Source organism: Tursiops truncatus, chromosome 6 (genome assembly GCF_011762595.2).
Source record: "Tursiops truncatus isolate mTurTru1 chromosome 6, mTurTru1.mat.Y, whole genome shotgun sequence".
NCBI classification, from domain to species: Eukaryota; Metazoa; Chordata; class Mammalia; order Artiodactyla; family Delphinidae; genus Tursiops; species Tursiops truncatus.
In genome coordinates, this window is record NC_047039.1 from 102581345 (window position 1) to 103103608 (window position 522264).

Consider the following 522264-nt stretch of genomic DNA (forward strand, 5'->3'; position numbering starts at 1 on the left):
ACTCTGATTCATTTCTGTGTCTCCAGCGTTTGGCAGAGTCTCTGGCTGAAGTTTGCTGAATTGCATGACTACCATCACGCTGTGTTGGTAAAACACTTCCAGGCTTTTTGGGTTTTTTCCTGACTCACCACGAAACCTGAAAACTAGCCAGGAAGCATGAGGAGGGGTGCAGATCAGGTGTAGTGCAGAGGGCTGAGCTCATGTGAGGGGTTCTGATGGTCCCAGGGGCTTCCCCCAAGGCAGAGTCACTCTCTGGCCACAGAGAAAAGAGCCAGGAGCAGCACAGGAAGACACAGCATGCCTCCATTGAGGAAGGACCTTACTTGGAATCAGAGGCAACTGACTTCCTGGGAAGGAGGGAGTTCCCCGTTCTGAGAGGTAAGCAAGCGGAGTTTGGAGCAAGGATGTCATGGAGAAGATTCCTGCCCTGTTTGGGGCGGGCGGGGGGCGATGAGCTGGATGAGCCTCCAACCTGGGGCTCTGGGAAGCCTGGGATTCTCTTGGGGCGATGACCAGGCACTTGGGCACCACCAAGGCCAAGGCCAAGTTCTGGGGGCTAGGGGAGGAGGCAGATGGAGAGCATTATCCCTGCCAGCTGCTGAAGAGCCCCCTCACATCATGCCAGCCTGCCTCATCCCTGCTGCCGGAAGGCAGGGCGTGCCCGTGTCTCCAGGGTCTCCCAGAACCCAAGGCAGGGCCCTGGGACCCAGCAGCCAGGATGTCCCACGTGGAGCCCCATAGCTCATCACAAAATCGATGATGTCAGGAACTTTGAGGACCCCGGGCCACCATCCCTGCCATCCCCTTGGCCCTGGAAATGCCCTAACTGCCGGCATTTATTTAGAGCTTGCTTCCCTTCCTGGAAAGGCCTGAGGTTCTTTAATGATGATTTGGCTTCACATTTGCAGGATGAGAAGCCTACAGCGCATTGTGGTTGAGAGTCCGGGCCTTGGAATCCACTGTGTGACCACTGGGGGCAAGTGACTTAACCTTCCCAGCAGCGCCACGAAGGACTCAAATTTCGAATCCGGCCCAGCAGCGCGGTGCCAGGGCCACACAGTCTAGGCCTTGCTCCTGCCGCTTCCTGGCTGGGAGGTTATGAGCGTTTGCTTTCTCTGAGTCCTGCTTTCCCCAGGACGATGCAGTTAGGATCCCCTGGGAGGTAGGGCACGGGAACGCACGTGGAGGTGGGGCGTGGGGAGGGGGCTGCTGTCATCAGAAGGAGACCCTCCTTCCCCCGTGGAGCCAGTGACAGCGCCGGCCTGTAATGTGCCCTTGGCCCCTGCCGGCTAGCTCAGAACTTATTGAAAGGTATCAGCCCTCAGTTTCGCGGCCTTTGAGCCAAAAAAGCCAAGCGACCCTCACCTTAAACATAGGAGATGGTGAAGGACAGATGCTTGGAAGGGCCCAGGATGTAAGGTGGGACCACCGGGGAGCAGACCCAAAGCTGGTCTGTCAGTTCTCTCCCGCCTCCGAGCCTCCCTGTCACCTCTACCCAGCCATGCTCCTTTCCTCTTCGGCTGGGAGGCCCTGCTGGGTGCTACGGTGGCACCAGTAGGGCCTTCCCATCAGGCAGACAAGGTCTCAAACCCCAGCTCTGCCGCTTCTCACGGACTCAGTGTAGCCTCTCAGTTTTCCCATCTGTGAAATGGACTCAGAAAACTTCTGGGGAAAGTTGGTGCGAGAAGCAGACAGGGTACCAGGCTCACAGTACAGCCCAAGCCCACTCCCAAGTTGAAGACCCTCTGGTTTCCCTCCTGCCAGCTGGCCCTGGGGGTCCAGCCCTTAATGAGAAAGGAGAACCCAGTCCAAGCAGGTAAGCATGAAGACGCAGGACTGTCTGGACGTGAGAGGCCCTGGAACTCAGTGAGAGCTCCTGGGTGCTGTGCCAACGTATCAAGGCAGAGGCAGTAGGGGAAATAACAGCTACGGCTAACACTCCTTCCACAGGTATTTCATTCCACATGCGTTTATTGGGGGTTTCATTCCACATGCGTTTATTGGGGGTCCGCTTCAGTTGGACCAGTTGGGGACCGTTCTGACGAGTGCTGGGGGTACAGCACTGAGCTTGCATGAAAGCAGGGGCTGGCAGATAACAGGCAAATAAATATATAATATCATGTCAGGTGATAGCTGTCCAAAGGGCCGGGAAGAAAACTAAAGCCAGGGGTGGGGTGAGGGGAGCAGCAGGGGGCATGATATCTCAGAGAGGTGGTCGGAGACCTGAACACAGAAGTGGCTGAAGATCTGGGGGACTCTCACTCCAAGCAGAGGAAATGGCCAGGCCCTGGGGTAAGAGTCTGAGAGGCAGTTCAAAGAAAAGGCCAATAGGTCTGGGGCGCGGGGGGGGGGGGGGGGGGGGGGGGGAGGGAGATGAGATGAGGGGGCCCAGACCACGCAGGAGGGCCTGGAAGGCTGTGCTGAGGGCTGAGGGCTCTCGATTTTAGCTTTACGGAGCGCTTCCTCTGGCCCTGTTCTAAGCTCTACCCATATTAGCTCACTAATTCTCCCAGCAGCCCTCCAGGGACTCTCCTTCTGATTACAGATGAGGAAACTGGGGCACTGAGAAGTAAAGTCACTTGCCAAGGGTCACCCAACTGGTAAATGGGGAGCTGGGATTTGGACCCAGGCAGGCTTGTCTGTCCTCACCTGAGAAAGCAGCCAGGATGCTCCAAAGTGGACGCAAGCCCACGTTGGTCTGTGTTCTGGAGAGGAGCCCCATCACACTATAACTAGAAAAGGACCACAGTGCCTGTGTGCACATGGGCCCCCATAGCTCCTGGAATCCTGGAACTCCCAGAGCCCCTGGGGTCCCAGAGAGCTGGGGAAGTGGTGGTGGTGTAACTGGACCTGAACTCACCTGTTGACTGGTGGTCCAGGGGCCCGATCCACCACTCCCAGATGCCCCCCGCCCCGCTGCAGCCTGCCCTCCACACCCACTGAATCAGAGATCCAGGGAGCCTCGTGCCTGCAGCTGCCTGGGTAGGGCCTGACCTCCCTGTAATTAAGGCAGCGGGAGGCTGGGAGCTGGGATCTGTCATCCAAGGACGGGTGGTGAAGGGTGACAGAGGAGGGCCCACTCTGTCAGGCTGGGCCAACCACGTCAGCAGCCACTGGCTGCTCTGGGAGCAGCTGGGCAGCAGTGGGTCGCTGGGAAGGGGGCCAGGTGGGTATTTCCCTCCCTGCCACCCCTGGCCTGGGCCCTCCTGCCAGCCTCCTGGCTTATCTGTCTGTCTCCCATCTCCCTCCTCATTTTTTGTTTTTAAATTTATTTTTGGCCGTGTTGGGTCTTCGTTGCTGTGCACAGCCTTTCTCTAGTTGCGGCGAGCGGGGGCTACTCTTTCGTTGCGGTGCGCGGGCTTCTCACTGCGGTGGCTTTTCTTTGTTGCGGTGCATGGGCTCTAGGCGTGCGGGCTTCGGTAGTTGTGGCACATGTGCTCAGTAGTTGTGGCTTGCGGGCTCTAGAACGCAGGCTTAGTAGTTGTGGTGCACGGGCTTAGTTGCTCCGCAGCATGTGGGATCTTCCCGGACCAGGGCTCGAACCTGTGTCCCCTGCATTGGCAGGCGGATTCTTAACCACTGTGCCACCAGGGAAGTCCCCTCCTCATTTTTAAAAAATTTTTTTATCGAGAGATACTCGATTTTTTTTTTTGGGCTGCACCCCAAGGTATGCAGCATCTTAGTTTCCCCAACTGGTTATCGAACCTGTGCCCCTTACAGTGGAACCGCGTAATCCTAACCACTGGACCACCAGGGAATTCCCCCATCTCTGTCCTCTTGATGTCCCCTCTGCCTCAGCTGCAGATCCATGTCTTCAGAAATCTGGTCACGGAGGCTCAGCTTCTAATGTTCCAGTGATTTTGTGGGGAGCAGAAAGTTTTCTCCTGCTGTAAGTGCAGAGAGCTAAGGAGCATCCTGGGAAGGGGCCTTTGCAGGGATACCCAGGCATCCATTGGAATGCAGCCCATTCTCTGGAGTAGAGGGCTTCTGAGGCTGCCCGGAGCTCCCTGCACCAAAGCCGCACTCCCAGGCCTTTACTCCAGGTGCTGTTGCCCCAGCCCCATCGGCTCATCTGCCCTGACCTCCTCCCAGCCGTCTGTCGTTCCCATTGCATGCTGTCTTCCTGCCTCCGTGCCTTTACCTGTGCCATTCCCTCTGCCTGGGATGCCTGCACCTACCCCTGCTCATCCATCCAGATCCTGCTCTTCTCTCTTTGTCCAGTTCAGTTGCCTCCTCACCCAGGCAGCCTCCCCTGATTGGGCCCAAAAGATACACTCCCTCTCCTGCAAGCCCGGGGGCCCTGTTCTGTATTCTGGGTCTGATGTGCATTGAATTACTGCATCTTTGTCTTCCCCCAGCACTGCCCACCCCCCCATCCCCAGCACCAAGGGTGTGACCTCTCTGGGGTCCAAGCCTGGTCTGGAGGCCACTCACAAGCCTGGAACAAGCCACTTCCCCTCTCTAAGCAGTCTTGCCCTCATCTGCAAAACAGGACAGGCAGGGTTTCTGCCAGAGGGGTCACTGAGGAGTGACTGAGACCATGTGGGAAATGCTCGGAATGGTGCCCGGCTCTGGTGGCCACTTAGTGAGTGGTACCCAGCGTTATCCTAGCTGTTCCTGCAGAGGCCACGTGTCCCTCTCCCCTGGGGACTTGACAGCCTCCCCAGTCCAGTCCTGCCCGAGCGTCCGCCCTCTTACACAGTAGCCAGAGAGGCCTTTCTAAAGAACAGCCGGGAATGTGTCACTCCCGTGGGTCAGCCCCTGGGTCAAACCTGAGAACCGTACCCCCATGAGACCCTGCCTGACCTGCCACTGCTTCTCCCCACGGTTCTGTCTCTCTGCCCCACCTGTGCCGTGACCGCAGCTCCAACCAGCCGGAACTTATTTGGGGGTCACTGAACACCCCAAGTACCCTCTCAATTCGAAGCTTCTGCGCAGGCCACTCCCTCCACCTGGCACACTCCCTCCTTTGTCACCTGGCTAGCTCCTACTCATCCATAAGGCCCCAGCTTAGGGGCCCATTCCTCCAGGAAGCCTTCCCTGACCACCTCCCCCATCCAGGTGAGCCAGCCCTTCTTTATGCTCCCACAGCACCTACCACACACACTGCGCTGCACTCACCTGTTTACCTGTGAGCTCCAAGAGACCAGACACCGCCACTCGCTCCCCACTGCAAACCCAGCACCTGGCACGGTGTCTGGCGCCGAGTAGATGTTCCAGAAAAATTTTTAGTGTCTGACTGAATGGATGGATGAGTCAATTTCTGCATCCCCCACACCGCAGGAAATGTCTGTAGAACAGATTTGAGTGGGAGGTTCCAGCAAAGCCTGGGAGAAGCCCCTGGGGTTTGGGCGCTGGGCAGTGAACAGAGCGGACCCCGCATGCCCTCCCACGGGTGGGTCAGTCTCCCCACTTCCCGCAGACGCCTGGGCCCCAGAGCCAGCTTCCAGATGCTCAGCCCAGGCTCAGCCTTACCTCTTAGCTTTTCCATCTGCACAGCGGGGCCAGATCCCCACAGCCAGCGTCGCAGGCAGCGAGGCCAATCGTCCCGGCGTCTTCCTATTTTAGACATCTCGCTGCCTCGGTCCCTTCTAATGTTTCCAGCCAGGCTGCGGGGGGAGGAAAAAGAGGTTACTGCTACTTTAAATGTACTGTATGAAGGCGAGGGCTGGAAAGGGGCCTGCTTGCAGGAATACCCAGTCATCTAGTTGGAAAAGCCGCCAGATGGAATACAAAAGGAGAAACCCAGACGCTCATGGAGACAGCCTCGGTTCATAAATCAGGCGGGGCCAGGGGCTGGGGGCGCACACGCCATGGAGCCCGACTCCCTCCTGGACCAAGACGACTCCTTCGGTAAGACAAGCGCCGGCAAAGTGGCAGAGTTGGGGATTCAGCCGCTGCTCAGGCAGACTTTTCTCCGTTGGCTGCCGGAATCCGAGTTAAAGCGGGGAGGAAGATGGGCACTGCCTGGTCTTGGGACCTGGGGGTCATGGGTGCCGGGAATTATGGCACAGAGTTGAAGGGCTCCAGGAGCGGGGCCTGGGGCAGCCCCTTGGACCGGGCACTGGCAGGGTCGGGGGAGGGAGAGCGAGTTTCGGCGGCTTCTGTTTTGCTCCCGGACGAGAAGGAAAGGAAGTTTGCAGCCCCCCTGCCTGTCTGCCTCACTCGCTGTCCCCAGGCCTGCCGGGTGCCGTGGGGAGTTTGATTAGTTAGATCCTGCAGATAAATATAGATGGACCAGGCAACAGGAGCGCAGTCTGTAATTAAAGCCCAGCTGTAAGCACTCCCCGCTTTGCAGGGCCCCAGGGGCTGCCACCAGGGAGCTGCGCCTGACGCAGTCTCCCTGCGAAGACCGGGCGGATTGTTAGGGAAAGTTGCTTGGGACAGAGCAACTTGTCTGGAGCCCACGGCAGGGACGTGTAAGGCTCGGAATGGCTCGGCCGGGGCAGTTTCTGCAGGCTTGGGGCTCCAGGGGTGCAGGGAACTAAGACCCCATTGCTCAGCCCAGCCAGGCTGTGCACCTTTGGCTAGGACACCTGGGGCGCTCTGGCCATCTCTGTGTTGTGCAAAGGAGAGAGGCAGGAGGGCAGGAGGGACTGGGGGGGGGGGCCCTGGGGGGCCAGCAGGTTTTAGGGCTCAGTAGGGAGAGGGCCCTTTTGGCCTCAGAGAGGAGGGCTAGTCAAGGGAGGCCTCACCCCAGCTTGGATCCGCCTTTTGGGGGCCCAGACCCTCCTGGGACCATGACCCCTGCTAAGAAAACTGTTTCCTTCTCCCTCTGGACCCCCAAGCCCCACCGCAGCCAGGCCTGGCCGCTGGGCACAGATTCAAGGCCAAATTACCTCCCTCCTGCCAGCTTCAGCTCTTTCCAGGGAGAGGGGCCCTTTGCCACGTTTGGAGCTGCACCCCTCGGGGGAGCTTGGCAGCCTGCTGGCCGGGCGTCTTTGGACGGTCGGGTGGCCAGTGGACGCACGCCGAGTGACCCCCACGTGCCAGGCTCTGTGTCAGGGTCAGGGATGCTGGAATAAAGAACTCAAGCCTAAGAAACAGTTTGTGTTTAGTGAATGTTGGGAGGAAAGAGAGAGAGGGAGGGGAGAAAAGGGAGACGGAGGCCCTGGCCCTGGAAGAGCTCCCAGCCTCCAATAGGAGACAGACAAATGATACTGGGTTCAGAGTGATGAGTTCCTGGCGGGGGGAGATGGGGGCAGACAGTCTGGGGTGTGCGACAGGCCTGCTGGTCTCCAGAGATGTTTACCTGAAGCTTGGCACGGGGACGCTACCCCACGGAGGGCACAGACCCTTGTCTGGGGGACCAACCCAGAGCCAAGCAAGGCTCCAGATCCCCCGGGGCTCCATCTCCCCACCTGGCACCCAGTGGTCTCTCGGGAACCCACAGTCCCAACCTGCTGTCCCCTGGGTTTGCTAGTGGCAGGCTTGGGGCAGGGTAAGCCCAGGGGCCCCGGAAACAGAGGCTGCTTGCCCCCTAACTGAAGGGCCCATGCACCATCAGATCCTTGTCTTGCCCTGTGGCTGGCCTTCTGGAAGCTGGTCAGGCAGTGAGGAGCCTGGAAACTGAGAGGAAGAGGACACGGGACAGGAGAGCGTTCCTTAGGAAAGGGGCAGGCAGGAATGGAGGAGAGCCCAGGAAGTCCTTGGGAATGTCCCCACGCTGAAGGGGCCATCCTGGAAAAGGGACAACTGTGGCCTCAGAGTCACTTCCTCTCTAAGCCCGGGTCCTGCATTTGTTCATCTAACAAATACTACTTTCACGTCCTGGACTAAATTTTGTGGTTGGAGAGGTAAATCAAACCTTGTCTCTGCCTTTCTGACACTCCCAGGCTAGTCTGGGAGAGAGAGGTAAGTTCTTTCTGATGCGGAAGGCCAGGGCCCCGTGGAACCCCTAACCCCACATGTGGAGTCCAGGAAGGCTTCCCGGAGGAGGTGACTCCTCCACCGAAGAAGAGGATGACTCTCTCTTTTCTGAAACAATTTCTTCAGCTGGCTTCTGGGCTATAGGCCACTATCCTGATTTTCTCCCATCTATTCTCAGTCTCTTTTTCTGTTTCCTTCTCTTGGACCCCTCCCGCTACCTGTTAGTCACACGGTCCTATCACCAAGGTCAGCATCTTCTGCCTCCCTCCATGATCTTCTGTCTTCACCCCCTCACTCTATAGGCTCCAGCCACAGTGATCTGACCTTCCTCACACTCAGCAAGCTAGTTATCAGCCCAGGGCCTTCACACATGGGGTTTCCTTGCCTCTTCCTCTCAGTCTCCACGGAGCTAATTCCACCTCCTCCCAGTCTCCACTGAAAGTCACTCGCTCAGAGAAGCTTTCCCTAGATCATGTTCCCCCAATGCATCAAATTAGATCCCACTCTTCTACTCTCTCTTCTCCTTTATAGGACCTGTTCCTAGTTGCACTACACATTATGGTATGTGTATGTGTTTAACCTCTGTGTCCCCCACTAATCTCTAAGCTCCCTGACAGCCGTTATCCCCAGAGCATAGCCCTCTGCCTGGCCTGTAGTAAGCGTCCAACAAATACTTGAGAATGAGTGAGTGGACGATTCGGTTGGCCTAGCCAAGGAGGTGAGGAAAGGCATTCCAGGCAGAGAGAACAGCAGGTGCAAAGGCACGGAGGCTGGAGAAACTTCCATTGAGGGTGAAGCTTCTGGTCAGGTGTTGGCAAGCTGAGCTCCTTAGGGGGCCCAGGGTTGGGAGAAGCACAGCTGGGGTTGGGGCTCTGGGCCCCCCGTCCCTGCTTCAAGCAGGGCAAGACTCCCTTCCGTCGGGTGGATATCCTGAGCTCTAATTCCATTCATCAGGTGTTCAGGGGATGAAAGGAGTTTGGCTACGTCCCCAGCCACTGACACTGATGTTCTGGAGGCCTCCAGCACATTCAGGGCATCTTAGCAGACAGGGCTGAGTGGAGCCCCATAGGGGGTCCTGAGATGAGGGACCCTTAGAGCAAGGCCAGCGAGGGCTCAGACCACAGCTGGGGGGAGTGGCAAACACAGGAGCAGGGCTTTCTTTTACACAACGTTCACAGGCAGGAAGGCAAGGAGGAGGGAGCTTGGAGACTGTGCACTAACCCAGCAGAGCCCTTCGTGGAGGGGCTTCAGTTTCCCCACGTGTAAGTAAATTGGGGCGAGGGCCAGACAAGATCTGACTGACCCCCTCTGGCATGGGCTCTTCAGAGCCGCACGGAAAGGCCAGCCCAGAGAATCACTTCCTTCCTGTGTGCCTGTGATTGCGAGGGAGGGGACAAGATGATCAACGGCTCGCTGACCTGACTCCCACTCGAGATCCTGAGATCCTTGCGAGTAGGGGCTGTGTCTTGTTTGCTGCTGTATCTCTAGGGTCCTGCACGGTGCCTGGCCCTGAGGAGATGCTCGATACACACTCATTGGATGAATGAATGAATGAGTGAATGGTGAGCGGCACCAGCTGGATCCCGCCCTTAACTTACTCGTGCCCTCAGGCATCCCCCTCCTCCCTGGACTTCTGTTTCCTGAGCTGTCCGATGAGGGTACTGCACTCCACACCCCTGAATGCTCCAGCTCTGACCATCTAAGATTCTAAATCCGACTCAGCACTTGGCACCGTCTTCCCTCCCTGTGGCCTGAGCCTCAGCCCGGCTCCCTCAGCCATCAGGTGGCCTGGACCAAGTCCCTGCTCCTTGTTCAGACTCAGCTTCTTTGTCTGACAAATGGGCAGCCTCAGTCCTGCCTGCCTGCTTGCCGGGTTGGCTGGGGTCTCCAGAGGAGTGATGAGATACAACTATGGGAGGCTGGACACCTGTTGGGGGGAGTTCATGATTCTTGGGTGAGGGAGCTGGGCTCAGACAGACGACCAGGATAAAAGCTCCGGAAGGGGCTGGTTGCTTTGGAAACCCTGGGGGCAGAACCAGCAGCTCAGAGCCTTCAGTTTCTTCCCATGATACCGGCACAGGACATGAGCTCCAGCTGGGGGCCCTATAGGGAGGCAGATGAGGTGATTTTGTAAACTTCCAGGTGCTGCATGTAAAAGAACCAGTACTATTTACTGAGCACCTACTCCAGGCCAGGCCCCACACTCTGCCTACTTGAATCCTCAACAAACTTGCTAGGCTGCTGTTATAGCTCCATTTTCCAGATGAGGAAACTGAGGCTCAGGGAAAGTAAGTGACACCAAGACCTTACAGAGAGGTCAGTGATTTAACCCAGGTTGCGACAGAGCCCGGGGGCTTCATTTTGCTGCACTTTCCGAGAGCTGTCCCTGCACCAAAGCTGCCGCCTGAGATCCTGTCTTGCTAGGAGTGTCTGTTGGAGCAGTTCAGGAGACAAGCACGACAGGGCAGGAGCCACGACTGACAGTGACATCATGTCAGCTGGGGACAGTGAGTGCAGAAGCCGCTGTAACGGGAGAGGGTCAGTCTAAAGAAAGGGCTATTTTGGGCTGGAAGCTGTCAGGGGGCCTGATGTCACCACTCCCTGGCCCTTCCCCCGTGAGAGGGGGAAGCTGAAGATGTCATAAGCGGCTTGCCTCAGCTGGTAACAAATAGAAAATAACCGTAGAAAAAATAACAAATAGAAAAAAACAGCAACTATTTGGCCGGCCACGTGCCTCACATTCATCATCTCGCTTCCCCTTTCCCCCACCCTGTAAGGCTGGCGTTGTCATTCTCATGTTCAAGATGAGGAAACAAGTTCAGAGAGGCTGGGTGACTCACCCAAAGTCACACAGGGAGCGAATGGCAGAGCTGAGGGTTATGTCGGTTTGTCCCATCTGGAGCCCAAGCTCTGAACCAGTGCCCACTAGGCCCTTCTCTGAGGCTGTGCTGTGTGGATGGATCAGGCCTCCGCTGCCTCCTCAGGGCCAAGAGCCTGGGGCCTCCTCTTCTCTCTGCTGCTGAGCTAACTCAACAGCAAATCTCAGTTTCCCCATCTGTGAAATGGAGGTAATCGTGGACGCCCGGCCTACCTGGGGTGGGGAAGGGATGCCAATTCCAGATTCCTTCCATCTTACTCTAGGACTTTGCTGTGGACCAGCTGGCTGGGCCTCTGGGGACGGAAGGAACAGGAAAGGCCACAGCCCCACTTTAGGTCAGTTCACAGGTGAAGGAATCAGGCCAGAGAGGCAGAGCAGGGACCCCACTTACTGAGCTCTTACTACGTGCCCAGCTGTGTGCTAAGTGTTCCGCATGGAGTTGTGGGCTCTTCACAGAGGAAGGAATGGCCCCATTGCTCAGCTGAGACAGTTGAGGCTTAGAAGGGCCCAAGACCACAGCTAGTGGGGCCACCCATGATTCAAACCCAGGACTCTCAGACGCCTGCGCTTCTGCCCACCCTGGGCTGCCCCTTGCGTATCCTGACCCCCAGCCTTTCCCTGTGCCCAGGAGAGCCTCAGTCCTGCTGGCTGGCCTTGCCTGGGCCTCTGAACTTCCTCAGCTGGGCAGGTGGATGAGGGGTGGAGCCCCCAATTCTTGCCCCACGGGACTCTGGGATGAGGTGAAATCAGGGAGAAGAGTCAATAAAGAACAATGAGGCCGGACGGGGAGGGGCTTAAATCATGGATGTTCCCAAGCCAGAGCAGCTGGCTGCACAAGAAGGCCGGGGAGTGAGGCCTGGGGAAGATGGGAGGGTGGCCCCTGTGCTTGCAGTGCCCCCAGCACAGCAGGAGGAAGCTCAAGGAGAGGTGCTCCTGGTGGGAGGAGGAGGGAGCAGCGAACTCAGGAAGAAAAGGCATTTCACCCTTGTCCTCCTGCACGGGCCTGGGCTTCCATCCTGCTGCATCTCCCCGGGGTCTGGGCCACATGTCTCTCTGCGCCTCTCATTGGAGGACTGGGGACAGCAGTAGCCACCTCCCAGATCATTTCTTCTTATATTGTCCTGGACGGTGGCTGCCTGGAGCCAGCCCCTCCCTCGAGGTTACCTTGTGGTACCTAGTTGCCGATCTTTGTTGAATCACTCAGCAGCAGGGCCCGGTTCCCCTAAGCTTTCCTACCACCTGATGTATTTCCTGGCATGTTTAATCCCCATTTTATAGATGAAGAAACTGAGGCACAAGGAGGTGAGGTCACTAACCCAAATCTCAGTCCTGTGAGTGATGGGGCCTAACTCACACCCAGGCTCCTGGACCACTGCTCTGGTCCCCCTTATGCCAAGAAGGCTGGTGGGCCTTTTCCATGAGGCCCAGTGGGTCTCAGCACCTTCTCACTGGCTGGCCTCCCTGGGCCAACCACTGGGCACTCCGAGTCCAGCCCTTTGTTCCCGCTGCCCAGCTCGTTCCTTCTACTGGGTGGATGTGCCCTGGGCTGCTGACTACACCCCAGGCCTTTGGAAGCTAGAGCTATGCCCCTCCCAGAGGGGGTTCCTCCCAAGAGGTCACCTCAGAAGCCTGGGGAGACTGGAGCAAACAGAAAATGGCCCCAAGTGTGAGGAGATCCAAGGGAGAGGGTCTTTGGGGGTCCTCCTGCCCATCCCCCATTACACGATGAGAAGATGGGGACCTGAGAGAGGAGGAACCAGAACCACTCAAGGGCCATTCTAGTTCCTAACTGGTCCTGAGCTGTGCCCTGACTCTCCATCTCCCAGCCCCCACCTCAGGCCACGCCCCACCTTGGACCGCTAGACAGCTACCTTGCGCCCTCTTGGGGATCCCTGTCTTCGCCCATCCCCCAAACTCATCCTCTGTGTGCAGCTAAAGGGGCCACTCTCAGGCATCTTAAAGTCCCACAGGGCACCCCAATGCAGCAGGATAGAGTCTAAACTTGTTACCACGGTGTCAAGGCAGTCCACCATCTGACTCCTGGATGACACCTCTGCGCTTATCTCCAGCACACCCCTTCTTTCTCTCTATCCCAGCACGACCAATTAATCTCTGTCTTGAATGTGCCATCCTCAACTTTGCACTTGGTAATCCCCCCTGCCTGGAATACTCTCCCATCTCAGCTCTCCCCACTACTCCTCCCCCACCCTGGCCACTCCTGCTCAGCCTGCAGTCTCAGCTTGGGTGTCACCTCCTCCAGGAAGCCTTCCCTGACTACCTTTTTTGAGCTCCCAGACACCCTGGGTTTCCAGCTAGCCTGCCACACGCCAATGAGTACAGTGCATTTGCTTCCCTCCTGTCTTCACCTCTGGACTGTGAGCTGCTCCATGTGCCAGATTGAAAAGTTGGAGGCTGAGCGGGTAGGCTGAGGAAGAAGTCAGTGTGACCTGGTCTCTGGCCTGTGTGGCAGGACTGTTGGTGTCCACACTGAGAGGGGGACATGGGTGGAAGAGCATATTCTGGGTGGGAGGGGAGTGATGTGCTGGGCTTGCTGTGTCTGAAGGGCCTGCAGGGCCATCGCGTGGTTTTCTGTAGAAGAGTCAGTGATGGTCATTCCAGATGTGACCTCCAGAGAGGCTCCAATTCCAGGGTGGAGGATGGAAGCATCTTAGACCTTCCCAGCTGCATCAGTACCATTCCCTTTCCTAGACTTTTTGAAACCTTTACTCACCTCCCCAGCCAAGGTCCTGCCACCTCCCCTAGGAAGCCAGCCCTGACCACTGGCTGAGGCTGCTCTATTCTCTCCTTGACTGTGCCCTCCTGGTCATCACCACCTCTAGTCCTAGGCTGTCTCACGGGCTATGCCTGGGAAGCCTTCGAGTTGGGGCCACACCCCTGTGTCTTCTGTAGACCCCACGAAGCCCCGCGCAAGGATCCACACGCTGAGAAGATGCCCCTCCCCTGGATGGAGTCAGGTCCCGCAGTCTCAGCCAGGGGATTCTGGGAAAACCAAGCAGAAGCCTAGAGAGGCTTCGGGTCAGATTGACACAGGCGAGCAGGGCGGGACGCAGACGCAGGGAGGGGTGCGTTTCTGTCCAATCTGGAAGTGTCCGCCCGGATGGCTCGGTCCTCACAACCCCAGGCCTGAGGCACTCCAGCCGGTGACCTACATCGCAGCGCGCCTCTGTGCATGGGCATGTGTGTGTACGTGACACGAACTCGTGCTGAGGGCACGAGCGCCTCGCCAGTGGGATGGAGCGCCAGCAGGTGGGTCTCCATCTCGTCTGTGAGCGAGCTCGTGAGGGTGAGGGGTACCACAGACTCGGCACCAGAATGAGGGAGGCTGTGCTCCGGAAGAGCCAGCTCAGGGGAACACAGGTCCTGAAATGGCTGGGGTGCCTGTCCCCTAGCCGCCAACCCACCTCTGCCCAGGACTCTCTCTCCCTTGACCCAAATTTCAGATAAATGGCCTCCCCCGCCTTTACTAATGGTGGAATGTTCGGCATGGAGAACGAGGGCAGCGGAGGGAGGGGACCTGGAACACAGTGTGAGGTTGAACCAGGAGGTGGCCAGACAAGTCTGGAGGGAGGGTGGGCTCTGGCCTCCCAAAGCCCAGGCTGCCAAGTTCAGGGTCTGACTCGGGAGCCTCCTGGGGCTGTCCCAGGTCTGTCCCTGGTTTCCCTCCTTGTACCTGGTCTCCACACCCCTCCCCCACCGGCCTGCGAGGGACAGTAGAGACCCTTCTCTCCTGGTGAGACTGTCCTTGACCAAGCGTCTGTGCCAACTTCATGGCCTGGAAGCCAGGCGCCTAGGAGGGTTCCGGCTCTGAGACCCTTCAGTCTTTCCTTTGGCCAGCTCTGTGGTGGGCCCAGTCGGGGTGTCTGTGCCCACCTTCTGGGACTCCTCTCCCAGACTGGGCCTCCGACAGCTTGGGGGAATGGACGGTGCCCGCTGCTAGAGTATTGCTGAATCTCTGTCTCTCTCTGCCTCCCTCCCGCTGGGCCTGCCTGCTCCAGCCCTGCCCCCTCCCCTCCCGCAGAGCTCCCCCACACCCCATTCAGCTGCACAGACTTGGGGGCAGCGAGGAGTGAGGCTCCAGCTCCCGAAGGCTCTCCAGGCCCCTCCAGGTCCACTGGTGTTGGGGCTTCAGCTCTGCCTCCTTCCCTCAGCTCCCCGCTGAGGCCAGGTGGCTCTGGGGTCTGCATTCCCCGCCCTCCACCTGCCTGGGGACCCCGCCCCGCCCCGCCCCGCCCCGCCCCGCTCAGCCCCTCCACCGGCCGCTTCTCCTCCTTCAACGAGCCTGCCATTCCATCTCTTCCACATCTCACCCCCTCAGCGCACCCAGCCTCCCTGCTCTTTCACAGCCAAGCTCCCTCAGGGCAGCCCGGGTCCCTCACCGCCCACGTGCTCCTTGGCACCACCCCCTGCCCCAGACTGCTCTGGCCAAGGCCACCAGAGGAGCCCTGACTGCTGAATGAGGGATGTCAGGCGCAGGCTCCCTGCTCTTCCAGGCTGAGAGGCCCTGGTGGGGTGGGCTGGGAGTGGGTGGCTCAGACCAGGGTCCCTGGACTGGCAGCCCACCTACATCAGATCCCCACCACTTACCAGGGAGTATGTGGCTCTGGGAAAATTATGTAACTTCCCCCAGCCTCAGTTTTCCCGTCTGTGAGATGGGATGATTACGCTAGCCCTTGTCTCACAAGTTACTAGGAGGAGTAAACAGTTAATGCTTAAAAAACAGTCCTGAGACCCTTTCAGGCAGAGTTAACCCTCAGTTGACGTTGGTGGTTATTACTGTGATGATTATTATTGCATTTGTCATCGTTGGAATCTCTCACTACCGGCAAGCATGGGACCCCCACGCCCCTCCCCCCCATCCTCGTCCCTTCTCACTCTTCCGGGCAGGCTGCTCTTCCTCCTCCTCTAGCCAAGCCACCCAGATGCCCAAGCACAACTCCCTCTCCTTCCACATCCCCCGCCCCTTCCTCACATCTGCGGTCTCCATCTCACCCCTGCCCACACGCGGCCTACTTCACACCCCACACCCCGGCCCGGCTGCCAGCCCCACCCTGGGCCTCCTGCCTCACCCTCTGCCTCCAGTCCCCACCCCAGACCAGGGGACTCTCTAACAAGTGCTCCCAGCACCCTCATCCTCCTGTGCTCCCCGTCACACCCGGGTGTCCTCCTGTCTTCGTGCCTCAGCACTTCTTGCTGATGCTTGTTGAATGGATGACCTGATGTGAGCAGTAAAGAGCTTCTCTGATCAGTGCAACACACAGTGGGGATCAAAGAGCATTGGAAGCCTCCCCCAAGAGTCAGCTCCCTTGCCGGCGGGGGAGGGGACATGGTGTGATCTCAGTCATCCAGAGTTCTAACCCTCACCCCAGCCTCAGCCCTAGAGATTTGAATTCAGTTAGTCTAGAGGGGGACTGGGCATTGGAATATTAAATTCCTCCCCTCCCTTCCCCCCACCCCACCCCCACCAGGTGATTCTAAGGGACAGCCACTGGAATTGGGGGAGGAGGGTACTGGCGGGGGTGGGGGGCCGGGGTGTCTTTTTTCCCTGCCTACGTTCACTTCTTTTAATTCATGTTGAGCACTTCCTCCAGGCTAGCTGTCTGCCAGGCACTGGAGGCCCAGGGAAGGACAAGGCTGGGTGTCTGTCCTCAGGGAAAAGCTCAGGACAGGGGCCCAAAGCTACAATGACAGCCCAGGGCAGGGAGGCCTGGGGGGTGGTGTGCAGGGAATGTGCTGAGCTTAAAGGTAACCAGGGCTTGGCCTGCAGAAGGAGGTAGTTAGCAGGCTAGGGATGGGTCTACTGGAAACTTGGAGTGATTCAGTGAGGCTGGACCCCAAAATCCAGATGGGAGGAGGTAGGGGAGGAGCCTGGAGAGCTTAGGGGTTCCAGGCTCAGGGGCTTGGTTTCCATCCTGCATCCAGGGAGCCATGAATAGGTCCAAGCAGGGGAGGGATGCAGTTGTGCTGTCTCCCCTGAATTCCTAAGACCCCAAACCACACCTCTACTCAACACAGTGCCCCTCGCCTGAGCCAGCTCAGCTAAGTCTGGGTGGCTGTCTACCTGGGGAGGTCACAGCCCCAGTAGGGGAAGCCTACAGGAGGGGGCTGGGGGCTGGGAAGCTGGAAAGAGCGCATAGAGGGAGAGATGCCAAGAAGGCCGGAAGCCAAGAGGGCAGCAGCATTCCTGCGCCACTGCTCACCTGGGCCCGCCCAGCCTCTGGGTTTTTTGTTTGTTTGTTTGTTTGTTTTGCGGTACGAGGGCCTCTCACTGTTGTGGCCTCTCCCGTTGCGGAGCACAGGCTCCGGACGCGCAGGCTCAGCGGCCATGGCTCACGGGCCCAGCCGCTCCGCGGCATGTGGGATCTTCCCAGACCGGGGCACGAACCCGTGTCCCCTGCATCGGCAGGCGGACTCTCAACCACTGCGCCACCAGGGAAGCCCGCCTCTGGATTTTTGAACCTCCGGTTTCAGAGGTCTCCCTTCCCCAAGGTCCTCAGCAGCCCGAGCAGTGCAAGCTGAGCTTCTAGGGAGAAGTATGAGGGACACTCTGATCCTCTTCCTCTCGGCCCCAATAGTAGATGGTTCTGAATCTGAGACTGGCCAGAGATGGGGGGCACCTTAATGAGGTAAACCAGCCAGACAGGGAACAAGGGGAGGGAAGGGAAAGCGCACAGCTCATAGAGCTTTCACTCATCTTACAGAGGGGGAAACTGAGGCAGAGCGACGTTTGGCAATTGGCCCCTGGTCACACTGCAAGGAAATGGTAGAGCAGGATTTGAACCCTGGTCTTGCTGGCTCCAAAGCCAGCGTGCATCCCACTCTGGGCCACTGTCAGTCTGCACTGAGCGTCCCAGGTTGCCTAGTCCTGCGCCAGGAAGAGGCGGGAAGGGCCTGGGTTCTCTGTTCACCTGGCCAGTTCATTGCATAGATGTGCGAACTGAGGGCCCAAGCTGGCAGTGGCTGAGCAGGGAAGGGAGGAATTGGTATCAGGGAGTCAGAGATGGCTTCTGGGAGGGGGCAGCGGGGGCGGGTGCAGGCAGCAGGGGAGGGTCCCAACAGGTAGGAGGGGGTGGAGAGAAATGAGATTTAGATAAGTGGAGGGCAGCAGGGAGGGCGCCCCAGCAAGGGAAACAGCCTGAGCAAGGGTGCAGAGGTGGGAATGCGTGTCCCAAGTCTCCCAGCCTGAAACTTGGGGGTGACCGGCCTGAAGGAAGGCTGAGTCACGGCTGAGGACACAGAGTGAGGGGGCTGTTCCCTCAGGCGGGGTTTCTCAACCTTGGCACTACTGACGCGTGGGGTGGATAACTCTGTCGTGGGGACCGACCGACCTGTGCGTCAGAGGGTGTTTAGCGGTATCCCTGCCTCTACCCACCAGATACCAGTACCATATCCGCCCCCCACCCCCAGCCCAAGTCGTGACAACCAAAAACGTCTCCAGACATTGCAAAATGTTCCCTGCGGGATAAATTGCCCCCGATTAAGAACGACTGTCCCAGAGTAGGCAGGAGCCGAGAAACGGGAGGGACGGGGCCCAAAGCTGCAGTCAGCACTCGCCTGTCCTCCAGCCCCGGTTCCCAGCCTCTCACCGTCCGCGCCAAGCCTCATCCTTCAGCTGACCTGGGGCTCCCTGAGTGCCAGGAAAACCTCCGCCAACGCGCTGCAGGGCTGAGAGCCGAGCGGGGTGGCGGAACAAAAGGGCTTGTGTTTCGGGATGAAACCTCCCCCTGCCCGCCCCGGTGTGGAGGAGGGGCCGTGATCCGGGCCAAGTGGGGCTGCTCTGCGGGGCAGGGGCTTGTCAGAGCCAGGATCTGGAGAGAAGGTGCTGGGAGGGGAGGGGGTGGGGAAGCTACCCCACTTTAGCTCGGATTCACAAACAGGCCCTTTTCAGAGCCCCGCCCCCAAATCAAAGCCTCCCAGCTGCTGGGGATGGAGATCTGAACTCATCCTGACCCTTGGTCCTGGGGGTGAAGGGGTCAAGGGCTGCCCTCCTGGCTGGGGCCCAGGCCAGGGTCGGGACAGGCCAATGCCTCTCTTCCCTGCTGTCCACAGGCTGTGTCTCCGGTGGGGAGCCCGGCTGCGTGTTGAGGGAGGACAGGGGTGGGGAGGTGACAAGGGAAAGGAAAGGAAGCCCCATTTCACCGTCTCCTTACCCCCAGCTGTGTGTGCAGCCAGAGGAGCTTCTAAAATGCATGTCCAGCCTCCCCATCTGGCCTGCTTAAACCTGCCACTGACTCCCCGTGACCCTCAGGATCAAGTCCACAGCCCTTGGACAGCGCTTCAAGGATACTATCTCATCCCACCTGCCACGGCTCCCAACTCCACCTCTCTTCTGAGCCTGGAATGTCCGTCTCCTCCCCATCGGCAATGGCCCCCAAACTGGGCTATGTCCTATTCATGCATTAGTGCCCCTTTGGTCACCACTGCCTCCAGGAAGCCTTCCCAGCTCCAGTGAGTGAGTGAGTGCCTGGGGCACTGGTGGCACCAATCCCTCCAGGATGCAGCTGTCTCTCTGTGTGTGAAGTCGGCCCATTCCCCCTGAAGCATCAGGCCTAGAACAGAAAACTGGTGACTAGTGAGCATTTGTTGAAAGAAGGAGGGAGTGGGGGAGGGATTAAAAAAAAAAACAAAAAAAACTATGTTTTTAGAAAAGGGAGAGGATGAGAGAGAAAACAAATGGGCAGAGCCTGGGTGAGAGGAGTAGCCTGTCCTCTGGCCGATGTACCAGGACAGACTGACTCCACAGGCCTGTGGGGAGAAGCAGGCAACATTTCTCTGCATTGAGACTCCTGGAAAACTTCCCCCAGGGCCAGGGGCTTGGGCACAGCCTGGCCTTGCTGACAGGCCCCTTTCAGATTTGTCCCCTGATGCCACCAACAAGGCAGGACAGGTGTTCAGGGGGTGGGGGGGCTGTCAGGAGGGCATTTTGCTGCCCACCCAGCATTTTGGGTATCACCCGCCATCAGGGGATCCCAGATTCCTTGGTTCTAAGAACCTCAAGAACCAAGACACTCCGTCCAGGCCAGTGGTTTTCCAGTTGGGTCAGAGGAGATGCCCAGAGGTTGACATATAGGAGAGACCCCCACCTCCCCTAACACAGCTCTGCTTTCACTTGATGTAAACTCTGGGTTTGCCTGAACTTTTTCATTTGAAATGACGGCTCTGTGTCTCAATCAGTTTACAAAGAACACTCCTCCTTCTTGAACGGATAAGAAGAGCAGGGCTTAGAGAGGAATGGGGTGGCAGAGCCATGTCAACCTCCTGGCCCTTCGCGCTGAACCGCAGGGCCCTCTCCTGAAAGCATAAACGTATGAATGAATGAGTAGGAATCTGGAAGTAGGCTTTGGTAACATGGGGTGACAGCAAAGGACACTTGATTTCTGGGGCGAGGAACTGCCCCAAAGTGGGAAGGAAAGAGCAGAGCTGGGTGGCTGGTCACTGTGCACTTACTGTAATTACATTATACCCAACCTGCTTTTGGAGCTGTTCAAAGACACTGTGACGTCCTGACTTTAGCCAGAGTAGCACCAGGTATAGAATCAGAATCTCAGGTTCAAGCCCCAGCTCTTGCCCTTCCTGTGTTGACCTTGGCCAAATCAACCCCCTCTTGAGACTCAGTTTCTTCCTCAACAAAATGGGACTCACAACACCCCCGTGCCAGAGTTGTTGTGAGGGGTAAAAAGGAGAGCACAGAGCAGGGGTTGAACAATTCCTGGTGGGCTCAGATTCTTCCTTGTACGTGAACGTGAGGAAGTTCACAGTCTAAGGTTCAAATCCCAGTTACGTCCCTTACTAGCGGGGTGACTTGAGGCAAGTTTCGTAACCTCTCTGCCTCAGCTTTCCCATCCATAGAATGGGAATAATAGTAGCACCCATCTGCCTCACGGGACGTAATGAGTTACTACGTGTAAAGCACCTAGAACAGGGCTGCCTAAGGGTTTGTTATCGATATTTGTACTCAAATAACAGCATAGGTCTTGCAGAGAGGTCCCAGAAATGGGATAAAAGAGCGAATGAGATAATGAATGCAAGGAAAATTCGGGTTCTCCCAGGGAATGCCTTGTGGTCCTAATTCAGACCTGTCCTCATCCATAAGTGATGTCTTCCAGTGGTTCCTCTTGGCTGGGAGCCACCCTCTCTCCCCGGCTCCCTATCTCTGGACCTCTCCCCGCATTTTTCTGCAAGCACGCAGAGGCAGGATTCCATTTCACCCCTAGATGACTTTGGGTGATAAAGAAGTAACTTCAGCCTCCTTGAATTGAGTCTTCTCTCCAGAACGTAACAAACCTGGAAATTGGAATTGCCGTGGAGCGGATTATTCTGGGAGGGTACCTCCTGGCATTAAAATGAAATTAGATCAAGGGACCTCTGTTATTAGCAAAATAATTCCCTGCGATTACAGAATGCAGCCATGAATCCTGATGGCAGATGAACTTCAGGTGACTCACTTGAGACAAATAACTGCAAAAATCACAGGCTCATCTAATCGCATCTCTGTAGCGTCACAGTCAGCTAATTATGCTAATGGCTATAGGAAATCACCTATTGTGGTCTGGGATTGGGAGGGCTTGAGACAGAAACATGTGTGGCGAATATTACCCGCTGTGAGCTGGAGAGGCTGGGCGCCATGCTTGGTTCCAAAACGGGTCCTTTCTTGGGGAGCTGGTTTGGTTCCTTGTCGACTGGGAGGGAAACCCATTATACAATCAGAATTGCAGTGGCTTCATTATTTATCTCTTTTCAGATCATCTTCATATAAGAAATTGACTTTGTCTAAGTTCCACTGGTGGGCATGATAATTCCAAGTTAAACAATGAAAGCTCAGGACCTTTGTGTCAATTCAATTCAGCAAATGTGCCTCTGTGCCCACTGGGTGCCTGGCACTGATCTAGACATGGGCAACATTCAAGAGTGTGTCTGGTGTCTTCTGAACATGGTCTCTTGTCCCGTCAGACACCTAAGAAAGGCAGTATTGTCCTCATTTTAGAGACAAGGAAACGGAAGCTCAGAGATGAGCAATGACTCACCCAAGGTGCTACTGCTACTGATCAAAGGAGACGACCACTTCCATTCACCCATAGGGATCTGGGGGGCTTCCTGGTAGCATGGACATGGGGGAGGGAATTGTAGACAGAGGAAACAGCTGAGCAAAAATCCCAGAGGTGGGAGATTAAAGGGCTGGGGGTGTTCAAGGATGGGAGATGAGGTTGGGAGAGTGGCTGAAGATCAGACAATAGAGAGCTTCAAATGACCAGTTGAGGGTTTGGACAATGGGGAGCCACTGCAGGTGTTTGAGCAAGGGAGGGATAAGATGGAATCTGAGCAGTGCCTGGGCCACAGTATGGGGGACCCCTTAGTAGGCTGCTGGCAGGGAGGGGGCCAGAAGGGGATGAGGTAAATAACGTACAATTTTTTAGTATAAGTATGTCCCCAATATAGCATAGGACACAGACTAAAAAATTATTCATTGTTTATTTGAAAGTTACATTTAATTGGCTATCTTGTATTTCATCTGGCAATCCTACCCCAGCCTCCCATAGCATCCCCAGCTGGGTTCTGGGCACCAGCTGTTTCCTCTTCCTGGTATGACTTTCCCCACTGGGCACGCAGCCTGGCGAACTCCTATCCACCCTTTGAGGCCCTGCACTCCTGACTACTGCTGTGGCAACATTTATCTCACACTACCGTTGTTACTTTCTTAGGTAATTGTTCTACTACGTAGCTTTCCTCTCAGCAGCGAACCTTACTTCTGGCTGCATAAGTTAAGGCCAGGACTCTCTCTAGATCCTGACGCCCTCCCCACCCCAAATTGCCTCCAATTTCTGCTTCCGTCTCAGGAGGGGCCGGCCTCTCCGCTGCTCCTAAGACCTTGCCTGCTCCCTAGAGAGTGGCTTACCTCTCTCATTGACCGCTTCAAGGTCACACTCTCTTCTGGGTCATTCCCACCAGGCACACCCAGCAAGTTCTCCCAGGCACAGGGTGGGTTCTCCAGACTAGGCAGGAGGGAAGGACACCCAGGAAGGTGGTGTCACCTCCAGTATGGTGGCTTACTTCCGCAGAGGACACCCCCAAAGAGGGCTGAGAGCTGGGGGCCATCTTGCAGCAGCCTTCCCACATCTGGGGAGTGAGTCCTCTATTCTGGAAGCGGGGATGTGGGCTGCAAATCACAGCGTCCAACCCCACCCCAACCCAAAGCATTCCCCTCAGGCGACCACCCAATCTCTCGTCTTCCTTCCAGCCAAGTCCCTCCGAAGAGCTGTCTGTCCCCCTTCCTCACTCCCAGTCATCCCCCTCCTCTGACTGTGCGCTTCGTAGCCTCCAGTCTGTGCCCTTTAAACCCACCTTCAAGGAAAAAGAAAAAAAGGCATTTCCCCGGCGGTCCAGTGGTTAAGACTCCAAGCTTCCAACGTAGAGGGCGCGGGTTCGATCCCTGGTCGGGGAACTAAGATCCCACAAGCCACATGGTGTGGCAAAAAGAAAAACAAACAAACGAGCCCATCTTCTTCTTCCAGATAAAGGGATTTTTGTAAAACTCAAGCTTTGGCTGTCCCTCCCTCACTTAAGATCTCCCAGGAGCTTGCCGGAAGTCCCCGCTCCTGGGCATGGCATTCGGGGCTCCTCCTGGCCCAGCTCCCTTTTCCTCCTGCCCCCTGTCTCCCAGCTGCTTGATCGGAATCCCCGAGCACGCTGGGCTGGGCTGTTTCACGCTGTCATGCTTTGGAAGGGGCTGTTTCCTCTCCGCCTGGCTAACTTCTCTCTGCCCCTTCGAGACACACTCAGAAATCATCTCCTCGGATGACTTTCCTGGAGGTGCCCCTCTGGCCCACAAGGCTGGCATCAGGGACCCCAAAGCCACCCAGCAGCCTCCGCCAGGAGCGCACGGGGTTGGCGCCCAGGGGTGCTCCACGGGCCCCGGGCAGTGTCGTTCCTCATGTCTCCCACACGTGAGCGGCCCACTGTTCTGTTTATCTGTGCCCCTAGCACCAAGTCCAGAGCCTGGCACAGAGGGAGTCCCAGGGACATGGACTCTGGCACTCAGGGAAGCCGAGGGCACCTGGCGGGGGGTAGGGGTGGTGGTAGTGTGAGAGAAGCTATAAAGGCAGCATCGAAGCATCGGGGACTGATTAAAGTCAGGCTGGGCTGTGGCTCCTCAGAGAGGCCTGTCCTGGGAACCGGAGCATCGTCCTGCCCAGTGTAACTCACAGTGTCTGAGCGCAGCTGCATTCTCTCTGCGTAATTGATTCTCAGCCACCTCTGAGCTGGAAGTGAGGTTTACACGTTTTACTGTTTATCCTCCGTGACCCTCAGGGTCCTGCACACACTGGATCGGAGATTCACTCTGCTCCCTTCTCTCCCCCTCCTCTCATGTCACCCCTGCCCGGGGGTGCCTGTGGGCCTGGGTGTTCGTTCTATGATACCTCAGTCGCTGTGGTTTTGAATCTCACTTCCATCATCGGGTGAGGGCCCACCGCCCGAAGAAGCGATTAAGTCATTGATTAGTTTGTACGACTATAAAACGGTGGTGTGGCCTTATAGGCTATAGAGCCCAGGATTTGCAGCCAAACAGACGCGGGTTTGAGGACAGGCTCTGTATTTGCGTGCCATGTGATGTTCCGCCAGTTGCTTGAACTCTCTGAGCATGCGCAGACGTGGCTGTGAGCATTAAGCGAGAGAACACGCGGAGCACCTGGCAAAGCACCCCGCACTTGTGTACGTATCAATGTGCAGAGATGTAGAAACTTCTGGCAACGGACAGTGTCCAACAATGATGAACAGAGCCCAGCACTGGAGGTGTGCGAGCAGACTCGGATTCGCTCATTCAATCGACAAACATCCATGGAGCACCTGCTATGGGCTGAGGCCTTTGCTGGGGGTGGGGACAGATACAACAATGGATGAAACCGGGCGTGATCCCTGTGCTCAGGGACGTCCAGACCTGGGAGCGCAACACGCTCATCTGGTGGTCACACAGTAAAGGTACAGTCGCCAACTTCAATAAACACCCTGGATGTGTAGCGTGCAAAACCCGAAAAGGCTTCCCTAAGGACGTGGCATTGAAGCTGCCAGGGGAAGAAGTAACTGAGGCAAGGATGGGAGGGGACAGAGGAAAGTGGTCCAGAGAGGGGAGTCTCGTGTGGAAAGGCTGTGTAATGGGAAGGAGCGTTGCATATTTGGGGACCTGGAAGCTGGCTGGGGGGCTGAAGGCAGAGAGGGGAGAGGGGAGATGGCAAGGAAGGAGGCTGGAGGGGTGGGCAGGGGTCAGACCACCCAGGGTCTGGTAGGCCACATGAAGGTAACAAGAAACCACTGAAAGCTTTCCAGTAGGGGTAGAGGGAATAGGATTGGATCTGAGCTTTGAAAACCTCACAAGGAGGACCCGTAGACAGGGGGCAACGGGGAGAGGGCCAGGTGGATGCAGAGAGCCAGCTCAGTTCTTTATTGAAGTTCAGGCAAAAGATGACAGCCAGTGTCTGGACCAGCCTGGAAATAACCATTGGGGAATCACCAGCACAAGGACAGCAGTTGAAGCCATGGGTCTGGATGCAGTTGAAGTTGCCCACAGAGAGAGTCTGGAAGGATAAAAGGGATGCAGACAATCTCAAACTCCAGCTTTTGTAGCCCGATAGAGTAAAATGAGGTAGCCAAGGAGAGGGCAACGTGCCCAAAGAACTAGGAGAAAAACTGGGAGAGGATGGTGAGATAGAAGGCACCAGAGATTTTCCAGGGGTGAAGTATGGCCAAGAAGCCAGGTGACATCAAGGTGCACGGGTGTCCTTTGGTGTTACCACCAAGGAGGTCATCAGTGACCTTCCTGAGAAGCACTGAGATGGCCGACCTTAAGCTGGATGGGATTCCTGCCTTGCATGCCCGTTTTCATGGGACAAAGCGCCAACAGTGGCTAACGTCCATGTCACCAGGATAACATTACATTGTCCAGTGCGATTTGGATCAAAGAGGATTGGCTCATTAGTTCAGAAAATCTCATCCGAACCCATGAAGCGCCCAGTATTGTTCTTTTCCGGTGACCACATAGCCCTGTCGACTTCATATATGTTTGCTTGTACAACGTGTGACACCGGCCAACTCATCTTGCAGAGTCTGGACTATAAGCAATTTGCCAGCCTGTACTTTGCCTTGGTGGAAGCTCCCGACAGTGGACATATGTGGGTTTTGCATACAGAGCGCAGACGCATTTGGTAAATCACCTCGGACGCGTCCCTGGGGATGGTGCCACAGGGTCTGTCGCCCCTACAGATGGAAGTTGGCAAGGAAAAGACGGGTCCAGATTGGGATCCCTGGGCTACGTGTGAAAACAGATTGGAGGGGGCCAGAGTGAATGTGGGGGGACAGGGAGGAGGGTCTGTGGCCCTGAAGTGCTGTGCAGCCCCATACCCAGAGGTAGGACAAAGGACAGGAGGAAGGACCACGAGAAGCACCGACCCGGAGCACATTTCTGACTGTTCCAGAAGAGTCTGGGCCAGCCTCCAGGTGCATGCTTTTGTTCAGAACTGGACAACACCCCACCCTGGCATTTCTTTCACCAGCCGCACAACTTTCATAGTAACCCACTTGGGTTCCTTCCGCCCTCCCCTGAAATCATCTTCCTCTTGGTCAATATTCACATAATTGCTACCTGTTCCAAGAATGGGGCCATGCATTTTGCCTCTGTTATCTCACTGAATCCTTGCAAGACCCCCTGGCAATCAGCCCTGGTCACGTCCTGGTTGTGCAGACACAGAAACTGAGCTCAGAGGGATGTGACAGCACGCCCTAGGTCACACAGCTGGCCAGTGGCTCAGCCCAGATGTGAACCCAGGTCTCTCTGACCCAAAGGTCACATTACCTTGCAAGAACACTCCATGAAGACCAAGCAGCCTATCCATATAGCAGGATTGCTTTCCTTTTGAGAGTCTGACGTGACCTCTTTTGTTTCTGAGTATCTGGATCCAGTTACCCGCTTTATTCATTCACCAAACCTTCCTGAGGCTGGGTGGTGGGGCTGCAGGGGTAGCTCAGACAAGGTTAGTGACCTGGAGGAGTTCGCAGGCAGCTCAAAGGAGGAGACGGATCGTACCCAGGTGCAACAATCCGCAATGTGATAAACAAGGATAGTGCGGTGGGCGGGTGCCGTGGGAACCCACTGCCCGGGAGAGTTGATGAAGACCTCACAGGGCCAGAGCTGGACCGTAATAGGAGAAACAGGTCTTGGTCCAGCAGAGCGGGTGAGGACTGGGCATTCCAGGAAGAGTGAACTGTTTATGAAGGCATGTCAGAGGTTGGGGGTTTGGGAGACCTGGTTGCATGACGGTGCTCTGGTGGGGGACTCTCACCTGGCTGGGACTAGGGTATGAAGGGCCCCAGTGGAGACTGGGGAGCAGGCTACTCGTGTTCTTAAGGTTTACTGAGAACCTCACCATGAGTCAGGCTTTGTGCTGAGCACTTCACAGATACGATGACTGCATCGTTCAAATAAGGACATTGACGTTCAGAGCAGGAGTGGATTTTATGGGACTTTATATTTTATACCATCATGCTTGCTCTGTACCCTTAAAAATGTTCTGAAAAGTCAAACACTTACGTACTTCCCACTCAGGTCAAGAAATAAAACCTTAGCAATCTAAGGGAAACCCTTTCCCATCATCCTTCACATCTCCCTCTCCCCCCAGAAGTAAACAATTCCTGAATGGTGTATTTCTTTATCATTCCTCTAAGTTTCCTTACACTTTTACCACATATGTGCATTCCTAGCAATATAGGGTATCATTTTGTTTTGCATGTTTTAGAAATCTACATGAATGATATCATACCATTTGATCTTCTGCGACTTACTCCCCATCCCCCCACTAATGATTCATAAGGAATCTCTAGTCATTTTCACTGCAGTATAGATTTTCACTGCCCTATCCACAATTTGTTTATGCATTTCATCCGCTGACAAACATTGAGGCTGTTTTAGATTCTTTACTAGGATAACGAGGTTGCAATGAGCAAGAAGTTCTCTAGACTTATCCCAGAAGCCAAGTCTCTGGGTCACTGGCGTGTGTGCGTCCTTTCTAGATGCTGTCAAATTGTCCTCCAGAGTGGCGGTACCATTTCTCCTCCACCAGCAGCGTATGAGAGTTCTCTGTGCCCTACACCTTCATCAGCACTTTCTGCCGTCCTCCCCTTTGCTTTCTGCCAATCTCACAGGTGTGAAATGCACTCCCCTCTGGCTTTATTTTGCATTTCCCTGACTAAGAGTGAGGCTGAATCTCTTTTGATATGTTTATTGGACATTCATGTTTCCCCTTCTTGGAATTGACTTCATATTTTTTATTTCTTTTTTAAATTTTTTTTGCGGTACGCGGGCCTCTCACTGTCGTGGCCTCTCCCGTTGCAGAGCACAGGCTCCTGACGCGCAGGCTCAGCGGCCATGGCTCACGGGCCCAGGCGCTCCACGGCACATGGGATCTTCCCGGACCGGGGCACGAACCTATGTCCCCTGCATCGGCAGGCGGACTCTCAACCACTGCGCCACCAGGGAAGCCCCCCTGTTCATATTTTTGATCCAGTTTTCTTTTGAAAATTGATTTGTAGATCTTTGTATGTTTGGGATATCATGTTCCAAATGTCTTCTTTTGATAAACAGGAGTTATGTTCTTTAATGAAATGTATCAGTCTTTTTCTTGATAGTTTGAGTCTTTAAGCTCAAAAGCCTTTTGTGTCTTTAAGAAACCTTTCCCTATTAAAAAGTTTTTGCATTCAAGTTTCTTGAATCCACCTGGAATTGATTTTGTTTTATGCACGGTGTGAGGTAGAGATTCCATCTCATTTTTTTTCAACATGGACATCCAATTGCTCCATAAAAGAACATTTATAGAAAAGTCCACCCTTTCCCCAGTGGCCTGCAGCACCACCTCTGCCGCGTATGAAGTTTCCATATATGTGTGGGTCTATTTTTGCAGCCTCTGTTCTAGCCCATTGGCCTATTTATCTATCCTTGGGCTAATATACGGTCAAGTTGTACCTATTTAGGCTCTTAGCACCTCCTTGAATTAGAAGAGCTAGTGGCTTCCTGAGAGCATATCCGTGTCTTATTCATCCTTGTGTCCCTCTCATCACTCATTACATGAACATCCATGTCATGCTTTTGTTTGCAAAGACTTTCTCACACTCAGTCTCTTGGGCTCCTGAGACTCCCTTATGCAGAAGAGGAAACTGAGGCACAGAGGTGAGGTGATTTGCCAAGGTCACACAGACAGAAGGTGTTCTTGTAGCATTTCGAAGCCACCTTTCCGTCCATCCCATTTTGCCTAGGCTCTGAAGACCTCTACCTGATCCTCCAGCTTTTCTGGTGCAGAATTTTCACTTTTCCTTCCTTCTTTCAGCAAGTAGATCCTGAGTGAAGTGTGTGTGCCACATCCCACTTCTGGGGAGCTCTTTCCAGTACTGGAGACCAGTAGGGAGAGTGGGACCTCGGGTGGACATTTTGTGGGAAGTCTGAGGCCTGGGGTCAGGAGGAGGAAAACCCGCGGGTTTCAGAGTCCATCTAGAGAGCCCTGTCCTGGGCGTGCCCTTGGAACCCAGGAGCTGCCTTGAGAGGATGCCGGCTTCCCTCAGGAATTAGAGGCTTCCTCCCGCCCTCCCGCCTCCCGAGGCAGGAATGCGAAGGATCAGCTTTCAGCAGCGCTGCGGCTGCCGTTCCGGGGAGCTCCCAGTGCAGGCCTTTCATGAACTGTCGAATTAACTGGTTCTGTCCGTCCAACTGGGAGAGCAGCTCTTGCTAAAAATAGCGTCCTGCCCAGCACGACCTACGCTCGCCAGGAGCCGGCCGCGACAGTCCCACCCCACCGGGAGTCCCCACCCCGGGCCTGGCCCACGTCCCACCCCCGAAACCGAGACCGAGGCCGCGGGCACAGCGTGGTCCCCACAAGTGCCGCGGAGGGTGGAAGGCCCGCGGGCCGAGGAGCGGCCGAGGCCGTCCGGCATGGGAGCCCGCGGCGCGGCCTCCCGCGCGCTCGCTTGGGCCTCCCTGCCGCTGCTGGGGCTTCCCGCCGGCGCGCTCTGCAAGGACACGCTTTACTGCCGAGGTAAGGCCGGGCCGCAGCCGGCGCGCCTCTCGCTTTTCCCAGGCACTTGCTGGCGCCTCTTTCTCCTTCCCCACCCTGGGTCCGTGGCGGGGGGGCGGGGCCGAAGGAAGGTGAACGCCGGCGTCGGAACCCAAGCAGGGCTTGGGGAGAAGAGTCAGGCGCTCTCTGCAAGCTCATCTTTGGTTCGCAAAAAGTCGCAGTCTCGCCACCTCTTTTGAGAAGCCTTTGCCTCCCCTTGGCCTCAGTCTTCCTATCTGGATTATGGGACAGTAAAATCGTCCAGCTTTAATTTTGACTGTGACCCCAAGAGAAGTAGGGGAACCTGCTGAAACGGATCGCAAGCATTCTGGAGATGTTTGCCCGAACCCAGATGGGGTGGAGAATTTGTTGATGGAAGGGCTGGAGGTGCCCTCCCTGTGACGCCCCCCAGACTCCCCCCCCGCCACCGCCGTCCTCTCCCGGCGCTCTGGACCTAGCATCAGCCCACGGCCCCCGCGGGTGGAGATCAAGGGGAGACGCACAGCAAAGTTTAAGAGGTCACCGGACGCGCGAAGATCCTTGCGGGAGAGGAGAGTGTGGAGTGGAAGAGGGGTGAGTTGCAGCCCACTCCTCAGTCTGGTATCTGCATAGTCCCTGGGCTAAAGCTGGGATTTTACCTTTGAAATCCCGGGAAAAGAGCGCAGTCCGGCCACACAGAGGGGCTCAGCAAGCTAGCTGAGCCGGGGAAGGGGAGTGGGCGTGTGGACCGGCCCAGATCCGGGGCAAAAGAGGGGACCAGGAGCCTGTGCCGCGAACCGAGGGGATCTGCGCTGCCCAGTCCAGCCGGCGCGGGGAGTAGTGGGGTCGACTGGCCAAACAGGTGCGCTCCCTCCCCTCCCCTCCCCGCCTCCTCTCTGTCCGGGCCCAGCGGGCGGAGCTGCGGGTGCCGGGGCCTGCGATTGGCGGGGCTGGGCTGGCAGAGTGGCCGGGGGAGCCCGGGAGCCCAAGCACCGCGGCGCAGGCGGAGGCGCGGAGCCGGCCAGAGCGCGCTACTGCGGGGTCCGCCGCCTGCCTGGCGGGGTCCAGCGCCTGCCTGGCCGGCTCCGCTCCGCTGCGCCTGGCTGGCGCTACTGAAACTTTCGTGCGCCCCGCGACCTCGCCGCCTCGTGACTCTGGCCCTGTGCTGCTCGGGCTCCGGTGCCTTTGGGATGGCAGAGCCCAGCGGCCAGGCTGGCGAGTAAAGGTAAGAGCTAGGCCCCCGCGAGTCCGTATGAGGGGGCCTCGGGGTCTTGCGGGGGTCCTAGAGGGATCCGGGGTTCGAGGGGACCTGGGGACCCTGATGGGTGGTATAGTGGTGCCTGACTGAGGAGTGGGCTGCGACTTTGCTTTACCCACCCCTCTTCTACCCTGCAGCCCCCTATGCTGCGAGGATCTTTGCGTGGTGCGTTGACCCTTTAAACTTTCCTGGGCGCCTCTCTAGACAGCTGGGTCCTTGGGAGAGAACCGCGCGGTGTTACAAGGAAGGCAGCCCCAGCTGGGGCTCGCAGCCGGTGGGGGTTGGCTGGGGGCTTTCTGCAGCCTCCCAACCCTAACAATTCCAAGTTGTCTCCCCAAACCTCGGACCTTCCTCATCTACTCCTGGGGGTTGATGTTTGGGCAGCCACTCCTCTGTGGCCAGAGCCAGGCACCCCGGGGCACCCAAGTTTTGGGTGTTGTTTTGTTCGACCAGTAGCCACTCCTCAATTTTCAGGGGGGCGGGGTTATTGAAGTGAGATCTCTCTTCTGTTTCCTGGGCTGCCTGGAACCCTACCCTCCAGAAAACATCTTGAGCAAGCAGAGTGGGAACAGGGACCAAAGCCATCTAGGTGCCAGTCCCCAGCCTCGTAGGAACACCGTGGGCTTTTCTTGTTTCTGAACGGTCTATTCTTTTGAGCTGTCTGGCTTGAGTCATATGGAAACTGCGCCTCTCCTCTCCTGCCCTCTTTTGCTACTTAGGGGGGTAATTAATTTTGATTGAGGGTGGATAGGCAGGTAGCTTGTCACAGGTTTGTGGTATGAGGATCATCCTTTTTAATGATCATCTTTATTTCCCCTCAATGTCAAAGCCAAATGCCTTTCTGTTTTCTTGACCTAAGACGGTACACCTGAGAGTTAAAAGCATACTAAACACAGGCTTTGGAGCCCAGAAAAACCCAGCCCTGCTGTTCATTAGCTGTGTGTCCTTGGACAGGTTTCCTAACCTCTCTGAGCTCAAAGTTCCCACCCCAGGGGGATGTGGTGAGGCTTTTGTGAGGTTAGGCATGGAAAGCATCTGGCTCATAGGACAACAGCCTTGGGCTGCCCGTCTGCATCCTGGAGCTTGGGCCTTCTTGCTGCCTGAGGGACCCAGGCCCTTTGTGACTCAGTTTCCTCTCCTCTCAAAAGTTGGTGTGGACCAGCCCCTCTTAACCAGCCTTTCTGAGAAAAGTAGGCAGATGCACATACTCTCCAAGGCATGTGATTTCACTGGGTTTGTAAGCCTCCGATTTAAGACAGCCCCATCCATCCCCCTCCTTGTCATGAATTATTCGGAAGATATAAGGCCTTCTGTCTACCACTGATCTCTTCCCATCCCATTTGGATGCCTGGTGGTTATGGTTGCAAATATCAGGGAAGTGCAAGTGCACTAATTAACCAGCACGATAGGGAGAGGGGCTGACCTGTAGAACCTGGCCAAAGTCACCTTCAAGATCATCTAGCTACCCCATCCCTATTCTTCCTTCCCCGAAGCTGCATCTCCACCTGGAGAGCATCTAATCTTTTTTGCTGGGATCCTTGAGTGGCAGCCCACTAGGCAGCTGGTTTCATGATTGGGCAACTCCAGTCTGTTAAAAAATTCTTCCTGTTTGGAGTAGAAATCTGTGTCCCTGTTACTTCTACCCACTGGTTCTAGTACAACCCTTCAGGCATCTCTTATTGGCTCAATTATTCACTGTGGTCCCCTGATGCCTGGCATTCTGTTCCTTCCCTGAGGCGTTCAACACACTGAACTGAGCCTGGCAATGATCACAGCACCATTTATTGAGTGTTTATTATATGCCAGGTCCTGTACTGAGAGCTTGTACAGATACTATTTCTGTGCAGCCTTAAGGCAGCCCCATGAGGTGGAATCTTTTCTTATCCTCATTTTACATATGAAGAAACAGGTTTAGAGAGGTTAAGAGACGTACCCAAGGTCATACAACACATAAGGAGCTAGGCTGCGTCCCAAAGCTAGCATCTGCCTTTATCGTTACTTCTGTCCTGTGCTGGCATGCGTGTCCACTGTGCCCACACACTGTGTGTGTGTGTGTGTGTGTGTGTGTGTGTGTGTGTCTCAGTCTGTGGTGTTTGCTGGCAGTGCTTTTCTCACAATTACCTGGCGCCCCTATTAAAATGCAGATCTTTCGCCTCTACTCCAGACCTAGGAATCTGCACTTTTTAAAACTCCCCAGACCATTCTCACGCACAGCACAGTCTGAGAACCACAGCCCCAAGGTATGCTTAGGGAAAGAATGTGGCATGTGGGTTCCAGGAGATCTGAATTCAAGTCTTGTTTATTTATTGGCTGCTCTGGGTCTTTGTTGCTGCGCACAGACTTTCTCTAGTTGCGGTGAGCGGGAGCTACACTTCGTTGTGGTGCGTGGGCTTCTCATTGCGGTGGCTTCTCTTGTTGCAGAGCGTGGGCCCTAGAGCGCGTGGGCTTCAGTAGTTGTAGTACACTGGCTCAGTAGCTGTGGCTCGCGGACTCTAGAACACAGGCTCAGTAGTTGTGGCACATGGGCTTAGTTGCTCGCGGCATGTGGGATCTTCCCGGCAGGGCTCGAACCCGTGTCCCTTGAATTAGCAGGCGGATTCCCAACCACTGCGCCACCAGGGAAGCCCTTGGCTTCACTCTTTTGAGCTGGTTACTTTCCCTTCCTGGGACAAGATGTTATACCCCCAGTATACGGGGTGACTGCTGTCTGTGATGGGCTGTGGAAGGCTCCTGGGTGGATGTCACGCATTATGGGGCAGGCCCTAGGAAGACAGAGTGCCCTGGTGAGGCCTCTCCTGCCACAGTGGATGTGCATGGCCCTACTCGTCACCCCTCCCCCCACCCCCATCTCCCCAGACATCTGGCCTCTGCTTTCTAGAAGCACTGGTGCACCTTGGATGAAGCCTTGGTGCTGAGATTTCTCAGCACAGGTGATGGGGAACCCGGACAGGTGGGCAGGACTCCCCTCCACACACACCCCTTCCTCCTCCACGGCCCCATGATGGCCTCTGATCTCCCAGACAGGAAGTGCTGTGCTCCAGCTTCTTGGGGAGGGGAGTGGGGTAGGTCTGCCGTGTGTGCATTGGTGTTTTGTTTTTTTTTAAATATATTTATTTATTTATTTTTTAGTTGCGTTGGGTTTTCGTTGCTGTGCACGGCCTTTCTCTAGTTGTTGTGAGCAGGGGCTACTCTTCGTTGCGGTGCATGGGCTTCTCTTGCTGTGGAGCACGGGCTCTAGGCATGCGGGCTTCACTAGTTGTGGCTCGTGGGCTCAGTAGTTGTGGCTCGCGGGCTCTAGATCACAGGCTCAGTAGTTGTGGCGCACGGGCTTGGTTGCTCCGCGGCATGTGGGATCTTCCTAAACCAGACCTCGAACCCGTGTCCCCTGCATTGACAGGGGATTCTTAACCACTGTGCCACCAGGGAAGCCCTGCATTGGTGTTTTAAATCCAGTGGAAATGCATCCTTTCCCTGGAGGGCTGCTCTGCTGGTCCGTGGGCAGCTCTAGAGAAACAGCTGAGCTGCGGCTGGCTGGGTAGGGCTGGTGCCAGGAGGGGTGTGGGGTACGGGGATCGCCTGCACCGGCCTCGGCTGGGTCCCAGTCCCAACCTCCTAGCCCTGCTGTACACAGAGCACTTGTTTCACCTTTATCCTGTTTGATCTCCTGAAAGCACCGAATTAGTAAACATCCATTCTACGGAAGAGGTCATTGGAGTCCAGGAAGCTACAGTGACACGTCCAAAGCTCTACCATCTGGGTGCATGGGGGAGATGGTAAAGTCAGAACTTGAACCCAGGCCCCTTGACAATAAGCACAGGTCTTTTTCGCGCTGCCTCCCACACCTCATTGTTTTCTGCCCCACCTGGTCGTGGCTTTGGTGCCAGAGTCCTCGCCCGGATGCTGGAAGACCTGGGTTCTGACTGGGCCACCACTGGGCTGTGTGATCCTGGGCAGGGCTGGTCATCCCTTAAAACTTTAGTTTCCTTGTCTAGAAAGGGTGGGGGGTGTTTGGTTAGATCTCTGAGATTCCTTCCAACCTTGACATACACAGGTTACCTTTTTTGTTTTTTTGCATTTCCGGGGGCAGGGCGTGGGGTTCCATGATGGGCTCGGGGCATGGGTGAGTTGTGGGTGGGGTTGGAGAGCAGAGTGCTGCCCTGGGGCTGGTTATGAAACCAGTTGGAAGGGCGTTTGTGGGCTCAGTGTCCGGGGCCCTTGGGGAGCTGGGGTGCAGTGGGGGGGCAGCAGGAGGGTGCCCGGGGCAGAGTGAGGTGGATTACTCTGAACACTGCAGGAGGGTGATGGTGGGAATGACTGGGAGTGTGGATGGGAGCTGAGGGGGAGCTGGGGCCCCAGTAGAGCCCCTCTCTCAGCCCAGGACAACCCTGGCCGAGAGCCCAAGAGAATGTCATAGTCTCTCATCTCCCTCCTGAGCCACTGCATGTCTCTCCATGGGGCGTCCCCAGCCTTCCTTGAATCCACCCCCTCCCAACTGGAGTCTGTGTCAGGACTGGGGGCTTCCAGTGGCCTGTTCTCCATGCCCAGGGCGGGCTCCCAGCAGCCTGGCTTCGTAAAGCAGGCCCTTGTCAACCGCGGCCTCTGCCAGCCACCTGCCCTCAGCTCCCCGTCCATCATGCCTCCTTTCCCCTCCCTGGGGGTGGGGCTCCCTGTCACCCTCCCACGGGATCAAACCCATGCTCTCTGTCCTGGCCATCAGGGCCCCAGGCCTCCTCCCACTTCCCTGCCTGCCTCTTCTCTCTCTGTTCTTCAAGCTCCAACTGTGACTCCTGTATGTTCTCTCTCAACCACTGCTTCATTGCCCAATTCTAACTGCCCCTCTGGGACTGGCACAAATGTCACTTCTGCTAGTCTCATCGCTAAGGGGGAGACATCCCCCTGTGCGGTTCTGGTTTGTAGCTCTTACCAACTCCCTTGCTTCACACTTTGTCATCAGCTTGTCCATCTCCAGAGATGGATTCTGAACTTCTTGAGGGCAAGGCCTGGCTTTATCTCTCATCTCGGTGCCCACGGAGTGGGTGGGGCCTGGCGAGGGCCTTCCTTGGTCTAGTAAACGCTCGTAAAGCCTTGTAGAGTTGGACTGGCTTGCAATCGGGCTTGGTTTTTATGCTCCTGGCTCAGAGCTTTTTGCCTGCACCCCGCTTCCCCACGCAAACAGGTGGGGGTCCTGTCTGTCTGGGCTCTGGGTTAAGCTAGCTCCAGCCAAGGGATGCACGGAGGGATGGCTTTGGTTTTTGGAAAGACTTTCTGCCTCCTTTGGCTCATTCTTGCTATGTGAGAAAGTCTGTTCTGGCTTTGTGGCATCAAAGACAGAGAGGCCTGGAACCAGGTCTGAAAAGGGTACCTTGTCAGCTCCCCTGCCTGCAGGCTGTACTTCAGGTCTCAAAGCAGCAGAGCCAAGATTCATCTGATTCTCTAGAATTCAGAAGAGAGTTTGTAAAGTATTTACAAAGGGTCTGCAAGGTCATGTGGATTGTGTTGGGGGCCCAGAGACATGGCGCCAGAGGCACCCAGGGATTCCCTTGACTTTTCTAGGGATGCGCAGTTCTTTGCAGTCAGAATCTCCAGGGAAACTGTCTGTCCCTGCGTTCAGCGAGGGCTTTTGAACCAGGAAGAGGCTCTCCATCGTGACGGCTCCCCATTCAGAATGAGGCTCTTGTGTTGGGGTCATTTTCCCCGCTAGTATCATTTGCTGAGAGTGAACTCAGGCAGTAGCAGGTGGGCGAGGAGGGACCAAGGAGAACAGGCTTTAGTCAACACCCACACAGCTGGGCCAGGTGACCGGGGAGGAGCTCTCTATCCCCAAGGAGGGAGCTCCCATCTCCTTGTAGGTCACGGTGGCTGTTGAAGACCCATCTTGGAGTAAGGTTCAAGGAATGCTGGAGGCAGAGAAGTGAGATCGATGATAGTCTGGGTTTAGGTTCAGATGCTGCCCAAGTCCCTTGCCCGATTAGAGGCTGGCAGGGGCCCTTGAAGTCCTGTCACCTCCCGTGCTGCCCTTGTTACTGAATGTCCTGCTCGCTTTTGTTTTCTCAGTTTACCTGTCTCCACCCCTGCCTCTGCCCCTGGACCGAGCATCTTAGCACAGGTGCCTCAGGGTTGACTCCTCTGGGCCACCGTAGGTCGCACCTCCTCAGAGGGGGAGGGGAGGGAGCATGGAGGTAAATGAATAAGTAAATGAGTGATGGTCCTTCTCAGCATCTTTGGTGACCCTGTCTGACTGTCACTGGCTGGAGAATATGTGACAGCTGAGTCCACCAGGAAATGGCTGTCTGACGGGAGCAGTGAGGACCCAGCCAGACATAATGGAAGCTGGCTCTGGATGGAGCCGCGATCTCGGAGCCTTTCCCATCCATCAAAGCTGGCGCTGCTTCCGCGAGGAGAGAATTCCCAAAAGGCTCCGCTGGCCCCCTGATAGGGATCTGCAGGGTGTGTGAGGGATTTGCTTTTCAGCCAGGATGTGGGGAGTTAAAAATAGGCATCCTAATCCCTCGGGTCTGTGTCAGACTTGAGGCTGCTCAGGGCCCTTCGGCTCCATTATCTCACTCGAGTGGCTTGAGCCGCTGACGTGGGTGGAGGTCGGGCTGCCCATTTTATGAAGGAGCATGTGGCGGCATGCGCACAGTTTCTGCTTGAGGCTGTGCTCTGTATTTGGTGGCAGAACCTAGGTCTGTTCCCTGGGCCCCTGCGAGGAGCCCAGTTAAAGTCTAAAGTCCACAGGCTACAGGAGGGAAGGGGGTTGATTGAAACAATAGCGGTAGATTACTAAGCGAAGCAGCAGCAAGGAAGACGCAGGCTGGATCAAGGCCCCAGGGCTTGGGGGGCAGTGGGAGGCTGTACGTGCTGGAGCGGGAGTGTGTGGGGAGGTGGGGGTGGTGATGAGAGTGAAGCACAGAAGTACCATCGAGACCCCAAGTCGGACCCCTTGAATGTCATAATAAGGCGCGTGAACATGATACTGTAGGCAACGAACGGGGAGCCATTGAGGATTCCAGAGCGCAGCAGTTAATGCTTTATCAAAAGTGCCGTGTGATGGCGTGCTCCCCCGGCTTTGCTATGGGTGTCTTGTTATGGTGTTTGGTAGAGCAGATTTTTTTTGCCGGGGCGGGGAGGGGGCGGGGATTTTTTTTTTTTTTGGCTGTGCCACGCGGCATCTGGGATCTTAGTTCCCCAGACCGGGGATGGAATCCGTACCCCCTGCAATGGAAGCGTGGAGTCTTAACCACTGGACCACCAAGGAAGTCCCGGTAGAACAGATTTTTATTTAAATCTTCAGAAGACACCCTGTCCCTCCCCACATCTCCTTCTGGAACCTGTACTGTAGAGGAGGGAGACTCATTTTCTGCTGCCTCTGGGTTCTGGAGCAAAGTCTATATCTGGGTTTCTCTGCTTCTTCCTGTTTCCAATCTAGGTTCTCCTGGTTGTCCGTCTATCTGTCCTTGCCGTGGTTGGAGGAATTAAAGGAGAGGGAGGAGGCGGTGGCTGAAGTTGAGGGAAGGCTCTTCTCTCCTGGCCTGATTCATTGAAACTTTTACAGGCTGCGCTAGTGCCTCCTTGCCCCTGGCAAGCTCCCAGACCACCAGGCTCTCCTTCCACACATTTTAGTGCCCTTTGTCCTCTAAACCATACCTTTATTAGCTCTTTGCTCTTTCCCCAGATAGGGGGAGACCCTGGTGGGCAGGATGGGAGATAAACCAGATCTCTCAGACCGTTGAAAATCTGTCGTCCGCCCATTTTAGAGTTGGGCAGACAGAGGCCTGGGTTTGCTGGCACTCACACCCGATCTCCAGCCCTGTCTTGGGCTTTGGCTGCAACACTGTTGTGCTTTTCAGAGCCACTCTGCTTCTGAGCTCCAAGCGCAGGGATTCCCAGCTCTGTGTGAATCCTGGTTCTGCAGCCTTGGCCCCTCCTGGGGCTGGGAGCCAGCAGCGCCAAGCCTGCGGGTTCCCGGCGAGGGCTCTTGGCGTTGTCTTAGTCACAGGGATGAGATCACTACTCACCTCGGGATGGGGGAGGATGCCAAGGTTTGGGAACTTTCACTCTGAGCCACTTGTCGATTGTGTGTGTGTGTGTGTGTGTGTGTGTGTGTCTGTATAAGAAAAACAAACCTGTGGGTTGGGACTTTGTACTTGGCCTGTGAACTGTGGACCTGGAAGCTGCTGGGCCATGACAAGCTCCTGGACTCTGCCGTCTCACAGATTCCAGGAGAGTGGCTCTGTGTCGAGACAGCTTGAACCTGGTTTTAGCGTTTGTTCTGTCTCATCCTGGCTCTGTGCAAGAGGCAGGACCTCCCTGGGCTGTAAAAATCATTCCTGGCAGCTCACACTTTCTGAGTACTTCCCATGAGCCAGGATCTGGGCTCAAGACTTTCCCAGGATCAGCCCCTTTGATTCTCACAACAGACCTGCGAGGTCCTGTTATCATCTCCATTTTGCAGATGAGGAAGCTGAGGCCCAGAGAGGAGGTCACCCAGCTTGGACAGGGCAGAGGTAGAGTTTGAATGAAAATCTTCCCCACTCCACAGCTGGAGGTGTCAGTCACTGTGCTTCTCTGCCCTCCAGCTGCTGGGCTAATTCCTGTGGGATTGTGGAAGCATAAATACCAAGAAATTAGGTGTGATTAAGCAAGTAAGGAGCAGGAAAGGGGTGAATGAGGAATCCTAGATTGCCATCATCCCCCACATTCCCCGTCCAGCACTGGCCACGAGCAGTCAGAGATGGGGAACAGAGGAGAGCAGGTACGGCTGTATCCAAGCTCCAGGAGGAAAGGGCACATTAAGCCATTCCTGGCCTGTCTCTTTCCAACCCCTGTAACTGTTGGCTTTTTTGATGTTAATTCCTTTCCTATCCTCCCCTGCCCCCCCCTCCCCTCCCGGAAGGTGCCTTTAAGGCAGGATGGTTGCTGGGGTCGTTTCCCTTTGAGTGGAGTGACCAATACTGTGTTGATTCAGATTTGGAACAGGGGTCTGTTGTTGGCTGCTGAATCCTGGGCTTGGGGTGGGAGGTGGGGAAAGAGGCAAGCAGCTTGTTCCCACCCCAGAGGGGCCTGGTATTTTGGAGAGGCTAAGGGTAGGGGCTAGTCTGGGGTCCATTAAACAGACCTGGATTGGAGTCCTAGCTGCTCCACCTACCAGCTCTGTGGCCTTGGACAAAGGTACCTCACTTCTCTGATCCTCAGTGTTCTCATCTGTCAATTTGGAATAATAATAATCCTTACCTGCTAGGGTTGTTGTTAGGCTAAAACTAGACATGGAGCCAGGGAACACAGTACAATGTCTGTGCCTTGTAAACATGTAACAAATGCTAGTGGTTTTGTTCTTACTTATCACTATTTGCATTATTGTTACTGAGGACCTTCTCAGTCAGCTTTACATTGGTCTTGGGATACTCTGGCCAATGCCCTTTCCAAACTTACTGCCTCTGGGAAGGCAGTTTTGGGTATGGAAAAGTCTGATATAAAGAGACTATATGAATCACTTATTTATTTTTTCTTGTAAAGATACAGGGTGACTCAAATCCACCAAACAAAAAGGTTTTTGAATGTGGGTTTTTCAGTGAGCTACAGGGATGAATAGAGAAAAGGTATGATAGAGGAAGAGATTTCTTTAAGATGCTGGAAATGCACAGCATTCACATTACACTAGAGCTTGTTTTTGCTGGTTAAGTTGCTGAGGTGAGTGTATGCTGAAGCAGCCCTGCTGGGTGAAGGGGGTGGGTGGAGAGATTCAAACCAATGTGAGGTTCGGCTCCCCCCTCCCTCCTGTGAACCTCCGGGGTCCACTCCTAGGGAGAAAGCATGCCCAGTCTTGGAGAGGCCACAGGTTGGTGTGGGGAGGGTGACATATCAGGGGGGCTTCCTGGAGGAAGTGGTGCTGGAGGCGGCTGCCCTGGTTTCTGCAGACAGGATTGCAAAATCACTTCTCCCAAGCTTGCCTGGGTCTCTGTGGCAGCCCTGCAGCCCCGTCAGCTGGGAGGCCCCAAGCCTGGCAGTCAGGACACTTGGGGAGGAGCGGGGGGTGATGTCCAATCCTAGCTCAGTTTCCCCCTTTAGACCTGTACATCCCTAGAGCCCCTTTATCTTGGGCACGCCATTAAAAAGGCAGAGGAAGGGTATGGATGAAGATTTGGGTTTGAAATCAGAGCTCAGTTTGTCACTTCCATCGTGTGCCCTCAGGCAAGTCATTTCACTGCCTGTGCCTCAGTTTTCCCATGTGTCATACGAGCATAATAGTGACCACGTCACCGAGTTGTTTTGAGGCGTCGGTGAGGTAATGCAGGTAAAGTGCTTATCACAGAGCTGGCTCCGGGTAAGTGCCTGTCATTAAAAACTGCTGCCTGCCTGCTGTTGTTTTTAGCTTGGGACACACCTCTTTGCCCTCGCCTCCCCTCCGCCAGAGATCCTGTTGTTGACATCCTCCTCACTAACTAGTGCAGGGATTTTAAGTATTTATATCCTTGCTGGAATTTCTCTTTGCATTGTCTAGTTAATTACCTAATTGAATGGAGGCAAACAATTTCACTTCCTTTCCTTTGCAAGGGCAGGAAATGGCCGGTGCCTTCTTTTCTGTGATTGAGATGATTATTGAAATATCTGATGATGAAGATGACAACGCCTTCCCGCCTTCAGAGGTCTGCTCCCTCTTAGACTAGCTTAATGGGCCCCATAAATCAAGCTGCAGCCACGTGCTCGGGAAACATACATCTTGTTGAGGATGTTGATGGTTTGGCCGCTGTTTCTTTGGGTGCCAGCATGCTGTTTGGGTACCTTCTTGCCCGTTCCCGGAAGGATGGTTGATAAGACTTCTTTTTAAGTATTCAGAACTAACGACCTGTGTACATACTTGGGGAGGACTGGCCGATGGAGTATAAATCAAAACCAAGGCGTAGGGAGAAGGTGTCACATGGCAAGGAATCCCTGACTCTAAACACGTTGCTGGTGTTGGTGGCGTTGGGTTCTGCCCTGCCCCTCGTGGCTCTGGGGCGGAGAAGTGCTGTGGTTAAGGGCATGGGTTCTGTTTCTTCTTTTGGCCGCACCTCGTGGCTTGCAGCATCTTAGTTCCCTCACCAGGGATTGAACCTGGGCCCCAGCAGGGAAAGCGCCGAGTCTTAACCACTGGACCGCCAGGGAATTCCCAAGGGCATGGGTTCTGAACTTGATGTCCTGGGGGCTTCCAGTCCTTGCCCTGCCACTCAGTAGCTGCATAAATTGGCATAGTCATTTAACTTGTCCTTGGCTCTGAAGTGAGGGGGGTATAATAGATCCTGCTTCATAGGAATTGTAAGAATTGTTCTACACGTATGCCAGCACACGGTAAGTACTCAGACAAGTAAGCCATTGTTTTTATTTAAGGATCTTAAAAAATCCCTTACTGTGTTCTTTACCCCAAGACCCTCCCCATTTGTTTTACCTCATTCTGTCCAGATAACAACCAGAACCAGCATGCCCAGGCTTCTCCCACCTCTGGGCTCCTGCTGGCCAGTCCCCTCTATTTGGAATGTCCCTGCCTTTGCCCTTCCTTGTTCTTCAGAACGTATCTCAAGCACTGTGCCCTCCGTGAAATGTTCCTAGAGCTCCCACCCCACCAGCCAGTCCCCCTTAAATGCCTTACTATATCCTTGTTAGGCCTTTTGTCTGCAACTATTGTTGGCCCAGGTATGTCCCATGGAATGGCAGTCTGGAGGATACTTTGTAAAAAAGGAGTTTTGGGAAAGGCTGCATACTTGATGCCCATTTGTACAGTACCAACCCACAGTGGCAATTTTAAAGGCTCTGAGAAGTTCTGCAATTCAGAAATCTGTCGAACTTTGTTTGCCCCAGAACTCTTCAAACCTCTGACCTTAGGACACTTTCTTCCTGGAATAACTATTGACAAAGCTTTGTGACCTTCTTGGAGGATGTAGTGTTGTAGACATCTATATAGTAGTTTGATGGTATCTCCCCATTTGACAGTCAAGGAAACCAAGTAACTGGCCCCAGGTAAACCTGTGTGTGTTTCCATCAACTCCTGGATCAAGTGGCAGGTCCTTTATGTGGGTGTTCAGGGCCAGGTGGCAAGGAAGGGCTGGCTGTGACCTGCTCTCAAAGAGCATTTGGCCTTGTTGAGGGAATGAGATGGACACATGAAACAGAGGTTAACTGCCAAATCCTGCATCCCTGAGCCTGTGTGTAACAGGAGCCCTGGCGCAGTCCGCATCCCTGCCCAAGGAAGGACACGAGAGTCAAATGTCCTCTGTGAACCCAGCACTGTCCCCAGCGCCTGGGACCCCGGAACTCGGCCCCACCTGCCTCCCCCAGCGATCCCCATGGGTTCCATGACCCCACAGTGCTCTGGTCCCGCGGGGGCACAGCTGAGGGAGGGGAGAAGAGGCAGCAGAGAAGAGAAGAGCCTTCTGTTTATCGATGCACAGTCTCCCCTTCCTTTCTGGGGAAAAAAATGCTCTCTTTCTGATTCCTCTTTTATTATGGGAAATTCTCAGGGGAGCCGTTACCTGACAGTGGGAATTATCTACTGTCTTTATTCTAGTGCCTGTCTGCCTAAATTCCTTCTTGGAGTAATTGCTTTTGGTGATTCAGAGCTGCTGAATATTGTTTTAGGAGAGGGTGCCGGTGCAGAGGCAGGGGGATGCCCACGAATGTGTTTTCAAGGGTGTTGTGGGCGGCCAGCGGCGCTGCTGGTGGTGGTGAGGGTGGTGTGGTAGATGATACAGTTATTGCCTTTGAATTGGTCCCCTCTCATACTGACAGTGCACGGGTGGCACGGGAGCTCACTTGACTGTGGAACTGGGGCAGGTTTACTGTAGGAAAAAGAAGAGCTGAAAGGCAAGTGTCAGATCTGATGGGTTTGGTCAGCCCTCACCTTGGGCGTTTAGTCCTGGCCATTGGCCCCAGCCTGACCCTGACCCTGGCTGTTGTCATGTGGCCTCCCGGAGGGCCAGGGAGAAAGTGGCGACTCCTAGGAGAGCCTTGAAGGAGAGCAGCTGCTGTGAATCGGCCTGCCCGTCCCTCTGGGCAGCCTGAAGTGCTGGCCCTGGACCCTGCTGCCTGGGGCACTGCTGTCCCCTGGGAGGGGAGGGCAGGTCAGGGTGCCTGCTTAGTGGGATGCTGGGAAGGGCATGAAGGGAGGATCTCAGCGCGGGACTGGGAGGTTTACCTGCTCAGTGGATAAAAAGGCAAGTGTGGGCATTTCCTCCCAGGAACGGCCCCCAGCAAATGCCCAGAAAAGGCCCGATTTCAAATGAGTGAGTGTTCTAGACGCGGAAGGGAAAGCCTGGGTTACAAGTTTCCTCAGGTTTCTCACCTGGAGCTTATATGGGCGGGGGCCGGGGGCAGCATGGTACAGGGGCTTCAGTGGAATCTCTCCACCCCCCCACCCCTCCCTCACCCAGGGAGAAGGAGGGTCCAGCCCCAGAGGTGGCCTGTCCTTTGTCTTAACCACTGCCCTCCCCCGCTCCCTCCGTGAGACCTGGACACTGCAACTCCCTGCCTGGGGGTCACATGGCATTTTCCTCCCCATTTTACAGATGAGGAAGTCGAGGCCCAGGGTGACCTGTCCAAGCTCCCACCGGACTCCCAGTCTCCTGACTCCAGGTCCAGGACCCCTGGGGGCTGTAGTGGGGGGGTTGGGAGGCTTAGCATCAGCCCATCGGAGGAGGGGATGAGCCCTTTGAGGGGAGAGTGGTTTCTCTTGTTCCATCACCATCTTAGTTGGAGTTGGTTCTATGACTGGTTCCTTGAGTCTGTGTAACCATCTGTTAGACTGGGAAACTCCTGAAGGACAGGGACCCTTTGTCACCCTGGAATCACCCCTCAGTGCCCAGCTTGGTGTGTGTGTGTGTGTGTGGTCAGCTAGGGGTCTTTCAGGCATAAGAGGCAAAGATCCCATCAAACTGGCCAAATTTAGAGGGGTGTTATGGGCTCACATATCCACAGAACCCAAGGAAGTGCAATACCGTAACTGAATGAGTTAGGCCGTGATATCTGTTTCTCTCCTCTCACTCCACCCAGTTCTAAGCTGTTTCTCCACTGCAGTGGGAGTGGAGGAAGTGGGTCCCCAGGGAAGATTGGGGCACTGGCCTCAGAAGAAGAGGGAGCAAACACAGGCAAAAACAACAGAAAGCCCAGAGACACGATGCACATGTCATGAATGGCTGGTAAATTCAATGGATTTTTGTAGACACTTTTTTTTTTTCCTCCAAAGAAGGAATTTACATTGGAGGCACATCATATCCTAGAACAAAACCAAGCAGACCCTGGGCCCTGAGAAGGGTCCGAAGCCACAGCTTGGCTCAGCAGGAAAGAGCGGCATAATTGATTAGGGAAAGGGGTCTGCGCCTCGCTGGGAGAGGCAGGGTCTGCATGTGCTCTGAGGGCCCGGGTGCCATCCCTTGTTGGGTCTGGGTTTTGGTGTTATAGGTGCTTTTTTGTTTGTTTTTTTTTTTGGCGGTACGCGGGCCCCTCACTGTTGTGGCCTCTCCCATTGCGGAGCACAGGCTCCGGACGCGCAGGCTCAGCGGCCATGGCTCACGGGCCCAGCCGCTCCGCAGCATGTGGGATCTTCCTGGACTGGGGCACGAACCTGCGTCCCCTGCATCGGCAGGCGGACTCTCAACCACTGCGCCACCAGGGAAGCCCTATAGGGGCTTTTAAGGTTTGAAAACACCTGGGTTGAAACTAAATAATGTCGAAAGACTCCTCCAAACTTCAAAAGACCTAATACGTGTGCTTGGAAGCCCTTTCTGGCCATACATAATACTGTCCTACGGAACCGACAGGTAAATTGTAATGAGATAGGACATGATGAGGGGTGATGGTTGGAGGCTGTGGTTCCTGGCACTCTGAGGCTCCAGGGAGGCCTTCTTGTCCTCTGACTGTGGCATCAGTGAGCTGCACGGCTCCTGCCTGCAGGGGCACATACTTATTGAGCGCCTACCATCTGCCAGGCACTGTTTTAGTTTGAGTGCTTAGTGTTTATCACTGTTTACCGGGTTGAGAACTGGTATGATTTTAGGAGCTCCTGTAAACCGCCTCTGGTGCCTGAAATTCCACCATTAGTGGTTGATTTCTTTGGGTTAAACATTGCCCTTACTAGCTTAGGTGCTAGGTACTAATGGGATACTGAATGTGTGTCTCATTGATCTCTAAGCCCTATTTGGGTTGCAAGTTATTATTTGAAAGTGTGGAGACAGAGGAGTTAAACAGGGGACCCGGATAGGACATCGGGCTGGTGGTGGAAGTCAAGATTTGCACGTTGTACGTCACTGTGCCTACCCCACCCTGGGTGCTAAACTTAGCAACCGTCAAAGATTTTAGTCATCAAATCGTTTTTAGCGGTCATTGTTTTCCAAGTTTGGATCCTAGAGAACAAGAACTAAAGGTCCTTCCCGCCTCTGGCCCCCCGCTGCAGCCTTCCAGGTCCTTCCGCTCAGATGGGCGGCTCCTACTGTGGCCGCCGCGGCCAGCTGCTAGAGGAAGTTGCCGGAGCCGCCCTCCCACTCTTCCCAGCTGGAAGAACAGTTGTCTGCCCCTACCTGGTCACCTTCTGGCCCCTAGGAACCCCTTCCCCAATGACAATAGCCGCCACTGACCAGTCAGCAAACGCTGACCCTCCCCCCGACCCCGTACAGTGGTTAAAAGTATGTGTGAGATCTAGAGTCCGATTGGGTTCAAGACCAGCTGGGTGACTATACCACTCTTTGCTGACTTTCCCATCTGTAAAATGGGATAACAGTACCATCCCCCAAAGGATTTATGCAGGTGTCATTGAGATAGATGATCACATCCCTAGTTCAAGACCTGGCACATGAAGGAAACTCTACATGGGATCTTTTTTTTTTTTTTTCTCTTTGCCACGCCATATGGCATGTGGGGTCTTAGTTCCCCGACCAGGGATCGAACCCGTCTTAACCACTGGACTGCCAGGGAAGTCCTGATACATGGGATCTTTGATGATTATAATATCATTACTGTTCGGGGCCTCAGCCAGCCTTCCCACGGTGGGTACCAGCCTCCAGCTGCCCGACTCTTGCCTTCCCAGACACTGCACCTCCTGGCCCTTTGCATGTAGATGCCTTCTGACCCTCGGAGGGTCCTACCCTGGCTACCCTCCTCTGACCTGGGAACCCCATTCACGCTCAGGGTGTCAGCTACCCCCGAACCTGGACTACTTCCAATCCCGACGGTAAGTCTCTCGCTCTAATCCTCCCTCCAGAGTTCCAGATGGAGAAGTGATTTTTACCAGATGTTCTGAAGGCACATCAACTGGTCTAACATGGAAATCCTGTTCCTTCCACTAAAACCACTTCCTCCCACCCCTAACCACCCCTCCCCCAGCCCCGACTTCCTGCTTTCAGGTGAAGGCTGCGCTGGCCAGGCCACCCGGGCTGGGGAAGCCCTGCCTGGTGCCTCCCCTCCTTTCCCTCCTTCCTCCTTCGTGAAAGACCAGTAGTTCCCTTGGCCACTGGTTCCTACCTCCATCCCTGCCCCCACTGTCCACTAGGCGATGCCCCAGCCACTGCCTCCTGCTTCCCCCTGCACCCCACCTCCAGGGGACCTTTCTAAACCCAGGTCTGATGGAGTCACTCCCTCCCCAGAGTGCGAGGGGCCTCTGCTTGCCCATCTCTCTGTTGGGAGGTAATATTTCCACTTCTCAGAGCCGAGGATGCCGGTGGATTGAGCAGTGGTGTGAGTGAAAGCAAAACAGAGGTGGACGAACTAATAATTAACAGATGTCAATTGTTAATAGCTTCAAAGTACCACCAGGGCCCCAGCCCCACCCCCAGGCGGGAGGAAAGCTCACAGTCACTTGACCCCGTGGACGAGATTGATTCCCAGCCAGCTCGGGACAGGGTTGACTGAGAAAGTGACAGGTACCGTGGGGTGTGTGTGGGGAGGGGGGGCGGGGTAAGTCCCATTGCCAAGGCCCCTGGGCTTTGACTGACCGATTCCCAGGGGTCTTCTTGGGACGAAGACAGTGGCTGCTGAACTGAAGAGGAAGATCAGATGGGTAATGGGGAAGAACCATGATCCGTCCGTAGTCCCGGTTCCCCAGTTTGATCCAGACCCAGGCTGCCGTCCTCTCTTCTGGGTGATTGCAGGATGCTTCTAACCGGACTCACGCCTTTGTTTGCTCTCCTACAGTCTGTTCTTTACTTAGTCACTAGAGTGCGTGTGGTTTTTTTAAATTTAAGGTAGATTGGTTCAAGTTGCTCTCACTTCCCACCGCTCTGGGAGCCACGTGTAACCTGCCCTTGGCCCTGACGTCTGGCTGGCCTGTCCCGGCTCACCTCCCCTTCCCCGTTCTCACCACTCTTCAACCTCGCTGGTCTTTCCTTTGGTTTTGTCCACCTCTGGTCCCCTCTCCTCCTTGGAATGTCCCACTTCAGCTCTCACCTGAAATGACCTTCCTCCGGGACCACGTGTCTCATCGAGGGTGACCTTTCCCGCGATCTGTTAGTCTCTGCCTCAATACTTGTTTTTTCCTCTCTAGCGTGCATTACAGTCTTAACTTCCATGTGTGTATACGTGTGCGTGCGTGCGTGTGTGTGTATTGATAGTTTTTTGAATGCTTGTTTTCGTTTGTTTCACAGGACAGAAAGCCCAGGAGGACAGGCTCTCTGTCTGGCTTTTTGCCATTAGCATTTGGCTGTTTCTGGTACATAGTAGGTCCTCAGTAAATATTTGTCAGATGAACGCATGGATGGGTAAATGGAGGCCTCAAGAGAGGCAGACCCTTGGCTAGGGTGACCAGCCGTCTCGATATGCCCAGGACTGGCGGCGGGGGGAGGGATTTCCCAGGACATGGGACTTTCAGTTTTAAAACCACTATAGTTGCAGGGAGACCAGGATGAACTGACACCCTGCCCCTGCCCAAGTGTCCATTCCTGGAGGACTGTGATTTTCGAGGTCCAGATGCTTTTTAATGTTCACAGTCTTTAGAAGGAGTCCAGGCAGGTGCATTCCTAAGGACAGTGTGTGGGGGAGGGCACAGGGGCTGCCGGGCAGGTGGGCTGCCACTCCCCACCTGGCTGCTCTCGGCCTCACCTGAGCTTCATGCTGTCCCTGTTAAGCTTGTGACCACAGCTCCTCTCGCCCCGTCTTTGCAGAGGAGATTGACTTGACACGCCTGAGGTCAGCTCCAGATGGCCAGGCCAGGGGCCTTGTTCCAACAGCATGGCTGGACCCCACTAGGGCTGCCATAAAAAATACCACAGGTGGGGCTTCCCTGGTGGTGCAGTGGTTGAGAGTCTGCCTGCCGATGCAGGGGACACGGGTTCGTGCCCCGGTCCGGGAGGATCCCACATACTGCGGAGTGGCTGGGCCCGTGAGCCATGGCCGCTGAGCCTGTGCGTCCGGAGCCTGTGCTCCGCAACGGGAGAGGCCACAACAGTGAGAGGCCCGCGTATCGCAAAAAACAAAACACAGACAGGGTGGCTTAAACAATAGAAATTTATTTTCTCATTGTCTGGAAGCTAGAAGTCCAGGATCAAGGTGTCGGCAGGGATAGTTTCCTTTGAGGCCTGTTCTCCTTGGCTTGCAGGTCGCTACCCTCTTCCTGCCTGTTCACCTGGTTGTCCTCTGTACACGTGGGCCCCTGGAGTCCTTTTGTGTATCCAGTTTCTTCTTGTAAGGACACCAGTCAGATTGGACTATAGGCCCCACCTCGATGGCCTCGTTTTAGCTTAATCACCTCTTTAAAGACTTTATTTCCAAACAGTTACATTCTGAGGTACTGGGGGTCGGGGCTTCAACGTGTGAATTTTAGGGGAACACATGTTGGCCCATAAGTCACCCTAGGCCTGAGTGACCACCTCCAAATATGACCTCGAGGGTGGTGGTGTCAGGCCAGTGGAGCTTCACCCAGGGCAAGAGGCCTCCTCTTCTTGGGGGCTGGAGGACCCCAAGGGTAGGTTGTCAGCCTAAAGGCTTGGAGTTTTTTTCACCTCCACACTGTTCAGCTTTTTCTATTCCTTCCACATTTGCAAATTCTCTCAAGAGAGAAACTGTTGGCGGTTCTCTCCCCTGCCTGGGGCCAAGCCAGGTTGGCTGGTTTTGTCTGGACCGTAGTCCCAGCCTCCAGCCTCAAAGCTTGGGGGTTCCCTCCTGGTGCAGCCAGCCCCCTGCTTACCTCAGAGCCCCATCCTCCCTGAAGCAGCTCTTCCAAGCCGAGTCCGTGGCTCCCTGCCTCTGTGCCCCAGCCCTAGCCAGCCTGCCTGGAGCTGGAGTCCTGTTCCTGGCGGCCCCAGGACTCGGTCAGCACCTGGCACACTGGAGGAATCACAGGGTTTGAGGAAAAGAGAAGGAAGGCACCTTAGGAGCGGTCTGGGGTGGCCGCTGAGAGCGCTGGAATAGACTGTCTACAGCCAAGTCCAGGCTGTACCGCTCACTAGGTGACCTTGGACAAGTCAGGTCACTTGTCTGAGCCCCGGTTTACTCCTCTGTAAAATGGGGAAGTGGTAATAACTACCTGCCGGGATTGCTGAGAAAGTGAAATGATAGGAACTCATTTGGAGGATTTCACATGGTGCCAGCCATGTAGTAAGCGCCCCACGAATGTTAATTTCTGTCATTTGGGGACCTAGTGGGTTTGGAGAAGAGTGTGCCTCTGTGACAGGCCTTCCTGGGCGGCCCCGAGGCTTATCATTTCCTGCCCCACCAAGGGCATGGGTGGGGGCCGAGGGAGAGGGGGCCCCGGCTTTGCCACCCAGCCCCTCTGTGATGTGGCTGTGTCCCTCACCTCCTCTAGGCTTAACTGTCCCTGCTGGTCACGATACGGATGAACCCTTACAGGCTATGGCCCTTTCCCAGGTCCCTGGACAGCTCAGTAGCCATACAACACCCTGGGAGACAGGTACTGTTATATTTTCCCCCCTATTTTGCAGAGGAGGAAGCAGACGCTCAGAGAGGTGCAGTCATTTGCTCTGGGTCACACAGCGGGTGGCTACAGAGGCAACTGGGCTGCCTCCAGGGTGGCTGGTCCCTGAGCCCCCTCGGTGCTGAGGCGTGGGTGTGGGCTCTGGGGCTGTTTGGGCTGACAGGATGGCAGGATCAAGGAGGGTTGGTTGTTTGGTTTTTTTGCCTTTTTTTCTTCTTTTTTCGTTGTGGCTGCTCTGAATTCTGTGCTGTTGCTCCCCGAGGCTACTGGAGACAGGCGGACTGGCCCGAATCCGGCATATGCAGCCCTATTCGATATGACCTGTATGGTGTTTGTTTTAAAATGTGCACGAGTTGCTTACGTATAATAGTCAGGAGGTTTTCAAAAATTAAAATCTGGTAGCTACTCTTGAATCAGATCATCCGGCCATTGTAGACGTGCTTTCCAGTAGCCTCGCTGTGGGCTGGGGCGTGAGTACTCCTTTTTAAAAATTAATTAATTAATTAATTAACTAATTAATTTTTGGCTGCATTGGGTCTTTGTTGCTGCGTGCAGGCTTTCTCCAGTTGTGGCGATCGGGGGCTACTCATTGCTATGCGCGGGCTTCTCATTGTGGTGGCTTCTCTTGTTGTGGAGCATGGGCTCTAGGCACGCGGGCTCAGTAGTTACAGCACATGGGCTCAGTAGCTGTGGCTCGCGGGCTCTAGAGCGCAGGCTCAGTTTAGTTGCTCCATGGCATGTGGGATCTTTGCGGACCAGGGCTCGACCCCGTGTCCCCTGCACTGGCAGGCGGATTCTTAACCACTGTGCCACCGGGGAAGTCCCGTGAGTACTTCTCTGAGTCTGGCTGGCCTGCTTCCCTCCTTCTCTTCCCTTCCTGGCTCCCACTGGCATTAGCCCTTGAGATGCCTGAGCTGGATGAGCTATAGGGCTGGGCAGGTATCGCGAGTGTGGCCCTGGGAGCCCCTCTGGGGAGCTCCCTGCTGCTAAGGGAAGGCAGAGTCATAATTCAAGGCAAAATGAGTGGCCCCGGAGAGATGTCCAGACAGTGGTTGGGGCTTTTGAGCTCCGTGCCAGGCACTGGCCAGCCCTGGAGGCTGCAAGGAGATATTGGGGACACAGACTGTCCTCAGAAAGTCTGCATCTCAGGGGGTGAAGGTGCCTGGAATGGGCTTTCAAGCAGGATGTTATTTGAACCTGCACAGTGAAAGCACAGAGGCGTTCTAGGCAGAGGGAGTAGTGTGAGCCGAAGTTCAGAGGTGGGACCTCAATAGGCCTCCCCAGTTTGAGCTTTAATTGGGCGGGTCCACCTTCCGGCCCCTCCCCACGTGGGAGCCAGGCTGGAGCTTAGGACTTGCTGGAGAGTGAGGAAGGTACAGGGAGATACAACTTGGAGCAGCCGTGACTTGGGAGGACAAAGTTCTGTGTGTTTTCAAATGTCTAAAGGCTTTTAATCTCTAATTCTCCTTTTAAAATTGACTTTATTTTTTAGAGCAGTTTGAGGTTCACAGCAAAATTGAGCGGGAAGTAGAGAGAGTCCCGTATTCTCTGCTCCCACACACACGACCTCCTCCGCTATCAACATCTCACACCAGGATCTGTTTTCTAATACATAAGAACAGCCTATTCCATGATTTAAAATAAAATCATTCCAGAAGGGGATAAAGTGTGAAAACTAAATCTCTCCCCTTGCTTGCCCCCCACTCAACACACACACACACACACACACACACACACGCACGCTCCCCAGAGTAACCACTGTTTATTTTTGGAAGAGTACACAGGAACCTGCTTCCGTGCCTCCATGGATGTGTACATCCAGGGGGTTGTCCCATGTATCCTGCACCTTCACCCTGCAGCACCCCATGTCTGCACATGCATCTCTGCTTCCCGCTGCAAGAGAGCGGCACAGAATTCCATCTTCCGGAGGGGACCGTAATTGATTCCGCCAGGCCCCCCACGATGGACATGGATGTGGTTTTCAGGAGTTTTTCTTCCTGCTGCAAACAGGGGTACGGAAACATCCTTGTACATCTGTTCTTGTGAGAGTTTATCTGGGGAATAGGATGGAGAAAGATTACATGAATTTAAAATGAATATTTTATGGATTTTAATTTTTGATACACTTTGCCAAGGCGCCCTCCGCAAAGGTTGGGGTCATTTATACTCCTGCCCATCATGGGTGAGAAGTGATGTGGTCACGAGCTTCTCCTGCATGAGCCGTGGGGCTGGGCTAGGGCTTCGGTAGAGTTTGGGTGGGCTTTATGGGGCGGGACCCAGCTGGAAGTGGGGGCCTTTGGAGTGCGTTTTTCTCAGTGCTCTTTTGAGCTCTCATTTATACATATGTATTCATGGAAGAAATCTATGATTCTGTTCAACAATTAAAAAAAAATCATCTATCATTCTGCAAATTGCTTTTTTCACTAAGATATTTTGGAGAGGTTTTCCTAGTTAGGACATGGACCTCTACCTCACTGTTTCTATGTGCTGCATAGAACATTCTTCAGTCTAGGGTGAGACGGTTGATTTAGGCCCCCTCTGCAGGTGTCTGAGGACCCCTGGGGTGTTTCAGGGAGCATCCTTTGTGGACCGCATCAGGCTCAGGTGCCAGTGTCGCTTCTGTCTAGAGAAAGTGGTTGTTGCTGGGAATGGCACAGATGTTTTTCCCTCTGTGAGCTCAGAGCAGAAGTCATGGTTCTTCCTTGGCCTTGAACTTGGGTCTGGCCCTTCTCTAGGTTCTTCTTGAGCAATGTGCGGGTCCAGGGCATCTGCTGACTTTGTTCCTTTGGCCCAGGGCTCCCCTCTGCTCAGGGAGTTGCTGCGATGCCAATTCCTACTCCCCTTAGCCATACTGGTTGACTGGTCAGGTGGGCCCCCATTCCAGTGATCCTGGGGCAGCCACCCCTGTCTGCGGATGAACAGACCTGCCTCTGGTGGGAGGTTGGCAGGAGCATCGAGCCAGGAGCTCACTCATTCATCTACCAGCATGACTTTCCTCATCTTTCCTCTTGGAAGAGCCCCTGTGGTGTGTCTGGGTCTGGCTGAGAGTATGGTGGTGCAAGTGATGAGGGAAAAGACTCATTTCGCCCCTACCCACAGGTGATACTAGTGGTCAATTCTGGTGGCTTCTGCTAAGGGCTGGGAGGACTGGAAGGCTTCTGGCTCTGCAATCAGGGGAGGCTTCCTGGAGGAGGTGGTATGGGGCCAGCAGGGCAGGGAGACAAGTGTCTGGTCTCTGAGGGAGCCCCTGGGCAGAGGCAGGAAAGGGAGGGAAGGGTGTGTGGAGGGCCCTGGCAAACCTCCTTAAGAGAGACTCTTTAGAGAGAATGGGGGGACCACTCAGAGGCTGGAGAGCTGATAAAGGGGTATTTGGAGCCAGACAGACTAGAGCTCAAACTCTGGCTCTGTCAGTTTCCAGTTGTGACTCCTTGTACCATCACTTAACCTCTCTGAGCCTTAGTTACCTTGCCTGTAAAATGGGATAATAATAGTGCCTCACTCACAGGGCTGGCAGTAGGATCGTCTGAGCTCTTGCCTGGACAGTGGTTGGCACAGAGCTGCACAGGATAACTGGTATGGGGTAGCATGCAGGTGAATCAATCACCTGGGCGTGGGATGATGACTAGAGCTGGCAGCGAGGTCTGGGTGAGGCCAGAGACTTCCCGAGTGGAGTCCCTAGGAATCGGTGATGGGCTCGTGCTGGTGAAGGCGACAGAGGTGACAGAGTTGACCCCCTTGCCTTCTCGGGTCCCACACCACCTTGGGGAGCACTGTTTGGGGGCCCTGTCTGCAAAAAGCAATCCATTCATGAGTCTTTGGTGGGTAGGTCAGGAGTCTTTGAGGGCAGGACCCAGGCTGAAAGATGGCCCTGGGAGATCCCAGGAGGAGAGGAGGTGACAGAGGGAGGGGAGGATTGACAGCAGCCCCCAGGCTTGGCGCTGCACTCGGAAAATGTGGCCAGAGATGATCTCCGAGCAGCCATTGGGCGCGTTGTCATGGCGCCCTTTCTTCCCGGGTAATTAATGGTGCTTTCATCCCTACGGAGGTTGGTGGTGGGTACAGCAGTGTGGCTGGGCGGGCGCCAGGCAGATAGTCTGAGCCCACTCCAGCCTTCCTTGGCGATTTATCGCCTGTCAGCCCTGCTCTTTGGGGACATAAAACAAGTTCCCTGGGAGGCGGCCAGGGGCCCTGAGGCCCTGGGCTAGGCTGTCTGGGGCACAGCGGCTCCAAGAGGTCATTCTCCAGGAGCTCTGCCAAGCCTACCCCACTGAGGGGCTTCAGGATAAGCCAGAACAAGCAGACAGTGAGCACAGGGCTTGGTTCCTCCATGGTGATCTGACCACGCAGGTGGGTGGAGACGGAGCTCTGAAAACGTCAGGGACTCTCAGGACAGTGCACAGCCAGAATCGGGGCTCCAGGACGAACCTTGCTCTTTCCCCTTCAGCCCTTGCCTCTAAGCCATGGGTTCTTTTCTAACCAGGGACCCCAGGAGTCTCTGGGTGGAATCTGGAGTGTCCATGAACTTGGACAGGAAAAATAAAATCCCACCTTTTTTGCTAACCTCTAATTACAATTCCAAATTGTAATTCTTTCATTACAAATGTAGGTGGTGAACCACAGTGGCATTAGCTGTTCTGTGATTTTGTAGAAATCATAGAAACACAGGAGCTACCACGTCATAGTATAGTTTTGTGGGTATCTTGAATAATGCTTTTTTTCCTCCTACTTCAAAATTATAGTAGCTCTTAGAAGGGTACCTTGTTATTTAAGGCATTAATAAAGAAGCAAACATACTGCTAATAATTTTTAATAATATTTTGATAATCATATTTCCATGTAATTGGTTTCCTTTGTAATCCTTGATATTTTATTTTATGCATTTAAAAACATTTTTCTGAGAAGGGGGTCTTAGGCTTTGCCAGAGGCCATAGGAGTCCACGGCACTGGAAAAGGTGAAGGGCTCACAGGCTTGGGTACCCAGGCTGCTCTGGCCTCCCCCCAACTCACTGGTCAAGGTGTCCTGTTGCCAAGGGGACTCGTCTGCACTGAACCAGCCTGCAACGTGTACCCAGCTGTGTGCTGGGCCTTGCATGGGGGTGGGGTGGGGAAAGAGCCCCTGGTGAGGGAAGACCTTGCCCTCCAGGAGCTCCTGGGCTCCTTGGGGGTAGGGGGCGGGGAGCAAGACCTGCACCTAAACTGGCTGTACCAGGGGCCCAGGAGACCCCGTGCTGTCGGGGTTCAGAGGAGGGAGAAGTCACTTCTGCTGTGGGGCCTGATCCCAGGGTGGCTATGTGGAGAAGGTGGTATTGGACTTGAGCCTTGAGAATTTTGAAGTAAGAGACATGGGGAAAAGCCAGCAGGAGCCCAGGCATGGAGACCGCAAGCCTGGGTACACGTGAGCGTGGAGGAGGGAGATGGTGGGACAGAGAGCAGAGGGATGGTTTGGGGGCCCTGAGTGCAAGGCAAGGAAGCTCGTGCCCATGCTGTCGGCCCAGGGAGCCTCGGTGAAGTTTTCAGTGGAGAGACGTGGTCAGGTGTGCAGTCCAGGACAGTCCCTTTGGCTGCTGGTGGAGGGACGATGGGAGGGGATGGGGATGGGGGCCCATCTGTCAGTTTGGGGGCTGCGTGGCCAGTGAGGCGACTGGGCGGTCCTCTGATGGGGGATGTGGAGACCTGAACAGAGCCCAAACTGAGGGTCCTCATGGGGACAGAGCAGGGAGTCGTCCCCGCTGTGGGATGAGGGGAGTGGAAGGTCCCTGAGACCTCAGGCGCTAGAGTCTGAAGTCTAGAATCCTGGTTCTGTCGGTTATTAGCTGCGTGGCCTCGGCCACGTCGATTACACCCTCTAAGGTTCATTTCCTCATCTGAGACTTGCGGTGATAATCCCACCGGCCTGGCAGGGTTGTTCTGACCGTGAAATGTGTTTAAAACTCAGCACAGTGCCAGGCACAGAGGGAGTGGTGGGCGTGCCGTCGCTGTGACTTTTTATCATCCTCTTGGGGACCCGCTGGATGGGAGGGGCTGCAGGGAGAAGAGAGGCGAAGTCTGAGGTTTCAGATCCTCACGGAGGCCGGGCCGGTGTGGCGGCATCTGAGAGACCAGGTCCATCCCCCAGCCTGGGCCTGGTGCCACCTTCCCTGTTGTTCCAAAGAGCTGGGGCAGCTGCCCCTTCTCCTGTCTTCACCTCCTCTGTCCAGCTGTCCCTCAGCAAGGCCTGCGCTGGCGCCTCAGGTGTAGTCTTTCAGGAAGGATCAAGCACAAATTGCGTTTACTTCTGACACCTCTGGTGGCATCTGACCAGAGTTCCTTCCGTCTGGGAGGTCCCAGTGTCGGGAAGATGTGGCAAAAGAGAGGGGTGCTCAGGGAGTGACATTAGGAGCCCCTCTTTGTTTCCAAGTCCCAGAGCAGAAGTCTCTAGACCAGCATTCAGCTGGGAGCCCAGGGCCCCAGCCCTCCCACCCCCCACCCCAAGCAGGGATGCCCTGGGTAAAGCTGGCGAGGGAGGAAGACGGGGTCTTGGAACACGGACCCTGCTCGCTCGGCGGCTGAGCCTTGGGGTCCTGGCATTCCATTCGCACCTTCCCATGCTCACCCTGGACCCTCATGGTGTCTCCCACTGCCCACATGGCTTCCCTCCCTCCCGGGCCGAGGGGGCCTAGCTTTCACCCCTCTGAGTGATCGCGCTGCTCCGGGCAGTGGGAGCCTGCTGATGCCGGAGAATAAGTTTGCCCCGTTTTGTAGAGCACGCGGAAGCATATTTGGGGGGAGGGGTTAATCTTCTTAATGAATCGTTCTCAGATTGTACGCTGTTAAAGCCCCAGAAAATTCATGAGCACGCTGGGAACAGAGACTTCATTGGGAAGGTTTGACATGAGCAACACAATAAACGCGGCTTCTAAATTGGGTCAGGGAAGCTTCCGAGGCCCAGGGAGAGGACGTTCCCACTCGCTTGGCCCTCCTCAGGCCTGTAGATTAATTATGCACACAAACGGGGCCCTGTCCTCTCTTGTCAGAGCTGTGCCCACTGACCCACCCCCGCTCCCACCTTGGCCGCAGACGGAGTGGCTGGTGAGGCATTTCAGCCTCTGTGCTTTGTGAATCCTGTGTCTCCCCAGCAAGGTGGGTGTACATTTCAGCAAGAGAGATGTAGGTTAGATAGGGGAAGAACTTCCTGGCTGACCGCGGGGCGGTGTGAAATCCCGGAATGGGCTGCTCAGGGAACTCGAGGAGACTCTTTTCTTTAGGGCTTTTAAGACCCGGCAGGTTCTACGTCCCCGCCCCATTCTGCACTCTTGGGCCATTGCCCCATGACACCAGTGACCAGAACAGACATTGCTCTAGGCTCTGGTCTGAGGAACCAGCCTGGAAAGTGCCTCTTTCTGGGCCATCATGGGGGACTTACCGCCTGCCTGGCCTAAGAGGCCCAGTTAATTCCACACAGGGCCAGCATCCTCTTAGCCCTCGCCATGGTCAAACCACGTGGCATTTGGAAAAGGGAAGCCAAGTTAAGTCTCTCTGTGGTTCCCAGGCTGCCGCTAAACCTCAGTGGGTTCCCTCCCTTCCCCAACACCATCTACCTGTTGGAATCCTTCTCAAAGGCCTGGCCCAGATGCTACCTCCTCCGTGAAGCCTTCCTTGATTTCTCCCTGCCCTGTCAGTCAGAATTAGTACTCCCTTCCTCATGCTTCCTCTGCCTTGGTTCCTTGTCGGTGGGTCCCTGTGGGAGGTCACGTGTCCCACCAGACTGTCGGCTCCCTGAGGACAGGGACTGTGTCGGAGCCCCCTTGGGCCCACACAGTGTCCCTCCCAGGACCGTGCCAGTACTTGCATGGGTTTTCGAATGCCAGCTCCTGGGATGTGTCCCCCATGCACCCCAGTGTGGGAGCTGAATGACCTGGTTTCCCAATGTCAGTTGTGGGAATCTGGACTCTTGAACTGGGAGCAGATCGGAGACAGAAGGGGAAGCAGAAGAGAGTCCCTGGCTGGCCACAGCTGGGCCTGTCTTTACCCACTTGGGTCTGACATTTCACGCTCTTTATTCCTTTTCCTCTGAGCCTGCTCAAATCCCTCTGATTCTGCAGGTCTTTGGAGGGAGGAGAAATGGCCCTCAAGTGTACACATGAACCCCTCCCAGAGCCACCGTGGCCCCAGGCGTCCCCTTGCGCATGGAAACCAGCCCCATCCTAGCACAAGCCTGGGCAGGCGCAGCCTCTGTGAGCAGCTTGTAAGGGGTGACGTGTAGGTCTGAGGCTGGGCGGGCAGTGGGGGTGAAGTGCTCTGTCAGCACCAGAGAAAGGAGGGGGGCCCCGGGGGAAGGGGAGGAGGGGACCTTTCTCTGGGGAGAGCGCTTCTGGCGGGTACTATGGGGGGGGGGAGCCTCCCAGCCCATGAGGGAAGGGTCCTGGTGGTCCAGCCTCAGGGGCGGGCGTGGAAAGGAAGCAGGTAGTGGAACAGGGGAAGGCGGTGGACAGCCTGCTCGGCTGGGGAGCCCCTTCGGGTGTTGCCTCCTGCCCCAGCCCTGCCCCCAGCACGTGGGCTCCCTGCTGACTGGGGCCTCAGAGGCCCCCTCAGCCAACCTGCCGCTGCTGCTCTGTGTGTGTGTGTGTGTGTGTGTGTGTGTGTGTGTGTGTGTGTCAGGGAAGCTGCTGGCCGTTGACCGTAGTGCGTACGCAGTACCTGCCTCAGGAGGTGGGCAGGTGAAGAGGGAGAGCCGCGAGAGCCGCGGGGTCAAGGAGGCCTCTGGGCTATTCATTGGACGGCACTAATTCAGTGTCTAAAAATAATCCTGGACTTGGTGCAACTCTTCAGAATTTTCCAAGCTCTTTCAGACCCACAAAACTCATTTCAGCCTCCAGCGGCCTGGGAGGAAGTGAATTCCATCCATGTTTGACCACAGGGAACATCAAGTTCTGGAGCAAACTTGTGAAGGGCCCGTAGCTAGCTGGGGGTGGACCCCAGCCTGAAGCCCCGGTCTCTCTGGCCGTAGGTTCAGCGCGGCCTCCTGTGGACCTGCTTGGAGATGGAGCCAGGGGGACATTGGCTTTGCTGTCCAGGTGCCCTGCCTTGCAGGGCAGAAGGCTGCCTGGGAGAAGGGTTAGGATGGACACAGCGGAGGAGAGAAGCTCTGACTGATGGGCTGGGGGTGCTGGGAGGGCGGGGCCTTACTGGGGTGGGGGGTACTTTGGAGCCGGGCCCCGAGAAGGGAAGGGCGCGCCGAAGCACCGTGGGGCCTGGGTGTGGAGGCCGTCCAAATGCGGGGCATCTGTGAGTGAAGACAAGACAGTGGGAAGCAGATTGAGGCCCAGCCACCTTGAAAAGCCTCGACTGTGCGCCCTCAGCCTCCCCTGCAGAGCCAGGCTCGCCCTCCGAGCAGGAGAGCCACCTTTAAGGAAGCCCCCCGTGGAGGACCCTGTGGGCAGTCTCAGACCCCGAGGTCACGCGAGGGCAAACCGTGGCTGCACCAGCGCCCTGGCTGCACCCCAGGGGTCACCTCTCCCTTCCCAGCCCCGTCCCTCTCTGCTCTCTTTCTCCTGGCCAGACCTCCTGCCCCAACCCACTGTGATCCTCCCTTTAGCGGAAAGAAGAGAGGAACTTGCTTGTTAAGAGGGTGAAGTGACTGAGGAGATGAAAACAATCAAAGGAAGAGAGGTGGTTGCCACGGAAACTCTCAAGTGGAAGCAGAAACTTCCAGGAGCAAGAGGGAGGAGGAAAGCAGACCTAGTAGCTGAGGGCTGGGGAAGGGGATGGCGGGGGCAGGCCTGGCCCGGGCTAGCCTGGAGCGCCCCCCTGCCCAACACACCCCAGCCAGCCGGGCAGTGCCGCCCAGTTTCTCCCAAGTCTGGGTGGGAGGTGCCTGGTACCAGAGTGACGTAAGCATCTTGTGGCCTGAGAAGGAGCCTGTGTTGTGTGGCCACATCCCTGCATGGTTCAGAGCTGCCGGTTACACTTTGCCTAGAGGAGCCCAAGGGTTTTCTGCAGGTCTTTGCATGATGTCTCATGCCACTGTCCTAACATGCAAATGTGACGCGGCCCAGGACCGGACAGTTTACAAGGCACCTTCCCACGTGTTGCCTCATGCAAGTCCCGTGACAGTCCTGGGAGGACGGTATTCATATCCTACAGATGGGGGAGATGAGGCCCAGAGAGGTTAAGGGATTTTGCCCCAGTCACACAGCTGAGGACGCCCAGGGGTAGAATCACACCCCCTGAGCTGTTGGACCTTGTGGCCCTGAGCTCTCCCTGCCTCTCTGCCGCTTTGTGTTTTTGGTGGGTAGCTCTGGCTGGAGCTGTGTGCTCCCTGGAGCCTCTAGACCCTTCTCATCCCTCACTCCAGGAGCAATTCCTCCGGGGCACTGCCATTTTCTTCCCGAATAACCCCAGGGAAGTTGCTTCTTTCTGAGGCTTGATTTCCCCATCCATAAGATAGGCATAATACTACCTTCTGCTTCTAAAGTTTGTTGTGGGTGAGACAGTTCAAGTCAAGCCCTGGGTACAGCGCCAGCACAGAGGCTACCCTCAGAAATCTCCGCTGGCCGCGTCTGAACCTGGCAAGCACCCAGTGGGGTAGGCAAGGCTGGGCTGCAGTCTCCCTGTATTTCAGAGAAGTTTCCTCATGTGTGAAGCGGGTCTGATGGGTTCCTGTCTTGCCTGGGGAGTCGGAGAGGGAGATTAAGATCATGGCTGTGGAGCTTCTGGAAACCACTGAGGCTGGTTGGGGGAAGCACCAGTCTCCTACTTAGCCCTAAAACTGGCCACTAGGGTCCCAGTGGGCCCCGGACATCTGAGCCTTCATTCTCGCTGCCAAGCTTCCCTGCCACAGGGGAGGAGGGAGGGGGGAGGAGTTGGGCCCCTGCCCAGTTAGCCCTGAGTGTGAGGCTCAGACCTGCTCAAGGTTTGGGTCTGAAAAGGAGCCCCCGGAATCCCTGGCGGCCTTGTGGGCCTGCTCCCGCATCGGAGCCAAGCCTTCGATTTCTCCGGGGAGAGGCCTGGCGAGCCAACTGCATTATTAAATGGCAGAAAGGCAGCATGCTGCACGTGAAAGATAATGGGGGAAATTTATTGAATGGGCTATAAATCACAGAATGAAAACGCAAAACCTACTGGGGAGGAGAATTAAGTCCTGAGCTGTGACTTGTTTGGGGCGGGGCCGGAGGCCATTGTCCCCATTTTGCTGTGAGCCCTGGAGCGTCATGGTATACTGAGGCCCAGAGGTCTGGGGGCTCCAACGCCGATGACGCCCTCCCCCTCCCCTTGATTGACAATGACCATGTGTCAGAGCCGGCCGGGGCACTGGGGTCATGACGGTGAGCCAGGCAGACGGGACCTGACCCTCGGGGGAGCAATGTGCCAGGAGAGACAGATGTGAGATGACTCATCAAAAAATAGATGTCATGGCACGATGCAATGGGCTCCCTGGAGGAAAGGTGCAGGGGCCCGGAGAAAATGACTCAGGAAGCAGGGAGTTTGGAGAGGGAAGAGGGATGCGTTCTCTGGAAGGGAAGAGTGAGTCCCGACTCTGAGTAGACCAGGTGGCTCAGGACAGCCAGGATGGGGGCAGGGGGGAAGGGGGAGCCATGGGAGGGGTGAATGAGCCAGACAGAGTGTCCAAAGGCCAGGAAGGCCAAGGTGGCTGGGAGAGAGGGCAGCTTTGAAAATGCTCACTCGGGCTGCTTTGTGGAAAATAGACTCAGGAGGGCCAGAGAGGATCTGGGGGGACCAGTTAGGGGCTGTGGGAGTCCCCAAAGCTAGAGGTGGCAGTGACCTGGATGCAGGTAGTGACGGTGAAGAGGAGAGAGGTGGACAGACTCAAGCTAGAATTTGGAGCTAGCAATAACCCACTTCACAGTGGGGCTGGGAGCCGGGGAAGCCTGCCCCCTGTCCTGTGTCCTGGGAGTGGGAACGGTAGGAGCAAAGCCACGAAGGAGAGAAGTGGTGGGAGGCCGGGACCCGTGCGGCTGAGGAGGGGTAGGTGTAGGGAGTGCTGAGAGGTGAGGTCGGGGAGAGTGGGAGCACCCACTGACCATGCTGCCCCCCCACCCCCCACCCGCTGGGACTGGAAGCCAAGGCCCTGGCCTTACTGCTACAGTCACCTTTTTTTACAAATGGCTCTGTCTTCTTGGTGTCTGAAAAGGGGCTAGCAGGTGAATTACCTGAGGACAGGTAAGGGGAGACCATTTGTGGCAGCACAGGGTCATCATCAAGGGCCAAGCTGCATGAGATCGAGTCCTGGCAGTTTTCTATGCCTGTAAAATGGGAGAGTAACAATGTCCACCTCTTAGGATTGGGATAAAGACTTGCTGAATTAATATGGCCCGGCAGAGAGTAAGTGACTATAATGGGGTTAATAACTGTGTCCTGTGTGACCTTAGGCAAGGCTCTCCCCTCTCTGGGCCTCGGTTTCTCCAGGCCGGTCTTTGCAGACACTTTGCGCGAAGGCTCTCTGATCTCATTATGCCGGCAGTATCCAGCTCCTGAGGACGGCCAAGCTGGCAGTGATGCCTCCGATGGGACTGCGTCCCTTCCAGCCTGTAAGAAGACACCAGGCCTATCGGGGCTGTAAGGGGATATTTTAATCAGCCCAGGACCCGGCAAGGTCAGAGGGCACAGAGACCAGGACAAAGGGGGCCAGTCAGGGCTGCTGCCTGGCCTGAACTGACCTTCTGGGCCCCAGAATCTAGACCGCGTTTGGGGGGCCCAGAGAGGGAGGTGGAAGCGGGGAGTTTCATCATGGGACGGGGCCAAACTAGCCTCTTTTCTGAACCTCAGTTTGCCCATCTGTACTGTGAGACTGGGAACCCCTGCCTGCTTGCCACACACAGGTGCTGAGAAAGGCAAGAGGCTGCAGTTGTAAAAGGCTGGTAACCCTGTCAGGGGCTAGACTCCTGGAAGCCTCCATGTAGAGCTGGGGGCCCCGAGAGAGAGCAGTATGTAGGCCAGTGTGGGCCCAACCACTGCTGGTTAAAATGCAGATTCCTGGGTTCTTCCCAGGCCAGCTAAACCAGACTCTCCCTGGTGGGCCTGGGCATCTGCATTTTAACATGCTCCTCAGGGGACTGAAGTGGCTTGAAGTCTGAGAACTGAGGTTCTGCTCCACCCGCTTTGCACCGCTGGGAACAGGGCAGAGAGGGGGTGGGCAAGACTTGTCTAAGTCACTCAGCAGACTGGGACCCTGTGCCAGGCCACTCTGGGGTCCTCGGGGGGGCGCATCCCCAGAGCCTTGGGAGTCCTAGGCTGGGCCTCCTCATGGTCGGTCCTGCCAGGGCCAAGAAGGCTTTTTCCCAGAGCTCTGCAGACCGGCAGGGGGCAGCACCGGCCAGCATCTCCCGAGGGCTCCAGGCTGCTCTGTGGGCCTGGCCCGGTAGGGCGTGGAAGGAGCCCACCAAAGGGCTTGAGTGGGAAGGCAGGTCTGTACATGCACAGGAGGCCGTGTAAGGGGGTGGGTACGAGAGACGGGGCGCCAGGAGGACACAAGAAACATGAAGTCAGAGAGAGCAGGCCCAGAAAATTCTGAAGCTGCCTTGCAGTTTCCTGGGGCAGGGGCTACAGGGCAAGAGAAGGCCGAGGTGTCAGAGGGGCTGTGTTAAGGACTCTGTAACCCAGGCTGCTTCCCTAGGGCCCTCAGTGGGACTGGGATCAACGCAGGGCCCCTTCCCATGTCCTCTGGGCTTTCTAATAAAGGCTAGCCAGAGGTCACCGCCCCCCCCAAGCCCTGGCATTTTAGCCAGCAGGGATGTGGGGTGGGGCTGAAGCCCAGACTCTGGCGCCAGCTCTCCTGCTGGCTCCTCCTTACTTGTCCCTGTAACAGCTTCATTTGCTGCTGGAAACTGAGGGAGTAGCTGGGGGTGTCTGGGTTACCCTGGGCAAGTCATAAGCCCTCTGAGCCATGAGTAGACAGTAGGATGACCACTAGATTCCTAAAGGTCTCCTGCAAGTCCTAGTTGTGGGAAGGCATCTTCACTTTCAGACTTTCTGAGGACAGGGGGCCAGTTCAGTAGTGAGCTCCCTGTCACCCAGGGTATGCCAGATGAGGCTGGATGAATTTCGCCTTCTCTTAGGCCTTTGCCTGTGGTCCTGGACCATCCCCGCTCCACACTTTGCTAATCATTAATTACCAGGAGAGCCCCACCTGGGGAAAGGGGCAAGTCCCTAACCATAGGGGGAACAGGGGCTGATTTCCAGGATGACCTTGAACTTGTTTTCCTTGGCCCCAAACTTTCAGCTACTTCCTGTTTGAGCAGGCACAAAAATTCTAGGGCCCCAGCCCTTCCTCCTCCCCCGTGGTGGAATTTCCAGACAAAATGGTGTTCCTACGGTGGGGGCAGGGCTGGCATTGTTCTCACTCTCAAGGGGAGTTGAGGGGTGACAGGTTGCAGAAGCTACATTTAATTCTCACCTACAAGCCTCAGGATGCCAGCTATGGGCTGGGTGGGATCTCCAGGAAAAGCCAGTAAGTGCGAGAACCATGGCACTGGCATAGCCTGCCCCTCCTCTAACACCTGCTGTGGCTCCCATGTGTGTTCCAGACTGGGCATAGAAGCTCTGAGTGTCAGTGCCCAGGGGTCCTGAAAGACCACCCAGGCAACTCCATTTTCTAGGAGGGGAAGCTGGGCCTATGAACAGGAGGGGACTTGCTCAAAGGCACACAGCAAAGCAAAGGCATTTATTCATCCATTCATTTCTTCTGCGCCAGCTCTTGCATAGAGTCAGGACTTACATCCTGACCTCCCGACCAGCCCCAGGCTGCTGCTTGAAAGTAAACTGTAGCTCGTTGTCCACATGTCACATGGAGGAAACCCAGGCCCAGAGAGGTGAAGTCCCTTGCCCCTGGTTCCCTTCTTTAAAAAAGAAGGGGGGGGGCTTCCCTGGTGGCGCAGTGGTTGAGAGTCCGCCTACCGATGCAGGGTACATGGGTTCGTGCCCTGGTCCGGGAAGATCCCACATGCCACGGAGCGGCTGGGCCCGTGAGCCATGGCCGCTGAGCCTGCGCGTCCAGAGCCTGTGCTCCGCAACGGGAGGGGCCACAACAGTGAGAGGCCCGCGTACCGCAAAAAAAAAAAAAAAAAAAGAAGGGGGGCTTTGAGCCCAGCTCCCTTCATTCACCTCATTCATCAAATGTTTATTGAGTGCTGCTGTGCACACTAGGGACATGCCTGGGACAGGACTAACAAGGCCCCTGCCCTCATTAAAGTTTGGGGGAAGACAATTAGTGAACAGCAGAATGCACAGATAAGGTAGTTTCAGGAAGCTATAAGTAGAAGAAAATAAAACAGGGCAGTGGGATAGGGTGTGGGGATTGGGGCAGAGGTACGTGAGATAAGGTGGCCAGGGAGGCCTCAGAGGATGTGATATTTGAGCTGAGGCCTGAATGGAAGGTAGGAGCTGACATCTGAAGGTCTGGGGTAAGTGTGTGAGGTAGAAGAACAGAATATGCAAAGGCCCTGAGGTGGGGCCATGTGTGTCACCTTCAAGGATTAGAAGGGTATCCAGTCTCATCTATAACCATCTTAGCCAGTGGTTCCTCAAGAAACCTGCGAGGAAACTCTGAATGCTCTCACTGTAGTTCATGGGCATCTAGCCTAGCCCCACCCCTGCAGGCCTGCCTCATGGAGCCAGCCTCTCCTTTCAGTTGCAGAGTGAGGATCAGAGAGGGCTGTGACTTATTCAAAGTCACGCAGCCACACAGCAGCAGAGCTAGGCCTGGAGCCCTGATCCTCTGCCTCCTTGGCCAGGGTTCCCTCATTACCACTTTACTTCTCCCCTTTGGAGGGGCTGTCTGGGCCTCACCCCTACTTGGATCTATCTCCCCATCTCTTCTCCCTGATCTCACCCTTACATACCCCATATAGCCTGCTCCCCAGTCCCTCTCCTCATCCTCTGTTCCAGCCTCACAGTTTTATATGCTGCCCCCAGTATATGCCTTGCTGGTTTCCATCTTTGGGTCTTTGCTCATGCTGCCTGTTCCTCCTCTGCTCTCTACTCAGTCAACTCCTACTTAGCCTTCTAGCTCAGTACCAATGACTCTTCCTCCAGGCAGTCTTCCAGGATTTCTCCCTCCTCCAAATTCCCTCAGTGCTGACTCCAGATCAGATGGACTCAGCCACTTTTCCCAAACACTGCCACTATCTCTCCCAGTCAGTCTTACTGAGAGCCTGCTCTGGGCCAGTAACTGTGCTGACCAGCTCTGGCTGTTCTGCTCTCAAGGAGCCCACAGATTCGTGAGGAAATAAATAGGCTGGAGGGGGCAGATGTGAGCCAGTTTGTCCACAAGGCTTTGACTCACTATGCTATCTGACCTTCCACAACCTTACAAAGTGTAAGTATCATCATGCCCACTCCATAGTTGAGGAAACAAGAGGCACAGAGAGGTAAAGGTAGTAAGCTGAGGTCACGCAGCCAAGAAGTGCTGATTCCTCATTCCAAATCCCATACTCTTTCAGCTCCCTGCCAAGATGGAAGCTTCCTAGGAGCTGGCTACTGGGCTGGTTCATCTGTCCTCTTCAGTGGAATCTGTAGGGGTGGAGCGAGACCCCTCCCCCCAGAACCCAGGCCAGTGCCAACCACGAAGTGGTTCACAGATGACCAGGAAGGTCTGCCTGGGAAGGGAGGGGGCTCTCTGACCTCACCCTGGGACCATATGCCACCCCCTCCTGTCGCCCAGTGGGTGTGGAGCTGTCTGGCCCCATCAGCTGGAAGGGGAGGAAGGAGGCTGGAGACCTGGAGCCTCGGCCCCAGGCTGGGCTGGGAGAAAGAGGAGCTGTGGGCCCACCTGGAGCTTGGCAGTGTTTCTGGGTCAGGGCAGGAGAGGAAGTACGCAGAGAGAGTCGCTCCAGGCCAGGCCATCTGGGCTGAAATGCCGGCTGCTAGGGTGGGGGTAAGAAGGGGGGTCTGGGGCTCAGCCTGGAGAGTGGATCCCTGCCTCTCCCAGCCACAGGATTGGAGCCCTGAGCTTTGGGGCAGTGGGAGTGGAAGGCAGGGCACCTGTGGCCAGAACGCATCAGGCATCTGGGAGGGGTGGTCCAGGTAACTGAGAGGGAAAGGGGGTCTTGGCATCTCTTTCAGTCCCGAGGTGGACTGACCCCCAACTCTCATGTGTGACCTCGGGGGAGTCCCTCCCTCCCGTGGCCTCACTGCCCCATCTGCGGGGAGTGTTGTTGCTCCACCCTGACTGCTGGGGTGGGAGGGGCAATCAGACCCCCCATGTTTGGAGAATTGATGCCAGACCCCGGCTTGCGATGAATTAGGCGGGCTCCTCTGGCCAAGTGGCTGTCCTATAGGGCCCCAGCTTCCATCACCTGCTCTGAAGTTTCCTTCTAAACCTGACCTTCCAGGATTTTAATGACGGGCTGTTGTCATGTATGAGGGAGATATATCCTCTTCTCTGGGCTTCTGGAGGGCAGGAGGTGGTGGTTTGGGACTGGAGGAAGTTTCTAGATCCTGATGGGATCCATGGAGGTGAGTTGGGCAGAGATAACTCGTCTTTATTTAACATGTGAAACCTCAGGCCCAGAGACGGCAAGGGCTTTCTTTGAGTTACGCAGTGCCCAAAGAAACAATGACCCCACCCACTGGCCTTCCACCCTATTAGAGCCCTGCCTCTCCGGAGGGTTCACCCTTAGCCCAGTTTCGGGTGACTTGATTTCAAAAAAACACTCGCATTCCCCGAGGCTCTGTCTGTGTGTGTTCCAATGTCCACGCCTGATTGCTTCGCTAGTTCTGCCTGTGTTAAGAGGGGCAGGGCCCGCTAAGCCCGGGATCATCGCCGCCCTGAGTGGGCCATTTTCTGTGAAGGATGTCATTAAATTTGTTGATGGCTTTAGGAAGTCCAGGGGCTGGTGGGGGTGGTGGACACCTAGTTGGGCCTCGAGCACTCGAGCTTGACCTCTCGGGCTTGTCTCCACCTTCCGCCATGTCGGAGATCCCCCGCTCCAGCCCGCCCCATCTGAATGAAGGTCCTATACGTGGTCCAACCTCATTCCCGGACGAACAGTGGACACAGGAAGCCGTCATTGCCTGCCAGACAGGCCACCTCCCATGGCAGAGGCCCATGACCTTAACCGTGAATGTCCCGCAGCACTCCCACCCACACCCTGCCCAGGGCTCCAGCGACTCAAAGCTTGAGACCAGCCTGGGAGGCGGATGTGTGCAGGACTGCCTAGCTGGGGACTTCCCCTGGTCGCCACTGCCCAGCCTCGTCCCGACAGGAAACCTGACAGGTCTGAGCCCTCCAGACACCCATTGTGTGGAGCCTGGTGGGCTCCGGTGTTTCCCCTGTCAGGACTCCTTCCCTTCTCGCCTCCTCCTGTTCCTTGTCAAAGCTGGCTTTTAAGGGAAGTTCCAGGCTGTTGCCCCTCCTCCATCTCTGCATTAAGTCCTGCTCAGTCTTAAGACCTTTGCTCTTTCCAGCCTGCCTGAGTTCAAATCCTGACTCCTAGTGCAAGCAGTGTGACCTTAGGGAAATTACTTACCCTCTCTGTGCCCCCAATATTTTCTGTAAAATGAAGGTGGTGACCATCTGCCTCATACGTTAAATGAGATAATGTGCATAGATAATGCAGACAGTAAATCCTGAACACAGTTTATTGCTATTAAATCCAAACTTCACCCTCTGACAGCCTTTTCGAGGCCAAACTTATAACCTTCCTATGTTAGAGGTCTTGGACTCTGTGGTCCCCTCCAGGCGTGAGCATCTCTCCTCCCTGAGTGGAGTCATGTGTTAGATAATGTTCATTATTGCTGTTGTTTTCCTCCTGCACAACAATGGCCCTTCTGGAAAGGTCAGGCCCTTCTGCTTCGCGCGAAGCTGAAGAAATGGGTGATCTGACTTTACACTGGAGGAAACACTGTCCTGGATGGGCAATTTACGGCTTTTCAAGGGTAATTCTGACTATATGCTTTTTTTGCTCCTTCCTCACTGACTGTAAACCTAACAGATGTGAGACTGCACCGGGCTGGTCCCCTCCCTGCATCTGACCCCTCCTGACCCAGCCCTGGCCTGGCCTCCGGTTTACCTGGACTTCCAGCCCAACAGGGTGTAATTCTCCTCCAGACCTCGAAGCCAATGGTCCTCTGCCTGCAGGGAAATTCTTTGGGTCCATCCCTCTCTGGTCTTCTCCTGTGTCCTCATCGTTCAAATCTAACTGGTCGTGTGTGGCAGGGATGGGGGGTGGCTCTGTTGGGGGCTAAGGCTTCTTTAAAGAGGTGATGTTTGAGCTGGGTCCTGAGGGGTAAGGGATTCACCAGGTGGGTGCAGAGGAAAAGCGTCACGGCAGCCATCTGGCCATCAGGGCAGAGGCTGGAGGCTTAGGGGGCTGAGAGCAGATAGATCAGGGTGCATGGAGTGGGCTGGCTGCTTTGTGACAGAGTTTGGTCCTTTTCGGTATTCTGGGAGTTCACCTTTGGGGGCTTTTGAGGGACACTGAAGGTGGTGGTGGGGTCGGGTGGGATCTGATTTAGCTAGTCCCCAGCCCCCGGCCTGGTAGTTGCTAAACAGGCATATTTCCAGGCCCCATCCAGACCCACCGAATCAAGAGTCTTGGAGGAACCCCAGAAATACGCACGTTTAATGAGCTGGGGCCATTTGGAGGCTGAGGGGCATGGAGGTAGGGGAGGTGGGAGCTGGGCCTATTCAGGAGACCCTCTGGAGGCAAAACTGAGGTGGGAGAACAAGACCACTGATGGGACTACCCTCCCTGCAGGGCCCGGGGTTCACAGGTCAGCAGGGCCTGGCCCTTGAAGGGGTCTGTTGCAGGAAGTGGTCGGGGTGGGGTGGGGGACATTTTCAGGTGCCCCTCCTCCAGCCTAGGCAGTCTCCAGAAGGGGGGCTGCTTCTGTTTGAAGGGAGGAGGCCACAGGGGCAGCGGGAGGAGGTGGGTGGCTTGCTCCACAGCGGGATTGATTCCAGATGCTCTGCTGGGTGTGCAGGGAGCAGCCTTTGTCTGCCTGCCCATCCCAGGGGTCCTGGACCTCCTCTCCTACCTCCCACCCTGTCCCTTTCCTACTCAGTCCTCCAGCTGGTACAGTGGAGATGTTCAGCTTGGGTGATTGGCAATGCCCACACCATCTGAAGGCCAGGAATGCAAAAGCTTCTTCCTCTTCATTAGCTGACCCTCCCTCCACAAGGCAGATAGGTTAGGGAGTCTGTAACTTCTTGTAGGCGGGGAAACTGAGGCACAGAGAACGACTTGAGAATCCCAAGCATAAGCAGAGTCTATGCCAGACCTCTGGAACCCAACTGTGTTTACAAGTGAGATGCTGAGGTCCTGGCTGCTTTCCCTTCCCTCTACACACACTCACCTAAATCTGCTAGTTGGGGGCCTCAGGCTAAGACCACTTGTCCCAGCCTTAATCAGCTCGATCACTTGATCAGTGTCTCGTCTCCTTCATGGAAGGCTAGGACCTGGCCAATCAGGGAGTTCCTGCTTTGGGGAGGAAACTGGGCCACGTGAAGTCCAGGCCCTGGGAACAGGATTCGTGTCCCCACCCTGAGCTGGACTTCCTGGGAGTCCTCCTCCCCCCAAAACTGGTGGGCCTGGCTTCGGAGGTTATTCTTTCTGGAAGGGCCAAGGTGTGGGTAGGTGGCTGCGGGAGCCCCAGCTGAACGGGGAGGCTCTGAACTGGGTTCCTGTGTTCTGGAGGAGGCTCGCCAAGAGGGCCCACAGGTTGCCTCTGGATGGAGGAATTGGGTACTACTTTTCCCAGGGGCCTCTGCACTTGTAAAAGGGCCTCCTGGTGATGTCTGCTACTGAAAATGAGCTAGAGCAATGCTTAACCCGAAGGAGGCTAATGGGGTCCTTGCAGGCCCTGTGGTTTTTCATCTTCCCCAGGGATTGGTCAGAGCTCTGGGGAGAGGGGCCAGGGGAGTTGATAGCTTCTGACAACCCAGACTGGGTTTGGAGGAGCAATACCCCTCCTGCCCCTCCCCCCTAGTCCTGGGAAGGCGCCTGGCTTCCAGCTGTGATCCAGGCTTCTGACCTGGGGGCCCTCCCCTCTGGCTGAGGGAGCAAGGGAGGGGGTCCCCTTTGTGAGGTGCAAAACCTGGTCTGGATTCTTGCCGACTGCCCCGCCCCCTCCAGGGCCGCACCTTTTCAGCTGTGCTGGAGGAGGACATCCAGACTCCCTCAGGACCCACACGTGACTCTCCCACCAACACATCCCTAAGACTACTTGTCAGAGCCCTGGCTAAGACCCTTTGCCTCTGCCGCTGAGGCAAGTCAGACCTCCTGTCAGGGCCTCAGTTTCCCCTTCTGTACTTGAAGGGATGGAACTGAGGCAGGTGGTTGTCAGAATAATTTAAAAAATAAATGCCGCTGCAGAGGCTGGCGGGTAGAGAGAGATACCGCAGCCAATGGCCAGGGTGGTCAGGGAAGGCTGGAGGAGGTGGGCTCTAGAGCAATAGACTTTGGCGAGGCAGAGAAAAGTCAGTAGGAGGCCAGTCCCTGCTGGGAGTAGAGAAAAGAGGAGTGAGAAGTAGGGGGGCGGGGGAGTGGAGGTGAGGCTGGGAGGTAGTTTGATTGAGGATACATCGCTGGAGTCTCAAATACCAGAGAAGTTTCTCTGGACTTGGGGCTTTTGGACTCTGGGAGCCACGGATGGTTCTTGAGCTGGGGAGGGGAGGGTGCATGACTCGGAGAAAGCTTTCAGCAGGATGCAATAGAGGGAGCTGGCACCCTCCCTTCTCTAGCCTCGGTTTCCTCTCCCTACAGTGGGGAGAGTACTGCCCTGCCCGCAGCCCTGCTAGAACTGCTGTAAATGCCCAGCGGGAGGGAGACCTCACAGCATCTGAGGTGTTTCATTTGGAGGAGGGTTTAGATCAAAAGGGCAGAAAGTTCTGATTTGGCGAAGACCTGAGGAATACATAGGTGTTCACTATGTTCTCTCTACTTTTTCTGGGCTTGAAATATACACCCTAATTGTAAATATATAAAAGTAACATGCGTATCAAACGGGACGATTTTTAAAGCACAGGCGAGTATCCTGCGTGAAAGAGAAGTCTTTCTACCTGCCGGGGCGGGGGGCGTGCTGGACGGTGTGTTTGCGGATCCACACGCAGCCCAGTGAGCTTGGGGCGGAAACCGGCCTCATTCGGACCCTAATCGAGGGTTCCCGGTTCGGAAGCACGGTGCCCTCCTGGTCGCCTTGCCTGCGCCCTGCCCAGTGCCAGGGAGCGCCCACACGCGGGTGTGCACTGTCTATACCCGCCGGCGGGGTGGGGCGCCGCGTGCGCCCGGAGCGCGGGCTCTCAGGCGCGGGGCGGAGGGCGGTGGCCGTCCTGGGGACCTGCCTGGGGTCCCGGGCACTCCGGCCCGCCTGGCCTGGCCGACTCCAGGCCGGGATTTCTCCCGCACTGACTTTCCGGGCCCGTGCCAGTCCGGCCTCCCGGTCCCCGGCCCCCGCGGCGGGGCCGGCTGCTCCGGGGAGGGCGGGAGGAGGAGGAGGAGTTTGCGCGACTTTGTGGGGCAGCCTCGGCCTCGGCGGCGGCCGCAGCGGCACGCGGGAGAACGCGAGGACGCCCGCCGGGCCGGCCGGAGCGGGCGATGGGGCCCGTGTGAGCGCGCCCAGGCCCGGCCCGGTGCCCGGCGGGCGGCAGCATGTCCGCGGGCGGCGCCAGGAAGAGCACCGGGAGGCCCTCCTACTACTACCGGCTGCTGAGGCGGCCCCGGCTGCAGCGACAGAGGAGCCGCTCCCGCAGCCGGACCCGGCCCGCCAGGGGTAGGCGCCACCCCGACCCCTGACCCCTGACCCCAGGCGCTCCCTAGCGCCGGATCACCGCCTGATGCCCCGGGATGCCCGCGACCCTGGGTCCTCCTGCTGTCTATTTACCCCGGACCCTCTCAGCCGCCCCTTCTGGTTGCCCGGAACTGTGTCTGCTTGTTGTTTCCCACTCCCCCAGCTTCTCCTCAGCCTCCACCCTGGTGGGGAAACTGAGGCTCCGGTGTCTCCTCTTGCCAAGGGCAGGCAAAGGGGAGATCGCAGTTCAGCTTCTTTCTTCCCCCTCTCACTTTTGACCACCGTGCCTCAGTTTACTCAGCAGCGGGGGCATCATCACCCTGAGCGACCTGGCTTTCCTCCCCTTGCCTGCACTGCCCTGGCCTCTCAGCTTACCTCCCCCCAACTCCCTCTTCGCTCCTCTGGGACTTAAGTGGACTCCCCCGCCTCTTGGGTGGAGGGGCACGTGGGTGGACCTCAGGGGGTCCTATCCCGGGGTCCTTGGCTCCACCGGAGTGGTGGCGGGTAACATCTGTCCAGGACGTCTCTGAGTGGGTGGGCGCCACCTCCTTTGAAATGAGTTTCTCTCTTTTCAAGGCCAGGAGGCAGGACCCGGAGGGGGAGGTGCGAGCAGCATTTTCTTTTTCCAGTAACAGGATCCACAGCTGGAAAGGCGTGTGATCCAGGGGGCTGGGTGGGGGCCAGGACTTCCTTCCATGGCTGGGTAGGAGGTGGGGGGAGGCCCCCTGGAAGGAGGAGGGCTTCGAAGGGGCCCTGGGGAGGCTGGAGTCCCTGGCAAAGGCTCAGGCCCACTGACGCGCCCGTGGGTGGGAGGGAGGAGGGGGCTTGGGAGTACCTAGTGGGCACCTGGGCTGAGTTTACACCATCAGGTTATCTTTGGAATCTGGAAGGCTGGCCCGGTGCCCAGCCTGACCCAGAGGGGTTTGAGCAAATCTGTGCTTGGAATCTGGTCAAATACCCCTCCGGGCACTGGTTGTGTGGCCTGGGGCCTGTAGTTGCCCCTGAACCTCAGTTTTCTCGTCAGTATGGGGATAAGTGAGGCAGGCAGGCAGTATACGTTCATTTGCTTCTCCCAGAATGGGGAAGACTTTTCCCACAGTCAGGGCTGAACAACAATGTACAGGGCTTCCTCAGGAAGTGGTGAGTTCCTGGAGTAGTGAGTTCCCTGTTCGTGGGAGGGTTCAAGCTGAGGTTGGGAATGCACACATGTGTGTGCTGGGAGTTCAGTCTTTAAGGGTCTCCCAAGGCCTATGATCTCCTCCCCCTTGCCTTCCTTGAAAAGGCCTCTGGCTACTGCCTCCCTCCAGGCTTGGCCTGGGCGATCAGAGATCTGGGCTCAAGCACTGTGACTTTGGGCAAGTCTTTTCCCTTTTCTGAGTCTCAGTTTCTTGAGCTGTAAAAGGGGGCTAGTAGTATTGATACATGGAAGATTCCGTGAGGAAATGGGTTCAGGCTGTGAGAAATGGGAGCTGTACAGATGGCCAGTTAAGCTCAGGTCACCGTGAGTCCTCCGGTACTCACCCCACCCCTGCTCGATGCCCTGTGTGACCTTCCCTTCGCTCTTCACCTCAGCCCAGCTCCATCCCTGCGGGCACAGAGAGGACCCGAAGTCCCCCTCCTGCTCAGCTCACTGGGCCAGAGACAATCAATACACGTCTGGCCATCGCCTGAGCCCCAGCTCCCAGGCTCGCCTGTGCAGGAGTCACTGCTTTGTGTCCCAGCCTCAAAGGAGCACCCAGCCTGCAGGGAGGGGGGAGGAGACTGTCCCTGAACAGAAGTTACATCTGGGGAAATCAGGGAGAGCTTCACAGAGTAGGTGACATTTGGACTGGGCTCACCAGATGGGTAGAGTTTCCTTTGGCAGAGGGAGTGGTTGAATCAGATCTGAGTTCAAGCCCCCGCTCTGCACAAAGGCACCCTTTGGCCAGTTACCTCTCCAAGCCTCAGTGGCCTTGTCCGGTAAATGGGGGTGGTGATGGCAGGGTTGTTTAAAGACTGAGAGCAAAGGCATGGAAAGGTGCAAGCCCGCGCTGCCTGGGACTTGGGCCACAGTTGGGTGTGAGCTATGGATGTCCTTACTCTGGACAGAGCAGCAGCTGTGCAAAGACAGGGAGTTGGAAAACCTCTTGGGTGTGTGGGCAGAGTTCATCCCGGGGTGGCAGAGGGCCTGGGTTGGTGGAAGGGAATAGCGGGGAGCAGTAGTTTGGGCCTGATAAAGGCCCTTGAGTGATGGGGAGTCATGGGTGGGGGCTGGGAGCTGCCTGGCAGGGTGAGAGGTGGAGGTACCCGGGTTGGGGGCAGCTAGAGCATCACTGACCTTCCTCCACTAAACTCCCAGATCCCTGACTCTGCCTCCGGGGCTGCCCCTCCTCCTGAGGGCAGCACACCCCCGCCCCCCAGGTGGTAACTCATGCTGGGGGAGCCTTCTGACCTCACGCCTCAGTCTCCCCATCTGCAGTGGGGCTTGGTCCCATGAGGGTGACATCATCAGATCCCCAAGGAGGTGGTGGTACCCAGCATCCCAGCCCTGATTGGGCCCTTGCTCCACACCCATTCTGGCCTCTGCCACAAGCAGGGAAGGACAATGACCGAGAACGCAGGCGTGTGTTTGTTCAGAAACAGGAAAGCGCAGGGAAGAATTGGCTGGTGGTGGGGACGCGCAGCTGGCCCAGCCAGGGAGAGGGTTGTGACCAGACTGCCACCTCTCTGAGGAAGCTCCCTGCCCACCGCCCCTACTGTCCCTCTGGAGTGGTGGGAGGGGGCTCGCTGCAGACTCGAGACTAAGCCTGTCCCTGGTGGGGCCGCCAGTGAGGGACAGTGTCTGCAGTCCCCCAGGTGTGACCAAAGCAGGGCAGTAAGCAAGCCTCTTCCCTTCTCTGCGCCCTGAGTTCTCCATCTGAAGAACGGGCAGAGCGAATCTGTTGTTGGTAGAGGGGGGCACGAAGTTTGACGATGGCCAGAGGCAGGGTGGGAACAGTGACGTTTGCATGGCAAGCATCATCTGGACATTTTGGGTCGCGCCTTGTGCCCCTGGGTCCGCTTGAAGGCTGGGCGTGGCCCATGAATTCGATGGGGTCCTCACCAGCCAGGGTACCTCCCCACCTGCCCCCACCAAGGTCAAGAAAAGCTTTGTCTGTCTGTCTGACCTACCTGTACCCCCAGGGCTGCTGGGGAAATACAAGTTTTCTTCTTGCCCTGGATGAAGTCAACCCATTCATTCAACTAGCAAACACGTCTTGAGCACCTACTACGTGCTGGGCATAGGGGCACATGGGGATGAATTGCATAGGCTCCCAGCTCTTGACAAGCCCCCAGTTGGTTGGGGAGGCTGGCTTGCTGAGCTGCCCTGGGGCACAGAGCCCTTTTGGGGGTACCGGGCAGTGGTTAGTGGGAAACGGACTCTAGTCCCAGCTCGATCATGAGCTGGTTATGCGATTCTGGCACATCCCAGGGCCTCAGTTTCCCCATCTGTCAATTGGGGCTAATCCTGTCCTGCTGCCTCCCATGTTGGGAGACCTCTTGGAATGCCCATCCCTGTACTCAGGGGAGGTTTTGATTCTTTTCTTCGTGTTTTCATCTGAGTTTTTCCTGGGGTCCAGGCACATGCCAGGCCCTGCCTGGGCGCTGCAGACTTGGCCTGTGTTTTCTCCTTAGATGGTCAGTTCCTTCTCCACGCCCACACATACCCCATTGCGTGGCCCTGTGTCGTGGCTGCTGTGTGGTCCCACTCCCCTCCACCTGGGTGTCTTTCCTTCCGAGGTATGCTGGAGTCTGTGAGGGGCCTCAGGAGGGGGCTCCCAGGAGCGTTCCAGCATCCCTTGAGGAATGTCCTGGGCAGGAGGTGCCCAGGAGGACTAGGGCTGACCTCCTGAGGTGGGGGTCACCTCCCAGGACTTCGAAGTTGGCAACTGAGTGATCTAACCCCTGACGTCCAGCAGTGGGGGGGGGCACTGAGGCACAGAGGGGCCACCTTCACAGAGCGGGGTATGGAACCCAGGGCTTCTGGCCCCCAGGAAGAGAGCAGCATGGTTGGGGAGGGCGCTGATTTGCCATGGCTGCTTCCTGACTGGGAGCGATGGCTAGGGAGGGGCCTGGGTGCCACCATAGGGAAGGGCGGGCGCTGGGACCTCTCCATGGGGACCCTGGCTTCAGGGAGACCCACTGAGAGGCCCCTGGGCAGCATCTTGGGGCCCCAGGGGCTGGACAAGCCTGAGAACGGCCCTGAGGGTGGGGGCTGGTCGTACCTTGTGGTCCCCCCAGTCTTTAAATGTCCTTCCAAGAGCCCAAGGCTGAGACCTCTGAAATTGTACATATACTTTTTTCTGCCTTGTTTCCTCCTCTGTTCCTGCTGAGACACCATCTCTCCTTTGGGCCTTTACATAACTTTACATAACTCAGGTAGTGGACCTTCACTCCTTCCCACGACGTGTAATAAAGTTCAAATGACTTCTGTTTGCCGAATGCCTGCTCAGTGTTGGCAGTGAGCTTAACTCTGTATTTGCCTGATTTAATGCTCACAACAATGCTGGAGATGGATACTGGCATAATTCTCATTTTAGAGGTGAGGAAACTGTGTCCCAGAGAGTGGGAGCCTTGTCCAACGTCACGCAGCTAAGGAACGGTGGAGCCCAGCTCCGCCCTACTCCACATCCTGGGCTTGCGAACGCACCACCTCGCTATCCCGTGGGCAGGCGGGTCCTTCTGAGGTTAGGCCTTGCCTTTGATAAGGCCACCTCCTCCTTCTATCTGATTTGCACAGTCAGCAGCTCTATGAGCGTTCACAGCCATCCGCTTCCACAATCCTGACCGTAATTCAGGAGGGAGGCAGGGGAATGACCCCACTGGCATCTGACGTGGGGAGGGTCCATCCTGCTCCTTGAGCCCTCTGTCTGCCTGGGATGACTCAGACCATCCCTCAGGCCCGGGCTCTCCCCCGGCCCCTACCCTTGTATCCTGCTCCCATTCATGCCTACCAGCCATGTCCTCCTTTCCCTGGGCAGGTCACAGGTCTTACAGACTCAGCCCTGTTTTTCCACCAAGTTCCTTTGTGCTGAGGGTTCAGCATCCCGTGTTGTGAGGTCCCTGGAGACCAGCAGACAGCTTGAGGCCCACTTCCCAGAGCTGTGTAGGTCCTTGAGGGAGGCCGGAGGCCCAAGTTCATCTGCTGAAATGTCAGCTTCTTGGTCTTTGTGTTTCTGGCGCATCCTCGTCACATTTAATAACAAGGAAGCTAACCGCTTCCTTTTACCCAGCTGACTGTGTGCCAGGCCCTGTGTCAAGAGCTTCACCTGACTATCTCATATCTCCTTTCACCTTTCCAACCCTCCTAGGAGGTAGGGGTCATTACCCTCACTTCCCTTTGCCAGGTGAGGAAACTGAGCTCAGGGTGTGGAGGAAGAGGCAAGGTTCAACCCGAGGCCACCGTACTCGCAAGCTCACGCTTAGAAGCGCGCTCCCAAGGGTCAGGTCTGGAGCTCTGATTCCTGGGCGCTCTTTCTCTGCCCCGTTGCATTCTGTACTTCCTGAAACCTGGTGGCACAGGGACAGGCCCGGAGCCTGCTTTGCTCAGCTGCTGATGGGGGGAGGTTGGAGGGATTGACCTGTGTGGCCCTGGGAGCTAACTGTTCCCCTTGACAATTGGAGAAACTGAAGCCCAGAGAACCAAGGCCACTTTCCCGAGGTATCCCCGAGGTAAGGAGAGATCCAGGTCTGGAATCCACAGCCCTTTGCATCCTATTTTGGTGTTGATTTTGTTTGTTGCTTTTCCTAATGTTAGCCCAGATCGGGACACTGAGGCAGCTGGGCTCCTTGCTGGGTCTTCTTGGCGGGAGGGAATAGGGGTTGAATTCCTGTGTAACTTGATACAAATGTGCTCACATCCCCGACCGCTTACGTGTTTTGCTTCGAAATGACACGCAGCCTCTTGACTATTTTTAAAAGAAAAGCAATGGCTGTGATATTTCCCCTGCACCTTCCTCTCGAGGCCACTTGGTTAAATGTCAGGAAAGGGAGAGTATTTCCTGGTCAGGAACGTTAGGAGCTTGCTGGGAGCTGAAGTTTTGTTTTCTGTTAAGTAGGTGTTTGGGGAATCGGTTCCCAGCCCTCCTCCGCCCCCCACCCGCCGTTCCCAGGGAAGGTTGTGTTTGACAGTTGCTGGGAGGAGGGATTTGAGAGGGAACAGCCGAGATGCCCGCGCGCGTGGAGTGGCAGGGTAGTTATTTTTAGCCATCCCGATCCTGTAGAGACATTTCAGCATTTGTTCAATATTTAATTATCCATCTGAAATTGGCCCATGTGGCCTTGAGTTTGGAAGTGGCTGTCTGTGCTGTGATTTCCTCTGATTGCATAAATAAGGAAGGGAGGGGAAACGCAATAGCCCTCCAAATAATACTAATAAAAAAATAAAAAGAGTAGACTCAGTACTCAGAAAAGACAGGCTTGGTTTCACAGTCTAGACAGACCACCTGTACGTTAGTAGGAAAGATGAGCCCGTGAGGGTGCCTAGCACGCCCTTGGAAATGCAGCCCTGCTTGGTCTGTGACTCTCAGACTCCACAGCTGCCTGGGTTTTATCGGGGATGGGTTTCCCCCCCTCCACCAGGTTCCTGTGTTGACCTTGACAGCTGCCAGGTACCCGAGAGGAGGTTTGGGGATTTTGCTTTTGGAAGTCTTGTTAGCTTTTATTTCCCTCCTCTCTTCTCCCCGACAGACAGGATAGCACTGTCGGCATCTGGGCTGTGTTACTTCTTTTTTCTTGGCCCTTAGGGGTGATGTGTTGACACGGCTGTGAAATGGAAAAGGCAGAGCACAGGGAGGACAATAGGTGGATGAGGGAGCAGAGGGGAGGGGAAGAGAGTGGGGCTAGAGGGAGCCAGGCAGCCAGGGATGGGGCTCCTTTTGGTGTCCTGCTTGGCTTGGGGACTGTAGAACTTGGGTTTAAAGGTTGGAAACCAATAAATTGGCAATCTGGGATAGTCTTCTGGAAAAGCGGTTTTCTATCCATTTATCCCTCTATCCTGGGGACTGAGTTTGGGTCAGGTGTGTGGCCAGGGCGGGAGTCCTTCTGACTGCACCATAAATGCTGGTGACCTCAGGCAAGTCACTAAACATCTCTGGGCTCAGAAGCACTTTGAACAAGTAGATGTGAAACAACATAGGGTATCATTATAGGCGGGGTGATTGTCATTATCTGTTCATCCAAAGCCTGAGGGGTTAATTGCAGCTCTATTAGGGCTGATCTAGAAATAAAATGTGATGCTTGTGGGGATCGGAGCCATCCAGATGGCTCCTTGGCATTCCCGTCCCCCAGAGGCTGCTACAAGTGTCACTTGTACTTGTTCAGAGCAGCAGAGCTTTAGTGAGCCACCTACTGTTTGCAAGCCCTGTGCCAGGGGCTGCCGTGGAGGATACAGTCAGCCCCCACCCCCAGGGAGCCGGGCTTATGGGGAAGGTAGTCCCGTAAGCGGGTTGGCAGATGGTGTGACTGGAAGGGTAAGCAGGGCCTTGGATGGCGAGCCACGAGGTTGGAACTCCCCCTGGCAGGCCACACGGAACCAAAGGGAGAATTTTGAAAATAGCAGTCATTATAATAGCACCGACTTCCATTTTCTGAGCACTTAACACAGTGTAGGCGCCTTTCTAAGTCCTTTGCGTGCATCATTTCATTAAGTCCTCATTCTCACAGATAATTGTATCAGCTCCATTTTGCAGATGAGAAAACTGAGGCTCAGACTGGTTAATTGACCTCCTCAACGTCACCCAGCTACTGAGTGGCAGAGTTCAGGATGTTTCATTCTCACTGTACTTACCAGAACTGCAATTTAGGAAAATGATTTTAAGCAACCAGAAAGCTAGACTGATGTGGTCCGGGGAGCAGAGAGAGTGGGTATCAGTGATCACAGGTGACTATGTTGGCCATCCTGTTGCAAGAGGCAGTGGGTTTGAGCAGGGAGAGAGAGAGGTCAGGGGTCGTCCTCACAGCGAGAGGGGTGGGAGCTGGTGATGGGATAGGCCCAGGCAAGTGGGGAGGGTTTGGGGTGAGGGGGCAGCAGAGCTGTGGGCATGGCTGATAGGCCTGCTCTGACTCTTGATGCTGCAGGGGCGGGAGGGGGGCACCAGACTGGGCAGGGGGTGCCTTTGGGGAGTAGCTTCAGGAAAAGTGGTGGAAAGGTACTAGAGGCTGCAGGAGGTCAAATGGTTGGGGGGTGAGGGTGGCGGGCAGAACTGGACATTGCTGGAGAAGCTGGGTGGCTATGGAGGTCTGAGGGAAGCCTGGGTTTCCCATTAACTGTCTGTGTGGTCACTGTTCCCCCTGGTGTCTAGGGAGCTGTTCAGAGCTACATGTTAGCAGCAAGCAGGTTGGGGCCCTGAGGGCCCTTCCACGGCATCAGCGGCAGCCTCTGAGCCCTCCTGGGACAGGACCTTGGGCTTCAGAAAACCAGGGGTGCAGCCCTCCGGTCCCACCCGCAGAGGGAGAGCCATCTGCAGAGGGAGGGGCCAGTTTAAGGAGTGGGGAGCAGGGGTGCTGGGCGCTGGGGCAGCCCTTCATGGGGATGTTATGGAAGAGGCTCCTGGGTCACTGGTGGTCCCCAGGGGAGACCACCTGCTATGGGCCAAATCACTCCATCTCCTCTTTTTTTTAAAGAATATAACGTTTATGTTAGTGTTTTTCCCCTTCTCCCCCAACCCCTAGGATTACAAAAGTAATAAAGTAATAAATATTCATTATGCAAGAGAAGAAAATAAAAAATAACCTTTAATTCTAGCCCCCAGTGATAAGCTCTGGGAGCATCTGGAAGGTGATTTCCAGGCTTCTTCCCTTCTTGAAGATTTTGAAAATTCTAAAATATTTGAAAGTATAAAAAGTGTAGAAAATAACATTACAGACACCCAGGTACTCACCTCTCAGATTTAGCAAACGTTAACATTGCCATGACTGCTTCTCTTTTCTTCATTTTTTCTTTTTCTTTTTCTTAGAAATAAAATGATTCAGGTACAGCAGGGGGTCGGCAAAGTACAGCTCACAGGCCAAATCCCACCTGTTTTCATATAGCCCACCGCCTGTTTTTGTATGACCTGCGAGCTAAGAATAGCATTTACATTTTTCAAGGGTTGAAACAAAATCAAAAGAGGAATAATGTTTTATAACGTGAAAATGACGGGAAATTCAAATTTTCCGTGTCTATAAGTAAAGTTTTTGGAACACAGCCCCACTTATTCGTATTGTCTGTGGCTGTTTACATGTTACCTTGACAGGGTTCAGTAGTTGAGACAAACCTAGAATATTTGCTCTCTGGCCCTTTATGAAAAAAATGTGCTGACCCCTGAGATACAGCTAAAGCCTCCTACGCTGTCCCGGGGATAACCAGCCTCCTGAAGGCGGGGCATGTCCTGCCCACGTGTACTTTTACTACATTTGCAAATGCTTCAAAATGTGTAGTGGTGCATTGTGGGTTTCAAAAGTGGGTACAGGGAAATGGCACACGGTGGAGAAGAGCAAACGCATGTCTCCACGCTAGGACCTCCTTATATCCCGAATTCCAGCAGCACAGATAAATGGCAGCTCTCTGCCGGGCCTGGAATAGGCCCCGGGGCTACAGAGTCACAGGAGAAAACTCAGGAGGAAAAATGGAGAAGGTCACACTTCAGGCTAAATTTCCTAGAAATCCTCAGAAAGCAAAGGAGCAAAAAGGGACTCAGGGACTAGAGAACCCTTCAGGCCAGGTAATTAATCCTTGGAGTGACCGGGAAACCCAGACTTTTGGGAAGGCTGGGGATTCTTTGAAAGTGAGGTATATGTCAGGATGAGGAATAGGAAGTATGGATGGTCAAAGGCAATTGTTTGTTTTTTAAAGATTTAACAAAATTTTTGGCTGCGTTGGGTCTTCGTTGCTGCGCATGGGCTTTCTCTAGTTGCGGCGAGCGGGGGCTGCTTGTTGTTGCGGTGCGTGGGCTTCTCATTGCGGTGGCTTCTCTTTGCTGCGGAGCATGGGCTCTAGGCGTGCGGGCTCAGTAGTTGTGGCTCGCGGGGTCTAGAGCGCAGGCTCAGTAGCTGTGGCGCACGGGCTTAGTTGCTCCGCGGCATGTGGGATCTTCCCGGACCAGGGCTCGAACCCGTGTCCCCTGCATCGGCAGGCGGATTCTTAACCACTGCGCCACCAGGAAAGTCCCAAAGGCAATTGTTAAGGGACTCAAGTAGAGGGGCTTAGAGAAGAGCTGGTGACAGTGTCTATAGATGCTGAAAGTTTGCAACGCTTACACTGGACTGTTATTCATGAGGCCAACCAGGGACTAAGGGGTGAACACTAGTGCTGTCCTTTTGGGAGGCCCTACCCAGAATCCTGAGACATAGCTGGGAGGCACGTCTTCTCAGCGCTTCCCTCCCACCTTCTGAGAACCAGGAGCCTGACCCCTCCACGTCCCCTCTGAGGCGTTCTTGTGCCCCCACCAAATGCTCTATGTTGAGGATTCCCAGGGCGGGGAGGTGCCCTGGACTGCAGCCCTCCACAGTCATTTCCATGCCTCTCTCCCAGCAGACCCCACCCCCGAAACAGTGGGCAACCTCCACTGACTCTGAACCGTGTCCTGAACTTAAAGACAACTTGATTCCTTTTGAGAGATAGCAGGTTATCGCAGTTCCATAGGTTCCAAACTTCTCCCTTCCCCACACCCAACATCAGGGGACCAAAATATGCAGTCGAATGAGCCATCCCTTATCCCTTTCTGCCATGTAGCGGGGCTGGGATGGCACCTGGAGATGTAGAGAGAGGCCAAGGGCAGGGAGGACACTCAGCCTTCCGGGGGACTTGGGACCTGTTGTCCTCTCACTTATCTCTCCATGGAGGCGCTTCCCATCCTGGGGCAGCCCTTCGATTCAGAGCTCGCCAGGCTCGAATCCTGCCTTCTGCGTTGCTTAGCCGAGTGGTTGTGGTCCTTTCAGTTGATGTTTCTGAACTTCAGTTTCTTCCTGTTAAAGTTGGAGCTGATGTTTCCTACTTTAGGAGTCAGCGTGAAGATAAATATACACATACCGTGCAGTCCCCGTCTCTCTTAGATCTGTTTCTCCGCATTTCCTGGTGGTCCATTTTATTACATACAAATATCCAGTTGTTCTGCTGCTAAATTTGTTGAAAAAACGATCTTTTCCACCACCAATTTATCTTTGTACTTTTTTCGAAAAATCGATCGACCACATATATGTGGGACTATTTCTGGACTCTTTATTCTGTTCCATTGATCTATATGTCTATCCTTTTGCTAATATCACGCTATCTTGATGACTTTAGTTACATTTCAAGACTATAAAGTATGTCTTGAAACCAAGTAATATAAATCCCCCAACCTGTTTCTGCTTTCTCCAGATTGGTTGGCTCTTTTAGATCCTTTGCTTTGCCATCTAAATGTAAAATTGAGCCTGCCAGTGTCTTTCAAACGCCTGTAGGATTTTGACTAGAATTGCATTGAATCTATAGATCAGTTTGGGGAGAGATGCCATCTTTACAAGACAGTCTTCCCAGTCCTTCAAAGCGGTGTATCTTTCTGTTTATTTAGATTTTCTTTAATGTCTCTCAGCAATATTTTTAAAGTTATTAGCCTTGTACTTGTTTTGTTAAATTTATTCCTAAGTATTTTTGATACTCTTTGTTAATAACTATGAAGGGTGGAGAGCTTACCCTACTTGCTGACTAGCAACCTAGCCTGGGAGAGTTTCCCGGGTGCCGGCAGAAGACACGAGACTCGTGGGTCAGAGACAAAGGACACTATGACTCATGGCCGGTAGCATGAACTTCATGTTTGCATCAATTTTCTTTCCCTCCAAGTTCCTAGGGCAGTCACAGGTGTTTTTGTAGAACGTAAAACAATCTGCTCTTTTGTTTTGTCAAATTATAGCTTCATGTTCCTTATAGGACCTAATGTACAATCTATGCGTCAACTGTTCCTCAAGCTAAAAAATTACACAAAGAGCTGAAATTCAGTTTGCTTTAGTATTAAATCATTAAATTAGAAACTTGGAGATTATTTATTTATTTATTGAAGTATAGTTGATTTACAATGTTCTGTTAGTTTCTGCTGTACAGCAAAGTGATTCAGTTATACATATATATTTATTCTTTTTCATATTCTTTTCCATTATGGTTTATTGCAGGATATTGAACTTAGTTCCCTGTGCTATACAGTAGGACCTTGTTATTTAGAGATAATTTAAAATTTGAATTCCAAGCTGTCAAATACAGAAAGGTAAAGAGGGTTTTAAAGTTATATATAAAAAATCAGTATGTACACACTTAAAACTTTATGCCTATTTTAAGTTGTTGGAAAACTATAAGACTGTTGTATAGCCACGTTGTTCTAATTGAATAGTATCCTTGTTTCTGAGGAAAACAGAGCAACTTCTACACAGTCTATTATGCTTTTATAAACTGTTTAAAGGTACTTTTCTATTGTCATTTTAAAAAATAAAGCGCTAATTCCAGCTCTCACACCAAAAAAAAAAAAAATAATATACTTTTTGAACAAACACTAAGTCCTGAGGTGGAATTTTGGGGTAAAAAGAAATCATTTATATTTTCTGAATGAAATGAAAAATAGAGTGAATTTAGTTCTATACCTGAATATTTAGGGTTTGATAATCATGATTCTCTCTGGAGTGCTGTTGTTGGAGCTTATATACCCTAAAGAAGTTTTAATAATGTATTTAGTATCTGTGCTGAGGATAAACGCACAGCGTGTGGAGTGACCATCCAAAGAGAAATATTCTCTACGTACAGATGTGAAAACATCTGTAAACTACATTATAAAATAACCAAGAAAGGTACCATATACTTTCGTGGTTTTCAAACCCTTTTACATATGTTGATTGATAACAAGTGCATTGTAGAGAAAGAAAGAAGTTTACATTAGGTAGGGTCATGAATATTATGTTTCCAAAAGGAAGCTTTTCTCCTTTTAAGGCAGCCATCGATTTGGAAAAGGGACCTTGAGAGTCCACAGTCCTGGGTCAGCCAATGGTGTGATGTCACTACCCCTCCATTTTTACTAGAATAAGTTGAACCTTGATCAGTGGGTGTATTGGCTTCCTATTGCTACTGGAACAAACTACTGCAAATTTCGTGTCTTAGAACACAGAGACTTATCTTACAGTTCTCAGGGTCAGAAGTCTGAAATCAGTTTCTCTGGGTTACAGCCAAGGTGTCGGCAGGACTGCATTCTCCCTGGGGGCTCTAGGGGAGAATCAGTTTCCTTGCCTCTTGCAGCTTCTAGAAGCTGCCTTGACCCATGGCCCCACCTCACTCCCACCTCTGCTTCCATCACCACATCGCCTTCCCTGTCTTCTCTGATGCTCCTGTCTCTCTCTTATAAGGACTCTTGTGATTACATTGGACCCTCCCAGGTAATCTAAAATAATCTCCCCATCTCGAGATCATTAATCACGTCTTTGAAGTCCCTTTTGACATTGAAGTTAACATATTCATGGGTTCTAGGATCAGGATGGGCTCTTTGGGGGCCATTATTCTGCCTACCACAGGCAGGTAAGGTTTAATAACCTCTAAGAACCATGTCTCCTCCTTCTTCCAAAGATGGATGGGGGACTTCCCTGGTGGCGCAGTGGTAAAGAATCTGCCTGCCGACGCAGGGGACACGGGTTCGAGCCCTGGTCCGAGAAGATCCCACATGCCGTGGAGCAAATAAGTGCGTGCTCCACAACTACTGAGCCTGCACGCCACAACTACTGAGCCCACGTGCCACAACTACTGAAGCCCGCCCGACTAGAGCCTGTGCTCTGCAACAAGAGAAGCCACGGCAATGAGAAGTCCGTGCACCACAACGAAGAGTAGCCCCCGCCCGCCGCAACTGGAGAAAGCCCACGCGCAGCACCAAAGACCCAATGCAGCCAAAAATAAATAAATAAAATAAAAAACAAAGATGGATGGCCAAAGTCTGAACTGGAAAAAGTGTGTGTAGGAGACCTACCAACATATCGGTGCACTGTTTTGGCAAACTCACTCTTCATTTGGCTAACTGTTAAGAGCAGATAAGAACAGTACAGATGTGCTTCACACACACACACACACGCACACAGATACACAGTGGCATCAGCTGGACGGCCCTGTCTGAAAAGTTCTAACACTCTGAAGGTTCCTTGACCTGCTGCCATGGTGATCTTACCTTTGGCTTTTCCTGCAGTTCATCCGGCCACTCCTGCAGTAGCGGGGGAGGGGAAGTTGGGACATCAGTTCATTGGCAGCTTTACGCTTGGGGAATTTCGTTCCCTCACCCACGAGTTTGTTTCTAAATCTAATTTTTGGACTTTCCTGATCCACTTTCTCTAACTGGTCATTTGGGCTGCTGTTGATTTCAATATCATTTGTTTTGTTTTCTGATTTTGTTTTTTCTCTTGCTTCTTTTCCTTTTTCCTATTCAGATGTATTCAGAGGGTACAATTTGGCACTGAATCATCATACCACCTATTTCTATTTTACTATTAGTTTTGGGAAGGCTGAATTATTCTTCATTCAGCAAGTGGTACGGGTCCCACCCGTAGCCCATCCTATTCTCCAAAGAGTATCTCTGATACCAAGTTTTTGAGTACTGTTCATGATATTTTTCTATGTAAGTGCACACACTTACAAACAGAAAGTAAAACATCATATTAGTTTAATCATGTCGACAGCAAATGTATTTCATTCTGAAGAGCCCATGGCAAGCCTTTGCAGGGGTGTTTCTATTTCTGTGCCTCTTGCCTCTAGATTGCTGGCCATTCTCTCTACTCAGGGAACCCTGGATATGAATACATTTCTGCAGTTAGTTTCTCGGGATGGAAAATCTCAATTGTTTACACACAGATATGATTCCATGTATTTCAAATAGGCTATTTATTAACTTTTCATTCTGAAATTTTTACAGATATGTAGGCAGTTGCAAAACCAGTACAGAGAGGCTTCCGTGCATCCTTCACCCAGTTTCCCCTGATAGTTACATCTCATGTAACCAGTACAGTGCCCTCCAGCCAAAGACCCACCAGGAACACACCTCCAGCTGAACAAGTTGGGTTTATTACTTATGGCAGTGATGGAGAACACACACTGTGGGGAGCCACGGGACATCTCAGAGTGTGGTAGAGAGAACCTACTCTAGGATTTGGGCTTTGGTTGGGTGATTTGGGGGACGTCTAAGGAAGTGGGGTTCACTCTTGATTGGCTGCTCTCAGAAAGCAGGGGCAATTCTGTGATGGGGTGTCTCAAATCTTATCTCCAGGGAGAAGAGGCAGCACAAGGATAAAGCTGTCTTCGGTAAAGAAGCAGCAGACACTCATTTTCGCCAAGGTGGGGAGATTTTTGGTATTTTGTGGGTGGCGCAGTGACCTGGCTTTTGTCAGTGGTTTAGACAAAATGATAAAGTGGACTTGTTTTGCCTCATTTTATCATGGTAGCCTTGTCTGAGGTTGGTATCCTGTGAGGTTGTTTATGTCCAAAAGGAGAATAACATGGCAGAGCTGTGAATGCCAGGTCAGCTTCTGGATGTCAGTGTCTGCTTTCCTCCTTCCTCTCTCATCTTTTGTGCACATCGGTCCGATGCGTGTGTATGACTCTGTGCCATTTCAGCACATGTGTAAATTCGTGTAACCACCACTGCAATCAAGACACAAGACTATTCTGTCACCATAAAGATCTCCCTCTTGTGCTGCCCTTTTATGGTTACACCCACCTACCTGCCCCCCCACCATCCCTAACTCCTGGCAACCACCAATTGGTTTTGCATCTCTATGACTTTACCGCTTTGAGATGGGATCATGCACCATGTGACCTTGTGACATTGGCTTTTTGCACCAAGCACGTTGCCCTGGAGATCATCCAAGTTGTTGTGTATTTCAATAGTGCATTCCTTTTTCTTTGCAGAGTAGTATTCCATGGCATGTGTATTAGTTTCCTATTGCTGCCATAGCAAGTTAAAACTTAGCAGCTTTGGACTTCCCTGGTGGCACAGCGGTTAAAAATCCGCCTGTCAATGCAGGGGACATAGGTTCTATCCCTGGACCGGGAAGGTCCCACACGCCACGGAGCAACTAAGCCCGTGCACCACAACTACTGAGCCTGCATGTCACAGTTACTGAAGCCTGTGTGCCTAGAGCCCATGCTCTGCAACAAGAGAAGCCACCGCAGTGAGAAGCCAGTGCAGCACAACAAAGAGTAGACCCTGCTCGCCGCAACTAGAGAAAGCCTGCGCGCAGCAACAAAGACTCAATGCAGCCAAAAATAAATTAAAACGAAAACAAAACAAAAAAAACTTAGCTTTAACAACACAGATTTGTCATCTTACAGTTCTGTAGGTCAGAAGTCTGGTGTGGGTCTTGAGGGACTAAGATCAAAGTATTAGTAGGCTGCATTGCTTTCTGAAGGCTCTCGGGAAAACTCCATTTCATTGCCCATTCCTTGTTGGCAGAATTCAGTTCCCTGTGGTTGTAGGACTGAGGTTCCTATCTTCTTGCTGGCTGTCAGCTGAGGGATGTTCCCAGTTTCTAAATAGAGGTCACCCACGTTTCTTGGCTCGTGACCCCATTCTTCCATCATTCCTCTCATGCTTAGAATCTCTCTTGTCTCTTCTTGCATCATTGAATCCCTCAGAGCCATCCTTTTGATTTCCTCTTGCACATTTAAGATTATCCCCACCTGGAAATCCAGGATACACTTGCATCTCAAAGTCCTTAACCTTAATCCATTTGCAGAGTTTTTTTTACCATATAAAATATCTTCACAGGTTCTGGGAATTAGGGTAGACTTCTCTGGAGGGAACATTATTCTGCCTCACACACTGTGGATGTACCACAGTTTAACCATTCACCTACTGAAGGACGTTTTGGTTTTTTCCAGTTTTTGGCTATTACAAATAAAGCTGTTGTGAACACTCTTGTTAAAAAAAAAAAGTATAAGTGGATTGCACTCTGTTTCCTTTTGCAATGTACTTTTTTCACTCAACCTCTTATTTCTGAGTTTGATTCATGCTGATCTTATAGAACTGGGTCCTTTGTAGGGGTCCGTGGACATTGCCCCCTGGAGTCCTACCCTATTCCACCGAATGACTGCCCCAAGGAGTCATCCACTGGGGCATCCATTCCCCTGTTGGTGGACATTTAGGTTGCTTCCCACATTCTGCTACTACAAACAGTGCTGCAGTTGACGTCTCTGTGCAGATCTCCATGTGCAAGTCTGAAGCATTTTTCTAGACTGGACATGTAGGAGGGGAATTTCCTGTCTTAGAGTATATGTGTGTGTGTGTGTGTGTGTGTCAGTTTCAACTAGCTCTTTTCTAATTGTTCTCAAATTCTTTTCTTTCCACCAGCAGTGAAGAAAGACTTTCCCACATCCCTGTCAACATTTGGGGTCATTGTTCTTTTTCATTTTTGCCTCCCTGAAAGGTGTGAAATGACATCTGGTAGTCTTAATTTGCATCTTCCTGATCACTGTTGAGGTCCTGCACACACATCCACCCCTGCCTTGCACCTCCTCTTTCTATAGAACTGACTTCTTTTCTCCTGCTGCCAGTATCAGAGGTTGCCGCCTCGACCTGTTTTTAAGCAGTAAGATCTGGGCGGTGCAACCCGACAACTGAAATTTGGTGTCTTGTCTGAAATTACAGGATGTTCCTCAGGCCTCCGTGTTTCCATGGGAACAAGTAACAGTCATCCTTCATGATTAGGAGGCATCCATGGCAACCAAGCCAGCAGCATTTGAATGAAACCAATTTTATTTATTTTTTTGCAAACACATGAAGGTTAAAATGCGTTTCTCCGACTATGGCTTCCAAGAATAGGAAGGCAGCCTGGTCTGCCTGGTGAAACAGAGACTCTTGACCTCCTGCTGGAAAGGGGATGCAGGATCAGCTGGTCCTATGACCTAATTTTGTAGACTGGAAGCCCGAGAGGTCATGTGGAGGTCACACAGTGAGTCTGAGCCGAGGGAAGACGCCTGAACCAGTGCTCCGAGGTCTGGGGGAGACTCGGAGGTCGGCCGGTTCGCCCTTCCTGGGGTCTGTCCCTGGGGATGCCACCTTCATCCTGCAAGATGTTAGCAAACTCACTCAACTTCTCTGGGGTCCTGCTAGTACCGGTTCTGTTGCTTAGAGCTCGGTGCGGGGCATGAGCCCAAGCATCCCAGTGTCTGCTTCCTCAAATTAGAAAAGACTTGCTACTAAGTCAAAGGCCAAAGGCAGCTGTGTTTTTAGAGGCAGAGATAGAACTCAGGGGGTCAGCTTTCCGTCTTCTTTGCCTTTGTAAAATAAAGAGCGGTTTTCTTTTTCCATTTCCTTTTTTTTAGGTGGTGGGGAATAGAGACAGTCACTGCTCTTACTTCCTGACTCACTGGATTGATGATAAGTCATGAGCCCGGGGATGGAAAGGGGCTGGCCTGGAGTCACACAGCAGAGTCAAGGTTAAGTCGAGTCTCCTGGTCCCAGCCTGGTGTTGCGCCCCCTACCCCATGCTCCAGGCATCCTCTGCCTTCTCTGAGCCCCTCTAAGTGTGGGTTTGGGGGGAACAGTTTCAGCATATACTCTTGCTTCTTACCTGGGGGAACTTTAGAGGAAGTCACTTTTCCCTCTTAGAACCTCAATTTACTCATCTGGAAAATGGAGCTCCCCATAGCTGTCTAAGTTGTGAGGTGGGGATGATATTTGAAGTGTGTCAATGCGGCCAATATTGCCCCTAAGTGGACAAAAAAAATTGATTCTAGGAAGGGGAGGTGAAAAAGTCTCACTCTTTTTCTGTGTAAAGCCTGATATACATCTAGGACAAAAAGATACTTACTGTATATCTATGGTTTTAGAATTTTGTTGAGGGGAAACTAGGAAATGAAAAAGACTCCTTAGGGGGAATGAATAAAAGGTAGAGAAACACTGGTCCGTACCCCGGGGAACCCTGTGGTTATTATTACTAACTTTGTGTTTGGAGCTTGTGTTGGCTGCTGGCTTCTAGGGGGAGCTGTTTGGCATGTAGGCTCAGAAGGGAGCCTGACCGAGCCCAGACTCTGCCCCTGTGGTTCAGTGTGATCCCCAGGCATGTCACAGCTTCCCATCCATATGTAAACGGGGTCCCGCCAGCTCCGTGAGTGGGGCCTGGTTCTCAGGCAGCCAAGATCCCGCCTGGTGGATCCGTGGGGGTCCAGCAGGAAGCAGTTGGCACTTACACGAGGATGATTTGAGGTGTGGGCGGGTGTGGGGAGCCATGAAGAGGAGTGCAGGACCCCAGAGCTACTGGCAGCTGGGGCTGGTCCACCGAGGCTGGTAGGAGGGGAGGGGAGCGTGGCTGCTGGGAGGCGAGAGCGCAGGGGACCTGATGGCAGTCCGTGGTAGTCGGGAGCTTTGGTGGAGAGAGGCAGCTGACCCAGGCGACTCTCCTCCCTCCCCTGATCTCCTGCCAAGGCTCCCCACTGGCCAAACCCCATGGAAGCCGGAGGAGAAGGATGGAGAATGGAACTGGGGCTAAGCGGAAGCTGTCCGGAAAGGTGCCTAGATTCCTCTTCCTCTGGTGTGCAGGAGGAAGAGTGGACTCCTACCCCAGCCATCCTGCCCTGCAGCCCCCCTGCTGGGTTTCTGCCTTCTGATGCAGATAGGGTGTAGCCTGGGCTTTTTTTTTTTTTTTTTAATCTTGAGTTTATTTGAGCAAAAATCAATTTGAATTGTGCAGTGCCAAACTGGAAGTGGTTAGAGACGCTCCCCAGGGTGTCTGAATTGAAGTTTACGGCTGCTTTGGGAGCACCCACGAGGGTCTTTGCTATTTATCTACTGGGTTAGGAGCTAGTGGATAAGTTCCTTTCCTCTAGTCTCAGCTTCCTCATCTATAAAATGGTGGTTGGACCACACAGCCTCTGAGCGCCTCTTGCTCAGACCCAGCAGGCAATGGCCGTGATCTGTACAGGCTGAGGGAACATCAGTCTTTTTTATTTTTTAAAAATTATTTATTTATTATTTTTGGCTGTGTTGGGTCTTCGTTTCTGTGCGAGGGCCTTCTCTAGTTGCGCGAGCGGGGGCCTCTCACTGTCGCGGCCTCTCTTGTTGCAGAGCACAGGCTCCAGATGCGCAGGCTCAGTAGTTGTGGTGCAAGGGCTTAGTTGCTCCGCGGCATGTGGGATCTTCCCAGACCAGGGCTCGAACCCATGTCCGCTGCACTGGCAGGCGGATTCTCAACCACTGCGCCACCAGGGAAGCCCTGGAACATCAGTCTTTTTTTTTTTTTTTTGGTGGTACGCGGGCCTCTCACTGTTGTGGCCTTTCCCGTTGCGGAGCACAGGCTCCGGACGCGTAGGCTCTGGACGCGCAGGCTCAGCCGCCCTGGCTCACGGGCCCAGCCGCTCCGCGGCATGTGGGATCTTCCCGGACCGGGGCACGAACCCGTGTCCCTGCATTGGCAGGCGGACTCTCAACCACTGCACCACCAGGGAAGCCCGGAACATCAGTCTTGATCTTAGAGAAGAAGCAGCCTCGCTGGGCTCCTTGTGTCCTGCCAGGTGCCTCTGTGTGTCTCTTGCCTAGAGGTGTGAGGGCACACCTGCCCAGGAAGGGGCAGTGAAGCTGTGGCCAGGTGTGTGTGTGTGTCAGGGAGACGGGGTAGTTCCTGAGAGGCTTCTGGAGGCTGAGGGCAGTGTCGCACACATGGGTGGGACACAGTGGTTAGTTATGGAGGACCCCCAGGTGGAGGTGACGGGGGATACTGGGGGTGGGGGCGAGATGAAGGCAGACTGGGGGGTGCAGGAAGAGATTTCCTGGGGAAATCTCCAAAAAGAGTGGGTCTTCCCTATTGTGTGACTAGCAGACACCGTAGAGGGGGAGCGGAGTGAGGAAGGTTCTAAGTAGGAAGCGCCACGAGGGAAGCAGAGAGGCGCTAAGACAGGGCAGTCACTGGGCTGAAGAGGAAGCTTTTCTGGAAGGGGTGGCCCCAGGGCTGCCTGGTAGGCCTGAACCCATCCCCTCCGGTGGCCCACTTCCTCCAGTCCCAAAGTGGCTTTGCCTGCTTGCCCACCGGCCAGGGCTCGGCACTGGCCTGCCCTAGTGGGATGAGGGGCTCAGCTCTGTCCGTCCACACTTATGAGGACCCCTGTGCAAGCCGGCTGCACGGAGAGAATGGACCGGAAAGTGTAGCGCGGCCCCCCAGTAGCCCGATCTGCCTTCTGGGAAAACCTGCTCCTCGTCTGTCCTGTGTGTGTGCACGTGTCCACACATCCACTCGTGCACGTGTATCTGGGGATGGATCCGAGTGGGTGCGCATTCGAGTGTCTACATGGAGGCAAGCGTATGTGTGTGTTCTGGGTGTGCGCCTCTGACTCTGCACCCTAGTGTGTTCGCAGGTACCAGGGAAATCTCCACCCCGTCCTTTTTCCCGTCCTTTTTCTTCTTCTGAGTCAACAGGTCTTTCCCAAGCACCCGACACACAGCAGCCTCCGTGCAGGGCGCTGGGGGTGTGGAGATGCAGCCGGCTTAGGCGTGGGCATTAGGAGTTCCACCGTCAAGCAGAGGACACACACACACACACACACAGACACACACACACACACACACACACACACACACACACACACACACACTGTGCAAAGTGAGAGCGTAGATAGGCTACTCCACCGTCAAGCAGAGGACACCCGCGCGCGCGCGCACACACTGTGCAGAATGAGAGCGTAGCTAGGCTACCTTGGCCTGGCCTTTGCTACAGGAGCCCTGAGGGGCTGAGAGCTGGGGGCGGAGGAGGTAACCAAGGGTTTCCTCCAGGGCGTGCTGGATGGGTCAGGCTGGGACCAGCAGGAAGGGGGGCCTCTGTGGGAGCCACAGCCCAAGCACTAGAAAAGAGGCAGCCAGTGCCGAGCCCGGCGTCAGGGAGCCGGGGGAAAGCGGCCAGCGGACTGACCTGGCTGTTTAAGTGGGCGTGCTCAGGCCGGGGCTAAGAGTTTAGAATGAGCGGTCGCCATTTAAAAATCAGAATATTTCATATTAAACGCCCCCCCACCCCAGATTTCCAGGTCCTCCTGAACCGCGGGAAGCTTTGGCTGCACTGAGCCCCCCGTTGCTATGCTGAAATAATCGGCTGGAGCCGAGCAGCTGGCCGCTGCTCCCCTTTCCTCCATTACCTGCCTGGCCCTTGCACTGTTCTCAAGTTTAAAGCCTCAGGGAGAGACAGTTCCAACTGGAAGCTAGAAATCATAGAGTCTCGTGTTTGAAGGGACTGCTTGTATACCTACAGTAACGGGGAGCTCATTGTCACACATCACAAGATGTGCGCCTTGAAGTGCAGGTTTTAGGAGACCTTTTTTTAAAAAAAAGTTGTAAATATATACGAAATATATACATGAAATTTACCATTTTAATCATTTTTAAGTGTACAACTCAGTGGTATTATGTACATTTACAAAGTTGTGCGACTATCACCGCTGTCCATTTCTAAATCTTTCCCATCACTCCAAATAGAAACCCTGTACAATCAAGCAGTAACTCCCCAAGCTCCCCTGTCCCCAGCCCCGGTAACCTTTCTGTCTCTATGAATTTGCCTGTTCTGGGTATTTCGTACAAGTGGAATTATACAATATTCGTCCTTTTGTGTCTGGCTTTTGTCACTCAGCATGTTTTCAAGGTTCATCCAGATTGCAGCATGTATCAGAACTTTCATTCTTTTAATGATGGAATTACCTTCCATTGTATGCGGCTACCACACTGTGTTTATCCATTCATCTTGTTGATGGGCACTTGGGTTGCTTCTACCTTTTCGGCTATTTTGAATAATGTTGCCATGGGCATTTGCATACAAGTATTTCTCTGTGTCCCTGTTTTCAGTTCTTTGGGGTATAGGAGTGGAATTGCTGCGTCATGTGGCCACTCTGTCTTTAACTTTTTGGGGAACCGCTATCTGTTTTCCACAATGGTTGGACCATTTTATGGGGACCAGTTGTGTGTCGTCCTGGCCTGGACGGGAATGACAGGAGGGCCTGACTGGGTGGCTTAGATTGTCCACGCTCACCCTCTCTCTCCCTCTGTTGACAGAGTCGCCCCAAGAAAGGCCGGGCTCCCGGCGCAGCCTGCCGGGCAGCCTCTCAGAGAAGAGCCCCAGCATGGAGGCTTCAGCTGCTACGCCGTTCCGGGTCACGGTAACTATCTCTGCGTCACCATCGCCACCTGGCCTGGGGTGCTGCTCTGCGACCCCGCGGCCCCCATTCCTGGAGCCTCACGGACCGGGAGAGCATCCAGCCTCCCTTGTTCTAGGTATCCGATCGCTCAGCTGCTCCCCTCTCTGTGGCTCAGCCCCATCCCAGGGGGCCACGTGGGGGCCCCTTCTTGCGAGGGAGGGGCCAGACAGAGGACAGACAGCTCTGCAGGCCATGGGGCCCAGAGCTGAGCTGGCCTGGGAAGAAAGAGGCTAGTGTTAGGTCGGATAAACGCACCCTCACGTGTGCGCACACATGCCACGCTTCCTTGGAATGCACCCTTTTTGTTTCCACATTTTAATGTCTCTCATATTACAGCCCGTGGTGTGTCATAATTTAATTGCTGTGTCTTCTTTCTTGGTGGCACATAAAATAATGCTGTATCTTACAACTGATGATGTCTTAGAATCAGCAAAGGACAGTATATATATCTTAGCTACTGATTATTAGTAGTCCCACCAGCACACATTCTTTTATTTCAAACCTAAATGACTTAATGGAAACAGAATCCAGTGAGCCTTAATATCTGACTCTCTGTGTCCCCCTGTGTCCCCACCATCCTTCCACGCACCTGCAGTTCTACGTCCCTTTACTGCCCCCATGTGCATGTTACCATGTGCCCCTCTGTCCATGCTCTGCCAGCTGCTGGAGAAGTGGACATGTTCCCTTCCCCTGGGAGCTCACAGTCTGTAGGGGAGGGGGCTATTTGATCATTCGTTCATCCATTCATTCATTCAACCATTTTTTATGGCGTGCCTGCTGTGTGCCAGGTACCTTTCTTTGCACTGGGTCTAAGTGGGAGGAGCTGGCCAAGAGAGTACCAGGTGGATGAAGCCCTTGACCTTATGGGCTGACGTTCTTGTGTTGGAGTTATGTGCCGTGAAGGAGAAAAGTAGACTGATAGGGAAAACCAGGAGAGCTTCCTTGCGGTGGTGTGGTTGAGAAGTGATAGTTGAGCTGGAGTCCAAGGGATAAAGAGCTAGCCCTCTGGGGCTCCGGGGAAAGACGGGTTTTTCTGGTTTTTTTTTTTTTTTTGTGGTATTTAGGCCTCTCACTGCTGTGGCCTCTCCCACTGCGGAGCACAGGCTCCGGACGCGCAGGCTCAGCGGCCATGGCTCACGGGCCCAGCCGCTCCGCGGCATGTGGGATCTTCCCGGACCGGGGCACGAACCCGTGTCCCCTGCATCGGCAGGCGGACTCCCAACCACTGCGCCACCTGGGAAGCCCGGAAAGAAGGTTTTGATGGAGGGAATAGAGGGGGCACAGGCTTGGCTGTTGCCATACAGTGTGATATGGGGGTTCCAGGTGAGGTGAGAGTGGGCTGGGAAAGGTGCTCCCTGGGAACACCTTTGAGCTGGGTCTTGAAGGGTCCCTTAGGAATTGGGCAGGCAGCGACGGAGAGGGAGTTCCAGGTAAGGGGAACAGCAGTTGCAAAAACATGGAGGCTGGCATGGAAGCACACTAGAAATTGATGTGTGTGGAATGGCGACAAGCTTGGTGGGACTGGACATGAGGGGTCTGGAGGTCGGGGTAGGAGGTGAGGCTGGGAAGATGGGCCAGGTCCGGGTCAGGTGGCGCCTCAAGTCCTCAGCTAAGGGGACGGGGCTTTCCCCAGGGCCACTGATTCTCCTGCTTTTTGTGTGTCATAAAAATGCTCTCAAAATAAGAACCTTGGGTCCCCTCAAGATTTCAGTGCAGTGGGCCAGGGGCAGAGCCTGGGTATCTGCATTTTTAACAAGCTCATGAAAGAGGTAGTCCTGAGCCCTAGGCTCTGGGTCAGGTCAGCCTCCAGGCAGTGAGAAGGAGAAGGACACCTGTGCTGAGGAAGGATTCCTGATCACCTCCCTGGGTGAGACCAAGGCCCTTGGGAGATGGTCTCCAGCTGTGGGGAGGATCAGGAGGCTGGCACCTGAGACACCCTGATCGAATCAGCTGGCGCAGAGGCCAAGTCCTGCCCTTCCTGGACCCCCAGGGCCACAGGCACCAGGGCTGAGCCTTCAGGATGCCTTAGGGAACGATGACTAATCATAGTGTAGCCCCCTGTACTATGTTCACGGTCTTGCCTATTCGATCTCTTTTAAACCTTGAGACAACCCTGAAACTGATACTTTTATCACCCCATTTTACAGATGAGAAAACTGAGGCCCAGGGAGGTGACGTCCCTCACCCGAGCTCCAAGTGCTCATAATGGTGGAGCCAAGATTTGGACTCAGGTCTCCCTGACCTGAGCGTGTTGCACCCCCAGCGCAGGAGCATGCTGCACCCCTCTGGCTGGACTGGAACCAGAGGAGGGGGACCCTTCCCCCACACCCTCCCAGAACCCCCTCAGCATCACTTTTTACCCGCTTCCCTTTCTTTTGCTGCTCTAATAGGTGTACCATCACACCTCGAGGTTGCTATAATTTGCAGTTCTTTAATTGCCAGCTAGGCTTGGCTTTTTTTCTGTAGTGTCGTCTTCACTATGTTTCCTGGTATGGAAACCACCTGTGGCTCAGAGCCAGAGCCAGAGCCAGCCTTCTGAGCCACCAGGCCCCCGACTCACAGTCCCGTGAGATTAGGGTCTGCAGGATGGAAAGTGTGTTCAGCCGTCATTTTACCCACTTCTCACAGCAACCCTGAGGGAGGTACCATTAGTGTCTACCAGTCACAGATGAGGGAACTGAGGCTCAGAGAGATGAAGTTATTTGCCTGGTGTCACACAGCTCTTGAGTGACAGAGCCTGGCATGGACACTAGGATGGCCGGACATTTATTTTTTGTGTCCTTTTGCTCAACACCTTGTCCTTTTCTGTGTGTGGCAGTTAAGGAAAGGGGCGTGAGTCGAATTTCTATCCTGGGCCGGTGCTCAGAGCTGGGGGGGGACTAGGGAGCTCAGAGGTGGGGATCTGGGTTCAAATCCCGGCTCTTGCATGACCTGTGTGACCTCATTAGTCACTCAACCTGTCTGAGCCATGTGTGCTCACCAGTAAAGGGCAGGGAATGACTGCCCTTCCTTGAAGGACTTGGTGGACCTTTGTGTGTACACACCAGCCCAGGTCTGACCCATGGTAGATGCTTACCCCATGAAATCCACCATTATCATCTGAATTGCATTTCCTCTTTTGGCTCCAGGACAGTAAAGATCTGGGGAGGGTCGGGGTGGAGGGCGAGGACCGGGTGCTTGGGGGAAGGTCAGATGTGCGCCTGACCTGTGCCTTAGGGACAGGCTTGACACGGACCCTGTGCAGGACCAGGAGCACACCCTCTCCCCTGCAGCCTGAACTTGCACTTGCCCCCGTGTGCTCCTACGAGCCAGATCCTCACGCGCTCGCTGACTGCTGCTCTGTGTACCCCCTGAAGGAACGCAGGGAACATGGTTTTGCCTGGAGGAGGCAGGGGAGATGTCACAGGATGTACTTGAATAACTGTCGTCTTCGCCTCCATTTCAAACCAGGGTGATGAGATGTCACCACCTCTTACAGCGGTGCCCCTTGGCAGTGATGTAGTTTAATGGAGAATCCCCGTCGGGGTCTGTAGGACTCACTCTATCCACCTCCTTCATGCAGACTGAGGCCCAGGAGGGGCCAGACTTGACCAGGTCGCCACTCAGCTGGGAGGGCTTCTGAGTCTGGGCTGTTTGCACCCTCACATGCGGCCTTTACCCCTTTTGTGAGTCAGCCTGGGACCGCAGTCACCCCACAGGGCATCGGGCTCAGTGCTGCTCCCACCTCTGCCTCTTGGAGACCATGGGACCCTGGGAGAGCCTCAGTTTACCCTTCTGTAAAAGGGGGGCAGTGACTTCGAGTTTTGAGCATACAGTAGGCGCTTAAACACTTTGATGCGGTTTAAGGGAATGAGCCATAAAGTCCACAGACCTGGGGCTGAGCCTCATGCCAGCTTTGTGACCTGGACAAGATATGGAAACTTTTGCCTACCTGGCACAACTTCCTTCTACCTACAGGTGGAGTTGGGGGTGGGGGAGTGGTTCCTCGGGGCCACTGGGTGCTAGCAGGCCTAGTGGGTGCACCCTGAAAGCTGTGGGGGGCCCTGGATGAGGGCAGGATGGGGAAGGAGCTGAGAGCAGGCGACCAAGGGGACCTTCCGCCCATCTCCGGCCTTCAGCTCTTGGGCTCCAAAGAGATGGCGAGGCTGAGATTCGAACCCATGTCTGTCTTCTCTGCAGCCAGCAGGGAATCCTGGAAGCGAGAGAGGGTCAGAGGTAGGGGAGGCAGGCAGGCAGTGAGCTGGGGGCCTGGATCTGCACAAACTGTCAGGCTGGGTCCAGGGGCTCTGCATGGACCCATCCCTCTTCTTGAAGCCCAGGAACCCTTAGCAGCAGCAGGCTGCCCCCTCTCACCTGCCACCCGTGTTCGAGGAATTCACAGTCTGATTTGGGAGTTGAGGAGATGGTGACTGTTACCGGTACCCTCAGCCCGCCGCCCTCCCCAGACCCAACCTCCCCTGGTGTGGGCTTCCTCCCTCCTTCCTCTGCTCCTGGCCCCTCCCATCGACCTTGAGGAGAGCTGTCAGGGTCTGGGTGTGGGAGGTGGCAGAGGCTCTGGGAAACTTGACAGCCAATTGATTCTTCCTCAGGAAGTTGAAAGTGAAGAGTTGTGTTTGAAGGTTTAGCTGAAATTAGGTCTCAGGGCTATTTTTTGCGAGTTGGAGAAGGAGAAGTGTCAGGGAGGGGAAGGCCCAGGGGGCTGGTGGATGCTGCAGATAAACTCAGTACCAGTTGATTGCAGATGCTTCTAGAAGCGGGTCTCAGTTCCTTTCAACCACCCACTTTTACTGGATGCTCAATTGTGTGCACCCTAGGTGGTCCTGAAGCTGTGACGGAGGTGTGCCTGGGGTGCTGTGAGAACCCAGAACAAGGGACAGTTACCTCTCACTGGTGAGGGTAGGGAAAAATTCCTAGAGGAAGATCTTTGGGGCTGGGCTTTGAGGGATGTGTAGGAGTTTGTCAGGAACAAAGGGAGAAGAGTATTCCAGTTAGAGTGGGATCTAACAAAATAGGAACAAGCCAATGGCCCTGTGTGATTAGATATGATGTTGAATGAGTTGAAGACATGATGGAGAGGAGGCTAGACAGAAAAGTGAGTGGGTGAGGCCTTTGGGCTTTCCGCTACAGGACATAGGAGTCAGAGGGGATGATGAGTGAGAGTGGAGTGGGCAGGAGATCTCTGGGATGTGGACCATAGGTTTCCCCAGCTGCTCACCCCTCTTCCTGCTCCTGTGGCTTCCCCAAACCCTCCCCACATTTCAGCTGTCTTTCTTTCTCTCTCACATACACAGAAACAGGTACATGACCACAACAATGCAGGACTGTGGGTGACCGCCTCAACACCACTGTGGAAAGGCTGTTGGAAATTAACTGGTCTAAACCTTCCTTCTCCAGAGGAGGGACTGAGGCTCAGAGAGGGCAGGGTCCTTTCCCAAGGTCACACAGCATGTCCGGAGCAGGGCCTGGAATTGAGCCCAGGTCTCTCCATTGCTGTCCTGTGCTCCTTATGCCTTGCTCCCTCCTGCCCTCATTTCCCTGCAGCTGAGTCCTTCTCCCCACCCCCATCATGCTTCCTGGGAGGAGGGGACTGAAGGGAATGGACATGTGTGGGTCCAACTACCCACAGAGGCCCCTGATATCTCATCAGCACACTGCCACCTCCTGGTCTGCCTCTCTGCCCCCATTAGTAGCCCTTGTCGGCTAAGGGGACTCCTGTTGGGCATGGGGATGGTGGACAGAAAAGCTGGTCAGACTTCCAGATCACATGAGCCTGCTCTGTCACTGCACAGATGGGGAAACTGAGGCCCAGAGAAGGTAGGTTTGCCTGGAATACCTGCTGGGCCTCCCTCTACCACTCCAGGCTTCTACTGCCCATCCCAAATGCACATTTACATGGGACACATCTATGTCTGTGGCCCACAGACTGGTGGAGAGATGTCAGTCGTGCAGTGTGGCAGACTGGCAGGCAGGAGTGCTGGACCTCAGATTGGGTGCCCTGCTGGACCCAAGATTGGATGCCCCAGTTTCCTCCTCGTAGTACCAGGAATTTGCCTGTGAGGCCGATGTCCCTTGCTCTGTTGAGTCTCCTGAGCCGGAGTCTCCTGGCCCAGTGTCTGGCCATTTTTCTGCAGATGAGAGGGCTGGTGGGGAGAGCTTGCCCCGGACCCTCAGCCCTCCTCCTCCCCTGCCTTTCGTGGAGCCTAATTGTTATTAAACTGTTTAAACCCAAAAGGCAAATTACTATCATTTTGGTCTGTGTCCATTTGGTCTGTGTCTGCCTTCTGTGGGGAGAGGCCCCCTTTCCTGCAGCAGGAAAGTAGGAGATGGGAACATGGTCGCAGACAACCCAGGGTGGTCAGGGCTGGCCAGAACGGTCTGCAGGGCGGGAGCATGGGGCCAGGGGCTATTTGGCGCCTCCTGAGTTGAGGCCAGGCCAGCATCTGAGGCCTGGGACTGAGGGCAGGCTGTGGTATTTGGTAGGGTTGGGAGGCTGCCTGCCCCATTAATAAACATGAAGGTGGTTTCATCAGCTTAGTTTTACAGATTAGGAAAGCAAGACTCAGGGAGAAGGAACTGGCCCAGGGTCCCCCAGCCGGTGAGCGGCAGAGGTGGAAGTCAAGCTCTGGTCTACGAGTCCTATTGTGGGTGTGAACTAACTTACTTTCCTCCCTCGCTTCTCTGCCTGCCTTTTTTCTTTCTTTTAGTACATTTTTAATCAGCACCAACTATGTTTCGGGGCCTGTGTGGGACACTGACACAAATAGCATTAAAACGTAGGTTCTACCTGCAAAAATACGGCGGGTTTAGCTGGGCCTTGACAAAGTCATTTCCAGGCAGGTAAGGGGAAAGCACAGGCAGCCAGGACAGCCCCTGTGAAGGCCAGGAGATGGGAAACGGCATGAGTGACAGGAGACCCATGGCAGCATGTAGAGCCAACGGGATCGGAGCCTGAATTAGCAGGGGTATGGAGTCCCCAGAGAGGGAGCTGAGGGTGGGCCAGAGCTGGCCGGAGCAGAACTGGAGTGCAGTGTGTCCTTCAGAGCAGCATACCTGACCCGGCTGGGAGAGTCTGGAGCTCCTTAAGTGGGCAGAGACCAGGACCAGGGTGGGGGATGAGGGATGGAGAGCAAGCGAACTGCTTTTCTCAAGCAGGTTGTCGGGACCCCGTCCCCGCCCTCAACGTCTGAGCTTAGAATGTCTTTGTAGGTGTCCGTGAGGGCGGTGGTGGAGGGAGGAACCAATTCAAGGAGACCTGGAATCTCCTGCCTCGTTTCGGGAGATGCCAGCTTGGCTCGAGCAGCTTGGGTGGGAGGATGGAGGGGGGAGCAAGGACAGCCTCTGCACCCTCAACCACCCGTCTCTGCCCCCCGTGTCCTGCAGAGGTACCTCTAGGACACCCCTATAAGGCCCTGCACTCAAGCCTGTTGGGCGGCAAGGAGTTGGATAAACTAGTCCCCACTAAGGTGTCAGTGGCTGACTCCCTGATCCCTGTGTCATAGGTTCCTTGCACGAAAGGAACCTTATCCGTTGGAAGTTGGAGTCACGGTGGAATGTCAGGCTCTGTGACTGGCAGGTGGGATACTGTTTGGGGGTCTTTCTTCCTCTTTTCACACCTCCCTGGGTCCTGGGGATACAGTACTGGCTCTTCTCATAGGTCTACCTGGGATGGGGCAGGATTTGAATCTTAGCCCCATGGCTCCCCTCTGTGGGATCCCTCAGGCAAGGTCCTCAACTCTGAGCCTCTCTTTTTCCCATCTGTAAATGGGCACAGGAGTCCCTCGCTCACAGGGCGGCTGTGAGGGCTCAGTGCCTGGCATTCAGCCAGTGTTCACGCCCTGCCCCTCTTTCTGGTGGACAGGGCTCACCCTACCCCACCCTTTCCCCAGAGCCTCGGGTCCTCCCTACCGCACCCCTCCTCCTGCTGCCCCAAATGACATTGCCCCTGACAGAGCTTCTAGGGCTTGGCTCTGATACCAGAAGGCCTAGAGGGGGTGAAGGGATCCCTAAGAGACCAGAGACCAAGTTCCCAGGTGGTGAGTACAGATGGAGGTTGGAGGTGTCCGTGCAGGGTGGTTTCTGCCCAGGTGGGGGCAGCAGAGGGCAGCAAGTGACTGCCTGGGCGGCAGCTCCCAGAGGAGAGTGGAGATCCCAGGGGTTTGTGTGCCCCCCACCCCGACCTTGGGGCCATGGGGGTCCAGCTACACAGGCTGCAGAGCCCACTGCCGGGTAGAGGGAACAGCTCACATCAGGAGCGCCTGTAGGCCGCTGGGCCTGGCACTGTTGGCTGAGCTGACTGGGACGGGTTGACCAGGGAGCTGGGGGACCTCTGAAAGGGGACCCTCATCAGGGACATGGAGGGGGGCAAGATCTGGAGCCGAGGCAGCCTTCCAGCAGGAGGAAGGGGGTTGAGGGGCCCAGTGTGTAGGCTGGCACTGTCTCTGCACCGCGGTCGCCAGGCTGGACCAATAGACCCTCCATCACGGTTGTCCTCTGACGAAGTCTGGCTGACCTGGGTTCGAATCCAGGCTCTGCCAGCTCCTTGCTGTCTGCATGAGGGCACAAGGAGGCAGGGGTGGGGCAGTCATAAAACCTGTTTTACACAGTCCGCTGGGTCAGGCCCTCTCCTGAGCCCTCACTGGGTAGCATCTCATGATACCATGAGGCAGATAACACAAATCCCACTTTGTTAAAAGTGAAAAAACCAAGGCAGACGGAGAGTGAAGAACTTGCTGAAGCTCACTCAGCTCGAGAGCCTAGATAGTGAAGGTCTCACAGAGCCTGGCCCACAACACGCAGCTCAGTCTCTGCCGGCCAGTGTTGTTATTCTTTCCATTTTATAGATGAGAACACTGAGGCCCTGAGAGGGGAGGTTGTTCCAGGCCACACAGCCAATCGGGGACAGAGCTGGCACTCCGCCTCATCTTGTTCTGCCCCTGCCTTCAGCTGGCCTGGCCCTCACAGGTCAGAAGCTGCCTGTGCAGGGCAGACACCCTGCGTGGGAGGGACCTGCTTCCCTCTTCCCACCCCACCCTGTGTGGCCCCTGTAGGCCTTCCCCTCTCCTAGGGGACCCAGGAAACTGGGTGTGAGGGGCAGGGCTCAGAGGCCTTTGTTCCCACCCCACCCCCATATGAAAATGCAGTGATAGCCTCTATCACATCCAGTGGCATTTGGGTTGGGTCGCGGACATAATTACATCCGAATCGTCGGGTGGGAATTGTTTCCAAAGCCAGGAGGCCCTCTTTGGAGGCGGCAGCAATGGCATCTGTTTCCGACACAAGGCCCTGCGTGGGGATGAGTAACTTTTCTCATGGAATTGCTTAAAGACCATCTAAAATGAGCCATGATTGTTACTGCCCCGCTCCGGTGCCTTCGATGGCTGCCAGGGAGTGGAATCCAGCTCCCCTGCTGGCATCGAGGCCCCCAGGCCTGTCCCGGCATCCGTATAGGCTGGTCCTTCTGCCCACACTTCCTCCCCATTTCCGTTCCTCGAGAGCTCCTTCCCTCCCCTGTGCTCCGCCACAGACGCCTGCAGACTTCCCCTCCCCACAGGCTCCAGAACTTAGACGCTGTGACTTAACCAGACGTGGTGACTTTCTCAAGGTGACTGTTTCTGATTTCTCTGAGCCCCAGGCACTGGGGCAGGGCCTCACCTGTCGCAGGCACCCGAGGGGTTTGTGGGGTGAAGGTATGTGAGAGACGCAGGGAGTGAATACATCCAGTGAGTGAGGGCGGGGTGAGGAGAGGCGGTGTGTTTCCACCTCCTTCCTCTTGAGAGCCCACTGCATCTCTGAGGCGGAGTGGGCACCCCCGTGGGAGGAGGTCAGCACAAGTCACCCAGACCACCGCTGTCTTGCCTTGAAATTGACCTTGCCTCCACCCCATGATCCCTCAGGGGCAGGACGCCCAGGTGAGCCTGGCTTGCAGACGGTAAATCAACCCAGGAGGAGAAATAGCCTATAAAATCCTCTCCCCAAACGGTGCGTTTTGTATCCTGCAGTGAAAAGGGCTTTTAAGAGCACTGCTCACTCAGGTGGATTTATGGAGCTGCCGCCCACCTCTCCCCTCTCCCTGCCGCTAGCGTTCACTGGTCTCTGGGGCTGGAGCACCCTGGGGTCCTGGTGTTCCCTGGTGGCTCCTGGTCCAGGGAGAGATGGGATAGCTCCTCTTCCCCGCCTTGATGCTCTGGGGCTATCCCCGCCCAGCTAAGTGCCTGGGAGGGCAGGGTGGCGCAGTCTGACCCAGCAGAAGCTCCCTGTGGCCCAGCACAGGGCCTGAAGTCCCACCGTTAGCACCCTTCCTTCAGGCAAGCTTTTGTCTCCAGAAGGTCCCCTTGTTGTCACCGGCAAATGGGTCACCAAGGAGGGGAAGGATGGCATGCCCAAGCTGGAAAGGGAGTTAGAGATCATCTAGACCAATCCTCTCATTGTACGGATGGGGAAACTGAGTCACAGAGAGGCTAAGGTGCTTGCTCACAGCCTCATAGTGCAGTAGTGGAATTATGGAAGGTCTTGGGCTCTGGTGCAGACCACCTGGGTTGAACCCAGCTCTGCCACTTCCTGGCTGTGTGGCCTTGTGCAAGTAGCTTAATGTCTCTGAACCTCCATTTTCTCCTCTGCACATTGGGTTCTGAGAATTTAACAAGGTTAAGTCATGTAAAGCTCTAATCCAGTGCCTGAAGCTTAGACAGAGCTTAATAAATACATCTGGCTTGCTCTTATTAACGCGTTGGAATAGTTCTCATTATTATTAATAGCAGAGCTAGGTTTTGAACCCAGATTTCTTGAGTCTATGCATGGTTTTCTTGCCACTCCTGCCAGGCAGCCTCTGGTGAGAGTGTTCGTTCACGCAGAGTGCACAGAGCATAGGACAGGGTTGTTCTGATGGGGGATAAGCAGTGAGTCACCCTGGGAAGACTGGCCTGGTGCCGGGGCCTCAGTGACAGGGCCTGGAGGGAGGCAGAAGGAGACAGTAAGAGCCTGCTGCAGGGGTGTGGCTCCCTGATGGAGTTGGTTTTCCCCCAGCCATGTGGCCCTCATGCTGGACTCCCTGCCCCGAGGTCAGGACTGGCTGAGGGCTTAAAGAGCTGATGAAGTGTGTGTGCCCATCCTAACCTCTGGGGTGGGCTTCCGAGGTAAGGCAAGCATTGGCCAGCCAGAGGATTGTTGGGAGTGAGTCACTCCCTGGCTGCTCTGGGTTATCACATCCCTGCTCGAGACCTTAGGAATGAGTGTCTGATTTCTGTTAACTGATGCCACTCAGTCCTGGGCACTGGCAGGTACCAGGAGGGTCTCTCTGTTGTCCTCATTTCCCCCTCCCACCTTCACGCCCCCACCTGCTTCCCAACTGCGTGACCCCTCCTCCCTCCTCTAGACTCTCAGGGTTACTAATGGGCCCCCTTGACCTGCGTGTCCTCTGCTTTGGGGAGGGGGTTGTATGTCCCGTGTCATGAGCCTGGGCTCGGGTGTGTAACTTGGAGCTCGGTGGGACCTGTGATCACTCCGGGGCCCTCCAGGTCAGCCAGACCCGCTGCTGTCCTACCTCTTCAATCTTTGCCTGTGCTGTGATTCTGCCTGGAATATCCCTGTACGGCTGCCCTGCCCCACATGATCTCAGCAAGCCCACCTGCTGCCTCACCTTCAGTGTTTCTATTATGCCTTCAAAAGCTGCCTCCTCCAGCAAGTCCACCCAGATTGACCCCAAGTGGAATCCCTTAAAAGGCCTCCCAGAGCACATTCTCTGCCTTTCTCCTTTTTCTTTTTTCTTTGTTTATTCATTTAGGAAGTATTTACGGAATGCCTGCCAGGTGTCCAGCACTGGAGACCCAGGCCGCAATGGCCCCCACAGTCCTGTGGGGGAGGAAGGCATGAAACAAATGCATGTACAACTACAACTGTGATCGGTCTGCAGGGAGATATGGCCCAATCCGAGGGCATCTGGGAGGCCCCTGAGGAGAAGACTGAAGAGAGACTAAAGGGTGTGCAGGGCCCGCCGGGCAAAGGGGGACTCTGTTCTAGGCAGCGGCAGTAGCCTGGGCCAAGGCCCTGTGGCAGGAGGAGCTGGCAGTTCCAAAGTGCCGCTGAAGCCACTGGGGCTGGAGCCCAGGAGGGAGATCATGAGGGGCCTTAGGCCTCGCCAAGGAGCTAGGCCTTCATCCCAGGAGCCCAGGGGTGGAGCTGGTCCACGGCAGGGTCTCGTCTGGTTTTCCAAGTGTCCCTCTGGATGCTCTCGGAGAACGAACAGGGAAGGGTGACAGGGTTGGGGACAGCCAAAGCAGCGAGGCGGCTCCCACAGGTGCCTCGGAACGGCCTGGGCCGCCTCTCCAGCTGGACCACGGGACCCCTGAAGGCAGAGAGCTAGCGCTTCTTGGGGCTCAGCACATGGCGAGGCTCAGGAAACACGCCCTGCGTGAGCCACTGACCAGCCCCCTTCTCCATCACAGGAGCTTTGGGTCCTAGAAGTTGCTTCTGTAAGCTGCTGCCTTCTGTTTCCTCCTGGCTAATGGCTGGGCCGTCCCCTGGTGACCGAGCAAAGTCTGAGCGATAAAAACAATGACGATGACGGTGATGATGACAGTAGCTAATATTTTTACTGTGTGCCGGGAAATAGGCTAGGTTCTTTCCATGCATGATCTCACTGACTCGTTACTACAGTCTGTGAGGTAGCTACTGTAGTCCCCGTTCTATAGAAGAGGAAACAGGCTCGGACAGTTAGGGCACTGGCCTAAGGCCCACAGTCATTAAGTGGTGGAACCCTCTACTACCATGCCTCTTGGGGGAGGGGGAGGAAAGGTATTTGCATCTTACCCAGGGATTCCTAGACGTCAAGGTAATCCTAGGACCTAAAGAGGTGTGTCAAATGGTGGTGTTTCAGGTGCGGTGATGGGCAGAAGGAGAGATGTTCGGGGCAGGGGTCTCCAGTTCTGGGTAGGGGTGAGGCCCTGCAGAGCAACCTGCCAGGCCTCAAGGCACCCAGAAACCACACATTTAGGGAGCTGTGAAGACAGTTTTCAGGGTGTGAGAGAAGCAAGTGTGTCGTCCTCAGAGACTGGCACAAAGTGAGGCCCTGCGTGCGGAGCAGGTGTGGCGGCAGCAACATGGAGCCGTTTTCTCCCCCGCGGCCCAAGATGTGGGCTTGTGGGTCTTTGAGCTTACCCGGCCACTCTCCCTTCCTGCCGTGGCTGCGAACGTGAGCGCGTGTGGGCCGGTGTGTCTGGCCTGGGTGTCAGCGTAACTCTGTGGGTACCTGATGACCGTTGAATATATGTGTAAATCTGTGAGCCTGTCTCAGTCTATTTGTATGTTTATCTGTGGGTTTCATGGTTGTGTATGTGTGTATTTGTGTGTGCGCTGGTCAGTGTGCACCTGTGTGTTTAGGTGTGTGTATCTGGTGGTGCTAGGGAGACCTGTTATGTTTATACACGCATTTCTTTGTGGCCATGTCCCTCCCCCACATGTGCCCCATCCATGTCCTTGAACCTGGGTGTGTTTCTCTCCCTGGGTACTTCTCCATGTGAATATGTGTGGGTGTAGCTATCCGGGCAATATTTTAATGCAAGAGTGATCCTTGAGTGTCAGGCTTCAGCCCCCTCCCTCACGGCCAGTGAGTTGGTTCTCTTTGTGTGATCTGAGGAGTCCGGCTACCTTCTCCGGGTAAGGTGGAGTGTGGAGGTCTTATGTTCAAAGGAGCGCCGTCATGGGCTTAGTGAGGGTTCTGTGCACTTAGGGTGGCCTGTGAGTAGGTGGCCACTGGGAAGGCACCAACTTGATCCTGGCTTAAAATTCCTCCCACCTTTCACCTGTCACAGTGTCTGACATTCCACCGTTACTGAGTTATTTCCCAACTGGGACCCGCTTTGGTGGTGTGTAGCTCCCAGGGGAGGAGGCCAGGGAGGCCTGGCAGCTTGCTGAGGGTAGAGCCCCAGGATAGGGGAAGAGGGCAGGAGGAGTTGTGCATCTGAAGGACTCGAGCAAAGCCCCAGAAATTGCTGGTACTGTTAGTGCCATGCGTGGGAGAGCCCAGCTGTGAAAGGCAGCTGCTCTAGCTTTAGAGAATCATCAAATACCAGCACTGGAAAGGAGCTTGGTGATCACCCAACCCAGGCCCTCAGAGTACAGATGGGAAGACTGAGGCCTGGAAAGAGGAAACATGGGGAGCCTGGGAGGTTCTGGAAGCATTCTGGCATTGCAAAGAGCACCGGGCAAGGAGAAAGGGGACCTAGGATCTGCCATGGGTCTGCCGCTGCCCTGCTCAGTGACTCTGGGGAAGTCCCCCTGCCCTCTGGGCCTCGGGTGCCTTATCTGTATCATGCGGGCATTGGCCTGGCTGCCGGCTCTGGGCACTCCCAGCTCTCACGCTGCTATCTTAGAATAACATAGGACTCCTCACCATCTCCAGCCCCTTCCTGGAGCCTCTGCCAGGGTGGAGTGAGGTGTCCCTACCAGCCTGCCAAGGTGTCAGGTCTTCCCGCCAGCCTCTGAGCCCGGCAGCTCTCCTCTCCTGGGGCTGAGAGAGGCGGTGATATCTGGAGGGGATCTTCCCCCCCCTTTCCTGTTTATTTAGGTGTGCTTTTGGCATTTGCACAGAGCCTCAGAAAGAAATTGAGAGACACGCCTGTTAAAAGAGCCTCCTTCTTGGAAGGGTATCTGTTTGGGTGCAGGCCTTAGAAACGGCCGCCAAGGAGAAGCTGGTCCGGGGCCGAGGGAGGGCCACGGGGTTCTACCTTCACCCTGAGCACTGTCGCAGGTCAGGCCCACCCACCCGTCTGCAGTGACCCAGAGTTGGTTTGTTAAAAGGGAGAAGGTGATGAAAGCAGAATCGAGGGTGCAGAACCAAACAGATGATGGGGTCGGGGCTGGTAGAGCACCTACTATGTGCCTTGCTTGGTGCCGAGTGCTTTACACTCAGGTGAGAAGGTGGTCTCACTCAGGTGAGACCAGTGGTGACACGTGACTCCCAGGTGCCCAAGTGGTGTTGCTGGAATACAGGCCCATGGCCCCCCAAATGCTGCCTCCTGGATGGGGAGTGATGCATACGTGAGGATGGGACTGGGCAAGTCTCCCCTCCCTGAGCCGCCAGGTCCTCACCTGTGAGCCCCAGGTGACAGCCCTGCACTCAGGGAGAAGCCCACCTTCCCTTCTTTCTTCTCTCCCCCAGGCCCAGCATGGTACCTGGGGCATGGGGAGGAGGGGCTGAACAGTCACTTCCGTTCTGGCCTTTGACACGTGTGTGTGTGTGTGTGTGTGTGTGTAGCGTGTGTGCATGTGTAAGAGGATCCCTGCCCTGCCTGCTCAGGGGCTAGAACTCTCCTGGTTACAGTCCCAGCTCTACCACAGTCCCAGCTTACATTCTCTGAGCCTCTGTCTCCCCACTTGAAAACCACAAACATCTTTCTGAAGCACATGTCCTCACGAGGATTCCTGATAAGAGGCATCGGGTCCTCCTAGGCAACCCCTCTGCTCGGGCTCCGGATGTGTTCCGTGAGTGCCCCGGGCAGAGCGACCTGGCAGAGCAGGAGCCTGGAAATTGGTAATTTATCAGCATCGTCATCACATGGAATGGATTGAAATGGTGAATGGAGAAATCACGAGTCTGGAATTCTGAAAGGCCTTTGAGAAAGCTTCCCAGCACTTCCTGGAGACCGGGGTCAGCGTGGGGGCAGAGAATAGGGATGGGGGAGCAGCCGACAACTCGGGTCCTGCAAGCCAGAGACCCCATGGGCCTCTGTCCTCCGCTCGGGACTTTTCTTGCACTTTGGTCATTGACATGGATGGAAGCCCAAGGGGCTTGGACCATTGACATGGATTAGCTGGGAGGGAGGACATCTGCACGGGCAGTGAGCTGTCACGGACGTGGGCAGAGGCTACAAGGGCTGTCCACACCCTGTCACCAAAGGGCTGGGGGTGGTGACACCAGGCAGCAGCCTCGTGCAAAAGTCCCTGGGGCCTTAGTTGACCTAAGCACAGTGGCACAGCTGCCTGAGAAGCGCAGGGGAATGGGGCTGTGTTAGCAGAGACACAGCGCGCCATCTGGGGAGGGGGCAGGCTTGTTCCCCGCGGACTGTGCAGGCGCCTTGCTGAGCTTTAGCCATCAGACCCGGCGCCAGTGAATGAAGGCGGAGGCCTCCACCTGTGCGGCTCCACCCGCCCGAGCACTTTGAACCTCCGGAGTCTCTGGGAGGTTGCTTTAGAAGAGAAGTGCTTGTTTAAAAGAGTTCAAAACTACCAAACCGAGTGATATTCTGTGGCTCCAGGATAATTTTTGCAAGCACATTCATTCATTCACTAGGCATGACACCAGCCCTGTCCCCACCGCCACTTTGCTTTCAAGCTCCTCCGAGAGCCCAGACAGACTCCCACCTGTGGTGGTCACATACCTCCTTGGGGCAAAAATTGGTGGCTATATCGGAGCCAACCTCGGTAATAATAATAATAAAGCTGGCAACTACTGTGTTTAGTTGCTTAGTATTTACCGTTTTACTGGGGATAGCCTACCTCATTTAATCCTTCCCACAACCCTATAGAGAAGGTATCATCCTTAACCCATTTTACAGATAGGGACACTGAGGCTCAGAGAGGTCCAGTAATTTTCCCACAGTTTATCTGAACTAAGATTTGAACACAAGCAGTGTGAGAGGACTTCAGCTGGCCTGAGGAGTGTGATCAGCTGGGCTGGAGTATGTAGTCAGGGCCTCCTGGAGAAGGTGGATAAAGTCAGGCCCTGGGGGTGTGGAAGGGGAGGGGATCCAGGGCTTTGTCTGTCCTACTTAATCCTCACTGCAGCCCCCACCCAGTTCACAGAGAGGTGAGGGACCTTGCCTACCGTCTCACCGCCAGGGGTCTATGGAGCTGGATTTGAGCCCCATTTGTTTGCCTCTGGCTCCCAGCTCTCAGCCACTGGGCTGTCAGTGGGGTCCACGGCAGTGAGCCTCGAGAGCCCTGTTTTACTGAAAGAAGGGACGTCATTTGCCCACTGCCCCTCACTAAAGGTCGACTTGGGTCTAGAACAAGATTTTCTGACTTGAAGGCCAGTCATTCCCTCTTCCTGAGTTCAGGGCTGCAGCTGCCTCCAGAAATCATGTCCTGGGACCTGCCTGTGAAGGGACAGGAGAAAAGGCTCGTCTCCCTTCATCCAGGGCTGGGCGAGGAGCCACCCTTGTCCCTTTACCCCAAGAAGGAGGTCAGTAAGCAAGCTGTGAGGCTAAGCAGGGCAGGGAACTGGAGTCTGGGGTCTTTGATTAACCTTGCCGTGTGACCTTGGGAAAGACCTTCCCCTGTCTGGGCATTATTCACCCTTGTAATACAGTCTTTTGGATCTGAGTCCCCTTCCAGCTGTGGCTTTCTGGAATAATGAGCGTTTGTTAAGCCTGCCATATATAGAGCCCTGAGCTGGGTCCTCTGGGGGACATAAGGTCCTCCATGGTGGATATGTGTGGTGAGGTGGGGGACAGGTGAGCTCCCTGTCCTTTTGTTATTCTGTACACTGCTCACTTCATAGTGTTCATGTCAGTCTTGGTCACTATGCCTAGCACATGGTAGGCTCTTGACAAACGGTGAATGAATGATATTATAGAGAGTCTGAGTCCCCAAGGTCATGGTCAGTTTGGGGAGGTACATTCAGAGTAGGCTTCAAGGATGCTTACAGGTAATGCTTATCAGAGGAGCATTAAGTGTAGCCTTGATGGTGGGAGTGGGGAAGACGAAGGGATACTGTCCCACTCAACCTCTTAGAAGGAAGAAAACTTTTTTTTTAAACTCAGGATTAGGATAAAGCTGTCCATATTGCTACATAATGAGCTCCGTAAATTGTGAAACCTGCTTTGTGGTTCTTTGTACCACAAGAGTGTAAAAAATTGTGAAATTTTAATCAGTGTAGAAAATAAAAACCAATAAAAAGTACAAGCCCATTGGGGGAACTTGCTTGACAACCACACCTGCGAGAGAAGAACCCATCCAAGTTAGCCAGGCGCATCCCTCCTCCCCCAACAGCTGCCAAGAGGCCAAGGTTGGGAGAGCCCAGAGCTTATTCAAGGGTGCAGGTCCCTGCCTTCATGCTGTGTCTCCCAGAGAGCCTGCTGTCCCCCTGGCCCACCACCATTTGTGGTCCCTCTGCATTAGGCCTCGTCCTGTCTGTGGGTCACCACTCTGGAAGAGGGTCCCTCCTGTAGTCCCTAACCCCTAAGAGATAATTGTTAAACTGCAACTGATTAGAGTAACACCAAGCTGTAGAGGTGAGAGGCATTTGGATTCCACTGCCTGGGAAGGCCTGAAGAAGGGCCTTGAAGGATGTGCAGAATTCTGACAGGTGGCCACAGGGATAAGCCTTCTATGGATGGGCGAGATTGAGGGGGAGGAAAAAGTAGGGGCAGAAAGATGGGAAAAGGGAAAGCTTGAAGAGGGTGGGCAGAAGAGGGGGGTCCTATGGGAAAAGCTCTGACATTAGGCAGGTCTGAGAGCTGTGTGTCCTTGCAAGGTTTCTTCATTTGCAGAAAGGGATGTTTTTCTGTCATTTCTGTTTGTGTGGGTGACATGAGATGATGGGTACAACCAACATTTGCTCTCATCAGTCTTGGGTGCCAGGGCCATAGAGATGGACAGATCCAGTAAGGGCGTAGACTAGAGCAAATGTCCAACTCTCCCCCCAGAGCAGAGAGGGCCACCAAGCCTACCCTTTATTGTGTGACGGATGAAATATGGTGTTCAGATTGTGAACGACATTAACTCTAAAATGAGTTAATATCTCATTCCCTTCTATCCTTATATCACCTGGAATTGAGGCTGGGGTGGGTGAGTCCCCAGAATCCCTCTCCGACAACTCTACCCACAGGGAATCACTCTTCCTGCAGTTTTCCTCTCCCTCCAACTGCCTGAGGGTACCAAGTCCAGAACACCCCAGGCTGTGGCCCCTTGAGCCCCCAAATCTACCCCAGGGTAGACTGGTTCAACCTGCTGTACTGAACGCTGTCTCCTCCCTGTCTCTTCCATTAGACCTGGAGCTCTGGGGGCTGGACTCAGCTTAGGTTCCGGTCTCAGAGTCCAGCGCAGTCTGATAGATGCATGAATGGCCTAATGGGGAGGCCCCGCTGAGGTCTGTCATACTCCTCCCGGGAATGGACCCCTACCCGCCATGGGTCATGAATGGGCCAGCAGGCAGCAGTCTCTCTAGGGAAGATCCAGCCTTCCCTCAGACCTGGCTCCAAATCTTGAAGCACGCAGTGGGGGTACTCGGCAAACCCTTCAGCCCCTCGGCCTCTCCTTGAGCTAGATACTAGGTCACCCTGCCCCCAAGGTGGTTGCCCCTGCTGGGGTACAACGGTTCCAGGCAAAGGGCTCCACCCCGAGGGCCTGTGACAGTCACCTGCGAAAGGAAAGACGCACAAGTTAGGGGTCCAGGGTACTACCAGGAGCTGCGCTAGCCGGTCATTCCCCAGAGGACCGGACGCCTGCTCGCAGAGCCTTAGTTTCCCCCATCTGTACTACCCGGGCTGAGAACATCGACCTCGCGGGTGGAGGAAGGCGCTTTGGCAATCCAGGACCGGGAGGGGGGCGTGGACTCCTCCAGGTGGGTGGCGGTGTGTGACCTTGTTACTGTAAGAGTTGAGGAGGCTGCTGCCGCGGTGGCCCCCCGAGGGTCCCCGCCCCTCTGCAGCCCCGCCCCCTCAGCCCCCGGGGGCTTCCCCGCCCCCGCGCCCGGGGGGGCTCGGGCGTCCTCGGTAGCGGCCGGCGCGGCTCGGCTCGGCGTCGCCATGGCAACAGCGGCTTACGGGGCGGGGGCGACGTGGCTGGCTGGCTGGCTGGCTGGCGGCGCGGGGTGGGCTGGGCCGCGCTGCGCGGGCCGGGCCGTCGGCGCTCGGTCGGCGGGCGGGCGGCGCGGGCCGCGAGGTGCAGGGGCCAGCCCGAGCCCGCGCCCGCCCTCGGCCGCACGGCCGCCCGAGCCAGGGCGCGGGTTCCGCGCGGGTCCCGGGCCCGCCGCCGCCGCGCTAACCCCGCCTCCCTTCCCCCCTCTTGTCGCCCCGCGCGCAGGGCTTCCTCAGCCGCCGCCTCAAGGGCTCCATCAAGCGCACCAAGAGCCAGCCCAAGCTGGACCGCAACCACAGCTTCCGCCACATCCTGCCGGGGTTCCGGAGCGCCGCCGCCGCCGCCGCCGCCGCCTCCGCCTCCGCCGCGGACAATGAGAGGTGAGCCCGCCGTCGCCGCCGGCCCGGCCTCCGCGCGCCGCCGCCCCGGGATGCGCCCCGGAGGGCGCGGGGACAAAGCGAGAGCCGGGCTGGGGCGCGCCGAAAGCGCGAGGGCACCCCACGCCGCCCTCCGGCAACTTGTGGGGCCATCTCGGACGGGGGCGGGGCGCGACGGGAGGACCCTTCTCACTCCCCCAGGGGTGAGGACCGGGCGCCCGAGCCTCGGGGCGAGGCCGGGAGGGAAGTGCCCTCGCCGAGAAGTCCTGCCTCGCCTCGCCGAGGTGGGCATTGTTTCCCGGGCGGTACAGTGCCCGGAGCTGGGGACAGAAGTGGCGCCTCCACCCCAGGATCCATCCCCTGCCTCTGGAGCCCTTGAGTGTCCGATACAAAAGGCATTTCGGCTGGGTTTTGCGGAAACCCAGCGGTGACGAAAAGGGTGAACATCTGGAGGGGAGGAACAGGGGGCTGGGCCGCTTAGGGGGCACATCTGCTGTAAGTAGGGCGCGTGCTCCGCTGGGGGCTGGGGTGAGCAGAGCGGGCAGTGCCTGAGGCCAAGGAATAAGGGCCTCATCCTTTCCAGCCCTGGGCAGCTGCTTCCCTCCCTCACCTCTCCACTCCCAGGGGTGTCTCCTATTCCCTGTTTCCTTTTCCTGGGCAAGCCAGGAGCAGGTGTGGAAATTCCAAGGGGAGGTGGCTTGTGGGGCAGAGGAGGAGAGAGAGGAGGTGGCTCAGCCCGCCAGGAGTCACTGGCAAGGAGCCGGCTTCACCTCGCAAGGGCAAGCCCTCCTGTCCGCTTGCGGGGACACCCGGCAGACACAGCCTCTTGGGGCCCAGGTCCCCCCCTCCTTGAGCCGTGCCAGCCCCAGCACCTTTCTGCTTGGGCACAGCATGGTGGTGGATTCTGGTGCCAGTTAGAACGTGTTCCTGCTCAGCTAAGTGGGGGTGAAAGAAAGAACGGGCAGGCAGCAAGGAACCTTTTCGGCATTCAGCCCCAGCATCTCAGGCCCCTGGCATCTGCCTTCCTTCATAGGGCTGTGCCCCTGTGTATGATTGGTGAGTTGGCACTCCCTGTGAGGGAGGCACAGGTAGAATGAAAATCTCTCTCCCCTCCCCCTTGGTTCCAGCAGGCAGAGGAGTACAAGTTATAGCCCAACTCCTGCCCAAGGTTGAGTGACTGTTTAACTGACCCCTAGCATCTTCCCGAAGAGTACTCTTTCCACTCTCCAGGAGAATTACTAGACCTTTAATTTTCATCAGCCCGGAGCTGCTCTCTCTAATGCATCCTCCCCGCTGCCTGCAGCTGGTTTGCTGCCCCAGCTGCCAAGCCCAGCCCGAGGCAGGACCCTCAGCCTTTTTCTGATGGCCGTGGTGCCCCAGGGGACCAGGCGTGCCCTGGCAGGAAGATTTAGCCAGGCCAGAGCTCAGCGCTGGGTGCAGCCACTGCGTCTTTGAAAATCTCGGTTCCCATCTTTGTTATTGTCTGGGCGGCAGGCCACCCGGTTTGCTGCCTTCCTCCCTCCGCCCGGCCCCTTCCTCTGGCTTTCTTCCCCAGGAACATGCCCTTCTCTGCGCTTTCCTTGGTGGGGGTCAGGACCCTCTGCACCCGCATTCAGGGCCTCGTGTACGTACCCAGTTTTGTGTGCATGTGTGGGTGTCTGGGGAACAGGAGAGACGGCAGGCGGTCCGGCCTCTGAGTGTGCCTGCCCTCCTGGGGGCAGACAGCATGCATGCCATGTTTACCTCCCTCCAGCCGGAAGCCTGCACGGAGATGCCGGCGAGCGCTCGGCTGGCAGCCCTGGCCGGAGGTCAGGGCCCGGCTGAGATGACCTGGAGCAGGTCCTGCCCAGCTTGGCCTCGGGTCAGCTTTGCCACATGCCGGAGGGGCACGGATGGGGTTGGGTAGGGAGTAAGACTACAAGTCTGTTTCTAGAAGCGGTGGTAAATGGTAGCGGTTGGAGCAGAACGTCACTGACAGTGGTGTGGAATTGTCTTATTAATTTTCGATAAACAAAATCTGGCTTGGTGGCTTCTCTGGCCCAGGAAGGGAGCCCAGACTTCCCACGGACAGGCAGAGAGACTGAGTTTGAAGCCCTCCTGTCCAGCCTTGGAGCGGCAGCGGGCTTTACTCGGACTGGGGTCTCCTGGTGTGCTGCTTCGCCGACAAGTAGATTTAGCGGCTGCTGGTGGGATGGCTGGGCAGGTGTTTCCCTGGGGCAGTCCCTGGATTCGCCCTGTTTGGAGCTGAGTGAGTCAAGCCAACTCTGGCGACCCCCACCCCCACCCCCAAGCTCACGGTCAACGCTGGGTGAGTGGAGAGGCGCCTCCCCCCGCTCTGCCGTGGGGTGGTGGTGCTGCTGAAGGCTGGGAAGACAGAACGGCGGCCTTTGGCTTGGCTCATGGGACCCCGCTGGGCTGCCGTGCCTCTCCCTGGGAAGGGGGCAAGTGCAGAGACAGCGGCCTCACTGAGGAGATGGGCACGGGAAGGGGGCTGGGGGCCTCTAGGGTGGCAGATGTGAGCCCCCGTGGCCGCCTCATGGGGAGAAGGAGCACAGGGAACTCGGGGGCGGCCACTTGGGTTCTGACTCTGGATGAATCTGTCTGCTTTATGGCTGCTGAAGCGGCTTTGTTGCATGCTCTCTGTGCTGGGGACGTTATTTTCTTTTTGCGCTGGGATTCTCTCATCTGGGAGCTTTTTTTTTTGTGTGTGCCGGGATTCTCTCCTCTGGATTCTCTCATCCAGTTAGCTCCGTTCTGGGATCTTTCAGCTCCTTGGGAAAGGAGTCTGCCCCAGGTGTGGAGACGCTGAAGTTGGCTGATGCGGGGAGAGGGCTGATGCCTGGTTGTGAGGCTGGGGTCAAGCCAGCCAGGGCTTGGTGGGCACAACTGGGCTCTGGGGTCCCCGAGGGCCACAGGACAGGTTGAGCCTTTGTACTTACTTCTCTGAAAACAGCCTGGGGGAGGTTCCCAGTCGGTCTCCAAGATCACTGGACCCCTCAACGCTCATTTCTCCTTTGGAGGTTTTGGAAATAAGCACCAAGGACAGGTAATCATTTCCCGTGGATGACAGAAATGAATGCCGCTCGGAGGCTTTCCAGGTGAAAGGTGTGCTGGCAAAAGCACTTTTGTTTTGCAGGCTGGAAATGTTCCTGCTTCATTTACAAGACGGTATTAATGTTGGTAAAAGCGATCTCGGATGTGGTGCTTCTGCCTTCCCAGAAGATAATTTCCAAGTCACTCATTTATTTATTAATGTTGCTGAGTACCTAGGAGGGTCAGCTGGCAATACTGTGCTTTCCTCATTTTTTTTTCTCGCTGATACTGTATCTGGGTGACTCTGGCCCTCCACACAGGCGGGCAACCCAGGTGCAGTTACCCAAGGCTGATATGTGTGGAGTGAGAGATTGATTTCCCTTACAGGGAGTATGTGTGTTGCCTGGAGTTCCCACACCTGAAAGTTACTAATGGTAGGATTCCAGGCAGTGTAAGACTAGGGAGGGAGATAATTTGGAAGTGGAGGGAGGGGGCTTTCACCGGGGGCTCACCTGGCCCTGAGTAGGCAGGAATCAATTCTCCCCCTTTGGGTGAGGCATTCCTTGGTGGGAGGAGAGGAAGCTTGATGAGGAACAGGAAAAAATGGAAGACAGAATCTGTTTTCTGTTGACAGTAGGTGCAGGAAGGGCTGGGCACCCAGGCCTGGGTTTTCTCCGCTCTCTCCCTCCCCTGCTGTAGACAGGGAGAGCCTGGTCCTTCTCTGCCTTCCCTTGGGTGATGTTGAGATGATTGGGCATCTTAGTCTCTGCGAATAATGGGAAGTATGTGATCTTTGGATTTGAAGCCAGGCATTCCTGGGGCAAGTCACTTAACCTTTCTGAGCCTCAGTTTGCACATTGGCAAAATGGGTCTGATGATAATAGTGTCGTTGGAAATGATATTAATATATTCAGCATGTGTTTAATAGAAAATGTCTGTCCTGTTCAGTACTGTTTCCTTAGCAACTCACACTGGGTCTTACACGTTTCTTAAATGTTTCTAAAATTTTATTAAATAAGTTATAACACGCGAGAGCGGTTAGACAGGTGTGTTTTAGGTTTTCAGTAAGTGGTAGTTAATATTGGTGGCGAACAGGCCCCTCATCTTGGTAAGCCCCAGTTTTCTCATCTGCAGTGTGGGAATAATAACACGCAATCATGCAGTGTTATTCTGAGTTCGAGAAATAATACTCGATGTTGCTGTCCCTCGTAAGGTGAAAGGGGCTGCACAGAGGATCATTACTACTTTGAATGCAAGAAATAGCCAAGTGGAATGACCCTGGTTCTTGTCTACACCTGGGAAAGCAAACCTCTACTATATGTGTTTTAAAAATTGACTTGTAAAGTTTACTGTTCCATCTGATGTTCAGGCCTTACTTGTTTTTAGTAATTTAGGCATTTAGGTTATGTCTATTTTTTCTTTATTAAAAATGGTGCTGGTATTTAATCCTTGAGTATGCATCATTTATCTACATCTGTGATTGATCTCATGAGGTAAAGTCTTAGAATTACTAGGTCGAAGAATATGAAGAGTTTCAGGTTTTTGATAAAAATGCCTCCCATGGAGAGCCTGTAGTAAGTTACACCCCCCCAGTGATTTTTGAGGGTGCTCACCTGTTTCCTTAGACCTTTAACAACATTGGGTGTCGTCATTAACACAGTCTTCGTCATTTGTATAGGCAGAAAAATGGCATTGCTTTGTTGTTTGCATTTCTTGCTTGTTAGTGATTGAACGCTGTTTTCCTGAGTTTAAGGGCCAGTAGTGCTGCTGCTTTTGAGTCTTGTCTGTTCGTGTCCTTTGCCTTCTGAACGTTCTGGCAAGTCCCTTGCAGGAGTCTTAGTTGCCCTGTTTGGCCTTCCTCAGCTCTGAGAGGCCTCACGTAGGTGGATCTTTGTTAAATGGGTCTCTGTCTTCCAAGCGGTATGGCCGGGAATTCATTAATTACCTGCAAGGAATGCTTCCCAACTCCCCCCTCCCCTGCTCTCCTCGCCATAAGGGAATCAGATTTAATTCTTAATCCGATAATTATCATAAGGAGGCCTGGCGTTTACACAGCACCTTGAAAGGTCTTTCACCATGCAGAATAGGTAGGTGGTGAAGGGACTGTTAGACTCAGGGAAACTGAGGCACATGGTGAAAGGCGTGGTGGTGGGACCCTTACAGAAGCCAGGCCTCATGACCACGTCCCGACCCAGCTGCAGCATTGTACTTGGATCCCCATGGGCACCTTTGGGGCAGGGCTGACTGGAGCCCCACTAACGAGCACATGATTCTGAGCCTCATCTCCAGAGGGAGGGGAAAGCCACAGAACATGACCCAGACTTGGAGAAGAACCAATTTATTTTTGCTTTCTCATTTTTATCGCCCTCCTTTTAGATCTGCAGCTCCCTCGTGTATCTTCCAGAGATCTGAGCTGGGCAATATTTTTAGGAACGGTGGAAATTAGCTAGTGAGAATGTGATCAGCCCCAGCCTGGGGTTTTAAAAGCTAGAGAAGCCTTTTTTTGTACAAGTGTCTGTAGGCATGTGTACCTCCACGAGTGCGTGGTTTTGTATGTCTTACAGGTACGCACCTGCCCTCGTGAAGGTGTGTGCGCGTCGTATATTAAGTGTCCTTGTGCATCTGAGGTGAATAATCGCATGTAAAGCGTTTGGAACAGGGCCTGGCGCTTCATGTAGGGCTGGACCACATGAAGTGGCTGTATTTGTAGGTCGAATATGGACATACGGTTCATTCTAAGCGCTCAATGAGTGCTGGCTACCGTTCTTACTGTGTCTGTTTTCTTATGTGTACGTGTCTACCGGCATGTGCGTGTGTGTTTACATACATCCTGTTTCGCCGTGTGCGTGGCATGTTCTGTGTGTGCGCTCTCACATGTGCGCATCTGTGTGCGTGTGTGCAATTGCTGTCTGGGCGTGTGGCCACTGAGCTGGCCAGTTCTGTGAACAGACCGCCTGCCTTCTTGGGAAGAGCCTCCCAGGGCTCAGCATATCCCCGGGCCATCAGCACAGCCACCCTCTGAATGCCCTCGTGCCTGTAGGTGCCTGCAGAGTGCAGGCCTGGGTGCCAGGCCTGAGGGGTGCTGTGGGTGAGGCCTTGCACATTCTCCCAGAGTAACCCTGCTTATTTCCAGGTCCCATGTCTGAGGATATGCAAATTGACTCTTTAATGGAATTCCTTTGCAAAATATTACTTGAACCAGAAAGTTAATTACCAGGCTCTAATTAATGGCTATTTGAGAGGGCCACAGAAGCGAGCTGGAGATCATAGGGAGACCGAAAAGGCAGGAAGGAAAACACCCAGCTCCCACGGCTGGCGTGTGACTCCTTCGCAGGTGTCAGGGCCCACTTAGCTCCTCCCCCACCCACCCTCCTGTGTGCCTTGGTGCCGGTGAGTGGAAAAGCGCCCCTTGCTAATGCTGGGTCTCCTGGCCGACAGTCCATCTGCCTGCGCCTGCCTGCAAGGGGTGGCTTGGGCCGCATTCCCAGCCTGGGTGGGGTATGCAAGTGGCCGCGCGGAGAGCAAGCCCGGATTGGCGTGAGGCTGTACCACTCCTACCCCACCCTCTGACGCCCCAGAGCAGCCGGGCAACATGCCTGAGGCCTGGGCTATGGACAGGACAGTCACCAGCCACTCTACAGTGAAACTAACCCCTTTGCTTCCCCTCTAGCGGCCCTCGGGCTGCTGCCTATGGGACCCCTCCTCCCAATTCCAGAGTTTGAGGCAGCTTCTCAGAGGACCAGCTCTCCACCAGGGGCGTGCTCTCCCTCATGATCACGGTGCTCAGTGTAGAGTCGCCTGTGATCCTGCCCACCCCCCTCAGAGGACAGGCTGAAAGCCCAGAGGAGATGACTGTGATGGGAATGATGCGGAAGTTGCCCCTCCCAGCTGGGGGCACCAGGAAGGGTGGCCTGTGTTACTGAGGGAATCTCCGTGCTCTGTGGGTGGGCACACGGCATCTCACACATCCTGGGGGGCACAGCCTGGGCGGCCCCCCAGGTCCTGCCTACAGGCCACAGCACAGGCCCCAGCGCGTGCACATGTAAGAACTTTCCTTGGCAACTGGAAGCCAGGTCCCTGTGGAAGCCACCAGTTGTGCACCAGAGGTCCCCTCTGAGCCAGGCGGGTGGTGCGGTGAGGACCCAGGGGAAGGAGAGGGAGACGGGATCCCGCCTGCAGGGTCCCTGGCAGCCTATCTGGGAATACTTTGTGCATTCCTGGGGAAGGTAAGAGGTCACCCCAAGGTTGGAGGTCAAGCCTGATCCTGGGGGTGTGCCAAGAATAGGGTGTTCCCCAGATACCCCCACTCGCATCCGCTCAGGAAGCCTGCGTGCACCTGACCCCTGGGGTTGTCCCCTTGAAGGCCGCGGCTGATGGCGGCCTGGGGCGGGCTGCTGGGAGGCCCGAACACAGCACTTTGTGCTTTGGGGAGGCACTGGGGGTCTGCCTGGTGATTAACTGCCAGGAGGGGAGGGGCCCGAGGGCAGCCTCCAGGACGTCTTTGCATTCTCCCAAAGGCGCCTGAGCAGGGCTTTGTCGCCCCACCTCCTGCCGCTCCTCCTGCTGCCACTTGTACCTGGACTGCCACAGGCCAGGCTGGAGCGCAGGAACCTGCCTCCTGGGCCTGCTGCACTGCTAACTCGGAAGAGCCACAAGTCTGTCTCCCCGTCTCTCCGGGGGGGGTTGGCGGGCCAGGAATTGGCCCAGATAGAAGGTTGGGTTTGCACTTTTCCCCACAGCAGGTGCTCTGAGGGGTGAGTTACTGCTTGTCACGGTGATCTGCTGCCTCCCTTTTCTGGTGGGCAGCCCCCATAGGGGAGCTGAGGGGTCCCGGCTGGCTCTGGCCAGGGCCCAGTTAACCCCGGGACGGTCGCCTGCCTCGGCTAGCCCTGACCTTTCTTTCTCCCAGCCCTTGTTTGCAGGACCTGGTTGTAAAAGAGCACTTCGGGTAGAAATACAGATGCCGCCGTGGTAGCACAGGCTCTAATTTGATGCGACATTGTCCTGGGGAGTTTTCATACTGAGGGCAGTGAGTTAGTGCAGCATCTCCCTGTGCCCACTGACTAAGGGGAAGTTAATTTCATGCTGTCTTGTTGACATTCGCAGTGGAAGCTTCCTGTTGCAGCTGCAGACTGTTAGCATGTGAAGGATGTGTGCGCCCAGCAATTACTGTTTCCTGGCTGGGGAGGAAATTGATTAATAGGTTGTTCACAGCCCCACCCCTCTACTCCTACTACCCTTCTTTCCCCCTTTCCATCTTCCCCAGATTTCATCAGGAAACTCAGTCCCAGAATTGGCTCTGATAAAACCCCACTCTTGTCTTGGATGCTGAAGGCCTGGCCCCTGAGCAGGACTGACCAGCCCACCCCAGGCAGGACCCCTGATAAAATGTAGATTCTTGGGCCCCACCCTAGACCTTCAGAATTAGACTCTGGTGGAGTAATCATGTTTCCCCAAAGTGTGAGAACCACTGCCCAAAGTCTGTTCCTTTTGCAGAGGGCAGGACCGTGTCCCAGATGTATGCCCGCAGCTTGCCTAGGCACTGCTATGTTCTTATTGATTCCTCATAGTAAGAGGGTTTTTTGTTTCTCATTTCACAGATGTAGAAACTGAAACTCCAAGAGGGGAACATGACTGGCCCAAAGTCACACTCGGGGGAACCCCATGCCTAGGCGATCCATTCCCTGGTTGAGACCTAGAATCTTCCCATTAGCATGCCGTGCCCTTTCTTATTAAGGTTGTGATGTCTTTTGAACTAACCTTCCCCCTCCTACAGGAGTGCCAGGAGCACCCCCCGCCTGTGCTTGCCCAGGGCTCCCCGCTGTTAAAAGCACTTTCACACTGGTGCTCTAGATCTCCTAAGGGCGCCTGGAGCAATTAGGGCATTTATGACTATGGTCTGTGTTCTCCAGGCAAGATGGGGGAGGCTCAGAGAGGTGAAGGGGCAGAGTTGGAGTTGGGACTTGTCTCCTAGCTCCAGGTCCAGTGCTTGGCCCACCTGAGCCACTGAGGCCCGTTCCTCTTGCCGACTTCCCAGTTACAGGTGGTTCAGAGAGGTGTAGTCACTCCTCTCTGGGGTCACCAGTATCAAGTGAGTGGCAGTAATGTGATTCAAGCCCAGGTCCACTGAGTCAAAGCCCATAGGACAGGACTAGCCAATGTTTCAGGCCTGGACCAGGTGCGCTTGGCCCCCACCTGGGAGTGGAGCTCTTTAAGCACAGCCTGGAGAGTCTCGGCTCAGGGATGAGAGTGGCTGGCTGTGCAGAGGCCCCTGGGAGAGGCCAGGTGGCCTAGGCTGTATCCCCAACGGAGGAGGCCAGATGCCCGCTGAGATTGGGAGAGAAAGATGGGGGAGGGTGGGGCAGGGGAAATCTGGGCCTGTGGGCCATGGAGCTGGAATTTGAACCCATGACTGCCTTCCAGCCCCATCCCCTGCTCTGCCAGCTGCCGGGAGGTCAGCAGGTGTGCTGGAGTCAGCCACCCGGAGCTCGACTGACTGCTTCTCTTTGAGCCTCAGTTTCTCCATCTCAACAAAGCAAAACAAAGACTAATATCTCAGTGCCCAGAACTCTGGGATTCCTGGAGGGGAGGTACCTAGCACAGGGTAGCGTCCTGTCTTTCCCGGCCTTTGCTGCACCGCCTTCAGGTCGTGAAGTCCCTGGAGGTGACGTGGGCTGGAGCCATGGTAGCAGGTGGGACAGGATGCCTTTCGTCTCTGCACTCTTCATGGCGAGCTTCTCTGAGTGCTGCGATATCACCACCACCCACCAGCCCCTACCCTGCATGGCCACCTTTGATGGGCCGGGCTCCTTTCCTGCATTTTCTCACGTCATCCTTACACCAGCGCTCTGAACGATATTACTCTCCTCACTTTTACAGAGAGGAAAATTGAGGCCCACAGAGACTGAGCCACTTGCCCAAGTCACACGGCTCGTAGGTAGGATCCAAACCCAGGTGGACTGGCTCTATTATCTAAGGCCCTGCCATCAACCCCTATTCTCGTGGTCTCTGTTCCAGATGACCTGCTCAGTCAGTAGTATCATCACTAACTGCCTGCCGTTTACGGAGCATCTGCTGTGTGCCAGGCACTGTGCACCGTCTGTACGTCATCGCTAATCCTCTTGACTGCCCTTGTTTTATCCTCCCTCCATTTTACAGGTGCTGAAACTGGCCTCAGGGGTAAAATCACTTATCGGGGATTACCCTTGTGATGGATTGAGAATCTAGGTCTCTTTGGACTCAAAGCCAAGGCCCTCTCCAGTATGATAGTTAACATGATGGACAGATCCTGTGGGCCAGGCCTGCTCTCAGCCCTTCACAGAGAGGAGCTCACTCCATCCTCACAACAGCCCGCGTGCTGCATTCTGTTGTTATCCCTGGTTTTCAACCAGGAAACATGAATTGCACAGCTGGAATGGCAGAGGTGGGATTCGAGCTCAAGGAGCCTGGCTCCCAAGTCTGTGCTGTTAACTACTGCTCAGTGCTGCCCTCTCCCTGTTTTACAGATGAGAAACGGAGGCTCCGACAGGTAAAAGCCACTTGTCCCTATCCGACAGTAGGTGGGTGGCATAGATGGGGTTTGCACCTAGATGTTTCCAGAGTGTTTTACTGTCTCCCACATGAAAGAACATGACAGCCACCAGAGGGGGCTGGGGGAGCGTCCTGGGGCCACCCCGAGCTCTGAAGGAGGCTACTATGGGTGCCGAAGTCCTGAGGGGGTGTGGGGGTGTGTGGCAGTGGAGGCGGGCCTATCCTCCTGGTCTCAGTGGCTGGGGTCCCCAGGCTGTGAGGGTAGGGCCGGCTCGGGGCCTGCCCCCGCATTGGCAGTTACTCAGTGATTACAAGTGTCCTCCTCCTTGGGCCCCTACCTCTCTTGTCCTCCTGGCAGAGCTAATGAGCCGTGGCTGCATTTGGATCTGTTGACTTACGATCTTGGGTGAGGTGGGGTCGGTGGCAGAGGTCACGGGTGGGCTCACCAGCCTTCCTCCCCAGGTCAGCACGTCGAGGTCACTCGCATCACTGCCCAGGTGGATGAAGGGAAAGCAGTGATGCTGGCGGGCAGGGCCTCCCAGCCCAGCCTTTGCTCCGCACGTGTGGGTAGACAGGTGAGTCTGGCGCCGAGACCTCCGGCTAGACTGGCTGAGGGGGTTGCCGATCGTGCAGCCAGGCTCCCAGCCGACCCAGCCCTCTGTGGACCTGAGATGGTGCTGGGCACCTGCACAATTGCCAGGCCTCGGGGAGGGGGTGGCGGCAGGGCCACGGGCGGGCCTTCTGACCGCCCTGCCAGCCTGCCCGAGGTGGTCGTGTCTAGCTGCCCTGCGCGCGTGAAGTTCACATTTTTGATGATGGCTGTTTATGAGAGTAGTGAAAACCTACACCGCGGGATTTCAGAGTCAAGGGATGATGGACCTGGCAGGGGATTTTGTGAGCAATCTGTCCAGAGTTTATCAAACTCGGTTCCTGGTTCCTGGAGGTGAGACTAGATGTTCTCCTCTGCAGGTGGCATGGGCATCCTCACTCTAGGCCCTGAGAGGTCCTGCAGTAAAGAAACCAGTTTCACCTTGTTTAATCCAGGGTTTCCTGTCCCCCACCCCGAGAGCAGTAGTATTCCGCAGAGCATTCTTGGGTAAACGCTAATCTGAGTTGTTACCTCTCCTTAGAAGCGTACTTTTAAAGACGGAACTTTGGAAGTATTCCATGCCTTTAGGGCCTACAGGAGCAAGCCTTGAATGATGGCATTGCTGGCCTAGCAGTAGCTTTGGGGGTATTTTCTTTTTTTGGAAAAGGCATCCTCAGGTTTTCAGAATCTTTCCTCAAAGCAGCTCCTAGCTCTTCTGTGTGTGGGATGGGGCCTGGCTCTCTGGTCAGAGCCCTCTGTGGGCCCAGAACGTGGGGGGTTTCTTCCGCCTTTCACGGGCTGGGTGGCTCCCTTCTTGTACTCGGCCGCTTGGGCTCTGGGCACCCCCTCCCCCCAGACTCCTGCAGAAGACAGCAGTTGGGCAGAGGCTGCCCACTGATTTGCATAATTGCACTGTTCCCTGAATAATTAATAAAGCTCTGTCCTTGCTGGGAGCAAAGTCTGCACCATTATGGATGGGTTTGCCGGAGCTCTTCCAGGGAGCCCGTGGTTCCGGGATTCGTCGGCCTTGCCTGGCGTGGAGCCCCCCAGAGAGAGGACGGGCACTGGGGTGGAGGGGGTGTGTCCATGCAGCGCCACAGCAGCACTGTGGGCGGGGCCGGGCGTGCCTGCCGCCTTCTTCCAGGATCCACAGATGGGGTCTGGACACACAGGGGATCTGGGATTCTGCAGGCTCCCGCTTCCTGTGGCCCCGCAAACTCTTCCACTCTGAAATATGGTCAACGATTGTGGAGTCTTAGCCCGCTTTCAGGTAGCCTGGACGAGGCCCTGCTGACCCAGAGGGTAAGGGCAGTCATGGTGAATTTTCAGGCAAGAGCAGGGAAGGGGGAGGCATTTATGCTTGAGGCCTTTCTTCTTCTTCAATTCCTCCAAGTTTCTTGGCTTGTTAAGGTCAGGGATAGCCTGAGAGTGACTCCCGTTTGAGGTTTCTAAGTCCCTTTTTACGTTGTTTCGTTGAAGTGAATTTTCTCTCTGGGCAAATGGATTTGTCTCCCTGTCATGCTAGAAAGGGAGGTTGAGGACTGGGTCTGCTCCTGACTTCTACTTGACATTGGGAAAGGTCCTATAGTCTTTCCAATGAGGGTTGTACTCGAAAGGCCTTGCTTTCTTCCCTATGTCCCCTGGTCATTGTCCAAAGCGCCCGTAGGAGAATTTCTCAGGCCCGGTTCCATGGAACACCACATCCTTGCAGATGTTAACGGGCATTTGTGATGAGGGGATTCCATAGTCCAACAAACAGGTCAGGGAAGCAAAGCAAGTAAATTTCTTCAGTGCTTGACTCCTGGGAGCCTTTGCTATGCTAATGTGCATCTGGGTATACAGGAGGTATATAGGATGCTCTGCTTCCCATAACCATGGACAATCCAGGGTCTGCTTGCACATTGCCAGTAATGGGGAGATGCCATCCCATTGCTGGGCAGTGCCAGCTCTTAGAAACCTTCCCTTTTGTTGAGCTTCGCTAGCCAACATTTATGTAGCGCTTTATTTATTTATTTTTTAATAAATCTGTTTATTTATTTTGGCTGCGTTGGGTCTTCGTTGCTGCGAGCGGGGGCTACTCTTCATTGCAGTGCGCGGGCTTCCCACTGTGGTGGCCTCTCTTGTTGCGGAGCACGGGCTCTAGGCGCGCGGGCTTCAGTAGTTGCAGCACGTGGGCTCAGTAGTTGTGGCTCACGGGCTCTGGAGCACAGGCTCAGTAGTTGTGGTGCACAGGCTTAGTTGCTCTGTGGCATGTGGGATCTTCCCGGACCAGGGATTCAACCTGTTTCCCCTGCATTGGCGGGCGGATTCTTAACCGCTGTGCCACCAGGTAAGTCCCTATGTAGCACTTTATCATTTACTGCTTGGCCCTCGTAACAGCTAAGGAGGTGTCAGAGCAGCCGTTATTCCTTTTACAGATAAGGCAACTGAGGCTCAGAGAAGGTCATTATTCCACCCAAAGCCACATAGATGGTGGCAGAGCTGGTATTTAAACCCATGTCTGATAGCTGGACCTTCAGCTCTTTCCCTTGGCCATCAAGAAGCTGGTTTGCTCCCTGGGTTAGGCTAGCGTTGGTCCCTAGGAACTTGGGCACCTGTTGCCCCTACAGCCCCCATCCCAGCTTGCCTCGAGTGAGTTTCTGGGAGCGGGAGGTAGGAGGAAAGCTAAGCTCTTGTTTGATAGGATCCTCTCAGCAGTGGGGCCTGGTTTGGGAGCCATTCGCAGATATCATAGATGCTCCACTCATCAAACCATTCCTGACTCTCTTTTCTTCTGCCCTCTCTTTTTACAGGCAGGGGATGTTTGAAGTGCCCCACCAGCTGGGCAGGCACTTGCCTGGGCTGGTGGTGGTGGCCAGGGGGTGGAGGAGGAGGAGGGCAGGGGGTCCTGCCATTATGTCTTTCTCCGGGCCTTTTCAAGAGCCGATGGCCAGGGGCAGCCTGGGGTGGACCTGTTTACAGCGGGCAGGCTTGGAGGCTGCGCTGAGGCTGAGGTGTGCAACCTCAAGACCTAGGCCAACTGTTTCATGTCTCAGGAGTCTCCTTGGGTCACACTATGGCAAGGACTGCGTTGCCCCCAATGTCACATCCCCCATGTCCCATGGAGAGCAAGCCACACAAGGGCGCCCTGATGAACAGAGTTGTGCCCTGCCGACACACAGACCTAGGTCTGGATCCGGCTCCCTAACTTCCTCTGTGATCTAGGACAAGTCACCTAATCTCTGAACCTCTGTTTCGTCATCTTTAAAATGGGTGTGATAATGGTGCCTGCCTCCTAGGGTTCTGAGGTCTCCATGGGGTCATGTATGTCACATGATAATTTCATCGTGTCATCTCATGTACACACACTCTCACACACATGCGCACACCATGCTTTTGAGCTTCTGTTGGGGACCCCAGAATCCTGCCAGCAGATTCGGCTCAGCCCCCCTCAGGTTTACCCCATCAGGTAGCGGGAGACAGCCTGAGACAGGCATAGGGAGACATTTGTGCGGACACTTCTCCCACTTAGAAAATCAATATTCTGTGGTCTGCCTAATTGCTCTGTTGCTGCTAAATGAGTCATTATGGAGGGAAAATAGCAAATGCATTGTGAAATTAATGGGAGAAAATAGTTGGCAAATGACTTGGTTTGCTTTTGAAACTCCAAGAGGGCGTTACTACGAGAAATCTGAGAGCCACGTAGGGCCCAGTCCCAGGAAGCAGCTGGTGGTGGTGTGAGGCTCCAGAGGTGCCGGATGGTGTGAGAGGGCCCGTCCAGGGCAGGGCGCTGACGGGAGTATCGGAGGGGCTGGAAGTGGGCGTTTCTGAGTGGTCAAGGCTGGAGCCAGGGACGAGACAGGGAGCTCTGATGGCCTGGTGCTGGGGAGAGTGGATACCGTTCAGTTAGGGCCCGCTGTGTGCCAGGCTCGGGGGAGCAGGCAAAACCAGCCCCGGCCCCTCCTGCCGTGAAACTGCCCCACAGGTCAGTGTGTGATTGCAGTGGAAGCGTGTGTCCTGAAGGCACCGAGAGCCCGGAACTGGAGGGTTTGATCCGTCAGGGTGGTGGGGATGGCATCCCCGAGGAGGAGAGGGGTGGGCTGAGCTCGCAGGGAAGAGCCTTCTGGGCAGACGGAAGAGCTTGTGCAGATCCAGTGGGTCTGGGAGCGAGGGGGCTAAAAGAGGGCCTCCCAGCAGTCCTAGGAAACAGACATTTTCTCATTTGCAAGTGAGGAATCTGAAGCTGAAGATGGTTAAGAGACCAACACAAGGTCATAGAGCTGTTAAATGGCTGAGTCTGGACTTAGACCTGGGCCTCTGTAACTCCCCAGGGTTTTAGGAAGTGGCAGCAGCAGATAGGGAGAGACCACACATGCCTTGTGGGCTCTGGGAAGGGGGCTTTGGGAGGCATCAGCGGCCACCTTACCTTCTCTTGGCTCCTGGATACCGCTGAGCATCATGGTGCCAGGCAGAAAGATTCCAGAGCCCCACCTAGGAGAGTCCGAGTCACAGACCTAGGACTGGCCCCAGAATCTGTAGTCATGGTGGTGTTTCAGGGTCACCGTGGCAGCTCTGACCCTGGGTACCGAGGAGCCTTGACCTGGCTCCACCTGCTTCACGTCTGCCTGGGCCCAGGTTGGCGTGAGTCTGCCACCGTGGAGGGACACGGTGATTCTGAGACCCACTCAAGTATTGAGACGTCCAGCTAGCAGCTCTGGATTCTTCCCTCTCTGGAAGGGTCCCATGCCTCTGGGGGACGTTGGTGGCGAGGGTGCTGGGTTGTCACGCTGTAGGATAACCTTGGGGCTGGATGTACCACTGCCTGTTCCAGCTTGGGGAGCCGGTGGGCGGGAGACTCAGACGAAGCTCAGTCTGGGGTGCGTGCCTACTGCTGTTGGCTGAGAGCCAGTTCAGCCCAAACTCAGCTCGGATTGGCTCTTCCCTGCCCTCTCCAAATTTAAACTGCAGCCCCCCTGGCGAGAGGCTGAGTGTTTATTTGGTCTGGTTGAAGAGCCCCAGCCAGGGCTCTCTGTCCTGCTCAGATCCCACTTCCAAAAGAAGTCTGCTGAGTTCTTCAGCTAAACAGCAGGGCATCTACTGCGGGGTTCCGGCTAGGCCCGGGGCTGGCCCTGAAGGTATGGAGGGGATCCAGCAGCCCAGTGTGCTGCCAGGGGGAGACACCAGTGGCTTCCTGGGGTCGGTGCCTCGAGATCTCCTTTCTGATATTGCTCCTGCTTCTCAGGGAGCCAGTCCCTCCCGCAGAGAGAAAGCCAGGCAGACCAGACCCACTCCTGGTGGTGTTTCGGGGTCACCGTGATGGCCCTGACCCTGGGTACCAAATCTTGGATCTCCTTGTAGGCAGTCCCTGTCCCTCCACGGTGGCAGACTCAGGCCAACCCAGGCCCAGGCCGCTGTGAAGCAGAAGGAGCCAGGTCAAAGCTTGTCCCATCCTTTTCTCCTGCCTGGGCCATGGATGGATTCCAGACCTTAGCTCCCTCGACTTCTGCCCCACCTTGGGCACCATGGGCGCCTGTTTGTTTTCACGGTGCTCTGTTATTTGCAGGGAGCCAGCGGGCTGACCTCTGAGCTTGCTTCCGTGGCTCCCACCGTGGTCTTTGGCCCATGTGGGGAACCCAGGGGATCAACAGCCAGCCTGGTGTTTCATCAAGCACACATTTCCGATTGGCCATCCCTGCTGTCTCTCTCTCCTAAGTCCAGGTGGCCGCTTAGCCAGCGGGTTCCGTGGGTAAATCTCTGTAGCCTTTAATGGTTGGCAGTGGGTGGGACTCTGTCTCTTTTGCCCCCAGCGACTACCAGGAAGAGAGTTTCAGTGAAGGTGAGTCGCATACTGTGCCCCGCCCTAAGCACACACATCTCAGCCGGCTCTCATCTCAGGACAGCCCCGTGGCCTCTCGTGAGCCCCCCGCTTTGTCCTTCTGCCCTGGAGAAGCACCTTGCACCTGAGTTTCACTCCCCAGTGATGCCAGTGTTCCCGTGGCAGGAACTGCCAACTTTCTCATTGGCCTGGGGGCCAGGGTCTTCCACTGAGTGGTGGGACTCGGGGGCAAACAGGGTTCTGGACCGCAAGAGGCTGCCTGTGAAGGGCTGGTTTGCTGAGCTTGCCTGTATCTCAGAGCAGGTACAGACAGCATGGCCATGCCCTGTGGGCTTCTTAGCAGTGGTCACATTTGAAGCCACTCATCACACTAGGGGAAAAACACTTCTAAATGAGAGGAACACTGCATCCATCTGGTGCAGTTGTACAGAAAACCATTTAATGGGCTTGTTGTAGCTCCCCCTGGCACGTCGGAGTCCTGATTAGGGGCCCTGCGAGTCTGCCCTGGGGTAGATTCACTGAAGTTTCACTCGTGTGTTTGTCACACATCAGTCATCCCCCTGAATGTGCTCTAGCATGGCCGATATCCTGCTTCGCAGCACGCTGGGCGCGCAGAACTGACCGGCACATTGCCTCTCCAGCGCGGTCCTCCTCCCCATGCAGAGTTATTCTGATCCCGCCGGTGGCAGCCATGCTAAATGCTGCGAGGAGGCCTGGTGAGCAGCCGGGCAGGGTGCCGCCTTCCCCGTACTGCTCCCGCTCAGCTCCACCCCCGCCATCACCTTCCTTCTCTACCCTTCCCCTCCAGGCCCGTGGGTCACCTGCTGCTGCAGGGTCCTCAGTGGAGGGGCAGGGACCACTTAGTGGTGAGCGTCCTACAAGATGGCCCCGGGTTGTTGAAACTCCTGGCCCAGAAGCCTCAAGCCCCCAGCCCTGGTCCTGTTTAGGACTGTTGTGACAAAGGGCTTGTCTCCATCATGTGAGGGCGTGCCCACGCCTTCTGTCTTGACGGCTTTCCATGCCGGTGGCCCTCCCTCCGGGGCCCCTGACATTTTGTGCTGAGGCTTTGGAAGGGCCAGGCACTGGATGGGGAGCCCCTGGCTGGCCGAGCTGGTGGCCCAGGAGAGAGCAGCTGGTTCTCAATCACTCTGCCTGTGAAGGCAGACTCTCCGGGCTGCCCTGGCAACAGCTCGGAGCCAGCCTGTCGGGGTGGCCGCTGACAGGCGCGGCTTCTGACTGGCTGCAGCTCCCAGCTCCTCCCCCGCTCCGCAGCTCGCTCACTCATTAGCAGCAGCTCCCTGCATCCTTGAGGCCGATGGTGCAAAGGAAGTGCATGGCTGGGGTCCTCGGACTCTGTGTGGCTCGCGCGCCTCCACGTGTGGGTGGGTCACCCTCAAGGGGCTTCACCAACAACCCTGGCCTGGGTTGGGTGCCATTCAGGAGCAGGCTGCAAGGAAGACAGAGCCCGACTTTGAGGTCTTAACAAGCCTTTCGGGAGTCCCCAGACCCTCATCCTCCCTGCATCCCCACTGGTCACCCCTGTTGACTCAGACGTGGCGGGCGGATGCCTGGGTTCGCATCCCAGCTCCACCACTCCACAGTACTGTGACTTTGGGGAACTTGCTTAACTCTGTGAAACAGAGATATTAGCAATTCCTATCTCGAAGGTGGTTGAGAGGAATAAATGAGACTTGTAGCTAAATGCTGAGCCAAGCGCCTTGAGACATGCGGAGTAGCAGTGAGATACATTCGCCATCACTGTGTCATGGTTTCCGTCTCATGTTCCCTTGGTCTGGAATCCTCCTCTACCCCCTGCTCTTTCTTACTTTGGTCCTGTCTTTCAAGCCTTAGCTGCTTCTGCCTGAAGCCTGCCCTGATCCCCTTCCCCCAGTCCCAGGTGGACCTCCCTTTGCTCCGCGTCCTCTGTGCTTCGTTATTGGGTCTGCTCCCCCCAGTTGCAAGCGAGGCCTCTTGAGGACGCTGCCTGGGGTCTCTTGAACTGTACTTGTCCTGTCCTCCCGCGGAGAACAAGGCTGAGTCTAGCTCCTTCCCAGCCTTCCACAACCTTGGGGTGAACCTGGAGATGCTCTCCCCACCCCCAGATAGAGCCTGTGAGCGAGCTCATTCTGGGGGCTTAGAATGAGACGTCTCAGAGATCCCTTCACAGGCAGGGAAGCTGACGCCAGGAGTGAGGAAGGAGTGCACCCAGGGGCAAGCACGGAGTTGGAGGCTTTGCTCCCTTCTCTCTGCACTTCTCCGCCAGGGGCTGGACAGGAGTTGGGTCTGTTCTCAAGGAATCAGGGAGGGCTTCATTGAAGTGGCAGGAGCTGAGGCTTGAAAGAGGACGCGTTCATCAGATGTCAAAGAGGGGAGAAGGGCAGTTAGGCAGCCCCTTGAGTGAGCCCAGTGCTCAAGGCCTAGAACCTTCGTGTCCTCTTGGGACCTGGGGCTGCCCTGGGAGGTGAAAGGGCTTGGAGCATTAGGGGAGTGGGAAGCAGTTCAGAGGAGCAGAAGCAGCAGGGAAGGAGCGGAGGAGACAGAGAGGTGAGCTGGGCGCGAGCTGGGTCCTGGCCGTGCGCGCGCGTGTGTGCGTGCGTGTGTGTGTTGGGGGGTGTGGATTAGGCGGAGGATGGGCGTGAGGATGAGCATTCCGTCTGCACCAGGTGCTTTGTCTCGTAATGCTCACAGGGACCTGAGAGATGGGGAGACTGTGTGCTGAGAGGTTTGGTGAACTTGACCCAGGTTTCACGGGCTGGTAAGGGGCACAGCCATAATGGGGACCTCAGGCGCTGCGACTCTCCAGGCTCTGATGAGCGCTGCCTTTTGGGGATGGGGCGGCATCACCTCTCTGGGGGTGGGGTCCATGAGTCTGTATTATTTTAACCACTCCCCTAGCAGGTGTTGGGGGCCACTAAGAGAGTGTACGTAAAAGGCATGGCACGGGGTCTGGCCCACGTAGGTACTGTGTCACCGTTAGTTCCCTGGCACACGTGTCCGGGTGTGCACGGCACTGATGTGTGCATGCACACGGGAGAATTGGGTTGCTCACCACACCTGGCAGCTCTGTTTAAGCTAGGCTGTTGGGAAGTGGGTAGAGTGCCAGGCAGCCTAGAGCTGGGCCGCCCTCAACTTTGGCCTCTGCGGCCTGGCAGCCACGAGGTGGCGCTCTTGTAAGACCTGGGTCTCTCACCCCACCTCAAGGAGACCGGGACCCCGCCCCCGTGGGTCTCACGGCATCCCGATCCTTATTTCCTGGCAGTTTTCATGGCATGACAGTTGTCTGCGGGCCCCATTGAAGGGTAGCCCTCCCATGCACAGGCAGGCCTTCGTCCTGGGCCCAGGTACCTTGCATGCATCCTGGAGCGGTGCAGGGGCCCAATAAACGTCTGCACCACGAACGATGCCTTGAGCACCGACTTCGTGCTGGGTGCTGTGCCGGGCGCTGGGGTAATGAACTTCGGCATGGCACCTTGTGATTCATAAGCTCCTCTGGGTCCCACTAGGAGGGCAGTTGTTCGGGATCAGGTATTTATTTCCCCGTTTTCCAAATGAGGAAACCAGAGCTCAGAGAGAGGAAGCAGGTAGCCTGAGGTCACAGCATCAGCCAGCGAGGGGCAGAGCTCGGACGAGCCCATTCTCCTGGTGGGTGCCCGCTCCCCAGGCTGGGAGCACACTCTGGGGGCCGTCAGCTGTTCCTCTCCCATCAGCCTCTATCGAGCATGGCACTGTGGATCAGAGAGGGTGCTCCCAAGCTGGCAGGGAAGCCAGGCCCACAGAGATGCCGTTTCCCGGGAAGCAGGGCCCCAGTGGACACGGCCAGTGCCTGGCTGGCTCTCACTGCTCCCCCCCCCGCCGCCCCCAGCAGGAGCAAGACCGTCCTTTGCCACTGCTGAGGACCTGGTTGTTGGGGACAGTGACTGTGTTTGGGGTAAGTCAGAGGCAGGAGAACAAAGAGAGCACTTGCTGCCAATGTGACTCTGACCTTGAAAACCCAGAAAAAGGGAAGAGCTGGCTACCTGCTTCAAAGGGGGGCAGGCCTCCTGCAGGCGGGCATCGAGGACGCCTGGCTTTGTTAGTTCCTGCTGCCGAATTTCTCCTTTTCAGTTTAATAAAAGTCCTGGGGATCAGTGTCTGTGGGCCAGCTTGGAATCCTGCCACTTTGATTGAAGGCGGGGAGATGCTAGGAGCTCTACTCTTCCTTTGGCTGGGTTCTAGAAGACACGGCTTCTGAAGCAAAGATCAGATATTGATATGAGGATCTTGTTGCAGCCCCAGTGTCCCACTGCAGGTGTGCCCAGCTGTGGGAGGGGGACCCAGGACCGAGGAGCACCGTTCTGTCCTAGCTTGGGTCCCGCAGGGAGGCCGACAGCAGTCAGGGGGTCCGGGCAGGGTGAGGCCGAGGCAGTGCCTCTCTGTTCATGATTCCACGCACAGTAAGCAAGCCCCTACTGTGTGCCTCCAGGTGCTGGGCACGTCCCTGGGAGATGTGTGGTGGGCCCTGCCCCTGTCCTGCAGGCTGCCGCGCGGGAACCCCCGGCTGAAGCTGGTGCAGATGTGGTGGATGCCAGCAGTCTGGAGCGGGTGTGTCCTGCTGAGGAGGCAGCAGCCCCTGCGCCATGGCACTGGGCCTTTGGACTTATAAGAAAAGCCAGAAGTCTAGAGGGTTTTGGGTAACATTTTGAAATTTCACATCTTTAAATGTTGGCAGTTGATTCAAAACTTAAAAATGTCAAACACTGTGTGGGCTAAACAAAACATGAGTGTCGACCAAGTATTCTTTAGTTAGAAATCTTTATCCTAAAGGTTGGATAAAATCCAGATGGGCAGTGGGGAGTAGGCATGGCCTCCTGGGGGGAAGCCACCTGGGCAGAGGTGTGGCTGCAGGAATCTGCAGGACCATTTTTTAGGACCGTTGGGACTGGAGCAGAGGGGACTGGAGCGGCAGGACGGATGGGGCCACGCGCGGTGGTGGAAGCCCGGCATGCCTGGCTGAGGGCTGCCCTGGACGAGCAGATACGTGGCGGGCCTGACCCGGGCTACCGTGAGCCTGCTCAGCTGTGTCGCCTGCCTCTGGCCCGGTGCTTCTGCCCGGCACTGTCACAGCGAATGAGAGGCTTTGGTCAGGGAAGAAAGGTCATAAGTATTTTAGAGAAAGCCCTGGGACACAGGGTATCCTGACCTTTAGCAAAGGTGTAACTACACAGCTTTTGGGGGGCTGCCCATCTGCCTGTGTGTCCGTGAGGCTGTGACCTCCCCCAGTCCTTTGCATTTGTTCTCCTGCTGGCTCTGCAGCTCCTTCGGGCACAGGAAGGTCTACAGGAAGGTCTAAACGTCCCGAAGGGGGCTCACCCCCCCCCGCCCCCCTGCAGGGGTCCTGCATTCTTCTGAGAGTTTGAACTGCTCTGGCCAAAGCCTCTCTGGGTGTCTTCCTGTTCAAGCGTAACTTTTCTGCTTCTCCCCCCTGTCGGCCACTCCCCCCATATCCATTTTTGAGTTTCTTTCCAACTGCTCACCAGCGATTCGTCCAGCAAGCTCTCATCGAGCACCTGCTGTGTGCAGGGCCAGAGACACACGCATGATGGAAGCCCAGCGTGGCCGGGGGCTGAGGGAGTAGCCGGACATGGACAGTGGCAGGGTCCACCCCCGGGGCCTGTGCTGAGGCGAGCAAGGCAGCAGAGGGGGTGGGGCGGTCAGGGATGAGGGGCGGTGACCCTGCGATCCCCACACGTGTGTGTCTGAAGCGGGGGGGTTGGTGGCCAGTGTCCAGCCCTCCCACCTCCCAGCCTGGCTGTGTCCCCTCTGGGCATGCAGGGCGGCTGGCGGCAGCTGGCTTGGGCGAGGCCCGCGAGGAAGGAAAGAGGTGTGAGGCAGGCACGTGCCTTCCAGAGGAACAGGTGCCAGCGCGTGCCAGGTTCCTCGCCAAATGCCTTCTCGTCCACTTCACTTTACTTTAAAGTCTTCTTTTTAAGGTAAAGGTGGTTAAAAACACAGGCGCAGAGTACCAAATTCCAGCCATCATGGAGGAGTGTGAAGCAAAAGTGCCCTCTCTCCTTCCACACCACTGCCACCCCAGACCCCTCTCCCAAACCACTGCTGACCGTGGCTCGCGGGGCTTTTTCTGTGGCTTATAAAACCTTATCGATGTCTCTGTGCTTGAGAGCGTGCTGTAGAGCTTATCAGTCTTACCGCCTTGGCCAGTAGAGAGGGGAGCGGAGGAAGGCTGGCTGCTCCCCAGGTTCCGCAGACCCCCTCCCTCCCAGCTCACTCCCTTCGTCCCATCCCTGTCCCCACAGCTCTGGGGGCAGCGTGGCTCTCCTGGTGGCTCCACGGTGGGGAGGGGAGAGGGATGGTCGTTTCCTAGCAGCTTCGCCCAAACTCAGAGGTGGTGGGTGAGAGAGGGAAGGAGGCCTGCTGGCTGGCTGACTCCAGGCTTCTCTTGCAGACAGGACTCCCCAGGGGACCTCTGGGATTGAGTTTTCTGTTTTTGCTCACCTGTGCCCGGCCCTGGGGACAGGGACAGGAGTCAGCTGTGGTAACAGCCTGGGGTGGAGAGGTGCGTGCATGTCTCTTCCTGGGGCTCTCTTGGGCTGGGCAGGCCGCCGTGCAGAGGCCCTGGAACCCGGCCCTCAGGGAGTGTTTGCCTGGGCTCAGAAAGCTAAGATTCCAGGGTGCTTTCTCAGCCCTAGAACCTCACGTGGAGGGGCCTGAAGTACCTCCCTCTCAGCAAGTGAGAACGTAGACAGGAAAGAACTCGGAAACCTGTGACATGCAAACGTGGGCGCTGTTGTTGTGCGGAGTCTAGTGTTTTCCCCAGGGGAGGCCTGTGTGGATTGGGACGCAGCCTGTGAGGACGGGCCCTGGGTGGGGCGGGGGAGGGCAAGAGAGCTGGCCCCGCCTGTCATTGCTCTGGAGACCTCAAGCAAGGAGCTTGGTCACCCGTAAAACGGGGTGAGGAGCCCTGCCCGCCCCACAGGGCTCTGCTGGGGTCTGCCTGACAGCCCCTCAGCTTTGGGACCAGCGGAACCCTGGCCAGTGTGAGGGGTGACGAGGGTGTTGATGGTGACGAGGCCAGGGACAAGAGGAACGAACACTGAGGATTCACTTTGTGACAGGCACGTGCCGAGCGCCTCACATACCGCCACCAAGTCCAGGCCTCTGTCACCTCCCACCTGGACCTGAGGCCGACCCCTAGGCTGGTCTCCACCTCTGACCTCGCTCCCCTTCAGTCTGCTGTCCGCCAGCGCAGTCTTTAAACAGTACACCCCGCGGGCGCCTCGCCCTTCCCCTGGCCCCGCATGGGCAGCTCCTGCCTGCCTTGCTGATCTTACCTCCTGCCTCGTCCCCGCCCTGCACCCCTGCAGGCCCCCAGCCCTGGATCTTTGCTGTTGTTCCCTCTCCCTGGGTCACTCTTTGCCCAGATGTCTGTGGCCTGCCCCCACTTCATCCAGCCACACTGTCAAACCCAGCCGCCTCCTCCCCTCTAGCCTGGACCCTCCCCTCCTGTGAGTTCCCTCTTAGTACTTGAGTTCCCCTGATACGATCGTACACATTTGTGTGATTCTCCCACGCTAGGCTGTAGGCCCCAGGGGAGCAGGGCATTGCCGTTCTGTTCCCCAGTGTGTCTCCAGCCCTTAGAACAGGGCCTGACACAAGGTTGGTGAATGAACAAATCAACACGTTTCATTTAATCTTACTCCGTGACCTAGGTGCTTTGCTATTTGCCTTTTATAGATGAGGAAGATAAGCTCAGAGAGGTGGACTGACTAGTTCACGGTCACACAGCTGCAGCAAGAGACTTGGGCTTGTTGAAACTCCTGGCCCGGAAGCCTCAAGCCCCCAGCCCTGGCTCCTGTTTGGGACTGTTGCCCAGTGTCTGTAGCCCAGAGCCCTGTCTTAGCCAGTAGGAGCTCCCACCTCCTCAGAATCTAGTCAGGCGTGCCCGCAGGAGAGGACAGAGTTGTGAGGGGCCAAAAAGGGGGCGTATGGGAAGACCCCAGGAAGAGATGAGGGGTGGAGCCGAGGAGGGAGTGAGAAAAGGAACTGGAGGGTCTGAGAGGGCCCGGGGGCAGGTCGGGGACTTCAGTGCAGGTCAGGACAGGGCGCCCCAGCCAGGGAGTCCCTGAGGAGAGTGCCGTGGGGCACCACAGCTCCCAGGACCAGTGTGTGGCCCAAGTCCAGGCTCCCTGCGCTGGCTCTGGTTCCTGGCATGATCTCTGCTTCCAAGAGGAGCTCAGGCCTGGCCCGGCTTCCCAGGGTGGAGAAACACACGGTGAGACAGAGACAGAGAGACAGAGAGAGAGAGAGAGAGAGAGAGAGAGAGAGAGAGAGAGAGAGAGAGAGTGTGTGTGTCTGTGTGTGTGTGTGTCTGTGTGTGTGTGTGTCCAGCCTTGCTGTTTGCGTTGTCGTCATGTCTTCTTAATCAGCCTGTTTCTGGGAGCAATGACTTCATCTCCTGTGATTCTCAACACAGCCATCGTGCAGCGTCCGTGGAAAGATTGGGCCTGGCACCGTCCATATTCCCCTAATGAATGGGGTTGGGAGAGCCGGCTGGTGGGCCCTGGCCTGACCTGATCGGGGGGCTTGTGGTCAGGTCTGCCTCCAAGAGACTCCCCTTTCAGTGGTCACCCTTAGATCTGGGCTCACGGACCCTGGCCCACCCAGTGCAGCAAATTCTAGGAGCCTGGGCACACACTGCGCTGCGGGCAGGGCGGTCACACCCAGTCTCTGCCCTCAGGGACGCCTGCTGGAGGAGGAGGTGAACAGACCCTACTGCAGAGGGGCTGTGGGTGGACAGGGAAGGGAGTGAGAGCCCCCCTGGGGCTCAGGGACGCTCCTCAGAGCTGGTGGTTGGGCCACAGGGCGGAAGTGAAGGCTGGTGGCGGGCTTCCTTGGGGAGAGGAGGGAAGGGCTTGCTGGTGGGCCTGGCGGCATGTGTTGCTGGCCACGTGGGATGTGCGTCGGCCTGGGGGGTGGCAGGGGATAGAGTGGAAGATGGCGGGAAGGCAGGACTCAATCCTGGAGGTGCCTGGGAGCAGGAAGGATTTGAAGAGGAGCCGGGGCCTGATTTCGAGGCAGCTCCCTGCCTGTGGGAGGGGGCCTGGAAGGAGGAGGAACAAGCTGGCGGTTGAGGGCCTGGCCCCCTTTTGCCTTTCTCTTCAAGGGGGAGGGGCTCCTTGCCCCCTCCCCCATACTGCCAGGAGCCCCAGCCCCTACCCCGCCAGGAGGCAGTGAGGGCGGGGCCTTAGGGGGGTCTCTGAAGAACGTTGTCTGGGCTTGGGCAGCTGAACCTCAGTCCCCGAAGCCCATCCCCACTGCAGGCTCATTTACAAGCTTGTCTGGAGGCAGGGCGAGGGGTTGAATGACCTCTGGCAGGATGTAGTGCTGTGAGTGGGAATACACTGTGTCACACTCCCAGCCAGGACATGGAGGTGGGGGGACCCCCGCCAGCTCCCCATCTGGGGGTTCCCCGGGCCCCACCATATGGAACAGGCCCCTGAGTGAGACTGCCTGCCTGAATCCAGCTCCAGAGCCTTGAGCACGTTGCTTAACTTGTCCGAACTTCACTCTCCATCTCTGTTAATGGGACACTCGTTGTACCTGCTTCCCAGGGTATGTGTGAGGGTTATTGGTTTTTAAGGGGAAGGGCTTAGCAGAGTGTCCACACGTAGGAGGTGCCCAGTCTGCTTAGCTGTGGCAGAGGTGGCCGTGGGGTAGGGGCCGGGGGAGGGTGATTATGTTCACCGTCATTATCAAGGCTCCCTTAGGTTCCTAAGAGCCACAGGTGGGGAGTTGGGAGGGGTGATGGGAGAGCCAGCAGGTGGAGGTGGGGAGAGCCTGGTTGAAGGAGCAGAGAAGTGTGGGTCCTAGTCTTCACTGCTCCCAGACCTCAGGCAAGTCACTCATCTCTCCCAGCCTCAATTCCAGGGGCCAAGGAAAGAAGGAATGAGAAAAGGCATTATGGTGGCCTGAGCCGGCAGGGGCATGTGAGGGGCTAACACATCTGTTAAGACTTATATTTTCATTTCTTTCAATATTGAGGGTCAAGTAACTGCCTGCCTCTTGAGCAGACATCCAGCAGGGAAATGCTTTGAAAGGGGCCCTTCCCAAGCTGAGGATGGTCCGCTCTCTCCCTTGCCCTAAGCACCACCCATCTTCCGTCATACGCCTTCACTGTCCCAGCTGTTCGGCATTGTCTTTTGTGGTAAGAAAACAGTTCAGCTTAGCAAACATTTCCTGAGCGTCTTTTGTCTTCTTGGGTCTGTGTTGGACCCAGGGGATACAGGCATGGTTAGATACTGACGCGCAACTATTAAGAGGGAGGACGATTGTTGAATTGTCTTGTGTGTAAAGATCTCAATGTAAAAGCAGCCTCCCTGGGGCCGGAGGCTCTGGGTTCTAGGCTCTTCTCCTTTCTGCCTGTGGGACTGTGGGCAAATGACAGTAAGTTCCCTACATACGAAAGAGTGCCGTTCCGAGAGCGTGTTCGCAAGTCCAGTTTGTTCGTAAGTCCAACAGAGTTAGCCTAGGTACTCAACTAACACAATCGGCTATATAGTACTGTACTGTAATAGGTTTATAATACTTTTCACACAAATAATACATAAAAAACACAAAAAATTAAAACATATTTAGTCTTAACAGTACAGTAGCTTGAGAAGTACAGTAGTACCAGCTACCTCACTGCTGCTTTTACACTTGCTTCCGGACATCCTGGGCTTGAAATAAAGATACTGTAGTACTATACGCTATACAGTACTGTACACAAAAGCACAACCACTTGCAGAGGATGCACGCACGTGACAGTGTACGCCAGGCACATGCACTAACTTATGTGATTGGACGTGCAAATGCCACATGCAAATGCACGTTCAAATCTTGGAAAGTTTGCACCTCGAAGGTTCGTATGTAGGGGACATACAGGACCTCTGAGCCTCCGGTTTTTCAATTCAGAACCTGGGTCAGTCTCTGATGGTCCCTCTCAGTAAGAAGGCTCTGCAATCACTTTTGGATTATTAACTTACTGTGTCCTCTCCAGGGAGATTCGAAGTACAGTTTCAAGGCAGAGCCAGAAGAACAGACTCCAGAGGTGGTAGACTGGCCTGACCCAAGTTTGAATCCAGCTCTGCAACTTAATATTTATGTAACATTGGGCAAATTACACCGTAAATCTCTTTGGGACTGGGTTTTCTCAGATGTAAAATGGGTATGATGATATGCCTGCTATGCTATGTCCCGGCTCTTAGGGAACTCAGTAGTCATATTAAAGCTGCTATGAATCTCTTCTCCCCCAATACAGTGCCTGCTCCATGCCAAACACACCCCCAAGCCCCCTCTCCCCAGCTCCGCATATCGGAGGGGAGCCAGTTAGTGGAGGTCTTCAGCTGACCGAGGAGCCTGAGGATGGGCCCCCAGAAACAATTCCAGGTGGGGCGCGGGCCTCCACAGAGAGCCCCCCCACCCCCCCACAGTGGGCAGCAGGGGTCAAATGGTTTTAAACCTCCTTGATTTGTATATATACTAGTTTGGCATTCTGTCTTGCTTTATTAAAAAGATGTTTGCTAATGAAATTAATAGTGTAAACAAGATTTGGGGAGGGCAGGCGGCCAGGGGAGGGGATTATTCAGCACACTTCAAAGGACACCCAGCTCCAGCATCTCAGCCACGCCATTTGCATATGTAATGATCGTGCTAATTAGAGGTGGCCTCATCTGTTAACAACAAGTTTGCCAAGCTGTGCTACATTATTGTAATCACCCAGTCAGAATTCTCTGGCATGCTTTTCACTAAAGATAACAAGAACGATGATAATAATAATGCCTATCATTTTTTGCCCCCTTGCTACGTGCGGGGCATCCTACCAGGCACTTGACAGTCATCATCTCATTTAATCTTCACCACAGCTCTGTGTCCCAGAGATTCTTATCTCCTGTGTATAGAGGATGAAACTGAGGTACAGAGAGGTTAGGTAACTTCCCTGGGCGCACACAGCCACGAGCTGGCAGTGGGGGAAGAGACCCGAGGTCTCGCTAACTCTCGCGCTGCTTCCACCCCGCGGCACTCCTTCTCTGGGGAGACTTGACACACAGGCTCACTCTATCTTTCTCGTTTGGTCCTCTCAGAAACGCCCCCGTTTCTGCTGAAGAGGAAGCTGAGACCCTAACAGGTTATTGAGGGCTGTTCAGGAGGCGAACCCAGGATCTCTAACTTCTGGGGTAAAGCCAGCCCCGCGTCCCCACCTACCTGCCCACAGTGTGTGTGGGGGGGGGGCGGGGGGCGCGGGGAAGCGGCCCCTCAGCCTCCCCTGAGGTCTTGAGAGGATGGTGTCCCTCGCCTCTCCCACTCAAGCAGGGCTGGGCTTGGCCTCACTGCCAAAGAAAATTATGAGACAGTAAACAGATGGGAGGACACCAGCATGTCCTAACTGGCTTTACACGTGTTGTCACTAAGTCAGAGGTTGCACATGGGTGGCTCGTGGCCATGTGTAGCCCACAGGCAGGTTTCATTTGGTCTGGGAGGGTGAAAGGTGTTTTTTGGTGCTTTTAAAAAAAAATCAGTGCCCCATATTTAAGCACTCCCAAAACATTCACCTTCAACATTCACCAGAAAATTCTGGATTTCTGGCTTTTCTTGAACAAACAGATGTGGCAGCGTTGTGACTGTATTCCTGCAGGGCAGAGAACCAGCCTCTGCAGTTCATCTCAGACTCCTTTTACTCCCCAGAAGGCCTTCGAGTTTGCTTAGCCTGCACTAGCTCTTCCCAGTGATCCTGGGAGGGGTGTGTGGGGGGATAGGGTTCGCATTCTAGAGATGACGAGCCTGGGATCCGAGTGGGCCACTCCACAAGGCTGTTGTCAGCTAGGCCTTAAACCTCCATCCTCACCGTCCACCTTGTGTGGTTTTCACTCTACCTCGCTGCCTCCCAGCCATGTCCAACTCCACTGTCTGCCAAGGCAAGAAGGAAACCTTTCACAGGCCTAATGACTCAAAAATAACTAACCGTGAACCCAGGGAAGTGTTCCTGTCTCCCCCTCTCCTTTTCTACCCTCCCCGAGACCAGAGGGGACATGGGAAGCCTATTCATTTAAACTCAATTATTTTCTGGAAGACAGAATGGAACTGAATTGGGTCAGCGGCTATATTTGCTGTGCTCAGCTCTTTCCCCTGCGACAGCAGCACCCACTGGCTGTGTTGCTGGGCTCCGTGCCACCAGGCTCACCAGTTAGAACTCCGTTATTGGTGGCTGTTCCTTGGAAAACTTGACTCTGAAGGAGGGGAGCCCCCTCTGCTCGTTCACCCAACAGGCTGCAGGAGAGGGGTCTAGAATCACATGGCTACCACCTTCCAAACCTAGGCTGCCCAGCTGCAGTCTGCAGTGGAGGCGATTCTGACAGTGGAGTGCCTTACAGATGAGCAAACAGACACCCAGAGAAATGAAGTGCTTGCTGGAAAGGCAGGCCTTGAGCCAGACACGACAGGGACCTTACTAGCCGACAGGGACCTTACTAGTCGTGTTACTGGGAGCAGAGTACTTGACTGCTCTGCACTTCTGTCTCCCTGTCTTGTAAATGAGGCAAAGAACTTGACACACCTCCTGGGGCCAGGCAGTCACGATGTAAACGTGACACAGTGTGCCAGGGTCCTGCCCCCAGTTAACCCGTCTGTCCACACTCCTTCCCTTGCACGGTGTGCCAGGGACAGAGCTTGGTGGGGGTCCCAGATCTCAGGAGGAGGCTCTACTGGGATGCCCTCCTCTCCGTGAAGCCTTTCCCAATTCCTTACCCCCAAACCGGAACTGTTCCTGCCGTCATTTTAGGTCCTCTGTTGGGCCAGGCCCTGCTCTGGATACTTGCGCAGCTTCCTCGGGGCCCACGGCCTGGTAAGTGTGTTTTTGTTTGGCGCTAATGGCTGTACGCACCCCTCCCCCACCGGGCTGCCAACTTCTTGAGGGCAGAGACCACGTGTCTTGTTGACCTGCCTGTGTCCTGGTGTCACTCCCTGTCTAGATGTGTGGCCTTGGACTGGATGTTTAACCTTGGTGGCCTGTTTTCCCATCTGTAAAATGGGAATAGTGATGCCTCCCCCCGACGCACATCACGGAGCGGAGGCCAGTAGTGTCAGACACGGCAGTGCTGCAACAGATTCTCAGAAAACGTGGAGAAAATCAAATCAGACGCTTGCGCTCCACTCCCTAGAAGCAGGGAACCTCTAAGAGCGGGGCTCTGGGGGATCATGGGAAGGGTCGTAAGCGCCGTCTTGTTGCAGAATTGCTGTCTGCTTACATGGAGAAGTGCAGACAGGGCGGTGGCCTGTGGGCCTCGCCTCACTTCCTCCATCTTCTCTGCTGCTCCGGCCTCATGGTTATTCCAGTTCCCAGTGGTGGAGCTGGGATGAGTTAGGAACCCAAGGTCCCAGTGCCTGGCGTTGTACCTCCCCTTTTGGCAGCGTTAGAGCCTGGAGGTGGGGCAGGGCCTCCCCCCTGCATCCCCATCGCCAGTTCCAGGGGTTGGGGCAGGGTTAAGGGGATGGTTCAGGGAGGTTTGTATTCCCTGACCTTTCAGAGTTGTGACTTCAGGGGTCGCGTGTGACCTTGGCCTGGTGTAAACCTGGTGGGGTAGTGGCTGTGGCGACAGGGCTTGGGGCCTGGGCAGTAGGTGGCCCAGCCAGAGACACAGAAGCCGGGCTCTGGTGGGAGCTCAGGGAGTAGCCCTGGAGTCTCTGGGGAGGGGCTTAGGGATGAGGGAGTCTTGATCACAAACTGACCCAGCGTCCTGTGCAGCCAGGGCAGCAGTCACAGGCTCGAGAACCGGAACCGTCCCCTCCCCTCGCCCCTTGATAGCGCTCAGGTCCTGGAACACCACGCGGGTTGTTGCCCAGGACTTGGCACCGTGACAACCAAGAAAGAGAAGTGCTGACCGTGTCTCATTGCCTGTTGAGTAAATTTACTCTGTGTTTTTCCCAGGAGGCGTCACATGGGTAGGAATTTACTCCCCCTAAATGCTTTGATGGAAACATTACGGTTTTTGAGTGAACGTGTGTCAACGTCGCCGTGGGGGGGAAAGCTTCTAGGATTCTCTGCCAGCTGAAGTCATTACCACAAGACAGTGGTTGGGGGCCTGGCAGATGGGGTAGATGCAGCCAGGCTGGTGTGGGGAGGCAGCCAGAGGGCCGGAGCCCAGCCGGCCTATGGGGGGGCGGGGCTCTGAGCAGGTGGAGAGGGGGAGGGAGTTGGGAGGCTGCAGGCTGACAATGTACATTAACACCCTCCCAACCCGCCCCCCACCCATGGCACAAAACAAAGGGAGTGGGGAACTTGAGGGGTGGGGAGGGAGAACAGAGGCTCTGGAATGGTGAGTGCTGGCAGCTCAGGCCAGTAAGTCAGGCTGCGGCCAGATTCCTGAGGGGCCTGGAATTGCAGCTCCTACCAGAAACTAGCTGTGTGACCTCGAGCAACTTTTCCAACCTCTCTGTGCTTCAGCTTCATTTTAGTAAAATATGCCTGTAGATACCCACAGCTTGTGGCTCTTTGGAAGATTAAGAAGGTAATATATGTAAAATACCTAGCACTGGGCCTGGCACATAGCAGGTGCCAGGACACATTTGTTGCTTGTTGGTGATGATAAAACCACACAAGCATAGATGTGTTCACATAAATTAACAGCTGGGGCACATTGAAACCGCTACCCAGAGTTGGCCCTCCGTCTAATACCAAGTTTGTTTCTCAGCTTCAGCTGAGTACAGCAGTGGTCTCTTCAAAAGCCCTTGTCCACGAACAGCCAGGGCCTGGGGCTGACTGTCCTCTGCGGGGCATCCCTCTCCGGTCTTGTGCCTGCTTCTGGCCTGCAGACTCACCTGGATGGAGGCAGTGGGTTACAGCAGCGCCCTCCTCTGGCTGAGGCAGTTCTGGGAAGGCCACAAAGGGCCTCTGTCCTCTACACAGCCTCTGGAAAGGAGAGTGCTGTGGTCACAAGAAAGGTCCTCCCTCCCAGGATGCATCTCTCTCCCCGAGGGGATATACAAGCATTGCCTGGAAGTGCTCCTTGACAGTCTTGGGACTGGCTCCCTTGTACCCCAGGAAATGGGAAGCTCCTTGAGGAAGGTAGGTCCTAGAGTCTCCCACAGGGCCTGGCCCAGTTGGTGAGACACCTTCAGATCTGAAAGGTCATGAGACATCTGGGCTCTGAGCTTTTGGGAGAAGAGGTCCATCACACATTAACTGAGTCCTAGGACTTGAAGAACCAGAGATGAATAGACCCCAAGGAGGGCCTGACAGGACAGGCAGCAGGACCCAGGAGAAAGGGAGGGAGGACTGGGAATTCAGGAAGAGAGGGAGAGATCACATACTTCCTGGGCCTGGGGACACTGGGAAAGGCTTCCCTGAGGTGGGGCAGTTGAGCTGGGCCTTGAAAGGTGAATGAGAATTGGAGATGGGTGCAGGAGGGGAGGTCAGTGGGAGCAGAGGCATAGCCATGAGAGGGGGCAGGGATGCCTGGGGAAGAGCTGAAGAGGGCCTGTGGCTGGCTGGTGGGGGTGTGTGTGAAGGTGAGGAGTGTGCAGTGGGTGGGTGGGGCCTAATGATTCGGGAGACCTGGTCACTGGGGGCACTGGAACCAGGAGTCACGGGGTCAGTTTCTGAAATTCCAAGGACGCTCACTGTGTTCTCACTCCCTTTCACATATTATTCAAGATGGCTCTGAAAGCAGCTTGCAAGAGGTTATGCAGTCCCCTGAGCTGAGGCTAGAAGGGTAAGGAGGAAGCACCTTATTCAAGGTCAAATAGCTGGTTAGTACATCTTCTGAACCCCAGATAACAGGCTCGTTTCTTTTTAGCTTGTGACCCCCCTCCTGTGACAGCTGTCATGCAGAGGGAGAGGTCCTGTCACAGGGGCCTATTTTGTTATAGAAAGATACTAGAACTGTGTGGATCAACCAGTGGGGGTGGCTTCCTGCCTGGGGGAAATCTGGGAAGGCTCCCTGGAGGAGGGGGTATTAGAATTAGAGGAAGGTAAGAGGGGACCAGTAAATAGGTACAAACGGCTGTCTGGGGCGAGGCACATCTATTGTACTTTCAGATGTGGCTGGGCCAACTTGTGCAAGTGATTGAGCTTCTCTAGACTTGATTTCTTCATTTGTAAAGTGGTTACAGTATCTGCCTTACCTGTTTATTGCTATTATTGAGTTCAAGTGGGAGGCCTGCTTGGGGCCTGCGCCCTGGAGGGGTGCTCGGAGATGGGCTCTGTCCCCTCCATCTCAGGTGCCTTGGATGCTCTGGGAGCCAAAGGGGCTTCTGCCCTAGGGCCTCCCTTGGTGACTATGGCCTCACCTCTCCCCTGTTTTGAAATTTTATTAAGATATTGGATAGACCCAGATGAAGCTGCGAGGGGAAACCTCAGCTCGGAAGGAAGGGAACCACCACCATAAGTGCACCTCTGGCTAAGAGTTCTCTGGGCTTTGGGGGTGTGAGCAGATGCAGATGGAGGGGGGGCAGGTTTTGTTGGATTACCTGTGGTCAGGTTCACCTGTGCTCAGAACAGAGCTGAGCCCAAGGAAGGACACAGCAGGGGACGGAGTGAGTTACTTCCCAGGTTGGGGGCTGCTGTGGGGTTACAGTCAGACCTCTTCCTCAGCCCTGCAGGTGCCCCAGCCAGAGTGCTACCTACCTGCACACAGTAGGTGCCTGACAGTCTGGCACTTAATAGGAGCTCAGTTGTTGCTGAGGGTCTGGAGCAGGCTGAAATTACCATGGGCTGAACTGGGGCTTGTGAGCCTCTGGTGTAGAGGCTATGGAGTAGGCAGGACCCCAGGCAGGGGCGCTGTTCTCCCACCGGCCTGTTTATCCATATTTACATGGAGGGATTGGATTCCATACTCCAGTTGCACCAGAAAGTTATGCAGCAGCCAGTCTACTTTGATTAGCCCCTCCAGGTGGTGGCTGTTAAGGGAGGTGTGTGATTCCCTGTGTGTGGTAGAGGCTCAATACTTGGAAAACATTGCTGTGGCTTTTCAAGAAGGATGGCAAAGCGGGTAACCCCAGGCGAAAATGTCAGGGTGGCTGGGTGTGCCTTTCCCAGAGGGATTTTCAGTTCAGTAAGGGCCCTGTCAGGGTGACCCAAGGATGAACCCCCCAGGCCAGCGGGTGGGGCAGCATTTGGGCTCCTGGGTCTGACTGCCCCTGTCGTCCTGTAGCATTCACAGACCTGCGCAGCTCACCCCCTTGTCTCTTCCCTCCGGCAGTTAACCTTCCCCCTCTGTCCTGCTGGCCCAGCCCCGGATACAAGAGAACAACCGCCCTGAGAGGGAGCTTGAACCCATTCCCAAAAGGTCTAGCTCCAAGGAGTCGGTGCAGAGAGTCGGGAGCCCCGTTTGAGCGGGTGACCGTAGTAGGCAAATCCCCGGCTCTGTCTACACCTCCGTTTCTGTTCGCATTTTTTAAATGTCCGAATGGAAGTGCGGGAGAGGGAGGGTACTGGCCCTCGAGAGGGTGGGAGCGGTGGGAGCCTCGGGACTGCTGCTCTGAGCCCGACGAACTCCGGCGGGTCCTCCGCGGGCAGTGGGGAGTGGGCCGGGCCTCGTCCCCGCCCGCGTCCGGAGCACAGCGGCGGGTTGGGGCGGAAAGCGGTTGCAGCTGGGGGCAGCTGGCCGCGGAATGTCCCCTGCCGCCGGGCCTGGGAAGGCAGGGCCAGCGGCTTGGGGTGGGGTGGGGGCGGGGCTTCGGGGGGGCGGAGTCAGCCGCTTCCGGCCTGGAGCGTGAGGGGCGCGGCGCCGCGGGGTCGGAGCCTGGAACGCTCCAGGAGCCGGATGCGGGAGAGTTGGTTTTGGCGCGCCCCCGAGTCTTTCGGTCACCCCAGCTCCCACTTAGCTTTGGCCGGCCTGTCTCAGGCCAGCCATAAGGACACTAGTATTCGATCAGGACATCTGTTAGTGCCTACTTTGTGCCAGGCACTGGCCCGAGGTGTGCCGGGCCTACCAGGTGAACAGGCCCGGACGTTCTCCAGGTGGGAGGAGGAGGGGGCTCAAGCTTTCAGATCAGTACCATGAGGAAAGTGAAGTTGAGTGATAACTTGGGGTGGCGGTGGAAGTTACTCCTTTGGTTAGAACGACCTCTACTAGGACGCGCGCGACAATTGATCTGAGAGCAGAATGAGAGAGGAGAAACCAGCCTGGCCTAGAGCCAGGGCCAAGCAGGGGGAACGGCAGGTGCAAAGGCCCGGAGGCGGGACTCGGGCGGCTTATGACCCTGGGCGGAGTCAGCGCTTTGGGGAGGAGCCTGAGATTCCTCTGCGAGCCTTGTTCCAGCCTCCCGGACCGGGAGCTCGGTCCCAGGGCCCGCACCCCGCCCAGGTGCCTTTGGCGGGCGACCTGCTCCTGGTTGGAAGTGCGTCTTTCTAGACTGCTTGGACCTGGAGTTTGTGCCATGTGATTACCTGTATGGAAGACTGTAATTTTCCGCTTGTTCCGTGGAGGACCCGGAAACCTCTAGAGTTGTCACCGATGTGTTTTTTTAAGTCGTTTCTGAAATTTCAACTTGGAAGACAGAGTCAGCACGTGCTTTGCGGGAAGGGGAAACCTGCCTGGTCACACCTCTTAGATGCTGGCCTGGACTGAGAGATTCCCCCGATCTGGCCAGGAGAGGCACCTGGGTGCCTGCCATCCTCAGAAATGGGCCTCTGTGGCCTCGGACTCCTCGGTGATAACCTCGGCAAGATCCTGGGCCGGGCCGGAGGAGCTGCTCTGTGGAGACCCGGCCGTCCTCGAAAGCCAGATCTGGCTCCCAGGCCCCTGGTGCCCAGACCAGGGTCAGCCCAGAGGCCTATCCCACCGCCAAGGTCTGTGGGTGGCTCTGCCTGGGGAAGGGGGTGCAGGAAACTTCTTGCCCTGTGGGTGGGCACCTCGATGGCTGTGGGTGGAGGCTGGAGGGTGTGGAGCTGTTTCTCCAAGGGGGCCCAGCCCTGGGAGCCCACCCACTCTCCGGCCAGGGCCTTGTTGAGGCCCCACAGCCCCTCCCGAGCAGCCTGGTTTTCACGTTGGCCTCGGGGGAAGAATGGGAGACCCCCACCGGCTTGGAAGGAAGGGGGAAGGTGGGGGCCGGGTTGCTTAACTGGCTCCTCCCTCCTGGGAACCAGGCCCAGCCCTCCCGGGAGCTTCAAGTCTTCGGGATCCGGGTAGAGAGAAGCCCAGTGAGCGGAGGACCAAGGAGGTGGAAGCAGGCAGGCAAAGCTGTGGGGAAGGAGATCTAGGCCCAGGGAGCTGGTGGGGTTGGCAAGGTGGGCTGTGAGGAGGGGCCTTTGACCCCAAGCTGAGGAGCCAGCGAGGGCCCTCGGGCTACTGTCCGCTTAGCCTGGGCCTCCCAGCGCAGGTGAGGAGCAGGGTGAAGCCGCGGGGGCTCCTAGCTGCTGCCTCTTGGAGACAGATTTAATAATCCTAGGCTGTCTCTCTGACGGTTAGTACTGCAGGAGGGAAGCTTTAATCCCAAAACTTTTATTGATCCAGACACTAATAAAAAGTAAAGGGTTTTTTGGAGCCAGGTTTTTTCCTTGTTTTCTACTCGACCAAAGAACATCAGAGCTCTAAAACACAAATTTGTTTTCCTGCCTCTCCCTAGGTTTGGGGGGCGGGGTGGGGCTTGGCCGTGTTCAGATTCACCTCTCTAGGAGCCCTCCCTGACCGCGCATGCCTGCAGTCATGCCTCTTCTCCACGGTTAACCAGCTGCCACTGTGCATCTAGTCTGTCCCCTAGGAGGGTTGGGGTGTCACAGAAGCCTTCCTGCTCACCTGAGACCCTGGGGTAGTGAGAGGCGTCTGCTTTAAGGCAGCGAAGGCGTGGCTCTTGACTTCTTGTGTCTTTCTGGGTTTGGTTCTCTTGCTGACCTGTTCTTTGTTTCTGCATGTTTATTTCATAAATACTTACTGAGTTGTTGCCAGACCCTCCCTTAGGATGCAGAAAGACAACAGAGCTTCCCTTCTGGCAGGAGAGACAGGCAATCAGAAGTGAGTGGAGAAACACATCAGTAATTCCAGATGGGGTGATATCAGTCAGGATTTTTGTCTGCTTTGTTCAGCACCTGGATTCCCAGTGCCTAAAATAGTGTCTGCCTCACTGTTTGCACTTAAGAAATATTTGCTGGCTGAACGAACAAGATGATGTGAAGGAAACAGCCAAGTGTTTCCGTGGGGAGTAATGGGGGTGGGGCAGGACCTGTTGTAGCCGGGGCGGGGGAGGTCTGGGGGAGGACTGAGCTCCACCGGCCTCCTGAAGCCACCCTTTACGAGAAGGGGGTGGAACTAGAGCTCCTGACTGAGGGAGCAGTGAGTGCAAAGTCCCCGAGGGCAGGAAAGCAGTGGCTTCCAGTTGGGGGAGGGGGATTGCCAGATGAGATCAGAGGGTAGGCCAGTACTCTCCGGACTTCTTTCCCTGGGGAGGAGTTCGGATTTATTCAAATTGCTGTAGGGAGTCACTGGAGGGTTTTTAGCCCAGGACTTAAATAATCTGATTTGCCTTTCTAAAGAGTCCCTCTGACTCCTGGGTGGGGAGGCGGGGTAAGGCCGGTGAAGAGGCGTGGACAGGTGTGAGATTTTAGAGGCTGTAGCGGTAGGATTTGCTGATGGATTGGGTTCTGGAGGCCAAGGAAAGGGAGGGTGGCTGGCTTCTGAGACTCCTGGCTTAAGCTGCTGAGACAAAGCTCTGCTTTGGACATTTCAGACTTGAGGTTCTGTGAGGCGTCAGCATTTAGATATGTGAGTCTGGAGCGCAGAGGAGGGGAGGGCTGGGATAGAAACTTCGGAGTCTTGAGCCCTGGAGGTGCTTAAAGCTAAGGCGTGGATGCGATCACCAAAGGAGAGTGTTTTACTGAAGGAGAGTGCACCCACGTCAGAGCCTGAGAAACTCCAGCACCTGGTGGAAAGGTGGTGCGGTACTGGGAAAGCAGGGCAGTGGCCTGGGAGGGAGGGGAGGCACCTCAGAGGGGGTGGTGGCCTGGGTTTCAGGGAGGGAACTAGCTGTCCTGTTGAGTACGGAGAGGACAGGAACTGTGGTTGGCTTTGGTCACACGAAGACCTTTGGGAGGAGCACTGGGGTCAGGCCAGGTGTGTTGAGTAGAAAGGAAGTGAGTAGAAGAGGAGGCGGCAGGGCCTGAGAAGCGCAGGGCGAGCGGCCCGTCCGGGAAGCCGAGGAGGGTCAGGTGAGGGCTCACACGTCCCGGGTCCTGGTCCCCGTGCACCAGCAGTGGGCCCCTGCCTTGGGCCTGCATCAGGAGCCTCTGAGCGGAATCCCTAGAGATCCGCACTGGGGAGGGCTGGATTGGGCGCCCCCGCCCCCCGCAGTGGTCTTCAGTAGCTCTCTGAGCTCTGTCTCCCTCTCTCCTTGGAGGGCTCGCTTTCCGCTCTTGCAGTCACCCAGCCCTGTGCTCCCCACTCCCTGCCCCATCTCTCTGAGTCCGGGGGCCTAAGGAAGAGCACTGTGCACCTGGCTTTCCTCAGAGGGCCCTTCCGCCCTTCCCAGAGCTGAGAGCGGGACTTGGTCTGCACCGGTGGCTTTGCTCTGGAAGGTTCCTTGGTGTGTTTGGCCTCCGGAGAAGTCCGAGGTCTATTTCAGAATATTTGGGTAGCTGGGACCTTGACCTCCCCGCAGTGCTTGGCCGTGCGGTGGGGTCGGGGTGCGGGTTAGAATGTGTTTGGCTTATTGGGGAGACAGTGTAGGGTTGGGGACAGCCTAAGCTCTAATGCTCCTGTTGAATGAGTGACACCCAGATATTTGAGTCTTTGGGTTCCCCAGTGGTTTTGTTAAATGCTTTCTCTGCACCTGGTTAACCAGTGTTTTTACACCTGTTATCTTCCGAGGATAGTGTATTTCCTCATTTTGTACCTGAAGAAACTGAGCTTCAGGAAAGTGGAAGAACTTGCCCAAAGTCCCACAGTTGCTAAGGAACACAACAAGAATTGCCACTCAGTCCCGCAGACCTCCCAATCACGCCACTCCTGACTGACTGATTAACCCTATAGATGAGGAGGTGATGGTGGGTGTAAGGGGCCTGGTCCCCCACTGCCCCTCAGGAATAGTGGCCATGTGCTCTGCTGGGGCTGCAAGGCATGCCTCCTGCCTCCTAGCCCCTGTTTCCTCCAGTGCTCGTCTCTCCCCCTTCCCCCCTCCCCCTCCCCCAGCACACACACCAGTTGCTTTAGGCTCCAGGAAGATGGAAAGAGGCAGACCTTGAACTTGATCAAGCTCTGGGGACTCTTGGGGCCCAGGGAGCCCACAGCTTCTGGGAGGCTCTTTATGCCGCAGGGCTTGCACGGCTGCTAAACTTGGCAATATGGAAAGCCAGCTCAGCTGCAGCAAGTCCCCTGGGAGACACCTGAGGAGGCGAGGGCCCGCCCCTCACTAGGGAGTGGGGAGACTGAGGTCCAGAGCTGCCTGGGTGGGGCTGGGCTCTACCTGGAGAGGTGATGCCTTATGCTGCCTCCTGACAGGCCATGTGGTTTTGCGCCCTTGCACCCTCTCCCTACCCAGCAGACCCCAGTTAGCCTGGGGGGTGGGGTGGGCCAGAGTCAGGCTGTTTTTATGTTGCAAAGAATTCAGGCTACAGCCCAGCCTTTCTCAGCCTTTATGGCCTTATGACCTGGATGCTTCTGGAGGACAGTGGGCATCTGGGACATGCTAGAGGGCGGTCTTGCCTGGTAGTCACCGAGGGTCCCAGTTGGACCCCCTCTTTACAGAAATAGACTGCGGCCCAGAGAAAGATGTGACTTTCCCAGGGTCACTACCCAGGAAGCTAGTTTCCCACTTTGTGTCTCCCAGCATATCCTGGGGCAGCGTCCTTCACCGTAGCTAAACCTGCCGGTCTTTATTAAGTGCTCACTGGAAGCCAGGCTTTGTTCTGTAACTCATTGACTCCTCACAGCAAGCCCGTGAGGCTGAGTACTATTATTATTGCAGAGGGCGAAACAGTCCCAGAGAGGTGACATGACTTGTCCAAGAACAAAAGGTCGCAAGTGGCACAGTCCAGATTTGAACAGTCTGGCTTCAGAGCTCATGTTCTTAACCACCAGGCTACACGGCTTCAGACTTACTTGACTGCTAGGCTCCAAAGAAGCGTACTGAGGGTGGTAAACCCTTGGATGACCTGGCCCCTGCAGAGTTAGGTCTGAGGGCTCTGCCTGGCCTTGGCCTTTCTGATAGGATGGCTGTACAGCACCTATGGGCTGCCCAACCACTCCTGGTGCCCGGAAATGACCCATCTTTCTTGCAGGGCTTGCTAGCCCAGGTACTGAGGCCCAGGCCGTCACGTCTCTCCTTTCCTCTCCCCTGCCCACCCTTGGAGCCTAGGGGCCCCAGGAGAGCCCCCATCCCTGCAGCCCCGCCTCTTCCCTTCCTTTGGACCTTGGTCTGCTTGCCTGAACCCTGAGGTTGGAAGGACAGCTCCCTTACCTGCCCCCTCTGACTGTAGAGCCTGTTTGGGAAGGGACGAGGGCCTGGCTGTTGGATGCCCCACCCCTGCAGGGGCTGCGGACCCCCTCTTTTCTCCTCCCTCTCCTTGCCTTTCCTGTGCCTCATGATTTCCAATCTTCTCATCTGTGAGAAGGGGGAAAGAGTAGAACCCACCTCACAAGGTTTTGAGGCCTAGACTGAAAGCCCAGTGTTTGGGCACCTGCGACAAATGATTACTCCTCCTCACCTGCGTATTTGAAGGCAAGATGCTAGTCGATATGGAACGGGAGGGGCCTCTAGAGGGAGCAGGTGGGAGAAGAATCCTGGCTTTGGCTGACCTCACGTGGCTGGGCCCTGGCTGGGCCGCCCTGTGCCATCCTGGGCGAGTCAGGAGCCTCTGCCCGCCGCATCTTCCTCCTCCGTAAGATGAGTCCAGCTGCTGCCTGTCTTGTGGTGTGATTGTGAGGAGTAATGAGATGCTGCTGTGAAGTGCTGAGTGCTGTGCCGGCCCGTTGTGAGTGCTTAAAAACTCTGCCCTTCCCACTCTTATTCTTGAGCTGTAGCCTCCTTGTTTTGGGGTTTTGGGGGTTCTTCAGATTAAATTCGGATTTTTACTATCGTGCGTTTTGTCTAAAATCTTCCCAAGGCCTCTAATCTGATCATGACTTTTGAGGGATTTTTGGGTTTTTGCTGTCTTGTTTCCTGTACAGAAAAAGAGAGGTGTGTCTTTAAGTCCCCAGCAACCCAAGTGGGACACTGGCCCTTTAAAAGCACATTACTGAGAGTTGGAACTTAGCCTTTGTTTGACTAGCTATGATCAGTCCCAGCGGACAGGGCTGGAATGGTATGTCTAAGACCAGAGCAGGGCCGGACTGGCTGGGCCCGGTGGGGGACAGCGGGCAGCGGGGTGGCTGGCCTGGGCCTGGAGAGCCTGGTGGCCACGCTGAGGGATGGTGAGTGACCTGATGGCCTGAGCGGAGGTTGGGGTGAGGGAGGCCAGGAAAGAAGGCAGGAGGGAGGCTGCCAGTCTCAGCCCCTGACCAGCCTCCTGGGCCCAGGGAGAACTGAGGTGGGTGGGAGCGGCCGGTCACAGAGGATGCCCAGTTTCGGGAGGGACTCAGTCATTCCCCAGCGATGGTGCCTCTGCCTCTCTGTGGACGTCCACCACCGGCCCAGAATGTGGAAGCAATTAGGATGGCCCGACAAAAAGCGAGAAACCGAGGAGTGGTGTTGCTGTTTTCAGTGTTTGAAAGAGAGGAAACCCAGTGTCAGTGGCTCCTTTCCACGAGCAGGCCTGGTGGTCTCTGTGGCTGCACCGAGAACCGAACCGGGAAATGAGCTTGGCCTTTGCTCTGAGTCGCCGAGCCTGGGGCTGCCCTGGGTGGGGCTGCGCTGGGGTTTGGGGGTCGTGTCATCCCTGCCCCAGCCCCGGGTCCCAGCTGGACTCTTCTGTTTCCCTCCTTCTCCCTGCCTCTGTCTGGTCCCTGATCCGTTGGCCTGCAGGCCGGCGGTGTGTCTGAGCCTGGGGTATGTTTTGCTCCAGCTTAAATGTTTGAAACGGTTGTCCGGAGCCAGGCCCCTGTGATGCGACAGTCTCTACTGGGGAAGTACCCCATCACCAGAGAAGTCGGGGGTTTGGCTTGTCACACACTGTCCTGTGGAGGGGTTGTGAGGGGCAAATGAGCCGCTGCTGTGAACTGCCAGCCCTGCGCCTGGCTTCTTACAAGTCTCCGTGTCCCTTAGTCCTGCCCACGTTCACTACCACTGCTGGGGTGCTGCCGGTGGATCAGACTCCTACAGCTATGTGTCCTCACCATTTTCCAGACAGGTGACAAAGGCAGGGCTCAGTGGAGTTCTGGTGACCTACGATTTTTTTACTTGAAAGTTGGTGCATTTAATCACACAATCTCTGTAGGTTTGGTGAAAGCCTGAGGCGTTGACAGGCAGTGAACAGAATTTAGAGTTGGAGCCCAGATGCCAGGCCTCCAGCCCTGCCCCGGTGCCTGTGACCTGTGACCTTGGGCAAGCTGCTGGACCTCCCTCCCTGAGCCTCCAGTTCGCAGGGGTGGAGTGCTTAGGGGAAACCCTGGAGGAAGGTGTCGGTTCTTCTGGGGTGGGGGGTGGGCAGCACGGAGGGGTGGTCTTTGAGCTGGGCATTGATGGATAAGGCGCACTTGCTGCTGGGCACATTCTGAGTGTATGTGCACAGCCCAGTGTGGCTGGGTTGGGACGCACCTTGGAGGCTGTATTTAAGGCGTTGCTGGTTGGAATCCTGTGGGCCGGTGGCAAATGACAGGCAGGGCTAGTTTATCCTAGAGTCAGCGGGGGAGGGGGAGGGGGAGGGGGGAAGGGGGTGGGCTCTTGGAGTCGGTGGGGTGGGCGGGAAGAGGGTGGGCTCTTGGAGTCAGGCACACTCTCTGGCCTTGGGAAGCTCCTCACGGCTTCAGGGCATGTTTCCTTAACTGTAGTTGGGCGGCTGGGCCACATGAGCAATGGAGTCCGCTAAATGCGGAGCCAGGGCTTCCCAGGTGGCGCAGTGGTTGAGAGTCCACCTGCCGATACAGGGAACACGGGTTCGTGTCCCGGTCCGGGAAGATCCCACATGCCGCGGAGTGGCTGGGCCCGTGAGCCATGGCCGCTGAGCCTGCGCGTCCGGAGCCTGTGCTCCGCAACGGGAGAGGCCACAACAGTGGGAGGCCCGCGTACCGCAAAAAAAAAAAAAACAAGAAAAACCCGCGGAGCCAGGGCCTGCCTGGTGCACGTGCCAGGTGTGTGGGCTGTTGTGGGTGAGGCGGGAGCTGGAGAGCCACGGATGGGTCACTAGGAGCAGGAGGAACTCGGCAGCCACGCCCTGCTTTTGACATGCGTTTTTGCCTCTGCTGGCGGCCTGGGAGCCTGTGGCTTATTGTCAGCAACCCCCCCCCCCGCCCCCCCCCCACCCCCCGCCGCGCTCCTGCTTTTTTGCTGCTGTTGAGCACTCCTGGCTGTCTCCTGTGAGTTTCGGTCTGGGAAGCGGAGCTCTGATGCCCTGCTGGGACTCCCAGACACCAGGCTTTGGGAGGATGGGGAGCTGGGGTCCCAAGGCCCCCAGGCTTAGCGCTGGCATGCTGGAGGCACTCAGTAACTACATACTGGGGCGCTGGATTAACTCAAACCAGGCGGGGTGGGTGTTCGCATATCAGACCTCCATCAGGCTCTGGGAGGAGGGCAGCGCAGCCCACTTGTCAGGTGAGAAAACTGAGGTGCAGGAGAGACCAACCCGAGGTCTGTGCTCCCTTGGCCCATGCCCCTTCCCCTTCGTGTCTTTGCCTCGTCTCCCTGAGGCCACAGAGCCCCCCTGTCCTAAGTGGTGGCGGGACAGGAGATGGGCATTGCTGCTAGAACCTAGGGTGCCCGTCTCTCCTTAAATGGGGACGTGGAGGTGCCTACTTAAAGGAGAAGTGCTGCAAGGTGGGAAGGGGCAGAATGCCCAGGGTAAGGCAGGGCTCCCTGCGTGTCAGGTTACACCTGTAGCACCAAAGGTGATGTCTTCCCCATTTTACAGATAAGGAAACTGAGACGTGCAGGTTATTTAATTTGACCAAAGTCACAGAACTTTATGTTTACGTGTGTTTGTTTTTAAGGAAGGAGGCCTCACCACATTAGACCAGTCATCAACCAGCATGGTGCCAGGGGCTGGGGCTGTGTTGACACGTTGGCCCTTGGTTGAGGTAGGAAGCTTAATGCCCAGGGATGGGGGAAGGACAGTCCCCAGATCACCTTGTCACCCTAACGTGAACGACTTGCACAGCACCAGAAGACCACCTGGCACGGCACCTGGGTCTGGGATGGAGGGGTAAGAGGGGAGAAGATGACATTCTTTGGAGGGGCCTGCTGAGCCTAGGAGGGCTTCCCAGAGGTGGAGAGCTGGGAGGAATTAGATAAGCAAGAGGGAAGTTGCTTCCTTGGGGAATGGAAGCCTTGGTTTTCAGTTTGTTCTTTGTTTTCATTTCATCATCCTTCCCCACTTGGGTCATGGGTCCCCAGGGCCTGAGGCAGCTGTTGGTATTTATGGTCCTGGGTGGAGGTGGGGGAACGAGTCAGAAGCTAGTCCCACACTCGGCGGTGTGATCTGTGGGACCAAGGGGATGCACGGGCCGTGTTCACACATGTGAGGAGGAGACTGGCACAGACTGAGCTCGCAGGGAAGGGACAGCACAGCACGGCCGGGGCCTCGGTGGTTCTCCAGAGTCTTCCTAGTGGAGGAGCTGAGTGCCGGGCCGTGGGCCAGATGGGGCTGCTGCTGTGCTCCTGCCTGGGGGTGCTTTACTTGGGGGAGCTGAGGGGACCTTAGGGTTTGGGGTGTCATTCTCCTTAATCTTCCTGAGCGGCCGGGCTGGGCTCGGCGGTTTCTCCTGGGGACCAGGAAGGGACGGAGAGCTGTCCCCGCTCAGCAGCAGCAGGAGCACTTGGCCCTCAACTCGCTTTCGATTTGCCCAAATCTCATCCTATTCAATGAATGTTCCTCAGATTCTCTTCTTTTAAAATTCAGGGCACTTTGCTCTTCTGCTGAGGTTTATGAATGTTTAAAAACTCCTTTGTGGTCCCAAAAGTCATTTGACAAGTCTGACAGCTATTGATTAAAAACCGGAAATTATTCAGGCTGCGGGATAACTTGGGGGAATAGATGGAAAGTTTTTTGTTTCTTCTCTCTCTGTGTGCCCCTTGCCCTCCCCTCTCCCCCCAAAAAAGATGTAGGGATGTGGGGAGGTAAATGTGTCTCTGAATGTTCTTTGAACACTCCCTTGGGCTGCAGAATTATCCTGGAAAGGGGGGGATGGGGGACGGTCAGGATGCTGAGGGGCGCCTCTCCAGCTCAGGGGCCAGAAGCGGCCCCCTCATGTCCCTGGCCTCTCCCCACGTAAGCAACAGGCAGCAAGGAGGTTTTGCTGACGGGATTCTGGGTGTATGGTCCCTTATGTTAATGGGGAGTTGACATGTTGGGGGTTCGGTCACAGTCTCTGAAGTAGCTCAGCAGGTGAGAAAGCAGCAGCTGTCGCAGTGTCGATTGTTCAGCATACACGGGGCACCCCTGGAGCCAGGCCTCGGGCTGTGCTGTAGCCGTGGCACGTGAGGAGACATCCCATCCTCCTGTCTTGGTTGCCGGCATGTGGACTCTCCTTTTCCAACTCAGCCCTGCGGTGTCGGGAAGGCTCCCAGGGATAGGGTGAGGCAGGAGACCGGGCACCTCCCAGCCCAGGGCTCAGTGTGAGTGTGCGGATGGGCTCACACTGGTTCTAGTGACTGCTGGGATCTGCCCCTCTGCCTTGGACTGAGAGAGCCCTGGGCCGAGACGGACCAGGCCTCTAGGCCCTGTCATCCCAGGAAGCCTTCCCAGGCAGGGCGGCCAGCCTCCCTGCCTTTTAAGGACAGGCTCTGTCTCCCCAGGGTCCTGGGAGCCACCAGGCAGCTGCATTCTTCTCCCCTCCCCTGGGACCCCAGCGGGGCCAGGAGTGAGCGCTGGCCTCAGCAGCCGGTTCCCAGGCCAGCGGGGCAAGGCCGGGCCTGGGGAGGAGACGGCTCCGCTGGATGTTCTGGGGGGGTGGGGGGGGCTCTCTGCCTTGTCTGTGTCATGCTGCCTGATTCTCAGGAGCTCAGCGCCCTCCCCCTGACTGTGCCCCGGGACCTGGCTTCTTCTGCTGTGGGCACAGCTCCCTGGATCTGCCTGGCTGTGACAGGTGGAAACATGGTTGGCATGTTCTGACCGACTCCAGAGTCCACGGGTTCTGCCAGCCCTCAAGTGGGCACCTCCTCCGTGGAGAACAACCTTGTCCAGGATTTCTGCCCCGTCCAGGCCTGGTTGTGGCTGTAGGCAGTGGCGTGAGACCACGCAGGCGTGCAGGTGAGAGGCCAGGTCTCGGGGTCACAGGCCGAAGGGCTGAAGTGGGCCCTCAGCAGGGTCTCCTGCCCACCCACAGAACCCTCTTTCTTCCTTTCACTTCAAGAAATTAGGGGCTTTTTATTGCGTTTTTGTTTTTAGGGGGGGCTTTTTGGAGGCATCCCAGAGCATTTGGCTAGATGTAGTTTGTTTGCAGATGGGGAAACTGAGGCCTGGAGAAGGTAAGAGATTTGAGTGGTCAGGGGAAAGGAACAGAGAATGGCCTGCAAAATCCCTGTCTCGTTACCCCAAACATCAGGAGTGTCATCTCCCCTACAAACGTCAGCCTTGATGCTGGTGTGTAATCCTTAATCGGCCTTGTTCACAGCTGTGTCCGCGCTCCTACAGGGGTGTCTGGCATGAGGCAGTGACTAGAGCAGACAAAAGAGGATGGGGACCGGCATGAGTGACTGGTGTGGTCGCTGGCGTTGACCCCTGTTCCCCCGAGCACCTCCTTGCCTTGTCTCAGTTGATACTCTCAGGAGCCCTGGGAGGAAGGCATGTCAGTTCTCCCTGCTTAGAGATGGGGAAACTGAGTCCTAGAGAATGGCACGAGTTAAAAGTACTCATGGTTGTGTGTTTTATAGGGAATGGAGACTAGATTTGCTCCTACAGCCGGGCACCCTTGGTGCTAGGGCCTGCTGCCCTCCCGCCCGTTCCCTGCGGCATGTGTGTGGGCTGCGTGTTTATCCCTGGGGCTTAACTCCGCTGCCTGCCTGCCTGTTATGCCAGCAGCCCCCAAGCAGCGCGGGCAACGCCTCCTCGACATGTCTAAAAGAGAGCTCCCAGCTCCTGCTTGCATGCCTCCAGAGACAGAGTGCCCGCTCCTCTAAAACCAAACCAGGCTGGCCCATTTGGGGACAGTGTGACTGAGCTGGAATTGGCCTCTCCTGGTCCCAGCCCTGCCCTCTGGGGGCAGGCTGGCAGCTCCCTCTGCCCCTTGAGGTTTGGAAGGAGATTCTGAGCCTCTTACCTTCCAGGCTATCCAATCCCACTCTCAACTCTCCCCACCCGTAGCTGGGAACATCCTCCCCGTGTCATATAGAGCTTTTTAAGTATCACAAGTTTTATTTTCAGGTCTCCTCCCTCCTTGAAATAATAGGGAATTTGCTAAACTTTTGTGTCACTAACCTTTTAAGAGAAAAAAGGACGGAGTTGAAAAACAGCTCATGGGTTGGCTGGAAGGCTATCAGATAAGGCTGTGGCCCAGGAGCCAGGACAATGTCCCGTTGTTCCTGCCCCTCCGCCCTCACAGTGGGCTGCTCTTGGTGCCTGGCTATATCTCCAACAGTGGCTCCGCCTGTGCCTGTGGCGTGCCCACATTTCCCGGGCTCCTGGGCCCTGGGCACGGCTGCCCGACCCCAGCCAGCCCCGCGGCTCTTCCACGCGACCTGGAGCGAAGCAGGTCACGGCAAGCAGGTCAGCTGGCTGTGGCCCTGCGTGGCCGCCTGTGGGCAGAGGGGAAGGCGAGGCTTGGGCGGACAGCGTTAGGCTTGGAGTCTGCTGAACGGGGTTCCAGTCCCCCTTGGCCACTTGCTGCCTGTGCGATCTTGGGCACGACACCTGGCCTTTCTGAGGTGCGGTACCTCAGTCCTGATGGGTTCTCATGAGAGCTGGGTAAGGAGACAGGTGGGAAAGTGGTGTGGAGTGGGGCTCAGCCACCCGGCCCGGGTGTGAGCACTTGTCTGTCTGGAGAGACCAGGGACAGTGTGATGGTGGCAGCATTCGGACTGGGCTTTGAACACTGACAGAAAAGGCTGTTGTCGGGCGGAGAGTGGAGGGAAGGGTGGGACGGGTTCAGGAAACAGCCTGGGCAGAGGTCCCCCCAGAGGGAGGGAGTTCCTGCTGGCCTGGGACCCGCTGGCGAGGAGAGTCTAGGTCCTTTGCCAGGGTGTGGTGTGGCAGGGTTGGAGTTTCGGGGAGGGCTCAACCCCAGGGTGAAGCACTGAGACTTGATTCTCCGTAGGCTGTGAGGGGAGCGCCGAGGGCAGGAGTGACATCATGTTGGGCAGAGGGGCCCATCTGGTGGGAGGGCACTGCCCCCCAGGCCCTGGCCAAGACCTCTCAGAGGCAGAGGAGGTCAGGGCAGGCCTCCCTCCCCTGTGGCCTTGGCTCTCCTGTCTGTGACCTGAGAATCGTGGCACCACCCCCCCTCCCAGGAAGTGTGAGGATTCCATGGCATGGAGGACGCAGGTAAAGGCCACCTGGACAGCTGGTCCGGGTCAGGAAGGGGGGACTGCAGGGGACATGGGGCCTCTAGTGACTGGGGCGCTGTTGAAGGTCTAGAGCATCAGCTGGGTCTGGGACGGTCTCGGGAGGATGCGGCTGTGGCGGAGGGTGCAGCCACAGAGGGCTGGATGAGCCCCTGACCTTGGGAGACATGGAGGGAGCGCCCCATACCTGGACAGATCAAGAGCAGGGGTGTTTCTTGGAGATTCTGGGCAAGCACCAGGGTGCTGCTCTTGGGAACTGGCCATGAGCAGGCGGCTGCCCCGAAGGCCGGCGCTTTCTCCCACTAACAGCGTCTGAGGGACCAGGGAGGATTGTCCTCATCCCAGCTGACCTCCTCCCCCTCCCCCAGGCTTAGCTGACCTCAGCTCCTGCGGTGTTGGGGCTTTGATCCAGGAACTCTGAATCTTAGCGCTGATCCAGACCCAGCCCTCCCCAGGGGAGCCCCCTTCCTGGTAAGGAGACAGCTCTGTGACAGGCCTTCCCAGCACAGCCTAATGAACGTTAGGGTTTGGGGTCGCTCTCTGCCCTGGGAGTCTGAGAAGGCTTGCTGGAAGAAGAGGCTCTGATGCTGGGTATTGAAGGTTGGATAGGACAAGGGGATTTCTAGGTGGAGGGGAATGCCTGTGCCTGGAGGCCTGCCTGAGGGAATCGTGACCCCTGGGGAAGAGGAGCCCAGGGTCGGGTGGGACAGGCAGATGCACCCCGGCCAGCAGGGCTGCAGCTGAGCCCATGTGGTCTTGATGGGAAACCCCCTCTTCATGACTCCATCGCCTGGGGGAATGCCTCTCCCCGCAGACCCTCTCTCCAGCACTTCCGTGTGTGCGTGTTACCATTTATTGCTATTTGAGACAGAGAGTCCTTCTTTCTCTTTCAGATGAGGAAAGGGCCCCTGGGGGGATTGGGGCGCGGGTCACTTCAGGAGGAAGCTGAGACCCTGAGCCGGTCACCTGCCTTCCCTGAAGCAGGCCTCGCCGGCGTCCGGTGGGCGTCCTCCTCTCAGCCTTGTGAGGATTCAGCCAGGTTCTGTGTGTGCTCTTTCCTGCGGGCACAGCCCAGGGCGAGCCTGGCCCAGGTAAGGAGGGCCAGGCGCGTGGAGCCCACAGCACTGCCGTGAGACCTGGTTCTGTGGCCTCTCTGACCCAATGTGGTGTCCCTGGCAGGGTTGTGAGGAGGAGCTCAGACCTGGGCTGTGGGGATAACCTGCGCGAGCAGAGGTCCCCGCGACGGATTTTGTCTTCCTGGGTGCCATCTCGCCAAAGACCGAGGCTCTGGTCCCCAGATGCCGCAGGAGGTCCCCGGCGGGGCCGTCACAGACTGAGCTGAGCACTGGGCGAGGCCACACAGTGGGTGTGTTGGGCCAGCTTCTCTCCCACCCCAGCCTCGGGGCAGCAGAGGCCCTGCATACAATGGCATCAGAGCACAGACCTCCACACCACAGAGGGCAGCCATGAGCGGGGCTCCCAGACCAACCTGTGTCCTCCTTCCAGCAGGGGGCCTCGGGCAGATGCAGGGACTGCTGCTCCCTGAGCCCATCTTACCTTTCTGTGAAATGGGTAGATGAGTGTTCCTGGCAGAGTTGTGTGCAGTTGAAAGTGACCAGCTGGGTCCCTGGCCAAGTGGAGGTGGGCGCCTGCCAAGCTTCCTGGGTAGGGGCACCGTGCCTGCTCGCCGCCCTCTTGGAGCATGGCCTGGGACGGGCTTCTGGCCCAGCCTGGGAAGGCAGGAGCTGGAGGTGAGAAAGGAAGTGCCCATCAATGCTGGCTGGAGCAGAGGCGGGCCGGGTCGAGGCCTGCCGTGGGTGATTGATGGGGCAGGAGTCCCTGCGGTGGAGTTTTAGGGGGTGCTGTGCTGTGGGCCTGGGACAGGGCTGGCTGGCTTCCTGGAGGAGGTGGATCTTAGGCTGTGAGGTGGGCCTGCTGGGTCCAGTGACCAAGTGACCATTTTCCCTCCCTGAGCCCATCATCTATCTTATCAGTCACTGCCACAGGAGCAGTCCCCTCTGCCAGGAGGTCCCACCCTGCAGGGTCACAGCAGACCAGCTCCCCTCTGGGCCCAGAGCTGCACGTCAGGGCCTGATGAATAGGTGCCCCTTTCTCTCCCCCACGAGCCTTGTGGGGAGCTGGGGGCAGGTGGACTCCAGGCTGAGCGAGAAGGATATGCGTCTGCCTGTGTGTCAGAGAGCAAAGGCCCACTAGCCCTGCCCCATCATAGGGCAGTGGTCAGAGCCTGGCCCTCAACTCCACTCCCAGAAGCACCTGGGAGATCTAGGAGTAGCCACTGGGCCTCCCTGGACACCCCCCCGCCCCCCGCAGTGAGCTTGGGCTGCAGGGGTGGGTGCGGCCCCTGCTTCAGGTCCTCCCAGTTAGAGAATCCCTGGGGAGGTGGGGAGGGTCAGGGCTGCCCACCTGTGGCCAGAATGCCTTAGCCATGAGCTTCCCGTAGTCCTCCATTCTGTCAGGAACCTTCCCAGTGAGGCCTGGGCCAGTTGGGGCCTGCTTGTGGGCAGGATGGTGGGGAAGGAAGAGGAGGGTTCTGCAGCCACAGGTTCCGGGGTTTGGCTGCTTTGGGGTCTGGCCTGGGCCCGCTGGGCTCCTGGGCTGTGGAGCGGAGGCCCCTCTCCCTGGGCAGGCCTTGTCTGCTGAGTGTGCCTCTCTCTCCTCTCCCCAGCCGGCTCGTTCAGGTGCCCCAGGCAGGAGGCGGTGCCGCAGCCTGCCAGCTCCTCCCTATGTAGAATACTTCCTGGGTGCCCGCTCCACCCGCCCCAGCTCCCAGCATCTTACCTGGCAGGGCTTTCCGGGCTGGGCCAGAAAGCAGCCTGATCTTGATCGGTGGGCTGGGTTTTCAGCCCTGGACAGCGGGCCTGGGGGCTCTGGGTCTCAGCCCTTCCGAGGTGGGTGATTTCCCCGGCAACTGAGGCAGGGCATCCCTTGCACTGAGGTATGGAGGGAGGCCCAGGGTGGAATCTCAACAGAGTGGATGGCAGACCCAGCCACCACATTGGTCAGTGCCGTGATGGGGAGGAGGCTGGGCCGTTCGAGCAGGACGTGGAGGGTTTGTCACCGGGAGAAGCCTGCCAGCACCTGGCGTGGCAGCAGCAGTGCCTGTGTGCGGTGTGGTCTCCCAGAGAGGGTTCCGGAGGAGCAGAGGCACCACAGCTGTGCATGCCAGTGGCCTCGGGCCTCGAGTGCGTCCTGGGGAGGTTTGGCTGGGTTCTAACCTGGCTTTAGCCTGCCTCGCAGCTTCCCTCTGGTCCGCTCCCCTGGGAGCGTTCAGGAGTCCTGCCTGAGGGCATTGACTCGGCTCCAGGGATCTGAGCCCTGCTCTGCGCCGGCTTCATGCTGGGCATGGAGGAGCAGCTGGGGGAGCCCAACTGGGTCTCCTGGGTTGGGCTGTGAGGTCCCCAAGAGCTGGGGTCCCAGTTCCAGCCCTGATTCCCATGCAGTGCCTAGCACAGGACAGCGTGTCAGGGAGGGCTGTTGCCATGGAGAAGTGTAGGGGCCAGAGGGTGGCCTCTGTCAGCCTGTGAAGCCCTCTGGGCAGGGTCTGTTCGGCTCATCTCTGGATTCCTGGGTCCACACATGGTGGACCTCAGGCCCTCTTACCACAGGTGGTTATGGAAATGGGTTACGGGGTGTATGTGCCCTACAGGGAGGTCTGTGGTGGTCCTGCCAGGCCTCACTGACCTGAGAGAGGGTCTTTGGCGAGACAGGGAGAGATGATGGCCTGAGCCTTGGACCCGGAGGCCAGGAGCTGAAAGGCAGAGGGTGTTGGGGGAAGGAGGTCTGGGTGAGCTAAGGCCAGGGTTTGGACTGTGGACGTGAGTAGGGGCGAGGCCTGCCCAGCCTCTCCCGGGGTGGTCTTTGCAAGCCTGGCTGGTCCTCTGGCTTTTCCTGTGCCCCGGCTGTGGGAGGGGGCCCAGTGGGGCACTGCTGTGTGTCCTGTTGACTCTGGAAAGGGACGTTTGCCTTTCTGAGGTGGACTCTGTCGAGCACCGGAGCAGATGCCGTCTAAGGCGCTTTCCACGTGAAGTGCCGAGGAAACTGAGGCTCAGAGAGGGGAAGTGACTTGTCTAGGGCCACGTGGTAGGTGAGCAGCGGGCCCAGGTCCAAGACCAGGTCTGTCAGAGCCAGTCCTGGTCCAGGTTCCATTTGGGCATCAGGTGGAGTGAACTACCTGTGCTCTTTGTGCCTGTGCTGGACCCACTGACCCTGGCCTGACCCCCGAACCCCAGCCTGTGGACCCTGACTGAGTCTCAGCTCCTGGGCACCGTGCAGAGATGGCTGCATCCCTTCTGTTTTGAGCCTCACGGTCTGTAAGAAAGGAGCAGCAGAGTTCCCGGTGCTCCTGCATTGCCTGGGGCCAGTGGGCGGAGTGGGATGGTGTACGAGAAAGGGTTCTGTCGGCAGTGAGGTCCTGGACAAATGTTGGAACAGGGCAACTGCTTCTGTTTTGGATGGGGACTGGAGCAGAGGAGAGGGGATGGGATGGTGAAGGCACCAGACCCCCAGAAGGCTGCCTGGGTCGGGTCCGCTCTTCTCTGTGGGTCTCGGGCTGCTGAGAAGCCAGGTCCAGCCCTACCCTGCACCCAGTGCTGACTTTCAACTCCTTACCTCCCCGCCGGCCACCCCCCACCCCCGCCACTTAGGGGCTGAGCCCTTTACCCAGAGTCCTGCCTTGGAGCAAAGGGACTGGCTGGTCTCTGTGACTCCAGCACCATGATGTCGCCTCCCCCCAACTCTGCCTTACGACAGAAAGGACCGTGGGAGTTGAGGGGAGTGATTGCCTCCAAATGGGGGGTTCTGGGCAGGCTTCCTGGAGGAGAAGGGAAGGGAGGGGACAGGGCAGGCCTGACCTGACGCACCCTGCTGCCCTCCCCCCAGGTCCCATCTGATGCCGAGGCTGAAGGAGTCTCGCTCGCACGAGTCCCTGCTCAGCCCCAGCAGCGCGGTGGAGGCGCTGGACCTCAGCATGGAGGAGGAGGTGGTCATCAAGCCAGTGCACAGCAGCATCCTGGGCCAGGACTACTGCTTCGAGGTGGGTCCTGCCGCAGGGGCGGGGCGGGTACTGGTGTCCTCTTCCCGCGAGGCCAGGTCTCCTCCAGATGCCCGCCTGGAGTGCTGCATGGCCTCTGCAGGGGCCAGGCTCTTTGGGACAGCGGCCAGGATCTGTCATAGCTCTTGCCTCCCAAGAGACCAAGTGGAGCTGGGAGACGGGGGCTTCATTCCTGCTCTGTGGCCTCCTTGGAGACAGACCAGCACTGTCCCCCATGCTGGGAAGTGCAAGAGGTCCAAGTGGGTGGAAGGGAGTTCAAGGCGTATGTGGAATGGCGCAAGCCCCAGAGCTGGTCTCGAGGCCTGCTCACCCCTCCTGCAAAACCACTCCAGTGCATTGTAGGGCAGTGGGGAGTGTCCCCTCTTCTGGCCCTGTCCCTGCCTCTGCGTGGTGAAAGCCAGAATCTTTCCTGGCCCGGCGTTCTGTGACCCAAGGTTTGAGAGCAGAGGGTCAGCCACCCGCCGTGACAGGGCTGTTACCGAGGATCACCTATCCAGTGCTTCCCTGTAGATGGGGAATCTGAGGCCCAGTGAGGGCAAGACGATGTCAAAGGTCAGCCTACAAGCCTGAGGCCAAGCCAGAGCCAGGGTAACTAATGTCGCAGGTGTTGCTGGGAGTTCCTAATTGCTTCTCTAATTATTCATGTTCTCTTCCCACCTCTGTTTCTGGGAAGCTTCCCACCCCCAACAGTCTTGCATAATTAGGAGAGCTTTCTGACAGAGGCACGACCCTGGGACTAATAGGGCAACCTCCCGGCACCCCCAGCTCCAGGGGAAGAGGAGGGTGGTGCCTGGCATCTGTCCTAGCCCTGTGCCCACTGGGTGCCGTTTCTGGTTCAGGACTCCTGGCCCAGCTGGGCTCCTTCTGGCCTCCGACTTCTCTGCCTGGGGCGGGCTGAAGATGGTGCCTGCCCACTGGTCCACAGCAGGGGGTGCTGTGGCTTCTGAGGCCCGTGAATGGCTAGATAAGGCGTCTGGTTCCCTGGTAGAGACCTCGGCGTGCTGGGGACAGCGGGAACAGGGCAGGAACAGCTAGGGCTGGGCTTGCTCACCCGGAGGAGACCAGAAGATGGGCGAGTCAGACAGGGAGGGGAGGGTAAGGGTTCCAGGCAGGACCCCAGGGCCCAGCACACCCAGACAGCCCAGTTCTCAGTGCTCTAGTCTGGCCCCAAGTAGGTTAGCCTTCTGTGACCGCCATTGCTGTCACTGTCACTTGGCAAGAGAAGCGTCATCAGCAGGTGTCCTCTGAGGACCAAGGTGACCCTCGTGCCAACCCGTGGTTGTCTGCTAGGTGCCTGTGGCTCCACCGCTAGAGGGAGACTTGGGTGAAGCCTTGCTCTCTGACTCATGCGGGGGCCCGTGCCCTCTGCCTCCCACCATCTCCAGGAGAACAAGGTTGGACTCAGAAAGATGCTTTCCTGTGGTCAGAGGGCACCGAGGCAGGGGTGAGGAGCCAGGACCAGGCACCAGCTGGCACGGGGCTGGGCCACCCTCCTGTCACTGTCTTGCTCTGGGACCACAAGTCTCGGTGCACCACCCGCAAATGAGAAATATGGGGGTCGTTGTTCTGCCTCCTGCCTGGGGCTGAGGTGCGGTCAGACCTGGCAGCCGAAACTCCCCCAAGTCCTGGAGGTCCTCCATCACGCCGCCTTGCTGCCTTCCCCTCCCCGTGACGCTGTCCTGCCCGTCCCCCACAGGTGACGACGTCGTCGGGAAGCAAGTGCTTCTCCTGCCGGTCAGCGGCCGAGCGGGATAAGTGGATGGAGAACCTGCGGCGAGCAGTGCATCCCAACAAGGTGGGCCTGTGTCCGCTGTCCCCAGAGCATGGGGGGTGGAGGCTAGACTCAGAGCAGAGCACAGACGCCGACGTGAGGGAGAAGGCGGAGGGGTCTCTGGTGTGGCCTGGGCTTGGGGGTGCAGGCAGTCTGTGTGTAGGCAGGGCCCAAGTGGGCCGTAGTGCTGGGCTCTGAAAGAGGCTGACCCGTGCTGGGGGCCTCAGCCTTCGAAGCTGCACACTGAAGACGCTGGGCCAGAGAACTGAGCACTGGGGTTTTGGGTGCTGGTGTCCATCTGCCTGGAGCTCTTGACCCTCTCCCCCACCCCGGCTGAATCCTGCTCATCCCTTTGAGTCCAGCTTCGCTTTCTGTTCCCTCCTCCAGGCGAGCGCCGCCGGCCCAGGCTGGTGCCCTCCTGTGTTCCTACTGCCCCCAGGCTTCTCCCAGAAGGTTCCTGGGACCCTGACTGTCATCGCTTGCTTCTCTGTCTGCCTCCCTGGCCAGCTTGGCCTGGGCTGAGTCCTGGTCGCCATGACATTACTAAGGAAGGGCCTTAGTGATGGTCTTACCTCTAAGTGACTTTGCAGACCAGCAAACTACAGGGGAGCCAATAAGCGGCTGCCGTGTACCAGGCATTGTGCTAGCTTCTTGCTCTGTACTCGGTTTTAATTCCCAAGGGAATAAAAAAAAGGGAGTTGAGGCTTAGATGGTCACTTGCCCACGGTCAGTGAGCTAGGGCGAGGTAGAGCAGAGATCCAGCCCCATAGCCCCACAGCCGTCAGACTCCAGAGCTGTCCCTCGCCCGGGGCCCGGTCCCTCCAGGCTCCAAGAGCTCTTCCCTGCTACGGGCTGGGCGATGGGCAGGCGGCTGGGCCCCCAGTCACCGCGGCCCCCCTGTGCGTGTGTGCAGGACAACAGCCGGCGCGTGGAGCACATCCTGAAGCTGTGGGTGATCGAGGCCAAGGACCTGCCTGCCAAGAAGAAGTACCTGTGCGAGCTGTGCCTGGACGACGTGCTGTACGCACGCACCACGGGCAAGCTCAAGACTGACAACGTCTTTTGGGGCGAGCACTTCGAGTTCCACAACCTGCCGCCCCTGCGCACCGTCACCGTCCACCTGTACCGCGAGACAGACAAGAAGAAGAAGAAGGAACGCAACAGCTACCTGGGCCTGGTGAGCCTGCCCGCCGCCTCCGTGGCCGGGCGGCAGTTCGTGGAGAAGTGGTACCCGGTGGTGACGCCCAACCCCAAGAGCGGCAAGGGCCCCGGGCCCATGATCCGCATCAAGGCGCGCTACCAGACCATCACCATCCTGCCCATGGAGATGTACAAGGAGTTTGCCGAGCACATCACCAACCACTACCTGGGGCTCTGCGCCGCCCTCGAGCCCATCCTCAGCGCCAAGACCAAGGAGGAGATGGCATCGGCCCTGGTGCACATCCTGCAGAGCACGGGCAAGGTGAAGGTAGGTGTGTGGGCCTCAGGCGGGACCCCACCTCATGTTGCCCCGTGGGAGGCTGGGTGACGTGCTGGATTACCTACCGGTCCCCATGTCCACGTCATGGATTTCAGCTCTGGTGGAGGCACTGGTCACAGCCAGGTGAGTTTCTGAAACCCAAGAGATGCATCGTGGAGGGTGGGGACTTCGTGCTCCTTCGCCATGGTTGGAGCTGATCACAGAGGCGGGGATGGAGCCCCTGGACCGGAGCACACCTTGCAGTGAGGAAATGGGTTTAGGGACTTCACCCACTGCCCCAGAGGGCTGGCCCCTCCCTGAGGCTCGAGGCGAGCAGGCCACGAGGCCCACCTCTGCCGGCACACAGGTCCCAGCAACCCAGACACACACGTTCAGTGAGGTGTTGAGTTTGGGACACATCCCAACAGGTGACCGTCAGGGTGCAGGCCGCTGTCCGAGCCCCAGACTCCCCCGTCACTCCCAATTCACACACATGGGACACAGTCACTATTGCAGCTGTCTGTTTGACAGGCAGCCTGCCACAGCTACAGCCGTCCCCAGCTCCAGAGTCTCCAGGAGCAGAGCTCATCTAAAGCCCTCCAGCAGGCCCTACTTCAGGGCCGGGGCAGGGCCCCTCTCGAGGCCTTTCACCTGCCTCCCCCTGCCAGACCACACCTCAGCCCCACCCACCTGGCTTTGGAGACAGGTAGGCTCCTTCTGGAAGGCTCCACACGCCTACCTGCCCATCGCAGTGGAGTGTGGTTCTGTGGGCCTCGAGGGCACACCTCCCCCTCTCCACCCTGCCCCCTCCCTTGGATGCAGTGGAGAAGGGCTGGACGTGGGGTCCGTCCACACTGCAGAGGCCGTGTGTGCTGGCCCCGGGAGCTGGGCCTCTGCCCTCTGGACGTGGTGTGGTTTGCGGCCTGTGGTGGGGGTGAGGGACTGCCCTGGTCAAGGTCCTGAGCCCTCAGCCTGGGCTTGGGGAAGACACGGGCGGGGCCGGGCCTCAGGTCCGCAGGCAGAGCCCAGGGCACGTGCTCCATCGGGGCCCTTATCCTCTATCTGTTCCCGGAAGGCCCTGGCCTCCTTCGGGCCCTTCAGAGCCCCTGCCTGTTGGGCTCATGGTGTGGGACCAACGCAGGAACAGGGAGGGGCGCTTTCCCGGCATGGGCCCCTTGGGGTCCGGCACTCGGTTCCTCCGCCTTGTTGGACCACCTTCCCCTGCCCCCAGCCTCCGACCTGCCTGGGCAAGGCTGCATGTGGGACCGTCTCTTAATTTCTTGCTTAGCAGTGGGAAGGGGGCTAGAAACTAAGTGAATGGAAGCCGTGCCTCCGGGGGGAGTTCCGGGGAGGCAGCAGGGCTGCAGCAGCATCCTCTCTGTCTCTGTGTCTGTTCTTCCAGTACGTGGCCCCCGAGGGCTGGGCTGGCCTGGGAGTCTGACTCCGACCTGAAGGGACCTTTGCTCATACTCACAGCTGAGACAGAAGAATCAGGGTGCTTATTGTGGAAGGAGGTGGAAGCCAGGGCTGCAGCCTCCCAGTGGGCCCTTAGGTGGGGAGAGCAGTAGGTGGAAGGATAGGAAGTAACTCGGGCTGCTGGCGTGACGTTTGTCCGAACTCTGACCTCTTGGGCACTGATGGGTGCGATGCCTCTCGAGAGCACGTGACGAGGGCCCTGCAGTCCCGGGGGAGGGCTATGTGAGGGGGCACCTGGCACCTTCTCCTTGCCGTCCCCCCTCCCCTCAGTGCGAGGGGAGGAACAGGGCCTGGAAACGAGACTCGGGCCCAGTGTGGCCCAGGTAGCTGTGTGGCCTTGGACAGGTCCCTGTCCTGTTCTGTGCCTCTTCCCCCTTGTTGGGTCCTAGCTCTAAGCAGAGCCCCTCCTCTTCCCCACCTGGGCCTCGCGCCTGCCCTAGGAGTTCAGGAAGCCCTGTGGGCAAGAGCAGAGCAGTACACGCAGTACTTACCTCTGCTGTCGTGTGTTCAGAGAGGGGGCCCTGGAGGTCCCTGTGGTCAGGAAGGGGTCCTCAGGCTGTGTGGTCCCCGGAGAGGCCAACTGCCACTTCCCCCCAGCCCCTCCTGTCTCTCCATTGGCCAGCCAGCCAGGTCTCCGGGACCCAGAGTTCGGTTCTGTATTTCAAGGGCCACTTGTGATTCCAGAGGGGCCCAGAGTTGTGCCCATCGGAGTGAGGAATTTCCAGAGCTCCAGAAGCCCTGGCCCGCACTGGCCAGTGCAGCCTCTGTGCAGGGCGGCCCCTGGCCCGACTGTCACCCTCCTCCGGGTCTCCGACTTCCTGCCTCCTGCCTGCCCTCCCCCCCATCCCCCAAGTCACAAGGCTGGCCGTGGGCGTGAGGAGGCGCAGGCTCCAGGGAGGAGTTTCCACCTGGGTGATGCAGCAGGTTCATCGTGCAGCCTCCCTGCAGTCAGGAGGGAAGGCGTGGGCTCAGGCTCCCTCCTGGGGTCTGCCCGTGAAGCCGCGCCTGGGGCTGAGAGGCTGGTGGGCCGCCTTCCCGCCCAGGCCGAGGTCGGTGCTCTCTCCATCTGAGCACTGGCTCGCTGCCTTCCAGGGCAGCCGGACTGCCTCTGCCTCTCTCTCGTCCTTGCCTGTGAGGCTGCACAGGACGAGCCCATGTCTGGTGTGGGAGACCCCGTCAGAGTAATGGGTGGACAGTGGCAGCTGCTTGTGCGAGGGGCAGAGGGCAGCCCATCTGTCCTCTTCGACACTGATGGCGCTGGGTGGGGGAGTTCTGCTCCCGTCACCCCACCAGGCCTGGGCAGGGCTGAGCAGGGATTTGAGTTCCGCGGGTCCGGCTGTGATACGGGGGCCCATGGCTCCATGCAGCATGCTCTTGCATCCCTGATCCGGTGCCTAGCTCTGATGTGGCCATGGCTAGATGTCCCCCCTCATCAGGCTGCCCTGCCCTCACTCCCAGGCAGCCCCCACCAGTGGGTACCAGTAGCTTGGCAATGGAGCAGCCTCGAGGAGCAGGGGCTCCTGGCCAGGGTGTGGGTCTGGAACCCTAGGGTCCTACCTGCCGAGTCTGCTCAGGTCCACTCTCCTCACCTGGCTCCACAGGACTTCCTGACAGACCTGATGATGTCGGAGGTGGACCGCTGTGGAGACGAGCACCTCATCTTCCGGGAGAACACGCTGGCCACCAAGGCCATCGAGGAGTACCTCAAGCTGGTGGGCCAGAAGTACCTGCAGGACGCACTGGGTAGGGCGTGTGGGCCGGCCGGGGGCAGAGGGCAGAGGCGGGGCAAGCTCGCCAGGTCCTCACTGCCGCCTCCTGCCCTCTGGCCGCAGGGGAGTTCATCAAAGCGCTGTATGAATCGGATGAGAACTGTGAAGTGGACCCGAGCAAGTGCTCAGCCGCTGACCTCCCCGAGCACCAGGGCAACCTCAAGATGTGCTGCGAGCTGGCCTTCTGCAAGATCATCAACTCCTACTGGTCAGTGCTGCCTCCGTGCCCTTCTCGGCCTCAGCTGCCCAGGGCCCCCCACCCCTGCGTCTCCCCTGTCCTTCTGCATCCTTCTGTGCAGGTGCCTACGGAGTGCTGGGCTTTGTTCCCTCCGGACAGCTCTGTGAGGGGCTCTCGTCCATCTTCCCCGACTCACGAACGGGAGAGCTGAGGTTTAATAAGGAGAGGAGAGGGGACACGCCCGCACCTCACACGGCTTCAGAGTGGGGCTCTGGGATTGGAAGCCACCCTCTGCCTGACCCCGCTGAGTCTCGCTGGGCTGCCAGGCCCCCGTCCTGGTCCTTTCTGGGCTGTCAGATGTAAGCAGTGTTCCAGAGCGTACAGGCAGGACGTGGTTTGTGCAGTGGTGAGGACCGGACCTGGCAGCCCGTCGCACATGCTTAACAGTGGGCACCAGCTGGTGCTGTTGTAGGTGCTGGGGCTGCCCAGGGAGCCAGACTGACAAGGCCCTGCTCGGGCACCCACCTGGGGTGGGCGGATGGCTTCACCTGGGACTCCTCACCTGTCCGTAGGAGCTGGTGCTCACTTCACAGGCTTGTGATCAGGCCCAGCAGGGGCCTGTGTGGGTGCCTGGACACCAGGTGTGGGCCTCCTGCTGGGGCTGTAGAGGACAAAGGAGGTGGATTGGGCCTTAACTGGGACAGAGGTCCGCGGGCTCCTGGCAGCCCCAGAAAGGAGCAGAGGTGTGCTGAGCCGGCCGCTCGTACAGGACCGCGGTCAGGGCCAGAATCAGTCCCGGGGCCGCTGAGGAGTGCTAGCCTAGCTGCAAGGCTAGCGTCCCAGGCATGGATGTCTGGTGGCGGCTGACCTGGTGCCGAGTACAGCCTCGTCACTGTCCAGGGGACCGTGCCGCCAGCCCCAAGCAGTGGGTATATTTTCACACTGGAGGAGCTGCCAAGGTTTCCTCCTCGGTCACTGCTGCAGCTCAGGACCTGCATCCCGTCCCCATCCAGGTCGCTCTTCTGACCCCATTCCCACCCCCTGACCCCCATCCATACCTCCCTCCTTTCTTTGATCATGTTCTTTCCCGGCCTGGCCTGTATCTGGCTCCCCTCTGCAGCCCTCCTTCAGGTCACCGCATATGGTCGGCTCCCCTCTCCTGGGCACCCTCGCTCACAGCCCCGCTCCCATCAGAGTGCCTGATTGTGCCTGGGTCCAAGTCCATTTCCTGCACACACCCTGAGCGCCCTGGGGGCAGGCAGACTCACCAGCTCGGGCCTGGGCATACAGGAGGGCCCAGGAATGTTCTGCTGCTCCCGAAGGACAGGCAGAGACGGGCCTGCTAGGTGAGCGACAGCCTTGGATCTGGGCAGAGGGAGTGGCCAGAGCCAGTGGGGTGGGCGCCTCCGGCCCAGGGCCCTCTGGCCCAGGGCTACACAGGGTGCTCACCTGGGGCCAGCCTGGCCTCTTGGGCTGAGCTGAAAATGAACCCTGGCACCAGGGGAAGAGGGGCAGCCAGAGAGCCTGAGCTCTGGAACACACTTCCCACCCTTGGGCTAGGCTGTGTTTTCACCCTCTGCCCGCCTGTTCCCAGGGCGGACCGGGTGTGGGACACAGGGAAACATAACCACGGACAATGATTTTCTGTTTCCTCTTTCTGGCGTTTGTAGAGGCCCAGAGGCACCTCTCCGTTCTGAATAAGGCTGTTGATAGATGTTATCACCCAGCGCCTGCCCCCTGCCCAGTCCTGTGCCTGGTACTTCAGAGGCCAGGACTAAAGGTCACCTGCCCTCACTTCCTCTCTAGCCACGTCCTTGTTGGTTCAGCCACATTCACTGCCAGAGTCTGCCGGGCTGGGTGCTGGGCTTGTTGGGCAGAAGCTTTTCAAGCTGATCAAAGCCTCTTAAAGTCTTGGGGGGGTCCCAGCCTTAAGATGGCTCTGAGCTGGCAGGGCAGGCCTTGTTCTTAGTGTGAGAGTGAGGACACCGAAGCCCAGGGAGGGCCAGGCCCTGGGTCAGAGCACCCTGAGCTAGTGACAGAGCCAGGTGGACTCTGGCTTCAGGGAGCGCCCATCTTCTAGGGTGAAAAGATAGGAAGGCCACTTAAAGCTTGGCCTGGTGGGGCCTCCCTGTGGCGGGGGTGGGGGGGACGCCCAGAGGAGATAGCCCCCAGCCAGGTGCCGGGAACGTGGCCTGCACTCACCCCAGGTCCGCCTGGGGAGGCCACTGCCTCCATTTCCCTCCCCACTGAGAAAGTAGAGAGCCGTGTCCTCACCCTGTGGTTAGGATCCAGCCATCTTCTTGATCACCCCGAGCTCTGCTGAAAACCTCTAACTCTATAACGTTATTTGCGTGAAGGGAGTAAGTCTCAAAAGGCAGGGATGGGAACCAAGGAGTGGTGGTCTGTTCCTCCTGTGTTTTCCTCACTCTCCCCTAGGCCCTGATGCCTGCCGTGTGGGGAGGGGGGTGAAGCCCTCTGGGAGCTCGCCCTCACTGCCGGCTCCCCCGTGCCTGTGTCCCACCCCACTCAACCCCTTGGGGAGAGATCCACCTGACTGTGGCCCGGGCGACCCTGCTCCTGTGCCTGCCCTGTGCTCTTCCTGTGCCGGCTCACACAGCCCTGATCGTGGAGCAGGGCTGGAACTCGGTTCCATTGGACCCAGAACCGGGTCCCTGCTCTGCCCCCTCCGGTCCCGGCGCCCTGCCTGACGGCCGGCCCCCCCTCGTGTGTCCTGGCACAGTGTCTTCCCGCGGGAGCTGAAGGAGGTGTTCGCCTCGTGGCGGCAAGAGTGCAGCAGCCGTGGCCGGCCGGACATCAGCGAGCGGCTCATCAGCGCCTCCCTGTTCCTGCGCTTCCTCTGCCCGGCCATCATGTCGCCCTCACTCTTCAACCTGCTGCAGGAGTACCCCGATGACCGCACCGCCCGCACACTCACCCTCATAGCCAAGGTCACCCAGAACCTGGCCAACTTCGCCAAGTGAGTGCCACGTCCCCCGACGGCAGGGTCCGCCCCAGAGCTGGGCCGTGCGGCAGGCCAGTCCCTGCTGTCCTCAGTCCTTCCCCGCACCCCAGCTCCCCTGCTGAACGTACATGCCGCTGTGGTATGTTTCCGTGTAATTTTCAAAGGGGAGAAGACAAGCTATTTTTTCCTTCTGCTGTTTTTTTTTTTTTTTGGCGGTACGCGGGCCTCTCACTGTCGTGGCCTCTCCTGTTGCGGAGCACAGGCTCTGGACGCGCAGGCTCAGCGGCCATGGCTCATGGCCCCAGCCGCTCCGCGGCATGTGGGATCGTCCCGGACCGGGGCACGAACCCGTGTCCCCTGCATCGGCAGGCGGACTCTCAACCACTGTGCCACCAGGGAAGCCCCCTTCTGCTTCTTTGAATGAACATTTTATCATAAGGATTCTCCCATGTACTTACCATTCATACGCTTGGTTTTGAAATGAGTGACTAATATGCCTTTGAGGGACAAGGGCCTGTGTCTCCTGAAGCCGACCCCTGTGGTTGGGCACCCGGCTTGCTTCAGATTGGCCTTATCTAAGGCTGCCAAGGACGTCTTTGCTAGTGAAGCACTTCAGTGTTCTCGCTGTACCTTAGAGGGAGTGGGTGGAAACGGAAGGGCTGGGTCATCAAGGCGCTCTCAGGAGGTGTCGATGGAGCCCCCCTCTGGGCCTCCTCTGGGCCCGGCCTGCCCTCCGGGAGACAGCCCTACAGCAGGGGAGAGAGCGGGTGGACGTGGGCACGTGGACTCGCAGGAGGGCCCTGCGCTTCTTGGGAGAGGAGAGAAGGAGGCTTCCTAAAAGACGTTCTCCCCCAACTGCGTGTCAGGACGAAGGGCAGCCGGGGCAGACAGGCCCGGGAGGGACCAGGCACTGTGCAGTCCCTGAGTCAGCAAGTACCAGGCTGGGGGAGGTGGGAGATGAGACCCAAGAGGAAAGCAGGGGCTTTTGAAGGCCAGGCAGGGCCTTGGAGCGAGGGAGAGGGTGAGAGTCCTACAGAGTTCAGCCTGACAGCAGTGGGGCCAGGGGGTGGAGGGGGCGGGACTGGCAGGCGAGAGGCTGGGAGAAGAGCAAAATTACGCTTCTGGTAACAGCAAAGGGATGGAAGTATTGGGCCCGGGAGGTGACGATGCTGGAGGCACTGCTGCGAGGTCACGGGGTGATTAGAAGGTAAGGTCAGCAGCCTGGCCAGCGGTGGGGGAGGCACGGGGGGAGCTGACCACGGCCGGGCTCCTCGTGCAGCTCTCTGCTGGGTGGTGGCGTCTCCCCTTGGGGCAGGGAGCCCCGGAGGAGGGCGCAGGTTCGGGGTGCCGGAGATGACCGCAGACCTGGCCAAGCTGAGGACGAAGGGGGAGGTGCCCGTGGTGGAATGTGTCTGAAAGCTCAGCAGAGAGACCTGGCCGGGCATGGATTGAGAGTCGCCTACGCACCAGGCCATTGCCGTTTGGGGGAAAAGAGGAAGGAGATTGTGACTGCCAGCGAATGGGGAGTGAGGGCCACGGAACCTTCCAGGTCCTGTGAGAAAAGGCCCAGAAAGGGTCTCTAGCCTTAGCCATGAGGGCCCTGAGCCAGAGTGGATTGGCTGGCTGGGGAGTAAGTGGCGAAGGGGGGCTCCTGGGCGGGGCCCAGGGCACTCACCCCGTCTGCTCGGCTCCAGGTTTGGCAGCAAGGAGGAGTACATGTCGTTCATGAACCAGTTCCTGGAGCACGAGTGGACCAACATGCAGCGCTTCCTGCTGGAGATCTCCAACCCCGAGACCATCTCCAACACGGCCGGCTTCGAGGGCTACATCGACCTGGGCCGCGAGCTCTCCAGCCTGCACTCGCTGCTCTGGGAGGCCGTCAGCCAGCTGGAGCAGGTGCCTGTGCACCGGGCTGCAATGGGCGGAGGGCGGGCCGAAGGCCACCAGAGCTGCCTCAGGCCGCTCCAGCTCCCAGAGTAGCCAGGGGCTCAGAGGGTTCGCCTGTGCGGTGCAGATCAGTGGCCCTGCCGGGCGCCGGAGCCCGAGGGTCCAGCCCAGGCCCTGTCAGCGCTGGGGATCTCGGGGCCCACTTCCTCGGTGGGGAGCGCCGTGTTCCCGCGGCAGCCCCTGCCCAGGGGAGCTCGCTCTGTACAGGGGCTTCGGCTGTGGCGTAGTGGATGGAGTCCACTGCTGAGGGTGTGCTCCCTGCCTCCGACAAGTGTGATCAGGGTTAGCTGCTTCTCTGAAAATGTCCTTGCTCTGAGTTTTAAGGCCACCGATATGAAAAAGAAGACTGAAGATTCCACACCTCCACGTGTCAGGCAGGAAGTTGCAAACCTTTCCAGAATTGCCCTTGGCCATCAGTTGAAATGGTTATTCCCTAGACATCTCTGACATTGCTGCAGCCACCGTGGCCTGGGTTCCACTGTCCCAAGCAGCCCCAGCTCGCACAGTGAGCAGGTTCTTGGCAGCAAGGGCTAGGCCTGCCAGGATCCACTTCCAGAACATCTGCTTTCCAGGGCTCTGTGGGACCATCTTACAAAAGTAGCTCCTGCTGAACCGGGACTGGAAGGTCCCTAGGGGTGACCACCTAGGGCGCTCTGGTGTGTAGGCTTCCAGGTACATCTGTGCATGTGTTAAGTACACACACAGGCAAAGTCCTTTCCCTTTTTGTTAAAGTGAGAACTTTGTGTGCAGTGCTGCATGCGTTTCTCACTCCTCCGTCATCGGCATCTTTTCACGACAGTACGTGCCACACCGCCACTGTGACCTTTCTAATGGCACAGACTGTCCTGTCATGTGTCTGCACCATTTAGTTTACTGGACGCTCAGATTAGGCCCAGCTTTTAACTACAAACATGCTGTTGCAGTCATTTCTGCTCCTTTATGTCCGTTGCCCTTTGGCTCCGAGAGACCCAGGAGGGAGAAATGGAAATGAGGGCCAAGGGCTTCTCTCCCTCCACTGCTGCCAACACCATTCAGTCTACGGCCACCACTTAACTGAGCGCCTGTGCCCTGCCACCGTCTTCCATGTCTGCGCAACCAGGCGGGAGCTACAGAAGTTGCAGCAGGATTGAAAGTCAAGCTGTTTGCCGCTCACGTCTCTTCTCTGTTGACTACACGAGTTTTCACACTTTCTTTTTGCACAAAGCCCTAGATGGAAGCTGGGGCATAAGCCAGGGGAAGGCAGAGTCCCCCGTCCCCAGCCCGGAACGCTTAGCACCATCGGTCTAAACCAGGATAGCGAGGTTTAGCCAGCCCAGGTGCCACTGTCTGCCTGACAGGCGTGTGGTGGTGCCTGCCTGGTGCCTGGGCTGTTGCCCCTGGGGCTCAGGTGTCAGAGTGGGTCAGGGCCCAGCCCACCCGGTGGAGTAGATGACATGGGAGGGAGCCATCCCCGAGCCAAGCCTCGCAGGTGGGGAGGGTCCGGGATTCCGTGTGGCCTGTCCTCTCTGGGGGGGAACTGAGGTAGGACAGACTGGGGTGAAAGGCTTGGACTAGGTTAGCGTTTCTCCCTGTGGGCCTCGCACCCTGTCCCAGAAATATGTGGGGAGCTGGTAAAAACGTCATTTGCGATTTCTGGGCTCCCTGCCGCATCCCAGACCTGCCGGATCTGACCTGCATGGGAGGGCGGGCCTGCATTTCTGACTGGCTCTTTAGAAGTTTTGAACACAGTGGCTACAGTGCACTTGGCCTCCACAGGCAGCCCCAGTGGGTCACACCTGCCTCTTGCTGTGTTTTTGCAGAGCATCGTATCCAAACTGGGGCCTCTGCCTCGAATCCTGAGGGAGGTGCACACGGCACTGAGTGCCCCAGGCAGTGGGCAGCTTGCGGGGACCAACGACTTGGCCTCTACGCCCGGCTCTGGCAGCAGCAGCATCTCAGCGGGGCTGCAGAAGATGGTGATCGAGAACGACGTCTCCGGGTAAGAGCCGCCGGGCATGCTGGGTGTTGCGGGGTGCCTGTTCAGACAAGGCGCAGCCACCTGCAGTCTCATGTGGGGTGGAAGGTACCTGCGCTGGCGTTTATAAAACAAGCTGAATGAGACTTGGGTGTGTTTTTCAGGCCCTAAGTAGTGAAGTTCTGTTTGGGAAAAATCAGGAAAGGCTTCTTGGAGGAGGTAGTGCTATAGTTTGGAGCTTAGGAAAAAGTAATACCTCCATTGGTGGAAAAGGCGTTCTAGGCAGAGGGACTAGCACAGATAAAGGCCTGGAGAAAGACAACCCATCTTTTGTTGAAGAACAATTACTGGTCCCAAACACTTCCACATCACTGGGTTGTATGTGTTTCCTGGACCTGAATCAGAATCTCCAGAAGTGACGCTCCAGGGTGTGTGTTTTCAGGAGGAGCTCAGGTGACTGTAAGGCTTAGAGGCTGGGAGCCTGGGAAACTAGAGAGGTGCTGAGGCCCAGCTCTTGCTCTGAGCCCCCAGCCCTGGGACGAGTGCCCAGTAAATAAAACAACAGTGGAGGGGGAGGCAGAGTGTCCTCTGAGTGATGACATCAAAATGAGGACCTTGGCGTTTACAGTGAACTATTTATGGTGCAGTTGTACCCTCGCCTCCTCCACCAGGGTCATCTTGGACCAGCCAGTGAGGATGAGGCTGGAGCAGCAGAGTTGGGAGCTCTCTGGTTCTGAAATGGTGGCAGCAGCAGGCTTTTAGCAGGCGAGGGCGTTGAGATCAAGGACCTGGGGATGTGGTGCGAGGGACTGGAGGCCCAGGGGGAGGCGGGAGATGCAGAGACCTTGATGCCCCTTCTCGGGTCCCTCTAAGTCTTGAGGGGCCGTTCATACAATCTTCCAAGTGAGGCAAAGCAGAGATTCAGGTGGGGAACGCACCTTAGCCGAGTGGTGGCTCGAGAGGTGTCCGGGCACATGGGTTCTCAGGAGACCTGACCTGGGCGTGTGGAAGGACGGCCCAGGCCCATGGCTCGTCTGGGTTTCTCCCGGCTCCACCTGCTGCCCTTGTCCACTTCCTCTCGGCCCACAAGTGCTGTGGCCCTGAGTGGCCGCTACCTGCCCTGCCTAAGTCCCATCACCTGGGACTTGGCACTTGCTCACCATCCCAGGCTAAGCCAACTCTTTTCTAAGCCCATGTTGAACCCCCAAGTTCTTGCTGCCTCTAGCCCACTCAGAGCCCTGTTCACCCCCGCATTCTTCCCTCCAAAGCCCACCTGGCTTTGTGCCTCCTTCCAAGGAGTTGGCTTCCAGGGAGGGGCCAGGGAGAGTCTGGGAGTCTGGGTTGGGGGTGAGGGTATGGCCTGCCACGGCAGGTGCAGGCCCTCCCCGCCTGAGTCACGCCCGGAGGAGCCTCCTCTGATTCCTTGCTTCTGCCGGAAGCGCCAGCCCCCGCCTGCCAGTCAGACGGGTGGCAGCAGGAGGCTGCAGGTGGAGGCTTCTCTCAGCACAGGCCCCCACCTGGTTACCAGTGTGACTAGGAGCAGAGGGAAGAGGCAGAGGGAGCCCCCGTGGCTTTGAAGCCCTAGTTCTCGGTGCAGGACCCTGGGATAGCAGAGAGCCACTGCGTCGTGGGTTTGGATTTAGTCAGAGGGCTTTTCCAGAACACTTCAGGCCCCAGTACCTACTGTCCCAAGATGCAGCTGAGCAGGGAAAGGGCCTGCCAGGCCGCCTGGCCTGACCCTAGGAGCGCGGGTCCCTAGTGCAGAGGTTCCGTGCTGGAGCAGCCGTCAGCCCCTCGCCCTCGTGGTGGCTTCTGCCAGGGTCAGCTGCCCGGGCTGTGGTTTGGTTTTGCAGCTGCGCCACTGGGCCCCGGGACTCTCCCACTCTCACTACCCCCACACCACCTCCCCTCCCCTGCCTTCCCTCTTCTCCCCTCCCCTTCCCCCCACCCTGGCTCAGGCCGCCGGGTGGGCGGCAGGTTGGCGGGGGCTCTCGGTTGGGACCCGCCTTGGCCGCATTCACAGTTCTTCTCTTCCCCCTTCTTTCCCTGTGTGTGCTTGTCTCCCTGCAGTCTGATAGATTTCACCCGGTTACCGTCTCCAACCCCCGAAAACAAGGACTTGTTTTTTGTCACAAGGTCCTCCGGGGTCCAGCCCTCACCTGCCCGCAGCTCGAGTTACTCGGAAGCCAACGAGCCTGATCTTCAGATGGCCAACGGTGGCAAGAGCCTGTCCATGGTGGACCTCCAGGACGCCCGCACGCTGGACGGGGAGGCGGGCTCCCCGGCGGGCCCCGACGCCCTCGCCGTCGACGGGCAGGCACCTGCAGCTCAGCTGGTGGCCGGGTGGCCGGCCCGGGTGGCCCCAGTGAGCCTGGCAGGGCTGGCCACGGTGCGGCGGGCAGGCCAGACGCCGAGCACAGCGGGCACCTCGGAGGGCGCGCCGGGCCGGCCCCAGCTGTTGGCGCCGCTCTCCTTCCAGAACCCTGTGTACCAGATGGCGGCCGGCCTGCCGCTGTCTCCCCGTGGCCTTGGCGACTCTGGCTCCGAGGGCCACAGCTCCTTGAGCTCCCACAGCAACAGCGAGGAGCTGGCAGCTGCCGCCAAGCTGGGAAGCTTCAGCAGCACCGCCGGGGAGCTGGCGCGGCGCCAGGTGTCGCTGACTGAGAAGGGTGGGCAGCCCCCGGGGCCGCGGCAGAACAGCGCCGGCCCCCAGCGGAGGATCGACCAGCCGCCGCCCCCACCCCCGCCGCCGCCTCCCGCGCCCCGCGGCCGGACGCCACCCACCCTGCTGAGCACCCTGCAGTACCCGCGGCCCTCGAGCGGGACCCTGGCGTCGGCCTCGCCCGACTGGGCTGGCCCCGGAGCCCGGCTGCGGCAACAGTCCTCCTCCTCCAAGGGCGACAGCCCTGAGCTGAAGCCTCGTGCGGTGCACAAGCAGGTCAGTACTGCCGGCGCCGGGGGCGGCCTGAACCCGTGTTGCGCTGCTCCTCCTGGCCGTGTCATCGCCACCTGCACCCGCTGCCATCCCATGCTGAACGATGCCCCACTCGTCCCCATCCCCCCAGCCTGTGCACCCCCCGGCCCCTCCCCCGGCCCCACCGGCTCCTGCCTGCGTCCTGTGGACCAGGGACACTGCGGCCCGGGGGTCCCTCTGCCAGTTTCCTCAGAGACAGCTGGGGTCAAGGAGGAAGAGGGAGGGGTCCGTCCATGTCCAGCTCCAAGCCTGTTAAAGCCCGACCCAGGGTAGGGGTTGACGTGGCCCCCAGGCCCCCTCCTGCTCTGAGATGGCCTCCAGGGCTGTACACGCAGTAGGGTAACAGATGTGCTGTGGGCCAGACACTGACCTGCCGGGCCAGGTCCACTCGCTCTCGCTTGGGCGGCAGAGAGCCACGCTCAGGAGGCCACCCGGGCTCCCGACTCTGCTTCAGGCCACCTGGAGTTGCCTGGGCCGGGGGCTGCTTCAGACGTGCCCAGTCAGCTAAAGATTCCCTCTGAGCCACTTGTCCCTGGGGCTCACCCAAGGCCACCCCCCACCCCTCTCTCCAGCCCCTCACAGCTGTGTTTCATCGCAGGGCCCTTCACCCGTGAGCCCCAATGCCCTGGACCGCACGGCCGCCTGGCTCTTGACCATGAACGCACAGTTGTTAGAAGACGAGGGCCTGGGCCCAGACCCGCCCCACAGGGATAGGCTCAGGAGTAAGGAAGAGCTCAGCCAAGCAGAAAAGGTAAAGCTGGACCCTGGCAGCTCGGGGCAGGGCGGGCTGCCTCCCCGAGGTGGCTGGCAGAATTCTCTCCCCTCGAGCCCTGAATTCCCACACATGGCCAGTCCCCTCTCAACCCCTGGTCCCACGTGAGGACAGCCGTCAGTGGAATTTGGAGGATTTAGCTTAAACCTGAGGTTTCCTACATGGGCTGCATGTGAGACCCACCCAGGAATCGTATTGAATCCAGACCCCAGGAGGCACCTTCCCTAAGTGACTGGGCAGCCGAGCTTCTGAGCATCTGGGACTTGAGGAGAATCCAGGACCTGGGGGGTCAGGGATGCCTGAGAGGTGCATGGAGACCCTTGGGGGGAGCCTCACGCATGAAGAGGCAGAGGCACGGGTCCTGGCGACAGCAGGGAGGCACCCCGGCCAGGCCCCTCCGCTCTGGGATTGTGCCTGCCCACGGCCTGGCTTTCCCCCAGTCCCCGTCTCCACCAGGGTCTGGGAGAGAGAGCCAGGGAGGGGTGATGTCAGATTGCTACCGAGATGTTTTCTTCTTTCCAGGGGAAAAATATTGGTCCTAAAACATCCAAATCCCACCCCCAACGTACATCTAGTATTTGGGTGAGCAGTGGGGTGCTTCCGTTCTCCACGATTCTTTTAGTTATTGTGGCAGCTGCCCTGGATCCATGGCCGATCCGCATCTCCTCCTGGAGGCCAAAGCCCAGGTTGACACAGGACCAGTGCAAGGCCCCCCAGAACAGCAGCCACTTCCCCCACTCACCGTGGGTGCCCTCGCCCCTCTCGGCCCCAGGAAAGCCTGTAGCAGCCTCTCGGGCGAGGGCACGCAGGGCGGGGTGTCCGCTCTCCCTCCCGCTGGCCTGGGGTCAGATCCACGTCCATGCTGCATTCCGCTGCCTCCACCATCCCCTTGGTCCACTGCATCCACCTGCTTTCACCATTATTGCGTGAACGGGACCAGGGGACATGGGGCACAGTGCTCCAAGAGCCAGAGTTTGGCTGGGGAGCAAGGAGGGCCAGCTTCACCCCAGGCTCCTTGCGTGAGTCTGGGGCCAGGCTCTGCGCTTTTCTGAGACTACCTACCTTCCCATCTGTGAATTACAAGGAGTGCCTGAACGATTTCAAGGGTCAGGCTGCAGCTGGAGTGTTCTCTTTCCTCGTGCCTTGGCCCAGTGAGCTGCTGTTTCTCTCTTTCTTTGCCATTAACCCTCGCAGGCAAATCCTGGAGTTCCCTTGAGCTCCTTGAATACCTGGTCCTGCCTCTGTCAGGGAGGGCCCTCCCGACCCCACTCTGACCAGCCGTGCAGGAGACCTAGGATGGGGCTGTTTCTCCCAGAGCTGGGCTCTCCTCTGGGGCCAGCTTTGCTTCAGGAGTTACATTTGCTGCCTCCTGGCCTCTGGGCAGTCCTTTGCTGATGAGTGAATTGGCTCCCGATGCCCGAGACTCAAGGAGAGGCCCTTCCTGCCTTCCCCATTCCCTGTATTCTCACAGCACCCGGCGCCCAACCTCTCCAGCCCCTTGATTCGGGTGTTGACCCTGCCTCGCTCTCTGTTCAGCTCGCACAGCCTCCCAGCTCACTGCTTCTCTCGCCGCTTTATACATCCCTCCTCCTCCCTGAAGGCCGAGAGTGCTGGGCTGAGTCAGATCCAGAAAGCCCTAGACCACTGCCTTTAATCTCTTCCCCTGACTTCCTATGCGACTTGCCACGGCTTCAGGGTCAAATCGAGTCTGGGAGGCTAGGATCTCACCGCATCAGTCACTGTGCTCCCCATGTGATTGGGTCATTTGCCTTCTGGGTCTCAGTGTCCCCTCCTGTGGAGCCCCCGTCTCTCAGAGCACTGTCATCTCCTTAATGTACCCAAGAGGTTTATAACTTTTTTTTATTATGAAAAGCTCAAGACCTTTACTTCTGAGGTCTGGTTTGAGTCTTCATCTGCCTCCTAGCTGTAGGTTGGGCTGGCGGGTGGGAAAGCCCCGGATGGGGGCCAGGCATCGAGTGTCACTGGCCCCCTCTCCCTGGGCGTCTCCCCGCTGTGGGAAGAGGACTGAGATAGATGGTGATGGGCCCTGAGGCATTCCGAGCCGGGCTGCCTCCCATCCTGTGCCCCTGCCCGGGCTCACGAGGCTGTGCTCTCTGTCCTGGGTGCTGTGCCCGTGGCGCGCCGCCCTCCTAGCAGGACCTGGCAGTGCTGCAGGACAAGTTGCGAATGTCCACCAAGAAGCTGGAGGAGTATGAGACCCTGTTTAAGTGCCAGGAGGAGACCACCCAGAAGCTGGTGCTGGAGTATCAGGCGCGGCTGGAGGAGGGCGAGGAGCGGCTGCGACGGCAGCAGGAGGACAAGGACATCCAGATGAAGGGCATCATCAGCAGGTGAGCGCGGCCGCCTGTTACTGCTCTGCGCCCGCTTCTGGCCGCATGCGCACCGAGGAGCGGACCTGTCCGCTGCCGTCCAGGAGGCCCGGGATCCGAGGGCGGGGCTGCTCAGCCGCAGGGTGAGCCGAGTGTGGAGAGAGAAGAGCGTCAGAGGCGGTGGGGACAGTGGCACAGGCCCGGAGGCGGGAGGTAGCCCAGAGTGTGGGGGGCCCACACGGTGCAGTGTGTGTCGATGGCGGAAGGTGAGGTTGGCCAAGGCAGCCGCAGAGGGCCTGGGCTCCCTGTAGGGAGTCATGTTTTCTTGCTGCGCACTCACAGGGGAGTTCAGAAGCTGGATGCAGGTGCCAGGAAAGACAGCGAGGGTCCATTCCGGGGCAGGAAAAGGAATGAATGTCAGTTACATGCAGTGGGTGAGGGTGGGAGGGAAGAAGTAGCCAGAATGAGCCCCGGATTTTTACCAAGAGCATCCAGGTGTGTCATGGTGCCAGTTACTGAGATGGGGACCTTTGGAAGAAGAGCAGTTTGGATGGGGCGGGAGAGAGATGATGCCAGTTGTGGATATGTTGAGTTTTAAGGTGCCTGTGGGTTATGCAGGAAGATTTCCAGGTGGGCCATTGACTAATGCTGACTCTCATCCTTACTGGTGGCTCACCTTTATTTCTGTGTTGATTCCCTTCTCTCTCCCACTCTGCCCACGGATAAAGTGGATACACGCTCCTGCATGTCTGCAAGCGGGGAATACAGTCAGGGTGTAGCATTCAGACCAGCCCACAGGGCCCCAGTCGTGGAGTTTACTTCCTTATGACAGTACTGCCAGGCGCAGGAGGAGACCGTGGGGACTTACAGCTTGTTTGTTCACATGGTGCGAGAGCCTGTCATCAGGATAGATCAGCAGGTGTGCAGTAACCGGGATGTTCCCCCACCTGGCCTCATGCTCTGTCCACTGTAAAGATCCTTCCTTAATTCCTCCTGTTCAGACCACCTGTTTCTCTGCTTCTAATTATTGCCTGCTTGATTTACCTGTGGGTTTCTTCTTTATAAAATGGTTAGCATGAGCAGAGGACCTATAACCAGGGTGACTGGAAACCCCCTGTTGACTGAACTTCCAGCTCTGCTCTTGGCTCACCTCATGTGTGTGGTTCCAAGAGAGGAAACACTTTTCATTTAACCACATTCTCATCTTATCTATTCTCTGAGAGGTGCACGCTCTCCTGAATTCAGTAACACATTTATTTCTACTAGCCAAGCCTGGTATTTCCTCCCTGCTGTACACATCAATTAAGTCAATTTGGTTGACAGTGTTGTTCACGTCTTCTATATCCTTACTGGTTTTTCTCTGTACTTGTTTTCTATCAATTATTGAGAAAAGGATAATGAAGTTTCTAATCCTAATTACAGATTTATCTGTTTCTCTTTTCATTTCTATTGGTTTTCACTTTATGTTCACTGAAGCTCTATTCTTAGACACATACACATTTAGGCTAGTTATGTGCTGTTGACGAACTGATCTCTTTATCATTATAAAATCATCTTCTTTATCCCTTGTAATATTCCTTGCTCTGAAATCTACCTTGTTTGATATTAGGACAGCTGCCCTAACTTTCTTTTGATTGGTATTAGCCTGGTATATCCTTTTTCATCCTATTTATACTTTTAACCCAATTATGTCCCTCATTATAAAGTGAGTTTCCGTTACAGACACCTTATTGTTCTTGCTTTTTATCTAATCTGACAGTTTTCTGCCTTTTAATTGGAATGTTTAGACTATTTACATTTAATGTAATTGTCAATATAATTACATTTAAACTTATTATCTTGCTACTTGTTTTCTATTTGTACCATCTGTTTTGTTCCTTTTCCTGCCCCCTTTTAGATTGAGTATTTTTTTTTTTTTTTTTTTTTTTGCGGTACGCGGGCCTCTCACCGCCGCGGCCTCTCCCGCCGCGGAGCACAGGCTCAGGACGCGCAGGCCCAGCGGCCATGGCTCACGGGCCCAGCCGCTCCGCGGCACGCGGGACCCTCCCGGACCGGGGCACGAACCCGCGCTCCCGGCAGGCGGACTCCCAACCACTGCGCCACCAGGGAAGCCCTAGATTGAGTATTTTTTACGGTTCCACTTTATCTCCTTTATTGGCATATTAGCTGTATCTTGTTGTCACTTTAGGGCAGGGGTTAGAAACCTTCTGTAAAGGGGCAGATAATAAGTGTTTAGACTTCGCAGGCCACATGGTGTCTATCGCAACTATGTAACTAATATGCTAAAACTCCGCTGTTGTAGCAGAAGCATGTGCGTGGTGTGGCTGTTTACGGAAACTAGCAGTGGACCCAGTTTTCCCCTTACCCAGGCTGTGATCACAGGGACTCTGATAGTATCTTTTTCTTCTGGCTGATTTACAGTTTTTTTCTTTCTCATCCATTGCCAGCAACGTGATTATGAAGTGCCTTGACATGTTTTCTTCATGGGTTTGTTGAGCTCTTGAATCTGTGGGTGTGGGGTTCCGCCTCCTTAGTCTGTTTTCTGGGACTTTAATTGCATATACATTAGGCTGCTTTACGTTGTCCCACATCTTACTGATGCTCTGCTGTTTCCCTTTTTTCATCTTTTTCCTGTGTTTTATTTTAGATTGTTGCAGTGTCTTCAAGTTCACTAATCGTTTCTTCTTAAGCGTCTAATCTGCCGTTAATCCTATCCAGTATTTTTTCATTTCGGGTGTCGTATTTTTGCCCCTAAGTTTTCAGTTTTCTTTAAATCCCATCCATTTCTTTTCTCATCATGCTCACACGTTCCTCTATTTTCTTGAACGTGTAGAATATATTTATAACAGCTGTATTAACGTCCTCGTCTACTAATTCTATCATCTGACATCTTCTGAGTCTGTTTTTATTGCTTTTCCTCCTGGTCACGTGTTGGTTTTGTTTTCCTGCTTCTCTGCGTGCTTGATGATTTGGGGTTGGATGCCAGACACTGTGATTTTCACGTAGCTGTTGGATGCGTTGTGTTCCTCTCAGTATCTGGGGGCTTTGCTCTGGGACACAGTGACGTTGGAAGGATCGGTTTGATTCTTTGGAGGCTCACTTTTCAACTTCGTTGGGGCGGGTCCTGGACAGGCTTTAGCCTAGGCCTGATCTGGCTTCACTGTCGAGGACTTTCCTGCTGGGGATTCTACGTGATGCCTCCTGTGTTAGTGTGCTTTTCCACACTGCCTAGAGGGATCATGAGCTATTCCTGGGGTGGTTTTGGGTATTCCTTTCCCATGGCTCTTGCCCCAGCCCGGCTATTTTCTCACAAGCGTGCAGAGCAGTCCTCAGCCAGAGCCCCAAGGGGACCCCTCAGGAGATAGGTAGAGTCCTCTCTGCATTTTCTCCTCTCTGGCACTGCCCCCAAAAGCTTGGCTCCCCCACCCTTCCATCCTCCCAGGGTCTCCTTGACTCCACGTGACCCCTTCCCTCCGTTGCTTGCCGGGACACTGCCAGCAGTGGGTGGGGCTCGCTTCGTGTGTTCCCTTCTCTTAGGGGTCACCGTACTGCACTGCACTGCCTGCTTTTCAGTGTCTGGAAACCTTTGTTTTCATATATTTTGTCCAGTTTTCTAGTTTGGTTTTTTCTTAGGGCAGGAGGTTAAATCCAGTGCCTGTTTGTTATTCCACCATAGCTGGGAGCAGAAGTCTCTCCCCCTTCCTCCATTCCTCCCACTCCTGCTTCTCACAGGCTTTGCTCAGTGACGTACCTACCTATGACAAGGAACTTCCCCTCTTGGCGTGAGCCCACACCCCTTCCTCCTCAACCCCTGATCCCATTGGCTTTTCACGACAGCCCTCTGTGGTAGCTGCCCCAGCACATTGACCTCCCTGTGAATCTGCTGTGAAATGGACGAAGTGCTCGCCTGGGGGCTAGATGCTCTGCTGCTCTGGAGAAGTTGTGCGGGTAGAGACGGAAATAAAGCAGTAGGTGAACTCCTCTGAGAAGAGGGTAGAGCAGGAAGAGTGGCCGCGGAGGCAGAGCCCTGTGGAGCCCTGACAGCCTAGGGGCAGACAGGACAAGGCCTCTGCAGAGCAGTGGCCTGGGAGCTAGGATGCAAACCCAGAGAGCATGGGGTCTGAAAGCTGAAGGAAGAGAGTAGGAAGGTGGGAGTGATCAGCAGTGACTGACAGGTACGTGGGAGACAAGCAGGCTGAGACCTGAAAGGGTCTCGGGGAAGGAGCAGCTGGCCACAGGCCCCCGCTGGCCCTAGTTCCGAGCTTCTGTGGATCGTGGTCCTCGCGTCTTCCCTGCTCATTACCCAGGCGGCAGGCCTTGCTTGTCCTTCAGCTGTCCAGTTCAGTGCGTCCACCCCCACCCCCAAGACAGCCAGCCGCTTCCTGTTCTCTGTCCCCATGGCCCACAAGCTGCCCACTGCAGAGCGTGGTTACCTTCTCCCTGCCTGTGTCCCTACTGCCTTGCGACCTCGAGTGCCCGGCACAGCCTCAGTGAATACGGGGTGGGTGGAGAAAGCTCTAGAGCCTCGCAGGGCCTTTGTTTCCCACTCAAACCACAGGTCTCATGATGTTACACCACCTGCCTGGCTCTGGGGTGTGGTGAGGATCTAACACCCACTCCCACCCCTGTGGCTCCTGGAAGAACACCAGGAAAGCGGCAGCCCCAGGGACTTCTGGGGGTTTGGGAACAGAATCTGGGGCGGGTGAAGCATAAGGAAGGAGCAGGCTCAGCCTGTGTCAGTTGTCGGGGGCCAGCTGGAGGGCCTGTGTCCCAGGCAAGTGTGGGAGGTGAGTCTATGGCCCAAGGAGGGGCTCTCCTAGTATGCCCCCTCTGTGCAGGGGTGATGGTTTGTTCCCACCAGGCCCCGCACTCACCTCCTCACTTGCACCCTCAAATGCCAGCCTGACTGTCCTTGTCTCTGGTAACAGGTTGATGTCAGTGGAGGAGGAGCTGAAGAAGGACCACGCGGAGATGCAAGCAGCTGTAGACTCCAAACAGAAGATCATTGATGCCCAGGTGTGGGGCTCTGGCCTTTTGGTCAGCCACGGGTGTCAAAGGACCTGGGATAAGGAGGGGGTGACTTTGGTTTCTTCACATCCTCAGTCATACCCCACTGCAGAAGCTAAGGAGGATAGGAGATCAGGATCTCTGCTCCAAGAAGTCAGACTTGAGGGTCTCGGTGGACCACAAGCTCACTAGGACAGGCTATGAAAAGGGCGGGGCAACTCCTCCCCTGCAGGGGCAGCTTGGTGGGTATTGCCTTTCACCAGGGTTCCTGACCAAAGAGTGGAAACTGTTGGGAGGGGCATGGGAAAGGCTGGGGGTGACAGCAGGCTTGGGAGAGAGGGAGCAAAGGAGCTCTTGTTCAGAGCTGTGGCTTCCCAACTGCATTGAGAGGGGAGACAGTTAAGAGACTGGCCTCCAGTCTCCTTCACCCAGGTCTGCGCCCTTTTCCTCTCCAGGCCCAGGGCTTGCTCAGTCTGGAAACTGCACAGGCTGACTGGTAGCTGTGGCCTCTGTGTTGTACCTGCCAGTGCACACACACGTGAACAAGCTTGTGCCCGACACTGCTGGGGCTGCTCCCTTTGGGTGAGAAGCAGATGATGAGGTAGAGACATGAGGAAGGCGGGCGCAAGGAGGTGTTGGTCCATGATGGCAAGACCGCCTCCTCCCCAGCAGGACCACTGCCACCTCGGTGCCTTTCCCATCCTTCACACGTGGTATCCTCCAGGCCCCCTGCCTTCCCCCTCCCAGTGCTGCTTGTAGGTGGACACAGCTCCAGGGAGATCCCTTTCCGGCACGGACCCCCTTTGGCCCAGGAGGCCATTCCGCGACCCCAGCTGATGCCCTGTTTGCCCACAGGAGAAGCGCATCGCCTCACTGGATGCTGCCAACGCCCGCCTCATGAGCGCCCTGACACAGCTGAAAGAGAGGTACAGCATGCAAGCCCGTAACGGCATCTCCCCCACCAACCCCACCAAATTGCAGATTACTGAGAACGGCGAGTTCAGAAACAGCAGCAGTTGTTAACCTGCCCGAGGAGGGAGGACCATGGTGGCCCAGGGCAGGGTCTCGGCCTGGGGAGGAGCGGCCCCAGCGCAGGGGCAAGAGGCCGAGGCTTGGCGCCTCCCTCCAGCCGCGGTCCAGGAGGCGGCCGCAGAGGGAGCCGCGAGAGACTGACGCAGCGCGCCGGGGCACAGCGGCCCGCTCCCCGAGAAGCGCGTTCGGTGCAGGCCCGAGAGACTGCGGGCTGGGGAGCAGGCACAGGGGCTGCGCAATGTTTCTGTCGGGTGTTGAATTTGGTGTGCGTCACCTTTCCTCCTTGACCTGGCTGAGTGCATGTACCCCCAACCCCTCCCCAGGGGGGGAAATGCCCGGAGAGCTGGAGGGTCGGAGAGCCAGGGGCCTACTCTCGTGGCTTCCCCTCCCCAGGACTGCCAGGCAGCCAGGCCCTGCCCTGTGGGACCTGCCCCTCAGTTCCAGGAGCCGACGGGGCGGTCGGCAGGTGGGGGGGGGCGGGGGGGAGGACGGAGCTGCCGGAGCGCCGGGTCCCCCGCCTATCTCTACCCCGAGCACCTGTCCCTGCATGCGCGGGGACCCTTCCCGGCTGTGAGGAACCGAGGAGTCACCTGCCCCCAGACCCTCCGCCTTCCCGCTCCCGCCCTCCGTCCTTCCCTCCCTAACTTGTTCTGTCAGGTGGACCCAGCGAGGACCGCAGCTCTCTTCTGGGCCCTTGCGCCCGTGGGAAGATCCAGGACCTCCCTCACTTGCCACGTGGGCCCAGGCTGATGCTCTGGGGCTCCCCGAAGACAAAGACCTGGGCAGAGCTGGCCCAGGTGGCACTGCGCGGTGCCAGCCCCTCTCCCGGAGCTAGTGTACCCGGGCACGGTGGCCCTGCAGGGAGTGGCCGGCAGGTGCTCCCCCTGAGAGACAGGCTGAGCTTTCCTGATGGATGGTTAAAGAAAAGTCTAGCGCCCGCAGGCCCTGAGAAGGTGGATAACTGTGATTTTTTTTCCTTTCACAGTATGCATTAGAAACAAAAGCCCGCTTGCTCGCTTGCTGGAACACAGGGGCCTTTTAAATTGAGCGTGCGCACTGCATGGGAAATAGCGGCCCTGGAGGATGTTAGACTTGCTCCCTCTCCAAGACAGCAGCAGCCTGCACCGCCCCGTGTGTGCGGCAGCCTCTGCCTCAGCCCTCCCAGGCCCAGCCGAGGACCAGGCGCTGCAGACAGGGAGGTGCTCACCCGCGGCTGGGGCCGGTTTTCCTCAGCTCTAGGCTGTTCTGTAGCTTATCGGCCCTCCCCGCCCCCCCCTTGCGGGACACAGGTGGGCAGGAGCGTGGGTCTCTCTCGTCCCTCCCTGTTCCCACCCCTGGCCCTGGGGAATCTCAGGCAGGAGCTGGGGCGTTCACCCCGCAGCCAGGAGCCGCCCCGTCTGCCTCAGCCGTGGGAAGCTGGGGAGACCCCTTCCTGTCGCTGGGGCTGGAGACGCTCCACCAGGGCCCAGGTTGCCCCAGAGCCCCCCAGGAAGGGGAGCACGGCGGGGGGCTCGGACCACACTGCGCCCCGTCCTGGGGTGAAACCAGTTAGCCCAGAGACCCGCTTGTGGGGAGAGGGCAGGACCCCCAAGGGTCACAGACCTCAGGAAGGCAGGTCATGGGGGCGGAGGCCTTGCCTCACTCCTCTGGCCACACAGGCAGGGCCTGGCCCCGTGACGTCCTCCTCTGGTTCCCTCTCACCCCCCACCCCCGGCCCCGCCGATGCCTCATTGAGCGACCTCGGACTGAGCGCCTCTTAGCAATACAGGGGGGAAGTTCCCAGGGCCTGGACAGCCGGGCTCAGGAGGCCAGCAGTGGCCGGTGCTGGCGGCCCCTGGCCTGGGTTGGGAGCTCTCAGGCCGAGAGCCTTATTTACTTAGTGCAAAAACTGTAAAAGTGTACAGACTCTTCCCAGATTTTTATCTGAATTGCAAGTCTGACGATTTTTGTAAATGTTCTTGGTGTTTGACTGTAATGTAACTATTTCACCTAATGGTTGTACATAGTCCTTTAGTCCTGGTGCTGCCGAGGGCTGCCCGGGACCGCTGCTCTCCGACGGTTTTTATTTTATTTTTAATCTAGAGAACAGTGCTGGGCAGGAGGCAGAGGTTGTGGATTTGGGTGATGGGGTTTTTCCCTGCCCGTGGCATTTTATCTGTCGGCTGTGCAGCGTGCTCTCTGGGTGGTGGGGACGTGCGACCTGCCTGGGTCACACTGAACCCGTGTCCCTGAGAGAGGAGGAAGGAAGGCATTCCCTGCTCGGGGAGACCCAGGCCCAGCCCTGCTGGAGAAGGCTCTCCCCTCCCCTCTCCTGCCAACACAGGGAGGCCTGACATTTTGCTTAACGTTTATGTTTAGGGTGAAGGAAATGGTCAAACTTCCTGTAAGTGGAGACTCTTTCCGCCTGCCCCGAATGGGGGTGGGGAACCAGGGCCAGAGCTCCAGGCACCCACCCCCACTCCCACCCCGCAGAGCATCTGCCCCAGGGTACACCTCTCCCCCTCCCGCCCCGGCCGTCTGCGGAAGGCAGACCGTCCAGGGAAACGGCCCCTCTTTTCTACACACTCCCCCAAGCCGCCCCCAGCCCCCATTCCACCTCCCTGCCCCCCCTTTTGTAAGTATGTGAAAAGGAAAAAATGCAAATGTTGGCGTCTTGGCTGGAGCGCCTCCCTCCGGTTGTGACTCTAACTGTGTAATAATGTACAGAGAAAGTTGTTGGTGTTCTAAGACTGTGGCTGTGCAATTTCTGTACATTTGCAATTAGAAATATTAAAGATTTATTTAGCTATTTTAAGCCTGACTCGCCTCTCCATTCAGCTGTGTCTCAGGAGCTTTTCCAGGAGTGACTCCTGCATCGTGGCCTGATACTGTTCTTTACCAGCACTCGGTTCACCCTGGTGGCAGTTGTGGTAGGGGAGACCCTGCGTGATCTGGGATTGCCCGTCCTCTTCCGGGCTGGGGTCTCTCCCTCCCCCTCGCTCTGACAAGCGTGGACTTTCTAGGCTCCCAGAGCTTGGCCCCTGCATTTCCCTACAGCAGACAGCAGCTCCTGCCAGGCCCCTGAACTCCTACTCCAGGAGGGAAGGAGGTGGTCCAGGGCCACCAGCAGATCATGGCTGAGCTAGACTTAAACCCAAGCCTCTGATACCTGAGAAGCCCTAACTCATGGCCCAGACCCACCTGCAAGGCTGAACCCAGGGCCTCTGTTGGGAACAAGCCAGCGCCTGAGCCCCTTCAGTTGCACCCTGCACAGGGGACAGGTGAGCACTGCAGGAAAAAAAAAAACAAACCCATTTCAGACCGTGCCCTTGTGGGTTCCCGTCTCCCCTCTCAGCAAGGACTCCCTGCCCTGTTCGCCACCGTGGTTCAGCCAAACCCGTACTCTTCTCGGACCTCCCAGCCAGATGCTCTCCCTGCTCCAAGAGCCAGCCTCCTAGCCCACCGCGGGAAGACAGCGGCAGTGACCCTCTACCCCACCCCGGCTCACCGCCAGCCAGGCGCCCCAGCTCTCACCTCGCTTCCTTCCCCAAAGCAGCCACGGGAGAGGAGGGGACCCCCATTCCTTCCCGAGGCAGCCCCTGGCCGCCCCTTGCTTTCATCACTCCTAACTCTTCAGGCCCTGCCCCTCCTTCTCACAGCATTTAAAATACCAGGTCTCCACCTGCTCTCCAGGCTGGGTTTTCTACACTTCAGACAACCTTTTTTAAAGTGTACTTACTGCCTGCAGGGACTTGCCATCTCCGCCTCCGGCCTCCCGCCCCTTCCCCAGCCCTCTGTAGCCTGGCTTGCCTTTCCCACCTCCACTGCCTCATTGCCAAACCCGTGGGCCACCTCAGTGCTTCCGCACCACTGACCCTGGTTCCCAAACTGGTCCCTCTGCTGAGGTGATGCCCTGTAAACATAGAATTCAAGGAAATAGCAACGACTGGAACAGAAAAATCATTTCATGTTGACAGGCATTTGTAATGAAGGTACAAAACCATGAACTTCCATATGTGGATTAAGGAGCATCAAGTAGAAAGCAAAAACCGCTGGAAATGCAAAAGAAAAAATCGACAAAAATACAGTTGCGTCTGAGACTAACACCTCACTGTTATTAGCTTATGATAGATCAAGGAGGCAATAAGAACCCAGAGGTTTTTAATAATTAATAAGGTTTAATAAGCAGGGATACATCAAGCTCTTACCCTAGAGAGAACACACCTTCTTTCACGTATACTTAGAACATCACCCAAAGCTGACTGCATGTATCAAGAAATGAAAAGCTGAAAAAGCTGGCCAAAGAAACAGTTTGGGGGCTTCCCTGGTGGCACAGTGGTTGAGAGTCCGCCTGCCGATGCAGGGGACATGGGTTCGTGCCCCGGTCCGGGAAGATCCCACGTGCCGCGGAGCGGCTGGGCCCGTGAGCCATGGCCGCTGAGCCTGCGCGTCCGGAGCCTGTGCTCTGCAACGGGAGAGGCCACAACAGTGAGAGGCCCGCGTACCGCAAAAAAAAAAAAAAAAGTTTGGCCCACATTCTGTACCTTGAAGCAATAAAACTAGAGATCACTAGAAGACGTTTACTTAGTTTTTCTTCTATCAGAAAGTTTAAAAAATAAATATTACATCAGTAGGATTAGGTTTTTAAAAGAAATAATCTTCCAGTTAAACAAGGTATACTGATGACATGCATTTATCTCGTTTCCTTTTCAAGCACCACCGTACTGACAGGACTGAAAAGATGATCGCTCATAAGGGCAGAATTAATGTAGGAGGAGATATCAGTATGTAAGAGAATTCGAAAAGCTTTGGCAGATGGAGGTTGATGAAAGAGCATTGACTAAATTAGCAGAGGGCGAGATGAACCGGAAGTGAGCTGATCAAACTTCGACCTAGTCAAACTTACAAGCTTTTGTACAGCAAAGGAAACCATAAACAAAATGACAAGACAACCTATGGACTGGGAGAAAATATTTGCAAATGATGCAACTGGCAAGGGCTTAATTTCCAAAATATACAAACAGCCCATACAACTCAATACAATAAAACAAACAACCCAATCGAAAAATGGGCAAAAGACCCGAATAGACATTTCTCCAAAGAAGACATACAGATGGGCCAACAGGCACATGCAAAGATGCTTAACATCACTAATCATTAGAGAAATGAAAAAACTACAGTGAGCGACCACCTAACACTGGTCAGAAGAGCCATATGAATGGATAAAGATGTGGTACACATATGATCCAGCAATCCCACTACTGGGCATATACCCAGAGAAAACCATAATTCAGAAAGACACATGCACCCCAATGTTCATTGCAGCACTATTTACAATAGCCAGGTCATGGAAGCAACCTAAATGCCCATCGACAGGCGAATGGATAAAGAAGTTTTGGTACATATATACAATGGGATATTACTCAGCCATAAAAAGGAATGAAATTGGGTCATTTGTTGAGACGTGGGTGGATCTAGAGACTGTCATACAGAGTGAAGTAAGTCAGAAAGAGAAAAATATCGTTTATTAACGCATGTATGTGGAACCTAGAAAAATGGTACAGATGAACTGGTTTGCAGGGCAGAAGTTGAGACACAGATGTAGAGAACAAACATATGGACAACAAGGGGGGAAAGCCGCGGGGGTGTGGGGATGGTGGTGTGATGAATTGGGCGATTGGGATTGACATGTATACACTGATGTGTGTAAAATTGATGACTAATAAGAACCTGTTGTATAAAAAAATAAAATTAAAAAATTAAACTAAAAAAAAAGATGTGGTACGTATATACGATGGAATACTACTCAGCCATACAGAATGAAATAATGCCATTTGCAGCAACTGTATGGACCTAGAGATTATCATACTATGTGAAGTATGTCAGAGAGAGAAAGACAAATACCATATATCACTTTCATGTGGAATCTAAAATATGACACAGAATGTACTTATCTACAAAACAGAAACAGACTCACAGACATAGAGAACAGACTTGTGGTTGCCAAGGGGGAGGGTGGGGTGGGAGAGGGATAGATTGGGAGTTTGGGGTAGGGATGCAAACTATTTTATACAGAATGGATAAACAACAAGGTCCTACTGCATAGCACAGGGAACTCTATTCAATATCCTGTGATAAACCACAGTGGAGCACTTTTCATGCCTAGCGCAGCCCTGGCTTGTGGTCCCAAGAAGCACCTGAAGCGTGTAGCAGCTCCAAAGCATTGGACGCTGGATAAACCAACTGGTGGGTTTGCTCCTCGTCCATCTACCGGTCCCCACGAGCTGAGGGAATGTCTCCCACTAATTATTTTCCTAAGAAACAGACTTAAGTATGCCCTAACAGGAGATGAACTAAAGAAAATCTTCATGCAGCATTTCATTAAGATTGATGGGAAGGTCTGCACTGATATAACCTACCCTGCTGGTTTTATGGACGTCATCAGCATCGACAAGACGAGAGAATTTTTGTCTGATCTATGACACCAAGGATCGCTTTGCTGCTCATCATATTACACCTGAGGAGGCGAAGTATAAGTTGTGCAAAATGAGAAAGATCTTTGTGGGGACAAAAGGAATCCCTCATCTGGTGAACCATGATGCTCTCACCATTGGCTACACTGATCCCCTCATCAAGGTGAATGACACCATTCAGATTGATTTGGAGACTGGCAAGATTACTGATTTCATCACATTTGACACTGGTAACCTGTGCATGCTGACTGGAGGTGCTAACTGGGAAGAATTGGTGTGATCACCAACAGGGAGAGACATCCTGGTTCTTTTGATGTAGTTCATGTGAAAGATGCCAATGGCAACAGCTTTGCCACCGGGCTCTGCAACATTTTCGTTATTGGCAAAGGCAACAAACCGTGGATCTCTCTTCCCCATGGAAAGGGTGTCCGCCTTACCAGTGCTGAGGAGAGAGACAAGAGACTGGCGGCCAAACAGAGCGGTGGATAAAATGATCTCTAGGCAACATGAACGGAAGTCTTTGTACTTAATTAAAGACAATACTGCATTAAAAAACCACAATGGAAAAGAATATGAAAAAGAATGTATATATATGTATATATACATGTTTGTATGTATAACTGAATCACTTTGCTGTACAGTAGAAATTAATACAAATTGTAAATCAAATGTAATTCAATAAAATAAATTTTAAAAAAAAGAAAATGGGAGAGGAAAGAAATCTAGAAGCTAAATCCAGGATATCTAACATCCAACTATTGGGAATTCCTAAAGGCGGGAAAAGAAAAGGAAAGGGGAAAGCGATCAAAGGAATCATAAAAGCATATTTTCCAGAGGTGAAGGAAGAACTCAAGTGTTCAGGATGAAAGAACCCAGCACAATGGATGGAAAAAGAGCCCCTCCAGGGCACAGTGTCATAATTCCCAAACATACCAGAGCTGTGTGGATCCGTGCTGGCGTTAGCCAGGAGCCCAGGGGAAGGAAGCAGTGGCTGAGTACATGGGCCTAAGTGAGGAGATAGGAACCATGACTCTGGAGAGCAGAGAGTCTGGTGTTCCTGAAAATTCCTGGTGGAGAGTCTCAGCGAGAGATCCCGGTAAGAAATGGTCAGGTTACATTGAGACTAATCAGGGTGATCATGTGCTGTTCTCTGGCTACAGTCAAGACTAGTTAATGCCCTACAGGGCTACAAAACCACAAGCAATGGGGGCGCCAAAAATCCACAAGTGAACACGTAATACACACACTATGTACACACATACGTAGTGAATGGCAAGTCGAATAAAGATGTATTCCCCCAGGTGATAGAATAATCCGGGGGTGGTCCTCTTAACAATATTCCAGTGGGACACTGGGATGACAGGTTGGGATGACAAGCTGGCCTCCTTCTGCCTTAATTCCAAGTTTGGGTGATTTTTCTGAACACCCCTTGACAATGCAAAGCACAAAGCTTCAGTGACCTGGCAGCAATGTGAGTGACTAAAGCAGGCCCACATCAGAGGACACTCAGACCCAGTGTTGAGAGACAACAGGGAGAGGTGGGGATGGGGGAGAACAGGAGAGCACACACCCTTTCTCCAGGTGTGGCTCCTCCTTGGCATCAGGGACCATTGCCATGGATTTACATACCATCCATTCTCTGCTCACCAACTCCCACACTTTTATACCCAGCTCCACTGCTCCCTGAGCCCTTCACAGGGCCTGTGTCCACTTGGCATCAGGTTTGATATGACCCCAAAACCTGTTCCTCCCTTCATTTTCTAACCCACCAAAATGGCTCTGCCATTCTCCCAGTTGCTCGAGCCAAGAGCCAAATGTGACTCCTTGATTCTTGTCCATTAAAAAGAATGGATAACAGCACAGGAAACTGTAAACAAAATGAAAAGACAACCTAGGAAATGGGAGAAAATATTTACAAACGATGCAACTGACAAGGGATTAATTTCCAAAATATACATACAAACACCTCATACAACTCAATAATAAAAAAAAAAAACCCAATCAAAAAATGGGCAAAAGACCTAAATAGGCATTTCTCCAAAGAAGACATACAGACGGCCAACAGACACATGAAAAGATGCTCAACATCACTAATTATTAGAGAAATGCAAATCAAAACTACGAGATATCACCTCATACTGGTCAGAATGGCTATCATCAAAAATGTCTACAGGGCTTCCCTGGTGGTGCAGTGGTTGAGAATCTGCCTGCCAGTGCAGGGGGCACGGGTTCGAGCCCTGGTTTGGGAAGATCCCACATGCCGCGGAGCAACTAGGCCTGTGAGCCACAACTACTGAGCCTGCGCATCTGGAGCCTGTGCTCCGTAACAAGAGAGGCCGCGATAGTGGGAGGCCCGCGCACCGCGATGAAGAGTGGCTCCCGCTTGCCGCAACTAGAGAAAGCCCTCGCACAGAAATGAAGACCCAACACAGCCAAAAATAAATTTTTTTTTTAAATGTCTACAAATAATAAATGCTGGAGAGGGTGTGGAGCAAAGGGAACCCTCCTACACTGTTGGTGGGAGTGTAAATTGGTGCAGCCACTATGGAGAACAGTATGGAGGTTCCTTAGAAAACTAAAAATAGAACTATCATATGATCCAGCAATCCCACTCCTGGGCATATATACAGAAAAGGTGAAAATTCTAATTCGACAAGATACATGCACCCAATGTTCATAGCAGCACTGTTTACAATAGCCAAGACATGGAAGCAACCTAAATGCCCATAAACATATGAATGGTTAAAGAAGATGTGGTATATATACACAATGTACTATTACTCAGCCGTGAAAAACAATGAAATAATGTCATTTGCAGCAACATGCATGGACCTAGAGATTATCATACTAAGTGAAGTAAGTCAGATAGAGAAAGACAAATATATGATATGATTTTTATGTGGAATCTAAGAAAATGATACAAATGAACTCATTTACAGAACAGAAATAGACTCACAGATACTGAAAACTAACTATGGTTACCAAAGGGGAAAGGGGAGTGGGGGAGGGATAAATGAGGAGTTTGGGATTAGCAGATACACACTACTATATATAAAATAGATAAGCAACAAGGACCTACTGTATAGCACAGGGAACTATATTCTATAACTTGTAATAATCTATGACGGAAAAGAATCTGAAAAAGAAATTATACAAATAAATGAATATTATATATATGTATATATATTTTATATGTATGACTGAATCACTTTGCTGTACACCTGAAACTAACACATCACTGTAAATCAACTACAAAAATTTAAAAAAAAGAAAAGATACATGCACCCCAATGTTCATAGCAGCACTATTGACAAAAACCAAGACATGGGAGCCACCTAAGTGGACACCTAAGTGTCCATCAATGGATGAACGGATAAAGATGATATATATATATATATATATATTTACTGAATAGCACAGGCAACTGTCTTGAATATCTTGTAATAACCAATGATGGAAAAGAATCTGAAAAAGAATGTAGACATATTGTATATACACACACACATACATATAACTGAATCACTTTCTGTACACCTAAAATTAACAGTGTTGTAAATCAATTATAGTTCAATTTTAAAAATATTAAAAAAGGATGGATAGATTTGGAATGATGTTCATCATATATTATGTATGAAAGGCAAGCAGTAGATTGGTATACCCATTCCTTTAAAGAAAATTAAATAAATTACATCACATATAATAAGTTACATAGAAGAACTATGTGGAAGCAAACATATACTATTAATAGTAACTTCCTCAAAGGAATGGTGCTCAGCAGGTGGAAGGGAGGACTTGCATGTTCTACTTTATATTCCTGTTATTGTTTGAATATTTTACGACCAGTTTTTATTTTGATATGGAGCCATTTAAGAATAAATAAAACATATCCATATAATAAAACACTACACAGCCATTATATTTGTAGAATAATAAATGACATTGAAAGATGTTAATAATACATTAGGTATAAAAGCTGATAACAGAATCATATGTCCAGAAGGATTCTGGCTTAGTTTTTAAAAAAAAATCTATTTGCAAAAAGAGGTCTGGATTAGGAGATAGTAGTGTATGTAAGAGCCAGAGCTCGGGCATAAGGGAGACCTGGGTTTCAGCCTTAAGGGCTGTTGATTTGCCTATGATCTTAGGTAAATTGGGAAAGTCCTCTCAGTCTCAATTTCCTTAACTGTAAAGTAGGGATAACAGTATCTACACTATAGAGAGGTGTTCTGTAAGGATTTGCGGAAATAATACTTGTCACCCCTAAACTTAGCACCGTTACTGACACATAATAGATAAATGCTACCTGCTCTGGGAGCAATAATGATTATTCTAATAAAATCTTCAAATAATAATTATTAGGGATATATACCAAGGTGTTAACAAAACACTGACCTAGAGATAATAAATGGCTTTTTATTCCCCCCTCCCATCTCTGTGCTTAATCAGTATTTTCTAAGTTTCTTTTTTCTGACCATACTTTTGCTTTTGTAATAAAAACATATTTGAAAAATAGAATATTTCAAGCCAATAGCCAACATTATCCTTAAAACATAACAGACATTCCCAATGAGGTAAGAAATGACTTAGATGCAGGACTCTGCTGTGTTTCAAGGCAAAAAGGCAGGAAAGAAACTAACTAAACTATTGAGAAAGAAAAGACAAAAGTTAGGGTCATCTTCTTAGAATTTCCCTGGGAATCAACCAAAAAACGCTCCTGGTTCAGTAAAGTGGCTGAATACACAATAAATATACAAAATTGAAACTGCTTTCCCAGACACCCATTGGTAGCTATTAACAGAGTGGGCCTGTGGGTAGCAGGAGAGGCAGGTGGACAGGAGACCTCAAATCTGGACAAACTGGTGAGGCTGTACACACAGTGTGGATAGTGACCAGCCCCCAATCCAGGGAAAGAGCCAGTCTCCAGAACATACCCCACAGTGCACCCAAGCCCCGATCTTATTCCCGTGAACAGTACAATTATACTGCACTGTTACTGAATTTGTATTAAAACAGTCATGTATTCAACATAAATGTTTAACATTTACTGCTATTTCTGTGACTTATGCCACAGCCCTTTACTCCTAAATACTGCAGTGAATATTTACTAAGATTAGAGATATTCTCTTACATAATCACAGTATAGTTACCCACCTCAATTTAACACTATTACAGACTTTTCTCTCATCTAATATTCACATTCCAACATCCTCAGTAGAACCAGTAACATCCTTTTATACTATTTTTTCCCTCCAGCACAGGATCCAGTCTGGGGTCAGAGATTGCATTCGGCTGTCGTGTCTCTTTAGCCTCGTTTAATCTGGAACATTTCTATGACTGTTATCTTTTTTTTTTTTTTTTTTTTTTTTTTTTTTTTTGCGGTACGCGGGCCTCTCACTGCTGTGGCCTCTCCCGATGTGGAGCACAGGCTCCGGACGCGCAGGCTCAGCGGCCATGGCTCACGGGCCCAGCCGCTCCGCGGCATGTGGGATCTTCCCGAACCGGGGCACGAACCCGTGTCCCCTGCATCGGCAGGCGGACTCTCAACCACTGCGCCACCAGGGAAGCCCTGTTCTTTATCTTTTATGACATTGACATTGGAAGAATACGACCAACCATTCCTCCCCCAACCCCCACCCACCCTTTTAAATAAAAATAGTTTTGCATTTGTCTGATGTTTCCTTGTGACTAGTTTCTAGTTATTCGTTCTTGGCCAAAATACTGCAGAGAGCATATATTGAGTCCTTCTTAGAGTAATACATCCGGGGGCACATGACACCTGTCTATCCCTCCCTGGTGATGTTAATTTTGATCACCCGATCAGGGTGTGGTCCAATTTCTCCGCTGTATAATTACTGGGGTTTGTTTTTTGGTCTTGCTTGCAACTAATATGCAGTCTGTGGGGAGACAGTCTGACATCATACAAATATCCTGCTCACTGCCAAAACATCCCCCTAGATTCAGCAACCCTTAATGATTCTTGAGTGATCCAGTCTTTACTAGGATGGTTGCAAAGGATGGCTTTCCAGTTCTAGCATTTCTTCCACTTCACTGGTTGACTCAGAATTTTACTGTAGCAAAGGTCCTCCATTCTTCCTATGTATTTGCTTATCTGTTATCAGTGTGGGCTCGTAAATGTCTGTTTTTATGGGCTTATAATTCATTACTCCACTTGATTGTTTTGGTGCTCAAACACTCCCAGATTTGGCCACTGGGAGCCCCTCCAAGCCAGTGCCTGTGTCCTGTGACACACCCTCGATGTGGTTTTTGAACATTCCCTTACTTTCTAGCCTCACGAGATGTCCCAGGCTCATCACGTACCTACCCTGCCCCAGCTCTGGGATTAGTCATTTCTCTGAGGAACTCTGGGGAATGGAATTACAGACCAAGAGCTGAGAGCTGCTAGAATATCCTTCCTTCTTGACCTTTTCAGCAGACAGAGCTAGGAAATAAATGTAGAGTGTGTGTGTGTATATATACATTCAAACACATATACATGTGCACGTATATATACACATTTTAGAAATCATGAGTTTGCATCTATATCTCCAAATCCATGGAATCTGAAGTTTAACAAGTGTTCTGAGTGACGCCTGCGATCAGAGGAGGGGGAGGGGGAGCTGCTCCCGGACCCCTGCCCCCAGTGGGAGGGGGTGCGGGCACAGCCTGTATGGAGGAACGGACAAGCATACCAACCTGGAGGGCAAATTCCCAGGGAGATTCCTTCCTGGACTGTTGTCTCCACTGGCAGTGAGTCTTGCTTTGGTCTCCACGGTCCACCAAGCCTTAGCGTACCAGTCTGCAGAAGCCTCTCCGTAGGGCCTGAATGATGCTGAAGTAACTCAAATGATGCTTCTTCAACAAATGGGAGCGTGCTGCTAAGAAGAAGGAGGGACTTTGAAGAGAAAAACTGAGGATTAAAGCATATCATTGCTAAGAGCAAAAAACAGAACCCGTGTGCTTAGAAGTCAAAGTTGTGGTCCATACTAGAACTTCGGCTTGAAGAATTATCTAAGAGTATTGCAAAAGACAAATAATTGGAAATCTGGAGAAATAAACAATTATACTAGCAGAAAAGCAGGCAAAGGATATGAAATGGCAAGTCACAAAGAAGCAATACAAATGGACAGTAAATAGGGGAGAATATGCCCATTCGAACTAGTAATTCAAGAAAAGCAAATGAGGACAGCAATGAAAATATGTTTTTGGTCTAACAGTGTTTAGGTAATAGAAACAAAAAAGGAAACAACCTAAGTAGAGAAAAATATATTGAGAAAATGTAAGCGCTGTGATTCTGCTGCATCAGGTATCACATCAGATTGTCAAGGTGAATTTGTTTTGTTATTAGGCTGTAGGGTCCAAGTTTATTCAACTTTGTACACTTAGCACCTAACGATGCTCGGCACAAAGTAGGTTCATAAAAGGAAAGGTCATATTTCTTGACCACAGAGCAATAAAAGTAGGAATTAATCACAAAAGTTTATCTGCCGCTTGGAAATTCAAAATGCATGTAGAAGCGTGTGTGCAAATGTAGGTGTGAGAGCCAGGGACACTAGGTGTGATGGGTGCGGCGTGGGTCCGTGTGGGTAGATATCGCCTACACGTTGGGATGGGATGTGTGTGTTTGAGCGTGGTTCTGTCCAGGTGGTCTGTATATCGGTGTGCATACGTGTTGGGCTGCACCCCACGGGCCTGCAAGCCTTGCAGTTGTCCAGCCTCAAGACCAAAGAAAGAGCCTGGAAACAGCCACGGAGACATCAGTGGTTTATTGGACAGGGGATCTTACACGTCCAAAACAAAGGGTCCTGGAGCAACACTCCATGGTGTACAGCAGATGGCAGGTACGACATGGCAGCCATCTCGGCTACTCAGGGGAGAAGGAGGCTGCCATTTACAGGGGAATTGACATCAGGTTGGCTCATCAGTCACCAGGGAAACCGCGGCCGGGGCCCATCCCTCACGCCCCTCTGGTTAATGACCATCACCATCACGAGGGCAGTTGTTTCCCTTTAAGAAACTAGCAGGTGGAGCCGTTCTGGCCTAAGGACTAGAACAATTACTAGCTGGGGAAGGGGGTAAAGATGCTCAGGTGATAGCGTGTAGGAGAAGCAGGGCCTGGTCGAGCAGGGGACGTACAGAGAGCAAGAGAGCCGCCATCTTGAGTGGCCTGACCACACACTCCCCCGCTACGTCCCCTGCGCGACCCTTACCATCTGGGTCGCCCCTCTTCCGCAATATCCCTGGGGTCAGGTATGCAGAGGGGCACTGCAACCAGATACCACACGTGAGATACAGACAGAGCACCTAACCAGTATCAAGGGTAAGGCACTTATCCGGTCAATTTTTCATGGGAGTCCAGAGCAGGACGACAACGGCATCTCGCTGGAGACCCAACAGTCAGACTCCTTTTGCAGTGAGGCAGCCGTTGTTGCCCAGTCCGTAACCGGATGCCTTCCGCCCAGACTAGGGACCTAAGATGCTTAACAGGCGTGATACAGGGGAGATCGCGACCACTGAGCAAAATACGAGCGGTGACAGCATGCTGGGCTAGAACCACCCCCGCCTGCGGTTATCGCCCTGGCCTGCAGTGCCATGCCATGGAGCAGGCACATGGCAATCGACCGCAGGGCTAATGCAATGCTGCTTTCTCCAGCAGGCAAAATCTGTCCTGTTCCCCACGGGGCAGGGAACCCAAATCACCAGGGCCATCTTATAACGCGCCCCCCCGGGGGCAGATCGCACGGCAAGGGCAGAAGTGAGTTATTGTCCTGGCCCATAGCTGGCGCCGGCCCTTTGGTGGTCGAGAGCCGTAGTCGGATGGGGACTAGTTGGCTCTGGTTAACATAGCGTAGGCACTGGGACGACGGCTCCTGGGATGCTCAGTGATAGTTCCGGGCTTGCGTTAGCCTGCTGATCCACAGCTGAGGGCAGGTTCCCATCCCTATATGGTTAACTGGCCCAGCAGCCTTTCAGTTCGGCCGGCGCCACTGGGGCTGGAGGGCGGGTGAAAACGGCAGCGTGTGGCATTCTTAGCGGCCCATTCCTCAACTTCAGGGCGGGTCCCTTGGTCACCAGTGATATTCATAGGGGTCCCGTATGTCACACACAGCTGTTCTAGACCCCCCAGTGGTGGGTTTTTGCATTGCTCAGCAACGTGGGTAGGCCTTTTGTAATGGCTTCCACCTGTTACGACACACCTAGGCTGCACGTAGCTCTGCCCCCCCCCGCAGCTGGGACCAGGAGCACCAGGGTACCTAGTATTTTGCCATTGCCACAGGCCTCAACCACTCCTTTCCGGGTGACAGGCCTCTGGCCTGTCTCTGAGCTAATATCCCTAAAGGCCGTGTCTGTAGCTGTTTAGGGGTGGAGGGTGTGGGTATCTCGTCTTACCCAACCAGAGAACGCCTAAGTATTTGATAGCTAAGCCAGGTCTGTACATTTCGTCTGTACGCACCAGCCATCCCCGTGCAGTCAGATGAGCCGGGAGCACGGGGCTGCTACTCTTAAACTGGAGAGCGAGGTTAACAGAGCATCGTCAGTGTAGTGGAAGATAAGGACATCTCTCACAGTGGTCAGCTGTCGCAGGGCCCCAAGTGCAGGGGACGGCCCCCGCACCCCGCCCTTCCCCGATCACCACACAGTTTGCGGTTCCCCCTCCCCCCCGCGTCCTTACCTTCCAACATCTCGGCGTTCACAGGAGTTTCCTCGGCTTCCTGGCCGACAGCAGTTGGGCTGCACCCCGCAGGCCTGCAAGTCTTGTAGTTGTCCAGCCATGAGACCGAAGAAAGAGCCTGGCAACAGCCAGAGACATCGATGGTTAATCGGATAAAGTGTCTTGCACGTTCGAACCAGAGGATCCTGGAGCAACACCCCACCGTGGGCAGCAGGCGGGACACGGCAGCCATCTTGGCTACTTGAGGGAGAAGGAGGCTGCCGTTTATAGCGCAATTGACGTCAGGTTGGCTCATCAGTCACCAGGGAAACCAGCAGCTGGGGCCCGTCCCGCACGCATTTCGGGTTAACGACCATCTAGCCTAAGGACTAGAACAATCTCTAGCTGGGGGAGGGGGTGATGATGCTCGTGTGACAGGGTGTAGGAGAAGCAGGGCCTGGTCGAGCAGGGGATCTACAGAGCAAGAGAGCCGCCATCTTGAGTGTCCTCACCATATAGTGATGTGTCCCAGTTTAGTTTGTACAGGGCAGTGGTCAGGGTGCGTGGCACGTGCCGAAGGCAGAAGCTCAGGCCCGTGGGGTCCCAGGAGGTAGGGCGGAGGTGGATGCCTCGTGCCGTGGCCAGGCTGTGGGCGTCAGCGGCTGAGTCCCTGGCTGGCCTGTCCATAGGTCCTGCTGCAGCTGTGGCCAAGGGCCACGGCACACAGGGGCGGGGGTGGGGGAGCAGGGAGACACAGGATGAGGGCTGGGGGGGCTGCGGGGGTGGGCAGGAGGCCAGCGCAATGCCTCCAGACCATCTCTCTGCAAGCAGCACTCACAGTCAGCCCCCCGCACTGGTCCCTGCCCCGCTACCATCTCCCTTCCAGCTCATCCCCTCTTCCTTTCAAGCTATAGACAGGGAGTGAGTTCAAGGTCCTCCCACTCCCACTGGAGGTTTGGGGAAACAGTCCTGGCAAGAGGAGGGAGGCAACGTGTTCACTACAGGAAATGCGCAGGACGATTGCATCCTAATAACTCAGCGCAGATTTCCGAGCAGCACGGCGTCTCCCGGGCTCCGCGGGCCGTGGAATTCAATATGATATGCTTCAGCCTGTCAGCTAATGGGCTGCTGCTGGAGGCCACGTGATCCAACCTTCCCGGGGATGTTAAACGATGCTGAAAAGTGGCCCAGATTTATCTAGCGGCGCAGTGTGTCCCTGCCTGTGGGCGTGTAGGGAAATGACAAGTTATGAAAACAGGTCTTTGTGAGCTAGGTGGGCGGGGACAGGGTTTTCAGGGCTGCCCCGTGCCGGGATCGTCGCCAGCTCACCCAGGTGACACACTGCTCCACGACATAGAGCATCAGTTTCCCCACCTGTTAAATCCATTATTTGATTACTATCCCCTCTCTAACCTGTCATTCATTCCCAGAACATTCCACCTACTATGTACTGAGTTGTGTGCTAGGTGCTGCCAGGGCTGCCAGTGGGATGGACAAGGCCCTGCCGTCCTGGAGGGAGGGGAGAGGGCATTAAATGACCGTCATGAGGAGCGCCATCAATTCTCACGGCCCTTTATCACCGGGGCCGCCGCCAGCTTCCCATCGCCGGGATCCCTGCACACCGTCCCACTCCGTGGTCCACCCTCCAATCCTAAGCTCAGTTGTCTGTCAAACCACAGCCCCGACCACAGTGTCCTCTGAACACTCTCCAGTGGCAAGGAGGACATCTTCAGGGTGACCTGCACTGCCTGCAGGACTGGCCCTCTGCCAGCCTCCCCTGCCCCACGCCGTCCTCGTTCTCTGAGCCGGATCTGTGCGCAGGGCCTCCCTCCGTGCTGCCTCCTCTCTGCTCTTAGTTAACCCCCGTCCATCTCGCAGCATCAGGTGGGCAGGGCCATGTCTGGTTTTGCTCATATCCCCACCTCCCCAGGGTTGGCACGGTGCTGGCAGGAAAGGGAGAGGGGTGAGCCAGCTGAGCAGGCCTTAGCCAGGTCACAGGGTCCCTGGCAGAGGTACGGACCCCCCACAGGGCACAGGGCACGGGAATCCAGAGGGGCCACAGGAGCCAGGCAGGGAAGTGCAGCTGTGAGGATCGTTATCTGACTCACGTGTTTAAAGGTCCCCAGGATGCAGGCGAAGGACTGATGGCAGCTGAGCAGTGGAGGTGGGTGGCGCGGCAGGAAGTCCTGCAGGCGCCCCGGGGGGACGGCGCGGGGCTGGGGAGCCGTGGGTACCTTCCCCGCTGGGGGAGGGATGGAGGGCTGGCCCAGATGGGGGCTGCCAGCGAGGGTTTGGGGTTTAGGAGGAAGGACCTGCTTTACAGCCTACATCCCACTGGCCCCTATCGACCAGGAAGGGTCCCTGGGCCCCCGCTCCCCTGTGCGAGCCCCATGGCAACGGTGTTTGTGCCCACTGAGTCCTCTTGCAATGCCCCGCCCTGGGGAATTTAGGGGAGGGAGAATAACCTGCTCCCTGAAGGGCTTTCATTTATAATCTGGGAAGAGCCATAGACCTACTAAATAAAACGGCCTCAGTACAGACTTGCAGGGTCTACTATAATTACCTGGGAAGAGCCAGTCTGCTGGGCTTTTTTTTTAATTTGCATTTTTCAAAGTGTTTAATGGAGATTTATACAAAAAAAACAGCCTATCGGGTAAATGCACAACTTTACATTAGGCTGAGAAGGCTGAGGGGATACTGGGTCTTCACCCCTCACTCCTCACCTGCACTGGCTTCAGCAGTCAGGAGGCCACCTTCACAGACTAGCAGATACAGAGACCAAACTAGTGGTTACCAGTGGGTGGGTGATGGGGAGGGGAGGGGGCGGGGGCAATCCAGGGGGAGGGGATTAAGAGGTACAAACTATGATGTATAAAATAACCTCCAAGGATATATTGTACAACACAGGGAATACAACTAACATCTTACAATAACTATAAATGAGTATAACCTTTAAAAATTGCGAATCACTATATCGTACACCTGTAACTTATATATCAGTAATATTGTACATCAACTATACTGCCTTAGTTTAAAAAGTTCTTTTAAAAATAAAAGAAGGCTGCCTTCGCTCATTCCCTCATTTATTCATTCCACACACATTTCCCGAGGACCTCCTCTGACCGGGGGTGGGATCCAGGAGTGAATGCACACAGCCCTCCCCTAGAGAGAGAATCACCTTGCAGTGGGTTAAAGGGGCACACAAAGGCTGGGGCGGGGGGACCCAAGCCAGCCTGTGAAAGTGGGGTCAGCTTTGCAGAGGAGGAAGCTTACCAGGCCACAGGGGAGGGGTCGCATCTGGGGCGGAAGGAAGAGCCTGGACCTAGCCCTGGAGGAATGGAAGAGATGGGGCTTTGAGGAATGGTCGAAAGTGTGCTGAGTCCTGAGCTAAGGTTCACCGGAGAAAGAGGCAGCCTCTCGGCGGGCTGCCCCGCTGTCCACCTCCAGGGGATGCCCCCAAGGTCCTTCCCTGGGTGTCACTGCCCCCTGCACAGTGCACAACCCTCACGGCTGCATGTGGTGGGCCTTTTGTTGGGGCGGGAGAAAGCTGGGCCCCAAATGGGCAGGTTCCCCAAACCAAGTGGGGAGTCTGAGCTGGATCCAGGTGGCAGGAAGCCGTTTTGTGTCTTTCGGGAGGAGGGGGACATGATCAGAGTGGCATTTCCGAAAGACCACTCTGGCAGCCTGTGGAGAATTTGTTGAGGTAGAGAGACAGTTGGCTGCCAAAAAATGGCCCGTATAGAACACATATTTTGCCAAAAAATATGACAAAAGCCTAATTCTTTTCATCTGCAAAGTGATGCTGCAAATCAACAAGAAAAAGACCAGTCGAAAAATGGGCAAAGAACACGAGCAGCCAGTTTGTAGGAAAGGAAATACTCATGACTTTGAAACACAGAAGAAAGCTTCTCAACCTCATTTGTAAGAGAAACAAATTCAATCTGTAATGAGATGCTGCCATGTTTTTTTCACCCACCGACTGGCAAAGGTTAGCGTTTTGATAACGAGCCTCGTTGGGGAGGATGGGGGAGCTGGCCCTCTCACACAGTGTTGGTGGGACTGAAAATCGGTGTGGCCTCTTGGGAGGGCAATTTGGCAATATTGATTGCAATTTAAAATGCATATACCCTTTGACCTAGTAATTCGACCTGTAGGATGTACTCATACGTGTGCATAAAGATGTGTGTACAAGAACAATCCCTGCGGCACTTTATGTAGTAACAGAAAACCGGAAACAAACTAAATGCATCGATTGGGGGCCATTTAAGTAAACGAAAATATTCTAAGTCATTATAGTGTATCGCATAATGGCATGACAATGGTGCCATTAAAAATCTGAGGCCAGGGCTTCCCTGGTGGCGCAGTGGTTGAGAGTCTGCCTGCCGATGCAGGGGACGCGGGTTCGTGCCCCGGTCCGGGAAGATCCCACGTGCCACGGAGCGGCTGGGCCCGTGAGCCATGGCCGCTGAGCCTGCGCGTCCGGAGCCTGTGCTCCGCAACGGGAGAGGCCACAACAGTGAGAGGCCCGCGTACCGCAAAAAAAAAAAAAAAAAAAAAAAAAAAAAAAAAAAATCTGAGGTCAGCTGACATGAACATATCACGCAACAACCTCCCAGAAACAGTGTTAAGTGAAAAGTAGAGTGCCGGTTGGTGGATACACACACATGTAAGAATTCATGTACGTGTACAGACTGTCTTTGAAAGGAACACACAAAACCCAGAAACTATAGCTGCCTCTGGGGACAGACTGGAGAATTGAAGCACAGGGGTGAAAGGGAGATTACTTGTCACTGTACATCTTTTTGAGCTGTTTTTATTTGTTTTAGTCATTATATATATGCATTAATATCATATGGGCATTTATATATGTATCTCCACTGCATATTTTTAAAAAATTATTGCAGCTACTATAGAGAACATTATGGAGGTTCCGTAAGAAACTAAAATAGAGTTACCATATGATCCAACAATCCTAACTCTTGGGCATATATTGGGGGAAAACTCTAATTTGAAAAGTTGCATGCATCCCAGTGTTCATAGCAGCACTATTTCCAAGAGCCAAGACAAAGGAGCAACGTAAATGCCCATCGACAGACGAATGGATAAAGAAGATGTGGTACATGTATACAATGGAATATTACTCGGCCATAAAAAAGAATGGAATAATGCCATTTGCAGCAACATGGATGGACCTAGAGATTATCATACTAAGTGAAGTAAGTCAGACACAGAAAGACAAATATCACTTATATGTGGAATCTAAAAAAATGGTACAAATGAACTTATTTTCAAAACAGAAATAGACTCACAGACAGAAAACAAACTTATGGTTACCAAAGGGGAAAAGGTGGGGGGAAGGGATAAATTAGGAGTTTGGGATTAACAGGTACACACAACAATCTATAAAATAAACAAGGACCTACTGTAGAGCACAGGGAACTATATTTTATATCTTATAATAACTTGTAATGGAAAAGAATCTGAAAAAGAATAGATATATTTGTGTATATGTGTGTGTGTGTGTGTGTGTGTGTGTGTGTGTGTATAACTGAATCACTTTGCTGTGCACCTGAAACTAACACAACATTAAAAAAAAGAAGAAAAAAATTACAGCAACCACAAGAAGCCCAGGTGGCTGAGCGTCATTCCCATGCAGCGGAGGCTCATTTTACCATGTCCTCGGGGAATGAATTTCCATGAACGTGAATTTTCCAGATACATTATAAGAATCAAAACTCTTTAAAAGCTTTTTTTTCAATAAAGGAAACCCCTGTAAAATGTATAATATCCTTCCATATTTTATCAAGAGTGTGGAATGTGTGCGAACGTTTCCTGACTAGGAAGCCAAGGGCGCTTTGCCCCTGCACTCAGGGCCCCCGTCGGCTGTAAGGAGGCTCCTGTCCCCCCCCAGCCCGTCAGGTGCCACTTGACACACAGCGTGTGAGCACAGAGGAAGGGCTGAAACAAGAGTGTCATTTCTGGACCGGGAGCCCGGGTCGGGGTTGACGTTCTGGATGTTGTGACGCTGGTGGCTCCCACAGGGGTGGCTGGAGTCCTGGGATGTTTTGACCTTGCAGTAACGGGGGCAGCTGCTTCCCTCTCCCTGCTGTCCACTGCAGAGTCTCTCTGGTGGCCTGTGGGCTGGCGGAGGGCAGGCTACTGCGGCCTTAGGCAAGGTGAGAAGCTTCTCCAGACCTAAGTTTCCCCAGCTGTGAAAGGGTAGTGATATCACCCAATGGCCAGGGTGACTCTGGGGCCTGGGACAAAGCTGGTCCTCCACACATGGACACCGTTTTCACCACCGGCCACCCTTGCCCACACTGCCTGGCACACTCCTGTCCCAGTTATGGGAACCTGGCCTCCTAGGTTCCCCCCCCACCGCCATCACTTTGCTGCCCAGCCGAGCAATTCCCAAGGCCTCCTGTTCTGTAAACCTGGCTGGGTTGGGGTGCCTTCCAGAAGCAGAGAACGGCGAGGCCTTTTTTATTACATGCCAGGGCTTTTCAGAGAAGTGTTTGCTGATGTGGTGCTACTCAAGGTCTCCCCAGAGCCTCCCACTTCCACATGTTCTCAGCTGCCTCTGTTGGTGGGACTCACCCACCCTTCCAAGAGGGGCCCATCGCGGCAGCACAGAGGAGAACCATCTGGAGTGAGATCCCGTCTCCACGAGGCCGGGATCCCAAACTGGCTTTGGCCTTTCTAAGCCAGTCACTTCATCTCGGTTTTGAACCTCAGTTTCCTCATCTGTAAAATGGGGAGATAGTAAGAGTGTCCATTTCCCGAGCACGCTTCTCAGACTAAATGAACTAACACAGGCAATGTGCCTGGCACGGTCCGGCCGTTGTATGTGCTCAGGGAATGTGAATGAGGAATGTGGTTACATTCAGATCACCCTGTGCTGTGACACGGCTTCCACCAGCTACCGGAGGAGCCCTGATGCCATTCGATTCCCTGCACTGAGGCTGCTTTGTGCAGGGCCGACCTCCTCAGCAGACCTATAGCTAGAGTTGGCGTGGCCAGACCACCTGTCTCTAGGCCTGAAGACGCCAGCGCCTTGGGCTGTGTGCTCTGCTCCAGCCTGGGAAGGGCACACACTCTGTCTGGGCTCCTCATCTATTCTCCACTCCTGGCCCCGATCCTCAAGGGGAAACTGCAGTGACCTGCTTTGGACTGGGCTTTCCAGGGGATGGGAAGGCTCCCGAAGGAGCTTGGAGCTGGGCTGCAGCCAAGCCACAGAGCCCAGGACTGGAGTTCTTAGTGGGAAGATACAAGATATTCCCAGAATCCCCTGACTCTGGAGTCTTAGGAAACCCATGTGGCCCCCATCACATTGTGCTTCTCAAGTGGAGAGTATGTGGTGGGGGTGAGATGCTCTGTGCAGCTGTAAGATAAACACAGTCACTTTCTTGGAGCAGAAATTTTATTTGAAGATTGAAGCATTTTTATAGTAAAACAAATATGAATTGAGGCCAAAAGGTAACATGTGTCCACCAAGTCCCATTTCATTGTTTCGACTTGGATGTACAGGAAGAACACATTTCCCAGTATCCCCTGCACTCAGGTTGGGGCCAGGTGACCAGATTCTGGCCAAGGGCATGTGGGTGGAGGTGAAGTCACCTCTCCCTGAACAACCCACTCCTGCAGTCCTCCAGTCTTCTCTTCCTTTTGGAGGCAACTGGGAAGCCATCCTTGAGGAGAAAGAGGCCAGGCAGGAAGCAGCCGGGACCCTGCATGGAGGAGTGTCATCCTGGAGAGCCCCCTGACCCTGTCAGATTTGCACAGGCAAGAAGCAAACCACAGGGGTGTCCAGCTGCTGTGATTTGGGGGTTTAGCTCAGCATCACGTAAGTCAGCATCCTGACTAAAATATGGACATAATATGGAGCCCAAAGCAATATGTACAGGACCTTAAAGCTAAGACATGAGCCTTCAAGTAACGGCTGCTGCAGCTGGCGTCAGGGCTGTGCCCGCAGACTTCTGACCTGCCAGTCTGGGCTGTAGTTTTCTCCAGCACCGTCAGTGACAGACCCAGTGACCCACTGATGCCACGGCCACTGGCCCTGGAAATGGCTCGAAGCACAGCTATGTCAGCGCCTGGGGAGGAGCTACTGAGGTTGAGTGTCTGAGCAGATCACATGGCTCCTGCCTGATGACTGAGGCCAAGCGAGAAATGAGCCCAGCACCGGCCTCCGAGGTCCCCACAACCATTCTATGGGGGGTGCGAGAGGACGGTCCAGCTCCTGCCTCGGGCCCTGGGGTGAACCCGCCCTGACAGGTCGCTGTTGCCAGCATGATGCACATCTTCCAGGAGCCACGGCTGGGCTCAGGCGGCGGTGGGAGGAGGCTGTTCTGGTCATGACTTCAAACAAGTTGCTTCTCCCAGGGCCCCAGTTTTGCCACAGGTAGAAAATTGGAAGTGATGATGATGATGATGGCGTTTGAAGCTATTTCCTTACGTGCAACCGCAATATATATAACAGAACAACAACCAAAACAACAGAAAAGGAAGAAAGAAACAAACAAAAACGCAACAGCCGAGATGCTCTTGGGCACCATGGAATCTAGTTGAAAACCCTGAACTACAGGCTGGCCCTGGCTTCTGCTCTTCAGATTCCTTCGCTGAGGAGGCCTGAGCTCACATCCCTAACTTGCTGGGCATTTGGGCAGGGCCCTTGCCCTCTCTGGGCTTCCAGTGTCCCATGTGTGAGATTGACAGGTTGGAAATGCTCTGGCCGTGGATAGAATGTTACAACAAAGCGCATTACTTACAGACAAAGCTGGAGCTGCCTGGGTTAAAAACAGAGTGCGGTCTGAGCCCTGAGGGGCACCACCAGATGCCCAGGGCTTCTGTGGGAGGCAGCTGCATGGAAAGACCCCTGGAAGGTATGCCTGGCCTGGTTGCCATGGGCCAAGGCAGTGCTAACGTCCCAGGCTGCTGGAGCAGCCTCCCCACCTGGTGGGGGGACCGTGGGTGACAAACCTGGGTTTCTTCAGCAGGGAGCAGGGTGGCAGCTCTTACTGCACGGCCAAGCCATGACCTGCGGGCACAGGAGTCTAAGACCAAGAGGCTGGCACAGAGTTGGAGCACAGAGAACGTGTAGGATCTGAATGTTTCACAAAATGGAGAATCCGAGGGGCCCAAAGAACAAAGGCGCTCCCGGGGTGACAGAGCCTGCCTGAGGGGCCCCCACTGTGGAGGGGCTGTGGGAAACGACGCCTCTCTGACGCCATTGGGTGGTGGTTTCCAAGGGGCAGGGATCCCATTTATTTATAACCCAAGGCCATCTGCCTTTCTCTTTCCACCGGCTGGTCCACAGGCTGAGAAATGTTCAGAGCAGACATAGGCTACCCCCAAAGGGTCAAGGGCAGGGCTGGCGCCAGGACAGGGCCGCCAGGTGTGTCAGCAGCACCAGGTGGCCTCTTTGGAGCAGCTCGAACCACTAAGTTCTCCAGGGAGCTGCCCTGCCCTGAGCCTCCCCATGGGGGCCGAGCTTGCAACACACCCCTACCCAGCCTGGCGCTGTGGGCAGTGGCTGCCGCCCACACAAAGCTGGAAGGAGCCACTTTCTCCTCGAGGGCAGGCGTGCCGCCAGACTCTCTACGACGTGGCCAGGCTCTAGGGGCACATCACTCCCTCCCTCAGGGAGGCTGTCCCCAGTGGATCAAGGGTTGGGGGCTTTTCCAAACTCCTTCCTCCATCTCCTCCAGGATCTCACAGGTTCCCTGAGGCAATATTTAGCTCCCCAGCCAGACATTAACCACTAGAGGAGAAAAAAATTGGAAGGATCCCCTTTCTCCCCAGCTGACCCCAAATGAACAAGCCCTGTCAACCCTGCTGGATTTGCTGTCGCTAATTATCACGCAGAAGAAATCGTCGGTACTTTGCAGTACTTTGCAGCCGTTTCTACGTGGGGCCTGCGTGCAGAGACACTCAGCTCCGTTTTTTTATTGCATTTTACGAAGTTACCAAGACAACTGAGGCCAAGTAACAGAACCTCGACTTTATGCGCCATGAAAATTTAATAAAGAATTTTTAAAGGCTTTTAAGAAGCAGAAGCCGCAGTCCAGCAGCAGCAGGGAGGAGGGACAAGCACGTGGGGCCGCCCACCAGACCTGGAGGAGCCTGGCCTGTCAGGGCCATCCACGTGGGCGGGAGTGATCTGTGGCACCTGTCTAGTTCAAGCATATCGAGACCGGTCCTTTCCTCAAAGGACATTTATTAAGACGCTTCCTGGTGCCAGGCTCCTTACATTGGTTACGACCCATCTCCACTGTGCAGGAGAGGAAGAGGGAAGGGGGTGGAATCACCGGTCCATGGCCATGGTCACATAGCTGGAGAGCGACAGGCCCGGACAAAGACACTCGCTCTTCACAGAGCGCTCAGGGCCTCTGCTGGGATTCTCATTTTCCCCGTTCTGATGCAAGAAGTTCTGAAGGGAGATGCTCCTGCTGACTCTTTTCATCCCCCAGCTCCTTGCCTTGCTTCTGCAGCCTGGGAGGGGGCTGGAGGGACATGGTGAAGGGTGGGCAACGTCCCTGTGGCCCCAAACTACCGCCTTAGCAAATGCCTTCGTGTCGGAGGAAATGTTCTGCTTGTGAGCCTCCTGGTGAGCGTGTTATGTTACCCCAGGGCTGCAAAGACCCTCTTTCCTCTGCTCTCTAAATAAGGCTCAGAAGCAATTTTGCCATTTTATGCCAAAGCTCAATGGTGCTCAGTGTGTGTGTGTGTGTGTGTGTGTGTGTTTGTGTGTTTGTGTATGCACACATGCATGTATAAGCAGTATGCTGTGTGGTTTTCCTAGTTATAGAAAAATCAGGACTTCCGGTTACTAGAGATGGAGGTAATTGAATATGTTGCCTGTTCTGCAAAGCTCCTTTGCCCCTGGAACAGAAAAAAAAAAAAAAATCGAACATATTTCATGAGGGAGAAATTCATATACCGTATGGGAAAATTTCTCCCCTATCTGTCAAACTCAGTAGGAGATTGGCAAAAATACCAGTCAGGGTGAGTTTGCCTCGCTTGGAGAGAAGGACAGCTCTCAGCCACTGAGCGAGATCTCGTCATTTCTGAGTTTTGAGGGAAGGGGCTCAAATGCCAGCCAGTTAAGCCAGTTCTCAAGGCTGGGACCGAAGAGTTTAGGGCATTCATCCAGAAATGAAAAAAAATTAAGCTATTTTGGAGTAATATTCTGCCAATCACAAGGCAAATTCCAGGTGTCAGAGGAGCAGCGGAAAGCATTTTTCACCCCGTGAATGTCTTCAGCTACGTGAGGATGAAGCGGGGAGGAGAGGGAGGGGAGCTGACTGTTCTGACTTCATTTGTCCTGATGGATTAGAACATTCCAGGAGGAACCTTTTCCCTTCATCCCTTTACACTTTGCAGGAAACCAGAAGCCAGTCTGAAGATAACTCGGCATCCCGGCAGCATTTGGGTTTACAAAATGCTTTCACGTGTATTATGTTTTCCATCTCTTGTCTTCTGTTTCCAGAGACAAAGTGAGAGAGGAGCTGTCATCTCCGGTGCAGCTCAGGAACCCGGAGCCCATAGAGCTCAGTGCGAAAGAGCAGGTGGGACTGCCCCAAGCTAAGCCCCAGAACCCCAGGACCACCTGAGCCAGCACCCAGCCTCTCTCAGATGTGGGTTTCTGCGTCTGTGAAATGGGGCCAAAACCCTCTCCTTGGTGGGCTGTAGGAGCGTTGAGGTGCCGTTACAAGAGCGGTTATCGGGCTGAGAAAGGAGCAAGGCGTTGGGGGCTGGGCTCTGCCTTTCACCAGCTGGGAGGCCTTGGGAAAGTCACCTGACCTCCTGGGCATCAGTGCCCCCAGCTATGAAAAGAGAGTGATGAGAACCCTCATCCTTTGTGGGGTCGTTGGGAGGATGGAGATAAAAGTACTTTGCAAACTGTGAAGCGCCCAACAGATGGTACACTCACGTGGGAAGGGGAGTTGATTCTAGAAAGGGACGGAACACCATTCCAATGTCTAGGCTCGTCCCCAACCTGGTCCTGCTCACCCTGACTGACTACATTCACATCAGGATTATCTGCTCTGAACTAACCAACCCCCCACAGATGCTGCGGGGCTGGAGAGACAGGCTGGATGCCCGATGGAGGAGTCGTGGCGGGCACGATCCGGTGGCCCTTAGTCTCCCAGACGGGGTTGCCCATGGGGGACGCAGCCCAGAGCAGTGCCCGGGCACGAAGGAACACGGAGAGACTGCCCAGGGTCAGAGGAGCCACTGTCTGCTGGGGTCCCGGGACACGGACACGTTCACAAACTAAACCGCCAGGGCATCCGCAGGGGGCTGGGGAGCAGCAGTGTTGCAGCTCAGGCTTCTCGCCCGGGCCCCCTGGACGGTCCCAGCACCTGCAGGGCCCCGGCTCGGTGGGTGCCCGAGGGGCCAGCGTGAATCCAGCACCTGCCTGACCATGAGAGAACTCACTGCTTGGTGGGAACGAACGCCACGACACCACAGCACAAGTGTGATAACAAAGGACTTCCCAGGTTCTCACAAGTAGAAGGAGGGGGAGGCTCACTGTTGGGGGGATGGCAGTGGGGACACTTGAGCTGGGCCTTGAAAGATAAGTAAGCTTCCACTGGACAGAGGGAGGGTCCAGCAGAGGGGACAGCAAAGGTGGGACAGCACCGAGCAGATCCGGGCCCCGTGGCCCTCCCCAGGGGGTGGGAACCGGCACATTCTCTCCCGAGCGGTAACGACGGACACCAAGGGCCTGTTGGGAGCACAGAGACTGCTCCTGAGGGCTGGGGGCTGAGCGTGGATTTCGGGTGGAAAGGCAGGAGGGGACTGGATCACGAGGGGACCTGAATGCCGGGTCGGGGGCTTGGGCTTTAACTGGGAGGAGGGAGGGTTGACTGGACTGGGGGACTGTGCAGTCACCGCTGTGCTTCTCAGAGTCCTCCCTGGGCTGAAAGGGACAGAAGATGGTTGAGGGGTTTAAGAGGCAGAAGACTGATGCAGTGCAGCTAAGAGCTGATGGGGTCTGAGCTGGGAGAGTGGATGGAGGACATACAGGAGGGACCCAGGAGTTTGGGGACGGAGGCGCCTGTCTCCAGGGGGCCCTGCCCCGCACATGGGGAGGGGCCTGTTGGGACCAGCAGCGCCAACAGACTCACCGAATCCAAATCGCCTTTACAGGCCCCGTTCTGACCAGGCTGCGGGGACAGAACTCCTGACCGTACCAGCAGAGAAGCCAAGCACATCCCCTGGGAGGCAGGAAGGAGGGGAGCAGGTAAGGCCAGCACTGAAGGGGGAAGGATGCTTTCCGGGTACACCAGAAGGGGCACGGCAGGCACGGCGAGAAAGGATGGAGGCGGGCAGTGGCCCAGGGATGCACGCAGCCTAAGCTGGAACGGACGGAGCTGATCTCATCCATTCATTGAAGCCACTCTGGGGGCCAGCCCTGCAGGGGCTCAGTCAGTGAACAGTGACAGCGTCGGTGTGGCTGGACTGTGTGGGAACACCAAAAGGAGGGGCAGGAAGGGCAGGAGAGGGTGGGGGAGACGAGGCTGGGATGGAGCCCGAGGGCCCTTCTCAGGGCTGGGCTGACCCCATGGGCAGAGCTCAGGGACCCAGATCCCCACGGAGCACCTCTCTTCCAGGAGGAAGGAAACACCTGCTTTTGCAATCACTTCAATTACACCCTACAAAACGAGCAGCAATTACCAAAGGGGATAAACACAGTGGGACTTCCTATTAGGCACGAGTCGGTGAGGGAAGTCTCCTATCACTCACTCTAATAACGGAGCAGCCTCTTCATTCTTCCTGTTCAAAGAAATTGAGCAAATAGGGCCCGCTCTGTCACTGACTGGCCTCCTATAAAACGGCAGCCTCGTCTCCCCAGTGCTCACCGAGGGCCGTGGGGCTTCTCAGGCCCTGTCTGCCCTGGAGGGACTCCTTCTAGACAGTGACCCTGGGGGGCCACCCAGCAACCTGCCTCCAGATGACACACAACGGGTGGGGCGAGAACGGTCCTCATCCTGGGAGCTGATGTTCACATATCACCTCAAACAATGTGGCTGGAATTCAGCCTGTCGATACATTTTTTTTTTTCTAAAAAATTCAGCGTGCTTGGTTGGTTTGGAAACTGATGATTGCACCCCGTTTTGGCAAGTGAACGCTTTCTGGAAATCAACTTCAAGAAATGGTATAGGGCTTCCCTGGTGGCGCACTGGTTGAGAGTCCGCCTGCCGATGCAGGGGACGCGGGTTCGTGCCCCGGTCTGGGAAGATCCCACATGCCACGGAGCGGCTGGGCCCGTGAGCCATGGCCGCTGAGCCTGCGCGTCTGGAGCCTGTGCTCCGCAACGGGAGAGGCCACAACAGTGAGAGGCTCGTGTACCACACACACAAAAAATAAATAAATAAGAGAAAAGCAGGAGAAGGAAGATGTCTGTGCTGGTCTAGGACACACCTCTGCCACCAATGACTTTCTCCCTGGCCCTACATTTGTGAGCATTTTCTGAGCCCTACTGTGTGCCAGGCACCGTGCTAATCAATGCCTTCAAAGACCCTTCATCCTCCTCACTCAGAGCCTGATGGTCAACTAAATCCAGGGCCCCCAGGGTCCTATAACAAGGACCCTCTGGAAAGGGCCACATTAACCCGAAATCCAACAACACTCTGGATAGCCTGGCCGTTCGAGGGCAGTCGCTTGTCTGCCTGTGGTCAGCAGGCCCTGGACCCTGACTTGCCTGGGGCCATTTTCCAAAATGCTACCTTTGGCTGCCTCTGAAGCTTCCCCTCTGAGCGGGGGCCCCCTGGGGACACGGATGCAGACAGGGAAAGGGTCTCGTGGATGGGAGGGCACGGCTCCCCCTTGCCCGGCTTCTGACATCAAGCTCCCGCTCGCTCTGGTCCTTACGCAGGTCTTACTTTCCTTCCCTCTGAAGTCCTCTCCTCCCCTCCAGGGCACCCTGCACACTCTGGGCACACTTGATGACCACCCCACCCATGGAGAGCTTCAATCAGAGGCCACGGGACTGGGGGGATGCCTGCTTTGGGGTCAAGGTCAAACAAAATGATCTCAGAGGCTCCCGCCAGCTCTGAGACTTCAGCAGCCTTCCTCAGTTACCTCTCAGTTAATCATATCTTAATGAATAACACATGGGACACTGCAGCAACAGGCAAGCTCATGAAATCAACGGGGTCGGTCTGTTAACCGCACCCACGTAGCACATGATTGCGGTGGGTGAGTCCCGCAGGCCTGCTGGGTATTTCCACTTCATTTTCACAGAATGGGTGGTAGGAAGTCCACATGATGTCCCTGGGCTCTAACCGTATTCTCTTCGGGGCCTCAGCAGACCCCAGTCTCGGCTGCCTCAAGTTCTTTCTTCTCCGCAGCTCTCCGTCTTGGGGTTGTTGGTGCCCCCTTCCCCAAACACAGCAGTTTTATCCCCGGCGGTGGCTTCCCATGAGCCCAGAATAGAAGAGGCCATCTGGCACGTTTTGGATATCATATGTCCGCTGATGGCTCGCAAGCAGGTGGGCCACCAAGAGGTGCTGGGAGGAGGGCGGTTGAGAATCAGGCAGCCTCTGGAAGTGCAGAACATGGCGACGATTAGGGGGAATCTCAGGTGGGAATTCTCAGCATCCTGCCATCTCTCCCCCGGCAGGAAGCCTGGGGGTCTCTTGGGCTCGGAAGGGCTCAATCTTCTTCTGGGAGGACAGAGCGGCCCTCAGGACAGAGTGTGTCTGGAATGGGAGAGCTTGAGGGCACTGTTTGTGCAGGGCGGGGGATGGCCCTCAGCCAGCTGGGCTGCGGGGGTGACCTCCTGCGGGGTGCCACTGTGAGGGGGCCGGCCCCCCGATGTGGCGCTCCGGCCACACACCAGGCGCTTCTCGTCCAGCAGGGACAGGTGGTATTCACACAGGTCAATCAGCGAGGCTACCTGCTCGTGCAGGGGCAGCATCTTGAACTTCCTCTGGGCCAGGTAAAAGAAAGCCTCCACGAAGGCCTGCAGACACATCCCTGTGGGTGAGAGACGGGGGTTAGTGGGGTGTGTGTGTGTGTGTGCGCACGCGTGCAGAGGTGACTGGGGTTAGTGGTGTGTGTGTGTGCGCGCGCGCACGCGTGCAGAGGTGACTGGGGTTAGTGGTGTGTGTGTGTGTGTGCGCGCGCGCGCACGCGTGCAGCGGTGGCTCGGCACGCTGCCCTGGGAAGACCCGACTCCAGCCACCAGGCTCTCTCCCCACCGCTGTCTCATTCTGGAAACGACACGGGGCTGACTCACTGCCTGCCATGCGAAAGTCTAGCTGGGTGTTTGCAACCACTTGCAGATTCAACCCTTAAGCAACCCTGTGAAGAAGGTTCGATGAACCCTGTTTTACAGATGGGGAAATTGAGTCTCAGAGAAGTGGAGAGACCTGGGCAAAGCCCAGTGGGTACACAGCGGTGGGGCTGGGACTTACACCTAGCCCAAAGCCTTATCCCTCTGCACCACCATCAGATGTTCCCATTAAAACCCATCGCACTGCTTTAATAATAAGGGAAAGGGGTATGAAGATGAGCCCAATCTGATGGCAATGTTCTATATCCTCACAGGGGTGTCAGTTACGTGAGTGTGTGCATTTGTCAGAATCCACAAATTATATTACCTTAAGATTGGTGCCTTTTGCTACATGCAAATTTGACCTCAAAAAGTAAAATATACCTGACCCCTTCTCTACCCAAAACTGTATTCCGGAAGGTATTAATAAGAGTCCCCATTATGCCCCTGGAATGTTCTTCTCCTGCTTTGCCTCATAAACTCCTACTCATCCTTGGGATCTCAGCTGAAAATCACTTAGTCAGCTAAACCTCCCCTGAGCCCCAGATTACATCCAGCTCCCGGTAGAGGCTTCTGGCACTTTTCTCTGTCACACCTTTGGTGGCTCGTTCAGGGCTTACTGGTGTGGTTCTTTAACAATCTCTATCTTCCGTCTGGACTGCGGGCTCCAGCGCACCTCAGTCCCCCTGGTGCCAGGTCCCCAGCAGGCGCTCAGTACAGAGGGACAGACTACACGAGTGAATGAATGCATGAGTGAGTCGGTGCTAGGTGCTTCACAGACATGCCTTTTCGAGGTCATTATTGTGATGCCTCATTTTACAGATGAGGAAACTAACCATCAGAGATGTCGAGTAACTTCCCTAAGGTCACAGAGCCAGAGAATTGTGGCCTGGAAATTCAAACGCTGACTCCCAATGCTTTTAGCTATGTTGTGCTACATGAAAGGTTCTGAGTCTTCCCAATGTCGTCGTTAAAATGAACCCTGTGATCCACATTCATGGGATTCCATGGCCTTCTTGGGGAAGGCGGCTCTAAGGCATACCATATGCCACACGGTATTCTGGATGAGGCCAGTCCCCACTCCACTAATCCACACCTTCCCAGGGGCCTTGTTTCCCGGCTCAGACGTGCTAGCTGGCTGCTCTGTCACTGCAGGCAGAAGCCTGGCCTGGAGTTTGTAAATACTGGACATGGACCTTGGGATCTGAGAGATCTTTTTGCGTCGGAAACTTGAGCTGAGCAAAGTTGTTTTTTCTTAATCTTCTTCTAAGTCCATCAAAGCTTTTTTGCTTGGCTTCTCTTGACTCCAGACGTTCTGCACGTCCCCTGCTTGGTCTTGACAGGCGTTGATAAAGAGGACAGTAACCCTTTTAATGTAAACAGAGGCCTGGTGCGGACAGAGACACAGGGGAATGGAGGCCTCAGTCTACAATCAGGAGACAGACGTTTCCTAACCACCGACTCTGGGCCAGGGCTCTCCTAGGCTGTGCGTCCACGTGTGTGTGTGTGTGTTACAGTCGGTGGGAGGATCTGGTACATACAGGGTGAAGAGGCCAGGATCTAAAGCCCGAGAAACCCAGTGCAGTCCCAGCCCCCAGCTTCCCAACCGCGTGATCTCAAGAGCACCGCTACTCCAAGTGTGCTCGACCGACGGGTGCCGAGTCCAGGAGCTGCGTGTCCCTGGGCCCTGACAAGCTAAGGAGCTCCGGCTAGAATGGAAATCGCCCTCCTCATCGATCACATTGCTTAGTTCAGCTGGCAGTTCTCTGTAGCAAGTCTTTCTCTTTGTAAAGGAAGCCACACGCGTTTACATTCTGGCTCGAGTCTCTTATCCAGGACTGTGAAGAACAGTTCGTGACTGCAAGCGTCAGGAGCTCTGCGGTCTACACCCCCTTCCCCAGCTTTAATGTCACCACGATCTTGTCAAAATGCAGATTCTGGGGTGGGGCCCGAGACCCTGCATTTCTGACAAGCTTCCCAGTGGTACCCAGGCTGCTGCTACACTCTGAATAGTGAGAATTGAGCACCTTTCTCAACGAACACTCGTTTCCTTCCCTTAATTGGAGGCAGGCTGTGATTAGAGTTATAATGCACTGAAAAAATACAATGAAGACCTTTTCTGGAGGAAAAAACATGGCTAAATATCACCTGGAAGAAGACATTCTAAAATGAGAAATGGGATTTAACGTGTTATACTTGGTTTTCTTTTTGCTTGTCTACATTTTCTGATTTTCTATAGTAAACGTGTGCAATTAAAAAATATGCAATGGGAAATTCTAGAGTAGAAAGAGGTGATGCAGGGGCAGCTGCTTTGAATTATGAACCCTTTGCTACTATTTGAATTTGAAGTCATTACTTTGAAAAAATACAATGCAAGCTTTCTGCATATGTGTTCTACTTTGATAAAAGTTATATATCTGTATATTATATATATGTATGTTATATATACGTATATATGTATATTATATATATTTATGTTACATATATACGTATATATATGTATATTATATATATGTACGTTACATATATACGTATATATGTATATTATATATATGTATGTTACATATATACGTATATATATGTATATTATATATATATACGTATATATATTATATATATGTATGTTATATATATACGTGTGTGTATATATATATATATATATGTGGGGATGAAGGGGAATGGACATTACTGACTCGTGTATGTGGGGATGAAGGGGAATGGACATTACTGACTCGTGCGTGGGTCCCGTACACTGCGCCTGGTGCTCTGATCCTCACTACAACTCCCATTGTGCAGATGAAACTGAGGCCCAGAGAGATGAAATAACTTGCCCTCAGGTCACACACTGGTAAGTGGCAGGGCTGGGGTTTGAACCCTGGCCTCAGGCACCGCTGATTCTGCTGAGAGTCCCCTGGAGGGCTTGTTGGAATACAGACTGCGGCCTCACCCCCAGAGTTCCTAGTTCTGAAGGTCTGAGGTGCGGCCTGAAAACCTGCACTTCGAACACGTCCCCAGGTGGTAACGAGGCTGCTGGTCAGGACCCCACTTGGAGAACCTGTCCCAGCCCCGCCTCCTCCCACTGCTGAGTTCAGTCTGTTCTTTCTCCACTGCCAAAGACCATCTGCAAAAAGGGGCCTGCTTGCAAAAGGGCCTGCCCCCGAACTGCGAGAAGCTTGACTTTGGGATAAAAATGCCTTTTAAGACACTCTGATTGAAAGCAGACTCAATCAGTTATTTTTAAAAGACTAATGATGGAGCTGGAAAAGCATGAACTTGTTGCAACTTTGCATTACGTCCTCTCTTGGTTTCTGAGGAACCGCACATCCCTGGTTTCTTCTAGCGTCATCACTTAACCGCTAAGGGGGGCAGAGCTCCGTTGCCCTCTGCGAGGCCCTGCCCTTCTCTGTCTGTACAGATGGAGTCTAGACCTGAAAGGTTCTAGCGGGCCAGGCCACAAGGGCCCTGCAGACCAAGGTGGGACTTTGAATTTCCTGCTGAGAAAGACGGGTGGCCACTGGGAAGTTTCGAAGTGACACGGTCAAGGTGGCTGCCGCATTGACGGTGGCAGGGGCACATGAGAAAGAAAGCGGGGAGACCCATTAGGGGGCTAACTGTGCTGGTCCAGGCGAGAGCTGACAGTGGCTCAGATCAGACGGCAGTGGTGGAGGTGGTGAGGGATGATGAGGTTCTGAATAGAGTCTGGGGGTCATGCCTGTGGCTCTGTGGGCTGCCGATGGGGTGGATGTGGGTGTGAGGGTGAGTCAGGAGCCCTCATGAAAAAGGGACTCTAACAGCAGGCTGAGGGACTGGCCTTCCTCTCAAGGCCCGTGGTTTTCAAACATTTTATGCACAAAATTGCCTGGGGACCTTGCCAGAAATGCAGGTTCCTGTTCCCGTCCCCTGGGGATTGTCTGTTGGTGATGAGGCCCTAGCTACTGCACTTGTAACTGCAGCTCTGGGGATTCGACCCACGAGGGTGCTCAGGAAGCTTGGGAATGAACACTCCCTCTTGGCCACCTCTCGAAGGGCTCTTGAGGAGACAGTGCAGTAAAGAAGTTAAGAGCATGGCCTTTGAGAAACATAGCACTGGGCAATCAAGAACCTTTGCGGGGGTTTCCCTGGTGGCGCAGTGGTTGAGAGTCCGCCTGCCGATGCAGGGGACACGGGTTCATGCCCCAGTCCGGGAAGATCCTACATGCCGCGGAGCGGCTAGGCCCGTGAGCCATGGCCGCTGAGCCTGCTCGTCCGGAGCCTGTGCTCCGCAACGGGAGAGGCCACAACAGTGAGAGGCCCGTGTACCGCAAAAAAAAAAGGACCTTTGGGGATGCACAGAACAAGCTTTCTCCTCTGCAATCCCACTGTCCACCTCTCTCCCCCATCTTCATCTGCTTGGGCTGCCAAGTACCATAACAAAACACCATAGCCAGGGTGGCTCAAACGACAGCTCTCACAGCTCTGGAGGCAGGAAGTCCAAGATCAGAGTGCCAGCGTGGTTCAGTTCTGGTGAGGGCTCTCTTCCTGGCTTGCAGACAGCTGCCTTCTTGCTGTGCCTTCATATGGCAGAGAGAGCGAGCCAGCTCTCTGGTGTTTCTTCTTATAAGGACACCAGTCCTATTGGATCAGGGCCCCACCCTTATGGCCTCATTTAACCTTAATTACTTCCTCAGAGGCCCCATCTCCAAATACAGTCAAACTGAGGGTTAGGGTTCCAACCTATGAATTGGGGTTTAGTCCCTAGCACCCTGGTCCGTAGCTTGGCTCTGCTGCAGCGCACCCAGTACTTGGGATGCTCACCTGCCATTTACCAAGTCTCTGAGATGACTTGAGCTATTTAGGAAAGGTGTAAGAGACCCTATCCCTCTTCCCTGCTCCTCCACCAGCCCTACCAGAACACCCCTCACAGCTCTGATGCAGAGTTGGAAGCATCTCTTTGGTAACATTGCTTCAGTGACCCATTACAGTAAAAGGGATGAAAGGAAACAGTAGCACTTCATATTCATTGAGCCCTCATTACGTGCAAGCCCTGGGCTAAGGGATGCCTTTGTTATTCAACTGAATGAATCTCTCAGAAATCTCAGGAACCAAGTGTTACCATCAATCCCGTTTCATATTCAAGAGACTTGTCAAAGTCATATAGCTGGTAAGGTGGCTGACCTAGGACCATTCCCATAACTTCTTTACTCTGCTGCTGCTTCAAGAGCCTTCAAAGAGATGGCCAAGTCAGGGTGTTACTTCCAGTCACTTATAAGGAAGAAACGATGCTGCCTTGCAGTGAATGAGGGAGGCCCCCCCTCCCATCTCTGCTGGATGTCAACAAGAAGGCGCAGTCCCCTCTGCCAGGCTTTGCAAACAGGCTTTCCCCACCTGCCCCCTGTGCCTGAAGATAAGCTGCTGAGTGTTTTTTGAAACTTCATTTGAGTTGACGGATCTCACTTGAGAAAGCAGCCTTCGAAACATTTCAGTGTAGCCATCCACGTGGCTCTCACGGAGGCTGCCACCTGCATATTGGGAATGCAGCCCCTGACAGACCGTGGCCTCATTCTGTCAATCAGCCTGGTGAGGGTGGGCCCACGGGCTCCTGGCCACAAGCCCGCTCCCCTCCATGCCCGGGGAGGGGACCTTGCACGCAGGAATTAATGACAGTGCTGGTGGCTGCTCTCCGGTAATCCCACCATCTACTCTGGGGCTTATGGATGGAAACGAGAATAACACCTTCCGTGTGCAGAGCACTTGCCAATTTCCAAAGAATATCTGTTATCTCGTCTGGTTCTCGGAGTAACGTTCAGAAGAGGACGTTATTACAAGGATTCCCCACTTATAGTTGAGACCCAGAAAGGCGGAGTGGTTTGTCAAGGTCCCCCCAGGTGGACGAGGCAGCATTTAAACCCTACCTGACTCTCAAACCCACAGTTCTCTTTCCGACACCGCGTTCTTTCTTAACATCTGACATTTATGTATTATTTTATAGTTTATAGAGCACGTTTGCACATATGATATAATTAAATCCAAATCATTGTCGACAGCCAGGGTATTACCCCAGACTGAATATGAGATTTCTTTTTTTTCCTCTCAAAAATACCTGTGCTTCCTTGCTAGTAATTCTATTTCAAAAATTGGTGTGCTGGGCTAGGACAGCTACTCGCCAATTCCTTCTCTCGGCCTAACCTTTAATCTCTTTCTCATTACTCAGCTGGAATAGATGTTTCTTTCTCATAGGGAAATTTTAAGCACTTAAGTATACAAGATTCCTGTCTGGAATCGTTGATAGGAAATCAAGTTGAGTGACCTTGACCCGAATTAGTTTAGTGGCTCCTATCTGTGAAGTGGAATGTTCCCCACAAGCGCTATGTGACGGCTGCACCGACTCTGAGGTGCTTCATCACAAGGATCTGTTTTCTCTCCGTTTTGGGGATGCCTTGCAGCCTGTTACTGATCTGCGGCTGCACGGTCCCCGAAGGCATTACCACGGTCCCTCCAGGCCTGGGGCTGGGGTCTCAAAGGGCTCCACTGCGGGAGATGAAACCTGGGCAGTTCCTGTGAGATGGCTTTTGGCTCTGTGGAGTAGTGACTGATGGGCTGGTCTCAGTTCCAGCTCCGCCGCGTACTAGCTGTTGAGTCTTTGGGGAGCCGTTTCGCCTCTGGAGGGCTTGGTTTATTCATCTGTAAAGAGTGGCTTTTACAAGGCACCACCCAGAAAAAGCCCAATACAGTGCTTAAAAAATACCAGTTATCTCCCCACTTTGATGTCTGCCCTCTCACTTCCTGCTGCCTGGAGTGCTATCATAACTCTGGTTTCATTTTCTTCTTTTATTGCAATAGCTGACAGCATGTCTCCACACTAGGCTGTTGTGAGGCTGGGGAGTCTTCGCCCCCATCTCCAGCCATCACAGAGCAGGCTTTCAAAAAGCGTTTGTGGGAATCAATGAACCGATTGACTGGGATTACAGGGGGGAAAATCCTGCAGAGGGGGGTTAGAGGACCTGGATTCTCACGTGGTCTGTGCCCTCCGCACAGCGTGGCTTTGAGCCAGTCACTCCCCCTCTCCGGGCCTCACTTTCCCCTTCTGTAAAATGGGCAGAGGACTGGACCGTTTCTCAGGATTCCAGAAGCATTAGGAGGGATGGTGGCTTCTGAATGTTTTAAAAATGATACTAATTAGAATCACAAACTACATTTATTGAGGATGCTCTGCCCGCCAGGACTCACATTGCATTTTCCCCAAACGCGCAACCCAGAGAGGCAGACGAGAGGAGTGACTTGCCACTTGTCCAAGGTCACACTTCCCATGCCCAAGGTTGCATCGTTGGGAGTGGTGCCTGGGCCCCTCACTGCTGCTCGACACCACCTCTCCCCAAACCAGATGGAAACCTTTCAAGGCCCACCCTTTAAGGGACAGAAGGGATGGCCTTTCTCCTGCCGCTCCCCATGGCTGGGGAACAGAAGTTGCACATGCACAGTCATTGTGTCTAAACATTACAGCAACAAGTCACCATCACCTTTGTTCTTGGCTAGATGGAAAAATGACTAAGTGTCAGGAATGAACCATAAATAGGCCTTAGAGAAAAACCATTGCCCCCAGATGCCCGCGGCACCCAAATAACAAACACAACCAAAGATGAAAGCAGCTATTCCATCGTTTCATTAATCACAGGTCATGCCACTGGCCGGTGCAGAGTGGCTGGGAGGTCCCGCTCCAGTCCCAGCCAGTGTCACCCCTGATTCCACCATGACAAGGATGCAAGCCCGAGTCACCGTCTGGGGAGACAGGCTACAGGGCTGGTGACCACTTCCTGCACCTCCTTGGTGCTATTCCAGACATTTCTTGTGGGATTAATGGCTCCAACGGACCTTCTGAGGTTCAACACTCAACCCTCAGCAAGTGGTCACAACTTCTCGCTTGGAAAGGACTTCAGAGGTCACACAACCCGGGCCCTTACAGGATCACAGCACCACTCAGCAAGAAGGAGTAATAGGAGTAGCTGGCACGCGGCACACACGTTGCACGTAGCAGGCACCGCAGTGAGCTCTCTCTAAGGCGCCTCTCACCTCATCCTCAAAACAGGTGCATTTCTGACCCCCATTTCACCCTTTGGTTTTTCACCTGTGTTTAGGGACGTAGCGAAGCTTTGCTTTTGTCTTGGGCTGTTTATTAGTTGGACACTACAGGCTTCTGGGGTGCAGGGAGGTAAAGACATTCACCTGGAGCCCCACAGACTGGAGGTGGTGGTGGGGATGCGAGCCCAGCTCTGTGAATCTGCCCTCCCGGCCCCAGGTTCACTCGGAGAGGCAGGGAAGGAGCCACAGGTCACAGGTCAGCAGAAACAGCATGGTTTCTGGCACTGTCTCTGGCTTCCGGTAGTTTCCCCATGAGGTGCTGCGCTGAGCGTGCCCGCCCTGACATTGCTGATGGCGGTCATCTAGCCCCTCACGTGGCCACTTCCAGTGACGGGGTCTCATCACCTCCCCAGGAGGCCCATTCTCACTGCGTGCTCTCCGCCTCTGAGCTGAAATATGCAAAACTTCCCCACTGACCCCACTTTTCCAGAGAGCAAACCTAACTCTTCTTCCCCACGAGGGCCTTGCTCTGAGAGGATCTGCAAGGCGGCAACCAGAGCAATTCACTTCCACAGACTTTTGCTGACCACCCAGCAGGTGGATACAGAGTCCAGCAAGCCCTCATCCCTCATCTGATGGTAGGGAGGGAGGAGTGGGGAGGAGAGAGAGGGGGTGGAACCAGGAGGAGGTAGGGTTAGAAGGCAAAGGAAGAAGCAGATGATTGCCTGGGAGAGGCAGGACTGTGGCAGAGCTTAAGGGAAGAGCAGGAGGTGGGCTGGCATCAGTGTCCAGTGCCCCCAAGATCATCAGGGTCTCGCCTTCTCCTGAATCGCGCTCCCCGGCCAGCAAATGCACCCGGTCTTGCATTAAAAGGCTGCCTCGACATCGCGTACGTGAGTGACCTTTCTATCTCTGCTTCTTGCCAGCCAAACTTCCCAAAGGGATGGTGGCCCAGGCACTGTCTCCACGGCCTCGCCCCTGGCATCTCAGGGGGCTGTTCCCCTACCTCGCCACCAAGCTGCTCTCATCAAATGGCTGGCCGCCTCCCCTTCCCCTCTTCTTAGCTGGCTCTCTGCATTTGTCCACGTGGAAGCTCCCTCCTTGAATACTCTCTCCCCAGCTTTTCTCGGTCTCTCTAGGAACTCCCGGCTCAGGCTCGCCAGTCCTCTGCTGGCTCTGCTCTGCTCTCCTGGGTCTTGCAGTCCTGCAGGGCTCTCCACCTGGGCTCAGCTTCCCCCTCGCCTTGTCATTCACTCCCTAGGCTTTAAATATCCTCTGTGAATCAATGCCTTCGAATCGCTCTTTCCAGGCCCCAGTGCTTTTTTGCCACTGGGGTGTCTCATTAGCATCTCAAAGAGCCTGTTAGAAATGGATCTCCGGGTATTCCTTTCCTGATCCTGCTTCCCTGATGTCCTAACCATTTAAATAAATGACGTCTCCACCCTCCTAGTTGCTCCTGCCAGAAGTCTGTGAGCCGCTGTTGAAACTCCTCTCCCACAGTCCCTGCCTCCCCACAACACCCCAAGAACTTTACACCCTGCACCCACCCCCACCATCCCCCCAACCCCCGAGCCTGCAAGGCCATAGCTCCCCTGGACCCCCATGCAGCCTCCCACTGGTCTCCCCACTTCCAACGCCCGCATCCAGAATGACCTTTTAGAAACACGAGTCAAGCCGCGCACTCCCTGCTTTAAGCTCTTCAGAACAGATCTACATCCTTGACGTGCTGTGAGCACGCAGTAAGACCAGGTAAGATCCAGCCCCTGCCTGCCTCTGCGGCTGGGCTGCCCCTCGAGCGGCGGACCCCCCGCTCTGCTGCAACACCCTTTCCCTCAGCCCCTCCCTGGTTGCCACTTAGATCTCGGCTCCAGTGTTACTTTTCCTGACAGACCTCCCTGACCCACCTCCTAATATATATTAGGTCTTCTCTGCTAACCTTCTTAAAACTTAGTCATCTTGGGGCTTCCCTGGTGGCACAGTGATTGAGAATCTGCCTGCTAATGCAGGGGACACGGGTTCAAGCCCTGGTCTGGGAAGATCCCACATGACGCGGAGCAACTAGGCCCCTGAGCCACAACTACTGAGCCTGCGCGTCTGGAGCCTGTGCTCCGCAACAAGAGAGGCCGCGACAGTGAGAGGCACGCGCACCGCGATGAAGAGTGGCCCCCGCTCGCCGCAACTAGAGAAAGCCCTCGCACAGAAACGAAGACCCAACACAGCCAAAAAAAAAATTAATTAATTAATTAATTAAAAAAAAACAAACAAAAAACTTAGTCATCTTATTTCCTAGAACTCATCACATTTAATTACGTGTTTATTTCTGTATTTCTGAGTTTAATGTCTGCCTGTCTGCTACCGTGCTGTCCGCGGCATGGGGCCTGGGGGGAGGTCTATCCTACTGGTCACTGCACCTGCTGTCACCACCCGGGCCTGGCAGGTGGCAGGTGCTCACAAGCCATTCAGTTGACTAACTGAATGAAATCTATAGGCATAAGGGTACGGAAGCCATGGATGAATGGATAAAGAAGAGGTGGTGTATATATTTACAATGGAATATTACTCAGCCATGAAAAAGTGAAATTTTGCCTTTTGCAGCAACATGGATGGACTTGGAGGGCATTATGCTAAGTGAAATAAGTCAGATCGAGAAAGACAAATACTGCATGATATCACTTATATGGGGAATCTAAAAAATACATCAAATGAGTGAATACAGTACAACAAAAAAGGAGCAGGCTCACAGATACAGAGAACAAACTAGTGGTCACCAGTGGGGGCGGGGCGGGGAGGCAATACAGGGATGGGGGAGTAGAGGTACAAACCATTGGGTGTAAGATAGGCTCGAGGGTGGATTGTACAACATGGGGAACATACCCAGTTTTGAAATAACTGTAAATGAAAAGTAATCTTTAAAATTGTAAAAATTGTTTAATTTAAAATTTTTAATTAAAAAAGGAAAAGAAAAGAAATCTATAGGCGTAGCGCATGACACACAGTAGGTGTTTGGTAAATGTCAGTCTTCTCCCTTCCCACTGCTTGGGTCATTGATGTTAAGAGCACGCTTTTAGCATCCACTTACGGCGGAAGGAACCCAGGCTTTACATCACACGTGTCTAAGGTCAGATCCGTGGGCTGCCTCTTACGTGGTGCTAGGTGACCTCGGCTCATTCACTTCACTTCCGGGAGCCTCACTTTCTACCTACCCTGTGTGGCTCTTAGATGGGTTCAGTGAGAGAATTTAGATGTAAGGGGCCCGGCCTGGCACATGGAAGAAACCCCATAAATCTGAATTTCTTTTTCTTTCCTTCTTCCTTCCTTCCTTCCTTCCTTCCTTTCTTTCTCTCTCTCCCTCCCTCCCTTACTCTCTCCCTCCCTCCCTCCCTCCCTTCCTTCCTTTTTCTCTCTCTCTCTCTCTTTCCTTTTTTTGGCCACACCTTGCACCTTGTGGGATCTTAGTTCCCCCACCGGGGACTGAACCCGGGCCACAGCAGTGAAAGTGCTGAGTCCTAACCACTGGACCACCAGGCAATTCCCATGAGCTTCTTTCTTTATTATCTTTAGGTAATCAGAGAGGCCATCCCTGGCGGATAAACAGTCTGCTGCCCTGGAGGGCAGAGGCTCAGAATCTTCATCCCATTGTAGTTGTTCTTTGTTTCCAGAAAATAGGCAATTTGGGGGAAGTTAGGCTGCCCTAACTCCCCCACCAAATGCAGCCCTCTTCCCTGCTCCCCATCCTTGCCCTCCAGTTAACTGGCTGTACCTTCTAGAAGTCCAGAGTCAGGAGCCTTGGGGGTGGGGGTGGGGTGCCTGTCCTCAAGAGGAGGCCCCTCTGAGGAGCTCTGAGAAGCCGGCCTGTCACTCGGAGAGGTGACGGGAGGCAGATGAGTGTCAAAAAAAAGACAGAGAAGTGGGTTTCAACTTGACTTATATTAAGAATGTCACTTTAGAGCACAAATGAGAGAGAAGAGAAATGCTCTTTTATGTGGGAGTTTATTTTTGTCACTTTGTCAGAGAGAAATTGCAGCCCTGAGGGCACTGGAGCTGCACAGAATTACCCAAAACATTAACATGCAAATTGCCTTCTTTAGAGAAGGTAATTTTATTAGTGCACGAAAATATTTCTGTCACTGTACTCACGCTTGGGAACGGTGCCATTTGGGGGCCAGTTGGGGCCACCGCAAATGGAGAATTAGGGAGAGTCCTGAACTTGGTTAGGATTCTATCACCTCCTCTTCTTGAGACCATGCCTAGGACACGCTGCAGTGTTGCAGCTGGTTACCCTGGGTGTACCTAGTGTAGATGGCAAGTGACTTGTTCAAGATCATACAGCATCCATGGCAGAAGAGGTAGAGCTGAGGTCGTGTGCCCTGTGTTTTAGGTAACCAGGCGGTCAACAGGGGATCATTAGGGGTCTTGGAAGTGGCCACTCTGAGAATAAGAAGCGGTGACATTCCATCCAAGCCCTCATTCATTCATTCACTCACTCATTCGTTCACCAAGGTTTCACTGTGCTAGGCCCTGGGCCCCAGATATGAATCAGGCACGGGCATCAGCATCCCCAGGGGCAGGTGGGAAGGGGACACAGACAGACACAAGCACTTATAATCCAGTAAGGTAAGACCCGCTGGGGCGCGTGCCTAGAACCAACAACACAGGAGAGAGTGTGACTGGCAGGGCGAGGGGCCTGGAAGCTTCCTGAGGGAGGGTCTTGCATGTGGGCATTGCCCAGGCAGTCAGGGAAGGGGGTTACAGGCAGGGAGGTCAGCACGGAAGGAAGCACGTCGGTCTGGTCCATGCGGAGCAGCGTGTGTGGCTGCTGCACAGGGTGTGTGGGAGGAGAGCGGGTCTGGCATGGGGGGCCGGGGTTGCAGAGGATGGAGAGGAGGTTGGCCGGGCCCATCTCACAGGCTAAAGAGCTCAGATTTTATCCTGCAGGTGGCAAGCATCCCTGCCAGGCCTGTTCAGAACAGAACCACGTTCCCTTGAGACTTCAGGAGGGAGGGGGTTCCCCAGGCCCTGGAGTGCCAAAATGACAGAAGGTTGCGTGAGGCTGAGCTTATATAAGCCTTGCTCCTCCTCCAGACGTGATCAGCGGGGAAGTGTGGGCGGAGACAACCACCTGCTACCAAGAAGAAAGCACCTCAGTCATGTAAGGTCTCAGCGAACACTTCGGGAGCGCACCTTTCCCAAGAGGCTGCTATCCCTCACCCTGAGTTGATTGGCAGCTACATCATATGACCGTGGTGGGGCTCCGGTAAGTGCTTCCACCGCCCCAGGAGCTGTCTTTTAGGAAAGCTGCAGGGAAAATTGGCCATTTCAAGCACACAGAGAGCTATTGTGGAGATTCTGAGCCGACACACTCCACCTCAGGGTTTCTCAACCTTGACGCTTTTCAGATTTGGGGCCAGAAAATTCTATGTTGGCGGAGCGGGGAGTGTCCTATGCATTACAGGATGTTTAAAGCATCCCTGACCTCTACCCACTAGATGCCAATAGCAACATCCCTCTTTCCTTCCCCAGTTGTGACAACAAAAAACGTCTCCAGGCATGCCCAAATGTCCCCAGGGGAAAGCGGGGGGTGGGGATCACCTCCAGTTGAGAACCACTGGTCTATCCAGACCTTAGGGAAGACTGATGGCGGTCAAGGGTGCCTGACCACTAGAAGTCTCCTAAGTCTGGCGGTGAGATGCAGAGCAGCCCGAGGGCATGGTATCTGCCTTCTCCCCTCTCCCACGGGGCAAAGGATGGAGCAGAGTGCAGGTTTTATCATGGGACTGTGCACTGACTATTTCAAAAAGAAATGTGTCTAAATTACTCCTAGAAAGACCTAAGAAAGGGAGCAAAGTGCGGAGGTAGAAAGCCAATGGACAGCAGCAAGTTCAGGGTCTCAGTGTTCCTCATCTGTAAAGCAAGGGGGTTGAATAGATGATCTCTAAGCCCTCTCTAGTTTTAAAGGCTATGATTCCACACCAGTAAGACGAGTACACCTTAAAGGATGCTACCAGTGAATACTGAAGTTGGCCCCAAGCGAGAGATGATAGACTCTGGGCTGGATAAGGTTTCGTCTTGGGTTACTTTTCTTGCTTAGAGACAGAGAACTGATTAAGTGGCTCATGAGGTTGTCACTTCGCTCTCAGGTTAAATGATTAAGCCCAGATTTCCCCAGGAATTCCATGGAAAATCTCTGAAAGGGCCTGTATGGTAAATACTTCTGGAATGCTTGTCATTGGTACAGTTTCTCAAAGACCATTGGAGTCTGAAGACAGAATTTTGGCTCTACCAGCCATCAGCTGGGTGACCCTGGGCACGTTACTTAACTTCTCTGAGCTCCATCTCTCTTCTCTGTAACCAGGTTGGTGTGAAAAGTGCAAATGTGTAAAGAGGACTTCCAGTTTCAGCTCTGACACATAAAGAGCTTGGAAGTCATCACTCCCGTCCTCACAATAAGAAAAAAAGATGAGCAAACTGGAAATCGATGTTTTTTCTGACATCCGTCAGAGAAATAAGGTCACAGGGCAAACTGTCACCCTAAAAACTGGACAGACAAGTGAATATGGAGAATCACAGCTGAGATCAGCTTACTGGGAGCAGAAGTTGCTAGAGCCAGTAACTGGTAGGAACACTTAATTGGTGATTCAAGAATTGCTGGAGGCTGACTATGGACTAGATTGAGAGTTAGAAATTCCTGGGGGCTCAGTTTTAGGGGGTCCCCCACACTTTACCACCAGAACCCAACCAGGTTCTTAAGGTGACTATAGGAGAAAAATCCCTCTTGCTTCAGGCAGGGATGAGGGGAAGGTAATCATTTTGAAATATGCCCAGAGTGTTCTCCATAACAAAGGCCTGCCCTCAAGGGGAACTGCTTTACCAGAGGCTTATCTGACCTGAGGGAAGGGCAATTAGACAACTCCAGCCTCTCTTTTCCTGGAAAGACAACTCCAGGCTCTCTCTTCCTTCTTTCTCACATAAGGAAAGAAAAAAAAAAAGGCTAAGAAACACTTCTGAACATCACAGTCCAAGTACTCAAGCCCACTGAGAAACTGAAATTTAACCATAAGATTATCAAATGCTTTCTCTCCCCAGCAAATTACCACCACATCAACAGGGCTCCAATATTACAACAGTGGATACAACCGAGAGGTGCAAAACAATTTAAGAAGGATTGTTTAAGGAAACCCAAAGACAATTGGGGGTTGAAAATAAAACCAAGGAAACTGAAGCCTCTGGTACCTACAGCTGCAGCAAACATTAAATACAGCCCAGCTCCCAGCCAGGTTAACATAAAACCTCACGCTTAAAGCCTGATTGCCTCAGTTCTTAGTACCTGATATATCATGTCCAGCTTTCAACCCAAAATTACAACAGCTGCTAAAAGATGAGAAAAAACCATGGTCTGAAGAGACAAAGTAAGCATCAAAATCAGACTCAGATATGAAACAGATGTTGGAATTATCTGACAGAGAATTAAAAATAATGATGATTAATATATTAAGGGCTCTGACGGAAAAAGTAGGCAACATTCAAGAACAGATGGGCAATGTAAGGAGAGAGATGGATACTCTAAGAAAGAATCAAAAGGAAATGCTAGAAATTAAAAACACCAGCACCGAAATGAAGAAAGCTCTCAATGGGCTCAGAAATAGACTAGACATAGCTAAGGAAAGAATCAGTAAGCCTGAAGATACGTCAATAGAAATGTCACAAACTTGAAACTGAGCAGGACCCTGTGGGGCCCCTGGGCATGGAAGCATTTCTGTCCCCTGTTTCTTGTTTGTAGGGAATAGACTCCATGACCTTCCCTGAGTCCCAAAGGGCAGATTCAAACAGTTGTTAATCAGGGAAGGGAGGGGATGCAGAGACAAGGGAGGAGCAGGAGGAAACAATAGTGTAGGCTTGGGGCAGGGTCCTCATTCTGCCTCAAGGGATACACATAAAAATATATTTAAGCTCTTCTGCAGAACTAAAACCCCCACCAAATGGAAGATGCTAACTATTTGATGAAGTTTTCTTCAGAGAGGATCAGGAGACCACCTGAGGCCAGATTAAAGGAATACAGGCCCTGCACACACACAGATCCTTATCAGCAATGCTGCCCTTGAACTATTGCTATAAAACTCCTCACCAAATTCCCCGGGGGTTGGGACACACAGTTTTTCAGGGCAAAAGCCCACTGTATCTCCCTTTGCCTGGCAAAACAATAAAGCTATTCTTTTCTACTTCATCCAAAACTCTGTCTCCAAGATTTGGTTCAGCACCAGTGCACAGAGGTCAAGCTTTCAGCACCAAACTGAAATGAGAAGAGAAAAACGAATGAAAAAAAAAAAAACAAACCTGAGGGACTTCTCTTGTGGCACAGTGGTTAAGAATCTGCCTGCCAATGCAGGGCACACGGGTTCAAGCCCTGGTCTGGGAAGATCCCACATGCCACGGAGCAACAAAGCCTGTGCTCCACAACTACTGAGCCTGTGCTCTAAAGCCCACGAGCCACAACTAGAGCTCGTGTGCCACAACTACTGAAGCCCGCATGCCTAGAGCCTGTGCTCTGCAGCAAGAGAAGCCACCACAATGAGAAGCCCACGCACTGCAATGAAGAGTAGCCCCCACCCACCACAACTAGAGAAAGCCCGCGCACAGCAACGAGGACCCCATACAGCCAAAAATAAATAAATAAACAAATAAATAAAATAAAATAAAAAAACAAAAAAACCCTGAATGTCCAGGAACAGTGTCTTTGGACAACCTAGAAGAAATGGATAAATTCATAGAAACAAACAACCTACCAAGACTTAGTCAAGATGAAATAGATAATCTGAACAGACCAATTACTAGTAGGGAGACTGAATCAGTAATCAAAAACCTTCCAACAAACAAAAGTCCAGGACCAGATGGCTTCACAGGCAAATTCTATCAAACATTCAGGGAGAGCTAACATCTTCTCAAACCCTTCCAAAAAACAGGAGATGAGGGAACTCTTCCAAACTCATTTTATGAGGCCAGCATTATCCTGATACCAAAATCAGACAAGGATGCCACAAGAAAAAAAAAGTATAGGCCAATACCCCTGATGAACATAGATGCAAAAATCCTCAACAAAATATTAGCAAACTGAATTCAACAATACATTAAAAGGATCATACACTATGATCAAGTGAGATTTATTCCAGGAATACAAAGGATGGCTCACCATCTGCAAATCAGTCAATGTTGTATACCACATTAATAAAATGAAGGATAAAAATCATATGATTATCTCAATAGATGCAGAAAAAGCATTTGACAAAGTGCAACATCCATTTATGATAAAAGAAACTCTCAACAAATCAGGTATAGAGAGAAGATACCTCAACAGAATAAAGGTCATATATGACAAGCCCTCAGCTAACGTCATACTCAATGGTGAGAAGCTGAAAGCTTTTTCTCTAAGGCCAGGAGCAAGACAAAGATGTCCACTCTTACCAATTTAATTCAACATAGTATTGGCAGTCCTATCCAGAGCAATTAGGCAAGAAAAAGAAATAAAAGGAATCAAAATTGGAAAGGAAAAAGTAAGATTGTCACTATTTGCAGATGATATGAAATTATATATGGAAAACCCTAAACACTCCATCAAAAAACTGCTAGAACTAATAAACGAATTCAGTTAAGTTACAGGATACAAAATCAATACACAACAATCTGTTGCTTTCTATACACTAATAACAAACTATCAGAAAGAGAAATTAGGAAAACAATCCCATTTACAATTGCATCAAAAAGAATAAAATACTCAGGAATAAATTTAACCAAGGAGTTGAAAGATCTATATGTTGAAAACTGTAAGGTATCAATGAAAGAAATTGAAGACAAATGAATGCAAAAATATTCTGTACTCATGGATTGGAATAATTAATATTGTTAAAATGTCCATACTATTCAAAGTAATATACAGATTCAATGCAATCTGTATCAAAATTCCGATGACATTTTCCACAGAAATAGAACAAACAATCCTAAAATTTGTATGGAACCAAAAAAGACTCTAAATAGCCAAAGCAATCTTGAGAAAGAAGAACAAAGCTGTGGGCATCACACTTCCTGATTTCAAACTATATTACAAAGCTATAGTAGTGAAAACTCTATGGTGTTGTGATAAAAACAGACACATAGATCAATGGAACAGAAGAGGGAGTCCAGAAATAAACCCATGCATATATGGTCAATTAATTTACAACAAAAGAGTAGAGAATATACAATGGAGAAAGGACAGTTTCTTCAAGAAATGGTGTTGGGAAAATTGGACAGCCACATGCAAAAGAATGAAACTGGACCACCATCTAACACCATACACAAAAATTAACTCAAAATGAACTAAAGACTCGAAACTAAGACCTGAAACCATTAAACTCCTAGAAGAAAACATAGGCAGTAAGTTCCTTGATATAGGTCTTGGCTATAGCTTTTTAATCTGACACCAAAAGCAGAAATGAACATCAAATTAAAAAGTTTCCTTTGCACAGCAAAGGAAACCACCAACAAAATGGAAAGGCAACCTACTGAATGGGAGAAGATAACTTCAAATTATATATCTGGTAAGGGGCTAATATTCAAAACATATAAAGAACTCATACAACTCAATGGCAAAAAATTCCAAACAATCTGATTTAAAAATGGGCAGAAGATCTGAATAGACATTTGTCCAAAGAAGCCAACAGGTATCCGAAAAGATGTGCAACATCATTAATCATCAGGGAAATGCAAATCAAAACCACGATGAGACAGCACCTCATGCCTATTAGAATGGCTATTGTCAAATAGATAAGAAATAATGAGTGTTGGCAAGAATATGGAGAAAAGGGAATCCTTGTGCCCTGTTGGTGGGAATGTAAAATGGTGCAGCTATTGTGGAAAACAGTATGGAGGCTCCATAAAAGATTAAAAATAGAACTATAATATGATCCAGCAGTTCCACTTCTGGGTATTTATCTGAAGAAAATGAAAACATTAACTTGAAAAGATATATGCACTCCCATGGTCATTACAGCATTATTTACAATAGCCGAGATATGGACACAACCTAAGTGTCCTCTGATGGATGACTGGATAAAGACATTGTAATATGACTATTATTCAGCAATAAAAGAGAATGAAATTGTACCATTTGCAACAACATGGATGGAGCTCAAGGGCATTATGCTAAGTGAAATAAGACAGAACAGAGAAAGACAAATACTGTGCATCTCTCTTATAGATGGAATCTAAAACAAAAAACAAATTAAAAAAACCAACCCAAGTTCATAGATAACAGAAAACAAACTGGTGGTTGCCAACGGTGGGGGGTTGGTGGGGGAGAAATGGGTGAACTGTTTTTGTTTTTTAGTATAAATAAATTGAATTTTTTAAAAAAGAATAAAGTAAAGGAGAATGTCTTGGAACAGTGGGACAATACAAAAGGCTTGAAATACAATGGGAATACCAGAAGGAGAAAAAAGAAAGGAACAGAAGAGATACTTGAAGTAATAATGGCTGAGAATTTTCCAAAATTAGTGAGACATCCAAACCACAGATCCAAGAAGCTCAGAGAATGACAAGCAGGAGAAATACCAAAAAATTAACACCTATACATATCATATTCAAACTGTAGAAAACCAGAGACAGAGAAAACCTTGACAGATGCCAGAGGGGAAAAACACCTTACCTATAGAGGAATAAGAAAAAAATTACACCAGCATCTCATCAGAAACCATGCAAGAAGAGAGAGGAGTGAAATATCTTAAACGTTGAAAGAAAAATCCCATAAACCTAGAATTCTGTATCCAGAGAAATTATCCTTCAAAGGTGAAGGAGAAATACTTTCTCAAACAAAAACTGAAGGAATTTGTTGTCCATAGACTTGCCTTGCAAACAATGTTCAAAGAAGCTCTTCAGAGAGAAAGAAAATGATCTAGGTCAGAAACTCAGATCTACATAAAGAAAAGAAGAGCATCAGAAAAGGAATAAATGAAGGTAAAATAAATCTTTTTTATTTTTCTTATTCTTAACTGATCTAACAGATAACTGTTCAAAGTAATAACAGCAACAATGTGTTGGGTGATTATAGCTTAGGAATAAGTAAAATGAGTAACAGCACAGTTATTAGGGAAGGGGGGAGGAATTGGGAGTACTCTTTTACAAGGAACTTGCACTCTCTGGGAAGTTGTATAGCACTATTTGAAAATGGGTTTATTAGCAGAAAAAGTACACTGCAAACTCTAGGACAACCACTGATTTTTTTTTTTGCGGTACGCGGGCCTCCCACTGTTGTGGCCTCTCCTGTTGCGGAGCACAGGCTCCGGACGCGCAGACTCAGCGGCCATGGCTCACGGGCCTAGCTGCTCTGCGGCATGTGGGATCTTCCTGGGCCGGGGCACGAACCCGTGTCCCCTGCATCGGCAGGCGGACTCAACCACTGCGCCACCAGGGAAGCCCTAACCACTGATTTTTAAAGAAGAAGTATAACTGATATATTAAGAGAGAAAATGAAATCTTATAAAATGCTCAATTAAAACCAGAGAAGGCAGAAAAAGAGGGGAAGATAAAAAAGAAACAAAGAACAAGGGAAATAAATGGAAAGCAGTTACTAACATGGTAAATAGTAATCCAGCTATAGCAATAATCACTTTAAATGTGAATGGTTTAAATATATTAATTAAAAGACAGAGATTGTTAGAGTGGATTTAAAAAAGCAAAATCCAACTATATATTGTGTACAAGAAACCCTATTTAAACGTAAAGGCATAGATAAAAAGTAAAGGGATGGAGAAAGATATATCATGCTAACACTAACTAAAAAAAAAAAAAGCTGGAGTAGCTACATTAATTTCAGACAACGCAGACTGCAGAACAAAGAAAACTATCAGGGATAAAGGTGGGCATTATTTAATGATAAAGGGGTCAATTCTCCAAGAAGACAACAATCCTTATCATGTATGTAGCTAAAAACAGAGTGTCAAAATATGTGAGGTAAAACAGATAGAAGTGCAAGGGGAAATAGACAAATCCACTATTATAGTTGGAGATTTCAACACCCCTCTATCAGTAATCGACAGATCCAGCAGGCAGAAAATTGGTAAGGCTATAGTTTAACTGAACAGCACCATCAATCAACTGGATCTAATTGACATGTATAAAATACCTTATTCAACAAGAGCAGAGTACACATTATTTTCAGTTCACACAGAACATTTACCAAGATAGACTATATTCTCAGCCATAAAACATAACCTAACAAATTTAAAAGAATAGAAACCATACAAAGTATGCTCTCATACCACAATGAAATTAAATTAAAGATCAATAACAGAAAGACAGCTGAAAATTCTCCACATATTTGGAGATTAAATAGCACATGTCTAAACAATACATGGGTCAAAAAATAAGTCTCAAGAGAAATTTAAAAATATTTTTAACTAAGTGAAAATGAAAATAGAACTTACTGAATTTTGCGGGAGGCAGTGAAAGTAGTGTTTAGAGGGACATTTAGAGCCTTGAATGCATATATTAAACAAAATGAAAGGTCTTAAATCAATTATCTAAACTCCCATCTTAGGAAACTGGAAAAAGAAGAGCAAATTAAATCCAGAGTAAGCAGAAGAAAAGAAATAACAAAAACTAGAGCACAAATCAATGAAATTAAAAACAGGAAAGCAATAAAGAAAATCAATTAAGCCAAAAGCTGGTTCTATAAAAAGATCAATGAAACTGATAAACCTCTAGCCAGGCTAAGCAAGAAAAAAAGAGAGAAGATTACTAAACTACTAATTAGTAATTAAAATTACTAATATCAGAAATGAAAGAGGGTTATCACTACTGATCCCATAGACATTAAAAGGATAATAAAGGAATATTATGAATAATTTTGTGTCCACAAATTTGATAACTTAGATGAAATGGACCAATTTCTCTTTTTTTATTTTTTAATTTTGTTTTCAATTTCTCTTTTTTAAAAATTAATTAATTAATTTACTTTTGGCTGTGTTGGGTCTTCATTGCTGCGCGTGGGCTTTCTCTAAGTTGTGGCGAGTGGGGGCTGCTCTTTGTTGCGGTGCATGAACTTCTCATTGCGGTGGCTTCTCTCGTTGGGGAGCATGGGCTCTAGGCATGTGGGCTCAGTAGTTGTGGCTCGCGGGCTCTAGAGCACAGGCTCAGTAGTTGCGGCACACGGGCTTGGTTGCTCCGCGGCATGTGGGATCTTCCCAGACCAGGGCTCGAACCCATGTCCCCTGCATTGGCAGGTGGATTCTTAACCACTGTGCCACCAGGGAAATCCTGGACCAATTTCTTGAAAGACACAATTCAACAAAACTCACACAAAGAGAAACAGTTAATCTGAATAGGCTTATATCTATTAAAGAAATTAAATTAATAACCTTCTAAAAAAGTAAACACTAGGCCCTGATGGTTTCACTGATAAATTCTACTAAACATTTAAGAAAGAAATGATACCAATTCTCTACAATCTCTTACAGAATACAGAAGCAGAGGGAATATGTTCTAACTCATTTTATGAGGTCAACATTACCCCAATACTAGATAACGGCATTACTAGAAAGGTAAAACTACGGACCAATATCTCTCATAAACATAGATGCAAAAATCCTCAACAAAATATTAGCAAGTGGAATCCAATAATGTATAAGAAGAATTATTCACCACAACCAATGAGATTTATTCCAGATACGCAAGGCTGCCTCAACATTCAAAAATCACTTAATGTAATCTATCACATCAACAGGCTAAAGAAGAAAAATCATATGATCATGTCAATAGGTGCAGGAAAGGCATTTGACAAAATCCAACACTCATTCATGATAAAAAAGAAAAAAAAAACACCCCCTAAAACTCTATGCAAGCTAGCAACAGAGGGGAACTTTGTCCATTTGATGAAGAATAGCCACAAAAACCCTACAGCTAACTTCATATTTAATGCTAAGAAAATAGGTGCTTTCCACCTAATATTGGAAACAGGACAAGGATGTCCCCTCTCACCACTCCTGTTCAACATTGCACTGGGAGTCTTAGTTAATTCAGTAAGACAAGACAAAACAAGACAAGAAGAGAATAGAAAAGGTATACCAAAAGATTGGAAAGGTAGAAATAAAACTGCCTTTATTCTCAAATGACATGGCTGTCAATGTAGAAAATCCCAATAAATTGACAAACTTCTGGAACTAAGTGATTATAGTGACATTGTAGGGTACAAGGTTATTATATAATAGTCAACTGCTTTCCTATATTCCAGCAATGAACACTTGGAATTTTAAATTAAAAACACAACACCATTTATATTAGCACCCAAGTAAAATAAAATAAAATACTTAGGTATAGATATAGTGGAACATATGGAAGATACATATGAAGAAAACTAAGAAACCTGAATGACAAAAATAAAAGATCTAAATAAATGGAGAGATATTTCATGTTCATGGACAGGAAGACTCAATATTGTTTAGATGGTAGTTCTTCCCAACTCAATCTATAGATTCAACACAATCCAAATTAAAATCCCAGCAAGTTATTTGGTGAATATTTGACCAGCTGATTCTAAAATTTATATGGGAAAGGCAAAAGACCAGAATAGCCAACACAATCCTAAAGAAGAAGAACATAGAGGACTGACACTACCCAACTTCAAAACTTACTATAGTTACAGTAATCAAAACAACACAGTATTAGTGAAAGAACAGACAACTAGATCAATGGAACAGAATACAGAGCCCAGAAATAGACTCACACAAATATAATCAACTGATCTTTGACAAAGGAACAAAGGAAATTCAATGGAGAAAGGACAGTCTTTTCAACAAATGGTGTTGGAACAAGTGGACATCCATATTTAAAAGAAAAAAAAAAAGAATCTAGACACAGACCTTGCACCTTTCACAAAAATTAACTCAAAATGGATCATGGACATAAATGTAAAATGTAAAACTATACAAGTTTTAGAAGATAACAGGAGAAAATCTAGCGGACCTTGGATTTGGCTATGAAGTTTTAGACACAACACCAAAAGCAAAATCCCTGAAAGAAAAAGTTGATGTTAGACCTTATTAAAATTAAAAATTTCTGCTCTGTACAGACACTGTTAAGAGAATGAAAAGATAAGCCACATAAACTGTGAGAAAATATTTGCAAAAGACATACTTGATAAAAGACTTGTATCCAAAATATACAAAGAACTCTTAAAACTCAACAATAAGAAAAAAAATTGGGCAAAGATCTGGACATCTCATCAAAGAAGATATACAAATGGCAAATAAGCATATGAAAAGATGCTCGACATCGTATGCCTTTAGGAAATTTCAAATTAAAACAATGTGGTATACCACTACACACCTATTGCAATGGCTAAATTAAAAAAACTGACAATACTAAGTGTTGTCAAGGATGTGGAGCAACAGGAACTCTCATTCGTTGCTGGTGGGAATGTGAAATGGTACAGCCATTTTGAAAGACAGTTTGGCAGTTTCTTAAAAAGCTAAACGTAGTCTTACCATATGATCCAGCAATCACATCCCTAGGTATTTGCCCATTTTGAAAACGTATGTCCACAAAAAGAAACTGCACACAAATGTTTATAGCAGCTTTATTCATAACTGTCAAAAATTGTACGCAACAAAAATGTCCTTAAATAGGTGAATGGATTAACAAACCATGGCATATCCGTTCAATGGACTTTTACTCACAGATAAAAAGAAATGCGCTATCAAGCCACAAAAAGACATGGAGGACCTTTAAATGCACATTGCTACGTGAAAGAAGCCAGCACTGAAAAGGCTACATACTGTACGATTCCAACGATATGACATTCAGAAAAAAGCAAAACTATGAAGAGAGTAAAAAGATCAGTGGATGCCAGGGATTCAGGGTGGGAGAGGATGAATAGGTGGGACACAGGGGATTTTTAGGCAGTGAGAACATTCTGTATAGTATAGTACTGTACTGGATACATTACATTATGCAGTTGTCAAAACACATAGGATGTACAACACAGAGTGAACTTTAAACTATGGACTTTAATTAATAATGATATATTAATATTTGTTTATTAACTAACAAATGTATACTAATGCAACATACTATAGAGGAAAGAGTATGTGTTTGGGGAGCATATGGGAATTCTCTGTACTATCTGCTCAATTTTTCTGTAAATCTAACACTGTTTCAAAGGGGTTTCCCTGGTGGCTCAGTGGTTAAGAATCCACTGCTAATGCAGGGGACATGGGTTCAAGCCCTGGTCCGGGAAGATCCCACATGCTGCAGAAGAAGTAAGCCCATGAGCCACAACTACTGAGCCTGCGCTCTAGAGTCCGCGAGCCACAACTACTGAGCCCACGTGCCACAACTACTGAAGCCCGCGCACCTAGAGCCTGTGCTCTGCAACAAGAGAAGGCCCCGCTCACCACAACTAGAGAAAGCCCACATGCAGCAGTGAAGACGCAACACAGCCCAAAATAAATAAATAAATAAATTTATTAAAAAAAACTTTTCCAAAAAAAATTGTCTATTAATTTTTAAAAATCCATAAATGTAGCTCATATTTGTGTCAATCACCAGCAGTCACATTAACGGGCAGCATGTTGGAGAAGATTTAGTTAGGAGACGTGGGTCCTTGTCCAAGCACTGCTGTTTACTAGCGAGGTGCCCCCAACCAGTCTAATTCTCATTTCCTCAACTCTAAATAGCGGTGCTGTGAGGAGTGTCAAGTGCAGAGCTTTGCAGCAGTAAAGCCTGTGTGACCCTGTATCCTGCCTCCTTGGTAGTAGAGGAGCAGATGGGGGGAGGGGCTGCGGAGGATGCGTCTGTCATTGGTCACGTCTCCCCGATGGTCTTACCAAACACAGCTCCGCCCACCTTATGGATGCCTCGGCCTGGGGATATTTGGGGATTGGCAGTAGTCCTTCCATCTTTACTCATCAGTGTCGTCACTTCCTGAGGCTGCACAAGATGGAGGCTAGAGACCGGTTCCTGCTCTGTCCCTGACCCCTCTTTACCACGCTGAGCCTCGGTTTCCTCCTCCCTGAGTGGGGTCGTGGGAACAAGACCACGCACAGGGGGAGTGTGAGCTTTCAGTGCACAAGTGGATTGGAAGACTTTCGTAATCTGAAAGCACGCACACGTGTCAAGAATGACAATGGTGGTTAAAACAAAGTAAAAGGAGAGCCGGGGGTACACATACTAACTAAAGCCTTACAACAACCCAAGGTGGATGGCACTGGCCCGTTTTAAAGGAAACTGTGGCTCTTGGAGCTGAAGCGCCCCCACCCCCGACCCTGGGCTCCAAGATGGGAGGTGCAAGGAACCAGACTCAGCCTGGCTGACTCGCTGGTTCATGGCTCATGCTCTTCCCACAACTTCCATCCTGCTGCCGCTGTTCCTGCAAGATCTGGGATGAAGAAAAGGAAATAGCTGCATAAAAAAATTCATCTTTTTTCCTTTTGTCTCTTTTTTGGGGCGTAGGACCAGACAACGGCGGAGATCCTGTTCCCATGCCCTGGAGGTGATGGACAGGAAGGTGACGATCAGGCGCTCCAATGAAGGGGCTGTGGCGGTGATCACACGTCTCCAGGCGACACTCCCCGAGGGGACATTCATTACAGAAGGTGCAGCCTGCACGGCAGCAGCCCCAGATAAGCGTCTGCGCGGGAAGGGCGAGCTGGCATTTCTGTTGGCTCGCTTGCTTTTATTAAAAATAATTCTGACACTGACTATTTTGTAAGCGTGTAGGCACACATCCAGGGAGGCCCATCTGACTTTGAGATAATTTCAAGGCTGAAGAACATCACTCGTGCCAGACACGGTGCGAGGCACCGCGTGAAACCCGCCTCCTGTACCGAGGAGGGAGGGGGCCATCCATGTATATGTATAAGTGAGGCTTCGCTAAACCTTCCAAGTAAAAATACTTTTAAATATTTCAGTACGTTGTTAACCACATACATTTCAGTTGGGGCTCATTCCAGCTGAGGAAAGTAGAGGAGGCAGATGATTTGCATAAGTCGACTGAGGAAATTTGGTGAGAGACAGTAACGAGACTCAGACACCCACAGATGTCAGCCGATCGTCAGGGTCCCGTCCCTCGTCCATCCCGCACACGTTTGCTGAGCACCTACTATGTGCCAGGCACAGAGCTAGGCTTCGTTAAGGCAGGAACGGCTTGGCGTCATGGAGGTTAGTCTAGCTCAAGGGGCGGATGCCACACGCTCGTTCCACAGTGTTCACTTCGCACTGTGATCGGTGCTGCCGAGGAGCGGCGCTGGATGCTGCTGGAGCCTGTGGGAAGGGGGAGCTGGCCCAGCCTGAGGGCGGCGCCTTGCGAGGAGGGCCTGGGCAGGGGTGTGTGAGGGGTGAGGGCTTCGGACAGAGGCAAGTGGCCCCGATGGAGGTCCTCCGAAGTGGCCGGCCACCTTGGCTGGAACGAGTGAGCGTGGGGCTAGTGACCGGAGGGGTGGCTGCACAGGGGGAAGGGTTCTCACTCGCTCCCCTGGAGCTGTAGTCGTGAGACCAGTGACTGCAGGCGGCTGATGGTGGACCCCGGGTTGAGAGGTGATGCAGGAGGAGGGCTGGAGGCCGCCGCAGCCAGCCAAAGGCAGGAGCACCCACAGTGTGAGAGCAGACGTGCAGAGGAGAGGGGACAGCTGGTCTTTGGAGACCGTGGCACACGTGGAGAGAAACTGGCCCTGACTCTCCAGGCCCGGCAGCCGTGAAGCTGGAGTGCTGCATTTCTTGCTAAAGGTCCCCAGCTTCACAGTATCCACCCCCCACCCCTACTTTCCTTGAGTTGGACACATGGGTTCCGCTTCCCAGCCAACCCTCCAACAGTGCTGTGTAGGACAAAGGGGCAGGGCAGTGAGGATGGGGCAGCCAGGCCAAAGGTGGGTGAGGGCCATCTTGGAGGGAAAGGAGGGGAGGCCCTGGCACTCTGTCGGCTCCGAGGGAAGGCCCGCTGCCACCACATCCCATCCCTCCCACAGGCTGCGAGTGTCTCCAGGCAGGCGTTTCTTCCTGTCTGTTCCCAGCACCTGCAGAGCACCTGGCACGAGTAGGTGCCCAGAAAGCATGTCCCGAGAGAGGGGTGCAGTCAGAGCCAGGTGATATCAATAGAAGCAGCCCCTTCTTACTGAGCATTTCCTACTCAGACCCTGCTCTGAGCACTTTCTGCTTTGTCCCATTTCAGCCGTATCAATGTTCTTATGAAGTGGGCGCCGTTATTATCTCCCCTTTTCAGAAGATGAATGTGAGGCTCAGAGGAAGTTACATAACCTGCGGAGACGACACAGCTTGCAATTTACCGGTCTCAGATTTGAAGCCAGGTTTGTCTGATCCCAGAGCCCGTGGCTTTGGTTATACTGCCAGTCAAACCGAGGCAGCCCCCCGAAGGCGGGCATGTAGCTCAGGAGCTCTTCAAGCAGTGGAAGAAATGTTTCTCATTTTGGTCAAAGAGCCTACAGCACATAGGAGACATGACACTATGCCACTCTGATTTTTCCTCTGCAAGCAAGGTGTGGGCCGAACACGCATACGTGGGTGTCGCGTGTGTGCTCACGTGGGTGGGAAAGACTCTCCGGTCCATTTTCTTTCTTGCTTTGCAATCACGTTTCCATTGCTTACTGGGAGGACCTCTAGTTTATATTTTAAAACAGCAAAAAATCTGGCTGCGAAGTGAGCAAAGCTGTCCTGAAGCCCCGAGCTGTCGGTTGTGGGTTAGATGGACCAGACACCAGATGCTGGGCTCAAGTGTTCCCTTTTCAAGTGAAATGTTTGTCTCTCACAGATGATGCCAGTGATACTGCCTTTTTTTTTTTTTTTTTTTTTTTGTGGTACGCGGGCCTCTCACTGTTGTGGCCTCTCCCTCCCGTTGCGGAGCACAGGCTCCGGACGCGCAGGCTCAGCGACCATGGCGGACCGGGGCACGAACCCGTGTCCCCTGCATCGGCAGGCAGACTCTCAACCACTGCGCCACCAGGGAAGCCCGATACTGCCTTTTATTGCCTAATCTTGATGCCCTCCTAGTCTCTCGCCACAGAGGAGTGAATTCCACTCTGGGAAGAGTAGAAAGCAAAGTCTCAATGATAAGGAGGTGTTCATGAGTGCAATTACATAACTGCCTCTTCACTGACAACTGTGTTTCTTCGTTTGGTTCTGGGCAATGAGAGGGCTACTACACCCCAAGTTTGCTGATACCACAAACAGATTTCTGTGCTCTGCTAGAAATTCTTTTTTAGATTTTTTTTTTAGATTTCTGTGCTCTGCTAGAAATTCTAGAATTGGAAACTGAGATCTTTTTTTTTTTTTAAATGACAATTGACAATTACACTGGCCTGCTGCAGAGTGTGAGACTGCATATTACGAAATTCCACCACACTCCTAAGTAGTCATTGGCATTTTAAGAGAGGAAGACAGTCTATTTAGAGAGCGATGGGCATGGGATGCAGCTGAGGGCTCCTCAGGTGGAGAGAGGTGGCAAATGGGCTGGGCGTGGGGGAGAGCCACGTGCTAAACGCGTGTGATCGCCGAGTCCCAGCTTTTGCTTTGGGTCACGAGAGCGTGGGGATGCTTATTCCATTACTAAAAGGAACTAGTTCAAAAAGCTAACTGAATAGAGCAGGCTATGCCTGGACCAGGATGGAGTGTCTCCCGAGCCAGGATCATGATTAACCCAGTTCTGTGCACCTGAGGTCCAATTTAAAAAAGCAATCAATAACGGGCCTATTTAAAAGGGTGGTCTGAGATTTAGATTTCATAATATGTATGCTTCTTCTTACTGTTTTTTTTTTTCCTCTCTAGTCTTTTTAAACACCACTTTTTCTTCTCCAATAGCAGGGTCTCCTCATGCAGGTCAAATGGAGGTTCATAAGGGCCTTGAGCATCGGGAATCTGGTTAACCCCCTTGGTGGGTACCGAAGTCTCATTAGGGCAGAAGGAAGGTCTGGGCTGGCTTCCAGAAAGGAAAGGTGCGTCAGCACTTGGACACACTGGGGTTTGGGTCGGGGTGATGGTCTTATTCAAATGGGCTGCCATTTTACACTGGACAACAGGAAAGCAGAGGGAGACCCCTATAGACCACCGCTCGTATAAGCCATGGTTCTCACACTCAGAAGGCCCTGCTTTGGGGATGGGGGACATTTTCTATATTGGCGTTCGTCTGCTCACCGAACATTCACTGGGCACCAGGTGAGATGCTTTTGCGTGCCCTGGTCGATGTGCCAGGCCCTCAGGGATACAGAACGCGCAGCGAGCGCCTTTTCTGGGTCGCCCACCACGCTAAGTGCTTTGCTTGTGCTCTCTCCTCACCCGCACGGCTCCCTCCTTTGTTGCTTCCCCCATGGGAGCTCTGGCCACCCCGTTACAACTTTCAACTGCGCGTGCTTTTCATTTGTGTGGCTGGAGACGCTGGGTGTAACGGAAGGGCCAAGGATGAGCTCTGAAGGCAGGCCGTGCTTGGTTCAGATCCCGGGCTCCCCACTGTAAGACTTGACACGCTTGCTTAAGTTCACCCCTTTGAGCCTCAGCTTTCTCATCTGTCAAATGGGAATAGCCAGCCTTATCTCACAGGGCTGCATGAGACTTAAATGAAGCAATTCATAACAAGCATCTTTGATTTCTGTCCCATAGTCAATGTCCAGTACATAATCTCTATTATTTTTTTTCCCTGAGAATAGGGTCTGTAAAATAATTTCTTTTTATTCCAGTAGGGCCCAATACCTGGTAACACATTCATTACCCGTCTGTTGAATGAATGAATGAGTGAATGCACGAGTGAGTGCGTGCCCTTTGAGACTGAGAGCGCATGTTCTGCCCCTCTTCTGACTTCTTTCTCGCCAGCCCCACAGCAGCTCTAGGGCAGGAAAAGCTGCCCCAGCTCACATGGATCCACACCTCCGACCAGGCCTTTACTTCTTCTGACATCCAGCAGCTTCCTGAATGGTCCTGAGCACGCGGCTGGCTTCAGAAACTCCTTCTCCTTGAGAATCAGAGGTGCTCGAGCAGGCTTCTCAGGAGGCATCTGGGCCCCGGCCTGCACCAGCTAAGACAGCAGTGGCCCCTGCGCCCACGGGCACAGACGGCCTTCTCATTCCTGGCTTTAATGCCCAGCCCTCACTGCCTGTACGACCCCCCACCCTGGACGCTATTATTTCCTTTCAGGAGTGATGGAAACAGGAGAACAGGAGTATAAGCTCCAAGGAGGAAGGGAGACAGGTGCGTGGACGAGGCACCAACTCCCACTGCAGTTCTGCCTTCCTTGTGCTCTGTGAATTGACCTTTCACCTCCCTGCCTCACAAGCCCCCATCCCCTCCGCATCACTCAGATGAACAAGCCCTGCTCGGTGTGGCCCTGGATTGGGGACAGCGTCCTGGGCCAGGAGGTAGGAGGCTTGAGTGCAAATCCAGCTTCTGCTACTCACTGGCTGTGGGATTTCAGACAAGTCACTTTTGCTCTTGGCAACCTCAGAATCTGCTCCGTAAAATGGGATCTGATCACCCACCTCGAAGGTCTGGTGTGAGAATTAGCAGTGATATTTGTACATCGGAGGTGATCTCAAAATTGCAGTTACTACTAAGGACTGTTATTCCACACACTCAGGGGCTGAGGCAGGGCGGAAAGGCCTGGAAGACCCCAGCCCCAGATTTGCGCATCTGTATGTTCTAAAAATAAGTATTTTTCTCATCTCCTTAGCTTGCTCAGCAGACAGAGAGACGCTGCAGACCCCAGAAAACCTCACCCGAGCCTGTACTGTGGGCAGCCCCTGTGGATTCCGCTGCTGGGGAGCAATTTAAGAGGCAAACAAAACATGAAAAGCTACTCAGAATTAACAATGGGGCCAGATGGTAATGCTAGTTTGAAGCAATAAAACATGATAAGTAGCTTCCTGCTGCTATTCCTGATCAACTTCAATATTTAATAATTCCACTGCCACCCCTGCCCCCTCATCTGGCCCCCTCCACAGGCTCCCGCAACGACGCCCCGCATTCGGCTCACAGAGCAAACACGTCTTCACTTTCTGAAGGCGTCAGCAGAAAGCAGGCGGCTCAACTGTCACATAAGCACCCTCCGTCCTGGAGATGATAATTCATCTGCCTACTTCTAAGAGGTTCCATCTCCAGCCTCTCCTGGTTGCCAGGGAAGGATGGAAGGCAGCTCCGACGGCGGAGATGTGATAGGAGCTCTCGCCTTGTCGAATCAGTGAGTATTAGCAGCCCCTGAGTTTTGCTTTTGAATTTAAGAAAGGGGAGCAGTAGGGAGCTGGGCGGTCACCTTGCTCTGGGACCAACAGCAGGAGGAAGCAACCGGAAGGGGAGGGTGGCAGCTTGGCGTTAAAGCCTTACCCACCAGCCGCGCCTCTGAGCCTCAATTTCCTTCTCCGTGTGAAAGAGATCATCGTGTCTACCTCTGGGAGGACTCTAGCCCATGCTGCACGTGTCAAGTGCCGGGCAGTGTGCTCAGCATGTAGGAAACACCCAAGACTGGCAGCTGGAAGCCTCATTATCAAACGTGAAACCACTTAGCAGACGATGCCCAAGTCCCGGCAGCCGCAGGAAGGGCTGCTGGTCCCTGTGGGCAGGGAGCTCGAGCCCAGGGCAGAGCCAGGGTGTGGGGCAGGATCTGGCGGGGAGCACCCTGCTCAGGATTCTCCCCAAGGGGAGCCCACTGATAAGATGAACTGTCCACGAGGGCCCCACAGGCTTTCAGACCCTCTGGCACAGGGCACCCCGGACAGCTGGTGCTGCTGGCGCCCTTTACGGAGGAGGAAATGGGCAGGACGAGGTGAAACGGCTTCTCGCGCTTACATCGTAGGAAGTGGCATTGTCAGTTCTAAGCTGGGTCTCCCAACCCCCCTGATTTCAGGTCCTCGCCACCGTATCGCAGGAGAAAACTGCTCCCTGAGGCGCCCCCTCTTTGTGTGTCCGTTTTGCAAGGAGGCAGCCGAGTGGAGGGTGGCCCCCTTGAGATGCAGTTTACTCGGCTGTGAAATGCGAACGTTCATACCTACTGCACTGGTTCGCGGCAGAGACGTTTAATGAGGGAATATGCATGAGAGCCCGCTGTAATTTTGTGATGAGCTGAACAAATGTCAGGTATGGTTATTATTATGGCTTTTTAGAAAAACCCCCTCTGGGAGGAAAAAGATCAGAAATTCATCCACCGAAGGCGGATTCTTCTTACCGAATCCTTCACCGGCCCCACGTGATCTAGGGGGTCAAGATCAAGCTCTTTCACGTGGCATTCAAGGCCTCGACAGCTCCTGCAACCCCGTCTCTGCCTCTTCTCCTTTCCCTCCTTGCTGCAGACCCTCCAGGCTACTTGGGGTGACCTGAGCCTTTCACGTGTGTCTCTGCCTAGACCAGGGAAACAGCCCTGAAGGGGGGCGCGTGTGCCACCCTGTCCCTCAGCTGATCCCACTCAGCTTCTGCAGGAAGTCTTCCTTGGGCCCCCCTTGCTCAGGAACTCCTCTGCTGAGCCTCCTGACAGCCTCTCTGTGCTTCCCTCCATCCTAGCACGCATCACACTAGCTACTGCTATGTTCTCATCTGCCTCCCAACTCTAGAGCCAGTTCCTCCTGGGCCTGAACCAAGTGCTGTTCACTCCAGTCTATCCGGGGCCTGGCCCCGCTTATACCCTGGAAATGTGTGGCGAGGGATGAACCTACCAACGAATAAGTGACTGTTTCCAACATAAATAGAATCAAAGCTTTAGGCAAAGGATTCCAGCAGTGGAATTAGGATTTGGGTGGGCACAGCCTTGGGAGCAGAAGTCAGGACGGTGCTCCTGAATTCAAACTCAGCTCCATCCCTCCAGTGAGGTCTAGAGCTGATAGTGTAAGCAAGCCTCCCGGGACAGACCCTACCCTCCACCGCCCCACCCCCACCCCCGCCCCCCCCAACCCCGTCCTCCATCTGCTTTTTGTTTGTAGAAAAACTTTAGCTTCCTAGGCCTTCCCCAAGTTCCAAAGAAGAAATTTAATCAAAGAAGTGAGAAAATGCAGAAACAAAGGAAAACAGTCAAGCAAAACAAAATAATAATAATTTAGTCATTAAACAAAGTCCTCCTCAGGGGCTATAGATAACATTCCGAGCCACGTCCTTTGAGCTGTTTTGCAGATACTGAAACCCCCGCCAGGTGGAAGAAGTTAACTGCATGCTGCCCACAAGCACGTAGACCCCAGACGGGCTGGAACCAGAAGGTTGATGATGTTGACTCCCAATGACCTCACCACCAACCAGTCAGAAGAATGTCCACGAGCTGATCACACACCCCGCGACACCTCTCCCTCACCCTGCTTTTAAAAACCTTTCCCTGAAAGCCACTGGGGAGCTCGGGCCTTCTGAGCTGCCTGGACTCCTTGCTTGGCCCTGCAATAAATGCTGCCCTTTCCTTCACCACAACTCCGAGTCAGCAGGTTGGCTTTACTACACGCAGGCGAACAGACCCAAGTTTGGTTTGGTAACCATAGGATGACCTTCCTCCTTCCCCCACCTTGACCCTTAACAAGAAGAAACAGATAATGTACCACCCATCCCTCTCTGTCCTCCCACAGGACACGGCAGAGGCCAGTCATCAGGTACCTGAATCCCGCTGGTCCACGGTCATGGAGTTCCATCTCCTCGTGATGTCAATGTAGAGGATGTCCACGGCGGCCATGGACAAGCTGCTGCTACTGAGCTTGCAGTTCCTGCAGAAGACAGGAAAGGACACGTCACTGCCAGATCCGACCCGTCCTGTCCTGTCTGGCTTCTGTGCCTTTGCCCGGGCTGTGTTCCCCGCCTGGAAGGCCCTCCCTCGCCACAGCTGGAACTAGAGAAGGGTGAATGGCAGGGAACCATGGGAGAGGAGGCTGAAAATGGAAGAGCTGAGGTCAGATCCTGTGGGTTCCTGTAATGTGGTTCATTAGGGCTCTAAAGGGCTGGGAGGAGGAGGGACTTTAGGATGGCAAGTCTTGAGTTGAACCTGGCTCTACCACTTAGAAGCAGATGGCTCTGATTAAACTATTTCCCCTTCTTGAGCCTCAGTTTCCTGACCTATAAAACAGGCAGTCTTGATTACAGTCACTGTGGTCTGCAAAGGTGCGCAGGCGCGCTGAAAAGAGCATGATTTGGGCCTCGGACAGACCAGGACTGAAATCCCGGCCCTGCTGCTTTTTCTAGCTAGTGTGGCTGTGGACCATTTACTTAAATCTTCGGTGCCTCTATTTGCTGGTCTCTTAAATGAAGATAATAACACCCGCCCACACGGCTGTTGTGAAGAGGAGACGAGGCGGGGCATCCCAAGGCCCTGGCACCTGGTTGGGCCACGACAACTGTTGGTTCCCTTCCCGATCTCTCTCTACTTGCCCTCTTGCTCTCAGAGCTGCGACCATCTAGGCCCCTTCAGAGGCTGCCTGAGGCTGACCTTTCAGTGAAGGCCCTGTCCATTCTGGAGGAATGGGGCTTGCTAGTCAGAGTGTCTGGATGAAAGAATTCAGGCTCTCTGTTCGGAATGCAGGCAGCCCTCAGCTGGTCCAGAGGCACTTCCCTCCTGAACCAGATCGTGCCGGGGAGGCGAGTCCCACGACAGGCTGGATTTGCCCTGGGAACCCCGAAAGCTAGACCTCGGGACCAGCTGTCTGGCTGAACTACACTGCATGCTGCTTTCAACTTTCCAAGTGTGTCCACATCCGTCGCCCCAGCCATGATAAAGTGGTTCTTTGGTTTCCCATTTGTCATCATCCCTTGCGTGAATAGCTCCCTTAGGAACCCGAGAAGTCAGGGGTTGATTGGCAAGCAGGATTTGCGCATCCCAGAGGCCCCTCTCCAAACCCATGCACACCCCTGACACATGCCCATGTGTGCCCAGCACGGTGCCTGGATGAGGCTGGTGCTCCTTATATGACAGCATCCTCCCTCCCTCCCTCCCTCCCTTCCTTTCTTCCCAGCCTGTATTCCTCAGGCCATCAATTCACATCCTGCTTCCTCCTGGGCTCCGGCTCTGTATTTCAATCACAAGTCGCAGTGGCAGACTTCAAAGCACATCAGCACACAGTCACCGAGCCTCAGTGACAACATGTCAGCGGATGCAGAGCTTTTCATGTCACCCGTCACTGGGATGGCTATCTCCATTGGGTCCTGCTGGGGACCCGCTCCAGTCTCTCCCAAGGTATATTCTAACAGCCTGCACTGTTCATTTCCAAAGCTTCGTTAGGAGTGGCTACGGGTTTTCTCTCATTATCGTATCCATGTCCTCTGGACCACTTGCTCCCCACAGGACAGGAGCGCTCCCTGGCTTGCTCTGTGGGTTAATGGAGTATAAAAAGGGAAACCAAACTGACCACCGGTATATAGTTATTTTTTTCCTGACAGGTAGAAATTAGAAGTGTCAGACCTTTAGTAGGAGTCATAATTTACCAAAGAGGATTCTCCATTTATCCCTTTTCCCAAAGTAACTTTCCCTCCCTAGTGACACCTGCAAACACAGTCGATGGTAACATTTGCTGCTGGGGCAGGGGAAGGAGGGGTCTGTGCTGGCTGCCGTAGACAGGAAACGCTTTAGAAGAAGTTTGATCCTGTGGGCACTTCCTGGGCACCATCTGTATGCCAGGCCCTTTCCTGCCCATGAGCTCTCTGGATCTTTATAACCACTTTATGAGGGAGGTGTTCTTAGGCCCACTTCAATGACGGGTAAGCTGAGACTCAAGAGAAGGGACAATGGCTTGCCCAAGATCACACACTGGGATTCACATCCAGGCCTCCCCTGGAGGATAGAGTAGTGGACTTGGGAACTTTGGGGAGCAATGGGGAGGTGGCCCAGCCCAGAGCTTCAGGAAGAGCCCAAGATTCAAGAGACAAAGTCTCAGGTAACCCAGAAAGTCTGGAGCCTCTAGAGAGGCCCTGTTGGGAAGCTTTGGGATATAAGGCTGGGGGGTAAGACAACCAGGGTCACTTGGAGACAGGTTTTCCTAGGTTTATCCCTGTGGTCACCAAACATTCTTAATGCGCTCAAACAGGGAATGTCTCCAAGGGTTAAGATTTTGGAATGAACTTTTCATCCATCCGCCCACTCAGTATAGAATTTGTTTTGTGTGCACTATGTGTAAGTGGTATTCTGGGCCCAGTGAGTGACGCTGGGATCCGGATCAGTCTTGGATACGGCTCTCGGAGGGTAGAAATGATCTCAGAATCTGGGGTAAAAACATGAGGCCTTGGTAGCTCTTAATCGTTTGAACAGTTTCCCCTTATGCTCTGGGATGCAGTTCTTCAAATGACTGACGAGTGACAGGATAAATTCTTCAGTGGAAGAGAAATCCAAGAAATATGGTAACATGAGAAGCCAGAAAGATTCCGCAGAAAGGACAGGCTAGAAACGTACATGGAAAAAATGAGCTTTGGAGTCAAAGGCACATGAGTTTGCATCTTGACTCTGCTATTTGACCTTGAGCAGGTCACTGACATTCTCTGCAATCTAAATTTCCTTATTTGTATGAGGATAAGGCGACTCGCCATATAAAGCTATTTTAAGGACTAGCTCGGTGCCTGGCACATATGACAGCTCCCAGCCTTCCTCCATGATGCAGAACCAGTTTAAAGAAAGGTTTTGTTTTGTTTTCAGAATCAAAAGAATATGGGCACAGAGGATGGAGAGAATCACAAATCATTCAAGTTCATTAGGAGCCTAAGATTAGAGAGATTTGAAATTATCATCCCCATTTTCTCTCAACAACTAGTGACATCTCATGGGAAATTTAGAAACCAACTTTTTCCACTTCATAAAATCCTATTTATAGAATTTCTTTTGTGTTCATCCTTCTCTGTGAAAGAAAAGAAGCTTATTTTTCCTGGAGAGGTTTCTGTAAGGTGAAAACTAACAAATAATCAATATTTGTTTAAAAAAGAAAAAAAAAAACAACCCACTCTCTAAACATCTGCCGGGCGGAGGGAAAGACAACTTTGGTTTATAATGTTTCTATTTTTAAAGGCTATTGATATCCCAGGCATAAAAATCTCGTGATATTACTGGAAAGAGATCATCACAGAACAGGGGAATTTTCAAAGTCACTGAGGAGTTAATGACAGAGGAGGAGGCAGGGCCCCTGACACTTCCATTCCAGAACATTCTAACGCTCCATGCTGCCTCTCAGAGAATAACACCCCACAGCTACCCATTATGAAGCATGTTAATATCTCCTTATGAGAAAAGGGAGTGGAAGGAGGAAAAAAAGGAAAAAGAGAAAACCGTTCTCTAATTTAGAAGGAGACCAGGATTAGAAACCACAAAGGACACGAGTGGGGATCTCCAAGCGGAATGGCCCAGCGTGAAGCAAACACTCGAGGTGTGGAGAAGCTGCCTCCCATTTTCTAGAAATAAACCCCGGTTCTGGCAAACCGTTTAATCTTCAGGCTGTGGAAATGGAAAATGCAGCGTGTGCCAGTTGATGTCAAGTTCTGATGTAGGATACGTTCAGAAAACGGGTTCTTAGTGAATTACATAGAAATCCTCCCAAATTAGGGATCCGATGGAAGGAAAATAACAAAAATGCATTTCTCTCGAGAAAGCTGCCACACTGAAGAAGCAGATAATTTCTGTTTCTCAGAGAAAGAGATGTCTCCACACCTCAGCAATTATTATGAATTAAAAAAAAAAGAGAAAAGAGGTGCTTAATTCATGGTAATACGTGCTACTGTTATATGCCTCCTGAGGAAATGACACGACAAGCTGGTTAGATAGAGTTAATTCTAGATGAGAGGATGACAGTTCATTATTTCTCATTTCTTGGTGGAAAAGAAAAATAGAATACGGCCAGACTGGCATTAGCATAATTCACTCCTAAAACTGCTGATCTATGCAGCACGTTATGAGAGATGGTCACTGAAAATCAATTCAATCGGAATGTTTATTATTTTGTTCCCTCCAGTTCTCTTCAAGGAACTTGGAGAGAAAGAGTGGGTAGGACAGACGAAAGTCAAGTTCAACTTCTGCCGTTTGCGTGGGAGCTCAGAAGGGAGGGTCTCTAGCCAGCAAATATGTCTCTGGCACAGTGCCCCAGAGAAGGGCACTTGGTTTGATTTAACACATGGCATAAATATTATTAACTCATAACGAAGCGAAATTTAAACTGAAGTGGAAAGCAGAGAGAGAATAGTTGTTAGCAAGAGAAAACACGTGCTGTTAAATTTAGCTGGTGAGACGGAACACACTCAGATATAAATCTGAAAGCAGAGAAGATCATCTTTTACAACAAAGTTGCTGTTCGGATGTCTGGGTACATTTGAAAAGGAGAAATCTATTAACAGTTGTGCAATGTTTTCTCCATTTCTTCCTGCATCCTTCATTACTCAGGACACTTGCTGGGTGGGTACAGAGGGAGGGGAGAGGGGCTCACAGTCTGGGTCCTTCTGCTCCGGCTGCCTCTTCCCTACCTGAAGACATTGTCACTTGTCACGGTCACCATCGCTCCCACTAACAGTACTCGGCCACAGGTGGGGAATGAAGGCTGCAGGACCTAATAGTCGCTAATGTCACAAAGGTGGGTTTTTCATGCAAACACTCTTAATTATAGAGAACAAAGGGGTGGAAAAATCATAAACCCTCTCACACAGAGACAGATTTGTAGCAATATTTTTCACATCATCCAGTTTCAGTCGGAGTGCATTTTAAGAATCTTCTTTGCTAGAACCACTCTCAATTCTTTTCAGGAATTTTCTTTTCAAGATTGTATATGAACATACCAGTCCTCTTAATATGTACCTCAGCCTCTCACACCAGAGGTAACACACCGGTGGACTCTATGGGCCGCCATGCTTTGATTGAACCCAGAATTATTTTCTGAATCGCCAACATTCAGTATATACATGCGTTGATATTTTACATAAAAATCAATATTTCTAGCTTCTCTTGAAAAATCAAAAGCCTTGGTAATACTAGCCCGGCAACAACCTTTCTTTTTGCCACAGCCCCACCCCCCTCATCCTTCTAGACCCCACCCACTGGTTTGTTTATCCTTCCTGCCTGTACCCTCCCCCCACCCCATCCTCAGGCAACTGAGATTGTGATTCTTGTGACATGTAACTTTTTTTCAAATCTCTCCCTCTCTCTTACATTTTAGTAGAATTGTATTAGGAGTTAAAAGGAAGCATCTGACCAATGTCTTTTGCTCTTCCTTCCTTCTTCCTTTTTCCTGCCTGGAACTTGACCATGATGGCTGGATTTTGAGCAGCCATGTTGTGACCATAAGGCAACCCTGAAGCTTGAAGCACATGCTCAGGGTGGGTAAGCACAAAGACAGAAACTGGGGAGTTGATCACATTGTGGGGTCATTAACCAGCCCTCGAAGCCCCACTGCCAAATTTACTGTTATATGAGAAAAAAATTAATTTTACTCTTTAAACCATTTATAGATGGGTATCTATTCCTACAAGTCAAATGCAATTCTTAAATGAGTCAGAGGGTATCATGTTAGGTAGTTTTCTCAGGGAAATAACATGTGCCTGTTGACTCTCTTGAAAATTCCCTCTGCCTCATGGAAATAATAACAAAAGACTCCCATTTCACAAACAGCTCCCGTAAACTAGGCAGTGGGCCAGGTCCTTTATGATATATTACGTCCCAACCTCATAACACTCCTGCAAGGTGGGAGAGATTATTCCCATTTTACAGATGAGGGAACTGAGACTCAGAGAAGATAAGGAATTTGCCCAAAGCCACACAGCTGTTAAGTAATGTGCTTGGCTCTGAAGCCAAACCCCAAAGCTTGTGCTCTTTCCATGGGGTTTTCTTTTCCCCTGAAACTAACACAAAGCCCCTCTGAAAATCACTGTGCAAATATGACTTCAGGTTTGCTGAGATGGCAAAAATTCCTGCTGATACTTCTTCGTGCCATTCTATCAGGAGTATCAGAGCGCTAGAGTTAGAATTTATAAAATTCATTTAGAGAAAGGCATATGACAAATGGTTTCCAATTCAAGACTTCTAATTATTTGCTTTCATGAAAAAAACTATGAACAGATTGACTTTGTGTTGCCAGATAGAAATATTAAAACCAATGATGAGAAAAACAATAGCAACATGGGATGCTGGCTGGTAGTTCCTCTGAGGTGTATAACATACAATCCTAGGGTATTGATAGTTTCATCTCCATTTTATAGGACCACTGAGGTTCAGAGACTGTCATTAACTTGCCCAAGGTCACACAGCTAGTAAGTGCTCCTGTACTGCCCCAAAGTATCCCAGAGGGTAGAGGCAAGTTAATGAATAATCTTGGGAGATTAAGTGGCAATGGCTTATTTCACAGGCTGTGGCAAAAACACAATTTCTTTGTCTCATGTTTTATCTTTAAAATTCATGCAAATTTTGTATTATACTCTATAATATAACCACATTATTTTTATATTAGAACAAATGTATTAAATTATTTATCAACTGAATTATTCAACTTTTCTCTCCTGGAATTGACACTTTGGAAGATGTGGCTTGTTTCTCTGCTGTGGCTTCACAAAAGCTCAGCACTCAGCCACGTACCACTGGGAGAACATCACCCCAGTTTTAGAAGCACGAGGTCTGTCTGAGTCCAAGGGGCAATTATTCATATATGAATAAGGACCTAGCTCAGGGTAGTGCAGAACTGTTTTCTAACCACAAACATAATGTTGTGAATACTGTCACATCCGTAACATTCATTAATTCATTCAACAAACTAGAGTCTACTATGTGCCAGGCCCAGTGCCAGCTGCTGGGCCAATCCAACCCCAAGTGGGGCCGTGATCTGGCATCACAGATTCTCCCAGGCGCAGTCAGAGAGACGGGACCAGCCAGATGTGGGGCTGGTCTCCACTCTGCCAGAGGAGCTGGTCTCACTGACCTTATGAAGGTACGAAAGCCTGTTGGTCCCAACTTCATTGTCCCCTTGATACCCAGGAACCGGATAAACAGGTTTGCCATCCTGTCCACCAGGCGCAGGTAGTTGAACTGCTTTGCATACTTGGGGAACACCTGCTTGAGGCAGATGGAGGGCAGGTGGGCTTCGGGATGGGCGCTGCCTGCCGAGGCACTGGCCAGATCGCTCTCAGAAGGCTCTTCCTTTGAGGCTAACGGCTTCCCAAGCTGCTGAGACCTGCAGCACACAAGGAGGTAATGATAGAAGCAACATTTAGAGCGGGCTTTGCAGCACGCAGATTGCTTTCCCTTGCAAACTCTCCTTTCCTTTAGATTTATAGCAACCTGCAGGGGGGGTGTATTATTACTATTCTTAATGTACAAACCAGAGAACTCACCTCAAAGAAGTGACCTGCCCAAGCTCACACGGCTAGGGCGTGGCAAAGCCAGAACTTGAACCCAGGACAGAGACTTACACTTCCTCCGTTCCACCATCCTGGCTTCCCAATATGGACAATTTCCTTTTCCGTACTCATGACTGAAGAGAATACTCTATTATGAAGCAGTCTGGGTTTGATTTCAAACTCCTACTTATGGGTAGTAATTGAATAATTAAGAAATATAAAAATCTCATTGAGGGCTGGCAAGAAGCCACAGACAGTTCAGTGAACCATGTGCAAAGATACAGCAGTCACCCAATTCTAGGAACAGGCACAACGGGAGTTTGTAGCTTAACCATTTTCTTATTTGGAACTCGTACCAAAAAAATGATCGTACTGTTGTCATTCCTGTCTGGATATTCTCTTCGGAAATTATCCTGATACTCGAGAAAGTTCACAGCCACTAACTCTCAGATATGCACCTCCAGCTGGAATGTTCTTCTCACCTCCAGACACACAGATCCAGCTATCACCTGTTCACCCTCCAGGGTGACCTGCGGGAACCTCACACCGACATGACCATTTCCCCTCACCCCAAATCCACACTCCCTGTCTCCTCGAATGTCACCACCATCTGTCAGTGACCCAAGCAGGAAACATCTGCATGTTTCCAACCCCTCCTCTCCCTCTGTCTCCACAGCATCCTTAATGTTCCCTGGAACCCACTCCACTCTCCCCCTGCCCTGGCCTTGTCTGCTCTCCCCTGGACTCTAACAATGGGGTCTCCCACCTCCGGCCTTTCCCATCCATAGACCCATCCTCCACATGGCACCTGAGGTGCCCTTTTAAAGCAGACCTGGCTGGGATGCGCACTTCCTACAGTTCTTTGTGGTTCCTGAGTGCCTACATGATCAAGTCCATACTCCTCCCTCTGGCACGCAAGGCCCTGCCTGATACCCTCTCTGCCCTCCTTATTTCTTGTCATTGCCTTAGACACACTGTACCCTTCAAGGCCTTGACCTCTGCTGCCGCCCCACTCACGGCCTGGCCTGGACATAGAGACCCATGCTTGCTGGACGCCCAGCCCCCTTCCACACTCAGGCCTGTCTCTGCACCTGCAGCTCACCTTGCTTTCCTGTCTCGTCCTGCCCATAGCGGATGAGGGGCCAGGTGTAACCCTTTCCACCTGTGTGTCCATTCCAGAGACAGAACCCTTGTAATAGGGAACAACAAATCGGACTCCACATTGAATCTGTTACTTTTACTTTAACCTTTGTTTTCTCTTGCTTTTGCTACAAGTTAATCACTAAAGGGATGTTGCCTGTAAGCCTAAATGATACATAATGGCTGTCTCTGGGTACCCTGCCTCCCATGTGATGAGTGTTAAGGTAAAATACCTTTGTTTAGCTCACAGGAAACCTCCTGACTAGGCCCACCTGTGAATGGCTGCAGGAAGGAAGAAATGAACACATCCCCTCTGGAGTCTGACGTAACCAGGACTTTACCCCCTCCCCTTTTAGTGTAAAAGAAGCCTGAATTCTAACTCCAGGAAGATGGTTCTTTGGGACGCTAGGCCACCATCTTCTCAGTCTGCTGATTTTCTGAATAAAGGCGCTATTCCTTGCCCCAACAACTTGTCTATTTATTGTCCTGTCGTGCAGCGAGCAGTACGAGCTTGGACTTGGTAACACCCTGAGCGCGGTGTGAACGGCCAGTAAGTACTGCCCAGCTGGCTAAGAGATCCAGGAAGAGAAGAGCCACATCCCATGGTGCTGAGCTCAATACCAAGGCCGTTTTCTACTCTTTTCTTTATTAAATGGTCTCGTCCCCAGAGCTCCCACTTCCAAGCACACTGTCAGTCACCAAGCTGGGCTGTCTTGGTACCTTCATACCTGCTTGCCTCAGCCCTTGAAGACTTTCCCAGCCCTGGCTGCCTGGCACACTTCTGTTCCACTTTCAGAACAGCTCAGCTGTTCCCTTGACCGTGCTGAAGACTGTCTTTCATGTCCCACTCCTGCCCCTTGGATTTCTTCACTCCTCTCATCAACTGCGCTGCACTTGCTTACACGCCAATCCCTCTCACTGTTTTGTGAGCTCATTGAAGGCAAGGACCACATCTTATTCAACTCTATTTCCACAGGACCTGGCACATATTAGGTTCTTCGGAAATGTTTCATTGAATTTATTGAACTGGGAAAGTTTGCTTCTAATAGCAAGGTGAGCTTCAAATAAAACATCAAGGTTATGATGCTTTGTACCCACCCCATAAGCTCGTTTAAACGGGAAAGAGGTTCGAGAGAGAAACAGCATACTTGACGGCCCTACCAAAATGGTCTTTTCTTTATGCTGGTCCAAGGAGCCAGCCTCCAAGAAAGAGAACCCCCTTGTGTGAATAAAAGGTCCTGTAAGTTCTGTTCATGGTTCCTTCTAAGTGGGTCTCAAAGCGAGGACAGGCAGAACCAGAGAAGCGCAAAGGAAAACCTCTTCTAAAGTTCAACAATGTGGATGGTTCCGGGGAAACAAATGCTCCCTCCTACAAAGAGGAGGGACCTTATTCCTCCGGAGAAGCCCTGCATTCCCAGGGGGAGTGGGATGGAGTGGGTGCAACTTCCCTTCAGCTAAACTGGTTTTATCATCACCTCCTTGAATTTAAGACTGTAAATAAAAGTCAGGTGGTTACACTTCAGATGAAATAAAATGTTTTCACATTAAGGTTACAGGAAGAAAGATGAGAAAAAAAGCAGCACTGTTACTGGAAATTAGCTCTTAAATTCCTGGATAAGTGGCAATCACTAACTTCAAAAGCACTCATTAAGTTTTTGTTAAAGAAAAGATTTGGAAATACACAGTTTGAATACACTCCATGACAAAGAAAAGGGCTGAGAACTCTTCAATCAACAGAACCGTCCCACTTTCAGGATCTCATCTGCTCTTCACAAAACATGTGCAGTACACTGTTATTTTTATACCCCTCTTCCAGACGGAGAAACTGAGGCGCAACAAGGCGAAGCAGCTCTTTGCCCTGGCTGGACTGGAATTACACATCAGTGCTCCTAACCAGGGCTGTTTCCATCTTGCTGCCCTGTTATTCCAAAGCACATCATGGTTCACACTGGGAGTTACCAAATCCAAAGGACTGTTATTTATTTTTTGTTTTTAAATAGTTTTTAAAAAATTACAATAGTAATTCACGGTCTTTGTAAGCATTCTGAGAACTGTATAAAGGAATCAGCATCATGTGTAATCCCACAATTCAGGGATCAACACTACGAATGTTTTGATTTTTTATCTATGTTTATAAGTTAGGATCACATCATGGGTAGTTTAAATCCTTTTTTCTTACACTTTACATTATATCGTAAGTGTCTTCCCATGGCATTAAGTATGTTTTCATGAGCATCATCTCTCATGGACATATAGTATTCCATATAATGCCTGAACCATAATTTAATTGGCCATTCCCTGTCAGTCAGATATTGTCTACATGGCTCGTCTTTGACTAAATAGAGTCTGGGAGCCAGTCCCCTGAGCCACGTGCTCCCTCCCAGAAACATAACATGTTAACAGCTAGCAGCAGCCTTGGAGATCATTCTGTCCAACGATGTCATCTATTTTCTTTTATTGTGGTCTACTGTACGTAACATAAAATTCACCATTTTAAAGCATGCAATGCACAATGTCGTGTAACCACCACCTCTATCTAGCTCCTAACCTTTCCACAATGATGTCATTTTAGAGAAGAAATGACTCCCAGGTAGATAGGACATTAGCACCAGTGGGTCATCTGACTGGCAGGTCATCCAAGGGGGTGGCCGTAGCTTGGGTTACCTGATGAGGGGGACCTCCCCACCTCCAGGGCACCTCTCAGGCTGGGAAGGTTTTCTGCATGGCACGTCAGAGGCTGTTCTCCCTCTGGTGTCCATAGCCCACATCCCAACCCACCCTCAGAGCCTCACAGGATGGGTCTGTCTTCTCTTCTCCGTGACAGCCTCTCACCTTTCTTACTGGATGACTACCATTCCCCTTCCTTCCTGAATCCCAATTAATAACCTCAGGATGAAAAGGGCCCTCAAAGCCACAGATATTTTCATGGACTCAAAACCACAAATTCAGGCAGAAGTGGTTTTACTCAACTGGAAGAAGGCAGTAAAGATATGGCTGATATATAAGAGGAAATAAAACAAGGAGAAATGGTTATTCTGCTGGAGATAATTCCAATGATCACACTGAGATCCAAGTTATCACAAATACTGTAAAGTCCTGTTTTTACCTAATAGCATTTTAACGGAAAAGTCAGACTTATGAAATAGAAGTGACTGGTAAAGAAAATATAAATCAAGCTTATTTGGGGTCCTTTGGGGTATTTTTTCTTAAATTGAATTTGGTGTGTCCTTGATTCATTAAAATAGGGGAAAGAATCCTGGAATGTTTTATCTATTCTTGTCTTTCAAATAAAATGGAATTTTGTTTTATTAAAACTCCTGTGAAAAACCACCTACCACTATTTTGCCTGGAAAGTCTACTGTTAAGAATCACTACTATTTATCAGGGACCCACTCTGTGTCAAGCAGCTTACTATCCATATATGATCTCACTGGTTTCTCAAAACAACGCTACGAGGTAGGCAAAAACTAGTCCCATTTTACAAATTAGGAACCTGAGGCCCAGAGAACCTTAATACTTGCCCAATGTCACAAATCAATGGTGGAATCAGAATTTGTACTCCGGACTGTCTCACTACACACCCAAGGCTTAGCTCACTATGTAGCTCTTGTGCCAATTTGATTTAAATCAAACCAAAGACTTTTCTTCTGATGTACAAACTATATATGTATATATTCTTGGGAGTTAACAAAATAGGAAGGTAGATACAGCAAGTTCCAGTTTCAGAGAAGGTGCTTGAATTCTCTCAGAGAAATCATTCCCATTTTTAGTGAAGCATCCCTTCAATAATTTATTCGTTCATGAACCGTTTCTCAAGCACTTACCTGTCCCAGGGGCCTGGGCTATACAGGTGAGGTATACACAGTCCTAGCTACCCAGAAGCACATGACCCGGTGGGGGGAAGACTAGACCCATCCATAAACAATGACTGAGCCAGGTGGGAGTGGCCAGGTGAGCACCCAGAGATGGGACCTGGAGCACATGGAAGTAGGTCGGCTTGCTGGGTCTTAGTCGTGTACGTGAAGGGGAGCAGGTACGAATATGACCAGGAAGCCAGCTTGGGTCTGGGTCTTATAGGATCTTGAGTATCGGACAAGGGAGCTTGGATGTGGCAGCGTAGGAGATGACAAGGTTGTGGTCGATTTGGGGGAAAGGAGTGGCAAAATCAGCTGTTCAGAGAAGATGAATGAATCTGCCAGCAGTGTGTATCCTGGATCGAGGGGGGAGTGGACGATGTTAGGAAGCTACTGGAACACTCAAGCTCAGGGATTCTGAAAGCGTGGTCCCTGGTCAGCAGCAGCAGCATCACCTGAGTCCTTGTTAGAGAAGCACACTCTTGGCCCGACCCCAGACCTATGGCCTCAGAAGCTCTGCCTTAGCGAGCCCTGTGGGGGATTCTGATGCGGGCTGAAGTCTAAGAATCACTGGTCTCGGTGAAAGGGAGCGAAGGCCCTGGATCATGTTCCCGGGCAATCCTGTGGCTTGACAGGAGAGCCTGGTGGGCAGCGGGAAGGCCCTGGCAAATGGAGGGAGGTAGGCAGGCTCCTTTCCCCGCCGTTTGGCCAAGACATGTCCCCCCCCAGCCCCTTGGGGGTTTCAAAGGCACATTGGCATTCCGGAAGAAACGGCCAACAATGCCCCAAAGAAGTCCCTTAAGTCAGCCCAGCAGCTAATTTAAAGAGCTGGAGGATAAAGTCACTAAAAATAAACATAACTACCATGTAGCCCGGCTCTGTCATTTGATAAATCTCTTCCATCACAGGGGCCCCATTTGCTTGATGGCAATGCTATATTGTTCCAAGAGAAGGCGATAGACGGGTGAGGCATGTGTTTCCAAAGTGATGAAGAAAGGGATTTAGTGAGGCATCTGGCTGATGCTCTAGTCCCCGTAAGACCTAGATCCATGCTGGGTCTATTCCCACTGGCTCCCCTTCGTGCAATGTTCCTATGAACGCTCACCTGGCCGCTTCCACCTCCCTCAATCACTTTCTTCCATAGCACAGTGTCACATCAACAATAAAACACAATGGTGATGATATTGATTATGTGCCAGGAACTGCCATCTTAAAACATTTAGTCTTGATAAAATCTTACAAAGCAGGCATTATCATTATTCCCATTTTACAGATGTGGAAACCAAGGCACAAAGATACAAATTAATAGGTTGTAGACCCAGGACAGAGAGCCAGGCAGGCAGGTGCCAGTGTCCTTGTTTCTAACCACTGCACTACGGTTCTTCTATACATGAGGAGTTACCGGGCATTAAATATCTGAGAGTCAGGTCGGTTACTCGTAACATCTCATTTGACCCTGGCAATGATCCTTATGAGTTAGGTATAATAAGTGGCTCCATTCTACTGCTGACAAATGAGCTTCAGAGAGGTTAGGCTACTTTCCAAAGGTCACTCAGCTATTAAATGGCTGAGTGAGGATTTGAACAAGGATCTGCTTGAGTTCAAAGCCCAGGTCCTTTCCACTCCATCATGTTACAACTCAGTGTAGTTACGAAACTTCTCTGAACTCATTTTCTCCTCCTTTTCAATGGGAGAGGAGTCTCCTCCTACTTACGAGGGAGAGCGGTTGGGAGGGCACTTAGTCTAAGCCCAGCACAAAACTGCTGCATTCTTTAGGATCAAAAACACAGCCTATGTGTAGAGCATCCAGACGATTCTGCTGGGTCGGGGGGGAGTTGTAACTGACCTCAGTGTGACGATATATCTGGATGGGGCTGTTCCACTTCCACTGCCCAACAAATCAATCTCTGTTTTACGGTTTCAGGCCCACACGATCACTGAGGCACTGCGTGTCGCATGTGTGGGAATTAATGGAGGCCCCCAATGGCGGCAGCAGCAGACTCGGTCTCTGCCCCCGCCTGGGATGAACTCCCGGAGCCACCAGGCTGGCCGCACGAGCATCTACCCATCGGGCCGGGCAACGAATTAACAAAAGAACAAGCATACAGACCTAGTCTAAGGCCCCCTTTCCCGCAGACCCAGAACTCAGGCGATTTCTGAGCCGGAAGTGCCTTTAGGGGTCATGTGGCCCGGCCCTCTCCGAGCCGGAAGTGCCTTTAGGGGTCATGTGGCCCGGCCCTCTCATCTTCCAGATGAACGAACCGGCAGCTCGTTTAACCAAGACTTCCCAAAGGGGTTCTTTTCCCACAGGGCTCTCTCTGCTCTGCCCCTCTGCCCGGCGTGAGTCGCCCTGGTCCCTCTTGCTTTCTTTGTCTCTGGGCACGGGCAGTAAGAGACGGTGAAATGTACCGTCACTCAGGCAGGGGAGGGTGGGAGGAGATGCTGCCAGACAGCTCCTCCCCACAGGCGCTGGCCTGGGGAACCCGGGCGTGGGCTCTGGGGTTAGTCCAGAGTCACCGCTGGAATCCCAGCTCTGTATTCTTCAGCTGGGTGACCTCAGGCAAGTCATATAACCTCAAAGCTTCAGTATCCTCTTATATAAAGTGGGAATAATATGGTACCTAAGCTATAGGACTGATGTAATTACAGAGAAAATGGATACGTGGTACTTAGCACGGTGCCCCAATTCCTGTTAGCCACTTTGGTTATAATCACCAGCATCTTCCTCTCCCATGTGTCATCATCTCGAGGGGTTCACTGTCTTGTCCCCAGCTTCAGTGGGAGAGATCGGCACACACCTCCGGGAACTCAGGAGAATACAGGCTTTCTTTAACCACTTTTTGGCATTCTGCCCCACCCCCAGCCCACGTGACTAGACACTGTATTGTTCTCTTGCTCCTTCCACTGCCTGTGGGCCATCTGGGGAATCTCACAGCAGGCCGCCCGGGGTCAAGACTGCACCTACCCTCTTGTCCGAACCTAAACAAATCCCCTAAATAAGTGAGTCTCATTATCTCGGGCCTCCCTGGATAACTGGCCCTTATCTGAGACCCTGGTTCTCTACTGAGGATTACTGATGTCACAGAATCGTGCACAGAGAGGGATATCTGCTGCGCCCCACATAAAACAAAAGTTAAACTGAGGAGTAGAAAGGGCCTAGCGATCATCTCGTCTCATTTTCCTTCTGAAATAACACTGGGACGTCAAAGCAGAGCCACTTGCTTGAGGGGAGGCATCAAGGGAAAGATGGTGGTAGCAAGGGCAGGCCCAGTTCTGACTTCCAGTTCAGAACCTTGAAAACAGAAAGAAAAAAACAAAAAAACAAAAAAACCCGACACCACTATTGAGCTAAAACACCAGAGTGGCCAAAATTCTGATTCCGAATGAGCAGCTTCAGACGCATCCGACTACGCTGGCCGGCATGGAGGAGAAATCTTTTTGCCCGAAGGGCTGCAGAGTCCCTGTTTAAACCCACTAAGTAGCTGGCCGCTGTCCTTCTGTGGATGACTGGGCTCGTGCTTAGTTTTTCGCTGGATCCTGGAGGAACGGTTTTCAAATGACAAGCCTGGCCTGCACGGGCTGCCCGAGGCCCGCTGGACAGGGCCTCACCCTCGGCCAGAGAGCTCGGGGCCTGGCGGGTCTGGTCGCTGCCTGCTTTGCCTGCCTTGTTGTCTACGTTCCACGTTCCTCCCTCTTTTTTATAAATGCTCTTTCCCAAAGTATCCACTTGAAAAACACTCGTCCTTCAAATCTGAGATTCTGTATCACCTTTCCCAAAAAGCTTCCCATAGCTTCCAGAGTTCAATCAACCATGCTTTTCTATATAACATTCCAGGCTTTGTACGTCATCATCATTGCCGTCACCATTATTTTTTTCTTCAGAGTCGTTGTCACAATTATACCTATATGGTTATTTGTATTTGTGCAATTGTCTGTTTGATGCCTGTTTCTCTCACTGGACTGGAAGCCTGGAAGGGTGACACCTCTCTTGTTTGTTTATGACGATAACCCCTACACAGTTCCTGGCACTGTTCAGAATAACCGGTAGTGAAAATAGTCATTGTTTCAGTGAGTTCCCGTGTCCATTCTATCAATTAGACACAATGATTGACTCCAGTTGACATCTGAGGATGCTGACGCTTTGAGAAGTTAAGTCAGCTGCGTCAGGGATAAGACTCAGACTGGAATCCAGTGGCCTCACTCCAGAGGTCACATTTTTAACCCCTACGCTGCCACAGCCCTCCTTCTGGTTGCCAGAATGAATCTTTCTTCCACGTTTTTCTCTCCCAGTTACTGGGAATATACTGTCAACACTTGGGGAGAACAAAGACTTCCTAGGAGCGACAGCAAGGCACTGTCTGTGTGACGGTTGTAATTAGTGGTTGGATTAGCCTCTGTTTCACCACCTCCAAAATTAGCAGAAAAGGCCAACGTGAGCTTGCGTTGTACAGTTCTGCTAATGAAGGGATCCTTTTAATTACATCCTCAGAGCCTATCCGCAACAAAAAGCATTTTAATGCCTGAACACAGTTCTGCACCAAAGTATAGGGCTGCATGAAGCCAGACAGTAAGTGGGGAAACCCATGCACAGAAGTCATCCTTTGCCTAGACTGTAATTCTTTTTGGCATTCAATTTCATCCAAACCCCAGTTCCTCTTCTATGGTAATCCTAATTCCCTTCTGTATACTGTGCACCCAGTGAACCCTTAGTCAGGGATTCAGTAGGCATATCTTGGTCAAATATACTCCTTCCTCCAGACTTCAGATGAAATCTGCTCGCTTTGTGAATTTCACTTGTCACTGATTCGCAGGGCGGCAGCTGGCCCATCCCTGCCGCGTGGGTGTTGAATGCAAAACAATTCTCACTGGACTCTGTCCCAGGGGCTCGTGGCATTTGCACCCGACTTTGCAAGGTGATTCTGTGTGTGTCATTCTGCATGACATTTTCACTAATGTGAGTGAGGACTCGTGAGGTTGATCCCCCAGGCCTCTCTCGGGCCAGGCTGCCTGACTTTGAATTTGCAGTGGGTCAGGGAAAGGGAGTAATTCTTATTGAGCCTCCTCTGGGCTAGGAGCTCTCCCGTGTACTGATTACCCTGCTTAAGCCACACTGAGACCTTAAGGTGGAGATACTAACATATATCCCAGAGCCATGCTTGGGTTGGAATCCTTGTCCTGTCCATAACTAGCTGATGACCTTGGGAAAGTGTCTTAATCTGCTCGTGCCTTGGTGTCTTCATCTGTATCATGGGGACGATAACTCTACCTACATCGTAGCACTGTTGTGACGATTAAATGGGCTAATGTATGCAGAGCACTTAGAATCGTACCCAGCATGCCCTAAGCACTCAAGAAGCGATAGCTCTTGTCCATCAGACGAAGCTGAGCTCAGGTAAAATAAAGTACGTACTCAAGGTCACGCACCCCCTACACGGTGACCTGGGTCTGTCTGACTCGCAAGAGTCTGTTCTCTCCAGGCTTCCTGCATGAGGCTGGGCAGTGCCCGGGGTGGGGGTGGGGGGTTCTCTGCTGGCCCTCCGCTAGGAGACTGTAATCACAGCCCTCTCCAGGTGGGGCACGACCTAGAGAAAGTCCCTCTGTGCTGATCCCCTCCTGGCCTCAGGATGAGTGGCTGGCTTCTGTTTTTACTGCTCTGAACACACTGCTCTCTCAAAGGTTACCACCGACCTCCTTGTTGCCACGGACCTCCTTGATCTTCCCCTAATTCGGCTTCTTCATAGCATCCGATGCAGTCAGCCACTCTTTTTCTGAAACTCTCCTTCTATGCCCCTGCATTCTCCTGGTGTCTTTCCATCCTCTGCTTTTCCTCCTCTGAGGACCCTTCGTGGTAGACGGTGTGCTGAGCCTCTGCCCTTGGCCCGCCTCCTGCCCTACACAGTCTCCCTGGGCGACCTCAGTTACACGTGGAGATGCTTCAGGGGTGCATGCTGTGCCTGGGTGCTTGTGTTCCACTCACCCCTTCTCACCAATAGCCAGGCCCCAATCCTACTCATCCTGCAAAGCTCACTTCAAATGCCAGCTGGCCCTGAGCCTTCCCTGATCCCTCCTACCCAAAATACCCTCTTCTGGATTCCCCACAGCACTTCATTTGCACCTCTCTTGTGAAATGTGTCATCTTCTGAACTTATATTATGGCTATTTAAGTCTGCGGCTTCTTTCTCCCAGAGACTGTGAGTCTGCCAAAGATAGCATCCATGTTCGTTCCCCTCATAGTACTCTACATCTAATAGGTGATGCAAAAAGCAAACAGACAAAAGACACGCAGATAAATGACTGTGTAAGAACAGTATTCTTTAAGACAAATGACATGAAGAATTTGCTGTAATTTTGCCTGAAGAAAATGGGCAGGGTGACCTCTGGGTGTCATTTTCAGCTTGAGGTTCTATAAAGCCATTTTTAGGGTAATAATACAATAATAATTTATGGTAATAAGAATAATAGTCAGGACTTCCCTGGTGGCACAGTGGTTAAGAATCTGCCTGCCAATGCAGGGGACACGGGTTTGAGCCCTGGTCTGGGAAGATCCCACGTGCTGGGGAGCAACTAAGCCCGTGAGCCACAACTACTGAGCCCACGTGCCACAACTACAGAAAGGAAAGAAAGAAAGAAAGAATGAAGGAAGGAAGGAAGGAAGGAAGGAAGGAAGGAAGGAAGGAAGGAAGGAAGGAAGAATAGTTGGCAAGTTTAAAAAAAAAAAAGAATAATAGTCCTTCTGGTTCCACTCCTTACTAAGGGTATGGCTTTGGGAAAGTAGCTCTATCACTTAGCCTCCGTTTCTGTTCTGGAAAATGGAGATGGACAATAGAACCCCGATCGCAGAGGTATGGAGGGATTCAATGGGAGGACATAAAACAAGGGGCTAGCATCCTGGCCAGAGCTTAGTAAGTGAGAAAGCAATGGTAGCGGTTATCATTCATTCGATGTGTATTTATCGAACACCCCCCTCAAAAATCATGCACATGGGGTCAGAGCAAGCCCAGCCTCCTCCAGGAAGATTTAACCGCCTCCTCCAACCCACAACACTTTTTTCCTCCAAGAACTTTGGTCCTAACAAAATTAGATTTTAAAAAATGTGGCTAATAAATTAGGCATGCATATTAGAAATCAGGTCCAGAGAGAAAGTCTAACTTTTTTCTTTATGCAATTTGAATTCCCCTAGCATAGAGTTGTTGTCAACATCCATTAAAGTATTTAATTTATCTTGTCATTGCCTAATTTCCCAAGCAGGCATCCAGACAGTTTACAGTGGCGTTTCTCACAGAAGTATTAAATGTTTAGTTATCGTGGTACGTTTTTTAGACGATGTCTCCCTGATGGCTCTAGAGACTCCGGAGAGCTCGTGTAAGTTCAAGTACAAGGTTAAGGCGGGGCGGCAGAATGGCAAGAGTTGTAGGGATTATGCAGCAAGCAGGTCTGGGTTTGAGCTCCGACACGGTCACTTGCCAGCTGAGTGACCTTGGGGAAGGTACTTAACCTCTCTGAGCATCAGTTTCCTCATTTGCAAAACGTGACAATAATACCAATGCACAGGGTTGCAGTGAGCACTAAGTGTAATACCGCATATAGAGAAGCTCGTATAATGCCAGAGAAATCACTGGTCCTTGATAAAAGGCAGCTGAAAAGTTCCAGCGATTTGGAGACACACAGACTGGGGTCTAGAGGCCACGGTGCCCACCCACCACCCCTCCCCGAGGAGCAGGGTGCTTATCATGTCATAATGGCCAGAACCACCGTGTCCTGACGCTTTCTCCTTTCACAGTGGTCTCTCCAGATGCCCATTCAAATAAATTAATCTCCCCATGTGACCACCTCACCTGGTGGGAGTGAAAGGTTTCCATGCCAACGGGAAGGTGGTGGGGCACCCCTTCCCCAAGAAAGAAAACAAAAGAGTCTGTCACTTAGTTTCCCTGAAACTAAGAGCTGAAGTCAGAGCTGGCCTCTTCCTTGGTCGTCATGGCAACGTTGAGTGACCTACCCCGTCGCAGCAGAAGCGCTCCACAAGGCTCGTGAGAGAAGTGCTCTGCTTGCTTTTCCAAAAAACAAAAATCGTGGTGAAAGCTTCCACCCCTCGCCAGGGAATGGAGAAATTCCAGTTTTTATTATATGGTTCATTTGGTGACGATGAATAGAGTCCACCATCAAGGCCACTTCAAACCTGGTGAACGAGCAGTTACTGCTTCCTCAGCCACAACACAGAGGTAGGAAGGGTGCCCTTGTGCCTCTCCTGTCGTGCTCAGGATCTGGGGAGACGTGGCTGAGGCCCATACCTGATGCCCCTTGCTACCGTTTGGTGCACAGTCTCTGCAGCAATTTCCCATCCATGATCTAATGCAACCTGAGCAACACCTTGGGGAGAAAAAAGCGGCGCGCCCACTTTGCTGGCCGGAAAATGGGGTGCTGTGACCACGAACCAAAGCGTGTGAACACAACGTTCATTTTCCCTTTTCTGGTTCGCCCTCTGCCCTCCACCCCCTCCCCCGCACCGGCAAAAGGCTTAATCTCTGACAGCACTTGAACTTGCCAAACATGTTCAATTCTTTCCTTCACTCTTAAGCTCTGTGTAGCTTTTAAAAGTCACCTTCTAAGTCCAACGCCTGCCAGTCAGATCTACCCAGATATCCCCCTGGCCCCCAAGCTCAAGACAATTTATTCCCAGTCCATCTCCCACCTCCCCACCCCCAACCAGCTTCTTGCTGTTTCCATGTTGTTACTGGCAACTTCATCCTCCCAGTGAACCAAGCTCAAAACCCTAAAGTCAGCTGTGGCTTCCTCCTCTTCCTCACCCTGGTTTCTGGGGACCTGAACAGAAGCCCCCCCCAACACACACTGTTCTTTTTCCATTCAGAGGCTCGGATTCAAATATTTGGAGAGGTCCTACAGGTGGAAGCATGGAGCACGGTGGTTACTGGCAGAGGCTATGGGATCAGGGTCCTGGGACCTTGCTGATCTCCTCCTCTCATTTGATCCTCTCATTGGATCTCCCCGCACCGCAGCAATCTTTTGAGGTCCTTGTTATTCTTAATATGATTCCCATTTTCCACACGTCACACTTTCCGTATGAGACACAAGAGTGGTCACATAATTTGCGCAAGGTCATCTGGATCAGCTAGACTCACTCGTAACCAACACGCAAAGCTCCTTCTCACCCAGAGGTAGGTTTCTTAAGTGCAGGGGCCTGTCTCATAGCGTCTGGGTGGCGAAGACCTGACTGAGGGCCCCCTCAGAGCCAGCCAGCAGGGTCTACTCCCCAACGCGACCCTTTCTCGCTGTGTGGGCTTCAGGAAACAACCAGATAATAGCTAGAGGTCTATAGCGAGCTGAATGGTGGCCCTAAACCCCTCGAATCTGTCAATGTGACCTTATTTGGAAAAGGGTTTTTGCAGATGTAATCAAGTTAAGAATCTCAAGATTATCCTGGGGACTTCCCTGGTGGCGCAGTGGTTGAGAATCCGCCTGCCAATGCAGGGGACACGGGTTTGATCCCTGGTCAGGGAAGATCCCACATGCTGGGGAGCAACTAAGCCCGTGCGCCACAGCTACTGAGCCCTCGTGCCACAACTACTGAAGCCCGTGCGCCCTAGAGCCCGTGCTCCGCAACAAGAGAAGCCACCGCAATGAGAAGCCCGCGCACCACAACGAAGAGTAGCCCCCGCTCGCCGCAACAAGATTATCCTGGATTTAGAGTAGGCCCTAAACCTAGTGGCAGGTATCCTCAGAAGAGAAAGTCAGAGGGAGACCTGACACAGACACACACACAGAAGACGCTATGTGAAGACAAAGGCAGAGGTTGGAGTGATGCTGCCACAAACCAAGAAACACCACCAGAACCTGGAAAGAGCAAGAAAAGATTCCTAAAGCCTTAGGAGGGAGCACAGCCGTGCTGGCACCTTGGGATTTTAGACTTCTGGCCTCCAGAACTGTGAGAGAGTACATTTCTGTTGTTTTAAGCCACTACGTGTGTGGTAACTTGTTACAGCAGCCCTAGGAAACCAAGGCAAGCTCTCAGTTTCCTCATCTCTGAAATGGGTAACCTCAGAGAGTTACTGCAAAGTAATATACCTGAAAGCAATTAGAATAGTGGCTGGTTCATAGTAGGCCCTCGATAAATGTTAGTTGGACCAAATGACATATTCTGAGTCATTATGTTGGAAACTTCTCCCCAGGTCACACCTGGCTGGCTGCCTCTGTCTACAATAATATCAAGCTTGTAAAATGTTTAACTTTAGAACCCAAGAGCCAGAAAGAGAAGCCACGGGGAGCCTCTCCTCTGGCCCAGGTGCAGGGGATGGACAGGAAGCCGGCAGGGATGTCTGTGCCCTTGTGGGGCCAGTAACCCAGCGCTGGCCCATCTCCAGCTCTGATGAGCCTGTCATGGCAGGTTTTACAAAACATCTGTTTCAGGAACAAGCCTGTTGTTTCAGGTGAGATCCAGAGATAATAGTATGTTTTTCCTATACACAGCCATGACGTGTTCACTGAAGCTGAATATTTCTAAATGTGACCAATTGCTTTTTTTTTTTTAACATCTTTGTTGGCGTGTAATTGCTTTACAATGGTGTGTTAGTTTCTGCTTTATAACAAACTGAATCAGCTATACGTATACATATATCCCCATATCCCCTCCCTCTTGCATCTCCCTCCCACCCTCCCTATCCCACCCCTCTAGGTGGTCACAAAGCACCGAGCTGATCTCCCTGTGCTATGCGGCTGCTTCCCACTAGCTATCTACTTTACGTTTGGTAGTGTATATACGTCCATGCCACTCTCTCACTTCGTAAATGTGACCAATTCCTTAAGTGGCAGAAGCCCATCAAACGCTTCAAGAACATAGATTGCACGTGGGCGGCCCGAGCGGTGTCCTCTGCTTCTCCAGACCTGAAGCCACATTTGCTCTGGCTTGTAGGGAAGTGGTCGGGGGTAGAGGGGGGTAGGAGGTAGCGAGTGCTCAGAAACTGGTCCCTCTAAAAGTTATGCTTAATTCTGCAAGGGAGTCAGGTCCCTTGACTTCATGCGTATGGATGGCAGCCGTGGCTGAACGATAACCTGCCATCTATCTCCCCCCCACCCCGCCCGCCCCGTTAATCGACTTCGGTTTGCTACTGAGAATTTGACTAGGAAGCGCTTTGCCGGTGCACATACTAATGATTCCCAGGCCCTGGACACGGCCTGGCTGGATCTGACTCCATTCTGGCCTGAGATAAGAATGCACGGGTGCAGCGTCCCGTGTGAAATGAGCAGACCCTGCCGTGGCAGGAGATCGAGAGAGGACCAGAGGGCAGACCGGCAATTCGGAAAGTGCCGGGACGCAGCCCTACAGGTGAAGGGCAACGTGGGCCATGAAGCAGCCTCCCCAAGATGCTCCAGGCAGGAAGCTCCCCGACAGCAGACACACAAGTTGTCCACAAGCCATGCCCAGCTCCCAGTTAGCTCAGAGCCTCCCCGGCTGTGGAATCTCCTGTCCTAATCCTTGCAGCCTTAGCCTCCAGTTCCGGCTCCGGGTCTCTGCGTCCCAGGCTCCGCTTGGCCCCAGCATCCTCCCCTTCCTCGCCAACATGCCGCTGGGGTCCCGGCACCCATGAGCTCAAGCCCATCCTGGCTGACTGCTAAGCTCCCAAGGCCAGGTCTGTCCAGCACCGAAGGCAGTGACTCTGGTCCAACCTCCCCCGAATACCCTGCGGGCTGCTCCCAGAGAGAGCATCGGGGCAACGGGATCAACACATTTAGAAAGGAAATAGCTTCAAGTCAGGGACTGGCAAGTTCGAGGTCCCCGTTCTGTACAAAAGACTTAGTTCTGGATACGGGAAGTGATTTGTCCAAGTTTTCCTGGCACTTGGGTTTTGGGGGTCAGGAAGAACCCAGGTTTCCTAACTGCTGGTACAGTTTGCTGTGATAGCATCCCTGGCTCTTCCTTTGGCCAGTGTTAGCTCTCTGCAGCCGGGCCCCCCATCTTTCTCACTGCTGGCTCTCCGGCAGCAGCTTGGGGCCAGGCCCACAGCAGGCGCCCAGTTACTTAGACTTGGCCGAATGGTTCTCCTTTGTAAGACAAATCAGACACTATGCGTTAGTGAAGCCAACACAAGGGTGTAATCTCAGGATTCTGCGATCACCTCAGCTACCAGAGGGGAGGTGCTGTTTCTACCTATAAAACGGTGCGGAAGTAGAGAAGAATGTTAAATGTACTAGTCATGTCACTCTGTTCATTTTTTCCTTGCATAAACTGTGATCTCATGTCCGCACGGTAACAGCTGCTGTTTATCACAGGCTATGACATCCAGGTGTGATTTAGTGTCGCCCTCCTCCCGGCCAGGTAGGAACTATCAGCCCCTCTTTATAGGTGGAAACTGAGGCTCAGGCAGGTTAAGTCGTTTGCACAAGGTCACCCAGCTCACGGGACTTCCCCGGCAGGGCAGTGGTGAAGACTTCATGCTCCCACTGCAGGGGGCTCGGGTTCGATCCCTGGTCGGGGAACTAAGATCCCACATGCTGTGCGGCGTGGCCAAAATAATAAGAAGTTAAAAAAAAAAAGGTCATACAGCTCACAAGTGCTGAACCATGGATTCCAGTCTGTGCTGTTACCAAAGTCAGGGCGTTCTGACATAAGAACAGTAATAATATGTAATGAGATGTAATGAGAATTTTCTCTCTGCCAGGCCTGTGATGCGTATGAACTCATCTAGTCCTCACAACACTATGTTCTTCCTCTCCTGAGGACAAACAGGCTCAAAGATGCAAGGAACTTTCCCATGTGATCCCAGCCAGCCTAGAAGATGGGGAACAGCTACAGGCAGAGAGCTCAGGATAAGGGGCAAGGGTGTGAGAGGCAAAGGTGTGGGCTGGACTTCCTAGTTGTGTGATGTGGGGCAAAATGCTTAAAAAAAAAATTTACAAACATTTTCATAAAATTTATGTAAACATAAAACGTACCATTTTAACCATTTTTATGGATACAGTGCCATTAAGTACATTCATACTGTTGTGTAAACATCACCACTGTCCATCTCCAGAAATGGGTAATAAAACTCTGTGCCCATTAAACACTGACGCCCCATTGCCCCCAGCCCCTGGCAACCACCATCCTACTTTCTGTCTCTATGAATCTGACTCCACTAGGGACCTCATATTAGTGGAATCGGACAGTATCTGCCCTTTGGTGTCTGGCTTATTTCACTTAGCGCCATGTCCTCAAGATCCCTCCGCATCGTGGCTTGTGTCAGAATTTCCTTCCTTTTAAAGGCTGAATGATATGCCGTTGCGTGTGTCGACCACATGCGGTTTACCCATTCATCAGTGGATGCCTGGGTGGCTTCCACTTTTCGGCTGTTGTGAATTGTGCTGCTATGAACATGGGTGTGCGTGGTGTACGTGGGCAACTTACTTTGAAGCTCACCTTTTGGGGTCTCCTACCCCAAACCTGAGCCTCTAGCTTTGTCCCCGACTCAGAGGAGAGAATCACCACCCACCCAGTGCCTGGGACAGAAGCCAGAGAGAGGAGATCAGTTCTCCCTCACCTCCCCACTGAGTAGCCAAACCTTGTCCCTCTGCCACCTCGGTTCGCCCACTCTTTCCAACCCCATTGCTATGCCCTGCAATCCAAGCTGCCATCACCTGTGACCCGTTGGTGGGTCCCCTGAATTCCATCAGCCCCTTCACCAGTCTCCTTGCTTCCAACCTTCCCTTCCAACACATCCTCCGTGTCACGGCCAAACTGCAGATCCGAGCGTGTCCCCCTGAGACCCTGAGCCTGTCCCTGGCTCTCTCCTTCCTTTCCTTCAAGTGCTTGTGACAACGGCCCCTTCTCAGACAGGCCTTCCCTGACCACCCTGCTTAAAGCTGTAACCCACGCTTCCCCAGAGCCCCAAGTCCCTTCCTTGCTTCGTTCTCCTCCATAGCGCTTATCACCATTTACCGGAAGAGACACTTTACTCATTTATTTTGTTTACTGCCCACCTCCTCTCCTCTCGTCCCGCCCACCCCAATAAACTATGTCAGCTTCTCGAAGCCAGGGATTTTTGATGGTTTGCTCACTAGTGACTCCTCAGTCCTGGCACAGAGCAGGTGCTCAACGAATATGGGCCGAGCGCATGAAGGCACTGGCCCCTCTCTGACCCCAATGGCTGGTCCCTCTCTGCTTACAGGATAGAGTTTACCACCACCACCCCACCCCGCCCCCGCCCAGCCTGGCCAAGTCCTGTTGTGCTCTGGCTGTGTCCTGCTCCAGCCCACGCCCTACCATATTCCCATGTAAACTAAAGCCAGACTACACTGCTCACCATGTCCTCCTGCTGTCCACTAGCCCAGGGCCTTTTCACGTGCTGTTGCCTCTGCTGGGAATGCCATCCCCCCCGCCCACCCTTCACCATGCTTCATGACACCCTGCTTCTACCTCTGCTGAAGCCCTTTTCACACTCTACTATAATCGCCCATTTACTTGTCTGTGGCTATTTCTAAACCGCCTGCCCCATCAGGGTAGGATCATCTTGTTCTCTCTCGACTCGAACTGCCGTGCCCTGAACACACGGTAGGTGCACAGAAAACACCTAGCGAGGAAAGGGAGCCAACCTCTGGAGACTCAGCTGCTTCACCTGTGAAATTGGGCAAGGCCGCTCCCACAGGTGCCCGAGGATTAGAGATAACGTCCGTTACCGTAACACCTGTCACAGTGCCTGGCACACAGTGGGCATTTAATCCCTGGCAGCTCCGTCTCAGCACCAGGGTGGTAAGGATTTGTGCAGGATCTGCTGTGGCCATTGTTCTCGGAGCCCCCAGCAGAAGTCCTGCCATCATTTGTCACCTCTGGGCGCCACACCCATAAATGTCAGCCCCAGAGAGAACTCCTGTCCTCTCCTGCCTCACCCATCACATTTTGGCAGCTGGTCCACTGAGCAGAGATGAGCTCCAAGTCCACTTTCTTGTGATTATAAAATGCATTTATAATCAGCATGTCATGGAATTGAGAACTTCCAGGAACCTCAGGAACCAACTGTGCCCATCTCTCATTTTATGCCTGAGGACACAGGTTCAGAGAGGTTGACCGATGTGCCCACAGTCACACAGCTAGTTAGGGATTTCGCTTTCTATTTCCTCAAGACAGAATTTTATTTCTCTCTGGTTGAACCTAGTGGACCCTGAGGAATTTGATCGTTTAGTCCAACACTCTCACTTGGGCTAAATCCTGATCATTTTCATCACTATGCTAATAACTGAAGAGAGAGGGACATGCTCTTAGCTTTCATAATCTTCCAACTAGAAGCATCAAGTTAGTTTTAGATGCTGGGCAATCTTTTTCACCAAGGACCTTCTCTGCTATCCAAACAGAAGAAATAGATGTGACTCTTGACCCTCTCACTCTTGCTGTCCCCCTGGACAAATGACCTGCCATCAACAGAGGGATGGCAACGTCCTGCCACAGACACTGCTGCTCTCCTTTGACGAGCCCCTCCGTGGACAGTCCCGTGGAGACTCTGGGCTCCCCTTGGTCACGGGCACAGGGGCTCTGGGCCTGGGCTGTTTGGGTGGAGGGATGCAGCCGCGGCAAGAGCGTGGAGCCCAGAGCCCAGGGTGTCGGCAGAAGGATCGGGGAGACAAGCGAAGGGTGGCCCCAGCTGAAAGTGAGCCCAGAACTTCCCTTCACTGTGAGGCATCAGCCGACACCAACAGACTAATTCACAACCTCTGGTCCCAGAGGAACTCATTATTCCTAATTATTATTATTAAGCATGATGACTAATTAGTAAAAAATAGCCAACATTTACTGGGTGCCAACTTATGCCTGGTACTTAAGGCACATTATTTCTTTTTTACTATTTTACACTTCCTAGTTTACTTTCTATTTTTCTAATTATAAAGTCACTATATGTTCATGGAAAAACTATTTAAAGATACGGAAAAGCAGAGAAAGGGAAAAAAAAAATCACCCTTTGTTTCACCACCCACATAGAGCCAGCCACTGCTAACGTGTAGGTGTTTTCTTTCCAGGATTTCTCCTCTGTCTGTCTGTCTCTCTATCCATCTCCATGTGTACGCGCACTTGTGCGTGTGTGTGGTATATAAGGTTTAACATAGCTGTCATCATACTTTTACAAAAAATTAGTTTTAACTATCACAAGGATCCTATGAGTTGGGTACAATTATCTCCTTTTGACAGACAAGGACCCCAAGACTTAGAGAGGATAAAGAATTTGTCCAAAGTCACACAGCAGATAAACGGCAAGAGAGGTGTTCAGATCAAGTCTCTCTCTGTCGTCAAAACCTGTCTTTTCCCCACTCTGCCCTGTTGCTTCCCACTCGTGAAGGGAGAAGCCGGGATAGTTTTGATTCCATCTCGACTCCTGCTACCCCACTCCTCTGCCGGTGCCCACTGGACCACACTCTACTGGGAGACGTGGCTACAGGTATGGGCGACGCAGGTCACTCCAGCTACGTCCTGACTACGGAGAGCTTCGAAAGCCGAAGCTTCAATGAAGACGTTCTGTCAGAAACTGGAGGGAATCTGTGTTTTCTGTCCATCTAGATATCTGGAAAGCTGAAATCAGAGAGCATAACGAACTAGTTTTTGCAAGCTGTTTTGCATGAGACAAATACAGGTAACTTCTACAGAGCAGCTGCCAGCGGTCCCAGAAGGCCTCCCCTGGCCCGGCCTGCAAACACCCTTGGGGAGAGAACGGTGAGGACCTGGAGTCCACGTCTGCACAAATGGTTTGAACAAAACCGTACGTACTAAACGTCCTTAAGTTGGCACCAATCAGGTCAGCACGTGGAACGTCCTATGTGCACCGGGCACAGGGGATCTAAGATCAACACGGCAGGGTGTCTGCCTGCACGGAGCTCGCATCTGGTGCAGGGGGAGAGTTCCCAAAGGGTGCAGTCAGTGCTCAGACACACACACAGAAACATTTTTTGTTCCCAGAACCTCAAGGGCAGATTCCTAAAGTCTTTAAGATGGGAGAATTCACGGTGGAGAAGAAAAGTTAGGGGGACCACAGGCGGGAACAAACTGATTAAAGGCCTTTACGAAAGTCCTCTGTTCATCAAAAGAAAACAATAAAGAGAGAGGACTAAATAATCTATCTTATGTTAAGTTTCTATGTCTTAAATTCAGGAACAAGAAGTTGTCACTCTTTGCTCCCTAGACAATTTTCGTGTGAGGGATCTTTCTCCCTCACATTTTGAACAAGATGCCTGGAATCTGTTAGGCTTTGCTGCAAAGCAGTGTATACAAGGAGCCTGATTTGTGTGTGTGTGTGTGTCAGTGTGTGTGAGGGGGGCGAGTGTGTGTGAGTGTGTGTGGGCGAGTGTGTTCCACCACCTAACGCTTCAGTTACCTGGTGTGTGTGAGTGTGTGTGTGAGTGTGTGTGTGTGAGTGTGTGTGTGTGCATGTGTGTGTGGGCGAGTGTGTTCCACCACCTAACACTTCAGTTACCTGGTGTGTGTGAGTGTGTGTGTGTGTGCATGTGTGTGTGGGCGAGTGTGTTCCACCACCTAACGCTTCAGTCACCTCCAACCGAATAACCAGAAGTTGTTGAATTCTGCCTTCTGGATCCTACCAGAGTCACAGGAAGCTGTGAACGTGAAATGCCTGCAATGTTCCTGCCTTGGGTGAGGTGCTCAGATGCAGAGGAATTTTCCAACACGCCTCCCTCACACTCCTGCCTGTTACTAGCACTGGGGGCTTCAGTCCCACTTCCTAACTCCAGGCCGAGGAGCCCACCCCCTCGCCCCCTCACCCAGGCACCCTCTTGACATATGTGAGGGTGTCCACAGCCCCTGCACTGTTCCTCAGCACCCTTTTCTCCGTCACAGCCGTAGCAGCCACTGTCCCACATCACCTTCCTCCTTTTCCTTGTCCTTCTTTGCTTCCAGCCCTCATCCGGGAAGATCCCACATGCCGTGAAGCAACCAAGCCCGTGTGCCACAACTACTGAGCCTGCGCTCTAGAGCCTGTGAGCCACAACTACTGAGCGTGCGTGCCACAACTACTGAGCCTGCGCTCCAGAGCCCACGAGCCACAACTACTGAGCCCAGCCCCCCCACCCTCTTTTTCTAATGATTCCCACACATCTCATCTGTGGGGAGGGAAATGGTTGCATAGAAGGGTATGTGGAGGGGAAAGATGCAGGTGCCTGGACTTCAGTGAGGAGGCCAGAAGGGCCTGCAAGGGTTACTGCGCAGACCCCGGTACGGCAGGAGCACGAGGCCCCTCTTCTGCCCGTCGGGAGAGGGAGAAACACCTGAGTTGGGTTCAAATCCCAACTCTGCCACTTAGATGCGGTGTGACTTTGGGCAAGTCACTTAGCTCTCTGATCCTCTGTTTTCTCACCCTTAAAATATAGATATCTTCCTTGGAAGGTTGCTGTAAAGATTAAGTGATATTATATATAAATGTATATGTATATATAAAATACGAGATTATGTATATATTTAATTTTTATAAAATGTTATAAAACACTCATTTTGTACACACACACACACACAAACCAGGTATAAACAGTGGCTGGCTTAGGGCAATCCCCAACTTCTCTGGGCTGGCCGTGTCTAGACTTCCCAAATCTCTCATGAAGCACAGATGCCATGGTGTACTTGGAAGGATTAGGTAAATGTAAAGTATTTAAAGAAAATACTGAGGAGCATTTTCTCTTCTCTGCTTTGAATGAAATCACATCCATCCCGTCACTTAACAGTGAGGGGTCTGCAGGTTTCTCCAGCACGGCTCAGGGATACCAAATCCAACAGGGTAAAACACACAGCCCAACTTAGCTTCACACACGAAGTCTGAAAATGAAATACGAATTGCTTGAATTCCCACATGCGTGGCGGAGCTCCCTTTGGAAACAACATTTTCTCTTTGGAGAAGATACTAACAACTAAGAATGTTTCCACATTTCATAAAGATCATCAAAGGGACAACTGCTCGCCTCTTATATATTATTATGCATTTGATAAACTGCTCAACTAGACACACCAGCCAGCCCCTCACAGCTAGAGTCCCAGAGTCCTGAGGCTCCACCGGCCAGCTCAGCCCTGTCCAGCCTTGAGCCAGGCCTGGCCCAGCACTTGGACCCTCAGTCCCCTGGGCCCCAGTGTTTTTCTTTCTGCCATAAGCCTGGACTTTTCATGCTTAAGCAGAACTTCAAACTCTAGCAGCTACTGGCCCCGTCCTCAGGGAGGTCAGTTTCATTTGCTAGTTTCCCACTAGATGGATGCCCTGGCTGTTATCCCTGCCCATTTGACAGGGCCCCCTGCCAAGCCCTTGCCTGCTTCCTCCACCAGGGCAGCAGGCGCCATTGTCCACACTCCTTCGTGCTATCTGGGTCCAGCTATGAATGACCTGAGCTCATGAAAGCAGGAGGTCGTTACGCTTGGTTGCCAGTGCCTGACCTTCCACGCTCCTCTTGCCATCATGGGCCTGTAGCCGTGGACCCAAACGAATCCAAGTTTGGTTGGTCATGCTCTTTCATTTGAAAAGCTCTGCTAACTCTCTATATCATGGGCCCCCAACCTCAGAATATGCTGGCCTCTGATGTATGTTCCTACCCAGGGGTCCACCTTGTTGGGGTTCTCTCTAACCTTGCTGGTTTTAATGTTGTAATACCATATCTCTTTGTAAAAGACACGAAAAATGTAGAAATATGTGGGTAAGAGAAGAAAACTCCTACACATAATCTCACTATCCAGAAATGATCACTTTTAATATTTTGGTAAACTCCCTTCCCGTCCTCTTCTATGAATATAATTTTTTCACATAGTTGAAATCCTACTATACATACAGTTTTGTAGCCTCCTTTTACATTTAACGTTTTATTGTAAGCATTTGGCTGTGTCATCAAAATGATTTATAGGTGTCTTGAATGACTGCATGACTATCCCTCAAGCTAATAGATATTTAGATTGTTTCTCATTTTTCACTACTTGGAAGAACATAGTTACACAATGAATTTTTCTTATAATTTTGGATTATATCTTCAGTGTAAAGACCCAGAAGTGAAATTTGCGAGTCAACAGGTATTAACATTTTTAAGGCCCTTGATATATAATCTGGCTTTAGTCTATGACCTTGTAAATTGCTGAAGAATAAATTCATAGTCACCAATGCAAAGTTTTTTACCTAATAATCTTTTGTTTGCCCTGAAATTAACTACTGAGATCACAGTAAAATAGGGTGACACATTTTTCTATTAATTTCAACACAAATATGGGTTTACAAACATTTCACATAGGAGTATGTGAAACTAGAAGTGATGAGATTAAGCAATATTTTCAAGTGACCCACAGTCACTTTCCCAATAATAGGAAATAGTCATTGAGATTTGTATCTCTAATTATTTTTTAGACTCTTCTTCTCAAAGCTATGAACCTGGGTCTGAGTCAGCACACTAAACAACCAAAATTGGAAAGAGTGAACTCTATTTTTGAGTTTCCTGTGTAGATTATGAACTTGGGATGTCAGCTGTTCAGAATCCATTTATGTAATAAATTTTTCTTAATATCTGTCTTCCCCATGAACCCTCCCCGGATTCCTCCAAGCAGAATTAATCACGCTTCCTACCCTAGCTCATCACCAGTGCCTCATTTAACACTAACTTGGGTCTTCTTGTGTTTGAGTTATTTGTCAAGTCTCCCACTAGGCTGGGAGCTCCTAGAAGGCAAAAGCTGGTGTGGTTCCCAAGACTTAGCATAGAAATCAACTCATAACAGGATGAGGATTGAGGTTCAACTTGCTAGTAAGCACGTGGGTTGGGCCTCGTTAGAAATCTGGTGTATAGGACAGATCCAAAAGGGAAAGTGGAAGGAGGTCGAGTGCCGGCCCACAGGCTGTCCTCAGAGCAATGGTCAGAAGAAGAGAGTACTTCTTCTAAAATGTCCATGGTTCCAAAATGAAAGAAAAATTCACTGGTTATTTTACAGATATTTATGGAGTACGTTCCAGAGAGTAGGATTGTGCTAGGTGATGGGATCCAGAGAGAAATAAGAAGTTCTTTCTGTCTTCCCAGAGCTCATGGCGAAACAACAAGAAATAGAGGTTTCAGTGGTCTTATTATACAGTTATCCACAGATGAGGGAAAGTACGCCTGCAAAACCAGGACAGGACAGGAGATAGTCTGGTTGTCCATTAACCAGAGACCACCACCTTTAGTCAGTTTCCCACAGATCATTCAAGATTCCCTCCAGCAATCACCACGAGTCAGCCCTGGCCACATCTAGATCATCTGCTCACTCATTTCCATTTGGAAGTAACCTTCCAAGGATTAAGTCAGACCTTTGAAACCTGCTAAATCTTACTGCAAATTTCTCTATGGACTCTCAGACATACCCTGGTTCACCATGAAGAATTTATTACTTCTAATCAAATGGATATTTGAAAATATGTTCTACCCAATTGGGATAAAATGTCAAAGGCCTAGGGATAAAGATCGATTAAGAAAAAGCAGGGAGTGGAGGAGAGTTTGGGAGTGAGACAGCCGGGGATAAAATCCTCACTTTGCGGATTGTTAATCCTATGACACTGGTAAGTTACTTAACCTTCCTGAGGTTCTGTATTCTCATCTGTAGAACAGGGATACTGAGACCTACCTCCTCAGGGAGAAAGAAGGAGAAGAAGAGGGAGAACAAAGAAAAGGGCCGTCTGTGCAGACTAGACATGGATGCCTAGTACCCAAGCATAGGGCACGTGGACTGCTTGAGAGAAGGCAGGAGAAGACGTCTTCTGGTGGGTGGAAGGGTGAGCAGGGGACCAGGCATCCGATGACTCAGATTCCCAGACTAGCATGAGTCCCAGGGAATTCCATTCCCCTGTAACGACCTCAGTTTTCCCATCCGTAAAATCCGCAGGCTGGAATGGATGACCTCATGGCCCCTCCGAGTTGTGACATTTTATCAGACCTTTTGTTTCTCTCTTCTAAAACGTGTGAGGCAGGGACAGTTACCCAGTTAAGAGTGGTACCAACGCAGACAGACATCATAACGGCACTCACTCAGGCTTTCACGGGTCCAGGTTAGAAACTGCCAGCCTAGCTCAATGAGCAGAATTTATACTTGTGAAAGATCCCGCCGTGTGCTGGTGTTTCACGAGCAAAGAAAAGAGATCCATCTCCCACTTTGACGGTACCACGCTGGGAATTCACAAAATACTGACGTAACTAATAAAGTCATTTTTTATGTCAATGGTGGTTTTCCCTACTTTCTCTACATTTGTCTGTTCATCCAGTCACCAATTCCTTCAAGTAGTCACAATGCCTATCACGAGGACCCGACAAGCAGAGAAGTTGCTTGTCCCCTAGGAGCTGGGGTTCCAGGCTTTTCTCCTTGGCTTGTAGACGGCTGTCTACTCCCTGGGTCCTCACATCATTTTCTCTCTTTGTGTGTGCCTGTGTGCAAACTTCCTCTCCTTATAAGGAGGCCAGTCATATTGGATTAGGGCCACCTTAATGACCTCATTTTAACTTGATTATCTCTGTAATGTCCCTATGCCCTATTGTCCAAATAAGGTCGTATTTTGAGTTACTGGTGGTTAGGATTTCAACACACACATTTGAGGGGGGGGGGTGACAAAATTCAGCCCACGGCAGGCAAGCATCTTATTCATTCATTCATTCATTCATCGGTTTTCTTGTTCATTCATTCTTCTAACCCTATTCAAGTACGTCACATGTGCCAGGCATCGATCCAGGTAGTAGATACAACGCTGAACGAGGGAGTCTTAGCCACGGAGGACCTCGCGTTGGGTCCATGTGTCATAAGTGTGGATCGAGAGGTGCGCACAGGGACAAAGGGGCACTCCGATACCCTGGAGCTCAGGGCAGGTTCCTGAGGCTCCCACAAGGTAGCTGAGAGGTGGAAGACTTGGGTAGAGCCTTCAAGGTGGTGGGTAGGAAGAGAGGAAAGCCTGGATTCCACCCAAAGGAAGCTGCATGTGTAAACAAACAGAGCCCAATCCTGGAACTTGAGTGATGGGGATGGAGCGGGGAGAGAGGGGAGATTCGGGGTAAGGGCTGATGTGGCCTAATTACCATGAGAACACCAGGCAGTAGAGAAATCTCCCCGTCAGAACTCAGGCACCCAAACCCCTTCTCCACCTACTCTGAACACTACCAAGAACTAGAAGGCAAGTGAGAAGCCCTCTGAGGAACCAGATTCAAGATCTCAAAGGTCATGCCCTGAAGTTTATGTCTGTAAGGGAAAGGAGGGCCTCTTGGCGCCTCGCTCCACACCCGTGTAGTCTTACTTGACCCATACTTCTACCAAAGTTGGCAATCTGATTTTCAGACCATCACACAGCACCTTTCAGCCAGCAAATTAGAAGGGATGAGATAGGGCGCCACGACCATGCAATCTGCAGTACATGAAGTGACAGCTGCCAGCCTGAAGACAGAGGAGGAAGTAGAAAAACTCTCCAAAGCTGAGGCGAGAATCACAGGACTCTTCAGGGGAACCAGTGCGTCACAGAACAATCTGAAACCAGTTTGCAGAATCATCATTCAGTAAAACGTCAAATTCACCGAAAGGTATTTAAGAAGCCAAGGTTCCCAATAAAACGGAAAGGGTTTGGTGCCTAAAGGATTAAACACAAGACCAATCAGAAAATAAAGGAATCAAAGCCTCATTTCCCCAAGGGTCTCCAACAGCCCAGGTTTCACTGTAGCGACAAGGGCCAGCTTCAGCTGAACTGTTAGTGCTCAGGGACTTTAAGAGTTTCTGACTTCAGAAGACACTTCAGCCAAATCTTCATTTTGGGTCCCAGAAAATGAGGCCCAGTGAGGGGAAGGGACTTGCCCAGAACCACCCAATAAGGAGCAGAGCCAGAGCTGGAACGGGATTCTCTTGACCCTGTCTCCTGGGGACTTAAGGAGGCCCCCCCTGGGATGAGACGGTTTGGGGCAGTTCTGCAGAAGCAGAACCAGTGATGTTTCCAAAGAACAGAGATGTCCGGGAGCCGTGGGGAAGGGAAAGGGGCATGTTAGGCTCTGGAGTCAGGAGGACTGCTAAAGACACCCTAACAATCCCTTCTGGGACTCCACGCACCAGTTTCCACCCATTACCTCACTGGATCCTCAAAGTGAGGCTGGAAGGTAGGCAGGGCAGAAATCACTACTCAACTTACAGACAAGTAAACTGAGGCCCAGAGGGGATAACTAGTTGGTCCACACAATACAGTGTCAAGTGCAGTACCAGGACGTAGAACTGTGGTCTCCTACCCTCCGCAGACACTGAACGCTAGCAGTTTAAAGAAGTCCCAGAAATAGGTCCCTGGGAAAACAAATCTGCTCTGTGCACATGACCTTGGGTAAGTCTCATACTCTGACACTCTCTCGGGAGGCACATCTGATACCATCTAGCTATCACTTGGGCCAAAGTATGTTACTTATCTGCTGTGAGCAGCGTGGCTTGATTTCACATACTCTTCCACAAAACAGTCCTTTAACATTCTGCCGCTGCAATAACCGTCCCCGTATTTTGTGCAGTGCTTTAGAAACTGCAATTCCTTCACAGCTTCCTTGTCAGCTGAGTCTAACAGCTTGGAAAACAGTGCACCAGCATTACAGCTTCAAACCGAACACTGATTCTAGCCCAGGACAGCGGCGGTTTTCTTTAGAACACATTTATCATTAAAACAAAGGGCTGTGGGTTTGGAGAGAAAGTGATGTTTTGAGCTGTAGGGACAGTTGAAAATGCTTGGGGAAACTTTTTTTTTTTTTAAGATAATGCTTGCTTCGTAAGTAGGTACAAGTTCAATGGTTTTTTTTCCCCCTGTAAATTAACATTTTTTAGATTACAGAGGAAAGAGCCCAGATATCTTTAATAGTCTTAAATTAAATATATTTAATAATTTAAATATAATTATTGTTTTGACTAATAAGTCATTTTTGCAATACTCAAAAGGCAAATCACCAAAGGTAACTATGAGGTTTGCATTTCTTTGTATTTTTAAAGGGCATATGCTGGGTTGTTTTTTTTCTTTTTTTTTTTTTTTAAGGAGAGTGCTCTGTTATTATTATTTTTTTAAAATTGCCATTTCTTATCTATTTATTTATGGCTGCGTTGGGTCTTCGTTGCCGTGCACGGGCATTCTCTAGTTGCAGCGAGCGGGGGCTGCTCTTCATTGCGGTGTGCAGGCTTCTCACTGTGGTGGCTTCTCTTGCTGTGCAGCACGGGCTCTAGGTGCGCAGGCTTCAGTAGTTGTGGTGCGCGGGCTCTAGAGCACAAGCTCAGTAGTTGTGACGCACCAGCTTAGTTGTTCCGCGTCATGTGAGATCTTCCCGGACCAGGGCTCAAACCCGTGTCCCCTGTATTGACAGGCGGATTCTTAACCACTGCGCCACTAGGGAAGTCCTCATATGCTGGGTTTTGTTCAGTGAGAGTCAGTGGTAATCATACAGACATTTTTTAATGGATGGGGAGACTGGTTTTTCAACATTGGTGCAGGTTCTAATTGGTGTACAGCTCTTTTTAACAATAACGATGATGATCACACACCCATATTTGAATAAACTCTGAGACTTTACCAAGTATGTTCAACCCCAGTTCTGTCCCTGGTCCTCAGAGCGGCACTGCGAGAGAGGCAGGACAAAGATGGTCAGATGGGGCATCTGAGCATTTACTCAGCAAACGTCTGAAGAAAACATAGCGCCCCTCCTCCCAGGAGGCTCATGTGAGGTCGTAGGCAGGAAGGTAGCCCAGGGATCGGGGTCCCGCTGCCTTGGCCTCCTCTCGCAGTGCATTTTCGGTGCTACCACCTGCTTCCTCTCCAATCTGCAACTCCATTAAAATCAACAGTGGGACTTCCTTTTGGAAGAGACACTTTCTGGTCTGGATGTTTGACGACCCTCGGTGGGGTGGTGGCCACCACGTGGTCCCTGCTGGGCCTCCGTGGCCCAGCTGAGGAGTATCCAGGGCACTTCAAATCAAGGTCTTCAGAGGATGCCCCACATCAAGAAACACTCCATCCTCATGACTCGCCCTCCCCTCTCCTCCTCCCCTTCTAACAAAGCACTCTGTCTATAAGCCTCCAACCTCCTATGAAATGCCTCTGCGCGCCTCTCTGCCTTTGCATAAGCCATCCCTTCTGCTCAGAATGCCCCTCTCTGCACATATACCGTGCCAGGCTCTCTAGGTCATTAAAACTTAGCAGATGTCACTTTCTCCAGAGTACGCCACTCCCTTCTGTGTCACCTCTGTACCCTGTTGGACTTGTCACCCTAAGTTGTGACTCTCCTGTTTCTCTGTCTCGATCCCCTCTTGGGTCTGTGAGCATCCTAAGAGTGTTGGTTGTATTTCTACATCCTCAGCACTTTGTCTCGAATCCGGCCCACAGCAGATGTTCCACAACTATTTCTTAAACGTATGAATAATACGAAGCATTCGGCCGTACCCGGGATGTGATGAGTTCTATGCACTAAGGGTATCTCCAACCGTCACAATGATCCTAGGAAGCGGGCATTATTCACCTCATTTTACAGATTAGGAACCTGAGGCTCGGAGGAAATGTAAGACTTGCGCAAGATCAGAGTCAGAAAAAAAGAACCAGGATCTGAAGGCAGGTTTGTATGCCTCTGACGTTCGCTCTACAACACCACGCTGACCCTGCCGGGTTTCCCCCACAGGGGTCTCTCCTGCAAAGTCTGCTAGGGAATGCAGTGACCCTGGCCACTGTCCCCATTCTCCACCCCAGACAAACAGAGGCCAAGCCACAGAGGGTTCCCTTTCCGGTCTCCAGGTGACTCATTCTTTTTCTCTTTTTAAAAATAAATTTATTTATTTTATTTATTTATTTGTGGCTGCGTTGGGTCTTCGTTACTGAGAGCGGGCTTTCTCCAGTTGCAGCAAGCGGGGGCTACTCTTCGTCGTGGTGCGTAGGCTTCTCATGGCTGTGGCTTCTCTTGTTGCGGAGCACGAGCTCTAGGCGTGCAGGCTTCGGTAGTTGTGGCGCGTGGGCTCAGTAATTGTGGCTCATGGGCTCCAGAGAGCAGGCTCAGTAGTTGTGGTGCACGGGCTTAGTTGCTCCGCGGCATGCAGGATCTTCCCGGACTAGGGCTCAAACCCAGGTCGCCTGCGTTGGCAGGCGGATTCTTAACCACTGAGCCACCAGGGAAGCCCCTGGGTGACTCACTGTTGATGCCTCTCTTGCTGTTTGCTCTCTCCTAGGAGCACTTTCTACAGTCTGGATCTGAACAACAAGATTTGAAGCACCTTGCTCCTAGTCATCTCGACTCCGAGTTTCATTTTTTTGGGATCAGTCTGTCTGCTTCTGAAAATGGTCAAAGACCAGATCTTACTGAGCCTAATTATATCTTTAAAATGTACGGATCCAGCCGTTGGTGAAAAGAAGACAAGGAGGCAAAGTGAAATTACATAGTACATCACTGTCCCCAGCCCATTCATCTCTGCCACACTGTCAGTGTAAAAATTTACAGCAAAGATTATCTCTTTGAAGGGGTTCAGGTCCTAGAAAATACAAGCTAAATTTTAAATAGAATTTTAACTTTAATGAAAGCTGCAGGGAATGCTGTTTATGTTGCTTATCTTTCATACCTGGTGATTAAGTTAATTTATGCTTAATGGAAAAGGATATTTCTAATCCCCAGACAGGCTCAACATCTGTCTAGGACTGTGTTTTTGGAAACCTTCAGCTGCTTGCGATGGATGTAAAGAAACCAGGATGCTACTCAACTGACACCTGAAGGCTGTGGGTAGGGAGGACCAGGGACCTTATGTCTCTGCCCAGTGCTTGTGTTGAAATAAAATCAAAGTCCTAAGCATTTCACCCTGTCAGCCCTTAAAAATCCTGCCTCCTGCTCTTTGGTGTTATTCCCTGGACAGGCCTGGGGAAAGACAGCTGGGCTGTGCGGCTCCGGACGGTTTCGTGCTCTGTTAAAATGAGCAATGCTGGGTCATGGAAGCAACCTAAATGCCCATCCACAGACGAATGGATAAAGAAGATGTGGCACATATACACAATGGAATATCACTCAGCCATAAAAAGCAATGAAATTGTGTCATTTGTAGAGATGTGGATGGACCTAGAGACTGTCATACAGAAAGTTAAGTCAGAAAGAGAAAAGCAAATATCGTATATTAACACATATATGTGGAATCTAGAAAAATGGCACAGATGAACCTGTCTGCAAGGCAGAAATAGAGACACAGACATAGAGAACAAACATATGGACACCAATGGGGGAAAGGTGGGGTGGGATGAATTAGGAGATTGGGATTGACATATACACACTAATATGTATAAAATATTAGATAACTAATGAATACCTGCTGTATAGCACAGGGGACTCTACTCAGTGCTCTGTGGTGACCTAAATGGGAAGCAAATCCAAAAAAGAGGGGATACGTGTATACATATAACTGATTCACTTCGCTGTACAGCAGAAACTAACACAACACTGTAAAACAACTATACCCCAATTAAAAAAAACTAGCAGTGCTAGAGCCCCTCGTCCACCTCCGTGCCCAGGCTTTGCATGCACTATCTCACTTAAAACTCTACATCAGGGCTTCCCTGGTGGCGCAGTGGTTGAGAGTCCGCCTGCCGATGCAGGGGACACGGGTTCGTGCCCCGGTCCGGGAGGATCCCACATGCCGCGGAGCGGCTGGGCCCGTGAGCCATGGCTGCTGAGCCTGCGCGTCCGGAGCCTGTGCTCTGCAACGGGAGAGGCCACAACAGTGAGAGGTCCACGTACCGCAAAAGAAAAAAAAAACAGAAAAACTCTACATCAATCCTGAAGGTGGCAACTATTATCCCCACTTTGCATTTGAGGAAACTAAAGGTAAAAAAGGTGAGGTACTCACCTGGGGGACACAGGTTGTAAGGGACGAAGGTAGCATTTGATCCTAAGACAGGCTGCTCTTGTTCTTTCCCTGACAGTACATATAGGGCAGGAGTTGGCAAACTATGGCCCTTGGGTCAAAAACCAACCTGCCATCTGTTTTTGTTGTTTTCTTTTATATTTGATTATTTATTTATTTGGTTGCACTGGGTCTTAGATGTGGCAGGCAGGCTCCTTAGTTGTGGCATGCATGTGGGATCTAGTTCCCTGACCAGGGATCAAACCCAGGCCCCCTGCACTGGGAGCATGGAGTCTTAGCCACTGCGCCACCAGGGAGGTCCTGCCATCTGTTTTTGTAAATAGTTTTATTGGAATACAGCCACATCTATTCATTAATGTATTATCTATGGCCAAATTATCTAGATGAGACAGAACCAGTATGGTCAGCAGAGCCTGAAATATTTTCTATCAGGCCCTTTACAGCACCAGTTTGCCAACCCCCAGAATAGGGCCTAGACCATCACAAGGAAATTCCCCGAGCACCTACTACCTGCAAGGCCTGGGGCAGGGCGTGGAATCAAAGTTGAAGAGGACACAGACTGTGGCTTCAGGGAGCTTAGCTTACAGGCAGGACCTTCAGATAAAATGGTAAGCCCATGTGTTTACTATCTCAGCAGCCCTCCACCTGCCCAGTAACGGAGACAGAGTCCACCCTGTTCCGGCTCTCCCAGCACATCGCTCAGGTATTCCAGAGAGTTTCCCATGAAGACCTCAGGAGCACCCGTGACCCGGGCCAAGCCCTCATCATCACGCACAGACTCCTGCGCTTCCTCCCCGGCACAGGCTCCCAAGGGGCCACTTCCACTGCCCACAAGGCTGCTGGGAGGGACCTCGCTTCCAGGCTGGGCTGTCACGTGAGCGCTGAGCTGGAGGTCTGGTTCTTGATGCTCCCTAAGCTTCCAGGCCTCCTGTGGGGAGATGGGGAGGGGACTAGGGGAGATCCTGTAGTCCCCTTTGTGCCAAATGTCACACTGGTCCTCTCACCCAGATTCATCAGCTTCTGCCTCTCACCCCCTTCACCCCTCACCCTCACAGCTGCTTAAAACCAGTGCAAGGGACCCAGAACAGGAACAGACGCTGTTTCTTCTCCATTCCCACCCCACTATGCTGCTCTTCACGTGACCAAGACTTCTCTCCTGTGACAGACTGGATGGACACTGGTGGCCATTGGGGGAGGGAGCCGCTGGACAATGATTCTATGCAGGCAATTCCTGGACATGAGATTAAGTGTTCACCCATGTGATGGGTTAAATGAGAAAATAAATGAGGGGTGTGTGTGTGTGTGTGTGAATGTGTGAGCGTGTGTGTCCATTCTTTTATGAAATCATGCCGATGGTATTAAGTTAAACCATATGAAATTGCAAATATTAGACTATTTTGACATACAGAAATGTCCATTTCCAGTCTCAGAGACCTCTGGGACAACATTAAAAGCACCAACATTCGAATTACAGGGGTCCCAGAAGAAGAAGAGAAAAAGAAAAGGGACTGAGAAAATATTTGAAGAGATTATAGTTGAAAACTTCCCTAATATGGGAAAGGAAATAGTCAATCAAGTCCAGGAAGCGCAGAGAGTCCCATACAGGATAAATCCAAGGAGAAACACGCCAAGACACATATTAATCAAACTATCAAAAATTAAATACAAAGAAAAAATATTAAAAGCAGTAAGGGAAAAGCAACAAATAACATGCAAGGGAATCCCCATAAGGTTAACAGATGATCTTTCAGCAGAAGCTCTGCAAGCCAGAAGGGAGTGGCAGGACATATGTAAAGTGATGAAAGGGAAAAACCTACAGCCAAGATTACTCTACCCAGCATGGATCTCATTCAGATTTGACGGAGAGATTAAAACCTTTATAGACAAGCAAAAGTTAAGAGAATTCAGCACCACCAAACCAGCTTTACAACAAATGCTAAAGGAACTTCTCTAGGCAAGAAACACAACGAGAAGGAAAAGACCTACAATTACAAACCCAAAACAATTAAGAAAATGGTAATAGGAACATACATATTGATAATTACCTTAAATGTAAATGGGTTAAATGCTCCAACCAAAAGACATAGACTGGCTGAATGGATACAAAAACAAGACCCATATATATGCTGCCTACAAGAGACCCATTTCAGACCTAGGGACACATACAGACTGAAAGCGAGGGGATGGAAAAGATTTTCCATGCAAATGGAAATCAAAAGAAAGCTGGAGTGGCAATTCTCATACCAGACAGAATAGACTTTAATATAAAGACTATTACAAGAGACAAAGAAGGACGCTACATAATGATCAAGGGATCAATCCCAGAAGAAGATATAACAATTGTAAATATTTATGCACCCAACATAGGAGCACCTCAATACATAAGGCAAAAGCTAACAACCATAAAAGGGGAAATCGACAGTAACACAATCATAGTAGGGGACTTTAACACACCACTTTCACCAATGGACAGATCATCCAAAATGAAAATAAATAAGGAAACACAAGCTTTAAATGACACATTAAACAAGATGGACTTAATTGATATTTATAGGACATTCCGTCCAAAAACAACAGAATATACTTTCTTCTCAAGTGCTCATGGAATATTCTCCAGGATAGATCATATATTGGGTCACAAATCAAGCCTTGGTAAGTATAAGAAAACTGAAATCATATCAAGTATCTTTTCTGACCACAATGCTATGAGACTAGATATCAATTACAGGAAAAAATCTGTAAAAAATACAAACACATGGAGGCTAAACAATATACTACTTAATAACCAAGAGATCACTGAAGAAATCAAAGAGGAAATCAAAAAATACCTAGAAACAAATGACAATGAAAACACGACGACCCAAAACCTATGAGATGCAGCAAAAGCAGTTCTAAGAGGGAAGTTTATAGCAATACAATCCTACCGCAAGAAACCAGAAAAATCTCAAATAAACATCCTAACCTTAACCTAAAGCAATTAGACAAAGAAGAACAAAGAAACCCCAAAGTTAGCAGAAGGAAAGAAATCATAAAGATCAGATCAGAAATAAATGAAGGAAATGATAGTAAAGATCAATAAAACTAAAAGCTGGTTCTTTGAGAAGATAAACAAAATTGATAAACCAATAGCCATTGACTCAAATCAACAGAATTAGAAATGAAATAGGAGAAGTAACAACTGACACTGCAGAAATACAAAGGATCATGAGAAATTACTAAAAACAACTATATGCCAATAAAATGGACAACCTGGAAGAAATGGACAAATTCTTAGAAGAGCACAACCTTCCGAGACTGAACCAGGAAGAAACGGAAAATATAAACAGACCAATCACAAGCACTGAACTTGAAACTGTGATTAAAAATCTTCCAACAAACAAAAGCCCAGGACAAGATGGCTTCACAGGCAAATTCTATCAAACATTTAGAGAAGAGCTAACACCCATTCCAAAATATAGCAGAGGGAGGAACACTCCCAAACTCATTCTACGAGGCCACCATTACCTTGATACTAAAACCAGACAAAGATGTCACAAAGAAAGAAAACTACAGGCCAATATCACTGATGAACATAGATGAAAAAAACCTCAACAAAATATTAGCAAACAGAATCCAACACACATTAAAAGGATCATACATTATGATCAAGTGGGGTTTATCCCAGGAATACAAGGATTCTTCAATATATGCAAATCAATCAATGTGATACACCAAACTGAAGAATAAAAACCACATGATCATCTCAATAGTTGCAGAAAAAGCTTTTGACAAAATTCAACACCCATTTATGATAAAAAAACTCTCCAGAAAGTACGTGTAGAGGGAACTTACCTCAACATAATAAAGGCCATATGTGACAAACCCACAGCCAACATCGTTCTCAATGGTGAAAAACTGTAACCATTTCCACTAAGATCAGGAACAAGACAAGGTTTCCCACTCTCACCACCATTATCCAACATAGGTTTGGAAGTTTTAGCCACAGCAATCAGAGAAGAAAAAGAAATAAAAGGAATCCAAATCAGAAAAGAAGAAGTAAAACTGTCACTCTTTGCAGATGACATGATAGTATACATAGACAATCCTAAAGATGCTACCAGAAAACTACTAGAGCTAATCAATGAATTTGGTAAAGTAGCAGGATACAAAATTAATGCACAGAAGTCTCTTGCATTCCTACACATTAATGATGAAAAATCTGAAAGAGAAATTAAGGAAACACTCCCATTTACCACTGCAACAAAAAGAATAAAACACCTAGAAATAAACCTACCTAAGGAGACAAAAGACCTGTATGTAGAAAACTATAAGACACTGATGAAAGAAATTAAAGATGACACAAACAAATGGAGAGATATACCATGTTCCTGGAATGGAAAAATCAACATTGTGAAAATGACTATACTACCCAAAGCAATCTACAGATTCAGTGCAATCCCTATCAAACTACCAATGGCATTTTTCACAGAACTAGAACAAAAAATCTCACAATTTGTGTGGAAACACAAAAGACCCCAAATAGCCAAAGCAATCTTGAGAACGAAAAACGGAGCTGGAGGAATCAGGCTCCCTGACTTCAGATTATACTACAAAGTTACAGTCATCAAGACAGTATGGTACTGGCACAAAGACAGAAATACAGATCAATGGAACAGAATAGAAAGCCCAGAGATAAACCCATGCACATATGGTCACCTTATCTTTGATAAAGGAGGCAAGAATATACAATGGAGAAAAGACAGCCTCTTCAATACGTGGTGCTGGGGAAACTGGACAGCTACATGTAAAAGAATGAAAATTAGAACACTCCCTAACACCATACACAAAAATAAACTCAAAATGGATTAAAGACTGAAATGTAAGGCCGGACACCATCAAACTCTTAGAGGAAACATAGGTAGAACACTCTATGACATAAATCACAGCAAGATCCTTTTTGACCCACCTCCTAGAGAAAGCAAAATAAAAACAAAAATAAACAAATGGGACCTAATGAAACTTAAAAGTTTTTGTATAGCAAAGGATATCATAAACAAGATGAAAAGACAACCCTCAGAATGGGAGAAAATATTTGCAAATGAAGCAATTGACAAAGGATTACTCTTCAAAATATACAAGCGGCTCATGCAGCTCAATATCAAAAAAACAACAACCCAATCCAAAAATGGGCAGAAGACCTAAATAGACATTTCTCCAAAGAAAACATACAGATGGCCAACAAACACATGAAAGGATGATCAACATCACTAACCATTAGAGAAATGCAAATCAAAACTACAATGAGGTATCACCTCACACAAGTCAGAATGGCCATCATCAAAAAATCTAGAAACAATAAATGCTGGAGAGGGTGTGGAGAAAAGGGAACCCTCTTGCACTGTTGGTGGGAATGTAAACTGATACAGCCACTATGGAGAACAGTATGGAGGTTCCTTAAAAAAATAAAAATAGAACTACCATATGACCTAGCAATCCCACTACTGGGCATATACCCTGAGAAAACCGTAATTCAAAAAGAGTCATGTACCACAATGTTAACTGCAGCTCTATTTACAACAGCCAGGACATGGAAGCAACTTAAGTGTCCATCAACAGATGAATGGATAAAGAAGATGTGGCACATATATACAATGGAATATTACTCAGCCATAAAAGGAAACGAAATTGAGTTATTTGTAGTGAGGTGGATGGACCTAGAGGCTGTCATACAGAGTGAAGTAAGTCAGAAAGAGAAAAACAAATACTGTATGCTAACACATATATATGGAATCTAAAAAAAAAAAAAAAATGGTTCTGAAGAACCTAGGGGCAGGATAGGAATAAAGACTCACACATAGAGAATGGACCTGAGGACACGGGGAGGGGCAAGGGTTAGCTGGGACTGAGTGAGAGAGTGGCATGGACATATATACACTACCAAATGTAAAACAGATAGCTAGTGGGAAGCAGCTGCATAGCACAGGGAGTTCAGCTCAGTGCTTTGTGACCACCTAGAAGGGTGGGATAGGGAGAGTGGGAGGCAGACGCAAGAGGGAGGAGATATAGGGATGTATGTATATGTATAACTTATTCACTTTGTTATAACAGCAGCAACTAACACACCATTGTAAAGCAATTATACTCTAATAAAGGTGTTAAAAAAAATGTCCATTTCACATGGTTCAAGCTAAAGATTGGCACTTAATTTTCTTTTTAATGTCCTTACCTGGAAAAAGAAAATGTTGGCTATTTTCTTTACGTTGTCTCCACAATCTGGTTTTTTTTTAATTTTATTGGTTTATAAAGTCTGATAGCTTGGAAGTTACTAACCTTATACCAGCAGCAGCTGGTCCCAAAACACCCTCATAAAATTTGGCAGTAGCTATCAAAGTTTAAAAATTACATATTCCTTGACACAGAAATTTCAGTTCTAGCAATCTATCCTATAGAAATCTTGTTATTTGTAGACAAAGACATAAACACATACACACACACACAAGGGGGTTCCTGGCAGCACTGTTTGAAATGTGGAAAAGTGGAAATAATTTAAGTCCCCATAATCAGGGGATTGGTCATAAAAAGTATGTTAAGCCCCCAAACTGGAATATCACTCAGGCCATAGAAACGATATCTAGATCTGGATTTACTGATACTAAAGATGTTTTCACTATATTGACAGGTAAAAAGAACAAGTCATAGAATGACACGTGCATATTATAATACATAGCCTGATTCCACTTTTATAAAAATTGCAATAACAAAATGAATTTAAATGGAGGTTAAATATCACATTAAAAAGTTTGGAAGGACAAAAGCAAATTGATTCCAGTGGTCATCACTGGAAAGTAGGGTTGGGATTGAGGGAAAAGCTGAATGGGAAGATTTGCCTTTTCAATTTATGCACTGCACATATTGTTTTAAGTTATTTACAAGGAAAAATTATTATTACTTTTATAATTTTTAAAACACAGAAATAAAGAAAAATAAAAGCCTGGATAGACAGTGGTTATACAAAGCAGAATGAAGGAAAATACAGAAAACAGAAAACTTCATTTTGATTCTGGGGGTCAGGGAAGGATTTTGGAGGAAATGCCTTCTGAGCTGAGTCTGAAAAGATGGCCAGAAATAAGAAGGGAAGAAATGGCATCCCAGCTGAAGGAATCATGAGCTCATGTGAGCCCAGAAGACGGCTAACTGTGTTAGAATTTGATTTGTAACTGATGACAGTCAGACAGTTGGAAAAATTGTTAGGAAACTTAATCTCCAGTTAAGATTCTTATTACTTTATTTGGACAAACCTAATTTCTCACCAGGTAAATATCTCTTACTTGGAACCTAGGCAGATTTATTTTGGGGTTGGGAAGCTCTTGCAGACATGATTGACGGCCCATCCAAGATCCATTTCCCCCCTTCCCTTTTCCTAACAGAACTCACATTCTGTTTAGGTAGCCATGCTCTTCTTCAAGGCCATGTGCTTCAGAGGAGGCTGAGCCCAGGCGGGTCCATTCCCCTTGTCAATATTGGTTGAAGCTTGGGACAGTGACCCAATTCTGGCTAATAGGATGTGATGAGAAATCTACTGGGGGGCTTCTGAGAAAGGTTTCTTCACTCTTTAAAGACACATGAATAGGCGTAGTCCCCTTTCCTGTCTTGAGATGCTGCTGTTTGGGGATATGATTCCTGAGACAGCTGCAGCCATCCTGAGACTAGGAGGGGAACAAACCCGAGGACAAAGCCACCGGGCTGCAGATGGACGAACAAAAGGATGGAAGGCCCCTGGGTGTTCAGTGCCCATGAAGCCCCATGCTAACCACCTTCAGAGCTACTTTTGCTTCTGACATCTTTTCATGGAAGGTAGTACATTTCCTTGTTACTTCTGCCAAATGAAGCTGGGTTTTCAGTTGCCTGTAGCCAAAAGCATTCCAGCAAATTCTAAAAGGTTCTTTCCAGGGACAGGATCCAACCACACATTTATTCAAACAAATACTTTCGCTTGTGTGCCAGAAGTCAATTTTAACTGAAATAAATACACTCACCTTTAAAATCTCCTAGAACTGAAGGCTGTACAACGGTGCGAATATACTTAACGACACTGAACTGTATACTTGAAAAATCGTTAAAATGGCAAATTTTGTGTTATGTATGTTTCACCACAATAAAAAAAGAAAGAAAGAAAAGCAATCCACAGAACCTGGTGAAGCAAGCCTGAGTCAGGGGCAAGAATGAGTATAATCTCTAAACCTTACATTTCTCATTGCTCTACAGGAGATAAATGGCACTTAAAAAATCCACTAAAATTAAGTTCTGTCCATGTAATGGAATAATATGAGGCCATTAAAAAGATACGCAAACACTTGTGTTTTGGGCCGTGACAGAGTGATAGCAAACTCACACTCCTGTCCTAGACAACTACGAAACGAGGCACATTTTTTGAGGAAGTGTTTTGAGACGTGGGACAGCAGGCAGTAGAGGCCTGTGGTCTTTGAGCAAAGGGAAACATGAGGTGAGGCCCAGGTACCCAGTCTTTAGCCTGTAGGCACTTTATAAACCACGGGCCAGAGATGCAGAGAGCACCCCTCTGAGCTGCTGAAGCAGAGATCAGCATCCGGGGAGCTGAGGTGTCTGGGGGGGAACGAGTCTTTGTATGGGATGGGGGCAGGGGTGCTCCGAGCATCCTTGGTTGAGGGCTGAACATGCAGGGTGAAACTCCGCGAGGCCTAAGAGAGCGGTTGCTACAGGGAAGGGCCCTGCACACGGGTCACAGAGGGATGGGAAATACCAGGGTGGAGGTGGGGAAAGTCTACGCCACTAGAAACATGCTCCGCGAGAGTAGCAATTATCATCTGTTTTCATGCTTGATGTATCCCCAGATTCCAAAACGACGCATGCACATGGGAGATGCTTAATATTTATTTGTTGAATGAATGAATGAATGAACAAATGGTGCCACCCAAGCCGGGCCTGGGGCAGATGGCATTGAAGACAATAGAGATGCTCTCAGGGAGCTCAGCTGGGGGAGGGACCTGGCCCTCAGGCTCCAGGGCCGAGCCACTTGGGAGTGGAGGGGCATCATTTGGCATAATTTAAAAAACACATTCATTCATTCACTCATTTAACTTGCTTTCTTCTATTACCCATCTTGTTCCCAAAAAGGACACGAAATAATAGCCCAACACTGGAAATAACCTGTCGATGTAGAAATAGATTGTGGTACATTCACATAACATAATTCCTTACAATAATAAAAATGAATGAATTCCTGCTACATGCAACAACACAGACGAATACCACCAATGTAATGCTGAGTGAGAGAGGCCAGAGACCAAAGAATTTATATTGTCCCACTGTATTTATATGTAAAGTTCAAAGACAGGCAAAAAGGACATAGGGGGTGAGAAATCAGGATGGCCGTTCCCTATGGGGAGGCGGCAGTGGGTAGTGACTGGGAGGGGCCTGTCCGGGAAGGCTCAGGTTCTGGCAATGCTCCATGTCTCATCCTGGATTTGGTTACCCCAATGTGTTTACTTTATGATAGTTCATTGAGCAGTACGTTTATAAATGATGTACTTTTTCCTCTATAAATGGTATGTGTCAATAAAAATTGTGTCGATTAAACTGGAATATTTTACAAAGATCAGACGTTAGACCAAATGATGGAGAAAAAGGGGGGCTAATTTAATGCATTATAAATTTTAAGAGTATCCATTTTTGTGTTTCTTAATAAAATCAATATTAGACAACTTTAAAGATGGCAATTCTAACTTCAGGAGTTTCATCTCTTTGAAATACTTTAAAACATTGTGGGTTTTTAAATTGTATGAAAATACACATAACATCTACCATGTTAATGGTTTTTAAGTGTACAGTCCAGTGGTACGAAGTACATTCACACTGTTGTGCAGCCATCGCCACCATCCATCCCCGTAACTCTTTTCCTTTTGTAAATCTGAAACTCTACACCCTATTCCTCCCAACCCCCTGGCAACCACCATTCTACTTTCTGTCTGAGATTTGGACGACTCTAAGTACCTCCTATAAGTGGAATCAGACAGTATTTGTCCTTTTGTGACTGGCTTATTTCACTTAGCATAATGTCCTCAAGTTGCATTCCTGTTGTAGCATACTGCAGAATCTCCTTCCTCCTTAAGGTTGAACAATATTCCATTGTAGGAATATACCACATTTTGGTAATCTATTCATCGGTTGATGGACACTTGGGTTGCTTCATCCCTTTGAAATACTTTAAAATATTGGTTTTAGAAAAAAAGAAACACATACATGTTCTTTTTAAAAAAGACTATGGGGCTTCCCTGGTGGCGCAGTGGTTGAGAGTCTGCCTGCCGATGCAGGGGACACGGGTTCGTGCCCCGGTCCGGGAAGATTCCACATGTCGCGGAGTGGCTGGGCCCGTGAGCCATGGCCGCTGAGCCTGCACATCTGGAGCCTGTGCTCCGCAATGGGAGAGGCCACAACGGTGAGAGGCCTGCGTACCGCAAAATAAATAAATAAATAAATAATAAAAAAGACTATGGAGTGACTTACAGGGATAGATGACAGACAGGTGGATAGATAGATAAAATGCTTTCTTTTTGTTTTTTTATAAATTTATTTAGTTTATTTATTTTAATTTTTGGCTGCGTTGGGTCTTCGTTGCTGTGCTCAGGCTTTCTCTAGTTGCAGCAAGCAGGGGCTACTCTTTGTTGCAGTGCGCGGGCTTCTCATTGTGGTGGCTTCTCTTGTTGCAGAGCACGGGCTCTAGGTGCACAGGCTTCAGTAGTTGTGGCACGTGGGCTCAGTAGTTGTGGTTCGTGGGCTCTAGAGCGTAGGCTCAGTAGCTGTGGCCCAAGGGCGTAGTTGCTCCACAGCATGTGGGATCTTCCCAGACCAGGGATCGAACCCGTGTCCCCTGCATTGGCAGGCGGATTCTTAACCACTGTGCCACGAGGGAAGCCCTAAAATGCTTTCTTTAAATAGGGATCGACATGTAAATAGGGGTAGATGAAGAGCCTGGGTAGCATCAAAAGATAAGGTTAAGGATGAAGTAAGCACAGAGAGACACAGGCTTCCAGGGTCTGCACAGGTGCTGGCAGGAGTGAGGTAGTCACAAATTTGGCCCCAAGCTTCCTGATAGCCAAAGGAAAGAGGGACACAGAAAAGCTGAAACATGCACTTTGACAACAGATGTTACAATTCAGAAGACATACCAGTTGCTCAAGGAAAAGCCCAGCTTTTCCTGGAACTGATGCTGGAGAGCAATTTCTCCCGTGGTGAGACAGCAAGTGATGTAGGGCATGATGTCCTCAACAACATCCCAACAATAACACAAATGGTGATATCAACGATAACATTACCAGCTGACACCTCAATACTATTGAACGATGTGCCAAGAGCTGTTTTAGGTCCTTTACACATACAACGTAAATTTAAAATCAACGCTTCTTGGACTTCCCTGGCGGTCCAGTGGTAAAGAATCCGCCTTCCAATACAGGGGATGCAGGTTCGATCCCTGGTCGGGGAACTAAGATCCCACATGCTGAGGGGCAACTAAACCCGCGGTCCACAACTACTGAGCCCACGTATAAATATATAATAATAAACAAAGTAACAATAAATAAAATCAATGCTTCTTCTAAAGTCTCTCACCGCAGGTCAAGTACCAAAGCAGAGTCAAGAAAGGCAGGTGGAACGATGATATACAAGAGTAAAGCCTTCTGATGGGTTGGCTTGGTCCACTGATCTAGACCCATATCCTTCTAGTAAACTATTAGGGACGTCACTAGGCAGCAAATCACTGGCATGTAGGCAGCCTATTTTGCAAATATGGACCCAAGCTATTTTCTTCCGTAGTCAATCAAACCAAAGGGTAGCGTTGAAATCCTTTTCTTAAGTTGATGTATCTAAGAAGACTTGTACTTGAAGAGATGGCCACCCCATCTCAACAGGAGTGGGCCGAGGGAGGATCTGTGGCCAAGGCCAAGATTTCCCTCTGGAAACTGTTGTGGGTCTGCTGTGACACAAAGACCAGTAGCTAAGATTATAGCCCCCGTGTTTATGCCACCAAAACAGAACCATGGTCATTTCAGGCTCATGCATGATATGAATGTAAGCAGCCCCATCATAGGAGAGGAACTGTTCTCAAAGGAGGAAACCCTCACCCAATACAAAGGGCCCAGGACCCCTTTCCTGGGGAAGGTAAGGAGAACAGGGCATCCAGTGAATATGTGAACTGCCTGTAAGGCATGCTCACGCTTTTGATTTACTTTGATTTCTGCCAACAAATTTCTCATAATCTTAAAATGTTATCTCTCTGTTGTTACACAAGGGATAAACTAAGAGAGGCTAATTTGTTTTCAGTTGTTTACTCATCCAAATATCTGCTGAGCAGGAAGAGGGAGCTCCTAGTGGAAGACCCTTGCTGGTTGTATGCAAAAAAAAAAAAAAAAAATCAGATATACTTCTTTCCTTCAGGGAATTGAGTCTAATTCACTGGTTCCTTCTTTCATTGACTCAGCAAAACATTCACTTCACACCTTTTTTTGTGCCAAGATCTATTTATATCACAAGGCACGTTGGATCACGTGCTGGGTTGAGGCATCACCGGTATCCTAAGGGCACTTGGGTATGAAGGAGTAATTAATCCAGGTAGGGAAGAGAGGGGATTATCAGAGAGAGCTTCAAGGAAGAGGTGACATCAGAGCCAGACCTTGAAGGATCAGTAAGATTTGTTTTACAAAAGAGCTCGCCGTAGGATTCCTCTAAGTAACAATTTTTTTTCCTAGTGTCTTTCTATTACCCCTGGACTGATTTACACACCCTTTCAGAAGCACAGCTGTTGTGTAAATTAAACCTCAGTAATCCCTCCCCAGGTTTGAGTCCCCCTTAGGAGGAATTCCAGCACCTGCTGATTTATTTCTGTGTACTTTTTCAGCACCTTGAGAATTTCAGCTTTAGTCATCGAATTAGGAGGCACTCCGAGTGGGGATGGTGAGACAAAGAGGGAACAGGGGATCAAAAATAGAGAGTGGGAGCAAAGCAGATGGACGAGAAGGGTAGAGAGTCCTGCAGCACAGCCTGGGGCCAGGTAAAGGGAGTAATCCTAAACTTTAGATGTTCAGGGCTGCCTCCTCAGTTGGAAGGAAGGAGAGCTGAGAAATGGATAAGAGGGGCTGACGGTCTGCCCTGGAGAGCCGTCTCTGAGCTCACGGAGGAACCCAGGGAAGCCGGACACCCTCACACACTAAGCCCTTTTTGTCTGTGTTTCCAGGATTCTGAGATAACACCTTTAAGGAGCTTAGCAAGCACCCTGGCAGACAGTCCGTGCTCTCTAAACTTCAGCTGCTGCTGAGGGTAACCGGCTGAGTGGAAACAGCTGTGTATTTGTACTGACTGGGGTAATGCTAATCCTTAGGAAATATCCTTCAGACCAGCGTTTCTTGCAAGATCCCTGAGTACTCCTCAAGGATTTTACCCTTCTGTTTTCATTTTATTGAAACTCTTTTTAAAAAATGTAAAACGAGTATGCTGCTGTCCCCCAGTTTCCTTTGTGTGCACTTAAGCTAGTTATCTGTAGCCTTGGAGCCAAGTAATCACCTCAACTGTTGAGTGTTTAACATGGCCTTTCTCACTGGAGTTCCTGAAAGTATTCTTGGGGCCTGGGAGTCCTCAAGTTTGCAAAATGCTACATTCGACCAGTAACCACCTTGGAAGCAAGCTAGCCTAGGGCCAGTGGAGACATAGAGCCCACAGGGACATTTCAGTTCCCCTGGAGTCAGCAGAAAGACCTTGTATGCTAACTGCAAGTTTGTGACTTTCCCTATCACTATCACAGGTGATGGCAGGGGCTGCCAGAGGGTTTCCAGAAATTAGTGCCCCAAACAGGTACCCATTGCTGTGTATTTGTCAAGTAGGGTCTGTAATCACCTCTGCCTGGTCACATCCAAATAAGGGTTTTCAGGATTCGGGGCAAAGGGTTAATATCTGTGCTGAGTGCGTATGTGTGTGTGTTTGTATCAAACCTCAAAATCCCAATGGCGAAATGGACAAGAGATATAGGCAGATAATTTTCCAAGTCCCATAAAATAAAATATAAACAGTAAACATAAACAGTTACCTGGAAACACGTTCATACTCATTAACCGAAGACATGTATATTTAATGACCTTCTGCACCCTAAATCGGCAACTAGTTTTATAAAGGCAGCACCTAATGCTTTGCAGGGGAGGGGGCACGCACAGGCATGAATGGTGGCAAAGATAGTGGTGACGGCCCTTCGGAAAAGCAAAATCTCGCACTTTGCAGCAAGATCTTTAAAGATAAGCATTCCCTTGGACCCAGTCATTCCAGAGCTGGGTTTTATTCAGAGCAGAATAAAGTTGACCACCACATAAGCGTCCAGTGATAGGGGAAATGGAGGTACAACTTCCCCCTGGAATAGAATCTAGTCACTAAGAATGATCAGGAGGATGGCATAGTGATGTGAAGGAAAGCTCAGGCCATACCGTCACTTAAAAATCGGCAGAGGGGGCTTCCCTGGTGGCACAGCGGTTAAGAAGCCGCCTGCCAATGCAAGGGACACGGGTTCACGCCCGGAAAGATCCCACATGCCGCAGAGCAACTAAGCCCGTGCGCCACAACTACTGAGCCTGCGCTCTAGACCATGCACCTAGAGCCCGTGCTCCACAATAAGAGAAGCCACTGCAATGAGAAGCACGCGCACTGCAATGAAGAGTAGCCCCCGCTCACCGCAACTAGAGAAAAGCCCGCGCACAGCAACGAAGACCCAAAGCGGCCAAAAATAAATAAATAAAATAACTTTTTTTTTTTTAAAAGGAAGAGTTCAAAGAGCTTGTACATGACAAGAAGATATTAAAGGCTTACCCGTAAGTCGACAGAGTCTAGAGAAGCAGTAACTTTGTTGGTAGAAGTTGGGGTTGGAGGTGGGGTTTTTTGTTTTTTCATTTTTTTCAAAATTTTGTTTTTAGCGTTACTTTAGCTACTTGGGGCTCAACCTGGTCTGTCTGGCTCCAGCTGGAGCTTTCTTTCCGGGGTCACACAGCCTCCCTTAGCTCTTGGGAAGTGACACTCTCGTTTTGGTCCTTAAGTGAGAGAATTCCTCCTTCAGTGGCATTTGCTTTCGTGCTAGAGTAGCGACTGGTTTTGCACAAAGTCTTCCCAGACAACTCCAACCCTAACCCTAACCCTAACCCAGCTGGGGTTGGCATCCACCTCTCCGGCTCCCAGTACTGGACACAGGGCCTGGCATGTAGCAGGTGCTCAGCACCTAGCGACGTCATTGGATTGGACCCTAGAATGTTTCCTCCCTTCCCAGCTCCATAATGGTGCTGATTTCCAAGGCGGGGCAGGGAGGGGGGCAGAGACCAAGCTGTGGTTTTTTTCTCCATTTCCTGAGTTCCCTGAGTGTTGTTTGCTGGCTTGTTTGTTTTCATCATAATGTAAATTCAGAGTTAGAAGATGCTGAGAAGCAGCCTTTCAGAGGAAAATGAAAAAGCCTTGGCAAATCAAGACACGGCGCTGGGGGGACAGGTGAGGGTTCTACAGAGGAGGACAAGAAGTTTGAAAATTAAACAGAAGACGGCAGGTGGAGGGAATAGCTTTGGGGAGAGCCCTGATGGGAAGGCAGGAGTCAGAGTGAAATTGGGCGCTTCCAGAAAGAGGAGAGAAACAACAGGCCCAGGCAATTTCCCGCCGAAATACCTGTGGGGATAACAGCCTTTTTTTTTTTTTTTTCTTTTTTAACCTGGGCAAAATCATCAAGCCCAGCTACTTTTATCATCTAAAATTCGTTCTGGAGATTTCCTCCAACTCTCCCTGAGACCGTCATGTGTTACAAGGGCGGAGCGCTCACCAAAGTGTCTGAAAGCAGGTGTGGAGGTTCTATACGATGAAACAAATGGCAAAATATTGATTTTGTTTCTTTTCGACCTGTTTTAATCCAACTATATTGGATCCTGTCTTATGATAAGAATTCTCTCTCATTATGATGAGAAGACCAGGCTCGGCTGCAGGAGAGGCGCAGTGAGACCTGGGTGGTTGGCTTATCTCTGAAAGCCTCTTTTTTCTGCATCTCTAATATATCCAGCAGAATTTCAGTTCCAATCTTCTACCGTGGCATTTCTGAAGGAAAGACCGAGGCACTGAAGAACGTGACAAAAGAGGCTGCGTGGTTTTCCCCCAAGGCTGGAGCTTAGAAAAAGCTATATTTTTAACCCAGAGAAAGTGACTCTGTCATTCCGTGCAGGTTGGCTGCTTGGAGCCCAGGGGCTCAGCCCCGGGGCCCGGGCTCCCAGGCCAGGTGGGCGGGCCTCCCACAGTCCAGCTCTCTGCCAGCCTCACCGGCCTCCTGGCTGCCCTGTCTGCCTCATCCCGACAATCCTCACCGTGTTCTGGACACGCCAGGCGTGTTCATGACTCAGAGCCTCTGCTCTGCCCTCCCCTCTGCCTGGGCCACCCTCTTCTCTTCCTCTCGTAAACACCTACTCATACTTCAAATTCAAGGGAGGCCTCCTCCGGGAAGCCCTCCGGACACTCCCAGGCAGAGCAAGCTGCTTCCTCCCTAGATGCCCAGAGCTTCCTGTACCAAGACTCTTCGGGGGCTCCCTGGCTGCCTCTGGGCCAGACCATGTGGGCCGCAGCCGCAGGCTCTGGTCTTCTGAATCTGTGCACAGAGCCGAGTCCAGGGCCTGGAGCAGCGTCTGCTCAGGGCAGGGCGGGCTTGTGGAACGAATGAATTCCCCGCTCCCCTCCTCCAACCCCGTCCTTTGCTGAAGATGTCACCCATTACGGGGAGGGAGCCTGGCATCCAGGGCCTCTAATCTCCGGATGAAAGGCACGGGCCGCTCTTCAGAAGATAAAGCATTCATCTTTCCTTCCCATTTTTCTTGTGCCACGGGAGCTCTGAGAATCCTGTCATATCAATCTCTCAGGTTCTGCGTTCCTCTCAAAAAGATATCAGTTTACCCATGTGAAGGCTCTGAGGTGGTTTTGTCTCTTGAGAGTTTTTTTTAATCTTTAGAACCATAAGGGGATCCTGACACACACTTTGAAGTTCCCCTTCACACACGCCTGCCAGGAAGTAGCCACGATGTTTTAGATGTGAAGCAGCTTCAGAGGGGCCCAGGTCTGGGGTCCACTGCCAGGAACGGCCCTGTGCTGCCCCCCGTCCCATTTCCAGCAGAAGGCGTGGGGCAGAGAGAGCCAGATGCTTCGAAACTCTCACTGCTGCCCACGTGCTCTCTCCACTGGGTCCCTCGGTCTCTGCTGGCCTACCTGTGGTTTAGAATCTGAAAACAACGCCTCCCTTCTCCTGTTCAGTGCCATCCAGTTTACTAAGGAAATACTATATTTATTGATTCCTTTCATTCTCAGCATCACCCCACGGTGGGAACAATAGCCAGCATCTACTCTGTGTCAGCTGGGTACCAGGTGCCAGGCTAAGGGTGTCACAGAAAGGAGTTTCCCCCCACACCAAGCCCTCCGAGGGGGCATCCATCGCCTGTCACACGGGCCAGGAATCTGATGCTCGGGGCCAGGGGAGAAGCAGCGTATGTCCCATCTCAGAGCTGGTCGGCGGACGGTGTCCCCCTGCCCAGTCACCCTGCGGCCTGGCATCTCCCCCCAGTGGCTCTTTCTCCTCCAGGCTGGAGCGGCACCTTTGGGATCAGACAGACTAGGTTCTGGGTCCTACCAGTGTAGCTGGACTTAGGCACACCGCAGCATGTCCCAGAGCCTCAGCCGCCTCACCCATCGGATGGAGAAAACAGTAGTGCCTCGCCCCACAGCACTGTGGTAGAAATTAACTGAACTAGTGCTTGGAGAGCTCGCAGCAGTGTCTGACACAGAGCATATGCTCTGTGTGTCTATTTATGCAGATAGATAGCCAGATAGACGTTGGATAGATAGACAGATAGACAGATAGAGAATAGGTAGGTAATAGGTACATAAATAGATAATATATAGAGGATAGATAATAGATAGATGGTAGACAATAGATATTTTTATTGTCATTTTTATTGTCACTCTTTACACCTCCCCCTGGAATTTGACCTTCACAGGGACAATTTTTGCTCAGCAAATGTCAGCACCATGATCCTCTACAAACTGCCTCTCCCTGAACTCTGACCCAACCCTTTAGATCATTAGGTCTCAGAAAAGCATTGATGGAGCTCCTGCTAAGGGCCAGGCACAGCACTGGAGTCGTATGAGGTCCCTTCCTTGCCCCCAGGAAGTTCATTGTCTGTGGGTGGAAAGGATATGTAGACCAATAATTGGGGGGCAAAAATAGTGTTACAAGAGCACAGAAAATGGACAATTTTTGAAGCTAAGCGAAGGCAGGGAAGACTTCTGCGGGCTATGGTCGTGCATAGGACCTTGATGGAAGTTGAGGAGTCAGCTGGGCAGAGCTGACTCCAGTGTTGCAGGAGTGCTCTGAAGACGAGGAAGAGCAGTGGCAGCGCTGGGTCGCCATTTACCAGCATCTGGTACTACAGTCGGGGTGACTGGGAGGTGGTGGGAGGTCACGTGGAGAAGGTGGCAAGACCTGGTCACGGAGGCTCTTGTATACCCCGTGGAACTGGGTTTGGATCTCACTGTGGCGGCCGATAACCCTCAAGACTTTGGTGTGCTTAAGAAGTCACCCAAGGAGCTTATTAAAATGCATGTTTCTAGCCTCAAACCAAGAGACTTCGATATTATCGAATATGTAGCCAGGCGATATCAGTGGGGATGCTCCAGGGGCCACAATCTTCAAGGATCACAGTAGATGATCAAGAACCACGGAAGGGGGGTGGGTAGAGAGGGGCATGGGATACATGGTGTCTGTGACTTAGAAAGATCGATAATTCTGTTCCAGAAACACTCTCGATCAACCGCTCCCTGGTAAGGACTGTAACTTCCAGAAAATGTGATGCTACTTCTTTGCAGTCATGATAGATGCTCTTTAAAACTTTTATTCAATTTTATATATACATACAACATACATCTGTCACACTAGTATAAAATGACTCATGTCTTTTCATTTGGACAAAAAAAAAAAATCTTTAGCCTACTAGAGACAATCTCTGTGATTTCTTTTCTGCGGTACACGGGCCTCTCACTGTTGTGGCCTCTCCCATTGCGGAGCACAGGCTCCGGACGCGCAGGCTCAGCGGCCATGGCTCACGGGCCCAGCTGCTCCGCGGCATGTGGGATCTTCCCGGACCGGGGCACGAACCCGTGTCCCCTGCCATCGGCAGGCGGACTCTCAACCACTGCGCCACCAGGGAAGCCCCAACCTCTGTGATTTTCAGTAGAACATGCACTTTCAGACAATTTCAACTATCAAAACATAGCCTCCAAACATGAAGCGAGCCCCAGAGGGCCCAGAACTGCAGAGAGTTTCCATAAAATTCAATCATTTTGTTTTAGGAGAGCCAGGGGCATTCGTAGCTTCCCTCCTGGCCAAGGAGTGCGTGTGGAAGATGTGATGGGGGAGGACCGCACAGAAAGTTCAAATCAGACACTGGTGCTACCAAGCAGAGAGGTTTATGGTGCTACAAGCTCATTCACTCACTCCTTTAACAGTTGATTAGTGGGTTCTCTGAGCTCGTCCTGTGCAATTCAGACAAGGTCTCAGGGCAACAATTCATTAGAATGAGACAGACAGGAAGAAGGTGCTCTGGACAGGAAGCACGAGGCAGGTTCTGAGGACCCACACTGTGCTCCTCTCCAGCTGTGTGACTGGGACTCTGCTCCTTAAGGCATTTGCTGAATAAGGGGGTGGGCTTGGGCAGTAAGGTCCTACGGTTTCAGTTCAAAATGATGAACCTAATTCATCAAGAAAATGTTTAATATCTACTGTAGTTAAGAAAACAAATGTGTGTAAGCCTTTGAAAAGATTTCAAATTTTCTGGGACTAAACTGTTGAATTTTGGAGATTAGTGGCATGTGTACCTGTCCTTTGAAACGAATTCACTTACAAGGACTATTGCATTCCCCAGATGAGAGAAATGGGAAGGCAGGAAATAAGAAATCACAGAATTGGAGCTCTAGAAGAGTTCCTGATCTAATTCCATCAGCTGAGAAAACTGAGGTTCAGGGAAGCCAACTCTGACCACACAGTAAGTTCAAGGCAAAAGAGAAGTAAGCCGAGGTCCCAGCTGGACCAGGATGAAACTCCACGGTGCACCATGTCACTGTGATTTCCAGATTGTGGGGTAAAACGTGCAGTAGCAGTACCTGGGCTCAAGGGGCGAGAGAAAAGCGTTCAGATCTTCAAGATACTTCGCCCCTAGGAGCTCTTTTACTCAAATAGTTTGAGGACTTAAGAAAATAGCCCAAAGTGATAATTTGGGGGAAGTACAGACACAAATTGGTTCATTTTCTCAGTTACAGGATTATAAAACTATGTTCCACATCTCATCTCAAGACATGCCACTCAAAGATAAAGTTTACAGGTGGTGAGATTAAACTCAAGCCCACATCAATCAGCAGCAGAGAACACTTGTCCTCAAGGACCCCCTGCTGAAGAGAGAGGAAGTGGCCGACCAGGGCCAGCCAGCTGGCCGTCAGTGGCAGAATCTTGGGCCAAGGATCAGAAGGGCCAGGGCTCCTAACCTCCCGGGTCGCTGCTGTCACAACCCTGCTCATGGGTTAGAGGCATACTGAGATGTGGACGCCTCAGCCCTCAAGGCCCCAGGCCACTTACCCCAGTGTGGACATGGCCAAGACGCGCCAGGGAGTGGAAAGGACAACTATATGAGGCGGACAAGGGCTCAGCCTGTGACCCCTCAAGTGGGCTCCGGCCAGCAACTCGCCTCTCTCCCCTCATGGGTAAATTCAGAATGAATACCACCTCCGCACCCTGCAAGGTGGCGTGCGGATAAAAGGAGACGGGTGCGTATAAACAAGCAGCACGGCGTCCCGTCTACAGTGAACAGCAGGGAGCAAGTCAGAGCCTGACTGTGTTGTCGGCAAGCCTAGGTTCAAGTCCCAGGTCTGTCGTTCAGTCAGGTGGTCCTGGCAGTCACTACGTTTCTCTCTGCTTTGATCTTTTTTTTAGAAAGTTATTTATTTGTTTGTTTATGGCTGCGTTGGGTCTTCATTGCTGTGTGCAAGCTCTCCCTAGTTGTGGCGAGTGGGGGCTGTTCTTTGTTGCGGTATGCGGGCTTCTCATTGTGGTGGCTTCTCTTGTTGCGGAGCACAGGCTCTAGGCACGTGGGCTTCAGCAGTTGTGGTGCATGGGCTCAGTAGCTGTGGCTCGCGGGCTCCAGAACGCAGGCTCAGTAGTTGTGGTGTGTGGGCTTAGTTACTCCGCGGCACGTGGGATCTTCCCGGATCGGGGATTGAACCCGTGTCCCCTGCATTGGCAGGCGGATTCTTAACCACTAAGCCACCAGGGAAGTCCCTCTGCTTTGATCTTTGCATCTTTAAACTGGAGCTGTTACGCTATCCACACCTCACAGGGCAGTTGTGAGGATAAATTTATATATAAATGCCCATCTCCTAGCACAGACTCTAGCACATAGCAAGTGCTCATTTAATGTTTTCAGTGGATGACAGCCATCAACATTAAAAGTGTTATAATCCCTCGCTGCCTTTCTTCCAAGTAACTGAATTTGTACTCAGCTTTACACAGTCAGGAGACGGGAGGCACTCAAAGAGGGAAGCCCAGCCAGTGGGTTGGAATCCATCTAATTGCTGGTTTCACTTTATTCTACCATTAATTGGTAACACGGCAAGGTTCAAAGACCTAATGATTAGTCTTAGCTTTCCCTGTTGGGTGAGGCCGGCTATCTTCCCACTCCACCTGGCTCAGCCTTTCACGAAGAAACCGCCTGAGCAGCAGCTGTCCCATTTGTCAAACGCTGAGAGCACTCGGTAATGATCTAATGCGCTGGGGGCAGAGAGCACATGCTAATAGCACCAGGCCGCCAATGTCCTCGGAGACCCTCGCGGGCATGCAAACCTCTCCCAATAGACACGGAGGAAGCTAAGTGGCTGAAAGGTTAAAATTAGCTGCTCTCTTACTAGACTTCTTGTTGGAGGAGGAGTCATAGGTTCTCAAGTTTCACGCTCCCACACCATCCCACCCCTGCCTTTCCAGCCTATAATATTCAATCCGCCACTTCAGATAGAACTAAAACGTCCGTGAACTGTAAACAATTTGGCAAACGTTGGAAATAGGCCTCGAAACACGGTAGAGGATTCTCTTAGAGGGCCTTGTCCCGTTGGACTAGGCCACCTCTCCCACGCCTCGGTCCAGCTGCCCGTTTTCCAGAGGGTTCCACTGGCGCCACCGCACTCTCAGCACAGAAATTCTGGGGCCAGTCCTGGCTCCTCTCTTGCCATCCCCCTGTGCAGCTTTTCTCAGTGATGTCTGCACACTCGGAGGGCCTCCTGTTCTCTCCTTTCTTACAGCCTGTGTCCTGCATGTTGAGTCATAGGGTCTAGTGTGCTGGATATTCATTTGTCTCCACTACAACCCTGTGAGTTCCTGACCTTCATATTCTCCTCATCTGCCTCCACCCTGGCCCAGGAGGACGGTAGCAAAGGGCTTGGCACAAGGTGTATGTATAAAAAATATATAGATACACATATGTAATGAGGTTGACCCTTGAACAACTTGGGGGCTAGGGGTGCCCACACTCCCAGCAGTGGAAAATCCACGTATGACTTATAGTTAGTCCTCCATACACTAGGTTCCTACACATCCCCAGATTCAACCACCATGGATCCTGCAGTACTGCAGAATTTACCATTGAAAAAATCTACCTCTAAGTGGACCCTCGCAGTTCAAGCCCACGTGGTTCAGGGTCAGCTGAATGAATATCATTCTATATTGCACCCAGTGTTTTCAGAGATTTAAATATTTGGTTTCCAAAGACACTGTACTCTTCTTTGGAAACACGGGCTTGTTTTCTCCTGCACCTGTGTCCCTCCTCGGTTGCAAGCACAGCCGGGGAGGGCACCAGGTTCTCAGGATGCATTTGGATGACACAGTCTTAGGGCAGGATGAGCGTTAGTGAACATCCAGCCCGTTCATTTCACAAATGGGAAAACCAGGTCCCAGGAGGAGAAGAGGCCCCGCATCATTAGCCTCCAGAAGCCTCATTCCCAGACCTTCCTCACCGACAGCACCGATAGCCTAGGCTGTTACAAAGGCTTCCTTAGCAGTTCAAAAAGAAAAGCTTGTCAAACCTTTCAGAGCAGGACGGCAGGCTGATAGATCTAGATAACCCACTTTTTTTTCTTTGCAAAGAAAAATCGAATAATAAGGCTAATTCCCTCTGATCCTGAGGATAGGTGAGGTCTGAGTTTACACTTCAAGGGGTTGGAGCTCAGAGAAAAGATGATGTACCATTAAAATGGGAACTTTGGCAGGTACAAAAAAATAAGCATATACTTCAGGGATTTGGAACTACAAGAGAGGAAAATCGGCCTCATTAATGACAAAATGCAGATGCTTTTCTTCCTGAGTTGAAAAAAACCACAGAGTAAATTACACCGGAGCGTGTAAAGAAGGATGTGAGAACCCTCTTAAAAATGTATGAAATCTCAGGGAAAAGATTGATCAGTTGGCTCCCTTAGCATTGAAATGTCAGTTAGTTTTTCCTCTCTTTTGTATCAGACAGGTGGTGATTACGGGAATACAACAGACAACTGAGGAGGTGGTACTTTTAAAATAGGTACAAAGGGGAAATGACAAAGGAGGGACATAACCAGAATTTAAGTCTGAAGGCAAGAGGAAAAGAACACAGATGAAATATATTAACATGGAGCCTATGGGAGGGAGGGAATCAGAATGGATACAATGGCTACAGGGAAAGAGAAGGCCTTCCTGAGCTGTGATGGTAAGTGTGAGTAGAGGTTAATAAGAGAATATTGGAGAATAGGGAACAGATACATTTTAGGCAAAAGGAAGTGAATGTGCAAAGGCCCCGGAGGCAGAAGGGTGTCAGGCTGGAGGAACTGATGAAATGATGGGAAGAAGATAGTTTGGAGAGAGTTCAGGGGATATTAGCAATGATGTAAGGAGAGGCTAGAGATCTGGATCTCTAGATCTAGGGTCTAGATCGGTGGGTCTCAAATTCTGGGATCTCAGGAGTCCTTTATCTATCAATTTACCATAATAGAAACTAAAACAGACAACTTTAAAAACTATTCATTTAAAAATAGCAATTAGTAAACTCATTACATGTTAATGCTAATAACATTTTTTTGTGAAAAATATTTTTTCCAAAACATCACCAAAAACATAGTGAAGGAGTAGCATTGTGTTAACGTTTTTTGCAAATCTCTTCAATGTCTGGCTTAATGAAAGATAGTTGGATTCTCCTATCTGTGTCTACAGCGTCTGCTGTGATATGTTTGGGGTTGAAGTATATGAAGGGAACCTGGCACACACCAAGATCTTGTCAAGTGGCGCTTTCTTAAAGGTCAGTCGCAATGTGGAAGGCAAAACCAGATCAATGAATTTTTCATACCATGTCAGGAAAGCCTATTGATCTATCCTACGCTGCAAGTGGATCTTCTGCTTATGCAGAGTTTTACACCACCATGCGTTGGACATTTGGAGAATACTGGTTTATACAGACCTTCCAAATATTGTGCACTCATTATATGAAACCAGAAAATTGCCTTCCTTAATAGTGCCACTGATCTCACCAGAAAAAAAAATCTTTAAATACTGCAAAGCTGTTAAGCTCATGGTGGCAGATACAAGTTTTCTAAAATTCTAATTTTTTGCATAAACATTCTAATTTTATCATTGGCGGCCAATGCTGTTGGTTGTTTTCCTTGAAATGAGAAACTCACTTCTTTTAGTTTCAAGAACATGTCTGCCAAATGCCCAAATCTGAATAACTGTAGTTTGTCTGCCGATCGTTCCTTCAATGAAAAATGATCGTTCCTTCCAATCATTCCACGACACCAGGGGTTAGTTCAGCTTGTAACCCAAACAATCACACACAGCAGAATTGCTTTAAGCTGACTTGCCATCTTGCCACATGGAATATTAAAAAGAAGCATACTCAAGGGCTGAGATATAATTAAATTCATAATGTGTACTGTTTCATCAAGGACTTTCTTAAGTGATCCTGGTTTTTTTGTTCATTTGCTTTAAACTGTGAGCAAGTAGGAGGCAGTGGAGAACACACTGACAAATATAGTTCAGTGCCACTGTCTTCAGTAGTGCTAAGGAACCAGCAGTTTTACTCGCCACTGCTTTTACACCATCACTGCAAAAGTCAACACGATGAAAAGCAAAGAATATCTTGGTATTATGATGAAGATAATAGTTCTGACCCTGCGGGTATCCTGAAAAGACCCTGGAGAACCCTGAGGCTCCCAGGACCTTCTTTGAGAAGCACTAGTCTAGACTAGGTCACGCAGAGCCTTGGCAGGCATTTAAAATGGTTTTATCTGTAGCCCATGAGAAAATGAAAAGCCGTGGGAAGGGTTTTAAGCAGAAGCCTAAACCAGTTAGAGTTGAGTTTTGAAAGGATCACTTGGGCTGAATAACATGGATGGAGAAAAGATCGGGTGAGGGGAAAATAAGTTATGAGACTCTGAGAGTTAGCCAAACTAGAGAGAATGGTGACTTGGATGAGAATTAAGGGCTCTCCAGGAGGCGAACTCAAGAAGACTCATTGAGAGTTCATGGGAAACGCCATGGTTTCTGGCTTAGGTACCTGGATGAACTGAGAGAAGCGCTCAAAGAAATCAAGGCTGTAATGCACAGAGTATGGTGCCTGGCTCCCAGGGAGAGCTGGGTGAGAACCAGCTGCCCACACCTGGACAGAGCACCAAGTCTCCAAAAGTCTCCAGGTACACTGACCCATACTGGCTATTCTGAGAAAAGCGGCCTCAGGTAGTAACTTGTATAATTGGTGACTGGCTGAGACTGAGTGAATTACCATACAAAAGTAGAGAACAAACGTATGGACACCAGTGGCAAAAACAGGGGTGTGGTGGGGGGAGTGGGATGAAGTGGGAGATTGGGATTGACATATATACACTGTGATATGTAAAAAATAGATGGCTAATAACCTGCTGTATAAAAGATAAATTAAATTAAATTAAAAAAAGAACAATATGAAATAACTCTTAAAATTGAGGGGGAAAAAAGACGAGAGAGATGATAGAGAAATGAAAAAAATTATGGAAAACAATATAAAATGATTTTAGAAAGGCCTTAAACATATGAGATAATGTTCAAGTTCACTCAGAATAGTTAAATACAAATGAAACTACACTGCGATCCATTTCTCAACTATTAGAGCATCAAAACTCAAGATCAGCTGGCAATACGCTATGTTCCCCAAAGCTTGGGATAATAGGTGCTCTCATACATTGTTAGTGGGACTGTAATCTGATGGAATCCTTGAGGAGGGCAATTTGGCATTATGTGGCAAAACTATCTGCAGACCTATCTCTGAGCAAGCAATTGCACTTTTAGAAGGTTAAATTTATCGTATTTAGGTTAATGGTGTATGGTAAACTTTGTACTATCCTTTGATATAAAAATAAACCTCAACAAGTCTAAAACAAGTTAACAAACAGAAAAATAAAATAAAATAAAATGCCAGTAGTTACTAGTTTGGATTAAGCTACAGAAATTTATTTACTTTTGTGAATAGGTAAAGTAAGCATAGAAAGATGTTTTTAAATGGTGATTCTAAAATTACTGGAGAAGATATATCCTCTAAATATTTTGATTAAAGCCTCTTTGAAGTCTTTAAAAAAAATAAAAAAAAATAAATTTAAAAATTAAGAAAACCCAAAAAACAAAAGATACCTGCACAAAGGATGGTTTGGCCAACGCAGTTAGACCCTCCCTGCTTGAAGAACCAAAGGTAAGAGGCTGGAGAGCAGCCCAACCATCAAAGGCTCACAAGAGGATATATAATCCAGACCATTAGTATTAGTTGGGTTATAGAAAGAGAGACGACAAGATTCTACTTTTCTCCTGCCTTCCGAGGCCCAGGTGCTGCATTTCTAAGGACCCCAGCTCCCGCACGTGCCAGTAAGTAAGGGGTCCCATCAGCCCCAAGTCCTCTGAGACTTGAAGCCAAGCCGCCCTCACACAGGTCTGACAGGCAGGCTCTGGCTCCCCCCTTTCCTTCCCAGAGCAGGCTCATTGTAGAAACGTGGAAAATACAAAAAAACTTAAAGAAAAAATTAAAATTATCTATAACCTTACATATAGATGACTTAAGGCTCATCACTCTTAGTGTGTTTCCTTCCCATACATTCTACGTATGTACACCATACATTTTAAAATGAATTGGCACGATATGCAGATACTTTTGAAATATTTACATCATCCTATAGGCTTTTTATAACACAGCAGTAACACCTAATATTATCATTAAGTGAAATTTGCAATCTTGTCTCTGCTCCCTCCTCTTCAGACATGCTAGGCTGTTCCTCTGGGTCTTCTGTATGATTTTAAATTCCTGTAACAACATCTCTATATGCCAATAAGAATTTGGGTTTAAACCATTCCAGAGAATGTCATTCCCTTCCATCTGCATGGTGTTTTACATTTATCAAAGCTCTTTTACATATATTAATAAAAAATCAACATTTTAATAATATTCTACTCAATATTTCCACATGCTCCTGTAACATCTGTCAAATAGTAATAATAATCTATCTCATTAAGCAATTGTGCGGATCAAATGGGAAAGTGGACATGGATAATAAAACGATGACAGCTCTTTTTGGTTGGCTCTCACTATATGCCAGATGCTGTGCTCTGGGCTGTATAGCACACGCCTTCCGATGCGCTCTATGAAGTAGATGCTATTATTAGCTCACTTCAATAGAAGAAGTTAACTGGGTGCTTTAAAATGTTAAGCAACTTGCTAATAGTACACAGTTAGTACTTGATGGAGCCAGAATTTTAATCCAGATCCATCAGACTCCAAATCCTGGGCTCTTGGATCCCTGCTGGGCAAGGGATTTGCAAACAGTGAGCACGAATCATGTGACAAATTCCTGGAGTCCAGGGACTCAGCCTTTCCCCACCCTACTCTACTGGCATTTAGTAGTTGCTTAATAAATGGAAGCCAATGGAAGCAAAAGACAGACTCAGCGTGAAAAGCATGAAGAGATGGCCCTCCCTGAAAAAAAAGACAAGGCAAACCACAAGATCCTGAAACAAGTATGTTTCAAATAATTAAAATTTCAAACAAAGGAAACCAAACCAGAAGGGAAGAAAAATGATTAGGAAAGAAAAAAATAATAAATTTAATGAAAGAACCAAAGAGAGTATCTGGGAACAAATCCAGTAAAGATGAAAAAACAACATATCACTCATTACCAGTGATTACTGTCGGCTTGCAAGGATGGTGTAAAATAACCTGATAAAAGATGTCTACCAAAACCCACAGCTGACATCATACTCAGTGGTGAAATGTTAGAAGCATTCCTTTTAAAATCAGAAGCAAGACAAGCCTTCCATAATCGTTAGAGCAAAAAGACGTTTAAAGAGAAATAAAAAGTATTAGGACTAGAAAGGAATTAGAATAAAGCCACCATTCTTAGCAAACAAATAATAAGACCAATAAATTCTTCTACATAAAATGAAAAACTTCTGTTTATGAAAAGGCAAAGTAAAATAACGTAAAAGACACATTACAGCTTGAGTGAGCATAAGTATAACCCATATAACCATCAAGGGGTTTTAATCCAAACTAAATAAAGCATTTCTACAAATCAGTAAGAAAACAGAAATGGCAAAGAATATGAATAGGTAATTCATAGAGGAAGCAATGCAAATGACCCCAAATCTATGCAAAGACCATCAATCTCATTAATGATCACAGGGATACAAATTGAAACAATATGACACCATTTAATATGTATTAGATCAGCAAACGTTAATAAGTTTAATAACCAAGTGTTGGCGAGAATGTTGGAAATGGGGCAGAAGATCTAAATAGACATTTCTCCAAAGAAGACATACAGATGGCCAAAAAGCACATGAAAAGATGCTCAACATCATTAATTAGCAGAGAAATGCAAATCAAAACTACAATGAGGTACCACCTCACACCGGTCAGAATGGCCATCATCAAAAAGTCTACAAACAGTAAATGCTGGAGAGGGTTCAGAGAAAAGGGAACCCTCTTGCACTGTTGGTGGGAATGTAAATTGGGGCAGCCACTATGGAGAACAGTATGGAGGTTCCTTAAGAAACTGAAAATAGAACTATCATATGATCCAGCAATCCCACTCCTGGGCAAATATACAGAGAAAACCATAATCCGAAAACATACATGCACCCCAGTGTTCATTGCAGCACTATTTACAATAGCCAACACGTGGAAGCAACCTAAATGTCCATCAACAGAGGAATGGATAAAGAAGATGTGGTACATATATACAGTGGAATATTACTCAGCCATAAAAAAGAACCAAATAATGCCAGTTGCCGCAACATGGATGGACCTAGAGATGATCATACTAAGTGAAGTCGGACAGAGAAAGACAAATACCGTATGATATCACTCGTATGTGGAATCTAATCTTAAAAAACGATACAAATGAACTTACTTATAAAACAGAAACAGACTTAACAGATAACAAAAACAAACCTATGGTTACCAAAGGGGAAACTTGGAGGGGAGGGATAAATCAGGAGCTTGGGATGAACATACACACACTACTATACATAAGATAAATAATCAACAAGGATCTACCACATAGCACAGGGAACTCTACTCAATATTCTGTGATAACCTGTATGAGAAAAGAATCTTGAAAAAAGAATGAATACATGTATATGTATAACTGAATCAATTTGCTGTACACCCGAAACTAACACAACATTGTAATCAGCTACACTCCGATAAAATGAAAATTTAAGAAAAAGAATGTTGGAAATGGAAATAGTCCTACAAACTGGGCGGGGGTGTAAGTTAGTGCCATCACTAAGAAAAAGAAATTTTCTTAGTTTCGTAACAGAAAAGACAAGACCAATCTCCAGCCCTAGGCCCAGCTCCTGGGTGTCCCCCGCTTCTCTTCTCGGACCAGCCCAGCCTGTGCTGCTGGTCAGACCCCCCGCAGACGTGGCGACAGCTCTGAAAAGCAGTTCATCAGAGCAGGCTCTACTTTCACTCAGCACAGGGGAGGATGAGGGAGCAGTGGGCAGAGGGAGGCAGGGGCGTGAGCTGGTGGGGGCGAGAGGTGAGTGCATCTCTTTCACTACCTGAGAAGGTAATTCATCTAGAAGGGACACTGGCCTTCCCTCCTGCACCCTTCCAAGCAGGCTGGCTTGCCTCCCTTCCTTACTGGGACCTGACAACCCGGCTCATTCTCAGGTTTTCAATGAAGACACAGAACAAGTACTTAATCCAGTCTCAAAGCCCAGATTACCAGCGAAGAGCTTGTAACAGCTATGCTAGATTTTCCGAATATGTGTTTGATTGATGGTCATAAATCCTATTTCTAAATTCCATGAAATTGTATGCTCAATCCCCCTCTGTTCCCCATCTCTCCCTCCTTTGGAGTTCTACCCATCTGCGATCCATGACCTGCTCTCTCTTGCCTGATTTATCCCTCTCCACGTGCCCACACCCCATCAGCCACGATAGGAGAGGTAAATGCTTTCTCCAAACAGTCCCCAGGGTCAGTGCCTGATTCAGATCTCCTTGGCTCTCCCTGGACCACTGCGACACTCTCCTAACTGGCCTCTGCTTAGATTGGCATCCTCCCCTTTTCTCCCTGACATCCTTCAAGGCCCCGGTCAAATGTCAGCTTCTCTGGAGATGCTTCCCGACTCCCCTGGCACAGGGAGACACTTTCCCCTCTGAGCTCTGACAGCAGCTTGGACTATCATCCCTTATCACCTTGAGTTGATTTCATTGTTTCCAGGCTACCTCCACCTGCAGATCCCAAGCTGCCTGAGATCTTACTCCTCTCTGGATACCCTTTGTGTCACCACGAGGTATGAAACAGGCTCCAATAAAATATCAATATTTGATGATTCCTTCTTCTTCTATTTCATATAAACTGGAAATATAATTTTAATTAGATGACTAACTTCTTAAAACACGATTCACCATCGAACCCAGAAATGTTGGCGAAAGGTAACAGGAAAGCTGGAAGCTCCCCAGAAGCCCAATTATGGCAGGAGCAGGCTATATTTGGGAGCCAATTAATCTCACAATGTTGAAAATTAATGCATTTCAGATTCTGACATTCACACTCATTTTTCTGCATTAAAACATTTTTACTGTGCTGAGCCTGTCATTATCTTACTCGTGTGCTCAGAAGAGCTCTCGTGAAAGGGGGACCACAGGATTGCCAGATACAAACGGTGGCTTACTCCTTACCTTCTAAAATTGCAGTGGATTTTGAGAAACTTTCAAGTCACATCCATCACAAAAGTGAGCCCTGGATACCAGAACATGCCTTTGCACCGGCTTCTGCAAGAAATGGAGGTAGAGGCTGCTTTTTCCCCTCTCCTCTCCTCTCATGCTCACCACGCTCTGCCTGGCGGATCTCATCTTCCGCAATGGCCCCAACTACCCCCGATGCACTGATGGCCATGAAATCGGGAGTGACAATGACAAGGATGACAACAGCCAACATTTACTGAGCGCTGACAGCGTGCCAGGCGCCCTGCTAATTTCATATGTGTGTCTCTCTCATACAATCCTCTCAATCTGTAGTGTAGGCACTGCTAATGCCCCCATTTTAAACACAGGGGAAACTGAGGCTGAGTACCTCGTCCTGGCCACTCAGCTGACTGAGCGGAATTTGCACACCTGTGGTCTGGCTTCCCAGCCCGTGTTAAAATGCCTCTCGTCACGGGCTTCCCTCGTGGCGCAGTGGTTGGGGGTCTGCCTGCCGATGCAGGGGACACGGGTTCGTGCCCCGGTCCGGGAAGATCCCACATGCCGCGGAGTGGCTGGGCCCGTGAGCCATGGCCGCTGAGCCTGCGCGTCCGGAGCCTGTGCTCCGCAATGGGAGAGGCCACAACAGTGAGAGGCCCACGTACCGAAAAAAAAAAAAAAAAAAAAAAGCCTCTCGTCACACCTCTCCAAAAGCCTCTAGACTTGTTCGAACTGCAAGTCCCCCAGGTAACTTAAAGTCAACCTGTCCCAACTAACACAACATTGCAAATCAACTATACTCCAATAAAAATTTTTTGAAAAATAAGAATGCAAATTGAACCAAAAACTAAACTAAAATAAAAGTCAACCTGTTCCAAACTGGACTTCTTTCCTTCCCCTGAAATCTATTCTCCCGGCTGCATTCCTGACCTCAATTAATCATTTCACTCTCAACCCCAGCAAGAGTGAGTCCTCCAACTTCACACTCAGATCCCAGTGACCCCGCCCCGGTCTGCTGAGTCAAGCCAGGCAGGGTCTCTGGTTGATTCCCCTCTCTCCAGCTCCACTGCCAAACGGCTTGGGTCAGGGCGCTCATTTCTCATCTGTCGACTGGCCCCACAGCCTTCTAGCCCTCACTGTCCAGTACATCATGAGGACTGTCCCCCAGGAGATATTTGTGCAATACAGATCGGCGACCCCATCTTCCCAGGCTCCACCCCAGTGGCTCAGGCCAAAACCCGGAGCATCCTTGATTCTTCTCTCCCTCCCTCCTCCACCGTAGCCAGCAGGAATCCTGTCAGCCCTGCCTCCAAAAATGCTCCGGCCTGTCCTGGGCTGCTTCCAACCCTCCTTTCCAAATTCACCTCCTGCCAACTTCCCACCCCGCCCATGTTCCAGATCTCTGTTTTGCCCGAACACAGTTCGTGCTCTCATACTTCATGCCTTTGCACAGCGGCTCCCTCTGCCTGCTACCTCCTCTTTCTCTGCCTGACGAGCTCCTCTCCTTCTGCAAGACCCGGTCTAGTGCTCTCTCCTTCGAGAAGGTGCATCCGAGGACCCCCAGCATCTGAACTGTTCGTGTTCCCACAGCCTTTCATGCCTGTGCTACAGAACACAGGATGGATCATGGTAGGCCCTTGGCATTGGCAGTCCTGAAGGCCTGGCAGGTAAGGTCGTGTGAGATCGGGAGATGAGAATCCCGATCACACGACTGTCACCAAGATGAAATGAGATGACATAGGGAAAGCACCTTGCATGACCTTGAATCCCCCTTTCCCCGAGGCAGGTGTGAACTAGCGAGTCACTTAACTAGTGAATGGGTCCAGCTGACCAATGAGCAATTGGTTCATTTCTGTCTAAATGTAGTCAATTTAAGGATTCACAAATGTCTCTGGAAATGTTCCTCGTGACCATCAAGGGCCAACTGTATTATAAGTATCTGTGCATCCTTCTCTCCTTTCTCAAAGACAGGGAAGGAGCCGCCCAGCTTTCCTTCTTAGGTACACAGAAGGTAACAGACACTAAGTTAAAGGTTTGCTGAATTCATAAATGAAATAAGACCTCTGTGCACTGATTCCATGAGCACAGGAAAGTCTCAGCACTCCCCTCAAACACACACCTCACCTACTTGTTGACGCCCAAATTATTTTACCAGGAGGCAAACACCTTTTCCTTTACAATAAAAGGTAACTTACGCCTCAGCAAAATGACAAATGGCTGCATTTCACAGATCTCGATATTGCCCAAGAACAGTCAAGACTGTAAATGTTAAACCCACAAATGCCCAGAAGCCAGAGTTTGAATCCATTTGTTGAAACATCTGTCTCCCCCCGTGCACAGAGAGCACCTCAGAGAAAGGACCACGTCTCTGCCCCCATCGCTATCCCATCACCATGCTCAGTGGCACGATAGCATTTTTTCTCTGCTTTTTCTTTGTGTGCTTATTGAATGTCTGCCCCTCCTCTGGAAAGCAAGCTCCATGAGAGAGGACCTCGTGGGGCTGTTTCTCGGCTCTGGCCCCTCCCCTAGAAAAGCATCCGGCACACAGGAGGTTTCCAGAAAATGTTGGTTGAATAAATGAATGAATGACTCCACAATCCCGCCCATCTCTTTTTTAATGTCTGATCAAAGAATCAAAAATCTATCCTTAGACTATAAAAATGTAAACAGCTAACAGTGAGAGATTAAAACAAAACCAAACAAGTTAATGGGATGCTTCGAAGTTCTGAGTCAAAAGTGACTCTATGCAATTACCATTTTCCTGGAAGGAGGAACAAACTCTGACCAAATTAATGAAATGATAAATACAGCCTAGGAAGGCTGGTTACACCGTGAATAATCACTGAAGAACTAAACTCTTGCCCGTGGGGTAGTTTTAGAATTTGGAACTTCACTGCTATAGTAAGGAAATAATGAATTTGTTCCTTTAAATGAACCCAAATGGAATGACAAGAGTCCAGGGGAAGTATCAGTGGTATTTAATTTACATCTGTACTATATTTTTCAGCTACATTTAAAAATTATTCTCATTATTTTCCAGATGCTATGGGACTAAAATATACATTCCTATGTCATAAAAGATGGTCAGTGAAACACAGGCAAGTGGATATCAACATCACAGAGAAGAGGTTATAGCAAAGAACATGGCCAAGGGCCCAGCCTAGGGCTGAGGTTGACCCATTCTGGCTGTGTGACCTTGGGTAGTGACTCAGCTCTTGGAGACCAGAATTTCCTCTTCTGGGAAAACAGTGTCTGCAGAGATCCTGTGAGAATTCAACAAGACAATAATATTTGCAGAGCACCCAGCTCCACCCCTGGTGCCACAAATACTAATAGTTAACACGTAACAGTAACAACAACAACAATCTCAGAAAACTGTGGCAGCAAAGAACCAGATATGCTTGTGTTCAGGGTGAAAAAAAAATTACCATCAGGGTTTCCTCATTGAAAAACTAGTAATGTTAGCAGCCCGACCTGGAGGCCTGTGGTTTAACAAGCAACTAATTAGAAACCGTTGCTCCCTAAACTCTGAGCGACACCTGCTTTTACTAGTGCGCACACTAGTAGATGGGAAGCAGGTTCAAGGGCAGTCACTGGCCATGCTCTCTCTGGAAAATGCAGCTGAAAACAAACCCCAGATGATCTCTTTTAATAAACTCTTCTCTGAAAAATACTCAAGTTAATAAGAGGAACGAAGGAGGTCTTCTGAGGTCCCAGGAGTTAATTCCACCCTGCATCAGCCCATCCCTGCCCGTTTGGACTGTGAAAATCATGAAAGAAATAATTAAAGGTAAATTATGCAAGTGGAGAAAGGGCAGGAACACAAGATGGGGCCGCAGCGGTGGCAGGGGGACCGCTCTGAAGGATGAGTGATTTGAGCTGATCTGTTCAATGGGCCAACCATGAATGCCTCTCATGACTGCCCCTCCCCTGATGTGTCTGCAGGGTCTTCCCCTCTGCCCACAGGGCAAATCAAAACCTCCTTGGCCTGGCATTCAAGGCCCTTTATAATCCAACCACTGCCAACCATTCTACCTCATCCCCTCTGCTTCCTATACATCCTGCCCCCTCCATCCCTATCAAACTATACTTACAATTTTCCCAAACTCACCCTGAGTATAATGTTTCCATTTAGGGTAAAATTGGAGAGGAAATTATTTTAAAAGTCAACGTCTAAGTCCTTTACAGAAAGTAGTCCACGATTAACACTGTGATGAGCAAGTCCTGTCATGGGAATTGATCTCCCTGTGGAATTTCTAGAAATTATAACAACATTCCACTTACTGGCTCCCCCAGACATTCTGGTTTAATTGGTCTGAGGTGGGGCCCAGGCACAGGTAAGTTCCCCAGCCAAGCTTGAGAACCACTCTTTTAGGTGTTTGCCCAAGTGCCCGCCAGCCTGCTGTGGTCACGTCACCGGCTTGGTCCCCAGAGCACTGGAGTTTGGGACCCGTGACCTATGCCACCTTGTCGAGTGCTCACCATTGCCCTGGGTTGGTCATTTTCACCTCAGTTCATATGAAGAAACTCGGGTTTGGCAGCCTGTCCCGGGTAACCCAGCTGTCAACTGGGAAAAATCAGGATGAAAGCCAGGTCCTCCCAGGTCTGAGGTCTGTGTCCTCACTCCCTGCCATGCGGCCCCCTGCAGTGGGGAGCTCAGATCTCAGGAATCTTCCAAGCTGGTTGTCACAAACCATCGTCAGCTTGAAACGAGTAATTGTAGGAATACTTATACCACGGAAATAGGCAAACGCTAACACTGGGAGTTTTGTTCCATTCTGGTTTTTGAGAGCCAGTTCACGGCACCCCTCAATTCCAAAGCACCAAGAAAAGAGGGGGGAAAAATGTGAAATTATGTTCTTTTGATTTCAGGAAGTGAGCGTTTTGTAAGGATTTCAAATACAAACAGTTAAAATTGAAAAAGTTTTTGAGTTTGAAGAGACAAACCTCAAGTGTGTGGAAAACATCCATCTGGAATTTTTATTCAGACGCCACCTGGGTACTCATGCATTCTGCACGCTGCTATGCGCTGGGCGCCCTGGACTCAGGGGTAGTGGAAGGAAAATTTAAGCGGAACCAGGCATCTGAAGGTGCTCCCTGTCTCCGCCAGTGACGGCGCAACAGGAAACGTTCTCTGAAACGAGCCATCCATCCAGCAGCCCTGTTTCTGCCTCAGCTGCTGGGTGTGCGGACTTCCAATATTGGAACGCTGGACTGGAGGCTCCTACTAAGGAATAACGGGAGGGGTCAACAGAAGTTACCTGCCCCCGCGTGGTCTCCTGCCACCACGGCTGAGCTCAGCTGCACGTGGTCCCCACCGAACAAAGATGCGCGGCATTTTCCCCTCACAGCGTGTTCCTCTATCAGCACTGCTCAATAGCTATAAAGCCTCATTATGCTAATACGATGCTTGTAAAGGATGAAGGAGATTGTAAGTTGAAAAGGAATAAAGGAAGCTCCTGTTCGCTGAGTGCCTGCTTTTGCAGCCAGGCACTGAGCTAGTCCGTTTCATACATGGTACTTGAACAGACATTTATGGAACGATGATCACGTGTCAAGTCCTATCCCACGTAATTATTTAATCCTTAGGTAAAAGAAAAGTGTAGCGATAAAGTATTTTCTCCTTTTTTTTTTTTTTTCCCGCTGTACGCGGGCCTGTCACCGTTGTGGCCTCTCCCGTTGCGGAGCACAGGCTCCGGACGTGCAGGCTCAGCAGCCATGCCTCACGGGCCCAGCCGCTCCGCAGCATGTGGGATCCTCCCGGACCGGGGCAGGAACCCGTGTCCCCTGCCTCGGCAGGCGGACTCTCAACCACTGCACCACCAGGGAAGCCCAATAAAGTATTTTTAATTAAGGTATATGCATTGTTTTTAAAGACAGAATGCTATTGCACACTTAATAGACTACAGTATAATGTAAAGGTAACTTTTATATGCACTGGGAAACCAAAGCATTTGTGTGACTCACTTTATTGCGATATTCACTTTATTTTGGTGGTCTGGAACCGAACCTGCAATATCTCCAAGGTCTACCTGTGCTGAGAAAAGGAAATACTTCTGGCAAGAAGGGAACTGTCGCTGACTTAAATTCTGGTCTTTGTTTATTTAATATCTGCCCCCAAACTGTGCACCTGAGTATTCCACTGATGGAGAAAATGGTTTTATGTCTGTTTCTATAATTCGGCAAGTTATAGTAATTATATACGGTAGCAACTGATCATCCAGGGATGTCTACCGTGTCTGAGAAATCGAACAGTCACTTGATGACAGTGATGCTATGCCACTCTCTGAGCCCTGCCATTGCCTGGCACTGGACTAAACAAGCATTTAACAATGATCCTGAACTGTATGAGGCAGGTATCCTCCTGGTTTACAGATACAGAAACTGAGGCTTGAAGGGCAACGTGCCCAACGTCGTAGAGCTAGGAAGAGGCAGCACCACCACCGCTCCTCACAACGATGCTCAGCATTGCAGAATCCACACCCCTGGGGCTGCCACAGCCTTTGGAGTGGATTCGACCATTCCTGAGTGGGTGACACGGCAGGACCACCCAGGAGTCAGTGGGGCACTGCTTTCTGAGTCCCCCACTGCCTGCAGGAAGTTAGTGCAGACAACATGGTACGGAAGCAAGAGTGGGACCTAATCATGCAAGCTGAGGGCTGTCTGGGGTCCAAATGGACACATGCCCAGCCCCGTCATAGGGCTAAACGTCTGTCACCGAGAGGGTAGCTGCCCCAGAAATGTGGAATCTCACAGGCGAGAATGACGCACAGGCCAGCTAGGCTAGCCTCCTATCCAATGCCACCATCACCATTACAGTCCTGAGTTGGATACTGTTGTCTTCTGGGGCCATCTCACAAGACTGTGCTTAGGATTAAATGAGATTTATGTAGCGTGCGTAGCCCAACGATGACCACATAGGTAGCAGTAATTAACATATTTAATCTCTCCTTCATTCATTCACTCAACACATTTTAAGTTGGTGCCTACTATGTACTAGGCTTTAAGGACAAGATGCCGATTCAAGTTCCAGGGCCGCTTTTAGGGGGGAAATAATTTGTACATGAATGAATTCAATCAACACACATTTCACCATTAGGAGACGAGTAAGACATGTTCACCAGTAACTGCCGTGAAGCCACAGGAGCATAGATAACACTTTGCACAGTGTTTCACAGCTCATCGGGCGCTTTCACACTTGTCATCGGATCACTGCACATAACGGAGATTCAGACGAGGCAAGGGACCTGCCTGGGGTCACACAGCAGGTGTACAGGTTTAGTTCCAATCTGGGTCTCTGCCACCAAAGCCTAGACCCTCTCCTCTACATCCTGTCTTACTTGGCTCTGCGTGGGCCCTTCCGCGACAGAGAGCAGGGTCCCGAGCAGCCCTGTTCCACTTTAGAAAACCCTGATTATTAGAAAGCTTTTGCTAAGATTTATCCAAGGTCTAGCCTCCTGGTACATTCTGTCAGTCTTAGCTCTTCCCTCCGGAGCCCTACTGAATAAATGCGCTCCCCCGCTGAAAGGACGTTCCCACGAGTCAGGATGGTCACCAGTCTTCCCCAAGCCTCCCGTGCCCCAGGCTGCGTGGCTTCCCGAACTGACAGAGCTATAGACCCTTCCCCGGCCTGATCTCCACCCTTTCCCATCCAGCCAACCTCTTCTCAGCCTGTGCCCTGTGCTGTTGCTGTCACCAAACGGTGCTGGAATCATATGTGCAGGTGTCCTTCCTGGCCCCACCGCCCCGGGAGCTCCCAAGGCCCCGAGCTGGTCCGTACTGATAACCACACCGGCTGCTCTCCCCGAGGGTCCCCGGGCACCAGCCATTGTTGCCCACATCACTCAGCCACATGAAATGGGTGCTACTGTTTCATTCCCACCCCTGGGCCTGGCAAAGGGTAGTGGCGCATAAATTCTTTTAGAATTGAATGAAACACAATGATTCATCCTCACACCTGGCGCCAGAGGGTTTGCTTTCTCCACCAGAGCAGAGGAAAGGGCCTGCCCCGAGGACAGAGGGTGCGACATGGGCCTTCCAGACAGCACGCTCCCTACAACGGTCCTCAAGCGCTCCCTGGTCCGGGGAGAAAAACAAATGCTATTTCAACAAAACCAGAAATGAGGCTGAGCTAGATCTTAGCAATAACAGTTGCCAGGAAAAGGAGGGCACCCTGCTGGCTCCTGCCCAGCGTCCGTGATGCGGAAGCGGCAAGGGCCTCTCCAAAGCCTCCTTCCAGGTTTGAGGTTGTCACCAAGGGCTCCGAGGAAGAGACCATGGGCTCTGGAATGAGCCACACCTGCTCCAAATCCCGACTCTGCCCAAGTCGGTGGGCAAACGGAGTACCCGTAAAGCGCAGATAATAAAAACCTCCTAGAGTTATAGTCAAAAGCAAACAAGAAAGTAGCTGGCCATGTAACACTCAATAAATGTGACGTGGATGATGATGACAGAGGAGGACAGAGAAGGACAAAGAAGGAAGCAGGGTGAAACTACAACAGTCTCCCCGACTCTCCCTGGTTTTTTCCCGTGTGCACTTCAAGGGCTCGAAGCAAAAGGGAGCTGTCCCTCGAAGCCTGACGGCGGAATATGGGCTTGAGAGCACTCCAGGCCTGTGTCAAATTCCCACTAATGATTTTTCAGCATAAATTAAAAGGAGTGAATACTTTCTAATGGCTGTTACAGAATTACATGACGGCTTCCAGGAGGATCCACAGAAATAGCTGAAATCAGAGGGATGGTCATTCTGCTGCACGAAAGCTTCTCGTTAATTTAATTTCTTCTTTCTTTCTGGCTTGTGGGCCTGCTTTGTAAGAGCTGAGTGAAAAGAGATGCATAACAAGCCACCCGGTACCCCAGCCTATTTCAATCAGCCTAAATCGGGAGCACTAAGTGTTGCATAGCAAGTGGGATTCAGTGTTACACTAACACCACCACCATCAGCGATAATACTTTTTTATATCTATATATAATTGTATAACTTACACAGGACGGTTAAGTCTTCTCTTTTGACTTTCTATTTTTTTCTTGAGCACTTATCATGTCCCTGGCCTTCTAGTGCAATTGTCTGGCTTAACGTTCACAATGACCTGGCATCACTCCTATTTGACAGGTGAGGTTGAGCCAGGTGGAGGAATTCCTCTAGGATCACACAGGCTGTCTGTGGAAACTAGGGTTGGAAACCTGGGTCTGTCAGACTCCAAAGTTTGCTCTTTTCACCCCTGCTCCTCTGCTTTCTGTGAGGTCAATGTGATTGTTTTTATTTGGGGGGGGCAGGGAAGCTGGGGAGGCACTGTTTTCCCACACCTGGTGTTTCCTTCCATGTGACAGGAGTGACTTAGGGTAATACTTTTGGCCTCTCGCTGCCCCACCCTTGCTCTACTCCCCTGAGGAAATTAAATGCCTCGTATTTGGAAGGAGAAACCGGGTGGAAGCAGCTCAGTCCTTCCTCCCTTCCTCTCGGGAGAACGGTTCTGCTGCTCTCACCAGGGGCTGGGGCTGGCTCCCCAATCCTGTATGAGTCTCACTCTGGATTCAGCCATCAGGAGGCTCACTTGCCCACGGACATAAGACACATTCTCAACATCACCTCTTCCATGATGAAGGTGATATTTCGGCCCTTACGCTCTTTACTCCTCTGTCTTATTCTCAATTAATTCAGAATTTAGGTAGAGAGGAGGCTGCTGATTGGGCCTCCTTCAAGGGTTCTCATGATTGTGATTCTCATTTTACAGATAAAGCCTGGAAAAACACTGAGCTCTTTCCTAAAGAAAAGACAGCATGAATGTCGGCACGTATGCGATAAACAGCCCAAAACATTATTTGCTGTATGAATGTAATTCCTTTGCTTCAGATTAGGACCCATAGTTTAAGGAAGAGAAAAATGGGAGAATGGGGTGACACCACCAAAAATAACTCAAACGTGAAACAAACCGAAAGAGAAAACCCAACCTCAAATGACAACACCATAAATCAAGAAAATGCCGTGCCCCTACCAATTCTGAGATAATACATGAAGCAATTTGAATGTCACGAAGGGCCTGGAATAGAGAATTAACCAAAGCATTTCTCATGGCCATCATCAAAAAGTCTACAAATAATAAATGCTGGAGAGGGTGTGGAGCAAAGGGAACCCTCCTACACTGTTGGTGGGGATGTAAACTGGTGCAGCCACTATGGAGAACAGTATGGAGATTCCTTAAAAAACTAAAAATAGAGTTACCGTATGGTCCAGCAATCCCACTTCTGGGCATATACCCAGAAAAGACAAAAACTCGAATTTGAAAAGATACATGTACCCCAGTGTTCATAGCAGCACTGTTTACAATAGGCAAGACATGGAAGCAATCTAAATGCCCATTGACACATGGATGGATAAAGAAGTTGTGGTACATGTATACAATGGAATACTACTCAGCCATAAAAGGGAATGAAATAATGCCATTTGCAGCAGCACGGATGGACCTGGAGATTATCACACTAAGGGAAGTAAGTCAGATAGAGAAGGAAAAATACCATATGGTATCACTCATATGTGGAATCTAAAAAAATGAACTTAAGTACAAAACAGAAATAGACTCACAGACTTTGAAAACAAACTTATGGTTACCAAAGGGGAAAGGGGCAGGGGAGGGATAAATTAGGAGTTTGGGATTAACAGATACACACTACTACATGTAAAACAGAAAACCACCAAGAACCTACTGTATAGAGCAGGGAACTATATTCCGGATCTTGTAATAACCTATAATGGAAAAGAATCTGATAAATAATAAGTATACATATAGCTGAATCACTTTGCTGTACACTTGCAACGAACACAACATCGTAATTAAACCGTACTTCAATACAAATAAAAATCCAAAGCATTTCTCAACTACTAAGGAGTCAAGAATCAGTTTATGGAGACCTGCCTCCAAAAAAAAAAAAAAGAAAAAGAAAAAGCCAACAATAAACCTTATGTGGGGAATAACCAAGCTCAAAAACTGAGCACACTTTTTGGAGCCATCTATAATTTGGAACTCATCCAGAGATCTACCTGCTGCCAGAATTCTACCCAAATAACAAGCCTGGGACTTATTACTGTTATTGTCAATAATTGAGACAACAGAATGTTGGAACAGAAAGGGTCCTCAGCAGTCAAGCCCAAGACCCTCGATGAAGGAATGAAGACAGGCCAGGTGACAGAGCTGTGCGGAGGAACCACGCTGAATTACCTTGGCGTCCACAGGCTCCACGAGGAGAAGCGAGTCAACATCAGAGCCAAACTAGGACCCAGGTCTCCCACTCCAGCGTGCCTTCCCTTTCTTATGTTTTGCGGCCCGCAGTGACACTTGTATGTCCACCTCTCCGATGCCATGCATTCACACTGTTGTGCTATCATAGGCCACGTCAACAGGCTTCTGAGACCAGAGGAAAAGTTGCCCACAAACAACTGGCAGGTTTAAGATTTAAACCATGGGAGACACTGGGCCACTTCTACAATAACTCAGCACAGAGATGAGCACCATTCTACCGCCTGATTATAAGCACTGGTTCCCCAATTTCAAAGATGCTAGAACTGAACTTGGGCAAAGAATAAATGCAGAGCCAGGTACTGTCACCCTCACGAAGCACCCAGATTATAACAGCAACAAAAAATGGCCTTCGGCATCAGAAGTACTTTTAGAAACACAATGCTGTTCCTCTTCTTCAAACTAATTAACGTTCGTAACCAGGACTAAAGTGTCTCTTTTTTTTTTTTTTTTTTGTGGTACTTGGGCCTCTCACTGTTGTGGCCCCTCCTGTTGCGGAGAACAGGCTCTGGACATGCAGGCTCAGCAGCCACGGCTCACGGGCCCAGCCGCTCCACGGCACATGGGATCCTCCCGGACCGGGGCACGAACCCGCGTCCCCCGCATCGGCAGGCGGACTCCCAACCACTTCGCCACCAGGGAAGCCCTAAAGTGTCTCTTCTGAATGCAGTGGAAAAGCAAATCATTCTGGTTGGAAGCAAGTAGCTGGATGGTGAGAGACTGTCAAAAAACACATTTAGTGTTTTCTGACAGTCTCCCGATAATAAACACAGCTTCCAGTTAAGCCACCCTCAGATATCTGGCACCTAATACCTAGTGGTTTAAAAGCAACTGGTAAGATGGGCAGAGTCTAAGGGTTTTTAAAGGATGAAATCTCCCTTTTTCTATATCCCTCTTTTTAAAGGGAATAAATCACATGCACTTAGAGCAGCGCAGCATTCTCACACCACAGAGATTCTAGAGATGAACGAACCACGGCCCAGAGAAGTGTGGGGACTTGCCCAAGGTCAAGCTCAGAGTGAGGCCCAGGACCTTGACCACCAGCCCAGGTCATCTCCCACGGTCAGAGCTGCCCTTCCACGGGAAGACTGTTCTTATTTAAGGTTCCCAAACCTGTGCACAGCAAAGAGAAGTTCCTGAAAATCTATGGAACCCACTTTCATTTTGAGGCACAAATTGAACAAACGTTTTGCATCAGGGATTATCTTGATTAAACTACGTGAGCACCGTTGATCTACCTCAGTCTTGCTAAAGTTCATTAGGCTGTCCATTTACTTATATAAATTCCTGTTGGCTCAAATATCTTAAAAAGTAAAACACATGTAACTCGCATGGTGGAAAACTGTGTTTTTAATCTATATGCACCTGTAAGAATTATAATAATGATAATGTTAATACCATTTATTGAATGCCTACGTGCTCAGCACTGTGATAGGCACTTTACAGAATAACAACAATAAGGATAATTATAAAATAACTATCACTTATTGAATACCTAACATGTCCAGTCATTATGCTATGTGTTTAAGTACTTTAATTCATTTAATGATCACAGTCATCCTGTTAAGTAGTCATTGCTATTATTTCACATTTTACAGATGAAGAAATTGAGACTTTGAGAAGTGACTGCGCTACATTTCACAGAGCAAGAGAAGACTCAGGATTCAAACCCAGGCCCACTGGATTCCTGAATCCTTTGTCTTTTCCACTATACGACGCTGCATACGCTTTATAGAAAGTATTGCTTCAAGTTCTATTTCCAGCAAGGACATTTATAGATGCAAGGACATTTATAGATCCAAGGACAAACTAAATGATGCTAAGACAACCTGTTCCCTATAAAAGTCTCAGACTTCATGATTTGGAACAAAGTAACTCTGCTATCAAATTCCCCGAAGAAAAATCGAGCTCACGGCTTCGGGGCCATCGGATAAGGCTGAAAGGCTGAAATATGAAGTGGTTCCAAACTACAGTGAAATTTGGGAGCGAAACACAATTTGTCTGTTGCTCCATTTTAAGATATTCATGAGGCAAGGAAGCATTCCCATTTTTAATAATTAAATGGCTAAAATCTGCAACCTGATAAATTTACTGCTCATGAACGATGCATTCCTAGAAGGGCCTAAGTTCGAATTAGCAGCCCCACAAGCTGTCACGTTACAGTGCAGAACCAAACCAATGAGACAGAAATGTTGCTGTTGCCTAGAGAAGAAATTTTCCCCACCACTTGTTCTCTTGTAGAGAAAGGCTGAGTCAAAATTCAGAAATCATCTAGGACTTTGCCTGCAAACGAGCTGGAAGAGAATGAAGAGACGAAAAGAATAATGCAACATTTTCCCTCACGAGAAGCATTGTTTTAAAAGGGTGTGATTTTGCCTTAAAGCTTAGATTTTACAATCATTTAATATTTTACTTGTCTTGAGAAACCCGCACAGAAAGGCAGGGAAGGGAAACAGATTAATAAAAGCATGCATTTATGAAGTGGCCCTGTTTGGCTTTCTCAGTCCTGTGATAGCAGGCAACGTACGTGACACCTACGAGTAGAGTTACGTTAAGTTGGGGGCTCCTGTCTCTGTGTTATTGGCAAATTACCTCCAGTGGCTGCCTTCACCAGGGGCATGTCCATCTCTTTCGTATAAGGAAGAGTCCTACTGACTGCTCCACCCCCATGGTGCCAAACCCCAGCAGGGGCTGAGGGGCCACTGCCCTGAGTCCTCAAGTGGTTCGGGACAGACCCAAGACCTGGGACTGGCAGGCAAGTGGTTCGTAAAGTGTCGTGTTGGGCCTGGACCAGCAGCGTTGATATTACCTGGCACCCTGCTAGAAATGCAAATGAATCAGAAACTCTGGGGCTGGGACTCAGCCATCTGGGCCTTAACAAACTCCCCAGGTGATTCAGATGCCCATGCCTTGCAGGGGTGGATGGAGTCAGGGATGGGAAGAGGAGGCGGGCTGGCAGGAAGTCGGGACCTCCATGTGTTCTCTTTCTCAGGCCCCACAAATGTTAGAGACAGGCCTGCACGCAAACTGGTGACGATTAAGCCAGACAACAGACGTCATGCACCTCCGGGACTCCAGAGGTACTTGTAGAATGAGTGTGCCCAGAGATCTGCTTTGGCCCCTATTGGATCCTCACAACGAACCTGCACCAGCATCCCTGTGCAGATGAGGGAACTGGGACTCAGGTGACCTGTCCAAGGTCACGCGACCAGGCACTGAACCCGGGTCTGTTTGATCCCAGAGCTGGTGCTCCTTCCCTACATGCAGCCATTTAGTCTTGGCTTGAATACTTCCAGCTACGTGGAACTCACTACTTACTACTACTACGAGTCAACCATTATCATTTCAGGCAAAGTAAGGTGGTGGTGATTTTCTTTTTCCTTCCTTTACTTGAGCTTAAATCTCTCTGCAAATTGCAGCCATGTTTCCTTGTTCTGCCCATTGGGGCCTGCAGAGAGTTTATCCCCTCTCCACATAACCACCTTTCAAGCTAAAAATGGTAATGCCATCCCCTGGGCTCTTTTATTCTCTTTCACTCTCTCCTCCCGGCAGAAGGTGTCCAGAACTACTTCCTAATCAGGCTTCTGAGGACAGATCCCAGTCTCAATCCCTCACGGCACCTAAAGAAGTCATGATGTGCAGAAATACGACCTATCTGAGGCCTTGGCTGGTAGATTTGCACAAACAGACAAACATTCCCATCACTGGCAACCTCTTGTCATGTGTAGAGTCCAAGAACCCCAAGCCTGTGGAATGTCCCATTGTTTCTCTGAGTCTTGGTTTCCCTGCCTGTAAAATGGGGTAATGCCTCGTACCCTGCCTACTTTGCATGCACCACTGGCTCTGAAACAACTCTGTGAGCTGCAGAGCACTGGACAGGTGTGGAGGTGACAATGGCAATGATAACCAGTAGAAGGGGAGGCTGACTGGGGAGGCCCCATGAAGCAGGTGCTGCAGAGAGGTCCTCCCTGCCTGCCCTCCCCCTAGCTTACTTCCTCCATCACCCTTCCCGCCAGGGCATGGGGCCAAGTGCTCGCGAAGGACATCAAGGCACATGCACGGCTCCAAAACCTGGAAAGTAAATTAAGACGGCATGATGATCTGTAAAAGATGCCTTAAAGACAGGATGTTTCTGTGCCCAGCAACTGAGCCAGCAAGCAGGGCGGAGCTCTGTGAGCTGGATGCTGGGAACAGAGTTAAAGAAGGTCAGAAAGACCGGCAGAGTCAGGATCTGAACCCAGACCTCCTGCCCCGGCTCACCCCACTTCACCACAGCTGCCATTGAAATCACCTGACAGACAACTGTTGGGTGTGCCCATGTGGACGTGCCAGTCTACTCTAGGGAACAGCTATCCCCATAACGGCCCCACCCCCTCGTAAGGCCCCAGTCCACTTACCCAGCTACCTAGCAAACAGTATACCTGGAGGTCTCATGACCCTGCATCACGTCCCCCCAAAGCTGCTACGTCCCCAGGGCTCCCTGGCACCCCCCAGTTGCTAAACCAGCCCCTTTCTTGACCCCTCCTTCACCCTCACCTCTCATATCCAACACATCCCCAAGTCCTATCCACCCATCCTCCTAAATGCCTCTTTTTTTTTTTTTTTTGGCTGCATTGGGTCTTCGTTGCTGCACGCGGGCTTTCTCTAGTTGTGGCGAGCGGGGCTACTCTTTATTGCGGTGCGCGGGCTTCTCATTGCAGTGGCTTCTCTTGTTGCAGAGCACGGGCTCCAGGTGCGCAGGCTCAGTAGTTGTGGCTCGCAGGATCTAGAGCGCAGGCTCAATAGTTGTGGTGCACGGGTTTAGCTGCTCCGCGGCATGTGGGATCTTCCCGGACCAGGGCTCAAACCCGTGTCCCCTGCATTGGCAGGCGGATTCTTAACCACTGTGCCACCAGGGAAGTCCCTAAATGCCTCTCGAATACAACATTTCTCTCCACCTACCACTGCCACCTAATCCACACAGCCACCATCTCTCTCACACCTCTTAGCTGCCTCCGCATCCTCCCTGGCAGTTTGGTTTTCACGCTGCAGCCAAAGTGATCTTTTGAAAACATAAATCTCATCATGTCACCCTGCTATTTAAAACTTTTCCATGGTTGGGATTAACAGATGCACACTACCATATATAAAACAGATAACAACAAGGATTTACTGTATAGCACAGGGAACTGTATTCAGTATCTTTGTAATAAACTATAATGGAAAAGAATCCAAAAAAAGGATATAGATATATACGTATACGTACGTATAACCGAATCACTTCGCTGTACCACTGAAACTAACACAATATTGTAAATCAACTACACTTCAATAAAAAAACAAAAAGTTGTCCATTGCTTTTAGGATGAAAAGCAAAATGCCTGGACTAAGCCCTTAGATCCTGCAGCCCCTGGCCCTGTCTCCTGACACCCTCCCTGCGTACGCACTATAATCTTGCCACCTGGGACTTCTTTGTTTTACCTGTAAATCTGTGGTACACCACGCATACAGGAGAGTGTATAAAACAGGTGCATACATTTAAAGAATAATTCTCATACTTGTGCCTCCACCACCTGGGTTAACAGAACACAGCCAGGATCTCAACTGCCCACCTGTGCCCCTCGCCGCACCCTCTCTCCAGCCCCGTCCAGAAGTAAACATCTTAAACTCTCTGATCATTTTTCCTTGCTTTTGTAGGGTTACGTCTCTATAAAACAAAGTTTAGTTTTGCCTGTCGTGAGTTGGGACCATACTGTAGATATTCTTTCATGACTTGCTTCTTTTCCTCAACTTGAATATCAACGCACAGAGGAACAGTATTCACGCATTTCCCATTGACACAGAGTCTTCCCGTGAGTGAATACCCAGGATTAGTGCATTTTTCTATTAGTGGACAGTTAGATTGTCTCCAGCTTGTGGCTTGTATGAACAACCCGGCTGGAGTTCTTTCTGTGCTTTGAGAGCCCCGGGCTCCTCTGTCTTGCCTTCAGGCCCTCAAGGGACTCATTTTCTCTGCTGAGGCCTCTCTCACTGCCTCCGTCCTGCTCACCTTGCTGAGCTGGTGCTCCCACGGCACCCTGCACCCCACAGAGATGTACGGTCATCCCTGACCCAGCCCAGGACCCACACATAACAAGCCCATCCGCGCGTGTGTGCACGAGTTCATTCATGCATGTGTTAGCAGCCGCAGAGGCCTGGACAGTCTGGAGGAAGAAAGAGAGCCTCTCCAATCAAACGAAGGCTCCACGGCGACAGGGAGTGCACACACTGAGCAGCCAGCTCCCCGCTGATTCTCACGCTGTGATGTGAGCACCTAGCGGAGGATGAGCTTGGGGGCGGATCCTACCACTCTGAACCTTCCAATTCCACCTTCTTCCCCCCTCACATTAGCCTCTGTGATGAAAGCTGCAAAGGGCTCTTCTGCTGCTTAAAAAGTAAAGGGAAAAAATGGAAATTGAATAAAAAGGAAAGGAAAGAAAGCAGCTGGAGAATATTGCCCACCATTTGGTGCGATAACCAGGGGCTTTCAAGTGATTACTAAAACCAGCTTTGATTTTGAGCTTTCATTTCTTTTAATCTAGCAGATAATTAGAGGGAGATCAAATGCATCCTGACACTATGGAGAACAGTATGGAGGTTCCTTAAAAAACTAAAAATAGAACTACCATATGACCCTGCAATCCCGCTACTGGGCATATACCCTGAGAAAACCATAATTCAAAGAGAGTCATGTACCACAGTGTTCATTGCAGCTCTATTTACAATAGCCAGGACATGGAAGCAACCTAAGTGTCCATCGACAGATGAATGGATAAAGAAGATGTGGCACATACATACAATGGAATATTACTCAGCCATAAAAAGAAGCGAAATTGAGTTATTTGTAGTGAGGTGGATGGACGTAGAGACTGTCATACAGAGTGAAGTAAGTTAGAAAGAGAAAAACAAATACCGTATGCTAACACATATATATGGAATCCAAAAAAAAAAAAAGGTTCTGAAGAACCTAGGGGCAGGACAGGAATAGAGACGTAGAGAATGGACTTGAGGACACAGGGAGGGGGAAGAGTAAGCTGGGACGAAGTGAGAGAGTGGTATGGACATATATACACTACCAAATGTAAAACAGATAGCTAGTGGGAAGCAGCCGCATAGCACAGGGAGATCAGCTCAGTGTTTTGTGTCCACCTAGAGGCATGGGAGGGAGACACAAGAGGGCGGGGATGTGGGGATATATGTATACATATAGCTGATTCACTTTGCTGTACAGCATAAACTAACACAACATTGTAAAGCAATTATATTCCAATAAAAATGTTAAAAAAAAAAAATCCATCCTGGCAGGCAAAGATCAACCTGTCGCTCTTGGAGATCAATTCCCACTTGCTTTACCACCTCCTCCTTCACACATTTTTTTCCTTAAAACAAAACAAACAAATAAAAAAACCTCCCCAGGTTACATATATTGTTTGACTTGTTTAAATACTACATTCATATTGGACATTTCCCACGACAGATACTCCCTTAGGAATAAGCAGCATTTTCTCTCCTTCCAAATTAAGAACATCTCATTGCTTTGCAGATTTAAAAACATCCAACTGCAAACTCCCTTTTATGGATGAAGAAGCCAAAGTACAGAGAGGGGAGGAAACTCTGTACCACTTACAGCTGTAAGTGGCAGCACCAGGATTCACCCCAAAGCATTCGACTCCAGGGCCCCTACGCTCACCGTTCTGCTGTCCCTCCTGTGCATTAAAAACACATGTGCATCTCCAGTCCTGCTTCCTCATGGGCTCTCTCTAGCCTAAGACAGACTTCTAAATAGCACACAGAGCTTTAAGCACAAGATGCTGGAAATCAACTAAACATTCACCAATACGGAAGCAGAGTCCCAGCCACTGATGAAAATGATGTTTACAGAACTGTTAATAAGAAGGGGAAATTACTGTCGCATAAAATGGAGAAAAATAAAAACAGCATACAAAAATTATACAGATCGTATGGCCTCAACTACAAAACAATATAGACAGCAGAAAACGATACCATTTTTATGAACTAAAAAGTTAATAATGATTAGCTCTGGGTGCTTGAATTTGAGAGAGATTTTTATTTCATGCTACACAGTTTTCAGTATTTTCCATTTTTTTTCTACAATGAGCACATATCACTTTTATAATAAGAAAAAATTTAATAAGAAGCATGTAGCAGAGAAGCAGGATCTGTCCTCTTCAGCCCCAAGCGCCATTTTGGAAGCATGATTGGCGGTCCTCCCCCACCCTGCCTAACCCCCTGGCCCGGCTTCCTGCCTCCATCCTTCCTCCCCCAGGCTTATTTCTATTTTCCTCACTGAACCAAGCCCAAGCAAATGATGGCTCCACCTCCTTCAGGAAGGCTGCCTTGACCACTCCAGGCCAGCCACTAGTTGAATCATAGGAAACTGCCACTCTTGTAAGTCAAATTTAAAAAAAGATCGAATATCAGTAATTTCCTACGATTCCACCTCATCCTTGGCTCAGCCTGCCTTCTTCTGAACTTCTAGCATGTTCCCAGTCTGGGACTCACGATTGCATACGAATAATTTTCTGTCTGGTTCTGTTCTGTCTTGCGGCACGTGTAGACCTTGCTTTAAGCTGGTGTTCTCTGCACACTGGCTTACATTTTATTCATTACAGTTTTGAAGATTACTGAATATGAATTGGCCACCTAGCTGGCCACAGAGCCCTCACAGGAGATGATCAATCACTCATAAGCACCCACTCGTGTTCAGTGATTGAAGCTAAAGGGATGAGTCCCTGCCTTAAAGTTTAGGCAAAGGCATGAACCCAACCCGATGAGGATAATGCCTTGTGTGTGCACGTCTCCTTAGTGCGCTAAATACCTTCTCATCCACTCTCTCAAGGCAAGAGCTAGACACACCTGGCTTTAAATCCCAGTCTGTTGCTTATAACTGGTGTGGTCTTGGGCCTGTCACTCCACCTCTCCAGGCCTCAGTATCCTCCTCTTAAAACAGAAGTAGTGATAGCACCTAGTGCATATGGCTGTTATGAGGACAAAATGGGGATAAAGGTGAACACCACTGTGCCGTACACAGGAAGCGCTCAACAAACAGTGCCTTGTGAAAGACGCAGAGCAGCTACTACCATTCCCTTTTCTTCTCTTGTTTTGTTTGTTTGAGGTTGTTTGCTTTTGTTTGTTTTTTTTCCAATGAGGAAACTGGGCTCAGGGAAGTATACTGACTTATCTGAGGCCCAGTAGAACTGGTATCAAAACCTTGATCCTCAGCCCAGACCGCAATGCCTCCTTCCAAAAAGCTAACAACGCCTCATTTAAAAGCACATGAACAGTTAAGGCTCACTGGAGCAACTCATGAGGAAATTTCCAAACACGTTTGCTCTCCCATCACTACCTGGAATAACTCTGGAAGGGCCCCCGCAGAATTCCGCTCTGCCGTTTCCCCAAAATGCCGACTGACTGGCCATATGCTCACCTCAGTTCCCATCTGCTCTGCACCCTGGTGAGAGGGCGAACCGGCCTGCCTACCGGCGGAGGGGCCCTGCTTCAGTGTAATGGTCCCTGAAACGACACTCTCACGTCAGCTCAGGAAATCCGCCTTCCCCATAAGTCTAAGAAATGGTTCCTGCTCAACAAACTGCATGCAGAAGAGGCTTTTACTGGTTACTTCTGACTTAACGCTTAAACGTTTTCGAATGGAAGAGAGCTGTCTGGTTTTATTTCATGCACATAAAATAACGCGTGTACCATTAGTCACTTCCTGTCTGTTCTTACGTGAAAATGCACACATTTTTCTAGTTTGCTGACTGGCACCTGAAATGTGAAGCCCTTCCGGGTACGGCGGGTATGATGTATCCCGAAGCCGTGACACCCCAACCCCGGGCAAATCGCTTTAGCTCCGTGGAGCCTCTAATGATAATAGGGCTGTTGGGTCCTTAACTTTTGGAAAATATGATGAAATTTCTGACCTTCTCTCCAGGAAAAATACACACAGATGTAAGATTTTGTGTCATTTTAGGGATCACAGACAGCCCGAAGGCCTTCATATTTTCAACTCAGGTTGAAGACAAGCTTTGATTTACTCTAGGCCACCCACCTCTGGCCTCTGGGTCTTCATCTACGTCCCCATTGGCACCTTCTCTCCAATAATCTACTTCATGCACCTGTCTCACCAGCTGACTCATCTCCTCACGTTTCCCCAACAGAGCCCCGTGCCTTTGTGTCCTCCACCTGGGGAATCCTTCCATCCATTCGCCTGTTCCGAATATTACTCATCCTTTAAACCTCAGGCCCAGTGCCACTCCTCCTTGTCAGTTTTTTGGGTTTTTTCTTTTAACTCTTCTTATCAGGGAATAATCTTTCCCTTGTTACTTTGTCTTTATGTCTAGGGCATCTTGTACTTTCTACCCCGTAGATATTATGTGTGGGTCTTGCCTCCATTACTGGCCTATGAGCTAATTCACTTCTGTAGTCTCCTCCCTGGCACACAGTAAGTGCTCAATAAATGCTCTAAATAATCAGTATCTGTAATGCTGGCATGGTGTAAAATGAAAACCAAATGAATATGTGAATATTCATCTCTCTGTGACCCAGACTCCTTCCTGATTTATGTGAAATCTTCAGAGGTGCCTGGGGTCAGGGTGTGCTCATCTGTAGCGTTTTGCCACAAAGAAATCATGAGGGGTCAACAAAGCCCCAGAATTTCAACAAAATGTCAGCTGTGCACACGTGGATGGGCCATTCCATCCACGGGGCGGTCGGATGATTCTCCTGAAAGAATGCCTGTTTCCAGAAGAATACTCCAGAAAGTAGGAAAGATAATGTTCTACATTCACAGAGGCATGTTTAGTCTCGATAGTTTAGGAACCCCTCTTCTCTATCATTGAGGGTATTTCAGTAGGACGTAACTGCCAATTTAAGGGGCAGAGATCTGGGCTTGGAGACCTCTAATTAATGTGTTTTTGATATTCTTCCTCAGGACAGGACAGAGTTACATTCCTTGGTCAAACTATAAGCCCCCAGCGGTGAAACTGAACCACTGGGAGATTTCTTGATCTCTGTTCTCTTAGAATGTTTTGCCTTTATCCTAGATTCTATGTAGAATCAACCTAATTTGAGGATTCACCTAATGTACTGGTTCTGAACAGGGCACAAGATCCAAGGGATACACTTGAAGTCAAGGTCAGAGTGAAGCCTGAGCTCCCAGTGAAGCCTTCAGAGGACAAATGTCTCTGAATTAGGGCCAAAGCTGTCCCAGCAGGCTGACTCCATCCTTCACATAAACCTGGTTGTCACGGCGGTAGGAGGGAAGGGAAACTGGGAGAGGACCATGGACCGGTGCTGTGGGAAAAGGGGCTTCTGTGCTTTACATAAGTCATGTTCCAAGTGGACACTTTTGAATAAGAGGCAAGCAGTCTAGCCCCCAGCTCCCAAGCACTGCGGGGCATCCAGAACATCCTCTCAGATTACTCCAAGCCTGTCCCTGGCTTTATTTATATTACTCCGGGTCCTAAAGGGTTATGATTCCTGAGAAAGGAAGGTGGTTACCAGAAACATCTACAGGAAGAGGAGTAAAATACTAGTAAAATGGCTCCCCCGGGGGTAAGCCGACCTTCCAAAAACTCATCCATTGATGGAATAATCACCTCATTTTTAAAATAACTGAGGAATGCAATTTATTCACTTCTGCTTCTGATAGAAGTGTTTACAAAGAAAGGCTTGGGCTCCCCAAATACCTTGAGAATAGAGGAAATTTTCCGTTGATTTCCCTGATTTCCTCCTTCAGCAAATGACCCACCTTCTTCATTTTAGTTTTGTCTTGTACGATTCAGACGGACAGAATCGTTACGTACACAACTCAGATAGGCTCCTTCAGGAGCTGGTGACTTATGTTTCACCATCAGCGTAACTTTAAAGCAGCCTGATGGACCACATGGGGACCCCAAGAATTAGCATTTGTCTAATCCTCTCAGATGTCCTGAGGGTCTCTCATATGTGTCATTTCACATGATGCCCGTGAGAGTCCAGCCAAGGAGATCCCTTGATCCCCATTTCAAAGATGAGATCAGAGAATACAGCGACTTGGCCAAGCTCATAGTGCAATGATCAGAGATGAAGGACTTCAACCCAGACCTGGCTGATGCCAAGTCCAGTGCCTTGTCAGGACACACGCTTCTCCTCTGCCCGGGATGCTTGGGAGGGACGTTCTTGAACCAGAGAGCTGACTGGCATGATGGTTTCTAAGGTCCCTTCCCATTCTAACAGTCTGTGCTTCTATCAATAAAATGAGGGGGTTGGATTAAACCAGAGGTTTTAGAAACTTCTTGTAGCAGAAAAGATCCCTTCCTCTCAAAGGAAATCTCTAGAATGCCGAGACATAACATAGGTCGTCCCAGCTCCCCTCTGGTTGAAAAAGAAATGACTTCCACCCAAATGTCCATCAGGTGACAAATGGATAATAAAATGTGGTATGTCCATAGAATGGAATATTAGTTGGCCATTAAAAAGGAACAAAATATTGATACATGCTACCCCATGGGTGAACCTCAAAAACATGGTAAGTGAAAGAAGACAGACACAAAAAACTCCATTTACATGAAGAATCCAGGATATGGAAATCCAGAGACAGAAAGTAGGCTGGTGGAGGCGGGGATGGGGAATGATTGCTTAATGGATACAGGGCTTCCTTCTGGGGTAACAAAACGTTTTGGAGCTAGAAAGCGGTGATGGTTGCACAACATTATGAATGTACTAGATGCCACTTTTATATGGCTGATTTTATATTGTGTGAATTTCACCTCCATAGGTGTGTGTGGAGATAGATGACGGTTCTAGAATCCTCCCCTTTTAGCCTCCCCCTTCCCCTGTCCCTGCAGTGCCTCCAAAGAACCCTAGTATGCAAATCAATAGAGTCAGCAGATATTACAAAAAGTCATCAGAGTTCAAAACAGCTCTCATATGACAGCTATTTTATTCCTTCAGGGGTCAAGTGTATTTTCTCTTAACCCAACAAATAAATTTGCCTGGGCCGGTGACATCATGCTACTTGGAAACAAAACTTTCCACTGGCAGCCAGCTCCACTGTCAAGTCTAGTCCACAGTGATCTAACAGCTTTGGTTTTAGGATATGTCATCGGTTTTAAACTCGAAAGTCTGCTTTAAGTATACCAGAAAAGATCATGGCAACCAAGCGTTACCTTTTGTTTGTTCAGATTCTAGTAGATAATTTTATTGTTAGCAGTAAACCAAGCGTTATTAAGTCCCTACTATATAGTAAAAGTCTTTCACGTTGTTTCATTTAAATGTCATTATTTCCATTTTATAGAAAAGGATACTGGGCTCAGAATAGCTCTGTACGTCCGCAAGGTCAGGATTTGAATCTCAGTCTCTTCAGCTCAAGAGAAAGTTCTATCAACTACGGCAAGATGGGTCTCAGCAGGGTTGCGAGTTCCTCTCACCATGGAAGGCATGAGGACTGCTTTCAGTCCCACCAAAGAACTGACCCCAGCCTACCTGCCCTTCCGGGGTGTGTGAAGATGCATGACACACGGACACACGTGTCTGGTGCCCTTCCAAGGCCCCCCTCTGCACCTTCCCCGAGCAGTTTAGAGATATGAGGAGTTCAGGACATCTATCGACCTTTTTTCTTTAGTCTGTGCAGGAAAAGTGAAAGCCCACTTCAACAGTCTTGCTGACAAAGCGTACTCAGGAAAGAACTGATGAAGGACACATCAGACCCTCTTTTGCTAAGGAGTTGAAGGGGAAGGCTAGGATACCATTTGTTTATAACTGTTTACGTTGGATCCTATTCAAACACAAGAAACTCCAGCTTCTAAAGTTAACTGCCAGCCTAGAAGTCCATGTGACATCACTTCCTGCAGTTGGAGTGACCTGGACCCAGACTGGAACACACAATTCAGCACTACAACACTGTGCGTTATCTGTGGGCACAAATATGGTACTTTTCCAAGTTATACTGAAACATTTCTACATAAAAGAGTTGAGAATAATTTCAGCCTTTTTGTATGGTAAAGCTATTAAAATGATAATAATAATTCTTTACATAAAAATTCACTTTACAGATTACAAAATTCTTTCATGGACAATCATTGCTGGTTTTTTTTTAAAAAAAATGGTATAATTAAGGAAAAATATCAGTAAATGACATTTAGCTATTAACATACACCCTCCTATTGTAGGTAAGGAAAGGATGAGGTGGAAGCGTTTTTCTATTAAAATTGAAGTCAGGTTCTTGAAGCTCTAACTGTTCCTGATTACCAATAAAAAAAACAAACAAAGTCGATGCTTTTTAAATTAAAAATGAGGTGCTGCTACTTATGACTTGATAAGTCGTACAATGCCTTTCCCATCCTTCCCAATGGTCCTGGGTCCATTTAAATTGCTTTTAAGTTTTAGATCTGCAGCTCATGTGGATCATACCGAATGCCAGGTGTTGGTGAAGAAAAACAACTAGAACCAGATAAAGAAAGTTAATCATGTGTTGAGGCCACCTAATGTGAAAAATACAGTAGTACCCTTACCTCTCTTCCTGGTTTTGGTGGCAGAGGTTAAGAAAGCTCAGGCCACACAATGGCCTTCGAACTTGTTCCCACCAAAGGAATCAGAAGGCTAATGTGTCAAGGTCATCTTTAAAAGTATGCCCCTGGGCCACACTGGCGTGGAAAGCCACCAGAATCTCCCCGCAGTGCAATACGGTCTCTCAAGACCTAACCTCTACTGGGGAGATCAATGACCATTAGAGAGTAGATTTTTGAGAAATGAGTTATATCACAATGAATCTGACCAAACTGCAATTAGTCCACTGCTTTTCCTTAGGGATGGCTAAAAACAGCAGCTGCATGCGTGTATGCGTAGACCCATTACCCAGCTGCCATGGGCTGCTCTGAGGATTCTGCAGACCTGACATGCCACCACTCTGAAGCCCTAGTCGGTGGAGGCAGGATCGTCCCACGTGAATGACAGGTGAGCGTCCTCAGCAAGTCTTGCTGGTAATGGATCTGTGCCTCACACAGCAAAGAAGGCGCTGGAAGAGAACTGGGCCGAGCAGGCACCATCCAGCCTGACTCAGAATATGCCAAATGCTCCTTCCGAGTGACGTTTCCTGTAGGGCAGTGGCTCTCAACCTTGGCCGCATGATAGAATCACCTAGGGAACCTCAACTATTTCTGTGGCCAGGCCTCCAGCCCAGGCTAATTAAAAGCATCTCTAGATGTGTGGGTGCTTGCACTGGTATTTATGAAAGCTCTCCAGATGGTTCTAATGTGCGGCCAAGGGGAGAAGCGCTACTGCAGGGTGATTCGAACAATATGTGGGCTTGAGCCCAGCTGGTGAGGGGCTGCAGTAGAGGAACCTGCAAAACACCGCTTGCTTAGGGAAGTCAGCGTTCCTCACGTTCGCGAACCATAGCTGACAAGTGCTTTACTTGTCTGGGAGCGTTTGAGTCAATCTGATATGTCGGGGGTACCAGGAGCGCTGTTGGGATTGCCTTTGATTTTTCTGCCTAAAAGAGGCACAATGATATTCACTCAACACTTACTTTGTGAAAGCCAGGAATCTGGTAACAAAACAATGCAAACAAAATACCCAAGTGAAATGTCATTCATTTCAGGGGTGATTCCATGGAGGGAGGGGCAGGGCACATACTCCCATCAATATCCCAGTGTAACATCCACTGGGTGGGTAGGATGGAGAAGAATTATAACTGTTGTAAATATTACAGAACTGCCACAAGTTCAATAATTGGTTCTGCAGGTTTTGAAACAAAAAGCTTATACTGCAAGAATGCAAACATCATGAAGAAAATTAAAAGGAAGCGATCCTTACCACGTCCAAGTTACCTGTGGCCCTCTCCTCCGGCATTTTGTACTCTCTCCCTGTGCTTGAGGATTTCACAGAGAAGCACCAGGTGGGCAATGGTGAGTGAGGGGAGATGCTATCACTGGGGGACAGTGGGTTTTTAGAGAAGACTTTCCAGACTCAGATAACCGTCGGCTAGAAATTCATCCACTGAACCCCAAGTGTTGGATTCATGTTGTAGGTCTCCATCACCTGACTTCGAGTCACTATATCTGGAGGCTGATACTCATAGATGAAACTACGATTTATTAGACTGCTTAACGTATAAACCTCACTCCCAATGTTAACAGGTTTTAAGAACTTAACTTACCTGCTTAGGACGCAGGAAGCACAGTTGATAGAAATAAATGATATAAAAAATACTTACTGGCTCTCTCTTTTCTTCTTAAATGGGTCCATGAGACGCAGTGTGTCTCTGATGACGGCCACTTTCACTTCTTCATCGACAAGGCTGGGGACATTCTCAAACACCCCTGGAGAGAGCTTGAAGGGTAAGGATTCCATGTTACAGTGGAGAGAGTGATTCAGCACCAACTGACCACCAGCACAAGCCCCAGTGGTTGTACTGTTAGAATTCTCCAAAGGCTCCCTTCAGTCTACCTGAAAAACGTCAGTTTCCTTTTACAAATCAACAAAATACATGAAGGGGAAAAACAGCGCTATGTGTTTCTCATTATCAAAATGATACGCGCTCGTTGTAGAAAAACTGGAAAGATGGCAGAGAGGAAGAAAATTAAAAGAATCCGTATAGTCCCCACAAAACCCAGTATTAATCGTTGGTGTATTTCTTTCCAGTCTTTTTTATGCATTCTTAAGTGGCGGGGGGAACGGGGGGGAGAAAAAGATAACCACTGTTAAATGTACTATTTATCTTAGTGATTCAAGCATGTCGACATGGCTAAATCATATTCGTAGAATTTCAATTAGTTCATCTCCTGAGGCTAACTAATTAGTTCATGTCAAAACTGATGGAAAGGCTCAGCTGCTTCTACATTTGCAGATCGTAAGAAGTGGAGAATGGCATGCTGGGAAGTTACCACAGGTCGGGTGGAGCTTATATTAATAGATGATGTTCAGAGCTCAACAAAATTGAGATCATGTAGGCCTGAACAGAACTTTGCTGGGCAAATCTGAGAACGTCGAATCTCATTTAGCCAAGGGAGCAACAGGAGAGTGGGAACATTCGGTTGGATGGTAATATATTCAATGAGATACTCAAAATACTCACTTCTTGCTCGTGTTCGATTCTCATGCTGGGGTTTGCATTTACTTCAAGTAGTATAGGCTTCAGATTTTTCATGAGAAGAATGTCAAAGCCTAAAATCTGGGGCAGTATAAACATAATTCAGAATTACTCCCTTTAGCTGCAGTGTCTTTGCAGGAATCGAGTATGGAATTAGGGGAGTCAAGGTGAAAATTAATTCCAACCCCACCCCCAGCCTGGGCCTTGACCCTGGCTTCTCTCGTCCACAGGCCCTCTTCCTCTGGATGTACTTGTCAGGCCAAATGGACAGGAGAAAATTTTATAGGGGCCTTGGTAATGGGATGAGGTCCCATGGTTCACTTCAGCACCATCGGTGTCGTCTGAAGTGCGGTGGTAAGATGATGACCTCTTTCTTCTTTAACAGGTTTTTTATTATGTTAAGGATCAGTAGTAGTCCATCAATTTCTCCCTCTCCTTCTGTTCTCCTCTATTACGTTGCTTCTTAGCTAGATCTCTACAAAACCCAAGGCTATCTTTCTTAACCTCGGGTATATATCAGCATCACTTAAGGACCCCTTTCAAAACCACTGCCCGCCCCCAGCCCACACCTATGAGTCAGAAACTTCCAGAGTGGAACGCAGGCAAATGTATTTTAAATAACAAATCCCCTGGGTAATTCTGATAGACCCTCCTAAGAGGAAGGGAATATTTATTAGGCGCCCACTAGGCACCAATTATGATAAAATGCACCAATTATTCAGAATCACGTTTAATCCTCATGCCTGCGTAGTTGAAGAAGGGATCGTGCTCTCCATTTCACAGAACCAGAAACTGAGTCTCGGAGAGGCCAGCGGATTTCCTGAGACTGCCTCTCTAGTAAATCACAGAGCTGGACTTCACACCCAAGCAGAACCGGCTACACAGTTTGTGGGACCCGGTGCAAGATGAAAATGCAGGGTCTGTTGTTCAAAAAGTATGAACCATTTCATGACGGTGAAACAGAACATGAAACCAAGCGTGGAGGCCTTTGGAGTGTGGGACGCTGAGTGCACAGCCCACACGCCCATGCGGCCAGCCTGCATCCAACGCTAAGTCCAGCATCACTGGCCAGCCGCCTGCTGCTGCCTCAGGGGAGGCTTTGTCTTCTGGCCCCTTTCAGCTCCTCACAGGCCCCACGATCAGGGTAACCCACCCTGGGCATCTCATGGCCGCTGCTTGAAACAACCCTTTATTGCGATAACATCTCCTCACCCTTGAGACTGCAGGTACTAACTGGATTCAGACGGACTCTAAGGACACCAGCTTCTTGGGAGGACTCTCATTATGTCTCTAGGAGGTGACAAGGTAGAAAGCTCCCAAAGTTCCCAAAACTAATGTGGAGAATAAAGGAAAGAAAAAAGATATAGCTGCATCTCCTCCTCTGTGGACTCAAGAAGAAAAGATGAGGGAAAATCCATTTACTTGTCTATACAGAATATGCACTAGTTAAATGATAATTATTAAACTGTAGCTTCATCCTTATTAACGAAATCAGAGCCCGGATGACCATTTCGGCGGCGGCGGGGGGGGGGGGGGGGGGGGGGCGTAATTCAAGATGAGGTTAGTCTTCAGTAAAGGGCAATAAGGATGAAAAGTTGGGAAAAGTCATCCTCACTCTATTTTTCTTTCCCTGGTCATAAGAAGAAAAGAATGGAAATGCAGTAGAAAATGTTACATGTATTATAGATCCGCTTAATAATATATGACAAGTGGATATGAGTGATGAGGCCTTTAAGAGACTCTGGTGACATCATCAGTCTAACTTCAGACCTGGCCTGAGACACGTGATGCTGATGAGGCTACAGAGAACGGAGGGCTGCAGTTTATCATCCTGAGTCATAGACGCTTACTTTCCGCTACATTAGAAGTTTGGACTTGTACTTTCTCAGCCTGGGGGACTCTTCTCAGCTCAGTGCACAGTGGTTTTATGCATTCACAGCTATAGGGAAGCTAGAGAAGGGGAGTGGCAAAACCTTATCAGCCACAGGGACCTGCACACAGCAGTAGCATCATATTTTTCCAGAACCTAAACTTTGGTGCAGGTAGTTGAACGTGTTGGGTCTTGTACAGGAATGCTTTGGAGCCAGATTTGGGCTTCAATCCCAGCTTGGTGTCTCACACTAGCTGGACAGTTCTAAGCCCCAGTTTCCTCATCTATAAAATGGGAATAGGAATAGTACTTACCTTAGTTCATTCATTCGTAAAATACTGACTGCCTCCTATGTCCCAGAAACTACTCTAGCTTCTGGAAATAAAGGAGTGGACTGGACATAGTCCCTGCCCTTATGGAGCTTACACTCTAGTCGGGGAGACAGGAGCAAATAAATTTAATGTGATGTAAAATGTCTTGCACAGTACCTGACGCATAGTAAGTATTTAATGAAAGTCATCTTTATATTTTTTCACAAGTTCAAGGAAATGTGGAGCACCAATGGATCTCAAGAAGCAGAATCACAGAACCAGGAGGAGGGGTGCTATTATCATAAGATCCCAGAATATCAGAGCTGGTGGAAAATCAGGAATTTATTTGGTTCAGAGTTTTTCAAAATGAGGTCCTTTTTTGGGAAGCACTGGGGAGGCCGGATCATACCAACTTTTACCTTTTTGTACATCCTGGGGTTCCCAGGGGAAAAACATATATATATATTTAAAAAACTACTAAGTTAGTCTAGCACCCAATTTGCAGACTAGAAACCTGCAGCTCAGAAATGGGAAAACCTCTCTCCAGTTTGGTGGCAGAGTAGGAAATGTCAAATGGAGAAAGAGGACTTTTCGATTATGTGATACTCTCCACCCCTCCAAGTAATTCAGTCAGCAATTATGTGTTGCTACTTGAGGGGTGCCCTGGGGATTTAAAGATATCTGTCCTTCATCCCTTACCTCTAGAGGCTCCCAAAGCAAGTTGGGGAGAAAAGGCCCTGAGCCATGAATTGTAAACTCATGCAAAGGCTCCAAACTACATTTCAATGAGAGGGGATTCCCTCCTGAGCCCCAGAACTACATATCCATCTGCACCCAGAGTATTCCCAACTGGGAGGTCCCAGACTCCTCAAATTCAACATATCCAAACTCACTATCTGTGGTCAGCAGCTTCTAAGATGGTCCCAATGATACCATCTCCTGGTATTCATACCCTTGTGTAATCCCCTCTCTTTGAGTGTGGGCTGCACTTAGTGACTTGTTTCTAACAAACAAAATAGGGCAGAAATGATGGCATATCACTTCCAGTATTAGGTTATGAAAAGACTGTGGCTTGCATCTTGGGATGCATTCTCTTATTCTCTCATTTGCTCACTCTGAGGGAAGCCAGCTGCCATGTTGTAACCTGTCCTATGGAGAGGCTGAGATGGCAAGGAACTGATGTCCCAGCCAACAGCCATGTGAGTGAGCTGGGGAGGGGACCTTTCTCCAGTAGCCTTGACATGACTGCAGTCTGGACAACATCATAACTGTAGCCTGTGAGGGACTTTGTGCCAGCAGCAGTCAGCCAACATTTCTCCTTCCTCCTTTACACCTAGCTGCTCACCAACTCTGTACATTCTACCTTCTAAAGAGATTTCGAGATCTGGCCCATCCCTTGCTGCTCCTAGTCTAGATCAAGCCTGCACCATCTTTCACCTGGACTACTTTAATACCTTCCCCATTAGTTTCCCTGCTCTCAAACTCGCCCCTCTAACTGACCTGGCACAAGGGGATGCCAGAGTAATTTTTATAAAGGCAAATAAAATATTAGCACTCATCTGCCTAAAAATCCCTGCTCACAGAAGGAAGTCCAAGTTCCAGAACATGTCCTGCAAATTCCTCTATGACCAGAGTCTGTCTCAGACTCTAGCTTTATTTTCTTGCACTCACTGCTGCACATCTTGGGCTCTAATTGTGCTAAACTATTGGTAGCTCTAGGATGCTTTACTGCTCTCTTTGTGCTTTTCTACTTAAAAGACAACTTTATTTATCAAATATTTACTGAGCACCTACCAAACCCTAGGTACTATTCTAGGCACTGGGGATCAAACAGCAAATAAGACAAGGTATGTTTTAACTCCTGCCCTCTTAGAGCTTACATTCTAGGAGAGAGACCACAAGCAAGTGAATAATTAAAACAACGTAAGAACATAGAGTGTGATACAGTGGATGGAGGGGACAGTCTGGTGGTCAGGGAAGGCCTTTCTAAGAAGGTGACATTTGTCATCCCATTTTCTTCCGGTTTGCACAGTTTCTGATGAGAACTTGTTGGTTATTCTTTGTTCCTCTAAACATAATTTGTCTCTCTAGCTGCTTTTAAGATTTTCTTATCATCACTGATTTGATTATGATAAGCCTTGGTGTGTGTGCGCACATGTTTGTGTGTGTGGCCATTTCTTCAAATAGTCTCCTGTATCTTCCTTGTCTCTTCTGCTCAGGGAACTCCAATTACACATATGTTAGACCATCGATATTGTACCATAGGGTCTGTTCTCAGGGTCTGTTCATTTATTTTTCCTGTCACTTTGCTCTCTCTGTTTCATTTTGAATAAATTCTATTGCTATGTCTTCAAGTTCCCTGATCATTTCTTCTACAGAATCTAATCTGCTATTAATCCTGTCCAGTGAAATTTTCATTACAGATATTTTCTTCCATTTGGTTCCTAGAAGTTCCATTTTGTTCTTTTTTAATAGCTCCATTTCTCTCTACATTAAGCTCATATTTTCCTTTAAATTTTTGTACATAGTTGTAATAGCTGTTTTAACATCTTTTTCCTACTAGTTTCATTATTTCTAATATTTATGGGTCTGTTTCTATTGATTTTCTCTTTAGGTATGGGTTGCCTTTTCCTGCCTTGTGGAATATCTAGTGGGTTTTTATTGGAAGCTGGACATTTAATGCTCAGTGTCTGGATTTTGCCTTCTTTTAAAAAGTGCTAGGTTTTTAGACAGTCAATTATTTGCAGATTATTTTGATACCTTCAAGGCCTATTATTCAAGCTTTACTAGGTTGGGCCTAGAGTAACCTTCATTCCAGGGAAGCTTCAGTCCATTAAGGCAGAACTTCTCTGGAGTCTCCATTGAATGTGTCCAGTAACCACCAAGCACTCTCCACCCTGACTTTGGAGCTTGAACACCTCCCTGCTCTGTGTGAGCTCTGTAAGTAGTTCAGCTTCTCAGTTCCCTGGTCATTCTTTGCGCAGCTCTGTGGATTAACCTTCCACATATGAATGGCCCAGCACTTGGCAAAGATGCACAGGGATCCCACGCAGGTTCCTGGAGCTCTTTTCCTGGTTGGGTCCCTACCTTTCAGAATTCTGCCCACAGAATCCTAACCACGTCGGCATTCCTGAACTTTGATCTCCATTTCCTCAATTCACTGATATCACAAGGCTCTGTTTAGGTGCCCCCACCCTTGCCCATCTTCTGGAGATTGCCTCCAGACAGAAAGCTGAGGCAACCGGAGACACATCTTGGCTTTTTCCCCCATTTCCTCGGGGATCACAATGCATAACTAAGTGTTGTCCAAAATCTGAAAACACTTATTTCATCCATTTTGTGTGTTATTCTAGTTGTTTTCTAAAGAAGGCTAAGTCCAGTCTTTGTTACTCCATCATGACCAGAAGCAAAAGATTTGGCAGGTGACGTATGAACAGGGACTGAATGAAGTGAGCAAATGAGTTATTTGAAGAGCTGAGGAAGAGCCTTCCAGGCAGGAGGAATGGCAAGAACAAAGGCCACTTCTGATAAACAGCAAGGAGTGAGCAAGAGGGAGATAGGAGATGAGGTCAGATAGAATGACAGGGGACATATCATGCAGCATCTTGTAGGCCATGGTAAGGAGCCAGGATTTTAAGTGCAATGAGAAAGCCACTGGAGAGTTTACACAGGGAAGTAATTTGATCTGACATGTTTTAAAAGAATGACTTTGGCTACAGTGAGAATAATAGGCTACAAGCAGCAAGGGTGGGAAAAGGAACACCAATTAGGAGGCTACTGCAGTGATCCAAGTACAAGGTGATGGCTGTCTAGACTGGGATGGCAGCAGGGGAGTTGGTTAGAAGTGGTTACATTTAGGATGCATTTTAAAGTATATCTGCAAGAGTTGCTTATGGATTAAATGTGGGAAGGAGAAGAAAAGAAGAAATACTAAAACTGGGGGGCCGGGGGGGGGCAGGGTTTAGTCTGAGTAACTGAATGCTATTCCTTTACTGAAATAGGAAAGACAGTGGGAGAGTAAGTATGGAAGGGAAATCAAGAGTTTGATTTTGGACATGTCAAGTGTGAGATGCCCACCAGAAATCCAAGTAGAAAAGTGAAGTGGGCAGTTGGATAGACCAGTGTGGAACTCAAGCAGAAGTCAAGACAGGAGACACAAATACAGGAGTGACCAGCACATAGCTGGTACTTAAAGCCATGGGGCTAGAAGAGATCATTTAGAGAGCGATTGTAGACACGAGGAGAGGAGCTGGGATCGCCATCACTGGCAGGCGCAGAAGAAGGGGCTGAGGAGCCGCAGCTGAGAGAGGAGGGACACCAGGAGGGTGTGGTGTCACTCACTGTTCTCTGCTTGGCAAATTCTCTCCGTGCCTTAAGCTCCAGCTGGAGCATCTCCTCTCCGGGAAGCCTTCCTTGACTGGGTTAACTGGCAAAGTTAACTGCTCCCCTTTTCTGTGCTCTCCCTGCATCCTGTACCTGCCCCCTTACAGCATTTATTACTCCCACGTGGCAGTCTCCCCACTACACAGTGCACCTCTTAGGGACAGACTGCATCTTATCCAGAACCACATGGCCCACAGCTAGCTCAGGGTTTGTCTCAGTGGGTGACCAGCAAATGCGGCTTGAAGAAGAAAAAAGCTTAAATGTCAGAAGTGGTCAAGGAAGGCTTTACAGAGAAGGTGGGATTTGAGCACCATCTTGTCAGCACTGAATTTCAAAAAGGAGGGAGAAGAGGAGAGAGCGTGGCAGCCAAGACAGAACAAACAGGCAGAACTGGGGGAAACACCAATGACGTCCAGGAGACAGGAATCATTTCGTTCGGTGGGTTCGCGGGCCTCAGGGAGGACGGGGAAGCGAGGCTGGGGCCAGGCTGGGAGGCAACCAGTGCCAGGACTTGTTTCTCAAACTGTGGTCGTTGGAATACCGGCGTTCCATTAAGTTGGAAATGTGAATATTTCATGGTTTCCCCGTAAGTTCAAGGCATTTCTTCACAGACCAGTTTGAGAACAATTGTTGTTACAGATAACAAACAATGTAATAATAATATCATTCATTAAGGGATTCCTACCTGCTGGAATTCCACACAGCTTTCTCTCATTCAGTCTCACAACAACTGGAAGGCCGGTCCAAATACAATATTATCTCTCTTTGCAGATAAGGAAACTGAGGCAGAGAAAGGTTAACGTGCCAAGCTCTCCAGCTAGAGTTGCTGGAAGGAGGAGCTGGGGTTAGCTCAAGCCCGGGACATCCGAGAACGAAACCCGAGCCGGAGCGTGAGCAAAGGCTGCTCCTTTGCCTCCTTCCCGTGGGGTGTCTGGGGCTGACGGGGAGGGAGGAGATCAAAAGCGCAAAGAAGGAAAAGGAGAAGCACCTCAGCCTTTAGGGAAGGTGCCTCCTCCCGACACTGAAGGGAAAGGATCGCGGCCAAGGAGAGTAGTGGACCCGGAGCTAGAGGAAGATAGAAACCAAGCGATGAAATTGGGAAAGAATGTCCGTGAAAGCTGAGCTAGAAACCTTTCCTCTGTGCGTGCATTTCTGCCACATGAATCATCTACGCCCAGACGGACCTGGCTCTTTAAGCCAGGCTCACAGAGCTGTCCTCAAGAAGACTGACAGGGGGATATCTTGCTGGGGCTGCCTGGGCAATGACAGGGGGACGGGCCAGAATGACAGGGCAGCCACGTTCCTAGGCAACAGATTCCAGGAAACCTGCCCACAGCCTGGCTGCGCCAGCCCCTGCTCTGGGCCATCACGATTTCCCAAGTAGTTATTGCGGCTGTGATTGGAAAGGGGTCACGGTCACATGTTTAAGATAAATGTAATTTTCTTGGCTTTGAGTGTATGTCCGGGAATGCTACAATACGGGCCAGGCCCAGGCTACAAGCAAAACGGGCGTCCATGACAAAGAAATAATTCATTATGTATGCACAGAACATTAGAGTTCACAAAGCACTTCATCATCTTTATCTTGTGTGAGTCACACAACAACTCTGTGAGGCAGGTGAGGAAACTGAGGCACAGAGAAGTGACTAAAATAAATTAACACAGCAAGGCAATGGCAGACCATATGTTGTCCCTAAATCGTTGGGTTCCAAGTCAGTTCAGGTGCTTGAGACCCAAACTACCAAGTGTTTTAACAAGTGATAAGACTAAAGAAAGCAAGAGAGGAATCCAAGGAGAAAAAGATACTACTTTCTCAATCACTATGAATCTGAAATATACGATAAAACAGATTTTAAACATCTAACGCTTTATACCTTCGCCTTCATTACTTCACACTCCTCCAAAGAAGGCAGGGAGGGAAGTGAGTGTAGGGGATTCACAGAGAAAGCAACAGGCTCAGGGTGGTGAAGAAACGTGCCCGAGGTCCCACCGCTGGGAAGAGGACGAGATCCTCCCGGAGGGTTACTTCCGGCCCTGTGCTCCTCTCCTGACCCCAGGCCTGGCAGCACGTAGTGTGGCCAGGCAGTGGAAAACGGCCACAGGGCCGTGGTTCCATTTGCTAGACGTGATCTGTCCAAACCAGTGGCTCCCTCCCTGTCTGCCCTCCAGTTGGGCCCCTGGTTCCACCCCATGGCCGCCGCATGCTGCCTGTCCACAGCAAGACAAGCAGCAAAACCACCGCCCTGGCCCTCCACCCTGCACCCTCGCTGTGCCAGGGCTCTGTGGCTTGGCCACGCAGGCCGGCCCACATGATACTCCTGGAATAGCTGTCACTGTCGAACAGATGTGACCACACAGTCCCCTGGGATGACCCCTGGGTGCCTCCAAGTTGCAACTCTCTCCTTCGCCCTAACCTTCTGATGGCTCAAGCCAGGACTTGTTTTCTCTGGTCCTGCCTCTGAGCTCTGCCCACTTCCCTTTTCTAAGGCCCTAAACCACCTACCTGATGGCTGAGCTAGACACCCTGCCTGGGAACAAGAACCTGGAGACAAGTGCCTAAGGACAGACCTCTGGGTGACAATTAGCCCTTCCTGGAACTGATCACTGCCTGAATTCCCCCTGCAAAGGCTTCTGCCAGCCTGCCTGAAAATCCCGCTGACGGGTGTCCAGCCGCCCGGGTCACCTCTCTGGATCTGGGGCCGCACCTTGGGACCAGCCTCCTCTTCTCCTGCTGAAGGAACACCCCACCCATCAGAGGCGCTGCCCCACTGCCTCCCCTCCCTTCCACGCTACCCGTTTCTCTCCTGCCACAGTCTTAGGTAAAGGACCAGAAACAACTCAAATGTTCATTGACGGAAGGACTGATGAACGCAGTGCGTGTATTTACAATGGAAGACCCAGCAGTGCAGATGAAAGAGCACCAACGACCCACCTCAACACAGAGCGGGAGAGAAGGTTGCAGAAGTCTATGGACTTGACCGTAGTATTTTTATAAAGCTCAAAAACAAGCAAAGCAAAATAATATACTGCCTAGGGACACATTCACGTATACTAAAAGGATTTTTTGAAGCAAGGAAATGATAAACCTAAAATTCAGGACCATGATTACCTCGGGCTGAGAAATGGGATGGGGGAGAAGCACAGTAATTGGGGCTCTTGGGTTGGGGGATGGGCTGGGGATGATGATTGGTGGTTTTGCTTTGTAGCTTACATACGTGTTCCATGTATTCTTTCTTATACACTAACTGCTACAAAATAACTTTAAAGATTGGATGGAGAGGGTCCCGGAGGTGTTCCTTCGTACCGTCTGTTCCCTACTCCGATTTATCTGGTGGCAGGAAACTGTGTGCCTACCAAGGGCCTGGACTCCGAGTCCCCCGCCACAACCTTCATGGCCAAAGGATCTGGAAGAATGCGCCACCCCCATTCCCATCTCCTCCCCGACCGCACACTGGCTTCGTCCTCTACCATCGCCCTGTCCCATCACCCCACGGGTCAGAAAGTGCAATGGGCACTTTCCGTTCGGGTCTGACACGACATCTCAGCAGCGTTTGCCATGGCCGGCCCCCGCGTGCTTCTTCTCCAAGCATTTAGGCTGCTTCCTCTCCTGACATCCCTTCTATGGCTCAAGCCACTTCTTCTTGGCCTCCTTTGCTGCCCCCCTTCCCCCTGCCTGTCCCTTACTTGAATGGCAGTGCTCATGGGGGTCTTCCTGGCCTCTTCTCACCCTGTAGCCGCTCAGGGCTCAGTGACCATCCAAACGCTGATGTTCCCAATCTCTCTCCTGCCCAGATCTCTCTCTCCCGAACTCCAGGCCCAGATGCCCAATGTCCACCCAACCTCCCCACCTGGATGTCACGCAGGTCCTTCAAAGGCAAGTTCAAGTCCAACTCCTGCCCCCACTGCCACTACAAGCTGGTCCCCCATCGGTGGCTTCTCTCCATCCACCCAAGCGCCTAAGCCTGGGAGTTGTTCTGGGTTCTCCCCACGCCCCCCCTGCCACCATCTCTCCTCTGCCCCCCAGCCCCAGCCGATCACCAAGTCTGGCCATTCTACCTCTTCAATGGCTCTCAAATCTATTCTCTCCAACTCCACCAAGCCCTTCCCAATCCAAGCCAGCATCCTCTCTTGCTCGTAGGAAAGCAGTCGGCTCACCAGTTCCCCCCTCCACCCCGCTCCCAGTCTCCCCACAATCCACTCTCCACCCTGCGGCCAGTTGGTTCTTTGCAACACACAAACCTGAGTGCATCGGTGCCGGGCTAGCACCCTCCTGTGGCCCCTACTGCCCGTAGCTTTCCAGGACATACCTCCTACCTATCTCTTCCACCTTATCTTCCTCATCTCCCTCCATATCTCTGCCTCAAACCCCACCCTCCAGCCATACTCACCTCTAAGGCTGCAAACATCTCTCCCCTAGGATGCTTCGTCTCCCCAGCCCTATCCAGCCTCACCTGCTCCATCTAACTCTTACTCCAGGTTCTTAACTGCTGCTACTTCTGGGAAGTCTTCCCAGCCACCCTCATTCCCACTCAGAAAATGTTAGACGGTCCCCCAATCTCACAGCGCCTGGGACACTTCCTACTCTATTCTAGCACTTGTGACACTTTATACGAATTGCTTTTTAACTTATTTGTCTCCCACGATAGCAGACTCTCTGCATCAGCCAGCAGGGACCTGACTTACTGCCTTGAACAGTGCCTGGCCCCTACTAAGCAGGTGGTAAAAACTGCTAGAAGAAAGAATGAACAAATGAACGGGAGGCACTGCGTTTTCCATACATCTCGTTTGACTCTTACAAGCGTCCTTTAAGGGAGGTACTCCTGGTTCCATTTTACAGGTAGGAAAATGGAAGTAACTTGCTCCAGATTACACAGCCAGCAAAGAGAAAGCAGGAAGTTGGACCCCGGTTTCACACCAAAGCCCGTGGCAGCAACAACCCCTCCATCCCTCTGGCCGTCCCACCCCATCCCTCATCCCACACGAGGCCAGGGAGCCCTCCGAAGGCCCCATCAAGGTCAAGAGTTCAGGCTGGAAATTGGCGACGGTTACCTGGAAGCACGTGGGCCCCGGCCTCCCTGCGGGGATATCCGACTGGTAGAACACTCTGAGCTCTGGAGTCAGGGCAATGACAGTCTTAATCACCAAGGAGATGATATCAGACCAGACCTTCTTGATGTCAACACCCTTGGAAGACAACCTACAAAGAATGCTAGAGAAAGTCCTTTTGCTGCCTGTGCTGGTACTGTCCGAATGGACAAAATTACCGCTATGGATGTTCAATGAATAGTTGGTCAAATGCATAAAGATGTGGTGCAGGTTTCTGGGGTGAGGCTCCTGGTAGGGCTCTGTGCAAAACCGCGAGAGTCCGTCTTTGGCTATATAAATCTCTAAGGGCTCTAAGGACTTCAGTAGGACATACAGACGGATATCAAACTTGAGCTTGTCGATAAGGAGAGGTTTGCAGACGTACTCCTGGACCACCGCCGGCCTGCTCTGGAGGGTCCCTGCCAGGCGGATGTCACTGGGGTCTTTAATGAGGTAGATTCCGTCACCCTGACAACCACTATCAGGTTTCACAATAAAAGTGGGCTTCCAGGAGGGGTCCCCATCTTTCACCATTCGAACCTGGGGGGAGAAAAAGGATGGTTAGCACTGTATTCTTGTCCTCCCTGGTCCCTCGAGACACAGCAGGACCTCGTCAAATGTTCGGTGAATGAGTGAAAAAAACAGGCCCCACCTATGTGAGGACTCACGCAACACCTACCAGGGAGGTAAAAACTGTACTAGGCACTGAGACAGTGACCTAAAAACTGCCCCAGATCTTGTCCCCCACAGTCCAGCGGATTTTCAGTCACAGGACCTGGGTATGAATGCCAGGTCTTTGCCGGTTATTAGCTCTAACCCTGAGCGAGTCATCTAACCGATGACGGTATAGTGATGGTGACGATGACAGCCTAGCACTATCTATCATGCCGACCGTGTGTGGCGACTACATGAGGCACTTTACATAAGTTATTTCCTCTACCCCTCACAGAACATACGGCTGTTCCCTTTTCATGGCACAGGAAACCGAGACGGTACCGTACTTGTGAAGAGCACAGGCCTGGGAGTCAGACTGCCTGGGCTCATATCCTGGCCCTGCTACTTACTGTGTGACCTTGGGCAAGTTACTTATCTGTGCCTCCCTCATCTGTAAAATAGGAGAAAGATTGCTCTGAGGATTAAATGAGACGATAAATGCAAAGGGCGAAGCCCACAGAACCTGACACATGAAAGGCGGCCATAAAGCCTGGCTGGTGCTATTTTTCAAAGATGAAGTAAGTTGCCGGTAGACTGAGGGGCAGAACTGGGACTGGAATCGAGATCGAGGGCTCTGAAGTGCTTGCGCCCCCCTCTGTACTTCCATGTCTCAGTTTCCTCGTTTTAAAAATGGGGATATAAAAATCTTTCCTCCCTGGGTCATCGTAAAGAGGAAATCGACTGAAATGTGCACAGGGCGGAACACAACACTACACAGAAGGGCGGCACGGGAGCTGTTAGTTTACCGTCTATATCTCTCATTAAGTTCATCATGACTCAGCCAGTCCTTTAATCTGTTGAGACCTTTTGAAACCGGATTCCGTCATCCTAAGATTTGCTCTCCTCCTAGCTCCAGGTCAGCAGGACACCCACCTTTAATCTGTTGAGACCTTTTGAAACCGGATTCTGTCATCCTAAGAGTTGCTCTCCTCCTAGCTCCAGGGCAGCAGGACACCCACAGAATTACCCTGGGCACTCGACCAGTGCAGCTAAGTCTGGATCTGCGGGTCTGCATCACTCAACACACACCCAGTTGCCCCAGACGCTTATCCTGGGGGACGAGCTGGAGGAAATTTAAAGGTGAAGTTGAAAGAGGGAGCCGCTCTCTCTGCAGCTTCTGGTATGAAAGAGCCCCTGAACGAGCTTTCCTTCCTTTCTGAACCCTAACTCAGAGCGGTGCCGGCTTGCCCCAGAGCTGGACTCGACCGGATACGCACCTTTGCTGCGTAAGCCCAACCCAGGACAACTGTGTTCTGGGTTTTCCTTATCTCTCTGGCCAGCCTATATTTCTAAGTGAAGCTTTTGCCAATTCCTTGGGCACTATCAGTTACTCCGGGCTTGTAAAAGATCTTTAACAATGGAGAAACACTTAAAGCTTTAATAATGGTCCACACCAACTGTTTCCCCGTGTCAGCAGGATTCGAGAATGGAACTTCACAGGAGATCAATGCCAGCCTCCCAGGGCCCTCCACGGAGCCTTCTTTGCGCCAGTGACCTTGATGCTTATGTAGTTATTTCATATTCACCCGAAGCAGTCATACGTTTGGCCCTTTACAGTAAACATACACGTACTGGAGAAACGGCAGCTATGGATCAGGAAGTAAAAAACGTCAGGTTTGCACTAATGGGTAATTTTTCCCTCCGGAAAGCTTTTGCTATGCTGAAGATACTAACAGCTCAATATATTATTGGCTGCAATATTTTCTCCTTTGAATTCAGTGCATATGCCTTAAATAAATTAAACTACGTGGTCAATAGTCTCTGTCATTCGTTGCATTACTGAATATTTTTTCGGCTCTTTGCCAGAGGAGAGCCATACAAATCAAGGTTATTAATACTCATAGAATCACTGAATTTTTAGAACCGGAAGGATCCTCAGAGATCAATGGTATCTAATCCTTAATAATTCAAACAGGGAAGCTGAGGCTCAGAGAGGTGACATAACTTGCCTTGGGCTCCCTAACTGGCTAGTGGGAAGGTTAGCATGAGAACTGGAGTCTTTTTGACCTCACGGCAGGTCCTCTGTGCCATCTTTACCTCTGCTGAGGTAAAATGAAAGGTTTCTTTTCCCTGAATACTAGAGGAAAGATTCTCTTAATATAGCAGACAGTATCTGAGCTCTGGCCTCACTCTGCACAGTTTGGTCCCGGAGCATGGCCTTCTTGGAACTGTAACTGCAGATCCTGAGTTGGCCAGGCCTGCCCCAACTCCAGATCCTCTGTCTGGGCTCCTGGCTTGGTCCACTACAGGCACCATTTATGGGAAAACTTCACAGCTGTTCTGCATGTGGTTCCCAAAGCCACCAGACCCTTCGGCAACTTCTATTTTCAAAAGAGAAAAAAAACATTCCAGAATTCACATTCACTTTCCTCTGAGGTTTTACTCAAGGGTGACCCCTCCTCATGGGCCGGAATCTAAAGACAGTCTATATAACTAGGCCCCAGCCCCAGAAATTCGGATTTTCTAGATCTGGGATGAGACCTGGGCATGTGTATTTGGGAAAAAGCAGGACAGGTAATTCTGACGTTCACTCCATTTGAGAATCGCTGGACGAGCGTGAATTAAATAAAAATACAATCTGGGCCCAACACGTTGAATGAAGTTCTACGCCTTAATGTTAGCCTGAATGTGAGGAAGACTTGCAATTGGGTTACAGCTGACGGTACCGCCAGTTTCACCCAAACATACTCTTGGATGGGAAATTCATCATCTTGTAACTGTATGCACGGATAGCTGAGAGAGATGCAAAGAGGATGCAGTGACCTGATTGCCAGGCACTCATCGGCCCTGTTGAAAATTTTTATGTCTTTTACTGCCCTCTAGTGGATATTTAAGAAATGTGACTGGGAAAGACCCCCATTCAAAATTCGACTCTTCTTAGCAGTAAGATACTCTATTAAGATGTTAAAATATGATATTTGTCTTTCTCTGTCTGACTTATACGTGGAATCTAAAAAAAAAAAGCTACAAATGAACTTATCTACAAAATAGAAATAGAGTTACAGATGTAGAAAACAAACTTATGGTTACCAGGGGGTAAGGGGGTGGGGAGGGATAAATTGGGAGATTGGGACTGACATATACACACTACTATATATAAAACAGATAACTAATAAGGATCTACTGTGTAGCACAGGGAAATCTACTCAATACTCTGTAATGACCTATATGGGGAAAGAATCTAAAAAAAGAGTTGAGATATAGATAGATAGATAGATAGATGTAACTGATTCACTTTGCTGTACACTTGAAACTAACACAACATTGTAAATCAGCTATACTCCAACAAAAATTTTTTTTAAAGAAGATGTTAAAATAGTCTTAAGGAAGCACCACCACAAAAAGTTCCCTCTGTATTACTGTTAAGGTAAGCTCATACTTTGAATAAACTCATCTCCAAAATGCCATGGTTGGCCAAGGTCACACTCAGTTCTTATGCTGTCTGTCCCTTAAATATATTTCAAGCATTCTCCCTAATACACAGATTGGGCTACCTGTTAAAATTCTCTCTCAGTCTGTATAAACCTTTTATAATCATGGGCAACATGAGTATAAAATCCTGTAAGTATATACCACATAAAATTAGCAACTTTTATATTCTTCACTGTGTGTTTTTTAGTATTTTCCAAACTTACCATTAGGAAAAAAAAATACAAGTGGCAACAGTAGGTAGCAGCAAGTATCTCTAATTATATTTTCATAAGGAATAGCTTCTGGCGAACAAATATTTGAACGCCCATGTTCATTGCAGCATTACTGACAACAGCCAAAAGGTGGGAGAAACCCAAATGTCAACTGACAGATGAATGGATAAACAAAATGTGGTACATACATACAATTGAGTATTATTCAGCTATAAACAGGAAGGAAATTCTGACATACGCTACCATGAAACTTGAAAACATTACGCTAAGTGAAAGAAGCCATCACACAAAAGGACAGATACTATATGGTTCCACTTGTATGAGGTACCCACAGTAGTCAACTTCATAGAGACAGAAAGTGGAATGGTGGTTACCAAAGACGGGGAGTAGGGAGGAATGGGGAGTGAGTGTGTGATGGGTAGAGCTTCAGTCTGGGAAGATGGAAGAAGTTCCGGAGATGGATGATGGCTACGGTTGTACAACAAAATGAATACACTTAATACTACTGAACTGTACACTTAAAAATGGTAAAGATGGTAAATTTTACGTTATGCATGTTTTACCACTGTAAGTTTTTTAAAAATTTAATTAAAAAAAGAAAAGAAATAGCTTTTGGTGAGTTCAAAAGAATACTGAAGTGAAAACCAGAAACTCTGGATTCTAGTCCCAATTTAGTCAGGTAATTTCTGACTGTTGCGACTGTGAGAAAGTCACCTAACCTCCTGGGCTTTGTTTTTTCAAAAGAGAAAAAAAAGTTTTCCCACCTATACAATAAAGGGGGTCACACTGAGGTCCCTGGCTTCTGCCAGCGAACAGGTTCTGAACAATGATTTATCTTGACATCACCACAGTGGGCGGCTGTGTTACAAACACGCAAGTGACACTGGTCAGCAGAGGGCTGATACTGGGCTGCTGGGATCAGCGCATTGGATGCTGTACACGAATAGGAGCTCTGCATGGGAGATTCATGAGGCACTTGAGGAAGTCAGCTGGGCATCTGGGAGAAGCGAGCTAAAATATTTCAGGAGAGGAATTCAGCCACCGAATACCAAGCCACAAAACATTATTAGCAGCGAGGGGCGGGTAAGAGGACAATTGCTGAAGAAATACCATGTCTGCAATACCAGGGAAGTCAAAGCCAGTTAGAGCAGTCCTCTGTCACACAGGTGGATTTGCATCCAATCTTAGCAACTGAGACCCTTGGTGTCACGGGCACAGGGAGCAGATCTTCGGCAAAAACAAGCCTCTGGTAGACAAGCAGATGTCACAAAGTACATGCTGGACAGGGGGCAGGGAGCAGCCCCTTCCAGCCTTGGCCAAGGCAGCCTCGCACCTGGTGCAGGCAAATTCCTACTCCCAGGGTGCCAGGCGATTTCTGAGGCAGGCGAGAAGGAGGCGCTCTAGAGTCAGGTTTCCGAGGGCCAGGCAGGAAGGGGCAGGGTGGGAGATGGACAGGCGAGGCGGGAAGGAAGAACAGGTAATGTGCTGCCGGGGTGCGGTTTTGCGAAGGCAGGAGAGAGCCACATACGTTCTGATGGCTGGAGAACAGCCAGCGAGTGGAGTGGGAAGCGCCCTGGAAAACCCACTCGGGAGACTTACAGGGGCCAGATCACCACAGCAAAAACAACATTAGTACACACGAACGGGGACTTCCTATGGGGCAGGTGCCGTTCGAAGTATTATCTCATTTAACCCTCTACAACTCTATTTTACAGATAAGGAAACAGAGGCCCAGAGAGGTTAAGTAACTTGCCAAAGGTCACACAGCCTAAAGGATGTGGAACCAGGTTTTGAATGCAGGCACTCAGTTTCCTGAGCCCATGTCTAGAATGAATGCGGGATGTGTGTGAAGTAGGGCAATGGAAGAAGATCAAGCTTGGGGAGGACGCAGGGCCTGATAGGAAGGGTCTTGAATATCATTTTAGGGGAGTTTGGACAATGTCTCGAAGTGATGGTGAGCCCCGGAAGGGTTCTGAGAACTTAATTACACAATTTGATGTGTTCCGGAGAAACATCCCTCTGGCTGGACTGGACTGGACTGGGTAGACATGGCGGGCAGAGAGGACGAGCCTGAATGGACGCCGGCAGGGAGGGTAGGAGGAAGGAGAGAGGTCTGGTGTGGTCAGGCCCCCGGATGATGGAGGAAGCCTCCGTGATGGACCCGGTTACACAGGGAAAGTACGGAGAGGGAGAGATGAACCTGGGAACGAATGCAAGGCGGGAACAGGCAGAAAAGTTTCCCAGACACCTTGTGTTTTACTTGATCTGTAGGCAACTAGTGGGGACACGGCACCCATATCACTCTGGCATCCGTGAGGAGGACGGTTTGGCAGGGAGGAGACTAGTTGCAGGAAGATACAGGGCCATCCAAGGCCCGAGGGCCTGAGCTGGGCAGTGGCGCCAGGGCTGGGATGCAGAAATGGTAGAGGTGGATTCGGGGGCAGCTGGTGGCTGGATGGAGGTGAAGGGGAAAGAGAGGGTTGTCAGCAGGGTGGGGGGGATGGTACCGTTTATAGATTTAGGGGACACAGGAAGAGGAGCGGGTCTGGGGTTGGGGGGAGGGGGGAGACGAGCAGCTCACCTCACTGACTACTAATTGAGCACCTGTAGCCACAAAGCCAGTTTAGGATTTTACGTCACCTCCTCCCTCAAGCCGCTCACTGTTCATTGGAACAGGACTGTGTGGTCCAATCACTCATATAGATGGTTAATGTTGATAACGGCGACTCTCCCCGTGTTAGCAAAAATAACAACCGCTGTCTGGCAGGCCTGAGACTCCGAGATTAAACTCAGACGTGCATATGGTGAACTGAAGGAAGAGTAGCCAAAGAAAACCCTCAGGCCAGTGCTTAGCAGGGGAGCTATGGGCCCCATGGGAGTAACTATCACTGCACCTGTCAAACACTCTCTCACTCCCTGGCTTTCCAAGAGGTCCAATTAAGAAAACCTAAATGGTAAAACAAAACAAACAACCACCACCAAAAAAGCCTGTTTGTTTTATCACTGATGAGTGTCCTGGATTTACTTGAACAGTTTAAAAGAAATAACGTTAATGATGCCCAAGGAAGTACAGCTCATCACTCAGGGGCAACTCCTCGGCAGTGTGGCTTAAAAGGCCCTCCTTCCTTGTCCCGCCCCAGCTCAGGTGCATCTCAGCAGCCTCATTTCCTGCCCCTCCCGCCCACCCCTCTGCACGACTCAGCCCCAAAGGCCCAGCTCAAAGATTCCCACTGAGAACCCTTTCCTAGCCCATAACCCTCCAGAATGGCCCCTCGAGTCTGTCCTCTGTGCTCCCGTGGCTGTGACATCTTAACCCGTCCGTGGCAAACATCCCCATCACACTGTAATGTGACTGCGTGTGTGTCTTTAGGTCTACAGCTATGGTGTATTATAGTTGCACCTTTAAGTATATTGTGGGAGCTAAGACTCCGAAGCCCAGCGCTGCTGCCCTTTACTAGCTGTGGAACCCTCGACAGTTTTCTGACCTCTCTGTGCCTCGGTTTGCTCGGCTGCAAAATGGGAGTAAGAGCAGTGCCTCTGCCGTGGGGTTGCTGTGAGGATTACACGAGTTAAAGAATGTGACTTGCCAGGGCTAACATATGGTGGGGCTATTATTATTATTCATTGTTATTATCTCTCTCCCATTTGACTCTGAGCTCCTTGACGATAAAGACCAAGCCTTATTTTACTCACTATTCCCAGAAAAGCGGGTGCCCAGTGAACATTTTCTGAAATGAAATTATTAGGAAGCTTGATTACTATGGCATTTATGAGCCCCAGGGACGTTAGTTAGTACATACCTAACTAATGACTGCCAGATAAACGAACCTCTCCTGGAGAAACAAAATTAATGAGAAAGAGGAAAGGGAAAAACGACCATTTGTAGAATCCATGTTCTGTGTTCTGTGCTTTACAGCCATGAGCTACCGAATCTTCACAACAACCCTGCAAGGAAATAGAGGCTCAGAGAGGTGGAGTCCCAGGGCCGACGTCACACAGCTAACAAGCATAAAGTTATCATTTGAAACCAAGTTGGTCAGAGTCTAAAGTCTGAGATCTTTCCATAACAACCATGTTCTTTGGGAAAACTCCAAGCAGTTGAACTTCTGTTTAATAGGTAGAATGAGGAAAGAGAGAGTCGTGGGAAAGCAAAGTGACAGGCCAGATGACAGGGCTCAACTCGCCTTTGCTGGGGCCCCCAGGGTTAGAAGAGGGCTTCTCTACAGCCCCAGAGCTGCCTTGTGCCTTCACACCCAGCCTGCACGCCAGGAACCATCACACACACACACACACACACACACACACACACTTTACAAACACACTGGAGACGTGCCCAGGGCCACACTGCTACTGGCACAGGCAGTCCTGAAACATAAAACCTCTAGATTTCCAACCCAAAGTTCTTTCCACACTAATGGATTCGGGATTCGGCATCTGAAGAGGTCTTTCGAAGAGTCCTCGGGAGTAAGTCCTCTCTCGAAGTAACATCACATTTGTTTGGTGTTATAATAAATTTCACTGCTTTCCAGAGAAATCACCTTACTTAATCCTCGAATCTCCATTCTGGGGCGAATGAGGAAACTGAGGCCCAGAGTGTAAAGTCAGAAGCCTGCAGTCACCCAGCTAGAAGGCAGAACCGAAGCAGCAGCCCTGGGCTCACCTGTCCTTTCTTTTGAAGGTGGTCTCCGATTTACCTGGAAGGCAGACACGGCATCGCTGGGCTGCTAGGGAGGCCGGCGCTTCTGATGATGAGAGAGGAGCCTCTCCACCAGCTTCGCCCCAAACCCAGCCTGTTGTCCACGTAAAGTAATGAATGGATCCCACTTTTAGTGAACAGCAACTTTATGTGGGCCATAATCTATCCATCATTAGTGAGCAATCAGAAAGCCACTCTGGATAGAACACACCTGGGACTATAAACCCTGCTTCACAGGAAGGAGCCCGCCATTTCATGAAACTGCCCATTTTCCTCTCAGGTCTGCCCTCAACACCGACCCCTTATTGCTGGAGCTGAGTGAAGAGAGTGGGAACACGAGGACAGCCGGCTCACTGCCTGGCCTCCCCCACCCACTCCCCAACTCCCCCTCACCCCCGAACACGTGGGCTCCAACCAGGCCGGCTGAGGACGAGCCTGAAGCTGCAGCCTACGGGCCTTGGGGATCCCCGAGCACACGGGGGCCCCCAGGCTGCAGCTGCCCTTCACCCCCACCAGGTCCCTGTGCTTGAGTGTCTGTGGGGGGCAGCAGAACCGGGGCCAGGGGTTCCAGTCTCCTAGACACGGCCTAGCTGGACGACCCTGGCCAAGCTACTTAACCTGTCTGCATTCAGTGTCCTTATCTGTAAAACTGGAAGAACAGGGCCTGCTTCCTATGGGTACCGTGAGGATTAAATAATGTCTTCCATTTGTACCTAACACAGTATCAGTCTTTATTATTTCACTTTACTTCATTTTTATTATTCTGCCTCGGTTCCCTGAGCATCCTCCGGATTCCCCACTGAGGCTCATCCCGACCTGCTTGGCTGGAGTCTGAACGCCTGCCTGCACTGGCCACAGCGCTGCCCTTGGTGACCGGGCCTGTCTCTGGCCCGCAGCTGTCGGCTGGTCCCCTTGGACGGCAGCCTCACATTTCTGTGCTCCTGTGTGGGTCACCCCAGCAGAGTCCCTGGCATCACCAGCTTCACACCCCCACCCCCTTCCTCTCTTCCCCACAGTTTCCTACCGAGATTCCAGAGGGCATCCCAGCTGATCCCACCTGGAACACACGACACTCAACTGCTGAGTAAGCCCCCTTCCAGCTAAACACATTTCTCCAATACTGAGGGCTTCCTGCGAATGAACGGGCTAAATGCACACACCTCCAAATACATACGACCACGTTATAACCGAAAGCGCCTCAGACCACCAGCCCTAGCTTCATCCTGCTTCCCAACACCACAGTCCTTATGTCTGTCCCTGGCATTCTTGCCACACTTTACATTGAACTTTAAAAAAAGACAAGAAGATCAACGTCATGTTTTGCAACACTCAGACCAGGTGTCCTCCCCCACTCCCCTAGATGTTCTTTAGGCTAAAACAGCATCGCTGTTTGCAGTACTGATGAGCGCGAAGGGTCGGGCTAGGCGTGTCAGGATGTATCCACGAGATCCAGTCCTACAAGATGGGTCATAGCATTTTCACTTTTCTACTTTGTAACCAGAGGTTTCCCCCCACCCTCCGAGACCCTATAAAAAAGAAGCTGAGTTAACTGCTGACTCCTCGAGGACAGGGAAGGTGACTTCCGCATGTCTAGACTTCCCTGCCCGGTCCTGTCCCCACCTAGCAGGGAACCCGGAGGGTGTGAGACTCAGCAAACGCTGGTTGGAACCCGACTCACCGTCTCACTTTGTTCAATTGTTGTTGTGTTTGGTCCGGGATCACAGGAAACATGACTTCAAATGCTAACCTTGGGTGATTTCATCTGAGCCTGGGGACCCCAGTTCCATACGCCCTGGATGTAGCTGACTCCCTGTTTTCTGTCTCTGGCACACACTTCTCTCTTGGGCTCCAGTCCCATGTAATTAGACATCTACAGAGGCACCACAAATTCCACGTGGCCAGTACTGATCCATTGTCTCTCTCCTCACATCTACTCCTCCTGCGCTCCCTGTATCAGTAAATAGTCCCATGTCCCCAGGCCAGAAATCTGGGAGTCACCCTAGTTTCTACCTTCCCCCACATCACCCACCCGCACCCAGTCCCCCAATTCTGCCATTTCTCCTTCTTTACACATTGTACCGACCTCAACTCCTCTCGTGTTCCTCAACTATTAATACTGGAAGAGCTTCCTAGTCACCTGAAGCACTGCAGTCCAGGCTCTGTGCTAGCTGGTCCCATGTACGCTTTTCAATCCTTACAAGCAACCCTATGAGGTAGGCATTAAAGGGTGAGTCAGACGAAATTGCTATTTTTATAGGTCAAAAACAGCCGTAGGGATATGAGCAATTTCATATGGTCCAACCTAATACTGTTATCGCCACCCTATCACAGGTGAGGAAACTGGGACTTAAAGGGTAAGTTACTTCCCCAAGGCCAGACAGGTTGTACCATAGGGGGCCAGAATCTGAACCCAGGTGGGGGTTCAAAACCCCAAAGGCTATACTTTTTCTGCTAAACCGTATCATCTCTCAGGGTTCAGGTACCAGTTCTAAGAGGAAAGCTCACCACTTAACATTTTAAAATGTAACTAATAATAATATAGAATAACTACCATTAATGTGCACCTACTATATGCCTTACATTCATTACTTTACTTAATCCCCACAGCTATGCTCTGAGAAATCTACTGATATTGATTTTTCTTTCCTATTTTTTTTTATTTTAAAAGATGTTTTTACTATGTGTTCTTGGGCAAAGCACCTAAGTTCTCTGCCTCAGTTTCCTCATGGATATGATGGGGATAATATATCTACCTCACAGGGGATATCTTGAGGACTGAATGAGTTCATGCAGCAGTTCCCAACCTTTTTGGTAATAGGGACCGTTTTCGTGGAAGACAATTTTTCCACGGACCAGGGTTCGGGGAGGTGCTTTCGGGATGATTCAAGCACATTACATTTATTGTGCACTTTATTTCTATTTTATTACATTGTAATGCATAATGAAATAATTATACAACTCACCATAATGCAGAATCAGTGGGAGCCCTGAGCTTGTTTTCACTTGCCACTCACTGATAGGGTTTGTTTTTTTTTTACATCTTTATTGGAGTACAATTGCTTTACAATGGTGTGTTAGTTTCTGCTTTGTAACAAAGTGAATCAGTTATACATAAACATATGTTCCCATGTCTCCTCCCTCTTGCATCTCCTTCCCACCCTCCCTATCCCACCCCTCTAGGTGGTCACAAAGCACCGAGCTGATCTCCTTGTGCTATGCGGCTGCTTCCCACTAGCTCTCTGTTTTACGCTTGGTAGTGTATATATGTCCACGCCACTCTCTCACTTTGTCACAGCTTCCCCTTCCCCCTCCCCATATCCTCAAGTCCATTCTCTAGTAGGTCTGTGTCTTTATTCCCGTCTTACCCCTAGGTTCTTCATGACATTTTTTTCTTAGATTCCATATATATGTGTTAGCATACGGTATTTGTCTTTCTCTTTCTGACTTACTTCACTCTGTATGACAGACTCTAGGTCCATCCCCTCACTGCAAATAACTCAATTTCGTTTCTTTTTATGGCTGAGTAATATTCCATTGTATATATGTGCCACATCTTCTTTACCCATTCATCCAATGATGGACACTTAGGTTGTTTCCATCTCCTGGCTACTGTAAATAGAGCTGCGATGAACATTTTGGTACATGACTCTTTTTGAATTATGGTTTTCTCAGGGTATATGCCCAGTACTGGGATTGCTGGGTCATATGGTAGTTCTATTTGTAGTTTTTTAAGGAATCTCCATACAATTCTCCATAGTGGCTGTACCAATTCACATTCCCACCAGCAGTGCAAGAGGTTCCCTTTTCTCCACACCCTCTCCAGCATTTATTGTTTCTAGATTTTTTGATGATGGCCATTCTGACCGGTGTGAGATGATATCTCATTGTGGTTTTGATTTGCATTTCTCTAATGATTAATGATGTTGAGCATTCTTTCATGTGTCTGTTGGCAATCTGTATATCTTCTTTGGAGAAATGTCTATTTAGGTCTTCTGCCCATTTTTGGATTGGGTTGTTTGTTTTTTGTTATTGAGCTGCATGAGCCGCTTGTAAATTTTGGAGATTAGTCCTTTGTCAGTTGCTTCATTTGCAAATATTTTCTCCCATTCTGAGCGTTGTCTTTTCGTCTTATTTATGGTTTCCTTTGCTGTGCAAAAGTTTTTAAGTTTCATTAGGTCCCATTTGTTTAGTTTTTATTTCCATTCCTCTAGGAGGTGGGTCAAAAAGGATCGTGCTGTGATTTATGTCATAGAGTGCTCTGCCTATGTTTTCCTCTAAGAGTTTGATGGTGTCTGGCCTTACATTTAGGTCTCTAACCCATTCTGAGTTTATTTTTGTGTATGGTGTTACGGAGTGTTCGAATTTCATTCTTTTACATGTATCTGTCCAGTTTTCCCAGCACCACTTATTGAAGAGGCTGTCTTTCCTCCACTGTATATTCTTGCCTCCTTTATCAAAAATAAGGTGACCATATGTGCATGGGTTTATCTCTGGGCTTTCTATCCTGTTCCATTGATCTACATTTCTGTTTCTGTGCCAGTACCATACTGTCTTGATGACTGTAGCTTTGTAGTATAGTCTGAAGTCAGGGAGCCTGATTCCTCCAGCTCCGTTTTTCTTCCTCAAGATTGCTTTGTCTATTCGGGGTCTTTCGTGTTTCCATACAAATTGTGAAATTTTTTGGTCTAGTTCTGTGAAAAATGCCAGTGGTATTTTGATAGGGATTGCATTGAGTCTGTAGATTGCTTTGGGTAGTAGAGTCATTTTCACAGTGTTGATTCTTCCAATCCAAGAACATGGTATATCTCTCCATCTATTTGTATCATCTTTAAACTGATAGGGTTTTTTTGTTTTTTGTTTTTTGCGGTACGCGGGCCTCTCACTGTTGTGGCCTCTCCCGTTGCGGAGCACAGGCTCCGGACGTGCAGGCTCAGCGGCCATGGTTCACGGGCCTAGCCACTCCACGGCATATGGGATCTTCCCGGACCAGGACACAAACCCGTGTCACCTGCATTGGCAGGCATACTCTCAACCACTGCGCCACCAGGGAAGCCCTGATAGGGTGTTAATATGAGTCTTCAAGCAGTTGATTTATTATGGTCTCTGTGCAGTCAAACCTCTCTGCTAATGATAATCTGTATTTGCAGCCACTCCCCAGGGCTAGCATCACCACCTCAGCTCTTCCCTCGCATGTGCAGTTTACAGTAGGGTTCACGCTCCTATGAGAATCTAGTGCTGCCGCTGATCTGACAGGAGGGGGAGCTCAGGCAGTAATGTGAGTGATGGGGAGGGGCTGTTAATACTGATGAAGCTTCGCTTGCTCGCCTGCCCGCCACTCACCTCCTGCTGTGTGGCCCAGTTCCTAACAGACCACAGACCGGTAACGGTCCTTGGCCTGGGGGTTGGGGACCCCTGACTTCATGTATGTAAAGGTCTCTTAAAATATGGTGCTGGGCATATATTAAGCGCTACATAAGTGTTCACTCTTATTATCTTTTTTGGGGGGTAGGGACTACCAGGTTTTCAGTTCATTAGCTATCACTTCTTAGTTAAACATAAGTTATATATTTATAAGCTTTTTAAAAATTAAAATATAATCACATATAACATTATATTAGCTTCAGGTGTACAACATAATGATTTGATATTTGTATATATTGCAAGATGATCACTGCAATAAGTCTAGCTAACATCTTCCACCTTACATAGTTAATTTTTTTTTCCCCTTGGGATGAGAACTTTTAAGATCAACTCTCTCAGCAACTTCTAAATGTACAATACAGTATTATTAACCGCAGTCACCATACTGTGCCTTATATCCCCGAGACTTATTAATTTATAAGTGGAAGCTTGTACCTTTTGACCACCTTCACCCATTTCGCCCCAAATATTTTTAGTTTTTGCTTTATTCTTCAGTATCTTTTGTGTATGTGCATGCTATTGTTTTTAATACTGTTACAAGTAAGAGGTTCCGAGAAGTCAGGTGACCTGTGAATCACACAGCTGGAAGTGATGAGTCAAAATGCCAGGAAGGCAGGAAGGGTCAACAGCAAGATAGGAGGAGGCAGGGAAGTCTGAGGTGACTCCGGGGACCAGGGGCATGAACCTGGGCACTCGCTGCCCTAAGTCCCAATGGCATGGAATGTCGCCGGGTCCGCGGGCTCAAGCTGGCCAGGCGGGCATGGACAGCACTGCGTTGCTGACGCTGCGGGGTGACAGTTCTGATCTCTGCCACAAGGGCACTGGGTGGAAACCGACAAACCAAGAAACTAGTCTCCTCTGAGAATGTGGCCTGGCAGCCAAGTGTCTATCCAGGAAGCCCTGATCATTTACACCAGGAGAGTGAGAACGAGATCTCCTGCAAGCCCCAGGATTTCAACTGCTGGTTTAAATTTCAAGGAGAAGCAGGAAGGTGTTGACATGTAAGGAATTACTTTTACATGGCTTTGATCACCATGCAGCTCTGTGGCATTCTAAGTGAGCCTGATGGTTGGAAGGCAGCTGGGCTGAGTTTTACAAAGGAACTCCCACTGTGCCCTGAAGGCCAGCTCTGTAAGCCACTCTTCCTTAAATAAACAGTATGTTTCCCTCCCAGCTTTATTTCAATGGTAGCAGGTGGCCACTGGACAACAGGACTTTTGGCTAAGCTCGTGGATGGCTCACAGGCAATGCTGGCCTAGTGTCCCCTTCCTGACCCCGGTGGTCACCTGTAAGGAAACGTCCCTGCTTCCTCAATAAACCAGAGAGGGGCGGTGAAGGCCGTCTCTCTGTGTGCGAACAGGCTGCCCGACTGTTCCCCCCAAATCCACCTTCCCTTTGGGGTTATCTCACGAGGCACTGTCCCCACCACAATAGACTTAGGACAGGAGGGGAGTTTGATTCCCTTTAATGCTCTGAACCAAGCATGGGCTCCAATTCTACTCAGTTCTCTGAAGCCCAGATGCGCCCGGGCTCTAAAAGACTTTATTAATGACTCAGAGAGGGCAGAAGGGAAATAAACACAGAGATGAGCTACTAGCTCATTCTGTTTACAGACACTCTCATCCCAGCATGACAGGGCTCTTCCACGTGCCCTCAGATGGCAGAAGACAGTGTTTTCCCATGACCTAGAAGCACAGCCAGATTCCCCAGAGGCTTGGCCAACAGATCCCCTGATGTTGATGTTGGAAAGACCAGCCTCTCCAGGGGATGCCTCACCTATGACCCATAAAGTCATGATAGCTATGCTACAACCTCGACAGAACAGCATTTCAGGATCTCAGGATACAATCCCACAAACTAAACAGTCCACAGAGATATGTCTAAGAAATAGTAGGGTTTGTAACACTACAGCATAAATATCTTCATCCACCAAATGAAGATCAGAATAAACCTCTCTAGTCCAGCCTTTCCCAGATGTGCATGGCCAGGGAACACTTTAAAAATAATAACGCACTGAAGTAGCTCACATATACTCAGATTAATAATGTGGACTGACTGTAATTTCAATGTATAAGATACGGTGATATGGTGACATTAGTCAACGGTGATATGAGTCAATATATATATTATAACATTAAACATACAACAGTTAATCCGAGACCATTTACTTTTTTGCCTTCAACTTGAATCCAAATAGGCATGATCTCTTTGTTAGTGTTTTGCCCGTACCGTTTTGAAAGCATCCCATGGTTATCTAACAAAGGTCAAGTGCAGCAGAGATAAGTCTGAGTGTCTCTACTCTGATAAATTATTTTATTCCGAGCTTTAAGCCCTGTCTAAATATCTAGAAGCTGCTTCAAACACGTCACACGCTGGGAAGGAAAAGAACAAGAGAAAGAAATGATCATTTCTTGAGCATCCGGTGCCAGGTGCTGTGCTGCATCCTTATTTAATCCTCTATCTGTGTTCATCAGCCAACAGCCCTACGGGGCAGTCACTGTCTGAATTTTGTAGAGGCTGTACAAATAATTCAAGGCCACAGGTGTAGCTATGGATGGTATCACTGCAAGCGTGGCCAGCTTCAGAACCCAAGCTTCTCCACTAGATCACTTTGGAAAAAGAAACGGGATCATTTAGCCTCACCCCGTGTGTCACTACTTGTGTAGTATTTGCCTTCCTACCACACTAAAAGCTATGCAAGTACAAGAACTATGTCAGGTGTGTTTATCACAATAACCTCAGTGCCAGGTTCAATGCCACAGACTGAGAGCTCAGGAGACATGGATACAATTTTGAAATTTTGGAAAGGCTGTCCTAGGGTCTACAGGGAACACACATGTTCCACGGGACCAAGAGAGGCAAACTGCATCCAGCAGGGGCAGGGAAGGAAGGATGAGATACACGTAGAAAGGTCTCCGCTCAGGAATATTTTAAAATTTAGAGCAGTCTCAAGGTGGAATGAACCGCCTAGAAAAATATTAAATTGCCCATTTCTGAAGATGATCACGTGTCCAGGTGCGGAGGGGATTCACCCAGAGGGGTGTGGCCTGGATGCTCTCTCAGGTCCTTTCCAATCCCTATGGTTCTTTGGTACCAACTTCAACTCTAGGCCTAATCAGTGTCTCTGACTCACTCTGTGACTTGGCCAAGTCTCTTTCCCTCTCTGGGCCTCAGTTTCCTCATCTGTACAATGGAGGTGTCTGTCTGCTTAGGGCTACCAGCATTCTTTCTACACACTCTCTGATGAACAAGGGTTACGGCGAGACTGCCAGAAGGATGGGGCTGTGCTCTCAGAGGGCACAGACCTTCCTCCCTCCTTCCGACACCCTCCCTTCGTGCTTGCTCTGACAGCCCAAGGCGGTGACTGAGGTTGCTTCCCCACCCAGGCAGGGGAACAGATGAGGGTCAACCTCATTCTGAAAGTAAGGTGGGAATCAGGGAAACTGTCATGTTAGACGTAATTCTGGAAAGTGTTAACTATTAAACACCTTCAAGCAATATAACAGGATTTGTGTTTGTTAAGCAAGAGAGATGAAAATATGTCTGTTCCACATAGATGCATCCATGGTTCTCAGTGAGGCTGGGACTGCCATCTAGGGAGGGTTTGGGGAATTTCTGGGAGAGTGTTTGCTTATCACAGTGAATGGAGGGTATTGCTAGCATTTGGTGGGCAGGGGCAGCCCAACTGTAGTGCACTGGGCAGTCGTGAAGTGAAAGACCTATTTATAGCGAACATGAAGATAGCCCAGAACCCAACTCTATGTCACATGCAAACAAAAAGAATTTTCCACATGATTTAAATGGAACATCAGAATTTTCCAGGGAGGCAACAATCATGTAAACGGAGGGAAAATTATACTTTGCCCTTTTTTTCCTGGAATTTTGTCAAGAGTTGTTCAATATTTCAGAAGCGTCATATGACTGATGACATGGTGGTTTATGGTACCTGAGTCACCCATACAACATGCAGTGATTCCATATGAAAAATATCTTGAAATGTCAAAAATAAAGAAATATATATATGTGTATATACACATTTTTATATATTTATATATATATATATATATATATATATATATGGAGAGAGAGAGAGAGAGAGAGAGAGAGAGAGGGAGAGGGAGAGAGAGAGAGGGAGAGAGGGAGAGAGAGAGAGACCCCATAATGTTTAATCAAATCATCTTACTTTTCTTACATCCAAATTTCTTCATTACAGGTAGGTGCGAGCATTCAACCGCTGCATCACATCTTTTAGTGTAACAGCACCAAAGTATTTACTTATTGAAACATATAACATACAGAACTTTTCTTTATTTTCTCCTTCAGAGAATTATTTAGGGTGGATTTGTTTGTTTGTTTGTTTGCTATGTGTGTAGGTTGATTGTATTTCATTTCAGGATAGTAAAGATAATGTCACAAAGTATTTTTTATAAAAGGAGAAGGACATTGGAATGCCAACCCTGTAGAATGAGCACACTTAGCGCCCACCAAAAGAAACTAGGGCTTCTTGGAGAGTTGGAGGATTCTGAGGCTACGGCAGGGAGAATTCAAGAAAAGCCTGGGCCGCTGGCTTTGCTTGTTTACAGACCCCGCTGGGGCGAGTGTCAGCGCTGGCTCAGGGGAGCTGGGCGAGGAAGAGGGGCACAGCTCACACTCTTCCTAGCCTTTCCAAACCAAAGTTCTTTGCCATTCTTACCAGCCCAGCCTTGCTGCTGGTTTTTTTTTCCTTTCTTGGGTATTTGCACTATTCGTGGAGCAGGTTTTTCTATGCGGGAGCCACTTTTTTTGGTACAGGGGTAAGCTGGGGTTTTTCAGGGAGCCCTACTTGGTGTCTCCTTCCTTATTTTCTTTTCTCAATCTATGCAAGCGGCTCTGGCCGCCATCATCTCCTGAGAGGCCAGAGGGCTGCCACCCCAGCTCCTGGGCCCGGGGGTAACACCTCCTAGAGGGAGGGCACACTAGTTCTCTGGCGTGGCCTGAGGCATGGGTGCGTGTGGGCAGGGGTAGGTGCGGGGGAGAGATGGCGAGGACTATTGTCCTTTGGAGCCTGGTAAGGAGGGTGGGCCTAGGGCTTGGCAAGTGCCACTTCTGGCAGGTTTGGAAATTTCCAAATAAATCTTTGTTTATTGGTGGTGCCCAGACAAAAAAAAAAAAAAAGAAAAGAAAAGAAAAGCCTGGAACATCTTGCTGGGGCAGAAGTAAGAGAGTGTCAAAAGAGTCCCAGGGACTGCTAACAGGACACGGGCCTCCACTGGCCAAATCTTGGGTACTTTGAACATTGAAATAAATAATGATAGTAAAGGATTATAATCCATCGAATCAAACAAGAATCCCCCAGTCTACACTAACAGGCACGCATACAGAGATAAATAATGAGAAGGCAGAAGAAACTCCACTAACAAGGGCAGAAGGAACGATGGTATTAGATAATCACCATTTGGCAAACATCACAGTAACTGATTCAAGCAAGAATCATTAACAGAGGTTAAAACTAGAGGGTGAAAGTTTGAGGAGTAACGGCATAGTAGGTAGTCTTCAAGCATCTTCCCACAAGATACTTATATTAATTAGAAAGGGGAACATGGTAATTCTTCAGTGGAAATCTGGCAGACACCGCCTTAACCAAATAATTAAAGTGAACATCACCAGTAATAAGACACACTGACATCATGTGCCCCCAGAGACGATATCCCTGTGAAAAACAAAGCACTGCTTCTGCACTGTTCCTGCCAAACACGCATATCCCGAATCTAATCGTGACGAAGACCCAGACAAACCCAAATTGAGGGGCAGTCTACTCAGTAACTAGCCTGTACTCGTCAAAAATGCCTATGTCGTGAAACACACAGAGACAAAGAAGCTTTTCCAGCTTCCAGGGGACTAAACAGGCATGACAATTAGATGGAGTGTGTGATGTGGGACTTTCTGGTGCTATACGTTACTGGGACGATGGTCCAAATCTGCATAAATTCTGGACGCGACTAGACTAGACGATAGTGTCGGATTAACGTTAATTTCACAATGTTGATAATTACGCTGTGGTTATGAAAGGAAATGCGCTTTTCTTTAGGAAAGGCACGCAGAAGCGTTTAGGGATAAAGGGGTATCATATATGCAACTTACTCTCTAAAAGGAGAGGGAGAGAGAGAGAAAGTAAAGGCGGAAAAACGTTGAGATTTGGGGTTGAGTGAAGGATGTATAGAAATTCTTTGTATTATTCTTATGAATTTTCAGTAAGTATGAAATTTTATCAAATTAAAACGTTAAAAGAAAATAGAAGGGGGACACTAGGTCCAAGAGGATGGAGAAACACTGCTGTTAGATCCACCCCAGCCAAAGAAATCCTTGTATCTTATTCTTCTAATGCTCCTAGGAAACATATGGGGTCAATTTCAGAAGGAGGGGAGAAGCAGGGCTGTATGTTTGGGTGCCAGGAAAGGACAAGAGAATGATTTCATTAACAAGGCCGGAGAATTCAATTACGACCCCTTTCTAAATCCAAATCTCTGCTTTGCTTCTCCTTTCATTAGGTCTCCTCCAAGGAGCGCTTATACAGAAAGGAAGTTGAGCAAAAGAATAGGAGCGATCTTTTTTCATTTCTTTGGAGATGAGGAAAGAAGGTACAGACAGGCAAGAGCAATTTTCATAATTTCTCTTTGAAAAAGGCACCGAAGTCAAAATTGGCTCCACCATTTTCCTGTAGAAAATTAGACATCTCAACTCAAGTGACTGAGGCGACATCACCAAGAACTTTTGCAGAAGGAGATGAAAGGACAGAAATTGAAGGGTGAAAGATGACCTTTTACTCGCTTTGGGAAGCAGGGTTTTCTTGACCTTTAGAATAGCCTCCCAGAAAAATGTTTACCTCTTTCACTTTTTTTTTCTTTCTATAAAGCGTGCCATTAGAGGGAAAAAAGCGCATTAAAGCAATGGCCCTCTAATTATCACATTCATCTCAAAATTCCACATAATAGGAAATCAGTACTGCAAAGGAGCAAGATTAACACAGCTGTGATTCAAAACACTAAATGTATTTGGGGCCCAACTGAAGTTTAGAAAATTAAACAATAGAGCATCTACTCTTAAAAAGTATTAATGCATAGGGCTGTCTTGGGAGCGAGGAGGGGTGGTGGGGAATCGAAGGGGAAAAACAGGTTAAGTCAGGCTGAAATGCCATTCAGCCAAAGAGAAGTCTTAGCTTTTTTCCTCTCCTAAATGATCTATCATCAAATAATGAGACAATTAGTCTCAAGACTAGATTTTTATTAAAAATTAAAATAAGTCCATTTCCACATTTCCCATAAGCCAGAAACACCCAGAATGCTCTGTCTAAGCATTCTTAGCTCCAGCTTAAATTTCCATCTTAAGACGGCCAAATCTTTTTCATTGTTCATTCGTATCAGACAAAGGCCTGCAGGTCCTCTCTGTGCTGCACACCGGGCAGATGGAGATGAATGTGACCAGGTTCCAGCTTCCCGGGGCCCCCAGTCTAACAGGGACAGCAGTGTGCTTCTCATAGCATCACTATGGTGCTACCGATAAGGAAACCGAGGCTCAGAGTGACTGACTTGCCCAAGGTACATATTGAAAGATTGATGAAGGAAGGGTTTTAACCTAGTTCTATACTGACCCCAAACCTTTGCCTCACTCTCTCCCAGCCAGGAACACTGATAGAAAATGCTGTGTTTGGGGGTTCTATAATTGAGAGAGTATAGAATTGGGGTCCCTGGGTCAGGGCGGCAGGAGAGCGGGACAGGGAGGGGGAGAGGAGTTGTCAGAAAAGATCTTCACAGATTTGTTGACATCAGCTCTAACACAGGGACACTCAGTAAGCGTTTGTCAAGTGGGGCTTCCCTGGTGGCGCAGTGGTTGAGAGTCCGCCTGCCGATGCAGGGGACGTGGGTTCGTGCCCTGGTTCGGGAGGATCCCACATGCCACGGAGTGGCTGGGCCCGTGAGCCATGGCCACTGAGCCTGCGTGTCCGGGGCCTGTGCTCCGCTACGGGAGAGGCCACGACAGTGAGAGGCCCGCGTACTGCAAAAAAAATAATAAATTAAAAAAAAAAAAAAACAGTTTGTCAAGTGGACAAACTTAGGGAGGGAATCCTCGGCAAAAGAAACAGTCAAGAGGTGCAAGAGCCTGGGCAAACGTGGATCTTTCTGAATGCGCTCTGGAGGGAACCAACAGCAAGGATGTCTTGGCTTAGCCAACATTTGCCCACAGCACAGGACGACTCGGGAAGGAAGGTGCAGACACAGCTTCAGTCAGCCTCCTGGGACGGGGTGGGTGCAGGTGAGGAGACTGTCACTGCCCTGGGTGCCGGGCCTCAGGCAGCCTTGAAGGGCAGGTCCAGATGCAGCTGTAGGGCAGCCTTCATTACCAGCACTTCCCCACGCCCCAGGCTATGCTGACCCGGCATTAGCAACATGATTGATTACATAAGGCCCTTTGTGCTCCACCTGAAACCTTGGCAGCAGAAATTTGTGCAGAATGTTAACTCCCTCGGGGAGTTTATGGAAGTCCAGGAAAGCCAACTCACAGAATCACAAAAGATTAGAACTGGAAGGGACCTGGTGATGCTCTACAATCCTTTCCTCTTGCAGAGGAAGCACTGAAGCCTCGGGGCGAGGGGACAGATGACTTGGCCAGGTTCCCAGAGCCAGAGGCGGTACCAGGACATAACACCAAAAGCACAAGTAACAAAAGCAAAAATCAACAAGTGGAAATATACCAAACTAAAAAGCTTCTGCACAGCAAAAGAAATAATAAAATGAAGAGGCAGCCTATGAAATGGGAGAAGACATCTGCAAACCATGTATCAGATAAGGGGTGAATATCCAAATTATATAAGGAACTCATAGAACTCAATAGCAAAAAAAAAAATTCCGATTTTAAAATGCGCAGAGGACTTGAAAAGACATTTTTCCGAACAAAGGACATACAAATGGCCAACAGGGATATGAGAAGAGGCTCAATATCACTAATCATCAAGGAAACGCAAATCGAAACCACAATGAGATACCAACTCACAACCATTAGTGAGAATGTAAATTGATACAGTCACTATGGAAAATAGTACAGAGGTTCCTCAAAAAATTAAGAATAGAACTACCATATGATCCAGCTATTCCACTCCTGGGTATATATCTGAATAAATTAAAATCAGTATCTTGAAGGGTTATCTGCATCCCCATGTTCACTGCAACATTATTCACAATAACCAACAGGTGGAAACAACCTTCGTGTCCATCAATGGATGAATGGATAAAGAAAATGTGACATGTATATATCCAAGTTAGAGTTTTCTACACACACACACACACACACAGACAGACACACACACACACACACACACAGACACACACACACACACACACACACAGACACACACACACAGAGACACACACACAGACACACACACACACACACACACACAGACACACACACACACACACACACACACACACACACAGAGGAATATCATTCAGACACAGGAAAGAAGGAAATCCTGCCAGTTCCAACAACATGGATTGACCTCGAGGGCATTATGTTAAGTGAAATAAGACAAATACTGTATTCTCTCACTTGCTAGTGAGAAAGACAAATATTGGATGATGTCGCATATATGTGGAACCTAAAAAAAAGTCGAACTTATAGAAACAGAGGGTAGAAGGATGGTTGCCAGGGGCTGGGGGAAATGGGCAGATGTTGGTCAAAAGGTACAAACTTCCAGTTATAGGATGAGTAAGTTCTGGGGAGCTAATGTACAGAGTGGTGACTACGGTTAACAATACTGTATTATACACCTGAAAATTGCTAAGAGAGTAGATGTTAAATGTTCTCACTACAAAAAAAAATTGTAACTATGTGAGGTGATGGATCTAATACCTACCCTTACTGTGGCTATCACTTCATAATACATGCATGGATCAAATCATCGTGCTGTGCAGTTAAACTGGCCCAATGTCATAGTCAATTACATCTCAATAAAGCTGGAGGGGGGAAGAAAAATCAACAGGGGGAGCCAGGACTTGAACCCAGGTGTCCTGACTCTGGCCCAGTCGCATTCCACATTAACTGATTGCACAGGAGCTTTTCCTGATGTTTTCCATCACCCATCTTCCCCATCATGTATTACTCTGATTCCCACAGCACTTGTGCTTAATTCCATCGCAGCCTGTATCAGCTCATACCATCTATCTCCTTTGCTAAGCAGGGCCCTCCCTTTTAAGCAGAGACCCCATCTTTCGTCTTTGACTCTCCAGTCCACCAGTGCTGGACACATAAAAAAGACTCAGTAAATGTTTGCTGGCATTAAAGGAAGTTATGGCAGAGTCAGAAGACATGGGTCTTAGTCCTGGCTACGTGGACCTATAAGCCATGTAACTCTGGGCAAGTTACTTAACCCCCTGAATCTCAGCTCTCTCATCTGTAAGGTGATGAATAAGAACATGATGCAGTGGGAAGAAAATGGGATCTTGACCCAACAAATGTCTGAATGAAGCAGTGAGTGATCACCCTTCTAGACCAGAAACTCCATGAGGGCAAGGATACATCTAACTTGCTTTGTATCCCCAGCACACTTAGCAGGTCTCAGAAAATGTGTGAACGGAACCAAGTCAGAGATCTAAGAGTGCTAGCAGTTGTAGAGTCATGTCATAATCATGGGCAAGTACCTTCAATTCGGGATCTCTATTGTCTCATCTGTAAATTGGAGGTAATGATACCTCCCCAAATTGAGTGAGAAGCAAAAAAAGGTCATGTCTATCAGAAGCACTTGGTAAACTGCAAAGCACTGCACAGATGCCAGTTGTCCCTTGGGCTATTTAAAAGGACTTCCTGATGAACAGGACCTAAGGATGCTTGTCCAGAGGGGAGCAGCATCTTGCGTTTCAGATGATATCAGTTTTCCAATAAACAAACTGAGCTGTTAAGAGAGGGGCCCGAGAACAGCATATCTAAGCAGGAGGTGAAGTTCTATTTGGGGCAACAAAGGAAGTCAAACTTGAAGCAGATGGGGAGGTGAAGCCATGGCTCCTACAGAGTCTTTGCCAGCGGCCCTGAATCATCTGCCTTCTTCTGACAGCTGGAGTCCCCTCGCTTCCGTCTTTTACTAGTTACTCACAACCCTGGGCCAGTGCTTCAGCCTCTCAGGATGCCGTGCTGCACCGGCAGGAGGCGTTCTGGCTTCTGCATGGGCTCCTGAGCTTGCTGAGGAAGCCTGAGAGCTCTGGGTGGCGGTGCGGGTGGGGTTTGGGGCATCACAGGGAAAGGCTGGCGGCCGACCACCCGGAGCTGTCCCTGGCTGGCATCGCTTCGGTGAGTTCCTCACGGCTCAACTCTGGCCCGCACTCCTGTAAAGTGACAGGCTGGGTCCTGCTGATACCCTTGGCCGCAGAGAAGCTGACTTTTGATGACTAAACTCACAAGAGACGAAGTTTTTAAACCATAGCATCTGCGTACTAATCTGCAATTCAATTGAGCAAATAGACTTGAGTTCCAACTATGTACAGGCCCTGAGATAGGCACCAGCAATACAAAGGTAAGTAAGATGAACCCAGTCACTCGCTGCCCTTGTGGTACTTAGAGCAGAAAGAAAGATAATTAGACGTGTAGTCACTAAGCAGTGTGCTAGGCGAAAGTACCCTAAAGAGAGGAAAACGAGGTACCCCCTCAGGCATGGGGGGCAGAGGAGGCTTTATAAAGTAAAAGGTAAGCAGCATTCTGAAGCATTGGCAAAGTAGGTCAGGTGAAAGGAGGCAGCCTTGCAAGTGGGAGCAAGTGCCCCAGGCAAAGGGAGAGGCATGTACAAATTGCAGAGGTGGCAGAGGCTGGGGTGCTGCTGAGTGCCTACAAAAGTTGACTATGGAAGGAGACCAGAGGAAGAGGTCGGAAATGGTACGAGCTGAGGCCGCAGAGGTCAGAGGGGCTCTACAAGGGGCGTGCAGAGGTCCAAACCTCACACTCTGGATAAACCATCAGGTGGTCCGAAGCCAGCCATATCAGCATCTTGTGTATATGAAGGAAAGTGATTCAAATAATCTACTCACCAGAAGGTTCTTTGACAAGCGTGGAATCAGAACAAGGAATATAAGCTCCACGTTGCAGGTTTTCTTTCTGCCTTGACTCTGACCCACTTAGAACTCCACATTTTCCGAGTTCCTAAACCCAGTGGAGAACATTGTTCTCTGGGGTTTTTTGCAAATAACGCATTTCATTCAGCCTTGAGGAGCTGAATCAATAAAAGCTAACTGAAGATGAAGCCGGAGAGGAAAATGGAAGGACCCCATGCTTTCTGGTTCCCTCCAAGAAACTGCAAACCATCATGGACCAAGTTTTGGGCTTGATTTGCTGAAAAATTCTTCTGCTACAAAATGCAAACTCCTTCACCATAATAAATACTGTTGTGATAACAAGACTGTACTTTTCTCAAATACCCAGATGGAAGACCATATGCAAAATAAACTCTAAGGAATTTTTTTTATGGCCATCTGCGAAAATTGGAAAGAAAGCCAACATTCTCCTCTAGACTTCACAAAAATTTCCACTGAGAATCCGGCTTGCTTCTGCCTAGCGCCACCTGCTGACTGTATTTGGGTACCAGTTTTGCAAATGGATGGGGGGTAGGGATGTGGATCTCCCCCTTTCTTGAACAAAGTAAATTTAATCCTAATTGATGGAAGAAATAAAATACCCACATATTGTCAGGTTTTAGAATGTTTTACAGCTACTCACACCTTTTTCTGTTGTTGGCAGGAATCCCAGAGCACCACCCCCCAAAACACACACCTCTGAGCGCTCACTGCCAAGGCACTGGGAAGACATCGTTTAACCTCACAATTAAGTGTGCTGTTATTGAATCCTCGTGTCTGGCTTTACATGTCACAAATGGAAATGCACATATCCTTTAATACAGCAATTCTATTTTGAGATTTCTATCTGAAGGAAATGCTGGCACAGGTGTATAAACATACCTGTACGAGGGTGTTCCCTACGGCGTTATTTGTTGAACCAAAAGAATATGAGAATTACCTAAATGTTCATCAATAGGGGAATGCTTTTGAAAGTTACGGTGCATTCATACAGTGGAATACTATGCAGCAGTGACGTAAGTGAGGAATAAGTGACAGGGCCGGGGGTCTCCAGCAAACAGCTACGGTGGGGTCTCATAGTCTTATTCTGCCTATGCCAGACCCTGAATCAGCAGATTCCAAATTAGTGCTCTTTTAGAAACAGAGAAATCCCCCTTTATATTAGAGAACGCTCCAGTTCTAAGAACCTTCAGCTCCTCCCAAGCGAAACAACCAAAAAATGGACAAAATACAGTAAGTCCCCTACATACAAACCTTCAAGTTGCGAACTTTCTAAGATGAGAACATGCGTTCACATGTCCAATCACATAAGTTAGTTCACGTGTCTGGCGTACATTGTCACGTGCGTGCATCCTCTACAAGTGGTTGTGCTTTTGTGTACTTTACTGTACAGTACGGTATAGGGTACAGTAGTACAGTATCTTTATTTCAAGCCCAGGATGTCCGAAAGCAAGGGTAAAAGCCGCGGTAACGTAGCTGGTACTGCTAAGAAGCGCCAAGCGATAACGATGGAAACAAAAGTGAAAATAATTGGGAGGGTGGAGCAAGGCGAAAAGACGGTAGACGTCGCTTGTTCTTACAACATGAATTGTTCAACCATCAGCATGAATCTAAAGAACGAGGACAAGATCATGGAACATGTGAAGTCTGCTGTGCTGATGATGTCAACAATAATATCAAAGAGGAAAGGAAAACGGATGGAGGAGATGGAGAAACTTCTCAGTGTGCAGATGCAGGACCAGCATCAGCGTCGAGTCTCACCCAGCTTAATGCTGATTCAAGAGAAAGCTAAAAGGCTTTATGAAGACCTGAAGAAGAAACATGGCAAAGAATCAGAGGGCGCATCTTTTAATGCCTTCCATGGCTGGTTTCATTGGTTCAAGGCTAGAGCCAACCTTCACAACGTAAAAGTAATGGAGAGGCAGCGAGTGCAGATATGGTAGCTGCCCAGGATGAGGAGTCCAAAGAGATTTTTAGCAACTTGGTGACCCTCAGCAAGAAGCTGGAGCCAGATCTGCAAGAGGACGACTTCACTGAACTTGCTGTGCAACACGAGGAGCTTACTAATGAAGACCTGATGGAATTGGAGGCCCAGAGAAAGGACGAAGAGAGACAAGAGGAAGAAGAAGTAACTGAAGAACTGAAGAGATTCACGACTCAGGAAATGGCAAGGGGGTTTTCTTTATGTGAGGAGGCACTGTTAGTTTTTGAGGCACAGGACCCCAACGTAGAACAGTACACAAAGGTTGCAGCGGCTGTTCAGAATGCAATCCAGTGCCACCGTGTCATCTATGACGAGAAAAAAAGAGCTACTGCCCAGACATCACTGGATCTTTTAATCAAGAGGGTAGATAGATTTGAATCCAGCAAGGAACCAGAACCTGTGCCATCCGCGTCAGGCGTGAGTGACACTGCAGCTCGCCCTCCGTCTCCTATGGCTGATGGTCCTTCAGCTCTACCATCTCCCACCGCCTCTCCCTCCTCCAGTCAGTAACTCTTCTTGCCTGTTCACTTGATGCCAGCCCCTGTATGCCAGCTGTTGTACTGTACTACTGTACTTTTCAGGATACTATACTGTAAGATTAAAAATGTTTTTTGTGTGTTTTTTATGTATTATTTGTGTGAAAAGTATTATAAATCTATTACAGTACAGTACTATATAGCCTATTGTGTTAGTTGGGTACCTAGGCTAACTTTGTTGGACTTAACGAACAAATTAGACTTACGAATGTGCTCTTGGAATGGAACTTGTTTGTATGTAGGGGACTTACTGTATATTAAACAATGGTTTTCAAGGCACTGGACATCGAGCAACAAAGAACAGTGATTCCTGCGAGATGGGAATCAAATGATGTGAGCTCTGTGATTGTCTCAGTTTACTGTCTTGTGGGACAGTCCAGGCTGTAGCACAGAGAGGCAGAACTCCGGTGGAGCCCAGTGGACAATCTGAGTTGAGGAAATGAAACTATGAGTCAAGGGAGACTAAGATAGCCAGAGTTCTCAGGGAAGAGTCCTGGAGAGACTTTTGCACAACGAGAGAACTCTGGAGATCCACAGAGAGTCTCCCTTGCATATTTAGCTGAGTTCAGATCAGTGCATGCTTGTGAGGAAACCACCTGATGCCAAGGAAAGAGCCACCCAAAAGGACTGGAGGCAACAGTGCCCGGAGCCACACAGAACCTGGAATAGTGTCTGTTCTCACCAAGAGACGGGTAAACACCATTATGCACAGAGCATTAGGAAGAGTACATATACAATCCTTGACTCAGGAGTGATGAATAACTAGCCTTAGGTGGAGCACTACTCCAGTCCTGCCTAGCAAACTTTGAAAACAAGACCCCAAACCTATTTCCATGGAACTTAACTGGATCCCACAGCAAAGTCCAAGGACATATATAGGAACGCAAAAATACCCAACATCTAAATAAAGTAAGATTCACCAAGTCTGGCATCCAGCTAAGAATGACCAGGCATGAAAAGAGGCAAGGAAACGTGAGCCATGATGAAGAGAAAAACCAATCAATCAAAACCAACCCCGAATGGACACAAAATTAGAATTAGCAGACAATGACATTAAAACGGTTGTTATAATGCATTTCATACATTAAAAAAGCTAAGTAAAACTATGGAAGGTATTTTAAAAGACCCAGATCTAGCTTCTAGAAATAAAAGCTACAATGTGTGAGATGAAAAGTAAACTAAATGGGATTAAACAGCAGATTAGACACTAAAGAAGAAAAAAATAGTGAACATGAAGACAAAAACAACAGAAACTTTAAAATGAAACAAAATTTTAAAAAAATGAACAGAGCATCAGTGAACTGTGGGACACTTTCAAGTGACCTAATATATGTGTCATTGGTGTCCCCCAAATGAGAGGAGGTGGGACGGACAGAAAAATACCTGAAGAAATAATGGACAAATATTTTTCAAATTTTATGAAAATTATAAACCCACAAATCTAAAAGCTCAATGACCCCCAGACATGAAAAACATAGACAAAATTACGTCAAAACACATCACAATCAAATTATTCAAAAACAGTAATAAAGAGAAAATATTAAAAGCAGCCGGAAAGGACATGTTATATACAGAAGATCAAAGATAACGGCTACAACAGACTTGCTGTCAGAAACAATACAAGCAAGAAGACAGAGGAGTAACAAGACTAAAAGATTTGAAAGAAAAAAAATATATCAACCTAGAATTGTATACCTAGATAAAATATCTTTCAAAACCAAAGGCAAAATAAACTTTAATAAATACAAACACTGAAAGAATTCATCACCAAAAGACCCTTAACACAAGCTAAAGGAAACTCTTTAGGCTAAAGAAAAATTACACAAAACAGAAATGTGAATCTATACAAAGTAATAAAAACCACTGGAAATGGTAACCACATGAGTACATATACGATTTTTTTCTTCTTGTTATTTAAATCTCTTTAAAATACAATAGAGTGAGGAGATTGGTTCAAGATGGCAGAGTAGAAGGACGTGCTCTCACTTCCTCTTGCGAGAACAACAGAATCACAACTAACTGCTGAACAGTCATCGACAGGAAGACACTGGAACTCACCAAAAAAGATACCCCACATCCAAAGACAAAGGAGAAACCACAGTGAGGCGGTAGGAGGGGCGCAATCACAATAAAATCAAATCCCATAACTGCTGGGTGGGTGACTCACGAACTGGAGAATACTTATACCACAGAAGTCCACCCACTGGAGTGAAGGTTCTGAGCCCCACGTCAGGCTTCCCAACCTGGGGGTCCAACAACGGGAGGAGGAATTCCAAGAGAATCAGATTTTGAAGGCTAGTGGGATTTGAATGCAGGACTTCGACAGGACTGGGGGAAACAGAGACTCCACTCTTGGAGGGCACACACAAACAGTGTGCGCATCGGGACCCAGGGGAAGGAGCAGTGACCCCATAGGAGACTGAACCAGACCTAACTGCTAGTGTTGGAGGGTCTCCTGCAGAGGCGGGGGGTGGCTCTGCCTCACCATGAGGACAAGGACACTGGCAGCAGAAGTTCTAGGAAGTATTCCTTGGCGTGAGCCCTCCCAGAGTCAGCCATTAGCCCCACCAAAGAGCCCCGGTAGGGTTCAGTGTTGGGTCCCCTCAGGCCAAACAACCAACAGGGAGGGAACCCAGCCCCACCCATCAGCAGTCAAGTGGATTAAAGTTTTACTGAGCTCTGCCCACGACAGCAACAGTCAGCTCTACCCTCCACCAGTCCTTCCCATCAGGAAACTTGCACAAGTTAGCCTCATAGCTAGATAGCTTCATCCACCAGAGGGCAGACAGCAGAAGCAAAAAGAACTACAATCCTGCAGCCTGTGGAACAAAAACCACATTCACAGAAAGACAGACAAGATGAAAAGGCAGAGGGCTATGTATCAGATGAAGGACCAAGATAAAACCCCAGAAAAACAACTAAATGAAGTGGAAATAGGCAAGCTTCCAGAAAAAACATTCAGAATAATGATACTGAAGATGATCCAGGACCTCGGAAAAATAATGGAGGCAAAGATGGAGAAGATGCAAGAAACATTTAACAAAGACGTAGAAGAATTAAAGAACAAACAAACAGAGATGAACAATACAATAACTAAAATGAAAAATACACTAGAAGGAATCAAGAGCAGAATAACTGAGGCAGAAGAACGGATAAGTGACCTGGAAGACAGAATGGTGGAATTCACTGCTGCGGAACACAATAGGGAAAAAAGAATGAAAAGAAATGAAGACAACCTAAGAGACCTCTGGGACAACATTAAACTCAACAACATTAGCATTATAGGGGTCCCAGAAGGAGACGAGAGAGAGAGAGAAAGGACCCGAGAATATATTTGAAGAGATTATAGTCAAAAACTTCCCTAACGTGGGAAAGGAAATAGCCACTGGAGTCCAGGAAGCACAGCGAGTCCCATACAGGAAACACCCAGGGGAAACACCCTGAGACACATAGTAATCAAATTAGAAAAAATCAAAGACAAAGAAAAATTACTGAAAGCAGCAACAGAAAAACGACAAATAACATACAAGCGAACTCCCATAAGGTTAACAGCTGATTTCTCAGGAGAAACTCTACAGGCCAGAAGGGAGTGGCATGATATACTTAAAGTGATGAACGGGAAGAACCAACCAAGATTGGTTGGTAATCTACAAGATTGGTTGTAGAGTAATCTACAACCAAGATTACTCTACCCAGCAAGGATCTCATTCAGATTCCATGGAGAAATCAAAAGCTTTGCAGACCAGCAAAAGCTAAGAGGATTCAGCACCACCAAACCAGCTCTACAACAAATGCTAAAGGAACTTCTCTAAGTGGGAAACACAAGACAAGAAAAGGACCTACAAAAACAAACCCAAAACAATTAAGAAAATGTCACAGGAACATACCTATCAATAATTACCTTAAACATGAATGGATTAAATGCTCCAACCAAAAGACACAGGCTTGCTGAATGGATACAAAAACAAGACCCATCTATATGCTGTCTACAAGAGACCCAATTCAGACATAGGGACACATACAGACTGAAAGTGAGGGGATGGAAAAAGATATTCCATGCAAATGGAAATCAAAAGAAAGCTGGAGTGGCAATTCTCATACCAGACAGGATAGACTTTAAAATAAAGAGTATTACAAGAGACAAAGAAGGACGCTACATAATGATCAAGGGATCAATCCAAGAAGAAGATATAACAATTATAAATATATATGCGCCCAACATAGGAGCACCTCAATACATAAGGCAACCGCTAACAGCTATAAAAGAGGAAATCGACAGTAACACAATAATAGTGGGGACTTTAACACCTCACTTACACCAATGGACAGATCATCCAAAATGAAAATAAATAAGGAAACAGAAGCTTTAAAGATAGATTTAATTGATATTTATAGGACATTCCATCCAAAAACAGCAGATTACATTTTCTTCTCAAGTGCGCACGGAACATTCTCCAGGATAGATCACATCTTGGGTCACAAATCAAGCCTCAGTAAATTTAAGAAAATTGAAATCATATCAAGCATCTTTTCTAACCACAATGCTTCGAGATTAGAAATGAATTACAGGGAAAAAAACGTAAAAAACACAAACACATGGAAGCTAAACAATACATTACTAAATAACCAAGAGATCACTGAAGAAATCAAAGAGGAAATCAAAAAACACCTAGAGACAAATGACAATGAAAACACGACAATCCAAAACCTGTGGGATGCAGCAAAAGCAGTTCTAAGAGGGAAGTTTATAGCTATACAAGCCTACCTCAAGAAACAAGAAAAATCTCAAATAAACAGCCTAACCTTACACCTAAAGGAACTAGAGAAAGAAGAACAAACAAAACCCAAAGTTATCAGAAAGAAAGAAATCATAAAGATCAGAGCAGAAATAAATGAAATAGAAACAAAGAAAACAATAGGAAAGATCAATAAAACTAAAAGCTGGTTCTTTGAGAAGATAAACAAAATTGATAAACCACTAGCCACACTCATCAAGAAAAAGAGGGAGAGGACTCAAATCAATAAAATTAGAAATGAAAAAGGAAAAGTTACAACAGACACTGCAAAAATACAAAGCATCCTAAGAGATTACTGCAAGCAACTGTATGCCAATAAAATGGACAACCTGGAAGAAATGGACAAATTCTTAGAAAGGTATAACCTTCCAAGACTGATCCAGGAAGAAATAGAAAATATGAACAGACCAATCACAAGTAATGAAATTGAAACTGTGATTAAAAATCTTCCAACAAACAAAAGTCCAGGACCAGATGGCTTCACAGGCGAATTCTATCAAACATTTAGAGAAGAGCTAACACCCATCCTTCTCAAACTCTTCAAAAAAATTGCAGAGGAAGGAACACTCCCAAACTCATTCTATGAGGCCACCATCACCCTGATACCAAAACCAGACAAAGAAACTACAAAAAAAGAAAATTACGGACCAATATCACTGACAAATAAAGATGCAAAAATTCTCAACAAAACACTAGCAAACAGAATCAAACAGCACATTAAAAGGATCATACACCATGATCAAGTGGGATTTATCCCAGGGATGGAATTCTTCAATACACGCAAATCAATCAATATGATACACCATATTAACAAACTGAAGAATAAAACCCATATGATCATCTCAATAGATGCAGAAAAAGCTTTTGACAAAATTCAACGCCCGTTTATGATAAAAACTCTCCAGAAAGTGGGCATAGAGGGAACCTACCTAACATAATAAAGGTCATATATGACAAACCCACAGCAAACATCATTCTCAATGGTGAAAAACTGAAAGCATTTCCTCTAAGATCAGGAACAAGGCAAGGATGTCCACTCTCACCACTATTATTCAACATAGTTTTGGAAGTCCTAGCCACAGCAATCAGAGAAGAAAAAGAAATAAAAGGAATACAAAGTGGAAAAGAAGAAGTAAAACTGTCACTGTCTGCGGATGACATGATACTATACATAGAGAATCCTAAAGATGCCACCAGAAAACTACTAGAGCTAATCAATGAATCTGGTGAAGTTGCAGGATACAAAATTAATGCACAGAAATCTCTTGCATTCCTATACACTAATGATGAAAAATCTGAAAGAGAAATTAAGGAAACACTCCCATTTACCACTGCAACAAGAAGAATAAAATACCTAGGAATAAACCTACCTAGGGAGACCAAAGACCTGTATGAAGAAAACTATAAGACACTGATGAAAGAAATCAAAGATGATACCAACAGATGGGGAGATATACCACGTTCTTGAATTGGAAGAATCAATATTGTGAAAATGACTATATTACCCAAAGCAATCTACAGATTCAATGCAATCCCTATCAAGTTACCAATGGCATTTTTTACAGAACTAGAACAAAAATCTTAAAATTTGTATGGAGACACAAAAGACCCTGAATAGACAAAGCAGTCTTGAGGGGAAAAAAAACAGAGCTGGAGGAATCAGACTCCCTGGCTTCAGACTATACTACAAAGCTACAGTAATCAAGACAATATGGTACTGGCACAAAAACAGAAACATAGATCAATGTAACAAGACAGAAAGCCCAGAGATAAACCCATGCACCTATGGTCAACTAATCTATGACAAAGGAGGCAAGGATATACAATGGAGAAAAGACAGCCTCTTCAATAAGTGGTGTTGGGAAAACTGAACAGCTACATGTAAAAGAATGAAATTAGAACACTCCCTAACACCATACACAAAAATAAACTCAAAATGGATTAGAGACCTAAATGTAAGACCGGACACTACAAAACTCTTAGAGGAAAACATAGGAAGAACACTCCTTGACATAAATCACAGCAAGATCTTTTTTGATCCACCTCCTAGAGTAATGGAAATAAAAAGAAAAATATACAAATGAGACCTAATGAAACTTAAAAGCTTTTGCACAGCAAAGGAAACCATAAACAAGACGAAAAGACAGCCCTCAGAATGGGAGAAAATATTTGCAAATGAATCAACGGACAAAGGATTAATCTCCAAAATATATAAACAGCTCATGCAGCTCAATATTAAAAAACAAACAACCCAATGCAAAAATGGGCAGAAGACCTAAATAGACATTTCTCCAAAGAAGACATACAGATGGCCAAGAAGCACATGAAAAGCTGCTCAACATCACTAATTATTAGAGAAATGCAAATCAAAACTACAATGAGGTATCACCTCACACCAGTTAGAATGGGCATCATCAGAAAATCTACAAACAACAAATGCCGGAGAGGGTGTGGAGAAAAGGGAACCCTCTTGCACTGCTGGTGGGAATGTAAATTGATACAGACGCTATGGAGAACAGTATGGAGGTTTCTTAGAAAACTAAAAATAGAATTAGCATAAAATCCAGCAATCCCACTACTGGGCATATACCCAGAGAAAACCATAATTCAAAAAGACACATGCACCCCAACGTTCATTGCAGCACTATTTACAATAGCCAGGTCATGGAAAAAACCTAAATGCCCATCGACAGATGAATGGGTAAAGAAGATGTGGTACATATATACAATGGAATATTACTCAGCCATAAGAAGGAACGAAATTGGGTCATTTGTGGAGACATGGATGGATCTGGAGACTGTCATACAGAGTGAAGTTAGTCAGAAAGCGAAAAACAAACATCGTACATTAACGCATATATGTGGAACCTAGAAAAATGGTACAGATGAACCGGTTTGCCGGGCAGAAGTTGAGACACAGATGTAGAGAACAACCGTATGGACACCAAGGGGGAAAGCGGTGGGGGCGCGGGGGTGGTGGTGTGATGAATTGGGCGATTGGGATTGACATGTATACACTGATGTGTATAAAATGGATGACTAATAAGAACCTGCTGTATAAAAAAATAAATAAAATAAAATTCAAAAAACATAAAAATAAATAAATAAATAAAATTCACAAGGCAGATCAAAAGACTATAATGGCCAAGACAACTTTGAAAAAGGAGTACAAAGTTGAAGGACTTTCACTACATGATTTCAAGACTCCTTATAAAGCTGTAATAACAAAGACAGTGAGGTATTGACATCAACATTGACAAATATACCAATAGAATAGAGAATTCAGAAATACACCCAACACACGTTTGAGCAACTGTTTTCAACATAAGTGCAAAGGCAATGGGGGGAAAGGTTAGTATTCTCATCAAACATTTCTGAAGCTATTTGATATCTCATGTAAAACAAACAAACAAGAAAAAGTGAATCCATACCTCACATTATATTAAAAAACTAACTCAAAACAAATCATAGACGTAGACTTAAAACTATAAACTTGGAGACGAAAACATAAGAGAACATCTTTGTGAACTTGGGTTAGGTAAAGATTCCTGATATATGACACCAAAAGCATGACCCATATAAGAACAAATCAATTAACTGATCCATCAGAATTTAGAACTTGCTCTTCAAAAGATACTGCTGAAAGGATGAAAAGACAAGGCACAGACTGGGAGAAAATATTTGCAGTTGGTATATCTGATGAATACTTGTGTTCAAAATATATAAAGAACTCTCAAAACTCAACAATAAAAATAACTCAATTTTTTAAATGGGTGAAAGATGTGAATAGACATTTCATCAAAGAATATATTTGGATGGCAAATAAGCACATAAACAGACGCTCAACACCATTTTTAAAAATAAATTTATTTATTTATTTTTGGCTGCATTGGGTCTCCATTACTGTGTGTGGGCTTTCTCTAGCTGCAGTTCGTTGCGGTGCACAGGCTTCTCATTGTGGTGGCTTCTCTTGTTGCGGAGCACGGGCTCTAGGCATGCTGGCTTCAGTAGCTGTGGCACGCGGGCTTCAGTAGTTGTGGTGCACAGGCTTAGTTGCTCCGCGGCATGTGGGATCTTCCCGGCCCAGGGCTCGAACCCGTGTCCCCTGCACTGGCAGGCAGATTCTCAACCACTGCGCCACCAGGGAAGCCCAACATCATTAATAATTAGGAAAATACAAATTAAAACCAATGAGAAGCCACCACACACCTGTCAGAATGGCTAAAATTAAAAAGACTGACTGTTACCAAGAGTCGGCAGGGATGTGGAAGAACCAGAATGGTCATAGCTGCTGATGGGAATACAAAATGGCACAACCCACTTTGGAAAACGACTGGTACTTTCTTTAAAATTAAATGGACACCTACTATACGATCCAGACATTCTATTCCTATGCATTTACTCCAGAGAAATGAAAACATATGTTCACACAAAGACTTATACATGAATGTTCATATTATCTCAATTTGTAACAGCTAAACACTGGAATCAATCCAGAGGTCCAGCAGCAATCGACGGTATAAGCAAACTGTGGTAAATACATTTAATGGACACCCCTTAGGAATAAGAAGGAATGAATTATTTATGAAACAATACGGATGAATCTCAAAACATGTTGAGTGAAAGAAGCCAGACCCCTCCCACCCCCAGCACACGCAGAAAAGTATCTGCTGTATGATTCCGTTTATATAAAATTCTAGAAAGTGCAAACTGATCTTGACTGAAAACACATCCACGGTTGCCTGGCAGTGGAAGGTAGAGGGCAGGGAGGAGAGGGACAAAAGGATTATAAATGGACGTGAGGAAACATTGCGGGTGATGGATATGTCCATTATCTTCATTGTGATGATGGTTTTATGGGGTTTTATATATATATCAAAACATAGCAAGCTGCAAAGTTTAAATATTTGCAGTTTAACTGTACCTTAGTTAAAGCTGTTTTTTAAAAAATTATGAGACAAATAAGCTATCTGCATAGTCTCAAAGTATCTCCCCATAAGATACTTAATGATTACAAAGGGAAAAGTAGTAACTTTATAGTCGAGAAACCTAGCAGATACTACCTTAACTAAGGGATCAATCTTAACATCACCAGAATTAAGACATCTTGACATCGTGTATCTCTCCTGATATGCTGCACTGAGAAGGTCACAGCATCACTTTTGTGGTATTCTACCAAAAATGTGTAATCTGAATTTAATCATGAGAAAAATCAGACAGAACCAAGTTGAGTGACACTCTTAAGGAAATAACGGGTCAGTACTCTTCAAAAGAATCAAGGTCATGAAAGACAAAGGCAGACTGAGGAAATGTTACAGCTCAGAGGAGACCAAATAAGGAGAAATAAAAACTAAAGGCAATGAGGGAATATGGGGTGGATGCTGTACCAGAAAAAGGTCATTAGTAGGACAACAGGAAAAATGTAAACAAGGTGTGTAGATTATTTAGTAAGACTATATCAATGTTAATTTCCCAGTTTCAGTAATTATACAAGATGTTAATATTAAGAGAAGCTAGATGAAGGGTGTATGACCTGCATATGAATAGTCATGGCAGCTTTATTTATAATAACCTCAAACTGGAAATAACCCAGTTGCCCATCCTTTGGTGAATGGATAAATAAGTTAGGGTATATTCATAATGGAACACTATTCAGCAATAAAAATACAAACTACTGACACAACAAACATGGATGAAGCTCAAAAACATAATTCTCAAAAAAAAAAAAAAGACTCAAGAGAGTACATACTGTATGATTCCATTTATATGAATTTCTTCAACAGGCAGAACCAATCTATAATGAGAATGCAGATCAGCAGTTGCCTGGGCTGGGGGTTGTGAGGCATGATGGCAAAAAGGCACAGAGGAACTTCTGGGGATGATAGCAATGCTCTTCTAACTTATCTGATTTTGAAGACACAGTCGGTATCTATCTCATTTAAACTCAGTCTTGCAGAATACTTAAATAAACAGTTGTAGAAATGGGACAGAAAGTTATTCCACGTAGCGACAGTGGTGTGAGCAAAGCCACAGAAGTGGGAGATCGAGTATAGGGACCAGCTGATTGTTTATTTTTTTTAATTAACTGTGCACATAATTTGCATACAACAAAATGCACCCATTTCAAGTCGATAATTCGAAGAATTTTAAGAAATGTATACAGACCCACGTGACTACCATTCCATAGAGAGCTTCCTTTTCAAAATTACCACTTCAAGCTGTTTTTGTTTACTGTTTGGATATGGAATGGGTCATTTGAAAATTGATTCTGGAACAAATTTAAAGCAGGACACTTAGAAGGTTTCCCCCTCAGTTTGTCAGACCTACTCAGTGGTCTTGAATGAGAGCCCAACCTCCCACATTTCACGCCACGAGACGCCAGGGAGACCACACTTCTGGGATTCACCCTAACAGCCCCAGTCCGCGTGTGGACTCAACACTCTGCTCCAGGTCTGACTCCCTGGCTCTGCAGACGCCCTGACCCCATGATCTAGCTCCTGACACCATCCTCAGGCCTGTCTCCTGGTGTCAGGACCCACTTCTTCAGTTTACCTGCCTGTCATCCTACCCGTTCAACTCTGCAAGCTGCCTTGATCGCGGCAACACCTGCTGTGTCCTGTTAAGGCACCCCCTAAACCAGTCTCAGCTTCCTGGGGACCCCTTGCCCCAGCTCCCAGCACACAGGACCCAGGACCAAGTTGCAACCATCATAGAATTCAAGGGTCATGGGGACGGAGTGCCACCTACCTGAGCCACAAAGAGCTGGAACTCGTCGGGCAGAATCCACGAGCGAGGGTAGAAGTTGTACTCCTCAGGAAAGAGATTCTGCATGATTCTCACTGCTCTGCTCAGAGTAATTTTACGCACCATCTCCGTCATGCCTGGGGAGAAGAGAAGTTGTGCGGTTTTAACAACAGTGGGCCACTAGCTATAAAACAGCCGTAAGTGGGGACTTTTAAAACCACCCACCCGACATATTCACCTTTTCAGACAGGATTTTAAAAAAAGGTCTGAGTGGTTCCCCACAGCAGTGATTCATGGTTTGGCAAGACCTAGCAAATTAATGAAAAACTTGAGGGAATAGATGGATATTTTTTTCTCATAAAAATGAAGCATCAGTTTAAAAGAATGAGTTTCCACCTAGTTTATTATTCCACTCTTTGTCAGCCCCTAGATAACAAATAAAGAGAAGAATTTGTATCTTGCACTTGAAACTTAATATCCGCTCTAATTCTGGGCCACCACGCATACCTCTGGGATTCCTTCCATCTTATACCCTGGAGAATATTAACTAGTGGACTCTGGTTACATTATGAGAAGCTTAATTAAGTTGCTTTGTTTTAATCTTTCATGAGTATTAAAGGAATAAAACAGAAAAATACACACCTTTCAGCAGAACATCTGTCTCCTTGAAATAAGGACACGAAGTGGAGAGGTTAGCACAGCGTAATTTATAGTTTAAGGGGAAAAAATGGAATCTGTAGGAGTTCTTCAGTTATGAGTACTGAAACTGACATTGATCATATCTCATTAATTTGCCCAGAGGGGATGGAAATGTCTCACTTAGGAAACATTTTAGAAGAATGGTAGTTTTTTCCCTTGTCACATCTTTAGAAATGCTGACAAGAAAAGAAACGGAGTATATATCTTAGCAAATTTTAGGCAAATAGGTAAAAATTATTTAAAATTTTAGCATGCTTATTTCTTAAGGCAAATATCACTGCTCAAAAAAATGGAGACTAAAAATGGCCTTCACCCTGAAAGGGGCCACACAGTTCCATCAATAACTAGAAATTTGCTAGCAAAGTCATTTTTAATAGAAAGTACAAAGTTCCAAGTCAGCTTGGCAGGTCCAAATTACTGCATTGCAAATGAGCAAAGTCAGAATGCATGAGGTTTCTCTAAACTACGTTCAGGAAGCAAAGGGTGAACACTGAGAATGAAGGCTTTAATAATCTACTTCTTGCTTCCCTCAGCATATTAAAAAGAGCAATAAAAATCTAAAAGATGGCAACTTCAAGATGTCAGTGCCTAGGTTGTTAGTTCTTGTTTAGAAGGAGACAGAGAAGATTAAAAAAGAAATAAAGGAGCTTTAAAGGCACTAATAAACTGTGCTCTAACACGGCTTCTCTGATATTAGAGGAAACTCACTGAGGACACTTTTCTGAACTTCCCAAGAAATCAGTATGAGTCCAAAAATTAGAGCTATTTCCTTTTATTCCCCCATGAGATTAGAATTTTTGAGTTACAAACACTGGAGCTGAACGCAAAGTACACGAAATTCCAACTTCTTTGGAAATGCTTTAGTTGTGTTTCACATTTTAGTTATAGTATTAAACTAAAAACCTGCTTAACTGAGTGCAACACAGCACCTTACAGCAAATACGTGATGCTCCCTGGCCAAACAGTGCTGTGGTATTGTCCGACCTTTAATGGCCATGTGACAGGAGAAGGTTTGCTTTCAGGAATCCCTCGGCGGGTCAGAAGGACTCACATAACACACACAGGAGTGCTGTGAGTACAGGAGCGTGGTTCGAATGCTCCAGAGAAGCTTTGTGAAAACCAAGGTCCAGCAGATGGAGTAAGTATTCATTTTAAATCCGCAGTGGCTCCTTTTGTCATGCGGCTCACCAGCCCCCATGCCGGCTAACAGATCTGTTTCTGAGTTTACATCTGCGTCTGTCTCCAGACAGTTCTCTACAAAACCCAGCCAACTTAAGAAGCATCCCTTCAAGCCACTGGCTACCTTTCCCACAGGCTGTAGACGGCTCACCCCGAACCCTGCCTCAATGCCTGTCTCTGGAAGGCAGCAGTGTCAACCTCCCTCAATCCACTTTTACTGACGCCTTTGTTCCTCCGCCATCTTTAAGCTGCAGGGGAAGCATCTCTGAGCCCTCACGAGCCCCCATGTGGTGGCTGCAAGCATCCCTGCCTCTGGCAGGGGCTCAGAGGGAGATGTGCGCTCTGTCATCTCTCAGTAAGATGCGGACAAGAGCAGCTGCTCCAGGGCATATGCTTCCAGAGTAAATCTGTAAAGAGGGAGGTCACTGTCAGGCCATGCTGGCTCCACACTCTGTCTACCTTCTCCAAGCAGCTGCAGCACGTGACCCCTCCCTGCGACCCCTGCCCGAGGCTCTGGGACCCATTCTGACCTGAGGCAGAAGCTCTAGGTCCAACCATTAGCTCCCCTTTGGGGAGCTTGGACCCTTTCTTTGTAGTCCAGTTAGATAAGGAGGATTTTAATTACTTCTCTGAGGCTCTGTTGCCTGTCCCCAAAGTTTGGTCACCGGTCCTTAGCTCCTGGTGCCTGAGTGGCTGCCTCAGCGACGCCTTTGCCCTGCAGTCTCCGACGTTCCTCCTCTGTTCCCCCTAAGCCTCCCCTGCAAGGGCTGGAGTCCTCGTGTGACTTGAGCCCACTGGCTGGGCTCCTGCTATACTAACAGGTTCTTTTGAGGCTGACTGTCTACCTGCACTTCTCAAGAAGGTCTGTTCCTAGATGTCCCTATTGTGGCCGTTCCCCTGTCGGTTGGGGAAAGCCCCTAACTCAGGCTGCAGCTTCTCACCCAAGAGCTTGCCTCCTGCCACTGCTTCTGGGCCTGGGTTCTTCTGTCTGCCTCGCTGGAGTCCCAGGGCCTCGGGTGGTCTCGGCCCATTGGTGTTACACAGAAGTCTGACCCGCAGGCTTGCCCACACAGGCCTACTTAGCCCAATTTAAGACAAAACAAAACAAATCAAACACACAATCTGAGCTATGTTGGGAGTGCTATTCAATCCAAGTATCATTTGTAACAATAATTCTTGGCAAAAACACATTAAAACCACCAAACAACAAGCAAACATTTATACTTTCAGATCCTGGATACTGCAGTGGCCTCTTAGCTGTGTCCTCTCTCAGCCTTTCCACCCCAAACCCCCAACCTGCACCCCTGCCTCCAATGCATTCCCTCTGGCAGATCTTTCCAAACTGCAGGCTGGGCCACGTCACTCTCTAGCTTAGAAATTTCTCAGTGGCTCCCGGTGAAGTTTGGGCCCTGCCTTTCACCTCTCCACCACCCTATCAAACTTGACCCTTTCTAACTAGCATGGGCCACGTGCCCTTTGCTGAACGAGCAACGTGCAAAGCTTTCCATGCCTTTGCACCCCATCTGCTCCCTTGATTTGCAAGGGGGACAGGCCCATCCATCCCTGGAGGCTCAGTTCACATTCAATCCTCTTTTCCAGGATCTCTTGCCCTGCCTGCCCCACCAAGCAAATCTGGGTTAGGTCACGTGCCCTTGTTCCACATTCGCACAGCATCCCTCTGGCATGGTGCTTATTTTGTATTTGCCTTCTCTCTTTACGTGCTTTTCTCCTTGTTTTTGTATCCCTAGCCCAGACCAGTGCTTGGCAGATGGCTGTCCCCAGAGATCCCTCGCTGGAGCCCCCTCCTCCTCTGACAAAGTCCCCTCCTCAGGGTGGGCTCTCAGGCACCACCCGCCACGTGGTGCCATACATCTCAGGCCCGGAAACTCAGCAAAAAAAACTGTTGCTTGCGAAGCTGAGAATTGATGGTTCTAGGCTTTCTTAAGGCAAAGACATATCTAAATCAGATTATTTTTAGTGAAAGTCTTAATTCATCAGTTAAGATATAATAACATATCTTGAAGGAAATTGCCCATAGAAAAGTGGCTAAAATCTAACGTGCTGACACGAACAAAATAAATTACTTCCATATGCGTATCCAAAAGTTTTCAGTTTATTCAGCATGTGAAGTGTTTATCCTTGCCTGGCACGTCCACTAGAACTTGCTCTAAGTAATACACAGTGCATACAAAATGCATCTTCAGAATAATGGGATATATCACAGACAGCACATAAGCGTGGACACCAACGGGGCCAAAGGACAGACCATTCTGGAATCACCCCATCACTAAGGATTGCTGTCTTTCACAGGGCAGAGTGTGGCGGCCCTGGCCCACTGCCTACAGGCCTGCTTTGTCACTGGAGCTAATTAATTGCTGTTAGTAAAGTGGAAAATTGTACGTACCTGTCACTGGCACATGGAACGTGAGATGGGGCAAATGTGCTTCTTTAGAATGAATATTCTTATATCACCTTTAACGAAACTAGCCCTTTGAGTGTATTTTTTTCTGTATTTCTATTTGCGTCCCAAATGTAGAGCTATAGCGACTCCTTCCTTCCGACTCTCGGCCACCAGATGAGGCGTGAGCAAATAGGGAACATGTCAGTGAAGCCTCATTTGATAATTCATGTCTTGGGAACTCTGTCCATATTCAAAGAGTTGTTCTCTTCCAAATTATGTTCTCCCAATATCCCAATAAGCTCTTTTAGTGGCATCAAACGTCATCTTTTATGAGCAGCAAGACAGAGAAAATAATAGCTATCCCATTAAACTGCGCAAGGACCCTGGCTGCAAGAGTGCTCCTTATTCTCTGACAAAACACTTTCTCCTCTAAGAACCAATCTGACCTTGGGTTAATTTTCTAGCTCTGTTCCCCAGGAAACCAATAAAGGGAGAAAGTTAGCTGTGTGACTAGACAACAAAGCATATGGTTAAAGTGATCCCTTATTGTCATCTTGCATAAATACCTGGTAGGGAGCCACAGCTCCGGGCTTTCCTGAGTGTAGTGAATCTTGTAACTGAGCATGACCCTGGTGGGGACCCTGGAAGCTGTGCTGTGGAGGAGCTATGTGAGCTATTGGCTCCTACAGGGTTTCTAAGTCAAGGGAGACCCACATCCACCAATGTGGATCTTGTCTCTTTGCACCTGAGCTTTCACTTACGGAGCCAAAGACTAGCTCTGGAACCCTTGCCATGACGCCACTGAGAAGAAATGTCTGACACTGACTGACTGGCAAGCTGTGTTTCCTGTCCTGTATCCTTGTAAGTAAAGCTGAGCCAAGTGGCCCGTGGTGGTCTGTTTGCTTAGTTGAAAAACCCGCTAGTGGACATGGCATAACTTGCCAATGTATAACGTATGGCTATTGGGTTTTGTGAGAGGTATTTTCTTAAAGACGTGGCATGGAATTCCAAAGAAAAAGAATAAGTTGATCCTCCTCTTAAAAATAAGCATAAATGAAACAACTAGAGAAAACAACTACACTCTGGCTGCAACTACGTAAACATACATAAACATGGGTAAGGTTTGGGAGAAATTCTAGAAATATTCACCTTGTGGTTTTGTTCAATGAGGATGGGATTCATGGTGGTGTGCTTTTTAAAAATGATATATTATTGTATCCTATATGGTTTGTGCCCGTTATGTTAAAACTTCTGAAAATAAGTGGGACCCCTTTGGCTGGGATCATACCCAGATGAACCAAATGTCCCCTTCTCCCTACACATGCCCACTTAACTTAACCAGCCTCTTCACTTAGCCATTCAAAATAATGAATATAATCATGGCAGAAGAGGGCGGTAGAGATTAATAGTAAAACGGAAAGGTATACGATAGGGCGGAGGCTGGGAGTGGCGTGAAGGGGCATCTCGGAGTGTTGGCTGTGACACCTGTGTGGCACCGAGCCCCCCTTGCAGTCTCACTAGACAATAGTCTCACTAGACGATGCCTTCAGGTTAAAGGCAGAGGCTGTCCGCAGCTCCTGTTCCCAGTGTGGAGACTGGTGTATTTCGATTTTAAAATGGGACCTGCAAATACGATACTTAAAGAAAATGGAAGCTGCGAACCCCATTTCTGTGATACTGTCCCAGAATTTTAGTACTTCTGTTTTCCGTCTCCTGCATATTAAATAGAAATTGAAATGGTCTATTTTATTTTATTTATTTGTTTGTTTGTTTATTATTTTAGTGCAACATGCAGCTTTTATTAATGTTAGACTAACTCTGTAGGGGAAACGGTTCCTTTTATTGCTTTAGGGTCCTGCTTTCTCCTTTCCCTCCAATGGGCATAAAACTAGGGCTGCCTCCGATTCGCCATCAGTAGGTGAGACAGCAGTTACGGAGGGCCTCGGTGTGCCTGGAAGGACTGCAGGAGCCGTGGGAACATCCAGAAGTGTAGGAGGCGCGGCCCCTCCCAGGACCTCACGGTCTACCTGGGCAAGCCACACACGTAGACGTATTCAGAGTCCACGTTCACTGAGTCATTGAAATGTTCCAGAAACTATGGTGAGTGCAAATGGACTATTTTTTTTTTTTTTTTTTTTTTGCCTCTTGAGAATATAGTCCCCTCATGACGCTCCCATATTATATCTGAAATCCAAAAGGTGAAAGTCATGTTCTTCCGCCGGTGGAATTAGACCGGAAGAGCCTGTCTTTTTACGTTTTGGAACCTCCAGTCTTAAAACCCTTGGTGAGTTAAGTCCTGATCACCTTGCCTCCCAAGGTCACGGCACTGAGGCAGCGTGTAGGCAGCCATTCCCAATTAAGAGCCCTCCAGTTTGATGTCTAAACACTGTTATGTTTTTGTCGAAGAGCGTACCCTGAGGCTCAGCCCTGGAAACGTTTTTAAATGCCAACAATAACAGTGGATACCTGGAAACTTGTTCACTAGACCGGAGAATATGTCACTGTCGTGAAATGAAACTCCATGCCAGTAGATGTCACAAGGCAAGCGTCGGCCAAATGGGAACTAGAAGAAAGAGGGGAAATGTGATGAATGACGGGAACAAGAAGCGCAGCTCCGGCACCGAGGGTCTCTTCTGTACAAACTCCCAGCGGCCTGGCACACATCACATGATTTAATGCTCATAATAAGCATGTGAAGTTGCTGACCTTCTTTCCCATGTTGCAGGGGAAGAAACAGATTAAGACAGGCTAAGTAAGTGTCTCAGGGTCACAACCACTGAGAGGCAGAGTTCTGATTCTACGTGGCGGGCACTGTACTAGTGACCTTAGAGGCACCCTTTTGTTAGAATCCCCATAACCATCCTAGAAAGCATGATGCCCATTTCACTGATGAGAAAACTGGGGCTGAGAGGGGTAATGTAACATGCCCAAGGCTGCACAGAGCTGGAAATGGGAAAAGTCAAGAACTGAATGCAGGGCTGAATTCCAAACCATACTTCTCTTTATCTGAAGACCACAACATTCAAACCAGTCCCCCCAGAACGAGCTTTCACAATCTCTTTCTATCTCTTTCTCTCTCTTCCTTTGTCTCTTATACACACACACACACACACACACACACACACACACACACACACACATACACACACACAGTCCACAAGGGCAGGATATATTCCCCAGTGCCTAAAATGGTTCCTGGCATTCAACAAAGACTTTTTGAATGAATGAATGAACGAACCAGGAATGGTCCTCTGACTCACGATGAGATAACCAGGTTCTCTCTTCCAGGAATATGGAAATCAGAGATGCCCAGCAGCCTCTGCTGGCCCTTGCACTGGAAGTGATCAAAAGCCAGAGCCCGGCAGCTGTGCTTGGCCGTGTGCACAGCCTGACAGAGAAGCAAAGGCAGCCAGTTTGCTGAGAGAGGAGAAAGGAGCAGGTGCAGAGAGAAAAGCAGAGATGAGGCCATGTGGCCCTGGCAACACAGACTGAGTGGTCTCAGTTCCCAGGGCTTCTAGGTCCTCGGCCCAGACCCTTCTGAGCCCGGCTGTCCCTTCTGTCCTTGGATCCTGTAAGGCAGCCTCATACTCATAGAATGCATCTCCTTTGCACAAACTATAGGGTTTCAATTACTTGCAACCAGAAAACCCCTCACTGAGACCAAAGGGCCTGCTCTTTCTACTACATTTTGCTGCCTCTCCACAAGTTCTGCACTTACACAATGTATTTTTAAAATGCGTAACTCAGATGACCCCCCTTAAGGGAAAAGAGTGAGGACACGTTATTTCATATTTAGAACCTGCTTGTTAAAAGACCAAATGAAGAGAAATGTCAACACATTAAACAAAATCATCCAATTTTCCCGTCCTAAGACTATAGTTAATCAGAATTTTTATCTGCTCCAAGTTGAGAGGGCTGAGTTCCAGTGAGAGAACACAGCATTAGCAATGAAATGGTGGTGACTCAATGCTTTCCAACGATTCCAAATTAAAATGAAGGCAAACAGACTCAAGGCCTTTAAATCATTCACATTATCTCAAAACTGTGCCAAAGTGAGACATATAGTACACACTCTATTAGCATTAACAACTTCCATCTATTAAGTGCTAATATAGAGGAGGGAAAAATAACTTAACCAGGGAGGCTCCTCTGAAAAGCAGACTATCCAGGCAAAGTTTACTAAGATCCAAGTGGCTTTGCTGCCCACACTGCAGGAGCAACACGTGCTCCATGTCAGTGGATTACTGAGGACTCCTTATCACCCTTATGATCTCCTTTCAGTTCTTGGCACTTTAATGATTCCTAAATCAACCTTTCATTCAGAGCCCTTAGCTCATTCAGTTTTGAGAAACTATCTTTTTCTAAATCAATTTATTCGGTAATTTCTTTGTGCCAGGCACTGTGCTAGGTACCGAGAACACAGAGAAACACAATTTTAAGTGGGTCCCAGGACTTCATAATCCCACGTCTTTTTAAGATCTTTTTAAAAACTGCTTAAACAGCTAACATCATGCTCAATGGTGAAAAACTGAAAGCTTTTCCTCTAATATCAGGAATGAGACAGGGCTACTCACTTTTGCCACTTCTGTGCAACACAGTATTGGAAGTTCTGGCCAGAGCAACAGGCAAGAAAAAGAAGTAAGGAGCATCCAAATTGGAAAGGAGGAAGTAAAATGATGTTTGCAGATGACATGATCTTATATGTAGAAAATCCTAAAGATCACACACACACACACACACACACAACCACACAAACTGTTAGAAATAATAAATGAATTCAGCAAAATTGCTGGATATAAAATCAATACAAAAAAATCAGTTATTTTTCTATATATTGACCATGAACAGTCCAAAAAGGAAATTAAGAAAACAATTCAATTTAAGAAAACAATTCAATTTACAATAGCATCAAAAAGAATAAAATACTTAGGAATTAACCAAGGAGGCAAAGACCTGTACACTGAAAATTACAAAATGATGCCGAAAGAAATGAAAGACACACATAAATGGAAAGATATCTCATGTTCAAGGATTGGATTTCCTATTATTAAGATGTCAACACTACTCAAAGTGATATATAGAGTCAACGCAATCCCTACCAAAATTCCAGTGACCATTTTTTTTTTCTTGCAGAAATAGAAAAATCCATCCTAAAATTCATATGGAATATCAAGGGATCCCAAATAGCCAAAACAATCTGGGAAATGTCACACTTCCTGATGCCAAAACGTATAACAAAGCTACAGTAATCAAAACAGTGCATAAGATAACAATGAGATACCACTACACACCTTAAAATGGCCAAAATCCAAAACACTAACACCACCAAGCGCTGAAGAGGATGTGGAGCAACAGGAACTCTTCGTCCATTGCTGGTGGGATGCAAAATGGTGCAGCAACCTTGGAAGACAGTTTGGCGGTTTCTTACAAAACTAAACATACTCTTACCATATGATCCAGCAATTGTGCTCCTTGGCATTTACTCAAATTAGTTAAAAACGTATGTCCACAAAAAATCCTCCACGCAAATGTTTATAGCAGCTTTATCCATAACTGCCAAGACTTGGAGGCAACCAAGATGTCCTTCAGTAAGTGAATGAATAAATAAACTGTGGAATAGCCAGACAATGCAATTTTATTCAGCACTAAAAAGAAATGATCAAGCCACGAAAAGACGTGGAGAAATCTTAAATGCGTATTATTAAGTGAAAGAAGCCCATCTGAAAAGGCTACATACTGTATGATCCCAATTATATGACATTCTGGAAAAGGCAAAACTACAGAGACAGTACAAGGATCAGTGGTTGCCAGGGGTTAGGAGAGAGGGAGGAATAAATAGGTAAAGCACAGGTGATTTTTAGGGGAGTGAAACTACTCTACGTGATACCATAATGGTGAATACATGTCATTATACATTTGTCTAAACCCAGAGAATGTACACCACCAAAAGTGAACACTAATGAACTATGAACTTTGGGTGATAAGAATCTGCAATGTAGGTTCATTGATTTTAACAAATGTACCATTTTAGTGTACTGTTTTTTTGATAGTGCATATGTGAGGGTAGTGATCATAAAGGAAAAAAATCTCTGTTCCTTCTGCTCTATTTTGCTGTGAACTTAAAGCATCTCTAAATCATCTCTAAATCCAAACTGATAAAAATAACTTCTAAAAAACAGTATGGTACTGATGTAAAGACAGACATATAGACCAATGGAATAAGATAGAGAACCCAGAAGTAAACTCTCACATATATGGTCAAATGATTTTTCAACAAGGATAACAAGACTATTCAATGGGGGAAAGACAGTCTTTTCAACAATTGGTGTTGGGAAAGTTGGACATCCACATACAAAAAGTTGAAGTTGGACCCTTACCTTACACCATACACAAAAATTAACTCAGAGTGGGTCAAAGACCTAATCATAAAAGCTAAAACTATGAAACCCTTAGAAGAAAATATAGGGGATAATTTTCATGACATTGGACTTGGCAATGATTTCTTGGATATGATAACAAAAGCACAGACAACAAAAGAAAAAAATAAATAAATTGAACTTCATCAGAATTAAAATTTTTGCATCGAAGGACACTGTCAACAGAATAAAAAGGCAACCCATGGAATGGGAGAAAACATTTGAAAATCATAAATCTGATAAGGGATTAATATTCTGAATATATTTTAAAAACTACAACTCAACAAAAACAACCCAGTTAAAAAATGGGCAAAAGGGTCTTCCCTGGTGGTGCAATGGTTGAGAGTCCGCCTGCCGATGCAGGGGACACGGGTTCATGCCCCGGTCCGGGAAGATCCCACATGCCACGGAGCGGCTGGGCCCGTGAGCCACGGCCGCTGAGCCTGCGCGTCCGGAGCCTGTGCTCCGCAACGCGAGAGGCCACAGCAGTGAGAGGCCCGCGTACCGCAAAAAAAAAAAAAAAAAAAAAAAATGGGCAAAGGACTTAAATAGACATTTCTGCAAAGAAGATATACAAATGGCTAATAACCACATGAAAAGATGCTCAACATCACTAATTATTAGGAAAATGCAAATCAAAACCACTTCACACCCATTAGGAAGCTATTATAAAAATAATAATAAAAAGGAAATAACAAGTGCTGATGAGGATGTAGAGAAATTGGAACCCTTGCACATTGGTAATGTTAAAAACCACTGCGGAAAACAAAAATTATCACATGATCCAGCGATTCCTCTTCTGGGTATATACCCCAAAGAACTGAAATCAGGGATTCAAACAGATGTTGGTACACAAATGTCCACGGCAGCATTGTTCACAATAGCCAAAAAGTAGAAACAGCCCAAGTGTCCACTGATTATCCATCAATAGGTAAAGAAAACGTGGAGTATACACACACTGTACTATCACTCAGCCTCAAGAAGGAATGAAGTTTTAACACCCGCTACAACATAGATGAACCCTGAAGACATTATGCTAAGTCAAGTAAGCCAAACACAAAAGGACAAATGTTGTATGATTCCATTTCTGTGAGGTAACTGGAGTAGTCAAATTCACAAAGACAAAGTAGAATGGTGGTTTCCAGCGGCTGCGGGGAGGGAAGATGGGGAGTTATTGTTTAACGTGTACAGGGTTTCAGTTTGAGAAGATGAAAATGTTCTAGAGATGGATGGTGGTGACGGTTGCACAGCAACGTGTATTTAACGCCACTGAACTGTACACTTAAAGACAGTTAAGATGGTGAATTTTATGTTATGTATATTTTACAGTAAAACAACAGCGACGACAAAACTCTCTGCTTACACCCCACCCCCTAAGCTAAGGGGCCACTCACGGCTCTATTCTGAGCTCTCTGGAGCCTGGAATGCTGCGTGGATTTTCACGGGGCAATTGAAAATTGACAAGTGCTTCTAAGATTCCCCAGTCCCCATTTTTCTCAAGTTCACCACCATCCTCCCAGTTACCTGGGTTCTAAGTCTTGGAATCATCTTTCCTTTTCTCTTCTTCAAACCCTTTTGGAAAAAACACTGGATTTGAGGTCAGAAGACCTGAGAGTTCTAGACTTGTCTCTGTTCACTTACTATCTATGAGAGCTTAAGTAACCAGGACCTCTGTGTCCTTGGTACACTGAGATGAGGAAACCACCGGGTAGTGACAGGGACCAAACAAGGTAACGGAAATGAAAGTGCTTCGTATGCGCCACAGAACAATACAAATCTGAGTTCAACATTAAGTGTGAGGAACCTACTTAGTGGCACAGTGTGTCTCAGGTGCCAAAGACACATGGGAACACGTCTGTCTTCATGGAGCGCACAGTCCATGGGCAGAAAGGGTTGAGTCCAAGTCACACCAGTGTATCACTACAAAGCCCGGTGAGGGCTGTGAGATGAGGCCCAGAGAGCAAGGAGAGTCCAGGGGACTGAGCACATCCGGAAAGTCAGAGAAGGGCACCCTGAGTCAGGAGACCACGTGTCCACCAGCCCCGGGCAGCTCCAGCCGATGCCTGTTGTGCCGGTGTCAACATTAATTGTGCCAATGTATCCGTTTGGGCAACAAATTAAACGGTCACTTCACTCCTGGGAAAGGGCTATTAGAGCCGAGGTTGGAAGGAAGATCAGGTACAGGGTGAGAAGGAAGAGTGTTCCAGGCAGAGAGAACAAGCGTGTGAAAGCCCAGACACAGGACTTAGCGGGGCCCACTGGAAACCCTGCAGGAAGGTCAAGGCGGCTGGAACACAGCAGATGAGAGGAAAGGAGTGTGGGACGGGACTGAAGACTGAGGCAGAGGCCGCCCACGCGGGCCTGTACCCCGGTGCCCCGTGGAACAGTAGGTCGGTCCTGGGGGAAGAGGATGACTGGTTGGGCAGACTGAGTAAGAGGGACCAGAGAGAGAGTGCGAGCACGAGCCCTAACAGGCAAGGGGAACAGTGTGAATGTGGCTGGGAGGTCAAGCAAGATGGGAACTTAGACGTGATGACATGGAGAGCTTCGGAGCCACTGCAGTCCTCAGTGATCACCTTGCTGATCCCTTCAGCACGTCGTACCATGCTTATAATTTGCCTGCACTGTTAAGTATTTCACGTGTAGCCCTTATGTCCCTCATAACACTACAATTTCCAGGACCACAACAACTGGACATACTGTCTCAGGTCCCCAGTGATGTCTAACCAGGCATCCAGTGGGCTTTAGGCCCAAGGAAAATGAGAAGCAAAATCCTGAGAACCCTTCTGATGCATGCCCTCTTCCTCCCCAGTATCCCACTGGTCAGCAAGTCCTCTGGGTTATCTCCTCATTTATAAGTTTCCTCTCCTTCCTTAATCTCCAGTGCCTTAATTCGGGGCCTCCCTTCTCACTGGGATGAGGACCACACCAGCCTCCTGCTCAACCCTCCCCCTCCCCGCACCCGCAAAGTCTCCCCTTCCTGTCTACTCAACACCCAGAGGGATGTTTTTTTAAAGCTCTGACCATGTTACTCTTTCGCTTACAACTCTTCCCACATCAAAGCTCCAAGCCTGGTCTCAAAGACACTTCCCAAACTCCCCTCTGCCACCCCGTTTGCTTCAGGTTGGGCCATGGACACCTCGGGCACTTGCACTGTTACTGCCAGACTACTTTTGACATCAAGCGTACAGCACTTTTCTGTTTTGTGGCCTGGGTTTCTGCATGCCATTCCTTTCGCCTGGGATCTTCTGACTCAGCTGGACCATCCATGAAGCTGTCTCACCAGCTCTCCCTTCTCTGAGGCCTCCATCACTTACACCCTTCACAGGTCATTCAGCAGCAGCTCGTCTGTCGGTCTGTCTGCTTTCCCACTCGTGGACTCTTTGAAAATGAAGACACCTTCCTAAACTTGTGTGTCTCTAACACCAAGCCAGAGACTTTATTTTTAACCTTTGTGAGGTCAAGAATCACTTTGAGATCCTCTCCAGGAAAACACACATACGCACAAAATTTTCCATGTGATTTTAGGAGAATTCAGAGACTCCCTGAAGCCCCTAGTTGTTCACAGACACCATTGTTAGCAACACCTGCAGCGTGTTTCATGAATGAACACTTGAATAAATGGACCTGTGAACAGCAGCTACTCAAATACACTTTCATCACCGTCATCATTAAAGTTAGCATTTAGGCGATGCTTATTTCCATGTCTCGCATTATTTCCATGTCTATGTTAAGCTCTTTATATATATTACCTCATTTAATCCTCACAACAACCTCATGAGAAGGGGTTTCCTATTAACCTACTTACAGATGAAGAAACCAAAGTTTGGAGAGATTAAGTAACTCTCCCAAGGACACAGAGCTGGTAGGGGCAGAGTCAGGAGCAAATCCACGTCTGTCTGTTCCCAAGGCCCAGGCTCTTAACCACTGCACACAACTGGTCTTGAACTGATCGCTACGGTGGTCATTTGTCACTCATGGACTATAGTAACTAACCTACCCTGCACCCCACATGCCACCATCTGTGCCACAAAGGAAGTTCCTCCCCGAGTGCATATAGCTGTGTGGACCCAAAATCCTTTTCCCTCTGGCCCAGAAGGACTTAAAAAAAAAGAAAAAACCTTGCGAAATAGCCAAGTTCTAATGAGAACTTGAGCATACGTCCTTTAAGCACATTCGTGCTTGAGGAACCGATATGCTGGTCACTCTTCTAACGGCTCAAAGAGCAAGTTCAAACCCTCCCGAGGGACTTTTGTAAAATGCAGTTTCACAGTGAATGCTGATGAAAGCACAATTCACGTTTCTATACTTTGTGAACGATTTTCTTCGTAATGCTTCTTCGTGAACAGAAAACCTTTCAAGTGATTGGGCATAAAAGTGGCAAATAAGCTTTGATATGGGCAAACATATGTGTAAAGCTTCTTCGGGGGGAAATGACCCAAACTACTGCTTTAAAATGAGGGGCCCCAAACACTCAGGGGAGGGGGACACAAGGAAGGTGTAGCAGCCAGAGCAACACGCTTGGACTAGGAAGACCCTGGCTCAAGTCCCTCACCCACCACACCCCTCCCAGAGACCCTGACACGCTGACCTCGCCCCGCTAAGCCTCAGCAGCTCATCTACGATGGAGGAAAATGGCCACAGTAAAACCTGTCTACCTCCCTGGGCCGTTATGTAGACTGAGGTAATGCCTGGGAAAGCACTTTGTCAACAGCCAGTTGCTGTTATATGGGATAGTTATTATTTTTAATGTCCAAGGAAATCACCCCAATGAGTAACTTCAATAAAAAAGATGCCAACCAAATATCAAGCATCAGTAGGACAGCTCGTGAATAAGAACACCAGCACCACGGGGGGCCTGTGCTTGGGAAGCCTTCCACGATGCCCTTAAGCAGAGCTAATAGATTCCTCTGCACTTTGTGGATGCCTGTGGTCCAGCCGCTGCCTTGTAGGGTGTTTATGTTTACATGACTACCTCCCCACCCCACAGAATGCTTCAGGGTAGAGATATTTTACTCTTCTTTCTGCCCTCTCCCCAACCTACCCACTGGTGGGAAGCAGTCTCTAAGATGGTCTCCACTGATCCCTGCCTCCTGGAATTCATACCCTGTGTAGTCTCCTCCCACACCGTCACAGGCTTGATCTATGTGACCAGTAGCAACAGCAGAAGTAAGGGAATGTCACTTCCGAAGCGCATCTTTATACAAAGACTGTGCCCTCCTCTCTCTCTCTCTCTCTCTCTCTCTCTCTCGATCTCTATCTCTCTGTCTCTCTCTCCTATTCTTCTCTTTCTCATTATCACTCACTTTGAGGAAGTCCAGGGAGAGGTAAGAAATCAAAGCCTCCTGCCAGGGCTTCCCTGGTGGCGCAGTGGTTAAGAATCCGCCTGCCAGTGCAGAGGACAATGGTTCGAGCCCTGGTCCGGGAAGATCCCACATGCCTCGGGGCAACTAAGCCCATGCGCCACAACTACTAAGCCTGCGCTCTAGAGCCCACTGGCCACAACTACTGGAGCCCGTGCTCCGCAACAAGAGAGGCCACTGCAATGAGAAGCCCGCACTCCACAACGAAGAGTAGCCCCCACTGACCACAACTAGAGAAAGCCCGCGTGCAGCAACGAAAACCCAAAACGCAGCCCAAAAAAAGCCTCCTGCCAACAGCCATGTGAGCGAGCTAATTGGATCCTTCAGCCTCAGTCAAGTCTTCAGAGACTACGGTTCTGGCTGACAGCTTGATTACAGCTTCATGAGAGGCTCTGAGCCAGAACCCCTTTAAGCCACTCTCAGATTCCTAACCCTCAGAAACTGTGTGACATAGATGTGTGTTATTGTAAGATGCTGAACTGGGGGAACTTTGTTACGCAGCAATAGATAATGAATACACCATTCCAGTTTTAGAACAGGGTCCAAGAGAAAGGAAGCATTCGGAGAATGAAGTAATTTAAGACTCGTATAACCTTACAATGAATACTTACTGTTTATTGAGCACTTAATTATGTGCCAGGTATCTTACAGATATGCCTCCATTTTGACATGAAAAAATACAATCCCTTTGCTAATAAGTGGCAAACCCAGAATCTGAAGCCATGTTGGTCTATTTTCAAAGATTGTGCTCTTTCAACTCCACTATGCTGGATGGATGGACAGATGGATTAATCTATGAAAAACAACTGAGCACATACATCTATTAAAAAATGAGTTGTGATTAACACTTCAAGGAAGAATGGAGCACAGAAGGGTCCAAAGAAGGCCAGTTAAGACAATGAAAGGACTGAGCAATTGCCCTTCAAGGACGGACTGAAAATTTAGCACTCTTTTCTTCAATCGAGAAAGCAAGCCGATGGTGAAAATTCTGGTGGAAACCCACCAAATCCTGAAGGGTGTGCCCAGATGGAACACAGTTCTATTTGCCAAGTATGAGCGGATCAAAAGAAGGGGAGCCCCTTTTGAGCCTGAGAGAGGGAGACCAGCTCAGTCCTCTTCTCTGCTGCTCACATCCCAGCTAACAGCATCACTCTCCTCCCAGACAGACGACAAGAGACCCAACTGAGGTGCCACGGGGAGATTCCAGGCTCCCTCCTGCCAGTGGAAAATGTGGCTGATGAGAAAAGGCCTCCCCGTGCTGGTGAGGGACCTGCCAGCTTCCTGATGGCAGCGTCTTTGGATGGGGCTGCGGGGAAAGCCCACACGTGGGGCAACTCCAAGCCTGTTTCCTCAGTGGGAACAATCATGGCAAATGTGATTGGGTTATTAGATGGATTAATAATGTGTTTAGCACTGTGCCTGGCACACAATGCCTGGCACACAGTAGGTGTTTTTCAAAAGCTAGTTTCCTTCTTTTCTTCCATCCTTTCCCATCACCCTTTCCCATACCTATTGGCTGGTAAGATATTACCCAAAGGAGCTGGTGGACAGGGGTGTTCTCTAGGACTAGCCCAAGGTTAAACGTGCATACGTTAGCTCGGGGCATTTAGAGCCACGCAGGCCCTCCTGTGTGTGCATCTAACTCTAGCGAAAGCCTGTACATGCACAAAAGCTCCTTGACTCGAGTTCAGGAACCTGGATTCAAATCTCAGGCCTGGTAACTACCAAGGGCCTTAGTTTCATCACCTGAGAGAGGACTAGCAAACCCTCCCTCACAGGAGGTATGGTAAAGATGAAAAACAACCCCGTAAGTGAAAGGATGCTTGTGAACAGCCTGGCACATAGTAGGAGCTAAATTAATCCAGTTTAGAATATTGAGAGCGGGCTGCTTAGATTGTTCGTCACCTAATTAAGTCCCCTGGTGAGAAGGGCAGAGAGGAAGAGTCCCCAGTCTTCCCCAATGGTAGAGAAAGCAGAGGCTGGCCCTGCACAAATCCGCTTCTTGAAAAACAACAGTGAATCAGACACAGCTCCAGGAATGCGGGAGCCAGCCTGCGGGTAGAGGCAGGTCGGTAACAGATAAACACGTTCTGTGTGACAAAGTGCTGTGTCAGAGCCCAGAAGGAGCAACTGCCCCTGCTCCAGGTGAGGGAAGTTTAACCAAGCAGGGTCCATTTGAGCTGGGTGTGAAGTTGTTGTTGTTGCCAGGCAGAGATGAAGAGAAAGAGAAGTGCGTGCCAGGGAGGGCGTCTGGGAGAGCGCAGAGTGCCCGCAGCCCAGGGTCAGTAGAGAGACAGAGCTGGAGAGGTCCACACGGCCCAACTGATCGTGAGGGGCTCACAGCGCCGGCTGAGGAGCTTGAACTCGATTCTGCAGGTGGAAGAGAGCCCAGGAAGTGCTCAAGCAGGGCTGTGCAGACCCTGCTAGGAGGGAGAATGGAGGGGAGGTGGAGAGAGACTGAGGGCAGCCAGACCCGAGAGGGAGCCAAGGCTGGGAGAAAGGGGATGGGGTGGGGGGATGACCCAGCCGAGAGGAAAAGGATGCTCTGGAAGTAGGGGTGGGGGAAGGCACGGGGGAGTGAGAGCACGTCAGCGTTTCTAAGAGGGAGAACTGCTCTGACAGCCCCTGCACTTTGAAGGAGACCCGTGTCCTGTGCCCGCGTGGGCTGACATTCCTGTCTCACCCACTCCGCGCTCCTGGTTGTTGGAGACTCTGACTGGAGAGGATCCCGCAGGGATAACTAGCACTCTGGGGAGACTTCTACTTTAAAGAGGCGCCGTCTGGCTCCAGTGGGTTTCCAGGGAAGACGATAATTACTCATCCTCTAATAGAGCCAATAAATACAGCAAGGGGATAAGTAATTAACAACCTTCTGCTGGGAAGCAGCAATTCTTGTGATCTATGAAGTTTCTTTTCCTGTTCACTTCTTTGTTACTGCAAATATGATACTCCCGGTAAGCGTGCCATGTGTTGTTCGCTGAGTTAATCACCAAAGCATGTTGTATTTTTTATTAAATCCATTCATTATAATTGACTCACATGAATTAAAGCTGGAGGAGCTGCAGTGAGGGCTGTCGTCCACCTTTGCTTCTGCTTCTGATCATAATACTTTTAATGAGATCAAAATGGTTACCATGGGGCTTCCCTGGTGGCGCAGTGGTGGAGAGTCCGCCTGCCGATGCAGGGGACACGGGTTCGTGCCCCGGTCTGAGAAGATCCCACATGGCGCGGAGCGGCTGGGCCCGTGAGCCATGGCCGCTGAGCCTGCGCGTCCGGAGCCTGTGCTCCGCAACGGGAGAGGCCACGACAGTGAGAGGCCCGCGTACCGCAAAAAAAAAAAAAAAGGTTACCAAACAACTTAACCACAGAAAAAAGGCCCATGTTAGCAGGAGGAGACGACAACCTTAGCCCTTTCATAATTTCCTTGCCCCATAGCAACCTCCTCCAGTTATTTATTCTGGTGTCTGATTTCCCACCCGTAAAGAACCTTAATTAGTGGTAATTATATTAGGCAAAGGAAAAAGAAAAACTTCACAAACTTCTAAAGTGATTTACTTCTTGGCTTGCAGTTTTAATTAAAATTCCAGTTTATTTAGCAAATAGCTCTGAAAAGATCAGATACCAATTTAGCATGATTTTCTTTTTCCACTTTCCAATTCAAAAGGGTGACACAAACAACAAAATAACCACCTCCGTCCCATCATAATTCAGCTGATGGAAAAGAGCTCCCACAACAATTATAAATTAACTCCATTATGCTTTGCAAAATTCTCCATAGTAATCTCCCTGCTCGCTACTCCTTCACTGCGAGTAAATGGTATCAATTCACCACCAGGCCTCAGACTACCCAGTCTCTTCCACACCAAAACTTCAAATGTGTTTATTAACTGGAATGGAAACAAAGCAAATCAGGTCGGCTGATTCCAGCAGCACATTCCAGCAGCACTTCCTCCCACCCGGGATACCAAACTTTTCCCAAAGTCGCTTCTGACAGCTCTTAGGGCTGCTCATCCCCAGTTGACCAGCTACCCAGGCCAGTTCAATACTTTCCACAGTGGCAACTCCCACCAGAAAGCCGGTCTAAAGGCACCACGTCTAGCTGAAATATCAATTCATTCAACATACAAGCAAGTCATGCCTTTGAGCCAGGTGACACACTCAGGGGATGCTGAGAGGTGCCACATTATGGGAGCAGAGGGTTAGTGGTAGGAGACCAAGTTGGAGAGTGAAAACAAGAAGACAAAGGATGCAGTCCTTACCTTCAGGGAGCTCGTAGTGCAGCGGCTGAGTCCGACCCATGAACAGATCATTGTAATGCCTACAGCCACATCTTACACAGCATCTACGATACGCCTGTGTCAGAGCTAAGCCCCTTCCTCACACTGTCACTTTTAATCTCCACACAACCTGGTGAATAGCAGTGTATCCCCATTTCACAGAGCAGGCAACTGAGGCTCAGAGAGCTGACTCTTGGTGAGAAAGAGAGCAGTTGCCAGACTAGACAGGGAAAGGACTTCCCACGGGAGGAAGCAACAGCATATGCAAAGACCTAGCAAAGAGCAGCCGGTAGCCTGGAGATCCAGTCCTCCTGTCTGTGGACACCAGCTTGCTGAGCCACCTTGGGCATTACTGGATCTCTTGGGCCTGTTTCCCTGTTTGCCACATACAGGGTATTTCCTATTCTGTAAATCTACAAGGGCCTGCTCTTCTTTTCCAACAACTGACTATGACTTGGGCTAACCCTAAAGCACCCACTGCTGTCTTAATAATGTACCCAAGGGACAAAGAAGTTTCCCAGAGGACTTACTTGCCCCCTAAACTCATTTGTTCCTCCTGACCCACAAAACCAGCCTGTAAACTCCCAGAGACATGCCACTGCCCTGAGAGCCTTGAGTCGTACCATCACACGTTACTAAGAAGAATTAATATAACTGTACCGATAATTTCTATAATAATAAAAATTGTAACTACTATTTACTGAATTTATATTATGTGCTGCATGCTTTATGTGTGCTATCTCAATTCACCCTCACAACAGCACTCTCCAATAGGTAGACATACTGCCATTCCTTTTTACAGAAGAGGAAACTGAGGCTCAGAGCAATTAGATAACTCAGTCTCTGGGAGTGCATCCAATAAGTGACAGAGCAAGGACAGAATCCAGCCCCGTTAAGTCTTCAGTCCCCAGAGAACTAAGCCTGGAAGAAATGAATAAGGTTCCTTTAACAAGCATAAGTTTCCAGTGACAAGGAGGTGTATATGAAGGCTGCTGTGTGCAGGGAACGTGCAGGGGAGGGGCCGGAGTCGGGGAGTTGGCCCCGCTAGGAGCTCTCCATAGTGCTGAAATGCCTCTGCTAAAGTTCTCTGACTCACAGCACCTTCCACCTGGGCGCCCCTGCTTGTCCTAACCCTCACCTCCTGGTTTCAGTGCCCGGTAGGGCACTGATGGAATAGAGTAAATGAAAGTGGGAGCACACCTGGGAGAGAAACAGCTAACTTTTAGAAGTAGTGAGCTTGAACGGATGACGGTACATCTAATTGGAACTATCCTACAAGGGATTAGAAATACAGGAGTGGGAATGGAGAGAAGTCAAAGCAGGAGGTGCAAATCCGTGAGTCACAAAAGAGAGAACTGAAGAAAGACTGAGTGCGTTTTTGGAGTGGTTGCTGAGAAAGAAAAGCAAAGGTCCAGGAGCAGAGAGGGAAGAGGACTCTTCCTAGCAGTCCTGGACAGTGGGTACCAGGAACAAATAACTAAACTCTCCAACCCCGAAACTGCACTGAAATGTGTTCAGAGAGGGCAGAATTGTGTTGCCTGTAGGTTTGAACCTGTGAATAAATAATTACCACCACTCCTCACTCCTCCCCCATACGCCCTAAAAAAGAAAGAGGGAATGACAAAGTAGTAAAAGGAAAAATAGAAAATAGCCTGCCATATGGTCACATGATTCTTTTTTTTTTTTTTGGCTGCGTTGGGTCTTCGTTACTAGGCACAGGCTTTCTCTAGTTGCGGCGAGCGGGGGCCACTCTTCATTGAGGTGCGCAGGCTTCTCATTGCGGTGCGCAGGCTTCTCATTGCGGTGCGCAGGCTTCTCATTGCGGTGGCTTCTCTTGTTGCAGAGCACGGGCTCTTGGCGTGCGGGCTTCAGTAGTTGCAGCACGCAGGCTCAGTAGTTGCGGCACGCGGGCCCTAGAGCGTGTAGGCTTCAGTAGTTATAGCTTGTGGGCTCTAGAGCGCAGGCTCAGAAGTTGTGGCGCATGGGCTTAGTTGCTCCGCAGGCGTGTGGGATCTTCCCGGACCAGGGATCAAACCCGTGTCCCCTGCATTGGCAGGCGGATTCTTAACCACTGGGTCACCACGGAAGTCCCATACCCACTCTTACCTGAAGTAAAATGGCTCCTTATAAATTTGAGAGGTCACACAGAAAGACCCTGAGCCTCTCTTTGGCCTTTCAGACCACTGATCCTAAAGGCTTGCATGATGGGATATTTATAAGCACATCTCTCCCCCTACTGGCAAAAGAGATACTAGAAAAGCACATGTATTCTATGGCTCCATCCTCACTTCTACCCTCCTACACACCTTACATAGGAATAGTTATCCTCTTTTATTAACTTAGTCTTTCATTCAAGTATCAGTGCAACTTATGCATCAACTCGATGTCAGGCACTGGGAATTCAGGTAAGAACAAGGCACAGCCTCTGTCCTTGGAAGTTGTAAATAAATCACAGTGCAAAGTGGCAAATGCTCCAGCAGATGAGGGTCGAAGGGCTATGAGAGCATGAAGCAGGGTGTGAATTATCCTCCTGGGGAGAAAGCTGTGGTTTGGTAAAAACTTGAAAGATGAGCTGGAACTTGCCAAGCCCAGAAGCCAGGAAGGTAGTCTAGGCTGGAGGAGCCCCGTGTGCAAAGGCATGGGAGCATGAGGGAGCACGCTTAGAAGTCTCTCCAGGGCAAGAAAAACATCTTAATTATCTCTGAATTCCAGGTGCCTAGCCCAGTGCCTGGGAAGGAGTGGCACGTAATAGATGCTTGAGGAACGGATGGCATGTATTCCAGTGAGGAGGAATAAAGCATGACTGTGGGAAGGGGAATTGAATGGAACCAGAATCTATAAACCTCAAAACAAATCTTGATGTGAAACTGCTCAGCATACAGCAGGTGCGTGCAGACTTTGGTCATTCATTTCTCCAGCCCAAGGCTTGATAATAATCAACATGTCTGTCTCTCCATAGGTGTGGGAAAGGACCTGCAAGCCCTCAACATGGGCCAGTTCAAGAGTGATGGGCTAGTTCACAGCTAGAGGCCACCTTACTGCTTAGAATTTTAAAAGGAATTATCAGCAATAACAATCTAAATGTGATGGGAGATGGGGGGATATATGAGGATCCTTTATCAAATTTTGGAATCTCCTTCTGTCTCTTATGTTGAGCTGTATTGTCAAGCTACAAATCTCACTTTTCACAGCTCAACACAGCCAGTAGCTGTGGCAAAAAGTCCTGCTTTCACTAGCTCCTTGAGATGAGAGCTGTTATTCCTCTTCTTAAGTATTTAAGCCACACCTTTTAATTTACTTAATGAACTCAGAACAGATTGATGGCCCAGCTCAGTTGGCAATGACAGCTGGTATTTCCCTGATGACCAGATAATTAGGCAACTGCATTAAGTATATGTCACCCTGATCAAACGACAAGGTTTATTAAGACAAAGCCAGCCTACTCACAGCTTTCGGTCAGCTTCCACAGAGCGCAGGTTTTTAAGCACTCTGGTATCAGTTTAAGCACCTCTCTATTTTCACAGTGTTATAAATCTGGTGCTTTCCCAGTGCACCCTGAAGAAACTGGGCCAGTAAAATTAGCTTTGGAAAAAATCTGTATCCTATTGCGAATAATGATTAGTAGAAATATTGTAGGATTAAGAATCAAGAGACCAAGATTCTAATTCGAATTCATTCATTCACCCACTCAACAAACATTAATTTAGTGCCTATTATATGCTAGCTACTGGGCTAAGTGCTTGGATATAACGAAACCGCCACCACCACATGCACTGAGCATTTTCTGTGTCCAGGCACAGTTCTACAGTTCACAAAGTCATTTAACACGCCTTACAACCCTGGAGCTTTGTACTGTTATCACAGCCATTTTACAGATGAGGAGAATATGCAACAGAGAAGTAAAATAATTTGCCTCCATTTTCAACCTCATGAGTGGCAGGGCCAGGGACCAACCCAGCCAGTCCGACTCCACAGACGAGTAAGATATAGTTCCAGCCTTAGAGAAGTTCAGAGTTTCTTGGAGGGATACACAGACATGTGCACTCAATGGATCTATGACCCAGGGGAAGACTTTTCACCTCCCTTACTAGTTTTTTATTGCTGCACAAAAAAATGAACACAAACCTAGTGACTTCAGACCACAGCCATTTATTAGCTCAGAGTTCTGTGGGTCAGAGGTCCACCGTGGCTTGGGGGGGGGTCCTCTGCTCAGGTCATCACAGGCTGAAATCAAGGTGTGGCCAGGGTTGTGGTTCTTGTCTTGGCTCAGGGCCTTCTTCCACGCTGACTGGAAGAGTTCATCTCCTTGCCACTGGAGGCCTGAGGTCCTCATTCTCCTTCTACCTGTCAGCCGGGAACCACACTCAGCAGCTGGAAACGGCCACAGTCCTTTGCCATAGTGACCCCCATAGGCAGCTCAGAATGTGGTGTTCACTTTCTTCCAGACTAGCCGGATCGCATCTGTCGGACTTCTTCTGCCGCCAGCCAGAGAAAACTGTCTTGAAAGAGCTCGCCTAATTGGGTCAGGCCCACTGAGGGACATCTCCCTTTTGCAGCATAATGTCGCATAATCATGGGAGTGATATCTCATCATATACACAGGTCCCACCCACACTCAAAGGGCAGAGGATTATACACGTGGGAAGGTCCTTGGGGGTTATTTTAGGATTCTGTCTTTCACACTGTCTGAGTTTCACTTTCCTAGTCTGAGGCTAGAATAGATGATAACAGTACTAACTACTACTTGTATCAATAGTATAATGATTTACAGTTAATAAAGACGTTTTCACATATATTATCCTAATTGAGCCTTACAATCCAGAGTTTGTAACCTTGCTCGGGGAGCAAGGTTAGTCTCGCTGTCTGTTGGGAAGAGGGATCTGAAGGTTAGAGGAGTTAACCTTCTCCCTGCCACGCTGTTAGGGCCTGGGAGAGCAAAGACTTAGCGCAGTCTTCCAATTCCAGCATCTGGGCTCGCTCCTCTAGCCCTTGCTGCCATGTGAGAGGACTGGATACAACTGAAGTGGAAAGAACACAAGCTTTGGAGTCAGACGGACCTGGGTTCAAATTCAAGTTCTGCCCCTTAGGAACTCTGGGGTCTTGGGCAAGTCCCTTCTTCTTTCTGGGCATCCTCATCTTTAAAGTGGGGGGAGTTGGTCTCCAAGGGCTCTTTCAGCCTCAAATCAGGACAAAACTGCTTCAACTGCACAGTGGAAGATTATTAGCTCCAGGATTCTGTTCTCTTGGTTGAGGGAGAACCTCTAACTCATCCAGGTATCCCTGTGGTTTGGGTGAAGATCTCCATTTTATTATTTTCCTAGGGCCATCATGGCTTAAAACAACAGAAATTTATACTCTTACAGTCCTGGCGGCCAGAAGTCCATAAACAAGGCACTGGCAGTGTTGGTCCCTGCGGAGGGCGCTGAGAGAGAAGCTGTACCGTGCCTCTCTCCCTCTCCTGGTGGATGCAGGCAACGCTTGGTGTTCCTTGACTTGCAGACGTGTCATTCCAATCCCTGCCTCTGTCTTCACGTGGGCTTCACTCTGTGTGTCTCTGTGTCTTTTCCTTTTCTGTTTCTTATAAGGATGCTCATCACTGAATTTAGGCCCCATTAATCCGAGATCATCTCATCTCAAGATACTTAATTTAATTAGATTTTCAAAGACTCTATTTCCAAATAAGTCATATTCACAGATACCAGTTTGGACTTGGACATATCTTTTGGGGAGTGGGGAGACACAGTTCAACCCACGTCATAAATTGCTTTATGCATCCCACCAATGATGGAAGATAGGTGCTTTCCAATTTTTCCTTATTACAAAGAACACTGCAGTAAACATTCTCATTGCATCTCTGTGCACATGAACAAGAATTTCTCTAGAAGTGGAACTGTCTGGATCACAGAGTACACACATTTTCACCTCTGCTAGCTGCTGCTAAATATGTTTGCCAGTCTAATCAATGGGAAATGGTATCTCATCATTGTGTTAATTTGCATCTTCATGATTATACTAGTGAAACTGAATTTTTTTTCAAATATTTATTGGACTTTGGGTTTCCTCTTTGACTACCTCTCTAAAAAAAACTCTAAAGTGGTTCTCTATCAGGATTATCCAGGACCTTCTCAAAAGAGTTGTTGATTTAACAGAGGTGGGCTGGGACCTAGAAATCTGCATGCTGAAAAGCTTGCCAGGAAACTGAAGCCCAGCCCCAGGGAAGGACTACTGTATTAAACGTAGTAACCAGTCTTACTGGCACTTGGTTGTTATACCTTCAGAGTCCACTGGGGGGCGCTATCTCATAAAAACCTTGATACTGTATTGATTAAAGGGTGCTGTTGGAGGGATGCTAACCACATGGGAGCTCCTTTATGAAAGCCCTCTGGGGAAATTTCTCCCAGCTCTCAGTGTTAGGAAAAGCTGCACTTCTCTTCAACAACCTCTTTTATTTTATCTTACGGGCACCATGACTTAAAATTTCGGACATTTTTTCCCTTGGTAACCAGAAAGTTCTGTGAACTAAAACTTTGATGTTGTCCCATCATTAAAACCGCAAGATCTTTAGATCATGCATTTCTAGATGCTAACTATTCCCTGATTTCATCTTATTATACCATTTTTATTGTTTTATTGTTCCTTTGCCCTGATTTTCTTCACCTAAATTTTTTTTTAAATTTATAACAATGTATAAGTACTTCTATAACAATGTATAAGTACTTTTGAAAGCTACTTATATGCTTTTAGGGAATAAGATAGGCATAAACACATTAAAATAATTTTAAATTTTACCTTGTGAGAATTAAGTGAATTAAATAAAATTTAATAAATTTAATAAAATTAAATAAATTTAATAAGAAATAAAACTCACATTTATGTGAGTTAAGGCCCTTCTTTAAAAACTGACCTGTTTTCAAGATTCATCAATGATAATATCAGTTCTACTGTTGATATTTAAGTAGAAAAAATACTTCAAAGATAAACTATTCACAAAATAAGTGAAAATGATTAACACTAGAAAATGGTAGCCATTCAGGTGCAGAAAAGACAAGATTGGGTTTTATAATACAATACCATTCATGTCTTTTCTTTTTTTTTTAATTTTTAAGAATGTTTTGGCCACGCCGCGCGGCATGTGGGATCTTATTTCCCTGACCAGGGATCGAACCCGCGCCCCCTGCATCGGGAGCGCTGAGTCTTAACCACTGGACCGCCAGGGAAGTCCCGTTTCTAAATAACTGTCACTGAGTTTTTAAATTATTATTAATATTATTACTTATTAATATTAATACTTTATAATATTTCTATTATTTAAGACCACCTATATCTAGTTTAGTGGCTTTAAAAGTTAAATTAATTTTCAAAAACTTTCATTTTTCACAGAACTAGAACAAAAAATTTCACAATTTGTATGGAAACACAAAAGACCCCGAATAGCCAAAGCAATCTTGAGAACGAAAAAAGGAGCTGGTGGAATCAGGCTCCCTGACTTCAGACTATACTACAAAGCTGCAGTAATCAAGACAGTATGGTACTGGCACAAAAACAGAAAGATAGATCAATGGAACAGGATAGAAAGCCCAGAGATAAACCCACGCACATATGGACACCTTATCTTTGATAAAGGTGGCAGGAATGTACAGTGGAGAAAGGACAGCCTCTTCAATAAGTGGTGCTGGGAAAACTGAACAGATACATGTAAAAGTATGAGATTAGATCACTCCCTAACACCATATACAAAAATAAGCTCAAAATGGATTAAAGAGCTAAATGTAAGGCCAGAAACTATCAAACTCATAGAGGAAAACATAGGCAGAACACTCTATGACATAAATCACAGCAAGATCCTTTCTGACCCACCTCCTAGAGTAATGGAAATAAAAACAAAAATAAACAAATGGGACCTAATGAAACTTAAAAGCTTTTGCACAGCAAAGGAAACCATAAACAAGACCAAAAGACAACCCTCAGAATGGGAGAAAATATTTGCAAATGAAACAACTGACAAAGGATTAATCTCCAAAATTTACAAGCAGCTCATGCAGTTCAATAACAAAAAAACAAAGAACCCAATCCAAAAATGGGCAGAAGACCTAAATAGACATTTCTCCAAAGAAGATATACAGACTGCCAACAAACACATGAAAGAATGCTCAACATCATTAATCATTAGAGAAATGCAAATCAAAACTACAATGAGATATCATCTCACACCAGTCAGAATGGCCATCATCAAAAAATCTAGAAACAATAAATGCTGGAGAGGGTGTGGAGAAAAGGGAACACTCTTGCACTGCTGGTGGGAATGTGAATTGGTTCAGCCACTATGGAGAACAGTATGGAGGTTCCTTAAAAAACTACAAATAGAACTACCATATGACCCAGCAATCCCACTACTGGGCATATACCCTGAGAAAACCAAAATTCAAAAAGAGTCATGTACCAAAATGTTCATTGCAGCTCTATTTACAATAGCCCAGAGATGGAAACAACCTAAGTGCCCATCATCGGATGAATGGATAAAGAAGATGTGGCACATATATACAATGGAATATTACTCAGCCATAAAAAGAAACAAAATTGAGCTATTTGTAATGAGGTGGATAGACCTAGAGTCTGTCATACACAGTGAAGTAAGTCAGAAAGAAAAAGACAAATACCATATGCTAACACATATATATGGAATTTAAGAAGAAAAAAATATATCATGAAGAACCTACGGGTAAGACAGGAATAAAGACACAGGCCTACTGGAGAACGGACTTGAGGATATGGGGAGGGGGAAGGGTGAGCTGTGACAGGGCGAGAGAGAGTCATGGACATATACACACTAACAAACGTAAGGTAGATAGCTAGTGGGAAGCAGCCGCATGTCACAGGGATATCAGCTCGGTGCTTTGTGACTGCCCGGAGGGGTGGGATAGGGAGGATGGGAGGGAAGGAGACACAAGAGGGAAGAGATATGGGAACATATGTATATGTATAACTGATTCACTTTGTTATGGGGCAGAAACTAACACACCATTGTAAAGCAATTATACCCTAATAAAGATGTTAAAAAAAATTTTTTTAAAGACACTTTTAACTCCTTGTGGCTCTTCTATTTTTTTAAACAACAGGAAAGCATGCTAATGCTTACTTCCCTGTTACTCCAATTCCTCCAGCAAGCTCCTCTGCACTGAGTAGGATACCAACCAGTTCATCCCAGCTTTTCCAGGATTGTCCTGATTTTAAAACTGAAAGTCCAGCGCCCCTGGAACCCCCTTACTCCCAGGCAAACTGGAACAGTTGGTCATCCTAGCACTGGGGCAGCTTCCATTTGCCAATGTGTGGAGGAAAGCCTTAATAGCAAGCCCTTCTCCTGTACTTTACATCTGAAAGGCAGCCACACATCTGAAAATTATTCCTAACTGGTAGGGAAAAAAATAAAACTCTGAACGTGGTTCACCTAACAATATCAGCCTGGATTTCACAGCCAAAGGATTAGAAGAAATCTTCACAAGTCAGTGTTCTTATTCTCTTCTAAAGAATTCCAGGAAAAGAGATTCCATAAAGCTACCTTTGAAACCCATTCATTCTACCACCCATGATCTTTTTAAAATATTCATTCAATCTACAATCATATTTTCATTCTCAGCACTGAACTGAATAAAGAAAGCTTAAAGATATGCTACCCACAGGAAATCAAGTAAAATTATTAGAGACCTCAAAACAGGTCACCAGAACAAAGTTAAAAGTCTGATGGAAGAGCCTTTGGACTTGGTGGGGAAAGAAGACTAAATGCTAAAACCTTAAGAATGAGAATACTAGAAACTTTTTAGAATAGAGTGTCAAGCAAACAGCTTTAAAGCCTTGGTTATAATCTATTCTATTCAGTACAGTAATCCTAAGTGGGTTCTCCAAAGGAAGGCAAAAACTAACATTTATGAGATGCCTACTGTATGCCAGTTGCTCTCATGCTCACTATTTCATTTTAATCTCCCAATACCCTGATGGATAGATCATATTCTTCCATTTTTACAGAAGAGGAAAGCAAAGCTCAGAGGTCATTCATACCACCTTATGTTAGGTGTTGGGTATGCAACAATAAACATGAGAGTCATAATAATAAAATGACAAATATTAAACATAATATTCACAAGTAATAAACATGCGAGTCACGGTTCTTGCTTTCATGAACCTTAGAGTCTAGTGGGGAATGCCAGACACCTAAAAATGATTACAAAGATAATTATGAGTGACCCAGTATGGGGGGAATCTGGGCATGTGCTGGAGAGCTGAAAAATAAGAGGACAAATGGGCATCACCAAAAAAATCTACAAATAGTAAATGCTGGAGAGGGTGTGGAGAAAAGGGAACCCTCCTGCACTGTTGGTGGGAATGTGAATTGGTAGAGCCACTATGGAGAACAGTATGGAGATTCCTCAAAAAACTACAAATAGAACTACCATATGATCCTGCAATCCCACTCCTAGGCATATATCCAGAGAAAACCATAATTCAAACAGTTGCATGCACCCCAATGTTCATAGCAGCACCATTTACAATAGCCAAGACATGGAAGCAACCTAAATGTCCATCGACAGATGAATGGATAAGAAGATGTGGTACGTATATACAATGGAATATTACTCAGCCATAAAAAAGAATGAAATAATGCCATTTTCAGAGACATAGATGGACCTAGATATTGCCATACTGAGTGAAGTAAGTCAAAGATAAATATATAATATCAGTTATGTGTGGAATCTAAAAAAATGGTACAAATGAACTTATTTCCAAAACAGAAACAGAGTCACAGGTGCAGAAAACAAACTTATGGAAAGCGGGGGAGGGATAAAATGGCACATTGGGATTGACATATACACACTACTATATATAAAACAGATAACTAATAAGGACCTACTCAATACTCTGTAATGACCTATATGGGAAAAGAACCTAAAAAAGGGTGGATATACGTATATGTATAACTGATTCACTTTGCTGTACAGCAGAAACTAACACAACATTGTAAATCAACTATACTCCAATAAAAATTAAATTATAAATAAATAAATAAACAAAATGTGTAGATCAAAAAAAAAAAAAAAAAGAATAAGAGGACAAAGGAGTCGAGAAGAGGTGGGCAGAGAAAGGGAAACAATTTCCTGTTTCCAGGCAGAGGAAGTGGCAGCAGACATTTTGAGCTGGGAACATTCAGTTATGCGCCCGAGATAACACAATTTATCAGTGGTCAGATTGGGGTTTTGATTCCTGTGCTTTCTGACTCCAGAATTCCTGTTCCTTCTACTGTAATACAATGTGACCAGCTGTGCTTCAAATCTAAAGGGGACAGCCCACAGGGAGGACCTGATTCCCAGTGCTGGTATCAGTGCTTCCCAAGCTAGTCTGATCAGAAGAATCGGCCCAAGGGGGCTTGTTAAAAAAAATAAAGATTCCCTAGGTCCTACCCCTACCGGGAAATCAAAGTTTAACAAATGCCCCAGTGCTTCTTATGACCAGACAAGTTTGGGATATCAGACTTTGGAAAACCTAAAACCCTACACGCTGGGAGTTTACTTAACTGCAATCTCCTGGACATTTTCTTTTCTTTTCTTTCTTTATTTATGGCTGCGTTGGGTCTTCGTTGCTGTGCGCAGGCTTCCTCTAGTTGCGGCGAGCGGGGACTACTCTTCGTTGCGGTGCACAGGCATCTCATTGCGGTGGCTTCTCTTGTTGCGGAGCACGGGCTCTAGGCACACGGGCTTCAGTAGTTGCAGCACACAGGCTCAGTAGTTGTGGCTCTCAGGCTATAGAGCGCAGGCTCAGTAGTTGTGGCGCACAGGCTTAGTTGCTCCGCGGCATGGGGGATCTTCCCGGACCAGGGCTCGAACCTGTGTCCCCTGAATTGGCAGGCGGATTCTTAACCACTGCACCACCAGGGGAGTCCCTCCTGGACATTTTTAAGAACTGGGTGGAGCTCCTTGAAGTAATTTAGCCTTTCAAGAAGCAAAGGAATGGACAAAAAATAAATAAAAACCCTCTAGATATCAATCGGTTAGCCAGTCACATAAAACTGGTCCCTCTCTCTTCCGGATTTTCTGTGGATTTTCACCGTCTCTCATTCTGGATTTAAGTAATGTCTTCTCAGTATAGATTTTGTGACTGTGGTCAAAACAAGACCCATTCCCACACCAGAAGCCTCAGTAACATTCTGCTAATTTGGAGTCATCAGTAATTAAGGAGTTGAATAGAGTAACTGAAGCAAGAAGATAATAAGAAACTACAAGCCTTGGCTTTCATCTGGGAGAGGTTATGGATTTAGAATCCGAACACTTGGGTTCAAATCCCAGGCCTACCACTTACTAGATGAAACACGGACAAGTTAATGAAGCTCTCTGAGCTTCATTTTACCCAACTGCATGGGGCTAATAACACCCTCTCTGTGGAGTTATTCTGAGGAATGTGTAAGATAATGGAGGTGGTGGTCTGACTCGATCAGCCCCTTAAGTGTTTGTTAATAAATAATAAAACAAGGGTGGATTTATAGCCCAACAAGAAAAGGACTGTACTAATACGGAAACAACAGGTAATAAAGATATACTAAATTAATAAAATAGAGATTCACAGGCACAAGGCACTAATTCTAAGCTATGTTGGAAAAACGGGGCGCCCCAGTATATGCATATTGAATTCTAACGTGGTTCTCTGCATGTTCTAAAAAGTGGGGGTGGGAGGGAGCTTTGAGGTGCTAATTTTGTTTATAGGCAATAGATTTCCTGAGAGCTGGGAGAACTGAACCAGGGTTCCAAAAACAAGAGCAGACTTCAGGGTGAGGTGACACCAGATCGAAGGCTGGAGAACGAGGGGAGCAAAGTGGTGGCGATGGGGGTTGTGGGTCATTAGTAATAATAATGGCATGCAAATGCCATTTGCAGCAACATGGATGGATCTAGAGATTATCATGCTAAGTGAAGTAAGTCAGACAGAGAAAGACAGGTATCACAGGATGTCACTTGTACGTGGAATCTAAAATACGATACAAATGAACTTATTCACAAATCAGAAACAGACTCACAGACATAGAAAACAAACTTATGGTTACCAAAGGGGAAAGGGGGTAGGAGAGGGATAAATTAGGAGTTCGGGATTAGCAGGTACAAACTACTAAATATAGATAAACAACAAGGTCCTACTGTATAGCACAGGGAACTATATTCAATATCCTGTAATAAACCATAATGGAAAAGAATATGAAAAAGTATATATATAACTGAATCACTTTGCTGTACACCAAAAACACAATATTGTAAATCAACTATACTTCAATAAAAATTAAAAATAAATAAATAGTAATGCCATGCAGTTTAGAAAGTGCTTTAAATAACTTTCCTTTGCTAAGAGACAGAAAACACAGTAAGAAGACAAGCTGGATAAAGGGTGTGGGGAGGACACCAGGGAAGGACACAAATCACAGAGCCAGAGTCCAGGGTCATGCAGAGAGCAATCTTGCCTTAGAACTGAGGGTAGAAACAATTCAAAGGTGGAAACCAGCAGAGCCGACAGTGGACACTGGACCATCACCCGAGAGTTGCCTGATTAATGAGGTAAGTTCTAAGCATGTCAGATACCGAACTTGGGGCCATAACAGACCCTCTTTCTCTACTAAGCTCAGCAAGGCCACAGCATCTTTAAGAGGCACTGCTAATCAGCAGATGCTTATGCAACAGGTCAAACTTCTTTGCCATTCAGGAAAGTTCTGAATTTCCTAATTAGGAAGGAGAGGTCCACAGAGCGGTACAGTCATCAAGACTTGAGCTCACATCTTGGTTCTGCGTGACCTTGGGCGAGTTACCTAACATCTGTGAACCTATCCCTTTCTTTGCCTGGAAAACAGAGATAATATTTTTCACCCCAAAGCTTTGTAAGCATTAAATAAGGCCATCTATGAGAAAGTATCAAACACAGAGAAAGCACTCCACAGTGTTTGCTTCTCAGCCACAAAAACAAACAGACAAAACAAGGTGGACTTTGTTTCTACTGTGGCGAATCTAACTTCTCTAACAAGTGTGGGGTTCAGAAAGCTGGTTGACAATTCGTTTTTGTGGGAAAATACATTCTGAAGCTAAGAGCCGATTTGCACCGGTTTATAAATCGGCCAAATATTCCTGCTGCAAAATCTGGAATCCAAGGCGCCACGGGAAGAGGGACCAGGGGTCTGTATTAGTAAAGCTTTTAAAAATAAAGAAACAATGTATTTTATCTCACCTTCTCATGACAAGCGAGGTCTCTAATTCCTAATCTTTCTTTCCACAATAGTTACCCAAGTGAAAAACCTTCCAAATTTTAAATCCTATTTTTGAAGAGAATTAAATGCAACGTACGAATCCTAGACTTTCATCCTACAGCTGTTCTCACACAAGGGCACAAAGACATATTGACATATACCAGGATATGTATATATCAAAGACATATTGACATATACCAGGATATGGTGGCAACAGCCCCCTAAACAGCTAAATGACTGTCAGTGTGGCACGAACTTAAGTAAATGATGGGTCACTCCTACTACAGAATGTTATGCAGCCATAAAAAAAAAAAAAAAAAAAGATGCAGTAAATCAATATATACTGATATGAAGCAATAGCTAAGTTATTTTGTTAAATACAAGGTGTAGAACAGAGTGTATCATATGAAAGCATTAGGTAAATAAAAAAGGCTGTTTGTACACATATGCTTGTGTTTGCAAATCTCTGGAAACATATCAAGAAACTGCTAATGGTGGTTGTTTCTGAGGAAGGGAAATGAAGGTGGGATGAGTGAAAGACATATTTTTCTGTTTATACTTTCATACTATGCAGATTTTTTGCCATGTGCATATGATTAAATTTTTAGTCAATCAATAAAACTGAGATACATGGTAATAACGACCAGAGTTATACTAGTCACAATGGATTGGACACATTTTATGTACCACTGGGGCTTTCTTACATTCTCTCTCAATCATCCTCTAAGGTGGGGTTACTCTCCCCCATTATTCAGCTGAGGAGACTGAGGCTCAAAGTTTGGACGGGTTAAGTGACTCATCCAGACCCTCACAGCTAGCAAAGAGCGGACCTGGATTTGAACCAGGAGTTTTGACAAACTCCACATCCTTTTTCTACACGGCACTGTGGCAGAGACTGCGGGAAGTTTACCAAAATCCAGTTTCTCTCCTTCCTGGACACAATGCTAGTCTCCCTGGCAGCGACAAAGACTCTCTCCTTGACCGAACTTTCATCAGGCTCCTCTGAACCCTCTTCCCAACTAGGCCTCCATCTTTGGGCTTCCGCGTTCATCACTGTATCGCAGTTTTAGCAAGAATCCTGCTAAAGGGAGTTTAGCAAGAATGCCCCACCCCTGATATCTGATCTCCCTCAATATCTAATCAAATTCCTTGGCTACCAATCCCCACTTGTCCCGACTGTATTTGGAATGGAGCCCAGTTGCATACTGAAGACTCTTTTCCCTAATTGCAATAGTTCTCCAAGAAAATCTGTTTTTACCACGACTGTCCAGCTCTGGTTTCCTCTGACAGTTAAGTGTGACACGTGCCCCAGTTCCACCCACTGGGATGTGAGCAGAAGCGACATGTGTGCTCCCCCTCGCTCTTTCCTCTCCTGGGACCTGGCTATTGATGCAAAGACCCCACGGGGTGGCAGGGCCACAGGCTGGAGAATCCTGAGTCTCCAAATGTCACCCCACCAAACTGAATAACCACCCAGGTGTTACAAGGGCGAGAAATAGGCTGCCATTCTGTCGAGCCCCTAAGTATTTGGGTCTGCTTGTTACAACAGTTTAGCCTAGTCTAACAAAAACACACGGCGAATAAAGAAAACCAAGGCCAAGAAAGAGCCAAGTGCTTTGGGTTTTGAGAGCACGGCGTGTCCACAGCCATCACTGAGCAGCTACAAGTGTCAGGCGCTGATCTAGGGGCTGGGGATCCAGAGATGACTAGGACAGTCCCTGTCTGTGCAGTGGGGAGACCCCCCGAGTATTTGAGTCAAAGCCAGAGACACTGAAAAGCAAAGGGTACATGCCAAGTGTTCACTGGTGTTGGGACAGAAGACAGGGGAGGCTGGCGATGGGAAGGGTGGGTAGAGGCAAGAGCCCCCTACAGGACAACCCCACAGAAGGCCTGGCAGCATGACCTCCAGATAAAAGCAGATTTTCCTGCCAAGAGACAGAAGGACAGAAACAAGACAGACATAGGAATGGACTCGCGTACTCTGTCTCTCTGCCCCTCTGCAGCTGAGGCCAAGGCTGGCACACTCATGCTCTTCCAGGCTGGGCTCTAGAGAAACACACACACACACACACACACACACACACCCCACTATCTCTGTCCTCAAACTGCTCAGGGTTCAGCATCCATAAACAAATCGTCCCCCCCCATGAAAATCAATCTGTACAGAGGGACATACCAAGGGCTCTGAGGACACAGAAGAAGCAGCAGCTGCTTCTGCGGGGAGGGTGAGGCCTCACGGTGGAGCTCGGAATTGACTGGACATTGAAGTGGGGCTCCACGTCCAGCCAGCAGGGAGTGGGGGGGACAAAAGCTATTCCAGGCCGAGAGATCAGTGAGAGCAAAGGGTGGTGGCATCCAACTGACTGGGGCTGTTGGGATGGAGTAGTACTGGGCGTGGGATGCGGGGAGAAGGCCTGGCCAGGGCAAGGTCACGGGGTAGCAGAGGGAGAGAACAAGGGCCTTAAAGGCTCTGACGGGGTGTCAGTGGGGATTATGAACGCGAGAACATCGACCCCGCGCCCCATCATCCCTCCAGAGGCACCTCAGCCCTTCGTCTCTTGCACAGGATGCCATCATCCATTTAAATGTGACACCCTGAGGAGGGATCACAAGGAAGTTTCCGTCAACTTGCTCATTACTAATCAGCAAAGGTCTCGGGATGGATTCAAATCTATCTTCCAGGAGGGCCAGACAAGCAGAGGAGAGGGAAGGACGGACAAAAGGGAGAGCAGTGCGAGGGTGGTGCAAAGGCAGCAAGAACCCGCCAGCCTCCCCCGGCCGTGTCTGCCAGGGCTGGGGGCAAACAGACGAGCTCCCGACTTCAGGCAGTGCAGGTCTACACGGGCTCAGGCTGCCGACCTCCACACCATTCATCCTTTGCACAAAAGTGAATCACGGCTTGTCTGGTGGAGAGAAGCCTGCCCGGGGAGGCAGGTGCAATGGGAGGAGCGGGCATGGTGAGGTCAGACCAGGGCTGAGATTCCAGTGCCACCTACGAGTGGCCGACATCCCCAGCACTCCAGGTCCTCCCCTACAAAAGGCACGGCACCATCTCTACGTGGGGCTGCCACAGGCACTAAGCAAGAAAACCAATGCGGAAGCTTCTAACCGGTGCCTGGCCCCGGGCGGACCCTGGATGATGCTCGTCCCCTTCCCTTTGTCCTTAGGAGGACAGCCGGGCATGTGAATTGCCTCTTTATTCTTTTATCTCAACGTGGTCTGAATTTGATTCTACTCTGCGTCTTCCTCCTCAATGAGGTTGAAATATATCATTGGTTACTTAATGGTCCATCAAGCAATGAGGCCTTTATTAAATAGCGTGGTACCCAGGCTCTGAAGATGTGAGTAGCCCACAGATCTCTCCCCACTGCTTTGGTGAAGACAGCCTTCGGCTTCCCCCTGGGCCTCCGTCTCTCTGCCTCTCTCTTGCCTCCGTCTCTCTGCGCACACACGTGCGCGCGCGCGCGCACACACACACACACACACACACACACACACACACACACCTGTTTAAATCCCTCCCGTGGCTCCCCAGCTCTCAGTATGCAGTTAGGACCTTTACGACTGGACTCTCAGGTCACAGCGTCCCTCGCTCTCCTCTCTTCAAATCCTGTATTCCAGCCGGAGGGAATGTTTGCAGTCCCCAGTGTTGTAGCTCACCACCATGCTGCCGTGCCTGCTGGCCCTGTCTGAATACTTGTCCTGACGCCACACCCCGAAACCTTGCTCAACCCCCTCTGCCTTCCACACTTGGCTCAGAGGCCCCCACCAGCTCTGAATCGGAGGCGGCTGCGCCCACGCCCCCTTTAACACTGCCCTTCCTCCACTGGGCCATAGTGGCCAGAGTGAGAGACCCACGAGGTGTCATTTCTTTGCTCGCCCAGGGCGCAGCGGAGTCCATGGCACAAAATAAGCGTTCAGGAAATGTTCGAGGAATGAATGAAAAAATCATCTCAGCCAATATCTGTCAGAAGCTTATTATACAGTATTCCAGGCATCGTGCACTGGAGTGTGAGGGGCCAATAATAAACAAGACAGATATGGCCCTTGAGCTGAATCTGAAATCTGGTAGGAAAGAAAAGTTAACAAGCCATAAAATAGAGCTGATTCATGCTGTGAGAGCAGAGACCTGAAGACAGAAGACGTCGGCAGGAGGAGAGAGCAGCACAGTCCATCTAAAAATAGAAACACCTCACCAATCTGGAGCTCAGCTATCTCACTTCTCCAGGATGCAGCAGGAACCCAGAAAGAAGGCTTACAGCTTCCAACAGCCGAAATATGTCCAAAAGACCATGCACCTTACTCACCTGAGTGCCTCTCACACGCACCGGCATTTGCCATACCTCCCGGTTGGCCTGCTTCCCTCTGGCCCCCAGCACACTTCGTGCACACTTCTAATAGAACTCTTGGCATTGCGCGTTGGAATCATCAGCTATCTCTGCGCCCCCAAGACTGGGCCTCCCAAGGCCACCACGTGTGGCTTTTAAGTCATGCAGAAGGATGCAGTGATGCCGTGCACATGCAGGCATCTTTAATACCTGGAATATTTTTCATATTTTATTTTTATATATTTTACTCTACAACAAATGTATTATTCATGATAACAAATATTAGTTATAATATTTACATATTATTGTAATGAAAGTACTTGTTGATTTAAACCAGGAATTCAGAAATATCCGGGCTTGGTAAATAAACATCATCAGATGATTTTGTTTGGGCCATTTTATATTTATGATGAGAATTTTCTGGCCTGTGGTAGTCAAGTGTCTCATTTCAACAGGACAATATATATTGTTCCCCTTTGACAAACCAGATTATCAAAAGACTTTGCTGATCTAATACAATCTAAAATAGACTGTATTTCTAAATAAGATCTACTTTTCCATCTGAAGTATAACTAGTGACTACTTTCAGCTGTTTAATTTTTTTTTTGGCCACACTGCACCACATGCAGGATCTTAGTTCCCCGACCAGGGATGGAACCCAGGCCTCCAGCAGTGGAAGCATGGAGTCCTAATCACTGGACCACCAGGCAATTCCCTACTTCCAACTTTTAAAAAAATCCTTCATTGGTATTAGTGCACTAGTTAAACCTGAAGTTTCATATTGTAGTTCAATCATCTGATGTTTGTCTACTGTGGCAGAATATTTCTGAATTCTAAGTTTAAGTCAGTAAGTACTTCATTAGGATACCATGTAAATAGTATGTAATAGCTAATATTCATTTGTCCTTAATAATCCATTTGCTGTAACAAATTTGTCGTTGAAATGGAAATAATATATTGACTAATTTAATATCTTTTTCCTTAAGGAGGGGACACCTTTTTCTAACTCACACAAAAGGACAGTATGGGCCAGGAGTGATCCTGGTTCAAGCACAGGGACGGTGTCTGATTGTGTCTTTATTGCCAGTGCCTTGCATGGGGCTTGGGGCTCAGGAAACATTCAACATATGTTTGTTTTGTTTGTTTGGTTGTTGTTGTTTTTTGCGGTACGCGGGCCTCTCACTGTTGTGGCCTCTCCCGTTGCGGAGCACAGGCTCCGGACGCGCAGGCCCAGCGGCCACGGCTCACGGGCCCAGCCGCTCCGCAGCATGCGGGATCCTCCCGGACCGGGGCACGAACCCGTGTCCCCTGCATCGGCAGGCGGACTCCCAACCACTGCGCCACCAGGGAAGCCCCAACATATATTTGTTTAAATGAAGATCTTCAAGGCCTCAGAATTTAAAATCATATATGTATGCTTTATTTCACTGTACTTTCTAGAAATACTTCTACACATTCTAATGGAACAGTAATGCATACGCTCTTAGTACAGTCCTAAGCGGCCAGCTGAAGCTTATTAAACTGTCACCCAGCAGGGACCATTTGCCTCTCCGTTTGTTCCTTAGACACAGAACACTTTTTCCCAATAAGAATGTCTTAGGAGTCAGAAGGTTTCACAGTTATACCATTAGAGGGACACCTTTGCAACCTGCCTAGAGAAAAAGCCCAGTAAGATGGTAAGGCTTTACGTAGGTAGTTTCAAATAGAATCTGAGATTCCGTAAGAAAGGAACAAGTGTAGAGGCTAAAGAAAGCTATGCTATCATGGAAGTAAACCTGGCCGAAACCTAAGGCTTGCAGGGGCTGACAAACAGCTGGCTCTCTATTTCTGGCTTGAGCTTCGCAATGCCAGAGATAGGATGAGTTCACTGCCTGGAATGCCTTTATGTCATTTCCCTTTAAAGAAAACGGTCACAAAAAAACAGCGCTAGAACCATTACTGATTACACAGTTCAATTCAATTAACATTTGCTGAATGCCTTCTCTGTGCCAGGCATGAAGGACTCAAAGATGAATAAGACAAGCTCCTTGCCACTCTGAATACCTTATAGTTTAGGGGAAGAGACAGACCATCTCAATCAATAACCTTCCCCACCCAGCACCTTGCTGTCCCAGGCAGCACTGTCTCTCCCCTGGGGTCTACAATAGCATCCAAACTTGCCTCTGCCTCCCTGCTGGAACTCTAATCTATTCTCTGTAGGGCAGCTGGGGTGAACTTTTTAAAAGGTAAGTGTAATTATCTTTTTCCGTGTACATAGGCAATGGTCTAACCTCTGCATGTGGTCTGGCCCCTGAATGTCTGCCGGCAAGGCAAGCATCACATTGGAAACTCCCATATCCAGCCAGACCATCTGCAAAGCCATACCCTCAGAGGGTGAACTAGAAGAAAATCTGCCTTGTCTTGGCCGTGGCTCAGGAAGGAGAAAGAGAAGGAGAGGAGTCTCCTCCCTCAGAGCACCGTCATAACACCTTCTTGACGCAAGCCTGGAGTCAGAATTCAGCTACGCCAATAACCTCAAAAGCCTAAGACCTAAACTTTAGTTTTAAGTGTTCTGGGGTAGTAGAGCCCTCTGAAGCATCTGCAAAAGATGAAAATCCTCCCTTTAAGCCCAAACCTCAAAGAATTATCAGAGATTAAAGTTGCAGGGAACACGAGCTCACTATCAAAAAAAGGTCCAACAAACACCTAACTCATTACTCCAGGAAGAGAGAAGAGAAAGACTGGGTGACCGATAATACTGAAAGAGAAAATAGATGAGAATTTTCCAGAATTAGTAAAAGATAAAAAACCTCAGAGACAAGAATCTCAACAAATCCCAAGCAGAATAAATAAAAAGAAATCCTCACCTAGGGAGTCATAATGACACTGAAGACATCGAAGACAAAGAAAGGATTTTAGAGGCGGCCAGAAAGAAGAAGACACTTCACGAGCAAAAGAAAAAAGCAGACTGAGAGCTGACTTCTCAACAGCAAAAATGGAAGTGAGCCAACAGTGGCATATCTTCAAAGGGCTGAGATCATAAAACTACCAACTTAGCAATGTACGTGCAGCAACACTATCTCTCAAGAGTGAGGGAAAAATGAAGGTAATTTTGGACAAATAAAAACTGATAGCCTATTACAAATAGTCCCTTGCTAAAGGAACTTCTAAAAGATTACTCCAGGAGAAAGAAAATGATCTCAGAAGGAAGGTCTGAGTCGTAAAATAGAATAATGAACAAAGAAAACGGTAAACATGTGGGTAAACCTAAAATACACCGAGACTATGTAAAATAAAAATAAGGTCTAAGTTGTGAAGTTAAAAAAAAAAGGATAAAGTAAGATAGAAGTAAAATATTGGACAACAAAAGCACATAAGTCAGGAGGGATGCAACCACAATGAAAGCATCCTAAGATCCTTGTCTTGTTAAGAGGAGAGTGAAGATACTATCTTTAGACTTTGCAAAATTATATACATATTACATTTTCTAAGATAACCAGTAGAAGAATAAAAACAAAATGTATAACTTCCAGACTAGTACAGGGTGAAATGGAAAAAGAAAAAACTCAATGTAAAATGATATGAAATCCATAATGATACAGGGAAATGTAAATATACCTCTTCAAGTAATGAATAGATCAGACAAAAATATTAGGACTACAAAATCTGTGGAGTGCAATCCACAAGTTAATCTAATGTACATATGTAAAATATTGCATTCAGTAACTAGAGAATGCACACTTTTTTCAAGCACACATAGAACATGACCATGTATTAGGCTACAAAGCAAAAAAAAAAAGGAAAACAAAATGAAGATGGAGGGCATGAGGAAGGGAGGAAAGAATTAAAAAAGGAAGAACATCCTTTAACCACACTGCAGTTAAGTTAGAAATTAATAATAAGTAGAAATAACCTCATATGTTTAGAAACTCTAAAAAGCCACAGTTCAAATAACCCATGGGTCAAAGAAAAAATTTTCATGAAAATTTAAAATACGTAGAACTAAAAGGTGACTTTTTTAATGCTACATAGTAAAACTTGTGGGTGCAGCTAAAGCAGTATCTAGAGACAAGTTTGTAGTCTTGAATGCTTTTATTAGAAAAGATGATAGGCTAAGCGTCCAACCTAATGTCAGAAAAAGAACAGAATAAACCTCAAAAAGTTGAAGAAAAGAAGAGCAGAAAGCCATGAAACAGAAAACAAAGATACAATGGAGATGGATCAATAAGCCAAAAGTTGCTTCTTTGGAAAAACTAATCAAATTGAGATCCTTGAAGAATGTGTAAGTTAGCCAAAGAAAGGAAGGGGACATTCTAAGTAAGGAGAAGGAAAAATATGAACAAAGGTAAAGAGGAATGGCACAGCACGAAGGTTCAAGATAACCACATGCAGTGCGATGTTGGCAGTAGATAAAGTTCAAGGCATGGAATATGTGAAGTGAGTCTAGAGAAGCTTAGGGCCAAATGTTAATTTAAAAATATTCAACCGTACCAGGTATTTATAGGCTAAGTACTTTACATTATACCTTTTTATTCTGGCAACAAACAACTCCATGAGGTATGACTGTATTATGCCTATTCTATAGATAAAGAAACTGAGGCTCAGAGTAAAATTTTCCCAGTGTTATACAATGTGTTGTTTCAAAACCGTATCTGTGTGGCTCCAAAGCCCATACTTTCAACTGCCATATGCTGCACTGCATCACTGCAGGGCTTCACATGGAGCCTCCATAATAAGCCCTAACTTTATTCTTCAGGCAAATGTTTGAATTTCCACCCCCCACCAAAAAAAAAACTCCCTCTTTATGACGAAAGTTTGGAGTGCTGTTACAGCTGCCACGACTTTATGCCACCAGGGAAAGATTCTGTTAGACACAGGTGTCCAAGGAGCCCATGTACCACTGACAGGCAATCTGGCAACACAGAATTAACATGCAGAATTAACAGGGGCCCTTGATTGATTTAAGTTCCTGAAACATATTTGCAGTTACTACCCAGGAGATAAGTACTGTTCAATGATGAGAACTGGATAAGCATATGGCATTTTTTCAACAGATTTATTGAAGTATAATTCACAGACCATACAATTCATCCATTTAAATTGTACAATTCAACATTCTTTAGTACAGTCACAGAGTTGGGCAACCATCAACACAATTGATTTAAGGACATTTCTATCACCCCAAAAAGAAATCCTAACTAACAGTCACTCCCCACTTCTCCCATCAAAAGCCTCCCTCACCCCCAGCTCTAGGCAGCCACTAATATACTTTGTGTCTTTATAGATTTTCCTATTCTCAACAGTTCATATAAATGGAATCACATAACATATGGTCTTTTGTGCCTGGCTTCTTTCACACAACACGCTTCTAAGGCTCATCCATGTTGTCGCATGTACCAGTATTTCATTCCTTTTTATGGCCAAATACTATTCCACTGTATGGATATTCCACATTTTATTTATCCTTCAGCTGATACGCCTTTGGTTGTTCCCACTTTTTGTCTATTGTGAATAATGATGCTATAAACATTACTGTACAAGTTTTTGTGTAGACCTATGTTTTCAGTTCTCTTGGGTGTATAACTAGGAGTGAATTGCTGGCATGGGGTAATTCCGTGTTTAGCATTTTGAGAAACTGCCAAACTGTTTTCCAAATGGCTGCACCATTTTACTTTCCCACCAGTATGAAGGTTCCAATTTCTCCACATTCTCACCAACACTTAGATTATCTGTCTTTTTTATTATAGACATCCTAGTGGGTACAAAGTGGTATTTCAGTGTGGTGCTGATATTCACTTCCCTATTGGCTAATGATGGCATATGATATTTGAACACAGCTCTTAATGTATCCTTTTTTCATACGAGATATTTCTGACAAAAACCTAAGAAATAACCTATTGAGACTTCCAGCAGTTTCTTTGCTCAACTGTACATAAAATGCTTAAGTCTTAGCTCATCTATAGAAGAACAGGGATGGGGTAAGGAATCAGATGCAGGGAGAGGGTCGACGATGGGGAGCAACTCAAACATGTCCACTGAATACATTATTTGAAAATTCAAAAGTGGCTTACGTTTTGATATGGCTATCAAATGTAATGTAGATGTAATGACTACACCAAAATAGCCATGTCAAAATGCCCTGCTCTGAGCTAGGCACTGATTATTAGAATTAGATTTGGTAAAGACAGAGAGAAGATTCATTTATTTCACTCTCTTCCCCAATATTTGTCATTATATCCTTCAAAAGCAAGCACTTACAGGAACCCTCATACACTGTTGCATATTAACTGCTACAACTTTTTTGGAAAGCAATTTGGCAATACATTCCAAAGCCCTAAAATGTATATGCCCTTTAACCTAATTATTTCATTTCTGGAAAGTTGTCTTAAATCAATGTGAAATATAGGGAAAAAAGTAAACCAAAAATTTTTTTCATAGATGAATCAATCTAAACATTTAATAATATGAAAATAAATAATGAAAAATATTTCACTGAGATATATTGCAGTAATTAAAATGACATTTATGAAAAATCTGTATAGTGTGAAAAATGTTTAAATTATAATGTGGGCATTAATATTAATATAACAAAATTATATCAGCTTTGTAAAATATAAAAATGTATGCCTAGAAGAAATACTGAAATGAAATCCTTCAAAATAAAAAGTCATTGCAATACTGAATCATTATGATGTACACCTGAAATTAATATTGTAAATCAATTATACTTCAACTTAAAAATAAAATACACTGATTAAAAAAAAAAAAGAGAATCCCACCACTGCAAAACAAGCACTATAAATATTTAGGAGTTTGAATTGTTTTCAGTTACTAATAATAACGTTTCATTGTTTAATTGGGTTTTTAATTAAATATTAAAACCTTTAAAAAAACAGTCATTGCATCTCAGTGGTGGGATTACAAATGGGTTTTTCTATTTTTTTATAAAATTTTAATATTTTAAACAATGTACAAGGATTATTATTTTTTTAATAGGTGTGTTTATTTATTTATTTATTTATGGCTGCGTTGGGTCTTCGTTGCTGCACGCGGGGTTTCTGTGGTTGCGGTGAACGGGGACTACTCTTCTATGCGATGCGCCGGCTTCTCATTGCGGTGGCTTCTCTTGTTGTGGAGCACGGGCTCTAGGCGCACGGGCTCAGTAGTTGTGGCACGTGGGCTCAGTAGTTGTGGCACACGGGCTCAGTAGTTGTGGCTCACGGGCTTTAGAGCGCAGGCTCAGTAGTTGTGGCGCATGGACTTAGTTGCTCCATGGCATGTGGGATCTTCCCGGACCAGGGATCGAACCTGTGTCCCCTGCATTGGCAGGCGGATTCTTAACCACTGTGCCACCAGGGAAGTCCCCAAGGATTATTTACATAAGTGATAAATGTGGTTTTAAATAAAACTAACGGCCAGGCTCAAAGCCCAGTCCTGCACTGAATGCCTTCAGTAAACACTAATTTCCAGTGGTCTTATTTCTAAGGGTCAGGAGATCATACTCTACTTAGAGAAAACAGTATGATCCGCTGTAACAAGACCTGGCCTGAGAGCCAGGACACCACCCTCGAGTTCTGAGCTGTGTGTCACTTAACACCTTTGAATGGTGGGAAAGTTGAAACAGACCACATACTTAGTGCATTCTGACTTTGGAATACAGGTTACATATGTTATTAAAATGGGACAGCAAGCGTACAAAACAAGTATCACGATGCCCCGTGTGACAGAACAAATAGTGGTGGGGATTCATACCCACATCTAACTCCACACCACACTGACATCTGTAAAACAGAAATAACAAGGTCTACCATGCTTACTGCACAACGTAAAAGTCAACTTAGATAAATATATGTGACAGTTCCACATAAAATATCTAGTTCCTGGAAATGTAAGACTCTAAGGCCCTCCACACTGCCTCTTAATTCTCCAGGAGTTTAATATTACCTGAAGTCAGAATTGCATGTTTCTTCTGCCCTCTTAAGCTAAGTCAATAATAAATAAAGATTGCTTTTAGTAAGTAGCAAGAAAAAAAATGTTTTAAATTATTATAATGTAGATTATGCAAGGCAAATGATTATTAGATGTTTAAATATCAACGGGGGGAAAAGATTTACAACACAAATGAGACAAAAAGTAACTACCCATAATATTTACAAACCAATAAGAGAAACATAAACAAACAGAATGCAAACATAAACAGCCCAAAAGATAAATGAACAAAAAGGCATCTCACAGATGAAACAATACAAATGACTAAAAATCGTATACAAAAAGCCAAACCCGTAGGGGCTTCCCTGGTGGCGCAGTGGTTGACAGTCCGCCTGCCGATGCAGGGGACACGGGTTCGTGCCCCGGTCCGGGAGGATCCCCCATGCCGCGGAGCGGCTGGGCCCGTGAGCCATGGCCGCTGAGCCTGCGCGTCCGGAGCCTGTGCTCCGCAACGGGAGAGGCCACAACAGTGAGAGGCCTGCGTACCGCAAAAAAAAAAAAAGCCAAACCCTGATGACAATTACAAAAATGTAAATTAAAAGCACATATTTTTACCTATCAGTTTGGCAAAGATGTAGAAGATTAACAGTACACAGCACCGGAAAGGATACGCATGGACGAGCACTTTCAAACAGTGCTGGCGCAAACTTGACAGTAACTATCAAAATACAAAGTACACGTATCCTCTGACCCAACAATTCCTAGGAATTTATCCTACAGAAGCATTTGTACACAGTGATGTTTACTGCACCATTCTTTGTAACAGCAAACAAAAAATATGGAAACACATCCGTCAACACGTTTTATGGTGGTATATCCATCGAATGGACTCTTTGGTTGTTATTAAAATGAAATGAATCCGTATGTACTAACAGAGAAAGATGTCCATGAGGTATTGCTACAGAAAAACTTGCCAAATACCATATATATTGTACAGTGTCAGCATTTAAAATAAAATGAAAATTGTTTCTATTTCTATTTCTATACTATATATGTATCTCTTGCATCTCTACATATGATGTGTAGTTGGTGGTCATTAGTGGGATGTTTTGATTCTCCTCTTTACACTCTCACGGTAGGACTGCATGCCCCAGCCCCCCCTGAAGCTCACCATGCTATGTATCTTGCTTCGACAAATGAACTGTGAGCAGAATCACCTCGGGGTAGAAGGCTTAAAAGCCAGCGCAGAATGTTTCACGTTCCCTTCCTCTCCGTGACTCACTGAAGCAGGTGCTGAGCTGGAAGCCTGGGTCTCTGAATAACCAAGATGGCGGGAGCCCTTTCTCGCCCCACCCCCATGCCAAATCTCATCTACCCCCTAGGTGGGAGCAAGAAAGAAACTTTTGTTGTAGCAAGCCACTGATAGTTTGTGGTTGTCTGATACTCCAGCACAATTTAGTGGTCCTGATACATAGAGGAATAAGAAAAAAAAAAAAATCTGGAAAGATAGATGCCAAACTGCAATCTTGGGGTTACCCTAAGAGAAGAATGAGAATGGGAGAGGGGAAGGGCAGGAAATGGGGGTCAGCGGGACTTTGGGGTTTTATTTTACATATTTGGGAATTGTATAAATTTTCATAAGCACATATTGTTTTTGGAATTTGAACAAAAGGTATTTGCAAATAATCTAAGATGTCCAGAAATTTTTACATTGTTGCTTTTTAAAATTCCAATAACCACAGTTCTGACACAAATAAAATCCCCCTGTGACCATAACGAACAAAATATGAAAACTGGCCTTTGTAAGAGTTCTAGGCAGAGAGACTGAAGGGCTTCTTTGAAAAGTAACACTATACTTAGGGATGACAGCACGCGAGACAAACCGCCCTATTCTTCCAGCTCCAATAAGGATGCGAAGGTTTTTCTCAGATGACATAGAAGCAGATGGGGGAACAGAAGGAGCTGTCAGCAATGCCTGCCAGGACTTAGGGAGCACTTATAAAAACTACTAAATAAGGGCTTCTCTGGTGGCGCAGTGGTTGAGAGTCCGCCTGCCGATGCAGGGGACACGGGTTCGTGCCCCGGTCCGGGAAGATCCCACATGCCGCGGAGCGGCTGGGCCCGTGAGCCATGGCCGCTGAGCCTGCAAGTCCGGAGCCTGTGCTCCGCAGCGGGAGAGGCCACAGCAGAGAGAAGCCCGCGTACCGCAAAAAACAAACAAACAAAAAAATTACTAGAAAACGGTTTCAAAACACCCAGAGAAACAAACATGTACACAAATGGCAGCCGAGGCAGCTGTTAAGGCAGGGCCCGATGTGAGGTGATGCGGAAGGAGAGATGTTAGTCCATCTGGAAGAGAGAAACAAGACCATCGTTCTCTCTGACAAAACCACAGCCTTCGTGGCGGGATCTCAGGGAGTGACTGTGCTGCGGAGGAGCAGCCATGTGGGAAGCAGGGGCTCCAAACTGATTAAAGCAACAGCAAGGTTATTTGCCTGTTCACACCAATCAATTTTCTATTATAAAATTGAATTAAGATGTCATAGAAATTCATCGGAGGGAAAGCCAAACCAACAGGTATTCTTACTTTAAAGCACCGGGCACTTCAAACGTTTTCAGAATTAATCCTCACAAGCCTACCATGTTTTTATGCTCATTCTTAGAGATGAGGCACCTTTGGCTCAGAGAGGTAAAGGAACTTGTCCAGGGTCACAGAGCCAAGATTCAAACCCATGCCTGGCGTGGACTTTGCAGGGTCAGTGGGGAGGGCTGCTTAGGGATGAAAGTAAGGAGTCAGCCCAGGGAATCTGCTTCTCGTCTATATAGCTAACGGATACATTCACATCAACAACCTCCTTATTTGTTTTATGAACACAAAAGTTAAGTACTGATGTCACCTGAAGAGCTAAAATAAGTTTCCCATGGTGACATATATAGTTAATATACCAGAGTATGATGAGACAGGCACCAGGCCCAGAATAGAGGCTTTAAAAAATTCAATTAAGGGGCTTCCCTGGTGGCACAGTGGTTAAGAATCCACCTGCCAATGCAGGGGACACAGGTTCGATCCCTGGTCCAGGAAGATCCCACATGCTAGGGAGCAACTAAGCCCATGCGCCACAACTACTGAGCCTGCGCTCTACAGCCCGAGAGCCACAACTACTGAGCCCACGTGCCACAACTACTGAAGCTCGCGTGCCTACAGCCCATGCTCCGCAACAAGAGAAGCCACGGCAATAAGAAGCCCGCGCACCGCCATGAAGAGTAGCCCCCGCTGGCCACAACTAGAGAAAGCCTGCGCACAGCAATGAAGGCCCGATGCAGCCAAAAATAAATTTAAAAATAAAATAAATTTAAAATAATTCAGTTAAACTCGTGAAACCTTAAAAGTATAATTGATTTTAAAAGAAAAGAACTTTAAATCAGTGTTATTTAAAAAATTTTAAACCTAAACTACATCACGTTGACATTCATGCAAAAAATGTAACTGTAACTCTCCATTATCCTGCAGAGGTCTCTGGGTGCTTTTGTTATCTGCTGTATCCCAAGAACCCAAATATAGCCCGGCACAAAGCAGGCCTCAAAGTATTGGTTAAATGATTCAAATGAGCCGGTCATGTCTATTTAACCAGTAACCTATATATGCAGATGAAATTCTATACTAGTTGTTTTCTAGTTTAAAAAAATATATAGATCAAATAACCAATGTCTATAGTTATCCAACAGAAGGAAAAGTAACCTTAACTGAATACAGACCATGTGCAAAGCACTGGGTTAAGGCAATTTACATACATCCCCTCATTTAATCTCACAAGAATTCTGCAAGAGGCGTCACTAGCCCACCGATACAGACGAAGAGTCGACGCTCAGAGTGGTTCTGTATGCGGTACCCAACTGGCTTGGTCACACAAGTAATCAGTGGCAAGGATTTTTAACTCATCTGTCTGAATTCAAAGTCCACGCTAGCTCCGGAACACAATACTTTCACTCTAGAGAAGCCACTTAAAAGAGTAGCCAATTACCTTTACAATATGTTCTTTTCAAGGAACAGATTTAAAAGAAAAAGAAAATGTATGACTGAATTTTTGCACTCAACTTCTGCCGATACAAAACCAAAATCGAGAACGCTAAGAAAATCGAGGCTATTTACAGCAGAGGGCATGTTTGTATAACACAGAAAACTGCTCTAACAATTTTAACACCTTAAAAACCCATATTTTTATTTGTAGTAGTTATAGAACTCGAATATGAGCTCCTGGAATTTACTGTCTTTTAAAGGACTCTAAGGCATTAGTGTGGATTCTTGAAGCTATTATATATATTGTATAAGAGTGGCAGTGAATTGTGACTTTTATGGTGTGACAAGCTTAACTTGCAAAGGAAAAATTCTAGTGGACTAGGCGTTAAAATAACGTGTCTATTGAAGGCGAACATTTGATGGAGTAGGCTATAAACCGTCCCTAAAGGTAATGCTGTTTTCAAAAAATGGAAAGTAAATCTCGCGATGACTATCATTAAAATAAGAAAGGGAGGAATGTTAAACTACACAATTCTTCATTTTCTAATCTGCCTTCTTCCCCAAAGAGTCTGAGACACAGCAGTTCATGCAGCAGGCTCACATCCTGCAGAGGAGCAAGGCCACTCGGCAAGTCAAATGCACCAGAATCTCTTCTCCCTCGTGGGCAGCGATGAGATAGGATTTGCAAGGTGCAGACACCAAATGCTCCCTCTGCCAGGCAGGATATGTTTCAATGTGTTTTACTTTAAGTCCTGTTTGCAATGTCACCCTCCTGGTTCTAAGTGACACCCCTGCCATTTCAGAGTTATGAGTCAGATGAGGAATTGGAGGGCTAAGAAGTGGAGGATGATAAAACATACTGAAAAGTGGGCTTGGGAACAAGACAGACTGTTTGAACCCTGACCCTCCCACTTACTTGCTGTGCCCAATTCAGTTTCTTCAAGTGTTATCTGGGAATAATGAAAATAGAGTAACTCCTTGCAGGGTGGATTTTAGCAAAGGATTAGCAAAGAAGACAGTATAGGATTGCATACTGGCTACAAGCACAGGCCCTGGATGGCTCGGCCCCTTGTTCCCTGTGTGAACTTGGGCTCACCCCTGAACTAACCTCCTCTCAATCTCAGTTTCCTCATCTGTAAATTGGAAATGATAAGGGGATCCACTTCAGAGGGTTGCTGCGAGGATTAAATAAAATAATCCATAATAAACATTTTACACAAGTTTTAATGAGTATAAAGCACGTAGAACGATGCCTAGCACATAATACGGTATTTCATAAACAGTAACTAACATAGTACAAGTTATAAATAGGATGATAGCATAGGTATATATATACGTTCTGAAGAAAGGCTGGATACATTTCAGAAAACAGCACTTGATTTGGACACTCTCAGACAAAGAGTTCACACTGTAATAGATCTTGGGATGGGGCTTACGCCAACTGTTATCAACAAAGGTCCCTCTATCAAATCTCTCAGTGCCCTCGTTCACGTCAGCTGGTGTCCATGGTACCACTGCGCACAAATACACAACCGACATCTCCAAGGAGGGCAGCTCACAACAACAGTGGCATCTATCCTCCATGGTGTCTTTTCCCTAAGGTTTTCTCTAATGAGGGTGTCAGAACTGCAAAAAGAATATACAGGAGAGGGGGAGAGAGGCTCACACGATTGGAAGAGGACCATACAATTCCGTAAATATTTATTGAACATCTACTATGAGCCAGGAACCATCCCTCTTCACGTTGCAACTTCACGGTGACTCTGTAAACATGATTTTGCTCTTCTAGAATAAACTTTCGTCTTACCTACAAGTTTACAGAGCTAACGTTTGTGAACTGTCCTTTGAGAAACAAATTTAGCATGGTGGGCACCATTGCATTAGACCTGACTGGAGTTACAACTGACAACTGAATCATTTCAGAGAGTTGGTGTGGGGCCGTTGAGACTGACAGAGTGGGCAAGGGAAGCTCGGTCTATATATGGCAAGAATCTGAGATTATATTCAGCCAGAAGTGCCAACCTCTCAGCATGGCCTTCGACGTCCTCCAACCTGGCTCCTTCTTCATCTCTCTCTGCTCTCCACACACTCTCTAAGCCACCATCACCCCATCCTGCATATAAAACCGGGTCTCCCTGCCTTTGCTCCTATTCTGTATGGAATGCCATCTACCCACTCAACTCCCAGGCTGGACTGCAATCTTCTGTATGCATGTCTATCCCTGGAGGGCAAGGAGGGACTTGTCATGTCTATGCCACCCCTGACCCAGGGTCCGCCAGTATCAGCCAGCGGGGAGCAGCGGGAAGGGCACAGAATGGGAGGCTGGTTTCAAGTGGAAACCTGTTTCAAATGCTAGCTCTGCCCCTTACCAGCTGTCGGACCTTGAATACGTTAACTTCTGTGTACTTCGATTTCCTCCTGCGTAAAATGGAGACAAAAGGGCATTTACTTTATTGGTTGTTGGGAGAATCAACTCCTTGGCTATAATGTAAAGCACTTAGAAGAGTGCCTGGCACGGGGGAAGAGCTGTGGAAGGCTTCATCACAGTTGCTGTTCAGTATCACTGTTATCGTTACTGTCATTAAGTGTGTGCAGAAAAGAGAAAAGTGCAGAAAGAAGTGAGATTGTGCCCTGCAGCTGAGCAAACGTCCCACGCTGGCTCAGCGCTGTCCTGCTGAATAGCCCGATGGTGGAGCCCCTCACCACTCACTCGCAAAAGGAGACACAGAGCTTTCACACTGGTTGGTGCTCGTAACCTTATTTCTTGCCTGGGCTGCTGCCCAACCCCTGCCAAAGCCAGCCAGCCAGGGACTCCCAAATCCTGCAGTGACAGCACAGCATGACATACAAGGGACACTGCAGCTCAGTTCCTTGCAACCCAGCCCCCAGCAGACTTCCTGCTCCTAGAATATCAGTGCTGAGCGCTAGAGGTGACCTTTTCCAACAGCACCCCTGTAACAGATGGGGAAACTGAGGCCTGGGGAGGCTGTGCTTACATTTTGTTAGTACCCAGTTTACATATATGTTAATTGTCATGCAGCCAATTTTGTGGTAGGTACTAAGAATACCATGAGCATTGTTTAAAGCTGGAAGGAACTTCAAAGTTTACCCAGTCTGGCACTTTTCAAACTCCACATTCTATGGTGTCAAGATGAGATGTGAGCTCTGTTGCAAGTCATTTATTCATTCATTTATGGATCACCCGCCATCTGCTGGGCATCAGGGACACAAGTCAGACAACACTCCTGTCCTCGGGACCTCACAGACGAATAGGGAAGCGTGACTATGTAAATAATTACATGTCTAATAGTAAAGTCTTGTTGTGAGTGAATTATGTTTTAAAATATACTAGAATGAGCATCTCCACTTACATGCCAACATGCTTTCTGAGCAGAACATGCAGGACTGGGGCTGGAGGAGGCAGTTACAGGTAGCGCCCTGTAAACTGCTCACCCCACCGGGTTCACCTGTGCAAGGGCCACACACAGACTCACATTACCATTATGTGGCTACAGCGGTAAGGAGACTGGGAACCACCGACCAACCCCATTTGACAGACAGGCAAACTGAGGCCTAAAGAATTTAACTCACTTGCCAAAGTAGCACAGCAGATAAACAGAAGACGCTTAAGATTCTGTAGTGGCTCATGTAGGCTTCCAAAAAAATCCACATTCCACAGTGTAGCACATGATCTGACCCCTGCTCACCCCTCCTGCCCCCTCTCTCACCATTCTGCCCCCCACTCTATGACTCAGCCCTACTGAACTACCTGTGAAGCCCCAAATGCACCTCTGCTTGGTCCATCCCACTCCCTCGGCCAGGGAGCCAAAGTCGACGACCCCTAAATAATGCCAACTCATTCTCAGCACTCAGAACTCAGCTCAGGGCTCTCTCCTCCAGCACCTGGCCCTGACATGGCCCCCCTCTATCTCCTATAGCATGTATGCCTTTACAAAGAGAGAGAAACGCTCATTCCATAAGGTGTTCATCCAATCAACACCTCTATGTGCCGAGCACCTGAGGATATGGCAGTAAATAAAATAAAGGCCCTTGCCCTCATGGAGCTTACATTCTACTGAGGGAAACAGACAATAAACAATACAAAATATAATGTCACTAGAGTTCAGTGCTATGAAAAAAAAAATAAAGACGAGTGGAGGGATATTGGGGGAAGGCCTCTTCAAGGAAGTGACATTTGATCAGCGATCTGAAGTAACAGAATAAGCCATGCCAACAGCTGGGAAAAGAGCATTTCAAGAAGCAGTAGCAAAGGCCCTGTAACTACTGCAATGATTTCTTTACTTGTGTCTTACCTCCTACTGAACCTGGAGGTCCTTGAAGGCAAGGGTTACATCTTAAGCATCTTTGATTCGCAGGGCCCAGTATCCACAGTGGACACTATGGACACTTACGGAATGAGTGAATGAAGTTGGCCCAGCACGTGTGATTGCTGATTTCTGAGTCCGTGTGGCTCCATCACTTGAGATCTGGCCAGTTTTGCGTCTCTCTCCTCCCCAGGGCTAAGCTAAGCACAGGCTTGGGCCAATCAGCCTTCTTTAATTCTGTGGCCTGGTCTCAGTTCCTGGATCCTCCCTTCATTAAGACTATAGTACTGACAGGCTCTCCAGGTTTATATTGTTCTGGTGCTCATATCCCTGGTCTGGACCTGGGACCCTGTCCCGAAACCCAGACACCTAGTACTGGGAGCCTCCCTCACTTTCTCCAGGTTTCATAGGCATCAAAGTCCTCCCCTGAACCCCAAGCCCCAAGGCTGGGGGGCCCTGACCCCTGGAATCAGACTTCGCAATGGCTAACACCTCCCTACTTGGAAGTCTGCCCTGCCTGATTCTTGACTGCCCTCCAAACCACACGACCCCTTCTGTTGCGATATCAACCCTCTGACCTCATCAATCCTTTCTGTGGCCACCTCTCTGCATGTTCCAACTTCATTAAACCATTCCTGAACTTCTACTATAACTAAGACCCAGGGCTAAGGACCTGCGTCCTCATGTTGCCTGCTACAGATCCTATACCATCAGTAGACCATCTGGGTCCAAGCCTCCAGATTCGACTACCCCAAACCACAATCCTGACACTCCCAAAAGCACATTAAATAACCTTAGGTGCTGCAAATAAAGTCAAATGGCTTTATCCACTCCGCCAACTGCAACAGATATCTCTGGATGTCACTGGTGCTTCATCCCAGCCCCCACCGGGTCTAAAATGAGTTCAGGGACAAATAACCCACTCCTTCATTCACCCTTTCACCCACCACTTCCTGACACCTGCTATAAGCCAAGCCTTGAAACATAAAACACAGTGCCTACACTGATGACAATGATGCTAATGGTGATGTGATGGTGATAGTGATGGTGGAAGAGAGAAAGGAGTAGTGGTAAGGTTAGTTACCATGTATTGCACACTTGGGCTATACTACAATAAGCGGCGAGTCTTCTAATACTAAGAAAACTATGAGATAGGTTTTATTAGCCTCACTTTACAGAGGAGAAAATAGGCTGAAGAGGTGAAGCAACTTGCTCAAGGTCACAGAGCTAAGTGGCAGGGTGCTGAGACCCTAGTCTGCCTGCCTCCAAAGTACAAACAGTTCAACCGCCCCAAGGGTCACCCAGTAAATGCTAAACAAATATAACTTAAGGAAGAAGTGAAAGACAGAGAGAGGATCCAGGCCTCCGGGGACTCAAAAACTGGTGGAGGGAGCAGACATATAAACAAATATCTACCATGTGGGAAGGCCAGCGCTGATGGCTGGAGACCATGGAGCTGGAGCGGAGCTGCAGGGGCGCTAGAGGAGGGAGTGGCTAACTTGACCTGGAGGGATCTACAGCCGTCTTGAGGAAGTGACTTGGGGGCTAGGCTTTGAAGGATGAGCAGTTTGCGGCTGACAAGCGTGGCGCACAGCAGGAGCTCGGCCCTCAGACCTGGCCTGGGCCGTCCGTCTCCTCTGAGGTCGTCCAGTCCACCCCCCTGTGCCCACGCGGCCGGGCCGGGCCTCACCTCCTTCCACTTGAGCTGGCGAATGCTTATCTTCAGGGCGTCCAGGGAGGTCCTGGCCTTGGAGCTGTCCACGGTGACAGGCCGCGGAGAGCAGTCCTCCTCGGACCGGTCCGAGCTCCGCTTGCAGCTACGGTTCTTGCTCCTGGACTTCCCGTGCGGGTAGAGGCCCTGCGCCGACACCGGCTTCGCCTGGTACATGGGCAGCGTGGACGGCGGCCGCGGTGGGGCGCGGGCGTCGCCCTCCTCGGCCGCGCGGGGCTGCGCCGGGGTCGGCTCCTTGGGCTGCTCCTCCCCCGCCTTGCGCTCCGGCTCCCCGGCTGCGCCCGGGTCCACGCGGACCTGTTCCTTCGCCGCATGCGCTTTGGCCGCGGCCACGGCCTCCGCCTCCCACCAGGCCGCCAGCTCTCTCTCGGGTCTGCCTCGCAGCATGGTGCTCAGGGCCGGTGCCAGCGCCAGTGCTGCTGCCGCCGCCGCCGCCGCCGCTCCGCCGCCCCGGCCCGCGACCAAACTGCCGCCGCTGCCGCAGCTGCCACCCGCTCCCAGCCCGAGCCAGTTGCCATGATTTCTCAGGCTCCGGTTGACAAGGGCAGTCGCCGACTCGGGACGGGGCGCGGGAAGGGACAATCGCCGACCCAGCCCCGGCTACCTCATAGGCGAGGGTGCTCACGTGACCGTGCCTGTCGCAGAGGAGGCGGCCATCTTGGAAGAGGGCGGAAGCGGCCTCTGCCCGCCCAGCCGGACAACCCGCTGGCGTTCTGAGCCCGCGGAAGTTGGAGGGGAGAGGTTGGAGCTTGAGGGCAGAAAGCCGTTAGGCGCTTGCGGGGCTCGTGAGCCCAGGGGCTGGGCCGGAGAGGCAACAATTTCAAACACGAAGCCCACTTCCTCCACCCCGTACACACTCACTGGGATAACTCCCGGTCTGTTGGAGGAGGCACAGCCTCACCCGTTCTAGGCAGCTCCACCATCAGAAGGCACCGCAGTCTGATGATGGACATGACAAGTCCAAACTCTCAAGGATTAGCTCCCCGTTTGAGGAAATCCCTTTCTGGTCCTGGGAGAGCCCCAGACTGAGAGGGGAGACACGTTTCCCTGTTCTCAGGGAGCTCCCAATGGCATAGGGAGGCCGTGGAGAAGCCTGCAGATTCGCGGTTGAGGACATTAACCAACCCTTTTCATATTGTCATTTTAAAAATTATGGTAAGATACACATAACATAAAATGTATCATTTTAACCATTTTTAGGTATAGCCTTCAATGGCGTTAATACATTCGCATTGTTGTGCAACCATCACCACCATTCGTCTCCTGAACTTTTCCATCTTCTCAAACTGAAACTGTACCCATTAAACTGTTAACTCCCGTCCGCCCTCCCCCAGCCCGTGAACTACCCGTTCTCCTTTCTGTCTATATGAATTGGATTATTACCTCATAGAAGTGGAATCATACAATATTTGTCCCTTTGTGTCTAGCTTACTCACTGAGCCTAATGCCTTCATGGTTCATCCATGTTGTAGCATTATCAGAATTTCATTCCTTTGTAGGGCAGAATAGCGTTCCATGGTGTGAATGGACCACATTGTATCAGTTCATCTGACAATGGACATTTGGGTTGTTTCCACCTGTTGGCTATTGCGAATGATGCTGCTATGAACATGAGCACACAAATACCTATTTGAGTCCCCGCTCTCCATTCTTTTGGGTTGCCATGTATTTTTAAAGCCAACCCAAGGAGAGGGCTTTCCCTTATCACCTTAGGGAACCATATTTGTTCTTTCGGGGAATGGGGGTGGGAGGATAGAGCACCCCACACTGAGGACAGTAGCTGTGACAGCCCACAGTGGTGAACTTTGCCACACTCTGCAGATGAAATAATGATACAAGAGAGGAAAACGAGAGGAATCACAAGGCAGTATGCAGTTAAGTGTCAAATGAGGCAAAGAGTAAGAAGAAAAATTAGGAGTTCCACGAATGGAGGATTTACTGTAAATTATAAAGCTAGATAAAACTTCATATAAGAGATAGAATATAAACTGAGTCTTCAAGATGGAGTAAGAATCAGCTAGATAGAAAGTAGGTGGGGGAACTTCCCTGATGGCTCAGTGGTTAAGAATCTGCCTGCCAATGCAGGGGACATGGGTTTGAGCCCTGGTCCGGGAAGATCGCACATGCCGCGGAGCAACTAAGCCCATGCGCCACAGCTACTGAGCCTGCTCTTTAGAGCCTGCGAGCCACAACTGTGGAGCCTGTGCTCCACAGCTACTGAAGCCCGTGCGCCTAGAGCCAGTGCTCCGCAACAAGAGAAGCCACCGCAATGAGAAGCCCGCGCACCGCAACGAAGAGTAGCCCCCACTCGCCACAACTAGAGAAAGCCTGCGTGCAGCAACAAAAACCCGACGCAGCCAAAAATAAATAAATAAATTTATTTTAAAAAAAAAAAGAAAGAAAGTAGGTGGGGTGGTCATTCCAGAGGCTGTGGGCACGGCAGCGTGTACAGTCATGCAGTTGACCCATGGGGCCTGAAAGGGGCTGAAATCCAACTTGTACTCTGCCTGCCTAGCCTCACGCATTGAGGCTTTGTCCACCAGAAAGGAGCACCTTTGCTGATTGGTTCAAAGGCTCCCAGGGCTGAAGGAAGCCCTGTACTGAGAGGGAGGTGAGGAAAAGGTACAGTACAAGTAAATTTAAGAAGGGGATAAATTATGGTGATCAGCTTGAAATGTATAGAAATATCAAACCACTAAGTTGTGTACCAGGAACTAACATAGTGTTGTAATTCAATTATATTTCAAAAACAAACAAACAAATTCATAGAAAAAGAGGACAGATTCGTGGTTACCAGAGGTGGGACGAGGGGAAAGGTAAAGGGTTTGGCGGAGGGGAAATTGGATGAAGGCAGTCAAAAGATAACAAACTTCCAGTTATAAGATAAATAAGTACTACGGATGTAACGTTGAACGTGACACATATAATTAACACCGCTGTATGTTATATATGAAAGTTGTTAAGAGGGTAAATCCTGAGTTCTCATCACAAGAAAAAAATTTTTTTCTATTTCTTTAATTTTGTACCTATATAGGGTGATGGACGTTCAGTAAACTTACTGTGATCAACACTTTGTGGTGTATGTAAATCGGATCATTACGTTGTACACACCTTAAACTTATACACGGCTTATGTAAATTATATCTCAGTAAAACTGGAAGAAAAAAATAAAATTTATTAGTCCTGTAAAAAAGGGGGGATAATCATAGGCTTTTCTAGCAGACTAGACCGGTGGAAACACAAGCCTTAGAGGAAGGGTGAGCAGGAGGCGAGGCCCATTGGAGCTCCCTGTCAGGTCTTCGAATGCTGTGCTGACCTCTGACTTCTTAGGAAATTCTAACGTGTGCTGGTGGAAAATCCAACCCCACATGGGACTCCTCACAGGGGAGCTTAGTTACGGCTGTTGCGGAGCAAAGAGCAGGTGAGAATCAGGGACCAGGACCACCTCCCAAAATACACAAATGTATAAAGAAGTAGGTCTCTCCTTTTCCTTCACACACTCACCACAGCTTATAGTCAGAGTTTTACTTGTTTGTTTACTTATAACGGTCTGTCTCACCAGAGTCCAAGTGCCAAAAGTAAGGAGTGTCCTGTTCTAGTTGACCATATCCCAACACCCAGTCAGTGCCTGGTAGACAGTAGGCATTCAATAACCATTTCTTGAATGAATGAATTTGCTAATGATGAATAAACAAACGAATGAATAAATGAGCAAGCGAATGAATGAATGAATGAACGAATTAAAAATTAAACTCAGATATTCAATAATAAGAAAATACATATGCAAATTATAGCAAATGTCAATGACAGCTTTAGCCGCTTAGGATAAACAGTATCCTGGTGATATAACATTAGCGAACTGGTGCAAGCATCGTAATCACAACGCTTAAAGACTGTTCTGCATAAACAGGACCTGGAAGAAGATAGAGACAAATGAGAACAGCTGTGGTGCTGGAGACATGCGATCTTGGTTGAAATTTTCCCTCTTGGTTTTGGCAAACTGTATCGACCTGGAGGCTCTTCCTACCTTTGGACCCAGAAATTCATCCCATTTCTAGAGGTTTCTGCTACGATCAGAAAGGCAGACTAAGCTTTCCGTGGTAACCTAATATCAGTCAGAAACCTCTCTGTCCCAGGCACTGTACTAAGCATTTTGCATACGTTGTGTCATTTAAGCTTCTCAGCGGCCCTGGGATAAATCCCGTTATTCGCCACACTTTACAGATGGTGAAGGAAATCGCCGCTCAGAGAAGAGAGGTCACTTGCTGGAGTCGCACAGTTTGTAAAGGCAAAGACAGGATTCAGACTCGGGGTGATCTGACACTAGCACCCAGCTCCCAACACCCACACTACCCCTCACACCAAGCCCTTTGTTCACAGAAATAAGCCACGTATGTTTAAACATAACTGAGTCCATATATATGTATAGGTATTTATACCTAAATATATGTACACACTAATTCTCAGCATATGTGGATTACATGAAAATTACATGCAGAGAAAATCTCTGGGTTCAAATATGCCAGTATATTAATAGTGGTTACTCTGGGTGATGGAATTGAGAGAGACTATTTTCCTTTAAACTTTTCTGTATTTTCCCAATTTTCTACAATGACCATGCATTGTTTTGATAACTGGAAAAATGTAATTTTTAAATTAAAAATGTTTCTTGATTGTTGTTCTGTCACTTTTATAGCAAGTCCATTTCCGGGGAAAGGGACAGGAAGGGACAGGGGACAGGGTTGTGGGCAGCTTTTACTCCCGTTGGTAGGTTCTGCCCTGTTAGCATCAGAGGACGCCACCAGGTGGCGCGTGAGGTCCGGTTTTTGAAGAGGCTGAAGGAGGAGGAGGGGCAGGGGAGGTCCCCCGGCAACAAGCATCTGAATAACACCCAGCAGCTCCCACCCCGCTCTACTTCAACCACACACACTTTTGCACCTCGTAGGCTTTTGCCAATGTTGCTCGCTCTGCCTGGTGCATCCTCTCACTGGCCCCGCCTGCTAAGTGAGCTGTTTATTCTTAAGGCTCAGATCCAAAATCTCCTCTCCTTAGACAAGGTGTGATAGAGCTCCTGGGAGCACTGGAGTCCCTGGAGTGATCATTCTTAATGAGTGAGCAAAAGGCTTCATGTGCAGTTCTGGGTCAACTGTTTCTCAAATAGGTGGTATCTTTTTGAATGACAATAATAGCCATTCTTCACTGAGCACACCTGTATGTCAAGCCCTGTTGCTATTCTAGCATTTTAATTCTCCCAAGCAACTCTCCAGGGAGAAAAGTACAATCTTCCCCACATGGCTGGGTTGGAGTTTGTGTTCTTCTTTGTGACCTCAGGCAAGTCTTATAATTCCTCTGGCCTCTAGTTTCCTCATCTGAAAAGTGGGGTGAAAATAGGGGCTTCCCTGGTGGCGCAGGTGTTGAGAGTCCGCCTGCCGATGCAGGGGACATGGGTTCGTGCCCCGGTCCGGGAAGATCCCACATGCCGTGGAGCGGCTGGGCCCGTGAGCCATGGCCGCTGAGCCTGCGCGTCCGAAGACTGTGCTCCGCAACGGGAGAGGCCACAACAGTGAGAGGCCCGCATACCGCAAAAAAAAAAAAAAAAAAAAAAAAAAAAGTGGGGTGAAAATAGGACCTATCTCAGAGTGCAGTTGTAAAAACTGAGTTGAAATAGAGTTCCTGCACGTAGTGGTCTATGAGTGTTGATGATCATTACGGTTCCCATTTTAGAGGTGAGGGAACTGAAGCTGAGACAACAGTCACATAGTGAGTAAGTGACAGAGCTGAAGTCCAAAGTTCAGCGCATCCAGCACTAAGCCCGAGTTCTTTGCATTCCGCCATTCTATCATGCTGTCACCTCCTGGTAGGTCCTAACCCACTGAGAGGCCCTGGCCTGGCCTTGTGCCCTCTGGGCTTCCATTTGCCCCATGCCAAGTGAGGAGGTTGGCCAGGATGCTCATAAAAAGTATGACATTTTAATAAATTGGTGAAGAAGATGGTGTGGAAATGCTGAGTCTTGGGGTCCCGGCTCCATGCACCATGCATCTGTGCCATCAGCGTGAAACCTAGAGAATGGACTTCCTGCTTCCCTTGCTGGACTCTCATGTCAGCCCCCTGGAGAAGAGGAGATTCTATCTGCAGGTAATAGAATAACGGCCAGGTTTGTGCAGCTCTAAGCTGGAAATAACATAACTGACACCATGATGCCATCTTGCATTCTTCAAGTGCTCGGTGCAGGCAGAAAATAAACACCACATTTCAAATTACTTTTCCTTAAAGGTCAAGAGAAATTGAAAGCCATTGCACTCTTCTAACAACAGGCTTCTCTTTTGGAGAGCCGTCAGGGTTTTAAAATATTTTATAAAGCAATCATCTGTATGCAATCCAGATGCCTCACCCCAGTCAGGAAGCGGGGCCTGTTGAAGTGTATCACTGGAGTTCTACTAGGAAAAAAAAAAAAAAACACTACCAAGAATTCCACCTTAACCCAACTTTGGAAAGGAATGTTTTAAAAAAGATGAAAGAAAAGAAAGAAAGAAAGTAAATAAGAAAGAATGGAGGGAGGGAGGGAAGGAGGGAAGGAAGGAAAGAAGGAAGGAAGGAAGGAAGGGAAGAAGGAAGGGAGTGATGGAGGGAGGGAAGAAGGAAGGAGTGTGGGAGGGAGGAAGGAAGGAGTGTGGGAGAGAGGAAGGGGAAAAATAAATCCCTGATGTTCCCAAATGGCCTAATGTGAGAAGAAATCCTTCTCCTGGCTGGTTTAGGGGTGAATTAAGGGAGGGGATTTCCTTCTGTTTTTGGAGCCTGGCTCCTCCATTTCCCCCACCCCTCCATAACCAATTAACCACCAAGACCCATATTGACTTCCATGGAATTTATCAAATGGATGTTGAAAGAGCTTGAAAGATGTTTTGCCGTTTTCCAAAAAGGCTGGTTATGAGAGCTAGACAAGTGATTGCAGCAGCCCTGTGGTCTCTTGTGTTGAACCTGAGTGTAGGTATCAGTCAGCATAGGCTATGTTATGCTGCAGTAACAAACATTCCCCAAATCTCAGTGACTTAACAGAAAAGTCTATTTCTCACTCACCACATATCCAGGGCAGGGGCTCTGGACATAGTAGTCACTCAAGGTCATAGTCTGTCAGAAGCTCCATTCTACCATGTGCTTCTATGACCACGATGGGTGGGAAGAAAGGGGACATGGTGACTTAACACACTGGCTTTTAAAGCTTCACTTGAAAGTGATGCGTGACAGTTCTGCTCGTACACATTGACCAGAGTAAGCATAACATCAGAGTCAGAGAAGACAGGCGGCCCTCCCATGTGATAAGGGAGGACAGCTGGAAATGTTTAGTGAACTGTCTCATGAGAACCACCTCAGATAGGGACCAGGATGATGAGCCCCTGGTCCCAGAACCACACTTTAAAGGACAGTGTGTGAAACTCAGGTAGCTCAGTGGCCTCCAGGGGCTTCAAGTGAGGGCAGATAAAGTGCCCAGGTACATGCTAGGCACTCAATAAATAAAGAATAACCTGATGCCAAAAGGATGGTGATGATGGAAGAATAAACATGGGATGCTGGAAGGGATCTTAAAGGTCATTTAGCCTAAGTCCCTGAATCAGAAATGGGGAAAGAGAAAGTGAAATGAGGAAGGGGCAGATGGGGAGTGGAGAAGCAGGGGGAAGATTCTTCTCACCTGCCCTCTCCAAGCAGCAAAGCCCTCCATTGAGGGGAACCCCCTTCTGTTCTCCATCCTGGTAGTGAACAAAGAGTATCATTCCATTTTCTACTGGCTTTAGTGACAGGTATCCCATGGGAGGGGGCTGTTCTCAAAGACCCAGGCTCCCAAGGGTAAGGGAGATGCTCCACACGGAGGTTGGGCCTGGGTGTCTCCCTGACGGCCTCACCTGCAAACCAAGCCTAGGTGAATGGGACAGGCCCCAACTCTGGCCAAGCCTTAGATTCAAAGCAAGAGGATCAGAAGCCACTTCAAACTGTCTTCGACTAACTCAGCTTGCCTTGAACTGACAGGTAGAGATTGTTCTCAGTTGTACTCAGGGCCATTTCTACAAAAGGAAGCGTGACCGTGGTGGACAGTTACATCGATGACCCCGATGAAGCAGCCCAAGTAATGGACATATGACCTGCTCTGGCCAATGAAATGTTAGAAAGGGTGATGTGACCCCTAAGAGGGTCTTACACACTAGGACTGGTCACCCTGGAGTGGTCCTCGATGGAAGCCAGAGCCATGCTGTCAAGATGCCCTGTAGAGAGATGAGAGGCCACATGGAGAGGCCGCCAAGGATGAGAAGCCCCAGCGCCAGCTGCGCTCCCAGCTGAATGCAGCCACCGAGTGACCTCAGCTACACTGCACGGGGCAGAAGATCTTCTTTGCAGAGCCCGGTCAACCCTCAGACCAGGAAAAACAATAAATGGCCATTATTTTAAGCAATTTTGCTTTAGGGTCATTTATCATGTATCAGCAAATAGCTGGAAGAGTGACCTTCTCGTGGTCAAGGTCAATGTACAGGATGCCTGCTCAGGTACCTGGACTTGGCTGCCTTTGTGCCTCAGGTTTCACTGACACTGAGAAACTTCCTTCACTCCTTCCTTCCACACACAGATGAAGAAAACAAGGTCCTGGGGATGCAGCCCGTGCGTTGAGGGGCCAGGCGCATCCACATGTAACAGCAGAGTTTGAAGCGCTGTACAAGGGAGGCATGCAAGGTGGTCACGTTGAGCCTTTTCGCCAGGATGAACTTTATTTATTTAACATTTTTATTGTAGTGTAATTGCTTTACAAGCGTGTGTTAGTTTCTGCTTTATAACAAAGTGGATCAGTTTTACATATACATGTATCCCCATATCTCTTCCCTCTTGTGTCTCCCTCCCTATCCCACCCCTCTAGGTGGTCACAAAGCACCGAGCTGATCTCCCTGTGCTATGCGACTGCTTCCCGCTAGCTATCTATTTTACATTTGGTAGTGTATATATGTCCATATATACACTACCACTCTCTCACTTTGTCCCAGCTTACCCGTCCCCTTCCCCGTGTCCTCAAGTCCATTCTCTAGTAGGTCTGCGTCTTTATTCCCATCTTGCCCCTAGGTTCTTCATGACCATTTTTTTTTTTTTTAGATTCCGTATATATGTGTTAGCATATGGTATTTGTTTTTCTCTTTCTGACTTACTTCACTCTGTGTGACAGACTCTAGGTCCATCCACCTCACTACAAATAACTCAATTTCATTTCTTTTTATGGCTGAGTAATATTCCATTGTATATATGTGCCACATCTTCTTTATCCATTCATCCGATGATGGACACTTAGGTTGCTTCCATGTCCTGGCTATTGTAAATAGAGCTGCAATGAACATTGTGGTACATGACTCTGTTTGAATTATGGTTTTCTCAGGGTATGTGTCCAGTAGTGGGATTGCTGGGTCCAGCTTCTGAAGCAGGTAGTTCACCAGGCAGATAGGGTGGCGTCTGGGACGACTTCCGGCCAGAGGGCTCGGCATGTGCCAGGATAAAAGCACGGAACAGCCTGGCGCTGTCGGCTGCCTACGCACACCATGTGACGGCTGGAACATCTCCATATACAGCACAGTGTGGGGAGAGGGCGCTGGGGAGGTGGACGTGGCCAGCTGTTCAGGGTCTTGTGAGCCAGGAGGCGGGAGTGAACACCATCCTGCACTCAGTGGCGGGTGGAGGACACTGAGGGTTTGGAACCAGAGCAGGATGGGGTTGGGCTGACGTGGCCCACGCGTCACTTTGGCTGCTGAGTGGAGAATGGATTCGAGGGAGAGAGTCTGCGGGCAGCTGGCAAGACCCCAACCTGTTCACTCATTCAGGGAATTTTCACTGAACACCTACTACATACCAGGCACTGTTCCGAGTGTTGGCATAGTTTGGAACCGTGGGGACAGAGAGAAGGGGGCGGACCTAGAGATGTCTGTAAGGAAACTGGGGAGGCGAGTGAGAAAGCAAATTGGGGTGATTCCCAGGCTGTCCCCAGGCTGCCCGACTCAGGGATGGAGGCGTCATTCACTAAGATGGGCCAGAAACGGAATCGGGCTTGGGGGACAACAGCGAGTCGGTCTGGGACGGGTTAAGTGTGGGTTGTCACGAGGGCCAGCCGAGAAGTCTCCCAGGCTAAATCTCCACTTACGTCACGACAACGTTAGGCCTGCACGTCGGGGTCGCCAAGTATTGTCCCTGCCTTCAACTTTTCCTGGTCTGTGTTTCTTCCCCCAGTGGAGCCCTTTGGTGGTGGGGGTGAGAGAGGGGACCCCAGGGGCCACGGGGGTGTGCGCTGGTGGGCTGGGAAAGCCCGTGGGAGACAGGATGGGAGGAGAGGGGAAGGCAGGTGTGGCTGAGGAGTCTGGAGGAGGTGGGGGGACTTCAACACTGGCTGCCGGCCTCCAAAGGGACGCCGAGGGGTGGGGGACAGACGCATCTTCTAGCCTCAGTTTTCTGCCTGTAAAATGGGACTGAGAAAATAGTTGAGGATTAACCCAGATAATCCAGGTAGCATTCTTACCAAGAGGCCACAACCAAGATAACCATTCACTGAGTGAGTAACCTATGTGCTTTCACTCACTGTTATTAGATTCTGAGACCCCAGAAGCAGAGTTAAGGCCCAAGAATAGAGACTTGCCGGAGCCCTCTTCAGCTCCAGGCCAGGGAGGATCTGAAAGAGCCAGGAGGGAGGGGAGGGGGGGCCAGGGCTGGGGGAAGGCTGAGGGCAGAGGGGAGAAGCCCCTCCCCACCGACTCCTACAGACAGGGGCGACCTGGGGCGCCTCCCAGTCAGCTCTGCACCACCCGCCCCTGTCTTGATGTCCACGGACACGGCGCACTGTGCCCCCCAAGCACCGCCCCGCGCGGCCCCCTGTGCCTGGCAAGCCTTCTCTCTTCCTCCTGTTGGGGAGGGGTTGGCTCGGGAGGGTCAGAGGGGAGAGGGGCTTGGCTGGGGGCTCAAACAAATCCTCTCGCCCACACCGGCCCCCAGAGATCACAGTTCAGGTCTCATGGGATGCGTCCAGCAGTGTCTGCCTGTGGAAATCCCATCAGTCCTTCAAGGCTGAGCTTCAAGTCTGCCACCTCCAGAAAGCCCACCCTGCCTGCACGTCCTCTTTGTCTGCATCCACTAAGTCAGAAGGGTGCACCCTCATCTCCTCTTCTGCCCTGATCTCAGCCTCATTCCTGGCGGGGCAGCCTCCCCTGGAGAGGCTGTGAGCTCCTGAGAGCAGACCCGTGTCTGAGTCACAGCGACAAGTGACGTTTGTGAGCACCTCTCACATGCCAGGTGCTGCGCGAACTACGTGACTGACTTGCTCTACGTCACTGAATCTTCCCTTGAGCCCTGGGAGGTGGGCACTGAGACCATCCCCGTTTTGCCCATAGGAAAGCTAAGCTACTTACTTGACAAGTGTCTCAGAGCCAGTCACGGGAGCAGCTGGGACCTCCGTGCAGGCCCGTGTGACACGGCAGCAGGGACCTTACCCACCTCACCCTCCAAAAATAAAGAGTGGGCAGGGCTGGGGCAGCCGTTCCAGGCTCCGCCTAGTGCCTGGCTCCCTGCAGCCTGCTCTGCAGATGCCAGCTCTGCCCCACCTGCTATCCCACCAGCTCTGCCCCACCTGCTATCCCACCAGCTCTGCCCCACCTGCTATCCCACCAGCTCTGCCCCACCTGCTATCCCGGGCTTCAGGTTCATTTTCAGAAGGACCCTGGCCAACACTGCCCCTCCCTCCCAAGATCAGGGCGTGAACTGGGCTTCCTCTGAGCTGAGGTCCTCGATGGCCAGGTCTGGGGGTCTCATCCAGGACACATCAGACCTGGATGGTGGTGGCCTCGGTGGCTGGCAAGGCTGCACCCCAGACCCACGTCCACGCCCAGCTGCCCCTGCCCTGGGGCTGCCCCTGCCCTGGGGCTGCCGCCTGCTTCCAGTCCTCAGGTGGCTTCTGAGCAAGGACTGTTGAGGACCCCGAGCTCACGTGGCCACCCCCGCGTCCGCAGGAGCACCTCAGGGTGGCCACGCACCCTGGGCCATCTGGCCCCACCCCCCGCCTCGTCGTCCTCAGTCCTCACTCTGCTCCAGCCCCCGTGAAGGCCGCAGCCCCTCCCACGTGCCGAGCTCTTTCTCTCACCTCAAGGGCTTGACACACCTAGTTTCCTCCTCAGGCCAAATCCACTTGTCTCCAGGCCTCTTCACAGAAGCCCCCTCCTCGGGGCAGCCGCCCCTGAGCACCAGAGTGGCTCCCACCCTGGCCCTCTCGTCGTCCTAGTCACACTTGACATTGCAGTTTTTTCCTCCCCCCTTTTTTAAACTTACACATTTTATTTATTTAGTTTTGGCTGCACTGGGTCTCCGCCGCTGCGCGCGGGGGTCGCTCTTCACCGAGGCGCGTAGGCCTCTCACCGCGGTGGCCTCTCCTGTCGCGGATCGTGGGCTCCAGGCGCACAGGCCCCAGCAGTTGCGGCGCGCAGGCTCAGCAGCTGCGGCTCGCGGGCTCTAGAGCGCAGGCTTAGTAGCCGTGGCGGACAGGCCCAGCCGCTCGGTGGCATGTGAGATCCTCCCGGAACAGGGCTCGAACCCCTATCCCCTGCATTGGCAGGCGGACTCCCAACCGCATCACCAGGGAAGCCCTTGACCTTGCATTTTAATGTCAGCCTCTCCCCGAGGTGTGTGAGCAGGCTCCTGGGAACAGGGCCCTGTGTCACACCCTCCGAGCCCAGCGCGGTGCCTGGTATACTGCAAACCCCACAGAGCTGAGGACAGGAAGTACGGATTTCCAGGACACCGGGGAGGGAGGGAGGGGTCAGTCTGAAATGACGGCCAGGAAAAGCTGCCCGCAGGACTGGCATCTAAGCTCACACCCAGGTGGGCAAGGTGGGAAGGGTGTTCCTGGAGGAGGGAGCTGCCTGGGTAAAGGGCAGAGACCCCGTTCTCATCCCCAGCAGACAGATGGGGGGCCTGCAGCCGGCCTGGGTTGCACAACCTGCCTGGGCTCACGCAGTTAGCAGCGGAGCCTGAGTTCAAATTCAGTTGGTCTGATGCCACTGGCCACATCTGCCACCACTCCTGCCACCTGGCCCGCCCCAAGCCCTCCTCTGGCTGGAGTCCACAGGAATAACTCAGCAGAAAGAGCCCCACCCAGAAAAACCTGATACCCCAGACTGAGCCCCGGGCCACAGCTGCCACAGAAGCAGGGAGAAGGGAAGCCCCAGGCCTGGCAAGAGGATTGGGGCCCCCGGATTGGGGCCAAGTCTGTGCCACCACAGGCCTGGGCTACACCATCACAGCTGTTATCCCCAGAGCCTCAGTTCCTTCATCTGTTAAGTGGGAACAACCGTGCCTACCTTGACTAGTTCTTCCCAAATGAGGAAATGTCAATAAAACACAAAGCGTCCTGCACATGTGACTTAGTGGCATATCAATATTTGTATTATACTGACCGTCGGGGATACTCTTGGTTCCTGACTCCCACTTCATGTGCTACTCGTATTATCAGGGCCAGGTCAGATTTGGCAGGGAGGATGCAGTTCCTCTTGGCGGCAGCAGCCCTGGGCCAGGGGCCACCCCGGGGCCCACGTAGGAGCAGGGCTCAGTCTCCACCACCCGACCCGTCCGTCCCACCCAAGGATGCTGGCCCATCACCGGCACTCAGCTTTCCAGGTGTCCGTCATTCTCAGCTTTTGTTTCCGTGCTTTCATTCAGTAAGCTGTGCTGACTCCCTACTGCATGCTGGGCTTGAAGCCGGGGTCGCAAGCTGAGCAGACTCTCTGGGCCCCACCCCCCACCCCGTGCTCTGGAGCTCACAGGCTAGTGGGGGAGAGAGAACACGGGAGACAGAGGGGCCGCACTGTGATGCCCTGGGTGCGGGGGGGCACTAGCTGCTCTACCAGCGTGTACAGGCCACAGTCCAACCTTTCTGCTGATCTCGCGTGGCCCTCGTCCACCCTTCTCTTTCTCCATCGGCAGCTATGACTTGGGGCTCCGTCTGGAGTTTGGAGCTGTGAAGGGGAGAGCTGCCAGTCTGGCTCTTGGGCCTATACCTCCAGCCTGACTCTACCAATCTTCTGGCCCCTCTGCATCCCCAGCCCCGCCCCACCAGCACTCAGGCTGCTCCTCCAAGACAGCCTCCAGGTGTTGGGCCTGCAGGAATCCCGTTAGAACAACCTCGGGGGAGCTGGGTTCCCTTCAGTCAACACTTACAGTCACAGGAGAGGTGAGTACTGAGAGCTGGTGAAAAGCAAACTTTGATTTTAGCCAATGGGAGGGCAGAATCACTACTATCCCCAGTTTACAGATGAGAAGGCTGAGGTTCTAGTCACTCATCCATTCATTCATTCATTCCATGATGAATGCATGAATGCATCGTGCACCACGTATGGGGAGGCACTGGTGCCCACGCAGTCAGGGCCACTGCCCTAGAGGAGCCCAGGGACACCGGATGAGTCACTCCTAGTGGGATGAGGAGGGTAGATGAGGGGAGGGGTCAGAGGAGTCTGAACAAGGAAGCAACAGAGAAGCTGAGACCTGGAGGAGGAGGACTGGGAGCTATACAGGCAGCTCAGGGCTTCCCGGTGGCGCAGTGGTTGAGAGTCCGCCTGCCAACGCAGGGGACGCAGGTTTGTGCCCCGGTCTGGGAAGATCCCACATGCCGCGGAGCGGCTGGGCCCGTGAGCCATGGCCGCTGAGCCTGCGTGTCCGGAGCCTGTGCTCCGCAATGGGAGAGGCCACAACAGTGAGACGCCCACGTACCGCAAATAAAAAAAAAAAAGGCAGGTCAGAGAAACAGCTCAAGTTAGTATTTGCCCCATTACGAGTCAGAGCCATGACTAGACCCACTGGACTCCACTTCCAGTGCTCTTCCCACACATCACGCTGCCGTACCGACTGCCCACATGGCCAGGTGCTGCCTTGGGCACTGGAGAGAAGGACTGTGCCATGAATATTGCAGTGTGGGCTGCTATGGGAGCCCAGAGGAGGGAGTTTGTCTCGGAGGAGCGGGAAAGGCCCAGGAGGGCTTCCTAGAGGAGGTGACGTGTAAGCTGGATCTTAGAAGGTGGGTAGGAGTTTGCCAGCCAGAGGAGGGCTGTCCATGCAGAAGGAGGAGAGTGTGCAAAGGCTCAGAGATGAAAACGTAATGAGCATTATGAGGGCCTCACCAGGGAGGAGGTGAGTGAAGGAAGGGGGTATGTCAGGCAGGGGACATCTGTCAATCCCTGTGGCTTCATCATGTCAAGGAAGAACCCTGAAGAGACCTGAGAAAACCAGTCAGAAGGAGGCAAAGCTGGAATTGAGAAGGGGAGCGAGGCGCCAGCGCCAGGGCTGCCGTGCGGGGAGGCGGCCAGCTGCCAGCAATCCAGGCGCTCCTCCGTTTATCCCCCAGGCTCTCTCGGGAGCTGATTAGCAATTGTTCCTCCAGCTTCTTAAGAGGCCAGGGGACTGCGGGGAGGGAGGGAGGGGTGCCTGGGGAACTGCCAGGCTTCCACGGAAGGATCCAGATGAAACTTGGGAGGCAGAGGAGACCCCCTCTGAACCCATCTCTGCCCCCTCCATGCTCCCTTCCTTTTCCAACCAAACCTGGGAGAAGGGGGAGGAAGAAAATTTCTAAAAATACTGAGACAAACTGAAGCACATTCTGAGGCACAGGCGTTTTAAAACCACAGAGTTGGAGGATGAAGGGGGCAGTGGGAAAAAAATCCTTGGATCATCGCAGGTAGATCTGAATTTTATCTCAGGGCATACTTCCTGTGTGACCTTGAGCCAGCAGCCTAACCTCTCTGAGCCTCAGGTTCCCGGTAAAGTGGTTCAGAGGGCTTGGGGAGGCAATGCTGGCACAGTGGCCGGCAAACAGTAGGTGCTCAGTAAATGCACGATGGAGGAGATTTGGGGAACTCAATGGCTATCTCCATCTTCAAATCTCAGCGGGGCCATCCTGGAGCACAGAGAGCCCTGATGGGGAAGAGACGTATAAAGAGGGAGGAGCTGGCTCAGCTCTACAGAGAGGAGAGGGCAGCCTCCACCACCCCCCAACACACTCACAGGCAAAGGCCCTGGCACGGTCTTGACCTGCGCATCCTGGGCACGGTTCACATCTCAGCTGGGGTAGTGATACAACAGCAGGCAATTCTCCTCTGCCTCACTCTGCTGGGGTTCCCTTTCCATCCCCGTTTCCATCTCCCTGCCCCCTCTTTTGCTGCGTCCCCATGCCCTGCCCCCTCCCACATCCCTCTGCATCCATGTGTACGTCTCTCTGTCTCTGCATGTTTTGCAATGGTCCTATCTACTTCTCTCTCTCTTGCTCTGTGTCTCTCTGTGTGTATCTGTCGTTTTTCTGCCTCAGACTCTGTTTTTCTCTCATTCTTCCTCTTTCATTTTTTGTCACCTGTTCCACCAAAAACAGAGACTGCCTGAGCTAAAGGATTGAAAAATCACTACTTTCTCCGAAATGTTCCACTCCCGTAGTCCTGGCCCTGGTGGCGTCTCTGGTGTTGGGTAGAGGGTGGACACCCACCCCTACCCCTCCGCTGTGGAGACCTGGCCTGGGGAAGAACAGAGGCCACGCCCTCCTGGATAAGACCGTTTCCTGCGTGGCTACCATGTGCCTGATACCCTGTGAACTCTTAGTAGTGCAGTTGGGTTATGAAGTCCTATGAACTTGAACTCAGTTCCCCTCTTCCCACCCCTGCCCTGGGTCCCCCGCCTCCTTTCAGATAAGCCCACACCTGCTCCCTGGAACCGAGGGCCTTCTGTGGCTCTGGCCTCCCCAGCTGCCTGGCCTCCGAAGGGCTCCCAACAGTCCCCAGACCGGCTCTCCCCTCTCCTGACTCTCGCTTTGGCCTTTTCTCTCTTCTAATTGGCTTTCCTGCTTCCGGGCCACTTCTTGCCCCTCAAAGCCCAGCTCCAGTGGCCTCTCCTCAGCAAAACATGGGTCATCCTTGGCTCTGTGCTCCGCAAAGCCTGGCCATCCTTCTGCATGACCCTAGTCCCTCTGCCTTGTTTTCTGGTCTGTCTCCCGGGAGCTCCTCGTTTCTGGGGCTGCACAGAGAGGCTCAGTGCCAGGCAGATGAGCCCACCAGGTCCTGCAGGGGTCTGTCTGCAGCCCCCCACCCCCTGCCAGCCAGCCCAGGATGGAGGTTTCGTGCCAGTTCCCTGGGGCATCTCGCCCAGACTCCCTGAGGAGCGAAGTCATCTTCTCCCTGGCAGCTGCTCAGCCAGGGACTCCAGGGCTGCTATTCGGCCAGCAGCAATCCCAGCCTCTTCAGAGCCACCCCCAGAGGCCCTACAGAGGCGTTGTATGGGTGGGTCTGCAGGCAAGATACCACTCTTGTTGTGCAAAGCATCGCCCTTCAAATGATCAGGTTGGAGTGGCTGGGGTTTGCTGAGAGTGGGGTCCACCCATGCATCACGTGAGCCTTGCTTCCTGGTGCAAGGGGCAGGGGCTGTCGGGGGAAGGCTGGGGCTGGGAGGCCTCAAACCTGGGACCCAGTCCTGCCTCTGCTCCTGACACTGGGCTGCGTGACCTTCTTCTTTTGGAGTCAACTTGTTGCTCAGGACTCACAGATGGGACACCCTGAGGGGCAGCAGAGCGCGGTAGTCATGGCTACCTTGCACCACCCCCACCCCCTCCCCAGCCGGCTTGGGCTCAGACCCTGATTGTGTCACTTCTTAGTGGAGTTAGTCAGGCTAAGGCTTCTCAACCTCAGCGCTCTTGACCTTCGCGGCGGGGGGGGGGGGGGGGGGGGGGGGGGGGGCGGGTAATTCTGTGTTGCGGGGATGGCATTTAGCAGCATCCCTGTAGCACCCTCTGAGACGTGACAACCACAAATGTCTCCAAATATTGATAAATGTCCCTCAAGGGTAAAAGGACCCTTGGTTGAGAACCACTGCCCTAGACAAGTCCCTTAGTTTTCTTTGTCCTCAGTTTCCCCATCGGAAAAATGGGAATTAATAGTGATCAGGAGAGAAGCTAACTTGCAGTAAGTGCTCGCTGAATATGTTCCAAGTTACTATGTGTTTTAGGTTTTAATTAATTGAATCCTCACCGCAGCCTTAAGGGTGGGTGTTATTCTCCACATCTTACAGGGAAGGAAATAAAGACATTCAGAAGTTGAGTAACGCCCCAAGGTCCTACAGCTACAAAGTGGCAGATTCAAGGACGTCTGCTTGGTTAAAACCCTAGGCTTGAGGGAGGGGATATATGTATACGTCCAGCTGATTCACTTCATTGTACAGCAGAAACTAACACATTGTAAAGCAATTATACTCCGATTAAAAAAAAACACAATAAAACAAAACACCCTAGGCTTGTAACCAGCAGGGCGATTTAAGGTTGAATGAGGCAATGCGTGGAAAGTGCTTTGCACCGTGACTGGAATTGTCTAAGTGCTCAGTTAACGCTATCATTGTCCCTGATGAGCCTCTCCAGCCCAAACGCTGGCCTGAAGCATCTCCAGCTGATTATGAGGCAGCTAACAGTTACTGAGTCGCTACTCTATGCCGAGTTATCACACTTAATCCTGTGAGACAGAACATTCTCTCTCCAGGGTGCAGAGGGGAAATGGGGACTCAGAGAGGGGCAGGGCCTGGCCTGGAGTCATGCTGCCAGGTGCAGGGTGGCCCGCCGTAGCGTGGCCCTTGGCTGGACCCAGGATGCCCGGTGACAGGCTCTCCCTGCCTCGGCCAGAACTGTCGGGAGGAAGGAGGTGGACAGGGTGGCACTGCTGTTGGGGAAGTAGCCAAAGGTGTGTGTCCACCCCTCCCTTTGTGTTAAACCAAACTTTCCAGCCTGTACAGTATTGAAAAACAGCTGTGACTAGTTAGCGACATTTAGAAACATTAAAAGTGTTGAGATTTCACATTAAAATCTGTATTTACTGCTTTCCTCCGAAAATTTGTAAGAGATAGTTCACCTGTACAGGTGATAAGAGCAGGATCTGTGAAGTCAGACTATGTGGAATCCAATCTCAGCTCTGCCACTAACTTGCTGTGTGTCCTTGGCTGAATTACTTAACCTCTCTGTGCTGTGGTTTCTTCATCTTTATAATGGGGATAATAATAGTGCTTGCCCCAGGATTGTCATGAAGACTACATGAGAAAATGCTTACAAATCACTTCTTTAGAACCACCCTAGGAATTCCCTGGTTCCTAAGACTTGGCGCTTTCACTGCTGGGGCCCAAGTTAGAGCCCTGGTGGGGGAACTAAGATCCCACAAGCCATGTGGTGTGGCAAAAAAAAAAAAAAAAGAACAGCAGGACTTCCCTGGCAGCGCAGTGGTTAAGAATCCGCCTACCAATGCAGGGGACACGGGTTCGAGCCCTGGTCCAGGAAGATCCCACGCCCGTGTGACGCCCGTGCGTCACAACTACTGAGCCTGCGCTCTAGAGCCTTTGAGCCACAACTACTGAGCCCACGTGCCACACGTACTGAAGCCCGTGCGTCTAAAGCCCGTGCTCCGCAGCAAAGAGAAGCCACCGCAATGAGAAGCCCGTGCACCACAACAGAGTAGCCCCCGCTCGCCGCAACTCGAGAAAGCCCACGCGCAGCAACGAAGACCCAACGCAGTGAAAAATAAATAAATAAATAAAAGAACAGCCATAGACACAAAAGAAGCATTCAAACTGTTAGCTATTACTGTTTTTATCATTGTTTGCTAATGTTAGTGTCAGGCAATGCTGACCCCATATTCTCCCTCACACACGGTAGCAGAAACAGTCACAGCTGAGTTATGCCGCCCTTTAGATGGGGTGTGGGCTCTTCCGTTATCCACAGCTCCTGGCACCACAAACCCCAGGCTGAGGCCCTTAAAAGGGCAACACTGTATAGGGGCCTGACTCCTGGTTGCCAAGAGACTTTGGGTGGTCACTCTGTCTGTCTGGGCCACAGTTTCCTCTTTTATAAACAGAAGCACAGAACCTTGAAAACTGAAAGAAGCCAGACACAGAAGACCACACGTCATATGGTCCCCTTGAAGTGAAATGTCCTGGAAAGGCAAATCCACAGAAGACAGTTAGATGAGTGACTGCCAAGGGCTGGGGGAAGGGGAGTGACTTATGGACAGAGGGTTTCTCACGGGGTGATGAAAATGTTCTGAAACTAGACAGCGGTGACAGTTGCACAACTCTGTGGATACACTAAAAAGCACCGAACTGTGTACTTTAAAATGGTGAGTTTTATGGTAGGCGAATTCTATCTCAATTTTTAAAATTCCCAAATGGGAGTGCCAGTACTCACCTGAGGTTTGATGGGATCAAATGAGAAATGGGCTGCAAAGCGCCACCCCAAAGTGGATTCCCAGAGAAGGGACATTCCAAGCACGCTGGCCACAGCTAGCTTGGCCCCCTTCCTGGAACTGGGGAAGCTTCTGGTCTTTTGCCTGGGTTTCTTCCCTCCTAGAACTCTCTGTGGCCAGGATCTGGCTGGACTCCTTGTACCTCTGGGGGCCAAGGCCAAGGCCAGGGCTGGCTCTGGTCAAGGACTATGTTTAGGGCAGGACTGGATGGCTTCCCTGCAGGTCACAGCTGCCCTAGTGTCCCGAGGAGGCCCCACTCCATGGTGAACTCAGGCACCCCCTAATGGCTCCTGCCCTCACTGCACTGGGGCTGGGGCTGTTCATTTCCTGCATGGGAGCCTGGGACCTCACAAGCTTACCCCAGGGCATGGCCTGGCCCTTCTCATATCCCCCATCTCTCTGCAGAGGCCAGAGTTGCCAAGGGATGAGGGCTCGGCCCTAATGCTGCATGACCCCATCCACAGGTCTGGAGGCCCCAGCTCAGCCTCAGCCCCTGGGTACCTGACGAGCTCAGGCCCAGCTCCCACCAGGCCTGGTGGCTGCCAGGTGTAGGTCAAGCTTTGTACCTCCTCCGCCTCCTCCAGAATCTTCTACGTGTGCCATGACTCTCTGGACCTGAAGGCATTTGTCTACATCACCCAAGATGGCGTCCAAGACATCCTCCATCGCCATGTCTTCCAGCCCAAGAAAAAGGTGAAGCTCCCTCCCCCAGGTTTTTACAGACCTACCAATGTCCACACTTTCATGTTCACTGATCTAGGCCTGTGTGTGTGTCTGCACACGCACGCGTGTGGCCAAGCGATTTACACTTGCTTCCACCTGAGGGGCTGTGCTCATGCCTCCCTGCCCCCACGTCGGTACACATGGTCTGTTCTGTGTGTGCGGAGCCCACGGCACAGCAGTGAGGACCGGCACCCACCGCGCCTGGAGGACCAGGCAGTGACCCACCATGGATGGAACAGATGCCCAAAGACACAACTCCAGCACCACCATCACCAGCAAGGCCAGCGTTGCCCCCAGACTCCAGGGACCCCAGATCCTGGAGGGCCCAGATAAACTGTTGGCTTCAGCTCCCTCGAGGTACTCAAGGCTGCCCCCGCAGGTGTGCAGGGACAGGTGGGAGGCTGCGCACGGGTGGGTGATGTATCAGAATAGGGATAAGGAGGTACTTCTGGTCTGAATAGTCTCTAGCTCACACCCCTCCTACCTGAGCCTACCCCAGCACCTGCCTCTCTCCTCTCTTTGGGGCTCCCGCTGTGGCCCCAGCCCCGCAGGTCTGGTTCCAGCAGCAGCAGATGCAGAAGGCTGAGGTTTGGGTGAGAGCGGCTCGTGGGCACATGAGCTGGGTGGGTGCGTGCCATCCCGCTGGCTCAGGCTTGACTGGCCGTGGCCCCTGAGATGCAGTTCCTTGAGGCTCAGCTAGGCACCAAGACAGTGGCCTGCAGGGAGGCCCACGCTCGTGGGTCTTTGCTATGCCGACCTTGCACACTCTCGTGGCTCGGTCAGGCCAGCACTCTGTGTCCCGCTCACATTCTGGTAATGCCCAACCGCCCCACTTTGCAGGGAAAGAAACTGAGACCCAGGGAGCCCAAGATCACCCCGCAGGATCTGGAAATGCTGTCCTTAGACGCAGAATGCTGGGCCAAGGCGTGACCTGTTCTCATGCTGCCCCCTCGTGGTCAGAGGAGGGACTGCCGCCAGGCGTTCAGCCACTCAGCTACCCCCTGCAATGGGTCCATAGATGTATTGGTCTACTTTTCTCCCTCCCAGGCCAGCTCCCCTCAACCCCTGCCCTGGGGTACCATCCACGCCCTACTTCTCAGTGTGGAGGAGCTTCAAGGTGAAAGGGCCCTCGAGTTTCCCCATCCCAGGCTGGCTCCCTTGGGCAGGGACCCCTGGAGGGGCGACCAGCTCTTTGTTGCTGAGTGAGCGTTTGCACCTGTGCCCACGTGACGGCCCTGCTGCCATGTCCGGGGCACGTCCTCAGTCCTCACCCCCTTGCCTTCTCTGATCACACTCTCTTGAATTCTCTCTCCTTGGCCCTGATGAAGAGAGACTCTCCTGCTTTTTCCCCCACCTCCCAGACTGTTCCCTCTCAGATCTTGTGGGCCTCTTGCTCCCCTCTGTCCCTGATGTTCCCTGAGCCTCCGACCTCCCAGCTCTTGCCTGGACTTGGAGCTGGATCACTTAGCAGGCAGGCAGGTAGGCAGATGGCCTCAGGGTGCCGTCAGACCAGCAGCGCCATAAAAGGAAGACCAGGAGGAAAATGTGTTTCTATGAACCCATCCATCTGGTGATGATGACAATTTTATAATACATGTAAGTGTTATGTTGTACAACTTACCATCCTTCTTTTTGACTAACGAACGGAGGTAGGGTGAAGGCCCCGTCTGCGTGACCTCATCTATTTGTTACTTTAAACCAGCTGTCAATAACCTTCCAATTCCTAGGATGTCACCAGACCTGATTCCAACTGCCTCCTGGATACCTTCCCCAAATGTCACCTGGGCTCTCGGGCTCCCCAGATCCCAATCGTTCTCATCACCTCTCCCCTAACCCACCGCCCAGCACTGATAACCACCAAGGTGACTCCACCATCACGCTCACCTCCTCCGGCTCTCTCCCACCATGGCCAATCCCTCACCAAAACCCATTGATTCAGTCTCCTTAACAGCTCTGGAATCGCATCCTTCTCACCACCCCACTGCCGCCCCTGCCCTGGCCCAGGCCACCGCTGCACCTCCCAGCTGGCTCTCCCACCTCCCAGCTGGCTCTCTCGTTAGCTGGCTCTCACATGCCCATCTGATCGTGTCGCTTCCTTGTCTGAGCCTGTCCCCAGATCCCTGATACCCCCCAAATAAAGTCCATGCTCCTAAGACTGGCCTTGAAGGTCCCCAAGAGGTGGCCTTGCCACCCCCTGTGACTTCATGTCCCACCACCCGTGATCTCACATTGCTGCTCCGGGTGCTGAGAAGCTCTCAAAGTTTCATGGCTACTGAATAACTGAATGGGAGGGTGTTCAGACTGGGTGAGGGTGGGAAAAGGCTGGACATGTCATCCCAAGCTGGTGATGACTTCCAAAGTTGTCCACTCTGCCACTAGGGCCACCATAGGGCCACCATAAGTCCACCAATCTGCAGGTGGCTCCAGCTCAGCTTGTATACCTCCCACAATGGGGAACTCGCTCCCTCTCGCCATCACTGGACAGGCCCTATGTTAGCAAGTTCTGCTCCTGGATAGGGGTGGGGAACCAGACCTGAAAAAAACCCTCATCCTCAGGGACACTTAAGTGCTTTTTCCTCCCTGGGAGTCCCAGTACCTTTGGTCTGGGTGCCCCCGATTATGGCTCAGCTGTGGCTCTAGGAAGCCAATCTGGGCCTGACAGAGAGATTATCAGAATGGCCACCAGAGGGCGGTGCTACCCCATACACGGCCCCTGGGACCAGCCTATCTCCGTGTGTCAGATGGTGTGGGTTTTTCAGGGAGTGTGTGTGCGCGTGTGGGGTGTGTGTGTGTGTGTGTGTGTGCGTGTGCGTGTGCGTGTGTGTGTGTGTGCGTGTGGGGTGTGTGTGTGTGTGTGTGTGTGCGCGTGTGGGGTGTGTGTGTGTGTGTGTGTGTGTGTGTGTTACTTTGTGTGTCTCTGAGGGGGTTGTTTGTCCAGGCCAGTTTGTGTGCGGTTGTCCATTTTTGCTCACATCTGGGTCCCCCAATTCCCACCCCAGAAAAGAGCGTGTTTGTCACTCCAGGGGCCCCAGGAAAGGACAGCAAGGAGCACAGCCTCGCCCTGTGCAGTCCTCACCCTCTGAAAAGGCCCCGCCACCATCACCATCATCATGAGACTCACTGGCCACACCTGGGCCTCAGGCACTTGTCAACAAGGGCAATGACCCTAGTCAGTGAGAAGGGTAAACGTGCCTGTTGCTGGCTTGAGGCCCAGGGCTTTGAGACACAGCGGATCCTGGCCTGTGGGGCCCATGTGGGCCCAGAGCTCCCCAGGCCCTCCCTCCTAGCCTCACATCCACTCCTGCCCGCTAACACCCTACAAGGATGAGTGACTATATGTCCATATTACAGAGGAGGTATGTTAGTTTGGTCGGCCCTGAACTGGGCACTAGGGTACCAGGAAGACTCAGCCCCGGTCCCCAGGCCTCACAAGTCAGGCACCTGGAGAATGACATATGAGTACCCCTGCCCACTGCTATAACAGAGGGACATGCCTGGAAACGAGGGTACCCAGGGGAGGAAGCTGTCCCGTTGCCTAGGGTGGCGGGGAGAAGGAAGACTTCTTAGGACCATACTTGGGATGGGTCTTGGAGGACAAGACAGTGTGTCAGCAAGAGAACAGCATGTGCAAAGGCACTGAGGTGTGACAGCAGAGCCTGGCTGGGCTAGGTGCCTGGACTGCAGATCGTGTGCAGGTGATACTCTGGGGGAAGCACACAGCACAGAGACGAACCTTCCTCCCAAGCAGGCCGGTTTTGGAGACTGACCAAGCCAGCCCATCCTCAAAGCCAAGGCCGAGTGGGCTCCACTTCATACCTCCAGGGCCTCCACAGAGCAGACAGGTCCCCCTAACTGCCCCCATTGTTCCCAAGGACCCAGGAACCCTGGGAATTTCTGCAGCTGAAGGGGGAAGAGTGACAGGGCTGAAAAAAGTCCATGGGATTCGCGCACACGGAGTTAGAGGCTTAGACAGAGTCCAAGAAAGTGTGTCGGGCGCACGGCGAAGGAAGAGAGAAGAGAGGCAGAGACTCAGGGAGAGAGAAATAGAGATGGGAAGAGAGAAGAGGAGAGACTGAGAGACGGGGAGACAGAGGAAGGCAGGGAGAGGACAGAGAGAGGGGTGCAAGGAGGAGGGGGCAGGGCGAACTTTCTGGGCCTCCCTCCTCGTGCCTCCGGGGCGGGTGCGCGTGGCCGGCAATCAGGCCGGCAGGAGGCAGGTGGTCGGGGCAGACAATGGCGCGGAGGAGTGCGGAACCTGGGACTAAATTTGGCGCCGCCTTTGCAGGGCGCGGGGCCGCCCGTTCATCTCGATGCAAAGGAGACACGAAATGAATATGCAGCGCGGGCTGTAATTGGGCCGCCGTGGCCGCCGCCGCCGCCGCCGCCGCACTATAATTTTCCAAACAGGATCTTGCAATCAGGGCCTTATTCATTAGCGCATAAACAATTTTGTTTCTCGGCACTCGAGCCTGTCAATCACGCGGAGAGGGAACATCTTGGCCGGAGGCGCGGGCCCCCGCACGCACTCCCACGCGCGCCCCCTCGAGCGGCACCACGTGGCTTTGTGCCCGGAGGCCCTAGAGTGCTGGAGTTTGAGGGCACGGAGCCCACTGCGGAGTCCCCGGCCCGGCAGATTGGGGAGTGGGCGGCGAGGGAGAGCGTGGGTTTGGGGAGCCCATCGCCCCGGGTTCGAATCCTGTCCTCCCAGCCTCTGCTTGCTCCCCTGGGGAGCCGGTAACTGTACCCCGCACAACAAGATGGGGCGTCAGTTGAGAGAAAGGATGCCTAGTGCTTTGGATGCTGAGGCTGGAGGTGCTGGGGAGTGCCGAGGGAGGGGCCGCTGAGCTCCTTTTTTTAAAGAAGGGATCAGGGGCCCACAGAAGGCTCCTTATCGCCCCAGGCCCCACCCAGAGTGGGCTCCTGTGACACTGTGTCTCTGAGGATTCAAAGCGCTTCTCCAAAGAGCTGGCCACCGCCCTGGGCTCACCCACAGCGGGGCCTGCGTGCCTGTATGAACTTGCACGCGCCTGGGTTTGCGGGCCCCAGGGCACGCGGGATTCTGCAAGTCAGCGTGTGACTGCACGGGCTTCGCGCCTGTGCGGTTGGGTCTGTGTGTGTATGTATGAGCGTGTGTGTACAGGTCCATCCGCAGACACACCTGCATGAGTGCGACGGGCTGTGGTCGTGTACGTGGTTGCTTGGCTCCCTGTGAGACCGTGGAGCTGAGTGTGTCTGCCCAGCGATGGCTAAGTGACAGGGACTGAGTGTGGCTGTGTGGCTGAGGGGAGGCTGTGTGTGTAGAGCTGTGTGACACTTGTGTGTGTGTCTGTCTGTCTGTCTGTGGATGGGCCCTTTGGGGCCGGGTGACCTGGCAGGATAGTGTGTGGGGGTGGCCCAAGCACAGGGTGGGGTCTCTTTCTTTCAGGACAGATGACAACTTCTGTCTGTCCCCTCCTCCCTGGCCACCCCTCCATCAGCTCCACTTCCCCTGCACAGTGGGCCAGGGTGCCCAGACCGGGGAGAAGGCAGCTTCTGCCTTCCTGGAAGCCCCTGTGGAACTGGGGGTTCACCTGCTCAGCCCCCAATGCCTCCCTCAGGCAGTTCTGAAACTCAGCCTCTGCTGCTCCCTCCACCGGGAGAACCCCAAGGCCTCCAGAATTTCAGGTCCAAAGCGCTAATCAGCTCAGCTTTACATAGGTAACGGCATGTCGGAGCTGGACAGACGCATTGCATTGATGGAGAAACAGAGACCCGGGACAGGAAATGGAAAAGAGACAGCAGGCCGCAGAGATGTCCCACCCGCCACTCGCCACTCCACCCCCACCCCCTCCTCTCCTGCACACAAAGAATCTGAGGATGTGCCGGCAGCCAACTGACAGGCCATCAGTCTGCGTAGACACCCTCTTCACAGCTCTAGACCCGGCACCCGGATACCACCCCACCCACTGGTCACCCCCGCGCCAGGCCAGGAAGGGAGGCGGCCGGGGAAGGGGCAGCGGGGAAGGCACGAAGTCAGGAAGCCCGGAGGAACAGTCTTCAACCTGCGGATCCGGCCGCACCCTCCCTGCAGCCTCCCTGCTCCTGTGTGTCTTGCTGCAGGGCTGACCCCAGTCCGTGGGGACCTGGGCTCTCCGTGAGGCAGCTGCCGTGAGCGGCTCCCGGGGACGGCCAATGGGCACCTCGGTGTGCTGGGCAGTGGCCAGAGGCAGTGGCTTTGAATGAGGAGGCCAAGGTTTAAAGTCCAGCCCTGCGGCTTCCTGGCTGGGAGACCTCGGGCAACGCGCCAAGCCTTCCTGTGCCTCGGTTTCCTCATCTCTAAAGAAGAGCTATTTAACCTCCTCGGCATCCACCTGGCACTTGGTGCTCAGTAAACGACAGGGTGAAGGAGCGCGCAGAGGAGAAGACCCCTTGGACCAGACTCATCCCCGGAGTCCCCATGCCGGACTCATTTCAGAGCTTTCACTTGTGGAACCCCTGCCAGGCCCCCAGCTGCTGGAGGCAACCCAGTCAGGGTGTCTAAGCGAAACTCAAACACGTTGGTCTTTCTTGAAAAACCGTCCCTCTCAAAGCCCTGGTGACCATTATTTGGGACCATGTGTTTTCAGGGTCATTGTGTGGTCTCATCCTGGAGGACAGGCTACTCTGTTCGTGTATGGAGGCAGAACCCAAAGACACTTGAGGGTCAAAGTCTCTTCCCCAAGGTCACCAGCTGGTAAAGGAGGAGTCCAGCCTTGAACCCACTAAGAGCAATGCTTGTCCATCCCTGCTGCTGCCTGGGTACGAGATGGACCTTCAGGCTGGGGACATCCAGGCTGGCCCCAGCCCAGCCTCTGGAGCCAGCAGGTCAGCAGTGGTCACCAGTCACTATCACTTTGGCCAGGTTTCTGGACAAAGTATGACCCAGAAAGAAGACGGCCTGAATGCAGGTTCATCAGGAAATACTGGTTCCGAGGTCCAGGGCATCAGAGCTCAGGTGGTTGGGGGAGAGGGATCAAGGAGGAGGGAGAGGAAGCACATCTCCAGGGAGATGTAGAGCCCAGAGGCCTGGGTTTCCTTGGGGAAGTCCCTCTGTAGACACCACCTGTACCTCCACCTCCTCCCCCCTGGGTCTTGACTTGCATCTATGACTTGCAGTCAGGTGACCCATGCAACACGGGCCCAGGGGAAAGGGCTCAGAGGGCTCCTAGCTTACTACTCCGTGCCCGTCTCACTCATTCTAGCCTGGCACCTAGCCCAGTGCCTCACATATAGTAAGTGCTCAATAAAGTTCTGTCACGTGAGCCAGTGAGTGAGAAGGGCTGAACCCAAAGAAAGCAACAGAAAAAGGCTGGGAAGGGCTTCCCTGGTGGCGCAGTGGTTGAGAGTCCGCCTGCTGATGCAGGGGACACAGGTTCATGCCCCGGTCCGGGAAGATCCCACATGCCGCGGAGCGGCTGGGCCCGTGAGCCATGGCTGCTGAGCCTGTGCGTCCGGAGCCTGTGCTCCGCAACGGGAGAGGCCACAACAGTGAGAGGCCTGCGTACCGCAAAAAAAAAAAAAAAAAGAAAAAGGCTGGGCATTGACCTCTGTGGTTCCCTCCTCCCCGCCCTAGCCCCAAGCAGCTGGTGTCCCCTGAGGTGCCTCTACAGACTCAGCCCCACCCAGAAGCTCACTTCCAGTGGGTGGGCTCCAGGACCTAGAGCTGTGCTGTCCAAGGCAGTAGCCACTGGCCACGTATGGCTACTGAGCTCTTGACAAGTGGCTAGTCCAAACTGCGGTGCGCTGTCAGTGCGGAACACACACCGGTTTTCAAAGACTTTATACCAGAAAAGAACATCAAATATCTCATGAATATTTTTTATATTGAAAACTTGTAGAAATGATAATATTGTGGAAATATTGAAACAACTTCACCTTTTCCTTTGGGAACGTGTTATTAGAACATTTAAAGTGACATACGTGGCCCACACGTGTGGCCTGTGTTGTATTTCTGTTGCGAAGCAGTGGTCTGGAAGAGGCTGCAGGTCCCAGCCCCAGAGGAGTCAGGGGCAGACCCCAGACGTTCAGTTACTGTGACCCTAAGTCTCCCAGGGCTCTCGGGCCAGTGCATAGCATGTGGGATCTACCTCAGTTTCCCCATCTGGTGCTCCCATTTTTTGTGGCCCCAGCATCCTGCATCCCATGTGGAATCATGCCACGGTCTCATTCCTGAGCTAGAACAGCACTTGCATGGGCCACACCCACCAACTCAGAAGGGGCCTCAGGTATACGGCTACCAACTGACCAACTCAACCTTAACCCAGCCAACCCTTTTAGCTTCTACATCTCTCTGAGTTCTTATACTTCTCTCCATCCCTCTGCCACTCCTCCTGTCCAGATCCCCATTCATTCATTCATTCATTCAGCCAGTGTTTACTGAGCATCTATGTACCAGGCGCTTTTCTTGGTGCTCGATATACATCAGTGAACAAAGCGGATAAACCCCTCTGCTCTTGGGAGCTGACACCCTAGTGGGAAGACGGACAGTGAAGAACAGACATTGTAAATAAGTAAATGGTATGTGTTAGAACGTATAAGTGCTAATTAAAAATAGAGTCAAGTAAGGAGGATCAGCCTCCACATTGCTCTCCCTGGCTTTATTCTTGCCCCTTGACTCATCCTCCATGGGCTGCTGGAGGGATCTCAGGCCCAACCGTGCTACTTTCTGGCTGCCGAGCCCTCTCTGGCTCCCCAGTACCTCCAGGTGAAGGTCCAAGCTCCCTAGCAGGCATGCAAAGCCCCACGTGACCTGGCCCTGCCAACCTCACCCTCCTCCAGCCGCTCACTGGCGTGCTCTCTAGAGCCTCCCTGTCGTTCCCTCTGCCAAGAGATCCTTCCCAGATTTCTCTGTTCCTCTGCTCGTTCTCATCACTAGAGGCTCCACTCACTGCCAGGAAGGTTTGCAGTCGGCCACACGTGGGTCTCGGCATCCTAGGCCCGTGCGTGTGCTACGGCTACACGCCTGCTGCCATGGCTCACGTGCATGTGTGGATTCTATGTGAGCAGACATGCCACATGCCCATGTGTCCTCCCCCTCAGAGAGGCCCAGTGGGGTCAGGGGCTTCCCAGGTATGTCTCGACTTCCCAAAGCCTCAGCGGGAACAAGCCCTGCAATTCAGGAAGTCGCCATGGCAACCGACGGCCCTCGTGCCATCTTCTGCAATCAGTGCTGGGACCTGGCCACCCGCTGGGCTTCCTGGAGATTTGTTCCCTACGATGGGAGGCTGCGGAGGGGGCTCCTAACCCGCCTTCCTCTCTTCTCCTGTCCTCCCCTCCCCCACCCCCAGGGTGGCAGGGCTGCCAGGACGGGACAGAGAGTATTTGAGAAAGAGCTCCCCTGAACTGGAAGCAGGGACTGGAATTCTGGTCTCAAATAAGCCACTGGTCCCTTATGTGATCCTTCCTTTCTCTACACCTTTGTCTCTTCATCCGTGAGATGCCTCCCTTACAGGGTCTCTGTGGGGTTTGGGGCAATAATATGGCACATGTTAGGTGCTCAACTAATGCTGTTATCAAAATTAAAGGTCTAAAACAACCCCTCGCCTTTCAAGGTACTTCCTATCTGTTGGTTCACAGCAGCCCCTGAGGAGGGTTTTTAATGTCTGTTTCACAGAAGAGGAGCCTAAGGTCAGAGTGGTAGAGCGGAGGGTCAAAGTCACCAGGCTCAGCTGGATGGGGCAGGTCAGGAATGCTGGGGATTCCCAGCAGAAAGGCTCTCTGGGAGGGATGGGGCCCGGGACCATCCTTTCTCTGCCAGCACAAACAGGTGATCCTGCCTTACCTCTACTTCCTGACAAGAGCCCGGCTCTCATCTCCTGGGCTGGTGCCGGGGAGTAAAGCGAGGCCTCTCTGATCCCAGAACCCTGCTCAGTGGACAGAACCCTGAGGCAGGAGGCCTGGGTTCCAGTGCTGACTGGCCCTGTGACCTCAGAAGAGAGGGAGTCTCTTGTCATCTCTGGGCCTCATTTAACAGGTGCTCTAGATTGTAAGATGAACTAGATGACCCCAAGGGCACGTCCCACTCATACAGCCTGTGGTTTCCATTCTATAGCAAGACGAGCTCAAGGGACCTTGCAACCCTGGGCAACACTGACCAGTGAGTTTGCCAAATGCCAGGCACAGACCTCCCTGACCAACCGAGGGGCCTGGCTTCACACACACTCCAGGACAGGCAACAGAACAGCGTCTTTGTCCTCCCAGCTCCACCAGGGCCTCGAGTTTCTTAATTAGGAGGCTGCAGTGTCTGTTGCTCCATTTCACTCCCATTCCTGCCAGAGAAGTCACTGAAGTGAGGGAAAAGGCACCACGCGCTTGCCCCATGCCCCTTTTACGCCCATGACCCCGTTTTATTCCCACAACCACTCTGCAAAGTAGGTCTTACTGCGTGCATTTCACGGGTGAGGCGACAGAGGCTCAGAGAGGTGGAGTGACTTACTCAAGGTCACACAGCCAGGAAGTAGCAGAACTGGCATTTGAACCCAGGCCCATCTGATTCCAGAGCCCAGTAGAAAGCCCATCCTCTCGACTGCCTCGTCCCTCTCTCAGTGACAGCTCTGCTCCCTAGAACTCCTCTTCCTCCTCTTTCTGGGGCCCCTGGTGCTGCCCACAGCACACCTTCCTCCTCATCCAGGCAGGAAAGATGCTTAGACTCAGAATTCCAGAGCATCAGGGATGAAAGAGCCCTTTGAGGTGAACCACACCCTACCTGACCAGTTCTGCCTCCATACGATGGGGAAACTGAGGCCCTGTGAGGCAGAGCCAGGCCTGGACCCAGAATTAAAGGCACAGACTCCTATCCCGCAGGGGGTGTGGTGGAAGATGTCCCGTCCAGCAGGACTCAGGGGCATTGGTGGAGCTCTGGGGATGCCGCCTGAGGCAGGCGGGTCTGCTGGTCGGGGCTTGAAGGGTTTGGATTTGGATTAGCAGAGAGCGGAGGGAGCCTGCCCGACACGAGGGTGGGGGCTGGGCGTCCTGGCTGAGCTGAGGGGTCAGGCAGCCTTGGCCAGGCTCCCACCTCCAGCCCCAGGGCCAGCGCACGAGGTGGAGCTGAAACATTCAAGCAGCTTCCTCTCCTTTGTTGGGAGTGATGTCGCCCATTTCCTGGATGTCCAAGAACCGGCTTCAAACAATAGCGCTGTCAGGAAGCCAGGAAGGGGCTGCTGCCCTGTGCCTGGTCCTGCCCCATCCCTCCCCACCTCCTGAGACCTGGCCGGGCCATCCTTTATGCTTATCTCTGGGAGTCTTATGCCTCACTCTGTCACCAGCCGGCTGTGTTTCTTGGGGCCAGTCACCTAACTTCTCTGGGCCTCAGCTCCCCATCTAAAACTTGGGGATCCGATGCTCACCCAGCAGAACTAGCACACAGATCAGACGAGGTGGTAACAACGGTAGTGGGAGCTGCAGTAGCAGCGAATACACTGTACCGAGACAGTACTGCAGGAAGTGCCCGGTACTTGGTAGGCATTTGAAAATGTGACTTTGGCTCTGAATCCCGGACACGGTCAACTCACATTCTTCAAGCCTACTGAGTGCCAAGCATTTCCGTGTGCCTTATCTGGGTACCATGTGTGAAGACCTACAGTTTTGGAGTCAGACAAAATTACGTTTAAATCCCAGTTCTGCCAATGATGGGCTGTGTGACCTGGGACAACATCGTGGCCTTTCTGAGCTCCAGTTTCTTCTGAAATAAAGGAAAATAGGAATAAACAAATAAAGTAAATAGCAATAACAAGAATCCCTATTTTGTGGCATCAAATGAGGAATAAATAGGCCAACAGATGTCAAGCATTGGGCACAGTGCCTGGCAGAGTAGACAGACACCCAGTAGACGTTAGCTCCTGTTCCTACTGTTGCCACCATGGGCCTCCCCATCTCTTCCTGTGTTCGCTCACGTTGCTGCCCCTGCCTACGAGCCCTTCCTCTCTGCCGTCCACACCTCCGGCTCTGCACAACTCTTTAGCATCCAGTTGCCACCCCACAGGTAGTCCAGGGCGGGGACATCAGAAGTCTAGGCTCCATCCTAACTTTGCCCTGAGCTCTTCCCTTCTGCAGGCCTCAGTTTCCCCATCTGTAAGGTAAAGGGAAATTGGTCTCTAAGCTCCTCCCGATTCTGATGCTCTGGGAGGTGGCCCAGCATCCCAGCTCCATTCCCGGCACTGGACCTGACACTGAGTTGGAGCCCAGACCTGGCGTCCCCCGTTCACCAGCAGGCTGGACTCCTCCGCAGGAGATGAAAGCCACACAACTGGTTCAAGCTGTCTGCAGGCCTGGGAGCTGGGTGGGCGCTTCTGTCCAGGAACATGGCTTTTTCATTAGCGTCATCGTCCGCCCATTAGCCCAAAGCTGACTCACAGGGAACGCGGCGCAGGGGGCTGGTTTCAGTGGGCGCTGTGTTCCCTCAGCCCTCCTCCTCCTGTTCTAGGAAACCTCAGCTCCACTGCCTGTCCAGCTTGCCCCACAGCCCACGGCCGGGTGCATCTGTCAACTTGAGAGGGTCACGTTCACTGCGCACCAACATGGCGCCAGGGGAAGCACAGTCATCTTGTCACCCAACCAACGAAACCACCCCAGAAGAGAAGCACTGTTGTCATCCGCAGTTCTCAGAGAAGTGACGTGTGCCTCTCTGTCCCACTAGGAGTGAACCATCTCGTTAGTCACCAGACTCTAGAGCAGCCTTTGGGATCCTGTTTGTCAGGTAAGCGTAGAGCAGTGTGGTCTTGGGCAAGTCACTTCCCTCTGCATTTTCTCTCCTGTCCCTAGTCAGACCTCCATTTCCCATCGTCCGATTCACCAAGCTGACAGCTCAGAGTGGAGGAGAGCAAAGACTCCGGGTTCTGGAGCCCATCAGGCCCAGGTTGTAATTCTGCTTCTGTCAGAGATAAAATAGCAATCTTCCTGGGCCAATGGAGAGCCTCTTCATCTTTTTACTGGCTGCCAGGACTGCAATGTGGGGGTCTACCGCATCTCATTCAACTGCTCTGCTACTACTGATGTAGGCCGTTCCTCTCTCTCTGTCCATTTCTACAAGCAATGCCATAGTGAACATCCTTGTATACATCTTACAATACTTGAATCAACACTTCTGTAGTATGAATGTTTACAGGTGTGGAATAGTACACACACTTTATATTTTGATCCTCCAAGCATAATATATCAACGTACCAGTTTATACTCCTACGGGATCAGTAGGACAGTACCCATCTCCCCACATCTGGATCAATTCTTCTTTTTTTTTTTAATTCTTATTTAATTTAATTTAATTTATTTATTTATGGTGGAGTTGGGTCTTTGTTGCTGGGTGTGGGCTTTCTCTAGTTGCGGCGAGCGGGGGCTACTCTTCGTTGTGGTGTGCCGGCTTCTCATTGCGGTGGCTTTTCTTGTTGCCGAGCACGGGCTCTAGGCATGTGGGCTTCAGTAGTTGTGGCTCACCGGCTCTAGAGCGCAGGCTCAGTAGTTGCGGCACACAGGCTTAGGTGCTCCGCAGCATGTGGGATCTTCCCGGACCAGGGATCAAACCCATGTCCCCTGCAGTGGCAGGCGGATTCTTAACCACTGCACCACCAGGGAAGCCCTGGGTCAATTCTTGACATCATCAACCTTTTACACTTTTGCTAATAAAATGGCATCTCACTGTGGCTTTAATGTGCATTGTTCTGCCTACTAGGGAGGTTAAACATCTTTTCACAGTTGATTGGCCATTCTGATGTTTTCTTCTGCAAACTGCCTGTTCACGGATTTTGCAGAGGTTTCTATTAGGGTGTCTGTCTCCCAACCACTCTTTGACTCCGTGCTCCCTGTTGATCCCAGTCCTGCCCTTTTGGCATCCGATGCTCAGGTCCCCTCTCGTACTCCAAGTGCTGCTGTCTATTTCCACAGGTGAGCTGTGCCCCCAGGCCCTCCACGCAGCCAGCCTCCGTGTCAGCCAGCCTGAACCCACGACGGCAGAGGGCTTCAGACTGGGCTTGGCCCAATCAGAAGGCAGTTCAAGTAGAAGATGATCTCCAAAGGTTTCCTCCTTTAACTTTTAAGACCAAAGCCTTCTTTTTTTTTTTTTTTTTTAATAAATTTATTTGTTTATGGCTGCGTTGGGTCTTCGTTGCTGCGCGCAGCCTTTCTCTAGTTGTGGCGAGCGGGGGCTACTCTTCGTTGCGGTGCACTGGCTTCTCATTGCAGTGGCTTCTCTTGTTGCGGAGCACGGGCTCTACACACTTGGGCTTCAGTAATTGTGGTTCACGGGCTTAGGTGCTCCGCAGCACGTGGGATCTTCCCAGACCAGGGATCGAAGCCGTGCCCCCTGCATTGGCAGGCAGATTCTTAACCACTGCGCCACCAGGGAAGTCCCAAGATCAAAGCCTTCTTAATAATCCTCTGAACAAACTCAGCCTCAATGAACAAGAAAGCTACATGAAACAATTTCGAAGTGGATGACAAAACCCCGGAATCTCTTCTGTATTGTGTCCTTTGAAAGGCAGAGTGGGTGATCTATTTAAAACCAAGGCCTGAAATGCCCTTCTCATTTTAATGATATGTCCAGAATGAACGGCCCAGGGGATTAGATCTACCTCAAGAAAATCACCAAAACGCCACCATCTCCCCCAACAAATTGGCTAGTGGAGAAACTGCGTTTTATGTAATTCTTGGTATGGAAAAGAGCCCAGATACCATCTTAGTCTGTTACTTCATTTTATAGCTAAAGAAACTGGCTCAGAGGGGCAAGTGTTTTGCCAAGATCACACAGCAAGGTCAGAGATAGCACGGGAGCGGCACCGCAGGCACCTCCTCCAACTAGCTTGCTGCCCATCACACTGAGAGGGAAGAAAAGAGGCCAAGGGATTTTCTTGAAAGTTCTTTGGTTTGAGGTCACCACTGGGAACCTCAGCTTCTTGGAACCCAGCAACATAAAGGTACTGCATGTTCCACAGACAATAAAACACACATAAAGCCTGTACCTCAAACTACTGTCACATCACGTAATACCCTAGTTTCAGGTGGCAAGTGAAAGAAACATTATCATCATTTTCTTTTGAGCTTCAACTCTTCCACCAGAGCAGCAGAATTGATTAAAACACGGCTTCCAGAAAGGGCATCCTGCTTAATTTGCTTTCAACCCTCAAATTAAAGGCATACCGGCACGCAATTATCATTCTTATTACCATAGCCTAATCTGACCTTTTATGGATCTTCCTCCCTTTAGTTCACAGACGGCACTTTTTACTGCCACTGTGACAGGGATTGCTGGGCTCTTTTTGAAAAATAAAAACAAAAAAACAGAGCATTCCCTTCTTTCTCCAGTGGCGCTAATCATCGTGGCAGAACTCTGAGCCTCTCTTGGAATACAGAATGCCCTCCTGTTTACTCTACATAGAGGGGTACACGGTTAAGGAGTAACTAGGCTACTCCCTTTCGGAGAGGCCAATGGCTGTGCACCATTCATTCAGCAATCAGGCACTGACGATCTGCCAGGAGATTTGCCTGAAGGGGTAGCTGCGGTGTTAAACAAGATGGACTTCTCGCTCCCAAAGAGCACAGCAGCTGAAGTGCAGGAGATGCGCCCGACACAGAGGGAGATGTGAGTCACTCTGGAGGGACCTGAGGGACGCTTCCCCAAGGAGGCACGTTTGAGCTGTGTCTTGAGGGAAAGGTGCACCGAGGAGAGGTGGAGGAGGACCCTGGGGCAGAGCACACAGCAGGAGGAAAGGCGCAAGATGTCTGAGAAGGCGCAGATCCAGTGTGTGGCAGGGATGATGGCGGGAGACGAAGCTGGAGAGCTCTGAGTCAGACTCTGGAATGACCGGCTGTCACGCTGAGGAGTGTGGACTTTCTGCAGCAGACTGTGGAGACACCGAGGACAGGGACTGTCCCCGGCATGTTAAAGGTTGAGGTAGGAAGCTGCAACTGCATTGCGCTGGTACCCACAAAACCACACTGCGGGCAGACTGTTCCTGAAGCGCACAGAGCCCTGTCCTGCCTCAGGGGTTTGCTCCTGTGGTTCCCTGAGGCTGGGACATGCTTCCATCAGCCCTCTAACTGGCTGTTCCTTGAGGGGGAAGCTCAAATGCCACTTCCTCTGAGAGACCCTCCATGGCCTCTCTTTCTAAGTATATCCTCACCCTCCAGCTATCCGTTGTCACACTGACCCTTCACACTGTTTACCTGTTTATTGCCTCCCCCCTGGAATGGAAGCCCCATGACAGCAGGGCCCGTCCGTCTTGCTCATCATTCCTGCCTAGCATGGTAAGTAGCACGAAGCAAGACGTCAGACATTTGCCGAATGAATTAAAGAATTAATGAATGTAGTTCCAGGGTTCTAGCTGCAAATACCCCTTCCCTCCCATCGAAGAAAGTATGGTTGGGCATAAGTGAGCAGGTGCGATATTATTGATTACAAAATCTGTATGCCCGTGCCACACCGCACACCAGTGAGACCGGAAGATCTGGGGGTGGGATCTGAACGTCAGTATTTAAAGGTCTCCAGGTGATTCCAATGTACATCCAAGGGTAAGATTCAATGACCCTGAAGAATAAGCGTGTGGCCTTGGAACCAGACAACCCACATGTGTTTCTCAGATCTACCACCCAGATCTACTCCTCAGATGAAGTCTGGGGTCCCCTCTCCCTCATCTCTTGACTCTGTTCTAATTTATTTTTGTTAAGCAAATACATTTATGAATTTTAGTATCTTAGTAAAATTACCCGTGACACATGTGACAAATGCTCAAGACACAAAGAGATGTCACAACCCCGAACAGAGACTTCCTATGTGGTAGAAGCAACTGGTATATTTAAAGCCGAAGTATGCCCTGATCCATTTCAGAGCATGAGAGTACATCTTTGATTATTCCAAGAAGCATTTCAGCTAGGACCTGATACCTACAAAGGGGGCAATTTAATCTCAAAGATTTACTCCTGGGCTTCCCTGGTGGCGCAGTGGTGGAGAGTCCACCTGCCGATGCAGGGGACACGGGTTCGTGCCCCGGTCCGGGAAGATCCCACATGCCGCGGAGCGGCTGGGCCCGTGAGCCACGGCCGCTGAGCCTGCGCGTCCGGAGCCTGTGCTCCGCAACGGGAGAGGCCACAACAGTGAGAGGCCCGCGTACCGCAAAAAAAAAAAAAAAAAAGATTTACTCCTATCTCTACATAATTAATGTGTTGGTTTGTTGCTCTATAGCAAGGAGGGGGGTTGGAAGTTCTTCAGAAAGATAAACGTGGGGTATAGTTTAATCATTTTCTGATGTCTTCCATGTATTGGGCACTAGAATATAGACATATAAATAAGACAGAAGGCCAGATCTTACAGTACTAAGACCAGGGGAAACAAGATAACACCCAGTGCCATGACAGGCATTACTCAAATAGAGTGCTGTGACAATTGCTACCATTTGCCAACACTGTACAAAGCATTTCATGTGTAAACCTCATTAAATCCTCAGAGCCGTCCCAGGATGTAGGTACTATCATTGTTCCCCCCATTTTACAGATGAGGAAAAGAAAGTACAGAAAGGTTAAGTAACTTGCCTGGGGTCACACAGCTATGAAACAACAGAGCCTGGATTCAGATCCAGACAGCCCAACTCCAGAGTCCTTGTGCTTAACCCTCATGCCATACTGTGTCATGGGAACAAAGGGGCAGGAAAGAGCACTTGTGGCTGTAGGAAGGGACGTTTCCTGGGGAAGACAGCATTAGTGTTTGCCTTGAGAGATGGGTCGACTTTCAAGAGGCAGAGATGGGGGCAGGATTGTTTCCCAGCAAGTGGATGGTGGTGGCATTAGTGAAGAGTTGGAAGTTGGAAAACTCTCTTGAGGGATGGCATTTGGGCGACTGTAGGGTCTGTGACAAGGAGTCAGATAGTGGTACAGGAAATGGGCCAGGCTAAGGGCAGATTACAGCGTGTCAGGATGCCGGTAAGGATCTGGGCTTTAGTTAATAGCCATTCAGGAGCCACTGAAGGTTTTCGAGTGGCAGAGGCACGGCAGCAAGTTGGGGCATGGTCTGGATGGCGAGATGGCAGTGGGAGACCAGTTAGGCAGTGGTGGTAATAACCCAAGCAAGGGGAACAAAACCAGGCTAGGACAGTGACAGTTGAGATAAAAGAGGAAGTAACAGACGTGAAAGGTTATAGAAGGAACTCAACAGGACTTGCTGTGGGACTGGAACACGGAGAGCAGTGCGCGGGAGTCACGGGAGCATCTCATGTTTTGACACTGGAAGGATGGAGACGCCATTCCCTCCGATAGGGAAGACAGGAACAGGCTTGGCAGAGGAAAGGGGGCAGATAACTTTCCTTTGGGAATGTGAGGAGTCAGCCTCATTATTCTTAAGCCAAACCAGCAGGAAGACTTTCTATTATTTGACGCCCTGCTCAGAGATTCTTCGCACCGACTGCTTTCAAATTGTGCTGTGACCTTTTTACCTACTGAAATTGTGAACCCGTCTGGGGTGAGAGATTTTAGGAATTCTGTCTTTACTTAAGACTCTTCAGTCCTAGAAGGCTATGATGTGGTGTGATTCCATCAAGAACACAGGAAAGCCAAAGTGAATTTCTTCGTTCAAGGAATTCAGAGCAAGGAGGCGGCAAGGCAAGAACTTCTGTCCAACTTGGGCAAAAGTTAAAACATCCTAGAGTCGAATTTGAAGCCATTAACAGTTCAAGACTTGTTGCTCTGATTCTAAAGAAGTGAAGTAACTTCCAGGGAGGGCCTGGCGCTAGACACTGCAGCCAGATAGATTAATCATAGATCCTGCGCTCAGATACGGTGGTTTATTCCCTCATTACCCGAAGTGTGGTCCATGGACCAGCAACATCAGCACCACCAACTTACTAGAAATCTCAGATGTCACTCCAGACCTATCGACTTAGAATCATTTAATAAGACCTCAGGTGATGTGTATGCATCAGAACAGAGGAAGACTAAGGGCTTTGGAATCAGGCGTATCTGGGTTTAAATCTCAGCCACGTACCTACTAGCACTTAACCTCTTGGACCTGCTTCAATCAATCAGGGGCCCTAGACCTTGGTTTCCACCTTAGAGCAACCTGGGGAGCTTTCAAAACCTCCACGGCCTGGCCATAGTGCAGACAAATTACATCAGAATCTCTCCGGGGTAGGATCCCAACATCAGTATTTCAGGGCCTCCCAGTAATTCCAACGTGCAGACAAGGCTGAGAACCACTGATGACTTTGAAGGACAAGGATGCGGCCATTGGAACCAGACGATTTTCATTTGTATCCCACATCCACTATTTCATATAGGAAGGAGGAATGGGGCTTCTTAACCTCTCCCTAGGCGTTAGCTCCTCCACCTGTGAAACGACTTATCAGAAACTCTTTCAAAGGGCTCTGAGCATTGAAGGAGTTGACACATGTAAAGCACTGGGCACAAGGCACAGGGCTCAATGAATATTTGTTATTACTGATGCAAGTCCCAGCTTCCTTTGCAGAAAGAACCTAGGAAGCAACACATAGTCTGAGGTTATCATAAGAACAAATCTGCAGGCCTGCTTGTACTTTCCCCACCAGGGATGACTTCCAATGACTGGGCCCGCAAGGGGTTAACGGGTGTTGCCTTAGCTGTTTTAAAAATTTAAGAATCTATTCTTTTTCTTCTGAAATTGGAGAATAAGGCAACGGTGGCTGGCAAGCTTTTGCAGACGAGTAAGGTTTAGCCAAAATGCTCCCAAATGAGGGGTCAGAACTGGGTGGGGGGCAAGGCGCATCTTCCAATGCTTTGTGTTCTGTCCTAACACTTTGGGCAACAGACTAATGCCTCACTGCAATCTCCCCACTTCGAGTATCTAGGAGTTGGAAAGGCCTTTATAAAGACTCCATACAACTCTGCTTTCCAGGGCTCTGCAAATGGGAAAGCAAGGCCCAGGGAGCTGAGACTTACGCAGGGTCATATGCAATATAAGGCCATGACCAGAAGGTGTAAAGTGACCCCCAGTCAGATGGAGAGGAAATAGCCTAGTAGTGAAAAAGGAATTGAATGAAAGGGAAAAGAAAGACATAACAGTGCTTTGAACCAAAGAGCTTTATAAATACTTGTGGCTTTAACCTGCCCAGGAGGTAGATAAGCACGTTCCCTTTAGTTTGTCCTCAAATTCAACCTCTCACAAGAGGTTAAGAAACACACCCAAGGCTGGAACTGACACTCAGACCTCCCGACTTCCTGGCTTTGGAGCTGGGAGCTCAGCCTCCAACTCCCTTGTCTATCAGGAAAAACATCTGGGTTATAATGCTTGAGGATGGGCTATCAAGGGGAAGTGGTGGAAGTTTGGTTCTTTAAGGAACTTTGAGCGAGACTGCAGAAGACCACGCCAGGAGCCCCGCCCACGGCCTGAGTCACGAGGCTCGTGTTTCTGTACTTCTCCTACCCTGGATGCTTCCCTGTGTGACCTTCAGGGAACTCTGTTTGTCGGAGAGGTTGGATGGGAAGAAAGAAAGTTGAGGCTTCAAAATGTGTGAGCCCACGCGGGCCCCGAGGCGCCGCTGCAGGCGACAAAGGCTTCCCTTCACAGCCACTTGCCTGTGACCCCGCACGGCGCCCCTGCCACACTGGCAAATGCCTACTTGAAGCAAATAGAAAGGAACAGGCAGGACCACAAGCACAAAAAGCAAGGGGAAGTCATCTTTAAAGGCCAAAAGGTTATATAAAACATAATAAAATACAACTGTTTCCTTTAAAATTTTTAATGGGCAGGAAACGGTATAGAATAACTGCCAAGTCACATAAATTAATGTTTTTGTTAATGTCTGTGATTCTGGAAAGAGCCCTCTATCGGCTGACGAAACTACAGGAGAGTTTTCATCACCGCTGCCTGGGTGCATGACTGGGTGTGGGCCACGGACCCATCTTCACATGGTCCAGAAAAAGAGGCGGCTGCCATGTCTGGCGGGCTTCAGATCTCCTTCCGTCTCAGGGCTGGGCTCTGGCCTTGCTCTTGAGTCATAGGGATTCTCTGGTAAAGGCCGATCTGTTTTCACTTTGGTGACCTGCAGCGGGTAAAAGAGGAGAAGCAGAGCTGAGGGGCAGGTGGAGAAGCTGTGAGCATGAACCCACCTCCCGCGGTCTCCTCTCCGCCCTGGCTGCCTCAGTCACTCCCCATCCATAGAGCCCTAGCAAATCACACTTACCCTGAATAAACATCGAAGAAGGCCTACTTTGTGTCATTCCACATGGAAGAAGTTAGGGGTACGGAAGAGAGCACGATTCACACTGTCCTCAGTGAAGGAGTCAGCCCGGAAAAGCACCCAGGCCTTCCTAAGCGGGTCACGGTGACCGAGAGACGAATGAGCGCTAGGACAGCAAGGCCTCCTTCACACGGCCACGGTCCTCGGCCTGGCTCTGAGGGGGCAACGTTTACTTTCCTCTTGAAGGGTGAGCAGGAGCCAACCAGGAAGATTGGAGAGGAAAAGACCTTCCAGGAAGCCCACAGAGCACACCGAGACAGGGGCGCGGCCTTGGGGCAGCCGAAGCACGGGCCGCGCGCAGAGCGCAGGGAGAGGCGGCCCCTCACCAAGCACGTCCTGTTGTTAGACGTGACGCCAAGCACGTTACTCCAGTTCACTCTCACACTCCTCGGAGGTCAACCTGCAGGTTCACTAGGACCCCCCAGCTAACGGTGGATGGACCTGAAGTGAGATCTGCCTGCTCCGAAGCCCGTGCTCTCACAGAATGCTCGACACTGAGATATGGAAGCCAGGTGATGAACGACACACAAAGATGCTTGAATTTTAACCCAAGGGCAACAGGTGCCACTGGAGCAGGGAAGTAACTTACTCACGTCTGCAGGCCAGGCCGGAAGGAGCAGAAGCTAGACGGGGGCGCTGAGCCAATGGGCCAGGCGAGAGAGGGAGCCAACTGGGGTCCCGGGGAGAGAGGAGGACGGCGTTTGACACCCACTGAAACCCACAGAAGTCTCCATCAGAAACCCAGCAGAAATTGTTCTCATTTTAAAGATGAGGAAACAGGCCCAGAGAGGCAGAAAGACAGAAGGCCGTGGTTATCAGTAGTCTTGTTATCTGGTGGCCTCCTAAGCCACTCCACATACTGTGACCAGATCAATCTTCCCAGATGTACAAATTCAAACACCATCTATTGTGAACAGAGCTTTCATGGACACAGTCACATAATTCTTATTATAACCACCCTCTGAGGCATAATTATCTCGAGTTCATGGAAGAGGAGCAGAGATGGCTGGCTTGTCTAAGATCAAGACACAGCAAATGTCAAGAGTTGGAGCTGGAACCCCAGTCTTCTGACTACAAGTCCAGAATAGTTTTTTATTTGCTTTTAAAACAGTTTTCTCATCTCTCTGCTATAATTAGAGATCACTAATGGTTCCTTACTGCTTGACAGAGTATTCCAAATGCCTCCAGCTGGCATCTGAAGCTCCTTTAAGGAATTCAAGATGTCTATGCAATAAATCTAGAAAAAATAAAAGGACCCCTTTAAAGGACAAATTACTGGGAAAGGACAATAAAGCAACTTCCTCTTCTGCACCACACTCAAAATAGAAAAGGAGCAGAAGCATGTGGTCAAACTAATTACTAAGTAAATGACCTTGGGCACCTGACTTAACCTTCAATTTCCTATCTGTAAAACGGAGCTAGTAGTAGCTCCTAGGGTTATTAGAGTAATATACATGAAGCACCTGATGTATGGAACAGGTGCTCCGTTAGTTATTTTCAATATTAATATTATTAGCACAATGGAATTATGGGTGAGAGAGAGCAATCCTGCCTAGGAGAGCCAGAAACTTCAAAGACAGACCTGACACCTGAGCTGAGACTGGACGAGTGAGTATGAATTCACTGGGGGCAAACAGGAGGGAAGGGCAAGCCAGTGGAACCAGAATGCACAAGTGAATGACGCTAAAATGGAGGCTTTGTCCAGCCAATTATGACCGTTCTTAGAAAGAGACCGAATACTGAACTTAAGTATAACTAAAGCTGAGAATCCTCTTAAAGAAATACACTTTTGAAGAGAGTTCAGATAACAGTACGTTTTCCTTTTACAGGTTTTTAAAAATGTTATTACAAAGATTCAGGAATAAAAATGCTTTCTTAACAACATGATTTGTAAATTCTCCTTTCGTGAGACAGAAATGAGGAACGGTAGTTTTCTCGATTCTATGTAAAAGTTCCACCACTTTCCAACTTCGAATTATCAACTATTGAAAATAATCTGTTCATTTGGAATTAAAATATACACACTACTATATATATAAAATAAATAACCAACAAGGACCTACTGTATAGCACAAGGAACTATACTCAGTATCTTGTAATAACCTATAATGAAGTGAATGTAAAAAATATATATATGTGTATATATATACACATATATATATCTCTGAATCACTTTACTATACACCTGAAAGTAACACAACATTGTAAATCAACTATATTTCAATAATTTTTTTTTTTTTTTTTGCGGTACGTGGGCCTCTCACTGTTGTGGCCTCTCCCGTTGCAGAGCACAGGCTCAGCGGCCATGGCTCACGGGCCCAGCCGCTCCTCGGCACGCGGGATCTCCCCGGACTGGGGCACGAACCTGTGTCCCCTGCATTGGCAGGCGGACTCTCAACCACTGCGCCACCAGGGAAGCCCAATAAAAATTTATTTTAAATAAAAATAAATAAAATAATTTGTTTGGTGCAGCAAAGAAGATATCCGAAGTAAAGATATGCCAGATACACACACAAAAAAATTGCTTAACCATTCCTCTACTTATGGCAGAAAGCTTAAGAACCAACTATCCACAGATGCCACACACAAAGGGAGGGAACGAACATTAACTGTGGACCTATGTGCCAGGTGCTATGCTGGGGATTCACACAGGCTCCGTAGCTTAATCCTCACAGAAAAACAGGGATTAAGACTGGTCCCATCTTATAAATGGGGTAGGATAGGAAATGTTAAGAAATTTGCTCAAGGACCCACAGCAATTAAGTCAGGAAACTACCATTCAAATCCACTCTCAGTCTCCATTCAAACCAGAGTTCTTCCCTCCATGCCTTGCTACTATGCTTCCCAGAGGGCATGGAGGGTGACAGTGCTTAAGAAGCCAGGGATGGGTCAGATCACAAAGGGCTGTAGCATGTCAGGATATGGAGGGGATGCTTTGTTTTGCAAGCAAATAGGAGTCCCCTTGAAAAGTTGTTTTTTTTTTTTTAAAGGAAAGTGATATTTGACTTATTTTCCACAGAGATCACGCCTATAGTGATCCATCCTCCCCTCCCAGAAATGCATGTAGCCCAGTTAAGAACTCCTGTCCAGGAAGTGGGGGACAGTGAGAGGATTCAAACCAATATTCCAGGAGATGCTACAGGGATTGAGGACTGGATAAAGGAAGAAAGAGTGCTAAGTGAAGAAAAAAGACATTCAGGTTTCTCCCTCTGAGGGTTCAACAGATGGTGGTGTCACAACTGAGACAGGAAATATGGGAGAAAGAACAGAAAAACAAGCTTTTTAAACTATAGGCATTACTTTTTTTTTTTTTTTAATCTCAGGTATGTTCCTGAAAAATGTGGCATCACCTCAAACCTATTTCCCCACAATAAACTCAATGTTTTCAACTGACGGTGCCCCTAACATTTTGTTTATCCTAATCTACTCCCTTCTGTTCTTGAGTTAGCTAATTAATCAAAAACCAATCTGCACATGCTGGGCGAGCTATTTAAAGGAACACTTGTATTAAATAAACTCCCTCTGGACTGTGTATAACCACTCCCTAATGAAGCTGACTGGTCAGTCTGGATTTCTCACATCAGATCTGTACTCACAGAAGACCCATTCCGGACCACCCCCTGCCTTTCCCCACCCTTAGCGTGTGTGTGTGTGTGTGTGTGCTCACAGAAGACCCATTCCGGACCACCCCCTGCCTTTCCCCACCCTTAGCGTGTGTGTGTGTGTGTGTGTGTGTGTGTGTGTGTGTGTGAGAGAGAGAGAGAGAGAGAGAGAGAGAGAGAGAGAGAGAGAGAGAGAAGCAGGAAACTGTGTTACCTTTGACAGCTCCCCCAGGTCGGGTCGCACCCAGCGAGAGAGAGAGAGAGAGAGAGAGAGAGAGAGAAGCAGGAAACTGTGTTACCTTTGACAGCTCCCCCAGGTCGGGTCGCACCCAGCCCAGTTTGTCCAACACACACTCGTCAAACTTCGCCTGCTGTTTGCGACACCGACGAAATAACTGCAAGCCGGAGTAATCGATGCAGGTCCAGTATTCTGTAAAAGGCTCCGAACAGTGCTGCTTTATCTGCCTGGAAAAGAGGGCTTGATCAGGGGCAGCTCTTTGCAAAACGATGAAAAACAAAAAAGTGGGGAAAAATTTGGTGCAGACCTCATACACACAGCCTTGCTTTTTGAAAGGCACGGAGTACGCTTACCTCACTTACAAGACCACTTGGAGAGCCTCAGGCTGAGAAACAATATGTAAAAAAAGATTTCTGAGGAATAAGACCTAATTTCTTTGTGTAGCAAAAACAAATGAATAGAAATGTCAAAAGACTGTGGTCTAAGCGTATATATTTCACTTAGAACTCCTCACTTGGGACCTATTTATTCTTCTTAGATCCAATCTAAAGATTACCCACTTCGCAAATTTAGAAGAGAAGGAGGCGCACTCAGAGATGGGCATGCTGACAGAAGTCAGAGGTGACAGACCTTGACAAAGGAGGAGACAGACTATAAAAAGCAAATTCACAAACTAACAAGGATCTTCTGATCCTGGGTCGATCAGTGTAGAGGCAACCTGCCCCGCACGCCTCCAAAGCTCAAAAGACTTCATTCTACTCAGGCACTGAACAAAAACAGAGATTAATCCTTGTCATTAAGAAGAAAGTTAAATTATATTTGCTCTCTGTTAAGAAGCAACATAGCATATAATTCATTTTGTGGTAACCAGAAATGGCTGAAGAAAAACTAACTTTTGTGTATAAAAGGGATAAGCCTCCATTATTTCGCGAAATTCCCCTTCTCTCACCATTCAGCTTTGCTAGTAATCAAATAAATGCAAAGTCAAACGAGAATAAAATACTGTTATTTTATGTTAAAGCCATATTTGAGGCAGTGGAAGAAGTGTGGAGCACCTCCTTCCCCCGGTGGAATAATAATGAAGTATTTGCTTGTCACACTCCAAGAATCTAGCTACACTCAACACAGGAATCGTATTTAACACGTCTCGGGAAGAACCTCGGAGGTGGCCGAAGGAAATAAAGAAAAATTGGCTTTCCATTCCTGCTCGGTTCCCCTCCTGGGAGGCAACCAAGGGGCACCAGTTTCTTATTACCTTTGCAGGTATTTTTTTTTGCGGTACGCGGGCCTCTCACTGTTGTGACCTCTCCCGTTGCGGAGCACAGGCTCCGGACGGACACGCAGGCTCAGCGGCCATGGTTCACGGGCCCAGCCGCTCCGCGGCATGTGGGATCTTCCCAGACCGGGGCACGAACCCGCGTCCCCTGCAACGGCAGGTGGACTCTCCACCACTGCGCCACCAAGGAAGCCCCCTTTGCAGGTATTTTGAGTATAGCCTTGGGGGTGATGGGATGTGTTA

General features: G+C 50.6%; 3 protein-coding genes, 1 long non-coding RNA gene and 1 pseudogene across 26 annotated transcripts in view; 2 read left to right on the top strand and 3 right to left on the bottom strand.

Annotated features, from left to right (window-relative positions):
• The first annotated feature begins 5726 nt into the window (after nucleotides 1–5726).
• DAB2IP (DAB2 interacting protein) lies at nucleotides 5727–200039 on the top strand. Of its 17 annotated transcripts, XR_012332659.1 has the most exons (18): nucleotides 73314–73682; nucleotides 96713–96816; nucleotides 116875–117029; nucleotides 171443–171596; nucleotides 173311–173409; nucleotides 174299–174853; nucleotides 177922–178063; nucleotides 178153–178297; nucleotides 181008–181244; nucleotides 182924–183125; nucleotides 184976–185154; nucleotides 187201–188068; nucleotides 188703–188855; nucleotides 191031–191227; nucleotides 196135–196222; nucleotides 196669–196795; nucleotides 197069–197139; nucleotides 198231–200039. XR_012332659.1 is itself a non-coding variant. In XM_033858528.2 (17 exons), the coding sequence occupies exons 1-17, from the start codon at nucleotides 73562–73564 to the stop codon at nucleotides 198238–198240; spliced, it is 3480 nt and encodes a 1159-aa protein (XP_033714419.1). In that variant the 5' UTR covers nucleotides 73317–73561; the 3' UTR covers nucleotides 198241–200039. The 17 variants fall into 17 exon arrangements, 16 of the variants coding, with proteins under 16 accessions (XP_073662624.1, XP_073662622.1, XP_073662629.1 ...); XM_033858528.2 differs by lacking the exon at nucleotides 196669–196795 and having other exon boundaries at nucleotides 73317–73682; XM_073806523.1 differs by lacking the exons at nucleotides 73314–73682; nucleotides 196669–196795 and adding an exon at nucleotides 5727–5853 and having other exon boundaries at nucleotides 197069–200039.
• Nucleotides 160842–169305, bottom strand: LOC117312664 (uncharacterized). Its single transcript, XR_004527093.2, has 3 exons — nucleotides 168968–169305; nucleotides 165462–168288; nucleotides 160842–164701 (listed from the first exon to the last, which is right to left on the bottom strand). It is a non-coding gene; the product is annotated as an uncharacterized lncRNA (long non-coding RNA).
• Nucleotides 200040–203275: 3236 nt separating the features above from the next.
• Nucleotides 203276–204326, top strand: LOC109552425 (small ribosomal subunit protein eS4, X isoform-like; annotated as a pseudogene).
• A 5032-nt stretch (nucleotides 204327–209358) lies between these two features.
• On the bottom strand, nucleotides 209359–475387 carry TTLL11 (tubulin tyrosine ligase like 11). Of its 6 annotated transcripts, none has more exons than XM_073806534.1 (10): nucleotides 474635–475387; nucleotides 424510–424606; nucleotides 417768–417901; nucleotides 377105–377680; nucleotides 365477–365572; nucleotides 364616–364731; nucleotides 271526–271777; nucleotides 264264–264370; nucleotides 213368–213485; nucleotides 209359–210572 (listed from the first exon to the last, which is right to left on the bottom strand). In XM_073806534.1, the coding sequence occupies exons 1-10, from the start codon at nucleotides 475061–475063 to the stop codon at nucleotides 210221–210223; spliced, it is 2277 nt and encodes a 758-aa protein (XP_073662635.1). In that variant the 5' UTR covers nucleotides 475064–475387; the 3' UTR covers nucleotides 209359–210220. The 6 variants fall into 6 exon arrangements, with proteins under 6 accessions (XP_073662635.1, XP_073662636.1, XP_073662637.1 ...); XM_073806535.1 differs by having other exon boundaries at nucleotides 209359–210569; nucleotides 474635–475386; XM_073806536.1 differs by lacking the exon at nucleotides 271526–271777.
• Nucleotides 475388–516388: 41001 nt separating this feature from the next.
• NDUFA8 (NADH:ubiquinone oxidoreductase subunit A8) overlaps nucleotides 516389–522264 on the bottom strand; it is a 14938-nt gene continuing 9062 nt past the window's right edge. Inside the window, exons 3-5 of one of the 2 annotated variants that reach the window (XR_004527094.2) lie at nucleotides 520807–520972; nucleotides 516849–517616; nucleotides 516569–516707 (exon numbers count right to left, since the gene is read on the bottom strand). Coding sequence is in view for 1 of the 2 variants with exons in the window: in XM_004325079.3 (XP_004325127.1) it covers nucleotides 516570–516707; nucleotides 520807–520972 (304 nt within the window). In the remaining variant the exon portion in view is untranslated. Of the gene's footprint in view, nucleotides 516708–516848; nucleotides 517617–520806; nucleotides 520973–522264 lie in introns of both variants that reach the window. The other variant, XM_004325079.3, reaches the window with a different exon arrangement.

Excerpts from the sequence above, each read along its gene's own strand:
- DAB2IP (XM_033858523.2), top strand. The coding sequence starts at position 73,562 with ATGTCCGCGGGCGGCGCCAGGAAGAGCACCGGGAGGCCCTCCTACTAC. Across the intron at positions 96,817-116,874 it reads CTACGCCGTTCCGGGTCACG|GGCTTCCTCAGCCGCCGCCT; the intron begins GTAACTATCTCT and ends CCCCGCGCGCAG. Across the intron at positions 191,228-196,134 it reads ATGAAGGGCATCATCAGCAG|GTTGATGTCAGTGGAGGAGG; the intron begins GTGAGCGCGGCC and ends CTCTGGTAACAG.
- TTLL11 (XM_073806534.1), bottom strand. The coding sequence starts at position 475,063 with ATGCTGCGAGGCAGACCCGAGAGAGAGCTGGCGGCCTGGTGGGAGGCG. Across the intron at positions 377,681-417,767 it reads TCCAGCTCTTTGTGGCTCAG|GTTCGAATGGTGAAAGATGG; the intron begins GTAGGTGGCACT and ends TTCTCCCCCCAG. Across the intron at positions 213,486-264,263 it reads CGTGGACCAGCGGGATTCAG|GCTCTTTCTTCGGTCTCATG; the intron begins GTACCTGATGAC and ends GGCTGTTGCCAG.